Source organism: Bos mutus, chromosome 14 (assembly GCF_027580195.1).
Source record: "Bos mutus isolate GX-2022 chromosome 14, NWIPB_WYAK_1.1, whole genome shotgun sequence".
Taxonomy (NCBI): domain Eukaryota; kingdom Metazoa; phylum Chordata; class Mammalia; order Artiodactyla; family Bovidae; genus Bos; species Bos mutus.
This window is the reverse complement of record NC_091630.1, coordinates 76,624,437-77,105,385: the sequence shown is the minus strand read 5'-3', so window position 1 is coordinate 77,105,385 and position 480,949 is coordinate 76,624,437. Positions and strand designations below refer to the sequence as shown.

Genomic DNA, 480,949 nt, shown 5'->3' with positions numbered 1-480,949 from the left:
GATTGATGGGAGAAGTATCAATAACCTCAGATATGCAGATGACACCATCCTTATGGCAGAAAGTGAAGAAGAACTAAAGAGCCTCTTGATGAAAGTGAAAGAGGAAAGTGAAAAAGTTGGCTTAAGACTCAACATTCAGAAGACTAAGATCATGGCATCTGGTCCCATTACTTCATGGCAAATAGATGTGGAAACAGAGACAGATTTTATATTTTGGGGCTCCAAAATCACTGCAGATGGTGACTGCAGCCCTGAAATTAAAAGACGCTTGCTCCTTGGAAGAAAAGCTATGACCAACCTAGACAGCATATTAAAAAGCAGACACATTACTTTGTCAACAAAGGTCTGTCTAGTCAAAGCTATGGTTTTTCCAGTGGTCATGTATGGATGTGAGAGTTGGACTATAAAAAAAGCTGAGTGCCAAAGAATTGATGCTTTTGAACTGTGGTATTGGAGAAGACTCTTGAGAGTCCCTTGGACTGCAAGGAGATCCAACGAGTCCATACTAAAGGAAATCAGTTTTGAATATTCATTGGAAGGACTGTTGTTGAAGCTGAAACTCCAATACTTTGGCCACCTGATGTGAAAAGCTGACTAATGGGAAAAGACCCTGATGCTGGGAAAGATTGAAGGCAAGAGGAGAAGGGGACACCAGAGGATGAGATGGTTGGATGGCATCACCGACTCAAAGGACTTGAGTTTGAGCAAGCTCCGGGAGTTGGCGAAGGTCAGGGAAACCTGATGTGCTACAGTCCCTGACGTGCTGGGATTGCAAAGAGTCGGACACGACTAAGCGACTGAACTGAACTGAATGGGAGCTTAAAGATTAATATAGCACCCAATTTCCTCGCTCACATGAGCCCCCCGCAGAGGGCACCTGTTCCGAAATTGGTGGACTAAGCCACACGCACACACACTCCTCTCCCCCTCGCCTTGTTTCTGTTGTTTAGTTGCTTGGTCCTGTCCAGCTCTGCAACATCATGGAAAGTAGCCCACCAGGCTCCTCTGTCCACGGGATTCTCCAGGCAAGAATATTGGAGTGGGTTGCCTTTTCCTTCTCCAGGGCATCTTCCCAACCCAGGGACCAAGCCCCGTGTCTCTTGCTTTGGCAGGCGGGTTCTTTCCCACTGAGCCTCCAGGGAAGCTCATCCCCCTTCCTCCGCCTTTCTTTTTTTCTGTTGCTAGTCTTTCAGGCATGGGTGGAATACCTGGAAATGTACTTGTGCTTTGCCTTTTCACAGCTTCTCTTGGATGTATTTTCTTTTCAGGAATGAAGGAAAATTCTTCCATTTTGAGCCATTTTTTATATGTGAATTCTACATAATTGCATATAACTATAAATATTTTTTAAAGATATCCTTTTGTAAATGTTTAATATTCTGCTAATTTGATTTTGAATTTTATATGTCAGGTATTCTGTTTTGGGATTTTTAAATAATTTATTATACTTTGTTAAAAAAGGAAAAATTGTACATTTTTAGAAGGTGTTTCTGAGTAAATTTAATGTACTGAAAAAAAAGAATCCTGGTTAGCAATATTCCTTGTGTAGCTTCACCGTCTCCTTCATTGGCTAGGGCACAGTAACTGTCCCATTCTTTTATCTCATCAGAAAACCTCTGGTTTCCCTGAGAGCTCAGTTGGTAAAGAATCCGCCTGCAATGCAGGAGCCCCCGGTTGGATTCCTGGTTTGGGAAGATCCGCTGGAGATGGGATATGCTACCCATGCCAGTATGCTCAGGCTTCTCTTGTGGCTCAGCTGGTAAAGAATCCACCAGCAATGCGGGAGACCTAGGTTCGATCCTTGAATTGGGAAGATCCCCTGGAAAACGGAAAGGCTACCCACTCCAGTATTCTGGTCTGGAGAGCCATGGACTGTATAGTCCATGAGGTGGCAAAGAGTCGGACACAACTGAGTGACTTTCACTTTCACTTTCAAACCTCTGGTAGCCGCACATGCACAAGTCAGTCAGTATGGAGGTGCACTCCCCTGGGCTCCCCTATTGCCCTAAGCACCCCCCACACCTGGGCTTATTCAGCCAGGGAGGGTTGAACCGCCTTAACCTCCAGGAGACCGTGGACTCTAGGCTCTGGTCAGTGTCCCTTGGGCCCCCTTTACTTCCTGCAGCGGCTGCTGTTGTGAGAAGGTGTGACCCTAGCAAACTAGCCCTCTGAGCTTTGTCCCCCCTGCATGGGCCTCAGAGGTCCCCCACGCTTGGACTTTTAAGGGTTGTGGTCAACCGTAGTCACAATCCCTAGAGGTTGGGGTAATGGGTTCCACATGGAGTTTCCCCACAAGCAGATAGCCCAGGTGTGGGGATGAAGTCATTCATTGCTCCATCCTCTTATTTTTTTCTTTCGCTTCTTACATCATACTTCATTGACTCATGCACTGTTTCACAGCGAAGTCTCCTTAGGCAAGAGGAGCACATGCTGGTGAAGGGGGTTGGGGGGAGCAGAGGCAGAGGACCCTCCCGTGTGCCCCTTAGCAGGCACCCTCCCAGCTCCTGGAGGAAGGTCCAAGAAACAGAGCTGGACAGTCCTCCGCAATCCCCCTCCCCCAGAGGAGCCTGTCCGGCAGTGCTGTTTGTGGGCGCGATACAGTCGGGGGTTTGAGGGGAGGAGGAACTGAGCCACTCGGATTCCCAGTCATCCTCACCCTCCTCTCCTGGGGGTTGTGGGGGAGGCAGAGGCGAGATGGTCTGACATCCTGGCCCCTCCTGGCCCTCTGGTCCAGGTCCTTTCCCTTATGATAAATAACTCTTTGGGGAACCTCAGGGATCCTTTCTTGTTAAAGGTCCCTAATTAATATCAACTTGATCCATCAGAGGATCAGGTCAGATTCACCCACACAGAATGAGTGGTGCTGTGTTTTGTTGTTTTTTTAATTCCTATCCAGGCATGTGCACCTTTGTTTTAGTACATTTATTGCATCTTCATCAGCTTTGCAAACAAAGGGACCTTTGTAGGCTCCAGGAGTCCTGATCACAGCCATTTCTGAGTTTGACATCTGAATGACTTTGAGGATCCCTCAAGTGTCCTGAGAATTAAAAGTAAAACTTTTTGTGTTTGTCCAGACAGGAAAGCATCTGTCTGCTTTTATCCCTAAAGAACATACTGTTCACTAGTCGTGCAAGGGTACTCGAGGGTCTTCAGATGGGGAAGAACTGTCTCCACTTGGATGCTACATGAAAAGTGACTTCTCACTGAAGGGCGGGCATAGATCATAAAGAAGGGAGAATTGATGATCAGCAGCATCCAGGGTGAGTGGGTGGAGGGAAGCTGTCTCCACAGTGAGGAATGAAGGGGTCCAGGCAAGGCCACTGGAGAGAGCTTAGTAATGTTCTGCAGAAACACTTGACATTTACTGGGATAATGGACGTGGAAATTGCATACAGGGACTTGATCCAAAGAGAGAGATGATTCATTGTGTGAGTTGCAGTAGAGGGTTGATGCAAGAGGGCATTCAAACCAAGCATCTTCCAAAGAAAGGTCTGGTCCTTGAAAAGACAACCTTTAACCCTTGAAATATACCACCTGGTGTACTCTCGCCTGGAAAATCCCATGGACGGAGGAGCCTGGTGGGCTGCAGTCCATGGGGTTGCTAAGAGTTGGACATGACTGAGCGACTTTGCTTTCACTTTTCACTTTCATGCATTGGAGAAGGAAATGGCAACCCACTCCAGTGTTCTTGCCTGGAGAATCCCAGGGACGGGGGAGCCTGGTGGGCTGCCGTCTATGGGGTCGCACAGAGTCGGACACTACTGAAGCGACTTAGCAGCAGCAGCAGCAAGAGTATCTTTGTATATTTGTATCATTTCTTTTTACATTCTGCATACAAAGGATGTCATACAACATTTCTCCTCCTCTGTCTGACTTACTTCACTCCATATGAATCTCTAGGTCCATCCATGTTGCTGCAAATAACATTATCTCTTTCTTTTTAATGGCTGAGTAATATTCCAAATGGACTCACAGACTTAGAGAAAAAAATTCATGGTTACCAGGGGAGGGAGATGGGGGGAATGGATACTTAGGGAGTTTGGAATCAACATGTACACACTGCTATATTTAAAATGGATGACCAACAAGGACCCATTGTGTAGCACAGGGAACTCTGCTCTATGTTATGTGGCAGCCTGGATGGAAGGGAAGTTTGGGGGAGAGTGGATACATGTGTATGTATGGCTGAGTCCCTTTGCTGTCCACCTGAAACTATCTCAACGTTGTCGATTGGCTATATCCCAAATACAAAACTAAAAAGATTTTAAAAAGAGTTTTTTTCTACCTGGGACTTTAGATCATGCCAGGTAGTCTAAGCTAACAGGGTGATTTATAGCAGAGGCCTTGGGTCAGACAGTGTTAGCCTGATGCATGGAGGAGCTGGAGCCTGAGTAACATGGGCTCTTCATGTTCCCACATGACAGTTACCCCAGTAAAAACCCTGGACTCCATGGCTGGGATGAGTTTCCTGGTTGACAAGATTCCATGAATGATCCCGTATATCATTGCTGGAAGAGTTTCGTGCGGTCTATGTGACTCCACTTGGAGAGGACAGCTGGAAGCTTGTGTCTGGGCTCTGCCCTCTGTGCCTTTTCCCTTAGCTGACCTTAATCTCTTTTTGCTGGCATCAATGGGAAAGGTGACTATACCAGCTTTTCTGACTTCTGTGAGTCCCATTAGTGCATCATCCAGTCTGAGAGTAGCCTTGGGGATGCACAGAAGATAAATCAAGACAAGACATCCACAAAACAACGCTTTCATCTCCTCCTGAGGGAAGGTTCTCATCACCTCCTACTTAAGGGGCTTGGAGGATTAACTGGATTCATAGTACAGCAAGTCCGATTAGTTGTAGATTAGCTGTTTGGATAAACTGCACAGAGAAATCATATGTGACTCTCTCCAGAGGATGGGTTCATTCTTCCTCATCTGTGCTTGTGTTGTCTTCCTGAAGCCCCAGGTTTAAGTCCCTTTGGGAACTGAGAGCCTCGGTGCCTGGGCTGGTTTGCTCGTGCTAGTCTCACACACTGCACACCATCTCTTCAGTCTCAGTCATCGTGGGAGCTCCTTGAGCACAGCTACTAGGCTTCCATGACTTTCACAAGCTCCTTGAGCGCTGCTACTAGGGCAGGCAAGGAGGCTGGCCTCATTTCCCTGACTATGAGAGCTCTAACACGTGCTCTTCTACCTTCAATACCTTACACAGGAAAAGAGAGATGCTGCTTCCAAAAAGACCCGTGTTCAATTAATTGATGATCTAGAGCTGGAGCCTGGGTGAATTCTGCAAATGCTGCCAGCCTGGGCCAGGGCCCGGGGTGAACAGAGGTTGCCCAGGGTGTTGTGAGATCCTGTTGTTTTTTCAAAACCTCAAACAGACTTGCAGATATTCTCAAGGCATTTTTGTTTTAAGGCTGGAAGAAAAAAAAGAGAGAGAGAGAAGGGAATGCTATAGAGAAATAAACTCTGGCTCAGACTATTCCTAGAGGGCCAGTATGTGGCAGTGCGCTGGACAGGGCATCACTCAGAGTCAATGTCAGAGAATGAAGGAGCTCGTGCAAGGACTGGCAGTCCAGTGATCAAGACTCCACTTTCCAGTCTTCCCTGCTGGCTCAGTGATAAAGAATCTGCCTGGCAAAGCAGGAGACATGGGTTCGATCCCTGGTCCGGGTGGATTTCACGTGTCACGGAGCAACTAAGCCCATGTGCAACAACTATTGAGCCTGTGTTCTTAGAGCCCGGGAACAGCAACCATGGAAGCCCACGTGCCCTAGAGCCTGAGATCCACAAGAGAAGCCACTGCAATGAGAAGCCTGTACACTGCAGCTGGAGAGTAGCCCTGCTCTCTGCAGCTAGGGAAAAGCCTGCACAGCAATGAAGACCCAGCACAGCCAAATATAAATTAATTAATTAGTTAAATAAAAGCCACAAGGGAGGACTGGAGGACTGCATTGTATTTTGTTTGACTGTTGTAATATAATGCACGGCCATATGGCCACTCGGCTTATATTTGAATTACATTTCGCAGGGGTTTTTCAGAGTTCAACTTGGTTCCGTGATTTTTAGGAAGCCAGATTCCCTTGACCAGACAGTTCAGAAAGACGGAACAATAAAATGGCCACACTGTTGCTTTGGGGAACAGACAAACTACATCAGCCATTTTTGTCAGCAGGAGTGAAAATTAAAATGAAGACGTCTGGCCTCTGAGGATGCCTGAGGACAAGGATGGAGGTGCCCTACACCCCGTTTGCAGCAGGTCAGGCTGCGTCTTTTTCTTGAATCATGTGTATACACTTTGCTCTCGTCAGGCATTTGAGTGCTTACATGGCGATTCTCTCCTGTTTCATTTGTCTTTGTCTTTAGAGCTTACAGGGAGACTCAGAGAGGGGAAGAAGCTTGCCCAAGAGCACACAGAAAGACACAATGCTTTGCTGGGCTGACTCCTTTTTTTTTTTTTTTTTTTTTCAAACTGTTAGGAGAAGGGAACTCAGAAATACCCTAGACTTTTTGTCTAGGATTCATGATCGCTAAATGAGTTACACCTCCTCCTACTGATCCTGTGCTAAGGCAGAGTTCTAGACCTTCTTCGTAAAATAGTCTGGCTGTGTACTTACTGTGTGAATGGAACACCCTTTTCACCCTCTGACAGATGTATGTTGCATTCTTCAGAAACCAGGAATAGTAGTCAAGACAATACCTAAAGATCGAAATCACAGTCGAGAATAATTATTACCCTTTGTGGATATTAGAAGAGAACCATCTAAAAAAGAAAGTCATAATGGCTAATTATTCACAACAAAAAATTCTCTCTCTCCATCTTTATAGGCTGTGGGAGGAAAGGTAGAGAATGAGTCTTCACAGGAAAAAGTTCAGACTTTGAGTCAGAAAGACTTAATCTTCTACCATCAGGACTTGCCAGGACATGTGACTTCAGGCTGATTACTTAATTCTTTGAGCCTTAGTTTTTTCATACATAAACAAAAGACAATAATAGAATCTAAACTCTTAGGGTATCTTGTGGAAGACAGGAGACACTGTTTGCAAAGTTCCGCAACGGTGCCAGAATTACCATTAGTGATGGTAATGGTACCATCAGTGATGAATATCATCTATTTTTGTGTGAGGTGGTCAGAGTACAGGGCTGTTAGAGTTAACCATGCAGCCAATACCTAGCAAGACAACATCCTGCTCTTGGCTGGTGACTATAGAAATTGTTTCAAAGGGCTTCAGTGAAAAGGTCACACATATCATTAGGAAGAAGAGTTTTCTGTGCAAGTTGTATCACTGGCTCGATGTCGGACTCTGGGAATCTACTTCCCTGTCAATCCTTCACCTGATATACAAGGAGGCTGGGCTAAACATTCTCTAATTGCTTCGATTTCTATCATTCTGTGATTCTAGTATTTTCTGTACTGTGCTAAGTTGCCTCAGTTGTGTCCAACTCTTTGCATCCCCGTGGACTGTAGCCCACCAGGCTCCTCTGTCCATGGGATTCTCCAGGCAAGAATACTGGAGTGGGTTATCATGCCCTCCTCCAGGGGATCTTCTTGATCCAGGGATTGAACTTGCATCTCTTATGTCTCCTGAACTGGGAAGGGAAGTCTTTACCACTAGTGCCATCTGGGAAGCTGCTGGGGAGCAGCAATTGCTCATGCAGAGCTTGGCAATAAAGATTTCCCAGGTACTATCACCTTCAATTTACCTGGAAAAGGAAAATCCCTGGGAAATTCCATGGACAGAAAATCCCTGGGAAATTCCATGGACAGAAAAGCCAGGACAAAAGAGCCAGACATGACTTAGTGACTAAACAATAGACAAAATGCTCTGATTATTCTCTTCTAATAAATCATACCAGGCTGAAGGCATTGGCTTAAAGCTCAACATTCAGAAAACTAAGATCATGGCATCTGGTCCCATCACTTCATGGCAAATAGATGGGGAAACAGTGGAAACAGTGGCTGACTGTATTTTCTTGGGCTCCAAAATCACTACAGATGGTGATTGCAGCCCTGAAATTAAAAGATGTTTACTCCTTGGGAGAAAAGCTATGACCAATCTAGATAGCATATTAAAAAGCAGAGACATTACTTTGTCAACAAAGGTCCATCTAGTCAAGGCTATGGTTTTTCCAGCGGTCATGTATGGATGTGAGAGTTGGACTATAAAGAAAGCTGAGCGCCGAAGAATTGATGCTTTTGAACTGTGGTGTTGGAGAAGACTCTTGAGAGTCCGTTGGACTGCAAGGAGATCCAACCAGTCCATCCTAAAGGAAATCAGTTCCAAATATTCATTGGAAAGACTGATGTTGAAGCTGAAACTCCAATACTTTGGCCACCTGATGTGAAGGGCTGACTCATTTGAAAAGACCCTGATGCTGGGAAAGGTTGAGGGCAGGAGGAGAAGGGGACAACAGAGGATGAAATGGTTGTATGGCATCACCAACTCGATGGACATGAGTTTGGGTAAACTCCAGGAGTTAGTGATGGACAGGGAGGCCTGGTGTGCTGTGGTTCATGGGGCTGCAAAGAGTCAGCCACGAGTGAGCAACTGAACTGAACTGATCTGAGGGCATTGGGGCTCAGGGCCACTCAAAGTCCTCTGTAATTATTCCAGCAGATGTAACACAATGTAACACAATTCCAGCAGATTTGTAATAGCAGATGCAGCAAGTCAACTTGACAACACTTGACTGCACTGTGGCATGGCCACCCGCCTTGGCTCTGGGGACCCAGAAATGAATGGGGTTCCATTCTGGCTCTCAAGGAGGTGACAATACAGCAGAAGACCTACTGGGGAGTGCATTCCTCAAGGTACCGCTGTCACCTGTGTGTTAGTTATTTAACGCCTGGCTGCCTAGTAGCCTGCAGAGGAGCCGAGCAGAGTTAGAAGCCTGTAAGTACTGGATGCAAAGAATACCTCCCGGCCTCCATCCTGGGCTCTCTCTTCTGGCTCGTGCAGAGGCATTGCTGGAAGAAGCGACACAGCTCCATCAGACAAGGGTTGAGCTTCTGCACTGTCAGCGCAAGGGGAGCAGCGGTCATAGCCCCCTCCTTAGGGAGCGGCTCAGGACACCCTGGAAGATGCAATCCCAGACCAGTCACATCAACAAGCATTTAGCATGCATCTTCCCTGCAATGCAGGAGATCCCGGTTGGATTCCTGAGTTGGGAAGATACCCTGGAGAAGGGATAGGCTACCCACTCCAGTATTCTTGGGCTTCCATTGTGGCTCAGCTGGTAAAGAATCTGCCTGCAATGTGGGAGACCTGGGTTTGATCCCTGGATTGGGAAGATCCCCTGGAGAAGGGAAAGGCTACCCACTCCAGTATTCTGGCCTGGACAATTCCATGGACTACAGTCCACGGGTCGCAAAGAGTTGGACACGACTGAGCGACTTTCACTTCACTTCTCTTCCCTTTGTTAGGGTCTGTGCTGGGTGAATATTGTCTCGCCCCTGGTCTCAGGTAGCTCTGGACCAACAGGTGAACATGGCCTTGCTTCACCGTGACTATCAAAGCTGCTGTGAGAGATCCTAGAGAGGAAGAAAGGTGAGGGACCGATTCCTGGAGGAAATCAGAGATGCTTTCCTGAAAATTCCTCGAGAAACTTTACCTTCCTCATTAGATGGGTGGGATGATGGATAGCTAGAGCTAAATAGAGATAGATAATATGGGTAGAGATGGGCTTTCCAGGTGGCTCAGAGGTAAAGACTCCACCTGCCAATTCAGGAGACGAGGGCTCAATCCCTGGTTTGGAAAGATCTTTTAGAGAAGGAAATGGCAACCCACTCCAGTATCCTTGCCTGAAAATCCCATGGACAGAGGAGCCTGGTGGGCTACAGTCCATGTGGTCACAAAAGAGTCGGATACGACTTAGTGACTAAAGAACAACAACAGATACAGATATAGATCCAGACTGTTATTGTTCAGTCACTAAGACAGGTCCAACTCTTTGTGACCCCATGGGCTGTAGTCTGCCAAGTTCCTCTGTCCGTGGAATTCTCCAGGCAAGGATACTGGGGTGGGGTGCCATTTCCTTCTCCAGGGATAGATCCAGAGAGATACAGCCAACACATTTTCTAAAATTCAGTCCGACCACTGCCCCCATCCGCACCTCTCGTGCATTTCTTTAGAACCTGGAGAAAAAAGGGCTGTAAGTTCCTATGGTAGCATAATCAAATCTTTGTCTGAAAGGCCCATTCACCATTTACTGCAGGTTTAGAGCAGGGCCAAGGCAGATCTTAGGTGATATGAAAAAGGATACATGCACGGTCCAGCAATTTAATAATGCCGTGTTGACATATGACTGGATGGTGCGGGAACATTCAGGAAACTAGTCTTGAAAGGCATCCAGGAGCGGGAGGGACCTGAGAACTCAGCCTTTGAAAGACTTACTTTGTATCCATTTCTATCTTCTGCAAACTGGCTCCACGGAAACAAAGGAGAGAGCTGGACCTTCAAAAGTTGGGAAAATGTAGCACAGACCACAGAAACCCCAAGTTCTGAACCTCTGTCAGGAGTCCTGAAAACCCACATGCAATCCCAGAACAGGGTTTTCTCTTGAATTCCGTAAGAATGAAGTACACACCAACAAGGGCCTACTGTAGAGCACAGAAGACTCTGCTCAGTGTTGCGTGGCAGCCCGGGCGGGAGGGGAGTTTGGGGGACAACGGATACATGCATATGTATGGCTGAGTCCCTTCAGGGTTCACCTGAAACTGTGACAATATTGTTAATCTGCTACACTCCAATACAAAATAAAAAGTTAAAAAAAACAAACAAAAGAAGTGTGCATACAGGGATGGCCTTTCAAACAGAACAGAAGTTAATGACACTCAACAGCTGGGAGTCGAATATTTCTTTTTTTTAGGGCTTGACAGATGTAAGTTTTTATATATAAAATGGATAAAAAATAAGGACCTACTTTATAGCACAGACAACTATATTTGATATCTTATGATAACCATAATGGAAAGGAATATTACAAAATATATATATTGCATATTTGTATGTAACTGAACCACTTTGCCTTAGAGCAGTGATTAATGTGACATTGCAAGCCAACTATACTTCAATTAAAAATTTAAAAAATTTTATTCTATCTGCATGTATTGCCTACATTAAAAAAACATGTTTCAAAAGATATAAAAATAAGATTAAAACATGAAAAATAAAAAATGATAATAGGGCTTGATGACACCAATATAAGTTTTTCTAGTTTGCATGGGCTGTAAAAGAGCTTCTAAGGGTCATTTTATTTAATTTTTTTCAGATGAAAATCCTTGGGTTATTTTATTTGATAATAATGATTGTCAATTTCTTTAAGTAACTGTAACAGTCTTTTAAAACAAATTATTTTTTTATTTGGCTGCACCAGATCTTAGCCTCAGCATGTGGAATCTAGTTCCCTGATCAAGGATCAAACTCAAGCTCCCTGCGTTGGGAGCAAGGAGTCTTAGCCACTGGACCACCAGGGAATTACCACTTTTTTCTTTTTATTGTTAAAGTTATCCCAGTTCTTTCTTTCTTTTTAAGTGAAGTATAATTACATTAAGGGTTACATATTGCATGATCCTAGTAATATAACTTATTTTTTGGGGGGGCAGCACCATGCAGCATGTGGGATCTTAGTTCTCCGACCAGGGATCGAACCCACGCCCTCTGCATCCCTGCTTTGGAAAAGCATAGTCTTAACCAGTGGACTGTCAGGGAAGCCCCAGGGGTTGAATTTTGGAGTCATCCTTTCTTCCTTCCTCTCTTTCTGCTAACATCATGCTCATTGTCAGAATGGCTTCCATTTGCAAAGCGTACAGCACTTTCTCAATGGGCATTCATTCAATAAAAGTTGTTTAAATTAAGTTATATGGTGCTGTCCGGTTCCAAATCACTTCCACACACATTATCTTACTCAATACAAAACCCTGCAGAGGAAAGACATTTTTAGTGTCCACAATAATTATCATTCTCGCTCTACAGCAGAGAAAACTGAATTCTGGAAATTGAGTGCAGGAGGGTACCTCACCAGTAAATAGCAGAGCTAGGATTTAATCCCAGCAGTCTGAATCTAAATTTATCAAACAAACCTCTTTTTTTATAGTACACAGCTTCACCCAAAACAAACAAGAGCTAGAGGAGTGACAGGGCGCTGGTACATACTTGAAAACTGGTGGGTTCCTGGGATCAAGGCTGACTCTTCACCAGGTATAAAGGTCCACACGGCAGGGAGGTCACCTGCATAGGTGACAAGGGCCTCACAAAGGTCAAAATGAAATGGTCTTGGGTTATACATACAACCAGAGAATCATGGCATCTTAAGGAACTCTCAAATCTAGAGAGAAATTGTAGTCAAGAAAGAGGAAGTGATTTGTGAAGATTACAGGGCCATTTAACAGCACAGCAAGACTTCGTTCTCCTGCCTGTTTTCCTTCTAGAACCAGTAAAGTACAATAGCAAGCCTGGTCTGCCTGCAGACACCCCCATCACCATGCCACTGCCCTTAAACTACGCTTCCCACCTGGGGTATAGCATTGCCCTTTGCAAGGCCACATTCTTACCTGCCTGTGGATATTTGGGGGCTGGAGCCTTGGTAGGACTTGGAGTCTGTGTGCCAGGGGTGGATGGACCTGGGATGAGAAGAGAGAGAGGTGAGCTTGGCTGTCTTCTAAGGATGCCTGAGCAGAAGTGGTGCCCTGACACCAGTCCTGCCCTGTTCATCCCCTGCTGCCTGTCAAGCCAGGTGTCTGGTAGGATGCTGAGGATGCAAAAGTCAGTTAGAAATAGCACAGCTGTGAAGAATGCTACAATCCACTGAGCACAGTTGTCTATAACAAGGGCATCTGGCTACAGGGATCAGAAGAAGTCATTTTAAAAACTTACAAACCAGGCTTCGCCGGTGGCTCAGGGGTAAAGAACCTGCCTGCCAATGCAGGAGATGTGAATTCAATCCCTGATTCTGGAAGATCCCACATGCCAAGAGCAACCAAGCCCGTGAGCCAAAACTACTGAGCCCGAGCTCTGGAGCCTGGGAGCTGCAGCTACTGAGGCCCGAGCACACCCGTGCCCTTGCTCCACAAGAGAAGACACTGCAGTGAGCCTACGTACCACATGCAACTGGAGAGAAGCCCGAGCCGCAACAAAGATCCAATACAGCCAAAAACAAATAAACAGAATTTTAGAAAGCACAGAAACCACTTTTGTCTGGTTACAGGAGTAGAAAATGGAAAATTCATGACACTGCAGTGATGAAAAATCAAAATCCTCTCTGCTTCCCAGATACAGTCAAGGTTAACATGTTGTGAATTTCTTTTCAGTCTTATTTTGGTCTATTTTTAATTTTCTGTGTATATTTATTACACACACATGCATACACACATAAATACATAAACAAACACATAATTGGAATCAGACAACAAAGTTTCAGGCCATCCTCATATTGTGATTATATTTTAATGTGCATATCATTATATTTATATGTAATTAATAGAGGTAGGGGGCTTCCCTGGTGGCTCAGTGGTAAATAATCTACCTGCCAATGAAGGAGACACAGGTTTGATCCCTGGGTAGAGAAGATCCCCTGGAGAAAGAAATGGCAACCCACTCCAGTATTCTTGCCTGGGAAATCCTATGGACAGGTGGACAGAGGAATCTGACAGAGACTAGCGGGCTACGGTCTATGGGGTCACAAAAGAGTCGGACATGACTCAGCAACTAAACGACAACAACAGTGGAGGCAGGAGTGAGCAATCTGTCTTACCTGAGGTCGGGCTGGTCTGGATCGGGCTGCCAACTGCGGCTGCTGTCCCGGCAGGAGGCTGGGAAAGGCTCCTTGTGTTCATAGTCTCCTCGGCCTTAGGAGATGTAGGCAAGGAGGCAAGGGTCTCCCAGGGAGGCCCTCCAGGAGTTTTCTCGCTGGTGACCTGAGCCCAGGGCGTGGGTAGAGTGGAAGCCTGTGCCTGTCTGTGGGCCGTGACCCTTGGAGTTCTGGCCACCTTCCTAGTAGCTGCAGGGTAACAGGGCATGTACATGCTTGACTGCCTTGATTCAGATGTAAAATTGACAAGACATTGACATATAATCAAAGGGTATATGCAATGTGCACGCATAATATAGATTATCCAGGGACTTCAGCTCTGTCCTGAACTGGAATAAGGGGACCAAACTAAACTTCGTTTTCCTAAGTACCAATCAAGAAAAAAATTCTCCAAATTCCTAGGTCACTAAACAATCAGCTAGAGTGTGTGTTTGGGGGATGGTGGACTCTGTGAAATGTAAGCAATACATTTCTAATCATATGGCATAGTGGAAAGGTTACAAGGTTTAAGGTGAGGAGACCTGGAGATGTAAATTCTGTCCCCAACTCCTCTGTGCTGTGAACTTTGGGGCAAGTTACCAAACTCTTTTTAGCTTTACCATTAAAGTGGAGGTGATGGTGGTGATGATGGCAGCCTGACAATATCACAGGATGGTTATTAAGATAAGCCTTCTCTTGTTGGTCTTTTAAACAAAACTCGTCAGATGGTTTTCACTTGCTTATTCCCATGGTAGGAATCAAAAAAGTTTTTTTTCAAGTTTTTACAAAACTAAACTCCTGGGAGTATCTTAACTCTATAATTTAAGTTGGAAACAGTTGGCATTTTAAAAATATTCAGATTTCTCATCCAGAACATGATATATCACTTTATTTAAACATGCTTTTATTACTCTTGTTAAAGTTTTAGGTAGTTTTTCTTACATAAAACTAGCACTTTCCCTGTTAGGGTGATAGCTAGGTATTTTATGATTTCCCTTGCCACCTGTAATCACGTCTTTTTTCATGTTATACCAGAAAGTTTTCTTCTTTTGTATAACTGTCTAGGTGCAGATATATTACTACAAACTTTTCTAGTTAGTGAAGCTGATTCCTTTTCCTCATTTTTGTTTCCCTGCCTGCCTGACTTTTATCAATTCTCATCCTTCTCAGGGGAGCCTCTCTCTGGGTTCTCTAGAATAATAGCTCTTTGTAGGCTGAATAACAACTAATCAGTCTGCTTGCCTATGCCTCTCTCCCAGGTCTGAGAGGTCAGGAAAGAAAGAGAACATTGATAGAGCTGTGGGGTTCTTTTTAACAGCTAGCCTGGGGTCTGATATTAAACACATGCATTGACAAGTAAATGAATGAATGAATTCTGGTGACTCTGGTCCAGTATTGGAGCTCATTGAGACATAACTGTCTTTTAATGAAAGAGTTATCTCAGTTGTATCTTATTCCAAATAAGATTAGCGTGCCTTTTACATTTTTAGTGGTAATACCACTGATCAGTGTCCACAGACGTGATGGGAAAGGAAGAACTTCTCAGCAAGTCATTGGCAGCAGCTTTCTACACTGACATCAAGTCATTAACATATTCTTGGCATCATTATCCAGCCTAACCCTGCCTACCATAAAATATTGAGTTCACTTCATTTCATTAGTGTGTGAATTTCAGGAGAGATATTCCCAACCGCTTTGCTGAAATAAAAATACCTGATGTTACAATATAATACAATTATGTAAGATATTACTATTGGAGGATGCTTGCATGAAGTGCACCAGGAAACTTCTGTACTATTTTTGCAACTGTGAATGTTGAACTACTTCAAAATTTTAAAAGTTATAAAAGTAAACATTAGAAAGACATTATGCCAGTGATATTCGTCACCTTTGCTTATAAGAATTAGACCCAGACTGGTCTAATCTCTTATTTAAGGGATGCTAAAGAAAGGGGTTAGTGGAGAAGAGATAAAGGAAGGATTTCACTTATTTATCTGAGCCCAGAGGGAACTGGGGTGGGCGGGCAAACAAGACAGGAGAGGAAAGGGTGAGAAATCTTACTGGAGGCTGGGAGGGTGGGAGAGGGCATGTCCAGGGTGGCTGTGGCTCTGGCCGTGGCCTTGGTTGTGGCTCTGCTGTGACGCTCAGGAAGCACGTTTGTCTTCAAGGTCTGCTCTGCCTCTGAAGGAGGCGTTGTGTCTGTCCCAGAAGAGGTCCTCAGAGCGGACACTCCAGCCCTCTGGGCTCCACGTGGGGGGCTTGTCCTCGGTAGTGTTTGCTGGCTTGTGGGTGTGAGCTGTGAAGTCAGGGCCGACGCCGTAGTAGCTGCACATTTAAGGAGACAGTCAAGAGCAGCTTTACTATGCTGATATTTTGGACACAAAGAATTGTCGAGCCACTGGAAGATCATTGGACGGTAAATACACAGTACAGAGGTTCAAAATCACTCGGAACAGTACCTGACATCACCAAGAAGAGGGTTTCTCCTTCAGTGAGCTGAAACTAAGCTGAAATATCAAGCTCTGAAAACACTGCAGGAAAAAGCCCTGTGCACAAAATGCAAAGTTGTCAGACCCAAAAGCATCAGACACTTGATGTGTTTCCTGAACAGAACCTGACTCCCGTCAGAGTCCTCGCCCACCTGGCAGCCCTTTGCTCCTCCGTGGCTCTGACGCTGGTCCCTGGAAGAGTGCTTAGGTTTGCTCAAGTGCCCTGGGGGTATAACTAGGGGCCAGGGGTGAAATCTGGGAACTAGGGGTTCTCAGGCAGAAACCACTTGAAAGATGGGCTCCCACAAAGACAGCATGTGCGTGCATGCCAGTTCAGTCATGTCCAACTCTTTGTGACCCCATGGACTGTAGTTCCCCAGGCTCCTCTGTCCATGGAATTTTCCAGGCAAGAATACTGGAGTAGATTGTCATGCCCTCCTCCAGGGGATCTTCCCGACCCAGGGATCGAACCTGCATCTCCTGCATTGGCAGGTGGATTCTTTACTCACTGAGCCACTCAAGAAGCCCCCTACAAAGACAGAAGGAAGGCTTCATTCAGAGGAAGAACCCCTCCCCCCAGTGTCCTTGGATGCTCCATGAAGAAAAGGAGGAAGAGACTCAAGTGTTCACCCTCGGTGAAAGGGTGGCTTAGGGAATGGGGGCCCATGTCAGAACAGGACAGGCTCCCAGTAGCCCATAAGGTCTCATCCTCTGGGTAGACAAAGGCTGGCCTGCAGACAGGTGGGGTTTCAGCCCCTAGTTGCCTGTCTGGCAGGCAGCTATGTGTTGGGCACAACCAGTGCAATTGCAGAAGGTGGCCCTGCAACCTTATTTCCTCTCTCTTGCCTTACTTCTGGGCTCAGCATCACTCCACATGCACCAGAAGCCTGGCCCTTGCTCCCAGATGAATGGACATGGGGATGAGTACCTGCCAATCAAACCATCACTCAGACAGGTGACCGCTGTCAAGCACATCAACTTTGGGTCAACACAGTCTCTCTTCCCAAGCAGCTGTTGCTTGGAAAATTTACAGAAAGAGCACAAAAGGGGAGACCTAATTGAGACAGGGAGTGGAAAGTCATGGAAGGACTCTCTGAAGAAGTGAGATTGGCATAACCCTCAGATCTGTTCTCAGAATTGAAAGGAACCTGCCAATGGCCCATTGCATCTCTTTATCAAGCACAAGTTGATAACTTCCATAACTAAGAGATGCCCTTTAATAAGGGGTTCCCAGGTTGCACTAATGGTAAAGAACCCGCCTGCCAATGCAGGAGACATGAGACGTGGGTTTGATCCCTGGGTCGGGAAGAGCCCCTGGAGGAGGGCATGGCAATCCACTCAAGTATTCTTGCCTGGAGAATCCCAGGGACAGAGGAGTCCGGTGGGCTACAGGGCATGGGGTCATAAAAGAGTTGGACATGGCTGCAGTGACTTAGCACAGCCTCACACCCTACCTACAATAAATACCAATCAAGGCAGCCTTGTGAAGTGGAATTGGAGGTTGACTGCAAACTTCATTTCACTGCAAGGACACTGATGAAGAACCTACTGTGCACAAAGAGCACTGTGAGGCATCAAGAGGAAGGCAGACGCGGAGCTGAAGGAGGCTCAGCCTCGCCTTCAAGTGTCAGTCCTTGAGGAGACACACAGATAAAGTCGTCTGTGACTCAACCTGGAGTAACAGAGTCCAAATGAGTGCTGTAGGATTACAGAGGACAGAAGACTAATTTTGGTTAGGTGATTTTGTTGGAAAGAAGAGTCAGTAGCTGAGTTAGCCATTGACAGACAAATTGGATTCTGAAATACGGAAAAGTAGGGAAGTTCCATTCTGGGATAACAGCAAAATTCCAAAGGTGTGGAGATGTATGCCATCTGCAAGAAGAGGCAGGGGTTTCAATAGAGTTTTAGCAAGAGATTTATGTAAAGAGAGTAGATGAGTGTGGGCTTGATGATAGAGAAATGTATACTCCTTGCTAAGGATTTCGGATCCTCTGCTGCTGAATTAGGAGTTCTGAGCAGTAGAAAGATATACCCCAATTATATTATAACTATTTTGGGAATGGATGGATATTTCAGAGAAATAAGAGACTGGGTCAAAGGAGATTGGTTCAGGGGCTGCTATAGTAAAGGTAGATGATGAGAACTTGAACTAAGATCATCAGAGCAGTAGAAAATAGTCTTGGAAGATCAGCCACATTGCAGAAACGTTATTCAGCTAGAAATGACAGCTAAGTGTAGAAGAGAAAGCTTTAAGGTGACCCAAAATGCCACCTGGTGCCAGAGAAAATGCAGGAAGATGGGGAGGTGTGAGTATGGAGGGGCAGAAGATGGTATCTGGGATTGGATGGTATCTGGTATCTGGATGGCATCTGGGTATTATGGAGTGGCAGTGTTTACAATAGGGTCACAAATTCAAATATGTACAAAAGTCAGGTACTTTATATGAGAAAAGAAGTGCAAGCCAACAGGGAGAGGTGAGGGCTATGGAAAAGAGGAGAAAAGTGTCTCTCCTAACAGGGAGGATGGCAGTTCAACTCCATTTGCTGGCTGCCAGGGGTGAGAGGGAGGACCCAGGGCTGCCAGGTCTTTTGAAAAAAAAAAAAAAATCTAGAAATCCAAAAAAATTTCAGTGACAAAATCCTCTGATTTTAACACAACACAGCTAAATAAAATACCTGAGGGCAGCGTTCAATCTTCAGCTTGCTAGCTGGGACGTTGGTCTGGAGACTCTATTGTAGGAGTTTGGGAGGGTTACACTCACCCAGAACACCAGATATGTTGCTGGTAAATGTGTAATTGATAACAGGGGACTTTTCCACCAGCTCCCAGAAGTCAGAAAGATTCCGTCCTGCAGAAACCACAGCAACAGGGTCAAATCCTGGGCTTACCTGTTAGAGAGTTTGCGTGTAATTCTCAGCTTAGAGAGCTGGTCAAAGAATGGCTGCTGGTGGTTCACCTGACTTTCCTGTCATCATGCAGATGAAGATGCAGTCGGATTCATTCGTTTGACTCACTGCAAGACAGACCAGGACACAGCAGGACTTAGCAATGGGCCTGAAGCTGTTAAGTCTTTGGTTGAAATGAAAGTTAAGTTGGAAATTTCTAGCTCCAGTTGTTACAGGAAGACAAGGCTAACTCCTGATTTGGGAGCCCTGCTTTTTCGTATTCCGTGCTGAGTGCCACATCTCAGTATTTGCCGAGCATTTTCAAGACGAGCAGACCTGAGAGGATGGAAGCTGACTTAAACATCTCTGTGAGGTGGCTGCTGGAATTTCCAATGATGTCCACCAGGAGGGCAGTGAAATCTGCAAGACAGATTGAGCAAGGTTGCATTTCTGAAGCTCGGTTTAAGTTTCAGAGATGTGAGAGGAAAAGTACATTGTATGTGGATTTTTCAAAGTAAATTTAACAAGTTTGATTTAGTTCAGTGTATTGAGGAATACTAACAACCATTTTTAATATTACCAGTTTCTTTTTAAGTCTTAATTTTAGTCAGGCAGAAAACTTCTGGATCTACCACTGTAATCTCCTTTCTTCTCCCATTTCCCTCCCTGCCTGCACCGCACCCCCTTTCCTTCCTGCCCCCCACTATCCAAACCCTTCTCTGCCAGTACCAAAGAGCTGTGCAAGACCAGAGTATTGAGTAATGAAAAGATCAGTAATTTTTTGACTTGTTTCCCTTATACCTCACGATTTCATCTCATTGATTTAGAACACCAAATTCACTGGATAGGAAGCAGTTCTGCAGACATGGGATGTAAATTTAAGTAACTTCGGATTTTCAAAACGGTATCAAATCTAGTGGTGGATTATAAATGGCAGACTACCAAAGGAGACAAGAACTCTACACAAAATAGACCAAGGAAGCTCTTCTGCTGCCCTCCGTGTTAAGAAGTCTGATGGGAGGAGACTGAGACAATCTTACCACATTTCAAGCTATAAAATCTCTCTCTGAGTGTATCCTGAGCAAGTCTTAACGTGGCGGGAGCCACTGACCGATGAAAGTTCCCGTTACGCATACAGCTGCCTCCTCCTCTGCTGTCCATTTATCGCTTTCCAGGACCCAGCTAGGTTTTGGCTTCTACAGCAAGGAGTATTTATTCTAGGAGCCCCAAACAGTGAATTTTGAAAGACACTTCTGAGGTCCCGTGGATAGTTTCCCATCATGCCTTGCATAAATGATTGTTTTCAGTAATAGGGCTATGAGCTGGGGTTGGGGGCGAGCTTTGAAAATATAGAACCCAGAGCATTGAAAATATGGAACTCAGAGAGGTATGAAAAGGAAATGTGACAACTGGTGAAATGTATGTATCATGTGAGGCCAGTGGGAGGCGGGTGCTACCCTCCGAGCTAGAGTCTCGGTGCCATGTCATCACCATGCCTCATGGGTTCACGGTTGGTCTCCTGGAGGGTGCTGCCGTGGTGCACCTACATAGTGTGGACACTTGGCCATGAAGAAGGTAGGCCTCCTTCGTGATGTCTGTTTATACCAGTCTGTCCCTAGTCACATTGGTAAACGTAAAAACTGAAGAGGGGAAGTACTTCATTTCTCATGCCATCTATTTTCTATTTCTCAAAAGTCTCCATTGCTATTAATTCATTCGTCTAACATTCACTGAGTGTCTACCATGTGCCACACATCACTGAGGCACTGGAGGACTGTGTAAGACCCCATCTCTGCCCATCAGGAGCTGAGATTAGTAGGGAGAGAGACTCATAAACAGACCAAGAAACTGCAATCCACAATTTCAGTCCACTATTAATAGCACATACATCATATAATGAGAGTTCCTTGGAAAGCAAGGAGCTCAAACCAGTTAATCTTAAAGGAAATTGACCCAAGTACTCTTTGGAAGGACTGATGCTGAAGCTGAAGCTCCAATACTTTGGCCACCTGATGTAAACAGGTGACTCATTGGAAAAGACCCTGATGCTGGCAAAGACTGAAGGCAGAAGAAGAAGAGGGTGATAGAGGATGAGATGGTTGGATGGCATCACCAATGGACATGAACTTGGGCAAATTCCGGGAGATGGTGAGGGACAGGGAAGCCTGGCATGCTGAAGTCCGTCGGGTCACGAAGTCAGACAATACTCGCGACTGAACAACAACAACACTAATATCACATAGAAGCTATGAGCATGGCTTTGGAGCCCAGACACCAAGGATGGAGTTCAAATTCTGTGCAAGCTTCAGAGAGATGAGGAAATTTCCCAAGGTCTTAGAGTATGTGGCAGGGCTTGAATTCGAGCTGAGGCCTGCCTTGTGCTAAAGTGCCAGCTCTTCTGAAAATTTCTACCACTGCTCATACACATCTCTTACTCAATACATTTGTCAACTCTCCTTTTAGAGCTGCTCCCACAGTCGGGTCGTAGGCTTGGAAGAAAATCAGTTATCACTGCCTCGAAGACATTCTTTGTTTCGGTGAAAATTTGAATTATCTGATTGATTAACAACATGTAGATGAATGATATCGACTACTTTCATATATAATAGGAAGTAGGGGGAAATTCCTTTTTGTTTCTCTAATTGGTGATGACTTATGAATGTCTCAGTACTCAGTGTCGACAAGGATGAGGAAAAGCACACACTTTCAAACATTACTGATAAGAGTGTAAACTTATGCAAGATTTCTAGAGGAATGTTTAGTGATGTGAATCATCACAAGACCCCCTTCCTGTCAGACAACAATTCTATTCTGAAGACTTTATCGTATAGGAATAATTGGACAAATACTCCAAGTGATTGTACACAGGTACTCATCACAGCATTGTTGAGAACTGTAAAAAAAGTTTGCATCAGAAGGAGATAGATAAATTATGGTACTTTTTTTCAATGAATATTATGAATTCATATGAAAGAAAATTCATATTTATATTCATTGGAATAGAATGTTTTTTAAGACCTGCTGATTAGTTTAAATAAGATTATAAAACATCATAGAAAACATGGTAAATACATAAATATACTGCCTTTGAAAAAAAAATCAGACAATACCAGGTTCCCTTAATCAACACTCTTCTATTTCAAACCCAGACTCTAATCTTCTTTTTGGAGGTAATCACCCACCCGGTGTTCAGATAGGCATATATTTTTTCATCAGTGCTATTTTACTCAATTTATTTATTTTGCAAGTTCCTTTCTCTAATTGGAAATGTCATGGAAATATTTCCATACACAGACCAAATCTGGTCACATGCACATATTTATGTACTGTCTATGGCTGCTTTCCAAGATTTAATTATACAGCAGACTATTCAACCATTTTCCTGATGATGGGTGTTTAGATCATTCTCAGATTTTGCTCTTAAACAATGATACATTTTGTTCTTGCCCTTCTGCACAGACAGAACTATTTCTTGGTAGGAAACCAAGAAAGGAAATCTCTGGGACAATGAATGTGCATGTATTTAAGCATAATAGATATCATGGCATTTTCTTATTTTAGTCAAAGGAGAAAAAAAAATTCTACTTATAGAAAAGGGAACAAGCAAAATCAGTTGCAAGCCTCATGATGAGTTGTACCAACCTGACAAATCGTTGGTTTGGTTGTTTAAGCAGTAGCAGTACCGCGTGGGGAAGTTGGCTGGATCCACAGTCTTCAGGTTGGAAACTGTGAAGAGAAACGAAGTACACAGCAACCCTGACACATAGCCTGGCCCTGCCTGTCCATCGCTTACCATTCTTAACACCAAGAAGAACTTGGCAAGGGGAGAAGGGAAGGATGGATTGGGACTTTGGGATTGGCAGAAGTAAACTATTAATATGGAATGGATAAACAACAAGGTCTTACTGTAGAGCACAGGGAACTATATTCAATACTGTGTGATAAACCATAATGGAAAAGAATGTGAAAAAGAACGTACATATACATCTATATATCTGAATCATTTTGCTATATAGCAGAAATTAACACTGTAAATCAACTATACTTCAATAAAATAAATTAAAAATAAAAGAAGAGCCGGCAGCACTTACTGTTATAAATGGCCACAGAAAACTTGTGGAAGGCGAATGAACTGTAGGAAGTGACACTCAACAATGAGAAGAAGTTCTTGCTATCTGCCAAAGATACCAAGATAAAGAAAGAGCAAATGCCCACCAACAACACTGAACAGTAATAGAAATTACTAAATCGATTATAGAGGTTTAACAACACAATGAACAAATAAAAATAAAATAATGAACATTGAAAATAATAAAAATCAAAGCAAACCCCAAATGCAAAAATACATGTCCCTTGACTAAATTTCTTGATCTATCTTTAAACTGGCAATTCTCTCACAATATAGCTATGATTAGCGATGACTACACAGGTGCTGTGTTTGGAACTCATCTTGCTCTCAAAATGCTGGCAGGCCTCCTACTTCATTTGGATGTTTTCAATCTCATCATGAGTTAAGTAGGACACACATCCTCCACTCAGAACACAAGGGAGTTGAGATACACAGAAACAGCATGGGTCTTGCCCAGGTCATGGAGAGTCCAGAAGTGAGGCAGGAAGAAAACAAAAATGGACCTGGATTGTGCTTAAAAAGAAAAAAATGGTTACCTTTTAAAGCTCTATTCAGCATCCCATTCACCAGCTCGGTGAGGTTAAGTGCAGACAGATCGACTGACCTTGCAGGCAGTTCTGAAAGAGATTCAAAGATAATGTCACCAGCAGGCCTTTCTTGGCAACAGAAAAAGTTCCTCATTTCCAGCATTCAGGCAGATGCGCCTCCTGTTTGGACATGAACTCACACTCTGTGTTGGGCACAAGGATTTGGAAGCTAAAAGGCAGTTCCTGTGACAGCTAAGGACATACACAGGGACAAGCAAGAGTAGAAAGGAGAAGTAGGGTAAAATACAAGGAACACTTATTTTAGGGAATAGTTTATCTCTGCATGTGGAGAGAGTAGAGATTGGCAGGGGAGGCTCGTGTATATCAGCTCCAGGAAACTGCAGGAGTTCTCAATGTCCTATATAATACAAATAATGACATTGTCTAACAGAGAGGCTTGGATCCTGGCTGACCTTTGGCCTCACCAGAAAGACTTTGTTTTCAATTCTAGAATTCTGATGCTTGGATTTCATCCTCAGAGATTCAGATTTAATAGTTCCCAGACATCAGTGGCTTCTCAGCTCTCGCTACTGGTAAAGAATCTACCTGCCAATGCAGTCAGTCAGTTCAGTCACTCAGTCATGTCTGACTCTTTGTGACCCCATGAATTGCAGCACGCCAGGCCTCCCTGTCCATCACCAACTCTCGGAGTTTACTCAAATTCATGTCCATCGAGTCGGAGATGCCATCCAGCCATCTCATCCTCTGTCATCCCCTTCTCCTCCTGCCCCTAATCCCTCCCAGCATCAGGGTCTTTTCCAATGAGTCAGCCTTTCACATCAGGTGGCCAAAGTATTTGAGTTTTAGCTTTAGCATCAGTCCTTCCAATGAACACCCAGGACTGATCTCCTTTAGAATAGACTGGTTGGATCTCCTTGCAGTCCAAGGGACTCTCATGAGTCTTCTCCAACAGTTCAAAAGCATCAATTCTTCAGCACTCAGTTTTCTTCACAGTCCAACTCTCACATCCATACATGACCACTGGAAAAACCATAGCCTTGACTAGACGGACCTTTGTCGGCAAAGTAATGTCTCTGCTTTTCAATATGCTATCTAGGTTGGTCATAACTTTCCTTCCAAGGAGTAAGCGTCTTTTAATTTCATGGCTACAATCAGCATCTGCAGTGATTTTGGAGCCCAAAAAAATAAAGTCAGCCACTGTTCCCACTGTTTCCTCATCTATTTGCCATGAAGTGATGGGACCAGATGCCAAGACCTTAGTTTTCTGAATGTTGAGCTTTAAGCCAACTTTTTCACTCTCCCCTTTCACTTTCAACAAGAGGCTTTTTAGTTCTTCTTCACTTTCGGCCATAAGGGTGGTGTCATCTGCATATCTGAGGTTACTGATATTTCTCCCTTGGACATGGGGTTGCTCCTCGCCTGCCAGTGCAGGAAACTAAGAAACCCGGGTTCGATCCCTGGGATGGGAAGATCCCCTGGAGAAAGCAAAGGCAACCCACTCCAGTATTCTTGCTTGGAGAGTCCCACTGACAGAGGAGACTGGCGGGCTACTGTCCATAGGGTCGCAAAAAGTTGGACATGACTGAAGCGACTTTGCACTGCACACATAGCATGGACATCAGCCCCTAAATCCATCCATCCATCCATCCACCAATTGCCCACATATTGATAGCGTGCAGCCAAGTGGAGAGATGTGACAAGGTAGAAATAGTGCTCAATGCTGCTTTTTATGTTTTTGCAAACAGTGTCTTTTTCAACTCTTACTTAATGTTCAAATAATTGTGGCTAAAGTGATCTGAGGATTGGAGAGAGACTGCAGCCCTGTTGTGGGGGTTGAGAAGTGAAAGTGAAAGTGTTAGTCGTTCACTAAAAGAGTCGTGTCTGACTCTTTGCAACCCCATGGATTGTAGCCCACCTGGCTCCTCTGTCCACGGAATTCTCCAGGCCAACATACTAAAGCACAATGCCATTTCCTTCTCCAGTGGATCTTCCCAACCCAGGGATCTAACCTGGGTCTCCTGCATTGCAAATGGATTCTTTACCATCTGAGCCACCAGGGAATCCCTGGTATTGGGGGTTGGAAATGGGGAGGCGTCCAATGGTGGGAGAAGTGATCTCAGTGGTCCAGGCCTCTCATGGAGCACTGGGCTGTGTGTGAGGAGGGAGTACTCACCTGTAGTGTCAAGAAAAACGATCCCCTTTTCTCTCCTCTCTTCTTCTCTGAGGCTGGACACTGGGAAGAGAAAAGCCTTCAGGAGAAAAATGGAGCATTCAACCCCAACCCCACACTGCTGGAGAGGCCTCAGAGGTCTGTACTATAACTGCCCTCTGACGTCATGAAGGTCAGCATCGCTGAATGCACTGCAATCCCTCCCCTACCCCTGGGCTTCTAGTCTCCTTGAACTGGACGTGCTCTGCTGAGTCACTTCAGTCGTGTCTGACTCTGTGCTATCCCATAGACCGCAGCCCACCAGGCTCCCCCGTCCCTGGGATTCTCCAGGCAAGAACACTGGAGTGGGTTGCCATTTCCTTCTCCAATGCATGAGAGTGAAAAGTGAAAGTGAAGTTGCTCAGTTGTGTCCGACCCTCAGCGACCCCATGGACTGCAGCCTTCCAGGCTCCTCCATCCATGGGATTTTCCAAGCAAGAGTACTGGAGTGGGGTGCCATTGCCTTCTCCAGGACGTGCTCTAGAAATGCACATTTTAATCAATAGACAAGCTGATTCCCATGCAGGGCATCTAATCCACCCCTTCTCTTCACTGGGATGGGAAACTGAGGCTCAGAGAGCAGAAGAAACTTGCTTAAATTTGCTCAACCAAGCCCTGGTAATAAAGAGTCAGAACCTACTTCCAGAAGAGGGAGTCACTTGCCCACTCAGCAAATTTCATGCTGCCAAAGAAGAGAATGTCAAAGGAAATCTTGAAATACCAAAGGCATTCATTCATTCTTTATTCTTTCAATAAACATTCACCTAGGGCCAAGCAGAATGCTAGGTGTTTGGTATAAATAAGTCAATGGGAAAGGACCCTGTCTCCATGTCTGCAGAGCCTATTGTCTGTGGTTTAGAGGGAGGAGAGACACTCACGTGTCATCCCATGTGAGAAGAGTCAAACAGGGAATATCAAGATGCTAGGAACACCTCTATCAGAGAACCCAACCTGTTCTCTGGGATGGAGGAGACATCCCTGCAAAGCCGAGACCTGAAAGGTCAGCTGTTTTGGACTAGAGGCCACTTAATCATACTGCATCATTTACTACTATTGTTGCAATGATTACTTTTCATGTCACATTCCAATGGACAGGTGCTTTGTGCCCATTTTATAGATGGAAAAACCAAGGCACAGAGAAACTGGAAAATGGGTCATTGTGTTACAGCATGAGTCAGGCTTTAGGACTGGTCTAGTTACCTGTTGCACCAAGCCAAGTCCCATCTTTTTCCTTCTTAACTTGTTTATTTCCAGATGCTGGAATAAAAGTTTTCATGAGTAAAATGGTATTGTGGAAGCACAGCCCCAGAAATTTATAACATCCTTAAAAGTCATCTTATCCATCACTCCCTTTGAAGGATGAGGAATTGAAGTCCAGAAATGTTAAGTGATGTGCCTAAATCCCACCTCTGGCCAGTCATCCTATTCCCATCTCCACTCCTCACCCCAGATTCTGGCAACCACCTTTCTTATCTCTGCTCCTTTAAGTCTGACGATTTTAGATTCCTTGTAGGAGCAGCATCATGCTGTATTTGTCCTAGGAAGGAACACCTGTTCATTTACCTGTTGTAGGTAGGAAAGTCATGACATTTTCCTTCTCAGCTTCTCCTCTAAAGGAAGACACTAAAGTCAAACAAAAAGATTTCATCAGAGAAATTATAACACAGACATAATATCAGAGAAAATTTAATCCAAAATAAGCCTTTTAAAGATGAGAAAATTGCATTGTGGACTTGCTTAAAATCCAACATGTACTTGGCTCATTCATTCACTAATTTAGTCATTAAATATTTATGGATTAACTATAGCAATGCTAATAGTTCATCATGCCATTAAGCATCTAGATTTTAATAGACATTGTGTGTATTAGATACTGGGAGAGTATGATGGAACAGATAGACACAGAGTCCATCCTTACGGAATTTATAGTCTAGTAGGGAGGGCAGACATGAAGGAAAGGAAGACCCAGGGATGTCATTTCAGACAACGCTAGTTATGCTGAAGGGCATTCAGAGAGCATGGAACAGGGAGCCTGATCTAATCTCAGTGATCTGAAAGCCATCCCTGGGAGACGATGCTCCACTGAGATCTGAAAGGTGAGCATATTAGAGCAGAGACAAAGCTGGCTCAAGGGTTAGTCAGTGTATAGATGACAGTCTGAGCCCAGGGTCTGAGATGGGCAAGAGTATTATTTTACAGACTGGAAGAAGGCCAACATGATGGAGCAGAAAGGATGGAGACAAGGGATTGTAGGAACTGGAGCCGGGGAAGTAGTCTGGATCATGTAGAGCATGTAAGGACTGAGGAAGCTACCCAAAGAGAAGAAGTAGAAAGTCATTGAATACTTTTTGGGAGGAGGAGGGAAAAATGAAGGATGAACTGGGGAAGTGGCTTAATGAAATGTCTGAGAGAATGCCTTAGGCTGGTGAGTGGAGAATGGTATATGGAGAGACGAGAGGAAGAGGAAAAGCAGGGAGCTGGTTTTGGAAGCTCCAGCAAAGGGAAGATGATGCTTTGGACAAGAGTGGTCACTGTGGAGGGGAAGAGCATTCTGTTGCATAAATGGGACTCGAATGCAACAGAATAAATGGGACAAGGGACAAAATCAGAAATGGGGGATTCGCTATTGTCATTTTGATTAATGGCAGTAGTAAATTTGATCATTTAAGATTCTGGGCTGAAACACTGGATGCTACAATTCTCTAAAGAACAATGAATATTCAAACAGAGTTTATAGACCAAGACATTTGACCTTTGACTAGACCCACCTGTGTTGAAAAGGGACAGGACACAAGTGAGATCCAGGCACAGCCTCACCAGAGGACCACGTAGCAGGAAGCCTGGCATGTTTGTGATACTCTGGCCCACCTGGAAGCAAGCAACACAAGCACGTGGAGGAAACCAGCTGAATTACTAACCACCTTGGTGCAGAATATCCACCAGGGAAGTAATATTGAGAACACCGCATGGGGCATCACTAGAAATAACAATCTATAAAAGGCACTTATGGTTCTGACTGGTGAGGTTATGCAGAGGTAACAAATTAACTCCACAACCTCACTGGCTGAAATCAACCACAAAAGTTGATTTCTTGTTTACAGTCTGCACTTGCTGCACATCGGTGGGGAAGTTGGTTCTGCAGGGTCACTCAGGTGCCCCGGATAGTGGAGGCTTCACCTTCTGGACATTCTCCATCCCTGTGGCCGCCTTAGTCATTGACTCACGGTGGCAGTGGAAGAGAGAGTTGGAGGATTACACCCCGACTCCTAAATGCTCTGGCAGGAAGTGACATGCTCGCTTTTATTGACAGCTTTCCACCAGAATTGCTCGTGTGGTCCTGCATAACTGCAGGAAGTCTGGGAACACGGAGCAGGGGGTGCATGCATATTTAGGGAGAATCAGTGTCTCTTCCTTGGGTTCTCTGACTGTTTAGATGCAAAATGAGCTTGCCAGGTGGTGCTAGTGGTAAAGAACCTGCCCACCAAAGCAGGAGACATAAGAGATGCGGATCAGGAAGATCCCCTGGATCAGGAAGACCCCCTGGAGGAGGGCATGGCAACCCACTCCAGTATTTTTGCCTGGAGAATCTCCATGGATGGAGGAACCTGGAGGGCTAGAGTTCATAGGGTCTCAAAGAGTCGGACATGACTGAAGTGACTCAGCACGTAGCACATAGATGGGAAATACCCTTCAAATACAGCATCACTGCAGCTTATAAATAGGAAAATTGTATTAATACACATGTCCATATGAGTGTTCACACTCTCTTTCTTTTTCTGTAGCACTGTGTGCCAGCCATTCATCAGGGAATTTGCTATGCAGAATCATATGACAGTTAAACCTGCAAAGCTGAGACTAATAGAAAGGATGGTGAAAATTTATTGAGTGCTTTCTCTGTGCCAGACACCACACAGAATGCTGCTTGACGCATCTTATCACTTCACGACTACACAATCTGCATGTGTAGGTACGAATGTATTACCCTTTCATATGGGCTGTACAGACTTGATTTGAAAAAAGAAGCCATTTGCTAGAGGCGAAGAATAGAATAGAGCTGGTAGGTGAATTGGGGAAGGGGAGAAAAGTCAAGAGAAAGTGCACCAGGTTTGGGGAAATTGCCTCAGGAATTAAGAATCTTCACGGCAAATTCTATTTTAAGAAGTTTAGTTGTCTATTGATGGAAACACCTCCTTTGGAATTTTCTTGAAAGATTCTTGTAAACATTTAAATTGCCTTTTTTTTTTTTTTTTAAGAGAGAACAACACCTGGGGACCTTGTTTTTTATTTAATTAAATTAATTAATTTATATTACATTTTGGCCACACATGTGGGATCTTAGTTCCCTGCAGAGGGATGGAACTCACACCCCCTGAAGTGGAAGTACAGCCTCTTAACCACTGGACCACCAATTTAGAGGGAAGTCCTCTAAATTGCTTTCTAATTATTGGTAGATACTTTAGTGGTATTTCCTTTGGATGTCAGCTTGGACAGAGACAGGCCTTAAAAGGAGCAAGGGACTCCTTAGAGTCCTTTTAGTCTATTAAATCTGTCTATTCTTTGAAGCTCAGTTTTCTTCATCTGCAAAATGGGGATAAGAGAGAAGGTCTTCGTGACAATTTAGCTCAGAAGATCTTTGTGACAATTTAAGATATGAATCTCAAGTATTTAACCCAGTGTCTGGCACATAGAGGCTCTCTATACATATGCCAGTCATCTTGGGCAGGCTGGTGACACAGGAACAGATCAGACATGCCACTTGCCTAAAGCTGTTCAGTAACTTGGAGGAGACGGGCACACGAGTAACTAATTCACGCTAATTCACACTCAAGGTCAACTGTGGTACATTCTGCATAGACAAATTGACAAAGGGGACGAGAGAGACTGGTGAGTCCAGGACATATAATTTTCTCCATTAAAGGAGATAGGGGTGGGTGGACAATATGACAAACTAGATGGAGAGTCTTTTCTCTGGTGCTTCAGCTACTGTAAAGTAGTCCTTCACCTCTCTGAGCCTCGTGTGTAAAACAGAGTCATAGCAACCTTGGAGATACTTTGTGGAGGTTAAATCAGATCATGAAATATGGGATCAAGTGCAACCTCTGACACATAGTGAAAACTTCGGAAGTTTAATTCCTTTCTCGTTCTCTTCTCTTCTCTTTTCCCCTCCTTTCCTGCTTCCTCCTCCTTGTCCATCCCAGGTCCCCACATCATACCAGAAACATACAGAGTGAGTAGACATAAATAAATGGACATTCTATTTCTCATAATAGAAAAATAATTATCCACATCTGTATAATAGACACTTCTCTTTCGCTTTTCGGTTGACTCCTATTTCATTGTGTGAACTGCTCTTTCCCATTTATTAAGAGTAAACATAGTAACATTTATAACTTTAAGATGACAATTTCTATTGATCCTGCTGTGAGAAAAATGCATTTTTTCTTCTGTCTAGTTTTTTATTCTTTGTCATTGACCAAATTATGCATTTGGAGTAGGGTTGTCAGATTTATCAAATAAAAATACAGGACGCTCAGTTAAATTTCAGTTTTAGAGAAACTGTGACTCATTCCTCAGCGTATCTCATGTAAGATTTGGAATTACCCTAGTTTGGAGATGGGGAGATGTTTTTTATAAAAGTTGCTTTTAACATAGACTTGTGGAGCTAGCCCTGGAGTGGCTGCTCAGTGAATTCTCTGCTGAATTAAACAGAATCTGTGGATTCAACACATGAGGTGGGAGTCTCACCATGTAACCTTCAGATGGTTCTTTCTCCTTTTTAAAGTATTTTCACGTTGCTGAGGGTCCCAATAAACTGCTCCTTTTTAAAAAATATATATACTTAATTTTTAAGAAAAATTAAATAGATGAATGAATTATTTTAATTTTTAATGTGTGTTTATTTTCTTGACTGCATGTGGGATATTAGATCCCCCACCAGGGGTCAAACCCACACCCCCTGCACTGGAAACTCTAACCCATGGGCCACCAGGGAAGTCCCTAAGCGGCTCCTTTTTTTTGCTCTCACTCCCATTCAGTCCTGGAGAGGAAAACTGAGAAATTGGAGGGAGACGGGGGCAGCGTGAGTGGTCGGTGGGGGCTGGGGAGGTTCTGCCCACTTTTTAGCTCACACCAGCAGAACTGGCTGGATTTCGCCTCTCAGTCACACTCAGGAGGTCAACCCCCCAGCCTGCCTCCCACCTTGAGAGCCTGTGCCACCAGGGGATACCGGAGCAGAGGGAGGCGCAAGGGTTAAGGTAACGCAGACTTGACTTGCATCTTGAGTTGGCAAATGTCATCTGGGTCAAGATACTTCACCTTCACTCACTCAAAAAACCTCATGGAGCTCATGGCATGGGTGTTGCAAGCACAGACCCTGGAGCCCAGCTGCCTGACTTGGCTTCCTGGCTCTGTCACTCCCACCATGCAAGTTATTAAACCTCTGTCTGCTTCTGTTTCCTCACCCTTCGGCTGCCATGGGGGCTCAAACACGTTGTATTTGTAACATGCAATGAATGATGTATGGTGCAGAGCAAGGGCTAGGTAAATGCTTAACAAATAAATAAAAGTATTGGTTACTTCAACAGATGGTGGGGGACGTCCCTGGTGGTCCAGCGGTTAAGATGCTGCACTTCCAATGTAAGGGCATGGGTTTGATCCTTGGTCGTGGAACTAAGATCCCACATGTCTCGTAGTGATAGGGTCAAAAACAACAACAGCAGCAGCAGCATCAAATAAATAAAGATAAAACTTTTAAAAAGATGGTGGTACTCTAATAGTAAGAAAGACAGTATCCCCCATGTGAATAGAATTACACTCCTCAAAGTTATATTATACAAAGACTGGCTCAGATATCCAGAAATTTACCATAAAACTGGGTCATCATTATTTTGCTGCATTCCCTATTGCTTTTTTCTGAAATTCTTCCCCCCCTTTTTTTTTGAAGTATACTTGATTGCAGTATTGTGTTAATTTCTGATGTAAAGTGATTTAATTATACGTATGTACATTCTTTTTCATCTTCCTTTCCATCGCGTTTTATCAGAGGATATTAAGTACAGTTTCTCGTACTGTGCAGTAGGACTTTGTTGTTTCCCATGGCTAGTTTTGCATAATCAATCAATGTTTCCTCAGTGGCACTGGCCTGAAAGCTAGTCGTGTAATGATATGATGACAATAGTAATGTCCTGAAGAGGGTCAGAATATGTGACCTCAAAATAAGCCACTTGGGCATATGGATTATTTTGAGCTAAAGGCCATGGAGAATCAACAGGTGCAGAAAGAAGCCTTTTTGAGTCTCCCCTCTATGATTAAAGGAAGAAAGTCTGCCATAAATTCCCTCTCCTGGGGGAGTTGGATGGCCATGAAGAGAATGGAAAGTTACCATCAAGACAGGCCTTCACAGGGACTTCCCTAGTCGTGCAGTGGCTAAGATTATATGCTTCCAATACAGGGGGCCTGGGTTCGATCCCTGGTCAGGGAATGAGATCCCGCATGCCACAACTAAAGATCCCGCATGACCCAGTGAACATCAAAGGTCCCACATGCAGCAGCTAAGACCCAGTGCAGCCAAATACATAAATAAATATTTTTTTAAAAGATGGATCTGCAAAAATCTTACTAAAATAACACTTACCTAGTTTCTGTATGTACTTACTTTCCTACAGTTTAGCACCCTAGAAACTCAAAACATTTTTCCTTTTCTTGCCACTTCCCCAGTAACTTAACTTCCTTCTGTTAAAATGATATAGAAGCCTCAGGGTCTGACCACCTCTTGGAGGTTTTCATTGATTTCTATGAGCCCACTCCTGTCCCCCGCCTGCGATGTGTGTATGAAATAGACCTTTCCTCTTGTTAATTTTTTTGTCATTTTAATTTGCAGAGCCCCAGATTAGGAACCTAAGAGGGTAAAGAAGACAGTTTTCCTTTCTTTTCCTTTCCAACAGCAGAATTTATTGAGCCTCCACTTTTGACTCTCATCTCCGCTATTTTGCCTTCTCAAACGTCCCATGAGGGAGACACTGATACTCCAGTTAAACAAGAGAAGGCCCAGGGATCAGAGGGGGAGCTCCCTACTCATGGTCCCACAGCTCAAAGCGAGAGAACTGGGGTCTACGTTTGTGTTGTTTTCCACCACATTCTGCTCTCTTCCCCGCCCTTCAGAATACCAGCCCAGAGTGCCAGAAAAGGGGCTGAGGTTGGAAACAAACAGAACTGCTGATTATGTCAAAGCATTTTGGCGGGCAGAAGCATTGTAAGTCCAGTCACACTCCTGGGAGAAGCACTGAGAAGAGTTTTTGGGATCCATGATCCGTGAATCTGCCCAAAACAGCTGTGAAATGAATTCAAGTTATTTGTTTTATTGGCTCTAGCCCTGTAACTGGAAACAAGAGAGCCAAGAATGAAGCTGCTGGAATCTTAATTAAATACTGCGTAACTTCCGATTAGCAAGGATCACCAATCAACCAAGGTTAGTTCAGCCTGCCAAGGAAACCAACCTTTCTCACTGGACTTGACAGCCAAAAGATGCCCAGTCAGATACAGAATGATGACAATGTCAGTGTCAAGGTGAAAACTCACGTTCCATCTCATTTGGACAGGCCACACAGGGAGCAGCATGTTCTCAGTACATTAGGACAGTCCATTTGATATGGCAAGACAGGAGTACAGCCATTTTGGAAAAGGGCCAAGAACACCCTTGAGGAAACAGGCCTTGGAAGCTAAAGATCCAAGCCTTGAGAGACCAAAACCAGGCTCACAGGAATAAAGTATTAACTTTATCTCCGCTAACACACAAGAAGTTGCCACAACACACGAAGCTCAAATACCAATTTTAACTTCATCTATTCTGGGGCTTTCTTGCAGAAAATTCTCCTACATTCTTTTTCCCTCACCCAAACACTCTCTATTCCTGGCAGCTACCATGGAACCACCTACTGATGATCAAAGAAGTTTGGCAATTTCTGGAAATGACCAGTGACCGTGAGACCTGCCCTCCGTACAGTTATGAAAGCAGCTTGCTCTCTCTTTTAATAAAAAGTTTTGCTTGCTTGGGAGTCTAATGGAAGGGATAATCTTTTCCAAGTACAATTCCTGGGGCTTCCCAGGTGGCACTAGTGGTGAAGAACCCGCCTGCCACTGCAGGACACATAAGAGACCCAGGTTTGATCCCTGGGTCGGGAAGATCTTCTGGAGGAGGAAATGGCAACCCACTGCACTATTCTTGCCTGGGAAATCCTTTCGACACAGGAGCCCTGTGGGCTACAGTCCATGGGATTGCAAAGAGTTAGACACGACTGAGCGACTAACACACATAAGAAAATAGTTTCTGAGCTGCGGCCTCGCTGCCACCAGCCATTTTCCAGTGCATTCTTTTCTTCTCCTTCCAATTCTTTGGATTAAAGATACCTTTTCTTTATCATGGATGTGAGGACAAGCCATCCTCCAAGCTGGTGACTGCATTAAGATGCTAATCACTAGCTTAAGGGAAAAAATAGAAAGAAACTGACTGTGATCAGCTGTGAGCCTTAGCTTAAGTGCAGCATAGGGGCTGGGTCATAGACACTATTCACCTATCATTCAGGCCCCAGGAGCCCGAAGCCAAGGAATTAGAGCAGACGCATTTCTTATCTGGCTTAGTGCTTTGGGGAGCAGAGGGAAGCGAAAGGTTTTCAAATCTCTACAGTAGATGACTTACCTGTCTCCCAAACAGGATAAGTGACTTCAGAGACATTAAGCAGCCTGCAAGATTAACAGCTAAATCGGAGCAGTGGGATTTATATGAATTTTTAGTGAAAGATACAGAGGGTCAGGGTGGGGAAAGGCTTGATAACTTTGCTTTGAATTCTCTAGAGGGAAAGAAAAAAAAAAAAAGAATAAAAATCCTACCAAAAAGTCAGGATGGTGAAACAGGATCGGCTCCATTGGAGAAAAATACCCGTGCTATGGGCTGAATAGACCCCGTGAGGGGAATGACAAAGCACTGATTCAGGGTCGGATAGGAAACCTCTTCTGACAGTAATTACGTGCATTGAAGGAGCAGAACAGAAGACTCCCCCTTCCTGCCATTAAGATCTGCAAGCCAAGCATCATCTGTCCTGTGGGCCAGCGGAAGTCTTCTAAGGAAACAGCTAGATGTTGCTTGTGAATTTTGTAGTGCAAGCCTAGCCCCTCTGCTTATTTTTATAAACACTAAAATGGTTTTGGACATGAGTCTGAACAAACTCTGGGAGATAGTGAAAGACAGGGAAGCTTCAGTTCAGTTCAGTCACTCAGTCGTGTCCAACTCTTTTCGACCCCATGGGCTGCAGCACCCTGGGCCTCCATCAATCTTTCCCAGCATCAGGGTCTTTTCAAATGAGTCAGTTCTTTGCATCGTGGCCAAAGTATTGGATTTTCAGCCTTCAACATCAGTCATTCCAATGAATATTCAAGACTGATTTCCTTTAGGATGGACTGGTTGGATCTCCTTGCAGTCCAAGGGACTCTCAAGAGTCTTCTTCAACACCACAGTTCAAAAGCATCAGTTCTTCAGTGCTTCTTTACACACAGTACTTCTTTACTCTCACATCGATACATGACTACTGGAAAAACCATAGCTTTGACTAAATGGACCTTTGTTGGCAAAGTAATGTCTCTGCTTTTTAATATGCTGTCTAGGTTGATCATAACTTTCCTTCTAAGGAGTAAGCATCTTTTAATTTCATGGTTGCAGTCACCATCTGCAGTGATTTTGGAGCCCCCAAAATAAAGTCTGCCACTGTTTCCATTGTTTCCCCATCTATTTGCCATGAAGTGATGGGACAGGATGCCATGATCTCAGTTTTCTGAATGTTGAATTTTAAGCCAACTTTTTCACTCTCCTCTTTCACTTTCATCAAGAGGCTTTTTAGTTCCTCTTCACTTTCTGCCATAAGGGTGGTGTCATCTGCATATCTGAGGTTATTGATATTTCTCCTGGCAATCTTGATTCCAGCTTGTGCTTCATCCAGCCCAGCGTTTCTCATGATGTACTTTGCATATAATTTAAATAAGCAGGGTGACAATATGCAGCCTTGACGTACTCCTTTTCCTATTTGGAACCAGTCTGTTGTTCCATATCCAGTTCTAACTATTGTTTCCTGACCTGCATACAGGTTTCTCAAGAGGCAGGTCAGGTGGTCTGGTATTCCCATCTCTTTCAGAATTTTCCACAGTTTATTGTGATCCACACAGTCAAAGGCTTTGGCATAGTCAATAAAGCAGAAATAGATGTTTTTCTGGAACTCTCTTGCTTTTTTCAGTGATCCAGTGGATGTTTGCAACTTGATCTCTGGTTTCTCTGCCTTTTTTAAAATAAGCTTGAACATCTAAAACCAGCTTGAATAGGGAAGCTTGGCATGCTGCAGTTCACGGGGTCACAGAGTCGGATGCAACTGAGTGACTTGAACAACAAAAAAAATGATTTTACATTTTTAAAATGGTTGAAAACAAGCAAAATAAGAAGCATACTCATGTGTAAAAATGATATAAATTCGGATTTCAGCTTCCACATGTGAAGAGCTCTTTGATTGTTATAAGCTCTTTTCACCTACCCACACCCCAAACTTTACCTGATCCTTTTAAAAAAGTATTTATTTGGCTGTACCACATATTAGTCACACTCAATCTTCATTGAGGACTGCAGGATCTTTTAGTTGGGGCATGTGGGATCTAGTTCCCTGAGCAGGGATGGAACCCAGGGCCCCTGCATTGGGAACATGGAGTCTTAGCCACTGAACCACCAGGGAAGGCCCTTGCTGTTGCTCAGTCACATCCAACTCTTTGTGATCCCATGGACTGCAGCATGCCAGGCTTCCCTTGTCCTTCACCATCTCCCAGAGTTTGCTCAGACTCATGTCCATTGTGGAGAAGGTAATGGCACCCCACTCCAGTACTCTTGCCTGGAAAATCCCATGGATGGAGGAGCCTGGAAGGCTGCAGTCCATGGGATCGTGAAGAGTCAGACACCACTGAGCGACTTCACTTTAACTTTTCACTTTCACGCATTGGAGAAGGAAATGGCAACCCACTCCAGTGTTCTTGCCTGGAGAATCCCAGGGACGGCGGAGCCTAGTGGGCTGCCATCTATGGGGTCGCACAGAGTCGGACACAACTGAAGTGACTTAGCAGCAGCAGCAGCAGCATGTCCATTGAGTTAATATGCCATCCAACCATTTCATCCTCTGTCACCCTCTTCTCCTCTGCCCTCAATCTTTCCCAGCATCAGGGTCTTTTCCAATAAGTCAGCTCTTTGCATCAGGTGGCCAAAGTATTGGAGCTTCAGCTTTAGCATCAGTCCTTGCCTGTTACTCCAGGTATCTCTTGACTGGGGAAGTCCCTACTTGATCCTTTTAATCTCACTTCAAACACACCCATCACCAGAAAGTCTACTCTGATATCCTCTTTCCCCTAAGGAAAGAGAGTTTTTGTATTAGTCTTTTGTATTTGCAGAGCAGGTACTGTGTACCTAGAGCATCCTGCAACCCAGCACCCACAGTTGTTCAGGCCGGCTGGGGGACGAATGATGTCTACAGAATAGTGCGAGAGTGCCATTTATGTGTCAGGCCTTTTCAGGGTGTTGGCGTGAGCGCTCCAAAAAAGCTGGTTGGGATCTCTGCCCTCCTGGACTGCACATTTCAGTTTAGGGACATCAGTTAACTCAAAGTTAGGTTTCTCATCTACGAAATGAGGATTACAACAGTAGCCACTGCAGACAGCAGTCAGAAGGACTGAATGGTCATTGAGAAGGTGCTCACAGCCTCTGGTTCATGGTAGACCTTTGAGAACTGTTACCCAGTATCTGCCTAGAAAGCTTGCATTTCTGAAGTTTTGGTTGATTCCTGTGAAACACACCTACGTTGCTAACAATAACATTTCTGGCTGAAGCAACAGGAAGAAACACAACCTTGATTCTGCTTCAGTGATTAACTAGCTGTGTGGCCTTGGGCAAACTGCTTGAAGTCTCTGACTCTCATTTTCCCCAGACTTAAAAATGCAGGCACAAATAGACAAAAGCTTTGGCTTCCACTTGTATGAGGTACTAATAGTCAAAATCAGAGAGATAGAGAGTAGACTGGTGGTTGCCAGGGACTGGAGAGACGGAGAAAAGGGAGTTACTCTTGAATGGGTGTAGAGGTTCAGTTTTATAAAATGGAAAGAATTATGGAGATGGGAGGTGGTGATAGTTGCACGCCATCATGAATTTATTTAATACCATGGAAGTGTATGCTTACAGTGGTCACTATGAGCTGACCCTATCACCTCTCCTCTCCTCTCTCTCAAAGCCGTGTCAATCAGACATCACACCAGCACCCCACCCAAACTGCCTTTGTCGAGGTCTCTGTGACTCCTGCACAGCTAAGCCCTCCGCTCACTGCCTCTCAGGGGCACTCGGTGGCAGCAGTAGGTCATTGTCTCCGTGAGATGAGTCTGCCCTTGGCATCCCAACACCACAGTCTCCTGTCTTCTATTTCGTCATCTGCTTCTGCTCAGCCTCTTCTCCTCGTCTCCCTGAGCTCTTGATGTTGTAGGTACAGTCCTTAGGTGTCTGCTTGTCTCTATACTTGTTCACAAGGAGCTAGCACCTTGTTTCATGGTTTCAAATGGTATATGTAAATTGTCAAGTTGATGGATAGGTAGATTGATAACCTTCAACCCTAAATAAACCCCTTAACTACATGCTCAACTATCTACTGAACATATCACTAGATGCCTTGTATGTAGCTCAGATTTAATACACAAAAGGCCATTTGCAAGAACTAGCCTCTTCTCTAATCTACTCCCATCTCAATTAATGATATCTTCATTCTTCCAGGCACTCAGATAAAATCTATATAATCTCCCTGGCTTCTTCTCCTTCTTCTACACCTTACATTCACTCTATCAGCAAATCCTGTCATTTCTACACTTAAAACGCATTCTTCCCACCTCCATCCCTCTGGTCCAAGCCATGCTTGGCTCTCGCCTGGATTATTGCTAAGCTGGGATTGCTCTTGATTAAGCTCCTTGCCTCTGCCCCTGCCTCATTCAGTGTATTCTCAATACAGCGCCTAGAGAAGCCCTACTTAGCATCCGTCAAATCTTGTCATCCCTCTACTCAAAGTCCTGCACTAACTTCCTGTCTTTTACTTTCAGAGTAAAAGCAAGTGTCCTTATAATGGCCCAGGAGGCTGTCCATGATTTGATCTCTATTATTTCTCTATTTCCCTCTGCTAACCCCCTTTCCGTCCGCTGGCCTGGGGCTGACCTGCCCGGAACCAGAAGATAAATTGCTGGGGATGTTTTCATACTTGATGTGGAGGCAGGATACAAGGACAATTGGACTTTTCTCAGGGGAGACCTCTTACACATCTTCAGTGTGGGGAGGCCACTGGGTCCCGGGTCTGCCAGTTGCCTGAGCTCATTGTTGGAAGCCCACATTGTTAGGAACAATAACTGGCTCCGGGGCGGACCTGGGATGCAAGGCTGTGAATGGGCTTTTGCTCCATGTGCAGATGGAAAGGGATTTTCTCAGGGATATAATTTTTAGGCTCTTTCTCTGACTGTCATACAGTCACCTGAGACCGGAGATGGGTATGTTTCACTGCGGGAGGGACACATGTTTGCAGACTGGATGTTCTTCTCAACTGCAAGGTCAGTCTCAGGCCTTCGCGATAACAAATGTGGACCTTGGAACTGAAGGATGACCTTCTAGTAGAACTTATACCTGCTTCCTAGAAGTTACAGGCATTGTTTTAATAATGAATAAGTTCGTGGCCGCCATGACCAGCTTGCCCAGTGTTCGCCAACATTGTCCTCTGACTTAGAGTGGTTTGTGGCAACCTGGCTGGGTTTTTGCTTCCCTGTGTGTATGGAGGGTCTTCAGGCAGACTTAGGTGCCACATGCTGAGGTCGCCCTGCCTATTTTCTGCCCTGTGGTCACAGCACTCAGACAGCTCATCACCTCCGCTGGTTGCGTCTCTGCTCCTTTGCCTTTGAGATTTTGCCCTGGGGAGCTTGCTCAGCTGTAGCCCAGGAAACTGACAGAGGAGGGCATTTAATGCCCCGGGGCAACCCTCCACCAGGGAAGAACAGGGCTCGGTGGATGAATGCCCATACGCCTGTCTTCAGGTGGAACAATTCTTTGGGACACTTCACGTGGGTTCACAGGGAGTTCCTAGAGGAAATGAGCCCAGTTACCCACAGGGGAGTACATTCTTTACTGACCATTCTCCCTCTGTTCCTGTCTCTCCACTTTTCCCAAATAAACTACTTGCACCCAATATCCTGTCTCTATTCTTATGGAAACCCAATTAAGGCAGCCAGGGAGGCAACTATAAGATAGAGTCAAAACCTTTCACTCACGGAAGATTTGCTGAGTGCTTGATCCTTCAGGAGGATAATGACCCCTCAAGGCACACATTTTCCTCCTCACTTTACAGATGATAAACCAAGACAGAAAAAGGGTAAGTAATGCCCCCGAAGTTCCCTGCTCCAACACCCTGTCTCTCAAGAGAAATCATCCCTTCCAGCTGTACTGATGATAGAGGGAGACAATCTGACATGAGCTTCACTCATTTCCCCTCCGTCGACTTACAGTCTCTCTGAGTCGCCTGCATGGTCTTCCTTCCACATGGTCTAGGAGGTGAAACTTCTCCAAAGGAGAACTGTCTTGAGACTTCCCTGGTGGTCCAGTGGCTAAGACTCTCCACTCTCCATGTAAGGTGCCCAGGTTCGATCCCTGGTCAAGGAACTAGATCCTACAAGCTGCAATTAAGAGTTCTCATGCCGCAACTAAATTACCCAAATACTGCAAGGAAGATCGAAGATCCTGTGTGCCGCAACTAAGACCTGGCACAGCCAAATAAATAAATACTAAAAAAAAAAAAAAAACCCAAAACAAAGAACTGTCCTCATTTGTCACTCTGTGTCATTAATGAAGCAAAGAACATTATGCCACACGGTCATTGAAATGTCTATTTATTAATAAGTGGTGCAGTATTTATTTAAGATAGAACATAAAAAATCAGGTAAGAATTGTTTGCATAATATATATGGAAATCAACCTAGTAAAGTTGTTCAAAGATTGGACACAGCCAGAATATAAATTACACATACAGTTTAAAAATTACAGGAAATCATATTATAAAGAGCACTAAAGGCCACTTGTGGAAGAGTTGTGTTCCCGTGTAAGCCAGGATGTGAAGAAAGCCTACTTGTTAGCATGGAGACAAATTCAGGGAGCAAGGCACCAGAATTCTATGCCGTAAAAGGGGGTTAAAGAAAGTACAATCCAAAATCAGATCCAGTGGATTCATGTCGCTGGAAACCTCCATGTGCTCCTCAAAGACTGACATTTTCCATCACTCCTACATTACGAAGAGGAAAAAGTACAAGAAGAGCCATATCGCACTGGAAGCAATGCGGAAAGCATTTGCCTTTAAAACGGGGAAGGATTGACAGGTCTGATGAAGCCGGCGCATCTTTCTAAGGTGATGTTCAAGATGCGTCAGAGCCTACCTCACATTTCTAACAGCAAAGCCTCTGACACCCGACAAGATAGTGGCCCCCAGTCTGGGAACTTGGCCTCCCACCCGGACTCTGAACCCTCAGAGGAACTCTGGAGGGTGAAGCTATCCTCCCGTCCCTTAGAACAGGATTCAGAGGGAAAATAAGAGCTCAATTATCAGATCAGGTTGGCTTCCCCCCGGGAACCTTGATCTTTTCATATGGAGAAAGAAAAACTGTTCTGAGCGTTTGGCATCCCAGAGAGTGTTTCTGAAGACCCAACTGTTTCTGCAGGATTTCAAAGCCCTGGAATAAAGGGGCAGTCTAGAGACAGAAGACCAGAGTCAGGAGGGAGGGACATTTGAACTTGTTTGGTTAAAACAATGAAAGGAGATCCTTGGGGATAAAGAACAAGGGGAACTTGTGGGATTATCTGTAGCCATACCAAACTCCAGGAGCTAGTGGATTCCAACATGAACCAGACAGACAATTTATGTGGCATTATTTTCTCCCGCCAACAGCTGGAATGTAAAACCACTCAAAAGAACAGGGGGGACCACCAAAAAGCAAGGAGAACAGTCAAGGCAAGAATCACTCCTCTCTCTAGAGACCCAACAGGACTGCAATCATTCAACTGGAAAGGTGACAGGGTGGAGGAGGGCAAGGATTTGTGGAAGATCCCAGGGCCTGTCTGAGAGCATTTCCATTGACCTGGGAGACTTGGGATGGGGAGAAACAACGGGCTTTGCAGGTACATGGATTTTGTTGAGGGCTTCTCATTCTCAGCTTCAGCTTGCTCATCTACCATCGTAGATGGTAACACTTCTACCATTGGAAATGGTAACACTTCTCTGGCGGGATTGTGATGAGGATTGCAGGAACTCAAGAGAGAGAACTGTGATGTCCCATGCTACCCCAAGTGAGAGATCAGGGCACGTTCCCCTCTCCCCCTTCCCTGACCACAGTCTTGTGGGCAGAGGAAGAGAATAGAACGTTGAAAGAAAACATGCTCTCATTTTGTCTTACTCTGGGATGTCAAATTGTATAGTCCATTTGACAAGTCTAAGAGGAATTACAGATATATTCCTAATCTGTGGGAAAGGCTTTTGATTGCTCAATTATAAGTCAGGTTATTCTTACAGAGAGCCCATTTTTGATTTATTTCTCTCTGAAACTTATTTCAACCCCAGACAGTCTTTAAAAACACTGGGTCACCTATTGCCATCCAAGAGCTTGACCATCTTTCTTTCTATCTCTTAGGAGCTCCTGGTTCTGCCTGATTCAGGAGAAATGAATATCCTGCTACTGGGTTTAACAAGGGCTGTGGGGCAGCCCTGCTGAATTCTGGAAAATCTATCCCAAGCACAGCTTGAGTGGAAATCACTACAGAAATCCTCCTTTGAGCCGACAGAGCCTTGTTCATTTCCTAAAACAATTTTCTAGTTACAGGAACATAAGACATTTGCAGTTAAATCCTGTTTGCTTCTTTGTAGTCTAGGTGAAGACACCAGAATACTAGGCTGTGATATGAACAAGACAGACATTCTGGGCAAAGCAAGAGCAAACAGGCTGTGCCCAGGAGAGACCCAGAGAGCCCCATGCAAAGGGACAACTTTAGCAGACCTGGTGACTTGGGGTCAAATAGTTGCCCAAAGAAATCACATCCCATTTCTTAAACTCGATAATTTTTTTTTTCCCGAGGAGAAATCCTGGTAAATGGGTTTATAGATAAGGATGCAGTCTGAGACATGACTCTGAAGCTGAATGGGTCTAAGCGATGCACCAAAGAGATGAACCGGTCTATGCGTGGCAGGACACAGAGGGGATAAAGTGGGAGCGGTCGGGGAGGGGAAGGGAGGAGGGCTCTTCTTTCCTTTTCTCAACTGCTCACAGCAGCAGTGGTATTTCTATGCCTTTGACGACAGCAGGGTTTTGGAAGAAGGAATGATGTCATCTTTCAAGGCATGGGATCCTCATATTCGAGACGGGAAAATGTCTCGAACATGTGTCTACTTTTGCAGTTGCTCCAGTGGACCGGGAAGTTTTCTCTCATCTCCTGGGCTCAAGAGCAATGCTCTCTTCTCACTGGGTATTTTACTCTTAGTTTTTGATCTCTGACATCTGGTCTAGGAGGTAGGAGATCTGAGTTCCAGATTCTGTGACACGATCACTCATTTAGTCACTGATCAAGTAAATGTGATTTCCTTGGCTCTGAGCCTCTGCTTCCTGATACAAAAAGAGAAGTGGTTTTTCTGGGTAATTGAGGTCTCTTCTCATTCTGAGCATCTAGAAGTCTATGAAATTCTACTTTCCTGCATCTATGATAATAGAGGAAAATACTAGTCACAGTTTCCCTGCAGGCATGCTGGAGCTGAGACTGTTCAAAGCTGAGAACAAAGCCCCCTGGGGAGGGTTTCAGCAAATTTAAACTCTTTCTTGGATGCTCTCCACTCATTTCTAGCATTTGTCTCACAAATATCATGGCACAATTGACTTTCCTTGTTGAAACCACTCATCTCTTTATATGTAATTATTCCTATTTGACTTTACGGCCTACAAACAGTGTGTTCCAGGGAACTTCCACCACCCGAACACTGGGATCCAACAGTCCTGGTCTCCTCCTTCTGACATTCCTGCTCTTCCTTATTTTGATGGAAAAAGGAAGCATTTTTATTTCTAGAGATGTCCTTATTTAAATGGCAATTGTGAAAGCGCTTGATCCTGTCGTGTACAAATTGGTGTTGTATCTTCACCACTGTTTTTCGGAAAAAGATCTTCTAGCGTAAGTTTAGAGTTCATGAGTCACACCAAAGACTCAGGCAATGGAATCCACATATACTGTAAAAAGATGAACATGAATGGTAGTCACCCGCATATGGCAGTCTCTGTACTAAGGGTTTTATCTATGTGAATTAGCTCTTTTGAAAATAAAAATTTGCCAGAAAAGCCAAACATGTTTGAATATGACTCAAATTTTCATCCAGGGCATCTCTATATCCTCCCAAGCTCTTGGCATTTTCCACTCCTGTTTCCTAAAGCACTAAGTCTATGCAGACAGTATCTGCCTCTGACCTGGGCACTGTGCTACCTGCTACCTGATTTAGGCTCAGGTTTAAATAGTGTAGTATCAGTAACACAAGAACTTTGGGTTGATTTCAATACAAAGAAAGGATTTACAGTCTGTTCAAAAGTTTATCCTGAAACAAACATGCCTTGGAAGACAAGTGAGGGCAGTGGGGCCGATTCCTCGGAGTGCCTGGGGTTCAGAAAGCAAAGAAAGTCCTTGTGGTTCTAGGTTTCTTGTGTGTGGATTCTAGGAAAACCAAGAGCAGTTACTTGGCATCTTCTGGAGGAAGCCTGGGTTGAGAATGGCAGACTGTTCAAAATTCAGTTGACATCTTAGGACACTGGACACAGTTCTTCTCTTGGCCCAGAAGAACCTGGTCTGTAGGTTTCTAGAAGCTTTTCTCTTGAAATAGATGCTGTATATTGGTCCTTACGATAAGCATCTCTCAGTCAACACAACGAAATGGAACTGCCTCAGTTCCTTGCCTGGGGTCCATTATGGCAGCAATCTGGTGAGGAAGGTTTCTCCAAGAACCTTCTCAGATGCTCTAAAAACTCTCCTTCCACAGCTTATCTGGAGCCATAAAGTCCAAAGCATGGAACTTAAAGTCCCCGTAGGACCCATTTGGCCTTTCCTGAGCTGATGGGGTCATTACCACTTCGATGCAGTTTTTACTTTCACATTCTTCCATGTTCAAGCTCTCACTGATTCCAACCTTGGAAGCATTCCTGTCTATATACAATTGTCTGCAGGGATGAAATGAGGTTCTTTCCACTTTTGGTAGACACAGTCTGAAGGGACCTTTAATAATTCAAGGCCACTAGAGTCCTAGATTTTGATGTTTTTCTTATCTCGAATTTCTGGTGCATTGTGCAGTGCCTAGAAGACAGTGGTGCTTAATAAATCTTGGCAATGAACAAACAAATTAGTGTTTTTATCACGCTTATTTGAGTGGCATAGAATTATGACAATGATCTTGGCCAGTTATGAGCAGCTCCTGTTATATTAGCATTAACAATTAATAATGTCTATAAGTAATTATTCTTTCAACTCACAGTGTCTTAGGAACTAACTGCCTTACACAAAATAAGCATTCAATGCATATTGTTGATTAATGGACTCATTGACCTATAGTATACCTTGGGATCGTCTGGCTCTGTTTTCATGACAATTAGAGCTTTATAACATCAATGCTATATCTAATAAATCTGACCTCTCAGCTTCCAGAACAAACACAATTAGTAAATAGAACTTTCTCAATTTGATGTTCCCCCCTCCTTTTCCTCTCACAATTAAAAATAAAAATACATCCAGAATTTGCTTGTGTGCTAGTCTTTGATACTCCAAACTCAAAAGTGATATCTAGTACTTTCTTCTCAGCCAATAGGATCACCTTTAATCTAACATTTGGAAAGTGGATTTATCTAATTGATTTTGATACTACTAAAAGAGGACGTTAAAATTTGCATATATCATGTTGTAACATACAGAGATTGAATGCACATGCTGCACAGTTTCCCTTGAGAAAGTCATACTTAATTCTTACAATGGAATTAATTTGTCATTATTTCATGAAGTTTGGCTGAACCATTGTAGTTTCTTCAGAACCACTGGTATATCCGAGGTAGAATAATCTCAGATAAACCACTGGTATATGTGAAGTAGAATAATCTTGGTAGAATAATCTCAATTTACCAGTAATCTTGGTAATGGTTATTTACCAATTCTGTTGGATTATTCCAGCATTCTGCTTCTTGGTTTGACAAAAAGATGTTTGTGGAAGCACATACTGTTTCTCCCTATAACCTATGTTTAATCCTAGACCCTGAATTTCTACTTCATCAATGACAGCCATGTTGATGATGTCGTCTGTGGGCAGGCAACTTGAATAGGGTTTGGTTTGCATTTCTGGAATTTTTTTTTTTTTTTAAAGAGAATAGCAAAGCGGAATAATCCAGAAAATAATTTTTTCTTTTTTTGTTTTCTTAGATGGGAAAAATAGCTCTTAAGATTCTTATCATTTATTCATTCATGAAGATTAATTTGCCTTTGTCTACCCTGATACTGCATTGGGGCTATATAATCAACACAAATCCAATCTCTGCCATCCTGGCCTTATGACTCAGCAGGAAAGCTAAATGCCTTCTTATGGTTTGGAACAAAATACAAATTCCAGTCCTTTGTCAGTTACTAAAAGAACCTAAGGAAATCATCTAACTTTGGATCCATGATGACTATTTTTAACATGAGGATGAGAAAGTCTCACTTTTCCAGTTGGGAACTCCATTGAGTTCTTGGAAAATGCCTCTACTTGTACGATACTGAGACCAGTATGTTCTGAAGGGGTATTAATAAGTTAGAAAAATAATTGGCATGTTAGATGGCTCAGTCATTTTTGATGAAAGATTTCAGGAATATCAGAATCAAGAACCAAGCCCTAAGGAAGGAACATAAGGCTTATTGGGTCATGCACTCCAGTGGCACTTGCAGCCATATTATAGGGGCCAGAAGAAGGATCGAATGACCCACGCCCTTTGCCCTTCAAATGGCCAGAAAGTCCAATAGCAAACCTTAGGGGAGGGGGCTTCATGTCTGATGTATGTGTTCATTGTTCTGTATTTCCTACCTGGGACTTCAAGGTCAACACCCATCTATTCATGGGACTCTTCACGTACAACTTCCTTTCTACCATTCACAATGCCAAGGACTTCAGGCTTTGGTCGTAAGTCCTAAAGTCAGGGGCTGACCCTTCATTATCACTGTACTCTGAGCTTTTTACGAGATACCTGTTGACATGTGGTTGAAAGAAACCCACCTCTGAGGAAGAAGCTCCTCTCTCCAATATAGTGCAAAATCCTTGCATTAGGTAATGATGAAACTGTCAACCTTGTTGACGTCAACCTGCCACAGCCACTCTGGCTCTTGACAACAATGCGAGGGAGAATACTGGTGGGATGCAGACATTCCACGTCAATCGGTTTGATGGTCACCATGGCAACCATCTACAACGGCCCTTAGACGTGTGAAGAGTGAGACAATAACACTGCGGTGGAGTCATTTAGCTAATTAGCCCAAGCCTAACGGAACTCTTTCCCATCAACGTGTTTCAGAGAGCAGCGACATCTCCTAACAGGATGGCTTCTGCTTCATATTGATACTTATACAGGAGGTCAGTGCACTTCAGCTTGTCTGCTTACACTTTAGCTAGTCTTATGGCTACATGTGGTTTCAAATATCTAGAGGGGTCAAACTGGATGGTTCTGGAAATTTTGCCTCTTTGCATGTCAAAAATGTTGTAGTTTCCTGGTACTGATTTTTTTTCTGGATCCAGAATGCAAAGCATCAAACACGTTTTGCAATAAAAGCAGACATTCCCCTCCCACTTGGATAAACAGTCTCATGAGCACTTTCTACACAACACAGGGTACCAGCATCTTGGTCCCACTGTGTAAACTGCAGGGCAGTGTAGGCAGGAGGGGACCAGGGCCTGGAGAGAGCCAGCTGACTGAGCCAGCTCTCCTGGGGATGATGGGGGCATCCCAGTCATCTCTCTTTACCTGGCCTGCGGTTTCTCATTTTTACAAGGAAAGTCCTGGACGAGATAATTTGTGTGCCCTCTTGACTCCAGTTCCTATGTGACTTGGACATCTTGTATGAGTGTCACAGGGAGGAATGTGAATTGGAACCTCGTGTTGAAGGCCCTGAACTTAACTCCCGCCCCAAGGGGCGCCCCACTGCTGACACATTTTGTTATCTTTGGCTACATAAGTTGGGAACTATTTAATGTGCGTGTGTGTGCCTGCTTTCTCCCTGCCTATTCACAACTCATCCGAAATGTTACACTTGCCACCACCTTTGATAGATGAGGAAACTGGGGCATGAGAGTTGACAACGACAGACCAAGTGAGGTCCCTCTGAGAGCCTTCGGACGGTTTTCCCAGCTTTTCCTTAATAAAATAATTTCGTAATTCTTAGTTTGGCAGATATGATGCTATCTCATTCCTGCCCTCACATTTTAGCTCAAGAGGCAACCTCCTTGGTACATGATGCTTTTTTGTTGAGGGAACTATTGGCTTGCTGAAGAAAACAACTAATCATTGGAGTGTTTTACACAAAGGGGCGGTGATGTGAGAAGCAACGGAAACGACTTTCTCTGCTTACCAAACCAAAACCCAAAGCAGCCAACCACACAGACACACGGCACGGCTCATCCATAATTTCTCCCTGTACTGGTCCAGTCATGATTCAAAGTAAGAACAGCGGATAAATGTGTATCCTAAAGAGGTTAGCGGTACCATTTTATATAGTGTAAAGTCATGCAAACCATGCTTGAAAGGAAGCGGCTTCACTGTGGTGACCGGGGGACATAAAAGGCCACGACAAGCCCCCGCCCAGGTGGGGCCACCACGCACATGCATGCGTGTGATGCAGCCCCTGGTGATCTCACGGGGATGTGGCGGGTGTGAGAGCAAGTGAGCTATACAAAGTCTGTCTACATTACAAGGAGGAGCCAGCCCACGACCCCTTTTTTAAGTGGGCTTGCCGGAAGGGGTCCATATCGAATCAGAAATGCCGTCCCCCGTGGACGACAGAGGCAGGGAGCCACTGGGTGTGAAGGGCTCCGTGTCCGTGTCCGTCTCACCCTCGGCCAGGTACCGCTTCTCCCTCATCCAGCTCGATCCCCCGCTCGGGCCAAACGCATAATCGTCTCTGTCCTGGGAGATGCTGAAGCCACTGGGCGAGCGTTCCAGCTCCTCGTGGTTGACTGACATCAGGGACAGGGGCGTGTCGCTGTCCCGGGTGATGCTGCGCCTTTGCCGGGGGGAGACTCGGTCCGAACAGGGGCCGTGCAGTTCTGCCTGGGAGCGGTAGCTCCCTCGGGAGTCGAGAAGCGTCAAGATAGGCAGGACGGTGGGCCTTTCCGCATAGGGGGTCGCATGACCCTTTCCAGAACTGGGTCCCCCTAGGGGCAGGTTCACGGGGTCGTGGGCAAAAAACCCATAGGGGCCGACTTTGTCGACGGGCACCTGGTGGAAGCTGTAGGGGGCATCGGGGGCTCCCGTTTCGGAATAGTTACAGATGATGGTTTTCAAATCCGCATCCCTGCGGTCCTCCTCCTGCTCGGCCTCGGCGGGCGAGGAGGCCCCCTTGCTCGGGGAGAAGCCGGCGACGTGCACCTGGAGCCGCTCCATATGCTGCAGATGCATGTCCACCAAGAAATCCAGTTTCTTCCCCATGTCGTGAACCTGGAAAACACAAGGAATTGGGTATTACTGCTTTCTCCAGGCCGGCGGGCACTTGTTATTGGTGGTGAGGAAAAAACATAGCATTTACTTTCCAGAAAGGAAGACGGTTCCTGCCATAAATCATAATCATCATAACAGTTAACTGTTTTGTATCTCTCGATTTTGAGCTTTGTGCATGGATGCGTGCACGTGTGCTCAGTCGTTCAGTCATGTCCAACTCTGTGCCAGGCTCTTCTGTCCAAGGGATTCTCCAGGCAAGAACACTGGAGTGGGTTGCCATTTCCTTCTCCAGGGGATCTTCCTGGCCCAGGGACTGAACCCATGTCTTCTGTGTCTCTTGCATCGGCAGGCAGATTCTTCACCACTGTGCCATCTGTGAAGCCTGCACGGATTTCTGCTAATCTAAAAAAACAGGGTAAGGGCTTTCCAGAAACCTGGAAGCAAGAGACATGGTGTGAGGATAAGTTTTACCCAAGGAGAAGGTGGCCTGGCTGCTCCTGTTTGGATCCAGGAGGAGGAGTTCTTGATTTGTAAACATTCCCTTAAAGAAGCATCTATATTGTCTGCGCACATTCCTCCTACCTGGGGATGTAAGCCCCATGGGTACAAGGACAGTGGTTAGCAAGAATTCTGCTTCTCAGAACTAGAGATGCTCCCTAGGGGCCTTGGAGGCCAGTAGAAGGTATGCTGAGATCAGCTGCATCTACCTGCTCCTACCTACAAAATTGAGAACATATTAAAATCATCATGCGTGTACAGACACAAGTGTACATGCACGTGTGCATGGGATGTTCTTCTCTGACAGTTAACAACTCACCAGGAAGGACTGAAGGCAGGTCTACCATACCCTGTTATAGTTGACGACACAAAGCATAGAGCAAGGTCATGGCTGAGTTGGTACCCAAGTCTTAATAATAACTAATCCTTCTCTAGCAGTTACTATGCACTTTAAAGTTATTTAATCTTTCATATTAACTTTCTTATTTAACTTATTTAATTTTCACAACAGCCCTATGAGGTGGACACTATTATTCTGTTTTTCAGGTGAGGAAATAGAGGCACAGAGAGATGAAGTAACTCATCAAACATCAGAGTAGGTAAACGGAAGAGCTGAGATGACAAATTAAAATTTAACAGCAGAAAAGGATATTCTTGACATACTAAAAAAGGGTAATTATTCAAATTTTCTCTTATCTCTTCTGCACATATCCAATTTTGGGTTATGAATAAAATAAAAGGGTTGATAGGAATCCTAAAGGAAATTGACGGTGCTATTTATCTAGTGCAGTTGGGTGTATTGTGTGTTTAGTCGCTAAGTCATGTCCAACTCTTTGTGACCCCATGGACTGTAGCCTGCCTTGCCATGGGATTTCCCAGGCAAGGATACTGGACTGGGTTGCCATTTTCTTCTCCAGGGGACCTTCCTGACCCAGGGATCAAACCTAGGCCTCAGGCATTGCAGGCAGATTTTTTTTACCAGGAAGGTGGGCTTCCCAGGTAAAGTTGGCCAAACAATGCTAAAATACAAGCCACTTCACTGAAGAAAAGAGAGGTGGACTTCCTGGGGTGCTGTGACTGAATGGGTTTCTTTCTGCCCTGAATGAACCCCACCCATAGCCTGCCCTCCTCCGGGCCCCTTCACACAGGCCACACACTGACCCAGGTTTTCACGGAAGGAGGATAACAAATGCAGAAAAATACCGAAAATGTGGAGAAGGGCACTAACGTTCCTAAACACCATGAAGTTCATGATCATAGTAGCTACCATTTGTTGAGCATTTACTGTGTGCCAGCTACTATTCTAGGTAATTTACAGGTATCAATTGATTTAATCTTCAAAGCAACCTCACGAGGTGTTAACATCCCCATTATACAGATGAAGAAACTGAGGCTCAGAACAATTCATTCACTTGCAAGTGATCACCCAGCCAGTAAAGTGCTAAATCAATGATTTCATTTCCAGATTCCTTGATGAATGGTAGATACTCAAGTCTGTTATCTCCCTATGAAAAAAAATGACATTTGAAAATAAATTCCACATACTTGTTCTTGGTGGGAGAAAGGAAGGACCTACCTGCCTTTCGACTTTCACAAACTTCCCCATCATGCTTTGGTCTTCAGTTTCTGATGTGGATGGTCTGGCTACATAGGGTTCATTCCTAGGAAAGAGCCCATAATGCTGTAAGATCATGATACCTATTTTTGCTCTGCAAGGTCACTTCAGCTAGGTGGGCCATGGCCCCTGGGACTATTCTGCTTGTGCTCAGGCTTACAGAGTCTGGAAGAGCCCATGGAACTCTGCAGCCCACGGGCATTGGGAAAGGCCAGCGTTTCCTACCTTCACCAGGGATGTCTCATACTTACCATGTTGACTGTAGGAAAATGTGAAGCTGACTATTACGCTGTTCTTAGGAAGCTCTGTGTCAAGCTTAACTTAATACACCACTTAACTGTGCCCAGAGTGCTTGATTGCTTTAAATTATGTTCCTTGGCCTTTCCGTCACAGACACTGGTTGATGATGGAGCATGGTTGTCTCATCTTGGGAACCAATATTTCATCTGTTCCATTTAGCTAAGACTGGAAAACAGATGCAAAATCTGGAAAATGATGCCAAAGATGATATTCGTAGGGAACAGGATTGAGACGTGCTGCGTTTGCTCCTTGGCCAACCACAGTTCACATCTGCCTAAATTCCAGTTTGTTTCAATATTGTCCTATGTAGACGAGAACTTTCAGGGAGTCTAGCTATTGCTTGAAACCATTCATGCTTGGTACTTTCTAGGCAATTGTTTTTTCTCTAGGCTACTTACTCCTTCTAGGTCCCTGGCCAGGTTTGGGTAAAACAGTGTTTCTTTTTTTTTTTTTTCAATCTTTGGCTGTGTTGCACGGCATGTGGGATCTTAGTTCCCTGACCAGGGATCGAACCTGCACCCTCTGCATTGGAAGTGTGAAGTGTTAACCACTGGACAGCCAGGGAGGTCCTGGAGCAGTCTTGAATTAAATCAGATGTCAAAAACCAGTGGTCTCTGTGCTGAATCCAGCCCACCAGTGCTTTCCTTGGCTTGCACAGGGTTTTAAACATTGGAGCCATTCAAAAGTGGAGGATTGCACATCAGATATGAATATTCAGCTTTTCTTGAGAAACTAGAGTATCTGGAAACAGAGGATCTTCTTTCTTAAAATTAGCAAGAGCAGACCTGAGGTTCTTCAGGGCCCTGTGGTTCACCCCTTGCCTAGCCCCAGAACTGAAGCCAAGATTAGATGCTCTGTTCGCCCGCCTTACACTCTTCCTTCCTTAATGATAAAGAGCCTTATTATTATACATTGCATGGTATTTCTTACGCCTACCTCCCTTCACTCATTTATGTTATTGATACTTGCCTTGAAGATACTGGGGAATAAGGAAGTGTAAATGCAGGCAGCGGGCTTTCTAAAGGATCCTGGCTCATCACCTATAAAAGGACAATTTTCAGACAGTTTTTCAGAGAGAGCAGAGCTGCTCTGGGGCTGGACAGCTGATTTCCTTCTCAGTCTCTGGGGCTGATGAAAGTTAAAAAAAAGCCAAAACAGCTGGCCAGGAGGAATGCCTTGGGCTCTGCTAACATGGAGTATTCTTTCGGTTCCAAAAAAGAAAAAAAAGAAAAACCTCACAAGTCTCTTTTTATTTTCTAACTAGGAAACCGTCAGTTGCATTTTCAGCAGCCATACAAAGGAGTGTGGCTGCAAGGCTTTCATTCAGAAACCTCTCAAACGGCCACAGGCTGGAATAGGCTGCAGGCTCTTTCTCTTCATCTTATTTGGGGGAATGGCAACCTCACCCCCACGGTAAAGGAACCCAGCTGAGACTTGGGCATGGGGATTTGGGCATGGGAATGCGGTGCGGGCTCCGGAACCACACAGCCCATCAGTCAATGCCCCCGGGCCCCACCTGGGAGACTGCTGGGATGGGTAGGTGAAGGCGGCTCCTCTCTGAGACTTCTTATGTTTTGGAGTAGATGGAGGTCCAGGGGTGAAAATCATATCTATTCTGAAAGAGAGCACACAAAGAGGGGGATTAAATGACAGAGAGCTTTGTATGAAAAGAGAGGAAAGCAATATATTCTCTTTCTTCTGTCATCAGCTGCGAGTTTGGAAAATAAAAGAGAAGAGCATAAAGAGAAAGACAGAGGAAAGGAGAAAGACTTTCTAATTTAATGCATCATCATTTTTTTTTCTTTTGGCCCAGTGTACCGAGAGCATCTCTCCATCCCAGAGGAGAGAGGCAACCGAACCACAGAGACAGGGTGACAGCTGCGTCCTGTTCCTTCTTACAGAAAATGTCAGGTATGCTGCAGCAGGTCTGGTCTTCCAGCTCTTTCATTTCACCCAAAACCTCTAGTCAGGGAGGTCTTCCTGCTAAGCCCTAGGCTCTGTTTTCAGCTGTGCCCTCTTTTCCCTGCAGCTTGGCAGGCTCCTCCAGCTACTAGAGGGATGAATTCAATAGTAGCTCCTATAGCCCCCCCATCAATGTCACCCTGAGCACAACAGAAGACAAATGCCATCCCCCCACCCGGCACTAAGCTACGGTGCCCCGTGCTCAATGGAAACAGCCTGGGAGGCTTATCACAAGCCCAGGACCGCGGCACTCAGAAGGAGCCATGCCTCTCTATGTCCTTCTGCAAACCCAACTGCTCCTCCACTGACCCTGCGCATGCGTGTGTGCTAAGTCACTTGAGTTGTGTCCGACTCTTTGCAACCCTATAGACTGTAGCCGGCCTGGGTCCTTTAACTATGGGATTCTCCAGGCAAGAATACTGGAGTGGGTTGCCATGCCCTCCTCCACGATATATGTATCTCAGTTCAGTTCAGTTCAGTTCAGTTGCTCAGTCGTGTCCGACTCTTTGCCACCCCATGAATCGCAGCACGCCAGGCCTCCCTGTCCATCACCAACTCCTGGAGTTCACTCAGACTCATGTCCATCGAGTCGATGATGCCATCCAGCCATCTCATCCTCTGTCATCCCCTTCTCCTCCTGCCCCCAATCCCTCCCAGCATCAGAGTCTTTTCCAATGAGTCAACTCTTCGCATGAGGTGGCCAAAGTATATAAATATGTACAAGTATGTATATATTTCTGAATGTGCTATTAGTAATCATATTATGTATATATATCCACTATAGATCACATAATTTTTATCTTACTATATAGACTGTAAAAATATCATTTGATGGTGGCGTAACTTTTTAATGAGATCAGGTACCATTCTTTTCTTAATCACTATTTATATAATGGAGGTGTGTTACAGAGGACAGGAGTTTTGTACCCAGGTGGATCTGGTTTCACTTCCGGCTTTGCCACCTACTAGCTGGGTAGTTTTGGGCAAGATCATTGTCCTGTAAATCTTGGTCTTCTCATTGATATATGGCAGCTCTAATGCAAAACCTTAGGGGGTTATAAGGGATTGGAGACATATATGTGAAATGCCCAGGTGATCAACAAAAACGGTGATAATTATTAGCTAGGAATCAATGCTGTTTCCATAGGTTCACTGTTACAACTAACTCTTGATGAACTTTTAATTGAGTAAAAATTTATATTTGGAACTAGCCAACTAGACTCATTTTAGATAATCTGAATTTTGTTGGCATATACAAAGGATCAGAGTTAGGGATCTTTTTCTCTCCCTGAGGCCTGATCAGACTGTTAATCTTAGCCATGTCAATTTCACAGAAATTCTTCCCAGCTCATTTGATCTCACGTTGGTTGGCCTTGATGTCTCTATTTGATGAGTGTTTTTGTTCTTAACATTTCTCCCCTGCATTGCGGATTCGTGGATGCCTTTCACCTCAGCTCTGCGGTCTCCCTGGCCGATTCCTCAGCAGCCAGGAGGGCACCACCCTTCCAGGCATGCTGCCTTACCTTGTCTGAAGGTACTTGATTCGGGAAAGCATGTCAAGATGCCCTGCAGAATACTGTTCAATCACGTCCTTCACATCATAAGGCCTCAAAGTCTCCTTGAACTTTTTTTTATAGAGACGGAATTGTAGAATTCTGCCAGGCAAAGTAGAGACATTTGTGCATCAGGAGTGGAGAGTGAAGGAACTTATGATATAAGATGAACAAATTCTGGGGTGGGGTGGGGGGTGGTGGTGGGAATAAAAGAACCAGAAAGACACAACTTGATGAGAAGTCCCTGCTCCTGGTCCTGGTTCCACCTCTTGGAACCACACTGAGTTAGGCTGGCTGGTGTCTCTTCTTCATGACTATCCCTTTCACTCATATGAATAATAAGAAATTCACAGTGACAATAAAAGCTAACATTTATTACACATTGGGCTTCCCTGGTGGCTCAGATGATAAAGAATCTGCCCGCAGTACATGAGACCTGGATTTGATTCTTGGGTCTGGAAGATCCCCCGGAGAAAGGAATGGCAACCCACTCCAATATTTTTGCCTGGAGAATCCCATGGATAGAGAAGCCTGATGGGCTACAGTCCACAGAGTCTCAAAGAGTCTGACATGACTGAGCAACTAACACTTTCACCTTTCACTACATGCCAGACACTGGGCTGGATTCATTTTTGATAATTTGCTAATAAATCGATTCACAGATGATGGAACTGTGGCCGAGGGAACTTCAGCCTCTTCCCAGGGCCATTTTGCTGATAATGTCAGAGTTTCCCTGAAACCCAGGGTTGTATGGGGACAAGGCTCATGGTCCTAACAGCTGCGTCACACTGCTTCCTATTTGAGGAAAGCTGACATATCTCTTCCTCAATAGCCTCCTTAATCCTTTGGCTTATAAACTCCTGGAAGAGAAAAGCTAGCTTTGGTTCCTCAAGTTTTTTCAGGCTGTTAATAAAGTGGGGCACCCAGAACTTGGAATCCTCACCTCCATCTTCCTGGGAATCAATAAAGTCACCTTAGGTGATTAATCTTCTTGAAATCTCCCTCACGAGGTCAACTCTTGCTGAACATAGTGTCAATTTAAAACACCGAATCACAACCCAGGTCCTCCCATCTCATACTTGTATAAGCTTTTTTTAATGGTGCATTCAAGACTCATTTTGTTTGTCATAGTCCATGACTTCAGCCTCTAAACACTATTTTGATCTATCAATTGTACCATTCAAGTCACTAACCTTTCCAATTCTATGTCACTTTCTAAGCCTGCCCATTACACAGCTCTACCTAAGGTGGGTGTCAGGAACTGTGGCTTGCAGCCAAGTCTGGCCCACTGCCTGTGTTTGAAAATAGAGTTGTGTTGGAATACAGCCTCAGTGATTCGTTTATATACTGTCTATGGCTTCCTTTGCACTTCAAGATCAAAGTTAAACACGACAGAGACCTAGGGATCATAAAGGCTGACATATTTACTACATATCTGACTCTTCACAAAAAAATGTCTGCCAACCTCTGAACTAGGGCATCAATGAGAGTACTCCAAAGGATGGAGCAGAAGCCAGACCAGGAAGCATCTCAGCAGAGACCTCCTTTGAGCCCGACAGACTCATTCATTGGTTTTCTTTGAATAAGATCATTCAACCAGTTAAGAATCCAGGAAGTTGTGTTTCTTATCCAGCCATACTTCTGGCACATTGTACAGAGTGATGTCATGAAGAACCATGTCAACAGCTTTGCTGAGGGCCACATATTATAAACTTTTGTCCTTCCTGCTCTATTGGACTGAAAGTCTGAAAATACCATAACTAGTTCTTAGTGACTCTGACTTAGTTTCTAGAATTCACTACCATCATGGTGGAGTGCTTATAAACTCACATTCCAAAGTTTTCTTGAAGTTGTAACATATTTTCTTAATTTTCTTATGGCATTTCAAGCAACATAGAAATAGCCAGGGTGAATTATAAGTCTCGTCTGAAACAGACTAAAAAATCCTATAATTGATTATCATGTTGAAAATGCTAATTAAAAAGAACTAAATGAATGAAGACAGATGGGAGAAAAGCTATTTTGAGTCAGAAGCCTATAAAAGAAGAAAACTTCATGTCAACACACCCTCCCTCACCAACAGCATTTAAAATAAATTAACCCAACACTGTAAAGCAACCACATGTGTGCTAAGTTTTCAGTCATGTCCGACTCTTTGAGACCCCATGGACTGCAGCCCGCTGGACTCCTCTGTCCATGGGATTCTCCAGGCAAGAACACTGGAGTGGGTTGTCATGCCCTCCTCCAGGGGATCTTCCTGACCCAGGGATCGAGCCCCCGTCTCCTGTGGCTCCTGCACTGGCAGGCGGGTTCTTTACCGCTGAGCCACCACAGAAGCCCAAAGTAACCACACTCCCATAGGAATGTTTAAAAATAAAATGAGTAGTGGCAAAGGCAAACAAAAGGATCACCAGTGTCTCCAACCTGCTAATGACCTGCTAATGTCGTCATCACTTTTCTTTCGGCAGCACCCCCCACTTAGAGAACTGACATACTCTCTGAACTTGACCCAGGGGTTGAGAAATTTCCTGCCACCTTCCCAAAGCCCAAGACCACTTTACAAAGCCATTACCTGGAGGAGAGGAGCTGGGGCCTGGGAGGCCTAAAGTGGGAGGAGGTGCTTACCTGACGGCTCGGATGGCGGCCTTCAGGGTGGGGATCATGTCTTCGATGAGGAAGTCATTCCCGTAGCCCCTGTCTTCCGCTGTGGGGTCCCCTGTCCCGGCATCTGAGAGGGAGACACCCATATCAACAACGGCAGGCCACCACTTCAACAGAACCCTTCAAACTCAGCCTCCCAAGCCTCCATTTCCATTTCAGAACCCCCGATGTGCTCTCCAGGGGTGACGTCACTCAGACTTTCTCAGCATCTCCCTCCCATAATCCAGAAGCCTGGTAAGTGCCTGCTGTGTTGGACGGCTGCCTGGGGGAGAAGGCGGGGAGGGTGGTGTGTGTTCCAGGGTTCCCAAGTGGCCCCTTTGGAGGCAGCCAAGGGCATGCACGTAGGTGTTTGTCACACACCTGAGTTCAGACTCTGGCTCTGTCAGACTTCATCCTTGTGACCGTGAGCTGGGAGGTCACTTTCTGAGCCCTGCTCATCCTCCCTTTTGGTAAGTGAAAGGGGCACTCGCTCCAACAGCCCCCACAAGACACTTCTCCCATATCTCTCCCCACCCCCTTGGGATGTGGAGGTCCCCAGGTGTCCAGACTACTCTGCCCTGGCCCCCTCCATCCTTCAACGTGACCTTCTTAGCAATGCGCTCATCACAGGCCACCCTTAGGAACCATGCGGTGTGTCTCAAGGATCCCTGCAGGGGTTGGGCAGGCACACATGGTGACCCCGGCCCGGAGGGACAGCTAAGGTGGGCCCTCTGCACCCAGGGTGAGGGCAGGAACCTATCACAGCCCCGGGGCCAAGAATAAAACAAGCCAGAAGCTGGTTCAGGGCAGCAGGAGCCGGCTATTATGTAGACTGCAGGATTCTTCCGCAGGGTACGGAGGGGGAAGACGTGGAGGACACAGGGTTAGGAAGAGGAAGGGGTTACCTTCAGAGCTCTGCCAGAAAGCGTATGCTTTCATGCGGAAGGCGGTGCGGAAACGCTCTTTATTGTTTGAGCCAACAGGCTTTGGTTCTTTAGAAGGACTTTCTTCTATGGCATCTACATTCAGAGGGGTAAATAGCTTTCCTTTAGTATTGCTACCACGAGGATTAGAAAGGCGAACCCGATCCAAGAGACCCAGCTTTTGGCTACAAAATAAGCAAAAGTGAACAATTTTCCTCCTTGAGTGCAGGCTTTCGTAATCTCCCGTCCCTCTCCATCAAGACGTATACATCCTCCTCCGCGCGGGAATAGGACCTGCGCCTCCGATGCTCAATCTGACTGAGCTGCTTGGAAAGGGACACGGCTTGCTTCAGATGATAGCTCGGCAACTGACTAGCTAGTACATCTCTGGTGTGTTTCTCTGAATTTGTTTCCTCATATGCTTAAGTGCAGCTTAAATGAGATCCAGGATATAAAACGCCAGCTCCTGGTAGCAGGCAGCAAAGCTTTGGTCCTCCTCCACTCCCACCTCCTCTGCATCAGCAACTTCCTCGGTACCACTCCATGGTGCCCAGATGGTGACCCACAGAGGCTAAGCCTTATCAAGTGTTCCTTAAACAGAACTGAATGACGTAAATGACACAAAGCAGGTACCCTAACCTGGTGTCCACAGACACCTCCCCCTCACCATGGACAGAGCTTTTTGGGGGGTGGGGTCCATGAGCTTGGATGGGAAAAGCACTGCATTTTAAATTTACTAATTAGATTTTCATTCACGAATCTCAAACCGAAGTTTAGCATGTCTTTCAATTATGAATGTATGAATGAACCCCAGTAATACCCACAATGCCCCAGCCGTATCCTGTGACTTTCTATAAGAAATTACAGATCATCTTATATCCTATTACCTTCACGTATTGCTATGCTCATCACTGCATCAAAATTACAGAATTATTCTACGTGCCACGATATCACATCATTAGATTCATCACAAAGAAACACACGTATTGACTGCATCTCAAAAGTTTAAATATTTTGATAATTACATTTCAACATAATCAGCTTCTTTTGTAACTGTCTGCATTTTAGTTGTAAATTCAAAGTTATTATTCTGAGAAAGGGTCAGGGAACTTCAGCATACAGCTGAAAGTCTTCTAGGCACAAGAAAAAAGCCAATAAATCCAATAGGAAGTTGTCCTGGTGCAAAAACCATCTCCGTGTCCTTGGGCAAATCTGTGACCTTCTCAAACCTCAATTACCTCATCTTTAAAATAGGGATAAGCATGTCCCACCTGACGTGGTTGCTATGGGATGCTGTTTGTCAAGGATTTGGCATAGAGCCCAGCACACAGGTGCCCTATAAACAGCGATTTCTCCTTCCGTTTCTTAACCTCTGCCTCTCACCCGAGTGGACACAGGAATGATGTCCTTTGGTGCAGCACAGACCAGAAAGAGCCCTAGTGTGTGTCACACATCGATACACTCAGTTCAGCTTCTTTCTCCTCATCACCCGCACGGGACTTGGCACCCAGCAAGTGTGTGTGTACTTGTGGGAGAAGTGAGTGAACGAATGAATATGAATGTGGGTTGTCAAATCAGCTTTTCATCAGCCTGAGATAACTGAGTATTTCTAACGTTGATGTCTGGTTATGACAGTCACGTGCCTCACACCAGAAGCTGCTGCCATCTTTGCAGCTTGGTGTAGTGAGGTGGTCCTGGCCTTGGGACTGCAGAGGTGGGAACATCTCTTGTTGAGCGGGTGCCCTATGCTCTCTGAACACCTGGTTCTCATGGTTAAGTGAGCCTAACCACACCCTGCTTAGGAGAGATCTGGGGACAACTGCACGTGATACTGTCCAAGATGCTTCTTGCCTTCAGCTTGGCACAGAGAAGGCACTAAGAAATATTTGATTCATGAAAGAATGAATGAATATATAGATGAGTCATTGTTACTCCTGACTCTGTCTGACTGTTCTCTGTCCCACAACACTGTTACATTAATAACCCACCCATCAGGATAAATTCAGATGGCTCCATCTTTCCTGAGCTGGTCCAGATTTTTCAGAGTGGCTTTCCTGACCAGCACTAGGTTATGACTAATGGAGACGAAATCAGCATCCGGAGGCTAAAAATACAGAACAAGGCAGGAAATCGCTGAAGACACACAGAAGGCTTTCCCAGCCATGAACTAAGAAGAGGGAGGTTAGGACAGTCACTGCTCAGGCCCCCTGCTTCCTGGCCCCTGCCTACCTGTCTTTGCTATACCAAGCAGATCCATTATTCCATCCGCATCAGACCCCTTGCCCATCCCCAAGTCCCCTCCTGCATGCCTTGGTGGACTCAGCCATGCTCTTTCTTCCCTTCTCAACTGACCTCATTCCCATCAGCCCTTTAAAACTGCCCAAGTGTCCCTTCTTGGAAACTACTCCCCATATGCTTCCGAGACAGGCTGTGTTTGTCTCTGGGTTTAATACAGTGTCAAGGCTCTACATGCCCATGCCCGCATGCCCCACTGGCTTGTGCAGCCCTGGAAAAGCAAGGATTCTGCCTGCTTATCTCTGAACCCACCCACACCCCTGCTCAGTACATCCTGATGTTCGGGGCTTTGGGGCAAAACTGACCTGGGGGGAAACGTCTTGAAAAAACAGGTGACCTAGGACACAGAACTCATGCTGTCTGGGTCCCAGCTTCCTCATGCACAAGAATGGGGATCAGCCCGCGTTACACACGGTTGCGTAAGGGTTAAATGAGGGAGTGCACGTAAAGTGCTTAGCTGACTGTCTGGGAGGCGGACGGTCGAGAGATGCTTTCAATAAATGCTGGCTGTCATCATTATCTCGATAAATAATCCTCTTCCCACAGAAACAGCAGAGGGCTAATGACATGTGTAAAAAGGATGGATAATATTTCCTAAGCCACACACAAAAAATAGTGTTTTTTTTTTAATGAACTGAGGTGAGTTCTCAGGATATATGTATATATATATATATATATATTTTACTGTACTTAATGGTAGTCTGAAACATTCACCACCGTCACTGAGTTTGACCACAGCAGGAGATAAGTATCAATATATGAGGAGCTTAATTCCAGAAAAACTAAGCGAGACAAAAGTAATGGCCATCACTCTGTCCTGATTTGAATCTCAGCGTAGGTGCTGACTATTAGATAATGAAAGAGATTGCTTGGTTCTGTCTCTGTGAGGACTGAGAATTCACTTATCTGGCATTTAAATGCTTCACTTCTATCTCTAACAGTCTGAGTTGCTTTGGCCATGTTCACTTAATACCCCATTGGTCACAGAGGTCAGTTTATGAGACAAATTCCAATAGTATTACGAATCCAGATGCGTTGGCCATAGGTCAGAAATCTCGGCTCTGAGTTACTCACAGCCATAACACCTAAGAGGCTTATGGAATTCTTCCTCCAGCAAAGTGGGTGATCAGCTTACTTCTTAATTGTGTTGCCTGAAACCCAAGACCCTAAAGGATAATCAAATGCAAGGCCAAGTTCATCCCTGAAACTCAAAACCCACCTCGGCCCTTCTCTGTATGGATTTCTAGTGCATATTTCAGGCCTTGTATTTGAAGGCTTGCAGATCTTACAAGAAAAGCTCTCCATGAAGCTGACATCAGATTTCCTTGGAAAGCTAAGGTCTCTGATTTGTTAAGGGCCGACAAACAATTTCCAAACATGAGTTGGGAAAACTGGAAATACAGACTAGAGACGGAGGTTTTTCTTTCCTGGCAAGATTATACAGTCCTTGCCCTGGGCTATTGCTCTGGGAACTCTTTGTTAAGTTGCTAAGTCATGTCTGACAGTTTTCAACCCCATGGACTGCAGCACACCAGGCTTTCTTATCCTTCACCATCTCCCAGAGCTTGCTCAAACTCATGTCCATTGAGTTTGATGATGCCATCCAACCATCTCATTCTCTGTCATCCTCTTCTGCTCCTGCCTTCAATATTTCCCAGCATCAGGGTCTTTCCCAGCACCCAGGCTCTTTGCATCAGTTGGCCAAACTATTGGAGCTTCAGCTTCAGCATCAGTTCTTCCAGTGAGTCTTCAGGGTTGATTTCCTTTAGGATTGACTGGTTTGATCTCCTTTCTGTCCAAGGGACTTTCAAGAGTCTTCTCCAGCAGCACAGTTCAAAAGCACCAATTCTTCAGCGCCCAGCACTCTTTATGGTCCAACTCGCACATCTGCACATGACTACTGGAGAAACCATAGCTTTGACTACACGGAATTTAAGTTGTGTTAAACTCTGTGCATTCCCCTATTCATGCTTCCCAGCCTCAGCACAAGCTGTGACCTGTGCCTGGGAAAACGTTCATCCTATCTTTTATCCAAATAACTGATTTTGCTGGAAACCTGGTCCAAGCAGCAGTCCCCAGGCACGCTTCCACTTTTGGGTCAACGAGATAACCATTCACTGTGCATTGTTTTGAGGCTTCTCTCAACCACGGCACTTGGCCATCAGAATGAAATCTTCACCTTACGAGGGACTCTCTCACTGTAGCAGTGGCTCTCAACTAGCGGTGATTTTGCCCCCAGGGGACTCGTGGTGAAGTCTGGAATCATATTTGATTGACATAACTTGGGGGGGTGGTGCTCCTGGTTTCTAGTGGGTCAAGGCCAGGGATGTTGTTAAACTTCCTATAATGCACTCAGGGCAGCGCCCACAACAAAGGCTTATCCCACCCAAAAGTCAATAGAGCTGCCATTAAGACATGAAAAGGGTAAGCTATTGGTTCAGAAACTGCCCTTTGTCTAGTTATCCAGCACCTAACACAGTGCCTGGCATGTAGCAAGCCCTTACAGCATCATTATGATGTTGAGTGAAGGAAGCAAGAAATAACAACACTCGAGCTTCTGATTAACAAGATGCATCCAACATCAGCTGATAAAGGAGCTGCTGTAGAGTGGAAAGAGCACTGCCTCTGGAGGAAGAGAACTGAGTTCAAATAGCTGCTCTGTGGTTAATATTTCAACCTGGGTAAGGCATTAACTCTGATTCAGGTTTTATCTTCACCTGTAAAACAGAGCTCATGTCACTTATTTACCCAACAAAAATGTGTTCTGCACCTTGAAAATGCTAGACTCTTGGTAATTTGCTGAGGTTACAGTAGTGACCAAAGTAGGTATGATTTTCGGCCTCCAGTTAGCTTACAATAAGGTCAAGAAGTCACGTGACAGGCAAACAGATACATGTATTGCTAGAAACCTGACCAGCATCAATGAAAAAAAAAATGCTACCTGCTCTAGCAGTTAACAAAGGATGCTGCAGCCATCAAACCATTACATTAGAGCCACCCCAGATGGTGAGCCCTGAGGGAACTTAGGATAGAAACAGGATGCCTGCCATCAAGATCAGCCACTGCAGGGGACAGTTCTGGTAGTCCAGTGGTTGGGACTCTGCCCTTCTACTGCAAGGGCTGTGGGTTTGATACCTGGTCAGAGAACTAAGATCTTGCAAGTCACAGGGTGCAGCCAAAGAAAAAAGAAAATAAGATTCTAAAATAGAAAGAGAAAATAGGAATTTCTATCATTCTAAGCCTACCTGGAGACACCAAAAGAGTTTTAAGAAGGAAAGAGTATATCAACTTTACATTAAAAATATACACATACATGTTCATAGCAGCATTATCCACAACAGCCAGAGGGTGAGAACCACCCAAATGTCCATGGATGGATAAACGGGTCAATAAAATGCAGTATAGACATTCACTGGAGCCTTCAAAGGAAGGAAACTCTGATGCCAGCTACAGCATGGATGACCCTTGAGGACATTATGCCACAAGTGAAGTAAACCCATCACAGAAGGACAAACACTATATGATTTCACTCACACGAGGATTCTAAAGAAGTCAAACCCAGAAAGTATAAGAGAATGGTGATTGTCAGGGGCTAGAGGGAGGGAAAAATGAGGAGCAGGTGTTTAATGGGCACAGAGTCTCAGTTTTGTAAGACTGAGAAGTACCGAGACTGGTTGCATGACAACGTGAATATACTGGAGACTTCCTAAACGGACATTTAAAAATGGTTAAGACGGCAAATTTTATGTGTGTGTTACCACAGTAAAACACATTTTCCCCCCAAAGGGAAACACAGTGGCCTCTCCATGGAGAATGGATTGGAGGGGAGTAAGGAAAAACTGAAAGAGCAATGAAGAAGCCTTATGTTTTCCAGGCAAGAGATGCTGGTGGTCTGGACCAGGGAGACTGCACTGAGGAGCAAGAGGAGACCAGAACTCGGACATTTATTTTGGAGAAGAGCCACGCCCGTCTTCCTCCATGGGTTCTGTGTGGCTGCGAGGGAAAGAGAAAGTTTCTGGCTGTATACAGAACGGGTAGGTGGGGACGCCGTTTATTTTTATGGGGACGCCATTTATTTTCAGTTGAGCAAATGGGACAAAACAGGTTTGGAGAAGAAATCTAAGGGACTGTGGCAGTCACTTTCCTTGATACACACACACACACACACACTTCATACAAGACTGTGGCATGAAGTGGATTTTAGTAAATGGTAAGGATCTGCCTCACAGCTCAAATAACTTAAATTGAGTATCATTATTAAAGTACTTTTGGAAGTTGGAATATAAAAATATAAATTTTGGTTTGTGTTTGCTGAAGAAACACTGGAAAGATACCTAAAAATGAAAAAGAAATTATTTATGGGGAGTGGACAGTGGAATAGGGTGGAGAGGGACAGAAGTTGTACTAAGACATTTCATGGTTTGCCTCTATATTATTATTATTTATTAAACTGTGTTTTTCATTTTATCTTGGTCATGCTGCATGGCATGTGGGATATTAGTTCTCCAACTAAGGATGGAACCCAGGTCCCATGCATTGGAAGTCAACGTGAAGGTCGCTCATGTCCAACTCTTTGTGACCCCATGGACTACACAGTCCATGGAATTCTCCAGGCCAGAATACTGGAGTGGGTAGCCTTTCCCTTCTCCAGGGGATCTTCCTAACCCAGGGACCGAACCCAGGTCTCCCACATTGCACGCGGATTCTTCACCAACTGAGCCACAAGGGAAGCCCAAGAATACTGGAGTGGGTATGCTATCCCTTCTGCAGGGGATCTTCCCAACCCAGGAATTGAACTGGGGTTTCCCACATTGAGGGAGGATTCTTTATCAACTGAGCTACATGGGAAGCCATTGGAAGCATGGAGTCTTAATCGCTGGACTGGCAGGGAAGTCCCTACTTCTACAATACTTTGACTTATGAACCATGTACATGTTTTTTAAAGAAAACTTAAATTTAAAAATTAAAAAGTTATTTAGATTCTCTCCATCAGGAAAAATTCTCAGTGGTTATACCATCCAGCCAGGTTCTGAATCCTCTCTCTTCCCATTTCTCCTCCTTATATACTCCTTCCAGCGTTGAGTCCTTTTCTGCTCCAGTCTAGATTTTTCTCATTTTCAATTCAATTAAAATCTCTTTTGTCTCTACTTTCAAGCTTAGCTCTGGGTCCATTTTTTTGCACATTAAAACTCACAAAAGTGTTCATATGAACAAAAGACAAACAGAATCCTAGGAGTGGTACTTTTAAATGCAAATCCTGCCCCTCCCATCAAGGGTACAAAAATAAGATGAGGTCGTGGGGATGTGGTGTCATGGAAGCTGTGATACCACAGAGAACTTGAAGATAGACAACCTAATAGGTGAAGTTAAAGAATACCAAAGGCAAACAGTACTTAGTAAACAGCTTTGCTTGGGACCAACTTGACTACATTCTCTAGCTTCCTCATGCCATCTTTGTTGGGCATGTGTGTCCTGGATAAACTAACAAAGATTAAAAAAACAAAAGAACACAAGTTGAGTTTGGGACATGTCACTTTCAGGAAAACGGAGAGGCACCCTGTCAAGTAAATAATTGGGGACCTTGTCTTTCTTGTTTATAGCCATATTCCCTAAAAGGGTTTCTGGTACACAGGAGGTCTTAATAAATATTCATTGAATAAGCAGATGGATGGGTGAACAGATGGATGGATGATGGATGGTTGATGGATGATAGATGATGGATAGATGCATGATGGATTGTGAGTGATAGATGGGTGGAATGGACAGATGGACAGATGATGAATGGATGGAGATTTCAGATGAGTGATGGATAAACCAAGAGTACAGTTGCATTGCAGGCAAGAGAAAAGTCTTTTGAAGAAGTGGTCAATCTGTTTTGTTCTGTTTGTTGTGAGCTCAATGAACACAGGCTTGTAATCTGCATAGAGCAAGTCAATTCCACCTACAAGGGCTTAAAATCTTTATTTTGTCTCTTATTTTTTCATTATTTCTTCCTTCCATCTTTAGACATGGGAGAAGGGGGCCCTACACAAGGGCAGTGGCCCCCCTTTAGAAGGCGCCTCTGGCACTACGGGCTATCCTGAGAAAGGCAGAGAAGGCAACTGTCAGTTCTATAAATAACTGTCATCATTCATGTGCCAAATCTTTGCGGCTTTGATACCTTGTTTTCTCTCCGAGCGGGGGGGAGAACTGTGAACGAAAGTTTATCTCGCCTGTGCTCTTTTTTCATAAAAACGAGAAGTCTTAATTGGGAATTAGATGACAATGAAAGTGGAGTGGCCTGGAACTTGACGGGCCTTCTACAGATGGCATTATGATTTCAGATTTTCAATCATGGGAGAAGCATGCCCAGCAATGTGGCAAAAAGCATCTATCTGAGCCCCAAATAAACCGAAGTTCCTAGTCTAGGGTGCAACAATATTCCACACGTATGTTCCAGTCTGGCTGAATTCTATTCGTGTCTGCATAGGAAAGGCAGTAATGGTAGATTGAATAATTCACTTGTAGTGAGTAATTCACCTGCATGATCTGAAACCCTGTTGATCACAAGAGGGGAGGGAGCAGGGAGCCCTGTTGAAGAGTCTTAAGGTTGTATAACTCCTGGTTGCTCGTGAGTTTTGGAACTTGGGGTGAGCCTGTCCTCTTGAAAAAGTATCTAGAAGAGGATCGCTGAGCTATCTTCCTGCTCTGCCTCTGAGACACAAAATGGCTGCAAGTTCTCTAGCAAATGCACCCTGACTCTGTCAGCTGTCCAGCCCCCTCCTCTACACCCAAATACCCACTACAGTCCAGACTGGTTCCAGGCAAGAAATACTCCTTCCATTTGAAAACCTGCGTGAAGGAGGCAGAGTCCAAGCCGTGTCTGTGTCTGTGAGCAAGCTGGCGCTGTCTATAATCATTTCTTTCATGTGGGATTATGTGTGTGATGAGGCATCGTGGGCCCCATTGAAGGCCACTTGATCCAGATTCCCAAGGGTCACTGTCCTCAAGTGGCTCCCATACAAGTTGGTCTGAGGTGCTACCACCACTTCTGCCCAAATTCTGTCAGCTCTGGAGATTGAGCTGGTGTCCAGGAGATGGACTGAGAGGCCTTACAAGTAGTTTGCCACAATAACAGTTTCAATACATATTTTAAAAATATACTATGCATATTTACATTTATCATTATTTCTGTTTTATAAATACAGAATAGCTGTATTCCATACAGCTTTCCATAGCTGCAGGTTCTGCATTCACAGATTCAACCAAGTGTGGCTCAAGAACATTTGGGAAAAAATTCCAGAAAGTTTCAAAGTGCAAAAGTTGAATTTGCCACACTTGGGCAACTCTTTACATAGCATTTACATTGTTTTTACTATTGATAGAGTGCTTGCACTAACTAATCTGGAGATGATTTAAGTACACAGGAGGATTCATATAAAGTGTTAGTTGCTCAGCTGTATCCGACTCTTTGCAACCCCATGGACTGTAGCCCGCCAAGCTCCTCTGTCCATGGGATTCTCTAGGCAAGAATACTGGAGTGGGTTGCACGTAAAGATTATATGCAAATATTGTGGCTTCTGATACAAGGCACTTGGGCATCCATGGATTTTGGTATCCACAGAGGGGTCCTGGAATAAATCCCTTGCAGATACCAAGGGATGACATGTATGCAAACAGTTCAACTGTTTCCAAGAGGTGGTCTTTCTTTATAACTTCCAGTAGGAGCCATAGCTCCTCTGATATTGTGACATGTTTTTGAAAAGGAACCAGAAAGAAGACGGCTGAGCTCCCTCTGTCTCTGCCGCAGCCTGTGGTGAGCATGGTTTACTGGGGATTGTGAATTACAGTTGTGATTTACTTTTTGAGGGCTTCCCTGGTGGCTCAGATAGTAAAGAATCTGCATGCAATGAAGGGGACTCAGGTTCGATTCCTGGGTCAGGAAGATCCCCTGGAGAAGGGAATGGCTACCCACTCCATTCCTGGAGAGTTCCAGGACAGAGGAGCCTCGAGGGCTACAATCCATGGGGTCACAAAGAATCAGGCATGACGGAAAGACTAACACTTTCACACTTTTTGAGCCCAAGAAGCAAATGAAGCAAGTTATAGTGGAAATAATGTGGTCTGAATATTCAGACCTGAGTTCGAATTTTGGTCTTACTACTCAGTAGCTGTGTGACTCAGGAGGTGAGTAACTCAACCTCTCTAACACCCAACCTCCTCAACCCATAAATGAAAGCATGAGAGTCGATTTTTCACTGGTGACGTGAGGACCATGTGAGACCACACATGTAGGACTCCAGGCACTGCCCAGAGGAGAAACACCCAAAAGGTGGCTACCGCTATGATCACAATTAAGTTGTTCTTGAGCAAATTTACATGAAATTGGCAGAGGAAAATGGTGTCCAGCAACTGCAGCGAACCCCAGAACTCTATCTCATGACCAGCACAACTGCCCAGGGGCCCCAGGCCGTACACAACTGGACCCTCTGTCCCGACACAGTGATGGGAAGAAGAGGATTCATGATCACAAACGTACCTGGCTGCTGGATCCAGCTGTTCTTTCCTATGAGGAGAAAAAAATAAAGCATAAATTACATGCAACTGCTTCTCCTCTCCCCAAAATCTGTTTGCAAGCTTCCTTTGCTGAAGATGCAGGAGCAAGGCAAAATGGGACATATAGAGGGGGACCCATGAATGAGTTGGGGTTCCCCAGGCAGACCCTAGACCCCTCCTGCAACCTAACGGGCCTGGTTCTGAATTCCAAGATCCCTCTCAGCCATTCATTCATTTATTCCAGAGTTCCTCATCCTCAGGCCCACGGACTGGTACCTCCTGTCAAATGAGTGGTGGCATTAGATTAAAAATAAAGTGCGCGAAAAATATAATGTGCTTAAATCATTCTGAAACCACCCCCACCCCACCACCCAGTCTGGGGAAAAATTGTCTTCCACGTAACTTGTCCCTGGTGCCCAAAAGGATGGGGACTACTGATTTATTCATCCAAAAATGGTTCCTGAGCACCTACTCTGTGCCACACCTTGTGCTGGGTTTAGGTGACCTGTTAGGTGGTGGGGACAGATCAGGGAACCAAGGATTAAATGAGATAGTACATATAAAGGGCTTCCCAGGTGGTGCTAGTGGTAAAGCACCTGCCTCCAATGAAGGAGACCTAAGAGACCAATTCCTGGGTTGGGAAGATCCCCTGGAGGAGGGCATGGCAACACACTCCAGTACCTTGCCTGGAGAATTCCATGGGCAGAGAAGCCTGGCGGGCTACAGTCCATGGGGTCTCAAAGAATTGGACACGACTGAAGCGACTTAGCATGTGCACACGTGCACACAGCACTTATGAAAACGGGTCTAACGTTATTCAGCCCTAGAGAAAGAGTACTGCATATTGTCCTTCTTCTCCATTTCTAAGAACTCCAATAATCTTGACCCTGCTCATAAAAAAACAAGTTCTGTTTATACAGTAAATTAACTGAGTCTTTTTGGTCAGGCAACTGCTGTTTCTTGGGCCTTTGTTTCATCTCCATTTTTGTCTATCTAATGATTCCAGAGCTGCAACGACAGACACTAATCACAGATGGTCATTGAAATTAAAATGAAAGAAGATGAAAAATTCTGTTTCTTGGTTGCACTAGCCATAGATACTAGACAGCCACCTGTGATAAGTAGTTACCATGTAGGGCAGTGCAGCTACAGACAATTCTGTTATTGATATCACTTTTAGGGAACTGATAAGTGTGCATGGATTTTTTCGTTATTGTTGACGGTAAACAACATCCGATTTTTAACATCTGCCCACTTCTCTGCTTGTACATGAGAATGTGTAACTTACTTTCTGCCCCCCTCCTACTCCCCAGATTCTTCCTGTACCTTAGCCTCCCAGCACCCACTTCTACTGGAACTTCCCTGGTGGCTCAGACGGTAAAGCATCTGTCTACAATGCAGGAGACCCGGGTTTCATCCCTGGATGGGGAAGATCCCCTGGAGAAGGAAATGGCAACCCACACCAGTACTTCTGCCTAGAAAATACCATGGACGGAGGAGCTTGGTAGGCTGCAGTCCATGGGGTCGCTACGAGTCAGACACGACTGAGCGACTTCACTTCACTTCATTTCTACTAGGTCTACCATTATCTGGGCTAAGTTGCTTCAGTTGTGTCTGACTCTTTGCAACCCTATGGACTGCAGCCCTCCAGGCTCTTCTGTCCATGGGATACTCCAGGCAAAAATACTGGAGTGGGTTGCCATGCCCTCCTCCAGGGGATCTTCCTGACCCAGAGATTGAACCCAGAGTCTCTTACATCTCCTGCACTGGCAGGCGGGTTCTTTACCCCTAGCACCACCTGGGAAGCCTCCGTCTCCATAGGCCAGCAAATCAGAAGACCTGGGTTTGGTCTCTCCTGTGCCCAGCATCATGTGTGACCTTGAGCAAGTTCCTGAGCTGGAGGCTTCTGTTTCTTCTTATCCAAAATTGGGGTTGGACTTCAAAGTCTCTAAGGTTCTTTGAAATTCAAAAGTAATGAGTATATAATTCTAAGTAATCATAAAAACAAAACAAAAAAGGCATACCATCATTCATCACTGGTAGCCCAAAACATACAAATATATACATACACATATCAATATGTACTTGTGTGTATACATACACACATATTCTTGCAAAGTAACAAAGAACTACACTTGCTGGAAATGGATATGACACTACTTTTAGAAATGGGCTACATAACTGCATCCTTCAAGATCTTTTGGAGGATCACAAAATCACGCAGCCACCGTGGAAAACAGTCTGACGACTTCTCAAAAAGTCAATATAGAGTTAGCTATTCCACTCCTAGGTATACATCCAACAGAACTGAAAACACATATCCACAAACCGGTACTTGAATGTTCATGGGGGTATAACAGCCCAAAAGTAGAAACAGCACAAGTGTGTATCAGCTGATGAATGGATAAATAAAATGGGGTCAATATTGTGAAATATTATTCCATAAAAGCAATAAAGTTCTGATACACAAGACAACATAGACGAAACTTGAAAATATTATGCTAGGTAAAAGAAATCATAACATTTTATTTATTTATTATATTTATTTATTTGGCCATGGCATGTGGGTTCTAGTTCCCTGACCAGGGATCGAACTCAGGCCCACTGTATTAGGAGCACAGAATCTAGCCACTGGACCACCAGAGAAGTCCCAAGATTTTATTTTTTATATGAAATATCCAGAATAGGCAGAATAGAGTGAGAAAATAAATGAGTGGTTACAGGAGCTGCAGTAAAAGAGGGAACCAGGGGTGACTGCTAAAGGGCACTGGGTTTCTTTTGGGGGATAATGAAAATGTCCAGGAATTAGACTGTGGTGACCAATACCCAACTTTGTGAATATGTTTTGAAACCCACCGAGCTGTTACTTTAAATGGGTATCTTTTATGGTATGTGAAATCCTTTTGTAGTATATGAAGTCTATTTCAATAAAGTCTTTTTAAAAATAAATCAAATAAAAAACCTTTAGGAAGCAGGTGAAGACATACCAGTGTACCATCAGCTACTTTTTATTTTGCTGTGAAACCTATGGAATGGGTTGGAATATGGGGAACATTCTTTTCTCAAGGGACTGCCTTGTTTCAGAATGGTTGCCAAGTGAATTCTCTAGTGGCTTTATACTTTTGTCCTTGAAAAAAAGAAAGAAATGTTCCCTCCTAGTCTAAAAGCCATTCCCATATCACAGCAGCTGTCTACAGCACAAAGTATTCCTCCGAGTCTCTGACAGCTAGGACAATGCCTTATTTATAATAAATCAACCCAAAAGAATGGGCCTATTGCCAAGACCACGGGATGCAAAGCAAACAGAAATCATCTTGATTCAGCGTTCAGTGTGGTTCACAAGCTCTGGTTTTGGAGTTCAAGGTCAATCTGTTCTCTTCAGGAGAAGCGACTGGCCCATTCTAAGACTCTTGCTCTCCTAAGGAATTTTGATACTACCCCAAACTCGAAATGATTATAGCTACAATAGGAATCTGCCTGCAATGTTGAGACTCAAATTCGATCCCTGGGTCAGGAAGATCCCCTGGAGAAGGGAATGGCTACCCACCCCAGAATACTACCCAAGAATACTCCAGTATTCTTGCCTGGAGAATTCCCTGGACAGAGGAGCCTGGTGGGCTACAGTCCATGGAGTCGCAAAGAGCTGGACATGACTGACCAATTCATACACACACAGAATAGAATTCTAGAATCAGAAGGAATCATAGAAAGCATCTTCAGGGCGCATACCTGCATGCTAAGTTGTGTCCGACTCTTTGTGGCCCCGTGGACTGTGGCCTGCCAAGCTCCTCTGTCCATGGGATTCTCCTGGCAAGAATACTGGAGCAGGTTGCCATGCCCTTCTTTAAGGGACCTTCCCGGCCCAGGGATCAAATCTGTCTCTTTTCTGTCCCCTGCATTGGCAGGCAGGTCCTGTACCACTAGCGCCACCTGGGAAGCCCATCTTCAGGGTAAGTAAATCTAATTACAAGTAAGAACATAAAGTAAACCCAACTCTACCATTCCACTATGGAATCTTGTTTTCTCTCATCTCCTTAGCTCTACAATTCATCACTCCTTGAATTTCTTTGTCTCTGCTTATTCCCTTTCAGGTCCTCTCTCCATTCTCTCTTCTTATTGCTATTACCTTCCTGTAAGCCCTCATTTCCTCTTCCCTTGAATCCTGCAATCATTTGTTAGCTGATCTCCTGATCCTGGGCCTGTCCAATCCGTCCTCCACATCCCTTCTCGTCTTTTTCCTGAAACACATATCTGATCATGTCATTCTCTGCCTTCAGTGGCTTCTCTTCCCTTTCCGGATCAAGGTGAGAGTCCTTCATGAGTCATGTGTGACCTTCATGGTCTGGCCCAACCTTAGCATATACAAGGAGCTCAAAAATACTGCTAGGCTGAATGCCTGGACTAGAAGGTGCCATGTACCACTAGACCCTCTTGGGACAGCACCATAGCCCCTGAGCTGGGGGAGGGAAGCATGGCCCTGAGGTTCTGGGGCCCTGTGGGTCACGGTCAGGTTTTGGATCCTCTTCTCTTTGTCATGGTTACCCACTGGAAGGTTTTATGCTGGGGAAATGAGTCAATAGACCTCGATGTCCTCAGTGTCCTTAAATCTTCACCGCAATCTGGTGATGGAGGTGGAGGGAATACTGAGGCCGAGTTCAGAGACTGGTCACAAGTCCCATAATGAGAGTAAAGGGAGGTGGGAGGGAGTCACTAGTCCAGCATTGGGTCATGTCATGGTCTGTGAACCCAGACGTATGGCAGAAACATGCTGCAGAGCGGGGGGGTTCCCACTCCAGGTATGAGTCTGAGCGTCCCTCTACTTCTCCTACCAGCTCAAGGGTCCTAGCGGTCCAGCCTTCCATTCACACACTTAAAACTCTGAGCTCAGGATCTAAAACCTGGCAAGGTGCAGTCTGTTTCAGAAACCCAAGTAGTGACCACAGGCTTGGAGGACCTAGATGTGGCTGATATTGGCCAAAATGACCAAAGTTTCTAAGGTCCAATTGGCTCATTTGCAAAAGGAGCCTGGTGACACCAACCACCCAGCCTGTCTCCAAGGGCTCCTGTGTTAAAATCACCAGGGATGCCTGTTTGAGAGGCTTCAACTATTCCAATGCCATTAAAACTTGTTGAGGGCTTCCCTGGTGGCTCAGCGGTAAAAAAATCTGCTTGCAATGTGGGAGACACAGGAGACCTGGGTTCGATCCCTGGGTCGGGGAGACCCCCTGGAGGAGGAAGTGGCAACCCACTCTAGTATTCTTGCCAGGAAAATCCCTTGGACAGAGGAGCCTGGTGGGCTACAGTCCATGGGATCACAAAGAGTCAGACACGACTGATGCGACTAAGCACACAGCACAAAACCGCTGAAGGATGCAGGATCCGCATGTCCACATCCCCCACTGATTATAACCCATCTTAACATCTGAGAACCTCTGACTTATTTCACAGGGTGCCTGTGAGTATTAAATCAACGTCAACTTGTATTCCAGGAGCATACTGGATGTCCATAAATATTCATTTCCCTTCCCTTTTCATAGGCGCTGGCCATTGGAAATGGAATGTAATTTTTTTTCCCTGAAGACTCTCATTTAATTTCTCACTTCTGAGAATACAAAACATCTCTGGGCCCCCAGAGGACTCCCCCAGATGCTTCTTCCCCCGCCCTTTTCTGGTCTGAGGGTGAAAGGCACGACTATCCTGGCCTCCAGGATGGCCAGGGTAGCCCATTGCACCCACTCCTCACTTCCTCAGCCACTGACCCTGCTCCAACATTGACCGGACCTTCTTTCAGCCACTCCACACTGGAAACCCTGGGCAACATCCTGAGGTCATCTGGGGAGCCTCAAAAAATACTGGGCTGCACCCCCGTACCTGCCTCCTCCCCTTGGGATTATGATTTAATCAGCCTGGGGATGGTCTGGGCATTGGGATATTTTAAGCTCTAATGAGTCTAACATGAGGCCCAGACAGAACCACCGCCCTCCAGGATGTCTTCCAGGAACCATGAAGGCCACAAGCACACATACAGACCCACGGAGAGGGTGGTGAGTCATGCCCTGAGCGTTCAGCTGAGTGGCCACTTGCCTGAAGAACGGAAAAGAGACGACTGATTCATAGAACCTCCACGTCGCCACGAGATCAATCCTGTTGGGGTTGGTAGCATAGTACCTCCAGGCGGCCTGGGGAGGAGATACGAGGGGTGGGAATGAGCTGGTGTCACCCAGAAGGTCACTCAGAATCCCACAACTTTGAAACAGTCAGCCCTGGACACCTCAGGGTTCAGTGCACACTGAGGTCATACCCAGGGAAGCCAGATTCTTGGCCTTTTGCAGCTCCTATGGGAAGAAAAACCTCCTTGACCTTATCATCTCAGATGGAGAAAATCGACGTAGTAGCGGGTAGGGTAGAGAAGTGAATTACCGTGGAGAGGGGAATCTGGGTTTAAGAGCCCTGAAAGGAGCAGGGATTCCTGCTGTTGCACGATTCCTTGAGATTTCTCAAGAAGGTGGGAAGACAAACAGTCTTTTGTGCCACTTCTGGGTGCAAAAGACAGTCTGGCAGGTAAGGTTTTGATTCTAACGCACTAGATCTTCTGTATACTGTGATGGTTTGGGGGCGGGGAGGATAACAGGGCAGACTCTTGGAGACCAGAACTGCCTTAGAAACTACAAGCTGCAAGATAACACCGTGCACCATCCTGCATCAGCCCCGCAGGGACACTCACTACAACTGGAGGCAGTGTCATGGGAGGCCATGCGGACGGTCTGTCCCAGGCAGCCAGCCAGAGCCAGAACACTCTCCCTTCCTGTGCTCTCTGCTCCCAGCAGCCTGTAAAACCACGAAGCAAGAACTCTCTCTGAAGGAGAAGAGGGAGCACTCTGCCCCTCCTGTCATCTCTCACTATTGTCCCAGCTCCCAGCCCAGGAGACTGCACCCGCACGCTGGCCGTCTGCTGGGTGGGGGTAAACGGTGAACTGGTCGGCACTGTGCACACGCGGGCATCTCTCCCTCTCTGGACTTATCAGCTCTCTATCACGAGCAGAGGTAAGGGCCCACATCTCCTTGCAGCGGGTTGGCCACGCACCTGTGCTCTAGGCTGACTCTTCCTTGTGGGTTCCCCGTTCAAGACTGGTGAGAATAGAAGGGGAGAAAAGCTAGTGTGGACCCAAGTCCAGGCCAAGTTCTCCACCCGTCAGGGGTGAAGCAGCTGGTGGGCGGGCGCCTGTCTAAGTCCTGTGTCTAGTCTTTGACTGGCTTAGAACTTGGATGGGAGAGTGATGGGATGGTCACTTTCAGGACACACAGAGTGACTAGTCATAGAGATAAACCATAGCAACACCCAGAGTTGTGGCAAGCAGGCTTGGTCCTGGGTCTATCCCAGATCACGGTATGCCCACTCCTTTAGAATCATACGGATGTGCGTGCACGCACACACACACACACAGACACATGCACACACATACACACAGACATAGACAGACACAGACACACACACATACACATAGACACACACACACACAGACATAGTCACACACAGACACATGCCCAGATGCGTGGCCCCGTCCAGTTCAGCCCCAGGCAGACAGACCTGGATGAGCTCAGCAGCGGGCTTCCTCCTTTTCTCAAAGTGCTTCTGGCGGTGCTGTTCCTGCACCTTGAGCGCTAGCCCGGACCCCAGGATGCCCTGAAGGGAGAGGTCAGGCCCTGAGGTCAGCTCCCCCAAGCCTGTCCTGGAGCCCCACCCCGACTCTCAGGCCCCAGTGATGACACCGAGCGAAGGGGAGAAGAAAAGATCCCTTCTTCGTTTTCCAGGTAGTGGGGGCCGGGTTAAGTGGGGCCTGGAAGTCAGTGTTCAATCCCCGACTCTGCCACTCCCAGCAGGGAGGCCCTGGCCAGCCTCTTCTCTGCTGCATCTCAGGTTCTTCCACAGGGAAGTCAGATAGCAGCACCCACCTCACAGTTATGTGAGGAAAAAATGAGATGACGTAAGAGGGACTGCCTAGTAAGGAGTAGGAGGCGCAACAGATTTCCAGTTAATATTAGTGGAATTTAAAAAATATTTCAGTTGCTTGAATTGTCACGTGAGACTTTTACTCAGGCTGGCATTTCTCCGAATTGTGATCTGTTTTGATTTCTAGGTCAAACTCTCACGTGAGGGGGGTGGGGGGGGGGCACACCCCTTTCAAGTTGAGAGACCATGTCCCATGCCCACAGCCCCTTATCTTTTATAGATAAAGAAACTGAGAGTCAGAAAGGTCATCTTCCCAAGGTCAAACAGCTTAGGAAAAAACACTGGATGGCTGCGATGGACGAAGGGAGGGCTGCCATGGACAAAGAGCCTCAGTATCAAAAGGATGGGAGATGAAGGGCAAGGAAGAGGGGTTGTTACACCGGAAAGTTCTTTGCAAGCTTTGTGATTAAGAGCCACGCTTGAAGGAGCAGGCCTGGCTCTACAACCCAATAGCCCTGTGACTATGGAAACCTAACTGACCCAGTGAAGCCTGTCTCCTCATCTGGAAAATGGGGAGAAATGCACACCAAACTCCAAATGTTTTTACAAAGATTAAATGAGACAGTGTAGGGGAAGCACGTGGCGTGAATCTAGTTCACAGCAAGTTCAACAATGCTGTATATTATTACTGTTGTTATGACGCCGATGGGCACTGGGCTTTGGGGAAGTTATTCTACCAGGGATCAAGAGTTTGAGGGAAATGCATTTTTTTACACAAACTAGAAGATGACAGGGCAGAGAAGGGAACTCACAAATATAAAGGGCTCGCTATGTGCACGGAATATGGGGTGAAAGACATAATCAAACCCCCACGGGGCTCACAGTCTCCCGGGGAAGCAGATTTGGAATCTGAAATCCCAGGTGGACTCAGAAATGCTTTTACAGAGCGATACCCAGAGGAGGGAGTGCTGAACTCAGCCTAAAGAAGGCAGCATTGAACTGGGTCTGGGGATAAACAACATGTCCCTGTATAACACAGGGAACTATATCCAATATCCTGCGATAAGCCATAATAGAAAAGAATACTTTAAAAAACAATATGAGCTCAGCTTGGTGCTCTGTGATGACCTAGAAGGGCGGGATGGGAGGGAGGTCCAAGAAGGAGGGGATATATGTAAACATATGGCCAATTCACTTAGCTGTATAGCAGAAAGTAACGCAGCATTATAAAGCAATTATACCCCAACTTTTAAATAAAGAATGCCTATATGTAGATATGTCACTTCGCTATACAGCAGATGTTCACAACACTGTAAATCAACTATAGTTCAATAAATTTTTTTTTTAAAAGGAAACTGAGTCTTGAAAGAGGAGTAGGTGTTTGGGGGGATCACTCCTGGTAAAGAGAGCCACACAGCCTGTGGCAGAGACAGGACAGCTATTGAGTTGATGGGGCTGGAAATCAGGATACGAGAAGGTGGAAGATGAGTCTGGATGGCTGAGCTGGGGCCAGGCAGTGACAGATCCTGCCCATCATCGAGGGAGAACAGTAAGAGCACTCACGGCTGGCAGGGCAAAAAAGGAGACGCCGATTAAGGAAAAGGTGGCTGCGATCAGACGGCCTTCCCACGTTTTGGGCGTCTTGTCTCCGTAGCCAATGGTGGCCAGTGTGATCTGAAAAGAGAAGCATTTAGACACGGGGCTTCCCAGCGGGGAGGAGGTCAGTGATGTATCAGCCGAGCTTTACCCATAAGCCTTTGTACTGACTGCGGCACTGTCCCATTTAGAATAGCACTCCCGTGGGAGAGAAGGTGCTAATGACCAGCAATCTTATATAGGAGCCTTGAGACCACATCTGTTTCTAAGCTAAGGATTTCTTCCCTATAGTCAATCAGTCAACAGGTACTTCAAGAATTGCAAACATGTATATGTGCATATATATTCATGTGTATGTTTGCAAATGCATGACTTTGTATATAGCCATGATTCTGAATGTATGTGCTCTTGTGCATGTATTTATGTGTACTGTGTATATAGGTGTGCGTGTCTAATGTCTGGGCCCGTGTCTGTCCAGGTGTATATTGAATATTCCTCTGTGCATTTACACTTGTAGGTTATCAGCAAACGTCTACTTATGAACAGGGAAGGCAGGCTACGGGAGTAGTTAAGAGTGTGGCCTCTGGAACTCAAATGCTTGAGCTCAAATCCCAGGTTAAGCACTAACTTGGCTCAGAGAGCTTTGAATTAGTGACTCAACCCCTTCAAGCCTCAGGTTCTCCAATTTGAAAAAGTGAAAGTGTTATAGTAGCTCAGCCATGTCCAACTCCTTGCCATCCGATAGACTGTAGCCCGCCAGGCTCCTCTGTCCAAGGAATTCTCCAGGCAAGAATACTGGAGTGAGTAGCCATTCCCTTCTCCAGGGGATCTTCCCAACCCAGGGACTGAACCCCGGTCTCCTGCACTGCAGGTGGATTCTTTACTGTTTGAACCACCAGAGAGCTAATAATAGGAGTTATTTGCACTTAAAATGTGTTTATAAATGTAAAGTGCTTAAACAATGCTTTAATACCACATGCCCGATGAGGGTGGGGCCATGTGTCTCTAGGTGTGCTTGAGGGTCTGGGTATACACGTCTGCATCTGCCACTGAGTCTGCACAGCCCAGCCTGGCTAATGACAGGTAAGGTCCCTGAGTGACCGTGGGATGAGACTGATCAGAGCCCTGACTTCTAGGGAAAAGCCCTCCTTCCAAGGGCCCACCCTGCTGGGTACGTCTCCCGGGGGGGTTCCTAAATGGAGGTGCCCTCCTCTTCCCTGTGCTGAAGAATGCAACTGCCCAACCCCACATGTTCACATCACGCCCTCCACACCCTTCCCACCTTCCAACTGACCCCCACAGGGCAGCCTTCAAGGTGGTAACTCACCAGGCCCCACCACAGGGCATCTGCGTAGGTCTCAAATTCCTCTTTCATCTCTTCTCCTTGGGCATCCACCTCTGGCACATCTTTCTCAACCAGGTAGACGAGAAATGAAGACAGGATGAGCGTCAGGAACCCGATGTACCAGGCGGTGATGAGCTCCTGGGACAGCAAGCAGTGGACAGGGAAGGGGTCACTGCGTGGAGGCTGGGAGGAGGTTGCAGGCAGACACACTGGAGCTGGAGTGCAGGTTTACCAGCTCTGGGACACGGGCCAGTTACTCACCTTCTCTGATCCTCACCTCCCATCACTGGAAAATGGGGGTCATTGTTTTCATCATTAACAAAATGAGGGGATGGCTCTAGAAGGAGAGGGAGAGCTCTATGGTCACTTAATCACAGCTCAAGAGGCTTCATGGGGAGGCAAGAAGGCAGGAGGGATGGGTCGCTCCCTCGGAGACAAGGCTCGGGACTCAGGAGACCCTATTCTATGCAGGATTGGGCAGAACAACGATAAAGCTCTTTCCACTTGGAAAGTGGCAGACAGCGGGGGGGAATTATCCTGGCAGAGGGGACAGAGGTGTGGATGGGGCCCAGCCCGGCCACTAACTGACTGTGTGACTCTGGGCAAATGACCTCTCCTCCCCAGCCTCAGTTTTTTCATTTTTAAAATGAAGGGACTGAACCACAGAGTTTCAAAAAGTGCCACAGATGCTTCAAATACAGATAGGCATTTTTTTATAAGAAGTAACCGAAGAATTGATGCTTTTGAACTGTGGTGTTGGAGAAGACTCTTGAGAGTCCCTTGGACTGCAAGGAGATCCAACCAGTCCATTCTAAAGGAGATCGGCTCTGGGATTTCTTTGGAAGGAATGATGCTAAAGCTGAAACTCCAGTACTTTGGCCACCTCATGCGAAGAGTTGACTCATTGGAAAAGACCCTGATGCTGGGAAAGATTGGGAGCAGGAGGAGAAGGGGACGACAGAGGATGAGATGGCTGGATGGCATCACCGACTCGATGGACCTGAGTTTGAGTGAACTCCGGGAGTTGGTGATGGACAGGGAGGCCTGGCGTGCTGGGATTCATGGGGTTGCAAAGAGTCGGACACGACTGAGCGACTGAACTGAACTGAACTGAATCACATACCGATTTAAACCATGTTAGCATAAATTAAACATAAAACCATTATTTCGTGGGTATGATCGCATGATAGACTGGGGTATCCTCGAAAACAAGACAGAGCTGATGTAAAGAAAAAATGTTAAGAGTGGTAATGGTAAGGGTGGGACAGAGACATGACAAAGATGGGCAAACCACTGAAGTTTCAAACACCCTGACCATGATGATCCCTGAGGTGCTTCCTATCCTTCTCATTCTATTCCACCTCCAAGGGTTACCCTGGTAGGTTGGACAGATGAAAGTCAAGGTCATGGGCAAACACAGTCTGGAGATTAGGCCTGACGTTGCTGCTAAGTCATCACGGAGAATGAAGCCGTTCACATCGACAGAGTTCATCTATCCGACCGTCCGTGGCCAATCAGCGGGCCTCCTGGGTCCATCGTATCTCTCTGAGCCTTTGCTCACATGGGTCCTCTGTCCTCCGGGCCCCTCCCCGGGGGCCCAACCCGAGAGCACTGGGGCACCTAAGACTCGTGTCATCTCCATTACGAGAGCTTTCTGGATGTTTGCTCCCCCAACTAGAGCGAGCTTTCATTTCCAGCTTTTTTTTTTCCCTTCTACGTCTTCACCATTTTCTAAACAGATGTTAGGTCTCTGTTATGCTCATTCGCTTATAGGTCTGACCTTTGCCACAGCATCAGGTGCCTGGTGCCCTCGTGTGAGTTCACAGCAGACAGAGGTTGGTTGAGATGCTGCAGGCAATCCATCAGCCCTTTCCCTCCGTGAGTGTCCACTCCACCGGGGTTTGAGAAGGAAAGGACGAAGTGGATGGTCCTTCCCTAGTCACGAACCTTTCACCCTGTTGAGTGTGATTCCAGCGTGACTACATTCTTTCATACTCTCTGCCTCCAAATGCTGAACCAGAGAAACAGCTGTCCGTGTGCGTATGGAAGTCCCGGCTGTGTGGGATGAAGAGCTGGCGCAGTGGTCAATGGGGAGGGAAATGAGTCCCCACTGTGCCTTGCAGTCCCTCAAAGGCCATTCAAGGTAATTCTGACTTGATGCAATGTTCGCCAGCCGCTCCGTGGCAGTGGCTGCCCCCCGACGTCCACAGGCTCCTGCACACACCTGAGCCCCCCAGCAGTCAAGTGGCAGCCGAGGGTCTGAGGTCCAGTCCATGGAAATGATGGGAACTACTTCCTGTGTTAGGTCCATTCTAGAGGATGCTCGCAGGCCCCCTTCCCTTGCCTCAGTGACTCAAGGCTCATTTCCAAGACAAGCCAGGGCCACTCGACCCACATCAGACACAGTGTGCACGAGAAGACGCCCACATTTTTGTGTTAAGGCATGAAGACTCTTGAGAGTCCTTTGGACTGCAAGGAGATCCAACCAGTCCATTCTAAAGGAGATCAGTCCTGGGTGTTCATTGGAAGGACTGGTGCCAAAGCTGAAACTCCAATACTTTGGCCACCTCATGAGAAGAGTTGACTCATTGGAAAAGACCCTGATGCTGGGAAAGATTGGGAGCAGGAGGAGAAGGGGACGACAGAGGATGAGATGGCTGGATGGCATCACCGACTCGATGGACCTGAGTTTGAGTGAACTCCGGGAGTTGGTGATGGACAGGGAGGCCTGGCGTGCTGTGATTCATGGGGTCACAAAGAGTCGGACACGACTGAGCAACTGAACTGAACTGAACTGAACTGAACAGAGACTCCAGGGCTTATTTGTTCTGGAAGCAGAGTCTGGCCGATCCCAACTTTAGTAAGAGCATTAAAGTCCTACCCTGTGGGGCTCTCACTCTTCATCTCTGAGTTTCCAGGAGTGTCCAGCATGGAACTTGGCCCAGAGAACACTTTTTTTTGAATGAATGAATGAAGAAATGAAGTGGTGTTTGTTCACCAGGTTCAGAGAAGGAACAGGTCTAAGCTCCTGCAGTTAGTAAATGCTGGACTCAAATCCAGGTAAGCGCTTATACTTTCTGAATACACTGCCTGCTCTGGAAGTGAAGGCCAGGCCTGCAGCCACGCTGGAGCTCAGGGACAGTGAAAGGCTGAGGGCTCGTCCAGCCGGGACTGCTGGGGGAAAGATGGGGCACGGAGCTGGCCAAGCAGTTGCTCCGTCTGCCTTTGGTCTCCGGCTGCAGACCTGTGATTCTGTCCTGATTCCACCTGCTAAGCTGCAGGTGTGGGGTCCGGCAGCGTGGACCATCTTTTCTCAGGTATTCATGGCAAACATCCAACTGTCGTATATTCTAATCTGAAGGAACACAGGACGAGGGCCTTACCCAGCCATTTTCAGTCCTGATTTCCACCAGAGCCGTGAATCAGTTCAGCTGCATGGACACCAGCTTAGGTGTTGCTAACATGTCCTCTGATAACAGATAAAATAGGGACTTCCCTGGTGGTCTAGTGATTGAGATTCCATGCTTCCAATGCCGGGGGTGTGTGTTGGATCCCTGGTTGGGGAACTAGGGTCCCATACACCACGCGGCATGGCCAAATAGTAATAATAACAATAAAATAATAAAATAGTTCAGGTGAAGAAAGAAAGAAAGAAAAAAAAAAGAAAAAACAAGAAAGAAAGAAAGAAAGAACTCTCTCTCAAAAAAAAAAAAAAAAAAAGCCCTATCTCCCTGAGCCTGTGGCCAGAAGTGGAGCAGACAGGGAATAAAACATGTATGGGAAGAAACTGCGTTTTCAGATGTGAGACTCTAAGTGTTTTAAATTAGTATTTCATTTTCTTTCTGTTATTTGTTTGTACTGTTTGGAATAATACATGCTACTACTAATGAGCACTAATTATTCACCAGGTACTGACATGTACCTTGGCTCACGTGAGCAGCCGGAAGTATTCACATTTTAACCACTGAGGAAGCTCTCATGAAAAGAGAGCAGCATTCTTAAAGTCTTACGGCTCGAAGGTGGCAGAGCTGCAATTTGCACTGAGCTGCTGTCTGACTCTTAAGCTTCTATTCATTCTACTATGAGATGCTGACATATCTGGGTGTGTACCTGAACGGGAGGAATCCAGGAGCTTTGCAGGAGCATTCTGGGCTTGCCCAGGTTGGGTGGCAGATAATGTTAAGATTTATAAGGAAAACTCTGAGCTCCTCAATGGCAACTCGGCCCGGGCTCCCTGCTTTCGGTGTAGTTCCCCAGAAGCAAAGTTTGAGATGGAGATTTAGGAGCATGTGAGGGCTGCCCTGGTGGCTCAGATGGTAAAGAATCCACCTGCCAGGAGATGCAGGTTCGATCCCTGGGTTAGGAAGATTCCTTGGAGAAGGAAATGGCAACCCACTCCAGTGTTCTTGTCTGGAGAATCCCATGGACAGAGGAGTCTGGCAGGCTAAAGTCAAAGAGGTCACAAAAGAGTCAGACATGAGTGAGTGACTAAACAACAAGCATGATGATTGAGGGAGGGTCTTGGAACAGAGGGAATGAGAGAAGCCGGACAGGGCAGAAGAAAGAGCTCAGTGAGGGTGTGCTCCATGCTGGAGCCTCCCTCAGCCTGATTCCACGGGAAGCTCTGCAGCATGAGCAGCCCCACAGGGCTGGATCCTGGTGTCAGTGAGTCACTGGCTGTGGGCCGCCCTGATGGGGGAGGCGGAAGCTAAGAACAATATAAGCTCCTGGGCCGGGCAGCTCTCCTGTGCTTTTCCAGGGAAGGGACAGCTGGGAACATTGGCAGCCAACTCTCAGAGCAGTTAAAGGGCTGAGCACATCCTCCCAGGAACGGGGGTCTGCTCCAGGTGCCAACCGTGTACACTGTACCCACCAAGATTGGCACAAGAAGATGCTCTCTTCTCAGTGAAGGCAGCTTTCACTTTATCCCCTAAAGCAGGGGTCCCCAAGCTCCAGGATCTAATGCCTGATGATCTGAGGTGGAGCTGATGATTTAATAATAATAGAAATAAAGCACAGGCTAAATGGTAATGCACTTGAATCCTCCCCAAACCACCCCCACTCCCGGTCCATAGAAAAATGGTCTTCCACAAAACTGGTCCCTGGTGCCAAAAAAGCTGGAGACTGCTGCTCTAAGGAACACACATCTCAGGAGCCCTTTGCTCTGATCTCTCCCGAACTGGCTTCTGAGTGTGTTGTGTTTTTTTCCTGCCACTCAAAGGTTTTCCTTCATTTCTCCAGGGTCCAGCCAAGGCAGGGATGTTAAAAGAAAGTGGTACCAAAGGTTTGGGCTAACCATAGGAGAGAAATGCAGAGCATGGCAGCTCCAGATACATTGGCCTCTTGGTCTTAGCTTCTCATCTGCCTTGTAGAGGCAAGAGCTACCACTAGCAAGCCACTGAACACAGGCTCTGAAGCCAGACAGCCTGGGCAGCTCACTTTCTCTTTCCGTATCTGCTTCCTTATCCCTGAACTGAGATAAGAACAGTGCTGATCCTGGGGTGAGCTAATCTGTATCAAATACCAAGTCCAGGCACTGTGCTTATGACTACATAATAACAACAGCAGCTGAGCCACCATATCTATGAACTGAGTGTATTCTAAGTCTTTTCACCCTACGAGGTGAGTGCATATCATTTCTGTTTTATAAACACAGGAGAGAAGACCCAGAGTGGTTACAGTGTGTGTCAGTGGCTCAGTCATGTCCGACTCTCTGCGACCCCATGGACTGCAGCCCGCCAGGCTCCTCTGTCCAGGGGATTCTCCAGGCACGAATACTGGAGTGGGTTGCCATTTTCCTTCTCCAGGGGATCTTCCTGACCCAGGAATTGAACCAGGATCTCCTGAAGTGCAGGCAGATTCTTTACCATCTGAGCTACCAGGGAAGCCTAGAGGGGTTACAGGAAGTCTCCAGAGTCACACCAATAGAGTCTGGATTCCAACCCACCCGGGTGACATCCTTCCACCCCACACTGCTTTGCATTAGGGGCCCCCGCATTATCATCCCTGTGTTTGGAAAGAGGAAAACTGCGGTCAAAGAGGGTTGAGTGACGTGGCCAGTGTTGTTTGAATCTGGTCTACCTGTGTCTGCGTTCCTCCTTCCCACCACCATCAGTGGTGGCAGGACCCCCCCGGGGACACCGTCTGGGAGGGGATGCCGTGGACCGGATGGGGGTAGGAAGGAAGCAAGCGCGGTGGTCCAGCGGCTTCTCGGCGGCACTTACTTTGCTGTGGGCGCAGATGGCCGAGCCCAGGAGCTTCCAGGTGCCGCCCCTCCGGTCCATTCGCAGCATCCGAAGGATCTGCAGGAAGCGCAGGCTCCGCAGGGACGTGGCCAGGACGTTGCCCTGGTTTCCCACGGCAACCACAGGCACGGACGCGATCAGCACAAAGATGTCTGGAAAGAGGGTGGAGGGTGGCAGGGAAGAGGGGGAAGGAGGTCAGGCCAGAGCGTGGGAGCCGTCACTGCGCTGTTGGCCACAGACGGGCAGGTGCCGTGTTAAATCGTGATACCCGTGGGATACGTGTTCTTCTGCGATGAGTGAGGAAACAGGAGCTCTGAGTGTGAACTCCTTTCCAGGGCCCTGCAGCCAGATGTGGCCGAGTTGGGATTGGATGCAGGACGCCAGCGCTCACTCCAATCCCAGGGAAGTGATGCTCCAAGACCCTCCAGCGGTGGTCCTTGGGGGGTCCCTCTCTGGCTGAGAGGGGATTGGGGCTGCCCAGGTGGTGGAGAGGTGGTCTGAAGCTCAGATGCTGTTTAACTGTGGGTTTCCCCTTTCCCTGGTGGCTTAGACGGTAAGGCATCTGCCTGCAATGCGGGAGACTGGGGTTCGATCCCTGGGTCGGGAAGATCCCCTGGAGCAGGGCATGGCAACCCACTCCAATATTCTTGCCTGGAAAAAGCCCATGGACAGAGGACACTGGCGGACTATAGTCCATGGGGTCACAAAGAGTCCGACACAACTGAGAGACTTCACTTTCACTTTCCCCTGCAAGCAAGCTTTGAGAGGGTCCTGGCTGCGGGTGACTGAAAGGGAGGTGAACTCGGGAAGCAGAAGGGAGGGGAGAGGGAGGCAGGGGAAAGGCCAGGGCAGAGGTCTTGTGGGGGCTGCTGCTGCTGCTGGAACCTCAGAGCTGTAGGCAGAACACCTCCCACCATCATCCCTCTGAAAGATGGGAGCTGGGGTCTCTGTCCACAGGCTCCCGCCCCTGCTGGCCGAGGGCGTCATCAACATGCCCACACTTCCGAGCTGCACTGCCCAGTGACCTCTCTCAGTTTCAGAGAAGACCCTGGGGTAGGGTGCAGGAAAGCATGGGACCCGCCCCAGACATGGGGGGCTGCTGTCAGGAGGAGACCCAGAAATGTCCACCAGAGCTGCAAGCAGAGGCCAAGGGGGTGAGGCAGTTCTCAAAGGGCCAAGCTGGCTCCTGAAGGTAAACGGTCAAAGATGGAAGGAAGAGGGCCCTGGTCTCGTTCACATTCCCTTCAATGTTCTTCCCCCCAGCTCCAGGATCTATTATGTCCCCACTGCACTGCAGGGGACTAGCAAGCACAAAGGATCCCGTGATCCAGTAAATTAGAAAAAGAATCAATTAAACAGGTTTTACTACTGCAGGACTCTCAGGGCCTTTAATGTACTATTATGTCCTGGGGCTGTCACTTTTACCAATGAAGTCTAGCCTTTCTCAAAAGATGTCAACCACAGAACTGTTTAGTTGGTTTGTTTTTGCAAGGGCATCAGGGTACAAGGAAGACACTTGGAATGTTTATCCAATGGGCCAAGTCCAAGCTTCTGAAAACCCTCTGTGACCTGGCCCTAGGGAACCTTCTAGAAGCATGTGTGGTTTTCTGGGTTCACTGTGGTCTCTCACATCTCCGTACCTTTGTTTGTGCCGGCTACCCTGCTCGGATTAGGTTCCTAAATCCACACCAAGTATGTCTGCCCAAAAAAGCTGGCATCCTTTCGACCATGTGAAAGTGTCTCCCATATATGCCTAAACTCTGGGGAAAACTAGGGGTCAGACATCTGGATACCAGTATATCTATATCCTTGGTTGGGCTTCTCTGTCTGTGTAAAGATATCCACTTTTCAGGTTTGCAGAAAATAAAAAAAACCTAGACGCAGGGTAAATGTGACATGAGTCTATGACACTCTGACACTAGGGCAGCAAATCTCAGCCCAGAGAGACTCAGCCACAGTGACAGGGCAGGGTCTGAGGCTGTTTCAAATGAGGAGGACATGATGCACGTGCACAGGATAGCCACCCTCTGGTCAAACAGAGCAAAACAACTCTACCTATGAGGGCCACGTTATGGGAGAAGTTAGATGAGCAGAAGAGAAAATGCAGCAACATCAGGAAAGAAGCCAGCCAGGATGGTGGAGGCTGAGGGCCAGTCTCATCTCTCCAGAAGGGACAGGAGGAGAACAAAAGCTGGAGCTCCCTTATGATCCTAGAGTCGTGAGACTATTCTGCTGGAAACCCTCCTGTTCCAGTGGGGCTCCATATACTAGGACTGCTCTAAGTTGGCAGAGACCTCAGAATTTGGGCACCGTCAATCTCAAAGTCACCCCCTCCATGCCCTGCTAAAATACACACACACACACACACAAAGACTTCTGGTCAGCACTGGAGAGGTCACCCCAAAGACGAAAAAGAAGTCAGCTTAACACATTATTGACCAGAGACGTATTAACACATCTTTTGTGATCTGAACATTATTGATTGGAGATGTTATCAATATGCTCTTAAAGAGTGAAACAATTAACATCACTGTGTAAAGTTGTTAGAGCTTAAAATTGATCAAGCTTTCATTATACAACTTATATTGTCATTATCATTCACATTTTGCTCCATTAGGTTTTTGTTCCAACCCTGTGTATATTACAAATGCAAATTTATTACCATAAAGTTTTTAAAAATGATGCACCGTGAAATTTTGGGTGAAGAAGAATTTTTTGGTGAATTTTATGCAGATACTTTCTCTGACTATCAGAGTGACATATATACCAGTGTCTCAGAAGATGATAGTTCTTCAGAATGTAGCTCTGATTCAGGTGACGTGAACAGCAGACCAACAAAAGACAAGAAAAGCTCAGTGATTGATTCTGATACAGAAAGTGAAAATGAAACTCACAGTGCTGGAGAATGCGCCTTTGCTTCCACTCAAGAGTAGACTGAAGACAACATTTCACAAACACTGGAAGACTTCACAGGTGTGTCAAGTGTAACTGTTGAGTATAACGATGCACAGAGTGTTGGTGAAATAACAATTAATTTTGGCTGGCCAGAATAAAAGCGCCATTAGTTTCTCCAAAAATCCCCTGGTCAATAATGAATTAAGATGTGAAGGATAGGGAAGGAAAGAGGAAGGCAAAGGAAAGTTGGGGGTTTTGAAAGACCAAACGTTTGTTTCCTTTCAAATTCATATATTGAGTCCTGTCTCTTGGTGTGATGGTGCTGGCGGGGGGGCGGGGGGGGCGCCTCTGGGAGGTGATTAGGTCATGGAGGTGGAGCCCTCATGAATGGGACAAGTGCCCTTAAGGAAGAAAGAGACTCTGGAGAGCCCCTTCCTCCTCGTGAGGGCACAGCAAGAAGACAGTGTCTATGAACCAGGAAGAGAACTCTCACCAGAAGCTGACCCCGCTGGCACCCCAGCCTCAGACTTTCAGCCTCCAGAACTGTAAGGAATAAATTTCCGTTATTTATAAGCTACTCTGTGTGGTATTCTGTTAAAGCAGCTTGAACAGACTAAGACACAGGTAGACAGAGAAGGAGGACAGAGGAAGAGAGAAAAAAATGTGGAAAAAATTAAGTAACTGAAAAGTTCTCCAAAACTGCACGTGTGTGCATGCATACACACACACACACACACACCCCCTACCTACATTCGAAATTCTGAGCACTAGACAAAAACCTCAGCTTTCCAGCCTCAGCAGCAGATGGGAAGAAGAAAAAGGGCTTCAGCTAATGGTGAGGGTGATACTGTCCTCGGTGTGAGGCAACCTGCAAACCTGGCAACTTAGTCCCAGGTGATACGGAGGGAAACTGGCAGCCAGGACAGAGCAATGGTCAAGCTCTTCCTCCCTGGGCTGGCCATTCATACCAAACAGGGCTGTATTCTGTCCTGGGGGTCAGTTTTCAAAAGGGCAGGGAAGAAGAAGCAGCAGCTCAGAGGGGAGGGTCTGTGATGCTAACAAGATGGGATGTAAGATGGAGTTGAAGCCATGAAGCACATTTTTCCTGAGGACAGAGATTGCTGGAGCAGGGACAGAATGGCTGAGCTCAAACATCTGAAGAGAGTCCGAGGAGTTAAGATGGAATGAATAACCTTGAGAGGTGGTGAGTGCCCTGTGACTGGAGGTATGCAAGTAAAATCTGGGGGAACGACATAAAGGCTGCTATGAAAGGAGCTGGAGCAGCAGACAGGAAGGCATGTTCAGCCAAATGCTCCTGAAGGTTCCTTCCAGCCCTGATATTCTATGATCCTCTAACTTTAACTACTTCTAGGAATTCAAAGCTCCAAGATTCCTAAGCATCACTGCAGGCAGATTTCATCCTGTCTCTCTATGATTTTGGTAGGATCTTCAGATGGGAACGTAGGGGTTTCCCCCTAGGTGGGCTAGGTGTGGAGGTGGGTTCTATCCTGCACCAATAGGAGTGTGTGAGAGCTTCCACCATCTCTGCTATGAAAATGCCTATATCCGGATGGAGGGGTATCCGTGACACATCCCCAGAGCAACTTTTGGGTCAGGACACAGCAATGTGGTGTTGCCCTCCCTTGGGAGGGCAAAGTGGTAGATTCTTGCAGACCTGGGTGTTAGGATGGAATCCGCTGCTTACTCCCTGTGTGACTGGAGAATGCCTCAGAACCGTGAGCCTCAGTTTCCACCTCTGTAAAATGGACATCATGTGATCCTACAGAAGTAACTCCCAACCAGCAATGGACGTGCCACACCTTCTAACTCCACTGCAGCCAACTGGAAGGCAATTGGCAACTGTGGCTTCACAGGGACTGGGGATGTTCAGAGTCCTACAATGGCTGCACCTTTGCATTCCAAACGCCGAGAGTACCCCCAATCCCAACTCCCATGAAGAATCCCTGCCCTGCGGACTCATTCTAAAAAGAAGCCACAGGGGCAGGTACTCAGTACCTGCTGGAGGGTTGAAGGGAGCGTGAGAGGTAAGGCCGGCCCCCACCATGTGTAGGGTTTCCCAGACGAATTGTGTCTGCTTAAAATTGCTTCCGAGAAGCAATGCACCCAAAGAGGGGGCCGAGGAGCCCCTGGGCCCGGGGTCAGGGCTCACCCAACATGCACAAGGGCTTCCTGGCAAACTTCAGTCGTCCCCGCCAGCCTTTGTATCGGCAGCAACAGCCGGCAGCCCAGATCCTCAAAGCAAACTCGGCTCCGAAGATGAAAATAGCAAATGTTTCCTGCGTGGAAGAACATATGGAGAGACGCTGATTAGCTCGGACCCAGTTGTCCGGAACCAGCGATTTCTGTTCTGAAGTTCTGAAGAGTTGGATTTCTGTGGTTGCCGGTTTGGTGGACGGAGGGGTTAGGAGGCTGATCACCCCCATTCAGTGCGGGGCAGCTCCTGTCTTCACTAGCTGGCTGTCCCGAACATTAAGCCTTTTTTTCTATGCTTTTTTTCCCCTAATGGATCATTTCTTACAAATTCCTTTAATATACTAAAAAGCCCCTAAGAAGTTCAGTTGAGTTGAAAGGAGAGGAATTGATGGAATTGTCCACGCGTTGTCTGGCCCCTGGTATTGCTAAGTGTGGCCAGTGGTTATTGAGCGCAGCTCCGGGGTCAGGAATCACAGATTTATTTTATAATATTACCCTCAGCTTATATTTTGAGAAACCAAGGCCAGGGAAGGAGTGGCTGAATAAATGTTTCAAGGCCAAAAGTGGCCAAGAAGGAATTCCAGGCAGATCATCAGGCTCAGAGCTCACGCCCATCAGGGTGTTATTCTGCTACTCTACTCCCCTGGGACACAGAGACCTCCCTCCCTCCCAGGCCTCCCTTGCTGATCAGACAGAGACACTTTGCTCCTTCTGTTTGGTGACTTCCCTGGGGCTCTTGGGGAGTTGCAACAACCCTTGAAACTTAGTTCCTGGAACTGGGTGGCTTCCCAGGAGTCACCTGCTCGGGTCTCAGCTCCAGACCTGCCCTGAAAAGGAACCTGATGTTTCAGATACCACGGGCATCATGCTTAGCTCACCAGATTAGCGTTTATGAAACAGCAAGATCCCCCTAATTGGGGGCGGGGGGGTGGTTGGCATCCTTCCCTTGTGCAGAGGCCAGGGCCTCACCCTAAACAGGTGGGCTGATCCTATCCAAGGCATGGTCATTCAAAGGGCCAGCTGGCCAGTGCTGTCCGGGGTCATAGCAGGAACCAGCTCTTCCTGGAAGCCACCTCCCGGCTGGGCATGGATGCTGCACTCAGCCCATTGGTCTGTGCTCCTTGCCTTACATTTTTACATACCGTGGGTAAGGATGGGAGGAAATTGAGTCAAAGGTGTTAGGTAATCTGCCCAAGACTGCTGCCTATACGCTGTCCACCACATGCGGGATACAGACTGGATGGTGAAAACGGGCAGGGGCCCAGAAGGAAGGCCTTGGAGTTTTCATGTAGAAATGGGATTTGGTACTTGGCCTTGAAGGAAGAGGTCCTCAGGGTTTAAGGAGGAAAAGCAGAGGCAGGGTTTGGAACCGAACACGCCTTTGCGTTACATATCAGAAGGTGTTATCGTTTAGCCATTGGGTCTTGGTTTCTGCTTTGACTTTGTTCGTGCCCCCTGTTCTCTAATCTGGAATAACACATGGCCATTCGCTCCCTGCTCCACCTGTGCACCGGGAAGGCTTCATCAACCGATTTGTCATTGCTTTTTCTTACTTCTGGACTTGGCCAGAGACTCCAGGAAACCAAAGGCAGTTGTGGGGAAACTGCACCCAAGGGCCTCCTTGTCCTCACCGCTGAAGGGCCCACCGGAGCGTCTGCCCCAGAAGCACAGCACCACACTGGGTGCACATCTCACCAGCAGCAGGAGCCAGTCCCCGAAACAGTCTCGTACTCCCTGAAGGTGGTCAGGACAGCCAGAATCAAGCACCCCAGGACAATCAGGAACCTAGAAGGGAAGGAAAAAGAAACTAAGGAAGTGCCTTGTTCTGGACTGTGCCGAGGCTAGGCAGAAGGGTAATAGCCAGGATGAAGCTACAGCATACATCGGACATAGGAGTGGACTTGTTACATTATCCCATTTAACCTCGTGACACAGCTGTGAGGCAGTTAGGAATTGATGCTACAGTTATGGAAACCAGGTTTGAGAGAGCAACATGCATAACTTTATCAGCAAGTTAGTGGAAACAGTGAAAATTTGAGTTACAGCATCTGGTTCCAGCCCTAGAGGACTACAGATTGCCTGACAAACCAAAGTTACCGCAAGCTTTGGTCGATCAACTGGAATGTGACTACGTTAATAATGGGTCCTGCACACACAGGACTATGACCTTCAAACATATGAAAATATTCTTAGAATAAAAACAAATTCATCTGAAGATTGATAAATTCAATGAAAGTCTCTGTTACCATTATCTTCAGATTATTATTATTATTATTATTTTTTACAGTCAGTAGTTACTAAAGGAAATAATCTCTTTCAATTGGGGGATCTTCAGAATCGTTTCTAAAATTATCAAGTGTGTTTCATGCTAGAAAGAATCCAAGCCACCGTGATGCAGAGCTGCTCGCTGAAAAGTCACTGAGAGCTCATCTGGTTCATGCCCCTGCCTCAGGCAGAAGCTAACTGCAAACAATCCTCTGAGATGATTGTATTTATAAACTCCCTGTGTGTGAGAGAGTGAGGGTGGTGGAGAGACAGTGTGTGTGTGTGTGTGTGTGTGTGTGTGTGCGCGCGCGCGCGCGCGCGCTTCATCATTTCAGCAAAGAAAAGAGGTTCTCCGTCCCTCTTGGTGGGGACTCTGGTTCAATGGTCAGCATCAGGTTCTCTGGGTGTCTAAGTGAAAGTGTTAGGTGCTCCATCGTGACCCCGCTTTTTGTAACTCCATGAACTATAGACCGCCAGGTTCCTCTGTCCATGGAATTCTCCAGGCATGAATACTGGAGTGGGTAAGATTCCCTTCTCCAGGGGATCTTTCTAACCTAGGGATTGAACATAGGTCTCCAGCACTGCAGGCAGATTCTTCACCATCTGAACCACGGGGGAAACCCTGGTGTCTAAGAGGGAAACTAATGCCTGCGGGAGTCTTGGTGCCATAGACTCCAAGTTCTCCTGCTCTGTGTAATCCGGCGCTCTGTCCTGCTAGGCCCCCATCCATGCCTTTTCGGTTTGTTTATGTAAGTGGGTACCCAACTCGTGCATTCATTCATCCATCCATCCGTTGAATATGTATATGGTAGGCACTGGGGGAGGCAGAGCTGGAATTCAATGATGAACAAGCTGGATCTGTCCTCCTGAGCTGACGGTCCTGACAAACAGAAAACCAACTCATGGTGTGATGGTGAGGACCATGATACAAGGAGGTTTGGAGATGTCTGCTCCTGGAGCTGGCTTGGCCCGGAGTGCTGGTCCCACCCCTTGATGATCTCGATTGCATTTTCTGATCAACAGTCCTGCTGACCTGCAGATCTGACTGTCTCCAACCCTGTCTAGGAACCCAAATGAGATTTTCAGCTCCCTCCTGTTTGGTCATTTTAAATTCATGACATGTGTGGAACCTGCTTCCTCTTCATTCAAGTCTCTGGCGATGATGATGACGACAATGATGGTAACAATCTCAACACCCAACACCACTCTTTAGTGAGCACTTACCATCTGCCACCTTACACCTATCAGCTCATTTATCCTCGCAACCTTCTCCCAAGGTAGATATGATCATTCCCGTTATACCGATAAAGAAATTCATCAGAAGGAATCATCACTAGCAGGATAACTGTGTCATCAGTAAAAAGACTACAGAGATCTTCCGGACCCAGGGATCGAACCTGCGTCTTCTGCAACTTCTGCACTGCAGGAGCATTTTATACACACATGAATAAAAAACTTAGCCCTCATTTTCAAGGACTTCCTAGCCCAGTGGGGGAAACAGGACAAATGACCCCATGAGAGTCTGGCTGAAGTTATCATCTGAGTGTCCACAGGCTTTGGGAAAACAACGCAGGAAGTACCCCAGAGGCTGTGGTCAGTGGGTTGGAAGGCTCTCTGAGTCTTAGCTAGCGTGGATCATATGTCCCAGTTTATCCAGGACATTCTCCATTTTGTGTGTGTTGACTGGCAGCACGGACCCCTAGGCAATGTGAACAACATGTACATGTGCAGAGAGTTCAAGGATACTAAACCCCACTCAATCTTCTCCTTCAGTAAGGGGTGCGAGCCTTTTATGATCCGACCTTCCCCAGCCCCTCTTGCTTCCCCACCCCCAGAATCACTGTGCTTCCTCAAGCCCTCTTCTCAATGCTCCTCTTCCCTGCCCACTCCCCCAACGTGCCCCTTTACCTCCTGCTAGCACCTTGACTTCCCTGCTAACACCAGGGCTTCCCTGGTGGCTCAGAGGTTAAAGCATCTGCCTCTAATGCGGGAGACCTGGGTTCAATCCCTGGGTCAGGAAGATCCCCTGGAGAAGGAAATGGCAACCCACTCCAGTATTCTTGCCTGGAGAATCCCATGGATGGAGGAGCCTGCTGGGGTCGCAAAGAGTTGACACAACTAAGCAATTTAACTTTCAACACCTTGACAGTACTGGGCACACCTAGAGCCTCCCAGCTACTGCCTGCACAATTCCTCATGTGACCCCTCCCTTGGGATCACAGAACACCCAGAGGCATTTCTATTCCAGCACTGATCACAGCCCGTTATCATATTGTAATCACTGCTTGCCCCGTGTCATAAATACAGTGTACCATCTTAACACCCAGCATGAGAACTCGTCCCAAGGCAGGCACTGCCTGTCTAGTGAAATATCTTACAAATCCAGTTGAGGTGGAAATTGCAACCCTCAAGGCATGAGACTGCTAAACTTCCCAGCAATAGAAAGCAGCCAGAAGTTGGAGATGGGGTAGGTCTCGAGGGCTGAGAATGACAAAGAGGAGAAGATACGGCATGCTGAGGGGTTGTTAAGAACAAGCCTGGCTAAAATGAAGTTTGTGGCCTTGCATCTCCACCAATGAGACAGGGAGGCCAAGCTAGAGGAGACTCAATGCGGGGAGGTGAGAGGGTGGACAACGTGGTTTTCAAAGGCTTCAGGAGTATGTATACAGAAGCCAACAAGCCAGCAAAGATAAATCATGCTGTGGACCTACTGTTTGAGGTCCAAGTGGGAATATCCAGTAAGCTGATCGAAATTCAAGTCTAAAGTTTAGAGGAGAGGTTGGAGCTAGGTACTTAAGTCCCTTTAAGCTCTAATTGTGATTTCAGAGCCAGGTGAGGGGACAACTCGACCTTAACCAGTCACCAATATACGCAGTTTCAGCCTGGTTCCCATTCGCAGGGGGGCGTGGAGAACCAGGCTTTAGCCAGCAGGGGGCAGCAAACACTCGTCGGAAGTTGGTATTTTCTTGCATCTCCAGGGATTGAAAAGTACCGGCAACCTGGGGAATTTACTTGCTGAGATTTGAAAACAATCATTAATTTATAAAGCGGAAAGCATCAAGGAAGCCCTCCTTTACCTGAGAAGGGGACGCACTCTTTGGTCTCCTGCACATTGCACTTTATGCTGAAGATATGAACTGGATTCCAGACTCATGGGTGGAATTATCAGTCTCACGGATGGAAGACAGAGAGGAGTGGCTAGACGGGTTCTTCCCTTCTCTTTCTGTTTTGTCTCTCTCTCTCTCCATGCCTCACCGATTTTTTTTTAAGTATTTCAAAATTAATTTATTCATTCAACAAGTATTCTTAACATATACTCCACACAGGGTACATATCCCTATGTAACTGTAACACAGACAAATCATAACACAGTGTGAAACAGTCAGAACCATCATATAAATACATGTAGAGGTTGTGCGTGCAATTGGGGGAGGGGCTGCAGTTAAGGATCATCTGAAGAAAATATCCTAGGATCATTTTATCTGTTTATTCTAATGCCAGTGGCTCAGCACACCAACCTCCCTTTCAGCCATCTCAGGAGACCAATTATTCTTTTACTTCCTCCATCATGTGAGTTTCTTCTCTGTATTAGAGACATCAGTTTGCTGACAAAGGTCCGCATAGTCAAAGCTATGATTTTTCCAGTAGTCATGTACAGATATGAGAGTTGGACCATAAAGAAGGCTGACTGCTGAAGAACTGATGCTTTCAAACTGTGGTGCTGAAGATACTTTAGAGTCCCTTGGACAGCAATCAAACCAGTCAAATCAATCAATCCTAAAGGAAATCAGTCCTGAATATTCATTAGAAGGACTGATGTTGAAGCTGAAACTCCTATACTTTGGCTACCTGATAGTCTAACAGAAGCCTGTATCCTGCACATCATGGCCTTGCAGTTCAGCCTCTGTCTCTCCATCAGGGACATCATCCAACAGTAGAGTATGGACCATTTGCAAAAAGAAAAGGCAGAGCTTACAAAGGATGCAGGATTTTGTGAAGTTGATGGATATGATGATGAAGAGCTGTTCTAAATACAGCAAAACCATTAACAAGCGACAAGCTTACTAGAACAATTAAAGACAGATCAAATGATATTTCAAAGGGTGAAAAACACCATACAATCCTTCCCCCCAAATGTTGAGAGAATAAAATGTGAAGTCATGTTGTATTATCATCAAGTTTTGGCAAAGAAAATATAACCTCAAATTAACACTCAACTGAGTCTTTGTGCATTGTAAAAATTAGAGCATAGTTGCAATTATAATTTAAATTTTGTGACCTGAGATACAATAAACACATTTTTGTATTTTAATTATATTTTTGTGATCACATACTAATGAGAAATTTTCTTCACTGTTTAGTATGAAGTTTAGTACTCATTTTCAGCAGATACCCTTTAAGTAGATATTCACTGATTACTATTAATTGTGGAATTAGGGACCCTCTAAACCTACCTTATGGGATGGTCATGTAAATAAAAAGAGAACCATATACATAAACTGCTATGAATCCAGGCAAATAGCAGGCATTCAGATGCAAGCTTTTCACCTCTTTCCCTATAGTCTTCTGTTCATAGGGTCAAAAAAGTGGCTTTACTGGAATATAGAAAAAATAATTTTGTGTTTAAAAACCTTCCTTGTCCTTGAAATTAAGCAAGAATATCATAATCACAAAAAATCACAGAAATCGATATCTATATCTTGATCTATCTATATTCTGTCCCTATGAAACTCTGGATAAGTTTCCAACTCATTGGAAAAGACCCTGATGCTGGGAAAGATTGAAGGTGGGAGAAGGGATGACAGAGGATGAGATGGTTGGATGGCATCACCAACTCAATGGACATGAGTTTGAGTAAGCTCCGGGAGTCGGTGATGGACAGGGAGGCCTGGTGTGCTGCAGTCCATAGGGTCGCAAAGAGTCGGACACAACTGAGCAACTAAACTGAACTGATCAACCTCTGGATCCACAGATGTGTGCAAACTGTGTCCCTCAGGCCAAATCTAGGCAGCTGCCATTTTTATAAATAAATTTTTATACCATAGCCACACTCCTTTGTTTATATATGGTCCGTGGCTGTTTTTGTGAGGCAAGAGGAGAGCTGAGTAACTGCAGCTGAGTCTATCTGGCCCAAAGGCCTAAAATATTTACTATTTGACTTTTAAAGAAAAAGTTTCCCAACTTTTGATTTAAAGTAAGAGCCCAGGGCAATGGAACTCAGTTGGTACCACCTGAAGATGTCTGATGTGTCTCATGCAGTGCAGAAAAAAATATTTAAAACTTAAAAGTAAGGGACTCCATCTCATTGTTGTTGAGATAGATATCACAGTATTTAATAAAGGAATAAAATAGGGTCATTTGTGGAAGAAAAGAAGTAAAAGTTTAGGGAAAAGAAGACAAATATGATTAAAAAAATAAGAACCGGAGTTACAGCTTAAATTTCATTAGTTTCATGGTGAATCTGTCTCTGGAAACATCTATTGAAGTTTCTTGGTATGTTACCAGGCATTTCTTCTTGCGTGTCTTGTCTGCCCACTAATGGCTTTTTTAAATATAATTTTTTTTATTTATTTATGTTTGGCTGTGCCGGGTCCTCTTTGCTTTGCAGGCTGTTCTCTGGTTGTGGTGAGCGGAGGCTCCTCTCTGGCTGTGGTGCACGGGCTTCCCACTGCAGTGGCTTCCCTTGCGGCAGAGCACCGGGTCTAGGGTGCACGGGCTTCAGTAGCTGCGGCTCACAGGCTTAGTTGCTCTGTGGGATGTGGGATCTTCCCTGACTAGAGACAACCCATGTCTCCTGCCCTGGCAGGCGGATTCTTTACCACTGAGCCACTGGGAAGCCCTTGGCATGACATTACAGGGTTAAGAAAAACAAAGGCATAATTAAAAATTCATAAACCTCAACTAAAAGTCCAGTCAGCTTTGTGAACAAAATCTTCCTTGTTTCACACCCGGGGTGGTATTTTTAAGGTCTAAATCCATCCTTCCATAGACCCCTGCTTGGGCACTGAAATGATGCTAAACCTTAAGAGGATGCTTAATTTTATCAAACCCCTGCAAAGCACCGACTATGCTGTGAGATTGTGATTTATAATGAGAAATATGTATGTGGTCATATCCCAGTTTCTGGTATGGAGTTCATAAAACCCTTGGAACTTCCTTAGTGGGGAGCACAATCAGGGTGTCTTTTGTGATGTCAGCAAGGTGCCTGTTGGGAAGCGCCTCCGGATGGGAGCTGTTGCCAGGAGAAGAAATCAAGTCATTAGAGGGTGGGAACTACGGGTCCCAATTCCCCGACTTCTGGGGAGGGCAGAGGGCCTGGAGCTTGAGCTCCATCACCAATGGCCACTGATTTAATCACTCATGTCTATGTAGTGAAGATTCCATAAAAACGCAAGAGCACTGGTTTGAAAGAGCTTCAGGGTTGGAACACATGGAGATGTGGAGAGAGTAGTTCCTGGAGGCCCATGGAAGCTCCACAGCCTTACCCTGTACATGTATGTATATATGTTATTCACTCAGTTGAGTCTGCCTCTTTGCGATCCAATGGTCAGTAGCTTACGAGGCTCCTCTGTCCATGGAATTCTCCAGGCAAGAATACTGGAATGGGTTGCCATTCCCTCCCTCAGGAGATCTTCCCTACCCAGGGATCCAACCGGGGTCTCTCACATGGTTCTTTATCATTGGAGCCACCAGGGAAGCCCTTACCCCACACATTGCCCTATGCATCTCTTCCATGGTCTGTGCCTGACTTAAATCCTTTTATAATAAACAGATGATCTTAAAATAAGTCACATGTTTCTCTGAGTTCTGTGAGTCACTCTAGTCAGTGAATCAAACACAAGGAGCAGGTCATGGGAATCTCCAGTTTATAACCTGTCGGCCAGAAGCACAGGTGGCCACCTAACTTGCCACTGGCATCTGAAGTGGGGCTGAGGGATGGGGGGCAGTCTTGTCAGGATGAGCCCTTAACTTGTGAAATCTGATTTCTCTCCAGGTAGGCAGTGTCAGAACTGAGTTAAATTATAGGACATTCGGTTGATGTCAGATAATTATTTGGTGTGGGGAAACTGTCCCCCATCAGAGAACAAGTCGGACTTGGGAGTGCAGAACTCTTACATGACCATTTTGGAAGCACCTACTGTCTACAATGAGTTTCCCAGGTAGTTCAATGGCAAAGAACCCACTGCCAATGCAAGAGACTCAGGTTCGATCCCTGGATCAGGAAGATGCCCTGGAGAAGGAAATGGCAACCTGCCTGGGGAATTCTTGTCTGGGAAATTCCATGGATGGAGGAGCCTGGCGGGCTACAGTCCATGGGGTTGCAAAGAGTTGGAGACGACTTATTGACTAAACGACAACTGTGTACAAAGCCCTGATCTACAGGTTGTGTGCAGCAGGGCAAAGAGCATGCATTTCAGAATCAAACACAGTACTTCATCCCCAGCCGCTCCTCTTCATGTGTTTATGGCCCAGCCTGTGCTGTGCTTAGTCGCTCAGTCTTGTCTGACTCTTTGCGACCCCATGGACTATAGACCGCCAGGCTCCTCTGTCTATGGGAGTCTCCAGGCAAGAACACTGGAGTGGATTGCCATGCCCTCTTCATGGCTCAGGCAGAGCTGTTTATCTTAACTTCTGTTCTTGTGCATCAGTAACACCAAAGTCCACCTTGCGAGGCTATAGCGGAGAGTCCGCGTGGCCCATGGTAATGTTGCCAAGACTGCTGGGATCAGACACAGCATCTGCTTCCAGGAAGGCCAGAGCAGGAGCTATCTAGAATCGCCATGTTCATAGATGTCACGAGGTGGAGGGTGAGCTCTCTCTCATCCAGAGGCATGGAAAGGGCCAGCAAAGGCTCCTCAGCTGTCCCTCCCTATGCCTGTGGGAGGGGCCCCATGGTGCAGGAGGTGGAAGGTGAGAAGGTGAGGGGACAAGTGGCAGACAGGCTCCACAGTTTCCCTCCACCCCTCCCTCCTTCCAGGAGGAGAGGGCATGTCTTCACAGGCTCACAGTGGATGGCAGCATTTTCTGCCAGACCCTCCTCACCCTCTTTCGTCTGGCCTTAAGGAATCCTGGTAAGGACTTGGCTGGGGCTTGAATCCAGAGCCTAGCATCTAAGCCCGTGCTCTGGGGCATTCCTTTCCTTCCCCTCCAAGTCACCCCTGTTCCCGTGGTCTTCCAGCCTCCGCTGCTGCTGTCAACCTTTGTGTCTGCATTTCTCCCTGCAGGTCCAACACATTCCATCCCCTCACGGATTCTTGGTCACTGTGTGTGCCTGCCGTCAGACACCTTCACCTGTGCAGCTCTGGTCTTCCTGGCTTTTAAGACCCATTTCATAGAAGACATTCTAGAGCACACAATGGAAACCAAAATAAAAGAATCACCATATTCAATTCTAAGCCTAATAAATCAGCTGTTTTCATTTTCTCCTGTCCCTTTTGCAGCCCAAGGACATAGGCATACACAATTTTCAATATTCGCTTTGTCTCAACAGTATAGTCTGCATTTTTAGCTTATTAAAGTATAAATATTCTTCCACTTGGCTATAAAATATTCAAACAATCATGTTTAATGGAAGAGGCACTTTCTATGACATCAGTGCACTGAAATATATACAACCATCCTCTTATTGCTGGATATTCAGATTTAGGGTGCTACCAATTCTGTGTTATTTTAAGTTATACGATGGTATATGTTTTTATGCATAAAGCTTTTCCTTCTTTAGGATCAATTCCTCATAATAATCTCTAGACTATCTGGGCTTCAAATATCTGAATTGATTCTTGAAATATTCTGCCAGGCTACTTTTCTGAAGGGTTGCTCACTTTGTCCCCAGGAACACACAGCATCCATTGTTACCCAATTTTGCCAGCATTGGCTATTAATTACAGTTTGTTGGTTGACTTGCTAATTTGATAGGTATAAAGTGGCACCTGAAATTTGCATTTGAAAGGGGGATAAAGGCTTGTACAGGTGGCACCAGTGGTCAAGAATTCAGCTACCAAACCGAGACTTCATGGACTCAGGTTCGATCCCTGGCTCGGGAAGATCCCCTAGAGAAGGAAATGGCAACCCACTCCAGTATTCTTGCCTGGAGAATCCCACGGACCAAGGAGCGGTGGGCTACGGTCCAGTGTCACAGAGTTGGGCATGACTGAAGAGACTTAGCATGCAGCACCTGAGGATTAAGTTACTTCTTGTGAGACCTCCAGCTGGAGGTTCTAGGAGAAAATGGAGCAAGTCTTCCCAGCAGCTGTGAAATCATCCCAAGGAGGCATTCACCTTTCCCACCTACAAGGGCTTTCCTGGTGGCTCAGCTGGTAAAGAATCTGCCTGCGATGCAGGAGACCTGGGTTCAATCCCTGGGTCAGGAAGATCCCTTGGAGAAGAGAATGGCAACCCGCTCAAGTGTTCTTATCTGGGAAATCCCATGGACAGAGGAGCCTGGCGGGCTACAGTCTATGGGGTGCAAAAACGTTGTGTGACTAACGCTTTCACTTTCACCTTCCTCACCTAGATGGTGGCCAAGCCAACCTTTCAACCGCCTTCAGGCTAAAGATAGTGGGAAGAATGCCAGCGTGTCACTGGCATATTACTTACTTTTCTAACCATGCCCTGGAAACCTTTCTTATTTAGAGATAAAAATCAGTCCTCTCAAACCCAAACCAAAAGGTGTAAACAACTTATATTTTCTTATTCCATTAGCACCTTCCTACAAATGGCTCCAGTGTTTGAGACCCAAACACTGAGACACAAAGCAAGACCCGGGCCCCCTGCTGTTTCCCCCAAGCATGCCACAAGCCCTGATTATTCTAGACATTTTTTCCTCTCTCTTTTTGAAAATCTCATTAGAATGGAAACATTTAGTGGCTTCAAGTTTCCAAAAGGGGAGAGATTAAAAAAGAGAGACAGAGAGAGTGCCCATGCAGGCGTTAGCATGGGGAGACACATCTGTTTGCCCAGCTGCACTTGTAGAAACAACAGCCATCACGGCTGATTGTTTGAGCAATTTCCTTCCTTCCCTGGGCTTCATGTTCATCCTTAAACGCTCCTGGATTTTATATTCACTCACTCGGTCCTTCTTCCAATACATGTTTACTGAGCAATTCCTCTGTACTGAGTCTCATGTCAAGGTACAGAGGTGGTCCAAGAATCAGGTCTGCCCCCCAGATGCTTAAAGCATCATCAGGGAACTAATTATTCTAGTGGACCGTGCTGGGCACTGAGGTGGCCAAGTGCATGCACCACTCTGTAGCGACTGAGGGCAGTCAAGGGCACCCTAATAAGTTTTCAGGGGCTTCAGCTTATTAGCTGCAAATTTTACACTCAACAGCATCCTGGGGCTTTGAGACCACCTTCCTCTCACCTATTTCTAAGGTCAGTCATTGAAGGGAAAGATGCAAGACCATTCACTAGCCTTGAGTGTTAGGAGTAACCTCAAGCTTGGGCTCACTGTCTCTAGTGTTCCCAACTTCTAGAGCCAGCATCAAGCTTTGCAAGTTAAGGCATAACATTTATCTGGGGGGGAAGGCTGAGAAAGGGAGACACACATTGCATGTATTTGGATGTGTAAGAGAAGAAAAACTAAGGTAGGAAATCTCATTTTAAGAACTTTTGCACATTTATTATAAAACCATAGATCATATGACAAACCTAGATGGAGAATTAAAAGACAGAGACAACACGTTGCTGACAAAAGTCTGCATAGTCAAAGCTATGGTTTTTCCTGTGGTCATGTATGGATGTGAGAGTTGGACCATAAAGAAGACTGAGCATTGAAGAATTGATACTTTTGTACTGTGGTGCTGAAGAAGACTCTTGAGAGTCCCTTGGACTGCAAGGAGATCCAACCAGTCAATCCTAAAGGAAATCAACCCTGAATATTCATTGGAAGGACTGATGCTGAAGCTGAAGCTCCAATACTTTGGCCACCTGATGTGAAGAACTGACTCACTGGAAATGATCCTGATGCTGGGAAAGATTGAGGGCTGGAGGAGAAGGGGGTGACAGAGGATGAGGTGGTTGGATGGCATTACCGACTCAATGGACATGAGTTTGAGCAAACGTTGGAGATCATGATGGACAGGGAAGCCTGGCGTGCTGCAGTCCGTGGGGTTGCAAAGAACTGGACATGACTAAGCGACTGAACAACAACAGATCATCTATCCGTGCTTGTGTAATTGACCTCAGACATAAGTACAGGCTTTACATTTGTCTTTGTTCAATGTCATCTTCTGAGACTCGGCCTGTATCTCAAGCTGCTGTGATCATCTTGGAAACTGAGTTCCACTGCTGGAGCATTAACTATTCCTTCCAGCTTTGCCATCTGAATGCCTGATAGTCCTACCCGTGGCACATGGACCTCACTGATGGAGGAGCCACTCTTCCTTCCACAACTTCCTCCACCCCCCCTACTCCACCCCTCTCTGGGGGACAGTAAGGAATTCTGGCTTAGGGTTCCCACTCCCCTGTCCCCGGGAGCCCATATCCTGGGGAGAGCATGCCAATTTGGCCTTTTCATCTTTCTGTATCTGAGAACAGCTGCTGCTATCATGCCAACATCAGGACTCAAAGACCCAAACCCACAACTGGTACACTCAGCTCCTGCCAGGCATATGTCATCCCTTCCAACCCTGAGATGCTGGCAAAGCTCATCCCTGGTGTGTCCCTTTCTTATGCACAGGCCACTGACTCAGAGGATGTGGAGAGAGAGATGGTGTCCTTCGTGGGCTGGCCTCCTTGGTAGGCCATTGAGAGTTCTGGTTTCCAAAACCATCCTGGCCACAGTAACGAGGACCCCAGATGCATTTATCAAGGTCCCAGTGACCTCACAGGGCTCTGATGGGGACTGAGCAATCAATGCTGCTGGAGTCCGAGCTATGGGATGACGTGGGAAATGTGTCATGTGTGACACTTCAAATGGGATTCTTTTCTCTCTCTCTCTTTAAAGATGAGGATACCAAGTTTTTTCCTTGAAACGAGGACAAGGAAAAAAAAACGCACAGAGAGAAGGAAAGAGATGCAGAATGATTCAGAACCAAGGTACCTTGCTAATGCATTGGAAGATTGTGGAGTTGTCCTCACTAAAGATAACGCAAGGTATGGAGGGAAGCGGTGGTGAAAAGACCTCACTCTGGAGTCAAGAGCTTGGGTTCCAGTCCTGGCTCTACCCCAACCACTTGGGTGACCTAGGGCAAGTCACATTTCCTGAGTGACAACACGGTCCTAGAAACTAAAGAATTTCTGCGGATCCTTTCCTATTCTAATACTAAGACACAGACCATCATTTAAGCAATAGATGTGCCCCTGAAGGGCTTTCCAAATGGCTCAGTGGTAAAGAATCTGCCAATACAGGAGACATAAGAGACCTGGGCTTGATCCCTGGGTCAGGAAGAGTCCCTGGAGGAAGGCATGGCAACCTACTCCAGTATTCTTGCCTGGAGAATCTCATGGACAGAGGAGCCTGGTGGGTTACAGTCCATAGGTTTGCAAAGAGTTGGACATGACTGAAGCAACTTACCACTCATGTGCTCCTAAAAATATGTGGTAGACTTTTGTGCCCCTCAATTGAAGTAGACTTTAAATAAGCCAGGCCAATATCTCTATTTTTCTCTCTCCTCCTTCACTCCCTCCCTCCTTCTCATCTTTTCTTTCTTTAGGAGTGGAATTCTTTAAAAACAAGTCTTCAAAATTACAATGAGGTATCATTTCACATTGGTCAGAATGGCTGTCCTCAAAATGTCTACGAAGAAGAAATGCTGGACAGGGTGTGGAGAAAACAGAACCTTCCTACACTACTGGTGGGCAGGCAAATTGGTACAGTCACTATGGAGAACAGTGTGGTTGTTCCTTAAAGAATGAAAAATGGAGCTGCCACATGATCCCACTCCTGGACACGTATCCAGAGAAGACGAAAACTCTAATTCGAAAAGACACGTGCAACCCAGTGTTCACAGCAGCACTACTTACAATAGCCAAGACACGGAAGCAACCGAAGTGTCCATGAATAAACGATGGACAAAGAAGGCGTGGTATATGCACAAAATGGAATATGACTCGGCCATAAAAAGAATGAAATAATGCCACTTGCAGCAACGTGAATGTTCCTAGAGATTACCAGACTAAGTGAAATACGCCAAAGAAAGACAAATATCATATGTGGTGTCATTTATAGGTAGAATCTAGAAAATAATACAAATTAATTTATTGACAAAAGAGAAACAGACTCAGACATAGAAGCAAACATGTGGTTACCAAAGGAGAAAGGTGAGGAGGGATAAATTCAGAATTTGGGATTAACAGATACACACTGCTGTATATAAAATAGGTAAGCAACAAGGTTTTACTATAAGCAAGGGAACTATATTCAGTATTTTGTAATAGCCTATAATGGAAAAGAATCTGAAAATATATGTGTGTATATATATTACTTATGTACTATATATATACATAAATATACAGAACTGAATCATCTTGCTACACAAATGAAACTAACACAATATAGTAAATCAACTTTTGTGTGTGTGTGTGTGTGTGTGTGTGTGTTAGTCACTCAGTCATGTCCAACCCGTTGGGACCGCATGGACTGTATGTAGCCCATCAGGCTCTTCTGTCCATGGAATTCTCCAGGCAAGAACTTGCCTGGAGGGTTACCATTCCCTTCTCCAGGGGATCTTCCCAACCTAGGGATCGAACCCAGGTCTCCTGCACTGTGGGCATATTCTTTATCGTCTGAGCTACCTGGGAAACCCTAGGCTATACTTAAGTTAAAAAAAAAAAAAAACCTCATGCAGAAGTCAAATACCTAACTGCAAAAACAAGAGTGGCTTTATGGGGAGGGATGTCTGCCCAGCCTTGGCAGTATCCCCTCCCCTCCCCCTGTACACATGTGATTGGCACCATTTGTGATGCACTAAATTAAACTATCACCTTACTGGAAAGAGTCCTTGTTTTGATGAATGCTATACCTGGGAAAGCAAAAATGACTCAGCCACATGTGGGCTACCAAAGCACTTTCCTGTCATTACCTCATCCCTCTTCCCTACAAATCTGCCAGGATGGGTGATTTACCCCATGCCACAGGAGAGAAGACTGAGCTGAGATGGACGAGAGGTGGAACGTGTCGTTCTTGGTCATCTCCCTGTACCCTGATGCGAAGAGTTGACTTATTTGAAAAGACCCTGATGCTGGGAAAGATTGAGGGCAGGAGGAGAAGGGGACGACAGAGGATGAGATGGTTGGATGGCATCACCGACTCAATGGACATGAGTTTGGGTAAACTCTGGGAGTTGGTGATGGACAGGGAGGCCTGGTGTGTTGCAGTCCATGGGGTCACAAAGAGACAGACACGACTGAGGGAATGGAACTGAACTGTACCCCCAAACACCTGGGGGTGGTGCCTGGGGCACAGCTGGTCTTCTGGGAACAGTTCTCTTTTTTAAATAATTTATTTTATTCATCATTTACTTTTGGCTGTGCTGGGTCTTCGCTGCTTCGCGAGCTTTCTCTAGTTGTGGGAGCAGGGGCTACCCTTCATTTGTGGTGCGTGGGCTTCTCTTGTTCCAGAGTGCTGGCTCTAGGTGTGCAGGCTTCAGCAGCTGTGGCTCCAGGGCTCAGTAGTTGCAGTTCCCGGGCTCTCGTGCACAGGCTCAGTCCTTGTGGCACATGGGCTTAGTTGCTCTGTGGAATGTGGAATCTTCCCCCATCAGTGATTGAATCTCGAACTGGTGTGTCCTGCATTGGTGGGCAAATTTTTTTTTTACCACTGAGCCAGCAAGGAAGCCTGGCAGGTGAATTTTTAATCAGTGGGCCACCAGGGAATTCCCTCTGGGATAAGTTGTTGAATGAATGGGAGTACCACTTGCTGACCTTCATCAATGAATCCCTGCCAAAATCAGGGCTCCAAGCCCTTTTGACCTCTTTTGGTTCACAGGCACTGAGGTCCCTTTCTTGGAAACATATGATCAATTGCAAACATCACCCTGTGAATTAAAATTTTTGGTTGGACATGCTTATCTCCCCCACACTTCCCAAACAACAGCACATAATATCCAAGGATTGTCCATGATTCATAGATGAGGGAAATAAATCTCTAGTCTGCCTTCTTCTCTTTATAGGAAAGAGAAACCAAGACAGGAATCCTAAAGCTTGGGCAGTTCTGTTTTGCCCTAAAAGATTGTAGCAGACATTGTCCATACCCAGATCCTCTAACCATGGGCCTCCTACTCTTTCTCAGTTTTCTGCATCCAACAAGTCTTACCTGCTATTTGTCTTGGAGGAAGTTGTGCATGGGCTGCTGGAAATGCTTTACCTGTGGCCAGGAGCAGAAGGCAGAATGTACTGGCCAGGTGGGTGGAGTGGGGTTTAGCCAATGACTGATGGGTCTTGGGTCAGGACAATGCTGAGCTGTAACTCACATCCCTGGGCTCACTGTGGAATCAGGTGGAGGCTGCCCTCCTTGGGACTTTGCTGAAATCACCTCTTCATTTGTATTCTACAGCTTAGTCAGGTTCTAGAGAACCCAGTGTGAGACAAAGGGGAGGCTTGTAAAAGGGGGTCCATGATTCTCAGTAAACGTGAGTCTGAAGATATGCAAAAAAGTATACATAGCCACATTTCTCCACATAATAAACTCCTTACATGATCCGTGGAGAGAAGTAGCATTTCAAGAAAGAGTTGTCAGATAGAGAAGGGAGAGATGGGAAGCTTTAAGGGGAAGAGGGCCAGAGGGCCGAACCCCATGAAAATGTAAAACAATGACAACAACAACATCGGCAATAATAAAACACAACTCGGATACAGCCCAGAAGCTTGGAGAGGGTCTGCTATGTGTACAACTGCCTCATGTGCATAGTATTCAGAAGGAAATCCAGGGAAAGGGGCTGTGTTCCAGGTCACTGAGACGCTACACGTGTCAATGAAGAAGTACTGAGCCCTTCACGGAATGCTATCTGTGCACATTTTTAGGCTTCCCGGGTGGTGCTAGTGGTAAAAGAACCTGCCTACCAATGCGGGAGATGTGGTTTCTATCTCTGGGTCAGGAGGATCCCCTGGAGGAGGCCATGGCAACCCACTCCAGAATTCTTGCTTGGAGAATCCCATGGACAGAGGCGCCTGGCGGGCTGCAGTCCATAGGGCTATACAGAGTTGGACACGACTGCAGTGACTTAGCGCACATGCACACATGCAGATTTCTAAGCCAGAGGACCACAGGCCAACATACACACAGCTCAGCACTTAATAAGACTGGGTGAAGGGAAGCAGGCTCCCACCTGGGTGTGAGAGTGTTAGAATCAGTTCCACTTGGATCCCAAAGGACAGGGAACTTCAGTTGACGTCCAGGTTTCACACACTGTTGATTGCATAGACCTCAGTGAAAGGGATAAGTACACAAATAGCTCCTAACACAAACAGAAGCAGGTGGAAAACGCCTCCAACGGGGTGCAAGCAGAGTGCTTTTGGAGCTTCAGCAGAGAGAGGGCACACCCATCATCTGGTTATTTGCATCTTATGAACCACTTAGTAGTTCCCGGTTCTCCCAGACAGCACGGAGAGGGAAGAGGAGCTGTCACTCCAGAGCTTGCACATGTGGAACGAGTAAGAAACAGAGGAGCATTTGGCCCACTTCATGAGATTCCTGAGAGCCGATGGTCAAATTCTCAGTAATTTTTCAAGCCATGGTTAACTCCGCTGTTATTAAAAACTATACATGCTTACAGTGAAATAAACCGTACTGCTGCTGCTGCTGCTAAGTCGCTTCAGTCGTGTCCGACTCTGTGTGACCCCATAGACGGCAGCCCATCAGGCTCCCGCGTCCCTGGGATTCTCCAGGCAAGAACACTGGAGTGGGTTGCCATTTCCTTCTCCAATGCACGCGAAAGTGAAAAGTGAAAAGTGAAACTGAAGTCGCTCAGTCCTGTCCAACTCTTAGCGACCCCATGGACTGTGGCCCACCAGGCTCCTCTATCCATGGGATTTTCCAGGCAAGAGTGCTGGAGTGGGGTGCCATTGCCTTCTCCCATAAACTGTACTAAAAAGGTAATAAATGCTCAAAACTCATCACTAGCAAATTATTTTATATTTCACTCACTATCTATGCCCTTGAGGTTATTTACATCTTTTTTTTCTGTCTGGTAGAACTAGTCCATAAGGGTGCCCATCCCTTCTCTGTGTTCAGTGATGTCATGTTGGTAGTCTGAAATGTATCAGAGCAGGATTATTTCCACCACAGAAACCAGCAAACGCTGCAAAATGGGGCCCCTGCTTGGGGTTGCTTGTTAAACATTCAGCAGCATACCACTGGAGAGGAATCCTGAGAGTGTTCAGACAGGGTGAAGAAGAAATAAACCTAATGATTTCGTTCATTCATCTAACGCTGCTTATTGATCACCTACTATGTGCAACATACACGTAATGACAATTTCTTCATGGTTGGCTGTAACGGTGAGCTCAGTCAAAGCTGACTGACTGAGCGATTTGGGGGCAAAGGTCCAAGTAAAAACACTGAAAGTTCCAAGTATTGAGCATCTTCCATTTAAGTGCATTTTGATGATTTCCAGATCATGTGCGGTGGAGGCTCCAACTCACAGCTAACAAGGAGATGCCAAGGAGAGGTCTGGCCAGACCTGCTTCAATAAATAGATAAGGATCATTTAAAAGCAGCCCATTAAATGTTTGCATGCAAATGGACCTGCCAGTCTCCTTGAAAAACAGCTTGTTCTCCTAAGGAGGTTAAATATTTTCAGTCTAGTTTGTGTTATTAATTTGCCTAGCCAAGTGTGTGGTTGTGGGTGCATTTTCAATAGAGGATGCAAAGACCTTGCTAAATGAATCTTATCCCTGAAACCTACATGAGGGAGGTTTTGTGAATGCCATCAAAATGACCACAGACTTTTGCCTACTTCCTGGAGAGAATAAATCTCTGTCCCATTCAGATAGCCCTGGTGTAATCTACAGGATGGGGAAGGAAACAGAAAAATGAATAAGCTCCAGGCACGCGCCTGCCTAGTGCCCAAGATAGTGTCTAGCACAGGTGTAAACCCCAGGTGAGGCATACACTAGAAAGACGAACAGACCTAGTTGTGTTGCATTTGTAGCATCTATAATAGCACCTGGCACATGGCGAACATCCAGTAAATTTTTGTTAAATGAATGCATGCTCCCATGCCACAATTGTAACCACAGTTTTTATAAAATGGGTCCTCTAATAATAGACAGAAGACAATCATGGAAGAAAACGAGGGAGAAAGGGCTATTTATAAAAAGAGTTAGACTCCTTTCACATCCTATCTCATTTACTCCTTGTAAGGTTTTATTCTCCCCATTTTACAGATGAGAAAAACTAAGGTGAATCAGTGCACGCCCTTCCTTCCTCACAGGCAGGAAGCACAGAAGGAGGTCAAAATCCAAATGTTTCCATTCAAAATCCATGCTTGTTCTATGTATTATGAAACGGAGACAATTTTCCTGGAAATAATTTTTTAAAAACATTTCCCTTGTCCTCAGAAAGTATGATGAATTTCCCTCACTGGAGAAGAGAGAAAACAGAAAACTCACACCAGAGACACAACAGTGGCCCAGCACCTCTTTCTCAACTCCTTTCTTCAGTCCTGGACCATGGAGGAATGGGTGTGTGTGTGTGTGTGATTATCGTTTTCCTTTATTTTCTTGACCGTCAACTTTTGCTCCAGTAGTAAGCTGAGGGCTAAACTCTACTTTACAGCGTGTCTGTCCTACAAAACTCTCTGTGAAGGGAATATCATTGCCTCTATGATGTGGATGAGACAATTCAGAAACGGCCGATTTGCCTGAAGTCAACACCAGCAAATGGAACATCCGGGAAGCTAGCGCAGGCTCATCTGTCCCGGAAATGGTTTTCCACTAACGGCTTTCTCAGACTCTTGTGTGCATAGGAATTACTTGCTGCTGCTGCTAAGTCACTTCAGTCGTGTCCGACTCTGTGTGACCCCATAGACGGTAGCCCACCAAGGCTCCCCCGTCCCTGGGATTCTCCAGGCAAGAACACTGGAGTGGGTTGCCATTTCCTTCTCCAATGCATGAAAGTGAAGTCGCTCAGTCGTGTCCAACCCTCAGCGACCCCATGGACTGCAGCCCACCAGGCTCCTCCGTCCATGGGATTTTCCAGGCAAGAGTACTGGAGTGGGGTGCCATTGCGAGGACCTTACTAACTATTTTGATCCCGCAGGTCTAGGGTGGGGCCTGACAAGCTCCCAGGTGATGCCAAAATCTCAGGCCGCATCTGATGAGAAGGTTCAGAGGGCAACTGTTCAATTACCAACTTATCCTGTTGGGTTTTTTTTTTTTTTTACATTTCAAGTTGCTCAGTCAAGTCTGACTCTCTGTGACCCCATGGACTATACAGTCCATGGAATTCTCCAGGCCAGAATACTGGAGAGGGTAATCTTTCCCTTCTCCAGGGGATCTTCCCAGGTTAATCTCCAGGGGATCTTCCCAACCCAGGGACTGAACCCAGGTCTCCTGCATTGCAGGCGGATTCTTTACCAGCTGAGCCACAAGGGAAGCCCTATCCTGTTGTTCTGGGTTGCTTCTCAGTCCTTCCTTTCATCTTGGTGACGTTTTGGTTCATCAGCCACACTGGGGACCTGACAGGGCTGGGGGGTGGGCAGCAGTCTGTTCCCCGGGAGCCTGGGTGGCTTCCTCCGCTTACATCCATTCCATCTCTGGGCAATAGCGCTGTTTACACTGGAGCTACATTACTTCCCATCTCTTCCCTCTTTGCCTAAACACGACAACTACCTCATATAAATGGTCCCTGAGCCTGCAGTCTTGGCGCCCTGAAACTGTTTTCCATAAAATAATCATAGTAAGCTACGTAAATGGAAATCTGATGACATCATTCTGGTTCTTGGATTCCTTTGAGAAAGGGAAAGACACTAACTCCCTGCCCTGGCCTAAATTCTCTTTAACCAGAGCATTTTACTTTTTATCTGCTTATGGATACTGTGGCTCAACACAAAATGTAATTAAAAACAGAATGAAGGATTTTGCTGCTAAAGAAAAGCAAGAATCTCCCTGACTGATCCAATGTATTTCTTGCATTTTACAGATGAAGAGAGCCAGTCCCAGAGAGGTCCAGCCCTTTGCCTGAAGTCGCCCAGGAGGATACCTGGGGTTCTGGCCCAAGAATCAAGACCCTGTTGGTGTTTTCCTTGGTTTTCTGGTTCTTTCCATTGTACCACGCTCCCCCTCACAAATACATTTCTGTTTTTCACCAGATACTGCTTTTCTAAGATCCACTTGATGAGCTCGTTTATTGACTGAGAGCAAAACACTCAGGTCTGCAATGCCTTCTCCAAACCTGCCCCCTGCCATTCAAGGCCTAAGGAAAAGCAGAAAGATGGGCAGACCCTGAATTTATTTTCGTAAGCAGCCCTGTGCAGCCTAGACTGACTGCTTGGTCATGAGATCCAAGGTCTGGGGACAGTTAGGGATAAATAAGCAACAATGACCAGAGCCACCACCTCCTTCCCAAAACTGAAGGAAGGAATCTTCAAGGCATTCATAAAATACCATGGCTAAGGTAAGCTGACTCTCGGGACATGACAAAGTGAACGCAGAAGCAGACTGAAATAAGTACTCTGGGACCTGAGCTGATGGACTTTTCTTTCCTAAAGTATTACTCTTTTAAAAAACATCAAGGATATTTTATGATGAAGGAAATTCCTCCTCTGGTCAAAAAGTCCACCCCAAAAAGCCCTTGATGACCAAATCCATACAAGCAAACAATGCTCCCTAAAATTAGTTAATTTCTACAGGATACCATGTTCATAGCAAGTTAATAAATATCCTCGTGGGAACTTCCCTGGTGGTCCAGTGGCTAAGACTCTGTGCTCCCAAAGCAGGGGGCCTGGGTTCGATTCCTGCTCAGGGAACTAGATCCCACATGCCGCACGCAACTAAAAGGATCACAAAGATCCCACGTGCCACAACTAAGACCCTGCACAGCCAAATAAATAAACAAAAAATAAATATTAAAAAACCCCAAATATTCCTTGGGTGAATAAGCATGTGATGAAGCCTACTGTTTGCAGGGGAAATAAATACTTGGTATATCACTGCTTGTGAGTTGAAAGGTCTTGTTAGACTCAAAGATGGGAGAGGTCAGGGTGGGCTAAGAGCAAGGGAAGGTACTCTGAGTGGGCTTTGGGTTGGAGGGGGAGAGAGCATTCAGGAGCACTCCGAGAGAAGCAAAGTCTGGAGGCGGGGAGATGTGTCTTGTTTCCTGGATATAGTAGAGGAGAAAGCCAAGTGCTGAGGTAGGAGGCAGATTCCACCCCCTGCGCAGCCCCCAACCCACCCCCCACCCCCACCCCCCCCATATACCCCCAACCCTTACTCTACCCCCCCACCAACCTGCCTGCACCCAGGGTAAAACAATCAGGGATTCATTCCTCATGGATTGAAACTCCAACATGAGAATAGCAGAACAATTAAGGGAGGAAGCTGGGTCCTGCCCACACCACATATTTCTTTTCTTGAAGTCAGGAGACCTCCCCGACCACATATGCACAGAAAAGGCTCCTTGGAGTCATGTCAAGGGATGTTCCATACCTATAAGCCTTTTCAGTAAGATCCATCCTGGCTAAGAGATGCGTGCTCACACATGGGAGGATCCTGAGATATACCAAGTATGGACTGTGAAGCAGGCAAATCAGCATGATCGGCCAAAGGAAACCCGGAAGAAATGTCCCAGAAAAGTAATCCAAACTGCCACAAGGGCGAGACTCAGCAACTGTCTCTCCCCCTGGGTCCGCCTGTGTGTCTATCCACACATACACTATTCTTTTTTCCTCTTAAATAGTTCACTTGCTTCACTACTCTTTATCTTTGTGGAAATTCTTTTCTGCAAAGTCGAAGGCCAGGGCCCTTGTCACTGACCACTGGTCTACTGGCTAAGATCTGGTGCTCTCACTGCTGTGACCCAGCCCAGGCTCCGGCTGAGAACCCAAGCCCCGCTCCAAGCCATTCAAGCCAAGGCCACCAGAGATCAGAGTCACATGTAGAATGGCTTAACATCTGAACCAGGAACTCTGGTGCAGTCAGCCACAGGAAGGCTTCTCTACTGTGTGGAATGTACCTGTGGGTGGCATACGAGGGACCTTTCTGCAATGTCGGTTGAGTTATGTACTTAATGTGGATCTGAAAAGAACATAACTGCGCACATCAGGTGCATAACTTCACAGACACTACTGCTTCAGTTCAGTTCAGTTCATTCGCTCAGTCATGTTGGACTCTTTGTGACCCCATGAATCACAGCATGCCAGGCCTCCCTGTCCATCACCAACTCCCAGAGTTCACTCAGACCCACATCCATCAAGTCAGTGATGCCATCCAGCCATCTCATCCTCTGTCGTCCCCTTCTCCTCCTGCCCCCAATCCCTCCCAGCATCAGAGTCTTTTCCAACGAGTCAACTCTTCGCATGACGTGGCCAAAGTACTGGAGTTTCAGCTTCAGCATCATTCCTTCCAAAGAAATCCGAGGTCTGATCTCCTTCAGCATGGACTGGTTGGATCTCCTTGCAGTCCAAGGGACTCTCAAGAGTCTTCTCCAACACCACAGTTCAAAAGCATCAATTCTTCAGTGCTCAGCCTTCTTCACAGTCCAACTCTCACACCCATACATGACCACAGGAAAAACCATAGCCTTGACTAGATGAGCCTTTGTTGGCAAAGTAATGTCTCTGCTTTTGAATATGCTATCTAGGTTGGTCATAACTTTCCTTCCAAGGAGTAAGGGTCTTTTAATTTCAGGCTGAAGTCACCATCTGCAGTGATTTTGGAGCCCAAAAGAATATGGGAGCAAGAACCAATGAGTTTACCTCAAGAGGAAAATATTAAATGAATACCAGCTTGGATGTGATAAAAGTCATGAACGTGAACAGGAGTGATTGGTAATTGACAAACACTTGGTGAAAGCCGCATATTGATATCAGTGATCATTGTTGGCTATCTCATCAAAGGGCATACTGTGTGTGATGGTGCTTTGTCGATCTCGTTTGTTCATTCACAAACATGAAAATCCACACATTCAACAAAACGCATTACATGAGATACTACAGACAATGGTGAGAAACTCACTTCTCAGACAGGAAGGAAGGGAAGGAGATAGTACTTTTAAGGACCTGCTGGCATCACCAACTCAATGGATGTGAGTTTGAGAATGTTAGGTAGTTAGAACAGGGAAAAGGAGTCCAGAATGGCGGTGGCTAAGAGACAAGGGAAAAGCCCTCGAAAATAGAACAAAGGAAGGTCCGAAGACCTGAGTGAGGACCTCAGGTAGAACAAACAGCACTCCTGGCTGGCCCAATTTACATAGGGCAGGCCCAGGGGAGGAGAAAAACATATAAACAGAGGAGCCAAAGGGCCAGGGGTCTCTGTCTCTCTCCCCCGCATGCTCTCTCTCTCTGTCTCTTCGCATCTTTTGGGTCGGCATGCCCTCATGCCTGGAGGATGTATTTTCCTTTATTTTCTAAATAAAATTGATCTGTCCAAGAACTATAACATGACTGTCCGAGAGCTGTGACAATCGAGGAGATCACACTCCCCTGACATCTATGGTGCCCTGGGCTTTTCCCTTGTCTCTTAGCCACCGCCATTCTGGACTCCTTTTTCCTGTTCTAACTACCTAACAAGTACACTCTGGGAGTTGGTGATGGTCAGGGAGGCCTGGCATGCTGCAGTCCGTGGGGTTGCAAAGAGTTGGACATGACTGAGCGACTGAACTGAACTGAAGAACCAAACAATGTGGGAGGCCTGGGGATTCAGATTTCAGAAACAAGACACTATTCATTTTCAAGGAGCCTACTGTCCAGCAGGGAGGCAGGTGACTACGGACATGAACTGTAATCTCACATGAGAAGTACTTTCATGGAGACGTGTACAAAGTAGAAGAGTGTGTAGGAGCCCTTAGAGCAGGGGCAGCAGGAAGAGCTGGTGGGAGAGGAGTTCAGCACCTTGGCCAGATGTGCTATCTCTTCTGTTACTTACAATTAAGGTGTTGGAGGAATTTTAGTGTAGGAATCCCAAGATACTGCAATCATTAAAAAAAAAAAAAGCATAAATGCAAACTATTACCATTGTGTTTACAGTCATGGCTCGGTCTCAGTCATGTTCAACTCTTTGTGACCCCATGGACCATAGCCCGCCAGGTTCCTCTGTCCATGGATTTCCCAGGCAAGAATACTGGAGTGGTAGCCATTCCCTTCTCCAGCGGATCTTCCCGACCCAGGGATCAAACCCTGGTCTCCTGCGTTTCAGGCAGATTCTTTACCTTCTGAACCACCAGCCCCCATTTACTGTAATGAATGACATCAAACTTTAGAATGCATGAGAATGACCTGCAGAATGTATTTTAAAATGCACATTTTGAGACTCCCCAGATAGGCTCTGATATTAGTATGTGTGGAATGTGACTGGGTTAATCTGATATTTTAATAAAGCCTGGGAGATGTGGATGTAGTCGGTATATGCTTTGAGAGGCTAATTACAGAAGGCAGGAAACTTATTTACTTTTGACACCTTAGTATTGAGCACAATGCCTGGCATACAGCAAGCCTTGAATACATGTTTGGTAAACGCACATACAAAATAAATTATTAAAATCTAATAACAATTCTGAGCTCCAGAATAATATTTCATTTTCTAAAAGATTTAACTTATAGACTCAAAATTTACACTTGTACCCTTCCAGAAAGTCATGGAGATGGCCTATAATTAAAATTCAGACACACAAATATAAACAGGATTAACCGCTTTTTAAAATTTAATTTGATGGATTGATTAGCCCAGGCTCAGGCTGGTGGCTGTTGGGCCTCCCTTCGTGTGGTGGAGACTCTGAGAGTCTGGATGCCCTTGAACGTGAGGCGACATCCTTCTGAAGAGCATTCTTCCTTGCTTCTCTCTAATTCTCACCTGCGCCCCGTCCACCAACTAATCGGTCTCAATTAATGGAGTCCGATGCAACAGTTTGTCAATCAGCAGGAACATACCGTACCCTCAAGAACCAAACTCAAGGCAAAACTTCTCATTTTGCCATTTTCTCTAGCTCTGAAAAGTGTTAAAATTAGATTCATTATGGCTAATTGATCCAAAGGGAACAGAACAATCCTTTCTCTAAGTAGCTGAAAAATGAGCCAGTCCCCAGTCCACGTGCCACTCAAATACCTTGACTTGGATTCTTTTTTCTAAAAAACAAAAAACACAAAACTTTTAATTTTGTATTGGGGTATAGCTGATTAACAATGTTGTGATAGTTTCAGGTGGGACTGAAACCATACATATACATGTATTCAGTTCAGTTCAGTTCAGTCACTCAGTCGTGTCTGACTCTTCGTGACCCCATGAATCGCAGCATGCCAGGCCTCCCTGTCCATCACCAACTCCTGGAGTTCACTCAGACCCACGTCCATCGAGTCAGTGATGCCATCCAGCCATCTCATCCTCTGTCGTCCCCTTCTCCTCCTGCCCCCAATCCCTCCCAGCATCAGAGTCTTTTCCAATGAGTCAACTCTTCGCATGAGGTGGCCAAAGTACTGGTGTTTCAGCTTCAGCATCATTCCCTCCAAAGAAATCCCAGGGCTGATCTCCTTCAGCATGGACTGGTTGGATCTCCTTGCAGTCCAAGGGACTCTCAAGAGTCTTCTCCAACACCACAGTTCAAAAGCATCAATTCTTCGGTGCTCAGCCTTCTTCACAGTCCAACTCTCACACCCATACATGACCACAGGAAAAACCATAGCCTTGACTAGACGGACCTTTGTTGGCAAAGTAATGTCTCTGCTTTTGAATATGCTATCTAGGCTGGTCATAACTTTCCTTCCAAGGAGTAAGCGTCTTTTAATTTCATGGCTGCAGTCACCATCTGCAGTGATTTTGGGGCCCAAAAAAATAGTCTGACACTGTTTCCACTGTTTCCCATCTATTTCCCATGAAGTGATGGGACCAGATGCCATGATCTTTGTTTTCTGAATGTTGAACTTTAAGCCAACTTTTTCACTCTCCACTTTCACTTTCATCAAGAGGCTTTTTAGTTCCTCTTCACTTTCTGCCACAAGGGTGGTGTCATCTGCATATCTGAGGTTATTGATATTTCTCTGGGCAATCTTGATTCCAGCTTGTGTTTCTTCCAGTCCAGCATTTCTCATGTATTCAGTCTCCCCCAAATCCCCCTCCCATCCAGGTTGCCACATAACACTGAGTAGAGTTCCATGCGCTATACAAGAGGTCCTTGTTGGTTATCCATTTTAAATATAGCAGTGTGTACATGTCAATAACAAGTGGATGCAGATATTTTTTGAGTTTTCAACAATGCTCTGTCTTAACTTTCCATTCTGCTTATAGTCACCTACTGTGCATAATGGTAATTCCATCAATTGGCTGCTGCTGCTGCTGCTAAGTCGCTTCAGTCATGTCCAGCTCTGTGCGACCCCATAGACAGCAGCCCAACAGGCTTCCCCGTCCCTGGGATTCTCCAGGCAAAAATACTGGAGTGGGTTGCCATTTCCTTCTTCAATGCGTGAAAGTGAAAAGTGAAAGTGAAGTCGCTCAGTCGTGTCCGTCTCTTAGCGACCCCATGGACTGCAGCCTACCAGGCTCCTCCATCCATGGCATTTTCCAGGCAAGAGTACTGGAGTGGGGTGCCATTGCCATCAACTGGCAGAATGAATGAATGAATGAAGGCCTGAAGGAATGGGCAGTTCTCATTATGGACTATCTTCAATATTTCCAGCATTATGCCAGGCACTAATATGATGATAAATAGAGTGGACATGGGTCCTCTCTGGGTTTACAATTGAAAAGAGGAGGCTGCATTAATAAAGTATTCATGCTAAAGTTAAGACAGAATAGATCCCCCAGTTTGTCCCATCTGCAAATCAGGAAGTGATGAGCCACAGCAGGGCTTGTTCTGTGTGAGCACCCAGGAGGAAAAAATAAATACGCTTTGTTGGTAGAAGTCACAGCCAGGAATATTGTGTCCAAATGAAAAGAACTTTTAAAATATCTTCACATCTCTAATAGGGATGGAATGAGATAAAGATAGAAGTAACTAGTGCTGTATCCCTCTGTGAACTGGAGCCAGAATGGAAACATGCCAGAGGAAGTCAGGTGGTCAGTCTAGAAAGATCACTGGACTCATATTCTGGGAGCAAAAGGGAACTGGTGGCTGGGAAGGCAATGCAGAGCCTTAGGTGCTGCTAAAAACTCATCAGGAGCAAGTAGGATTGGATGCAATTTAGGATACAGAGAAGACAGGGAGGTGAATGCATGGGCTTCACATCGGAGACCTGGGATGCTACAGCAGATATTTACTCTGCTTACATGTGATGCCAACTGGGTAGCAGTGGTGTCCTGGGGCCTCTTCACACTGCTTTGCAAGAGCCAATTATGTGCAGTCCTTCCCAACTCCCCTGGTGGCTTAGTGGTAAAGAAATGCAGGAGATTTGCATTTGATCCTTGGATTGGGAAGATCCTCTGGAGAAGAGAATGACTACCCATTCTTGCCTGAAGTATTCTTGCCTGGAGAATCCCATGGACAGAGGAGCCTAGCAGGCTATACTCCATGGGGTCGCAAAGAGTTGGACACGACTGAACAACTTTCACTTCACTTCTCAACTCTGATTTGATACTTTACATTGGTTGCCTGAACCTGGCCACAGTGGGAGTATCAACACCATCGAAAATGGCAAATGCTACAAAAAGTGTTTTTCTTTAAGAGAAGTTTTGAAATATTTACCAGCAGGCCACTGGTTATGAGCCTAAGTCCAGGCCGAAGGGATTTGCATGAAACGAGGAATTTAGAGCTGGAGCTGACCCCTGGGAGCACTGACCGCCTTGGAAGTAAGGTATTCCCCTCCATGGACATCAGCAAGGAGATTCAACTGGCACGTGGGGGCCTAGAACAAGTGATGTTGAGGCTTCTTCCTACCCTGGGGATCTGCTTTCCTATGCTAGAAGTAGTCGGAGAGGTATTCTTAAGAATGCAGTGGTGAGTTGGAATACCATATTATGGGGTGTTTTCATCCATTGCTGGTAGACAAGAACGTGTATGTGTGTGTCTACAAGTGCAGAGGCAGGTTAGGAAATCATGGCTTAGTGGTAATAGAAACTTCCCCGGTGGTCCAGTGGTTCAGAATCCACCTGCCAAAGCAGGGAGCACGGGTTCCATCCCTGGTCTGAGAAGATCGCACATGCCACAGAGCAATAAGCCTGTGTGCAATGACCAGTGAGCCTGCAGAGCCTACAGCCCATGCTCCCCGACAAGAGAAACATCACAATGAGACGCCTGCACACCACAGCTAGAGAGTAGCTTGCGTGCGCAAGGAAGACCCAGTGCAGCCAAGAATAAATAAATCAATATTAAAGTAATAAATTGACAAGTGGTCAAGGCCCAAATTAGAGTAACTTCCAAGAAGCACAGAGCCAGAATGCTCCAATTTTGTGTCCAATTTAAGAACACCACACTAGGCATGGTGTTCTTAAAAATTAACTAGAGTGTTAGCTATTACAGACAGTACCGTTTTGCAGAAGGGTCTACAGAGACAGGCTGAGGCTGATCACCTGAGAAATCCAGAGGGGTATCAAGTATGAATGTTCTCCTGGAGCTGAGTCTATGACCAAACAGAGGAAAACAGATTCCACTGTCGATCCAGACCAGATCAAATCAGTGAAAGTGAACTCCATAAGGAGGATACGATTCTGGGTCCACCTTTTGGAAACACTCTCAGAGTGATCAAAATCACTGACTTTATACAAACCTTTATTTACAAAAGGGTTTTGATATTAGAAGGGAATTCCTCTTTTCCCGACCCCCATCACCCGTGGTTTTGTGGGAGACTTTACATTATGGATAGCAGATTACATGGGCATTCCAGTTCATCCATTTGCCCATAAGAAGACTACAAGCCCATCACCCTCTGTCTAGCAGAGTTTTCCGTGTTGCATAAACTGTAGATATTGCTCAGACTCGGAGAAGGTGAGAAATTAAGAAGCAGGACTGAGTTCACACAGAAGTTAACAAAAACAACAAAAATACTAAATCCAAGAAGACTGTGTTTAGTTCCTCCAACAGTGAGTAAGCTAATTTTGATGAAAACTCCTCTGGTGTAAAATAGTGTTGAAAAAACCAAAGCTATGGCAATTAGTCAGAGGGAGCTTCCGTTAAGTTGTCATACATTTAGTTAAAACCCAGGCAGTTTTGCCTCTGGGGAAACTGATTTGATTTACACAAATCAAGTTCACGTGATTTCTAACCTAGTGGGCTTTTTTTCCTCAAGAGCTCAAACTACTCAGGCCTCAGAGGGACAAACGATGAATTTTATTAAAGAATATGGACAAAGAGACACCATGTAACACAGAATTCACTTATCCACCCATCTGTTCACTCATTTATGAAAGAAAATGTTTACTGAGCACCTATTATGTGCCTGGTGTAGAACCGGTCACAGAGGACACACAATCTCGAAAGCAACAGCCCTTTCTTTCGAGAAGCTCACAACCTAGTATCCGTGTCAGAGAGCTGTTGTGAATTGTAAATTAATTACTTCATGGGAACACTCAAAAAAGCGTATAGACAGTGAACATGCGGAAAGGGTAGCGCTCATTTTTACTGTTATCTGATAAACAGACATATTTTCGGTCCACTGTGGTCAAAGCTGAGGATGAGAGAGCCTTAGGGTACAGCTGAGGAGAGGCACCTTCCCCAGCCTGAGAAGGCCTGGAAGGGTCTTTCCACAGATAGCCCTCAGCAGACTCTTAAAAGGAAAGAAAGAGAGGCAGGCAGAGGAGACAGGAAAGGACTTCTGTGAAAAGGAACCATAGGAATGGAGGTCAAATCCTAGCCAGCTTGATACATCCTGTTAGGGAGCTGAGCATTTATCTTGCAGATAATAGAGAGCCATTGACAATGAAGGTGCCAGAATGTACACGGAGGCATTCAAAATTATTTTAGGCTGAAGACATTTGAGAATCAAAAGATGCAATAAGGGCTTTGTCTGAACTCCCCACCCTCATCTACCTAAAAGCAGAATCTTCCAGAAGAATACAGATGCCCTAAGTTCCCCTTTTCAAAGGAGGTTTCCTATACCAGGGGAAGACTGATTCCTATCACCAGAGACTAGAAATCAGTATTGGGATGAGAAACTGCATAAACAAACATTGTCACAAAACTGTCACAACTCCCATCTATTCTCCTGCTGCTGCTACTGCTGCTGCTGCTAAGTCACTTCAGTCATGTCCGACTCTGTGCAACCCCATAGACGGCAGCCCACCAGGCTCCCCCGTTTCTTTCTCCAAAGTCATACTTTTTAAAGTAAGTATCCTTTCTCCCCTTTGTGTAATGTGTTAGTCACTCAGTCATGTCTGATTCTTTGCAACCCCATGGTCTGTCCATGGAATTCTCCAGGCAAGAATACAGGAGTGGGTAGCCATTACCTTCTCCAGGGGATCTTCCTGACCCAGGGATTGAACCTGGGTCTCCTGCATTGTAGGCGGATTCTTTACCACCTCAGCTAGTAGGGAAACCCATTTTCTTCCCTTATCCTTTTCCTATTAACTTGGTGTATAAGCCCTCCATTTTAATCACTTCTTTGAGCCACATTTTCTGCAAGCGCCTGTGATCTTATGTTAATGAAGTCTGCCTTTTTTCCTGCTAATCTGTCATCTGTCAGTTTAATTTGCAGGTCCTAAGTACAGAAACTGAGAGGATATAGGAAAAGTTTTTCCTCCCTGACAAAGCATTTTACATGCAATTATGATCACATTCCTGTTTCATAAAGATCTTTCTCAATGTGGGGTGAAGAACAGCATGAAAGGTGCTGCTGGTACAGATTTTCCCAGGAGAATACTGATGAAGGACTCAACCAAGCCAGCGGCAATGGCAGGAAGAGGAGGCCAACGCAAAATACATGGAAGACTTAAAGCTAACATGACTTCACAGCTTCAGTAAAAAGTATGGAGCAACAGAGGCCGCAGGGTGTGGAGGAGAGCATGGATAAGATGGCATTGCTTTTTACTGCAGGGTTTTGGTACAGAAGAAACTTTGGAAGAAAGGTAATGAGACTAATTTTGAAGACTGTGTCTGAGGTGCCTGTGGGGCAGCTTTCAGGGGGTGTTGGCTAGTCAGCAAACACACGCTGGAATTTCTAAGGGAATCTGGTTTGGAGCTAGAAATTTGAAAGTCGAGAGCTAGCAGGAGGTCAGTTAAGCCATGGGAATGAACAGGACTGAAAGGAGCATTCAGGAAGAGCAGAGGGTGGTGGTGGGTGGATGGAGGGGGCGGGAAGGGACACGCCTAGATCTTCCAAGAGGCATGTTCTTGTCACTAAATATATTGCATAAGGAAGGAAATACAGCATTGCCCCAGGACGAAACATGGCAGGGTAGACAGAAGCCTTAGGCTGACTGCATTAAGACTAAGGATATGCCACCATCTCCTACAAGGAGACTTGCAGGGAGGGAGCTGGTGAGTATACTAATGCACATAATTGGCATCTTTCACAGAACACTCCAATGCAGAAGAGCTGCAGGCTCTGGGAAGGGCAGGATGGGGTCTGATTACTCACTTTCCATCTGGGAAGCCAGGTTTGTCAATAACAAACTTGTTTGCTTCTCTGCCTCAGGGCCATGATGGATCTGTCTCACCTGTTTACGGGTGACAAGACCAAAGGCCCCTCCCCACTTTCCCCCAAGGCTGCCCCCCTTGGGGGCAGGGGATCCAATCAGTACTCAAATTGGCACCTCCCCAGGGCTGCCAGCAGGAAGGACCTCTGGAGGCTGCTGCAAAGCTCTCATTTGCACACTGGCAGTTGCTTCTTCAATTTCCCAGGCCAGGATAAAAACAGCTCTGTACCTTCCAGGATGAAGGGCCCCCCCTCCCCGCCCCCGAGAAAAGAGAAATCACACCCACGCGCCCAGCCGAAATTCATCTTCCAATTTCTCAGCCTGTCACCGCTGAGAAAGATACAGCTGCTGCCGCCACCACAGACAGAAGAGAAAACACACACACACACACAAAACACAACAACCCTCCAATCTCTCTCCATATTAAGTCACAGGAGATTTTCTTACAGTGTGTCTTCCTGCCACTCACTCAGGGAGGTCCCTGTGACATTATTTTGAAAGCAGAGAGATGACAATTCATCTCAAGCCTCAGGCACCAGGGGCTCCCCAGGTGGCGCAGTGGTAAAGAATCTGCCTGCCAATGTAGGCGATGCAAGAGACACAGGTTCCATCCCTAGGTGGGGAAGATCCCCTGGAGGAGGAAATGGCCACCCACTCCAGTATTCTTGCCTGGGAAATCCCATGGACAGAGGAGCCTGGTGGGCTACAGTCCAGGGGGTCACAAAGAGTCGGATACGACTGAGCACACACATAGGCATACCAGGCACCAGAGCAATGGGAAGACACGATTCCTAAAAATCATGGCCACGCTAGTCTTTGGTTTAAAAAAAAAAGCACTACATTTTACTGGTGGTTTTCAAATCTGGTTTTCTTTTATTATTTATTGATACTCTTATACATTTTTAAGGGGGGTGTGCCATGTGGCATATGGGATCTTAGTTCCCCCACCGGGGATCAATCTCACCCCCTGCACTGGAAGCATGGAGTCTTAACCACCAAATTGTCAGTGAAATCCCCTTCATTTTCTTTTTTAACATTATGCTGTGGTCCTATAGGCAATACTAGGTTGTATAGCCTCAACCACCCCTATCCCCTCTAGAATTGCATCCACTTCTCACCAAGAATCCTTGTTTAGTAGTCTGGGTGGAACTTTGTCCCCCATTAAAAGATGAACGTGAATTTGAGCAAACCCCAGGGACAGTGAAGGACGGGAGCCTGGCGTGCTGCAGTCCACGTGGTTGTGGAGAGTCGGATGTGACTTAGCAACCAAACAACAATAAAAGATATGTTGGGTCCCAATCCCCACTACCCCAATATGTGACCTTATTTGGAAATTGGGTCTTCCTGGAGATAAAGTTAAAATGAAGTCATTAGGGTGGGCCCTAACCCAATAGGACTGGTTTCACTATAAAAAAGGAGAATCTGGACACAAAGACAGACACGCCCAGAGGGAAGAAGAGGTGAAGACATGCAGGGAGCAGATGGCCAGGACACCAGGGTGACGAATCTACAAGCCACAGAAGGAACTCCAGGAATGGCCAGGAAACCCCAGGAGCTAGAATCAGCAAGGCAGGTTCCTCCTTCGAGCCTTCCAAGAAAGCATGGCGAGGCCGACACCTGGACTTTGGACCTTTGGTCTCCAGACCTGTGCGGGAGTGGATATGTGTTGTTCTCCACGCAGTGCATGGTGCTTGGCTACGGCAGCCCTGGGAAACTCGTGCACTTAGACAGCTGGGTCCCTCTGCAGATGTGTTTAAACCTTTCCTTCGATGTGTGATGTCCTCTCCAACTCTCTCCCATATTCCAGGGCACCTTCCATTGTTCCATCACATTCTGCTTTATGGTTTGAAGCCACAGTGGTCCTCAGCTCCTTCCCTCAGTCCTCAGTGGCAATGATCCTGAGGGTCGCATGACAGTTCTAACTTTGAACATTTTTCAAAAGGAAATTTGCATTGACTGGGCTCCCATAACATATAAAACACGGTGCTCAACACTTGGGATGTCCCATCCCTTACAACCTCCTTGTGGGAAATAATAACCATTCCAATAATTTCCAGCAGGTGAGATGGAGTTTCAGACACCAGGAAGTCAGTGAAGGTTTTCCAACCAGGACATGGAAAGGTGTGGGTCTAAAGCATAGACAAACGACTCCTTAGCATATGCTTATTCCTCCCTGCAGGGGTTCCCAAACTGTGGGCCTTGGACCAGTACCTCCTGTCAGATCAGTGGAGGCATTAGATTAGCAATAAAGTGTACAATAAATGTAATGCACTTGAATCATCCAGAAACCCTGTCCCACCTTGGTCCATGGAAAAATTATCTTCCGAGAAACTGGTCCCCAATGCCAAAAAAGTTGGTGACTGCTGCCTCCCTGAACCACAGGAAAACCTACCTGTGCAGCTGTCCGTCTGTATTCCTGTTTCCGCAAATGTGATCAGGCTATCAATACTTGGAGCATTACTGTAATCCCAGAGCATCTCAGTAGTTAATGTGCACAGGAATCCCTTGGGATTTTGTTAAATGGCACACTCTGATTCTGTGGGGCCTGAGAGACTGCATTTCTGACAAGCTCCCAGGGGATGCTGGCTTATGCACCACAGACTCAACAGTCAATAGTTCCATGCTTTCATTGCTAATTGTTCCACAAATAAACTCTGCATCACGTGTCTTCAGGGTCTACTATGCTTCTAGAACTGGGCTAGGTCATATGGACACAATAAGAACTAAGAACTTAATTTTAAACTCTTTAAGAGCATTGACTACTATTTTGACTTGAGCAATCAAAACCATGGGCACAAAGCAAGCACTTGGTCAGAACATGTTTATATCCCCAGCTGCTAAAATACGGTCCTTAAGTAGCAATACTTTGGCCACCAGATGTGAAGAGCCAACTCATTGGAAAAGACTCCAATGCTTGGGAGGATTGAGGGCAGGAGGAGAACGTGGCGACAGGGGATGAGATGATTGGATGGCATCACCTATGTGATGGATGTGAGTTTGAGCAAACTCTGGGAGATGGTGAAGGACAAGGAAGCCTGGCATACTGCAGTCCATGGGGTTACGAAGAGTCAGACACAACTCAGCAACTGAACAAGTAACAATATCATCACTGACATGTACCCTTGTAGCAGATGTTCTGAGTCAACTAACAGCCTTTATTCTCTTCTCTTCATTACTAACGGACACCCTATTCTATTAAGAACAGCCTCAAACATTAACTCCATTAATTCTACAGCATCCCTGTAGATTGGGTGGTCATGTGACATAGTTCTGGCCAATGAGATGAGGCAGGAAGGCTTTTGGCTTTTCCTTATAAAAGGCTTTCTGTATCTTCCTTCTGTCCTGTAACAAGGGTTTAATGCTTGTATGTGCTATGTTTTATGATGATTACATAACCAACAAGAGGTAAAAGCCAAGACAATCATTCAGACACTGGCTCTGCCATTGCTAAGCTGTTGAACAAATGTCAGCAGCTGCTTGCCTCATATATCTCATTATGTGAGAAAAATAAAATCTTCTCCTAAGCCAATTTTACTGGTGACCCGAAGTGTTCCCAATTAATACTACCCATACCCAGGTGGAAACATAGTCACAGCACCAGTTGAGATAACAGGAGTCTGTCCAAAAGTGAGAAGCAGGGACTTCCCAGGTGGCTCAGTGGTAAGGAATCCACCTGCCAATGCAGGAGACCTGGGTTCGATCCTTGTCGGGAAGAACTAACCCCCTGCACCACAAGTTCTGATCCTGTGCTCTAGAGCCCGCCCAGGAGCCATGGCTGCACCCTAAAGCCCATGCTCTGCAATAAGAAAAGCCACGGCAATAAGAAGCCCGCATACTGCAACTAGAGTAGCCTCTGCTCATCGCAATTAGACTAAAGCCCAAGCAGCAAGGCAGACCCAGCACAGCCAAATACAAATAAATAAAATTATTCCAAAAAAAATTTTTTTTAATGAGAAGCAAAACTACATCAGACATAAACAAAAAAACTCATGTTTTCAAAATCAGTTTCTGCCAAATAGCAACCAGAAGCATATTCCATGACTGGATTTGAATGTTCTCAGAAGTAAATCTTCTTCCCTATTTTCATTTTCCTTTGCTATTTAATCTGGATTCCATGAGTCCATTTCATAAAGTTATTTCTACTCAGATGCTGGCTGGAAAACATTAAATCTTAGGTTTACCAGAGAGTCGCCAGGTCAACCTCAATATTCTGCTAGGGCATGTGAGCTAGCCCAGAGCATCTAGGATACATTCTGGGTTATCTCTGAGCATCAGCATCAAAAAAGTGAAAGTGTTAGTGGTTCAGTCTTGTCCCACTCTTTGCGACCCTATGGACTGTAGTCAGGCAGGCTGCTCTGTCCATGGAATTCTCCAGGCAAGAATACTGGAGTGGGTAGCCATTCCCTTCTCCAGGGGATCTTCCCAACTCAACGATCAAAACCAGCTCTCCTGCATTGCAGGCAGATTCATTACCATCTGAGCCACCAGGGAAGCCCTGTAAGTGTCAAACCTGAACTAATAAATCACCTGGACACCCTACTCTAAAAGCATCAGTGGAACTTTGGTTTCCACCCTTAGACTTTTTTAAAAAAGTCAACTGGAGATGTTTTTAAAGTTAATTATTTTCATATTTTGGCCACACCATGAGGGATGTGGGATCTTAGTTTCCTGGCCAGGGATCAAGTCCACACCCAATGCAGTGGAAACACAGTCTTAACCTTCTGGATGGCCAGGGAAGTCCCTCCCCATTTAGACTTCTGGTAGGGGAAAAAAAGCAGAGACCTCCATCATGTGTCCTTCCATTCATCTCACACATGAAGACATCACCCTTACTTATTGCTTAAGAGAGATACCAATTCACCCTGCTCCCCACCCCCTAAACCCATTTTCTTTAGCTTCAGCCTGAGGACACAGAGAAAAGTTTGCTATTATTAATAATGTATAGAAATGTAATACAGATATATAACATAAGTTAGATAGTTATACATAGACAATGGAATCACATCTTATGCTGACTAGATTTTAAAGGCAGAGAAGCAAATATTCTTTTAATAATTAAAAACACCCGGAAGATCTCCAAAATTGCTCTTAAATTGTCAGAACCTGGCACTTTTCAATATTTCAGCTGAAGCAATAAAGGAAAAGGTCTAACTTGACCTGCGGGAAAAGTGATGACGTGGATAAACTGATTGACCAAATAGTTTATTGTCCAAACCAGCCCACTTCTGACCGTGAAAGACAGAGCTATTAATAATTACGCTGGGACAGCGAGAGAAAACTGGAACAGACCTGGACAAACCAGGACATAAGGTCACCTTACAAGTAAGGACTGTCACCTCTAGTTTTTCCCCCAGGCTTACACAGCTGAATGCTGATAGAGACGTCCTTTGTAAATGGGAAAACGGAGTCTCAGAAGAGCTGTGACTTGCCCACCCAAGACCACACAGCCTGGGGGCAAGGGAGTCAGAATGGTGACAATCCTCCCATCTCCATGAAAAATGGTTTTCCCTTGGTGGATGAAACCCCAGAAGTTCTCCCACTCCAGGCTTAGGAAATTAACTCTGTCAGATATGCAGATGACACCACCCTTATGGCAGAAAATGAAGAGGATGATGAAAGTGAAAGAGGAGAGTGGAAAAGTTGGCTTAAAGCTCAACATTCAGAAAACGAAGATCATGGCATCCGGTCCCATCACTTCATGGGAAATAGATGGGGTAACAGTGGAAACAGTGTTAGATTTTATTTTGGGGGGCTCCAAAATCACTGCAGATGGTGACTGCAGCCATGAAATTAAAAGACGCTTACTCCTTGGAAGGAAAGTTATGACCAAACCTAGATAGCATATTCAAAAGCAGAGACATTACTTTGCCAACAAAGGTCCATCTAGTCAAGGCTATGGTTTTTCCTGTGGTCATGTATGGATGTGAGAGTTGGACTGTGAAGAAGGCTGAGCACTGAAGAATTGATGCTTTTGAACTGTGGTGTTGGAGAAGACTCTTGAGAGTCCCTTGGACTGCAAGGAGATCCAACCAGTCCATTCTGAAGGAGATCAGCCCTGGGATTTCTCTGGAAGGAATGATGATAAAGCTGAAACTCCAGTACTTTAGCCACCTCATGCGAAGAGTTGACTCATTGGAAAAGACTCTGATGCTGGGAGGGATTGGGGGCAGGAGGAGAAGGGGACGACAGAGGATGAGATGGCTGGATGGCATCACTGACTCGATGGACGTGAGTCTGAGTGAACTCCGGGAGTTGGTGATGGACAGGGAGGCCTGGCGTGCTGTGATTCACGGGGTCGCAAAGAGTCGGACATGACTGAGCGACTGAACTGAACTGAACTGAATGACAGGGAATGCCTGAACAGGGTTCTTGAGATCTGCCCTTCAAGTGGGGCTGCCTTCTGAGGGTGGGACAGAGTGATCTCAAACAAAAGAAAACCGACACAGAACACACCATTTCCTGGGCGCTGTGCTTGGACGTGTATGTATTTTATCTTCTTTGGTTTTCAGAGTAAACACACGAGGTGGTTATTCATGTTCCCATTTTTCAGATTGGGAAGCTGAGGCTCAGCTCAATTAAGTGATTTGTCCATAGTTAGGGTAAGTAGAAAGCGGCAGATCCAAAGTCAGGTTGTCCAACCTCACAGCTTATGCGTGTGTCCAGTTTGGAAAACTGGAAGCCTCAGAAACATCTGTGCTCCCCCATCACCACTGCTGCCCTGGTCCAGCTACCATTCAGTTTCCCTGAAGGAGCTTCCTCACCTCATTCCATACCATCCACACAACGGCCAGAACTATCATTTAAGAAAGTAAATCAGACCAAGCAGTCACACACTCTTGTGAAAATATTAAAGACCATTTAATTGTACACTTTAAAAAGGTACATGTTGGGGCACATGTGTGCTCAGCCACTTCAGTCGTGTCTGACTCTCTGTGACCCCATGGACTGTAGCCCGCCAGGCTCCTCTGTCCATCGCATTCTCCAGGCAAGGATACTGGAGTGGGTTGCCATGCCCTTCTCTAGGGGATCTTCCTGACCCAGGATCGAACCTGCATCTCTTGTGTCTCCTGCATCAGCAGAGAGTTCTTTACCACTAGTGCCGCCTGGGAAGTACAAAAAAGTTGTGGTATGAAATTGTATCTAAAAAACAAACAAGTAAAAGATGCTGGACAGCCAACAAAACAACACGCTAAAAAAAAAAAAAAGTAAGTCAGACTCCACTCTTCTTAACCCTCCAGCGTCTGCCCATCACACTGCCCTGGAGAAACAGGCAACGCCTGGATGTCCTGTGAAGCCCTAAGTGATGCTGCTCAGCCCAGTCATCCACCACCTTGACCAGCCTGCTCCCCTTCACTCACTCTGTACTAGTCATTCCCTGAACACTGTCTACATCCAGGTTCAAGATGTTTGCATGTACTCAACACCTGCCTGGAATGCTCTGCTGGGCTCTGTGGTGCTGGTTCCTTTGCATCACTCAGATCTCAGCCAAAATGCCTTTCCTTACATTTGCCTCCTTGAGCCCCAACTCAAATAGTTAGCATCTCTCTAAGCCACTTCCAAAGGCACCACCCTGTTAATTTCTTTTTCTTTCTTTTTTTTGTTGTTTAAATTATGAAGGCATGCAAAGAACTAAACAGACATTTCTCCAAAAAAGACAATACAGGTGGCTAACAAGCACATGAAAAGATGCTCAACATCACTCATTATCAGAGAAATGCAAATCAAAACCACAATGAGGTACCATTTCACGCCAGTCAGAATGGCTGCGATCCAAAAGTCTACAAGCAAAAAATGCTGGAGAAGGTGTGGAGAAAAGGGAACCCTCTTACACTGTTGGTGGGAATGCAAACTAGTACAGCCACTATGGAGAACAGTGTGGAGATTCCTTAAAAAACTGGAAATAGAACTCCCATATGACCCAGCAATCCCACTGCTGGGCATACACACTGAGGAAATCAGAATTGAAAGAGACACGTGTACCCCAGTGTTCATCGCAGCACTGTTTATAATAGCCAGGACATGGAAGCAACCTATATGTCCATCAGCAGACGAATGGCTAAGAAAGCTGTGGTACATATACACAATGGAGTATTACTCAGCCATTAAAAAGAATACATTTGAATCAGTTCTAATGAGGTGGATGAAACTGGAGCCTATTATACAGAGTGAAGCAAGCCAGAAAAAGAAACACCAATACAGTATACTAATGCATATATATGGAATTTAGAAAGATGGTAACAATGACCCTATATGTGAGACAGCAAAAGAGACACAGATGTATAGAACAGTCTTTTGGACTCTGTGGGAGAGGGTGAGGGTGGGATGATTTGGGAGAATGGCATTGAAACATGTATATTATCATATGTGAAAAGGATCCCTAGTCCAGGTTCGATGAATGAGACTGGGTGCTCGGGGCTGGTGCACCAGGATGACCCAGAGGGATGGGATGGGGAGGGAGGTAGGAGGGGGTTCAAGATGGGGAACACATGTACACCCGTGGCTGATTCATGTCAATGTATGGCAAAAAACACTACAATAAAGTAATTAGCCTCCAATTAGAATAAATAAATTTATATTAAAAAATAAATTATGAAGGCATGATAACAAATTGACAGGAGACTTGGAAAATACAGAACAAATTTACATGATATATTACAATTATTTTTTAAGTAGATAAATTAAGATCTTTAGTTGGAGTTTCAATGTCAAATTCTGAAAACTTCATAGAATGAATACAGAAAAGTAGAAGGATATAGTAGACCTGAAAAGCACCATGAGCCAATTCAACATAATTAGGATTTATTCAATTTTCACACAACAGTAGGATACAAACTCTATTCAAGTTCCCACCCTGTTCATTTCCTGATGGCATTTACCCTGTCTGAAATCATCTGATATACGGGTCTATGTGCCATCATCAGCCTCTCCTCTTGGCAGCTGCTCTTCAGACTGAGGTCCACTCTGGGCTCCTCACAGCTGTATCCCTGTGGTCCAACACAAGGTCTGGTGGGAAGCAGTGGATGAATGAGATTCTTCTGTGGATGAATCCATCAGAAAAGCCCAATTCTTCTCCATGCACCATGTACCAACACTAACGTGGCCAAACTAGAAAGAAGGTAGATTTATCTCCAGCTTTTCTTTACCTCCATTCCTACTGGGAAGAATTTTCTGAGCCCAGTTTCAGAATCACAATTGCAAAGGGCAAACTATTTTCATCTGGAAAAATATTTGATTCTGCCTGAGGTGAACATTTTGAAAATCTTTCCAATGGGACCACTGTTTCCCAAATGGTTCCAGCTTAGCCACGACCTCCATCAGGTTATTCAATCCAAACATACAAAAGAACCGATAAATCTTTGATGTTTGCAGAGATTCAACTGCCTTTTCTTGTAACTTAAAAGAGTGAGAAAGCTGAGCTGATACTGAGAAAACAGAAGCCTGATTGAGAACAAGATTAACACTGAAAATGAAAACAAGAAAATAAGCACCTGTTCAGTACTAGGTAGCAAGCGAGGAGGTCTATTCACACACCCCTGTATAAGCCTGTGATGGCATGTAGAATCTAAGGTGACCCCCAAGATTCCCTGGGGTCTGCTTAGTCCTAGGAACTAAGAATATGATGGCTTGGCTTATCTTATATGGCACACTCGACTTTAAGAAAGGCAGATTATCTGTGTGGACCTGACTTCGTGATTCCCTTTAAATCTGGAAACAGAGGTCAGAGGAAGTGGGAGATCTGAAGCCTGCGAAGGATTTGGCATAAGTGAGATTCTCCCTTGTTGGCTTTGAAGATGAGGAGGGCTGCATGGCAGGGAATGTGGGTGGTCCCTGAAAGCTGAGAATGGCCCCCGGCCGCCAGCCAGCAAGGCAACAGGGACCTCAGTCCTACAAGCATAGGAACTGAAATGGCCTCAGAAGAGGAGCCCAAGACCCAGGTGAGGATGCACCTGATCAGCACCTGGATTTCAGCCCTGTGATGCTCTAAGCATCTAAGTGAGTTCAGAGTGGACCTCACTCTGAAGAGCAGCTGTCAAGAGGAGAGGCTGACGATGGCACATTGACCCGTATATCAGATGATTTCAGACAGGGGTAAATGTGATGCTCTAAGCAGAGACCTGTGAGCTAATAAATGTGTCTCATTTATGCCACTAAGTTTGTGGTAGTCACCCAACAATGGCAAAGTATATATATAATATAACAGAGTGCATATAATAATACACTGACAGTAACTCTACAAATTACATTCAGTCAGATGATGCAACGGGAGCAGATGCTAGTGATGATGATGATGACGGCATAACTAACATCTACTGAGGACTCACTATGTGCTTAGCGCCAAGCACACATGATCTCAGTGGACCTTCACACCAACCTTTAGAAAACAGGAATTCGTATTTTCAACTCTATTTGCAGCTGAGGAAAGTTAGGAATATTTACTTGAAATATGGCCCAAGATTCTATCCTTAGAGCAGGATTCTGACTCAGGGTCTGCGTGGTCCCAGCCCTGGGCATGCACATAGTACACGCGTCATCTTCTAGAGCCTGGACTGGGCAACAGGCAAGGGCTTCACCGAGTAGTGAGGGGCTTGGTTCAGGGAGCAGGATGGTCCAGCCACCTGGCAGCGTGAACACAGGAGAAGGCTGCCCTGTGACCTGGTCCCTGACCTGGTCCAACCCTCCCTGACACTCCGTTTGATTCCATGGACTGGTAACTCCCGCAAAGACACCCTCTCTTGGCGAGTTGCTAAATCCAGGAAGATATAATCAACGACACTCTAATCCATGAATAAATAAAAGGCTTGTGAGAGACTGAGGCAATTTAACACCTCTGTAAGTACCTCTAAGGTTATTGCTTGGAGTATTAAAGCACATTTCATGAAAACCACTGATTTAGGAAGCTGATGCTGTCAGGGATGATGAAATGGGACTCAAATGTCATTTCAGAAAGGAGGAGGCTGGACAGAGATTGTTAGTTCTCCAGGAAGCCTTGGATATTAGCATGAAACTAACAGATTGGGAAACTAGGAGGATCACGCCCAGGGCTGCGATGTGCCAGAGCCATGGGTAAGCCTTACACTGGCTTCCGGTGAAATGTGACATTTAAGGCAGGCTCAAATGACTGCCTGGACCCTATAGGTGGCTAGTTATACCAGCTAAAGTTGATTATAAAAAACTCTCTGTTAAAGATAACATGGCAGTTCCTGAATTTGAATCTTAGCTCCACACTGTAATCGATGAGCGGTCTGAGCCAAGTCATGTAAACATTCTGAGCTTCACTTTCTAAGTTGAGAAGATAACACCTGAGGTGTCATGAATATTTAAAGGTCCGATATCATAACACAAAGAATCTTTGACATGAAGTAGGTCATCAAATAGATGCCAGCTTTCTCTCCTCCCATTTCCTTTCAAATCATGACCTTCGAGTCTCTCAGACCGGCATTTAAATCCTGACTCTCTTACTTGTTTTATCACCCTGGAAATTACAAGTCTAAAGGAAATTTTGCAGCTTGAGTCTAAGGTACCAAATCCAGGTGGGTTGGGAAACACTGCAGGAACGCTGTCTTAATGTAGACAGACAGACTGAGAGAAGGAAACCAGAGGCCCATCATTTTTAATTCCTATCATCTTCTTCCTTTTCTGGGGGCTTCCCGGGCGGCACCAGTGGTAAGGAATTGGCTTGCCAATGCAGGAAATGCAGGAGACTCGGGTTCGAGCCCTGGGTCAGGAAGATCCCCTGGAGGAGGAAATGGCAACTCACTCCAGTATTCTTGCCTGGAAAATTCCACAGGCAGAGGAGCCTGGCGGGCTACAGTCCATGGGGTCACAAAGAGTTGGACACGACTGAGCAGGCACGCACACGCAGCTCCTTCTTTCACCAGGCTCACATCCTCTGTGTACTGATCCCAGAAAGTAAGGCAGACTTTTCTCCAAAGAGGCATCAAATACCTACCTGTTTGCCAGGGCATCACAGGAGGCCACAGCCCTTGACAAGCAATAGTGCCCTGGTGCCCCCCAGCCCGCCACAAGAGGACAGAGACATCTGTTGGTTTTCTCCTCTGACACACCCCAAGCATTTAGCCTTGAGCCTGGCACACCGCAATGACACACAGAAAGCTCTCCATAAATATTTGTTGATCAAATGAAGGAACAAATGAATCAGTGAACAAGACTCTACTATGTGCCAGGCATTGTATCAGGGATTTTCCATCTATTAACTTCTTTAGCTCTCACAACAATCCTACGAAATTGCTAGAATAATTCTAACCATTTCAGAGATGAGAAAATAGACTTAGTGGTATTAAATAAGTCGCCCAAGGTCACAGCTGGAAAGCTGCCAGAACTCACATCATCTGTTTCTAAGTACAACGTAAAATTCTTATTGCTTTACCAAGAGGCTATCCAATGATATTATCTTAAATTTCATTGTGTTATTTTAGTTATTGTTATCCATCACCTCCCTCTGTCTTTAGAAAAACCCTGAGTGGTAGAAAGAAAAAGGATTATTTCCATGTTTCACAGAAGTGGAAACTGAAGAGGGAATTGAACTAACTTTACTCAGGACTATAGCAAGCATTTGGAGAATGCAATGGCACCCCACTCCAGTACTCTTGCCTGGAAAATCCATGGATGGAGGAGCCTGGTAGGTTGCAGTCCATGGGGTCGCTAAGAGTCAGACATGACTGAGCGACTTCACTTTCACTTTTCACTTTCATGCATTGGAGAAGGAAATGGCAACCCACTCCAGTGTTCTTGCATGGAGAATCCCAGGGCGGGGGAGCCTGGTGGGCTGCCGTCTATGGGGTCGCACAGAGTCGGACACGACTGAAGCGACTTAGCAGCAGCAGGATAGCAAGCATTATACAGTCAAGGGCATCTAAACAGATCAAGGATATTTTAATTTGCTTAGAACTTATTCCTCTTTGCACAACCACTTACAAAAGCACCAAATTTCTTCCGAGACAGGAAGTAAACTCATCTCACTTTTTCCATGCATTAGTGGGAAAGAAATATCTATACTTGAGTCATGAAGAATGGCAAATTCCCCATATGTGAGTACATCCGAGATGCTGACCTGAGTGGTGGTTAACGCACCTGCCTTCCTATATAATAACTTTTAAGTAGTCAATCAACAGGTATTTACCCAACCCTTATTGTGTGTAAGACACTGGAGGGAATTATGGGGGGAGGTGGATAGAAAGCAGTCCCACTCTGTATAGGAATTGAAGGGACACAGACATCCATGGACCATCTAGGATGTGTTGGCGACTTGCATACCCTGTCTCATCTGATCAGAACAGCCTCGTGATACAGGCCCTGTTTCTGCTTAGAGATGTCAAGAGACTTAGCTAAGGCCACACAGTTTGTAAATGGAAGAACTGGAATTTGAAACTAGATTACTCTGATTTCAGAGTAGCAAGTTTAACCTCTGTACTACACCACTTCCAACAGCACAGTGAATGGTTTTATAAGGATCTGTTTCTTTGTTTTCTTGACTAAATAAATGATTGTTGTTTAGTCGCTCAGTTACACTCAACTCGTTTGCAATCCCATGGATTATAGCCCCCAGGCTCCTCTGCCTATGGGAATTCCCAGGCAAGAATACTGGAGTGGGTTACCACAGAAAATTCAAGTAGACAGACACACTAAAAATGTAAATTCTGTACCTTTTTCATTCACTGCCAGATCTCCAGCACGTAGGACAGTGCCATGCAAAGGTACATGTACAGAATGAACATTTAGAATGAAAGAATAATTGAGCAAATTCTTTTGTGTTAGAATCCCCAGGGCTTATCATAACACCTGACATTGTATTTTATGGGGAACAAAAACAATGTTTGCGTTCATTTATAGGCAGTCGGTTTACTCAACTCCTGTGGGGTAGCCTTCACTTTCCTAGTTTTATAGATGAGATCATAAATCTCAGAGAGAAAAGACACTTGCCTTGGGACAAACAACTTAAATCTTTATTTATTTGGCTGCACTATTTACTTATCTGGTCTTAGTTGCAGCATGCAGGATCTAGTTCCCTGACCAGGGATGGAATCTGCACCCCCTGCATTGGGAGTGTGGAGTCTTAGCCACTGGATCACCAGGGAAGTCCCTGGGACAAACAGCTTTTTGAAAGTGAGTCTGAAATATCACCTCCTTTCTATCGTGATGTTTTACATTAGGAAACAGTGGCAGTCTTTGAATATTTTTGAAGAGGAATAAAACAATCGAATTCTTAGAAGGAACCCTGGTAGTAGTGGATAAAAGGTATCAGGATGAGAAGATACCAGGCGGGAGAAAGAGAAGAATCTATCTGATAAATGTCAGTTGCATTCTGAGAATGGGCCATGAGGTTTACCTTTAGATTATGGAGCCCATTCTACGGATTAACAGCCTAAGGCTCAGGAAGGGTGAGTGACTTGCTCAAACTTACAAAGCCAGGATCTGAATCCCCACATCCTGCACAAGAAACAACCTCGTGAGTCTGGTAAGTCTCTAGTCTCACACGGGCAGTCTCGAAAGGGGAAAGAACAATGTGATCTGGAATTGTTCCCAATGGCTTCCTGGAGGAGGTGGCAGTTGACTTTGCTTTGGAAAGTGAAGTAGGGAAGGAATTCCAAGCAAAGGTTTAAGGACCCAAAGCTAACACATATAGGGCTCTGAGGGGTTTCAGAAGGAAGCAGGATAAAAAGTAGTAAATAGAAAGTAAATCCTTTTTTTAATATATAAAAATTGCATCAGAAGCGTCATCAAATAAGACCAATAGCTGCTTCATGGAAAGGGCAATAGCTTTGGAGTCCGAGATTTGGGGTCAGAACCCGATTCCCGGCTTCATAGCTGTGTGTCCCTGGGTAAATTACTTAACCTCCATGAGCCTCAGGATCACAGCAAGATGAAGTTACCAGTGTTTCAATGTACACAGCAAGTACTCAATAACGGTTCATTTCCATTTATTCCTCTCCTTCACTACTGAACCTGTAAGGGTAGAAACATCTAGGATTTCCCCTTGTATCCAGATTCTAAGCTCTTAGGAAAATAAGTGGATTTCACAATTTGTTGTGGTTGTTTAGTCGCTCAGTCGTGTCTGACTCTTTGTGACCTCATGGATCATAGCCCACCAGGCTTCTCTGTCCATGAGACTCTCCAGGCAAGAATACAAGAGTGGGTTACCATTTCCTTCTCCAGGGGATATTCCTGACCCAGAGATTGAACTCAAGTCTCCTGCATTGGCAGGAGCATTCTTTACCGCTGAGCCACCAGGGAAGCCCTTTACAATCGAGGTATCATGCCTGCTGCCCTGGGTCCGTGTGCTCACCCTTCACTGAAAATCTGAGGCAGATGAGTGACGTCAACTCATCAGATGCTGCTCATCAAAAGCATCAGCTGAATCGTCAGATGCCAGCTGCTGGAAAGAAAGCAGTAGCTTAAGGGAGAAGATGATTGTCCTGGATTTCACTGTGCAGATTCAAACATGGATGAGTGACTGATGAAGGACAGAGGTTCTTGGTCTTCCTCTAACACCGAGAGTCTCAGAACGGAACACAAGCAGAGATAGCAGATACTGCAAGGTTCTGAAGCTTCAGTCGTGATTTCTGCATGTTTACTCACCACCTGTACCATCAATCACTTCTTTTTCTTGAGCTTGAATTTTTCACATACAAGATATTTTCATATGTATTTTTAAAAAGAAAGTATATTACTACCTGCAATAATTAGAAGGAATGTATAAAAAGAAGTACAATGAAATAAACAAAAAAGACTGTGACTAAATCAGAACCAGACACTGTTGCCTAGCTAACAAGCTGAGCCCAGGGCTTGCTCTTTTTTTGTTTATTTGTTTAAGAAAAAAAAGAAAGAGGAAGGAAAGAAAAAAAGAAGGCAGGGAGGAAGGGAGAAAGAGAGGAAGAATTGAAGGAAGGAAATAAAGGTAACTAGTTAAAGGATAGAGTGGTGTTGAAAATATACTTTTATCAAAATGAGACTCTCTCCTTTTAACCAGAAAGACAGAAAAAAAATAAAAAGGGAAAAACTTAACTCTGTGATTCGATGTTCTCTAGGGTCCTATTTCTCCATTCACTTTATAAAACATCTTACAGACAAGATCTGTGTTGGGGGAAATGCAGATCCAGCCCCTCACCGTGCACTTGAGAGACTGAGGTCTGGTCTGAGCACCCTCAACTTGAGTCCCTGCACAGACATGAGCCCAGCATCCTCTCTGCTCGCTTCTCCAGCCTGCCCTGAAGCCTGGATATGGCACTTCTCTCATTTCTGCCTGTGTCACCCCATAATCATTTATTGGCAACTCTGGAGCCTGGAGGCAAAAGTCTTTTCATTATTTATAGAAGCATGACTTTTATTGTAAAAGAAACATAACCACAGCACTGAACGTAACCAATGAAAAGAGGAAAAAGTTCCTCACCGCTACCGTATCTCGTTGCTATTTCTTCTGTCAGTATTTCTTATATGCATTTATTTACATAATTGCAATCACAATATGCATACTCCCCCCAACTGGCCTTGAATGTTTTTTTCTCCTGAAGGATGTAAACTGTCACTTCAAGCTATATAATTGGTGTGGTGTCCGTAAAATGCCTTGGGAAAGATGTGTTTCCTCTGTGATTAATTTCAAGTCCTCTATCCCTCAGTTTCTTCACTTGCAAAGTGGGGGTAATTCTAGTATATTTTACTCATACAGCAGTTGTGAGAATTCAATGAGATGACATACGTAAAACATTTAGAACAGGGACTTACTTGTAAAAGGAGCTATACATAAGTTTCTCCCATATTATTCGTACCGAGTTTACATTACCTGGGCCAAAGCTGGAACTGGCCAGGCGTCAGGAGTTCTCTGCAAGGACCTAGGGCTGATGTTTGAAGGTTGAGATGAATTCGGTTCTTCCTCAAGGCACTTCAGCCCTTGATCTTCCTGCAGCACCCCGGTCCTGCAGGGGCCTATTCACGCCCACCTTTCTCACACCATCTCCTGCAGTTTGTTCCTGGCTGTCAGCATGTCATTTCATTCATCATTCTGGAAAGCTCCTATTCATTTGTCAAAGCCCTATTCTGTGCTCGCCTATAGGAAAACTTCCCTGAAATTCTCTCCTAAAAGGAGGGAATTGTGAGAATTATGTCTGTAGCCTATACCTGCATTTAATGCTGTGTTTAGCAAATGGACTCTAAATATATGAACACTGACTGATTAAAAAGGTTGCAGATAACTTCTGGAGTTTTTAACCACCCCTCTCATGCCCACCAAGAAAATAACTGAGTTGCTTCTACTACTGGTCTCCCAAATTAATCATCAAAGTGACATGGGTTTATATGTCTTTCACATGCCCGTATTATACTTGATTTTCCTCCTCAGCGTGTCTCAGATACTTAAGCATATGAGGGCAGATTGCCTGATTCTTTATAACTACTGCCTAGATTCCATGGGATAAGCCTGTTGCAATTTATTTAGCTGTTCCCCAACATACATGGTGTTGCAACCATGAACTACCTTTTCTGGTCAGTTAACACTGCTTGCTTGCTGGCAGCCTGTGAGTTTCTTGTAAGAGAAGCTGGTCACCTGTGAGAGAATAGGGTCTAAATTTTATTCATCTCAGTAGTCACTTAACTTAGCAGAGTGTCTGTTATACACAAAACACTCAGTGAGCAGTTGGTGAATGAAGGAAGGAAGGAAGAAATGAATGAATGAGTGAATGAAGAGAAACTCAGGATCCCTCCAGAATGTAGGCTGAGAAACAAGAAGATCTCTGTATCTTTCCCTATCTGCTGACCTTGAGCATTCAGGCCCTGGGCAGTTTTCCACATGAGACATGGCCAGGGGCCCTTGGTTATTTCAGAGGAGCCCAGCTGCTTACAGTAACAGGCTGCCTGTCCCATTTTCCAATTTTTGCACAAATGCTCAGAGTCCTTTGGGCACAGGCAAACGGGGGTTTAAACAAAGTCAGGAAATAAATAAATCATTGTTTCAAAATAGCCAAATGGGATATTTCCAATAAACCATTCCTTTCCAGGTGAGAAGGAGTGTGGAGGGGAATTATGTCCAAAGTAGCAAATTGATGAAGAAGCTATAAAGTTAAGAGAAATTGGAGGTCTGCAGAAAAGTGTGCAGTTTTCACGTCCCAGTTTCTGGGTACTGCTGGGTGTTGGCTTCTTTTATGAGGCCATCATGAAGCTGGAGATATAAACAACACTTTAAATCATTATTTAGCAAGAGGGGAGCAATTTCTTTGCTGAGGCAAGGCTGATCACAGCCCTGATAATGCCCGTTGTTCATTTGTTCCCTCCCTCCAAGAGGCTGGAGATATGGGAGCGATTGTTCCAGTCTGTGCATTTGCCATGACAGGCATTACATCAGATTATTTAACGGAGTGTTCCGTTTCAGGGTTGAGATAGCAAGTTCTCTTTCCCTTGCCTGCCTTTATTCACACTGCCCCTTTCACCTGGCATGCTTTCCTTCACCTCTGTCTTTCCTAGCCAACTAAGCAGACCCCTCAGGTCTCTGCCCAATATCCCCGCCTCCAAGGGGGTATTCAGCACCTTGGAGAAGGACATGATGGAGGTGATAAGCACCAGCCTATGGATGCGTGCAACTCTGTGCACCTGCTTTAAACTCTGAGTCTCACTTTGGTCATTTATGAAAGAAGGAGAATATTGGCACCTACTTCATAAAGTCCATAAATTATGTGCCAATGGCCATTGCCTAAGAAATCAGAGTCACTGTAATGCTAACTGTCATCAGACTCTGTATCACCTGGTGTAGCTCTTGCTACACTATTGTATAGTTATATATTTACTTGCCTTTTTATCTAGCTGTGATCTCCTGGAGACCTCAAATTCTGCATGAAACCCCAGTAAAAGTCTTGTTTTTGCCCGAGTACACGCATTTTCTCTCCTTTATCCAGTTTCACCTGACAATAAACCTAGACATTAACCGGGGTACATTTTATGTTTTCTTTGGACAGGAGAGAACGTGGGGTTCAAAGGAGGCTGAGGGCTGTCACCAGGTCCCCCAGGTAAGGTAGAGGCCAAGTGCACAGCACACCCTTGTCATTATTTGCTAATTCACACTGCCAGCCTCACTTGCGCTTGTGAATAGGGTAAGAGAAATGGTTACAAAAGGCCGAGAGTGCTCTATGCAACATGATGGTTTGGAACAAGGAGGGGGAGATGAAAATAACAGTAGAAAACACTTACACGCCACTTACTAGGTGCTTCACAAACATTAACTCACTGCATGGCAACCTGCAGGAGTAGGTGTTACTAGTATCCTTACACTACAGTGATGGAGCTGAGACGTTAAACAATTTATGGAAGGCTACACAGCAGAGTTTTCCTACTCTTCTGATGTCAGACCCCAGGTTAGTCGCTCCCAAGACTGATCCACAGACCTCTTCCAGTCTGTACATTTCCACATTAGATACAGACACAGCACAGGATTGACAGTGTAATCTTTTTCCAAGTGAGCACTTAAATAAGAATATGAACATGCTTATATATTGGTGTATATATAAGCCATGTAGATTCTCATATGCTTATTTATGTGCTTACTTGGAGAAAGAGAGACTATCCATCCTATTTGTGTTGGTTCACCAACACCACCACCCCCATTAAAAACAAACTCAGTAGAGAAAAGACTCGTTTGAACTGGCCTCTAGGAAGCCCTCTATACCACCTCTGCCCCTCTCTGAACTCCATCCATCACCAAGGGCAAAGCGAAGAGACAGCTCAGATTCTAACAAGATCTGTGGGGACCTTTCCTCTGACGGTGGTACCCCAGAATTCTTTACTTATCCTTCCATTTCTATACAATCAGTCCCTGTGATTCAGGCGGGATGGACCCTCCTCACCCCCAAAAGATGTGGGCACAGACCCCAGATCCAGGCAATCAACTGATTCCTTCCCCATCTTGTCCCTGTGATGGCAAGTTAGTTCAATTAGAGGCAATGGAGGGATGGATGTTTGCTGAAACCATTGGTATCTTTCTTCACTAGGATGGCTCATTGCTAGGATATCATCGTAGGGAGAGTCCAGCAGAGAATGGAATCTCCAAGGGAGAAAAGCAGAGCTGAGAAATAGGGAAACAAAGGGATTCCTGGCAGCACAATCTGAGCCTGTAGACCCAGTCTGGCTGGATCTTCAGCAATTCTTTAATAAAGAGAAACAGAAAGGATGACCCCATGGAGTATCTCCTATGAATGTGATGTGTTTAGGCTTAAGTTAACTATGTAGCAGTCAGTGGTTATCATTTCATATGGTGGGGACATCATATATATTTAAAATATTTCATAGAGTTAAGTTTCTCAAGTGGGCTTAAATAGGGTTGTGCATGTCTGCTCAGTTGTGTCTGAGTCTCTGCAACCCCATGAACTGTAGCCCACCAGACTCCTCTGTCCACAGGATTTTCCAGGCAAGAATACTGGAGTGGGTGCCATTTCCTCCTCCTGGGGTTCTTCCCGACCCAGGGATCGAACCCAAGTCTCCTGAACCTACTGCACTGGCAGGTGGATTCTTTCCCACTGAGCCAGATGCGAAGCCCTTAAATAGGGTTAGACCTACCCAAAATATGGAGTAGAGGTTTGAGGGCATGAACAGCTGAATCATACATGAATGTGAACAGATTATAAAGACAATCTCTGATCAAGACATCTGGCCCATCCGTGGGCCATTTCACCGTCTTCAAGAGGAGTGGGTAGACTAGGAATTGGGCTCAGGCTCTTTGAGACACCTGTTATTTCACAAAAGGGCACCAAGTCCTCCCCAAGATCAGTGAGCTCTGCCCACAGGTCACTCCTACCTGGAAAAATGCAATAGCTGCCCTTAGGATATTCAGGGAGAGTGATCTCAAACTCATTGCCACTCACTATCTCCCAAAATTTTGGCAGAGAAAAGCTTTATCAGGGGAGATCTTGTGAACTGTTATTCAGCAACTGCCCCAGATATTTCAAAATCAACCTCCGGGCCAGATAAGATCAGCAGAAAGATGTGAATTTGTACCACTCTCCCCAAACCTGCTTTCACTGAATGGTGAGGAGGCAAGAAGCACAGGTCGTTTTTCTCTGATGGGGAGGACCATGGAGGCTCCATGGGATCCCAGTTGGCTTCATCTCTCATCTCTGTCTCGAGGTCCCTGGGAGCATGCCTTAGTGTGCTCTGATATGATAGATCCCAATGGCCCTCTTTTAATCACAGCTTAAGGAGTGACACTGCTCCAGGTATAACACTGCCATCTCCCCTTTGCCTTTGTCCCTGGCTTCTAAGAGGTCTGCCACTCCATTCTGCCATCCTCACCAGTAGAACAAATCATCTCTGGAAAAGTACCTTTCCATTCTTCAAAGAAAGATTTCACAAAGGCTCTTACACTTCCCTTTCTGGGACTGACTTGCTCGTCTGTTTAAGCAGAAACAGCACCTGTGTGCCAGACACTGTGTTGGGTGATAAGGTCTCCCCAGAGGTTTGCATCCTAGCAGAATGTGGGGTTCACTCCCAAGCAGCAAAACAGCAGGACTTGGAAGTTAGACGTGGGCCCCACTCCTGGCTCCAATCCCAGCTGTTGACTTTGGATGGGTCATCATCTCTGGGTTTTGGTGACCAAGTCTATAAACTGCGGTCACAATGCTTCCCTTGGAGAGTTACAAGAATTAAATGGCGTCAAGAGTGGCAAGGACCTAGCAAAGAGCCTAGTGATAAAAACAAGAGCTAACAGGGATTTCCTTGGTGGTCCAGTGGTTAAGATTTCATGCTTCCACTGCAGGAGGTGTGGGTTTGATCCCTGGTTGGGGAACTAAGATCCTGCATGCCATGGAGTATGGCCAAAAAAAAAAAAAAAAAAAAAGAACTAACATAGCTCAGCACCCACAGTGGGACAGGTGGTTGTATGCAGGTACTAATGTCATCTCCATTCTACAAAAGAAGACACTGAAGCACAGAGGAAACAGGCCAGAAATTGGAAGCAAGATGCTCTCCTGAAACACACAGTCTCCAGTGCATGGGTTTGCCCTTTTCCTCTGCCTTCCTTTCTTCTGCTGTGCACTCATGTCTCCTCCTCCTTCTTCTCTCAGAAAAGGTGTATAGGAGACACGGGGCATATTTGGAATCATTCAGATTTCTCCTGGCTTCCGCATCACCCATGCTAACAATGTACATCACTCAGAGAATTCAACCGTGATTGATTTTTACAGTGACCTGGAAATTTCCTCCATCTATTCCTGGCCTTCGGGCACAACTTCACAAGTATTTGCTCTAGACGATGAGTGTTTCCTCCACTCCAAAAGCCCTAAAGGAAACCCCACAGGATTTCACTGCGACTCACACATGAAAGTTCAAGTGCATACATAGGCCAGGTGAAGAAAGCAGATGGGCGCTATATTCTATCAAGGAGATGTAGGGGGTGGGCTCTGGTGGTCAGTGTGGCTAAACATTTAGGACCTTGCTCCTCAAAGTGTGGTCCAGGGACTATCATCACCAGGTAACTTGTAAAAACACAATCTCGGAACTCAGTCCAGATCTAAATTAGAATCTGCATTTGAATCAGACTCAAGTACCCATTGACAACTGAGGATACAGTTTTAGAGAGAGGAGAGAGGGATGCATGGAATAAACCGGAGAAGGGATGGCCTCTCCACTGCCTGGTGATGGAGAGTAGACGCATTCCACTTTAAGCAAATGAGTGATGGGTGAGCAAGTAATAAAGAATTTACAGGGGTCTTTAAGGAACAAATAAACAATTTAAAAAAACCACTTGCACAAACTAGGAATACAGACAATGAGGTGTACCAGCTTGAGGGCAAGACGTGCATATTATTTCTCTTTGCATTCCCAAAAGGCTGATAATAAAGGTTTTAAGCACAAATGAATGGAAAATACTGTTCAGGTAATGGCAAAATGAGGACCACTTCAAGTCCTTTCCTCCATGCAACCAATGAAAACCAAAATGTACTTTTGCTGCTAAATCGCTTCAGTTGTATCCGACTCTGTGCAACCCCATAGACGGCAGCCCACCAGACTCCCCCGTCCCTGGGATTCTCCAGGCAAAAGTACTGGAGTGGGGTGCCATTGCCTTCTCTGAAAATGTACTTTTAGACCTCTGGAAATTAACCACAGGCTTAGAGCAATCAAAGTATTTATTCAAGAAAAACAGCTGAATCTCAGTACGAAGAGCAAGCTTCATTGCATTTTAATGTGCCTTAGTCCCGTTTCTTCCTCTCCAGCCCCATGATAGCCTTGAAAACCAATAAGCCTCAAATCACAGTGAAAACCATCAGTCTGGTAGCCTCTGGAGAGGACAGAATGGGTCTGCAGGGCCTTCAAAGCCTGGTCTTTACATGAGCTGTCTGGCAGTTTCCTGAAAAATCCCATTGCAAGGCTGTGTTTATTGGATCTAACTCAGAACTCGCCCAGCAAGAGCTTTTTTTTTTTTTTCTTTTTCTGAGAGTGCTTTGTTAAAAACAATCAGTGGAAATTGTTCAACACTGCAGCTGACCTAGATGGTAACAGGAGTTGGGGGAAACAAGTTAACCAAAAACCTTGGGGCTTCCCCAGTGGCTCAGTGGTAAAGAACTCACCTGCAATGCAGGAGACACAGAAGATGCAGGTTTGATCCCTGGATTCGGGAAGATCCCATGGAGAAGGAAATGGCAACCCACTCTAGTATTCTTGTGAGGAACATCCCATGGACAGATGAGCCTGGCAGGCTACAGTCCATGGGGTCACAAACAGTTGCACATGACCGAGTGACTGAGCATGCATGCAACCAATAAACCTTAGAGGGGAAATCTGGGTCACAAGGTTTCCTGAATACTTCCGGGAACCCAGCACATGCATAGGGATGCACATGTGCTCCGGGCTAGCTCACACCCCGGAAAGGTCTGAGACAGCTCTAAGTCCTCACTTATGGCTGATTTGGAGACTACACAAGCAGAAAGTGAAACCAAGATGGAGTTATAATCTGCCTGCCTGAATAATGAAGCCACTCCCTAATACACATCAGAGTCCCTCAACAGATGCAGGGAAGCTTACTGGTTCCAAGAACTTGAGAAAATCCTTGCCTAATCATTAGCTGATCACTAAGCTCACTGACCCAGAGACGGCAACCCAACAGGCTCCGCCATCCCTGGGATTCTCCAGGCAAGAACACTGGAGTAGGTTGCCATTTCCTTCTCCAATGCATGAAAGTAAAAAGGGAAAGTGAAGTCGCTCAGTCACATCTGACTCTTAGTGACCCCATGGACTGCAGCCCACCAGGCTCCTCCGTCCATGGGATTTTCCAGGCAAGAGTACTGGAGTGGGGACATGACTGAAGCAACTTAGCTGCAGCAGCAGCAAGCTCACTGAAGACTTAAATGACCACACATGAAAAAGAACATAAATTTTACAGAATTAATTCAGGAAGCTCACTAAACAAATACCAACAAAAATAAACAGGTGCAACAAGAAATTGAGAGGGTATCTGATTTCTAGAGTTGCCAAATTTTATTATTTAAAGTGTCTAGTTTCCAATAAAAAATAAGCCATGCAAAGAAACAAGAAAAGTATTGCTGATGAACAGAAAAACAAGTCAGTAGAAACTGTCCCTGAGGAAGCCTAGGGGCAAGACTTACTAGACAAAGATGTTAAGTCTGCTATGTTAATTACGTACAAAGAACTCATGGAACAACTATACAGGAGGTCAACAACAGCATAAACCAGCCAGACCCAACACACATCTATAGAACATTTTTTCCAATAAAAGCAGAATGCAAATTCTTCATGTGCACATGGACCATTCTCCAGGATCACTATTTGCTAGGCCATAAAATAAGTTTCAAAATTCAAAAGGGTTGAAATCATACAAAATATATTTGACTATAATGGAATAAAAATAAATAATACATTAATAGTCAATAATAGAAGGAAATTAAATTATTTTAATCCATGATATTTTCTTGCTTTTCACCATGGAATGCTCCCCATCCTACTCCCACCATTGGAAAACCAGCAGCTAAAATAAAAATGTTATCTGCTTGAAGCTTCCATAGTTCTTTGCTTACCCATTTCTCCTTTGACCCTTCCAACCATCCATCCATATATCCATCTAATCCCATATTTATCCTCTCATTTATCCTTTCTTTCATTCTTTTAATATTGAAACATAATTCCCATAACACAGGAGTCATGTTTTTAAAGTGTAAAATTTGTTGATCTTAAGCATATTTGCAAAGTTGGGCAACCATCACCACTATCTATTTCCAGAATACTTTGTCATTCCAAAAAGAAATCCCATACAGTCACCATTCCCAACAATCTTAAAATTTAAATCTCTTCTAAGGAGGTCAGCAATTCAGCTCTGCATTCAGAGTGGGGTGTGATGGCCTGAAGCCATGGATCCTTGTTGATGTCTGAGTTTTCTCCCTGAAGGCTGAGCAGTCTCCTTTTAATCTCCAGCTACCTAGTGTAGCCACTTTCACCCATGCTGACTCTGCCTCATCAAGTCTGCTCTCCCTTGCCCAGCAGGGCCTCTCTCTGCTCAATGGCCCTGCGCCAAATGACCTGCTATCCCATTCTCGCTGTGGCTGTGCACCCCCAGCCCTGCAGGCATCCTTTGTTCTCTGACTGGCCAGCCTCCTCATCCCCCCTGCTCTGCAGCAGGCTTCCCAAATGGTGGAGGATGTTTTGAAGCTTGGAAGAGAGGCAGCGTGCAGTCTTCCCTCTGCTTTCTGCAGAAAAGAGGCAAGTGGCAGGATGTGTGGGTGGCAAGCCGAGTGGGGACCCAGCTGGCAGCAGCAGATGTGACTGGGAGCACAGGAAAGACTGCAGTGGGGGTCTTGCCGGGGCGGGGTACGGGGAGTGGGGATCAAAGCTGATTTTGCTGCCCCCCAGGTTCCTGTTTCCAGCCTTCACTTGCACAGCCCTGGACACTGATGTCGACACCCTGCCTGGGGAATTATGCTGGTCTTCCGGTTTTCACTTCAGCCACAGAACAAAACTTCATACGGAGTAACAGGGCTGGGACTGGGTCAGGTGGGGGGCGGTGTGCGGGTAATATGACAGTTACCTGTACACAGAATTAAGGGGGTGCTTGTGAAACAGATGCTCATAGCAGCATTATTCATAACAGCCAAAAAGTGGGCACAACCCAACTGCTGAATGGATGAGTAAAATGGGGTGGATGAATGCAATGAAATCTTATTCAGCAATGAAAAGGAATGAAGTACTGACACATGCTATGCTATGGATGAATACTGAAATTACCATGATAAATGAAAGAAGCTGGACACATTTCTATGCCCAGGATACATGAAATATCCATTTATATGAAATGTCCAAAATGAGCAAATCCATACAAAAAGCAAATAGATTCACAGTTACCAGGGCTTGGAGAGAGGAAAGACTGCTAATGGTTATAAGATTTCCTTTGAGGTGATTAAAATGCCCTAAATTTGATTTTGGTGATGGTTCCATAACTCTATGACCATTTTAAAAATACTTTGAATTACACACTTTATGTGGGTAAACTATACGGTTATGTAAATATCTCAGTAAAGTTGTTATCAATGAAAATGTTAAGGGATGTCAAAGATCTCAGCAATCAAGATATCTAATGCAATATTTTAAAAATCAAAATTAATGCAAAAAAAATCCATGATGAATAAAGAATCTTTATTCTTTTAAATGACAGGATCAACCCTGTTTGACCATCCTGACTCACCTCCTGTTTGTCCCAGCAAATGCATAAGTGTGATAAACCCTATATTTAGAACAGTAGTTACTTCTGCAGAGGGATTAGGGGCGGGGGTACACAAGGGGCTTCTACTTCCACATTCATATTAATTTATTTCTCAAGTTGGACGGTGGATCCATAAGTGTTTATTGAATTACTCTTTGCACTTTCTTTGAATATTAGGGACAACTGTGAATTCATTAAAAATTTAAAAGATTTATACTCAACGATATTTATTTAAAGGAAACAAACTTTGCATGGCCATTTAAAAAAATAAGCATAAATAATCAACAAAACAAAGCAATCGCCAACCCTTTAAATTCTCCTCTGGGGCATCAGGAACACAAGGATAATTCAGTGTCTCCCACAGACATGCTTCTCAAGAGTGCTTATGCTGGAGAAAGGTACAGGGTGGTCAAGACCCACCTCCTTCATTCAAACTTCCACTCATCCATATTGATGGAGCAGCTTCGCTATTCCAGGCCTTGTGCTAGGAACTGCGGACTCAGGAAGGAGTTGGCAAGGCTCCAGGATTCAGGGATCTCATTGTCAGGCTATGCCAGGGGAGGGGTGGACAGGGGACAGATCGATATAGGCTGTTACGATAGGTCTAAGTCCTTAGTGGTATCAACAAAGGCTTCTGTGGGGAGGTCACCTCTGAGCTGAAAGGTCCAGGATGACTAGGTGGGGAAAGGGCCTTGCGGGCAGGGAGGATGATTCCTACAGAGTTAAAGAGGCAGAAACCACCGGGCTGTGATCAGGGGATGAGTCGTCTACCAGCCATCCTGTATCACCATGTGCTGTTGAGGCTGGAGGCACATGCTAAGGAGGGCCGAGACAGAAGGTGTCTCGGGTTCCCTTTAATTCCTTGGAGCTGCCACACCAGCCTTGGAGAGGCTGTACCCAGACTTCATTAAAACGGGGGAAAAAGAAACATCTCACCATTCCACTGCTTAGGTTTTACACATCAGAGCCTAATTCAAACTGAAACACCAACACCATTCATCCAGTTCTTACGACAGAAGACCTAAGTCTTTTGGGGGCACTGCCATATTTAATCTGGCCATCAAATCTTTGAATGGGTGCAATCATTGTCCCCAGGCTTCCCTGGTGGCTCAGTGGTAAGGAACCCACCTGCCAATGCAGGAGACTTGGGTTTGATCCCTGGGTTGGGAAGTTCCCCTGGAGGAGGAAATGGCAACCCACTCCAGTATTCTTGCCTGGAGAATCCCATGGACAGAGGAGCCTGGTGGGCTACGGCCCATGGGTTGTAAAGACTTGGACACGACTTAGACTAAACAACAATAATCATTGTCCGCATTTTAGTCAAGGGTCCTGAGATGCTGAGGAACTTGCCAAAGATCCCATACTTACTACAAAGAGGAGCTGGCATTAATCTCTCTGGCCCCTAGCTGATGCTCCTAGCATTGCTCTGGTCTCCCACCGAGTCAGAACTGAGCTGGCATCAAGCCCTCATCCTGCTGGTCTGCTGTTAACCTCCCTGCTAGTTTAGATGGTAACAGAAAACCACTCACTCTGGCTGTTTCAGCTCTCGAATAGGGCTGGCTTCCTGGGGTTGGAACCCTACCTGTGGACCAAGGCCCTGGATTCCCATAGGGAGACTGACTTGACTGCTTTACCCTGACTCACCACACTGTCCAGTTCTGTGCTCAAGGGGATGGCCCAGCAGGTTGCTGCTAAGGAGGTCTCCTGGGGCTGAGGCTGGTTTGCTGACTGATTACTTCAAGTGGCCAGAGGCAGATGGAGCCCAAGTCCCCCTACGCACACTGTAAATGTTAAAGTCATCATCAAGCCCAAAGAAAATCTTGATGAGACTGGAGGAGACGAGTGACTACAGAGGCCAAGAATAGAGAGAGAAATGAAGTCAGGAAGAGGTCTTAGGACTTTTGTAAGCGGCAGGGTGGGGATCTTCTGTTTATTGGAGGCTGAGGTTGTGATGGCCTCTGTCTCCTTTAATGGCCCGGGTTAGAACAGCTGTCCCAGTGCTCAGCTGGCCTCTAGACACATCCATGACTTCACCATGGGCTCCCACTGCCGACTGCTCCCAGTGCCCGTGCCAAGAGCCAACCTCATCCCTTGGACAGTGTGTGTTCCCTCCAGATGGGAGATCCTGAACATTTGGGGTCACCTTAGAGTATAGCCTGAACTTCAGTTGCTGTTCAGTCGCCTAGTTGTCTCTAATTCTTTGAGACCCTATGGACTGCAGCACACCAGGCTTTCTTATCCTTCACTATCTCCTGGAGTTTGCTCAAACTCATGTCCACTGCGTCGATGATGCCATCCAACCATCTCATCCTCTGTTGCCTCCTTCTCCTCCTGCCCTCAATCTTTCCCAGCACCAGGGTCTTTTCCAATGAGTCGGCTCTTCACACCAGGTGGCCAAAGTATTGGAGCTTCCACTTTAGCATCACTCCTTCCAATGAATATTCAGGGATGATTTCCTTTAGGATTGACTGATTTCATCTCTCTGCTGTCCAAGGGACTCTCAAGAGTCTTCTCCAGCACCACAGTTCAAAAGCATCAATTCTTCAGTAAGAATGCAGTAAGGATGAGTTGTTATAATCCTTTATTAGCTAGAAATTTAAAAAGTTCCTAAGGTTAGAGTTGAGAACCGTGGCAAAAGGGAAAAAAGGGTTCTTTCTTCTTCTTGTGGAAAGAACTCAGGCTTGGGTTTACACAGAGCTGTGAGTTGTGTGACCTTGGTTAAAACACTTAACCTCTCTGAGCCATAATGGTCTCATTTTTAAAGTGGGAATAGCCACCATGCAGGGCTGTAGAAAGGATTGGTAATAATAAAGGCACAGGGGCCTGTCATAGTGCCCAGCACAAAGTAGATGCTCGACAAGTCACACCTATTGATGTTGTTAAGCTATTCTGGAATTAGAGAGCTTAGCTAATTTCTACTGAATTTGGTGGTTTTAAGATATGAGTGGCCATATTCTCTTATTTTTTATCCTCTTTCTCTGGATGAAATAGATGCTCTGCATTTCCAGACAGGAAATTTGTATTTGTTCCTAATAGCAAGGCCACCCTCTGTCAACCAGCATGCTTAGGACCTCAGGAGAGGAGTGTTAATGGCACGACTTTAATTCCTTGGCGATGAGTCCATCCGTTATTTCTGCCTCTCCTGGGAGACTGAATTTCAAAGCAAGAGCAAGAAAGCATAGCATTCCTAACAGATCCCACTGTTCCAACAGGGTTTGCGGTCTCCAATGTCTTCCTAACTCCTAGACAATGTCTGAGACACACAGTCAGTCACCATGGAGACAGGGGCATTTCCCACGGAAGCGTGTGTGTCACACCTGCGCATCAGTACGGCAGATTTCAGCTGTGACACACGCAAATGGTGTGAACTGACGTCAGAGCACACCATGGCCTCTGTGTCTACCGCTCATCTGCTTAGCTCATCTGGCTTTTTAATGGAGTTCTATGAGTCAGTCTGCCTTAAATCTCCGTGTATTTTTTTTCCCCTCCCTAGAACAAGGTGAGGAATGAAACACTGGCACATTTAATGTCAATGTCTTTTTCTGTCTCTGTCTGATGTCATCATCTAGACTGGGAGCTCTTTGGGGTTTGAAGTATCACCTTTTAATTTCCTGTCTCTCCTACAGCCTGAAGGCGGCAAGCAGGTCGAGCAGAAGAAGTCAGGCGGCCCATTTCAGCTGTCACATACCAGCTGGGCACCTTCACCAGCAATTTACGTCTCAGAGCCCTAGGTTTCATCTTTGTCAAAAAGGGAGTTAGATGTCATCCGTCTCAAAGCGGAGTTAGCAATGAATGACACCATTTATCTAAAGTGGCTTCCAGATAATAAGGACTCAGTGCTACCTTCACATCATTGCATACAGGGTCAAAGCCTTTGTTGATCAAGCTGATTGGCAGATAGATCTCTCTGGAAGTGTTCTTTAAAGAACAAACACGTTCCCAAACAGCATAAATGATGGAAAATTAATGTCTCCTGATCCTCTTGGGGACTCAGGGTTGGGATGGGTAGGGGATGAAAATTTCCTGAGCCAGGAATCGAGGAGATTACATTTATTAAAGAATTCTCACAGTCACTCAGTGACACAGCATTGCTGTGTCTGTTTTACTGATGGGAAGACAGGCGGCATGTTGCAAGCTCTTCATCACAACCTGTTTTTTATTCTTCTGGGATGTTCAGACTACAAACCCAGGTCCACTTTGCAGGAAGTGTTCTCCAGTAGGACCAGGAGAGAACATGACTTGTATCCATCAGAACCTGGTGCAAAAACCCACTCCCCACAGCTCCAGGATTCCCAGGTGGTTCAGTGGTAAAGAATGGGCCTGCCGAGGAGACCTGGGTTCGATCCTTGGGTTGGGAAGATCCCCTGGAGGAGGAAATGGCAACCCACTCCAGTATTCTTGCCTGGAGAATCCCATGGACAGAGGAGACTGACGGGTTACAGTCCATAAGGTTTCATAGAGTCGGACAGGACTGAGCGGCTAAACAACAACAATAATAACCCACATCTCCCAGCCTCCCACTTCAGATGAGAAACAGAGGGCTCCTGAGGCCTCGAGCAGGGGTGGTTCTCAAACTTGAGTTGCTTTGGAATCCCTCAGAGTGTGTGAAAGTCCAGATTTCTAGGCCCCACCTAAGACTGTGACTCAGCACGTCTGGCAAGAAGCCTGAGAATCTGCCTTTCTAATAAGCTCCCAGGTGATGCTACTGGTCCAGGAACACATTCTGGGAACCTGTGTTCTGGAGGATGACAGGCAGGGCTACAAGATGCAAACTGCCAGGGTCCCTGGATCATCATTTGGAGGAAAGCATCTTCTGGAGTTAATATTTGAATTGAAGTCTTGTGTTCTGTGGCTGAAATGTGAGGGTTTACTTATTAACACTGTTAGAAGGACACTGGAAAGGAAGGCTAAGGAAAATGTTTTCTCCACGTGGAAATGGATGATTTGAAGAAAACAAAAGCTTGTTATTGTTGTTCAGTAATGAAGTTATGTCCAACTCTTTGGGACTCCATGGACTCCAGCATGCCAGGCTCCTCTGTCCTTCACTATCTCCCAGAGTTTGCTCAGATTCATGTCCACTGATGCTATCTAACCATCTCATCCTCTGTTGCCTCCTTCTCCTTTTGACTTCAATTTTTCCCAGCATCAGAGATGAAATAAAATTAAAAGACACTTGCTTCTTGGAAGGAAAGCTATGACAAACCTAGAGAGCATATTAAAAAAGCAGAGACATCACTTTGCCAACAAAGATCCATATACTCAAAGCAATGGTTTTTCTAGTAGTCATGTACAGATGTGAAGGTTGAACCATAAAGAAGGTTGAGCACTGAAAAACTGATGCTTTCGAATTGTGGTCCTGAAGAAGACTCTGGAGAGTTCCTTGGACTGCAAGGGGATCAAACAAAAGCTACTGGATGGGAAATAAGGAACCCAGGTTTCATACCAGGACTCAGATCCATCAGAAAACTCCAAGGCACTTTCTGCAGACTGGACTGTGGTTCTGATACTAAGGACCCCCTTCAAATTCCACTGAATGTGAAGAAGTGGTTGTAATCCACAATCAGGGATACATGTAAAGAAACAAAACCAGCCACTCACTCAGGGTCTCAGACTATGTTCAGTCTTTGTTACTGGAGTTCGGCCACACTCCTTCCCTTTGCTTCCTACTGGCATCATCTCAGCTCAGGAGTAAACAGCACAAGTTAAATGTGCTGTGCCCTTCCTCCGTGCCAGACACCATGTAAGTTCTTCACATGTGTTATCACACTGAATCCTAGCATGCCTTTCCCGGATGTGTGCAAGGCTTTCTCACTCACAGCTGGCAGGTTAACCTTCTCAAAGCAATGCACTGAACATGTCACTTCCCTGATCAAAACCTTCAGGGCCTCCCTACAGAGCAAAGTCTAAATTCCTCAGCATAACCTTAAATCCTCTCCAAAATCTCAAGCATTGCTGCTTGTCAATCCTAAACCCTTTTAACAGTCCACATCATTAACTTCTAAATGTTAGTGTGTGTCAGAATTCTTGGGAAGATTATTGGCCCTCTTTAATGAAAAGAAAGCTGAGCACCAAAGAATTGATGCTTTTGAACTGTGGTGTTGGAGAAGACTCTTGAGAGTAACTTGGATTGCAAGGAGATCCAACCAGTCCATCCTAAAGGAGATCAATCCTGAGTATTTATTGGAAGGACTGATGCTGAAGCTGAAACTCCAATCCTTTGGCCACCTGATGTGAAGAACTGACTCATCTGAAAAGACCCTGATGCTGGGAAAGAGTGAAGGCAGGAAAAGAAGAGGATGACAGAGGATGAGATGGTTGGATGGCATCATCGACTTGATGGACATGAGTTTGAGTAAACTCCAGGAGTTGTAACGGACAGGGAAGCCTGGCATGCTGCACTTCATATCAGAGAGAAATTACCTCTTAGGCTAAAGCCCTGTTACAGCAGCTAGAATTATCTCAAGTAATGCACAAATTTTGTCTTCCCCATTAGACTCTAAGACTCTTGAGTTTATTGTTGTTTAGTTGCTAAGTCGTGTCTGACTTTCTGCAAACACATGGACTGCAGCCCACCAGTCTCCTCTGTCCATGAGTTTTCGCAGGCAAGAATACTGGAGTGGGGTGCCCTTTGCATATTTCTCTCCTCTTCATGACCCCTGCCCTCTCTCCATCACAGCCCCACCTAATGCAAATCCTGACACAGAGCTGGGACTCAGTAAGTATTTGTCAAAATGGGATCTCTGATTTTGCACATTTGGTCAAGGCAAGGTTGGGTGGGGGTAGGCAAAGCAAAAGAATGGGCTCCCTCTATAACTCACATCTATCCCAAGAATTTACAACTCATCACCTTCTCTGAAGTGGGTAATTTTGTCAAGCTGTCTCCAAGCGACCCATTATCTAAGGAACCACTTTCTCTAAACTTCCCAACTTCTGATTGAACACCTGCAGTTCAATTTTCAGTTCAAGATTTCTGAGCTCTGTGATTTTTCAGGGAAAAAAATTAAGCAGACTTTATTATGCAGCTTTGCCAAAGTTATCAGAGAGAACTTTAACTCGATGTTTCAATTAAAACTCTGGCAATGGATATTGACACTGCCAGATTGAAAACGTATGGTTGGGAAAAGGCCATTTTTCTAAAAATACCAAGTTAAGAATTTTCCAGTTTCCAACTGCTTGAAAGAGAATCTCCATATGCAGGGAGTCCTGGTCGCAGGCATTTCATCACAGAAACGGGGACATTTTGTTTTCCAAACACACCCATCTAGGACCACCCTTCTAAGAGCTGTGGGGAACCAAAGACAAAGTTTGCACCACTTCCCTTTTAACTCTGACCATGGGCGAGACATTGAGCCTCTCTGGGCCTCAGTCTCCTCATCTGTAAAACAAGGAGGTCAGGACTCAGAGGCTGGCAACTGCAGCCTGTGGGTCAAATCCACGTATTGTCTGCTTTTATAAATAAAGTTTTATTGGAACACAGCCACACCCATTCCTTTAAGAATTGCATACAGCTGTTTTCATGATGCGACGGCAGAGTTGAGTAGTTGCCTTCTTGTCTGAAAAACTTATTTATATCTTTATAGAAATATTTCCCAGAGCGTTTTTTCACGGCATATTTTTACTGGATATTTCTCTACAGAAAAAATTTGGTTTGTTGAATGAACCAAAGGCAAAGCTGACTGTCATGGAAGTCCCAAAGAGGTGTAGCTTTAATTGGAGCAGAATGGGGGTCATTGCTGGAGGCGTTTAAGTAGAGTCAGGACGTGTGTCACTTCATTTTATTTTTTAAATTAATTACATTACAAGACTTACTTATTTGCGGTGTGAGGGTTTCTCATCGCGGTGGCTTCTCTTGTTGCAGAGCGTGGGCTCTAGGGCGTGAGGGCTTCAGTAGTTGTGGCTCCTGGGCTCCAGCCCCAGAGCACAGGCTCAGAAGTTGTTGGCACATGGGCTTAGTAGCCCTGCAGCATGCGCAATCTTCCCAGACCAGGAATCAAACCTGTGTCTCCTGCATTGGCAGGCAGACTCTTAACCACTGCACCACCAGGGAAGTCCGAGTCATTTCATTTTAATGAGCCCACTTTGAAATGGCATTGGTTGAGGGCAGGGGCAGGATCCAATTTATCTTTGCCTCCCCAGGGCCTGCACAATTCCTAACACGTAGTAGTCACTGAATAAATATCTGCAGATTGAGTGACGCAGTGAAAAGACAAAAGGGCTTATGGGAAAATGCTTCCTCAACTACAAAGCCTGACAAATGTGAATGGGTGATTGCTACTATTGACGGGTTCTTTACATGCTCTTTCAATTCAAATAAAAGCAGACAATGAATTCACTGCATTATCCCTTGGGTGGGGCGGTGGGGTAAGATGGGGGGGGCGGAGGGGGAAGAGGGGGTGGGGCAGAGGGAGAGGGGCAGGAAGGAAAAGCCAGGAGAGGACACCGAGGAGCTTCAGGCACCTTGGTTTTTGCTGAGCAGCCTTGGGAACCTAGAAGAGACCAGGAAGGTCACTGACTCCACCCTACGGGCCCAGCACTTGCCCCACAGGGTCTGGGGTCGCTGGGAGGATGGATGGGACATTCCCTGTGTGCACCCGCTCTCACTGGTGACAACCGGAACCCCCTTTGGCTCCACCTACGGAACCCAGATAATAAAGCAAAAATCTTACCACCACCACCTGTGACTTAGGGTGCACTGACCAGGTGCAGCCATTCCACGGGCCCCATCTGATCTACACAACAGCCCGAGGGATGGCACCCCACAGAAGGCCTGGCATTTCACGCTGCTCTTCAGATAAACTGTAAGAGAACCCATTTCTTTTTTTCCTAATTTATGCACAAGAGGGAAAATAACGTTCGAAGCTATACTGACTGGGTCTCCCCACAGGTCAGAAATTGTTCTGGGCACCTGCCCTGGTCTAGCTCACGGGACTCTTACGGCCACTGCACCAGGCAGGCGCCCTTTACCCATTTTACAGAAGAGGAAGCAGAGGCCCTGAGCTGGAAGGGGCTCAGCAAAGGTCACTTGGGGAGGGCCGAGCCACGGACAGAAGCTCTGGAGTGCCCAGTCATGGACGCTCCTTACCCGGAAGCCAAGTGGGCATCTGGGTGCCCCTGTCAACCACAAACTGGCGCTGGCCATGGGCACTTGCCATCTACCTCTACAAGGATTAAATTATGGGCTGCTGTAGCTGCTGACCTCCAGCATCCCCTGAGGGGAGTTTAGGGTGGAGAGCAGAAACCTGGGACTGTGCTCTGGAAAACCTGGAGAACAGGTAGCTCTTCATATAGTCAGGTATTCTCAGGAGCTGATTTTACGAGCGCTACATTCCTTCATGGTGGTGTGTGCTCCTCATGACTAGCAGAAACCTTCTGCAAAAATATGTGCTTGATTGCATGTACTTCCCCCTTCACCAAAATCACATTTATACAGACCTTCCCCCCACCTCTTTGGAGCACTTTCTCAGAGCTAACTGAAACGCTGTCTCCTGGGCTATAGCCCTCATTTGGCCCCAAATAAAACTTAACTTTCACGTTGTGCATTTTCAGTTTTTTTTTTTTAAGCCAGCACCTTGCCCAGTCCCCTGCAGGCTGCCCCCTTTAGCACCCCCAGCAAGGCAGTTTGTTCTGGTTAAAGGCACAATGGACATTTAAAACTATTTCCTCATGTTGATTCAAAATGAGTGTCTTATCTCACTTCCACCAGGCATTTTTAGCCTACTCGGTGTTGAGGTCACACCTGCCTTCTTTTGAAACATCACACAGCCCTCCACAAAAAAAAAAAAAACAGAAAAGAAAAATGTTAAAGAAAACCAGACAGAACCAGGATGGATCCCATTCTGCCATGCAGAGCCACACAACTGTGAAATCACTCAACTCTGTCAAGTCTGGACAAGGAAAATACAGCGGATGGTAATGCCTGGCTCAGCAGTGCTATGAGACCAAGATGCTGTAATGTACACAGTGCTTGGAACAGGGCAGGTACCTAATTAATGATCCTTCAGTTTCCTCATCTTCTTAGCACAGAATGAACATGCCATATCAATGAGAGACAACAATTATGACTGAAGGAAAATACAAGAGAACTGGCTTAAAGATGGCAAAAAAGGAATAAACAGTATTTTTTTTAAAGGAAGAGACTTTACTGAAATTTACTACATGCTAGGCAGTATGCTCATCACTTCTGTGTTTTCTAAGTTTATGACCTCTAAGGCAGATGTTACTGACTCTTTCCACAGGTGAAAAAGACTAGGACTCAGAGATGTTGAGCAACTTGCCCACAGTCCCACAGCTTTTGAGGAACAGATTCAAACTCGGGCCTCTTGATCTCAATCCAGCCCTCCTTCCACTTGAACATCTGTCCAAGCCATCGTTATTGTTCGTGTTTGCTCAACCCTGAATAGACACGGGTCATGCTAAGCACTGCAGATACATGGGGAGCCATACTCCCAAGTTTGCAAAGTAAATCCTAAAAAGAATTAAGAGAAGAAACTGCAAGGCTGCCAAATTAATGTGAAGGAGGACTCAATAGAGAAGGAGGGAAGGGGAAGACCGGCTGGGGAGACAGATTTTTGAGCGTCTTTTCACGAAATCTAAAAATTACTAACCTTCTACATGTCAAAAGATTTTTTTGTCAACACATGCGAGAACGCCCCGCTGAGAAGGAGCCCAAACGAGCAGATGGGTTGAGTTCGCAGACTCACAGACGCTGAAGTTGGAAAAGTCCCTGCTGACAGCCTCCAAAGGACAAGCCCAGAAACCCCCGCCAACCCACCCCCGCTGTGAGCCCGGCTGGGTTAAACACCATCCTGGGAGCCCCATGATCCTGTTCTCTGGGAACCAGGGCGGACAAAGATCTTCTGGTTTCTGAAAATGAGACTCCTCCCCCTGCCTTCAGCTCCTACCAGTGCTCCTCTCTCCATTTTCCACTGGATGCTTCATCTCTGACGGTGGGTGAGGGGTGACATCCCTCTGAAACAGGGCGGGGCTTACTCAAGACTGGGATGCAATGAGCGGGGATTCAAATGAATCAAAGGAATTGAATCACACCAAAACCCATCTGTCCTCCAAGACCATAAGATGTCCTTCAATTATAAAAGCAGGCAGACCACAGGAGTATTAATAGTGCCCATGACTTTGGCATTAATAGAAATCCCAGATGTTCTGATATCACACCGTAAGTGTAGCAGAGAGCTCAAAATAACATTCGCTGTTTTCACTACTTTGCAATTATGGTACTTATTAGGCTTCTTGCCGGATCTCGTTAATTAATGTATTACTAAAGATGCACATATCTTACCGTTTCAAAAATGGTTTGTTTTGAATTTTGATAACTGCATTTCAGTCTAATTGGCTTCTTTTGTAATCCTATTAATTTTATGTTATGCATTTAAAACACATTTTGCTGAGGATACCACAGGCTGACTGCCAAAAGGGTCTGTCGCACAGACAGCAAAGAATGCTGAGCCACAGACACTGGCTTCCTAAGATCGCACTTGGGAATCTGTGATTTCCTTGAGTACTTCTTCACTTTCCCAAGCCCTGGGGAGACAGATAAGAGAGGTGCAGAGTCCAAAATAGGACCCAGCACTGCCAATTTCCATTTGGAAGGGAGGCAAGCATTGTTCTCATGCGATCAACATCACAACCATGCCCTCACAGTCCCTCTCAGCATCACATCGGCAGGGATGTGATGTTGCAGATGAGGACAGGGGTCGCCCGGGCTATTCCCGGCCCTTGGTCGTGTCTGGTCAACAGAGCCCCTGGTTGCAGCAGCATAGAGGCTGGTCTTCAGGTTTGTATTTTACTGTAAGAGCCAGCAGGCCTGTCTGCTGATCTTCTTTCTCTATTTCTTTTCGATAACTCAGAGGACAAGAAACACACCCAAGTCTGGGCATAAGAATGATTGTGATCTGATTCCTATTCAACTCTAGACCAGGTAAGGGAGCCTCCTATCCAAGCCTAGTTATCACATCTGCAAAGTGTATATAATATTACCTGATGTGTTGATGATAGGACACATAAATAAACACACACAAACACACACATGTGAGTGTAGATGTATATATGCATGTACATGAGTCAGCATATACCTATATACACATGCATATGATTGCACGTGTACATGTATATATACATGAGTGTGTGAATATATATAATATACACATCTGTACATGTGTACACATATATGATTGTCAATGGAGATCATGGATCAGACAAGCTTTAACAAATTCCATAAAGAAAGTGAAAGTCACTCAGTCATATCTGACTCTTTGTGACCCCATGGACTATATGGTCCATGGAATTCTTCAGGCCAGAATACTGGAGTGGGTAGCCTATCCCTTCCCCAGCGGATCTTCCCAACCCAGGAATCGAACCAGGGACTCCTGCATTGCAGGCAGATTCTTTACCAACTGAGCTATCAGGGAAGCCATAAGCAATTAACAATTAGGATAAAGGAAATGACAGACATGGGCTTCCCTGGTGGCTCAGTGCTAAAGAACTTGCCTGCCAATTCAGGAAAGGCAGGAGATGCAAGGTCAATCCCTGGGTCGAGAAGACCCCCTGGAGAAGGAAGTGGCAATGCACTCCAGTATTCTTGCTTGGAAAATTCCGTGGACAGAAGAGCCTGGTGGGATACAGTCACCAGGGGTGACGGGTCACAAAGAGTTGACATGACTGAGGAACTGAGCACATTTACAGAGCAAGTGAATTAATTTATCTGTGATTTTCCTAAATAGCAGGCACCCCCTGAAGGTTTGTCTTCTGGTCCTTTCCATTGGTCCCCAATCTTTTTGGCACCAGGTACCAGTTTCATGGAAGACACTTTTCCCACTGAGAGGTGGGTGGAGATGATTTCAGGATGATTCAAGTGCATTTCATTTATTGTGCACTTTATTATTATTATTATCACATCAGCTCTACCTCAGATCCTCAGGCATTAGGTCCCGGAGCTCGGGGACCCCTGCTTTATTCCATCCTCAGGCAAGTTAAGCAAGGCCATATCCTGCTTCTGAATTGTAACAGGATGAGAGCCTTCAGTCTGCGCTCAGGAGAGACCAGGCCACCACCCTCCTGTGCCCAGCCCCGTCTGTCCCCTGCATAGTTTTGAGGGTGCGTGCACTCTAGGTCGCTTCAGTCATGTCCAACTTTTTGGGACCCTGTGGACTATAGCCTGCTAGGCTCCTCTGTCCATGGGATTCTCCAGGCAAAGGTACTGGAGTGGGTTGCCATGCCTTCCTTCAGCAGAATCTTCCTGACCCAGGGGTCGAACCTGCGTCTCTTATGTCACTGGCATTGGCAGGCGGGTTTTTTTTTTACCCACTAGTGCCACCTGAGACTGAGTGCAATTTGCCCCTGGCACACTCGCACCATCTCCCGACCCCTCCTCCTCAGTAGTTCAGCTGTAGGGTATTTCTCTCCTTTCCTTTCCCACAGCGCTCAACTCCCTCGCCAACCAGCCTGTAGTGTTTGCATTCCCCCTGTTCCCATCCACGAGAAGAATTCCATTTCTAAGATTCATGCTCTGCCAGGGCTGCTTGGCACTGGGCTGCTTTCCCCCCGAGATGCCTGCCAGGCCACCACAGGCACCAAGGCAGGCGCTACCAGCCCTCCCTCCCCTCAACACAGGATGACGAGGGCTCTGCGGGCCTGACACTTCGAAAATAGAACTGTGCCCGTGACCTCCACTTAGCAGGTTGCCCTACTGATGGGCAGAGCCGGCCTGGTACATGCCATCAGCCTGGCCCGATGACCACAAGGCTGTGCAAAGGCCTCGGGGTCCCAGCAGAGTGTGGGTGGAAGAGACGTTGGCAGGAGGGAGTCGGGCTGGGAGAGAGAGAAGGGGGATGTGCAAAGCAACCCAGGGAGAGAAAGGAGAGAGGAAGGCAACAATTGGGAAGGAGTCCCAGATGGGAAATAAAACAGAAGGAAGAAATCAGGAGAAAGGACACACGAGAGCTCTCTGAAATTGTGTTTTTCTTGGTGGAAGATACTATAGAAATTCCTATTGAACATCTGCTCCATTGCTTTTAATTATTTGCCTGGGGCCTTTCTTTAGCTCAGAGGAGGAAATGGAGGCTTGGAGAGGTAAAAAGACCAATATTTATCTTTGACTTGCCAGGATACAGTCCAGTGTCAGGGTACAAAGCAGGTTCTAGCTAGCAAAATGTTTACTGTATGGAAAAAATGAAGTCATGAATGGATTCAGTATTTCTGACTTCAAATCCTGTCCTTTTACTATGATATTTTCCTACACGTCTCCCAACAAGTAACACACACATGGAGGGAAGAACAGCATAATCAAGCAAATAAAGTGATTTGCTGTTTTCCGTATGTTCTTCAGCATTTTGCTGGCATGGACCCCAGTGCTGGGTGGGAGACCATCCTGGTCTCACTTGAGTTGTCAAGCAGCGTGGTTGGTGGGCTGCTGACCCCCAAGACTCCTCCAGAGGTCCCTGTCACCTCCTTGCCATCTGTGCCCTGTGCCAGGTCAGGATGGGGTAAGTCATCAGGGAGACATCATCCTGGGTTTGAAAGTGCTCTGGAAACAGAGACATACGCACATGTGGGAGGTGACGCACTTCATTCTACAAGACGGGGGCTGGTGCATCCCTGACGTCGTCCTTCACAAAGCGGTTCCTTAAATCATTACGATAAGATGAGTACAGAATCACAAGACGAGCAAGCACAGGGCTGGAACCCCAATCTCTTGATTCTTACTCATTATTCAAATAAGTATCTGCCCGGCATCCTCTTTTGTGCCCAACACTAAGAATGCAGAAGTGGCCCCTACGTTCACAGAGCCCAGAGTCAGAGGAGACTCACATTAGATAAGAGGATGGGGAAGAGTTACAAATTGGACCGTGTGCCATGAAGAAAAGAGGCGAGGGCTTCCCTGGTGTGTCCAGTGGTTGACAGTTCACCTGCCAGAGCAGGGAGTACGGGTTTGATCCCTGGTGTGGGAAGATCCCACATGCCGCGGGGCAACTAAGCCCATGCACCACAACTGCTGAAGCCCACTCGCCCCGGAGCCTGTGCTCTGTAACAGGGGAAGCCACCACAGTGAGAAGCCCGCGCACCACAGCTCGAGGGTAGCCAAAACTAGAGAAAGCCCGCATGCAGCGACAAAGACCCACCACGGCCGAAAGTAAATCTGTTGATTTAACAGATCTTGTGTGCTTAGTGGCTCAGTCACGTCTGACTCTTTGCAGCTCCATGGACTGTGGCCCGCCAGGCTCCTCTGTCCATAGACATTCTCCAGGCAAGAATACTGGATTGGGTTGCCATGCCCTCCTCCAGAGGATCTTCCCAATGCAGGGATCAAACCCAGATCTCTCACACTGCAGGTGGATTCTTTACTGCCTGAGCCACCAATAGATCTTAGAAAATAAATAAAGCAAAGAGGTGAGACACGGTAAGGAATCTGTTCTGCTGATGCTGAGGGCAGGGAGTCTCTCTTGAGGGAAGTGACTCTGGGGGTTAGGAAGGCGTTCCTGGTCCAGTGATGAGGAGGTAACCTTGGATGTGAGTTATACCTCAAAAATAATGTTGGGTTGGCCAAAAAGTCTGTTTGGGTTTTTCCATAATAGCATACAGAAAAACTCAAATGGAATATCTTGGCCAATCCAATAAAATCAAGAAAAGGCCACGTCTGCCATAACTCAATAATAATGACCATTTATTAACGGGTACTTGGTGTACCCGTCCAAGGCGACACAGCTAGGGAGTCGCCAATCTGGTGTTTGAACTTGGGTCTTCTGCTGAGGCTCTATGGATTTCCTTGTGTTCTCTGTTGAGTACTCCATGGAGATGAGCAAGTGTCAGCCTGTGTATGGAGAATTTTCTACAGTGTTTTTAAGAATATCTTCCCATGGCAAAATAGTTCAAGCTGTATTGATTAGGCTTAGAATTAGACACTTTGTTTTGATGAAAAAGTGTTATAGATATGATAACCTGATTTTTCCCTTTCTAACTCTATGACAGAAATATTTCCCCATGGTATTAAAATTTCTGTAGAGTCCTCTCCCATGGCCACTGAAACAGTCCATAGACTGGGCAAGAGTGATCACACACCCATAAGGAATGCCTTTGAGGGACAGGAAGAGCTTAATGTGGACATTAAAGGGGTTGAGTGTAAAACCAAAGTTAATAGTTGGAATGAAGCCAAGTTGAGGCATACAGACCTGACCAAAGACACACAAGTTCAAAAAAAAAAAAAAGGACACTAAGCAATTCTACTTCTAGGTATGTCCCCAAAGAGTCGAAAATAAGTATTCAAATAAAAATTTGCATACAAGTGTTCATAGCAGCAATATTCACAACAGCCAAAAGGTGGAAACAAGTCAAACGTCCATCAATGGATGAATTGACAAACAAAAATGGCATATCTGTATTATTCAGCCATGAAAAGGAAAGAAGCACTGATACAAGCTACAACACAGTGAACCTTGAAGACCGTATGCTAAGTGAAAGACGCCAGGTATAAAAGGTCATAGGTTGTATATTTCCATTTATATGAAACAGCCAGAATAGGTAAATCCATAAAGACAGAAAGCTGAGCAGTAGCTTCCAGGGACTGGGGGGGAGAAGGCAGTGGGAAGGGATTTCTGTTTAGGGTAATAAAAATGTTTTGGAACTAGACAAAGGTGATGGTCAAACAACGTTCTACATGTACTAAATACCACTGAATGATACACTTCAGAATGGTTAATCTTTTAAGAATTTCCCTGGCTGCCACCTTGTAAGTTCTGGAAACAACAATTTATTTTGCTTTCCCTTCTTCTTGGACGATAAGTTATTTGGTGATTTTCACATTATAAATGCTGCTGTAATAAACATCTCTATGCATGGCATGTTTCCATATTTCATCTTAACCCTTTAGAATAGACTCTTGGAGGCAGCATCCTTGGGGTAAGATATGTGGATATTTTTATGGTTTTAACATATTTGTAAAGTTGTTCTCTAATAAAACTGGACTGACTCAGCATCCTGCAAACAGTATGTGAGACATCGCCTCATCCTCGTTGACATTCCCGTGTTACTTACCATTTTTAAAAAACTGCTGTGTGATACAGGATGGGCTTCCCAGGTGGCGCTAGCAGTAAAGAATCCACCTGCCAATGCAGGAGACATAAGATTCAATCCCTGGGTCAGGAAGATCCCCTCGAGGAGGGCATGGCAACCCACTCCAGTATTCTTGCCTGGAGAATCTCATGGACAGAGGAATCTGGCAGGCTATGGTCCATAGGGTCGCAAAACGTCAAACACAACTGAAGCAACTTAGCACACACATGATACAGGGGATGAGGCTTTCTGTTTTGTAAAAGTCACTTCTCCTCCATCAACTTCCTGTAGGTAGTTCTCCCATTAAATATGAACCACTTTCCAGTTTCTGGACCGTCTGTTTTTCCCTCACTCTGTAAGAGACTCTCATCGCCTCTGTCTGTGCTGGTTCTATTGCCTGATACCGACAAATTCCCAGATTGCCCTTGCTCCTCTACAGCTCTCTGTATCAGTTGTTTGCACATCTCTATTTGCAAAGTACTTTGTTTCTACCTATTTCTCAAGGCAGCATATTGTATGAGAGTTCTGGTCTGATGCATCAACTTTGCTCTCTGGATTTTGAGATCCTTCTATTTGGGACTAATACTTACAGATCTCTGAGTTGAACTAGCTAGCCCAGTCCCTGACCCACTCTTCCACACAATTTATCAGTCTGTGGATGGACCCACCTCAACAGCATGGCGACACAGTTGGAATACTTAAGAGCTGTTCACAATGGAATGGTATCCTTCACAACACTAGGTGGGAAGGCCTTGTGCGTGGTACATGATTACAGGACTCACAACACAATGCAAAAGGCAGAGGTTCAACGTGGCAGAACAATATTTGATTTTCAAGCAACAGAAGTGGATTCAATAGGATTCTGAAAAGTGAAGATGTTGACTGAGCTACAGAGACACTGGCTATAAAGAAGTGGGTTGGAAAACAAATCACTCAGCTATGTTCTCATTCAAGGTTATAGGAAGGATATCTGACTAAGTCCTCCTTTAGCAAGAATATGCATCAAGAAGGCTGGAGAAAGAGACAAGAGCTGGGAGCATCATGATGTGGGGGGCGGGGGAGGGGGTGTGGGGGCTAATTAAAAATGCAAAGATTCTAAGGGTGAGCCCTTCTCACACATGATTTATACTACTGGCATTTGGGCATGGAGTTTCCTGCAGCTGCTGTCACGAAGCATCACCAACTTGGCAGCTGAAAACAACAGAAATGAATTCTCTCCGAGTTTTGGAGGCCAGCTGTCCAAAATCAGCATCACTGACCTGAAATGGAGGTGTCAGCCTCCCGCTCCCTCTGGAGGCTCCAGGAGAGAATCCGTCACCTGCATCTTTCAGATTCTGGTGGCTGCCGGCGTGTCTCAGCTCCTGGCCACATCACTCGGCTCCCTGCCTTGTCCCATGGCTTTCTTCTCTCCTGGGTGTCACACCTCACTGCACCTCCTTCTTATTATAACGTCCCTGTGACTGCATTTAGGGCCCATCAGGATAGTCTGAGACAATCTCTGTATCTCAAGACCCTAATTTAGGGACTTCCCTGCTGGTCCAGCAGTTAAGAATCTGCCTCCCAATGCAGGGGACGTGGATTTGATCCCTGGTTGGGGAACTAGGATCCCACATGCTGTGGGGCATTTAAACCCTGATGCAGCCAGAAAACCCCAAAAGACTCTAACTTAATCACATCTGCAAAGTGTTTTTTTTCCTTTAATTCTTTTATACTATTAATATCTCTCTCTTTTGCCTCCTTGTTAAATTGCAGACTTCTCCAAAACAGATATTCGACTTCTCAAGTTTCTTATTCAACTGTGATTACATCCTTGGGAGCAAGCAGAAAAATCCCAACATCCTCCAGTAGAGCTAGGTCCCAGTGACAGGGCTCTGTTCTCGGTCTCTTGTACAGACTCTTCCTTGCTTGTTTACAAGCAGCCTCAGTTTCCACATCTGTGCAAAATGATTTTGTATAAAGTAGACTTTAGTACATTAAAGTAGACTTTAATACACTCAGAAAATGTCAAAGCCTGTCTCAAAGTCATCTATAAAAGTCCAGGCCTTCCCTGGTGGTGCAGTGGATAAGAGTCTGCCTGCAAATGCAGGGGACAAGGGTTTGATCCCTGGTCCCGGAAGATTCCACACGCCTCAGAACAACTAAGTCAGAACGACCAACTGAGCCTGGGTGTTGCGACTACTGAAGGCCCGTGCCTGGAGCCTGTGCTCTGGAACAAGGGAAGCCTCCGCAATGAGAAGCCTGTGCATCATGACAAAGAGTAGCCCCCTACTCACCACAACCAAAGAAAGTCTCCCCAAAGCAATGAAGACCCAGAGCAGCCAGAAATAAATAAATAAACAAATAAATAAATACTGATTAAAAAAAAAAAAAAGTTAGTCCATGCTGTTTCATACCAGAGCTACAGGACTATTTTTCAGTGTTTCTGGAAGTTTTATTTTGTATTGGAGTATAGCTGATTAACAATATTGTGATAGTTTCAGGTGAAGAGCAAAGAGACTCAGCCATACACATACATGTATCCATTATCCCCCAAACTTCCCTTCCATCCAGGCTGTCAAGTAACATTGAGCAGAGTTCTGTGTGATATAGTAGGAACTTGTTGGTTATCCATTCTAAATATAGCAATGTGTACATGTCCATCCCAAAGTCCCTAACTGTCTCTTCTTCCCCCACCATTCTTCCCAACTGGAACCATAAATTCCTTCTCTAAGTCTGTGAGTCTATTTCTATTTTGTAAATAAGTTCATTTGTATCATTTCTTTTTAGATTCTGCATATAAGGGATGTCAAATCCTAGTAAGAGGGAGAAAATCACAATCCATATCCCTGACACAGAAAACCTGCCCACAACTCTGGTTAGTCATTAAGCTAAAAAATTAAAGATGAGTAAAGCAAGTTACTCATCTTGGTATCCTCAGCCAAGGACTGATACCTGGTGGGGAGGGTGATGAGGGATGAGGCACCAGGGGAAGGAGGAGGCCATTCCAGGCAGAAACTCCTTGCAGGTCTTGGTAAGAATGCTGTGCTTTGTCCCAAGAATGATGAAAGGCACTGATGTGTTTCATTTGGAGGTGGGATGGAGGTGGGGTGAGACACAACCCAAGTTGCATTTTAACATGGATCCTTCTGGCTACTGGGTGGAGATTCAAATAGATGGAGCAAGAACGGTTGTCTGGGGGGGCCATTCTGAAATCATCCAGACTCGAGGTTATGGTTTGAACCCAGGGTGTCCTTAGAGATGGAGAAGATAAAGACTTCAAGAGATGTTTGGATTTAGAGGCAAGAGGGCTCAATGGGCAACTGGATACAGAGGATGAGAAAGAGGGACTAGTTAAGGATGTTTTGTAAGTTGCTGGTGGAGAACGGTTGGAATTGCCACCCACTGGGTTAGAAAATACTGGAAAAGAACCAAGTTTTAGAGAAAAGATGAATTTATCTAAATACCAATAGCAAGAAGACAAGTGGACCTTCAGAGTGAGAGCAGACACACAGATACACAATCGTGAGTGATATGTGCATGGAAAAGAGCTGAAGTCCCGATTTCTCAGGGACCAAGTTCTTCCTGGGAAAGACGGGTACCCTCCAAGATAAAACCAATAGTCAGAGAGAGAAGTGGGAGGAAAACCAGGACACCTAATGTCAGGGAGATGAAGGAAGAGAAAATTTCCGCAAGTGCTGAATGCTGCCGAGGTGTCAAGTAGGATGAAGACTGGAAAACGTCCACTGGATTTAGTGTCATGAGACCTTGGCAGGAACTGTTTCGGAGGATGGTGGTAAAAAGAAGCCAGACTAAAGTGGGTGGAAGGGGAGGAAACGCAGACAGCAAATTCAGATGAAAATGTTGAAGATTCATGGAAGCTGGTAATATACACAAGGCCCTCAGTACAGTGGAAGCACCTAGGAAGAGCACAATAAATGTTAATTTCTTGGCCTTCCTCATCTTGAACACAAATAGCCTTTTGGATACTGAGAGAGATGAGCACAGCTTGGGAAAGGACGAACAAAAACCATTCTCCATCACCGAAACTTAGCTTGTGGATGTGAAATATCCACAGAGGACCGTTTATTATTGTTGCTGTTGCTATTTTCCAGTATAATCCCTATGTCAGGTCACCTAAATCTACATCATAAGAAAGGTCATTTGTTAACTAAGCTGAACTCATTTTTACACTTCTGTTACAGTTTTCAGACTTGTTTCTCAATCACATCTAACCAACACTTAGTTCAGATAATATTGTCCCCAATGCATTTATCTATCATTGCATATAAGATTCATGCTATCTATTTTACTTATTAAGACTTCTCTTGTGGCTCAGCTGGTAAAGAATCTGCCTGCAATGCAGGAGACCTGGATTTGATCCCTGAGTTGGGAAGCTCCCCTGGAGAAGGGAAAAGCTACCCATTCCAGTATTCTGGCCTGGAGGATTCCATGGACTGTGTATCTATTTTATTTATTAAAAATCCACATGAGGGGGAAAAGTTAGTTAGGGAATTTGAGATGGACATGTACACACTGCTACATTTAAAATGGGTAACCAATAAAGACCTGGAACTCTGCTCAATGTTATGTGACTGCCTATATGGAGGGGAGTTTGGCGGGAATGGATACATGTATATGAATGGCTGAGTCTCTTTGCTGTTTATCTAGAACTATCATGACATTGTTTGTCAATTGGCTATCCCCCAACACTAAATTTTAAAAAAGCCACGTGAGGGATTTCCCTGGTGGTCCAGTGGTTAAGACCCCACTGCCCCAGTGCAGGAGGCACAGGCTCAATCTCTGGTTGGGGAACTAAGATTCCACATGTTGCGTAGCCCTTCCCCTGCCAAACAAAAGAAATTATGTTAAAAAAAAAAAAAGAAAATTCACATGAGACTTTGAGACTTCACTTGGGGAAAATAAAGGCATTCACTACTTAAACAAAAGATGTGAAAAATGCTATCTCTACATAACTGGATGCAGAGAAACTAATGAGACCCTAAAGAGAGAACCCTGGAACTAGGATCTCCCAATTGTTGGGATGATCCATTCACTTGTGCCACGTGTAACTGAGTAGCAGAGGTCAGACGAGGACCGTAAGGACAAAATTAATTTTAAAAATCCAACAATATTAAGCCTGTCCTGGAAGATAAAATTTAAAAAGATGACTTGGTCTCCATGGGCTGCAGACAACAGAAGGGAGATAACGATGAAAATATCCTGTGCAGACTGTCTGGGCCCGACTGACACAGACAGAGGAGGGGCTGCTCCACAAGGAGACTTTAAGACCTCATGTCCCCAGACAGCCCCATCACACCCAAGTCCTGCCCAAACATCTGAAACTGTTCATTGCTTTCACAGTGAAGAGTTCTAGAGTTTTCACATATTTAAATTCCTAAATGATACACTTGATTGATCTGTTGCTACTTGAAATGATAAAATGTTGAAATCATCTGAGTCTCACTGGGGTGAAGATGAAGAGCTCCTGGTTGAAGGCTGGACCTTGTGTATTTTGCTTTCTTCCGGATCTGCAGTGGGCGAGTAATAACAATAGCTAACTAGATATCAGCTTCCCTGGTGGCTCAGTGGTAATGAATCCACCTGTCAACGCAGGAGATGAGGGTTTAATCCCTGTGTTGGGAAGATCCCCTGGAGAAGCAAATGGCAACCCACTCCAGTATTCTTGCCTGGAGAATCCCCATGGACAGAGGAGCCTGGCGGGCTACAGTCCACGGGGTCGTAAAAGAGTTGGACACAACTTGTTCGGTTGCAACTAAACAACAGTAACAAACTATGTCATAAATATATTCCAAATTATATATCAGTGGATCAGTCACATAGGATAATTTATGCCATTATAACACATAATCTCCACATTTCTGTAGCTCCATGTGATGAAAGTTTCTGTCTTATATTCCAAGTCCTGTGTGGGTCTGGGCAGAAGCTATGGTGAGAAAGGTTACAATGCCTTCTGACCTTTGGCAGCCACCCTGACACCCCAACTCTAAAGCCACCATCCAGGACTGATGATGTGGTACAGATCCCCTCGAAGGGTATGAGTGAGAGAAGCAGTGAAAGTACCCATGACTTCTACAAGCAACTTACTGTCCTGGTATTTGATCTTCTCCTAAAAGTGTATCTTCAGTTATGTAAGCTCTGATTCTGACATCACAAGTGTTTATGCTTTGCTCTCAAGAGATTATATTGGAGCCTGTATTTGGCTCTGTGTTAAGGGAGGATCATTTTAGGGGAGCCTCTGGCTAGTAGGGGATGCATAGGGAGACCAACCATCACAGTTGGTCCAGGATGAAGGAGTTTCCCAAGACATGAGACTCCGAGTGTTAAAAGCAGGACAGCCTTCTGCAAACTATGATGATCCGGCCAACCTAGGGGGAGAGCAATCTGAGGGCAAAGCTGAGTGGGACTGGAGGGTTGTAGCAGGAGTCAACGAGGCCTTGGACCAGCGAGTGGAACTTTTCCTGCAAAGGTCCAGGGATTAAATATCTCAGGCCATGTGGGCTGTAGTCTCTGGCGTGCGTGCATGCCTGCTCAGTTGCTCAGTTGTGTCCAACTCTTTGTGACCCCACAGATTATAGCCTGCCAGGCTCCTCTGTCCATGGGATTTTCCAGGCAAGAATACTGGAGTGGGTTGCTACTTCCTACTCCAGAGGATCTTCCGAACCCAGAGATTGAGCCTGTGCCTCCTGCCTTGACAGGTGGGTTCTTCACCACAGAGCCATCTGAGAAGTTCACAGTCTCTGTTGCCGCTACTCAGATCCCTCATGTAACATTAAAGCTGACACAGACAACATGTAAACAAATGGATGTGGCTGTGTGGCAGTAAAACTTGGGCTTACAGTGACAGGGGATGGCCCTCGGCTATGGTTTGAGGACCTCTGCCTTAGAGTCTTAAAGATAAGGTGTGATTCAGTAATTGGTGATTGCGATTAGCAGATACTCACTTTCTAGTGCTCATCAGTCTGTCACTATCCATTCTTCATCTACTAAGAACTGATCTCACTGAAGGTGCCAGGTCTTAGGGACACTACAGGTAACTGGTGCCAAATAGGGAAAGGAGTACAAGGCTGTATATTGTCACCCTGCTTATTTAACTTATATGCAGAGTACATCATGTGAAATGCCGGGCTGGAAGAAGCACAAGCTGGAATCAAGATTGCTGGGAGAAATACAATAACCTCAGATATGCAGATGACACACCCTTATGGCAGAAAGTGAAGAAGAACTAAAAAGCCTATTGATGAAAGAGGAGAGAGAAACAGTTGGCTTAAAACTCAACATTCAGAAAACTAAGATCATGACATCCAGTCCCATCACTTCATGGTAAATAGATGGGGAAATAATGGAAACAGTGAGAGACTTTTATTTTGGGGGTCTCCAAAAATCACTGCAGATGGTGACTGCAGCCATGAAATGAAAAGACGCTTACTCCTTGGAAGAAAAGCTATGACCAACCTAGAGAGCATATTAAAAACCAGAGACATTACTTTGCCAACAAAGGTCTGTCTAGTCAAAGCTATGGTTTTTTCAGGAGTCATCTATGAATGTGAGAGCTGGACTATAAAGAAGGCTGAGTGCCAAAGAATTGATACTTTTAAACTGTGGTGTTGGAGAAGACTCTTGGACTGCAAGGAGATCCAACCAGTCCATCCTAAAGGAAATCAGTTCTGAATATTCATTGGAAAGACTGATGCTGAAGCTGAAGCTCCAATACTTTGGCCACCTGATGGGAAGAACTGACTCATTGGAAAAGACCCTGAAGCTGGGAAAGATTGAAGGCAGAAGAAGGGGATGACAGAGGATGAGATGTTGGATGGCATCACTGACTTGGTGGACATGAGTTTGAATAAGCTCCGATAGTTGGTGATGGACAGGGAAGCCTGGCGTACTGCAGTCCATGGGGTCACAAAGAGTCGGACACTATTGAGCGACTGAACTGAACTGAACAGGTAACACTTTAGGAGTGGTATCTTTTCACTGGAGTATGAGGTTTGATGGGTGCCCTCTACAGCTCAACAGACACTGTAGCCCTGTATGAGAGGATGATGATGGGGAGAGCATGGGAGGTTTTGGAAACAAAGAGGTGGGGCTGGACCTAACTGAAAAAGGTGGTGATGGTGGGTACCGAAATCTGGATGTGGGCATGGAAGGTTTCTGTACCAGGTGAAGGAATCTGCTCCAGAAAATGCAGAGGCCACAGAGAACCCATCTCATTTATAGAGAATTGCAAATAGTCGAGGGCGGCTAGTGCACTGAAGCTGAGGTCAGGGGGTATCTTAACATACTGGAAGAAAGGTCTGCCAATTATTTCATTCACCTATTTATTTTTAATCTTTAATTTGATTAAAATTATTTTGAAATGGAAATAGGTTCATATGGCACAGAACTGAACAACATATAGAAGAAAGTCTGCCTCCTACCCTGCTGTTTAGACAACTGTTCCCATTTCCACAGGCAACCAAGGCTTCTAGCTTCTTATATATTCTTCCAGACACATTCTGTGCAGACACAAAAAAAATATGCATATTGTTTTCCTCCCCAAATTGTTTCCCACACAAACGTTACCAGACTACACACTTCTCTACATGTTGCTTGCATCACTTAAAAATCTAACCTGGAGGCGGTTCCAGAGTATTTGTATTTGTCAGGAAGCTAGATCATTGAGAGATTCTCATGAACATCCAGGGTTAAGACCCCTGGGGAAATTTGCTATTTTATCTGTGAACCCCCTCTTTCAGTAGCGTTCAAGGCAAATTCTGATTGGATGGATCAAGAGAACAAATGAATAAATAAATGAAGTGGGAGAATGGAAAATGCATTTTTAAATGAGATAAGGATGGAAAAAAGGAAGGAAGGATCCTATTAATATTTAATCCCTTGGAGGCATCTTGCTCCGAGATCTGAGGAACGGCTTGTCCTCGTTTTGGAAAATGGAATATAATTAGGGAGGTGCCCCTGGCTTTCGGCCTGTAGGTCCCATTGCCTCTTCCAGAATCGGGTGCACAACTTTTTAAAAAGTGTCAATCAAGCAGTCCTTTCCTGCCTCTCTGAAAAATGAAGCAATTTAAATTCTGTTTATAAGGTCAAAGAATTGAGCCCAAAGCTAGGCAATGATGGAATCGCTTTGCCTGTTGGCAGAGGGGATACCGGCTTATAAAGATACCACGTACCCTTTCTCTCTGCCCTTTCAGGACTCTCTGGGCATTCTTCCGTCCCAGCACCTATGAGCCCTGCTTGTCAATAACTGTTTATACGTCTGTCTGTCCAATTAACAGGAAGTCATCTGCGGGCAGGAAAACCTGTTTCCTCTAACATGCCAGTGGCATACTAACACACACAAAATCCAGGGTCCTATCGCCACTGGGGATGAACTGAAAAATGCATCTACTAACGGACAGAAAGGAAACAAAAGGGAGAGAAAATAAAAGACAAGAATAGACCACAGATCATCCATCACGGGAAGTGAGCTTTTTGTTTTGCACGTTTTCCTTCCGGACTGGGAAAGTCGTTTGTTGCCATTTCACGTGGCAGAACGTTGGAAGCAACTTCTGTCCATATGACAGGAGTGGCCCGCACCGAGATAAGAATACATGGGTTTGCTTCACCATTTCTGTTTTCGTTCCCGGTAGGAAGGGCTATTTCTGTCTTGTCTTTGCAGGGCTGTGGAAGGCAGGCACACTGCTGCGCTCACAGGCTGTGAGTAAGTGGCAGGTTTGAAAGCCGAATACCTGCTGAGAGGTGCCCCGGAGACCTTTCAGGGACCTGAGATGGCAGAGCCAAGTGCAGACCTGGACCCACCCGCACCTGGCACCGTGACCCCGGGACCCCATGACGGTGACCTCAGAGCCAGGCTGGGTCTCAGGCTCACCACCCAGGCGGTGAAGAGTCGGTTTCCAAGAATACCAGGGGATGACGGCCCGACCCATCACACACTGAAACAGTAGCTTGGGGGAACTCCACTGGAGAAACTAGGTTTTAAACTGAATCTCAGGTAATGGTTCCCCCTGCCTAGCCTCGGGTGTATTAATTCTCCTCCAGGACCCTAGTGGCCTCATCTGGAGGGGCTCAGGAATGGTGCCACTGATGCCCAGGCAGGCATCTGATCTCTGGAGATCAGAGAAGACGGTGAACAAGGACTTTATCATCTGGAAGCATGAGCAAGGGCACACACCAGCCTCAGGATGCTGCTAATTATTTCTATCCATTTGCTGTTATAACAAAGGACTACGCCAGACAAAGAAGAATGAGAATGTTGCTAGCTGAGCCATTTTTTTTTTCCTTTCCACTTTGCTCACAAGAAAGCTTGTTGTCAGCTCGTGCTGAGCAAGTCAGACTAAACAGTGACGGGCTCCCTTGGTCTCTTTCCTTCTACACATGGCATGCCCCTCTGATACCCAAATCCTCCCTCCAAACACTGTCTCTGCCCAGATATACCCTGGAATTCACATGCCTTGTGGCTGCCCCAGCTTCCAATGGACTCCAAACCCACAGCTCATGTGGTGAGCCTTTCCCATCATCATACCTTGCTTGTCTCTCATTTTTTTTCTTTTTCCTTTGGCTTCGCTGGATCTTCATTGTGTCGCAGGGGCTTAGTAGCCCTGTGGCATGTGGGACATTGGTTCCTTGACCAGGGATCAAACCCAGCCCCTGCATTGGGAGTACAGAGTCTTAGCCACTGAACCACCAGGGAAGTCACAGGGATGGCGAATAAATGGAAATATTGAAAGGAGGTCTTTGTTGGTGACTGACAGGACTAGGAAAAGGAGGGAAATGAATCTATTCAGAATCTAAGATGACCCTCTAATTTCTAGCCTGCTAATTGAATCAGGGTGCTGCCCTTTACTGAGATGGAGACATATCAATGGGATGAAGCTCAAGGGAGGCTACAAATCGGTTCCAATCAGGACACCTGGTGTCTTGCCTGTTGTGAAGCACTTAGTGAAAGGGGTCCAGCAGATAGCAGGCTATGTGGAATGTCTAGCCCCAGAGCTCAAGAGGCAACCCACAAATTAGAATATAGAGAAACAAATGTAATAGATAAAGTGGGGATCTTCCCTGGTGGCTCAGTGGTAAAGAAATCGCCTGCCAGTGTAGGAGACATGGGCTCAATCCCTGGTCTGGGAAGATCCCACATGCTGCGGAGCAGCTAAGCCCTAGAGCCCGGGAACGCCAATTACTAAAGCACGCAATCTCTAACGCCGTGCTCAGCATCAAGAGAAGCCACAGCAATAAGAACCCCATGCACCCCAGCTAGAGAGTAGCCTCTGCTCGCCGCAGCTAGAGAAAAGCCTGTGTAGTGATGAAGACCCAGCATGGCCAAAAATAAATCAGTACAATTAGAAAAAAAAAAAAGTAGATAAAGCGGAACCAGGGCTAAGGGAGCCAGAGAAAGAAACCGATGCCTGGGGTGTTGGGAGACTTCTAAACAAGGTGACACTTGAGCTGGTTCTGGAAGGACCAGTTCAGGCTTAATGTCTGAATGGAGGGAAAAGGAATCTGGGGAGGGAAGAACAGCATGTGCAAAGGCACCGAGGCGCGAATGAGGATGGAGTATTGCAGAAGTCACACCTTGGTCAAAGCGGCAAAAGAGTTGAGTATGTGAAGGAATCCAGGGCCATGGAGCAGGTGATGGGGTCATGAAATTACAGCCCTTGAACCAAATCTGACCTAGAGGTAACCTTTACTTGGTCCACAAACTAAGAAACTAGATTTTACACCAAAATCCATGATTCCCCTTTGCTATTAACAGAAAAGGGAAAGCCAGGACTCTTATTCTCTCATATGACAACAGTCAGGTGGAGCAGTGGCTGTTCCCTTTGAACAGCCATGGACTTTCAAATTGGCCAGATTCTCCAAACTGCGACTTTACTCCTGGTATCATCCACCTGGCTCTCACTGGCATCGGACGCTTGACCTTCTGCTGCCCCTGGAAAACAGTGCTAAGGAGTTTGGCCCTATTTCTGGGGGCAAGGCAGACCTGGCCACAGGGGACAAAGTCATGAAGACCCAGGTCATTTCCTTTGAGTCCCCTCTCCTGAGAGAGCTGACCACAAACTAGTTATGAACAGACACCATCAAAATGTTCTCTGGTCTCTGGAGTCAGTTTCCTAGAACTCAGCTTTCCCTTCCCTCCTGCCCTCCCAGTTCTCAAACCCATCTGTAACAATGCTGTCCTGGGAAGCGAGTCTAAATGCCTCTATCCAATTTTACCAAGGGATTCTTCCACCCCAGAACTCCTCAGCTTGGCAGTCCTTTGGCTCTCGGTTTTCCTGGCCATCCAGGGATGTCTGTGTCTGTCCCGAAGGCAGCTGGCCATTTCCACATGCTGCTCGGGAGAACCTACTGAATCATATCACGTCTTCAGGCACCACTGACCCACCACCCTGCTGGGCAGGCATGCCGGGCAGCATGTGATGTCTCGGGAAAGAAAGACTCAAGTCAAGAGGACAGCAGGCTTAAAATACTCCCAGACAGAGCTATCAATCGCCCCCGAGGGAGGCAGGCAGGCCTGAATTTTCTCTCAGCAGATATCCTGTTGATCCATAGCATTTAAACCTATGAAGGAAACCGATGAGATGAGCATCAATAAGCCCAGGCTACAGACTTGCCATTTCAGTGCTTATGAAACTCACGGAGGCAGCACTGACCACAAAGCACTCATGGGCTAAATTTATTCTTTATATCTACTATGCATCACACCTACTATGAGCTCATCCTCAAAGACCTCACCCTCTACTAAGAAATGCAGTGACTTCCCCGGAGGTCCAGTGGTTAAGAATCTGCCTTGCAATGCGGTGGATGAGCGTTCAATCCCTTAGCCAGGGAACTAAGATCCCACACGTGGCGCCCGTGTGCCACAACTAGAGAGTCTGTGCACCACAGCGAAGATGTCCCATACCACAACTAATACCCAATGCAGCCAAATAAATAAATAATGCTAAATGTATAAAAAAGAAATGTAAGCAACTAAACAGATAACTGCTATACAATGCGAAAGGTACACTGGCTGAGATATTGACTAAGTATAATGGTGACATGCCTTCAAGACTTTGCTTGGGGATTATTCAGACTTCGTGGAGGAGGCGAGTTGAACTGGATTTTGAAGGATGACTAGGAGCGGCGGGCTGAGAGGCTGAGAAGAAGGGTATCTGGGCAGAGGAAGCAGTTGTGGTATAGAGCTGAGTGTCTTTGGGGCCAGTGAGAACGGGGTTCCTGACCTGACTCCATCACTTACCAGCCAAATCAAAGGGCTCAGTTTTCTCGTTTCTAAAATGCAGATAATAGAAAGAACTTCTTTTAGGGCTATTTATCTAATAGACTAACCTTAGCCTCTAATTCAAGTGCAAATTAATTAAAATTAACAAAGATTAAAAATCCAACGATTATTCACAATAGTCACAGCTTGATAGTCAAGCTTGATGTGGTAACGGCTACCATCCTGGGCCATGCAGAAGAAAGTTCTGTGGGATGGTGGTGATTTAGAGGCTGAAACTTCTGGGTATAAAGACATAAGTTCCTACTGTGTATCACAGGGAACTCTGCTCAGTATTATGCCTGGATGGGAGGGGAATTTGGAGGAGAATGGATACATGTATATGTATGGCTGAGTCCCTTTGCTGTCCACCTGAAACCATCACACCATTATTAATCAGTTATACTCCACTACAAAATAAAAAGGTTTAAATCAAACAAACAAAAAAACAAAACAGGGGTGGGAAACAACAAAGACTGACTGTATAGCACAGGGAAGTATTCCATATCTTGTAATAACCTATAATGGAAAAGGATCTGAAAAAGATATGTGTGTGTGTGTGTGTGTGTTTGACTCACTTTGCTGTATACCTGAAACTAACTCAACGCTGTAAATCAACTATACTTCAATAAAAAAAAGTTTTCTAAGATATACAAATGCTCAATTACATAATACATAATAATGTATTATTTATATATTATAAACTTTTTGTTTATATAATATATATTATATTTATACAATACATATACAATTATGGGCTTCTCTGGTGGCTTAGATGGTAGAGTCTGCCTGCAGAGAAGGAGACCTAGGTTTGATCCCTGGGTCAGGAAGATCCCCTGGAGAAGGGAATGGTAACCCACTCCAGTATTATTGCCTGGAGAATCCCATGGACAGAGGAGCCTGGTGGGCTACAGTCCATGGGTCACAGAGTCAGACACGACTTAGTGACTAACACTTTCACACTTCATACAATTATAACTTCCAAAGGCCTAGAGCAGTTAATCCCAAAGTGTGAAATGATTTGAGGAAAGAGTGGTAGATTCTGGGGACACAGATGAAGAGGAATTAATGTCAATTGGGAAATGGAGAAACAAGGGAGGGGATGAAGAAAGGAAGGGGGTTAGGCATGCAAGTAAGGATGCTGGTTCCCCACATTTGCCCCCGTCCTGCCCAGTGCCTGGGAGGCTGATCTCTGCAGACTGCCGCGCCAGGGCTCCCTTGCTGCTGCTTTCTGGTACTGTTTGGCTAATGGGAGTGAGAAATAAAACAGAAACCAATTAGCAAAATGAACGATGACCCTAAGAAAGGATAAACTGAACCAGACCTGACATGCAACACAAATTAACCTCAAAGCATTTTAAAATCAACTCATTCAGTCCCATACATTCTAAGATATGACCACAAACTGATACAACACTGAACTCAGTTCTAGAGATAAGACCACACTGACTGTCCCAGGAACCCACCAAGTTCCTAAATTCTGGTCAGTCTCTGTCCAGAGTATGCTGACTGCCATCTGCTCTGACACTCTCCTATGGCTCACTCCACCTCCACAACCAGACAAGGACCTTCCCTAATGCCTCTCCTTTGATGGTCTTGACATTCTGTTTCAGGGCTATTTTTAATCAAGTCCAGCAACACGCTTTCCTCCTCATGTCCCCTCATCCTTGGGGTGGTTACAGTTTCTGCAGTTGCCAACCTCTGGGGCCCTCAGTATTCCTCCTTTGTTCCCTTAACTCTGCCCGTGGTCAACATAATAACCCTTCATTCAGTGGTCTTTATTTGTGGGCTAATGGAGTTTCTTGACATTGGACAGTGCAAATTACTATTTGCTGTTGGTGCTATTGTTGTTCAGTCATTGAATTATGTCCAACTCCAACTCTTTTGTGATCCCCTGGATTGCAGCCCACCAGGCTCCTTCATCCATGGGATTTTCCAGGCAAGAATACTGGAGTGGGTTGCCATTTCCTTCTTCAAGGGATCCTCCCCACCCACGGATTGAACCCCTGCCTCCTGCATTGGCAGGCAGATTCTTTACCACTGAGCCGCCAGGGAAACCCAAATCTCTAATTTATTGCCAAGCAATGTGCTAAGCTGACCTCCCTGGGTTGTCTCTTTACACCTGCAAAATAGGCTCTCATTTTATAGATGAGAAAACTGAGTCATGAGGCTGAGTGACTCAACCAAGGCCACATCAATCAAAGCACAGCGTGGGAACACACACCATTCCCATTCTGACATCTGTGTTCTTTCTGCCATTCTGCACAGAACCCAAGTGTGGGTATTTGAAAAAAATGGTTCTTTCTTCCCCTCAAATGAATGTTCTGTTGGCTTCTGGAGGTTGTTCCCAGCCTGTCTGTGTTTTTGTTTTTTTGTGCTCTCTCCCAGTCCTGGCAATACTTTCCATTAAGCTTTCACAGCTTCCCTTCAGAAACTGACATATTTCTTTTACTTCTTCTAAGAAGCAGCTAGCCAAAGAAATCATTCACTTTCCTGGCAGTTCTGACTGTCCATCTCAAATTGGCTTCAGCGCTGGCAGAGGCCAGGAGCCCAGAGACACAGAGGCCATCTGATGACTTTCAAGGAGGGCAGGGTGCCACCCCAGAGCCTCAGAGAGGTCTTTCTATCCAATACACAAATCTGTTTCCAATTGCATATGCAAAGGTGTGACAGAGGCAAATAATACCAATATATGCACATTCTGAATTCAAACCAGGGAGGAATTACTATAGGCATCAGACCAACTAGGAAGAGTTAGTGTGAAGCAGAAGTTGGGCTTCCCAGGTGGCACTAGTGGTAAAGACCTGCTTGCCAATGCAAGAGACATAAGAAACATGGGTTCACTCCCTGGATAAGGAAGATCCCCTGGAGGAGGGCAGGGGAACCCACTCCAGTATTCTTGCCTGGAGAATTCCAAGGACAGAGAAGCCTGGGAGGCTACAGTCCACAGGGTGACAAAAAATCAGACACGACTGAAGGGATCAAGTACACGCACAGATTAATGTAAAGGGTAACAGAATCTTCCTGGAGAGATGGAACTGGTAACCTCAGAAAGACTGATATTCAGGGGGAGAGTCTCGTAAATGAGATCCCTTAGGTCTTGCTGACATGCACATTGCTCTCAGGGAAGAAGATAAGGGAATATTACCTGACTTAGCAAAGGTAGGCCCTTGACAACAACCCTTTATACCTTGAACTGGGAAGTGATGAAATAATCTGCATGAAGAGTCCCTGGGATTCTAGATGAGAATAATCCAAGACAAGACACAAAGTGGCTCAGAGGCTGGGGGGAGTCTTTGTCAGTGATACTCATTTAATATGTGAACCACAGAATTTGTGGGGGGAGGTTGGTACCGTATTACATGCAGCTTGTTGGAGGCTCAGTGGTAAAGACTCTGCCTGCCAACGCAGGAGACGCAGGTTTGGTCCCTGGCTCAGGAAGATCCTCTGGAGAAGGAAATGGCAACTCATTCCAGTATCCTTGCCTGGGAAATCCCATGGAGAGAGGAGCTTGGTGGGTTACAGTCTATGGGGTTGCAGAGTCAGACACGACTTAGTGATTAAACAACAAAATAACAAAAACTTAATCCAGTCATAGATTTATTCTTCATCAATCAATGAGTGAGAACATAAGCATGGAATTAAAGAGGTGCAACCTTGGAAGCCAAGTTTACAACATCTTGAAAGCAAGCCTAGGATTTGGGCCAGCAATAGCTCCTACCCAGTGTAAACAAGCAGCCACTGGACAGCACAGGACTTGTGTTCAACAGTGACACCACGTGGCAGTGAGGAGTTACAGCAAGTACGGACTGAGAAGCTGTTTCAATTTCTTCCCCCACAGGCAACATTAAGCGCTCCACTGGCTCGTTTTTGAGCTATATAAGCCCTTTGAGATTATGACTAATTCAAGATAGACTTACTGGTCTTCTTGGTAATAAATAATAAACTGGGAAGGTAGAAGTGAAGTAGGTTGTAACAATCACTTTGGGAAACTCAGAGCTTAATTCTAGGGGTGTCACCTGCTGCCTGTAACTTGGACCAAATCACTTCGTTTCTCTGGGCTTAGTCATCTCATGTTCTAAACATCTTTTCCAGATCCAAGACTCATCAGAAGACTGCAAGCTCCGTAACAACAGGGCCAATGTTTTGCTCATCACAGAATTCCCAGAGTCCAATGCACGACACAATGCACTCACTCATAAGTGCTCATTTAACAACAAAGTTAATGATCTGTCCCTCAGTGAGGTTAGCCTTGAGGCAAATGTAAAAGAAAAATCCGCTTTGGACCAAGATATCGGTCACTTACAGATTTATAGTGGTGCTGAATACATGGAAGACACTGATAAATGTCCATCTCTTTATCTGCCCCTTCCGCTTCCTGTCTTCGCAACTGTTAATGTAATTTTTAGTGTCATACATTACATTACTGAGCATGAAGGGAGAGATATAAATGATCTTATTCAGAGGCATTTAAATTTTTTTAAAGGCCAAATAGTCCTATCTTGTAAAAAGGAAAAGCCTAGAGGAAAGTACAATATGTAAAACACTTTTAGTCAAAGCTATTCTAATCGGCTGTGTAAGAAAGCAGAAGCGTCTGTGATTGGCAGGGTCAGAAGGGGTGGGACATCCATGACTGGCAGGCTAAGAAGGGCAAGCGCTTTGGCCATGGGTCCGCTCCCTTCTCTCCATCCCGGGAGCCGAACCTGCTTGGAGAGTGCTTTGAACTCTACTGAACACAGCTGGAAAACTGCTCTTCTAATTCAAGCCTTAAGTTTCACAGCTGAGGAAATAGAAGATCAGAGAAGTTACGTGACTCTTGCAGAATCACACATGTCCCCAAGCTTCCCGTAGGGTTGTCTTTATGCTTCCTGGTGACAAAAATGTCTCCATCAGCTTCTTTTCTCCCCAGGCCAGCTGGTTCCTCCCATGAGTGCCTGTTTCCTCCTTTGGCTCCCTGAGGATATCAACACTTGCCTCCTGTCCCAGAAACAAACTCTAAGGCTTCCTGAGATCTTTCAGTGCCAGGCCTACAAGAAGCCCCAGGCAGGAAGACAAGTGAATAAAGAAAGGCAGGACATTTCCAGGGAACTCAGAGCAGTCCTGGGATTTTGGTTGAAAAAACAGAGAGCTGGACTCTGTGGCTCCACTTGGCTTTGAGTCTGGGTCCCTTGCTTTCTCCATGGTCTCTGGAGTCCCTGGGCTTTCTTTTTTTACCAGTAACTCCAATGATAGTCCTTCCTGGTCCAGTGAGGAGGACAGCAGATGAAAAGATGTCTCAGCATCCATGATGATACTGCGATTGGAGAGAGGCTGCCAGAGCACAGAGATGGGACAATGGACTCACCCTGCTGGGAAAGGATGGGATGGTGGACTCAGCCTGCTGGGAAAGGGCAGGGATGAGGGGCCTGGCAGTTGAGGGAAAACAGACAGGGACAAGCTGGGGAGGCATTTCCAGGAAGAATATATTGATAACTAACAAGGAGAAATGGGAAATCTACTGTTAAGGATTCATATGGGGGCAGGTGTGCAAAATGTAATTCATGTAATTCAAGAACTGCCTGTGTTTATTTTTATAATCATTATTATCATCAATGAAAGCAATAATAACTGCAACAGGTAACATCTACTGAAGCCTTGCAATGGGACAGGTACAGTAATCAACATGGTTTGCTTGTTCATATAAGTTGTATGTCTCACAATAACCCTATGACATAGCAACGGTATCACTCCCATTTTGCAGACAGAGAAATTGAGGCTAAGGGAGGTTAAGTGAATTGCTCAAGATTCCACAGCTAGTTAAGTGGAAGAAACAGGATTCTAGACCAGATCTGTCTGACTCCAGATTCTGAACCACTAACTATTATCATCTCCCACTGTTCATTCATTCATTCCACAAATATTTATTAAGCCCTACTGTATGCCTGGCACTATTTTATACTTTCTTATGTTGATCCCTGGTATTTGATTTAGAGGCAACTTTTCAGGGGCACAGTGACCTTGTGAAGCCATGCACACACTGGAAGAGGCCCGTGAGCTAAGGAACAATTCATCTCCCCTCTGGCATCCCAAAAAGACTGGCCTGCATTGACAGGTGTGCCTCAGAGGATGAAGCCAGCTTCCAGCATCATTGCCAAGCAAACTGCAACCCCCAATAGCAAGGATCACAAGTCAGAGACCTGGCGACCTTACTGCATTCCAGTTAAAGGAATGAACTGGCAGTCGCATAAGGATTTTGCAAACAAAAAAGTGAACTGAAGGAATACAAGCAGACAGGACAAATTCATATCCTTTTGATCACCAAGTCCTGGAGAACAGGTTCTTCCGTGGCATCTGAATCCCAGCTGTATCATAGAGAACTTGGGGCTGTGAAACTGTAAACTTGGAAGGACCTCAGAACCTTCTAGACCTTTCCAGATGCTGGTGGGTCAGACAGCTGATCACCGTCTCTGCTTCACCCAGCAGGTACTACTCACACCATAATTTCTTTATAATTTTAAAGTCAGCTTTCCTTTCCACTTAAATCCAATTACAACATTAGAAAAGGAAACTTTATATCATAACCTCTAATAGGAAAGTCAGATTCCCTCACGTAAATGAGTTACTATTAGAATAAATGTGCTGGCCCCAGGATGTCATTAAGTTCAAAGCAATCAGAAAACAAAGGTAATAAGTCTATATGTCACCCACGTTCAGTGGGAAAGGCAATGAGCAGCAGGGTGGGGAGGTACCCTGCCCAGTCCCCCTGAGTGGCCGCTGCCCAGCTGGGACTGGCCACGCCACTTCTATGTCTTCACCCAGGAATCCTTCCATGGCCATCCTGCTGTTTGATGACTGCCTTTTCTCATTTACTAGCTGCAAGCCTGTCTGAATAGCTGGGCACCCCAGGCTCGTCTCCTCCACCCTAAAATCCCCCAGCAGCCATTTCCACTGCGGGCTTCTTTGCGTCTCAGCATGGATCTTTTGTCCATGTCTCTTTCACTCTGTTCTCCATGGAAGTGAGGGACATCATACTCCACCGGGGTCACCATGGTGAGGGTCCAGGCAAGAGTCATCTATCTATAGGAGGAGCAGGCGTGATGGGGTGCCAGGTGAACCCCACTGCCTGCATTGGCTGTCTGCTTATGTAACTAACAGACACGAAGCTAGGCATGTTCCTCAGCTCCCATCCCCATTAAGTGAGGGGTCAGACTGCACAGGCGCCTCTCGAGGCAGGACTGCGTCATAGACACACAGCTACGCATGCTGATTAGGCTGGGGGCCATTCCCCCATTTTTGTACTATGGGCTTGGGGTGACTCAGGCAGGGGGCTATGGAAATTGAGTTCTGAAAGCCCATCTAAAGGTAAGATCCAGGGATGAGGTTTCTGATCCCAGGTCCTACCGACAGCCTGATGACGGAACACAAGGGCTGAGATTAGCAGGACTCCCGGGTGCCTGAAACGCATCTAAACATGTGTAAGTGACTCATCGCTCCAACCACTGGATGGCTTGCAGTCACAAAAGCGGAATATGAGCTGAATAGTTTCTATTTTTTTTTAAGGGTTAAAAGTGAATTTGGAAAACTTCATCTGAATAAATCTTGGAATTGATTTTTTGAAAAATTCTTCAGGGTTTATTAAAGTAATGGGTTTTTATCGGAGGACAAATGGTGATCACTTTTGATCGTGGGAAGTAGCAAAGATTCACTATGAACAAACTGCATCAGAGTCACTTATGTCTATATTTAATAAGACATCTAATCTAGCAGTTTAAAGTTATCTATTTAGTCAACAATCCTTTATGGAACATCTATAGTCTTCTTCTACGACTGAAAGACTTTCACTTCACTTCACTCCTTATCAAAACACAAATAAGGACCCAGAAAACAGGCAAAATTTCCTACTTCATAACCACACTAAAAACCAAAAAGGGTAAGTTGACTTTGCCAGAGTTAGTAGAGACTCTTCATTAACAATGTTCAGTGAATTCAAACGTGTAAAGTGCTTGGCACATAGAAACACTAATTGTTCACTGTTATTCATTTCAAGTCGAAGGAGCTGGACTGAGAAACCGTACTGGTGACCTTGGCAGACAGTGTCTTAGGAAAGAGAGGCCTGACCAGTCTGAAATGTGCAAAAAGGAGCAACGGGTTCAACAGTGTCCCTCACAATTCATGTGCACCCAGGACTTCAGAATCCAAAGATGTGGCTGGTTAAGATGAGCATGGCACTCCCCTGGTGGTCCAGTGGTTAAGAATCTGCCTTGCAATGCAGGGGATGTGGGTTTGATCCATGGTCAAGGAACTAAGAACCCACATGCCACAGAGTAACTAAACCCAAGAGTCACAACTACTGAGCCCATGTTCTCCAGAGCCTACACAGCACAGCTACAGCATCCACGCACTGCAAGGAAAGATCCTGCGTGCCGCCACTAAGACCCGACTCAGCCAAATAAATAAATAAAAATCTATACAAAGAATGGCTGTCTGAACTACAAAACACAGGATGGATTTTAAAAAAGATAAGTTCACACTGGATTAGGCTGGGCCCTAAATTCAATGACTGGCTTCCCAGGTGGTGCTAGTGGTAAAGAGTCTGGCTGCCAATGCAGGAGACGCAAGAGTTGCAGGTTCGATCCCTGGGTTGGGGAGATGCCCTGGAGTAGGAAATGGCACCCTACTCCAGTATTCTTGCCTGGAAAATTCCATGTACAGAGAAGCCTGGAGGGCTACAGTCCATGGGGTTGCAAACAGTTGGAAATGACTGAGCCCATAGACAAAAAATTCAATGACTGGTGTCCTTATAAAGTGAGGAGAGACAAAACACACAGGCAAGAGGCCATGTGAAGATCGAGGCAGAGACTGGGGGTGATGTATCTACCAGCCAAGGAACACTGAGAAATGCTGGCAGCTACCAGAAGCAGCAAGAGGCAAGGCAGGATTCTTCCCTGCAGCCTTCAGAGGGAGCATGGCCCTGCCCACACCTTGATTTCAGACCTCCAGCCTCCAGAACAGTGAGATAATAAATGCTTGTTGTTTTAAGCCACCCAGGTTGCAGCACTTTCCTACTGTACCCTAGGAAACTGCACAGGAGACACTGAACCCTCCTCTCTGCTGGCAGAGAAGCAGGCTCTGCATCCCAGATAAGTGGGCAGCCCCCAGTCTGCTTGTATGTGCTGCTTTATGACTCGGCCGACGTTGCATTCTGTCACTTTCTTCTCCCAATCTTTTCATCTCCAGGGAAAAGACAAAGCAGAGAGCATCCTGGGGGATGCAGTTACTGCAGGAGAAACACGCCACTGGGGATGGAGACAGGAACAGTTTGGGGGCTTCGTTCCTGGGTCTTGAGACTCTTCATGGGCTGCACCACTGCAGATGGACAGAAAGCTTAGGCTGCCTGGGAACGGAAGCTCCCAGTTCATCAACACTGCACAGTGAATGCCTGTAAGACCAGCCCTGGGGCCAGAGAGGGCTGTGCACACCAGACTCCCGGGTGCCCCCCTGCCATCGCTCACGTGGCAGCGGGCAAGGCCACAGGCAGGCCATGGAGTCTGCCTGTTGCCAAACATCGGCCTGGAGAGACACCCCTTATCTGGACATGAATAAAGAGGAGGAAATAGCAAAAACAAAGCCCACAAAAAGAACAGCATGACCAGAGTGGAAGAGAATGTTATCCGGAAGTCTCTACAAAGAGGACACCTCTGGCAAAAGGGAGACTGAATGGTATTTTAGAAAAGTAGAAAGGGCTTTTGCAAAAGGACGTCAGAGAACCTAGCTTCTATGAACACAGGAACAGGGAATTACAAGATCATTTGCAATGAGAGAAGAGCTGAGTATGTCCAAAGGTAAATATCTCCATGAAGAAGACGGCTGAAAAAATCCTTCAGAAAAATAGTAGCATGTGGACTGCAGAAGAAGATGTCAAAGGAATAACCTACAAGGACTAAACTGGGTTTATATCAGGGTTCAAAATCAGCAAATCATTTCATTATTTGAATCGGTAAATCATTTGATCAAATTTACTGTCCATTCTTGAAATAAAAAAATCTAGTAAACCAAAACAGGAAGAGTATTTTGTTGACCTGAGAAACAGGAAGAGTATTTTGTTGACCTGAGAAGCAGTCTGAGTGGTGAGCTATGACATGGGGATTCAACTAACGGCATGCACAAGGACCCACAGTATCATCAAAGTAATTTAATATTATCCCTTTAAAAGGAGTAGTCAGGGGAATTTGAAACCAGAAATAGTTCGTGCTTTTGCATGTCCCATTACTAACACGACCGTCTACCTCCAGTAATGGCAAGAGGAATATCCAATGGAGCCTCAAAAGGACTCAACGTTGGTGAACACTTTACATAAAGTTGCTAGTTGAATCTTCACAATAACCTAAATGAGGCAGGTGCAATCATTATACTCAATAAACAAATAAGGAAAATGAAAAACCAAGAGGTCGGTTTGCTCCAGATAACGGTAAGTTGAGAGCCAGACACACTGGCTCTGAAATCCATGTCTGGATGAGAACTCCCAAGCAAATCAGCTAAAAACAAACAGCAACCAAACCAATCAAACCAAGCATTACAACGAATAAACAAATAAGAGCCCAGGCTGTAAAATGGCTGAATATAAAAATAAATACATGTGCCCCAAACAGTACATATACAGGAAAGATAAAAATGGAAAAAATAATTTCAGGGAAATTAGCAAAACCAATAATAACTCTGGCAACCAAACAACAGGGGACAGAAAATTTGAACATGAATTATTCAGACCTGTAGGAAGGCAAACAAAGGAAAAACATGTTTCTGGAAGAAAAGACTAACTATGAAGATCTTGGTCTTTTCCTGATTAATTTTAAGTGCATTATAGTTCTTACGAAAACCCAAAGACTGTGGTGGAGAGATCTGATTAAACTGATAGATTCTAAAGTAAACCTGGGAGAATATCCCAGAATGTTTGGAAAAATAGAGTAATGAGACAGGCCTTTCCCTAAAAGAAAATGATAGTGAAAATTGTTAAGAGAGAAAAACTATGAGTTCTTATAAGAAAAACTTTTTTTTCTTTTTTCGTCCTCTCTTTTGTTGGTATCTAAGTAAGATGATGGATGGTCATAAACTTACGGTGGTCATCATTTTATAATATATGTAAATCAAACCATTGTGCTGTACACATAAAGCTTACACAGTGATAAATGTCAACTACATTTCAATAAAACTTGAAAAATAGTTAAGTATCTTAATAGTAAAAATAAGGTATAAGAATTATGACTTGCATTACAAGGGTTGTTGGGTAAAGATAACAGCAAAAGAAATGAATAGAGCCCCCAGTGACATCACACTTCATTTATGGGAAGGTAGCTTCAGGAACAAGTGAGAGAAAGAATAACTCAATAAATGTTTTTCAAAACAATTAGCAAAATTACATATTTCCTCTACTCTAATTCAAACAGCAAAATAATGCTGGGAGTCCTAAGCGGGTGTGATGTGAGAAAAAGTCTTTAAACAAGACCAGTCAGATGAACAAGTAAGGTAATGACCATCATAGCAGGCAAGAAGATAAGTGTTCAATGCAGGTGTGACAGAGCAAAACGTGTCCAGACATTCACAGGAAATTGTTTAGGTTGGAGACAGAGTTCCAGAATAGGGAAGAAGACCATGAAGGTAAATTGGATTTCTTAGGGAGTTTAGGCTATCCTAAAAGTGATGAAGAACCCACTACAGAATCTAATTTTAAGAAGATAAAAGACAGAGTCAGGTTAGGATTTTAGGAAATTCGCTTAGTTGGCTATATGAAGGCGAAACCAGAGACATAGGAAATTGAATATAATTAGGAGGCTGTCACAAGAGCTCAGGTGAAATACGACGAAGGTATGGAATAGGGCAGGGAGGATGCAGAGACAACAGTGGTTTGGTACAGAATCGAGAGATGCTTACGTAGTAGAATCAACTAGACAAACGGTTACCTGGGAGAGGAAGGTGAGGTCGTGGTTTCTGGTTGGTGACTCCAGAACACTGATGGAATTCAGGAGGCAGAAGGGATAAAGGTTAGAGAAGCTTTACGTGACACGTGGCCAAAAGGACTTGGGCTGTGACTCTAGGGGGTTAAAAAGGTAAAAGTTCATACTCCTAGGGTTTGACTTATCCATTATTTACCTTGAAATAAAAGTTGCTTCTCCCTGGCTCCTTCTTCTTTGGGGTCTTCGGGGTTGTAACGCAGCTTCCTTTCTCTTCTGTAAGTACTTTCTTCGAGCTGGAAGATGACATTTCTCCTTAACAGCTCAGTTCCTGTTGTTTTTCCTTTTACAAGGACAAGCCATACCCTTTATTTTTCTTATATCTGAAATATTTCTATTCAATTAGCTAATTTCTCCCTGAAGTCATATCCTTCACTTTAATAAGAGGAAAATGAGGCCACTCTATGTATTATTAAACTTCATTTCAGGCTGAAACTGAATTATAAACTAGCAATAGTTCCTCTCATGTATCTCACGTTATTGGCCTATGATTCATGCTTCTGAATGGTTCCCCATCTTTGGGAGGCAGTAGAGGCACTGTCTTAAAGGAGCCTGAATTGTAGTTCAATGAATACTTTTAGGAAGTCTGTAATTTTGGAAATTGTTATTCAAATATTCTTATTAACAATGACCCTGGAACAGGGAACCTGTTTCAGGCTTTATACATGTGAGTTACTGTTTCTTTGTTTATTTTCTTTTCCTGAATACAGTGGTATTTTAGAAGGCCACATGGATCCCCAGATGAGGTGGGGTGATGAAATAGGCCCATTTTATCCAAACTCTCCAATTTAAGCAGCTCGTTCTGGCCCCATCCTGTTCTGAAAGCCTGTACTTAAATAGTCGGCTCACCTTGTCTGCCTTGAACCTTCTTTGCAATCACTCTGACTGGCACAGACTACTCACCACCTCATAGAGTTGTGTGTTAGCAACGAGATGAGAAATAATGGTTAAGAATAAAGTCTCTAAGGTCAGACAGACTTGGTTAGAATCTTGCTTCTGCCAGTTCCTCAGCTCTGTGACTTGTGGCCAAGCTCCTGATGTCCCAAGACTCTGATTCCTCATTTGCAAAGTGTGGAAAGAGAGGTTCTTCCTAGACAGGCCATTCAGGCCACTGTGAGGTTCAGTGCATGACCCCAAAGGAGTACTAGTACAACAGAGGGAGTATTCATCCCACACACATACTCACCACATGTCACGCAGCCTGGGACCAAGTACCGCTGCCACCTAGCTGTGTGGCCTTGGCCAAGTCACCCACCCTCTCTGAATCTCAGCTGCCACCACAACAAAATGAGGGAAAGGGATGTGACTCACGCAGTCATGGAACCATTCTGCTGAGTGCCTGTTCTATGTGAGACACAGAAGCATCATTTGACCCTGAATCCATGGCCCCTAGAAACCCTGGATCCTGCTCTTTAAGGATCCCATGTCCTTGGGGAAGTGCTTCGGATTGGCAGGAAAAACATTAGGGCATGAGTGCAGGAATCAGCTAAGAGTTGGAGATGCAATAAGAGATGAATGCTAAAGATCAAAGAGGAAGGTTTCAGGGAGACTGAATTTTAACAAGATAGAACTATGTTCCCCAAATGCCCCTGAGAAGTCAAAGGATGGGGTGAACCAAGACAATCAGTACCAGGGAAATTAAGTGAACAGGCAGACTGGGAGGCGAAGACGCGTTTAGGAGATGACGATATTTCAATATGAGTTTGCGCAAACTCCAGGAGAGGGTGAAGGATAGCAAAGCCTAGCGTGTTGCAGTCCATGGGGTTGCAAAGAGTTGGACACCATTTAGTGCGTTACTCAGTCGTGTCCGACTCTTTGCAACCCCATGGACTGTAGCCCGCCAGGCTCCTCTGTCCATGGGGATTCTCCAGGCAAGAATACTGGAGTGGGTTGCCATGGCCTCTTCCAAGGGATCTTCCCAACTCAGTGATCGAACCTGAGTCGCACACATTGCAGGCAGATTCTTTACCGTCTGAGCCACCAGGGAAGTCCACCATCTAGTGACTGAACAACAGTATTTCTCCATTTAACCCAGTGTCAGGAAATGCCACAGAAGCCAAAGTCACTTCTGCTCATAAAATGGAGAGATTACAGATTACTGGGGAAATTCAGGCTCCGAGAGTTTGGGTACCACATTCAAGCCTGAGATCACACAGCTGATGTGATGGTCTGCCATCACTTTCTATTAGAAACCTTCTTCTCAGTCCTGGGCACCTAAAATATGAAACCACAGTTTGGGTCCCCTCACTGGGGTGACTCTCCATCATCCCAGAGCTTGAGCTGAGTGGGGAGCCTCCCCTTTCACATCGCCCTAACTGCAAAGCCACAGCAGGCACAGTGACGACCATCTATCTGTGGGCTCATTTTTCATCCCGCATCCCGCACTCTGCCCTGAGAGCAGGGTCTCACTCATCTCGTCTCCTAGTGCCCAGCAGGCTCAGGACTTATTTGGTGAGTGAGTTGAAAGAATAAATCAACACACAGGTGCCTGGAAAAACATGCCTGAGATGAGAAGAGAGAACAGAGGCAGATTCCACGCTGATCCGAGCCAGGCTGCCCAGGACTCTGCAGGTCTCGGTAGTCGGCGTGACCCTGGTCTGATGGTCCGTGAATTCAGGAGCTGCTGAGCATGAAGCAGCTGCACTGCCCGGGAGTGATGGATGATGGCTACAGTCCCTCTGGACCCCGCATCCTCCTCTCATGCCCATGTATAATCCTTGGATCACTGACGCAGCATGATGTAATGGATTTTCCATTGCTCTAACGGTCTGGCCCATCAGGGTGGATTTATCACAACATACATAGGGACACGGGGGTGTGAAGGCTGCCTAGGACTCTGCAATGGAAGACTTGAATCAAAATGAAGAGTTTACTTAGGCCAACGTCAGTCTTACCCTCTCAGCTCATTGGAAACGATCCCTCCCACCCCCTGCCATCCCCACAGCCCCTCCCTTTTCTTGGTTGCACAGCAATGTGGGATCTTAGTTCCCCGACTAGAGGTCAAACCTGCGCCCCCTGCAATGGAAGTACAGATTCTCAACCACTGGACTGCTAGGGAAGTCCCCCCACAGCCCTGATGGTGGCCAAACTTGGACAAACTTAGCTCCTTTCTTGAACTACATGTTGAATGAATAAACAGAATAAAGTGAATAGATGCCTGCTATGATTCCAATGGACACACAAGATCTTCTTTCCAACAAAAAATAAAGCTGTCAATTTTGAAAGTATAATATTCTTAGAATTTTTAATATATAGTTGAATTTGTACAGTTTCCAGGTTTCCAGCACACTCACACATCACTTTATCTGGTGATGAAGATGGTAGGCTCCAGAGTCTGAATACCAAGGTTATATTCCTGGTTCTATCACTTATCAGCTATGACCTCAGACAAGTCACCGAACTCTCAGACCTCAGTTTATTCATCTGCTTAAATGAAGATGATAACGCTTACTGGCATAGGCCTGACGCAAGGAACAACTGGGTTAAACACAGGTCAAGAGCATCACTGTCTCATGTGAACGCCGGCCTTGTCTTATGAAAATGGCATTACCTGCCTGTTTTACAGATAAAGCAACTGAGGCTCAGGAAGATGACCTGATTTGCCCAAGGTCACAGTGTCATCAAAACCCAGGACATCCAGCTCCCCACTGCCCACCAGCCAGAGTCACTTTCCAGTCTGAAATTTACCCAGATTGTTCACAATCCAGGTAGTTCTGCCTGACCCTTTCACCCCGCCTAATTCTGAGGGCACGAAGCAGCTCACATTCAAAGCAGTAGCTGGGACTTGATCTTCCAGAAGGAAAGCTAATACATCCTGACAGCCCCGCCTGCTCAGAGCCAGAGCCTCTGAAATTACATTCAGCACCAAGCGGAAGATGGAAATCTTAATGAATCTATGAGCTGCTGTTATTTACAGCAAATGAGAAAACCAGTTCATGCTGGTTCCTGAAGAAGCTTCAAACTGCTCACAGCCTCCAGGTACCTCCATCCACACCGGCTGAAGACCCTTTACCCATTCGCAACTGTACGAAGTTCCTCTTCACCCACATTCTCTTTAACAAGTGGTTCTCAACAGAGGCTGCACATAAGAAGCACCTGGGCACCATTTGAAAAATAAATAAATGAGCAGAAGTATGTGAGATCTACCCACAGAGAGGCCAGATTCAAAAGGTCTAAGGTGGGACCTTGTCTTTGCTTTCAAAAAGCTCTAGATGACTTAAATGTGCAGGCAGAGTTGAGAGCCGCTGGGGTAGGTAGTGGTTATTGAATGGCTGGTTGGATGGAGACATAAAGCCGTCCCATTGTGTAGAGCACAGACGTGCTCAGGACTCACAGAAACTCATGTTACCTGATAAACAGTGCATCATCTCCCCAGCTGGACCCCACGCCTCCCAGGTCCTTCCCGGTTCTTACTACCTCACCAAAATCTGGAAGAGGGCTCCTCTTTGCCCTGCTAGAACCTGGCTTTGGCATCACTATCTCACTCTGCTAAAACTGCCTAGGCATCACCTTCTCGCCCTGTTAAAACCCTGGCCATGGACCCCTGCCACCTTGTCCTGCAAAAACCTGGCCCTGGCACCACCATCTTGCCCAGTTAAAACTTGGCCCCTGGCACCACCATCTCACTCCGCTAAGATCTGGGCCAGTACAGCTGTCTTGTAGGAGCCTTGGGTTTGCCATGGATACTGTCTTCTCCCTCTGCTACCCCCTCCTCCCCTTGAGGCCCTGGCCACCCCTTCCCTGGGCTACTGTGGGTCTCCCTGTTTCCATCCGCTCTCCCTCCACAGACAGAGAAGGGGGCATCTAAGCAGACAGTCCGATGTCACTTTCAGGATGGACGCTGACTCCCACAGGATAAAATGCAAGCTTCTCACACGCCCACAACCTCAGCAAGGCCCTCACAATTTCCCCTTCTTTTTTGTGACTTCGCATTATTTCCACCCAAGCCAAACTTACCTATATTCATTTCTAGAACACTCCGTCCACCAGCGTACCTCTGTGCTTACATCCAGGCTGTTCTTTTTGCCAAGAACACCAGCACACCAGTGTACCAGATGCAATCCTACTTGCTCTTTAAGGGCTATTATACATGGACAAAGAATCTAGCATCACAGGCAGCATCCTAGGCAGGTGGTTCCCAGCAGGACCTGCCTCCCCAACATCATTGCTTAAAATCCCCTCTACAGTCCTATGGGAAAAGTGTCACTATCACTTTTTAATATTCAGTTACTTTACTTATTTGCTGCTGTGGGTCTTTAGTTGCAGCATGCAGGATCTTCCAGTTGCAGCATGTAGGATCTAGTTTCCTGACCAGGGATCGAACCCGGGCCACATGCATTGGGAGTGTGGAGTCTTAGCCATTGGACCGCAGGGAAGTCCCAATGTATTATTATTATGTCTACCTTATAGGTGAAAAGACAGGCACAAAAAGGGCTCCTCTAGCACATTTTCTGGATAATGGCTTGGATATAGTTTCAGGGCATGGTTTGGTAGCAGTGAGTGAGCAGAGAAGGGAGTCAGAGCAGAAGGAGGAGACAGAGAAGCAGAAATGGGCCTGGGGAGGGAAGAACTCACATAGATGTCTGGCCAGTGAGCAGTTCTTGGGGATACATTCATCAAACAACATGTATGCTAAGTCGCTCAGTCATGTCCTATTCTTTATGATTCTATGGACTGTAGCCCACCAGGCTTCTCCGTCCATGGAATTTCCCAGGCAAGAATACTGGAGTGGGTTACCATTTCTTTCTCCAGGGGATCTTCCCAACCCAGGGATAGAACTTGCATCTCTTGTGTCTCCTGCATTGGCAAGTGCATTCTTTACCACTGAGCCACCTGGGAAGCCCCGTCAAACAGCAGGGATGTCTAACAACAGTTTAATGGTCCGCTGCTTAGTACATGGTTCACTTCTCGCATCTCTGATAATATCCTTATTCTCCATACATTCAACTCTCCTCATCCATGCTCCCAGGGAGGGATTTGGAAAGAAATCAAGGCAAGAGGCTTAGTGGGACATCTCTGTTGGCTCAGAGCAGAGAGGGGAGCAGGCACTGAGAGAAGGCAGGACTGAGGTGGACAGTCCACTGGAGCAGGTAACTCAGAGCCAGGTGACGGACACAGACGTCTGCCTGTTGCCACCCCCTCCCCTGACAAACAGCAGAGGTGTTGGGAGAACAGAAAAGAACTCACTGGGTTTCCCAGTATAAGTGAAATAAAGATAAGTAGGCACTATCCTATATTTAAATCTCAAAGATACTGGGGTGCATGCTCAGTTGCTCAGTCGTGTCTGACTCTTTGTGATCCCACGGACTATAGCCTTCCAGGCTCCTCCGTCCATGAGATTCTCCAAGCAAGAATACTGGAGTGGGTTGCCATTTCCTCCTTCAGGGGATCTTCCTGACCCAGGGATCACACCCACATCGTGATGTGCCAAAGCACACAGGCCACACAGGCCAGGCCTTCAGATGGCGGAGACTAGACAGAGAGACCAAATGTGTTTCTCTGGTCACTTGCTCAGCTCAGATGCATCTGCATAGGACTCTTGGAGCAGAAGATGTCGTCTTTATCCATAGATGCTGGTTCTGAACTGTGCAGGCCACCTCCATGCAACCAATTAAAAACAGGCCTGCTGTGAAGGCTTTTGGCCACAGTTGGTGATGACCCATCTCTGGGAATGGAAATTCCCCAAATAATTACATTTCTCCATGCAGCCCACAGATAAGTGCAGACGGGGCCACTTGCAAGGTGATTAGATTGGCTCCGAATGGAGCACCCCAGGCCCTTTGTTTCAGAGAGCAGTGAGTGTGTTTGCAGGACTCAGAGCTCCCAGCAGTCGTCTCCTGCATGTACCTTCCCCGCCCATCACAGGCTGGTGAGGCTTCACCTGCCCCCAGGAGGGCAGTTTCCACTTGTATCAGCCCCTATGCTCCAGGGGGCGTCCCTGGTGACTCAGTGGTAAAAGGATCCACCTGAAATGCAGGAGATGCAGGTTTGATCCCTGGATTGGGAAGATCCCCTGGAGAAGGACATGGCAACCCACTTCAGTATTCTTGCCTGGGAAATCCCGTGGACAAAGGAGCCTGGTGGGCAGCAGTCCATGGTAGGCAAAAGTGTTGGACACAATGTAGCAGCTAAACAACAACAAAAAAACTGTGCTCCATACAGAGGCACACACTCATGGTTGACTACTCAGACACTTGCCTTCTTCCTCCCAAACCAAACCCTCCTGAACTTACAGATAGAAGGAAGATAGAGAAGAAATCTCATGGCCTTAGGAAAGAGGAGACATGAAGTTGACTGATCCAAGGCAGGCCTATGGGTCAAACCCAGCAAATCCAGCCTGTATCATGCTTTTGTAAATAAAAACTGCACTGGAGACAGCCATGCCCATTCATTTATGGGTTATCTATAGCTACTTTCACACACAATGGCAGGGTTGAGTAGCTGTGACAGTGATCATGGTCCTCAAAGTCTAAAGCATTTACTTTATTATTTAGCCCTTTATAGAAAAAGACTGAGATGAGCTTTGGCCTGTCCCATTAGCAGTGAAGTTTCTGACTGTATGGTGGGGCTACGACATCAAGGATTGACTTCACCCTCTTCACTATCAACCCCTCTGCTATGACCCCACGTGGCAGATCTGACACAATGCCTTGAACCAGGCCCTCCCCAGGGTGAGCGTATATCCCTCCAAAGCAGAACTCCCACAGGGTCTTGTACTTGAGGAACTGGCCGCCTGCAACTATGGTGCCCAGTATGTACCACCCTGACCCGGGCCCTGTAGCATCTCCCACCCTCCTGGGACATCAACACCCCCAATACCAGAACTGTCTTGCTTTCAATACTTTATAAGCAGTGGGTTTCTGGAATACTCAGTCTCCATAATCTCCATCTGTTCTCCCCTGCCTCCCATATCTTCAACTGCAATCCTGGTACTGATGATTTCCAATCTCTCTTGTTAGCTTTGATCACTGTGCTGAGCTCTAGATTCATTTAACCAACTGTCTACTGGACTCTCTCATTTAAATATCCCACTGTCACCACACCTGATCATGTATATGCCTGAACTCACCAAATCTGACCCACAGTCTTATCTTTCTCCTGGGTTCTCCATCTTGTTGTCATTCAGTCACTAAATCATGTCCGACTCTTTGCAACCCCATGGACCTGCTCTTCACCATCTCCCGGAGTGTGCTCGAATTCATGCCCATTGAGTCAGTGATGCCATCCAACCATCTCGTCCTCTGTCACCCCCTTTTCCTCCTGCCCTCAATCTTTCCCAGCATCAGGGTCTTTTCCAATGAGTCAGCTCTTTGCATCAGGTGGCCAAAGTTTTGGAGCTTCAGCTTCAGCATCAATCCTTCCATTGAATCTTTAGGATTGATTTCCTTTAGGATTGACTGGTTGGATCATCTTGCAGTCCAAGGGACTCTCAAGAGTTTTCCAGCACTACAATTGGAAACCATCAATGATCCTGGGGAAGGTTCTAACTCCTGGTGGTATCTACCTTGAATGTCTCACAAACAGCCGCAAACTTGACATGTCCCAAACTTTACTGTCTTCCCCCGACACCTGCTCCTAGCTTATTTTGGGAAATGGAAACATCATTGAACTTGTCATTGACTCAAAACTTGGACTTATTCCTCAATTAATCCACTTCCACCAAGTCACTGATTTCACCTCCCTTTTTCTAGTATTTCCCCCTTCTGTCATGTCCCTGCACTAGCTGAGTTGAACGCTGTAACCAGATGAACCACCGAGACAACTAACACTCTGAGCCTTGCCCACCTCCACTACCACTCAGCTGCAGGAACAGCCTTTGGAAACATGGCTGTGTCACGTCCCACTTGACGCAATATGCCTGCATCCCTTACACAGGAAAGCACACGTTCCTGGTCTCAGCACCTATGGCTCCCACGATCTGATCCCCGACAACCTCTCCAGCCTGCTGGCCCATGGCTACTTCCACATCCGAGTTTATGCTCCAGCAACCACACTCGGCTTGCGGTCTCTGAAATCTCACACCGCTTCATGCCTCCACATCTTGGCTCTTCACCCTGTTCCCTCAGTCTGTAACACTTTTCTGGATTTTTCCATCGGAAATATCCCACACACCTTTCAATACGGTCAGATGTCGACCCACTCTCTGGAAGCTCTCTCTGATGCTTTATATTTCCAAATGTTCATGACCAACGGACATACTCTCTATCTCTATATTTTGCATACACTTCAGTTTTTATATCTTTATCTCATGATAATGTCTTTCCTTGTGTTCTTCTCGGCAAAACTGAGAAAAAAAATTTTTTTTGAGAGAGGCGACCTTTTTTTAATCTTTGAACCCCTAATCTCTAGACATAACATCTCAAAATCAGTAGATATTTGTTAACTGGGTGAAATGAATAAAAGGAGAAAGAAAGAATGGCTGAGCATAGACAGACTCTGGGCTTCCCAGGTGGCATTAGTGGTAAAGAACCCGCCTGCCAGTGCAGGAGACATAAGAGATGAAGTCTGGATCTCTAGGTTGGAAGATCTCCTGGAGAAGGGCATGGCCACCCACTCTAGTATTCTTGCCTGGACAATCCCATAGACAGAGGAGCCTGGCGGGATACAGTCCATGGGTCGCAGAGTCGCACGTGACTAAAGCAACTTAGCATGCAAGCAGGCAGACAGCCTCTGGCCCTCAGTTATCCCTGTAAGATCACTCTTCTCTCATCTTCTCGTGACCCCGTTAACTGTATCTCTAAGAAAGGACCACCCTTGAGGAAAAGGCAAGTGAACACAGTTTAATGTGAGAACCAAGGATAATTACCCAACAGTATTTCCCCTTTTATTAAGGAACCATTTTTGAACATCTACTAGGTGCCAAATATGGTGCCAAGTTCTCAGCACGTATATTATCTTAAATAATCACGTGAAGGATGATGTATCAGCCCCTCTTTTACAGAATGAGGAAACTGAGGCTACATACCCATCTTCCCAGGGTCTCCCAGCTGGAGAGTGAAGGCACAGGGGATGGGGCCCAGATCTCCAGCTGTTGTCATGGTAACCCCCCCAACCGCCCCACTGAGTTATCCCGTGATTGTGCTCCCCCGTTATTTCACTGATTTGAGAAGCAAAGTTAGAGGCCTCCCAGACAGAATAAATGGAGAATAATAGTGTGTGTCCTAGTTAATTAAAAAAAAAACTAATAAATCAGGGCAGCGTGTTCCCTGGCCTCCATCCACTGTTTCTAGGATCACCGCACGCCACAGCTCAAGAGGAGCACGGAGTGGGCAAAGGCAACACCCACACAGGGACAGGCCTGCTTGCTCCAGCCTTTTCCTGAGGCCCTGGAGGGATGGATGGGGGAAGATGAGGACTCGCCCAGTAAAGAGAGAAATCGGCCAAGGGTGAGCAGCAGATGGGTTTCAGAAAATGTTGTTATTTGCGATGGAGGCGGGGAACAGTGTGCTGAGGGTGAAAAACGGTCCCTTCTAAGGTCCAATACAGAGCTGGAACTTTGGTCAAGACCCTTCCTTACTTTAGGCCTCAGTTTCCACATCCTGCAAAGCAGATGGTGGCTGGTGTTATGAGCTAAACGGTGTCCGCCACAATTTCGTGTCAAGTCTTAACCCATAGTCCTCAGAATGTGACCTTATTAGGAGATAAGGTCTTCACAGAGGAAATTAAATTAAAATCAGGTCATATGGATGGATCCTAATCTTCTGTAATTGTCTTTTCAAATTTATTGAGGACTTTTGGGGTACACATTTAGGGTGTTGGTTAGAGTACAGGGAGTCTCAGCCGCAGTTTAGTCACTCTGTCATGTCCGACTCTTTGCGACCCCGTGGACTCAGCATGCCAGGCTTCCCCGTCCATCACCAACTCCTGGAGCTTACTCAAACTCATGTCCATCAAGTCAGTGATGCCATCCAACCATCTTACCCTCTGTCGTCCCCTTCTCCTCCTGCCTTCAATCTTTCCCAGCAATAGGGTCTTTTCCAATGAGTCAGTTCTTTGCATCAGGTGGCCAAAATATTGGAGTTTCAGTTTCAGCATTAGTCCTTCCAATGAATATTCTGGACTGATTTTCTTTAGGATGGACTAGTTGGGTCTCCTTGCAGTCCAAGGGACTCTAAGACTCTCAAGAGTCTTCAACACCACAGTTCAAAAGCATCAATTCATTGGCGCTCAGGCTTTTTTATAGTTCAACTCTCACATCCATACATGACTACTGGAAAACCATAGCTTTGACTAGACAGACCTTTGTTGGCAAAGTAATGTCTCTGCTTTTTAACATGCTGTCTAGGTTGGTCATAGCTTTTCTTCCAAGGAGCAAGCATCTTTTAATTTCATGGTTGCAGTCACCATCCGCCCAGAACTTGACAATAATATGGAGAAGGAAATGGCAATTCACTCCAGTATTCTTGCCTGGAGAATCCCATGGACAGAGGAGCCTGGAGGGCTATAGTCCATGCGGTCACAGAGAGTCGGACATGACTGAAGTGACTTTGCATGCATGCATGACAAGAATACGAGCTCAGTAAATTATTATTCATTATCACTAAAGGCTATAACAACACTGAAAGTGATGGTGATGTGACAGTGAAAATACGACAGTGACAAAGATGTTGATGATAACTGATGATGCTGATGATGTGAAAACAGAGGTGCTGGTGAAAACAGTGAGGATGATGGCATGGGTAACGGTGGCGAAGGTGATGTTGGTGTGATAATCACAGTGATGTCACAATGCTGGTGACTAATAGTGAGCATGGTGGTGATGCTTATCGCATGGCATGACCTTAGCTGTTCCCACTCTCCCCACCACTGAGGACCCCATAGGGCTACTCTACAAGTCAGTCTGGAACTTGAAGCCATGTGGGGACTCTGCTGTGGTTCCAAAAAGAGCAGACTGGCATTTCCACACTGGTTTTCTCCAGCTCCATTTCTGCTTCTGGCCTCTGCTCATGCAAGCATCACCTCACTCTGAGAAAATGCCAGCCTCTTCGAGGTGAGCTGGAGCCTAGGGAGGCGGGGGTGGGAGCATCTCCAAAGGTCAGGATGACTCAGCCGTCTTCTGAGAAGCCTCCAGCGACAGGGGAGGGCGGTGCTGTCAGGAAAGGCTAGGGCCCTCTCCACCAAGCTCTCCATCACGGTGAAGAAGCCTGACTCACCATTGCTTTCGCCTCTTCTGCAAGTCTAATGAGGGGAACCTAGGACATGTAGGGAGTTGAGATGCCCCTGATGGTACAACTCCAAAACCGAGGAGCAAATTCCTCCATGTTTGCTGGGAAAAATCTCCCAGGGGCCCAGGCTGGAACGCAAACCAGCGCTCAAGAGGGCTGCAAGGCTCCCATAAACCACTCTTGCTCAACCTGCAGGCCAGAACCTAGGAGATAGGAAAAGGAAGCTACTCCTTCCAGCCTGTGCTTTGTAGGGGGATGAGCTGAGGGTCAAGTTGCCTCAAGGACAAAACAGCTGCTTCTTTTTTTTTTCTAAACTTTTTATTTTGTATTGGGGTATCAGTGGCTCAGTGGTAAAGAATCCACCTGCCAATGCAGAAGACATAGGTTTGATCCCTGGAGATGTGATAAGATACCCTGGGGGAGGAAATGGCACCCCACTCCAGGATTCTCACCTGGGAAATCCCATAGACAGAGGAGCCTGGTGGCTTGCAGCCCATGGGGTTGCAAAGAGTGGGACAAGACGTAGTGATTAAACAACAACAAAGCTGATTGACAGACAATGTTGTGATGGTTTCAGGTGGACAGCAAAGGCACTCAGCCATACGTATACATGTATCCATGCTCCCCCAAACTCCTTCCCAACCAGGCTGCCACATGACATTGAACAGATTTCCCTGTGCTGTACAATAGGTCCTTGTTGGCTATCCATTTTAAATACAGCAGTGTGGACATGTCCATCCCGAACTCCCTAACTCCCCATTTCCTCCGTCCTTCCCCTCGGCAATCACAAGTTTGTCCTCTGAGTCAGTGAGTCTCTTTCTGCAAAACAGCTGCTCTTGGGGAAGGGAAGCTGGCAACGCTTATGGAGATGCTGAGGAGGGGGAATTCTGTACAGGATAGGATGGGCCAAAGAGGAGGGCAGCCGCCCAGGTCAAGCGCCCAGTCTGGTTTTCACAGAGATGGATTGAAGCCCCTCTGGGCAGGGATGCTGGAAGTTTTGCCATCACTCTCTATTGCCCTAAGCTGGCTGGTTCACACATGCCAACTGTTTGCCAGGCCTCTGGAGACATCTGCGTTGGTAGGTAGCCACTGGGCTGGGTGATCTTAAGGATCCCTTCTGTCTCTAGAGTCTATGGTTCTCAGAAACAAGCACCCACAAATTAATAGGTATGGATTCTAACCCTGACTTGGTGCCAAGAATGGGGCCTCCCTTCTGGACATCACAGGTCCAGAGCCTGCCTTATCCATCTCCCTGCCTCTCATGAAAGGCCTGGCCATCTGATTAGACCACAAGGCTGGCAGGTCTTATTTCAATATACCTTCATGGCCACCTCAAAGTGACCGTGTCTTGACTTTCCAGGCTACCAAACAGCTTGCAAGGCTTTTAATTTATTTGCTTTTTATATGTGTGGCAGACAATGTCCCCATGCTGGTGGAATTTAGTCCTAGACTTGCTTTCACTGTAACAAACCGTGCGTCCATGAGGCTGAAGGGAGGGGACATGTAGCATCCTCCCCTCCTATCGCTACCCACAAGAAGCTATTTGCGTTCATCCAAGGAACCCGACACTTGCAGAAGCGCCTGACCGGGCTGGCTGTCTCACCTGGACAAGCAGCAGGTTGAACTAGCTGGTTCCATGGAGTTCTCCCATCCTCCCACCTAGGAAGCTGGAAGAGACTCAGCTAGACTCCTTAATCTGTAAGCTGATGCCCTGAGAGGTGACCCTACTCAGGGTCAGCAAGTTGGTGACTTGGGTGGCACGTGAGGTGAGACTGCCTGGTTCTCATTTCACTTTAATGGGAGAGATTGTGAAGACAAGCTGGCATCTAATCAGAGGCATTCCAAACAGGATAACCCATTAAATCAGAGCATGTTCTTTTGGGGCCATGACAGAGGTGGGGCAGGACATGTCCACACGTGCATGGGTATTGCGACCCCCGGCCATGTAATGGTCTAGGTTCACTGTATGAATTAAGTCACTGAATCCTAATAAAAATCCCATGCACTACAAGGGTGGCACTGCTGTTAACTCAGTTTTAAACAAAGTGGCTTGCCTAAAGTCACAGAGCAAGGAAGCACCTGATCTGAGATTCACTCCTAAGCCGAGCTGAAAGGCAGCTGTTCTCACCAGGGGTGGCAGCAATGGAAGTGGGCCAGGGGACGAAGGGATAATTCTCTCCCTGAAAGGGACATTTAGCAATGTCTGGAAGCATTTTTGGTTGGCACAAGCGGGCAGGGGTGCTACCAGCAACAAGTGAGGAGAGTCCAGAGATGCTGCTAAAGATCCTATAATTGCACAGGACAGTCCCCTTCGAGGAATCATCAAGCTCAAAATATCAATAGTGCTGATGTTGAGAAACCCTAGTCATTTAAGAAACACAAAGCAAGACTCACATAGGAAAGTCACTGCCCAGAGCTACTATGATTAAGGCAGGTACTGCCCATGGGCACACGGGCAGCATAGTGTTTAGAGGGAAACATGGACAGAGGAGCCTGGTGGGCTACAGTCCATGGGGTCACAAACAGTGGGATACAATTTAGCAACTGAACAAGAGAAAGGCAGGGATTGGGTTGAAACTTCAGCTTTGGGAGTGATGATCTACCACAAGATGGCGCTAGTGAGTGGTGATGGTTACATCTTTATTTCCTTGATGTCATTTTTTCATTTCAATGCAGATTATGCTATTTTAACCTGTTAGGGCAAAAATACTCAGTGACTCATGTGTCAAGATTTGCATAGCGATTTTGTGAGCTTTCGACAGCTCTATCACAGTTCCTAGAGTTAAGGATGATTTTCTCCTTGGGGAGTTTGGGGATCTGTGCTCACTTCCCACCGTCATGACCCGTTTCACACTTAACATGATGTCCGATAAATGCTAGTCTGAATTCATGGGGGACAGCATGAGAGCTGAGTACAGAAAGCAGCATTCTGTCTGGCAGATCTGGGAGAATGCAGAGGGCGGAAAGAAGGGAATGGAAGGTTTTTCATGCAGAAGAACTGTAAGAAGAAAAAAGTGATGGACAACAAGGAACAGCTACTGGCACTTGGAAAGGGTTAACACTGGGAAGGTGGACACAAAGCTGTTCAAATCTTGGCTTGTTCACTGATGAGGGACCTTGGGCAGACCTGGTCATCTCTTTTAGTCTCATTTCTTCATGTGTAGCTTGATTTCACAATACCTGTCTTGACAAACCTTGGATTTTTATAGCAAGAAGGTGAGATCATAGGCAAGAGATAACACAGTAAGCTCTAAAAGGGCAACAGGTGGAGGTTATCACTGCCTTGTGCCTGTGAGTGTACATGCCCCGTCTGTCTCCTAGCTCCCTGGGGCTGTGACCGTGTTCTCCTTGTCTTGTATTCCCTAAAGCACTGAGCTCAGGGCTTTGAACAGGAGAGGGCCTGAAATGTGTATGTTCTGTGAGATACAAAAGCTTATCTGCTTTTCCTTTTAGTGCCCAACTTGTGCTGAGCACTATGAACTTTCACTGTCCACGTCTGAAGAAAAGCTAGGAAGGATTTCTATAGGAGAGGTAGCTGGCTGCCATGCTACCTCACAGGACAAAATTTAGCATTAGTTACTTGCCATGTTCTAAGCCTCCCCCACCCCTTACACAGACTCACATTAACCAGACTCAAAAAGACTGATGTACAAACCAGCATATCAAATGATTACTGTGCAGGGAAAACAATTGGCAAAGATACCAGACAAATATTCCTTAGGTCAGGACCAGCTGTAAACCAGACATTGCCTTGGTGACACAGGAATCAAAACAGAAGGCGCTAGTTACACTGTTTGAGTGTTTCCTGGCACTGAGCTTCTACCAAGCCTGACATTTCCATCTCTATCACAAGGATACACATTGGCTAAAACCAGATCACATTCTCGGGTCAGCACACTCTCTTCCCTAGACAAGGCTCCCCAGACTCTCCATATTCACACTTCCGTGGTGAGCCAACCCCACTGTGATTAGAAAATTCTGTCTTCAAAGATGTTCCTAGCTTCTATGAGATGGCAGCCTGGTCTTGCTCTGGACCGAGAGCCATCCTGCCTTGCAGACCTTGGATGTTCCCAACTGTAGGCTGAATTTCTAGCTAATTCCTTAACTGTTTCCTTTATCACTGGGCTTGTGGAGTGGGTGGTGCACCCCCAGTAATTTCTGGTAGCCTCTACTCTTTACATTTCTCAGCTGACAGCCTGCTGACGTGGGGATGGGTTCGGTGCCGGGGTTCAGCACCCATACAGCCTGCATGGAGTGTCACCCTGACATCATCTCCACTACCGTCCCTAGGATACAACCCGGCAGGGAAACCAGTGACAGTGCCAGTTCTAAAATGGTCCTCAGGGTGACAAAAAGCTCACGGTGAAGATACACTGCACCCTGTTCTTTACACTACTTAATTAAGAACTGATCTATTTGTGGAAATGTCACAAAGTGCCTCTAGAAACCAGACAGAGGTCAGGATTTAGAATGCTTCCTTTTACCTAAATGCAGAGCTGTGGGCATGGTGAGCATAAATGATGCTATTAAAAGACCTCAAGGCTATTTGCTACTTGTGGTGAGCACGGATCACACATCCAGTAAGAGCTCTCTCTCCTTATTTCTAGTAGGGGCTGGGATGCCAGCTGGACCCTCAATGCCCACCCCCCAGCACCCCACACCATCATAGGTTTGTTTGGAGAACTACCAGCCTGATGGAGCTGGCTATGCCCCTCCAGACATCAGGGAGATGCCCCTGATACTCAAGGAGGGCCAACCATAAAGCCCCACCTCTACCACAATGATATGTCCAAAGACTGGCATGTGACCACAAGCCTGCCAATGAGAACTCTTCCCTGGGAATTTTCAATGAGAGTTGAAGAGGAAGAGACCAAAGCAATTAGAAGGAGAATTTCTGAGCTGGTAGCAAGCATGTTTCCACTCTTGTGGGAAAGCTGTGCTGCAAGAGTGAAGCTGGCATGCAGAAAAAAGTGGGAAAGTGAGAGGGAATATTGATGAATTCTGAGTGCTTTCAACTGTGCCTGCCTGTCACATGGTCTGTTGACATGAGTTAACATAATTCTTTCAGTGGTTATAAGTTGGTGTCAGTGACGATACTGTCTCTTGCAGCCGAGGAGTCTGGGCTCATTGACTTCTGAGGCACATTCACTGCTAGAAATGTTTAAGCCAAGTTCCTTAACCACGCTGGTCCTCAATTTGCCTTCAGGAACCAAAGAGTTCATGAATTCTCCGATGGTCCTCTAGGCTCCTGGTGCGGGGCGGCGGGGGTGGGGAGCTGAGCGGAATGGAACAGCAAAAGGCAGTGATCATCTGGGCCCAGGAAGCCAGGTGAGTAGGGCTTTGAGGGCAGGTTGACTCAGAATGGGAGTGCATCCCTTTATAAGGGTGATAACTCAGGCAATCACACTCCCTCATCTGCAACATGGGGACACCATAGGGTCGCTGGTGTGTTTCATGACCCTCAGCACAGCACCAGGCACTGAGAGGAGGTTCCCCTGATGCTAGTTCCTGGCTGTTCAAAATGCAGCAGAAGAGACACCTGCTTTGAGGCTGCTCACCCTGTCATCAGATTGGCATCATGGAAAAAAATTTAAGTGTCCTTTGAAAGCCACATTTCTACAATAAAAACATACAAGGAGGAATGCTGGGTTGAAGCAGAAGGTCTGCTCCTGAGCTGAGAGTGAGTTCTGTGCTGTGAAATCCAACCTCACTTCCTGTGTATTCATGGAAATTGTGGAATATCTTTGAAGCCCCTTTGGCCCCCAAATGCTGTGGTTCTCAGGGCAAGAGACATAATAACTGCTAACACATACTGAAAGTCTGTAAAGAACTAAGCACTCTTTAATCCTCGCCACAGCCACAGGAGGAAGGGACTTGTTTCTCCCCACTTCACAGACAGGCAAACTGAGGCAAAGACAGGTTAAGTGGCTCCTTTAAGTTTGAGCAGGAAGAAAGCGGATGAGCCAAGATTCATTGCCAGTCTGACCCCAGAACCTGCAGTTTAACCACTGCAATGATAATGCACACACACACACACACACACACTTTCTCCCTCTGTAGGGCCAAGTGGTAAAAAAACTGCCTGCCAATGCAGGAGATGCGAGAGACACGAGTTCGATCCCTGCATGAGGAAGATCCCTTGGAGGAGGAAATGACAACTCACTCCAGTATTCTGGCCTGGGAAATTCTGTGAACAGAGAAGCCTGGCGGGCTACAGTCCATGGGGTCGCAAAGAGTCGGACACGACTGAGCGACGACACGTGCAGGCACCGTATGCTGACGCCCAAGCAGCCCCCCTGCTGCTCACCCGAGGTTGTCCTGAGCAGCGGCACTAGGGTTGCTGGGCAACCTCCCCAGCCCCCTCCGGTGCCCTCCCGCCCCACCTGGGCTGCCAGGTCAAGGCTCCTACCTGAGCCCACCTTCCATCACAGCCCCTCCTGCCTGGTCCTGTCAGCCTGGGGACGGGGGAGCCCTGCCTGCGAGGCAGGCCTGTTCTCTGGCCACGCGGGGGTGGCACCAGATGGTCTAGAGTTGTTTCCTGGATTTTTTTCCTTTGTCTGCTCCCCAAGCAGACGTCTCTGGGGGACTGTCCTCGGAAGGGGGCATGGCGCTCAGGGGAGAGCATGGGCTCTGGAGGCCGGGCACTTAGATTCTGGCTCCTCTGTAGCTTTGGCCTTCACGTCACACTCCAGGGTCTGTTTCCACATGTGTGAAATGAGGGCAGGAGGCTGGGTTCAAGCAGGGTTTCATGAACCTCCTTCAGCATTCCTGACATTCGGGGCCTAGTAATTCCTTACTGTAGGCTTCCCAGGCGGTAAAGCATCTGCCTGCCGATGCTGAAGACTCAGGAGACATGGGTTTGATCCCTGCACTGGGAAGACCCCCTGGACATGGAGATGGCAACCCACTCCAGTGAACAGAGGAGCCTGACAGGGTACAGTCCATGGGATTGCAAAGAGTTGGACAGGACTTAGCGACTGAAACAAGAACGGACTGCCTTGCTGTGGGCGCTGTCCTTGGCACTGGAGAATGCTGAGCAGCCTCTGCTCACGAGACGCCAGTAGCACCCTCTCCCAGTTAAATCACAATTGTCACACACACACACACACACACACATATGGTCAAATGTGCGCTGGGGGCAAAACCGCCTCAGGCTGAGTACCACCAGATGAAATGATGTCCAAGGAACTAACGTTTCGGGCTCAGCAGCACCGTTACGGTCTCCTCTCTCCGACTTCTCACACCATCCTGTGCCTGCCTCCTATCCTTCCAGATGCTGGGCACCGTAAAGGTTCTCGACAAAGCAGGGATGATGCTTTAAACACCACACACAAGAGCATCCCCCCACTTAGGGGATCTGGGTCCTTGTACATGAGAGCAGCCAGGCAGACCCCAATTCTTCACAGACTTGGCCAGATGCATGCTCAGTCTGTAGACATGTTTCTTCCCTTAGGAATGTCCCACAGTCTATATCTGGAAAGAGAAATATTAGGAAGCTCTTTGGCTCAGGACAAGGCTCCATTTCCAAATTAATTTTTATTATCAACCAAGCTGAGCCACAGGGCTTCCCTCGTAGCTCAGTAGGTAAAGAATCTGCCTGCAAAGCAGGAGACCTGGATTTGATTCCTGGGTTGGGACGATCCCGTGGAGGACACGGCAACCCACTCCAGTATTCTTGCCTGGAGAATCCCATGGACAGAGGAGTCTGGTGGGCTACAGCCAATGAGGTCACAAGAGTTGGACACGACTTAGCAATGAAACCAAAGCTAAGCCACACTCCCATCTGATTTCTGTGTAATTTCTCAAATGCTTTACAATCTAGAGGAACCAGGGTGGTGACTAAGGCTCCTTTCAAAACCCCCAGAATCTAGCACTTGGCAGATGCTACAAAAACATTCGTTGACTTGACTTGTAGAGGGATAGCCCAGGAATGGGATGGCCTGTGAGGCAGTGGTTTCCCCATTACAAGAGGGAAAACAGAGGGCAATGGCCACACAAGAGAAATGATCTGGAGGCAAGCTTAAATATGAGTTTCAAATTGGATTAAGTATCTTTAAAAATAAGTGCCAGGTTTGTGGTTCTACAGTACTGTAGCTTGGGAGAAAATGAAGTAAATCCAAAATAACTAAATAATAATAGTAATAAGAGGCCCTGAAATTCTGGGAGTTGAGTCACTTATCCAAGGGAACACCAAGAACATCTTGAAAACCATCCCTTTTTAAATAAGCCAGAGAATACTGTGTTACTCACCCAGCCAGACCATCTGGCTTTAAGAGTCACTCAACTTAAAACAAAAACATCACCCACTTGCTTTTATGTCCTCTCTCAGTTTGGGTTTCCCCAAAAGAAGAGCCTGAGAAAAGGCTGTGAGATGGGTGGTTCATCTGGAGGCAACCCTAGGAAGTAAGAGTGAGGGAGCAAAGAGGGGAGGTAGGAAGCACAACCACCACGAGCATGTGCTGGGAGCATCAGAGGCTCGGGTCTCTGAGACCACCTGAGATGCCTACAGAATTTCCCAGAATTCTCTGCATGATGGGCAGGAAGCGGGAGCCCATACCCACATCTCCTGGGCTGGCACCAGGGTCATTCATTGCTTTGCACTGTGGACCATGCCAGGTCTGTCTGCAACTCTGAGCTCACATTGGGCTGCCCCGGCAGCTGCAACTGAAATGAAATGTGAGGCGAGGGGACAGGCCCTAGGGCACCGGAAGCAGCAGCAGGCCCCAACTCACTGCGCTGTGTCCAGCCTCTCACTAGTCTCCAGTGCTCCAAACCTCAGCCCTGCATACTGGCTGAGTCCAATCATAATTTGTATACATGTCACTGTGGAGCTGGAGAAGACTCTTGAGGTCTCTTGGACTGCAAGGAAATCAAACCAGTCAATCCTAAAGGAAATCAACCCTGAATATTCACTGGAAGGCTTGAGGCTGAAGCTGAAGCTCCAGTGCTTTGGCCACCTGATGCGAAAAGAGCTGACTCAGTGGAAAAGACCTTGATTCTGGGAAAGATTGAGGGCAGAAGGAGAAGCGGGCAACAGAGGAAGAGATGATTGGATGGCATCACTGACTCAATGGTCATGAATTTGAGCAAACTCTGGGAGATGGTGAAGGACAGGGAAGCCTGACGTGCTGCAGTCCAGGGGGTCGCAAAGAGTCTGACACAACTGAGTGACTGAACAACAACAATAACAGTGTCCCCATGAGAAAAGAACCTCGTGAGGTTAGAGACAAGGTCTCATCCCCTGTGGGGGGTCTGGTAAGGAGACAGTGATTCTTGCAGGAAGAAAGGAGGATTCTGGTGAACACCTGTCCTCAGTGCCTCTAAGTTTCTTCCACTACAGAATGAGGAAGGAGCTGAGCTGAATCAGAGTTCCCTGAGAAGCATCACACTGGCAGGATGCTTTTAGAGAGAACGCATTCTGAGGTCGCACCAACTGGAGAAATGCTCCATCCTAAGATCTGTCTTTGGGCATCACTGTGGTTCCACTGAGAATCCCGGTCAGCATGCTTTCAGTCAGCCAAGTCCAGAGTCATTCGGCCACAGAAAGCTTCTGTTATAAAACCCAGCATTGTCGAGAGGAAGTGGGATACCCAAGAAGGCGTGTTGGGTAACATGTGCCAAGAAAAGCCTCTGGTTCCTTTCAGCTCAAGAATTCTATAATCACTGTGAACTTCTGACTGAACTGAGCATGACAGACTTACTTGATTCGGGAAAAAATGCAATCCCAGTGCTTCCAAAGGTGAGGAGGCGAGGAGCCTGCAACCCTGACTGGAGGTGTTCCGAGAGAATGGATGAGCCTAGCCCATTTATGCTTTCTTTTTCGCTTGTGTATGTGCTCAGTTGCGTCTGACTGTTTGTGACCCCATGAACTGTAGCTTCTCTGTCCATGGGATTTTTCAGGCAAGAATACTGGAGTAGATTACTATTTCTCCTTCTCCAGGGGACCTTCCTGACCCAGGGATCGAACCCTGTGTCTCCTGCATTGCAGATGAATTCTTTACCCTCTGAGCCATAGGGGAAAAGCCAACTCATCAACAGTGCAGGTAATACTGACATGGAATTCAAATATGGGAATCGGTCGACATCAGACCATCTTCACTCAGGATCCACGTTTGTGCTTGTGTGGTCAGTGTGAACCCTTGATATTATATACTAATTCGTGTGAATGCATATTTCTCCTTGATAAGGACTCAGCGCTTTCAAGAGACTCATAAAGGGGTCGGTGAGTTCCCAAAGTCTAAGGCCCCCTCCCCCGCCCCAACTCCATGATGGCACAGACAGGCAGTCCTCACCCTCCATGGGACACACGCAGCCAGACGCCACCAGCCCTAGGGTGAGGACAGGAGGTCTGGACCATCCCTGTTCCTTGCTGGAATTCGGCCTCCAGTATACTAGGTAACGGACTCTCTGCACTAATTCCCATCATGTTTGTTGTCTCTCTGATTTTGGCTCCATATGTGACCTCTCTGTGCCCTGGTTTATCCGTCAGTGGGGAACAGCACTGTATCATTGTAAGGGTCAAAGAAGATGATGAAGCATCACAAACAGGCCAGTTTAATAGCAGTGGTGCATTCAATCAAGTTACCCACCCTTTCAAAAGCAGCTGAGACTTCCCTGGTTTTCCAGTGGTTAAGAATCCACCTGCCAATGGGGGGGACACGGATTTGATCAGTGATCCGGGAAGACCTTACCTGCTGAGGAGCTACTAAGCCCGTGAACCAAAACCACTGAGCCTGTACTCTGGAACTAGTAGCCACCACAACACGAAGCCCGCAAACTGGAACTAGAGAGTATTCCTCGCTTGCTGCAACTAGAGAAAGCCCGTGCAGCAACGAAGACCCAGCAAATAAATCAACATTAAAAAAAAAAAAAAAAAAACAGAAAAATCTTTGCTTCTTGGTTGAAAGTTAAGAGGGAGAAATGTTTTATCTCTGATTCAGATCTTGCTAGGCAATTCACACCTAATATTTGACAAGTAAACACTTTGTCTCATGGAGGAGGAAGTGGCCACCCACTCCAGTATTCTTTTCTGGTAAATTCCACAGACAGAGGAGACTGGCGGGCAAAAGTCCATGGGGTCACAAAGAGTTGGATATGACCCAGCACACACACACAACACTTTCTAGTCTTTTTTTAAAAATTAATTAATTTTAATTGGAGAATAATTACTTTACCATATTGTGATGGGTTGGGGTTTTTTGCCATACATTAACCTGAGTAAGTCACTGGTATACATGTGTCCCTGCCATCCTGAATCCCTGTCCCAAATCTCTCTCCACCCTATCCCTCTGGGTTGTCCTGCTTCATGCATCAAACTTGCACTAGTCATCTACTTTACATATGCTACTTTCTAGTCTTCAGAATTGCTTTCAGCTTGATGTATTGCTCGTTGCCCTTTCTTGGATGGACTTGTTACTCTTGCTTTTTCAGGGTGCGTCCTGCTGGGGGCTCTGGGGAAAGGGGTCTGCTGTCCCCTCAGCCCCCTTTGCTTGGGTCAAGCCATCAATGATACCTTCACTGTGGTGGGTTTACGATGGCCCTTGGACACTGGGGTCTTTGGACAGGTTAGTGGGTTGGAGGTCTTGGGGTGGTGGCAAGGATACCAACTGAAACTGATCACACACCTCAGAGTCCTTGAGACAAATCCAGTCATGCCTTGTTTAACAAGGTGAAAGAGTCTACAGTGATTCCTAATCATATCAGGGGTCCTTAGAGAAACAAGTATTGATGTCACTGATGTAACAAATATTGATCATTATTCTAATGTCTTAAGAGTGTCTTACAATATCAACACTGTTTCTCAGACTGTGAAATTTGCCTGTGGAAAATCTCACTAAAACGTATATATGTAAAAAGACCTGAACAGACTACAAAATGTCTAAAATAGTCAATATTAATAGTTATCAAAAAATAGAAATGTTAAACTTTATTTTTCACCTATAAAAGCAGAAAAGTCAAGAAGGCAGTAAAACAATACACTTAGTTATTGATTAAGGAGAAGTGTTATTGCTGTTCAGTCGCTAAGTCATGTCTGACTCCGCCACTCCATGGACTGCAGCACATCAGTTCTCCACTATCCCCTGCTGCTGCTGCTAAGTCGCTTCAGTTGTGTCCAACTCTGTGTGACCCCATAGATGGCAGCCCAACACTATCCCCTGGAGTTTGCTCAAACTCATGTCCAGCGAGTCGGTGATGCCATCCAACCATCTCATCTTTTGTTGTCCCCTTCTCCTCCTGCCTTCAATCTTTCCCAGCATCAGGGTCTTTTCTAATGAATCAGCTCTTTGCATCTGGTGGCCATAATATTGGAGCTTCAGCATCAGTCCTTTCAATGAATACTCAGGGTTGATTTCCTTTAGGATTGACTGGTTTGATCTCCTTGCATTCCAAGGAAGAGTGTCAGGAGCCACGTTAGGCATTACTGACAAAATGAAGGCATGGCCCCAACCCCCTCTCCTCATCCCACAGGCATGGTCCCGGGATGAAGGAGTTAAGTTTTGTGATTCTGACTTGTTCTTTCCTTTTTTCGGTTGAGTTGGCTGGAAAGAATGTTAAGGTGCTTATTGTTCTTGAGAGAAACACGAGAAAGCACAAAGCCTTCTGCAGTTGTGCCCAGAAAATAATCTATAAAGTAACCATTGACATTTGTTCAAGGATTTTTACAAAGAATGTCCCAGGATGAGCACGTAGGCCGCAGCTTGAGGCCATGGGAAGGATTGTTATCTGAGACCTGTTTGTGAGGGAAATGTTTATGGCAAAAGAAGTTTGCTGAGCTTAGGGTTTAGGAATAATTAAGAATAGCTAGAAGCCTTTTCAGGAGATAGTGAGCTTAAGGTACCAGGGGCAAGCAGGATTTAGAAAGATAAGAAATAAACTGAGGAATGTGGTATGCAGCCCAGACATAAGCATGAGTTACACTATAATCACAAGTAAACACGATTCTGAGAGAATCGCTGGAGCAGGAACTCTGTTTGAAGGGCAACAAGGAGATCACAAATCTGGGTGAGGGGGAGCTAAAAATGTAAAATCTCTGACCTAATGCTTTTGAAAAAGTATAAAAGAAGACCTAATGCTTGAAATAAACATGTAGTTCCGTACCTCGAGTCAGAGGCTACATCATTTCCCGCCGATACCACTCATCCCTTCAGGCTGATTCCCTGGCTGCTGGAGCTGGACTCTGGCAGAAGAGTACACTGGTGATAATATTTTATAAATTAATTTAGGCAAATTTATACCTTTAAGTTGTTTATTTATATGTCTAAAACGAAGTCAGAGATATAAGCCCAGTAAAGTCCATCAGCATTATTTATAATAATATAATAGTAGAACACACTAATCTCTACACTAAATACAGTAGAAAGAATATTATGCAGCTGTTAATTACATTAACAAAATTACATTAGCCAATATTAAAATAATAACAGTGTAAAATACTAATGTTATATGTAAATGAAAAGAGCAGGATTTTGAATTATGTGATGAAAGTTTGAACAAGGAAAATATCTTCAAGAGACTCTAAAATATTAAGAGCGCCTTTTCTTTCATGTGTGACTTGGGTGATTTTTCTTTATCAATCTGTTTTCTATTATGTATTTTCCAATATTTCAAAGGAGAGCACTATTAATTTCATACTGAAAAACAACTATAATTTTAAGAACCTTCAAAATGTGTTTGCAAACCATACAATAACATACTTCTACATCCTGGTTCAGGTATACCAAATGATTCATAAAAACAGGATCTGCTGTTTTTTAAGAATGTCACATTTTTACCCAGGGAAACTCTTCTACTACCTATATATATATATATATATATATATATATATATATATATATATATATATGGTCTCAGTTGTGGTATGCAGGCTTAGTTGCCTCTGGCATGTGGGATCTTAGTTTCCAGATCAGGGATGGAAGCTGTGTCCCCTGCATTAGAAGGTGGATTCTTAACCATTGGACCACCAGGGAAGTCCCTAATTCCTGAATGGGAAAGACTAGAGATCTCTTCAAGAAAGTCAGAGATACCAAAGGAACATTTCATGCAAAGATGGGCTCGATAAAGGACAGAAATGGTATGGACCTAACAGAAGCAGAAGATATTAAGAAAAGATGGCAAGAATACACAGAAGAACTGTACAAAAAAGATCTTCATGACCCAGATAATCACGATGATGTGATCACTGACCTAGAGCCAGACATCCTGGAATGTGAAGTCAAGTGGGCCTTAGAAAGCATCACGACGAACAAAGCTAGTGGAGGTGATAGAATTCCAGTTGAGCTATTCCAAATCCTGAAAGATGATGCTGTGAAAGTGTTGCAATCAATATGCCAGCAAATTTGGAAAACTCAGCAGTGGCCACAGGACTGGAAAAGGTCAGTTTTCATTCCAATCCCAAAGAAAGGCAATGCCAAAGAATGTTCAAACTACTGCACAATTGCACTCATCTCACACGCTAGTAAAGTAATGCTCAAAATTCTCCAAGCCAGGCTTCAGCAATATATGAACCATGAACTTCCTGATGTTCAAGCTGGTTTTAGAAAAGGAAGAGGAACCAGAGATCAAATTGCCAACATCCGCTGGATCATGGAAAAAGCAAGACAGTTCCAGAAAAACATCTATTTCTGCTTTATTGACTATGCCAAAGCCTTTGACTGTGTGGATCACAATCAACTGGAAAATTCTGAAAGAGATGGGAATACCAGACCACCTGATCTGCCTCTTGAGAAATTTGTATGCAGGTCAGGAAGCAACAGTTAGAACTGGACATGGAACAACAGACTGGTTCCAAATAGGAAAAGGAGTACATCAAGGCTGTATATTGTCACCCTGTTTATTTAACTTATATGCAGAGTACATCATGAGAAACGCTGGACTGGAAGAAACACAAGCTGGAATCAAGATTGCCCGGAGAAATATCAATAACCTCAGATATGCAGATGACACCACCCTTGTGGCAGAAAGTGAAGAGGAACTAAAAAGCCTCTTGATGAAAGTGAAAGTGGAGAGTGAAAAAGTTGGCTTAAAGCTCAACATTCAGAAAACAAAGATCATGGCATCTGGTCCCATCACTTTAAGGGAAACAGATGGGGAAACAGTGGAAACAGTGTCAGACTATTTTTCTGGGCTCCAAAATCACTGCAGATGGTGACTGCAGCCATGAAATTAAAAGATGCTTACTCCTTGGAAGGAAAGTTATGACCAACCTAGATAGCATATTCAAAAGCAGAGACGTTACTTTGCCAACAAAGGTTCGTCTAGTCAAGGCTATGGTTTTTCCTGTGGTCATGTATGGATGTGAGAGTTGGACTGTGAAGAAGGCTGAGTGCCGAAGAATTGATGCTTTTGAACTGTGGTGTTGGAGAAGACTCTTGAGAGTCCCTTGGACTGCACGGAGATCCAACCAGTCCATTCTGAAGGAGATCAGCCCTGGGATTTCTTTGGAAGGAATGATGCTAAAGCTGAAACTCCAGTACTTTGGCCACCTCATGCGAAGAGTTGACTCATTGGAAAGGACTCTGATGCTGGGAGGGATTCGGGGCAAGAGGAGAAGGGGACGACAGAGGATGAGATGGCTGGATGGCATCACTGACTCGATGGACGTGAGTCTGGGTGAACTCCAGGAGTTGGTGATGGACAAGGAGGCCTGGCGTGCTGTGATTCATGGGGTCGCAAAGAGTCGGACATGACTGAGCGACTGATCTGGTCTGATTCAAATTCAAATCATGCTTGAAGGACCCGCCAAAATTCCTCTTTACCAAGTCATTTGCAAACATTTACTGAGCACCTATTGGCTCCTGTGGAAACAGAAAGAAGTAAACAAAAACTGTACCCTTGAGAAGTCCAGCTCCCCTGGGGGATATCAATGCTTAAACAAACAGGAGAAGAGAACTCGCAGGGGCAAATGCTCTACCTGGGGTCTGTGCTGCTAAGTCGCTTCAGTCGTGTCCGACTCTGTGCGACCCCAGAGACGGCAGCCCACGAGGATCCCCTGTCCCTGGGATTCTCCAGGCAAGAACACTGGAGTGGGTTGCCATTTCCTTCTCCCGTGCATGAAAGGGAAAAGTGGAAGTGAAGTCACTCAGTCGTGTCCGACTCTTAGCGACCCCATGGACTGCAGCCTACCAAGCTCCTCTGTCCATGGGATTTTCCAGGCAAGAGTACTGGAGTGGGGTGCCATTGCATTCTCCACCTGGGGTCTGTACTTGGAGCTTATTTCTGAGAAAGCCCTGGGAACCACTGTCAAATGGAAACAGTCACCAAGGTATCCTGATGCCAGAAAGCAGGATGCCAGGTGAGCCAGGCAAACAGGAGTGTGCCTGACAAAGAAGATACTAAGGAAGTGTAAAGATAAGCAGGTTTGAAGGGCATGTGGTCTTCAGCTCCACAGCTGGCAGGAGGGCAAATGTACTGAGCTGGGCAATGTAAAGTGAAGGCTGGGGGCTTATGATCATGCTAATGAGACTTGAAATGAGTGTGCAAGTGTGGCAGACTCTGTGCAGCTTTGGGTTTTAGAGGCGAGAATGAAGAGGGGGCGAGAGGCAGGGAAGCCCACTAGGCACAGACTGAAGCATGGAGGGGAAGCTGCAAACACAGGAAACATGAACTTCACAAGGGGATACATGACCTCTAGCCAACCCTCACAAAGTACTAGGAATATATCAGGCAAAAGCAGTGCAAAGGGTGAGATGTCACATTCAGAAGCAAGCCTTTCATTCAGCAAAACCTGGCCACTTGCAGGAGAGCTAACAAGATATGCCAAGCATCTCTGATCCAAATCTTTCGAAGGATGCCAAGTAGACCACTAATTCTGGAGGATATTTGTAGGTAAAAGTCCCAAATGCAAAAGAGTTCCGTGTGGCAATCAAGTTTGGGAAACATTAGATGAAATTGGACTTGCTGGACTTCTCAGAGCCATTAATAAGCTAATGAGCACTATGACTCTCCAAATGATGGCTGCTTCCCAAATTATTGTGCCAATGAACCCTTCTTTCCCTAAAGGATTAGTGTCCTTGGGAACACACTTTGGAAGAGGCTACCAGACCATGGTGTACATGTATATATGTGTGAGTGTGTGTGTATCGCACATACGATGCAGTTGTTTTTTTTTTTTAATTCTACCTATCCTTCTTTTCTTTTTTTAATATTTATTTCTTTGGTTGTGCCAGGTCTCAGTTGTGAAATATGGGATCTTTAGTTGTGGCATGTGGGATCTAGTTCCCTGACCAGCCCCTCTGCCTTGTGAGTGCAGAGTCTTAGCCAATGGGCCACCAGGGAAGTCCTTATAGGATACAGTTCTGATACAGATAAATATTCCCATAAAAGGCTCATAAGCATTTGTAATGATGTAACCTTTTCAACTTTCATGCATTGAAGAAGGAAATGGCAACCCATTCCAGTGTTCTTGCCTGGAGAATCCCAGGGACATTGGAGCCTGATGGGCTGCCGTCTATGGGGTCACACAGAGTCGGACATGACTGAAGCAACTTAGCAGCAGCAGCAACCCTCAAGGAGGATTCATCAGTGCTGGAAGCCCCTGTGTTCCTTTGAGCCATCTCTCAAAATGTGCTGCCCCAGGGGGACCTTCTGTTTCAATGGCACTCCACCACCATCTACCTGGATGGCTTCTTTTATCCGGGAGTCTTAGTCCAGGGCTGAACAGCGACCCCACAGAGAATGGCTCCTGTGTGCTTAGATCATTCATTCTTGCTTCTTCCAAACCATGCTCCATGCCTGACCCATCTCAACTGCCACATCCCAGTTGCTTGTGCTTCTTCTGTTTGCCTTCCTTTCTCCCCCCAACCCCATCTGCACTTTCTGAGTGCCAGGGACTGGTGGATTTCATGCTGGACTATTCTACTCTGTCCTCAGTTGACCCTATATTTAAAGCCAGAATCTCACAAAGAATCTAAACTCAGGTGCAATGCTCTCTCTTTTTTTTTTTTAAGTCACATGTATCATTGAAGTTTGTGTACTGCTCTTGGTTGCAACATAATTCACCTCTTCATTTGTGACTCTGATATTTGTGGAAAAATATTGTCCCCAAGTGCCATTAGTTTCAACTCCTCAATCTGTCTTTCCTGACACTTGGTCGATGCTTCTCTGGCTCTAATTCATCACATCGGACATAATGCAAAAATTGAATTAAAACATTTCAGATCAGGAGGAATACAGATTATGACACAGGATGTGGTTAACATTGTGAAAGGTGATACTCGAGATGATATAATTTGAAAACACTTAAAGAGGAAATTACTTTAGGAGGAAAAGAAAAAACAGCCCAATGTAGGTATCTCTAAGTGTTGGCAACACACCTACACAGCAGATAGCTTTTTGTTCTGGGCTGATGACTTCACACTATGTAGCCACAGTGAATTCCCTAAGGCTTCTCCATTGAAGCTGCCTTTTCACTAGGAAAAAGTTCCCTATCATCCCAGGGGGAGACAGTCTTGTTTACTATCCAAGGAGGGCTCAGGGAAGTAAAGTGATGAGAGCCTGGGCTGGAAGGAGTGTCACTGTTGCTTGACTGTCAATTCCAGAAGGGAAGATACAGGTGTACGTGGCTTATCACTGTATGTCTAGGACCTAGCACAGGCCTGGTACATACTAGATACTTAATAAAGTAATTACGTCTACTATATGCAAACAAGTTCCATTCTGACAGTGTATTCATAAATCCAACAAAGTTAGCCGAGGTATCCAACTAACGCAATTGGCTATACAGTACTGTATGGTAATAGGCTTATAATACTTTTCACACAAATAATCCATAAAAAACAAACACAAAAGATAAAGAAAACCTTTTTAAACCTTAAAGAAGAGTACCGTGAAAAGTACAGTAGTATAGTCCAACAGCTGGCACACAAGGGCTGGCATCGAGTGAACAGGCAAGAAGAGTTACTGACTGGAGGGAGGCAGAGGAGGTGGGAGATGGTAGAGCTGAAGGGTTGTCAGGAGCAGAAGGTGGATCCCACATTGCAGGTGGATTCTTTATCAGCTGAGCCTCCAGGGAAGCAGGCATTCCTTTTTATACCCAGCTATAGTTGCTCAGTCGTGTCCAACTCTGCAACTCCATGAACTGCAGCCCACCACAGTTGAGTATAAAGACTGCACACACTAAGTGGATAATAATCCATGTTGAATACATTAATAGGTGAAAGCTAAAACCATTTCCTGTCGGGTTTCCCCCTAGGCAAAAGGAGCAAACATTTATTGGGCAACGACTCTGCACCAGGCAGTATACTCAAGGCATTACGTGTGTGAAATCATTTCATTCCTACAATAATCTGAGGCATCCTTTTTTTTCCTAAAGTTTTATCCACAAAGAAATCTAAGAGTTGGATGCTATTCGTGTCTTTCCTATCACAATATCTACTTCATATTACCTCAAAATGAAGCACCATGGTTGAAGGGAGGAAGGGCTCTGGAGATTAATTCCCTGGGTTTCCAGGCTGCCTCTGCCATTTTGCAACTGTGTGTGACTTGACTGTATTACCCAACTTCTGTGAGCCTTCCAATTTTACTAAGAAAGATTTCAAGACCTAAATGCTGAATTTTGTCAAATGCCTTTTCAGCATCTATCAGGATGGTCATGTGCTTGTTCTCCTTAGGTCAATTTACTAAGATGAAAAATATTACAGATCTCCTAATGCTGTAATTCCAGAACAAATTCCATTTGATCATGGGATATTTTTTTAATACACTGCTGAATTCTGCTAATGTTTTATTTAGGATGTTTGCTTTGATGTTCATAAGTGAAATTGGACTATAGTTTTCTATTTCTGTACAGTCTTCATTGAGTTTTGGCATCACTGTTATGATTGCTTTATAAAAAGAATTTGGAAGTTTTCCTTCTTTTTCTTTCTGAGTTGCATATCTTAAAAGATGTGTAGGAATTACCCATCAGGAGGACATTGTGGGGATAAAAGAAAGACGATAATAGCAAAGGCACAAATATAAGAAGCAAACACTGGTATGTGAGACTTACTGAGTGCCTGCCACCTTCTCCTCCCAGTCAATCCCCAATGTCTTCTCAGAGATCACTGAATGCAATGGTTTTCTCCTTCACATTGATCATGATATTTCCTATACTAGTGTTTTTTTCCTTCTTCAGCCAGATTATGAGACCCTTTGTTCACTGCAGAGAAGCAGAAAAAAAGTTCTTAAATGAAATTCCTGCAACACACTGCTATCTAAAGAACTGGACTAAGGTATATCAGTAATAAAGTCACTCACATACTTATTCAGTCACTCATTTACCCAACATTTACTAAGCCTGTTGGCAAGATCTGGAAAAACAAGATATCACCCTGCTCAAGATCTCAGAGTCTAAAATAAAGGAATAACAGTGGTCTGGTTTCCCAGATGGCTTGGTGGTATAGAATCTGCCTGCCAATGCAGGAGATGCAGGAAATGTGGGTTCGATCCTTGGGTCAGGAAGACCACCTGAAGGAGGAAAAGGCAACACATTCCAGTACTCTTGCCTGGAAAATTCCATGGACAGAGGATCCTGGCAGGCTACAGTCCAGAATCACAAAGAGTCAGACATGACTGAACGACTGAGCACACATGCACACAGTCCTAGCATGCATGACAAACTAAGTTACTGGATAGATTTTCTCCAACTAATAATTTTCCCCACAGATTTTTCTTAAACTTTGAGTGCTGGCCAGCTCAAACTCAAAGATCATATCAAACAAAATGAAGCATTACTGAGATTAGTTGGAGGCAGTAGCGATCTCGGAGTTTGACAACTACTTCTGGCAGACCTATTGCTGTGGGGTCATCTTGTACCTTGTGCTAATGCCTTTCCGCGAGTCACTTGTCAGAATGAAATATACTCACATGTCACTGTGCTCCATTAGAACAGCATACCTGAGGATCAAAATGTGCAGTTCCCAGGGAAACAGAACATACTACCGGGACGGAGGTGCTTGGTGGGGCTTCAGTCTATGGGGTTGCAAAGAGTCGGACACAACTAAGCAACACACACACACGTGCACGCGAGTGTGCACACACACACACTGGGTACACAGTAGGTGCACAGTAAGAGATTATTCACAGGCTCAGAGTTTGACATTCAGCTACATGAACCTTGAGTTTGTACAAGGTATAAACTGCAGGGCCTCCTTCAAAGGGACACCCTGGAGCAACAGCCCCCCTTCATAGGGATGTGGGGAAACGAACAATAATGACAGTAAGAATCAACATGAATTGAGGACTTGCTCCACACACATGCGGTGTTTGGTACATAACATCTTATTTCTTTTTTACAAGAACCTCATTTGGTAGTAATAGTATTGCCTACATTTTACAATAAACCTTTCAGTTTACAATAGTTACAGATTTACGGAGAACGTACAGATATAGAGTGCTCTCATCAGTTCAGTTCAGTCGCTCAGTCGTGTCTGACTCTTTGAGACCCCATGAACCGCAGCACGCCAGGCCTCCCTGCCCATCACCACTCTCGTATATCTACTTAAACTGAGTTTCCTTACTGTTGACACCTATGGCACATTTATCCCCAGGAATGAATTAATATTGATATATCACTATTAACTGAAATCATACTTTATTCAGAGTTCATCATTTGTCCCTTTACTTTGTCCTTTGTTCTCTTACAGGATGCCATTCAGAATACCGTAGCACATTTGTTAATGTTTCTTAGGCTTCTCTAGACTGTGAACGCTTCTCAGACTTCGCTCATGCTTGCCCATCTTTTAACAGTTTTGATGGGAACTAGTCAGGCATTTTGTTGAGTGACTCTCAACTGGGGCTTGAGTGGTGCCGTCATGTATAGACTGGGGTTTGGGGAGATAAAGTGCCATTCTCAACACAGCACATCAAGGGGGCAGCTATCGACATTACAGCAATGTTGGTACTGATCTTGATCAGCTGGCTGGGTTCATGTTCATCAGGTTTGTCCACTGAAAAAAGGCTCCTCTTTTGGGAAAGAAATCATTATGTGGAGCCCACAATTAGAGGATGGGGAATTATGCTCCAGCTCCTTGAGGGGATTCTCTACATAAATCATCTGGAATTTCTGCACTGAAAATTCATCTGGAAGCAATGATACCCCAACAGCGGTGAGCTCACCCACCATCCAGATCTTGATTTCTAATACCACTGTTCAATAAAAGGAACTGGGAATTTCAGAGAAAGGGCTGATTCTAGGGCTGGGGCATGGACTATACAAGATGAGTCTGGAGTATTAAATAGTGCTCAAATACAAACACACATACACACACGTCCACACCACACCAACAGACATATGTCAGAAGGACATAGGAGCCAGTTGAGAGAGTTCTCAATGGCTGAAGCTGAAACAATTTGAGTAACAAAATAATGTAGAATTAAACTATAACCCAAAGTAACAAATAAACATCCACAAGTCCATACTGACACAAAAAGATGCTTATATTACCCGTTTTTAAAGATGAAGGCAAGTTCGTAACTTGTCCATGATCACACAGCAAATGGAGGTGGTGCCAGGACTTAAACCCAGACACTCTGGTTCCAGAAACACATTCTTAAAAGTGTGTGCCAGAAACAGCGTTCAGCACTCCTTGAGATACAGTGTGCACAGGGCTTAGGAAGGCAGGAGGTATGGCTAGGCTCTCAATAAATGTCTGCGTTTGTAATTACCACAGTTACTATTATTTCCCAACTACAGGCCTTCCCCATGCTGCCTGGTCCCTCTGCAAGCATGGCTATTCTCTCCAATTTCTCTTGCTTGAATCCCACTTGTGTTTTAAGGCCAGGCTGAAGCCTCTTCTGACACCCGGCCAGGCTGACTGTGTCATCATGACTCTGTTAGCACCCACCTGGGCGCCCCCTCCACCTACTCATGGTCTCCAGGGCTCAGACCTCACAGTGCACCGAGCTGCAGGAGGGCAGGAACAATGAGCCACACACAATTAAGTACTTTAAAAATATCCGTTGCATGCGTGCTTAGAACAGTGTTCCAGCAACAGCAAGCACTTAATGCATGTCTGCCAAATGAATGGATAGAAGGATATATGGATGGATGGATGGAAGGGGGATGGGTGGGTGGATGCATGCATGAATGAATGAATGAATCTTCTTGCAGAAACTTGACCCCATGGAAGAAACAGGCAACATTAACTGTGTCCTGTGATGCTCTCCTGATGCCTACTTGGAAAGTGAGTCCCCTGGTGGGTCAGTGGCTGGGAGGGGGCATTTATAAGCCACTAGTCTGCTCCGTCTGGCAAGCTCTCTGTGCCATTATAGCGGCCTATTTTGTGGCCTCAAACAGCCCCGATCAATAAGAAAAGGGGAGCAGGTTGCTTGGCCAAATTCAGCTGTGGAGCATCAGGGGATTCGGTTACACAGTTGGTGGCAAGGTTGGGAAGACCCAATCCAAGACATGATGCCAAGGAGCTGAACCCACTGCCAGGAATGGCCTTCTTACTGGTACTGCTGAAAATAAACACTGTGTTATTAACAAGATGACTTCCCCTGATGGCTCAGCTGGTAAAGAACCTGCCCGCCTATGCAGGAGATACAGGAGATACAAGTTTGATCCCTGGGTTGGGAAGATCCCCTGGAGAAGATAATGGCAACTCACTCCAGTATTCTTGCCTGGGAAATTCCATGGACAGAGGAGCCTGGTGGGCTATACAGTCCATGGGGTCACAAAGAGTTGCAAAGGATCGGACTGAGTGGGCATGCACACACACACAGCCTCAGATGATCAAATCTCGGAATTCTCATGCCCTTGAGCTTGCGCTTTTTACTTGCTGATTTTGAGATATGCCTGTACCATTGCATGTGAGATGTGTAGATCTTAATGCGGTAACTAACTTCTATTAACAAGAGGCGGCTTTTCTGAACCATTCTACAACATGTCAGATGCCGTGCAAAGTGCTCTTCAAGCCTGGTCCCACTAACTCCTCGTCATTGCCCAACAAGGAGGTCAGGGTCACCAGACCAGGAAACTGAGACACAGAGAAGTCAAGGAAATTCTCCAAGATTACAAAGCCCATGGCTGGCTAAGCACGGAAATAAGCTCCCGAGTTCAAGCTCTTCAACCACTCCTGTAGGTTTCTCTGCTTTTCCCACTTCGTAGACCCTTGCTGACACCCCTCGTTTCCCAGAGGCTGTCCTGGGAAAGTAGCCAGCAGTGTCCAGCTGCGTGTCACTGACTTTCGCCACAGAAACATTTGTGCCGATGGTAATCTTCTCGTGTGTGTGTGCACATGTGTGTGTGCTAAGTCGTTTCAGTCGTGTCCCATTTTTTGCAACCACATGGACTGCAGTCCACCAGGCTCCTCTGTTCATGGGATTCTCCAGGCAAGAATAGTGGAGTGGGTTGCCATGCCCTCCTCCAAGGGATCTTCCCAACCCAGGGATCAAACCCATGTCTCTTAACGTCTCCTGCATTGGCAGGCAGGTTCTTTACCACTGAGCCACATGGGAAGCTCAATCTTCTCATATCCATGCCTTACTTATTAGCTCCTCCATCTTCAAGCCAACTCTCCTTGAAGGGAGGACCTGAGGTTTCTTTCTCCCTCTGTGTGAGGAGGGCACTCAGTAGGCATCTAATGCCCATTAACAGACTGGCTGCTTCACTGGGCTTTGTCATCCCCAGGCTGCCGTGTTCCTCTGGCATCTTTGGCTGCTGTGTGGAACTGTCATCTGACCTACTGGAAATGATACTCAATCCCAAAGCCCGCACATAATAATTTGGATAAGTGGCTTATTCTCTCGGAAACCTTATCAAGGCTCTCAATGGGACTAACAGCCTATCTGCTAGGGTTGTCCAATTGATACCACAAATATTTCCTGAGCGCTGAGGCCACGGTGTGAGGAGCCTGCAGCCTAGGGTAGGAGGCAGGCATGCAAGCCAGAGGCTTTAGTAAAGTACGGTGATGGCGAGAATCTGGGCACTTAGGGTGCAACAAAATGCAGGAAGGAGACACCAAACTAAAACTAGCCCAGGCAATCAGAGAAGATTTCCTGGAGGAGGAGAGGCCTGAGCCAAGTCATAAGGGATGAGGTGGAAATGGCTGATGTGGATGTAAGTGTCTTTATGGCCACCTTCAGCACACTGGTCCCCACAGAAGAACAGGAGTTGTTAAAGACTAGATGTGGCTCTAACAGCGCACACTGCTTAAAGCAGGAAGAAACATTTCCAGAGGCATGGAAGGTGGCATTCCTCTGGGAAAGTTTGCCAAATCAGAAAAACCAGGCAAAAAGCAACCATGCCCCATGAAAAAGATAAAGCCCTGTTCCTTTAAGGCTCAAGAAGCACAGGCTGGATCCTCCCAAGCAGTGGCTCCAAGGTGCAGAGTCAGGAAGTTCAGAGTAAATTTCAGCAGAAGAGGTCTCCTGGTTCTTCAGTCTCGCCCTGCACATGGCCATCACATCACGCCCTGCGCTGTGGTCAGCACCCACCTTCAGCCCTAGCCTGATATCCAGACTTGACAGCTATTCCAGGGGCACCTGCAACCATTGAAGAGGTCATCGTTCTGCACAGGGTAGACACAAAGCCAAGGCCAAGGCTGGAGGAAAGAGATTCCCAGGCCTGCCCACTGCTAGGGCTCCTGCCCAGCCCGCTGGGTCCCAGCCCTGAGTCTCCTCACTTCACCATGCAGCCTGGGATCAAACAGCAGGTACATCTCTAGCCTTGGAGAGGCTTGGTCTGAGCTGCCGTCATCCCCATCCCATCCGTGTCTTAGAGGTTCCGTCCCAAATGCAGAGTGCCCTTTATTACTTCCCTGTGTGTGAGTGCTAAGTCACTCCAGTCATGTCTGACTCTTTGTGACCCTATGGACTGTAGCCCTCCAGGCTCCTCTGTCCACGGGGTTCTCCAGGCAAGAATACTGGAGTGGGTTGCCATGCCCTCCTCCAGGGGATCTTCCTGACAGAAGGATAGAACCTGTGTCCCTTATGTCCCCTGCATTGACAGTCGGGTTCTTTACTACTAGGGACATCTGGGAAGCCCCTTATTGCTTCCCTTGTAGTAAGGTCTTTTCTGTCCAAGACTGTAGCTTAGCACTGGGGTCCAGAATCAGACTGCTGCCTCTGACGCTGTCTCACAGCTGACACTGACTAGCAAGTGCTCCTGGGCACCCTCCTGAACTTCTCCAAGCCCCGAGTGGCTCATCTGTAAAATGGGCACCCTGACAGTGCCTGCTCCCACAAGGCTGTTCTGAGGTTGGAGTGGGTGAAGACATAAAAGCATTCGGGACAGAGCCTGGCAGGGAGCACTCAGGGAGCATGGATCCCTCTCCCTGGTACAAGTCCTAGGCTCCTTGTGAAGCAAGGAATGCGTGCGTGTGTGTGTGTGTGCAGAGTCGCTCAGTTGTGTCTGACTCTTTGTGGCCCCATGGACTGTAGCCCACAGGCTCCTCTGTCCATGGAATTTTTCAGGCAAGAACACTGGAGTGGGTTGCCATTTCCTCTGCCAGGGGATCGTCCTGACCCAGGGATTGAACCCTGCCTTCTCTCTCTCCTGTGTTGGCAAGTGGATTCTTTACCACTGAGCCACCTGGGAAGCCCCAGGAAGCAAGGGGAAAGGCATGCAAACTGAGAGGTCCTGCTTCTGGTGAAAGTGCTCCATGAAGGTCAGTTTCTTTAATGGACCAGGAAGACAAGAAGAGAGAGAGAAAATGAAAGAAAGCACAGGAAAATGAGCAAAGATGTAGAATCTCCCAATGTTGCCATGGCCACAGCCTCGGGCTGGGGTCCTGAATCTTTCTTCCAGGTGGAGGAAGGACCTGCATGCTTTCCTTTCTCATTCCCAAAGATGAGCTCAGCAAACGCCTACTTTCCCGTCTCCCAGCTCCGGTGCAGGCCTCTCCCATTAAGAAGAGAGGCTCCTCATAATGAAAATAGGAGGCTGAGTTCAAAGGCATGTGGACATCCAGGCCTCCAGCATCAGAAGTGACACTGAAAAGTCAGCCACTGGGAGAGCCTGGTGGGCTGCCGTCTATGGGGTCGCACAGAGTCGGACACGACTAAAGCGACTTAGCATCAGCAGCAGCACTGTATGAATAAATAGGAGAGAGGTGGTCCTGGAGACCTACACCTGGGGCAAGTCAGGCTCTCTGAGCCTCTGTGTATTTATCAAGATCATCAGGACAATTACAAAATACCTAACATGCAGGGTCGCAGTGAGAATGACGTGATAAGACGTGCTATGTGGCTAACACAAGTTAATACGGTGAGTCATCTTAACGTGTTTAGAGCAATACAATAAAATGTCAGGAGTGACATGTGTCAAGTGCTTTCTAGCTGCCAGGCCAGACCTAAGTGCTTTTATATACTGACTCATCTGATTCTCACGCCAACCCTATGAGGCGAGTACTTCAGTACCATCTCCATTTTAGTCCCAGGAAACTGGGAGGTACAGAGAAGTCCAATCACAAGCTCAAGGTAACACAGCCAGCAAGTGGCAGGATGAGCCTTCCTGGCTGAGATCCCCCAGGGACTCCATACAGATCTAACCTTTGCTTGCTGACTCCATGGTAAGAAATTAACAAATATTCCTTCTCCTCTCTCTCCTCTCTGGGTTCCTCCGATGGACCAAGCTTGGCTTCTGACACATAAGCGGTACCCAGTGAGCTCTGCTGAATGATGGAGAGAAGAGAGTCTGCTGTGAGGATGAATCCTCCCCTCCCCTGCTTCCTGGACTGGTTATGCCCAAGGATGACCCCAAGGATGAGCGCATCACTGGCTGTACTATTCCTCCCAGAAGCCCCTCCAGGCTGCAGTGACCTCCCCAGCTGAGCTCTCTTGGCCAGATCCAGTGTCCACAGCGTGCTACCAACCACGGTCAGCCTGTTCTCCAGACGCCATCGGGGACCACCCTGCAGGGCAGCCATGGGCAGTGGGGCCCATAGCTCTGAGAGGCCATCAGGGGCTGGGGCCTCAAACACTTCTCATCAATGAACGTGTCCTGTTATGGATGAGGGCTGCACCTCCCTGGAGAGTCACAAAGTCCTGGGTTTGAATCCTGGCTCTGCCCAGCTTGCTGTGTGTTTTTGGGGAAGCTGCTTTCTGCCTGCCAGCATCTGTCTCACAGTGACAGTGCAAAGATGAGATCAAAGACACAAGTGTCAGATTCCAGGGCAGGGGCTTCAGCAAGTGGCACCAGCTGACATTTGGAACTGACCACGGAGAACCTTTGTTAAAGGAAGATTCCCCTTGGGCTGCAGTTATCTCCATCCTCCATTGCCTCCGGCCCCCATTATCTCCTACTCTGGGGCCAGAGGAGCCTTGACCCAGTACTGCCCCTGCTGGCATTTCCTGGCACAGACCTTCCCAGAAAGCGAACTAACTTATCAATTCAGTTTGCCACTCTTCAGTACTGGAAGGACTGACGCTGAAGCTGAAGCTCCAATACATTGGCCACCTGCTGCGAAGAGCCAACTCATTGGAAAAGACTCTGATGCTGGGAAAGATTAAAGGTGGGAAAAGGGGATGACAGAGGATGAGATGGTTGGATGGCATCACGGACTCAACGGACATGAGTTTGAGCAAGCTCTGGGAGATGGTAGAGGGCAGGGAAGCCTGGCGTGCTGCAGTCCAGTGGGTCATAAAGAGTTAGACGTGACTGAGCAACTGAATAACAATAGCAGTATTATAGAGGAGCCCAAAGAGCTTCTGTTCATGTGGATCAAATATTTCACTCTATTTGAAATTAAAACAGATAGTTTAACACACGTTTAATTCATTTAAAATAATAATAAACCTATTACATGTTAGCATAAATATCTTGTATGAAAAATAGTTGTATTTTACAAGATAGTCACTACACTACACAGAAGAACAGCACTGTTTTGGCCTTTTTGCTAAATTTCTTTTTGATGTTTGACTCAAGAGTAGACTGCTGGACTCTCATCTCTGCTTTTGCATCCACTCCGTCTCGATCAAACCAGCCAGGTAGCCACTGAGAAACTCCACTGTACGCTTGCGGAAGAACAGGACTAAAGAAGGCGATGCGTCCTGAGGATGATCATGAAAATAGTTTGGTCTCCTGGATTCTTTGGAATGGGACCCCGGGGTTCCTAGGCCACACTTTGAGAACCGCTGCTTGAAACCCATTCTTTGCACAGAGGCTGCCAGGAAGATTCAGTTCCCTGCTGATCTGTTCTGTTCTGTCCTGGGTAAGACCTGAGCCTCCCCATAGGGCATCCTGTGCCCTCTCCTGGACTGCTCTCTCCCTCTCCTGGGCCCTCCTGGCCACACCTCTCCACTCTCCCCACAATACCTGTGCAGTCTCTCCTCCTGGCCCACTCCTTCTATCTGGAGACGGACCACAGGTACCACTTCCCTTAGGAATTCTCTGCTGACCCCTCCACCCCCGGGCCAGGTAATTGCTCACCCGGGCTCACCTAACACTCCCTGCTCACCTCATCCTGGTGCTCCCCACACTGGAGAAGGGTGTCCAGGTTAGACATCAGCCTCAGGGACTGACTGTGAGCTCATTGAGGGCAGGGGTGTGATGCAGCATGGAGCCCACGGCCCACCTCGCATGAGACCCACATGGAACACCCATGTCGATCAGTGCGTTTGAATCTAATTGACCTTGCTAAGTGTGCCAAATAAACTTTCTCTCCAATTCATCCGTCCAAATTCCTATTCCAACAGCCAGAGGTCTAATTCCTCCCTTCTGAGAGACACACTCCTTTATCCTCACATTACTGTATTTCCAAAATCAGAATGTCTTACGTTGATGTGTACATTTAATGTTTCTAATTTCTCTTCTTGAAGGTGTGGCTAAATTGGTGGTCTATCTTACAATCAGCAGCTGTTTACTTTACACTGAATATAGTTGTGCTGTGCTGTGCTTAGTCACTCAGTCGTGTCCAACTCTTTGTGACCCCATGGACTGTAGCCCGCCAGGCTCCTCTGTCCATGGGATTCTCCAGGCAAGAATCCTGGAGTGGGTTGCCATTTCCTTCTCCAGGGGATCTTCCCAATCCAGGTCTCCCGCATTGCAGGTGGATTATTTACCGTCTGAGCCACCAGGGAAGCTCTATTCCAAATACAATGCTGGTAATTCAGAGTTGTTCTCCCAATAATCCACCCAGGCCTGGGCACACCGAGTGTGGTCTCATTAACTCGGGGATTTGAGGGACAAGAAGAAAGTGGAAGAATTTCAGACGATGAAGCTTAGATGCTGAGAACTGACAGAGAGAGAAAGGATCATCTCTCTTTAAGTTACTTGATCTAGAAAAACATATTGTTTTTGTAAATGTGATTTTTCAGACACCAAAGAGGTTGGTTCCAACCCCATCAAGTTTTGTGGCTGATATTATTTTGTTTGGGGGTTTTGTGGGGCGTGAGATAAGTTTAATTTTAATCACATTTTACTGTGGTAAGAACACTTACCCTGAGATCTATCTTCTTAACAAAATTTTAGGTTTAGAACACATATAGTGGGACTTCCCAGATGGTGCTTTGATAAAGAATCTGCCTGCCAATGCAGGAGATGCAAGAGATGCAGGTTCGATCCCTGGGTTGGGAAGATTGGCTGCAGTAGGAAATGGCAGCCCACTCCAGTATTCTTGCCTGGGAAATCCCATGGACAGAGGAGCCTGGCAGATACAGTCCATGGAATCGCAGAGTCGGACACACCTGAGAGATTGAGCGTAGCACAATGACATACATTATGGCTGACCCCTGGTGCCACGTTGTAAGCAGCTCTCCAGAGCTTAGTCCTTGCTTCACTGAAACTCTGTGCCCACCGATCAGTAACTCCTCCTTATCCCCTGACAATGGGAACCATAAAGCCATTGAACAGATGACTTAACTAAGCCAGGACTTCGTGTTCTGTGAGAGATTAAATACCCTAGTGTGTAAGTCCCCTTGGCTGAGCTATCTTTTACTTGTAGCCAGAAGCATCCTACCGACACAGGTACTACTTGAGGCCTGGTTTGAGTGTTTGCTTTTCACCTTCTCTGTCATGCGTGGGCAGCTCATCACATCTATGAACAGAATAATAAAAATATCTATTAAAGATTTATTCCTTGTAAGCACTTTAGGAAACCTATTATAAGTATGAGAAGGAGAAAGGGGGCAGCAGATGATGAGATGGTTAGATAGCATCACCTACTCAATGGACATGAATTTGAGAAAACTCTAGAGTTACTGGAGGACAGAGGAGCCTGGTGTGCTGCAGTCCATGGGGTCGAAAAGAGTCAGACATGACTTAGTGGCTGAATAAGAACAATAATTATGAGTACCATCTCATTTGTGACCTCACAACAAGCCTATGTGTTCAAAGAGAGTGGCCTATTTCTTGTTTTTTGGATGAGAAGGAAACCAAAGCTTGGAAGGGAAAAATAACATAGCAATTCAACAGAAGTACAAGAATGTGAGACCAGGTCATTCTGTGGAGAGTCTAAGTTTCTTCTCCACAACCACAGCCCCCGAGATGCAAGCCCTCATGGATGATGGCAGCAAGGCATCCTATTTCCTGTATGTAGCACAAACACCCCCCAGGGATGTCCCATGCCTGAAGAGGTGGGGCGGGGGGCTTCCTGCCTTCTCCCTTCCCCGGGCCCTTTTCCAGCTGGTCCTCAATGTTTGGCATCTTCTAATTACCCTGATTCCTAAATATGTGAAACAATAATATTCCTCGATTGCTTCCTCCTATAATTTCATGTAACAGGTCCCTTCAAATAGAAAGTCCTTAATTTTAATTGCATATTATGTTCCCTTTCTGAGGGCAGACAGCTATTTTTTTCATCCAGCTAATTGTTCCAGAGACAAAGACAAGGAGCATATCACACCAAATTAAGTATTTGCTAGTTGCTATTACTACTGGGGCTCCATTACATTCCCCTGGCTTCCTTTTGAGGAGCTCCTAAAGAAATCTTGGCATTTTTTTTTTAAATGTTCTTTTTGGCTTATCCCACCTATGATTACATAAAGGCCAAACAAATCTTGGAGTTGTATTATTACCAGCACTGATAATAGTAATTAAGACAATGTAAAGATGTATGGCCATATGTTTTGTTTGATAAAAAAGAATACAGACAGTGATTACTGAATACCTCCTATATGCCACGCACTGAGCTGGGCATAAGAAAAAAATTGCCTCCTTTATCCCCTTCATTCAAGAACTACTTATGAAATTCTAGGGTCTCCACTGTTACTGTTGAGAATTGAAGAGCAGAGAAATGAAAAGGATTGTCTGCATCCCACAAAGCCAGGTGTCAGGAGGGGTTTCAAGGCCAGGGCAGCGTGTCCAGCTACCACATAGAAGGGGTCCCTTCTAGACTCGCAACTCACTCCATGAGAATGAGACAAGCATCTCAACTCCACTTTACACATGTGGTCACCTTCTCAGGCAGGAAGTGATCTTCCTGACTTTGGTGGATCCAATTCAGCATCAGAGGCCTCATGAAGAAGGGGCCAGTGCCCACACGAGACATCCTCGGGGACTAAGAGCCTGCCCCTGCCTGGCCCACTTCCCCACGTCAAAGGGACCTCTGCACACACACACACACCCTGGATCTCCCCTCCAACACACACACACACACACACACACACACTCATACACACCATGGCTGCAGGAATTACAGCCACATTCACCAGACTTAAGACTTCCAGCTTTTCTCCCCAGGGACTGCAGTCCTACAGCTGACTGAGACAAATGTTCAGAAAGGAACTATCCCCAAATGCCCATGCTGCCCCCGGGCAGGCCCTGTGCACACAGAGTTGGGGCACACACATCCACCAGCCCTGGATCTCCCAGCGCTCGGAGGGAGTGTCCCAGCTTATCACGACATAGAGCCAAAGCTTGGCTTTATAGGGAAAAACAGGCAGAAAAGTAACACCCCCTTGCTATGGAAAAAGAAGGCAAGCAGAAAGACTTGGCAAAGGGGGAAGGTGCCTGCACACCTGCAATGAGGATTGAGATGCAAAGCAGGGAGAATGGAGCAAAGGAAAGACGGATATTCAGAGCTGTCAAGAAGCATATTCACCAGAAAGCATTAATAATTGTCAAGTGTCTGTGTGCTGAGCAAGTTACCTACTTATTTTTTTTAATATTTTATTTATTTGTATTTATTTAGCTGCACCAGGTCTTAGCTGCAGCCCGAGGGATCTCTGTTGGAGGATCTTTGATGGAAGCATCTTTGTTGCGGCATCTGGGGCCTCTTAGTTGTGGCATGTGGGCTCTAGTTCCCAGACCGGGGATCAAACCCAGACTCCCTGCATTGGGAATGCGGAGTCATAGCTATTAGCCCAGCAGTGAAGTCCCACGAGTCACCTACTTATGTTTAATCCACCCACTACCCTCACAAGCTCGGTCTATGACTGCTAACTTTACAGACGTGGAAACTGGGTCTCAGACAGGCTAGGTCATTTGCTGAAGGTCCCACAGCTGAGGGGCAGCACGCTAGGAGCCTAGACTGATCTGACACTAGAACTCCTCTCCTGTGCCAGACAGCCATCCACACGGGCCTGGACCAGTGGGCATAGAAACTCCCCATCTGAGTCCTCACCAATGAACCGCACCAGACACATCCACACACTCATTGAGCCTCACGATTCTGGATTCATCGGGGGCACAGATTTCCACCAGGAAGTGACAGGCCTTCCCAAAGAGGTGTTGATCACATGTGCAGTCATGTCTTATAGAGGGTGCTAGGGCTCCCAGGCCGCAGGACCCCAAGATGTTCCGAGAGCCAGGGCTGTTATGCTGGCAGAAGAGAGACCTTTTCTATAGATGGAGATGCTTTGTTGGGCTCCCTCCTGCTTATGTCACAGTCAGCCTACAGCTAAAATTCCCTCATCCACCGAGTGTTTATGGAGCATCTACTATGTGCAGGGCATCCAGGTTTGTGGGCTCTATCAGTGGGCAAAGAGGCAGACGCTGGCTTCACGGTGCTGACATCCTAGTGGTGGATGTAGGGGGCGCAGATAAAACCAGCATCTGTGAGCCTCAACCCAGGCCTGAGGCCCAGGAGCCAGACACCATCCCTCACTCACAGTGGAGGACCAGAGAGGTCTAGGTGCGCCCTGACTGTGGTCAGGCTGAGCCAAACGCCAGACCCGGAGCGAGAACATCCAGGCATGTGAATGGACACTACAGAGCTGGGCAGCCAAGTGCTAATGCATCAGCATATCATTCCCCCGCCCCCATAGGGCCTCTGCTGTGGCAGCCAGCAGGGAGGTCATCCCAGTCACATTCCAGAATGACCAACGCCATGTGGAGGGGTAGGGGGTACTGGAATGCATCGTTTCAAAACTTTGCAGGATTTAAAAATTACAGCTTTAGAGCTGAGATCTAATTCACATACCAGAACATCTTACAGGGTTTTGAACCACCTCATTGTGAGCATCAGGTTTTTTGAAACGAGACAGACAGTGGGCCAGGCTTCAGAGGAAAGACATGCTACTACATGAGGCGCTGGGGGCAAGGGTAGGAGGGGGGTGGCAGGGGACAGGCCATCATGCATCCTTGGTACCCTGATCCTGCGGAAGAGCTAGGCCCAGGGGCTCTCGTGGGCTGCACCCAGATCCTGCCTCTGCCACTTCTCAGCTTGGCTCCCTGGGGTAAGTTGCTTACCCTCTCTGAGCCTTGGTGTTCCTGTCTATGAACTGGAGCTGCACCAAGTACCTGCCTTGGAGGGCTGCTGGGAAGATTAAACGACTCAGGGTCTCTAAAGCACCAAGTCTGGTTCCATGCCCAGAGCATCCTCATGAGAAGCACTGAGTTCTTCCTATATCTCCCTCCTTCCAAACAGACAAACATCTAACCCCTTGTCTTCTGAGAGTGCACAGCTAAAAACACCCCATCCCCAAACCATCCTTGACCTCTTTGCCCAGATATCCAGCAACGTTTCTTTGGCGACCAGGTGCTGACCTGGTCTATGAGGATACAAGGCAGGTGGGGGTGGAGGCAGAAGGGAAGTGACGTTATGGGGTAACGACTCCAGCTGCTGCAGAGGCAACATGGCACGCGGGGGCTGGGGAGCCACATACATTTTCTAGCAAAAACAAAATGGCTCGCACAGCGTGTTGTATTTGCAGAGTGAGGGATTGTCAAGGTGACAGGGCCGGGTGGGGAGGGAGATGCAGACATTGACAGCCTGCAGGAAGCTGGAGGGGGACGGAGTGGACAGCAGAGGTCAGAGAGGGCCTGAGGCTCAGGAGGGGCAATGAGGCAAGGAGAAGGAGGGTGGAGGCCACACTCACGTCCACTCACTCAGGACTGAGACAGCACAGCATCCTTGCATTCATGCATTCAATGAACCTACTGAGCTGCTTGTCAAATGACACCCACTAGTGACAAAGACTCCCCTTGACCAGACTTGAGTCTGGCTAGCCCCTGGACTTGACCTCTGTCCGGCCTTCGGCCTGCCCAGCCCGGTCTTAGTAAAGAAACCTACTGAGTCTGTTTAACAAGAGCCCCCCGACTCATGATACCTGATCAAGTTTCTCATCCCCCACTTTTGATGTCTAAGTTTTCTGTCTGCCTTTGGTAAGAATCTTCTTGGGTGGGTTTAGCAAGAATCTCCCTATCTCTGATGCCTTCTTCTTCTAGTAATTTTCCATCCCAGCCCCTCCTCTGGCTATAAAGCCCCACTTCTCTTTTTTTTTTGGCTGCACCGCACAGCTTGTGGAATCTTAGTTCTCTGACCAGGAATCAAACTTGTGTACTTGGCAGTGAAAGTGTGGAGTCCTAACCACTGGTCTGCCAGGAATTCCCTCTACTCCTTATATTCATTCAGAGCTTAGCCCCATCTCTCTTTCCTACTGCAATCCCTTCAAATAAAGTTTTCCTTACTGTTTCAACAGGTGTTGGCAGGAACCACACCTTGTTCATCTCTCTTGCCCACGGCATCTACGCTGGTGCTGACAGACAGCACGTGCAGGGATACAAAGAGAGGCCCTGGGGGGTGGGATTGGGGGGGTGGGCTGGGGAAGGAAGAGCCACTCCTGGAGGAAGAAGAACCCAGAGACGGCTCTTGTCGGTTTTCCAATATGACCCAGATCGGTCTCTGAGCCTCCGCTCCAACTTTCCCTCTCACTCTTACCAGACAGGGAAGCAAACTGTGCTTCAGTCACTTCCGGGCTGTGTGACTTTGGGCCAACCCTGCAACCTCTCTGGGCCCCATTTCTCCTCTGAAAGATAAGGATTAAATGAGTGAGCAGAGGAAAAATATTTACAGTGTTTCTGCATTAGGCATTAACTATGGTCCCTGTGACGGACTTTGTTGAGCTTCCCTGATGAGAGAAAAAGCCTAACTGGGGAGACTTGAAATCAGTACAAGAGCTTGGATGTGTCACCTGACAAACTCCCATGCATCCTTCAAATCCCTAGTCAGAGCTCACCTTCTAAAGGCTTTTCTTCCCCAAGGCCTGCTCCCCAGACTCAGGGACCTATCTCCCCGGCACATGCCCACCACAGGCTACTACTTCCACGTCTGTCTCCTCATCCACGTGGGCTGCCATGGGGGGCTTACCTCTGTGCGTGCATCACCCAGCACTGTGGCCAGTGGAGACTCAACATAGCATGTTTCAAAAGAAGAAGGAACAAAAGAATGAATGAGTGACTCCAATCAGAGAGCAGGCAGAAGGAAAATAAACAGTTGGCAGTCACGTGCTGGCATTTTTGAGATTCCAGGTTGGAGACAACTTAATAAGCACACAAGCACAAAGAGGCCATGTTCGGTGAAAGATTAAAGAACCAAGGCCCCTACTTCTCCACCTGCTCAAGGACACTTCTTTGTTTTTCTTTCCACAGATGCTAATTTCAAGAGCATTCCCTTATAGACATTCTGCAGGCTAATATCCTTCTCAGAATATGCTTCCCAGGGATGCAACCTGCCAAGGGAGAAACCAACACAGAGACCCCCATACACCACCAGCATTTGAGAAGATCCACCAGCCACTGGGAGGCAAGGGGGATACATGGTAGCCATCTACTCAGAATGGACAGCCATTCCATTTAGCACGAATAGATACATACTCTAAGTATGGGTATATCTATCCTGCCCTCAGGGCCTCAGCCTCATTATTAAAGAACTTACAGCATGTCTGATTGACCAGCACCCGATCCCACATAACATCATGTCAGACCAAGGGACCCACCTTAGAGTAAAAGAAGTGCAGAGCTAGGCCAACAACAAACATTGAAATACCAGGGAAACAGCAAGGAAATACAATGTACAGAAAGCAGGAATTAAACAAGATGGGAACGATGACAGCAAGGAAATACAATGTACAGAAAGCAAGAATAAAACAAGATGGGAACGATGACAGACAACCCAATATACAATACTGGTAAATGCAAACAGAGTTAAATATCTTTACAATACTCTGAGGGTAAAAGAAAAATACCAAATCTAACCATTTGCTATCTATCAGAAGTATACCTTTAAAAAAGTGACAAAGTGAAAGGAAAAATACAGAACTCTGGGATGGGGCTGGGGGGTGGGAGGGGAAGCTATTGGCTTGCTTATATTATCTAAAAATATCCATCAGGTGATTTTAATAGATATCTTCTCAGGAAAGCATATTGTCTGATTGAAAATAAAATGATAATGAGCACACCTCATATCAGAATATAAGGGTAGTAGCCAAAGCTGCTCTCAGAGGAAAATGTATAGCCTTAAATGCTGTTAATACTGGAGGAGGCTAGATTAAAATAAATGGAATGAGCTTGCAACTAAAATTTTTTAAACTATATGGAAGAGCTTAATGGAATTAAAAATATAAATGCATAAATTAAGAGTAAAAGTGAAAACCAAAAATTGAAAAGGTGGTTAAACATAGACAAAACTTTTAATAGAAAGCATTTATGAGCACAGAAAACATGTTTAAATCACAGAAATACATTTTATATATAGTTCTGTGCTATTAACATTTTAAAAGTTGATGAAATAGATGGTGATTTTAAGGGAAAAATATGAATTACCAAAATTAGTTCAAGATATTTAAAAACTCATCACAGCAGAGATTACAATAAAAAGTTACAAGTTCTTTTAAACCATTAAGGAATGCCTCGTGATTCATTCCTCAGCTCTCAGGAGTGAATGAAAGTTCTCCCAATCCATTTCAGAAAGCACAGCATCGTGTTGAAAATGAACAAAAATAAAATAAAGAGCATTCTTGCAAATACATACAGAAGCAAAAATCCTAAATAAAATCTTAGTAGGAGACTCAAGCGGCACATTAAAAGAACAAAACTTATTATGTCCTAATTGGACATTATGTTCAGTACACCCCAAAATAGTACAGCCTTTGTGCCAAGAACATGAGAGAGTCTGCCATTAGAAAAGTTATTAATGGGAGTCATCATTAATAAGTCAAAGGGAAAAATCCATATAATCATCTTCACAGATGACCAATGGCAACTGACCAAGCTTTATATCTGTTCCTGTTGTTTTCTTTAATTAGTAGCATTGAAAGAATTTGTCAAGGCAGTAAATGAATTTGAAATTAATAGGAAACATCTTACTTAATATTGCAAACCTAAAGACAGTCCCACTAAGACAGCATAGACAAGGCTTTAGGAGGCAGAAATTTAAAGATCAAGTCACACACACACACATAACACAAAAGCTTGATAAGACAGATTCTGTACTTAACAATGTGAAACTTTACAAGAAGAAAAAACAATAAATGTTAAAGAAAAGTTACCATTTGATAAATATATTCACAATATATCTGATAACCAAAAGATATATGCCTTTAATAATAAAAAAAACTTATATTAGTAAGCTAAAAAAAAGAAACCATAAAGAATTATACAGACAGCCTTTTCAAATTCACTCAAAATAAATTGAAAATTTAAGTAAATATGGGATACGATGTTTTATCCATCAAATTAGCCCATATCGGAAAAAAAAAAAAAAAATGATGGTACAAGTCTATTTGAAGATTCTGGGAAACAGTATTTTTGAAGATTCTGAGAAAGAGTCATTGCCATCATTTGCTTGGAGTAATTTAAATTGATTTTAAAAAGTTAAAGCAAAAAAAAAATGTTAAAGCAATTTGATAATAAGTTTAAAAACACTTATAAATATTCACACTGTGATCTACTCCTAGGGTTGCATTCTGAAGATAATAACTGGAAAGCACATGAGGACTTCAGGATGAAGGAAGTTATTTGTACTAATTAAAAACTGGAAGTAATGCACAAGTTCAACAACAGGACACTGATTTAAAACATTCCACACATAATGAAATACCAGATAGCCATTAAAAATCATTGATTAGAAAACAAATTAATATTAGAAAATAAGCAAGACCTACTGTTCGGTGGATAAATCATGTTGCCCATAGCATGTACAGCATGACCAAAATCTGTACAAATATGCAAAGACCAAAAAAGATGGAGGGAGATTAAAAGAAAGCTTTCACTCATTCATTTACTCTTTATTTCTTTCAAAAAATATTGATGAAGTATCTATTAAGTATCTGGCTTGGTTCCAGGTATTGTCAAATAAAATAGACAGGAGAGCTGTCTTCATGAAATTAATGCATTTGACTTCTTCTGGGATTAGGTAGAGATTTTTATGTTCTTCTTTGAGATGTTATACTTTTTCCCAAATGTCCCACAAGAAACATGATTTTAAGCACAGAGCAGTAGTTCTCATTCTAGGCTATAATTTGGACTCTGCTGGGGAATTCAAATAAATACTAATACATAAGCTGATAAAAACAGATTTTTTGAGATATATTCCTTAAAAAATCTGGTGTCAATTAAAAAGAAAATGAAACTTGATCTCTACTTCACACTATACACAAAAATTAATTCCATGTTGATCATAGGCCTTGGAATGAAAGGTAAACCAATAAAACTTAGAGAAGAAAATAATGGAGCAATCTTCATGGTGTTTTCATGAAGGAAATAATTTATCAATTTCACTGCATTAAAATTAAGAACCTGTGTTCACAAAAGAAAACAATAGCAACAAAACCATTAAGAGAGAGATATTTGCTACACATATAATTAATACAAGGCTTTTATCCAGAATATTTTTTAAAGTAGGCATCTTAATGGGAAAGTGATGTAGAAACCGGAGTGCCCATGCCTCAAAGAAGACGTCCAAGCAGCAATTAGCCAAGTGAAAAGGGAGCAACCCCATATGCCATCAGAGAAATACAAGCTGGAGCCACAGCACCATCAGAACAGCTACAATTAAAAATGGGTGATAATAGAAACTGTTGCCAGGAGTACAAACTGGTACAACTGCATTGGGAAGAAGACATTAGGGGTTATACTTGAAGACAAAGACCCTGGAGCCCATAATTGTACTCCTTGCTACAGACCGTGCAAACACAGGTACATATATGCACCAAAAAGCACATACAAGAAAATTCCTAACTTTTCTTGTACATTCCTTGCTTGTAATAATCCAGTATAGAAACCAACCCAAATGTCTATCAACGATGACTGATGCTGCAGTCACACAAGGGAACACCACACAGTGATGAAAATGAATGAGCTCAAGTGACACCTAATGACATGGATAAACCTCACAAACACCCAGCTGAAGGAAAGAGCCTAGACACAAAATAACACCTTCTCTACGGTTCAGTGACATAAAGTCAAAGCAGGTAAAGAGAAACCATAGTGTTTAGGGAAGAATGCTTAAGTATTAAAAGACTAAAGAAAAACAAACTGATTCCTGCCAGAGTTACGGTAATGGTTACTTTTGGGGGACAGTCTGGGTGCCAGTGGAAAGGGGCAGTGCAGGAGCTTTGAGGTTGGCAATGCCCTTGTCTGGGTGGTGGCACAGTTGCTGCCTTTATATTAATTTCGTAAGCTGTAAATTTGTCTTATGCCTTTTTTTCATGCATGTTGTAATCACAATAGAAAAGCTATTAAAGCTAGAACAACAAAGTTACTGATGCCTGGGCCCTCCCCTCCCCAGACCAATGAAACAGAATCTCTGACAGGAGAGAGTGGCATTTGAGGTTTTAAAACACTCCCCAGGTGTTTTAAAACACTCACGTGAGCTCTGAGAAGTGCTGGTACAATGGGAAAAGGCAGCCCAAGCTCTCAAGTCTACAAGCCAAAATTTAAAGGCCACTTCCATTTCACCTTATCTCTGTGACTCTGAGCACTTCTCTCTACCTCAGTTTCCTCTTCTGTAAAATGGGCACAATAATTGTACTTCTAAATAGACTCTGAGGATTATAAGGGCCAACACCTCCGAAGGGTTTAGAGTGTTGCCTGGCATACTTTAAGTGCTCAATAAACATTATGGGGAAGGAAATGGCAACCCACTCCAGTGTTCTTGCCTGGAAAATCCTATGGACAGAGGAAACTGGTAGGTCCATGAAGTCACAGAGTTGGACACGACTGAGTGACTAACACTAAAAAACATTAGGCTGGTATCTTTACAACAATAAAATATGAATATATATTATTTTTAATGAGATAATATGAGTTAAGGGGTCAACATAATTCCAAACATTTAGTAGGCTCCTAAAATGTCATTACTGTTAAATATTTGGTTTCCACAATCTCAGGACACACTAGCATCATCCTCCAGGGTGGAATACCTTGATCCTTTGGGACTGGGTGGGTGGATACAATTTCAGAAAAGAGCGATGTCATTCAGAATGCAGGGTGATAAAGTCATTAAGCGTGTATTTCCACTTGGGGCACAACCTCTGGTTTTGTAAGTTTATCTTATCTTTTTTAGGTTTTGATAATATTTTTATAGAAATGTAGTTTATTTACAATATTGCTGTTAGCTTCAGGTGTACAGCAAACTGAATCAGCGATATATATGTGTGCGTGTGTGTGTGTGTGTGTGTGTATACACACACATATCTGTCATGGAAAAACCTGAATGAATGTTTTGACGGCCATAATATCTTCTTTTTCAGATTCTTTCCTATTACAGGCTGTAACTCCCCAGAGGCAAAGCCCAGCTCCTCCTTTTCTGGATTTGGCTGACAGTGGACACGGCACACCCTGGGAGTGGCAATGGCCCAGATGCTTGTCTGGACAGAGGTGCATTTGTTCCACGGCTCAGACACCAGCCCTGAAGATGACACTATCGAGAGGCAAGATCTGGAACATTCCCTCCACCTTTCACCAGCTAGGTGACGCTGGGGCAGGCGCATAACCTCCACAAGCCTAAAAGGCGGAGAGGAGGACAAAGGCAGCTCTCTCCTTGTTCTAGACGTTATGGTGAGGCTGTGCTGAGCTAAGGGATACCAAAGCCCCAGACTCGCCCTGTGTGCTCAGCTCAAAAGCACTTCACGCCCCCGCATCCAGCAGGTGCTGGGGAAAGATGCGGATAAAATCGATTCAGTAGGCTGATCCGGATTTCAGGAGCCCATGGTGCTAAAGCACCACCCCGCTGCTTTTTGAGGCTGATGTTGGGTGGGTACACAGTGCAACCACAGGCAAACAGTCAGAAGCATCCTTCCCTGACCGTCTACAGCAACCAGAAGAGAGAAAACATCTTCCCCGCGCCCGCGGCAGGAGACTCAAAAACAGCTACCCATGTCTCTTCTTCCCAAGCCCCTGGGGACTTATTCTCAGCCCAGGGCCAACCAGCCTCCTACAGCAGATTCTACATGGGGAGCAGTGCTCTGGAGTCACCAGTCTTGCAAGGGACGTTCACTGCTTCCGAAACAGATGCTCACGGTGCCTGGAGAGCTGCTGTCTTGGCAACTGCCTCCCATGCTAGGAGAGGTGTGTTTTCTTGAGCCAGAAAAAGAAAAATCCACTTTAAAGCTCCCACCAAACACACAGTCCGACACTGACACGTGAGCAGCAAGATGTGTGTCCGCAGGCCACACGGGTGGGGGTGTGCTTTTGTGTGTGCAGTCTGCCGCCTGTCAGAGACCACTGTGGGCCTGGGTCACCCAGCAGTTCCAAGCCAGGTCGTTTTCATGCCTTCAGCGTCCAGCTTCCCCCCAACCTTCCCCAGAAAAACAGATCTAGTTACAGTATAATTTCTCAGACCTCCATTGAGTCACTTCTCTGCAAGAACAGTGGCTCTTTAGCTCTTGGGTCAATTTTATTGACTTGTCTCCAATAGGAACTCTCTGGAACTCATCTTCTGTTCCTGTGTTGGGTTAAAATTTTCTAGAGAAGGATTCACCATTTTTTCTCTGACCTTTAAAACAGAGGCATGATGCTGCCCCTGCCAAGCCCTGCTCAAGGCCCATTATCTGTCTGATCTCACCTGCTAGCCTTTCACATCTTCCCAGCTCTGACCCAGCCATATCTGCCTCCTCACTGTTCCACAGAGATGCCAGGCACATTTCTACCCCAGGGCTACACCAGCTGTTCCTTTGCCCTAAAGGTTCTTCTTACTGCACATACCTTGCATGCTCACTCCTTCATCTCCCTCAATGGTTTGTTCAGATGTCACCTTCCCAATGACATGTCCACTGATTCCTCCCTTTAAAACTATGACAATGTCCCAGCCCCAGTTTTACCACCCAGATACTCAAGTCTGTGTTATCCCACAGCTCTTTTCATCTTCTAATTTAATCGTCTTTTACAAAATTCTTGGTAGTTCTCTATTGTCTTTGTGTCCCACATACTCTAGAATGCACATTTCATGACATTCTGAATTTTCCAGTCTTGTTCAATTCTAGGTCCACAACACGAAGCACATAGGAGGTACTTAATTGATACTTCTGGAGTTTTTATTGCTATCTCATTTCTCTGCTGAAGTTTTCTATCTGTGAAGAAGTGAAGGGCTTTGTAAGTGTCACCTCAAGAGAGAGGACACTCTACCTAAATAATCTTTCTCTTGGGACCTCCCTGGCAGTCCAGCAGTTAAGACTCCAGCTTCCCCTGCAGGGAGCACAGGTGCCATCCCTGGTGGGAGAACTAAGATCCCACAGACCTCATGGCATGGCCAGAAAGTAAAAAGAAATAAATATATAAACAAACAAATAAATAACTGTCCTCTCTGATTCCCCATCTTCCATCATCACTTTATTCTCTTCCTGAACTTTTCACCCCTGACATTAGCAAATGTAAGAAGCACAGAGTGTCGTCTTTGTCGTCGTCTGTGACTGTATCCCAAACATCCAGAAGAGAGGTCAGCAAATTGGCGGCTCAGCAGTAAAGAATCCACCTGCAATGCAGGAGATGAGGGTGTGATCCCTGGGTCAGGAAGATCCCCTGGAGAAGGGAACAGCAACCCACTCCCAGTATTCTTGTCTGGGAAATCCCAAGGACAGAGGAGCCTGGTGGGCTACAATCCATGGGGTCGCAAAAGAGTTGGACACAACTTAGCGACTAAACCACCACCACCACCAGTGAGGAAATATCTTAGGTTTTACAAGCCGTGATGTCTCTGTTTCAATTACTCAACTCTGCCTTGAAAAGCTGCCACAGACAGTATGTAAGCAAATGAGCATGACTGTGTTCCAGTAAAACTTTATTTACAAAACCAGGGTTTGTGGTGATTGATTTGAGTGTCATTAAGGCTGTCATGGATGAAAGATGAGGTCACTAAATCTGACAGCGTGCTCATGATGTGGGAGCCAAATTGCCACAGAATGTAAAACTGAGAGGACGAGAGAGGCACGGTGTACCCGACCTGTGTGCAGGAACTGGTCACTTTCACACCATGGCATTTGCTGAGAACGAGTATGTTTAAAGAGCCTCGATACTGGATGCTTTAGGATCATGTTTAGTTTGGAAAGAATACGGATAAACTGGAAGAACTTAGCTTTACTGAGACCATCTGACATTAAAGAATCTAGCAATTAAAAACCAAAAACAGAACATGTTGTAGGCCACATCTGGCCTACAGCCCACGGTTTGCTGACCTCTGATCTAAAACAATGTCTGGCACATAGCAGATGTCCGGTAAACACGTGCTGAAAACAGGAATGACCTGAATAATTTACCAAATGCCTACCCTGTGTCAGGCACCACGCTTGGGCTTCCTTTCAAACATTTCATCTTAGCCACAGAAACACCTATTAAACTCAGGACAGTAATCCTTGATTTAGAGGTCAAAGGACAGAAGTTAAAGGAGGCCCTGGGATACTTTCCCGGGCTATCATGCTTCAGTGCCAATGTGGGGACTGCAATCCAGGTCTTCCAGGCTCTTGATCATTCCACCACTGAGGCCTTCATTCTTGTTAGACATTCTATAAAAATGCTGTCATGATGAGGATGCTGGCTGCAACTCTTCCTCACTCATGGTGTATATATTCTTTGACTCATCTGTCCAGCCAGGGTGTGCCAAGTACCCACCGTGCCCCTTGATCTGCCCAGTGTGATACAAGCTCCAGCCAGACTTAAGTCCATGTTCAGGCAAAGGAGCCTCAGCGTTCAGTTGTGTCTTGACTCTGCAACCTCATGGACTGCAGCCCACCAGGCTCCTCTTTCCATGGGATTTCCCAGGCGAGAATACTGGAGTGGCTTGCCATTACTCTCTCTAAGGGAATCTTCCCGACCCAGGGATCGAACCCACGTCTCTGGTGGCTCCTGCATTTGCAGGTGGATTCTTTACCACTGAGCCACCTGGGAAACCCTAAAGGAGCCACAAGCATGCAGCAAATATGGGCCACGTGGCAGGCACCAGGCTGTGGGCGTAAAAACCCTGACCCTGACTCAGGTACTGCTGCCAAAGGGAAGAAAACAAGCGTGCGTGCTCTGAGGGCCTTCCCTGTGCCAGCCACTGCACAGCATCCTTCCCTGCCAGGCCTGGAAGAAGGTGACAGGTACCATGGGAAGATTCAGGCACTGATCAGGGGAGCCCCGAGAAGAGAGCGTGGACTTAGACCCTGGGGCTCAGGAAAGGCTTCAGTGGAAGGTCGCTATTGAGTCATGGGTTTAGGGGAGCCAGATCTGGAACCCATTTCCATTCCTGCCACTTACAGCCACTGGAGTCCTTGGGCACATGACTCAGTTTCTCCCTGTCCCAGAAAACAGTGATAAAAATAGTACAAGTCCCCATCACCAAAGAATCCTTGTTTTACAAAATTAGAAGAGGTAATATATGTAAATTGATGGCCTGATCCAGAGTATGCATTAAATACTTAAAACACGGCCACAGCTGTCCAGCCTCCTCGTCATGATTTGATGGGGTCCTTGAAAGTGTGAAGACCGTGGGGTGGCAGGAGCAACTCAGGGACTGGTGCAGCCTGAGAGGCCCCTGTTAATTAAACAACCCGAAGTCAGAAAGGTCCCCAAATCGGATCATCTGCTTGTTTAACCAGCATCAAGCACCACGGAGGGATTCCATCTGTTGCTAAGATGTGGTGGAGTGCACCTTGGCCCAGGCTCCCTGGATGCTCCGGGAAGACAAACTGTGCTTCTGCCCAGAGACGCAGCACAGAGCACAACCAAGAACCAGCTCCAGTGTCACAGGATGTGGGAACTGATCTCCTGCTGGTGGTACCGGGGCCTGCTTCCCGGCAAGCAATCTGAACTCAGTCAGTCAGCCCAAGCATCGCCCATTCAGAGCGCATGGATGGGCGTGAGGCACTGACTGGGGCCCCGTTAACATCCCCTCCTGGTCCCCACTGACTTTCCTGTAACTCCCCACTCACACCAGGCCTGAGAGATGCCCAGGGCAGGGGGAGGGGGGTCTAACTCAGTAGCAAAGATGTAGCTTCAAATCTGATTTCAAATAATGCAGCTCAAATCAAGGTGGTCCCCTAGTCCATTCAATGTATCTTTTGTATCCGATGATAGATCTTTTTTAACTTGCCCAAGCACCTTAGCTCAGGGTCTTCCTGGTGGTAGCTCAGGTGGTAAAAAATCTGCCTGCAATGCAGGAGACCTGGGTTCAATCCCTGGACCCAGAAGATCACCTGGAGAAGGGAATGGCAATCCACTACAGTATTCTTGTCTGGAGAATTCCATGGAGTGAGGAGCCTGCTGGGCTACAGTCCGTGGGGTTGCAAAAAGTCGGACACAACTGAGCGACTAATACACACACATATACATACACAAACAGACACACAAGCATCTTAGTTCAAGACAATTCAGAAACATAAAAACAAACCCAGGCAAGTGGAGAGGCTTTTCATCACATAGTAATAACCTAGGGTTATCCCTGGTTAGGGAAGATGCCCTGGAAAAGGAAACAGCAAGCCACTCTAGGATTCTTGCCTAGGAAATCCCCTGGACAGAGGAGCCTGGCAGTCTACAGTCCGTGGCATCGCAAAGAGCTGGACAAGACTTAGTGACTAAACAACAATGATGGGTTTATCCAGCATCTCATCCTGAGGAAACTGCCAACTCATCGAGGATTCTGGAACTTCTGTGATGTGTCAGGGGCTCTCACAAGTGTTCTCTCAAGTGCTTCCTCCCAATAACCTTCAGGTCAGCACTGGGTCCATCCCTACAGAGGTTGACACGCAGGGTCCTCAAAGCCAACAAAGGCATCAGTGGCCTCTCCTAGGGGAAGGACACATCTCATCAGAGCCCAGGAATACTCATGGGACATGTGAGACGAGGACTGACATTCAGCGATGCCCTAAGGTAGCAGGCTGGTTTCACAGATGCCAGCCCCAGGCCACGGTCAGAGACCTGCGGTCAGCCCCAAATTTGCCAATATGATCTGTTTGGACTACAGCACATGACCTAATGTGGGCAATTTCACATTCTCTATCTGCTAAATGGAGCTAATTCTAGTATCTATTCCTGGGATTGTAGGGAGGATTAAATGAAATAGCGTGAGAGACCCTTGACACAGGCTGTGGTCGTGACCTCCGTCTCTGACCCAGGTCCTCTGCTCCCTGTGCTACGCATGTTGTCTCATTTCATCTTCACGATTGGCCCCATTTTACAGATGATGATAACAAACCCTTCAGTCTCCAGGTTCTAGCCGCTACCTACACTGAGCAGTGAGACTCTGCAACCCAGAACCGACCTTTACAGAAGTTGAATTTACGGGGAAGAAAAGCACGCCACTTATACCCAAAAGAAAAAAAAAAAACCTGATCTGCTCAGAGCCACAGAGATGGTCAAATGGAAACCTGGCAAGGCAGTAACTCCATGTATCATACTGTCAAGAGGGAGAAATTTCTCCCTGTGGCTTTTCAAGTTTGCTCTCAGATCTGTCCAGCCCTACTTCCTGCAAAAGCCTGGGTACCAAAAACCTTGGGAAAATTCCAAAGAGACGAGGCTCGCTGTAGGAGTCAGAATTCTGGCGGTGCACACGGTTCCTGGCTCCTGGGGGTCACACACGGCAGCACTGGGACCTGGAGGCTTCAGCCGGCTGAGGGAGTGCAAAGCTGTCAGAAGCGATCTTGCCAGAACAGCAACAACAACAAAGACCCAATGTCATTCTGAGAGCTTGGAAAACTTTTTTGCAAACCTCTTCCAGTCCTGGTGTGTCTCTCATGTTAGCATGTTCATCTTTTGCAAGGTGCTTAAAAAGGAGTCTTGGAGTCCAAGTCTACATTTTAGAGAAGAAAGTCTTAAATTTTCCCATAGGGTGGTTGTAGTGATTTTGTAAACTTTGAGACAATGTCTCTAGAATACAGGGCTTCTGTGGTGGCTCAGCAGTAAAGGATCTGCCGGCCAGTGCAGGAGACATGGGTTTGACCCCTGATCCAGGAAGATCCCACATGCCACGGAGCAAGTAAGCTCGTGTGCCACAACTGTTGAGCCTGTGCTCCGGAGCCCAGGAGCCACACTGCTGAGCCCACGAACCCCAGAGCCCGGCTCCACAAGAGAAGCCACTGGAATGAGGAGCCCCACGCACCACAACCAAGGAGTGGCTCCCACTCCTCTCAACTAAAGAAAGCGCACACGCGGCAATGAAGACCCAGGGCAGCCCTAAATAAACAAATCACATAACCAAAGCAATCCCTTCGCTTCCTCCACCTCCCTGGACTTGCAGCCTCACCTCAGCCCAAATTCTCGACCAACGGGTCTACACAGGATCCCTTCCATCTTCACTGCCCATTCATTTTTTTTTTCCCTCTAACTTTTTATCTTGAAAATTTTCAAACTTACAAAAAGGTTGAAAGAAAACATCAAACATGTACGTGCCCTTCCCTAGAACATTTATCCAATGTTAACATTTTGGTCACTTATGCTTTCTGTACAATTTTGAAATTATGATCCATTGGAAAATGTTGCAGACATCATGACTGTGGGGGGCAGAATAACAGCCTCCCCAGGAGGTCCTCATCTACTTCTAAGAGCCTGTGAACATTTTAGGTTACACGGCAAAGGGGAATTAAGATGGCAGATGGAATTAGATTGCTAATCACTTGACCGTAAGATGGAGAGATTAGCCTGGTATCCTTGATAGGATCTAGATTCTAGCTCCATGAGACCCCCTGCAGATTTCTAATTTTCAGAATGATAAGCTAATAAGTTTGTATTACTTTAAGTCATGAAATGTATGGTAATTTGTTAACAGGAGCAATAGGACACTAATATAATAACTGCTCCTCTAAATTCTTCAGCATTTCCTAATAAAAGGAGATTTTCATATATAACCACAATGTCATTATCACATCCAAGAAAATTAACAAAAATTCCATAATATCATCTAACATGAAATCCACATTAATATTTCTCTAATTGTCTCAGAAGTGTTTCAAGTCATTTTTTTTTAAACTCTAGGATCTAATCAAGGTGCATGATTGAATTTGGCTATGTTCCTTTATTCTCTTTTAATCAAGAATAGTTTCTTGGGTTTGGGGAGTGTTTTTCATGTTACTGACATTTTTAAAGAGTCAAGCCAGTTGTCACACAGAACCTTCTCGATTTGACTGGTGGCTTCCTTCCAATCAGAACCAGGTTAAGACTCTTTGGTGAGACTGTCTCGTGGAGGATAGTAATTCCCATTCAGTCTTCAACCAACTACTCAAGTCATAAGTGTCTTCCATGTCTCCTAATCCAAGAGACCCATCTCTTTCTTCACATTAGACTTTCTCAGTAGCATTCGATAGATTGACCACTCTGTCTCCAAAAACATTTTCTTCTTTCCAGTTTTTATGACACTTAGCTATCCTAATTTTCTCTCTACATCTTTCTAAGATCCTAAATCTGTGGGCTTATTTTCCTCTTTGCTGTTGTTGTTTAGCCACTAAGTCATGTCTAACTCTTGTGAGCCCACAGACTGTAGCCTGCTAGGCTCTTCTGTCCAGAGGATTTTCCAAGCAAGAATACTGGAGCAGGTTGCCATTTCCCTCTCCCACGGATCTTTCCAACCCAGGGATCAAACCCTGTTTCTTGTGTCTCCTGCACTGCAAGCAGATTCTACACCACTGAGCCATCTGGGAAGCCCTTATTTTCCTCTACTCAACCTTTAAACGATTGCGTTACTCCCTCAGGTCTGAGGCCTTTCTCTTTCTCTGTGGTTTCACCTGGGTGAGCTCATCCACATCCAGAGCTCCCACTTGCGGATGGCTCCCAAGTTCATGTCTTCAGCTTGCTCCCTCCTCTGAGGGCAGGGCTCACAGCACCTACCTGACATCACCTGGATATTTCAATAGCATCTCTGAGAAGTTCAAATCAAAACTCCCAATTTGCCTTCCGAAGTTTTGATCCCCAGTCTCCCATCCTGGGAAGCAGCAGCAGCTCTGTCATTGCTGCTACAGTTGGAACCAAGGCCATCATACTTCATTCCTCCCTGTATTTGCTGTCACAACTAACTTGGGTTCAAAGTCCTCGGACACTATCACTTACGTACCTTCCCAGGCATTCGCTTCTATCTATCCTCTGTCTAAGCTACTGTGATCTCATGCCCAGCCCAAGCTTTGGGATAAGATACCCAACAAGACAGTAAAATTCCTGTCTCCTCTTTGTAAAATAGATCGGTATAGTAACTAAATTAGATAACACTTAACAAGCCCAGGACATAATGTCTGCCTTATGGTAAATATTCAATCAATGGGTGCTCAGGAGTAGCAGGGGGCAACAGACGGAGTCAGGGGCAAGCACTGAGGATCAAACTCCAGAGTGACACCGATTCCACATCAGTTTTGAAAAATCACTGTTTTGAGAGAAATCGTTCTGTCTTCAAATCGAACACAAGTCCAGAATCCAGTCTTTATTCTCTGCAGACAGTTTCTGCTGAAACAGAACATGAAAGCAAATAGCTTCAGGTCTCTGCCTTTATTTGTCTCTTCAGTTCATTTTTTATTTTCATTTTTTGGGTCCAATATGGCCTCTCTCAATTTTGTAGCTTCTTGATGTTGCCTTTGAATTTTTATGCATTTTTGGAAAATGTATTAGAATTGAATAGAATGGAAGAAATCAAGTTATAGTGGTTTTTATTTTTTTAAATAGCATTCTTTAAAATAATGTGCCCATTATTTCCGTTTCCTCAATGTTCTATATATACTTTCCTCTGCTACAAAAAAAAATCTCAAATGTCAGCATCTTATTCGGGGTGCCCCCAAGAATTCAACATTTTACTAAAGGTTACTTGCATAAGCCTTTTCTCTATTAAAATGCTATTTTAATTTTTCTATTTATACAAACAGTATAAATAGTACAGGTTAAGCGGTTGAATATAGGAAGAGACTGAATGATGCTAAAAATGCAGAGGTGGGAGAGACAGAACAGAGAATGGAGAAAGGGACAAAGAGAGGCTGGGCGGATGAGCCAGGAGTGAAAGAAGGAAGCAAACAAACCACAGAGCGTGTCCGATGGGCTGAATGGGCTTTCTCAGAACCCCAGGTGATGCTGGCATCAGCCCCAAAAGGAAGGAGCTGAACCTCAGACCACATCCCCCAGATGGTGAGTGACGGGCTGCAACAGTGAACTCTGGCTCACACCTCCTCTGACCACAGAGTGAAACCACGTGCACACACCTGCCTGCACACACCTGAAGATGCGTTCAGTGCAGATGTAAACCTTCAAGTTCCCTTTGAGCCAAGCCATCTTAGAAATCAGCAACAGAACAAGAAGGCCTCCAAAGAAAAAGACAGAAGGCTTCTCCAGACCTCTGTCCAAATAATGGCAGGTTCACAAAGGTGCTGGAGCAAGTACCAATCGTGTACCATGCATAGAAGACTTATTCGTTTATTCATAGGCTTTGTCTCTGTATGCACAGTAGAATCAACCTGCTTCACAAGTTTTATTAACAATGCTGCAGTAAAAACTCTTGTAATGAGTTACAGAAATAGCTCTCACCTCTGGGTGCCGCAGAGCATCCTAAGCCTCAGACTTTTTTTTGGTCATTTTTTCCCAGTGCATTTGAACATTTTGCAGCTCTCACAGGAAGCTATTCTATTAGCAGAAAAGCAATAAGCTGCCGGCCCTTTGAAGATGACTCTCCTAATATACCTGGTGTCTACTTTCTCTTACGCCATTCTTGCTGTCCTGGCTTTCAGGATCCATTTTACATCTGAGGCCCACAGAGCTAGCAAAAGGGAGAGAAAGGGGACCAAAACAATCCTAAGATTTCATAACCCCTTAAACTGTCCAAAATAGCAAGCATCCATAAAGATGAAACAACCTCAGGGGCACCTCCTGCAGGGCCATTATGACATCTCTGTCTGTGTGCACAAGAGATGCTAAGACATGACAAGACAGGGTGACCCTATCCATCTCTAGGTCCCCAGGGCCTCTCCCTTCACCAACTACTGGACTTTAGATAAACTGTCTCTCTGAGTCTCAGTTTTCTCTTCTGTAAAATGGAAACATTCCTTTGGACAGTCTCCTTTCAGCCTAGGAGCCAGAGATGCTACTAAAACCTAAAGTCAGCTCGTATCACTCCTCAGAACCCTCCAGTAGCATCGTGAATTCCTAAGAGAGAAGGTCCAGACCTCCAAGGTCCTGGCGACTTCAGCATCCTCTTATCTCTCTGACCGCATGTCCTGCTTCATGCTATCACCACCTGGACCATGCTGGTCTCCTGGCCACTCCGGGAACATGAGAGGCCCTTTCCTCCATCAGCACGATGGGCTCCGTGTCCTTCTCCTTGCTGCCCCTCCTTCTTTCCACAAGCTCTGCTTTCAAGGCCCTTCAGATAAGGCCTCATTGTCACCCAGAGCTCAAGAGCAACGTCCCATCCCTGCACTTGGCCCCGGCTTGTTTTCCTCCCTAGTGACAGGACCACCCAGCCTGTCTGTTTCCTTTACTTACTATTTGCTTTTCTCCCCCGACCCTAACTGAAACCCGAGCTCTGTGAGGCTGGGGGTTTTAATCAGCTTTGCTGATGGCCGTATCCCCGGTCCCTAGGACAGTACCTGGCACATACCAGGTACGTAATCACTGTGTGAAGGCAAGTTTATTTCCAATGACAGTCAGCAAGCCCTACATGGAGTGTGAGCGCAGTCCATCAACGTGTCAGCAGAGAGCAGGGGACAAGCCCTGACTTCTCAGGAGGCCCTTTCTGCTTCCTTCTTGATTTTGCAGGTGCTCAGCATGGCTGATGAAAGGGGTGTTCCAGACTCCCTCTCTCCCACACGACCATCAGTCTGTCTCCTAGTGGAGATAATCACTGATGCTGGAACTGTCTCTACACTTGGTAACCTTGTAATGAGGAGGATATGAACACCTAGTCCTGGTCATCTGAGAAAGCCTCCCAGAGCAGCGGGAATGCAGGACGGGCTTTAGAGGCTGTGCGGGTTGGCAATGAACAGAGAGGTCAAGGGAAGGGTATTCTGGCTCAGAGCAATAGGTACGAAGGTGATGACATAGGAGAGCAGAGTGTCTTGGTTGACCTGTTCAAGCTCCTGCATTGACCACCTGTCCTGTGCTCGAGCTGGATGGACTCTGGAAACAGACTCTGGTTAAGAGCATCACATGATGGGCATTCCCTGGTGGTCCGGCGGTTAAGACTCTGTGCTTCCAATTCAGGGGGAATTTCCTACTCAAGGAACTGGGATCCCACATGCCTTGTGGCAAGGTCAAAAAATAAAATCGATAAGCAACAAGGATTTGCTTATGTAACAAAAAAGAGCGTCACATGGTTTGTGGCTGCAAAGAGGAAGGAAGAGTAAGAAATACCATTTTAGGACCCCGCTGGCATGGTACTCACGTTGGGTGATGGAGTAGCTGATGGAAGCACTAAGGAAAGGCACGACACAGGCCTTAGGCAGAAGGGAGACAGGGCACCATCAGTGTCTGGACAGTGGGATGAGCAAGTGTGAGGGGCTGCAGAGGCAGCAGATGGGGCAGGAGACAAGTTCAAAGGCCCAGGGAGAGGGAACAAGGGTCTGAGCTGAGATGACAAAACAAAAAATCCAGAGAGGAATCCTGGTCTTCCTTTAGACTTCCCTGTCTCCCAGATGCTGAAGGAGATGCTCCCACCCCTCCCCGCATCCAGCCCAGCAGTAAGCTTCATCATACCCACTTCCAAACACATCCCATCCGGATCCCATATGGGCGGCGAGAAAGAGCACAGGCTTGGCAACTCAGCTTCCGAGAAGAGCGTCCTGGCTCCTGCATTTTCCAGCTCCGTGTCCTTGAGCAAGTGATTTCTCTAAGCCTACTGTTCCCAAGGTCTCAACATGACTTGGGAACAGTAATGGAACCAATGGAATAAAGTTCCTGGCAGCTTGACACGAGTCACTAAAGAATATCTGCTCAATAAATATCAGATATCATGACCACGAACGCGACGCCCCGTCCAAGCCCATCACGTCTCATCTGGAACTGTGAAATGGTACCCCAGCTTCAATCTTTGTCCCTCTGCAACCCATTCTTCACCTGTCTTCCCACAGTCCTTAGTGTTGAGAAATCCAAAGGAAGTGAAAAACGGGCCAACTCCCCCCACGTCTTCCTGATCCACTCAGAATAAAATCCAAGGCTCTTCCTGCATAGTCCGCAGGTTGTCCAACCTCATCCCCTGGCACCCTTCCCCTTAGCCATCTGGTTGTAGAACCAGTGCCTTTAAAAAAATTTTTGTATTTATTTGACTGCATCAGGTCTTAGTTGTGGCACGCAGGACCTCTGCTGTCTCAAGCAGCATCTTTCCTATGTGGTGCTCAGGCTCTCTAGTTGTGGCATGACTTCAGTAGTTCTGCCACACAGGCTTAGTTGCTCTGCAGCATGTGAGATCTTAGTTCACTGACCAAGGATCGAACTCGGGTCCCCTGCATTGCAGGGGGCCACCAGGGAAATCCCTAGACCCAGTGCCTTTTAACAAGTTTCTCTAATAGGCCAAGTCCTTCCTGCCTCAGGACCTTTGCATTTATTGTTCTTTCTACACACAAAGATAACTAACTCCCTGGTATAAGATCTCAAGATCAACTTCTCAGAAAACCCTTCCTGACTGTCGTATCTACAAAGCTGCCCAGCTCAGGGACTAGGGCTTAAATACTCTACTTGTTTCCTTTCAATACTTATTATATTAACTCAACCAGCAATTGCCCCACCCTGGATTCCAGCTCCATTAGGGCAGAACACTCTCTCTTGCCTGGTGTTGAATTTCCAGCCTAGTATCTGATATGAACTCCATAAATATTCACTAAAGAACAAATGAATAAATATCCCAATTTCAGCACCAACGTCAAGGAAGAGAGCAGAAGGCAGCACGCCTTCTCTGGACTTTACGGTATAATTTAGCACTTGATCCCATTCTTTGTATTGTTCCTACTACTTCTCCTCAGTAAGTCATCCTGGATCCACAACCAAATCACGTCTTCCATCTCTCTTGGGTTCATTGAAAAAAATTATACTAGCCTCAAGAGGTTCTGTTGTTCAGGCCCAACATCAAGTTGAAATTTGGCTTCAATTACGCAATCATCATGTGATGGCTGGACGGCATCACCGATGCAATGAATGTGAACTTGGGCAAACTCCAGGAGACGGTGAGGGACAGGGAGGCCTGGTGTGCTGCAGTCCACGGGGTCACAAAGAATCGGACACACCCAGGCGACTGAACAACAGCAGCCAATCATTCATTTGTCCATTCATTTATTCATTCCCTTGGCAAGCAGTCTATTGTCTACACTACGAGTCAGGCACTGCTGGAGACAGAACAAGACATGGCCCTGCCTTCCAGGCACTCATATCTAGCAGAGGAGACAACCGTGCAAACAGGCTAAGAAAACATGGGAAGATACATGCTAAGGAAGAGCAGGAGAACCGGACCTGGCAGTCAGGGAGGGCTTCCCAGAAGCAGCTGCACTTAGAGCTAAACAGCGAGTTGGAATCGGTCAGGTGAAGGGGATTTGTGTGCAGGGCAAGAGGCAAACATATTAATGCTACTCAACCATGCATTTATTAATACGGCAGCCCTTTATTAGCACTTGGCAGCCAACTGTGCGCCTCTTCTGTGGAATCTGCCTCCTTCTCGGTGAAATGAGGGGGTTGAACTTAAGAATCAGCTCCACTCCCTTCCACCTCCAATGTTACCCGTTTGCTTCACGGCTCAGGGCCAGGTTCATGGCTCGTGTGTAATCCGGGTCTGATTTCCAGGTACAGAGTCTGGCTTTTCACACGGCCTTGTGTTCAAGGACACAGCCTGTGTCATAACCCAGATAAAAGAGACACCTGATCAACTAGGAACAACAGGCTCTCCCAGGATGGCTGCACGTGGCAGAGGCTGCACAGGCGAGGAGCCACCCCCTCCCCACACCGTCCTGGTGACGCCACAGAGGGTCCCCGTGCAGCGGCGCCACGCCAGTCCTGACTCTGGCTGCCGAGGAAGCCCGAGGACTCAGGGAGGCAGCAGATGTGCTCTCCTGCCAGGATCTGCCCTCCTGCAGCATGATCGTCAGGAAATCAATCACAGTCACGCACGTGGGGAGAGACAGTCCACGAGCAGCAGGGCTTGGAGAAACGGGCCAGCAAAGCTCTCCAGGGCTCTGGCTGCTGTGTTCACATCCAGGGCTGCACTGTGCCTGGACGTGATGGCAGTAAATTCTAGCCCCTTTCCCTCCCTCTTCCCTACACAGTCTCCTGTGCTCTTTCAGCACGACCTGGAGAGGCAGGTCATGATGTGTTAGTTTCACATCAGCAGGGCTGAGGCTCCGAGTGGGGCATGCCCAGACCTCTGACACCAATGCAGAGGACAGGGGAACTGGACACCCTAAACTCAGCTTCATAAAATTAGCACAGGAAGGTCGGGGCCGGGGTCGGGACAGAGGAGGGCAGCAGGACTGGGGACCATCCCTCTCAGCATCCGATCTGGGGGCAAACAACAGCTCTGCTTGGTGAGCACTTAGACAGCATCCTCTTATTAGTAATTCTTCCTTAAACAAGATTAACCACAGCTGAACACCAATGACCAGAACATTTTAATTCACAAAAACAACAAAGGCTGTTATTATGGGGTCTGGTCTTTTACAGGTCTCCAGGCAGAGCCCAGAATGACCTGAGAGGTTGTTAACGAATGGTGTCCTGGGCTCAGGGAAAAGCCTGGCATCCTCTTTCATGCAAGCGCCATCTGACTTCTGGCAGGTGGGGACAGGGGACTGGGGCAGATGGGGACAGTGAACCAACTGTGTATGACACTGTCACAATGGATACAGGACATCACAGTGCATTTGGCAAAATCCACAGGGCTATACAACACCACGAGTGAACCATGACATAAACCACAGGCTTTAGTGCTTCCCTCATATCTCAGTTGGTAAAGAATCTGCCTGCAACGCAAGAGACCCTGGTTCAATTCCTGGGTCACAAGATCCGCTGGAGAAGGGATAGGCTACCCACTCCAGTATTCTTGGGCTTCCCTTGTGGCTCAGTTGGTAAAGAATCCACCTGCAATGTGGAAGACCCGGGTTCAATCCCTGAGTTGGGAAGATCCCCTGGAGAAAGGAAAGGCTACCCACTCCAGTATTCTGGCCTAGAGAGTTCCATGGACTGTATAGTCCATGGGGTCACCAAGAGGCAGATATGACTGAGCGACTTTCACTTTCACTCTTTAGTGAATGACAATGTATCACTACTAGTTCATCAATTGTAATAAATGTATCAACTAATGCAAGATGTTAAAAATAGGAGAAAATGTGTGTGGCCTGGGACCTATGGGAACTCCCTGCATTCTCTGCTCAATTTTTCAGTAAACCTAAACCTGCATTAAATGGTGCTAAAGCTGAAACTCCAGTACTTTGGCCACCTCATGCGAAGAGTTGACTCATTGGAAAAGACTCTGATGCTGGGAAGGATTGGGGGCAGGAGGAAAAGGGGACGACAGAGGATGAGATGGCTGGATGGCATCACTGACTCGATGGACGTGAGTCTGGGTGAACTCTGGGAGTTGGTGATGGACAGGGAGGCCTGGCGTGCTGCGATTCATGGGGTCGCAAAGAGTCAGACACGACTGAGCAACTGAACTGAACTGAACTGAAACCTGCATTAGAAACAAAGACTGTTAACGAAAAAAAAAATTTAAATAAAATAAGTAGTCCAATATACGATGGAATATTACTCGGCTATAAAAAGAGAATGAAATAACGCCATTTGTAGTAACATGGATGGATCTAGAGAATATTATACTCAGTGAAGTGAATCTGACAGAGAAAGACAAATACCATATGTCATCACTTACACGGGCAACCTAAAAAAGTGATACAAATGAACTTATTTACAAAACAGAAACTGACTCAAGCTCAGAAAAGAAACATGGTTACCAAAGGGGAAAGGTTGGGGGTGGGGCGGGGGGAATAAGACTGATAAATTAGGAGATTGAGATTGACATGTACACACTACTATACATAAAACAGATAAACAAGGGCCTACTGTGCAGCCCAGGAAGCTCCACTGTATTCTCTGAAATAAACCTACATGGGAAAAGAATCTGAAAAAGAGTAGGTACTAATACACGTATGTGTGCGTGCTAAGTCACTTCAGTTGTGTGCGACCCTATGGACTGTAGCCCACCGGGCTCTTCTGTCCATGGGATCCTCCAGCCAGGAATACTAGAGTGGGTTGCCATGCCCTCCTGCAAGGGATCTTCTTGACCCAGAGATCAAACCCACATCTCTTGAGTCTCCTGCATTGGCAGATGGGTTCCTTACCACTAGCGCCAGCTGGGAAGCCCAGATGCATGTATCTGTATAACTACATCACACCTGAACTAACATGACATTTAAAGTCCAATACAAACCAATGTAAAAAAAAAAAGAAAAAAATAAAGCAATAAAATGTCCAGACGATTTATCTCAGAGAGAGCCATGACCTGGGGCTCTCATGTGGGTCCTGGGAGCTCCTGGGTCCTGACCAGGGTGCTGGCTGCTCTGAGCGCTCCAGGCCCGTAGTGGAACCAAGGCCCGCTCCAGCCGGAGCCTTCTCCATTCAGACCCGCAGTCCATCCCTGCTCTCTGGGGAGCAGCTTGCTCCAAATGCCATGTCTGACACATTCAAGCAGCCAGGGCTTTGGGTTCATTAATTAGCAGTTGGGTGTTTAAACAGCATGCAGGCAGGGGCTGCAAGCGTGAATCCTGCCTGCCTCCCAAGCTTCAGAAACACTACCTTATGCAGAACCCCAATAATGCACCCCAAACTGTGCATATGTCATCCTTTAAGAGCCTCAAGGGGAAAAAATGATCATAATTGCTTTTCTACTGGCCAATACCTATAAATCCTTCAGGACTCAGTTTGGGCTGTCTTTTCTCCTGGAAGCTTCTAGACCCAAACCTTGGGGGTCATAATCTTCTCCTGCTTTGCTCCCAAAGCACCCCATCTTTACCACTCTAGGGTAGCCATTCCCGTGTCTGTCTCCTCCCGCAGAGAACAGAGCCTCGTTTTTACCTTTGGACACCTCGGGGAACATCCTTCAGCTGGATGTCAGTAGCTTAGTTTTCAGCTACAGCCGTGAGGGGTTGGGGCAGGAGGGTGAGCAGGACACTGTCCTCTCCTCCTGGCCTGGTTCCTGAATCACTTCTCCCCAAAACCTGCGAAATCACCTCCCTTCCAGAACCTGCAGCCAAATACCACCAGGAACCCCTCAGTCCATCTGCAAGTTGGCCAGCAAGGCTCAGACTCACCCCACTTCCCCTTCTCTTCCACAAAATTCACAGCAAATAGAAAGACTTGGACAGGAGAGTTTAGTTTAGGGAGGAGGAAAGCAGGACAAAGGGGTGCCCTGCAGACCAGTGGCCGTGGATGGGTAGAAAGGTCATGTATCAGAAGCTCAAAACATGAAAGCTCTGTCATTTGAGAAAGTTCCCCCATGCCCTGACTCTCCTGCCCCTAGGCTAGGAACTGGGGTGGTTTTGTGAATGTCAGCTTGCCCAGGTATAGTCTCCAGTTATTCAATCAAACACAAAGTGCTTCCTTGATGGTATTTTATAGATGTGATTAACATCCCTAATCAGTTGATTATAAATAGAGGAGCTTATTCTAGATAATTCGGAATAGAAAATGGAAACCCACTCCAGTATTCTTGCCTGGAACATCCCAGGACAGAGCTTCGCAGGTTATAGTCCATGGGGCCATAAAGAGTCGGAAATAGCTGAGCACAAATGCACGCGTTCTATAGGTGACCTGGGGGTCTGATCCTGCCAGCTAGAATGCCTTACAGGCAGAGGCAAGACGTCCCTAATAAAGAGGAAATCCCACCAGTGCAGCGAGCTCCAGCCTGCCCATCCTGACAACTCCTCTGGGATTCCAGAGTTGCCCTGCCAGCCCCCACACTCACTTAAACTCCCTGCAATAAATCTCTCAATAGATATCTCCTACTGGTTCTGCTTCTCTGGTTCGACCCTCCTGAGATGAGAACTGAAACTCTTGTGTAGTCACTGTATGGTAGATGAGGCAAGGAAGAGACTTCATATTCACCAGTTTATATAAAGGCCAAGTACTTTGTACGTGACAATTATTTATCTTAGTTTTCACCATAAGCCCACTGTCCTGATTCTCCAGATGAGGAAAAGAGACGGCTCCTACGTGACTCAGTTACAGACAGACAAGGGTTTGGATGCACATCTCTCTGACGGCACAGCCTGTATTCACCTGCTACATCAAGGGCAGGGTGGGGTCAGGGGTGACTGCGCAGTGAGCAGGGAGCATGGAAAGGGCTCTTCCACACTCTGTAAGATGACACGTGTCCTTGGTTAATTTCCTGTTCTTCAAAAGTCTGCCATGGAGCTGTCACTGGGAAAAAAGTTCAGGAGGGGGCCAGAGACAAGACATTCGCTATTTCTGAACACACAGAGGACCCACCCACAGCCATCAGTTCACCAAGTGCAGGGTAAACTTGTCCAGGTGCCTGAAACCACCATTCCCACAAAACACAGCCCTGAGATTCCCCAAGTCCTGCAGCCCCGACTCAACCTTCCTTCTACCACCCAGCCTCTATGTGTGCATGCTCAGGCATGTCTGACTCTTTGGTGATTCCATGGATTATAGCACGCCAGGCTCCTCTATACATGGGATTTCCCAGGCCAGAATACTGGAGTGGGTTGCCATTTTCTCCTTCAGGGGATCTTCCTGACCTAGGGATCAAATCCACCTCTCCTGCATTGGAAGGCAGGTTCTGTACCTCCGAGCCACCAGGGAAGCCCTGTCTAGCCTCCCCACCCTGCCCAAAAAGTACAGGTTGCTTCTGAAAGAGCCCTACTTACATTTAGCTTCAGGAAACTATTAAGAGACCTACTAAGTCTCCTTTTCCTACTATCTGGAAGATGAACTTTAAGACGTGGTTGACTGGAGATTAACTTCCCATCAGAGGAGTCTGACTAAGCACCAACTCACTGCAGGGCCAGGGGACAACAGGTGGGGTGTGACGATGAGCAGACAGAGGTCTTGCCTTGCAGGGTCATTTAGGGTGGAGACTAAGTTCAAAAACAACCCTGGTTGTTTCAAGGCAAGATCAAGGCTGCAACCGGGTTCAATCATTTCTTCAACCAACACTTGTTTATGCAGCAAACATATGGATTGAGGTTTGGAAAGACTCCATCACGTGGCAGGAATAGGACATGGCAACAAGGTCGGCGGAGGGGACTCCGGAAAGGCACCATCGGGGGAGGGGGTCCTCAGGGGACAGCCCCTTCCGGAAATAAGGCCACTTCCTCTGAAAACTTCACTCCCAAACAGGCTCCAGGTCAGGAGAAGCAACACCGGAGGCACCACTCACCCTCTGAGAACAAGACACCAGGCAGAGCTGTCCCGGATGGCTGGCCAGGCATGCGTGATTTCAATTCTCTGTGCAACAGTTCCATCTCTTGTGAATTGGGAGTAATAACGCCAAATTTTCCAATTTCACACAGTTATGGTAGGGATTAAAACCTTCTAATTGAAGAAAGGGTGCTGTTGCCGAATATTTAACCCTGGGTCTTGTCTGGATACTGACTAATTGGAACAGATGGCAGCCGTGGTGGGGAGCATCTCGGGGGCCAGTAGTTAACACTTTGCTTTCTGGACTGATGTGGAGTTTGGGACAGAGGAGTAGGGGTGAGAGGGGGGGTTAGGGACTCGAGAGCCTGGGGTGGCAGCTACTCCCCAAACCCGCACAGAAGAACTTCAGTATTTGGGGTCACCCACTCCTGGTGGTCTAGTGGCTAGGATTCAGTGCTTTCACTGCCACAGCCTGGGTTTGTTTCCCGGTCAGGGAAGGCTGGTTACTTTCTTTGTTTTTCCTGGTGGCTCAGAGGATAAAGCATCTGCCTGCCATGCGGGAGACTCGGGTTCGACCCCTGGGTTGAGAAGATCCCCTGGAGAAGGAAATGGCAACCCACTCCAGAATTCTTGCCCGGAGAATCCCACGGACAGAGGAGCCTGGCGGGCTACAGTCCATGGGGTCGCAAAGAGTCGGACACGACTGAGCGAGTTTATTCACTCATTACCAGCTCTGTTCCAAAGGCTTCCCCTTGCTGTAAGGAAAAAGAAAACAAACGTTAATTTTAAAATCTGGCCCTGCCTACTTTGCAGGCATCATCTCCCTCACAACTCTGTTCCTGAGCCCCATTTGCTCAGTGCACAACACAAACACGCACCAAGAGAGAGAGAGAGACACACACACACACACACACAGAAACTCATGCACGCACACACACACACACCCCAATACTAAACTAGTATATTTCTTCTGTTCAGGACTCCAGAAGAATAAGAAACACCGTGCATTAAACAATGGGTCAGAACTCGGGAGGGTGGGGCAAGAGATAATAACCGTTAAATACACAAACTGATCTCACGAGTCAACTTGGATTCAGGAATTAGGGCAACACTTCTCCACTTCCGTGGGCTTCAAGTGAAAAAACTGTGTGTGTGTGATGAGAGAAAGGGGAAGAGACAATCTCATGCGTGGGAAGAGAATTTAATAACTTATGAAGGAGGAAGAAAATGAGGGGTTCTTTTTCCTCCCTTTTCTATAAACCAAGCCAGGCTGGGCCCCTCTGCTCCGCAGCCCAGGTGTAGGCCAGGCGTCAACGCCTCCACCCGGGCTGTATCCTCACCCTTTTTCTCAGAGGAGGCGCCGACTGTGGGAGGACGGGGTGGGTGAGGTCAGGGCTGGTTCCAGGCGAGGCAGGGACTCCTCAGATCCAAGGCAACAAGCCCTGCTAGTGAGCAAACGGCCCGGCCCCCAGCTCTGCAGACTTGCCCTCTCAAAGTGGTCCCCATTCTCTTGGCCTCTCAGAGGCAGAGGGAGTCCCTTCCTGAACACGAGGGGCCCTGTACTCTCCCAGATGGAGAAAGAGAACGACTCTCCAAACGAAATCAGGGATTGATTTTCCTCTCCACCTTGGAAAGCAGAGGTTTACAGCTAGATTAATCCAGAGTCAGGCAGGTTAAAATGAATTCAGAACAAATCAATGTGTGCAGCACTTCTACTAAAGAGCTGAGAGGTGTGGGACCCGCCCGGGGTCCAGTGGTTACGACTCCACGCTGCCCAGTGGAGATGCAGACGTAGAGAGCAGACTTGGGCACATGGGGTGGGGCGGGGTGGAGGGAAGGGTGAGACAAATGGAGAGAGCAGCATGGAAACATACATACACGACCATACGTAAAACAGACGGTAGCCAGTGGGAACCTGCTGTATGACTCAGGGTACTGAAACAGGGCTCCGTGACAACCTAGGTGGGTGCGATGGGGGGAGGTGGGAAGGAGGTTCAAGAGGGAGGGGACATATGTATACTCATGGCTGATGCATGTGACCTATGGCAGAAACTAACCTAATACTGTAAAACAATTATCTTTCAATTAAAAAAGGAAACAAAAGACTCCACATTGCCAATGCAGGGGGGGCTGGGTTCCATCCCTGGTCAGGGAATTAAGGTCCCATATGCCATGCAACGCAGATCAAAAACATATATATATATATATATATATGATGAATAAAAACTGGAAACAAGAAAAGGGAAAAAAAAAAAAAGAACTGGGTGGTGCCTTGGACCAGCTTCACTTCAATCCGAGAACCCAGGCAACACAGTACTTCGTTCCTGGCTATTTTCATTTTCTCTCTCTCTCTGCCGGCCCCTTCTGATGCTAATCCTTCTCCTTGGAATAATGTCCCGGATCCTGCCCCACCGCCTTCCTCCATCACAGCAACTGACACACAGCAGGGAAGTGTCTGCTTGCCGCTCTGTCTCCCCAGCACCACAGGGCTGGTGAGTCTCAAACTTCCACTGCCCTTAACTATCCAAGAAGCTTGCAAAAATTGCATATTCCTAGGGTCACCTCCAGGAGGTCTAGTTCAGTGAGGCTGCAGCAGAGTGAAGAAACTGTACTTTTCACATGCTCCCTAGGCAACTCAAGTTCAAGCACTCCTCCGCCAAGCACACCCAATGGAACTGTGAGCTCAAGTACAGCCAGGGACTGTCTGGCTTCTTAGCACCAGTACCCATTGCAGCAGGGGGAGTGGGCTTTCAAAAGAGATGTTGGTTGCTGGCTGTGGGAAGTTGCTTTGTGCGCAGGGGAAGAAATGAGTGAGTAAATAAGCTAAATTGGAGATAATGAACTTATTCACGTACTTGCTCACCCACCCGTCCACTTACGGAAGCTCTAGACTAAATGGCTAGAAAAAAATATTATACAGATTAAACCAGTTCTGTATAGCCAAAGCTATGGTTTTCCCAGTAATCGTGTAAGGATGTGAGAGTTGGACTATAAAGAATGCTGAGTGCCATAGAACTGAGGTTTTTGAACTATGGTGCTGGAGAAGACCCTTAAGAGTCTTGGGACAGCAAGAGGGTCAACCCAGTCAATCCTAAAGGAATCAACCCTGAATATTCATTGGAAGGACTGATGGAGGAGCTGAAACTTCAATACTTTGGCCACCTGATAACAAGAGCTGACTCACTGGAAAAGACCCTGATGCTGGGAAAGACTGAGGGCAGGAGGAGAAGGAGGAGACAGAGGGTGAGATGGTTGGATGGCATCATTGACTCAATTGACATGAGTTTGAAGGACAGGGAAGGCTGGCGTGCTGCAGTCCACGGAGCTGCAAAGAGTCAGACACCACTAGCGACTGAAGAACACCAACAAATGGCAGGTTAGAATCTTTTTTTACTTTTTAAATCATTATGGACTAAATTCAGCAACCAGCTTCTCAAATGCTAAATGTGGACTGGTTTTCATAAAATTCTCCCTAGAAAAGTGTCAGCGTAATACTCTATGGAGATATCTGCAAGAATCCAACAGTGTCTCAAGGCTACTTGTCAGATCCTGGTGCAGGAAGTCTGAGTTTTCTGCTTCTGCAGGCTGGGGTATGTTTCTGGGTGCATGGAATGCTCTCTCTGTGCTGCTCTGGTCCTCCAGGCAGCTCCCTTACCTTCAATAAAGCAGGTATCTGGCCCTGGACCCATGCCCAGCACTGGGGATTCAGGGATGAAATTAAGCATGGGCCCTGCAGTAGGAAGACTTCCAAGATGGTTCCAGGTATACCTCCTTTAGAATCCCCTTCTCTGGAGTGTCAGCAGCCTGTGAATAGGAGGGAATGGCACTCCTATGGTTAGTTCACCTTTCACAGCAGAAGGTCCCAGTTGACTTTAAGTTACTCAAAAGGGAGATTATCCTGGGTGGGCCTGACCTGACCTGTTGAGCCTGTAAAAGAGATGAGAGAGGAGCCAGGTATGATGTGATGGAGCAGGCTCAGGGGAGGGAAGCAGATGGCATCTAGGAGATGACAAATGACCCTGGTTGACCACCAGGAAGAGAGCAGAATCTCAGTCCTATAACCTCAAGGAACTGAATTCTGCCAACAGTGAGTGAGCTTGGAAGAGAACAGAATCTCAGATGAGAATGAACCACTGGGTGACACCTCGACTTTGCCTTGAGATACTGAGCAGAGAACACAACCACAGATGCCAGGACTCGGACGTATAGTATCTGAAAGGTCATAAATGTTTTAAGCTACTAAATTTGTAATATTGTTGTTTAGTCACTAAGTCATGTTCAATTCTGAGACCCCATGGACTGTAGCCTGCCAGCCTCCTCTGTCCATGGGATTTCCCAGGCAAGAATACTGGAGTGGGTTGTCACTTCCTTCTCCAACATTTGTGATAATATTTCACAAAAAACTTCAGAGAAGCCCTTCCCCCAAGAAGCTCACAGATACCAAGGAATGAAGGACATGAGCAGTAATTCCTGTTGTTTCCAAGCAACTCTGCCACCGGTAGAGAGGAAAAAACAGAAACATCAGGGCCACAGAGAAGAGGCCTTCTGCTCCCCACCTCCCTTCCTCTCCATGTTCACACTCACAGTGGCAGCCCCGGGACCAGGCACACTGCTTCCTGAAGTGACATCATTCCTGAGATTTTAAGAGACTGCAGGGCTTTTGGGCCTCTAAATGTACAGACGGGCTCCCCTGGTGGCTCAGTGGTAAAGAACCCACCAGCTGATGCAGGAGACACAGGAGATATGGGTTTGATCCCTGGGTTGGGAAGATGCCCTGGAGAACAAAATGGCAACCCACTCCGGTACCCTTGACTGGGAAATCCCGTGGGCAAAGGAGCCTGGTGGGCTATAGTCCACGGGGTCTCTAGAGCGCCAGACACAACTTAGTGACTAAACAACAACAACAAAGTGTACACATAAGCCACGGGCCTGCCGAGGTTCCGTGAGGGACGGAGGCCCAGCTCCCAGGAGTGGGCTGCAATGGACAAGTGGAAGGTGAATGGCGCTCTTGCTTATGCCCCAAGCTTCCGTCCTGTTCAGTCAACCACATCACCACCTGCTTTTCAGGAGTGATTCCGTGACTGCTTCAGATGAAGTCATCTACTGGCCTCAGGCCACTGGGATCTGAAGCCCAGCTTCACTGCATACTATAGAGGACCCCGTCCACTACCCTCAGGGGAAGGACTAAGAAGGAAATCAGCCCACTGCATGAGAGGGAGCACCATGCCTGGCGCATGGCAGGCACTCAGGAATAGTCCTTCCCTGATTCCAAAAAAACACTTTGTGCTTTAAAATGGTGCTTCTCAGACCAGAATGAGCTTCAGAATCACCAGAGGTGGTGCTTAAAAATGCAAGCTCCCTTGCTCCCCAACCCCAGGAAATTCTAATTCAGTTTAGTCTGCCTGGGTCTCAGCAACCTGCCTTTTATCCCTCATCCCTGGCGATCCTGATTCAGATGATCCACAAAGCACACCTTTTTGTGGCAAAGATGCTGGGCAGTGGGGAGTGGACTGGACATTTGTGCCTCACTGGACTACTGAGGCATCTCCAGCAGGGTTCCACTGGGTTCTGGAAATGTTTTAGGCATGGAATAGAAACTGTTCTTGCAAGTGTCACTGACCACTCAAGCTCTCCAAAGGTAAAAGAGGTGTGTGCATGCGTGCATTTATGCATCTTGACAGTGGCACCATGAAAGAAACCTGCCAAATGCACAGAACAAGCACTAGATGCCCCAAGGGGGTTCTGGGAGCAAACAGAGGACACGTGGCCACCTCCCCAGCCTCAGGACACCACCGAGAGGACCAGCTGTCGCTGTCCAGCAGCACCCGGGGTTGCACAGAGCATCTACGGAGGGACTCCAAGTGCGCAACAAAGCCCTGCTGCAGTTCTGACTGGACCAAGAGCTCAGTCCTGTTGACTCCGTGTATTTAAAGCAAAGTGATACTGATCTGACCCGATGGGTGGTGCTGGCGTCCCCACCCCTCGCCTCTCAGCATGTCAGCTGGGCTCCTCTCCCACTGACACCTCTCAGTGTCACACACACTGTGCACTTGAGAAATATTCGCTGTACAAAAAAAAAGGATGAGTGGATGAACCATGAGTGAATGAATGAATGCACCAACTGATCTTTCCTCAGTCCATTCTGCCCCATGAAGTCAGAGTACTCTTGCCACAATACAAATAAAACCAAGTTCCCCTCCTACCCAACAACCCATTATTGGCTCCTACTGGATGGATGATGTGCAGACCTAGAGAGGCATGCCAGGACCTCTACTGAGTTCATGCCTATCCTTCAAACATTTGTGTGTTTAGTTTTCTGAAAAAAAACATGCTATCTCATGTGTGCCTCAAAATCCTCCTACATTTAGAAACTCCAGGTTATCCTCCAAGTTCAGTTGAATCATCACCTCCTCCAGGAAGCCTTCCCTGACTGCCACAGGCAGGGTTAAAGTACCTTACAGTCAGCTGTCATTTATTCAGTAGACTATGTCAGCAACCCCCTTCTTTGGGTTTCTGTAACATTCTGTGTGGATCTCCATTTACCTGTGCTCCCATGCCTAACACAGGGCCTGGAACCCAGGGTGAATAAGGTGAATAATTATATAAATTGATCTTATAATTCCCAGGAGACAAGTGTATCCCAATGGTTAACAAACACTGTCAGACTTCATCAAGGATGCAGCAGGATGGAAAATACCCACTTTCTTCCAGAACAGAACAAAGCTTTTCCCACATTCGGCACGGGCAGCGGATTCGCCGCATCCATTTTCAGAAGCTGGAGAAGTTCCTCCTCCAAGAAGCAGGGCTTCCTCAGCACGACGGGGTGTCACGCCGTCTGCAGGGCCACGTGACTGGGGAATCCCATCTGTTCTCCAGCGCACGCCCACCCGTGACAAATGAATCCGTCTGCAGCGTGTGCCAGGAGCTGCTGCTTTGGGAGCAAAGGAGACTGGTGATGAATTATTCATCCCGAGGAGATGCCTGTCCCAGCCTCTTGGGTACAGCTTGCAAAGGCACCCCCTGCAACTACCAGGCTCAGGTCCCAAGACACAAAATAATAATTATTAGTAACAACAGCAGCATCTACCTTGGATCAAGTTCCTACAACACGCCCTGTTGAGAGCTTAACCCCCATTATTTAATTTTCACCATGGCCTCGGGGGGCATGAGCTAGCATCACCCCCATTTACAAATGGGGAATCTGCACTGCAGGGGGTAAGGTATCCAGCCCAGATCCACCAGTCTCCCAGGATGCTGCAGTCCACCAGTTCCCCAGAAGGCAAGCTTTCCACTGCAAGAGGGAGGAGCATCAGGGAGAAAGCAGGGAAGCCCCGGAAAGCCCAGGGAGGGGAGGGAACCCTCGGGCTGAGCTGGGAAATGCCAGGCCTCCCTTCCCCCACAGATTTAACATTCAGAGCAGCACAGGCAGGCGGGCGGGATGACAGCCCTCACCAGCCCCAGCGTGTCAAATGCAGCTATTTCCAGCAGCTTCTCTACCAGAGAAGCCCTGTCGCATTTGATATGGCTGAATCGATGATGCCGGAGGATGTAGTCAGGTGCAGCAGAGCTGAGGAAGGAGAGAAAGGGACTCCTTAGGAGCTCAGCCCCGCACCGACGCAGTTTTTCATGTCCTACCCCGTGGACCACTCCTGGGAAAGAAGGAGGGGCAACGGGCAGCATCCTTTCAGGAGGCAAATAAAAACCAAAGCGGGTGTGAAGCAAAAGAATACATGGAGGGAATAGACAGACATTTTGCTTGTCGGGAATTTATGATCCTCCTTGTTTCACAAAGGATTTGGAATAACTTGCAAGATCCTGTTCATAATGGTTAAGCCAGAATAGGCAAATGAGAAATGAGAGGTATGAAGAATCCGGAAGGAAGAACAGGAAGTCTGGGGGAGGCAGGGATGCACCACCATGCTGTGGACAATGCTGCGGCTTCAGGCCCCAAACCACCACCTGAGAGAGGCTGCAGCCACTTCTGTAGGAGGAGTCACTAGGCAGAACCCCAGGGTCTGCGGGGTGCTCCGGATGGATCACATCACCTCATCAGGGCAGATGAACTTCACTCAAGGCCCCCAAAGCTAGAGCAGCTGCAGGTCATGGGTGGGGGCCTCTTGGATGGACTCTCAGCCTCCTCCAGAGCCCCATGCTGCCTGGACCTCAACCCCGGGTGGCTGCCCCTGGACCTTCATTTCCATCTTCGAACCTGGGGCTCCCTCCAGCCCCACTCCCCAGCCTGATCTCTTTGCTGGCCTGAGTCTGGTGGGATTTCTCAGCCTCCACTGCAGCCTGGCCCAGCGCAGTGAGATGAGGTCTGCCGCTGGTCCCTCGGCCTCCCCCATGAATGTGAGATCTCCCTTCCTGCAGGGCCTGAGTCTTAGCCTCCCGCATTTGTGGGACCTGGTTCCTAGCTGCTAAGTCAACAGCAGCAGCCTCAGAGCCTCCTGTCCCAGTAGAGACAGGGCACAGGGACCCTGGGTGCTCTCTGCGGACCAATAAGGGACTATTTACAACAGGGGCAGGGCTTAGGGAGATCTACATGGGAGGGTAAAGCTCCCTGGAATTGACCTGGAATTAACAGAGAGCTGTTATCACCCTGGGCCTCAAAGGCAAAGGAAAGCAACGAGGGAAGCTGTAACTGGGAGAGGGCTCCCACCAGGAGCTGTGGCCCACAACAACCCTGCGGGAGGGAACCAAGTCTTCTCGCCCCAGCTCTCACCCTCTGATCTCCCACTGTGGCCTCCACTGTCTGCACACAAGCAGAAGTCCAGGTAAGGGAGCCTCTGATGAAATTCACAAGGTCAGTCTCCTGTGGGTTCCAAGCAGGTGCAGAATAGATTTGGAGAGACAAACAAAATACTCAGCACATAGACAGCATCTGCACTTTCTGGACCAGGCTACATATGCCCCTGTTCTGATGACAAACACACAGCTCCATGTGGTTGGGCAGGGGGTGAATTCATCCCTTAGCAGTGGTCACGTGACTCAAGCCTGGGCAAAGTCCATTCATTCAACCATTTATTCATCCATCCATTCCAGGCACCCACTCATTCATTCATTCATTCAGTGCTGAGTAAGAAGGATATGTCTGAACAAAACCACCTTGCTTCCTAGTGGGATCCAAGCAATAGGAATCCTCCTAGCATGTAGGCTGGGCTTTCCAGGTAGCACCAGTGGTAAAGAACCAACCTGCAAATGCAGGTAGATGTTAGAGACACAGGTTCAACTCCTGGGTAGGAAAGATCCCCTGGAGGAGGACATGGCAACCGACTCTAGTATTCTTGCGTGGAGAATCCCATGGACAGAGGAGCCTGGTGGACTATGGCCCATAGCATCACAAAGAGTCAGACACAACTGAAGCAACTTAGCACAAAGCACGCAGAGCATGCAGGCCAAGCCAGGCCATTCGGAAACTCAGTTCTGGAAACTCTGGACCACAGTGAGAAAGAGACATTCCCTTTCTGTACCCTTGGACTTGAGATGGAAGGAGGTCTGGAGAGCCATCAGCCACCTGGGAGGGAAGCAGAGTGAGGACTGGAGGCCCAGGGAAGGACCCTGACCCACCCAAGGTCCGTGATGTCAAAACACTGCTAGGTCATGGGCTAAGGGACTATTTCCCCACTAAGCCATCCTGCTTTGTCTCCCAGGGAAGACAACCCACAATCACCCGGGATGCGGGACAGGAATCCTGATCTTAAGGACTGCCCTGGACACAGAGACATTGAGCATCTCTGGCAGCTGGTGGTGTGGAATCACAAAGTTGATGTGGGGTTTTCTCTGAGTAACAGCATGATTCACACACACTGAATGTCCCACAGGAAGAGGAGGAGGAAACAATTTCTTTGATGCCCGAGGACAAGACACATAAAAGCTCAGATCACAGGCTCGCTGGAGGGGACCAGTATTCCCTGGCAACCAGAGAGAAGGGATCTGTGATAAAGCTGAGGAGACGTCTCAGGCTCCTGTGTGGGTTTAATGAGGTGCACTCGGGGGAGGCACCATCGGGAGCAGGAAAAAAAAAGCAGGTGCAGGAGTCAGGAGTTCTGGTCCTAACCTGGTTCTGTGTCTTAACTGGCTGTGAACTTAAAAGAAGTAATTTACTCCCTACCCTGAGCTTTAGCCTCCTCATTTCTAAATATAAAAGAAAAGAGCTGTAAGCAGGGAAGGCTAGGGAAGCAGCAGCACCACGGCTAAGGGCAGCGTCTGGAGTCAGACTCAGCTCAAGTCCAAATTCGACCTTTAAAAGCCAGGGGGCATAAAGCAAGTCAGACCAGAAGGTATGGTTTTCTCATGTATAAAATTCACGTGGCAGCCCCTGGCCTTACAGCATCTATGTGAGGGTTAAGAAAGGTGAATCAAGCCCAGCACCATAGCACCAACATGAGAAGGGGAGTCAGGATAACTGAGAAGGGACTAGTCTAGAAAGGTCTGGAAAAGATGCCGCCTGGACCCCAAGCCAAATGCTTTGGGAGCTATGGCATGGGGGCACTCTTTGCGTAAGGATGACGTTTCTTTCCCCCCTCCTACCAAACTCCCTGCCAAGTAACTCAGCTCTCTCATCCAAGCCTTCACAATGCATTTTTCAAACCTCCATTTTCAGGTCTTAAGACACCCTAGAACTTTTATTAGAATTTTTGTCTTGATTTCTGAATTGGCTGGTCACAGATGTAGAGGAAGCTAGAGCTACCTTGCTGCTGCTGCTGCTAAGTCGCTTCAGTCGTGTCCGACTCTGTGCAACCCCACAGACGGCAGCCCACCAGGCTCCCCCGTCCCTGGGATTCTCCAGGCAAGAACACTGGAGTGGGTTGCCATCTCCTTCTCCAATGCATGAAAGTGAAAAGTGAAAGCGAAGTTGCTCAGTCGTGTCCGACTCTAGCGACCCCATGGACTGCAGCCTACCAGGCTCCTCCGTCCATGGGATTTTCCAAGCAAAAGTACTGGAGTGGGGTGCCATTGCCTTCTCCGAAAGCTACCTTAGTAAAATTTAAAAAGCATCTTGAGATTCTGACTTTTGAGACCAGACAGAAGATCCTTCTTAAAGTAGTTGCCAAGAAAACCATCAAGGAGACTGGAAGAAGGGCAGTCACAACCACAGCCACCTCCACTAGTGAGGCCAGCTATGTGACCCCCGCTGGTAAGAAGGAGGGGACCTGTCTTCCAAGTGGCCAATACACACAGGGGATTCCTCCAGGTGTTGTAACAGCATTAGATGGGCTTCCTTGGTGGCTCAGACAGTAAAGAATCCACCTGCAATGCAGGAGACGTGGGTTTGATCTCTGAGTCTGGAAGATCCCTTGGAGAAAGAAATGGCAACCCATTATGGTATTCTTGCCTGGAGAATTTCATGGACAGAGAAGCCTGGTGGGTGACAGTCCATACGGCTGCAAAGACTCAAACACAATTGAGTAACACACACACACACCAGCTTTATTTCTAATCCTCCAAACAAGCCTATGATACGATGGTCAGTATTATTAGACCATTACACAGAGGACACAAACTGAGGCTCAAAAAGCCCCTTAACTGGTCTGCCCAAGGCAACGCAGCACTAGTAACAACAACTGACAAGGCTGCGTTTGATCCTTGGACTATCTGACTACAGAGTTTGTATTCTTCCAAACATTCAATTCTCTCTTCAAAGAAAAAATGCAAACAGAGCTGCCTGCTGAAGTACATGGGCACCCACCCAAGGGGACGAATGCTTGGCTGGGTAAATTCTGAAGTGTCTCAGAAAGCATCCTTCTTGTCACCGCAGTGTCATGGGCACCGATGATGGTGGCCCGTCTGGGCCGTCACAGTAGGAGACCGACGTGGTCTCATCTGCAGCTTGTCCCTTTCCTGCAAGCCAGAAGCAAGCATCCAGCACCAGGATGGATGTCTCCCAGGCTGACATCCGGAAGAGCGTGGGCTGTGTTTTTCACTCAAAAGAAGACAGAGATTAAGCAGAACCCAGACAGCACATCAAAGAGGTCATCATGGTCAGAACAGACTCAGGGAGGGAAAGACTCTCTGGGCAAGCACACTTGTGTTTATTTAACTGCTTTCTGCCTTGATGAATAACTAATTTGTACCAAACCACAGTGTACTCGAGGCGTGTTGATAAATGAGGCTGCAGAAGCCTCATGTTTCTGGGCTGTCTGTGTATTTGCATTCCTCGAGGCTACAAAGAGAACTCCTGCTTCCCCGATGGAGGTTCAGACACTTGCAAACACAGCAAGAAGGCCCCTCATTTCTCAAGAAGAGGCCTCATTTCCCCCTGGAACTCTAGCCCCCAACTCAGCACATAGTAGGTCCTCAAAAAAAATGTTTCCTGGGTTAACATGGAATTGTTGTTGTTTAATTGCTAAGCCGTGTCCAACTCTCGCGACCCCATGGACTGTAGCTCGCCAGGCTCCTTTGTTCATGGGATTTTCCAGACAAGAATACTGGAGTGGGTTGCCATTTCCTTCTTTGGGGGATCAAATCTGTGTCTCCTGCATTGGCAGGCCGATTTTTTACCACTGAGCCATCAGGGAAGCCCTAACATGAAATACATTTGCATTTTAATTCCAACGATAAATATGATGTTAAGTTAGAATGCAGGACTGCTCAAATGGGACACATGAGAGAAAGTGATAAAGGGGAGTGTTTCAAAGGTTTATGCAGTCAATGTGCATATTGAGAAGCGCTTTGCTATATTTTCAAAGTTTCCTGCTGAGATATGTGTATATGCATGGATAGAATATACAGTATCTGTGGATATGAACAGTCACATATTTTAAGATATTTGATGACTAAATCTATCCAGGCATGCAGCTGGCACACAGACGGTCTCAGTAAAATGGGAACTCACCCTGGCCCAAGAAAAGCTCTAAGAAAATGAAATTCTAACAATTTCATCACAAATTGTTGGATCAGAAGTCCCAAGAGACCAGTGTTGGGAACTGGGAAAGGCTCTCCCATAAGCCCCAGTTACAAAAGGGCAGAGGAGTAGAAGGAGCAGGAGCTAAGAGACGCAGGAGACATTTTGAAAAGTGTTCCAAATCTGGGCTTCCCTGGTGACTCAACAGTAAACCATCCGCCTGCCAAAGCCTGAGACACGGGTTTGATTCCTGGTGCGGGAAGATCCCACGTGCCTTGGGGCAACAAAGCCTGCACGCCACAGCTACTGAACCTGTGCCCTGGAGCCCACGAGCCACAGCTACTGAAGCCTTCCTGGCCTAAAGTCCACGCTCCACGAGAAGAGACGCCACTGCAAGGAGAAGCCCTCACACGGCAACTAGAGAAAAGCTCACGCGGCCACGGAGACCCAGCACAGCCAAAAGTAAATAAAAGTATTATTTTTAAAGTGTTTCAAATCTGTAGAAGAGCATGAGGAAGATGCAAACCCAGAAGGAGCAGAAGAAAAACACCAGGAATGACCAAACTTGTGCTGCACAATCTCGTGGAGGAGGAAGGAAAACAAGATGGGGATGGTTTGGGACAGATGGTGGGTGAACAACAGATGAAAGGCAGGGTGGGCTTTTCCATCTCGATGGGTGATTCTGTCTTCAGCAAAAAAAAATAAAATAAAATGTTTTCCAAAACCGGAAAATGACGAATAAGCCTAAATAAAGCAGGAACAAATGGAAACATGGGAAAGATAATACTGTGATATGAGTCACGGGCCCTAGATCTGACAGCAGAATCACAGGTGAAATGTGCTTTTTCAAACAGGGAATGAGGGAGACACCTGGATCCTGAAGACGGGAAAATGTGACCCTGGTTCCTTAAGGGGAGCCGGAGTGCCCCAGGTTCAAACCACCAGACTAGTGCCCCTGGCCATCTCTGCCTCCCCCGTCTGTCTGCCAACAGCATCATGAGCCCCGGAGCCCTGGGGCTGCACCACCAACACTAGGAAGAGAGAAAGGTTGGGAACCTCCACTCAGGGCTTCTGCCCTCCACCCAACTGCCTCTTCAGGCCTCCGCCAGCTGTCACCCACCATGAACACCTTAAGAGTCCCAAACACACCGCCGGATTTCGCCTCCAAACTGGGCTCTTCTCAGGAAACGGCACCACCATCTGACCCAGCTGCTCCAACCAGAGACCCACCAGGTACCTCAGGCCCTTCCCTTTCCCTTCATCTTCACATCCTCTTCCAGAACAGATGCACCAGCCAGAGGGCTCACCCCGCAGCACACATTGTGTGTTTGCATTAAATCTAACTCCCAATCCTGCAGGTGGATCTCTGCAAACTCATTGCGTCCTGCTCTCCCCATCCTGCAGGGCACTTCTGTTCCACTGGCCTTTAGTTCTCAGAACACAGACGCTTTCCCACCTCGGAACACGGTTCTCTTCCACCAGCCACTCTGCCCACACAGCATCCCCTGGGCATAACCGGCCCCTCACCCGACAGCTGCACCTTAGAGATGCCTCCTCCCACAGCCCTCCGTTTCACCAACGTCTTTGTTTCCAAGTCACAACGCACAATTTTGTGTCCATTTACTCATCTGTCTGTCTGTCTCTGCAACCAGAATCTCAGCTGCCTGGGAGAAGGGGTAGATCTTTAAGCCAAGGTGTGAGGAATCAAAGGAACCTTTAGGGGTAGATGGTGGAGAACGAGAGGGAAAATCATTTCCGCTAGAAGCAACAGCATGAGCGAAAGCACAGAGTCATGAAACAACCCACAGTGAGAGGAACAGGCCCTGGAGGAGGGTGGGAGGGAGGTGAGACCGGATACGTAGGCAGGGGGCCAGGAGACCTCGCCTGGTCAAGCTGGGAGCCCCTTTCCAGGGCCCTAACATCCCAGTCACCCCACGGTGAAGACGCCAGGTCCTTCTCCAAGGGCAGGGAGAGGCCACACTCTTTGTTCAATGTCATCTGACAAAATGGAGGTATTACCACATGCCCCTACCTCTTCTGCTGTGTGGAAGGGGTGGACATAGTGGACACGACCTCCGGACAACTCGGGGCCTGCCAGGCTAGACCACCACTGCCGGCAGGGACCGAAAGGAAGCATTCCCAGGAATGGATGGCAAGCTGACCACTTGGCACACATCAGCATTCCGGGACTTTGTCCACATTCCACTGAATCGGGGCCACTTTCCAGAAACCTGGGTCCCAGACCATGCAAGATTTAGCTTCTTCCACCAAAGGCAACAGTCACTACTGAACACCCCTCAGGAAAGGCAGGAAGAAGCAGATAGAGAGTGTGGACTCTGGCCAGGGTCCTGGCTTGGAAATTCTCATGCCCATGAGATGTGACCATAAGGCAGTCATCCAACCTCTCTGCAGTCCCAGGGACCTGAGACCTCATCCATAACATGAGGTCACTAGTGGCTTTGGCCTCGCAGAGCTGTTGTGATGATGAAACAAGGGAATCCTTTCAGGAGGGTAAAGTCACCCCATTCTGCAGGTGAGTAAACTGGGGTTCAGAGAGGTGGGTAACACCTAAAGTCACACAGCCACAAGTGGCAGAGCTGCAGATTCACTCCAGAGTCCATATCCCTGACCCCTGAGCCGCACTGATCTCTCAGGTTTCAGGGGGTCTGGTACCCCTGACACCCCCTGCCCACCCTGACCCCACCCTGCTCCTATCTGACTGACACAGAGCCCCAAACAGACACACAGCCCTGAAGGTGACTCAGGGACGTTGAAAGTGCGCATTATACTTCAGCTCTGTTAACTATAACCACATCCTGAGCACGACCAAAACTAGGTCAAAAGAATTATTTCTGGGATTTCAAAAAAAAAAAAAAACCCACAGCAGGAATATCCTAAATGTGTCTCCCATTATTTGCAGCCAAATGATCTCAAACAGAGGGCTTGTTATTCGTCTTTTTCTTTTCTGTCATATCACAATCCTGTTTCAGCCTGGAATCAACCAGTTTCCACCAGAAGCCCCCATCCTTACCTCAGCGTCAGGCCCAGCTAAGAGGGAGAGGAAAGGATTCATGGCTGACACAGGTGGGTGCAGACTCCCTGGCCCACGTGACATGTCCTGGACCCTGCCTCCTTCCTCACGTGTCCCCTTGCACCTCAGCCTCCATTCCCTTCCAAAGGTTGACCACTCAGTCCCAGCATCCCCCAGGATTGCAGCCTCACTCCTCATTTTGGAGACAAGAAGACTGAGGTCCAGAAAGAAAAACAGATTGCTCCAAGGCCACAGCCAACTGGTGGCAGGCCAGGGCAAAGCCCAGGGCCCTGGCACTTGCCCTTGTCATCTTTATGCCCCACTGGTAGAAAGGCTATAGAGACACCACAAGTGTTTTAGCTTCCTCAGTTCAGTTCAGTTCAGTCACTCAGTTGTATCCGACTCTGTGACCCCATGAATCGCAGCATGCCGGGCCTCCCTGTCCATCACCAACTCCCGGAGTTTACCCAAACTCATGTCCATTGAGTTGGCGATGCCATCCAACCATCTCATCCTCTGTCGTCCCCTTCTCCCCCGACCTTTAATCTTTCCCAGCATCAGGGTCTATTCAAATGAGTCAGCTCTTCACATCAGTTGGCCAAAGTATTGGAATTTCAGCTTCAACATCAGTCCTTCCAACAGTTAGCTTCCTAGGGCTGCCATAACGATGGATCATGAACATGGAGGGTTAACACAAAAGAAACATATTCTCTCTCAGTTCTGGAGGCCGTAAGTCCAAAATCAAGGTGTGGGTAGGACAGCCTCTCTTGAAGGCGCCAGGGGAGAATCTATGTTTCTTCTACCTTCTGGTGACTCCAGGTGTTTCTCAGCTTGTGGCCACATTACTCCAGTCTCTGCTTTGACTCTCACAAGGCTTTCTCCTCTACGCTCCATGTGTCTCTCCTCTGAGTATGTCTTATAAGGACACTTGTCATTGGATTTAGAGCCGACCCTGTGCTTCCCAAGTGGCTCAGTGGTAAAGAATCCACCTGCCAATGCGGGAGACATAGGTTTGATTCCTGGGTTGGAAAGATCCCCTGGAGGAGGAAATGGCAACGCCCTCCAGTATTCTTGCCTGGAGAATCCCAGGACAGAATCCCATGGTCAGAGGAGCCTAGCAGGTTATAGTTCATGGGGCTGCAGAGTCGGATGCGACTGAGCATACATGCATGATGCAGGTAATACAGGATGATCTTGTCTCAAGATCCTACTACTTTAGGGATTCCAGACACCTTTGGAGATTAGAAATTGTGAGCACAGCTGTGGGTGAAGAAAGATCCTCCGATCCATGTTACATCTGCCCACAAAGCAGAGCAGCACGTGGGTCTGCAGCAGAGACCTGCCCTTCACTAGATATCAGCCACATGCCATGCACTCATAGACAGACATGTAATATACCATCCTAGGATAAATAGATCAGCTTATTGAACAGAAGGCTTACTGCACACCAGGCTCCATTCCAAATCATCATACACATTTTCTTTTCTCCTGTAACCACCCAATAGGAGAAGTAAGATGTAAACTCCATCACTTGCTAGCTGGGTGACTTGAAACAATCAAATGCACTGGGCCTTAACTTCCTCACCTTAAAATGATAATGGGACTTCCCTGGTGCTCCGGTGGTTAAGAATCTGCCTGCCAATGCAGGGATCAAACATGGGTTTGATCCCTGATCCAGAAAGATCCCACAAGCTACAGAGCAGCTAAACCCATGCACCACAATGACCGATGCCCATGCACTGCAACAAGAAGCAGCCCCTGCTCGCTGCAACTAGAGAAAGCCCAGGCACAGCAATGAAGAGCCAGTACGATCAAAACTGAATAAATAAATGAAAAAAAGATTTAATGATAATAATAGCTGCTTTGAGAGGTCTTTAGGAAGGTAAAGGAGAAACTGTAAGGGAAATGCACAGCACAGAGGCACACCTACTGGCAGATGTTACTATGGTATCTGTTCATTACCCATCTCTTTCTTCAATATCTGCATATACTTTTTTTATAATCAGTGTTACATGTCCCTTCCTACAGCCATGACCCCAAAACCTCCCATGTGTAGACAGTGGTTGTGTACCTTGGGAGTTATTTTAATGCACCAAGAAGTGTGTTCTCTAGAGGAAGCTCTGGGGGACTCCTCTGTCATGGCTGAACACCCGCCATGGCATGACTATGAACCTGCGAAGGTGTCTGTCCCGCACATTTGCACGTGTGGTCACGTTCCTGTGATTGAAGGGGGCCACAACTCCTGCCAGCTCGATGAAGCTGTGTTTTCCATCCTCGGCCGTATTCACCTCACTTCCTGCTTCCCTTGTTCTCTGATTCTCAGACAATCCCTGAATTCATTTAGACGGCTTTGGTTCTCTCAACCACCACAATGGGACACACACAAAGAGAAATTGAGAAGGAAATGAGTTCTCTCATTAAACAATGCCCAGGTGTGACGGAACACAAACACCGAAGCAGCACCAAGAGTGACTGACAAGATGAGCACGTGAGAAGAAGAGCCGTTTATGCAAAATTAGATTCTGCAGCAAGCTTTAGGCAGGAGCTCACATCCCGGGCTGGAAAAGATCACAGGCTTTGGAGTCATTGGCTCTGGTTGAATTCTAGCTCTGCCTGTCCTAAGGTCTCTTGCCCTCAAGGAAAGAAATAGAAAAGCAAAGACATCAATAACCACTGAGACAGGGCTCTAATCCGTTCCTGCTTCCTCACACTCACACACAAACAGCACTTGGACTCCAAGAATGGATGGATTAGATTCCCTGTAACAACATTAGATGTGTTATTATTAGTCAATGGATAGTGGACCACAGATTATTACTATAAAGCTATCCACATAAGAAAGACAAACACAGGTCAGCAGGGGAACACTCTATGGTATAAGGAGGGGAAAGAGGACTCGTCCTGCATGCAGAATCTAAATGATGATTGGTGTCCCCCCAAACACTGCTTGAGAAGGCTCTGGCAGGAGCAGATCAGGATTGATTAGTGACACCTGAGACTGACTAGCAATGCCTGAGATTGACTAGTGATGCCTGCCACAGGAAAGGCGGTGGGTCATTCAGCAGGTTCATGGCTTAAGTGCCTTCCCTCCCTTGGACAGCAAGGAGATCAAACCAGTCAATCTGAAAGGAAATCGACCCTGAAAAATCATTGAAAGGACTGATGCTGAAGCTCCAATACTTTGGCCATCTGAGGCGAAGAGCCCACTCACTGGAAAAGATCCTGATGCTGCGAAAGACTGAAGGCAAAAAGAGAAGGGGGTGGCAGAGGATGAGATGGTTGGATGGCATTGCTGACTCAGTGGACATGAATCTGAACAAACTCCAGGAAACAGTGGAGGACAGAAGAGCCTGGGGTGCTACAGTCCATGGTGTTGCAAAGAGACATGACTTATCGACTGAACAACAAGTCCTTCTTCCCTCAACTGGAAAAAGAACACCAGCCTCACACACAGAACCTTGGGCTTCCAGTCTGTCCCCCTCCAGTGCCTTGGTTTCTTCATCTACAAAATGAAAGGACTGAACTAGTGGCCTTGGAAGCCCCACCTCGTCTTCCTTGCTCTGTCTCCTTTAATCTAACCAACGACATCATGGTGAGGAGCCAGGTGAGGGTCGCTGACTCCAGGACAAGACAGCAAGACACCATTCTGACCACCTTCTTGGATAACTGTACGATCTCCTGATTAACCCTTAAACTCCAACCAGATCTGATTCTCAAAGAAGTCCCAGGAGCAAACAAATGGCCTCAAGCTGCCTCTGTTCTCAGCAACAGCAATTTAAAGCATAAAAATAACTCCCTGGTGCGAGCAAGACTTGGGGTCTGAGCAGCAAAGCCAAAGAAACCAAAGGCTGTTGCTGGGCTCTGTGCACACTCTCTCCCAAATTACATGGGGAGGGGAACACTCCCCGGCCCAGTCACAGGCAGAAGCAAAGGAGAGAAGGAATCCACAACACTCCCCGACCTCATCCTCTCTCTCTCTCTCTCTCTCACACACACACACACACAAACACACACACACGATCAACCGAAATAGCAGTTCAGCACAAGGGAGAAAGTGGCCCAAGCTGGTCTCTCTATACCAAACAGGCCAAGATCTCTTTTCAATAAAATGGCTTTTAATCACTTTAAAGATTTTATTAAAAATCCCCCATGGACTAATTATAGGCAAGGCTTCCTGGCCACAATCTAGCTAGCAATCATGCCTCAGCCTGAGGATGCTCCCTGGGTTCTCTCTCTGTGTCTCTCTTTCCTTCTCTCTCTCCCCAGTTTCTCCCAGGGTGTCTGCCTCTGTGCCCCTGATCCCAACATGTGTGTGTCCCCCTCTGTCTGTCCCTCTGCTGCGTGGTCTCCCCTTCCATCTGTCTGTGCATCTCGGCTCTCAAGGCCCCCCTCCACCCCAGCGCTTCCCACCTCCCTCGCTCCATCTGCCTCGCTCTGTGTCTCTCTCCTTGTAGCATTTCCCCTTCCACCTCCCACTCCTTTCTCTGATCCTTTCTGTAAAGCAGAGTCCTTCTGCTAGCTGTGCTCACTCTTCATTCTTTCCTGCCTCCAGAGAAGTCTCTTCCAACTGGGAATGGCTGCCACAGCTAGTCCAAAATTCCTTGGAAGCACACCTAAGCCACTTTTGCAGAAGGCAACTTATTTACAAAACATTATTACCATAATTAACGCAAACACTTTGAAATAGCAACCACAGCCTCTGGTCCCTGGAAACCAGCACACAGAAATTAGTCAGCATTCCCTTCTCATCCACCATCCTAGAGAAACACACACACACACACAAGCTTTCTAAAGCTCACTAAAAAATGATTAACCCTTAAAAAGCTACGAAGTTCGTGATTTCCTTTATCATATCTTGAAAGTGGAAGACACAGCAAGGTACAACCTGCTTGAATTGTATGTGTAAATTACCTTTTATAAAACTACATGCCTCACCAGGAATACTACCTAAATGTATTTTAGAACACCACCGGCACAAAACTAGTATATTCAAATGATGGAAGGAACAGACATCCAAACAGAACGTCAGTCTATGATATGATAAAAGCAGTGAGAGAAGGGACCTCCGAGGGAGGTCAGGAAGACCTCCATGGGATTTTCAAGCTTAGTTCTTGAAGGATGGGTTAGCCATTCCATGCCATTCAACAGGGGGTGACCCTGGCATTTGGATCAGTGCTTTGTATTTTTTAAAACACTATTTGAAAGCACTTGCCCCAGATCCATCAGTTTTGATCCCGCAAGCACAGTGCCAAGTACACCATGGGCACTCAACGTGTGCTTGTCAGTGAGGAATGAAGGAGTGGATGGTGTGAAGGGCTCTGGGCAAGCAGGCATCTTGCCTCACTCTCTTTGCAGCCTCAGCACCTAGCCCACAGGTGGCTCCCAGCAGACGCCACATCCATGTGTACTGAATGAATAGCTGAATGAGGCAGGAAATAGAGGCACCATATCCTTATTTGATACATGATGAAAACACAGAAAACGTGATCCCATGGCCAGTCATCCAGCTAACTAGAACTACTGAAAACAGAAGAGTAATCTTGACTTTAAGATTCCAACCACTCAATACATGCCCTATCCTCTTAAACACTGATTTTTTTCTTATTCCAAAGAATATGTCTAGACCCACTCTCAAACTTCATCCCAGTGTTGTGTCATCAAATCGAAGGAGAAAGTATCGAAAGAATGGGAGTTTTCCAATCACTCTACTCACTCACTGCCTTAGATCGCTTCCAGAATCAAGTGCTCCTGTTCATTCATTCTTTCCCTCATTCAATAAGCAGTTCTGAATACTCAAACACCTACTCCCTGCCATGCCCTGAGCCAAGAACTGGGCATAAAATGTAAGGGACTTACCTTGGCCTGAGTAGTTGACTGTCATTCAGAGGCTACTTCAACCAGAGAGACTTCCTGTTTCTTTCATGAACTATTTCTACTTAGAGGTCATCTTCGGTGTGTGCTTTGGTTAGATCCCCACCCAGACCTTCCCTTAAAAGCATCATTTGGAACTAGTCTGAGTCAAGGGTTCTCAGCCCTGGCTATACATCAGAATCACCCCCAAAAGATTCAAAAACAAACATAATCTCAGTATCTATTCCAGACTAAATAAATCAAAGGTCACTGAATTGAGCCAAAAGGCCTCAAGCGCGAGTCTTGGGTCTTCAACTGTGTGACTTCAGGCAAGTCACTTCCCTTCCCTGGGTTTGACTGGTTTTCTCCTGTCTGCAATCAAGGAGCTGAATGAACAAGGGGATCTGCCCAAGCCTTTCCAGTTGTCATGGTCGGTGTCTACAGAAGTCCTGAGCCACTGAGAACCACCCCATTCCAGCAGACAGACACCTACAGAAGCCAGGCAATTGGTAGAGAAATCAACCATTGCCACAAGCTCCTCCCCGTGCGTTCAGAACAACTGGCTTTGACAAGAGGAAGTATTCGCTCATTGCAGTCGGCCTCTCCCCACATGGCATCAGTGGGAAGATTTTCCCCTTTACACTCTCAAAAGCTGATAAAAGAATACATCTGAAAATAGCTCAATTATCCTCCTCTCTGCAGCCCCTTTCCATCCCAAAGTGCCCAATGCCACTCTCCTCCAAGCATCAATATGGCGGCTCAGTGGGGGCAGCCTGGACCGTCTACTCCTCACAAGTCATATACTCTCCTGGCTGCATACTTTGGGGCTTCCTCGCCCTGCCCACTCTCCCCTCACTGCATGAACACAGTGCATACTCCTGGCCAAGGCCCTGCCTGTGTGCCTGCCGATAACTCCTCATGCTCCACCTGATGGGATTAGGCCCTAGAATCTTCCTTCCTCACACTATCCCCAGGTAGCACCAGATCCAGTTCAGCCCAGCCTCCCTTCAGGGGCCACTCGTATTCCCTGAAACCCCTCACCCTGGGGTTCTTCCCTCCTATGTCCCCTAAAAGAGCGTGTCCTCATCACGTTCATGGACCACTTACAGGCATCACTAAACCAGGAGAGGCTCCAGCACCTGCTGGTACTCACACCAGAATCATATTCTCCCAGAGCCCAGTGAGACTGGAGATGGGAGGAGTCCGGCATCTACTTGCAGGCTTGTGCTCTTGCCACCGCGTTCCGGCCGAGCACCCCTCCAGGTCCCGCCTTCTCCATCAGGGGGCACAATGCCCTGGCTGTCCAGATGTGATCTCCAGGGCGTCCTCAGTCATTCCTGCGTCTCCTGGCCCCACTGCCCCCAGAGCTCACTGTAGGCGTGTCCAACAAAGCCAGAAGTTCTCCCCAGGATCTGACCCCTTCCATCATACAGGCTCCCGGGTATCCTCATGTAATTGGACATATGGATTGAGGCATGCTGGTTGTCCTCCTTAGCAGGTGGACCCATGGTCCCCAGACTGGAAGGAAAGAAGAGTAAGTGTCGTTCTGAGAGCACATCTGGGGATGCCTCATTTCTATGGCTCTACTGAAGACATCCTTCTTGCCGGGGCCCAGACAGGCAACAGCTGGGGCAGCCCCCCACCTCACAGAGAGCTCCAACCAGGCACATGGTGAGCCCTTTCACTATGGTCTTTAAGCAGGTCCAGGGACCCTGGAGTCACATCGCATTTATTTTCCCCACAGTAGTGCTGGAGAAGAACTTATGAGAGTCCCTTGGACTGCAAGGAGATCAAACTAGTCAATCCTGAAGGAAATCAACTCTGAAAAGTCATCGGAAGGACTGATGCTGAAGCTCCAACACTTTGGCCACCCCATGCGGAGAGCTGACTCATTGGGAAAGACCCTGATGTTGGAAAAGACTGAAGGCAAAAGAAGAAGGAGGTGGCAGAGGATGAGATGGTTAGATAGAATCACCGACTCAATGGACACGAATGTGAGCTAACTCCGGGAGACAGTGGAAGATGGGAGAGCCTGGCATGCTGCAGTCCATGGGGTCACAGCGAGTTCAGACATGACTTAGCGACCGAACAACAACAAACTTTACAATCTTGAACCAGTAACTTTACTTCTCTAGGCATCAGTCTCACTTTCTCTAAAGTGATTTTAATAAAATCTACTTCATGGAGTTGCTCACTGAGAACCATAGGTAAAAGCTCTTACTGATTTCATTTAACTTAACTCGATTCACACCCCAAATTTACCCGCTGATTCTCTATTGACTCAACACGGAAATTCATGTTCCCAAGGGACCACATTCTGTTTATTGCAGCACCTGGCATGGGATGGGGCACATGGCAGGACCTCAGCGCATGTTCGGAGAGTGAATCAGAACTGAATTAATCAGGGTTAGGGTAAGAATCCATGGCAACCCAGCTTCCTGGTGGTAGAGATGTGACCAGCTGAGACATCAAGGGCCTAAGGCAGAAAATGAATGAACACAGCAAAAACCCAAGACCAAACCAAACTGCAATCTGTCAAAATATTGGAGGTTGTTTTCAAGTCCAGGGTTTAAATCAATCAAGAATTTATTTAAATACATTAAAGTTGAACACTTCAACTAGGTTTAATGGCATGTTGAATTCTTACACTGTAATGTTATTCCAACAACGTCCTCACCAACCTCCTGGTTGGTCTCCTTCCTTCAGAGACTTGCCCCTCTGTTCCACAAAGAACAGTGTAGCCAGGGTGACTCTCTCTCATTTAAACATCTGTTTTCTCCGCTAGACTGAAACCTCCATGTGGGTAAGAATTTTTGTCTCTTTTGCTTGCATCTCCAGTGGCTGTCATGGTGCCAGGTACAGATAAGGTGCTTACAGAGTATTTGTTGAACTAATGGTCCAGTTGATGCTGCAAATAAACTGTCAGCACTTGAACAGAAAGAACACACCAGCAGGTATAGCAATACCGGACCCCAGATTCTAGGTGAAACAGAACAGCAGCAGCATCTCTCCATGGTGGATCAAGAATCCCCATGTGGGTACTAGAATTACTGGCTGTTTCAATGCCCAGAGGCCAAGGGGTCAAAGAGTCTTATGCTGTAGGAGGAGAATTTAAGCAGGCATCCCGAACTCTCTAGGTGTTCATCTCACCCTTTCACTTAAGAGTCGGGACCAGGATGTTGTAAAAGTCAGGGCTGCCATTTCTCTGGATCCTTAGCCCCTACCCATCTCCAATTCCATGAAGAGCTCCCACAAGCCATCTGCTTGTGGAAAACCACCCCCATTGATGTGTGAGCTAGTTCTGACTCAAGAGAGAAGGGATGTGTACAGTCAATGGCTTTGACATTGCCTTTTGGGTCAGCTTTCTTTTCAAGTCAACAAGGATGGTTTCATTTCTGCTCCCCAACACAGCATTCTGCTGCTGCTGCTGCTGCTGCTAAGTCGCTTCAGTCGTGTCTGACTCTGTGCGACCCCAGAGATGGCAGCCCACGAGGCTCCCCCGTCCCTGGGATTCTCCAGGCAAGAACACTGGAGTGGGTTGCCATTTCCTTCTCCCGTGCATGAAAGGGAAAAGTGGAAGTGAAGTCGCTCAGTCGTGTCTGACTCTTAGCGACCCCATGGACTGCAGCCTACCAGGCTCCTCTGTCCATGGGATTTTCCAGGCAAGAGTACTGGAGTGGGGTACCATTGCCTTCTCCACACAGCATTCTAATTTTCCAAAAATCACCTGAGGAACTCAACCAATGCATGTGAAAAGGCTGGGCACTACTTTCTGAAAGTTGAAAGAAGGTGGTGATGAGACTATGTTGAAATGATTGTCTTATTTTTTAACATATATACTTGACAGTGAAAGTGAAAGTTGCTCGGTCATATCCAACTCTTTGCCACCCCATGAACTATACGATCCATGGAATTCTCCAGGCAAGAATACTGGAATGGGTTGCCATTTCCTTTTCCAGGGCATCTTCCCAACCCAGGGATCGAACCCCAGTCTCCCGCATTACAGGCAGATTGTTTAACCAGCTGAGCCACAAGGGAAGAAAAATATACTATTTTCCATGGTATTTTAAAGCTGCCAAATCTTTCCATCACCCTTATCCTGTTCTATTTTCCTCTACAGTTATCACTGTGTAACAGACCACAAAATTTTCACATTTGGTATGTTAGCCTCCCCAAATCATTAGCCTCCCCAACTAGAATGCTCATTCCACAAAGGCAAAGGTTTGGACTGATGGTTCAGTGGTGAACTTCCACTGCAGGGCACACGAGTTCGATCCTTGGACAGGGAACTTAATTCCCACAGGCCGTTCAGTCAAGAAGACAATTCTGTAGGATAAAACAGTGAATGAACAAATGAGTGCATGGACAGGTGTGGGGGTATTCAGTCGAGGGAACAAAAGAAGCTCAGTGTTCCCACGTCAGTTGACTGTGATCCTCACAAAAAAGGCAGAGGCAGCGATGACTCTCCTTACAGGTGGGGAACTAGAGCTCAGAGAACACAGGTAACCGTAAGCAAGTACAGAAACCAGGATGTCAGCCCACGTCAACCTGAACTAAGCCAGGGCAGGCTACCTCCATTTCATCTCCCAGCATCTTGGAAGCATATCTTTGTCATCCCTGCTTTACACATAAAGAAACAGAGCAATCTGCCCAAAATCAACCTGGATCCAAACCCAGATTGAGTAACAAACAGAAGCCCAAGGCAAATAAGCATAGATCATTTTTTCAAGAACCCAGATGCAGAAAGATGGCTCCTTAAAACTGGTCTACCCTTCAAGCTTTTCCTCATCACTCTGCATGAGTCAAGTCTCTACCATCTCCACCAGCTTCCACACCCCTGCCCCAGCTCTGCAAGAGTTGGCCCCTGAAAGAAGAGCAGAGTCAATTTATTAAATGACTTTTTAAAAAACAATTCATAACAATTATGTATTTATGCCATAGAATTTCTTTGCCTTCATTCCAGCAAATGCATTATATTCTATAATTTAGATTTTCAAATAATATGCACTCTATTGACAAAATGCCAAGTAAGACAAACTTTCTTGAGTCCATGTAGTTCTTAGATAGCTTTTAATTAACTTTAATTTGGAGAAGCTTCACCCTGCTGAGGCAATAACAAGTGGAATTATCAACAAAATTCTTAAGATAATACTTAGATGTGGAAATGAGTCCTGACTTTCACATCACCACATTCAAACACTATAAGGGCGTGTGTATGTGGGTGTGTGTGCTAAATTGCTTTGGTCATGCCTGACTTTGGGAGTCTATGGACTGTAGCCCACCAGGCTCCTCTGTCCATGGGATTCTCCAGGCGAGAAAACTGAGTGGGTTGCCGTGTCCTCCCCCAGGAGATCTTCCCGACCCAGGGATATAACTCATGTCTCTTACATCTCCTGCATTGGCAGGTGTGTTCTTTACCACGATCGTCACCTGGGAAGCCCATAAGGAGGTGAAAAAGTGAAAAGTGTTAGTTGCTCAGTCATGTCTGACTCTTTGCGACCCCATGGATGAGGCTCCTCTGTCCGTGGGATTCTCCCATGGGAATGGGTTGCCATTCCCTTCTCCAGGGGATCTTCCTGACCCAGAGATTAAACCTGGGTCTCCCACACTGCAGGTGGATTTCTTTATCATCTGAGCCACAGGGAACATATGATTGATTGTAACTGCAGGTGGTACTTCGTGTCTTCTCCCCGGGTGCCAGCACAGAGCCTGGCATGCAGTAGGAGCTAAAACTATTTGTAGAACAAATAAAAGGCTGGAGGACCAGGCTCTAATGTCCAACACTAAACTTCTCAAATGCTGGCTTCAACCACAATGGGTCAGGTCCTCTCTCCATTCCCACAAGCTACCTGGGAAACCTGCTCTATCTCTCAGTCTGGAGAGCCCCACGTGCTAGTCTTCAACTGACCCTGTGAAGGCAAAGCTTTCTCATTTTCCTTCCCCAAATAAATATCCAGGGCAGAAGATCCCTCCCCTGGTGCGGAGAGCATTTTGCTCCTTTCAACATCCTGCTTTGAATTTTATTCATAACCAGGCAACCTGAAGTTCTAGCAGCGTATGTTTCTCTCTTCTCCGGATTTAGAAGAAAAATATATTTGAGGTATTTTTAACCAAGAACACCCAGTCCCCACCCCCACCCCCAACACCCTCTGCCTCATCTGCTCAGACATCACATCTCTGCCCCGGAGACAGGTCTTTGGAGGCAGGAGAGGCTCAAGCCATAAATCCTCATCTGTGGCTGATAATCCACATGGAGAGGAATGACAAATGCTCTATTTAGCCCTATTTCCAAGGAAATTAGAATTACAAATCGCAAAGCTATCGCTGAGCCCTGCTTGGGCATAACCTTTGGAAATAAAGGTGGGAAGGAGGTGGGGGGAGACCTGGCATTTGACTAGTCTGTTTCACTGTCAGCTTTTGTAGAAATCCACCCCACGACAGAAACCACACACCCTCCCCGCAGCACTACCAATTAGAGCAGGTGGCCCAGGAGTATTCATTCTGCTTTGTTCACTGCTAAAGGCACCACCAAACCAGGTAAGCCATCGCTTCCAGGGAAAGTACAGAAAATTGCTTCTTTAATTGGGTAGATTCCGGAGCTAAGAATAATTTAATTGAAAAACAGCATTAGTGAGAATCAAAGGGACCTGAAAAGGGGCCGGGACTCAGATGCCCACTGGTCAGAGATGACTGAGAGCCTGGGTTCTCGGAAGGCATGGAGGAAAGGGGCTTGGTCTAAAATCTACCACCATCTCTCCTCACTGCCTCCACTTCCCCACCGAGCACCCCAAACCCCTCACCCCAGACACAGACATACATCCCTCACTGGGATGCTCATCTCAAAGGAGAGAACCAAAAGGAAGGAAAACCAAGAGGAAGATGGTTATCTTATATTGTTTTGTTTCCTCAATTTTCCAGCAATCCCCTTGCAATGCTCTGTAAGGGAAGCAGTATGGACTTCGCTGGGAAGGCCCAAGGAATCCTGGGGTCAGGTTCTCCTCCTGTACCTGTTAGGACCCTATTGAGGTCACCCTGCGCCTAAGACTCTTCTCCCCACCTATGTGTTCTTGTTTACTTAACCATGACATTCATAGCTTAGTGCCAGACAATATTCTCAGTTGGATATTTGTAAATACCAAGTCATTTAATGCTCATAGCAAGTCTGGGAGACAAGCTCCGTTTGTGACCCCTTTCTTCAGATCAGAAAACTGACAGGCACAGAGAAGCTTAGTAACTTGTCCAAAGTGACATAGCCGGTAACAGTTTCAGAGCTGGGCTTTGCACCCAGGCAGTCTGGGCTTTGCACCCAGGCAGTTTGGCTCCAGAGCTCACGCTCTGATGATAACATGGAGATGATTCAGTGTTTCTTCTCTTCGTTTAACCCAAGCTCTTTCTAGAATTTTCTCATCTGTCCCCTGTGTTCTCCCTCCCACTCTTATCCAGCCACCACGACTCATTCCTACATTAAGCTCTGTTTTCAGACTCTGTACACAAACTCTGGGACTTCCAATACATGATTTCACGCTACAATCTAGGTCACATGCCCTATCCCTGGTGGAGAGCCTCCATGCCAGATATAACAGCATCATTAATGTTACTGAAAACAGTTAGGCATAGATTCATCATAAAAAGACAGCACTGCATGCAGGCCAACAGCTTGGGTTTGAACTTGGGCAAGTCATGTCCAAATAGTAAAAATAAAGAAATCAGAGAATAAAACCCACTTTGTGGGGTTGTGCAAACTGAGAGCTAAAAGAAACAAGGTTCCATAGAATGCCAAGGCCACCATGGTGAGCATCAGACAAATGCCAGGTATTGTGACTGCAATTACTGTTGGGGAAACACAGGCTTTAGGACGGCAGATGGTGAAGAGCATGGCAACTGGTACACCCAACTCACATCCAATCAGACACAGCACCTCGTTCACATCAATCAGCATCTCCAAGCTCGTTTCTTTTATGTAAATGGAGAAAATAACAATTCCTGCCCCTTTCATCCGTCCATGAGGATTCAGTGGAACACTGCAAGTGACAGTAGTTTGGAGATGACCAAGTAACCTTTTCTTTAGGTTTAGTGAGTTTAGGTTTAGTGAGTTTTACTCTCAGAACAACTTAATTGCTGAGAAGGGGCCTTGGGCTAAAACCTTGGGAAGGTCTCAGATAACAGGCTCAGTGTTCAGTTAACAGCCTCTTGGAACTCTCATGACTCCAGGCCCATTGTACAGACTAACAAACCAAGGCTCGGAAAGGTGAAAGGATGGACTGGTATCACAGGAAGTAGACCCCAGGCCCAAAGGTTGTGAACCAGGGCGTTACAGCATCACATTCATGTCACTGTCACTTTATAGAGAACTGAAGAACTGGCTTTTCAGAAAGGAAGAGTCAGGTCGTAGTCGAGAGCATGAGAGAAAGGATCGAGCATGGAACCAAGACCCGGAGGAGGGGACACCATGAGAACTGGCAGGGGTGACCCCTGGCCTGGAGGTACCCTCCTCTCTGCGCCCCACTGCCTTCCCTACCTGGCTCCCCCATGGCACTGAGTCCATTGTGGGCAGACATATTACCTTCCAGGCCCACCCCACACACTAAGCACAGTGCCCACGATAAATATTCTTGAGTGAAAATAACTGAATGAGTTAGCTGGAGCATGGTGACCATGATCAAAAGAAATAAGAAAAATTCCCCAGTAAGCAGTAAAACCGTGAATACATCTTCCCTAGTCCTCTGAACCAAATGAATTAATGACCACATGTCTGGCATTTCACAGACAGAGTCCTATTTAAACCTTGCAATGACCCCATTTCACAGATGAGAAAACAGAGATTCAGAGGAATTATCTATCTGGTCAAGAGTCATTCAGAAAGCTTGGTTTAATCCCAGGGTTCTGTTTAACAGGCCAGAACTTGGCTGTTTTTCTCCATGCCCTCTCCATTTGCCTGGAAAACATTCCACAATTTTCCAGGGAAGAAGTCTGTTGTCCAGGTACTCTGCAGGATGTTGTGGGCACAATGATGCACTTCATAGGCATTTACAGAGTTGAACTGGACCTAATCAGCCATCTGTGCCAATGCTGAGCTCCTTACAGGCTGAGGGCATGGAAGGGACAAGCAGGTTACTGGTTTACGCTCAAAGCAAGAAAAGAAAGCACCAGGTGACCTTCTGGTACATGTTTATTCCTAAAGGCTCTGGAGCAGTTTCCCCAGTCCCAGTCTCGGCATCCATCTACCAATCTTAAGTGCTGGTCAAGGCAATGCTTTAATGGTGGCCAATGAGACAAGGAGATAAGAAAGCCTTCCTCAGCGATCAGTGCAAAGAAATAGAGGAAAACAATAGAATGGGAAAGTCTAGAGATCTCTTCAAGAAAATTACAGATACCAAGGGAACATTTCATCCAAAGATGGGCACAATAAAGGATGGAAATGGTATGGACCTAACAGAAGCAGAAGATATTAAGACAAAGTGGCAAGAATACACAGAAGAACTATACAAAAAAGATCTTCACGACCCAGATAATCATGATGGTGTGATCACTCACCTAGAGCCAGACATCCTGGAACGCAAAGTCAAGTGAGTCTTAGGAAGCATCACTATGAACAAAGCTAGTGGAGGTGATAGAATTCCAGTTGAGCTATTTCAAATCCTAAAAGATGATGCTGTGAAAGTGCGGCACTCAATATGCCAGCAAATTTGGAAAATCCAGCAGTGGCCACAGGACTAGAAAAGGTCAGTCTTCATTCCAATCCCAAAGAAAGGCAATGCCAAAGAATGCTCAAACTACCACACAGTTGCACTCATCTCACACGCTAGTAAAGTAATGCTCAAAATTCTCCAAGCCAGACTTCAGCAATACGTGAACCGTGAACTTCCAGATGTTCAAGCTGGATTTAGAAAAGGCAGAGGAACCAGAGATCAAATTGTCAACATCCTCTGGGTCATCAAAAAAGCAAGAGAGTTCCAGAAAAACATCTACTTCTGCTTTATTGACTATACCAAAGCCTTTGTGTGGATCACAACAAATTCTGGAAAATTCTTAAAGAGATGTGAATAACAGATCACCTGACCTGCCTCTTGACAAATCTGTATGCAGGTCAGGAAGCAACAGTTAGAACAGGACATGGAACAACAGACTGGTTCCAAATTGAGAAAGGAGAATGTCAAGGCTGTATATTGTCATCCTGCTTATTTAACTTACACACAGAGTATATCATGAGAAATGCTGGGCTGGATGAAGCACAATGGAATCAAGATTGCTGGGAGAAATATCAATAACGGCAGATATGCAGATGACACCACCCTTATGGCAGAAAGGGAAGAACTAAAGGGCCTTTTGATGAAAGTGAAACAGGAGAGTGAAAAAGTTGGCTTAAAACTCAACATTCATTAAGATCATGGCATCTGGTTCCATCACTTCATGGCAAATAGATGGGGAAACAGTGACAGACTTTATTTTTTTAGACTCCAAAATCACTGCAGATGGTGACTGCAGCAATGAAATTAAAAGTCACTTGCTCCTTGGAAGGAAAATTATGACCAACCTAGACAGCATATTAAAAAGCAGAGACATTACTTTGCCAACAAAGGTCTGTCTATTCAAAGCTATGGTTTTTCCAGTAGTCATGTATGAATGTGAGAGTTGGACTATAAAGGAGGCTGAGTGTCAAAGAATTGATGTTTTTGAACTATGAGAAGACTCTTGAAAGTCCCTTGGACTTCAAGGAGAACCAACCAGTCCATCCTAAAGGACATCAGTCCTGAATATTCATTGGAAGGACTGATGCTGAAGCTGAAATCCAATACTTTGGCCACCTGATGCAAAGAACCGACTCATTTGAAAAGACCTTGATGCTGGGAAAAACTGAAGGCGGGAGAAAGGGACGACAGAGGATGAGATGGTTGGATGGCATCACCAACTCAATGGACATGAGTTTGAATAAACTCTGGGAGTTGGTGATGGACAGGGAGGCCTGGCGTGCTGCAGTCCATGGGGTCGCAAAGAGTCAGACGTGACTGAGCGACTGAACTGAACTGAATGAGACTAGTGTCCAATCAATAACTAAATCAGGAATGGTGCTACAAAACAGCTTGGCAACTGTATCAGCACATATATTACCTTGACCTAAGGGACCTGCCTGGAAACAGGCAGAGCAAAGGGGCTGAAAAGACAGCTCGAGAGACCCAGGGTCCTTTGCCACTAGTCAGCTGTGTGTCCTTAGGCACACCCTCTCCCCTCTCTGGGCTGATTCTTCATCCCAAAGGTCTCTTCCAGCGCCAAAATTCTATACATCTGTGTGTGTTAGTTTCATAGTTGTGTCCGACTCTGCAACTCCATGGACGGTAGCTGGCCAGGCTGCTCTGTCAGCAGCCTGGAATTCTCCAGGCAAGAATACTGGAATGGGCTGTCATTCCCTTCTCCAGGGGATTTTCCCGACCCAGAGATTGAACCTGGGTCTCCTGCATTACAGGCGGATTCTTTACCATCTGAGCTGCCAGAGCTATGGGACACCATTAAAACCATGTGTTCACGTGTCAGCAGAGACGCCCAGGGAACGTGAAATCACTGACACTTAACCAGCCCATAGGTAACTCCAGGTAATTTCCAGAGGAGTCACTGCTACCCTGAAAGCTATTTTCCAAAGAAGCTATTTTGGGCTTCACAGGTGGCAACAGTGGTAAAGAACCCACCTGCCAATGCAGGAGACACAAGAGACGTGGGTTCGATCTCTGGGTCGGGAAGATTCCAGGGAGGAGGAAATGGCAACCCACTGCAGTATTCTTGCTGGGAAATCCCATGGAGAGGAGCCTGGGAGCTTGCAGTCTGCGGGGTCGGACACGGCTGAGCGTGCACGCACACACATATATCCAATATTGACAGTACAAGAGGCAGGTTCTCTATCTCCAAGCCCATGAATCACGCAGGGCGTCAGGAGGACAAAAACCTCCAAGGGCTCGTTACAAGTGGGCTGCCTCCCAAACAGAATTTGGGATTTATAGAAAGCTATAAAAAACACATAGGAGATGAATTTAAAGCCAGAGCATGAGACTGGTACACGTGGGATGATGTGTGTATGTATGTGGCCTCAAGGAATCAGAGCAGAAAAGTTGGAGAGGAATATCCATGTATCTGATCACCAGGGATGTGACTTTTTGTCCAATCCCATTCAGCACACATTTTCTGACCCCTTCCTAGGATCAGGCGCCCCGCTGGAGGGAAATGGGAGGCAGTCTGATGGGACCCGGTCCTGAACAAACTTCCGCATGTGGCTCTCACGTTCCTTTGCGACAGTGAGTCCATCCTGGACACCAGGGACCCTCAGTGCGCTCCTTCACAAAACGAAAAGCAAAAACTACGCTTTGGGGCGGCCTGAAGGCTCTGGAAGGTAATGTATGGAAGAAAAAGATTTACTTCTTTTTATAGGTAAGAAGCTACAGCAGGGCTTCTCTGGGGACACAGTGGGTAAGAATCCACCTGCCAATCAATGCAGGGGACACGGGTTCCATCCCTGGAAGTCTGGGAAGATTCCACGTGACACAGAGCAACTAAGCCCGTGCACCACAAAGAGTCCACAACCACTCAAGCCTGTGCGCCTAGAGACTGTGCCCTGCAACAAGAAAGCCACCACAAGGAGAAGCCTCTGCACTGCAGGGAAGAGTAGCCCCCACTCGCTGAAACTAGAGACAGCTCTCGAGGAGCAGTGAAGACCCAGCACAGCCCAAAAACAAATAAATAAAAGGAGCTAAAATTAAAAAAAAAAAAAAGAAGAGGCTATAGCACAGTGGAGGTTAAAGCCAAGGGCTTTTATTATTTATTTATTATTATATTTTTTTGGCTGTGCTGGGTCTTTGTTGCTGTGTGGGCTTTTCTCTAGTTGCAGCGAGCAGGGTCTATTCTCTGGGTGCAGTGCACGAGCTTCTCACTGCGGTGGCTTCTTGTTGTAGAGCACAGGCTCTAGGGCATATGGGTTTCAGCAGTTGCATCTCGCAGGCTCTAGAGCACTGGTTCAATAACTGTAGCACACAGGCTTAGCTGCCCCGTGGCATGTGGAATCTTCCCAGACCAGGGATCAAACCTGTGTCCCCTGCAGTGGCAGGTGGATTCTTTACCACTGAGCCACCAGGGAAGCCCAAGAGAACACTTTTTAAAATCAGTGATAATGTGACTATAATTAATAACTCTAATACAGAGCAGGATGAGAAGGAAAGGATAATAATAAAGCTACTTTCTAAGAAAGATTTCTGGGAGAGAGAGACGGAGAAGACATTCTCGGAAAACAGGAAAAGAAGAGAGGAGGAAGAAGGTGGGGGGGGAGGACCACATGACTGGAGAGCAGGAGAGAATGCAACAGAGGAGGAGAGAGAGGTAGCGGACCAGAGGAACAGAGGACATGGATGGGGGAGAAAAGAGAAGAAAAGAAAGCGTAAACCAGGGGATCTGAGATAGAACAGGAAATCAATAAAAATGCCTAAAGCTGATTCATCAAAAGACAGCAGCACAAGCTCACGACTGAGAGATGTGGCGAGAACCCCCAGGAGGTCTGAGAAGAGGCAGAGGAGAGGGCTTTGCCTCCGGAAGTGGGGCAGGAATGGCACAGGGCAAGACTGGACTGTGGCTCTGCGTTTTAAACCTATGAGTGCCATTCGGGGCTGGGGTCACGTGCATGCACTCCTCTGATCAAAATAAAAATAACTGAAGACCTTTCTAAAGGAAGGGAAAGGAAGTGCGTGCTGGACACTGTCCTCGGCAACTGAAAAATGCTATCTCGTTTGGCATCCCAGGAACCCTGCAGGACAATCAAACCCTCCTCTTATTTTCCATGTAACTGCAATGGCACCCCACTCCAGTACTCTTGCCTGGAAAATCTCATGGGCAGAGGAGCCTGGTAGGCTGCAGTCCATGGGGTCGCTGAGGGTTGGACATGACTGAGTGACTTCACTTTCACTTTTCACTTTCATGCATTGGAGAAGGAAGTGGCAACCCACTCCAGTGTTCTTGCCTGGAGAATCCTAGGGACGGGGGAGCCTGGTGGGCTGCCGTCTATGGGGTCCCAACAGAGTCGGACACAACTGAAGCGACTTAGCAGCAGCACCCACATCATGGGGTGGTTGTGAGGATTAAAAGAGATTAACATAGGTAAAGCATCTGGAAAAGTGCCTGGTGAGCCGTAAATGACATCTGGTGAAATCTATCGTCAGACTTTTGACAAGCCCGCCTCCCTTTTCTTGGGAACGTCTCTGTTCCCTGTTTTGCAGGAGCTGTCATTGCTCTCCTGTGATCCAACCCCCAAGGACACAGGTTGAGAAGGGGGATCCAGCAGTGGGTGCCTGCGTCCCTAACTTGAGAACTAAAGAAGCAAGGGCAGTCCCTCTCTAGGGATTGAGACATAAAGCTCAGATGCTAGGGGTGACCACAGTCCCAGCACGTGGGGAGTCTGCACAGAGACTGCACAGAGACAGCTGGTGCCAGGGCAGTCCCCCAGCCCCCGATCCAGGTGTTCTTGGGCCCCAGGTAAAGCCCATCTCCTGTTGGTCTTGCTCCTGAACTCCTTTGGGATCCATGAGCCAACAAGCTCCCTGGGATGCCTCAGCTGACTCAAAAGGGGCTGCTTTCACTAGCCTCCAAAAATGTGAAGACGATTCAAAAGCCAACAACATGTAGGTCTCTCCAGAGGCCTCCAAGAACAGGTGGCTGAGCCCCAGGACTCCTGATGTGAAAGGAGAAAGAGGCAATAAAAAGAGGAAGACAGTACATTTAGGGGAAAAGAATAAATAAATAGAAATACTGTGTATTCAGGGGATTCTGCATTTGGGATGCTGCTATTTTATAGCTAACAAGAAAGTCAGCAGCAAACTCTGGTCACAGCTAGAGGCAAACTATACTTCGCATTTCCATCCTTCCAACCCACAATCTGTGCCATTTGGATTTCATGGTCTAAAAATATCTCCCCAACTTCCAAGTACGGTTGGCATGAGCTGATGGACTCCAATTTTTAATCCGTTTGCAAATGTTTTTACACAGCTCCTTTTTTTCCCCCTCAAATTCTATTTCTTGCTGAATCATTTCCATCATCCAGTCTGACATTTATTGTTAGCAGGAAGGAAATCATGTTGAACACAAATGTCAGCCTTGGTCTTGAAGGATGCTGAAGGTTTCAGAGACAGGGTGAGAGAAAGAAAGACCCAGCAGTGAGAGACTGACAGTGGGCAGAGTGTTGGCTTTGCAGCTGGCACCTGGCTGTGTGACACTGGGCAAGACACTGGACTTATCTGAAAGTGTCTTTTTAAACTACAGAAGGGGGACAATGCGACTCAGTCTAGCAGAGATGCTGCAGAGATCCAATGGGTCAGAATGCCATGTGCACCTACCTCCAAGGCCAAGGTCAGTGGCCCCATTCTGAATTGTAGCTGCCATATTGGGACAGCTAAGAGCCACATGCATCCCTAAACGCTGACCCTTCTGCAGCCAGCAACAAAGTCATCCTTACAAAACACACATCTGATCATCCCACACCCTGCTGGGAAACCCAGCGGCCTTGAGGACAATCTCAACTGTTTCCTGTGGGCTCTATAGCCACCTCCAATTCCCCACCCCCACCACACCAGCCTTTCCAACCAGCTGTCTTTCAGCCTGCAAGCAGGGATTCCCACTCCATCTCACATGGCTTAGCCTTCAATCTTGGGCTTTGCAAAGTGGTGACTTCCTTCCCCTCCCCAACTTCTCCAGACCCCTTACTCATGTTAGCAAAATGACTGCAGATGCTCCAAAGTTCACACCTTCATGCCACAGGAGAAGACACCTCTTCTGGGAATTTCCCCAAGTCCTCAGATCCACCTTCTCCTCCCACTGGCTCTGACGGGGTGGCAAGCATTTTCCTGTATCCACAGGGGTCAGAGAAAGCAGATTGACTGGATGATTCTGGAGTGGGGCATGAGGTTACTCTTGACCAAACAACATGGCTAAGAACAGGGTGGAATAAAGTTCCCAAAGTGAAATCAGGGACTGGTGGGAGAAACAGTGCTACACATGAGAGGCAAATGATAAGACCAATTCCCAATTAAAGTGAGAGACAGAGCTAGCATCATGGAAGGCCAGAGCCTGTAAAGGCCCTAAAGTTTTACAGATAGAAAAATGAAGGTCCCACATGGGCCCAAGACTCGTCCAAGTTCACACCAGGGCTATTGCCAAGTGTCCAGATCCCACCCCAATGCTCTGCCCACTGAATTATAACAGTGCTCCCCTGACCCCCTGGAAAATGGGGGGCACTATTCAATCCACTTGACGCTCAGCAGTGCCAGCCACAGACTTCATAACAAGATGCAAGGAATGGTTTGTGAATATAAAGTCTGAGGACCCTAGGCTCAGAGGTGTGCACTTCACTCCATATCCCCGGGCAAAGGCCCACAAGGCAGGTGCAGAATGGGTGACAGGCTGGAAGCTGAAGACGCAGAAGAACCTTGCATGGTCTTTCTTCTCCAAGATAAAGGACTTGTCTCACAACCTGACTTTCGCTCCATACCTAATCATCTTCCTCTTGTTTCTGCCCCTCCATGGGCAACGAGAACAGGGAAGGGGGTGGAAGCTGAAAAGCAGAGTTTCAGGAGGTACAGAGGATGGAGATCCTCTCCAAAAGGGATGGAATTCAACCCCTCCTCAAGACTGGACCATAACAGGTCAATTCTTATTGATCTGTTTATTGCCATCTCTGAGCAGAGACAACCACTGACTTAAAACCTGGACTAGCATCCACACACAACAGATTCTGGCTAAATTCTGCTAATAGGCTGCGAGGGTTGTAAATAAATGGCAGTCGAGTTGACCTGGCCCAACTAGAGCACTCCAATACTTTGGCCACCTGATGCGAAGAGCTGACTCATTTGAAAAGACCCTGATGCTGGGAAAGATTGAAGGCAGGAGGAGAAAGGGGATAACAGAGGATGAGATGGTTGGATGGCATCACTGACTCAATGGAGATGAGTCTGAGCAGAGTCTGGGAGTTGGTGATGGACAGGGAGGCCTGGCATGCTGTGGTGCATGGGGTCGTGAAGAGTCGGGACACGACAGAGCGACTGAACTGAACTGAACTAAAGCACAGAATCTCATGCATGCATTGCTTCAGTTGTGTCCAACTCTTTGCAACCCCATGGACTGTAGCCCCCAGGCTCCTCTGTCTATGGGATTCTCCAGGTATGCATACTGGAGCTGGTTGCCATGCCCTCCTCCAGGGGATCTTTCCCACCCAGGGATTGAACCCAGGTCTCCTGCATCTCCTGAACTGCAGGTAGATTCTTTACCCACTGAGCCACTTGGGAAGCCCACAGAACCCTCACCACAGGCATGTGTGTGGATTCCCCACAGAAGTCAGCAGTGCTCAGCTTTCCAACAGCCACATTCCATGCCCGTGTTTAGATCTGGGTTTTGTTTGGAACTCAGCTTGGACGCTGCAAGGCCAAGGGGATTAGTCAGCAGTGTTTGTTAAACACGAACCTCGCGGCCAGCAGCAAACCTGGCACTGCCTATTCACAGAGACCATATCACGCCTGGCTCCTGCCTGCAATGCAGCCCAGTTTGGTTGGGGTACTCATGGCAAACCCTTTCAAGGCAGAGCTTAAGGCAGGATGAGCGGATGCCAGGTCCCCTACAGCTCAAGAAGAAAGGTCAAGGAAAAACTGGTAAGGAAAATATGGTTTGTACTCAGGCCCATCCCAGTTCCCATGCAGCTTTAGGGTCTACTAGCTGTGTGCCACTGGGCAAGTGACCTAACCTCTCTGAGCCTCTGCTTCCTAACATCCAAACCAGGTCATGCATGCATGCTTAGTCACTCAGTCATGTCCATGTCACTCAGGCCCCATGGGACTGTAGGCCACCAGGCTCCTCAGTTCATGGGATTCTCTATGCAAGAATACTGGAGTGGGTTGCCAAGTCCTCCTCCAAAGGATCTTCCTGACCCAGGAATTGAACCAGAGTCTCCTGTGTCTGGCAACCCACTCCAGTACTCTTGCCTGGAAAATCTCATGCGCAGAGGAGCCTGGTGGCTGCAGTCCATGGGGTCGCTAAGAGTCGGACACGACTGAGCGACTTCACTTTCACTTTTCACTTTCATGCATTGGAGAAGGAAATGGCAACCCACTCCAGTGTTTTTGCCTGGAGAATCCCAGGGATGGCGGAGCCTGGTGGGCTGCTGTCTATGGGGTCGCACAGAGTCAGACACGACTGAAGCGACTTAGCAGCAGCAGCAGCTCCTGCGTCTCCTTCATTGCAAATGGGTTCTTTACCCACTGAGCCCTAAGGGTTTCCCTGGTGGCTCAGATGGTTAAGACTCTGTTCTGCAATGCAGGAGACCCAGGTTTGAGCCCTAGGTTGGAAAGATCCCCTGGAGAAGAGAATGGCTACCCACTCCAGTATTCTTGCCTGGAGAATCCCATGGACAGAGGAGCCTGGCGGGCTATAGTCCATGGGGCCACAAAGCGTCGGGCACGACTGAGTGACTAACACCACGTCACACTAAAATTAAAATCGTGAGATGTGGCTGGAATGTTATATAAATAACAGGAATTTCCATTTTATGAAGCTTACTAAATGTCAGTGCTGTTCCAAGTGCTTTATAGATGTTAACTCATTTAGTCTCTCAACACTATAAGGAAGGAAATGTGAGTATCCCCATTTTGCAGATGAAGAAATGGAGGCCCAAAGGGATGAGGCAATTGCCCAATGCGATTCAGCTAGCCAGTGGTCATCTTAGTACCCAGTATTCACATGGTCCTTCCTCTCCACTCCAAGAAGCAATGGATGAAATTGGCCCGAGGTGCCAGAGACACTCAGACCTAGCTGGGTAATGGTTAAGAGCGTTAATGTGGCTTTGGACACGCATGTTCACAGCAGCATCATTCACAAGAGCTAGGAGACAGAAACAACCCAAGGGCCCATTGATAGCTGAACAAACAGGATGTGGAATATACATGCAATGGAATATCAGTCAGCCTTTAAAAAGGAAGTTCTTCCCTTTTGTGGTCCAGTGTCTAAGACTCTGCGCTCTCAAAGCAGGGGGCATGGGTTCGATCCCTGATCAGAGAATGCCCCAACTAAGAGTTTACATGCTGCAACTAAAGATTCTGTGTGCACACCAAAGACTCAGCAAAGCCAAATAAATAGAAATAAAGAGGACTTCCCAGGTGGTCCCAGTGGTTAAGGGTCCACCTGCCAGTGCAGGGCACATGGGTGTGGCTCCTGGTCTGGGAAGATTCCACTCGCTGCAAGGCAACTAAGCCCGTGCACCAGCACCACAACCACTGAGCCTGCAGTCCGCAGAGAAGAGCAGCCCCCGCTCGCCACAACGAAAGCCCGCGCGTCGCAATCAAGACCCAGGGCAGCTCAAAACAAATACATAAATAAAATGTAAAAATAAATATAGATATTAAAAACATGCACAGTGTGTGTTTACATTTTAAAAATAAAAATAGAAAGGAAATTTTCACATATGCTACAACATGGATGAACCTTGAGGACATCATACTAAGTAAAATAAGCCAAAGAGCAAATAGTACATGATTCCACTTATATGAGGTACTAGAGTAATTAAATTCATAGAGACAGAAAGTAAAATGGTAACTGCTGGGGACTGGGTCAGGGGGAGGGACGGATGGGGGGTTAGTGTTTAATGGGGCTACAGATTGAATGTGCTCCCTCCAAATTCCTATGCTGAAATTCTAACCCTAACATGAGGCAGGGCCTTTGGGAGTGGTTAGGTCATAAGGGTGCAGCCCTCATGAAAGGAATTAGTGCCCTTATAAAGGAAGCTGCAGAGAGCTCCTTTGCCTGTTGCTGAAGACACAGCAACAAGCCAGCTGTCATGAACCATGACCAGACACTTGGACTTCCCAGCCTCCACCACTGTGAGAAGTAGATTCTTTCTGTTTAAACCATCCAATTTATGGTGTTTCTGCTGCAGCAGCCATAATGCATGCACGCATGCTAAGTTGCTTCAGTTGTGTGCGACTCTCTGTGACCCTATAGACAGCAGCCCACCAGGCTCCTCTGTCCACGGGATTCTCTAGGTGAGAATACTAGAGGGGGTTGCCATTTCCTTCTCCCACAGCCATAATGGATTTGGACAAATGGGTGTAAAGTTTCAGTTGTGTAAGACAAAAAGTTCTGTGGATGGATGATGGTGATGGTTGCACATTAAACCATCAATCTATAGCCTTATGGCCAAAATGGTACATTTTAAGTTTTATATTTTAACTACATTTTTAGAAAAATAATATGTAACAAAGAGGCTGCACTTTTCCCACTTAAGTGGCCCATTCTGACTCCCTGTACTCTTACCTCAATTGATTCATTTGTTCTGTTTGAGTCTTTGAGCACCTACTGAGTTTACAATAAGAATTCTAGAGGCCTTGACAGATCATCATCATCACACCAGACACATGCCACTCGTGTTTCGTGCCTGGTACTTTTCATGTTTTACCTTTATTAACTCATGAAATCCTCCCAACCATGCTCTGAGGTAGGTACTATTAATATGCCCACTTTACAGATGAGAAAACTGAGATCCAAAGAAGTGTAATCTGCCTGAGGTCACACAGCTGGGGTTCACACCCCGTGGCCTGGCTGAGACACCCTGCTCCAAAACACCTTCCGCATCTGAAACACAAGGCACGCTGTCATCCACAGCCTACCTCCCCATTCAGCCAGAGCGCCCAGGCTCCTGGAAGGGCAAGCTCCCTGCCTGGAGAGGGTCTGTGTCTGGTGAGATCCCTGTAACAAGCACACTGCTCTGCCATTTCTGAAGTCAGCATTTCTTAGCACTATTTTTTCCCAGATGGAATCCACAAGGTCCCCAGCTTAATTTATTCCATGCAGTGACACTAATTAATGTTCCAAACTCTGGGACATGGGGACTGAGGGGTGTGAGCATGTGTGTGTGTACTTTATGTAACTTTCATTTTCCCCAACTTTTGAAATGATGTACGTGGGTATTTTACCTGAGCCAAACTGTTTCAGCCCCAAAAGCCATTTAGGCTTTCTTGAAGTCATAAAAAACCCTGTACTAACCGCACATGTGTAGGATGGTGGAGTAAAAGGACGTGTGCTCACCTTCTGCAAGAACACCAAAAGCACAACTAGCTGCTGAACAACCATCGACAGGAGGAAGTTAGAATTCACCAAAAAAAGATACCCCACATCCAAGGACGAAGGAGAAGCCGAAACAAGAGGTGCACTCACATTTAAAATCAAACCTCATGCCCACCAGAGATTCTTGGAGGGCACAGACAAAACCTTGTGGGCACCAGGACCCCGGGAAAGGTGCAGTGACCCCCACAAGAGACTGAGCCAGACCTGCCTGTGAGTGTTTGAGGGTCTTCTGTGGAGGCATGGGTGAGCAGCGGCCTGCTGAGAGGACAGGGGTGCTGGCAGCAGCAGTCCCACCTCCTACGTCCGTGTTTCTGCTTTGACTCATCACTGATGGTGTAAAAGGCAGGGGGTCTGAGACCAAAGCATTAGCCAGAGGCATGGCCTTTGGAGGCTACTGGTGCTTAACCGAGGGTGCAGCACCTCCACCGGCACGTCTGGAAAAGCCTGGGAGTGTCTGGGTTAGTCCACCTCTGGGAGCTCTACTAGTGTCTGTGGGCAGGCTCCAGAATGCTGAAAATTCTGCAAAATTATTACTTCGCTGCCCAAAGAGACACAGTGTCACCCATAAGGTTAACAGCTTCTCCATCAAAAAATCCTAAAATGTATCCAACTACCTAATTTTGCAGGGAAGAAGAAAAGCATTGACATGGGAGTTTTTTATCCCAGGCTGCACAGCAATTTCACAGACTAGACATAATCTGACCCCTCCTATTACATTTCCTACTTCATCCTCTCACCACTGAGCTATGCAACCCTTCCCCCACAAAAGCGCCCCCAGGTACAGCCACTAGGAAACACTCACACCTTACTCAGCAGCATTTTTCATTTCTAGGACTTTGCCTAAGTTGTTCCTTCTATCTTCAGCCCTAACCTTGACCCTGATACCACTGCATCCTCCTATGCCTGGATCAAAGGCTGCCTCCTCCAGGAAGCCTGCTAGAGTCCTATCTCAGAACCAATCCACAGCAATCTGTATTCTGACTTTTAGCCTGTGTGCCCACAAGTCTTCACACAAGAATTATTGCTGCCCTGATAGCTCAGCTGGTAAAGAATCTGCCTGCAATGCAGGAGACCCCACATCCATTTCTGGGTCAGGAAGACCCACTGCAGAAGGGATAGGTTACCCACTCTAGTATTCTTGGACTTCCCTGGTGGCTCAGCTGGTAAAGAATCCGCCTGCAATGCAGGAGACCTGGGTTTGAGCCCTGGGTTGGGAAGATCCCCTGGAGAAGGGAAAGGCTACTTACTGCAGTATTCAGGCCTGAAGAATTCCAAGGACTGTATAGTCCATGGGGTTGCAAAGAGTCAGACACGACTGAGTGACTTTCACTTTCACACTTTTATTACCATCAACAGGCTGGAACCAGCTGTTTCACAACCATTATGCCACCCTATGGGTGACAGCGGTCTGGCAGGGCAGGTCCAGTTATCCCATTTTTACCGATGAAGAATTTGAAGCTCAGGAAGATTAAGCAACTTGCTGGAAGTCACACAGTTGGCAAAGAGGATCTGCTGGCATACCACAGAGCCCATGTTGTGGCTACAAGGTCACCCAGCCTTCCTGTGTGGTCATGAGCAAGTCCGCATCCTGTCTGGACCATAACGTCTTTGAAGGTGGGAGCCGTATCAATCCATCCACTCTTACCTTATGGTCCAGCCTCCAAAATGATGTCAAAGAGCCCAGGACAAGAGCCCCACATCCCATCTCCTGGTCCTGGACCCTCTCATTCCCTCAGGCCTCCTCTGACCTGACAAAACCTCACTCCAGGTACATGGTGAGTCAGGAGCAAGATCGCAGAGTGAGAAGGCTCCTGGGATTTCCTGCCTTCCACCCTGCCCCCAACAACCAACTACAGTAACCACAGTAGCTTCGATCAGACACAATAAAAAACTTCCAGTCCTTTTTTCTGGCTCAGTAGGCTACCTGAGATACTGCAATGGGCAGGGTGTCCAGAGTCTCTAGAACCGCCTTTCACACCTCAACAACTCAGGGTGGGAAAGGAAATGACTGGACAACCCAGAAGCCCCCTCTGTAGAAGGCCAGGCCGGCAGATAGTCCAGCAGGACTTGGGGGCTGACATGATGGGAGAGAAGACCATGATGATGATGTCAGCCATCAGTCCAGCCTCTGCTACAGGCTCCTGGTGACCACAGTATGGCAGGCGGGTTGGGTGTCTACCCAGAAGCCAATCCTTCACCTTTCTCCTCCTAACAGAATCTCATTCCGTCTGGCAGCAAAGGTACCAGATTCCAGTAAGTGGATCAGGATGGGTCTAAGTCACTCACGGTAGTCCCCTGGACTTCACTTCATTGGTCCAAAGGAGAGGGAGCAGGTGACCCTACCTTGGTCCATGATACTTAGGTAAAAATGCACTGCCCCTTGAACTGTGACCCAGGAAGTGGTCAGAAGAGGCTTGGCTCAGTTGTCCCATGCAGATGATGGCACTGAACATCTGATGTAATCTGAACATCATTTGTTGAGGAAATCATAATTTCATGGGCATCACTTAATACAATAAAGGCAGATGAAAGAGTAACAGAGAAGCCAGGCTAAACTCGAAACTGAGTCTAAGTCTCAGCTCTTAACTGTGGACACGGTGGACATGACTTCATCTGCCTGAGGCTGAGTTTCCATGTTTATAAAACAGGTTGGAGGACTTCTGTAAAGGCAGTGCCTCAGTTCACAGAGTCCCAGCAACCAATATTTTAAAAATAGACTTTACTTTTTAGAACAGTTTTAATTTACAGAAAAATTGAGAGAACAGTACAGGTAATTTCCATATAATCTGCACTCAGTGTCACCTAACACCTTCGAGTCGGTGATGCCATCCAACTATCTCATCCTCTGTCGTCCCCTTCTCCTCCCGCCTTCAATTTTTCCCAGCGTCAGAGTCTTTTCCAGTCAGTCAGTTCTCCGCATCAGGTGGCCAAAGTATAAGTTTCAGCTTCAGTATCAGTCCTTTCAGAGTATTCAGGACTAATTTCCTCTTGGAAATTATGATGCATTTATTATAATTAATGAATTGATACTGATACACTAATATTAACTAAAACCCATAATGTATTTACGGACTGGACCATAAATTGAGAGTTGGACCATAAAGAAAGCTGAGCACTGAAGAATTGATGCTTTTGAACTGTGGTGTTGGAGAAGGCTCTTGAGAGTCCCTTGGACTGCAAGGAGATCAAACCAGTCAATCCAAGAGGATTGATGTGAAGAACTGACTCGCTAGAAAAGACCCTGATGCTGGGAAAAATTGAAGGCAGGAGGAGAAGGGGACGACAGAGGATGAGATAGTTGGATGGCATCACCGACTCAATGGACATGAATTTGAGTAAGTTCCGGGAGTTGGTGATGGACAGGGAAGCCTGGCATTCTGCAGTTCATGGGGTTGCAAAGAGTCGGACACAACTGAGCAACTGACCTGAACTGATAATGTTCGGATGGTAAAGAATCTGCCTGCAATGCAGGAGACGCAGGTTTGATCTCTGGGTAGGGAAGATCCCCTGGAGAAGGGCATGGCAACTCACTCCAGTATTCTTGCCTGGAGAATCCCCATGGACAGAGGAGCCTGATGAGCTACAGTCCATGGAGTCACAAAGAGTCGGACATGACTGAGTGACTAACACTAACACATATAATGTATTTAGATTTCCTTAGTTTTTACCTGACTGCCCTTTTTCTGTTCCAGGATACCATCCAGGACATCTTATCTCATTCAGTTGTCACATTTCCAGAAGCTCCTCTTGGCTGTGATAGTTTCTCAAGCTTTCCTTGTTTTAGATGACCTTGACAGGTTTGGAGGCGTACTGGTCAGGCGTTTTGTAGCTAGGCAGGTGTTTTTTCAACATCTCTGCTTCCTTAGCAAACTTGAGTCAGGCAGAGTTACTCTTGTCTTCATACACTTCTTTTTCTCTTTTCATGTAAACTCCTTCTTTCACCATGATCGTAGGCAGAACTCACAAATGGTAACAGAACTTCATCATGTCCAGAGCCTAACTTTAAGGTAGAAATTATGATATTAACTTCGACATCACTTTCATTGGCTGACATCATTTTAATCTTAACAGGAGTTTGAAAGAATGAAGAGGGAACAGCCATTTATCTGATGCCAACCATAAGCCCAAACCAAGGCTCTGGACTCTATTACAGATGTTTTATTGAATCTTTAAAACAAACATGTGAATAAGCAAGTTCTATTATTACAGGTGAGGAAACAGGTTTAGATTGGTTAAGTGGTTCACTTAAGGTCACTCGGCTAAAACACATCATGGCTGGGATTCAAAGTCAGGTCTTCCTTGTACCCACTTCCGCTTCTTACTTCACCTGTACACTTATTTCACCTGTATACCTCTCAGGATTAGCACTGTGTGCATTTACCCAAATCTGAGTATCTGGTGGGCCAGGCATTGTGTGAGGCCCTGGGCTGCAAAGAATGACTATCTGTACATAGGAAAAGTACAGCTAGAAAACAAGTCTTCAGCCTCTTTAAATGGCTCAACTCCAGGTTCGTTCAGTGCTAGGCCCTACCATCCCACTCTCTCTTGATCAATTTCAACACCTTTCCTTTAGCACATGCTGCAGCGTGTGCTGTCGCTCAGTCGTGTCCGATTCTTGCAACCCCATGGACTGTAGCTCAGCAGGCTCCCCTGTCCGTGGGATTTCCCACATAACAATACTGGAGTGGGCTGCCATTTCCTCCTCCAGGGGATCTTTCCAACCTAGGAATCAAACCCACTGCACTGGCAGGCAGATTCTTTACCACTGAGCCACCCAGAAGGCTATCTTTCTTTTAGTGTGAGAATAAATCAGACCTCTGATTTCTAAACATGTAACACAGTTATGATCAGGGTTGCACATCAGAAAAGGAAAACACCATCTTCAACCCTATATGTATGATGAAATCTACTTCTTGTTGATGGAAATTTGCCCTGACTCATTTAAACAAGGCTGACAATTTTACTTGAGCTTCACATAGACTCGGCATATGCATATATTAAAGTGTTACACCACTCTGCAGTTATTTACTTACCTACTTGACCATGGACAGAAAGGACCGAAACTAATTTATTCAACCCTGTATCCCCTATTCTTAGTCCAAGGTCTGGCATCTCCCAGGTCTGAAGTCAACGTCAGCTGAATGACGAGTCAGAATACCTTGAGTTAGGGACTTCCCTGGTGGTCCAGTGGCTAAGACTCTGCACTCTCAATGCAGGGGCCTGGGTTTGATACCTGGTCAGGGAACTGGATCCTATATGCTGCAAGTAAGAGTTCACAGGCCACCACTGAAGATCCTGCCTGCTGCAACCAAGACCTGGTGAAGCCAAATACACATTAAATAAAAAGAATACCTTGAATTTGCTGAGCAGATGGATATTTGGAGGCAAATATGTTCAACAAAGGGCTTCCCTGGTGGCTCATGCTAAAAAATCCACCTGCAATGCAGGAGACTCAGGGTCAATCCCTGGGTCAGGAAGATCTCCTGGAGAAGGAAATGGCAACCCACTCCAATATGCTTGCCTGGGAAATCCCATGGACAGAGGAGCCTGGTGGGCTGCAGTCCACGGGGTCACAAAAGAGTCAGACAAAACTGAGGAACAATATGTTAAACAAAAAGGATGAAGATTTTCCAATGAGATTTCTTCCCAACCAAATAAGGTATTGAAACCATGGCACATAACTCCTACAGGAATTCAAGACGAAATCTCAACATTCCTATTAACATTCTGGAATCCTGAAGGTAGATGCTAGTTACTTTCCCAGGAAACCAGAACTGAAGCAAACGGTGGAAGTCACAGCACCGCCCTTTACAACCAAGACCCTGCCATCTTCTCAACAAAAGATGTGTATGCAAGAGCAACCAGAATACCTATTTTAATCTTGTTTTGAAAGTGCTAATGTTACTCACGTTATATATTAGTAAGACTCTTCATTCTTTGAAAGTATTAAAAAGTCACTCCAAATGATAGTGTCAACAGGACTAAAGTTCTCTGTGCTTATTTAAAAAAACTCTCCATTTTATTTGGGGAGAATTGCTAAAATGTGAACACACTAGAATTTCAACAAGGATGCAGTCCCATCCCCCAAAGGATAAGGGCCTAGTTTCATGGTGTGTGTTCAGTCACTTAGTCGTGTCTGACTCTTTGCAACCCCATTAGCCTGCCAGGCTCCTCTGTCCATGGAATTCTCCAGGCAAGAATACTGGAGTGGGTTGCCATTTCATTCTCCAGGGGATCTTCCCAACCCAAGGGTAGAACCTGTGTCTGCTGCATGGGCAGGCGGATTCTTCACCACTGCGCTACCTGGGAAATCGGGTTTCATGGTGAGAACTCTACAATCCTACACACAGCAGGAGGTCAAAAAGCTTAGGTATCATCGGATACCAAGCACTGAATCAATGTGGGTTTCCCAGGTGATTCGGTGATAAAGAATCTGCTTTATGCAGGAGACACAGGTTCTATCCCTGGATTGGGATGATCCCCTGGAGAAGGAAATGGTAAGCCACTCCAGTATTCTTGCCTAGAAACGTCCATGGACAGAGGAGCCTGGCAGGCTACAGTCCCTGGGGTTGCAAAGAGTCAGACATGACTGAGCACACACGAATCAACACGTTTACAAATACTTCTATTCCCATTCTTTTTTCCTGGCTTTCTTAAATGAAAAATTAATGAGGGGGAAAAACACTACAGAATTACCATGACCCTTAGGCCACAAGACTTCTTTTACTTAAGAACCAATGCAAAAGACACAGAAACATTTGTGAGCCTCAAGTTCCGATATTTTCTTCACTTAAGAACTAGACAGTGTACAGTAATTACTGTCGATGCCCCCCACCCCCTCCTCAGCACAGGTCCCCAGCATCTGCCAAAGGTGACCTTCTGCAAACAAATACCTTTGGTGAACACTCCCATTTTTGTCTCAGGGCTTTTTCTGAGAGGTAATACCCCTGGGATAAGCCCTGAGCCAATGATGGATGGAGTCTGCTGATAATTCTCCACTGTTCTATGCTGCATTCCAAGGTTCCCTGGGAGGACCAGCTTTAATTAACCCCATGGTAACCTGCTTGATGATAAATGCATCTTTACAGTCTCCTTTCTCTTTCCTGTCTTATTTCCCCCACGTGCTCCAATTTTACTTACTGGGTTGCCCAAAAAGTTCATTCTAAGTTTATTCTGTAACATCTTACAGAAAAATCCAAACAAACTTCTTGGCCAGCCCAATATTTTTCCGACTTTTCTTGGAATATCTCCTAAATCATGCATTCTCAATAGAGGTGGTAGTGCCTCTAAGGGGGAGAAATTGATTCCTAGAAAGTGGGGTTGGGGAAAAAAATCATACTCTTTTTATATATGGAGCCCAGAAATTCATGAAGTACATAAAGAGATACACAGTGTATCTGTAATTAAAACATCATGGGTGGAACAATTGGGGGAAATGTCCAAGAAGACTCTTCAAAGGGGAGATAATAAAACAAGATGGCACAACCTTGCGTTAAATAAACCACTTGTACTGAGCACCTTGCCTCAGGGAGTTTCTGGAAGGACACAGAGTAAGATGCAGTGTTAGCCTTTGCTGAGTACATCCATGAACTCATTCATTTAACCCTTTCAATCATGTGTAGGGCTGGGAATTTGAGGGCCATCCATCAGATGAATCGCTGAGGCTATTAGAAATACAAGGACTTGTTGGAGACCACAGAGCAAATTAACCCAGGGCTCAGGGTGAGAGCTTTGATCTCCTGGGGACTGGGCTCTCAGGCACACCTCAGAAAAGCCATCAAGAGCGCTTTAACCCAACACGGCACAGGGAAATAAGCCTATAAATGTCAGTGACTGTTATTAATGACAATAGATCAGGTTTCCATGAATGGACCATGGTGCTGCCCCACAGGTGACAGTATAACAACCCAGGTGGATAAAAACATTAGTTACGATTGATATGATGGGTTTTGAATGCCCCAGTTCAATGCTGGGCTCAAGGGAGATCAGAGAGTATTTTCTATGACTCTTGGGAAAGGGTTGGATTTGGGGGGGTGGGTGGGGGTGGAGTAAAGGGGAGGGAGGCATTGGGAATTTCAACTGGAAGAGAAGCCTTCCTTGGCAAGAGGCCTGTGAATGAATGCCTGATTAGTCTGCACTTGGCTTTATTCTTTCTCCTGCTTACAGTAAGACCCCCTACATATAAACCTTCAAGCTGCGATCTTTCAATGCAAACATGTCCCTGTATGCCAGCTGTTGTGTTGTCCTACTGTACTTTTCAAGATACTGCACTGTAAGATTAAAAATGTTTATTTTTTAATGTATTACTTGTGTGAAAAGTATTATACACCTATTACAATATAGTACTATACACCCAATTGTGGTAGTTGGCCATATAGGCTAATTAGGTAATTAGATAACTATATAGGTAGCTAGACTAACTTAGTTGGACTTATATAAACAAACTGGACTTACAAACACACTCTCAGAATGGAACTGGTATGTAGGGGACTTACTGTATTTGATCCAGATCACAAGACAGTGCAACCGAAAGAAATCACACTGTGGTAACACCTCTCTGTCACTACACAGCCACTGGAGGACCACGAAGGAAGCTGATGTGGCTGAGTGGAAGCCAGCCTTGAAAGAAGATCTGAGTTCAAGTTCTCCCTTTGCCATCAAAGTGGCCTTAGGCACGTTTCTCGCTGCCCTGCACCTCAGTTTCCTCTCTACAATTCTGATCGCCTCTGATTTATGTCACCTGCCCAGTGCCTGTCTCCAGGTCCAAACATCTCACAAACTTCCCTTAAGTAACTACCTACTGATTAATTTGATTAGACTTGCTGACTTCTAAGGTTTCATTTCCTGGACTAACCTCACTATAGGTGGGGAAGCATCTGAAATTGATACGCATGGGGTGAGATAAAGTGGAAGCTGGGGTTTTAGGAACGGGAAGGAGTGGGGAGATATATAGAGTGATAGTGCTGAGTGATTTTCCATTAGTACAGAAGGCCTGGAATGGCTCAATATTTTCAAGTCATGTTAGATAATATTTCACCCCATCCCCCACAAAAGACATCCATAAAGACAGAACTGGACTTGAACTGCTATGGCAGGTTTACAAAGAATCTAATGGCAAAGAAACTCCAGGGGGCCTTCCATGGTGTTCCAGGGATTAAGACTTCACCTTCCACTGCAGAGGATGTGGGTTCGAGTTCTAGTTGGGAAGCTAATCCCACATGACTCACCGCCGAAAAGCCAAAACAGAAACAATATTGTAACAAATTAAAAAAAAAACTTTAAAAATGGTCCACATAAAAAATTAAAAAAAAAAAAAGAAAAAGAAACTCCAGATACAACACTGGCTTAGGCAAAGACTAACAGAGTTTTGCCAAGAAAATGCACTGGTCATAACAAACACCCTCTTCCAACAACACAAGAGAAGACTCTATACATGGACCTCACAGATGGTCAACATCAAAATCAGACTGATTATATTCTTTGCAGTCAAAGATGGAGAAGCTCTATACAGTCAGCAAAAACAAGACCAGGAGCTGACTGTGGCTCAGACCATGAATTCCTTATTGCCAAATTCAGACTTAAATTGAAGAAAGTAGGGAAAACCACTAGACCATTCAGGTATGACCTAAATCAAATTCCTTATGATTATACAGTGGAAGTGAGAAATAGATTTAAGGGCCTAGATCTGATAGATAGAGTGCCTGATGAACTATGGAATGAAGTTCATGACATTGTACAGGAGACAGGGATCAAGACCATCCCCATGGAAAAGAAATGCAAAAAAGCAAAATGGCTGTCTGGGGAGGCCTTACAAATAGCTGTGAAAAGAAGAGAAGTGAAAAGCAAAGGAGAAAAGGAAAGATATAAACATCTGAATGCAGAGTTCCAAAGAATAGCAAGAAGAGATAAGAAAGCCTTCTTCAGCGATCAATGCAAAGAAATAGAGGAAAACAATAGAATGGGAAAGATTAGAGATCTCTTCAAGAAAATCAGAGATACCAAAGGAACATTTCATGCAAAGATGGGCTCGATAAAGGACAGACATGGTACGGACCTAACAGAAGCAGAAGATATTAAGAAGAAATGGCAAGAATACACAGAAGAACTGTACAAAAAGATCTTCATGACCCAGATAATCATGATGGTGTGATCACTCATCTAGAGCCAGACATCCTGGAATGTGAAGTCAAGTGGGCCTTAGAAAGCATCACGATGAACAAAGCTAGTGGAGGTGATGGAATTCCAGTTGAGCTATCCCAAATCCTGAAAGATGATGCTGTGAAAGTGCTGCATTCAATATGCCAGCAAATTTGGAAAACTCAGCAGTGGCCACAGGACTGGAAAAGGTCAGATTTCATTCCAATCCCAAAGAAAGGTAATGCCAAAGAATGCTCAAACAACTGCACAATTGCACTCATCTCACACGCTAGTAAAGTAATGCTCAAAATTCTCCAAGCCAGGCTTCAGCAATATGTGAACCGTGAACTTTCTGATGTTCAAGCTGGTTTTAGAAAAGGCAGAGGGACCAGAGATCAAATTGCCAACATCCACTGGATCATGGAAAAAGCAAGAGAGTTCCAGAAAAACATCTACTTCTGCTTTATTGACTATGCCAAAGCCTTTGACTGTGTGGATCACAATAAACTGTGGAAACTTCTGAAAGAGATGGGAATACCAGACCACCCGATCTGCCTCTTGAGAAATTTGTATGCAGGTCAGGAACCAACAGTTAGAACTGGACATGGAACAACAGACTGGTTCCAAATAGGAAAAGGAGTACATCAAGGCTGTATTTTGTCACCCTGTTTATTTAACTTATATGCAGAGTACATCATGAGAAACGCTGGAGTGGAAGAAACACAAGCTGGAATCAAGACTGCCGGGAAAAATATCAATAACGGCAGATATGCAGATGACACCACCCTTATGGTAGAAAGTGAAGAGGAACTAAAAAGCCTCTTGATGAAAGCGAAAGTGGAGAGTGAAAAAGTTGCCTTAAAGCTCAACGTTCAGAAAACGAAGATCATGGTATCCGGTCCCATCACTTCATGGGAAATAGATGGGGAAAGAGCAGAAACAGTGTCAGACTTTATTTTTCTGGGCTCTAAAAATCACTGCAGATGGTGACTGCAGCCATGAAATTAAAAGACGCTTACTCCTTGGAAGGAAAGTTATGACCAACCTAGACAGCATATTCAAAAGCAGAGACATTACTTTGCCAACAAAGGTCCGTCTAGTCAAGGCTATGGTTTTCCCTGTGGTCATGTATGGATGTGAGAGTTGGACTGTGAAGAAGGCTGGGCGCCAAAGAATTGATGCTTTTGAACTGTGGTGTTGGAGAAGACTCTTGAGAGTCCCTTGGACTGCAAGGAGATCCAACCAGTCCATTCTAAAGGAGATCAGTCCTGGGTGTTCTTTGGAAAGAATGATGCTAAAACTGAAACTCCAGTACTTTGGCCACGTCATGCGAACAGTTGACTCATTGGAAGAGACTCTGATGCTGGGAGGGATTGGGGGCAGGAGGAGAAGGGGACGACAGAGGATGAGATGGCTGGATGGCATCACCGACTCGATGGACGTGAGTTTGAGTGAACTCCGGGAGTTGGTGATGGACAGGGAGGCCTGGCGTGCTGCGATTTATGGGGTCACAAAGAGTCGGACATGACTGAATGACTGATCTGATCTGATCAGATCTGATAGGAAAAGCAGATTTGGCAAATTTGTAAGAAGGGCCCTGCTAACAGCCACTTCTAAAGCAAGTGTCCTGGTAGGATTGTCCAAGAGGGAATACAATAAACTACATGATGTAGATGCTTATTATCAATATATTACTTTAATATGCCCCAAGGAAATCAACCCCAAGTGTTCATTGTAAGGAATATTGCTGAAGCTCCAGTATTTCAGCCAACTGTTGCAAAGAGCTCAGTGGAAAAGACTCTGATGCTGGGAAAGAATGAAGGCAAAAGAAGAGGGCAGCAGAGAATGAGATGGTTAGACAGCATCACCAATTCAATGGACATGAACCTGAGCAAACTCTGGGAGATAGTGAAGGACAGGGAAGCCTGGCGTGCTGCGGTCCATGGGATCGTGAGGAGTTAGACATGACTTAGTGTGGCGCAGCTGGTAAAGAATCTGCCTGCAATGTGGGAGAACTGGGTTCAATCCCTGGGTTGGGAAGATCCCCTGGAGAAGGGAAAGGCTACACACTCCAGTATTCTGGCCTGGAGAATTCCGAGAAGTGTATAGTCCATGGGGTTTCAAAGAGTTGGACACGAATGAGTGACTTTCACACACACACAGAGTTGCTGAACAACAATAACAAACTGGACTGTTATACTCTTACAGGGTCCAGATGATGTTATGTCTTTTAAAGGAGAGGAGGATGGAGAGGAGGAAGAAGAGATTCCCATCTGAGGACATCAGCCTGGACAGAAGCCCATATCAGGAGGAGCCAAGCAGGGCTTATGTACAGGAAGTCCCATGAGCCAACTCCATCAGTACTGACTCTCATTTTTCATGAATTGTATGCAAGAAGCAACCTTGTTCCCAAGTTACAACCCATTTTATTCTCTCGAGAAAACATTTCAGACAAATGTCTCTATGGTTTGAATGAAAAGTCCCACCCAACAGGGTACAATTGGATTGGGTCTGTTTTATGTCCTAAGACACCTGCCAAATTGGTACTGACTGCTGTCTTGTCATTTTCGACTTCAGTCTTGTCATCTCCAAACTGCATCCTCTTCATTCTCCTAAAAGGTGGTCATCCTAGGGAAGCCAACATCCCTACAGTACACATGCTAAGTCAAACCATCGATGGGTTCCTGATTAACATACGCAGCAATGTTCAGGTGATGCAACACAGACAGAAATGTGGGAAATCTGTCCCAGGGCAAATGCTCCAAACCCAACTGCAGGACCTGTCTGCTCCTTATGCAGCTTTAGGAAGATGCTACCTCAGAATGCCACACCCCCTGTACTTTCCAAAGTGCTTCCTCATACACTGCCTCATGGGAGTCTGCATCAATCCTATACAGAAAGTATCTTCAGATTATGAGATAAGGGAGGCATCTGAATCACACAGTTAATGCAGCTTTTCAAACAACTTGTCCAACACAGTTCTAACAAACTCAGTCATCTCTGGCCACCCCACACCAAAACCGCATGTCACTGTGTCTAAAATAGGTTTTTATTCAATCCACCTTTGAAGATATTTTCCTTGCTTTTCTTCACACTGCTCTGTGGTTCAAGATGTGACAAATTTTGCTTTCATTCTGTCAAAACTTCAAAACCCAAGCTAAAAAGAGAAAGAGAGCAGGACTTTGGTTCTCGGCAAAATACCATAGAGTCACACTTGATTTATGAACATTTTAGACATCAATGGAATATTTTTAATGACTACAGATGAAAGAGGGAGCCTCCAAATAGTGCAAGAATAGTAATTCAGTATTCAATTTAATTGAAGGTAGCCTTCTGTCCTCCAAGCAGAAGGGGGAGATTAGTCAACAGGACTATGAGTAGGTTCTTTCATCTTCTCCCTGCTGTTTATACCTCCTTTGGAGAAGTCTCCCTTAACAGAAGAGACCACAGTCCCTTCCCCATTCTGCACGCCTGGATTCCTCATCTGCATTCCATTACTGCATTTGCTGGACTATTTACACGGAGTTGTTTCCAGTCTCTATCTCTGGTGGGAAAGAATTATACATGGCTCATCTCCCTCAGTGTTCTGGCTTTTACAAAGCTTGGCACTTCAGTAGGTATGTGTGGCCTTGAAATGAATGGCCATAGCATGCTAATCTGCTCCTTTCTACTGGATGCTTCCCATCACCTAGCCAAAGACATGGAACTATACTCAATATTTTGTAACAACCTATAAGGGAGAAGAATCTGAGTATGTATATATAAGGGCTTCCTTGGTAGCTCAGTTGGTAAAGAATCCGCCTGCAATGCAGGAGATTCCAGTTCAATTCCTGGGTCAGGAAAATCCACTGGAGAAGGGATAGGCTACCCACTCCAATATTCCTGGGCTTCCCTGGTGGCTCAGAGGGTAAAGAATCTACCTGCAATGCAGAAGACCTAGGTTCTATCCCTGTGTAGGGAAGATCCCCTGGAGGAGGGTATGGCAACCCACTCCAGTATTCTTGCCTGGAGAATCCCCATGGACAGAGGCACTTGGCGGGGTTGCAAAGAGTTGGACATGACTGAGTGACTAAGCACAGCACAGCACATATATAATCAAACCACTTTGCTGCACATCTGAAGCTAACACAATACTATAAATCAACTATATTCAATAAACATTTCTTAATTTAAAAAAATAGTATTTTTTTTAAAAAGCCCAAAGTGGAGAGGAAATTTGAGGAACTGTCTATACAGAATCTATGAATCTGGGAAAGCCTGTTCAGCTCAGTTAAAGGTTTTCAGGTCTGACTCCATAATAGAATCACTTTACAATGATGCCTGACGCCTTCAGAACAATGGTATCGCTTTCTGGGGTGGAACCTTCATCTGGATTCATGTACATGCTTTGTGCAGTCTGTGGGAATTTGGTCTTTTGTTTTAAAAATAAAAGTATTTTTCACTTTTTATCAAAAATTTTTAATTAGGAAGGAAATATAACCCACACATATACATATATTTCCTAGATTTTCCAATGTTAATTTCTTCATCCTGTTGGCCTCCTCTCTCTTCCCTTGTGTGCACATGGACTGTGCACTCACACACACATTTACCTAGTGTGCATGTGTGCTGAACCACCTGAAAGCAAGTTGCAGGTACCACGACCCTTCACCACTAAATATTACAGCAGGCACCTCTTTAAAAAAATTTCATCTGCATAACCATAAAGAAATTATCACACTCACGAAATTAAATTCAGATATATAATGTCCAAATTTGATGTCCTGGAATGTTATGTCCATGAAGCAAGGTGAACTGGAAGTGGCCAAACTGGAGATGGCAAGAGTGAACATCAACATTTTAGGAATCAGTGAACTAAAATAGACTAGAATCAGCAAATTTAATTCAGATGACCATTATATCTACTACTGTGGGCAAGAATCCCTTAGAAGAAATGGAGAAGACTTCCTAGTCAACAAAAAAGTCTGAAAGGCAGTACTTGGGTGCAATCTCAAAAATGACAGAATGATCTCTGTTCATTTCCAAGGCAAACCATTCAATATCATCGTAATCCAAGTCTATGCCCTGTCCAGTAATGCTGAAGAAGCTGAACAGTTCTATGAAGACCTACAAGACCTTCTAGAACTAACACCCCCAAAAGATGTCCTTTTCATTATAGGGGACTGGAATGCAAAAGTAGGATGTCAAGAGATACCTGGAGTAACAGGCAAATTTGACCTTGGCATACAAAATGAAGCAGGGCAAAGGCTAACAGAGTTTTGCCAAGAGAACACACTGGTCATAGCATACACCCTCTTCCAACAACACAAGAGAAGACTCCACACATGGACATCACCAGATGATCAATACCAAAATCAGATTGATTATATTCTCTGCAGCCAAAGATGGAGCAGCTGTACACATTCAGCAAAAACAAGACTGGGGCTGACTGTGACTCAGATTATGAACTCCTGATTGCCAAATCCAGACTAAAATTAAAGAAGGTAGGGAAAACCACTAGATCATTCAGGTATGACCTAAATCAAATCCCTTACAATTATACAGTGGAAGTGAGAAATGGATTCAAGGGATTAGATCTGATAGAGTACCTGAAGAACTATGGGCAGAGGTTAATGACATTGTACAGGAGGCAGGGATCAAGACCATCCCCAAGAAAAAGAACTGCAGAAAGGCAAAACAGTTGTCTGAGGATACCTTACAAATAGCTGAGAAAAGAAGAGATGCTAAAGGCACAGGAGAAAAGGAAAGATATACATATTTGAAGGCAGAGTACCAAAGAATAGCAAGGAGGGACAAGAAAGCCTTCCTCAGTGATCAGTGCAAAGAAACAGAGGAAAACAATAGAATGGGAAAGACTAGAGATCACGTCAAGAAAATTAGAGATACCACGGGAACATTTCGTGCAAAGATGGGCACAATAAAGGACGGAAATGGTATGGACCTAATAGAAGCAGAAGATATTAAGAACGAGTGCCAAGAATACACAGAAGAACTAGATGAAAAAGATCATCATAACCCAGATAACCATGATGGTGTGATCACTCACCTAGAGCCAGACATCCTGAAATTCAAAATCAAGTGGGCCTTAGGAAGCATCACTATGAACAAAGCCAGTGGAGGTGATGGAATTCCACTTGAGCTATTTCAAATCCTAAAATATGATGCTGTGAATGTTCTGCACTCAATATGCCAGAAAATTTGGAAAAATCAGCAGTGGTCACAAGACTGGAAAAGGTCAGTTTTCATTCCAATCCCAAAGAAAGGCAATGCCAAAGAATGTTCAAACCACCACACAATTGCAGTCATCTCACATGCTAGCAAAGTAATGCTCAAAATTCTCCAACAGTCTCCAACAGTCTTCTCAAATGTCTCCAATTGAGACTTCAACAATACACGAACCCAAACTGGATTTAGAAAAGGCAAAGGAACCAGAGATCAAATTGCAAACATCTGTTGGATCATCAAAAAAGCAAGAGAGCTCCAGAAAAACATCTATTTCTGCTTTATTGACTACGTCAAAGCCTTTGACTATGTGGATCACAACAAACTGGAAAATTCTTAAAGAGATGGGAATACCAGACCATCTGACCTGCCTCCTGAGAAATCTGTATGTAGGTCAAGAAACAACAGTTAGAAACAGACATGGAACAATGGACTGGTTCCAAATTGGGAAAAGAGTACATCAAGGCTGTATTTTGTCACCCTGCTTATTTAACTTGTATGGAGAGTACATCATGTGAAATGCCAACCTGGATGAAGCACAAGCTGGAATCAAGATTGCAGAGAGAAATATCAATAACCTCAGATACACAGATGACACCACCCTTATGGAAGAAAGTGAAGAAGAACTAAAGAGTCTCTTGACGAAAGTGAAAAAGGAGAGTGAAAAAGTTGGCTTAAAACTCAATATTCAGAAAACTAAGATCATGGCATCCGGTCCATCACTTCATGGCAAACAGATGGGGAAACAATAGAAACAGTGAGAGACTTTATTTTGGGGGGCTCCAAAATCACTACACATGATGACAGCAGCCATGAAATTAGAAGATGCTTGCTCCTTGGAAGGAAAGCTAAGACCAACCTAGACAGCATATTAAAAAGCAGAGATATTACTTTACCAACAAAGGTCTGTCTAGTTAAAGCTATGGTTTTTCCCGTAGTCATGTATGGATGTGAGAGTTGGGCTATAAAGAAAACTGAGCACCGAAGAATTGATGCTTTTGAACTGTGGTGTTGGAGAAGACTCTTGAGAGTCCCTTGGACTGCAAGGAGATCCAACCAGTCAATCCTAAAGGAAATCAACTCTGATTCTTCATTGGAAGGACTGATGCTGAAGCTGAAGCTCCAATACTTTGGCCACCTGATGGGAAGAACTGACTCACTGGAAAAGACCCTGATGCTGGGAAAGACTGAAGGCAGGGAGAGAAGGGGATGACAGAGGATGAGATGGTTGGATGGTATCACCAACTCAATAGACATGAGTTTGAGCAAGCTCCAGGAGTTGGTGATGGAGAAGGAAGCCTGGCGTGATGCAGTCCATGGGGTCGCAAAGAGTCAGACATGACTGAGCGACTGAACTGAACTGATAAAATATCATCGAATATGGACTCCATGTTCAAATTTGCTTAATTGTCCCTATAATATTTTATTGTTATTCATTTTTTTAATTCACAGTCCAATCAAGAGTCATGAATTGCATTGGCTTATGTTTTTTCCAGCTTTATTCACATACAATGGACATGTAACATTGTGTACATTTAAGGTACACAATATGATGATTAAATACACATGTATCTTATGAAATGATAACTACAACAAACACATAAACACAACCAACAACTTACACAGTTTATTTACTCATTATTTTGGTGAGAAGTGTTAGGATCTGTTCTCTTTAGCAACTTTCAACTATACAACAGAGTTATTTTTAAATACTGTCACCACACTGTTCATTAGAACCCAGAACCTATCATCTTATAAGTAAAAGTCTTTACCCCTTAACCATCTTAATCCATTTCCTGTACCACCACCAATTGGTTGCCCCCGACAACCACCAATCTGATCTCCAGTGCTCAGTTCAATTTTTTTAGATTGCATTTATAAGTGAGACAATACAGTACTTGTCTCTGACGTATGTCTCTTAGCATAATGCCCTAATGATTCATCCATGTTGCTGCAAATAGCAAGATTTCCTTCTTTTTACGGCTGGAAAATATTCTATCTCATGTATATATCACATTTTCTTTATCCATTCATCCATCAATGGGCACTCAAGCTGTTTCCGTATCTTGCCTATTGTAAATAATACTGCAGTGAACACGGGACTGCAAATAGCTCTTCAAGATACTGATTTCATCTCCTTTGGATATATATATCCAGAAGTGGGATTGCTGGAGCATATGGTAGCTCTATTTTTAAGTTTTTGAGGAATCTCCATGCTGTTCTCCATAGTGGCTGCACCAGTTTACATTCTCACCAACAGTGCATAAGGGATCCCTTTTCTCCACATCCTCACCAACACTTTCTATTTCTTGTCTTTTTGATGATAACCATTCTGACAGGTGCGAGGTGGTATCTCACTGCATTTTAAATTTGCATTCCCCTGATGCTCAATGATGCTGAGCACCTTTTCACGTGCCATCTGTATATCTTCTTGGAAAAATATTTATTCAGATTCTCTGCCCATTTTTAAAATCAGAGTATTTGCTTTCTTGCTACAGAGTTGTACGAATTATTTATATATTTTGGATTTTATCCTCTTATCAAATACATGGTTGCAAATATTTTCTCCCTTATCATAGTTGCCTTTTCATTTGGTTGATCCCTTCTTTTGCGGTGCTGAAATCTGATGTAGTCCACTTGTTGATTTTCAAGCATTGCACCTGGCTGTCATGTGCGTTCAGCCTCCTTAAACAGAAAGTTTTCCTCATTTTTGTTTGTTCTCATCACACAGACCCTTTGGAAGAGACCATGCCAGATATCTTGCAGGGTGTCCCACCATTTGACTTTGTCTGTTATTTCTTCATGATTAGTTTCAGGTCAGTTTAGGCATGATTGCACGTATGTTGTAAATTTCCACTGAATTATTCAGGAGAAGGGTAGGGTCAGTTGCCCTCATTACATACAAGTTGAATGGTTTTGGTTCAGGTGCAATCTGCCAGATTTCTCTTAAGGTCCCCTGTAGAAGGAAATGGCAACCCACTCCAGTATTCTTGCCTGGGAAATTCCACGGACAGAGGAGCCTGGTGGGCTACAGTCCGTGGGGTCGCAAGAATCAGACATGACTTCACGACTAAACCACCACCACCTACCTTCATGCCTAGTTGATACACACTTATATCAAAGTCTGAGAAGCCTTGTTATTCAAAGTGTGGGCTACAGACCAGCTGCACTGGTTTCCCGTGGGAACTTTCCAGAAATGCAGCTCTAAATTGCCTCACTCTGAAAGCGAGAGTGTCGATACCTTTCCATTACTCTTCTGGTGCACCGCCTTCCTTCCACAGAGGAGAATGGTAACGTGGCGAAGAGAGCGCCACCTAGTGGGTGGAGGACTCCTGTGTGATCCCAACTCCACCACCTTAGTTTCAAGATCCTGGGTCAGTCACATAACTTCTGAGCATCTGTCATGCATTTATGAAAGGGAGATACTGGGCACCTTCTCTTCAAGCATGAACGGCCACTTGATGTTAGCCTGTTTCCTAGAAAGTGAACCTGGTGTACCTGTGGTCCTTGTTGTTCCCAGCATACAGTCTCATGGCTTCCCAGAGACCTGATGCTGTGGGTTGCTGTGTCCACCCCTCGGCTTCTTCATTCTGCTTGAACAGTTTGACAGTGTCATAAAAAAGAGAAAGGAAGAGATCAAGGAGTTCATAAAATGAAAAATCAAATGAGATTATTAGAAAGGGAAGGGGGCTGTGGATTTTGGTGGGGGGGGGGTGTGGTGGGCAAGAAGAAGGCAGATTAAATACAGTTGAGAGGAAAAGCAAGAAAGAAACAACATTTACTGAAGTCTACCATGGTGAGTTGACTCATTAGAAAAGACTCTGATGCTGGGAGGGATTGGGGGCAGGAGGAGAAGGGGACAACAGAGGATGAGATGGCTGGATGGCATCACTGACTCGATGGATGTGAGTCTGGGTGAACTCTGGGAGTTGGTGATGGACACGGAGGCCTGGCGTGCTGTGATTCATGGGGTTGCAAAGAGTCGGAGACAACTGAGCGACTGAACTGAACTGAACTGAACCACGGTGCTGGTGGGGGTCATGGAGAGGATGTGACCCGTGAGCTGGCTCCTTATCCCTCTAGTGCTGGGACTCTATCCTCTGCCCACTGTTGCCACAGTGGGAGCCATGTTGAAGGGTGCAGTCTTGAGTGAGCATGTGTTGTTGAAACCATCTGGATGGTATATGTTACTGTATCCCACAAAGGCTTCTATATAAACCTTTAAGATGCTGGAAGGCAGTGTAAATATCTACCTCTCTTGCTGCCCATGACAAGCCCCATATACAAGTTCTCTGATTCTCAAGCCCAACACCTACTCATCCAGAGTGGCTTGCTTCTTTCTTGGGTTTCTCCTTGCCATCCATGTACTCCACCAATTTCAGATTTCACCTGAGGTTGCAAATCAACACAATGCAATGTTTACGGGTTTAACATCATCACCTTGATTAAATTTCACAGCAACCCTGAGGGGCAGGCATTATTATCTACATATCAGAAAGAAACTGAAATCCAAGAAAGTTGAGCAAATTGCTCTAGGTCACAAAGCAAGGAAATAGCAAACCCATGTCTGACTCCAAAGACCATGCTCTTACCAATGAGAAAGAATGATACAATATAGAACACCTCAAACCTGTCAGGATGACTATTATCACAAAAAACAAAACACAGCAAGTATTAGTGAAGATGTGGAGAAATAGCAAGCCTTACATATTGTTGGAAAGTGAAAGTGTTAGTCATTCAGTTGGGTCTGACTCTGTGACGGGCTCCTCTGTCCATGGAATTCTCCAGGAAAGAATACTGGAATGGGTAGCCATTCCCTTCTCTGAGGATTTCCTGACCCAGGGATCAAACCTGGGTCTCCTGCATTGCAGGCAGATTCTTTACCATCTGAGCCACCTGGGAAGCATGAGTTTGAGCAAACTCAGGGTCGTAAGTTTGAGCAAACCCCTGGAGACAGTGAAGCACAGGCAAGCCTTGATTACTGCAGTCCATGGGTCCATGGGCTCACAAAGAGTCAAATATGACTTAGTGACGGAACGACAACAAACAGTGCTGGTGGAAAAGCAAATGGTGCAGCTGGAAAGCAGCATGGAGGTGTCCCAAAAATTAAAAAATAGGACTACCATGTGATTCAGCAGCCCCACTTCTGAGAATTTACTCAAAATATTATTATCAGGATCTCAAAGAGATATTAGCACTTCTATGCTTATTGAAATACTATTCACATTAGCCAAGATGTGGAAACATCCTAAATGTCCATCCACAGATGAATGGATAAAGAAAATGGAATACCACTCAGTCTTAAGGGAATTCTGCAGTATGTGACAACACAGATGGACCCTGAGGGCATTATGCTAAGTGAAATAAGACATTCACAGAATGACAAACGCTGCATGAGTCTACTTATATGAGGATCTAAAACAAATTCCTGGAGTTAAAGGGTGATATGGTGGTTGCTAGGAGCTGGAGGGAGGGAGGAAGAGAGGGTGACCAGCCAACAGGCAACCCACTCCAGTGTTCTTGCCTGGAGAATCCCAGGGACAGGGGAGCTTGGCGGGCTGCCGTCTATGGGGTCACACAGAGTCGGACACGACTGAAGTGACTTAGCAGCAGCAGCAGCAGCAGCCAACAGGCATTAAGTGTCGGTTAAGCAAGGGGAGCGATCAGCCGTACAACCCTGTACCTACAGTCAACAACAGCATGCTGTACACTTAAATATTTGTTAAGAGGGTAGATTTCGTGTTAAGTGTTCTTATTACAGTAACATAAAAATTTTAAGAAAGAATGAGAACTCAAAATCCTTGGTTCTCAATAATGAGAAGGAAACTGACAAAACTGAAGAAGAAAATGCAAAGAGGAAATTAATAGGGTAAGGAAAAAAGTGAGGATGAACTGAGGTGGTTAAGAAGACCAATACCTTGTGGGAAATGAGAAAGAATGAGCTACATGGAGGCAGAAAAAGAGGAGAATGGGATGAACAGAGCCAGAGAAACACAATAGTTGAGAGAACTGAATCCAGCATTGTCTAGAAAAGAAAAACAATGTCCCATCAGTAATCAGTTAGTAAGTGGTAGCATTGGGAGAAGGCGATGGCACCCCACTCCAGTACTCTTGCCTGGAAAATCCCATGGATGGAGGAGCCTGGTGGGCTGCAGTCCATGGGGTCGTTGGGAGTCGGACATGACTGAGCGACTTCCCTTTCACTTTTCACTTTCATGCATTGGAGAAGGAAATGGCAACCCACTCCAGTGTTCTTGCCTGGAGAATCCCAGGAATGGAGGAGCCTGGTGGGCTGCCGTCTATGGGGCCGCACAGAGTCGGACACGACCGGCGACTCAGCAGCAGCAGCAGCAGCATTTGGGGGAATTGCTGTTGAAGGGACTCCTTCTGCCTGGGATGGAAGGTTGACCAGATGGCCAAGCTCTGAGATGGCTGCTAATACTAACATTATTGTTAAATTATATTAAAATATTACTAACATATTATTAGACTGTATGTTCTATAGGGGCAGAGATTAGACTGTTTTGTTTTGCTGGATTTTGTTTACTGCTATAATCCCAATGTCTAGAAGAATGCCAGGCACAGAGAAGGCATTTATATTGACTGAGTAACATTAATAACACAAATGACTATCTATTATTGAGCATTTCTTCTATGTAAGGTGCTCTTAGCTCAATAAAGTCTACATTAATCACATTTTTTAGATGAAGAAATTGAAACTTGGAGATCCAGCAACTTTCCCAAGACCATACCAGCTGTAAGAGGCAAAGCAAGTTTGGGAAATTAAGTTTCTCTTACTTCAAAGATTTGCGAAGACTCTGCCTTACTAATGAGGGGTCTTGGTGAGAGGCCAGCATCTCTCCTCCACCTTGAGGACTGCAGACCCTTTAGTCAATACACTAAGTCCACCAGCCAGGCCCTTCTTTACCTTCCAGAGCAGCTGCTGGGTCTGAGAGCCCCACCTCTCAGCCTTGGGGCCAATCCACCTCAGAATGCGATCAGTGTGCCTCTCTTATGAGCACTTCCCCTTGGTCTATCAACAGGTGGGCGACTGATCACCCCTACTGGTCCGGGAGAGGCAGTCAGGACAGGATGACAGTATGGTGCCAATCCAGCAATATGCCAAGATGAAGCCAGCAACTTCCCACTAACAGGCCCGGAAGTGGGAGTCCCCAGACAGCCACAGTGGCAGAAGGGTATGACTTATAAGGAGATTCTAGTTCAGAATCAACTAATAAATGCTTCATGCCTACTAGTAGGCTCATTTCATTCATACACCCTACTTTCTTTAGCCTAAAAACCAACCTGGTGATGGGGCAGTGTGATCACCCCCAATTTATGGGTCTTGCACAACCTGGCTCATGCAGGCGCATGCTCATGCGGGTCTCTTCCCTCAGAGACCGAAGGCAGAGTCCAGAGGTGAACTTCAAGTCCAGCCCATTTTCAACAATATTGGAATCCTTTTCAGCCATGCAGCTTAAGATACAGAAAAGAGATCAGCCTTGCTGAGCTCAGAGTGTGGTCTCCGACCTTTTCCTTTACCCCTTGTCCACCTTAGAACTTCTGAGCGCAGTTCTCATCATTGACCTTCCACGATGCTGACCACTTATTATTGTTGTGAAGACTGTAACACACACCATGCAGAACAAAGTCTCGGTGAACCTGAGAGGATTCTCTCACTCGTCCATTCAGCAAATGCTTACTGGGTATCCACCAGGAGCCCAGCAAGCCTGCAGGGGACTGAGGTTGCTAAGGAACAACACAGTTCCTCCTCAAAGGAGCTCTCAGTCCGTGTGGGGGAGATGAGCAAGCAGATCAGTCCGGTGCAGAATCTTACAGTTAGGATGCTGCCAAGGACAGGCCATTCTAACCAGCTGGCGGGTCAGGGAGAAACTTCCCCGGAGGAGGTGACCCAAGAACTCAGCCAGGGTGAAAGCGAGTAGCCAGGAAAAAGCAAGGGATGGGCGTTTAAGACAAGGGGAGCAGGGGCGGTGGGATGGGGGTGGAAGGTCTTTGATGTTCACATTTGCTGTATTCTCTGCCTTTAGGATAGAAGCAAGAAATAACATCTCATGGGTCTGGTTCATTTTTGAGTTTGTTTGCTTTTTTTAAGCATGCACTAGTCTATGAGACCACGATCAGCCCAATATCCTGGCTCTCTTGTGCCATTAACCACAGCCCAGCATAAGATAATGGTTGCTTTAAAGCACAAATTTCAGGGCCTTGCAAAATCCTGAATCATCAATGAAAGGTTTGGTTTTGTTCACTTGACTAGGCTTGCTCCTCAGCGGGAGGGAAGGTGTACAGTGCCTCCACTAATGAGTTGAAATTCAAGTGTCAGGAGCCCAAACCCGACCCGACAGGGTTTTCCTGTGGAATGCCCGATTAATCAGAATTCCAACCCTGGCACCACACAGGCCACGTTCTGTCTCCCCAACACTGCAATTCCCTGGGCTTTGAGCAGCCCCTCCTTCGATTCCAGATCCATTTCCAGCCATTTGCCAACCATGAGCTAGGAAGGGGAGGCAGAGACATGACAGAGTCGTCTGTTACCAAGGGGGCAAGGGGCACCCAGGGATGCCTCGTGAAATACCCAGAGTCCTGAAATTGTTGGCAGAGGGTCATAACTGGGATCCCAGCTTAGAAACAAGAGATGACCCCCAGCATTCAAATGTGAGCTCCAGAAACTCAACCATGTGACCCTGGACAAATGGTTCTATCTGTTTTGGTTTCCATATTCTCATCCATCAAATACAGGTAACAATTCCCACGTCATGAAACTGCGACAAGAACTAAATGAAATAAATAATTTGCATGTGCAAAAGTACCTCGCTAGGTATGCAATTCTTCTTTCTTCCACAATGTAAAATTTTCCTGGATCCTCTCTGGGAAACTGAGGTTACATACTGGTATTCCCAAACCTGCTTCCAAGTGATGGAATAATTCTAGAGAAGGATAAAATCGGGCCTAAGCTATCCCCTCCCCAGAATGTCCAAGAAGGGGCAAGAGTGCTGGCTGGGAAGGGTGAAGGAAGAGAGAGCCCACAAACTCCAGTGGGACCCCAGGTTCAGAAGGCAGCCAGTATGTACAGAACGCCATTTATGTCAAAAGGACGTGTAAGGCCGTGCATGCTTGTGTGCACTCAAGTAATTTGTATGCCTTATTATCGCATATTCCAGTATTATCATCAGTTCAATTTGACTAAATACAGCACTAGAGACAGAGATGAATATATTTTAATCCCTTTTTATCAACTGATGAAAGCAAACAGAAGAGCAATTGCTAACCCTTCTCTCCAGCCACTAACACCTGCAAATACACGCAGACCTGGATGCCAAAGGCTACATTCCCCCCTGCCCCGACCCTCAAAAAAACAACAACCCATATTCCTGGTTGGATGCCTTTCGTGCCTCAGTTTCAGGCAGGCTTCAGGAACCTCTCGGATGAAACCTGTTGCCAAGCCTGAGGTCCTGTGCGGAGGCCCCACCTGGTGGTCAAATCTGGAACTGCCTTTCCAACCAAGGAAGATTGGCAGGTAGTGTTTAACTCCAAGGCTCCCTGAACTCCTTTCCACCCATTAGTCGTCGGTCAATTGGAGAAGGACAGAGAGGAATATTCACTGCTAAAAGTACAAGCTGAAGGGTCAAGGTCTTGGTCACTTCCCCGTCAAAAGCCTGGTAATGGTACAGCTTCCTAAGGAGCAGCCATCAGAATGACTAAGCCACAAAGAGGAAGCAAGGGGTACCTGGAAGTGCCCTGCCAGCCCGGCGCGGGTGGGGCGGGGGTGGGGGGTGGAGTCGGGCGGGGGGTGCATGTTAACAACCCCGACTTCTCCTCCTGGGAAAGTAGCCTCCACTGTCATCCTACCTTCCCCAAACACAGCAGGATATTTTATCCAGAGCATTGGGCGCAAAAGAAGTTCCATCTTCCTGCCCATCACGCACTTACATTCTGGCTTGAAACAGACTCTTTCCAGGGGAAGGATGCTTGGGGGCAAAGCTTCAGCCCAGGCCCCTTCACACGCCCTCTGCCCTGGCCCGGCCACAGCAAGAGACGGGAAGGAGTTGAGGTGGAGGGGATGATAAGACCAAATTATGGAGATGTTTCAGCCAAAATTATCCCTGGCCCTCATCGACTGGCAAGGTGAAGCCCCCACCCCTCATTCCAGGCTTAGAGCCGGAGAATCATAGTTCCCCCTTCATCCCTCTCTCTCATTAACTTCCCTAAAAAGAACCCCAAAAGATGCATGTTGGCCAGCCCCAGTCCCCAAATGGAGCAAACCACGTTCCTTTCCACACCAGAATGGAGCCCGAAAAAGGGCAGCACAAGCAAGCAATCGATAGCCGCGCTCACACTCACACACACACACCCCACTGTGGGCAGTGTACCACTCCCATCCCCAACTGCAGGATGTATCATCTAAACTCAGCAGCGATCCCAAGTAGAAGGGACCCACCCCAAGCAGAAACACAGAGCGCATGGGAGGATCCGCTTTATCCCGTTCAACCTCCTCGTTAATTAAGAAAAACCACAGAATTCTTTTAAGCTTGGCTACCAACATCCGGAGATGGTGCCACAAACGCGCACCCGCGCGCGCGCACAGAGGTACCAATTCGATCCCCAAATCAGCTGAGGAGCCACGCGTGGATTTTTTTTTAAGCCTTGGGGTTCAACTCCCAGGTGTCCAACACCCTGAGAGTGGTCCACAGACACACAGGCATACACAGCAGAGGGCAGGCTGCTCTCCAATTCGGTGGACGGGCGCCCCTGGACTTGGAAGCCCCAGAGCCGTCCTCGGCTCCAACCCGCACCCCGAACCCCTCCACCTCACGCACCGCCTCCGAGGGGCGCCCGGAGAGGCCCGGTACTCACACGAGCGCGTGGTAGAGCAGCGCCCAGCCCCGCGGTCTCTCGAGGGCGTCGTAGATCAAAGTTTGGATGCGTCTGTACTTGGCGTTGTTCCTCTTGACTGGGCGGCTCAGGGGCGTCTTGGCCAGGAGCCCGATGCCCTGCGGGGTCCTCCGCTGCCCCTCGTCGCGGCCGCCGCCCTCCAGCAGCAGGGTCCCGTCTTTGTCAGCTCCGGCTCCCAGCGCCAAGGTGACTTGCTCCACGTCGCCCGGCGCTAGCCCCACTTTCCGCTCCTCGTCGCCGGCCGCTGCCGCGTCCCCTCCGGCCGGGTTAGCGGCCCCGCCGCCTCCGCCGCCCCCGTCGCCGCCGCCGCCAGCCGCCCCCGCCGGCCTGCGCGCCTTGAGCCCCATCTGCCTCGCCCCCGCCGGCCGCTTCGCCTTCTCCGCTGCTGCTCGGGGAAGAAGGGGCGCTCGGGCTGCGTGGAAGAGGCGGCGGCGGCGGCTGCAAGCCCGGGAACTCCAATGCCATGATCCGCGCGCCCCTCCCCACCAGCCCCCCCTCCCAAAAGCAGGCTAAGGCGGGGCCCCGGGGGGCAGGGGGAAAGGGTCACATCCCGCGCGGTTCCGCCGCGGGACCCCGAGGGGCGCGGGCCGGGGGCTGCGGGAAGCGGGCGAGGGCGCGCGAGGCTGGCGCGGAGGCGCTAGGGCGCGCGGCGGCTGGGGCCCGGCACCGGCGCTCCCGGGCGGCGGCGGCGGCGGCGGCACCCGGGCCGGCGAGCCCGAGACAGCATCGCAGTTTATTTACAAGCCCGGGGCCAGCCGCCCTCCCTCCCTCCCGCCCGCCACACGCGCCGCCGCCGCCGCCGCCTCCTCCCGCCTCCGCGCTCCCCCCGGCGCCCCTCCCCGCCCGCTCCAGCCTCAGCCTCGCTCCGGCGGCCGCAGCAGCGGCGAGCGAGCGCGCCGCGGGCCGAGCGCACGCCGCCTCCCTCCCGCCCTCGCCGGGGTGGGGCCCCATTGTCCCGCCCCGTCGCGGCCGGAGGCCCACGGCGGCGCCCCGCCCCTCCCCGCGCCCCTACCCCGCGCGCCCCGCGGCCCGGGATCGCCGGTGCGCGCGGCTGCGGCCGCGGTGCGAGACTCCCCGCGCTCCCGTGGGCGTTGGGGCTTTCCCCGAGCCGGGCGTAGAGGGAAAAGACAAAAAGAGCAGGAGGGACGGAGTGGGTGGGAGGGGGGGTCATGGTCTCTTTTTCCCGTTCTTGCATCTTCAGATTTTTCTAGTCACCTCCCAACCCTGCTTCTTGGCTTGGGAAGTAAAATCCAAGTTGCTGGGGTGGCCAAGGCGGAGCGCACCGGGGACCCACCCGCTCGGGGGCAGCGATGCTCGTGGCTCTGCATTCGTGGTTCGTTCCGCCCTCACGCCCCTGACCCTTGAATGGCACCTCCGCCAGCTAGCGAGAGCAGAGGGCGAAGAAATAGGACACGGGGAATCGGTTTCGCTCCTAACTTGTGCTCTTGGCAGGTCCTTCCCTCTCTGAGTTTCTGCTCATTCATTCAGTGACTAAACCCACGTGAGGTCCTTGTGCTCAGAGAGCTTGCCTTCTCGAAAGGTAGAAAACAATAACGGCGAAACACACGGGGAACGGCATAATTTCCTCCGTGGGTAATTCAAGGAGGAAAGAAAATAGGCGTGCAGGGCTAGAAGCGGGGAATTTCTTTAAATTGTCTGTCCCTGGGAGGCCTCACCGTGGAGGTGATATTTTGGAGGCGAGATGAAATGGCAAGCTGGAGCAACTACGTTAAATGTCCAGAAGCGCCTTCCAGGCAGCAGAACAGCAAGTGCAAAGGTGAAGGACGGCTTGAGCTTCTTGAGCTCCAGGGAGAGAAGAGGAAGGTGAGGCCTCAGTTGAGGAGGAGGAGGGGGAGGGAGGGTGGGGGTGGACTATATCTTGTTAATTCACTAGGGTCTTGCCCTTTGAACCTGACTCCCTCCCTCCCTCCCACCGTGCCCACCACCATTAGAGGAAACCCTTCATTCCAGCTGCCCTGGTACCTTGTGCTGCGTGCTAAGTGAGTTCAGTCGTGTCCGACTCTTTGTGACCCGATGGACTGTAGCCCATCAGGCTCCTCTGTCCATGGGATTCTCCAGGCAAGAATCCTTGAGTGGGTTTGCCATGCCCTCTTCCAGGGGACCTTCCTGACCCATGGATCCAACCTGTGTATGTTGAGTCTCCTGCATTGGCAGGCGAATTCCTTACCACTAGCGCCCCCTGGGAAGTACCTGGCGCCTCCTTTGATTTTCCCTCTTTCCCTCTTGTAAGCTGGCTTGGGTGGGGGGAGGGGCTGTGAGCAAGGCCAAGCCTAGGATCTACCCCTAGAGTACAGAATGGAGTGATCTGAAGGCCTGCATGTGAACTGGGGCTCTGGATTCGCTTGGAGGAAAGGAGAGTGAAAGGGAGAGGAGGGCAGGGGCCTGGAGGAGAGACAGCACGGGGAAAAGGAGAAAGGATGAGGGAAGGGAGAAGGGATGGGGGAGGGGAGATGGATGGGGGAGGGGCAGCAAGAAAACGGAGTGGATGTATGGGGTGAGGAAGGAGGGGGGGACCTATATGAATGACTATCATAGGGAAGAGCCTCAGAATTCTCAGAACCAAGAAGGCTGAAGTTTCAAGAAGGGAGTTTAGAAAAATGGGAGTTAAACTGTACTGCAAGGCTGAAGCCCTTAAAATGGTGTTGTACAGGCACAAAAATATACTGCTTGGTGCAACAGAATAGTTTGTCCAGAAAGTGTCTCTAATATGAGAACTTTATATAAAAGAAGTCATCAAAACCCAGTGAACAAAAATTGTTCCTTGGTCAGTGGGCTGTGGGGTGAGTTTTGTGAAGACTACATAAACTGGTAGATGGAAACGGGACTCTATGAATGGCAAAACCCCCATAAAAGTTCATGAATAGATGAATGCTCAACAATGAGTTGGAACATGTAAGTAACCAGTCAGTGCAAACCCTGGGAAGGAGGAACAGTATGGAGAAAGGGAATCCCCTCCGGTGAGAAAAGTCCCAAACAGAAGGGGGGACACCTGAAGTGGGCTCCCTGACATCTTTTACCCTCCACCCCCCAAATACCAACACATGCCTGTACTTTCTGCCCCAGCCCAATCCCAACTACCTAGAAAAATTCTGCCCTCTGTATTTGAACACCTTGTATAAAGTTACCCTTCTCCCCCAATCCCTTTCTGTTTTATTTACTCATTACATTTATCACTGTCTGAAATGGTCATATTTGCATTTTGTTTACTATTCTGTCTCTAAACAAATGCAAGGGCTCAGCATCCTAGAAGAACGCCTGTTATTTATAATAGTAACCTCTCAATACTTATTGCCAGCATGAGATAACAATGAATAAATGAATGCAGAATGCAAAGACCCCAGAACAATGGTTGGCACCTAATGAAGCATTCACTGTATGTCTGGGTCTGAGATTTTTGTTTTTGTCTTTTACCATTATGGGAGTCTTTAATCTTAGGAAATGTTAGTTCTCTTGCGACTTTAGTAACATAGTGACAAAAAAATTTTGTCAACACTTAAAAAGCCTCCCTAGATAAGCATAAAAGGGTAGTCAAGAACCACATAGGAAAAAGATGTCAGAATTCATTACTGTGCAATTAATCAAAAGTTCAGATTTCCAAAATGACAGTTCAAACCTCAGGCACTTGAAAAGACTCCTATTTTGATAAGAGCTGCAGACTGTCAAATATTAATGTTTTAAGATCAAGTGCAAGGACTACCTTCATGCTGCCCCAAAAGGGTGAAGTAAAGTCAATACTAAATGCATAATTTTGATCCAATTAAGTCTAACTATAGGGAAACTGCAAGGGAGTTTGGAAACTGATTTTCTTCAATGGTTTTCTAATTCAGTGAAGATAGGGAGTTTGGAAATACCACAAAAAATCTGGGTGCGCTCTGAGTGCTATTTGGGAAACTGTGTAATCTCAACCCTCAATAGCACAGATTCCAGATAATGGAAAGCAAGCATCCTACATCCCACTGGACGGAATTGTTTTTGAACCCTGAAGTCCCAAGAGCCTCAGGTATCAGCTGGATGCTGGTAGTTCGGTGATAGAGCCTCCATCCTCAAGGGTTGGACGGGCCGTGGTGCAGACGACAGGGCGCCCCCTCCTGGTTTTGCGTGATTTGTCACCTTGAAAACCCAGTCACTTCCTAGTTCTTACATTTTCCTCTCTGTATCCCCACTCCATTCCTTTGCTTTTGTTTTCACCTCTCCTGGTCTTCCTGTCACTGTTCTGTACAGCCAGTGAACTCTTTCCCCTTTGCAGACAGGCAGGCTTGCTGAGAATAAATAAGGAGAAAGAGGGAGAGAGATTAAGAGACCTTCCCTGAACCTCAGTTTATGCCTCTGTAAATCCTCCTTCCCAGGGTTAAGCATGTGGTAACAAAATGAACAGAAATGTGCTTGTAGGAGATGACAACACTTCCAGTGATGGTTACCATCGTGGTGGTGGTGGTTTATCACTTTTTGTGTCTAACTCTTGCAACTGCATGGACTGTAACCTGCCAGGCTCCTCTGTACATGGGATTTCCCAGGCAAGGGTACTAGAGTGGGTTGCCAGTTCCTTCTCCAGGGAATCTTGCTGATCAGGGATCAAACCCTGATCTCCTGCATTATAGGCAATCTTCTGCATTGCAGGCAGATTTTTTTACCGACTGAGCCACCAAGGAAGCCCATGACTGTGATCCAATGAGCAGGGCAGGATCTCAGGTTCACAGGAACGGGTAAATGGGAGCCTCTGCCTCCCTTCTCACGCAGCTCCCAGAACACCTTATGTTTTAGACCATGTTAAAATTTACTTTATTTTTTATTACTTTTATTTATATTTTTATTTATATTATTACTTTTCCTTATTGCACAAGAAGTACATATAGTTGTAGATAAATTATTAAATAAAGATCAACAAAAAGGCAATGATAATAATTTGTTGTCTTGTACCCAGAAGTACCCTTTGTTAATATTCTGGCGGTGACTAGCACTACTGCATCGAAGACCAAAGCTCAGCCCCCAACAGCCCCCAATAGGGCACCTTCCCCCTCCCCTTTCCCCTCTCCCCTTTCCCTCCTCCCCTTTCCCCCCTCCCCTATCCAGCCACCTGATGGCAGGTCGATTGCACTGGACCTTCTAATTGTGGGTGGGACAATATAACCTCAATGGATATGGAATTGCCTCCCATGCCCATTATGTTTCTGTTGACATCACCTTCCATGGACTGAGCACACATTCTTCATTCTCACAGAATCCCTCATAAAGCTGCTTCTGATCAGATCCTGCATGCCCCTCCCTACCCCCCCCCCCCCCCCCGCCCCTTGCTTGTTACAACTCTACCTCTGGGAGGAGCCAGTGAGACAGGTCTTGGCAGCTAAGGAGACGCTGCTTTTTTTGGAAGAGACAGGACAAGCTCCAATTTTAGGTCTTTTAACAACCTCAGGCCAAGAGGAAATGTGTTTGAAAAGGAAAGATCCCACGCCTTCCCTATATGTATTTTTGTTCTTGAAAACCCAGCTACAGCAAATCCTCAAATGTGCTGCCCTCTTCCCTTCTTCCATGTGTTTGTTTTCCTTCCCCTAAACTTCAGACCACTCTGCATGAGGGCTTCCTTGCAAGTGAGAAGACTTCCTGGGAATGAGTAAGATGGGAGTGGCGAAAGGACACCCAGAGGCCGAGGGCAGCTTAAAGTACAGATCTTAGACCTGGACTCAGATTCCAGTCCCAACTCTGACTCTGAGCTTAGTGACCTTGGGCTGGTTGCTGAACTCATCAGGTCTCAGTTTCCTCATCTGCAAAATGGTCTGAACACCATTCAGGGACCCATGATAAGGCAGAACTTTGTAGCCTATGATGTACTGCTCACGTTGAAAGTGTAAGTCACTCAGTTGTGTCCAACTCTTTGCAATCCCATGGACTGTGGTCCATGGTATTCTTCAGGCCAGAATATTGGAATAGGTAGCCTTTCCTTTCTCCAGGGGATCTTCCCATCCCAGGGATTGAACCCAGGTCTTCCGCATTGCAGGTGGAATCTTTACCAGCTGAGCAATAAGGGAAGCCCAAGAATATGGAGTGGGTAGTCTATCTCTTCTCCAGTGGATCATCCTGAGTCAGGAATCAAACCAGGGTCTCCTGCATTGCATGTGGATTCTTTACCAACTGAGCTATCAGGGAAGCCAGTTTGAGTAACTGTTCACATTACTCAAAGGTATTTGGACACATGTCTGTAGAAGGCAACTCAAATCAGGAGGGATGAGGAATGAATGAGCTTTGAGCCAAAAGGTACTCAGCTTCAACCCAGATGGCAAGAACCAAAGGGTTTAGTTTTGGTTGTTCTCAGGGAGAATGCATATTTGTTTTTCCTGCCTGGCCTTTGCCATTCTTACATTAACCTTTAAACTTACTTTGCATGTTTCTTCATGTCATTTTGACTTTTTCTTTTAAATAATTGTATATAATTTTCCTTTAGTCATGTATGGATGTGAGAGTTGGACTATAAAGAAAGCTGAGTGCCAAAGAATTGATGCTTTTGAACTGTGGTGTTGGAGAAGACTCTTGAGAGCCCTTGGACTGTAAGGAAATCCAACCAGACCATCCTAGAGGAGATCAGTCCTGAATATTCACTGAAAGGACTGATGCTGAAGCTGAAACTCCCATATTTTGGCCACCTGACGCGAAGAACTGACTCATTGGAAAAGATCCTGATGCTGGGAAAGATTGAAGGCAGAAGGAGAAGGGGATGACAAAGGATGAGATGGTTGGATGGCATCACTGACTCAATGGACGCAAGTTTGAGTAAGCTCTGGAAGTTGGTGATGGACAGGGAAGCCTGGCGTGCTGCAGTCCATGGGGTCGCAAAAAGCTGGACACGACTGAGCGACTGAACTGAATTATATTGGGTAAAATAGTCAATTCATCCATCTAATGAATTCATTCATTCATCTTTCCAGTGAGCATTTATTGATTGCCTGTTTCATGTATTGCTCTCTACCTGTGGGAAACAGGAGGAAAAAAGAAACGAAAGTTGAGTAATGAATTCCATGTTTAGATGAAAAGATGAGACAAGCTATGCAAAACAATCCACTCATCTCTGTATTGTCATGGCATTTCAATAACCTGGTTCACGATAGACAATCGTTGCCATCATCATCATTATTTACATTTATTGACTGCTTGCTGTATGCCTGGAATTGGGTTTATCTTATTTAATCCCAGCAACAAATTTATGCGAGATAACCACGATGAAATGACAGAGAAGTTAAGTACTCTGTTCAAAGTTACACAGCAAAAAATGTCAGTCCCAAAATTCAAGTTCAGGTTATCTAGCGTTTATACTTTCAACCCCTAAGTTGTATTACTTGCTGAGAATTCTGTGCCAAGTGAAAGGCCCAGCATATGTAAAGGCTCCATCAAGACATGGTGGGGAGTTTCTAGGGCAAGAGGTTCAGAGGGCTGGAAGTGAGCATAAATGGAGCAGGTTCTCTCGCCTGTGCACCAGGCTTATAAACCTGCGGACCAAGAGGTGCTTTAAGCATAGGCTCACGTGACGCCAGGTGATTGTACAAATGGCTTTGTGACGACTCTGTAGAAGAAAGGTTGGGACTGGGAGGAATTAATTCTCCAGGAGCAGTAAGAAGACTGTTGGTGGAGCCCATCAGATAGATGCTGAGGTCCAGAAGAAAAGAGGTGGCAGGCCCTGGAGAGGAGCGGAGGGGGTGGCGGCAAGAGGTATTTAGCAAAAAGAGTTCTCAAGAATTGGTGTAAAGAGTTCTCAAGAATTGGCATCTGGAAAAAGGCAGGGCTGCGTCACCGGGTCACTTGGCATTTTAGAGGCAGAAGCACATCCACCCAATGTCCCAGCCGCCCTCCCTCCTGACTGTGGGTCCCCTGCTAAGCTGAGCATCCATCCTCTGGCTCCAGTAATTGGCTCCCTGGGCAGTCTGTTCCTTCCTCTCCATCAAATTAAGCTCTTTCTCTTCAGGTCTTGATTGTTAAAGCACCCTGTTTGCCCATGCCATTTACATATTCCAATTACCCGCTGCCATTTCCCTGCTAATGAGCCCATGTACCTGCGTTCAAGAGTGTCTGGCCTGGAGCCTGTTTGCGCAGGAGGGCAGAGCGCTATTCACAGGGTCTTCAGACAAGGAGTTCTGGGGCCATTTTCTCACCTCCTTCTACTCCTGATGGAATAGATCGTTGTGCTTCATTATCCGCCCCCACAGACATCACGATACTCCATTTACTAGTTGACAGTGAGAAAAGCTCCATGCCAACTGGAGGAGCGCTCCCAGTCCTTACTGCCGTCATAAAAGGTCCATTGTATCCTCAGTCAGTCACGTGCGCGGAGCCTGTTAAGTCCAAGGTCTTCTGAATTTCCATCCCTGAACGCTTTGCAGAGGGGAAGCTGATGCTCGGGTGCTAAGTAACTGGACAGAGGATTATGGGTAGCTGCCCAGTGATGCTGCCTACGGTGAATGCAGGCTTTTGAAACAGGCTTCTCTGGGCAGGAATCCTTTCTCTGAAAAATGCTAAGTGTTTGACCCTGGACCGGTTAAATAATCAATGTCTCAACTTCATCTGTAAAATAGGAATAATGATTACCTTAAAGGGATGTTTCAGGAGTAAGGGAGTTAACATTTGCAAACCTTTGGTACTTAGAGGCAATTAATCCATATTAACTGATACACTATGAATATTAACATATTAATTATGATAATAGCAATTGTTATGATATCTGAGTTAGAAGAGAACTTCTGGGTGTTAAGTTCAGTGTTACTCAATCTCTGGTGATAGTGACCCACGTTTACATTACAACCCAGTCCATGTAATATACTACTTCCCTGGTGGCTCAGACAGTAAAGAATCTGCCTGCAATGCAGGAGATCCAAGTTTGATCCCTGGGTCAGGAAGATCCCCTGGAGAAAGGAAATGGCAACCCACACCAGCATTCTTGCTTGGAGAATCCCATGGTCAGAGGAGAGCCTGGCAGGCTACAGTCTACAGGGTTGCAAAGAGTCGGACACAACCTGCTGCTGCTGCTGCTAAGTCACTTCAGTCATGTCCGACTCTATGTGACCCCATAGACGGCAGCTCACCAGGCCCCACCGTCCCTGGGATTCTCCAGGAAAGAACACTGGAGTGGGTTGCCATTTCCTTCTCCAATGCATGAAAGTGAAAAGTGAAAGTGAAGTCGCTCAGTCGTGTCCGACTCTTAGCAACCCCTGGACTGCAGCCTACCAGGCTCCTCCGTCCATGGGATTTTCCAGGCAAGAGTACTGGAGTGGGGTGCCATTGCCTTCTTCCCGGACACGACCTAGTGACTAATATTACATTACAACTAGGTAATGTAATATACATGTAATCCACTGAAATGGACAGTTCTTGAAACAGTGCTAGTCTGACTGAATATACCTTCTGATATCTGCTATTCTATAGCTTATAAACATGCTGATTGCAAGCTGTACTTGTCTGCCAGCAGTGCCAAGACAAAATGCCACAGATTGGCTGGCTTAAAGGACAGAAATTTGTTTTTTCATGGTCCTGGAGCAGAAGTCCAAGACCAACTTGTTGGCAGGGTTGATTTCTTCTGGTGCCACTCTCTGGCTTCACATGTTCTCTTGCCTGTGTGTGCCGACTCCTGGTGTCTCTTTATGTGTCCAAATTTCCTCTTTTTATGAGGACACCGGTCATATCGGATTAGGACCCATCCTAAGAGCTTCATTTAACTTAATCACCTCTTTAAAGGCCCTGTCTCCCGATACTGTCACATCCGAGGTCCTGCAGGTTAGGGTGCCAACATTCGAATTCTTGTTGGGGGGCGTACAATTCAGCTCGTAACATAAGCCCACTACAGATATTCTACCTTCCACTGAAAGGTCATGAACCTGGCTAATAAGTTGTGAATCCAGTTCAATCTATAGCCAAGTCCTTTGGTCTCTACTTGAATATCTCCAGCACGTAGCCTTCTAAGGAATCTCAATGCTGAATAATCACTTCGTGCATGTTCTTTGGGAAGCCCTCTGCTATTAGGCACCTTTCCTTCTTTACCTCATTTAATCGTCACCACTGCCCACTGAGGTCAGTTTTACACAGATACATATGGGTTGCCCAAAGACAGAGAACAATGGCTGAGCCAAGATTCAGATTTTTCTCCAAATCTCAGAAGATGGAGTTTCCATAACCAGAAATTTCTTCTTCATGATGAGAGAAGGTATTCCCCGGGTAATGTGACTATAACATTGGTGCTAAAATTCAGGTGTTTCCCAGGAGGGCAGTGATAGCACCAGTTTCAGTGTTTGAAGACGTAGGCTTCAGTCCCAGCCTTGGCGCTCTCTGGCTAAGTGGACTTGGGGAGGCTATGAACGCTCCCTCGTGTTCACTTTCCTCTTCAGGAGAGTGGAGTTGTTAATAACGTCTATCTCGTGTGGTTGTGATGAAGTCCAAGGTTAACTACAGGGACCCAAAGAAATACTTGTTCCCTCGAAGATGATTGTTGGGCCACATTCTTATTGCTATTTGACTCATTATTAATTTCTTTGAGCCTAATTTTATTATCATTCCCATATTTTATATGAAATATTATATCTGTACTAAAAGCTCCCTAAGAAGACTACTGAAAGACTAGATAATCTAGCACAAGTAAGACATTGCATTATTTATTAAGAGAACTCAGTGGTGTCTTGATTTTTCTTTAGAAAAGTCAATTTGGGAAAAAATATGAAAAGAATATCTTTGTTCCTCAATGGAAAAACAGCCACTGTTTTAAAAATCTTGACTTCAGACTCCCTTTTAAATGGGTGCTAATTTGTACAATTTCTGAGACCACACCAAACAGGCTTTGTCAGTGGAAGTCCTGGCCTAGTTTCCATAAATTCCCTGTGTGGGGGACCAGGCGGGTCACAGAAAGCTGTGGAACTTATGCGAAGTGTAGTGCGCGGCACCTATCACAAGAGGGCGCAGTTCATAATGGTAGCGGCAAGTCGGATTGTGATAATGGTGATGGATAAAAGGAGAGGAAGGACAAAAAGCACTAAGAGAATGGGGAAGAGACTCTCGGGCTCCCACTTCTGGGGGATCAGTGCTGTCCAATCTGTTTCCCATCTCCTAGACCTCATACAGGCCACGCTTGGACACAGCCTACTCTAGTGGGAGGATCTCTGTTCTCCGGGTCTGTACTTCCCTCCCTGGTCTCAAGCTTTCTCTGTGAATGTCACCCGGAGTGGTTGTCAGACTGGAAACTCTCCTTCTTAAAAAATACATGGAAACAATCCATCAAATGTCATATACCTTTCGTTGTTGGCATGTTGTATACTTACGTGATAGCTGTTATCTTCTTTTAATTCAAAATAGTTCTCCAAACGTATGGTTGCGAGTGGAGGGGTGGGAAGTGGGAGAAAGGGACAGTCAGGGAGTTTGGAATGGACAGGTACCCGTTGCTATATTTAAAATGGATAACCAACAAAGACCTACTGTAAAGCACAGGGAACTCTGCTCAATGTTATGTGGCAGCTAGGATGGGAGGGGAGTTTAGGGGAGAATGGATACATGTATAGATATGACTGAGTCCCTTCTCTGTTCACCTGAAAGTATGCTGCTGCTGCTAAGTTACATCAGCTATACCCTAATACAAAATAAAACGTTAAAAAAAATTCAGGCAGGGACCTCCCTGGGAGTCCAGGGGTGAGGACTCCCCACTTTCGATGCAGGAGGCATGAGTTCGAGCTGTAGTCAAGGAACTAAGATCCTGCATGCTGCAAGCTCAAACAGAAGAAAAAATAAACTTAAAATATAGAAGAAAAATGTTAAAAAAAAAAAAAAAAGGCATGCAGGCAGAGTGAAGGTCAAAGAGGGGACCAAAAAAGATCTTTGTATGGAATTTTAAACAAAGCCTGGGAGACGGGGTGGGGGTGAGGAGGGGAGAAAAAATAAATAAATAAACAAAGCCTGTCTTAAAAGCAGGATTGACATCAACAGGGGTTCCTGCCAAGCCCTATAGATTTGGGGAGCCCAATTATTGACTGAAAGGAGCAGAATTACATGAGAAAAGAGCTCCTGCTTAATCAAGAAATTACAGGGACCCTAATTTCAAAAAAATGTTAATAGGAAGTATTATGTATTTATATGCTGTCCTGAAAGATTTATGCCAGTCTTAATAGCTGGAGATGTCCTTCAAATTTTCCATCTGCCTTGAAATAGGTCTAATGTGATAATAAACAGGAAATCGACTGGGCTTTGGGACACACAGTTCTGTTTGGAACCATAAAATCTACAAGGCTGCTGACGTTGCATATTAAGTAGCTGATTCTTTCCTTTCCAAATTAAGAGCTCAGTTTTGTATTACACTCACGGATATAAAACTTGGCTCTGTGGTTTGGGATGCATGAGATCTCATTCACTAAATATTTCTGGAGCAACAAAGAGTTTCTAGGATCTTCCAGGCTTGGCAAGGAATGAGGTAAGACATAAACTAAAATCATGGAAAAATCTCTCACTCTCTAGGAAGATGACGGAGAAGGGTAAGACAAGAGTAAAAATGATTGCAGTCAATTGTTTCAGAAAGATCCAGGCTTTCCTAAAGCATCCGTATGGTTTTATCGTGCCATCATTGGGGATCTTACAAGCTTCATGCTTCCCTCCTAGCTTTGGCCAGAAGCTAAGAGCTGTGTTTTTTCCCTGCTCCTCTATTTCTATGTTTAAAACTTCATTCATTTCATAAACAGCCATTGAGCAGCTACTATATGCCATGTCCTCTCCTAGGTGCCAGAAATACAGCTTTGAATGAAGGAAGCAAAACTTCCTGCACTCAGAAAGCTTACATTCAGGAAAGGCAGATAAACTGTCAACACAGCACTTAAGTCAACATGAGCATAACATTTTCCTTCATGTTCCAGGTGTTTCTGGCTATGGAACCAACATGGCATGGTTGGCCTGTTACTATGCCATGTTTGAGCCTTGGCTGGGAAGACTCAATGAATGGGTTTGGGTCATCTGGGGTGAGAGGATCCACCTCCAGGACAGCCTCTTCACTGGGGACCCCAGTAGGACTGTTGGCCAGACTGCCTTCACGTGGTCCCCTTGGGACAACAGGCAGCAAGGGTTCCAGAGTGAGGTGGAAGCTTTATGAACCTTTTGTGACCCAGCCTCAGGGTCACACAGCGTCACAACATACTCCATTGGCTGGAGGAGTTAAAAGCCCCTCAGATTTGGACAATAACTCAATGGAAAGAGTGTCAAAGAATTTGTGACTGTTTTTCAAATCAACACACTCCAGTGGGGCCAATACTATAATTTGTGGTTCAGGACTTCAGACTTAGGGCCGATCAGAACAGGGTCTGAACTTGGGGTCAGGCATGTATGCATTCATTTAGCACGTGTTATTGGATTCTGAGGAGTGTGAGCCACCGTGCTAGGTGCTTCCAGCTCTGGGCTAAATGAGAAAGATTGAACTTTCCCCTCAGGGGTCTCACAGGCTTGCAGGAAAGTCAGGTGACTAAATGAGCCATCGTTAAGACCGTTTGACCAAGGGACCATAAGACCATTCGACCATTTGACCAAGTGCCGTGACGAGAGCTACAGAGCGCCAGGGAGATACACAGAAGGAAAGACTAGCTGGGTCCGTGTGGTCATGTTATTTAAAATCCTTCTGCTCTTAGTTTCTTCCTTTGTACAATGAGGCTGCCAGGACCTAACTCATCAGGGTGATAGAAGCATTAGATGCAGTAAGGAGCCCAAAGTAGTCCTCAGACAGTCTTTCCATATGATCCTATTTTAAGTCTGTAAAACCATGGCTCATTCTCTGAACTTTCCCCAGTTTTCTTGTGTGTTTTCTTACTTACTGTCTGGAATGTAAGATGCACTTTTTTATTATGGCTACTGTATGGGAAATGGATACTCTCTGCTTAGAAAGTTCTCCCCCTCGTATCTGGGTGGCTAACTCCACCTGTTAGAAGAGCTGCTGAAATGTTGTATCCTACTTAAACTTGTGTTCTACAATCTTCCTGAAACCCCTGTCTTTCCCCTCTTATTCTGTCCTGCCTTTCTTTCCCCCATAGCACTTACCACCTCTCACACTGTCTGTAACATCTCCATGTATTGTTTTTTGCCTTTCTTGTAAGGATAACTTTCACGTAATGGAATAAATGAATGTTTTGGGAGAGGGCATAGAAGGAGATGGGATCAGCAGTGTGGGCAGGGGACTTTATGAGCTGTAGTTAAGAGTTTGTATTTTTTCCCTTAAATCTCTATGCAAACCATTGTAGAATTTTGTGTGGATGTATGACATGAACTGCTTTACATTTTTATATTAGTCTGGCTGCCATATGGAAGATGGAATATAAGAAGTCTGGGTTAGATGGAAGGAGATGGGTTAGGGGCTATGTCAGATGTCATGAGTGATGCTGGGGTCTTGGACCAAGGTGATGACGGGGAGATGATGTGAGATAGATTTAGGATGTAGATGGCAGGCAGAACTGACAGGATGTGGCGATGGGCTGAACAAGAGGCTAAATGGAGGAAAGATACTGAAGATAACTAGCTGGTTTTTGGTTTAAGTAATTGGGTGCAATGTGGTGCCATTTACTGATGAGTAAGATTATGGAAGAAGCAGGAGTGTGTGTGTGTACACGCGCGTGTGTGTATGTGGCATCAGAGCAAGGGCAGTAAGTCAAGATTACAGCTTGACCTTGTTAATTGTGAAACATAGATCAGACATCCAGGTAGAGAATTTCCATCTAGAATCTCTTCTAAGGAAATGACCAGAGATGCCTACCTAGATTCAATGAAGTTTTTCACTGCGTTATTTGTAAGTCAAAAACTGGAGAGCACCAGAGTATCTAGTGTTATCCTTGAAAGTGCTCCTTGTGAAGATTATAATGAGACCAGAAAATTCTCATTAAATAAACACATGAATAACTGGGTGAGCATTTACTGCATGGTGTGATAAGCACTCGTAGAAGAATATCTGCAAAATGCTCTTATGGTAAACTCCATAAATCACGGAAATTTAGGAGGGGAAGAAGCCTTGCAGGTGGTGGTGGCGTCATTTCAGCTGGCGCCAGGGAGGCCCTTGTCTAGGCTGTGCGTTTTGATCCTTACTCGTGGGTAAGACTTGAGAAGAACCCACACCCTGGCCCCTGGTTCTGTCACTGCCAATTAACTGGGTGACTTTGGACATATCACCGAACCTCTCTGAGCCCGGTTTCTTCACAGTTAAATGAGATGGGGGATAATCCCTTGGATTCCTTACTTCTCAGGGTTTCCATGATTGGAATGCTACAGACTCTCCTAGAGCATAGAAGGGGCCTTGGGGATCATCCCTTCCAGCCCCCTCCTAGTTCAGCTAATGTGTGGAAGGCAGGAGACCTCCCCAAGGGTATACAACTCCTCTCTGAATATCTTCATCGTCTTTACAATCTTCAGCAAGGAGGTGAAGACACAAACAAAGGAAGTGAAAATTTGAGCCCTGGAAATAAAACTGATGACAGAAAAAAAAAATATATATATATCAATTAGACTTGGTCTTAAAATAGCCAATTGCAACCTTAATTGATTTCAAATAATATATTTCTAGCTTTATGTACGAAGTATTATGAGGTATATTAGACTAAGTTGGATTTGCATCAGGCTTTAAGGCTTAGCAAGAAAAACAAAGCTTCTGCAATAATTTTCCTCCCTTCTACCAGTCTTATCCTCACTGTTTGTCCGTCCCCCACAAAGTGTACCCAAAGCAATTTTCCAAAAATGTAAATATAATTGTGCACACACACACACACACACACACACACACACACAACCCTGATACCTTAAACATCTGTGCATAAAACTCCAACGGGTCACTTTTCCCTATGGAATAAAGACTAGAGTTCCCAGAGCTGGCCTCTACCTGCCTCCTCCAGCCTCTTCTCTTGCCATTTCCCTCACATCCTTCATGCTCATCTCTGAACACACCAGGATGTTTCTAAATCCTTTTGTCTTTGCTGAGGTTCTACTTTTGTGTCCTTGAACAGCTCTCCTCACCTGGCTCCCCAGACAAACATCGACTCATCTTTCCAGACTCAGCTGAGCATCACCTTCTCTGTGAAGTCTCTTCTGACCTCTCTTGTCCCAGATGAATGTGTCTTTCTCCTTTGTGACTCTTTAAACCAGGCCCCATGTAGGTAGCAATCCCCCTCAATACAACAATTCAATGTCTTTTATTTCTTTACTTGTCTGGCCCCCTCTATAGACTAAGAGCTCCTTCAAAACAGAAGTATATTATTTCATCTTGATAGTCCCAGAATCTTTTCATTAACTTACAATACCAGTGGATTAAGCCCCTTCTAAGTTCCCTGCGTTTAGGATGTAGGAGAGTAGCAGAGACTGTATCTGTTTGCCAGCTTCCCCTTTTTCCATGCTGGTAGGTTTTGTGTCTGTACATGGACACCCAACTCAAGAGTACATTTGTTAGCCTGCCTTGCAGTTATGTGGTCATGGGAACAAGTTCCAACTACGGGATGTGAATGTAAGCGATGCATTCACCTTCTGCCTCGTGATCTTTAAGGGAAAAGGAGCCCTCCCTTTTCTCTCCCCTTTTCTTGCTGGTTTGAGTGTAGACACAACAGTGGCTGCTGGAGCATCGATTCTGGATCCTGAGATAGAAGCTACCTATTGAGGATAGCAGAATGAGTTAGAGGCAGGCTCATCTCCCTTCACCATCAGGCCCTCACACTCTCCCTGAAATGACTCTAAACTTTTTTGAGGAAGATAAATTAACTGTGGCTTGTTCAAACCAATGTATTTGGGGGCCTGTGGGTTGGGAAGATCCCCTGAAGAAGGGAAAGGCTACCCACTCCAGTACTGGCCTGGAGAATTCCATGGACTGCATAGTCCACGGGGTCGCAGAGTCGGACATGACTGAGCGACTTTCACTTTCACTTAGTTCGCTAGGGCTGCAGTAAAAGCATACCATCGACTGGGTGACTTATAAACAGCAGACATATATTTCTAACGGTTCTGGAGACTGGGGAATTCAAGACAAGGCACCAGCAGATTCGATGTGTGGTGGGAGCCATCTCCCTGGTTCATAGACAGCCATCTCCTGGCTGTGTCTTCACATGGAGGAACGGGCAGGGGAATTCCCTGAGGTGTCTTTTACTCTAATAATCTTGGCCTCCAGAATCACTGCAGATGGTGACTGCAGCCATGAAATTAAAAGACACTTGCTCCTTGGAAGAAAAGCTATGACAAACCTAGATGGTGTTTTAAAACGCAGAGATATCACTTTGCCAACAAAGGTCCATATAGTCAAAGCTATGGTTTCTATAGTAGTCATGTATGGATATGAGAGTTGCACCATAAAGAAGGCTGAGTGCTGAAGAATTGATGCTCTCCAACTGTGGTGCTGGAGGAGACTACTGAGAGTCCCTTGGACTGCAAGGAGATCAAACCAGTCAACCCTAAAGAAAATCAACCCTGAATATTCACTGGAAGGACTGATGCTGAAGCTGAAGCTCCAACACTTTGGCCACCTGATGCGAAGAGCTGACTCATTGGAAGAGACCCTGATGCTGGAAAAGACTGAAGACAGGAGGAGAAGAGAGTGACAGAGGCTGAGGTGGTTGGATGGCATCACTGACATGAGTTTGAGCAAACTTTGGGAGACAGTGAAGGACAGCAAAGCCTGGCATGCTGCCATGGGGTGCAAAGAGTTGGACATGACTGAACGACTGAACAGCAAATCTCATTCATGAGGGCTCCACCCTCATGACCTAAATCACATCATGGCCCCACCCCTAATGCCATCGCATTGGGGGAATAGACTTCAACATATGACTTTGGGGGGAATATCAGGACTTCTTTGTTACAGGAGCCTACCCTGTACCTTGCTCATAGAAATGGTTGTCTAAAGCACATTTGATCTCTTTACTGTTTGGACTTGCTTAACAGAAATCCTGAGCACATGACTTAACCAACGAACAAGTGAACAAGTGAATGAATAGTTTCAGGTCTAACCAGAAGCAGCTAGAAAAAAAAAAAAAAAAAGAAGTCATTTTATCATTTGTCACAGTAGGCAGATCCCATCGTATGCTCTGAGGCTTAGGACCCTGTGCTTCAGATAGTGGGCTTAGGTGTTCCAGCTTCACTGCTCTGCTGGCCTCACCATCTACACGCAAAGCCACTGTGATCCTTTAATTCCCCCTCCACGCACTGTCCTCATGTTTCCCTCCTAGCCTTTCCCAAAGCCGTAGATCTAATTTGGATCCTCATTACCTCTTACCTAAACCATGGCACTAGTTACTGAGCTGGCCTCTCCACCCGCTCGTCTTTCCCCAGAGCTGTTGCCATGACAATCTTCTTCTGGCCCGGAGCTGATCAAAACCCTCTGGGGCTCCCCATTGCCTTCAGGTAAAAGGCCAACCTCCTTAAATTAGCTCTGTGATTCCCCAGCACCACTCCCCATCCTACCTAGTCTCCCACCCAGCTGTCTCACCTGTCCCGCTTCACTATCCCAGGACATCCTTGCCAATGCAGTTCTAAATGCCTTTGCCAAGCTCACCTCTTTCTATGGAATGCCTTGTTCATCTCTGCTTGTTAAAATCCTACCCTTCTTTCAAAGTCCCGCAAATTCTTTTTCCTTTATAAATCTTTTTCATGTTTTAGAGTCAAAAGAATTCTACCGTCATCATGGACATACTCAGCCTAGTATAGCATTTATCATACTTGGATTAGGACTGGATGCAGGCTGGGCAGAATGGAAAGTTAATACTAGTACTAATATTAATGATGGGCTTCCCAGGTGGCACTAGTGGTAAAGAGCCTGCCTGCCAATGCAGGAGACAAAAGAGACATCGGTTTGATCCCTGGGTCAGGAAGATCGCCCTGGAAGAGGACATGGCAACCCACTCCAGTATTCTTGCCTGGAGAATCCCATGGACAGAGGAGCCTGGCTGACTACTGTCCATACAGTCGCAAAGGGTCAGACACGACTGAAGCGACTCAGCAGGCACAATATTAACCATAATGTTAATAACAACAGTAACATCTAACTCTTTGCCTGCAGTTTGCTACCAGCCAAACCTTCTACCCAGCATCTTAAGTACATTAGAGCATCCAGCATCTGCAGCAATCCTGTGGGGTAGGTACCATCTTGTTCACTTTAGAGATGAGGAAGTTATAGGCACAGAGAAGTTAAGTAACCTGCCCAGAGTAACTATGGAATTTTGAACCTTGACTGCTTGCTAGACACACGAACTTCAGCAAGTCATTTTCTCTCTTTGAGCCTCAATACCCTCACTTGTCAACAGCTGCATTGAGACAACTGTAGGACATGACGTCCTGGGCCAGACCAGTTCCAGGTACTAAGGTACTCGATTAACACTGTCCTCTTTGTCTGCAGGGTTACAGCTGTTAAGTCTTGTATTCAGGGCTTGACGTGTTTTCTTGTACATAGTAGGTGCCTGAAAAATGTTTATGCTGCAGCTTATGTTTTGTCTCAGATGTGAAAGTCCTGGTCATATTCTGCCCAGGACCTCTGAATATGAGAGGAGCAGAGTGGCCATGGGCTAATGCTGCCTCCTTTACCGTTAGATGAATAATAGCAACAGTCAATTTCAACTTAAGACAGACATTCACATAGCCCTCTCGGTGCTCAATAAGACCTGGTAAGCCAGTACAGAACAGTGATGTGAGAGCAGAGGAGATGGAGGCAAGGTGCCTCTCCCCACTGCTCCTTTCCTGTCATCTGGGAGGAAGAGTGATGGTGAGTTTTCAGGGACCACACTCATGGGGCCACATCTCTAGAGAGGGCTGAGATGAGGTCAAAGGGGCCTGGTCCCTGACAGCTTCCATTAAGACTGACACATAAGAAAAATTCACTTCTGGCTGGTTTAGGCCACTGCATGTGAACCTCTGTGACAGCCACCAAGCCTACACCCCACCTGGTATTGCCGTGTGAAGCCAGGTGAGCACGACCACGTTGTTTGTAACTGAGTGACCTTGGAGAAGGTCCATAGCCCCCAGTGCCTCAGTTCCCTCATGTGGAAGCCAGGCACACACCAGGGCACACACCTACACCGTGGGGTTGTCATGGGGATAAATGAGACCATGTGTGCACACTGATTATCCCAGTGCTTGACACACACTCACTAAGAGATCAATGCATCTGAGTGAGCAGCGTTATTACAAGTCAGCTGCAACTGCGGCCTTCCATGTACCTGCCCTGTGTCTGGCTGGAGTGCTGCTTCTGCTCCTGAAATAGATGCTACGATGATCTCATCCTCCTGTGTTTATAGAATTTGCTGCACGCACTCATGTGTTTCTCTCCAGGCCCTCCTACTGATGTCATCCTGGCCCCCCTCCCTTTGCCTGTGCAGAGCCTGGGATGGCTCATCCCGCTCCCAGCGGGAGAGCAGAGAGGAAGGTCACACCACTGTCACCAGAACAGCTTTGAAAGGGCTGGTGGGTCTGCAGGGTGTTCACTTGACCCAGTGGGTAGGCAGGGTGGTCCAGGGGAGGAGACGTTTTGGACTGAGCATCTCCCATGGTCAAGAATACTCGCGGGCGCCGTGCACCTCCCCTGATCCTCGTTCTTCCAGCTGGGATCGGCGCTCTTGATACAATGGCACAGATGTTAAAACCAAGGATGAGAGAGATGACATGATGGGCCTAAGGTTACACAGCTGGACAGTGAAAGGCCATGAGCCTGGTGAAGGATGCTAAAAATGTTCTCTAACTTTACTCAGCTTGCCATCTGAGGAGGAGAGAACACCAGCATGCAAATCGGTTTATTTGGGCTTTGGAGGCAACACCCTGCTAGATATTTTTGCACTTTGCCACTTGCTTTTTCTGCCCTCGGTTCACTATCACCATGACTCCCAGTTCCTACCTCCTGGGTCATCTACTTGCCCGCCCTCACCCCACCCCAAGTTACATTTTACTCTCAGGTTATACTTACTTTTAAAGAAAAGAGAATCCTGATTTCAGGGGTGGATATTTTCTTAAATAAATAAAAATGGAATCTTGCATAAATGACGTGTCTGTGCTCAGGGACTCTTAGGGACAGGGCTGGGGGCCTGTGGTTCACAAGCCATTCTCCTGGGACCTGGGGGAGGTTGAAGGCCAACAGCAGGTAGAAATAAAAAACCAGGGTTCAGAGACGTCACACAGGCAGGGTGCTGTGCTCCTAGCCCTCGCTTCTACCCTTGGAGCTTGACTATGCTCTGTTTCAAACCTTGGGATTTTGCTTAAGACTTTATCTTGACTCGTACTGTATCACTTATATGTGGAATATAGAAAAATGATATGAATGAACACATTTGCAAAACAGAAATAGACTCACAGACATAGAAAACAAACTTATGGCTATCAAAGGGGAAAGAGCAGGGAGGGAGGGATAAATGAAGAATTTGAGATGAACAGACATGCACTACTATATGTAAGCTAGATAAACAACAAGGACCTGCTGTATAACACAGGGAACTATATTCAACATCTTATAATAGCTTATAATGGAAAAGACTCTGAAAAAGAATATGTGTATGTGTATAACTAAATCACTTTTCTGTACACCTGAAACACTATACTATAATCAACTACAATTTTTTAATGCAATAGGTAAATAAAAATTTTAACTAAATTTTTAAAACTTAAAAATTTTAAAAAGAGACTTTATCTTGTAGAAAAAGATCCTCTGCTAGCAAAAATAAACAAAAAGGTGCCAAAATCATTAGTATTAGAAAATTTACTGATCAGGGATAGGGCAATCCTTGGATTTAATCCTTGATTCTCTATGTTGAATTCTTGGGCAAATTTCCTTACCTCTCTCTTACCGATCCGCAAACCTCAGTGTTCCCATTGGCAAGATGGAAAAACTGAGCTTCATTTTGGAGGATTGTGTTGAAAAGTGAGGTAAATGGTAGTGGCTATCATTATTTCATGGTCAAAAATCCGTGAACTAACTGTGTTCTCAGCCTCTCTCCCAGCAGGATGAACTCTGAAAAATGCTAAACAGTAGCAGCGACTCATAAATTACACAGGAAAGCTTCACTACAGTCAGTATTTCTCATAATACAGCCATAGTAATAAAGTATTTGTTCATAATGCACATTTCTGAGCTCCACCCAGAACTACTAGATCGAAACTTGTGGACAGGGTCTGGGACCTCTGCATCTACATTTTAAATGAACAGCCCAGGTAATTCTTTAAAAAAAAAAAAAAAAGTTTTACTTTGTACTGGGGTATAGCCAACTAACAATGATGTGATAATTTCAGGTGAACAGTGAAGGGACTTAGCCATGCGTATACATGGATCCATTCTCCCCTCAACCACAAAATTCTCATACACATGGAAGTAGAAAAAGTCCTGACTTAAGTGATAAAAACTGATGGTGTCTGTACAACCCATGAATGGCTCAGATGAAGAATACTGACATCACCAAAGGCCGTCAAGGAAGCAGAGCAACAGGAACTGTCAGACACATCTGGGAGGCAGGCGAGAGTTTAAAACAGTACAATTATTTCAGAAAACTGGGAGTATCTGAAAAAGATAAATGTGCAATTTTTCTATGAACCAGCAATTCCTCCCCTAGGTGTACTCAAGAGAAGTGATGCATATGGCCACAAAAAAAGAACATTCAAAAAATGCTCATGGTGGCTTTATTCATAACAACGCCAAACTGTGAATAACTCAAATGCTCATCAATGAGCAAATGGATAAATAAATTAAAGTCTGTTCTTACTGTCAGGAAATATTTTCCTAGACTTGGAAAACAGCCAAAGAGAACCCTGGATAACCTTCTAGCTCAGTGCTGCGTGTAGTCCAGAGGCTTTCTGAGTGTATAGGGAATATATTAATAACTTTTTTCTATTAACTCTGTGACTTTACAACTCTGAAAGGGTAGTGATTATGGAAAACAGATGACGATACAAATGCTTCCTGTTCATAGGAATTAAAATGATTCCTGTTCACAGCAATACCAACAAATTCTATCTGGTATTGAATATAAATGTCAAAAAATCAAATGCTCATTGGAACCTGTTTTTAATGTTGTACTGATTCACTCATTAATTCATGAGTTGAATGAATAAATGGCAAATTTACATTTGTGTAAGAGTTAAGATTTTAATCTTGGAAATTGATCATCCAGATGTAGAGTTGGCCATTACACAGTGATGTAAAAAAGCAAACATCAGATATGCATTAAACACAGGAGAATCCCACATGTTTGGGTGCATTAGAAGAATCAAATGCAAAAGACCATACACGGTACAAATCCACTGATACAGGGAACACTGATGGGCAAAATTAATGGATGGTTTCAGAGGTCAGAATAGTGTTTACCTCTGGTGGGTGGGCTTCCCTGGGCCAAGAATCCACCTGCCAATGCAGGAGATGTGGGTTCAATCCCTGGGTCGGGAAGATCCCCTGGAGAAGCAAATGTCAACTGACTCCAGTATTCTTGCCTGGGAAAATCCCATGGACAGAGGAGCCTGGCAGGCTACAGTCCATGGGGTCACAAAGAGTAGAACACAACTTAGCAACTAAATAACAACAACTGGTGGGTGGATGTAAGGTCTGGGGAAGAGGATGAGGGGACCTCCAAGGTGATGAAAATGTCTACATCTTGACCTTAGCAGTGGTCACACAGGGGTATCTGTCTATAAAAATCAAGATGGACATTAATGGTGTGCTCACATTTCTGTATGAAAGTGACACCTAATTTTTTTAAATACCAAACTTTGAAAAGAAATTAAGGGTGCTTCTTTATCTTCTCAGCCATGGTGTTGGCCTGAAACACTATGATAACTGAACTGCCTCCAACCCCTACCCAGGAGATGCTTCCCGTGGGAGGTGAGGGAGCCAGACGCCCCCATTGCCTGCTGAGGAGCAGCTCCCTGACCCAAGCCTCCTCCTCCAGAGCCACGGCCAGTAAGTGACACACTTTGTCCCCGCAACAGTCATTTCATAAAAGTGTCTGAGGCAGAAACAACCCCAGGTCCAGACAGCTGGGAGCAGATAGATGCTACTCATTTTCAATCTCAGCAAAATGTATTTTAAGGAAGCCCTCAAGAGCTTTTCAAGGAAAGTCTGTCAAAAATTATCACAAGCATCCATCTCTGAAGTGGCCATATCAGCAACATCTTTTACACGAAATCAAATCAAACAAAATTTCTGCCTAGAAAGAAAATTTAAAGAAAGTCTTAAAAGACCCTCTCATTTGCAGGCATCCGTTGTCCTTGACTCGCCCTGGGTCACCCCACTAAGGGGTGGTCCAGACTTTGTTAATGATTAGAGACCTCCTAACTTCTCAGTATTTAAAACCAGAACTTGCTGGGACTCATTCGGCTTCAATCCACTGACTCCTTGCAACAGCCCAGTGAAGTGGACACTAGTGGAATCTGTGCTGTGCTCAGTGGGGTCTGACCCTTTGCCACATGGACTGTAGCCCACCGCTTCTCTGTCCATGCAATTTTCCAGGCAAGAACATGCCATTCCCTCCTCCAAGGGATCTGCCTGACCCAGGGATTGAACCCTCGTCTCATGAGTCTCCTGCATTGGCAGGCAGATTCTTTACCACTGCACCACCTGGGGAGCCCCCTGGAAAGATACTATTGTTACCACCAACTTGCAGAAGCAGATTTAGAGATTAACCAACTTGCCCCAAACCACGCAGTGGTTGAGGGTCAGAGCCAAGGTTCACATCCAGCTTGATCCATGGAGGGCCAGACATGACCGCTCCACTGGACTCCCCTTCCAAGGCAAGCTCATTCCACTTTAGGACCATCTGAATATTTAGAAAAAGTGGTCTTTATAATGGGCTTCCCTGGTGACTCAGATGGTAAAGAATCTGCAATCTGCCGTTTACTGTTCTCACCTCTACCAAGTTATTCTGTCTCCACTCTTTGGAGCCACACAGAACTATTTATTCTTCTCTTCCATGTGAGAATCCTTCAGATATTTGAAAGTAGGTCCCTTTTCCACAGTGAGCATGGATAGCATACCACCTGATGGGAACGAACCACCTGGATTTGTCAGGGAGAGAGGGGATCCTGGGAGGCAGGAATCTTGATGCTAAAACAAGGCAAAGCAGGTACACTGGTGTGAACACCCTACTTCCCAGCGTTGCTAATAGTGCTCTCTCTCTCTTTTTTTTTTTTAAATTTCTTTCTTTATTTGACTGCATCATGTCTTAGTTGCGGCATGCAGGGTCTTCATTGCATCACATACAGAATCTTTCCTTGCGATGTGCAGGCTCTCTAGATGGGGTGTGCACGATCCAAAGTGCACGAGCTCAGTCATTGTAGGATCTTTGTTCCCCAACCAGGGATTGAACCTGCATCCCCTGCATTGCAGGGTGGGTTCTCAACCACTGGACCACCAGCAAAGTCCCTAACACTGCTCTCTGATGCATAGATTGTTTTTGTTCTTTTATTTTTTTCTCTACAAGGCTTGTTCTACACAACAACTGTATCAATCAAAACTCTTGTGGCAAGTACAGAAACTGTACCTCAACTGTCTTAAGCAGAGAATGCTTTATGGATTAAGGCTGCCAAGTTCAGGAGTCCTGGGTTCATAATGCTGCCAAGTTCAGGGGTCCTGGGTTCATAAGGCTGCCAAGTTCAGGGGTCCCGGTCCAGCTGCGCCCAGGGCTCACAAGGAGTTAACAAGCACTGGCTCCTCCTTCCTCTCACCTCAGCTTTTTTCCGAGATGACTTTCACTTGAGCTTGGCCAGGCTTCTATTCCCCCCAGCCTGGCGACCCCCGCAGAGGTCATCTCGCACCCCCTCAACACACTGAGTCCCAATAAAGCTGGAAGAATGAATTCTGTTGGCCTGACTTAGCTCGCATCCCTATGACCAGGGTAAAGACGACTATATTGGCTGAACAGGCCTGGACCTTGTGACTCCCAGTGAGCCACGGGATAGGTAGGGGGCGATGGCTCCTAACCCACTTGAATGGAACGAGAGGTGTTTCCTAAAAGGGAATCCTGGTGCTATTTCTGGAGAGAAGAGGGTGCCTGCTGGTCAGGAGGTGACAGTGGCTGACCGCAGTGCCTCGGCTCCTCTGGCCCCTTCCATCTATTAGAGACTTTAACGAAAGTGCAGCCTACAAGCCCTTCATGGGCATCTCAGGCCCATCTCTGCTATCCTATCTCCCCTCCTCTATTCCTGCCAAACTCTAGACCTGCTGCTGCCCAGACACGGCCCACCTTCTCTCCCCTTCTTTATTATTCCCTCTACCACTCCAGGCTTCCTGGAGAAAATCTCCATGTTTACAAGGCCACTCCCCTCAAAACATGTGTGTCCACCAAACCCCAGGCTCAGCAGACAAAGGCCCTCTTTGTCGAGCCCTGTCTTCTTAGACATGCTTTAAAAAAAAAAAAAAAAATCTTAAATCAGTTTGGGTTTAATAGGATGTACTTACACGTGATTGAGTTCAGTTCAGTTCAGTCACTCAGCTGTGTCTGACTCTTTGCGACCCCACGGACTGCAGCATGCCAGGCTTCCTTGTCCATCACCAACTCCCGGAGCTTGCTCAAACTCATGTCCATTGAGTCGGCGGTGCCATCCAACCATCTCATCCTCTGTTGTCCCCTTCTCCTGCCTTCAATCTTTCCCAGCATCAGGGTCTTTTCCAGTGAGTCAGTTCTTCACATCATGTGGCCAAAGTATTGGAGTTTCAGAATCAGTCCTTCCAATGAATATTCAGGATTGATTTCTTTCAGCATTGACTAGTTTGATCTCCTTGCAGTCCAAGGGACTCTCAAGAATCTTCTCCAACACCCAAGTTCAAAAGCATCAAAATCCCTGGAAAAGGGAATGGCAAACCACTTCAGTATTCTTGCTTTGAGAACGCCATGAACAGTATGAAAAGGCAAAAAGATACAACATGATTGACTAGAACAGCTATAAAAACATTTGAAAAATACCCCCTAAATTGTATCTTATCCTGATTTAAAAAAGGATTCAACATTTGGTTTCAAGACAACTTGATATATATCCAGTTATCAATCATTCATTTTCTTTATGCTTCAGTTCAGTTCAGTTCAGTTCAGTCACTCAGTTGTGTCCGACTCTTTGCAACCCCATGAATTGCAGCACGCCAGGCCACCCTGTCCATCACCAACTCCTGGAGTTACTCAAACTCATGTCCATGGAGTCGGTGATGCCATCCAGCCATCTCATCCTCTGTCGTCCCCTTTTCCTCCTGCCCCCAATCCTTCCCAGCATCAGAGTCTTTTCCAATGAGTCAACTCTTCGCATGAGGTGGCCAAAGTACTAGAGTTTCCGCTTCAGCATCATTCCTTCCAAAGAACACCCAGGGCTGATCTGCTTCAGAATGGACTGGTTGGATCTCCTTGCAGGCCAAGGGACTCTCAAGAGTCTTCTCCAACACCACAGTTCAAAAGCATCAATTCTTTGGTGCTCAGCCTTCTTCACAGTCCAACTCTCACATCCATACATGACCACTGGAAAAACCATAGCCTTGACTAGATGGACCTTTGTTGGCAAAGTAATGTCTCTGCTTTTCAATATGCTATCTAGGTTGGTCATAACTTTCCTTCCAAAGAGTAAGCGTCTTTTAATTTCATGGCTGCAATCACCATCTGCAGTGATTTTGGAGCTTACTAACCTCAAAATAATTTTCTTCCTAAACTTTTATTTTATATTGAGCATAGTTGATTTACAATGTTGTGTTAGTTTCAGGTGTACAGTAAAGTGATTCAGTCTTTTTATATATATATATAAAAACACACACATATATACATCTACGTATATCTATATATAGATATACATACATCTATCTATATCTATATATACATATATCTATTCTTTTTCAAATTCTTTCCCCCTTTAGGTTATTACAGAATATTGAGCAGAGTTCCCTGTGCTCTACAGCAGGTCTTTGTTGGTTATCTGCTATAAATATGATAGTGTATGTACATCAATTCTTAGACACACTTTAATGAGGGCAGCAGAGACCCTAAGAAACCCATCGATTACATATTTGTCTCCATATCAGACTGTAAATCTTTGAATATTGGCATCTACGTCACTTTCGCCTTTCTTTTCTTCTCCTCCCTCTCATCCTTCACAATGTGCTCAGCACTTGCAGAGTGAAGAAAGGTTGTCTATTTGTGGCAGAGATTATTGTGTTTACCCAGTTCACATCCTCCTCTTCACGCTCAGCTGTAAAACCTCAATTTCATTCAATGCAGCCAGCACCTCTTCTTTCATGCTCCTGATGACACCGGCTCTTCCCCTGCCCTTGCGGGCCTGGGGCTGGGCACAGCTCCCTACTGTCACCAGCACTTGAGTGACATCCCTCTCCCTGTAATTGGACCCTAGATTAAATTATCTTCAAAATCCCATTAGTGTGCTTCTGTTTCCTACTGGGACCCTATGTCTAAATTTTCTTTGTTCATCTCCTGCTGTTGTTTTATTATTTTTTGTTTGAACTTTTACATTTTAAATTCATATTCTTATCAGGTCATTCTATAGCATGAAACCCTGATGACACATTCCCTTCCCTTTTCTGCGTTATGTTTTCTCATAGGCCGAGATCTTTGATTCTGCGTGTTGTGTTCATTTCGTGAGTGTATTTTTTTCTTCTATATTGTTTTTGCTTAGTCATTGTGACAGAGAAGGCAATGGCACCCCACTCCAGTACTCTTGCCTGGAAAATCCCGTGGATGGAGGAGCCTGGTAGGCTGCAGTCCATGGGGTCTCTAGGAGTCGGACACAACTGAGCGATTGGAGAAGGAAATGGCAACCCACTCCAGTATTCTTGCCTGGAGAATCCCAGGGACGGCGGAGCCTGGTGGGCTGCCGTCTATGGGGTCGCACAGAGTCGGACACACCTGAAGCGACTTAGCAGCAGCAGCAGTCATTGTGAGGCAGGCGGTAGATGGGGCCCATCAGGGTAAAATGATTGGAGATTCATTCGCTGTGAACCAAAACTCCAAGATGAGACTAGCAGGACGATTAAGGAAGGGGGCTGGGCCCTGCCCAGACCACAGACTTCTCATTCCTGAAGTCAGGAGACTTCCCCGACCCCACATGCACAGAAAAGCTCCCTGGAGGTCAAAGGGGAGTGACGCTAACTGATGCCAGGCTACCCACAGGCCTTTGCGGTAGAATCCATCTTGGCTAAGAGATGCATGCGTGCACACACATCGGTGGATCCTGAGATATACCAAACATGGACTGTGAACCAGGCAATTCGAAAGGATTGACCAAAGGGAACAGGGAAGAAATGTCCCATAAAAGTAATTCAAACTGCCATGAGGGCGAGACTCAGTGACTGTCTCTCCCCAAGTCCCCCCGTGTGTATTTCCACTGTACTCTTTTTCCTCTTAATAAATACTCTACTTGCTTTATTACTCTCTGTCTTTCTGGAAATTCTTTTCTGCAAAGCCAAAGGGCCAGGGCCCTTGTCACTGACCGCTGGTCTAGTGGCTAAGACCTGGTGCTCTCACAGCCTCGACTCAGCCCCAGTCTGTGGCTGGGAACCGAAGCCCCGCTCCAAGCTGTTGCAGGCCAAGTCCACACGAGATCAGCTGTGTCATTTATTTGCATCGGGTCCCTGCCTAGGTAGCTCCAGGCAGTTCTATTGGCTCCAATCCTATGGGGCTGATTCATTGTGTCTCTTCTCACTGTATCTGAATCCAGTTAATTTGTCTTGTAAGGTGCAGTGTGAATAAGGAAGGGATGTTTGTATTCTCTCTCTGTTTTCAAATGTGGAATGAAAATATCTCCTGCCACACCAATAAACAAGAAATCACAACCATCTGCAATTTCTGGCCTCCAAATGTGAAGACTCCCCAAACTGAGATCCAGTGGATGTTACCACCCACCAACCCCATGGTGATTACTGAGGCGCAGGAAGAATGCAGGAAGCAGCCACCTGCCACTCCTTAAGGTGGACAAGGAAAGAGGATTGGCCCCAGAGAGCTGAGGTGCATGTGAAAGGGATGAATGCAGTGAGCCCCAGGCTTGCAGCTTCCCATACACAGAATGCTAAATTCCTTAACCTGTTACCTGCTCTTTGATGTTCAGACTGCCTGCTCCTTTTGTTGCAAACTTGTATACAGCCTGACTTCCCTCCCTGTCTCCTTGGAGCAATTTTCTCAGAGCTACTGAGATGCTGTCTCCCGGCTCGAAGTCCTAAATATTCCCACCAAATAAAATAACTCTCTACTTTAAGGTTGTGACTATATTTTTTAGTCAACACAAACATGCTTCCATGTTTTTTAGGCTGCCAGCGTTCCTTGGCCATATGGCTCCAATCTGTTCCAACCTCTGCCTTCCAATGTCACCTTCTCCTTCTCTGACTTCTTCTGATAAGCATTCTTGTCCTTACACTGAAGGCCCACCCCAGTTATTCAGGGTTATCTCCCTATATCGAGATGCTTAACTTAATCTCACCCACAGAGCCCCTCTTGCTATAGAAGGTGACATCCACATATTCCAAGGATCAGGTCATGGTCATCTTTGCAAGTGGATTTCCCCTGGTGGCTCAGCAGTTAAAAAAAAAAAAATCTGCCTGCAATGCAGGAGACCAGGGTTCTATCCCTGGGTCAGGAAGATACCCTGGAGGAGGGCATGGCATCCCACTCCAGTATTCTTGCCTGGTGAATCCCATGGATAGAGGAGCCTGGTGGGTTACAGCCCATAGAGTTCCAAAGAGTCGGACACGACTGAGCAAGCATGTACACACATCTTTGCAAGCAGTAGTCCGTCTATCGCAGTCACTTTACTGGATGGTGGTGGTGGGGGAATCTAAACAGGAAAAGGACAGGGGAAGCCCATGGAATCTTCAGGGTTCTTGATGGACACTTGCCAGTGTGGCCTGACTTCCTAGGGGTCCCCATCAAAGTCAGGAGCGTGTCCCATTCTGCTCTGGTGATACACTGAGCTACAGAGGACCAGCCTAGACTGTCAGTTTTGGGCTTTGACAAATGAATTAATAAATAAATCCAAGAATGAGTGAGTGAGTAAAAGAATACCTGAATAAGTGAACAATGGGGAAAGTACAGGACAATAAAAGATGACTTGCCACCAACTTTAGCATATTCCATGCTGGTCCTCTATCCCCTACAAGGACAAGTTTTCCCATCCTGGAGGCTTGAAGGATCAGTGAAACCACAACTGTCCTCGATCCCGCTATCTCACTGACCTCCACAACTCCCAAGGGAGGTTTGACCATCTTCATTTACAAGTGAATGGATGCCCAGTACCCAGAGCCACTGAGACAGACTTGGGATTCAAAGCCTGCTCTCGGTTGAGAGTCAGGGAGGCTTACCTTGCAGAGGGGAAGGCAGAGCTCTGAGAAGGGAAGCACTCCCGGCTGCACAGCGCCAGTTGTGTGTGGTCACTGTGGTCAACATTTCTCATTCGTGGTCTTGGCTTTCTAACAGCCCTGGTCAAGCAGTGTTGTTGGTTCCACTTCAGGAGCAGCAAACAGGAGCCCAGAGATATTAGATACACCAGACGATCAAGGGCAGACCGGATCTGAGCCCAACCTGGTTCCAACGTTGTGATTTTCGCCATTTGGTGAGGATGCTGATTTGAGAATGAGGGTCCTGCCCTGAGAAAGGAGAGGCGATCTCTCTAATAGCAGAGGGACCTTTCTTTAGGAAAGCTAGGGAGACTCCATTGGATCAAATCAAAACCCAGCTTCCTGGACCAATGCAACAGAGACCCTTTGCCCCGGGTGTCCACAGGTTGCTCTTGTCCCACAGCTCAGGGCCACAAAGGGACGGCTCACCACTCCGAGGTATATGCTGGGTCAGACACGATGGATTCTACCTGCACCAAAGCTTGTTTGGCATTTGGGAACTAAATTCTTATTGCAGAAGGATTTGAAGACCCCAAACACCCTGCAGGAGGATGGTGGGGAAGGCAGATCAGAGGCAGTGAGGGGGCAAGTCAGCCTACCCTGACCTGAGATACCCTCTTCCCATCTCTGGATTTCAGCACCCTGCCCTGGACTGACCAATCTCTGAGTTATTTCCATGCCGACAGCCTGGGACTGCCAGAAATAAAACCAGTGTCTGGTGGTGGCAAATGAGTCAGTGTAAAGGGAGGAAAGGGAGGTTTTGTGTATGGTTCTAAGAGCATTTGGTTATTCATCAATATTGATGAGGAATTCACCATGTTCTTGGAGGTGGGGAGAGCTCCCCTCTGGCTGATGCAATAGGGTCTTGACTTTGAGCAGCTGTTAGATTTTTGCAGAAATTCTAATCTGGGGATTTCAGAAACAAACTCCCCTTGCAGACCAATTCTGGTTGGCTGGCAGTATGTGTGTATATATATATATATATATATATACACACATATATATATATATATATATTTTTTTTTTTCCCCCAATGTATTTGTCTGCACTGGATCTTAATCGTGGCATGTGAAATCTAGTTTCCTCACCAGGGATCAAACCCAGGCCCCCTTCACTGGGAGCGCAGAGTCTTAACAACTGGACCACCAGGGAAGTCCCTAGTAGCGTATTTTTAAAAGGAACTCCATGGCTTTAGATAGGGCATGCCCTCTCTGCCACTCACAGATCCCCGTCCTCCTTTGTCCTGGCTGTGGATGGCATTTAAATTTGTGCTTACCAATTAGACACCAGATTTGCATTCCAGAATGCTGGTCAGAGCCTTCAACTCTTTCCATCCCTCCCTGCCCCCAGGCAGCCCGAGGGGCGACCTGTAATTTGCAGGCAGCCTGTTCTCTGAAGCAGGAGCAAAACAAATGTCTTGATCCCCCCTGCCCGGTGGTGCCCTGCCCAGCAACCAGTCCCCTGGAGACCCTGGAGGCCAGCGCAAGCGGGATTCTCTCTCATGCATTATTCACACCAGTGCTTCCCTTTCTATTTTTAATGTTCAGTGTGTAGAGCGGTTCCCTCTGCCAGCTATTTTTAGCAACATTGCTGCCAGCTGACGCCAGAGACAAAGGCACCGAGGCACCTTGAGAATGACAAATGGCGATTCCAAAGATGAAAATAGAAGGGCTATTTTTCTTCCTGGAAAGAAAGGGAAGAAAACGTCTGCAGTTGCAAAGTTGCTGGGGCTTGACTTGAATTTGTAATGTGGAGACATAACCTACCCCGACACGGAGGGTTTCTTTCCTATCTCGTTTTCTCTTTCTGTCAGTCCTTTGTCCCGGATGACATGCACCCTCCTTTGTGTAGCTTTCTCTACTGCTCCCCTCTGCTTCCTATGAGTTCCCCATCTAGATGCAACACCTTCGTTATTGCAATAATAATAAATGCATTATCCTTGTAGGGTGGAGTCAGTCACCAGAAAGAGAGACGGAGGGATCGGAGGGCAAGAACCCTGACTGTAAGTTCCTCGGGAAAGTACAGGTGAGGCAGGGGGAGAGTGGTTAGGACTGGCTCATTTGAATAATTTCAGTGGGTTCTTGGGCATCGGGGCTGTCCCTGATTGTTGGACCAGACCCTGGGGCGATTAGGGTGGATATTGTGATGGAGAGTGTGGGATGCCTGTAAGAAAGATGGTTGGGGGTATGGACTTAAACCATTCATTGCTCAGGACGCAGAATTAACCAGCCTCTAGCTGAGGCTTCAAAACTAAGTCAAGATCGCATGTATAGGACTATATACTCAGGTCTTGAACAAATCATTTCCTCTTTCTGGGATTCAGTTTCCTCACCTTTCATACAGAGGATCAGTGAATAGCTCTCTAAATTCCCTTCAATTGCAAAGTTATTCACTTTGATGAAAGCACTTTCTGAGACTATTCGCAACATCTCAAAGAAATGCAGGGCTTTCCAGCTCAAACATGCTGGAGTTCAAATTTAACATTAAGAATTTTCCAGATATTGCCAGCATTGTCGAGGAAGTAAAACACACCCGGGAACAAATATAAAATGCAGATGTCATATTTAGTACAGTATTTGAAGCCCTGGCAGACTAACGACCCACCTCAGCATCATTCCCACATGAAGTACAGATTGATCTTCTAAAACCTGTGTCCTCGATCTGCCTGGGCTGTCTAACTTTCTCTCCAAGGATACGCTTTTTTCTATGCAACGTATTGTAATCTTCTGGAGGATAATGAATGCTATTGTTTATTCATTCATTCATTCAATCAATCATCCAACCATTCAACAGACATTTATTGACTCAAAATGTCTATTTACCAGGCACTTTCTAAGCACCAAGGATGCAAAGATAAATAGGGCGCCCCAACCCCACCACGTGATTTCCACATGTAGGCCAGGGAACTATTCCTTTCAACAAACATGGGAGGGAAAGGGAGAGGGAGAGAGTGGAACTAAAAAAAAATGTTGTAATTGTCAACTTGTCCTAAAAGAATGACCACACAAATGGTCTCATATGCACAGAAAGTGGAAAAAATGTCTTGACCTTCTATTTAAAAAATTATGAAAAAGTGATGTGTGGCTTCTTCCTGGCCCTCCTCCTTCTTTTCAGCATCTTTTACAAAACCTCACAGTCTAATTGTATTTCAGTGTCCCTTTCTGAGGGGTGATCTATCTTCTGAAATCCCTTTTACTTCCTCCAGCCACCTGATCCTTTGCCAATCCCATATTTCATCAGCAAAGTCATTTGGGGTGAAAACCAGCTTGATTAAATTAAATTTTCAGACTTGAATCCTGGTTATAACCCTCATTTTTGTTGTTTTTTTTCCCCTAAAAGTCCTGTATATATTTTTTCATTGCAAAGCATCGTATGTATGTGAGCATGACAGCAAGTGCACCAGTGGATGGGAAGATGAGCCAGCGACATTTTCTGGGCTTGTATCATGTGGATATGTTAGTCAACTCAAAAAACGGATTCCACGGATCCTCATAATGACCCTATAACATAGCCCCCTCATTTTGGAGATGTGAGAAATGAGGTTCATAGAGGTGAAATGGCAATAAGGAAAATGTATGTACCAAAATTGATGGTTTTGAACTGTGATGTTGGAAAAGACTCTTGAGAGTCCCTTGGGCTGCAAGGAGATCAACCCTGAATATTCATTGGAAGAACTGATGCTGAAACCGAAGCTTAAATACTTTGGCCATCTGTTGCGAAGAGCTGACTCATTGGAAAAGACCCTGATGCTGGGAAAGTCTGAGGAGCAGGAGAAGAAGGGGACAAGAGGATGAGATGGTTAGATGGCATCACAGACTCAATGGACATGAGTCTGAGCAAACTCTGGGAGATCGTGAAGGACAGGGAAGCCTGGCGTGCTGCAGCCCATGGGGTCACAAAGAGTCCACCACGATGTATAGACTGAACAACAACAACACCAGGCAGATACAAACAATGAAAATAATGTTAAGGTTAAAGAGACCATCAGATGAACTAGGGAAAGATACTTTGAATTAATGAGTGGAGCAGAGGGGATCAGAAATTACTGGGAAGGACATTTAGTTCATGGGATTCAGAGTTCTATTTTGGTTAGGACTAGTTTTTGTCTTATGTTGCTGTTCTTGTGTTTCCTTTCCCTTGGATTTTTATATTTACTGCTTTAACAGTTCCATAGCCCAGATACATATACTTAGCACCCTGAGCTTCACACACTGCCTCTGCCTGGAACTTCCCTGCTCTGTGTCCGTGACAAGGATTTCCACCTGGATGTCCCACAAGCGTGACAGACTCACACCTGAGCTAACCTTCCTCTCCATCTCCTGCTACTTGCTTCCCAAAGCTCACCATCCATCCAGTCTCTCAAGCCCTGGCTGTGCAGCGATCCTTGGATCCTACCTGCCCTTTCCCCTCTGCCTTCGCCTGCAGTCCTCTAATTCTGCGGATTGTACAATGTGTTCCTTTCTGCGCCCATCCCCTCCCCTCTATTTCTCTGGCAGTCTTCTTGCTCAGGTCCACATGGCTACCACTCAGCCCTTGGCAGCAGCATCCCTGGCCTCGTCGCATCCAGGGAGAGGCTATATAATGACCAACCCTTTTGTTTTGTTAAATGCATCTTCCATCTGATGAAATCAACTTAGATTGGTTTCACCAGAAGCAGACACTGACAGGAGGATTCCCATGCAGATAACTTGCAAGAACATGTTCCCAGGAGAAACTGGTAAAGGAAGCAGGGAAACAAGAGCAAGAGGAAAGAAGCCAAGAGGGTGCAAGTCAGGCCAAGTCTTCAACTTGACCTTGCAGGAAACTGGAGTATAAGGGATGCTCCAGAGCTTGTCCCAACTCAACTAAAAGAGCTGGCTTCGATGTCTTACATCAGTCAGTCTTGGGCTAAAACCCACCGAAGGGAGATGCAATTCTCAGGTCTATAACCTGCAGGCAGTGAGCTCCAGCAGCCCCAGGGCTGCGAGCTGTGGGTGCAGGCCAGCAGAAGCAAAAGCACAGTGCATGCAGGAATCAAGGGGAGGTGCTCCTAGTAACTGGCTGGGGCTTCCCAGGGTATCTGAGGGCAGCACCAAAAATACCACTAGAGAAAGTTTTCCAGTTTTAAAGAAAAAGGATAACTAATATTTTTTGAGTACTTCCCATATTCACAACCACTCTGCAAGTGAGCACCATTTTTCTTCTATTATTGTCACAGGACAAAAGTTGTGTTAGTTGATTTACTGGCTCCAGAATTTCTCAAATGGAAGGAATATTACTTACTTAACAAGGTGAAATAGTAAGGGCTTGGATGTCCAAGAACAAACAGAAAGAGTAGCTCATCAGGTCTTGGGAAGACCATGCCACATGGATACAAGATACGCCACCTAAGCCCATATCCACGTGGATTCTGTGTGAACTATTGGGTGAATGCTGTTTGAGAATCAGGGATAATTTTAAAATCTCACACATTAATAGGCCTGAGTACTTAGTCTCACCTCTGAAATTGGCTGTGAAGTGTGAAAGTAGCACGTTTGCTGGTTTGGCAGCATGAGGTCTGATATGTTACCTTATTATGTCAATCACTAGATAATTTTAGGAGACACATTAATAGCATTTAAACAGAAATTTGGGGTAATTAATGAATAAATGAGAACTAGAGGTGGAAAAAAGGTTTTCCTTTTCTGGGCTTCCTTTTCCAACCTTTCTCAGGCTACCACCATAAAAAGTCCATTTCTTAAGAAATCCATTTGCAGAGCTTGTTCTTGATATTCAATATGCAGAATGTCCTTTTAACTCCCTACATACATTCATGTTGATTTAAAACTACATTCAATACAGTATATTTAGTAAAAACAAAGGCCTATCAGGGACTTTCCTGGTGGTCTGTGGTTAAGACTTCACCTTCTACGGCAGGGAGTATGGGTTCGATCCCAGGTCAGACAATTAATATCCCACATGCCTCGACAGCCAGAAAACCAAAAACATAAAACCAAAGAAACATTGTGACAAACTCAATAAAGATTTTAAAAATGGTCCACATAAAGAAAAATACTTAAAACAAAAGCCTATCAGATAAAGAAATATCATTGACCTTTCATTCATTCATTTACTCTATTTCATTCATTCATTAAACAGATGCTATTGAACACAGGGACAAGACTCTGCACTGGGCCCTTAGGGTAAATAAAAGATTGTATTTTCACGAAGCTTACAGTTTAGGAAAGGAGAGAAATTAAAACCTGCAGGCAAACATCCACCAAATCTAATATTGAAAGTGATCCAGAGAGATAGAAAAATGATGGTGTTCACATGGTGTTCAGAGAAAGGGAGAGATTGCTTCCATGTCGTCACCCAATCATCCTAATCGTCTTTGACCAGCATTAACCCCACCTGTGCTCAGTTCCAATGGCGCAAGAAGGAGAAAAACACAGGTTTACCAATAGGAAGGCCTCAAGCTGCCCCGATTGTCCTGCTTGTTCCATCAGCTCTTGTTCAGGCTACCACCAACCTCCTCCTTGCCCCGCCCCAGAGCCTTTCCTGATTCTCATCTTTGTGGTCACCATCACATGATTGCCCCCCACGCCCCCCCGCCCCCTCTGCCCCCCCGCCCCCGCCGCCCCACCCTGCACACAATGTGAGTGGAGTTGAAATACTACACTTGCCTTGACAGGTAGTAAAAGGAGGGATAGAAAGGTTCAGGGAAGTGGGCAGGCTGCAACTGATTTACCATTTCTACACAGGAGCAGAGCCGTCAAATGATTCTCAGGAAGGCTCAGAGGGCAAACCATTTACTGCAGACATAAGGGATGCTCTGTTGAGTCAGCACCAGCATCATGTAAAGTGTTGGATCTCCCCTGTGGGCCAGGGTTCATGCAGAAGATGCAACGAAAGAGGTTGGCTTGCAGGTATAGCAATGGGGGTGGTAGGACCCTACACCAACAGAAGCTGGGGGAAGAACTTAACTGCCAGAAACCAGGGGGTTGCAAGTACTGTGACTGTCAGGCTGACACACAAGAACTATGGAGATGCTTAATTCAACACAGCATCCTTACAGGCAAAGCAGATGAGTAGGGGATGAGGGTAATACTCAGCTGGTACCAGCAGAAGAAATCAAGGATGAGTGACCACCATCATGCTGCCCAAGGATGAGTAGTTTGTCCTACTGACTTCCTCCTTCTGGTTGCCCCTAAGGATGAGAAGCCCATCAGGATCCTGGAGGATCGATTTCCCCAAACACATATGGAGAAGTGGATCTGAACAGGGCAAGGAGGGGGCTGTAGTAGACATGCAGACGCAGTGTCCAGGTGCTTTTCCCAATAAGAACTTGCTGTCAGTTACAGGGAGTGTGGTTAGCATACAACCCCAGTATTTGGCTCCTGTAGTATTCCCAGGTGGCACTAGGGGTAAAGAACCCACCTGCCAATGCAGGAGACATAAGAGACCTGGGTCAGGAAGATTCCCCTGGAGGAGGGCATGGCAGCCCACTCCAGTATTCTTGCCTGGGAAATCCCATGGACAGAGGAGCCTGGCGGGCTACAGTCCATAGGGTAGCAAAGAGTTGGACACGACTGAAGTGATTTAGCACACAATATTTGACTGAGATCTCACCTGAGCCTTTCCTGGGGCGGGTAGTGGCCAAGTTTGAAGGAAACAATCCCATTATTACCAGTCCTTGTGATTCCTCTAAAGCTTCCCCCACGCCTTCATAGTCCCCTTAAGAAAACCTCATTGTACTATCTTGAGACTTGACTCTACTTGTCCAATGATCAGCAACACGGGAACACCCATGGCATGCGTGCATGCTCAGTTGTGTCTGACTCTTCGCAAACCCATGGACTGTAGCCCACCAGGCTCCTCTGTCCATGGGATCTCCCAGGCAAAAATACTGGAGCAGGTTGCCATTCTTACCCCAGAGGATCTTCCCAACATAGGGATAAAACCTGAGTCTCTTGTATCTCTTGCATTGGCAGACAGATTCTTTACCAGTGTACCACCTGGGAAGCCCATACCCCTGGAGACACCCCTAAATAAACGATTTTGGGGCAGCAGGCACATTTGAAGATTCTGCCCTATTTAACAAGTCAGTGTAAAGCCAGTAATACTCAGATTACAAACACAGACACATAATATGGATCCTGCTTGGAGTTTTCTGGGAGGTTTTTGCATGTCTTCGTCAGCCCATAGATGGGGCGTTTCATTCTCACTCCAAGCTGCTGACTGCCTGTCTTAGATGTTATCCACTGAACGTGGCACTGACCGGCCCCCATCAGTCAGCCTGGAGTCACCCTCTTTTCAACACTGCAGATTCTGCCAGCCTCCAGAAAGCATTTGTTCTCCGGGGGCTTCTAAAAATATTGACAGTTTTTGGAAGAGATTCAACACTAATTTGGGGACTTTCTCTTTTTCTTTTCCATGGTGACAGCTTTCCTGACAGCATGAGGCCAAGCATGACTGCTGTTGAAATGGTGATTTAAAAAAAAAAGATGATGATCTCATCGTGGTGGTTCTGTCTGGGTATGAGTGGCAGAGATGTTGCCCATGCCAGGATGTGTAATGAGCTCTCAAGAGGACGATGAGCTCATCAGATTGCTAGCATGACTGGGGTCTTGGGCTTGAGCTGCCTTCTGTGTCTCCATGGCATCTGGGTTCTTGCATATGGACACCTTTGCTTCTGAAAATGGCACAGCTGGCATTTTATTTTCCAGCTGGCCATTGGAAGCTCCTCCCCGTGGTAAGCTATTTGAGTACATGCCTTCGTCTTAAGCTCCACTAGATCTGTCATCCCTCAAATGTGCCCTTCACTCCACTGTCTCTTAGACTTTTAACTCTTCCCTTCACCTGGAATGCCCGTTTCTACATATGCAAATTCTGTGTGCGCTCAGTCGTGTCCAACTCTTTGCAGCCCCACGGACTGTAGCCCACCAGGTTCCTCTGTCCCTGGGATTTTCCAATCAAGAATACTCGAGTCGGTTGCTATTTCCTTCTCCAGGGGATCTTCCCAACATAGAGATCGAAACCGGGTCTCTCGAGTCTCCTGCATTGTCAGGTGGATTCTTTACCGCTGTGCCGCCTGGGAAGCCTGAGGTCTAGCTCTGATTAGATTGTTGTTATCCCCATGAAGTCTTCCACCCATCTCCCATGTCCTGGTTAAGCAGTTCCTTTAAATGACATCCATAACATTAGGCATCTATAGTAACTAAGAAATAATATTTGTGTAGCATTTCACAGCTTTCTAAGCACTTTATACACACATTATTTAATACTTACAACTTATGACATTATTTTATTAGTTGTTGCAAGACTTACTCACAGTGGCAGTCATGAGCATTATCCATTCAAAACTCCCACTTCTTCTCTTGGCCATAATATCGCTGGACTTCCCTGCCCTTGTGGTGTTCAGTGCAACCATGTGACTTGCTTTGGCCAAGAAAGCAAAACTGGGACGTGATTTCTGAGCTAAAGCTTGAAAAACCAGGATTCAGCTTGCCACACTCTCTTTTCCTCTTTACCGTAACAAATGGTGATATTTGAGGTTGTAGCTATTCTAACAGCCTAGGACTTATTTATTTGGCCACACTGAGTGGCATGCAGGATGTAATGAACTCTTACCCACTGCAGAGCACCGAGTCTTAGCCACTGGGCCACCAGGGAAGTCCCATAAAGCCTGGATTTCCTGCTAGGTGTTGATGCTTCAAGACTCGTAAGAGTTGGTTCAGCCTTCCTGATACTAATGTGAGTTAAGTCGCTTCAGCGTGGACTGTAGCCCACCAGGCTCCTCTGTCCATGGTATTCTCCAGACAAGAAAACTGGAGTGGGTTGCCATGCTCTCCTCCAGGGGAATCTTCCCGACCCAGGGATCAAATCCGCATCTCTTGTCTCCTGAATTGGCAGGTGGGCTCTTTATCGCTAATGCCAGCTGGGAAGCCCTCTGAAAATACTGCAATACTAATGACCTAGTGCAAAGTGACTAGTGCCGGTGTTAGCACGTTAGTAGGGCTAGGATATAGATCACTATGACAAACATGAAATCATCTCCATCATGAAAATATTTTAAAACTAATGTAAGTAGGTGGGACTAAGACCCTACATTTGTCTGAAAAGTTCATGGGGAAAGTTATATTTAAACTGACACTGGAAGGATAAATATAATCCAGGCTAAAAAGTAGGAGTAGACTGTTTGGAGGAGTGTGCAAAAGGTTAGGAAGCAGGATAAAAGCTTAAAATGAAAAAGAGATGGAGTAAACAAATGGCCTCCCCAAGAGATGAGAGTGAAAGATAGCACTGTGGTGTCTTATTGTAAGTACTTATTTTTATTATTGATGGCACAAAGCAAGCGCACACAAATGATTGTTCCCATGTCTCTCTTCACATGTGCAACTCTATGTTATTTTTCGAGGTCAACGATGAGGAATATTTTTATATTCTTTATATGCGTGTTGTGTAAGGCGACCTGGCTCTCTTTTCCCCAATGTCCACCTCTTACTTTGGAAAAGATGTGGCTTCTGTAGTCAGTATCCTGATTTTCAACTGTCAATGGCCCCCACTGTCTTCAGGAGGAAGTTCAAACTCTGAAGAGGAATTCAAGGTGATTTCTGATCTGTTCTTGAGCTACTTTCCCAGGACTGAATGCACTGCTGCTGCTGCTGCTAAGTCACTTCAGTCGTGTCCAACTCTGTGCGACCCCATAGACAGCAGCCCACAAAACAGTACATCCTAAACTTTCAAGTGCCTGAGCCTTGTTGATCATTCCCACTACCTTGAAGACACTGTCCCTAAAATCATACCATTTTTCAGGGTTCCACTTAAGTATCATCACCTAGGTGAAATCAAATTCTTCCCTGAGTTGTTGCCCTTCTTAGAGTAACTCCCCTTCCTATCTGTTGTTTCTTCTACTTTTTTTTTTTTAAAGATTTTTTTATACGGATCATTTTTAAATCTTTATCAAATTTTTTAAAATATTGCTTCTGTTTTTATGTTTTGATTTTTTGGCCACCAGGTACGTAGGATCTTACACGCCTATGCTGGAAGGCGAAGTCTTAACAGCTGGGCAGCCACAGAATCCCTCCTCTAGTTGCTTTTAGGAGGGTTGTTTTTTTCTCTTTGGTTTTTGGTAGTTTACTGTGATGTGCTTAGGTGTAACTTTCCTTTTGTTTATCCTGCTTGAGGTTTGTAAGGTTCTTAAATTTCCAGCTTAATGGCTTTCATCAGGCTTCGCAGGTGGCGCTAGGGGTGAAGAATCCACCTGCCAATATAGGAGACACAAGAGATGCCGGTTCAAGCCCTGGGTTGGAAGGATCTTCTGGAGCAGGAAATCACAATCCTCTCCAGTATTCTTTCTTGGAAAATCCAATAGTCAGAGGAGCCTGCTGAACTACAGTTCACAGAGCCATCAAGAGCCTGACACGACTGAGCACTTGAGCACTATGGGATTTACTTCCCCAACCAGGGATCAAACTTGGACCCCCCTGCATTGGGAGCATGGAATCATAGCCACTGGACCACCAGGGAAGACCCCATCCATTGTTTTTTAAAAATCACTTCAATATAGATGAAGACTGGACAGTGTTGCATCCTGCCTTTAAACCCTAACATTTAAAAAGAACCATTTTCCATGACTTTTCAAATTCTTTCTAAAACTAAATTTGACATCTATCATTTATTATCATTTCTCTGTTGGATATGAGATGCCTTTAAAAAAATGCCAGTGTTATAAATAGGGCTGTGATGGACATCTTTATGTGTTGTCTGAGACATCTTTATGTGCTTCTGATTATTTCCTAGGGTGATTAAATGGTCAGAATTAGAACCTTGAGGTCATAGGGCAGAAACACATTTATATTCTTGCCACATCTTGAAAATGTCCCCTCCAAACATGTTTACACAGCTGCTGGCGGCAGGGAAGCGGCATGGTGATGGGTTTTGAAGGGGAAATCAAAGGCGTGCCGGGCTTTCCCTGTCCTGGGAGAATGACATCATTCCTCCGGGCCTCTGCCAAAAACAAGCCACTGTTGGATGGACTGTGAATCGTGACTGCTTTCCAAGCCAACAAAAAGCTCTCCGAAAGTGGGATTTTACATTTTTTTCAAGTGAGTGGGAGGCCAGCTGGCTCTGGATCTGAGCTTAGATGGAGGAAAGCTTGCGCTGAGCTACAAAGGTTTTTTTTTTTTCTTTTTGAAAAATTAAAAAAAAAAACACGAGAGAGACACATGAGGGTTTTCTCTTTACATCTAAAATCTTCAATCAAACCAGGAATGCATTTATTAATAGCACTAAGGGTGGTTTCTGAACTGGATTCATATCCTGACTCGTTAGCTGGATGATCCAGAATGTTATTTCAGTTCTGTGATTGTTTCCTTCCTTGTGTGTGTGTGTGTGTGTGTGTGTGTGTGTGTGTTAGTCACTCGGTCATGTCTGACTCTTTGCAATCCCATGGACTGTAGCCCACCAGGCTCCTCTGTCTATAGGGTTTTCCAGGCAAGAATACTGGAGGGGGTTGCCATGCTCTCCTCTGGGGATCTTCCCAACCCAGGGATCGAACCCGAATGTCTTGTGTCTCCTGCATTAGCAGGCAAATTTTTACCATTGGGCCACCTGGGAAGCCCCTTCCTTTCTTGTACAGTGAGGTAAATATCACCCACCTCTAGGTGTTGCCAAAGCTTTAGTAACAATATCTTCCACCCAATTCTTCCCCCCCGCCGAGTTCCAGACCCCATCTGCCTACGCAACACCCCCACCTTGGGTAACCAATAGGCTTTTGCAGCTTAGCATGTTCAAGGCTGACTCCCCAGTCCTCCACCGCCCCCAGATGAGGACGACTTCCTCCCAGTCTGCCAGACCTCTGTACAAGTCCACTCGTCCTTGTTTCTCAAACACTTCAGAACCACCCTTGACTCCTCTCTCTTTCAAAAAGCACACACTCCTTCTGCAAGCCCTGATATGTCCCTCCTCAACATATATGCTGAACCCCGTTTACTTCTCCCCACTTTCAGCACCAGCCCCTAATCCCAGCCAGCACCGTCTCTCTCTGCCTTGTCACCACCACTTCTAGCAGGTCCCTGGCTTTACCTGTCGCCCCCACAAGCAGCCAGAGTGGGGGCTCTGGAAAATCTGACACAGAGCACCCACCGTTCCGTGTTCTTGCCCATCCACCCCGGTCTCACTGGGGATGAAAACAGAGTGGACAGAGCCCTGGTACTGCTGTGTCACCCGGTTTCACTGACCCCTGCCTGCACATCCATCACTCTCTCCAGACACGTGACCTCCAGGTCACCCTTCCAAGGAGCTCAGCTCTTTCCCACCACGGAGCCTTCACGTTTTTTGCTAAACTGACTTGGTACCCTCTTCCACTAAGAAGTCCATTCTGAGTCTGACAACTCAGTGAGCTATTTGCTTAAATGACCTCACCATTTAACATCACAGTCTGTGGGCTACTCTGTCCTTCTCTCTTGTTAGTTTTTCTCCATGCCTCTTACACCATATTTTTAGCGTCCTCATTTATTTGTCTGTTAATTTTTTTCTATCTCCCTTCAGTAGAATGTAAACTCTATAAGGATGGAGATTTCTGTCCCTTTTGTTTATTACTGTATCCTCAACCCAGAACGTAGCACGTGCTCGACCGATATTTGCTACAATAAAATGAAAGCCGTACAAGATGCTTCACTAAGGTTATTTATTATTATTTTCATCTTTACAGTGTCAGGTTAGCCTCACTTAACCAAATATGTCTTGAAAAGGATATGCTGGTGAACTTAATTTTCTGGTTTATTGTGAATTAAGTAATTTTTGATGAAACAGTACATCTTACATTGCATTTTTAAGAACAATATTTTCCTAAAAGTAAGGATTGATGAAAATGGTTCTTACTTGCTTACTTAACACTCAAAGCTTTACTCAGCCATAGAAAAGAATGAAATAATGCCATCTGCAGCAACATGGATGGCCCTAGAGATTAGGTCCGCCGAATTTGTCTGACTAAACAAAGTTAGAAAAAGACAAATATATGGTATCACTTATACGTGGAATCTAAAAAGAGTGATACAGATGAAATTATTTACAAAAGAGAAACAGACTCACAGACATAGACAACACATTTATCATTACCAAAGGGGAAAAATTGGGGGGGGGGGTGGTGGAGGGAAGGGATAAATTAGCAGGCTGGGGATTAACATATACATACTACTACATATAAAATAGGTAACCAACCAAAACCTATTGTACAGCACAGGGAACTCTACTCCATATTCTGTAATGACCTACATGCAAAAAGAATTTGAAAAAGAATAAATACATGGACACGTATAATCGAATCACTGCCATATGCCTGAAACTACCACAACATTGTTAATCAACCATATTATAATACAAAATAAAAATATTATGGATACATGTATATGTAAGGTTGAGTCCCTTTGCTGTTCACCTGAAACTATCACAACACTTGTTTGTTAATCAGCTATACCCCAATACAAAATATAAAAGTTTTTTAAAAATTAAAAAAAGAAAAACCACTCATAGCTGATGGATGGCCTTCATCAGTTCTGATGAGCAAACAGTGGCAACCCTTGTCTGCAAGCATAACTCTGTCTCTCTCCTCTCTGGAGTTCCAGCAAAATCTTATGGAGGGACAGAATAATGAGGAAGACAATGAGAGAGCACTGCTCACTGGCCTTCTGAAAAGTCTTCGTTTCTCCCTTTCGATACAGGCAGGAGTTGGCGGTGTTCCTGTTTGTGCTGTGATGGTCGGCCTCCTCTCCAACTGTGTTCATGGCGGAGCCCGTGTACTGGGGAGGTATTCAGGCCCCAGTCTGAATCCTGGCTCTTCTGCCCATTAGCTGTGGGATCCCAGTTATGTAACGTGACTCTCTGCCCAGTCTGTGTATCTGTAGAATAAGGACCTCGTAGAATCGATCCACAGGTTAAAGGCGAGGTTTGAATACTCCTTGCCAATGCTTAGTGGGTAGCTGGCCCTCGGGAGACTGTTAGCCACAATCTTTTGGGGGGCTTCCCAAGTGGCTCAGTGGTAAAGAATTCACCTGTGAAGCAGGAGATGTGGGTTCCACCCCTGATCTGGGAAGATTCCCTGGAGAAGGAAATAGCAACCCACTCCTGTATTCTGGCCTGGGAAATTCCATGGACAGAGGAGCCTGGTGGGCTACAGTCCATGGGGTCACAAAGAGTCGGACATGACTTAGGGAGTAAACAACAACTCAAACAGGCTTTTGGACCAGCAGAGTCCCTCATTTATCCCCTGTGCTACGAGGGGTGGATGGCGCCATATAGGAGATAAGAATCGGCTCCATCTCTCTCTGCAAATTTCTCGTCTCTCAAAGCAGGACCATCTCGAAAAGGACTGTGCTGGGAATCTAGACTCTGAGACCAGGATGTTGGTGGTGTCTGGAGGGATGTGAATGGTCCTGAAGGACAGATTAAGAAACTCTTCACCCGCCTGGAGGCAAGGACCAGATCACAGGCCTGCACAGACCTGACCACAGATGGGACAAGCAGAAAGGTTTTCCTGTCCAGACTCACCCCAAACTTTGCTCAGGCCAGTTCCCTGCTGTGACAACAGAAAAGCAGGTTTCTGCTGGATGATTGAGGGAAATGAAAGAGGAAGAACTAGCTCATTCACTATTAAAATGTGCTCAGTGAATGGCCTGCTCAGCCTGACTGATTAATCAGTCAGGAAGTTCCAAGCAAGGTGACATGGTTTTAGAAGACTTTTTATATTACTTCTCACATTTCAATATAAAAATAACCTTAGGTGTTGAGTTTTGTGTGAAGTGGGAATCAGTTTCACTTTTTTCCATACAGATGTGTGCTTGATCCAGCGCCGTTTATTGAAGAAGCCATCCTTTTCCTATTGCTCTCTTGTCTCTTCTTTTGTTGGAGATCAAGTGTCCATATGCGGTGGCCCTGTCCCTGGACTCTATTCAGTTCCAATACTGCACTGTTTTAATTATTAAATATTTCACATACATTGCTCTTCTCTATCATCAAAATAATCACCACCTCCATTATCCCACCACCAACATCACCATCATCATTAACATCATCAACACAATTACCATCGCCATCATCATCATTTTCATCATCTTGATGACTGTTACTGGAGTGCTTACTACGTGCCGTAGCTTCACATGCATTTAATCCTCACACCAGCTCTATGTGATCTGCATGATTATAAACCTTATTTTACAGACGAAGAAATGGAGGTTTGAAGTGGGTGGGTACCATTCCCAACATTTCACGTCTAGTAAGTGGCCGAGCAGGAATTGGTCCCATCTTCATGGGAACTCTGGTCTACCAGGGCTCTCTATTTCCCCAGAGTGCTTCCCTCAGCTATCAATACAATTTTCCTATCAATTATAAGCCTCCTCTGTATCCTAGAGATGGCTGTTTCAGGTCATGGGACAGATGGAACTGACCTGAGTTTGCTCCAGTTGATTAACAGCTGAATAAGTCAATTTCATCTCAAATGGGATTTTAAACTCTTATAGAATTTTTGTTGTTCAGTCACTAAGTCATGTCCGACTCTTAGCAACCCCATGGACTGCAGAATGCCAGACTCCTCTGTCCTTCATTATCTCCTGGAGCTGGTTCAAATTCATGTCCATTGAGTTGGTGACACTATCCAACCATCTCATCCTCTGTTGTCCCCTTCTCCTTTTGCCTTCCATTTCCCCCAGCATCAGGGTTTTTTCCAATGAGTCGGCTCTTTGCATTAGATGGCTGAAGTATTGGAGCTTCAGCATCAGGTCTTCCAATGAATATTGAGGATTTATTTCCTTTAGGATGGACTGGTTGGATCTCCTTGCAGTCCTAGGAACTCTCAAGAGTCTTCTCCAACACCACAATTCAAAAGCATCTGTTTTTCCGTGCTCAGCCTTCTTTATGGTCCAGCTCTCACGTCTGTACATGACTACTGGAAAAACTATACCTTTGACTTTTCGGACCTTTGTCGGCCAAGTGATGTCTTTGATTTTTAATACACTGTCTAGGTTTGTCATAGCTTTCCAAAGACAGATTGCCCTGGGGAGGAGTTCACAATCCAGGTGAGGATAACCAATGATTGAGCTGCTTGAAGACCTATATGCTAGGCTATGCTAAGTCGTGTCAGTCGTGTCCAACTCTGTGCGACCCCATAGACGGAAGCCCACCAGGCTCCCCCGTCCCTGGGATTCTCCAGGCAAGAACACTGGAGTGGGTTGCCATTTCCTTCTCCAATGCCTGAAAGTGAAGAATGAAAGTGAAGTCGCTCAGTCGTGTCTGACTCTTAGCGATGACCCCATGGACTACAGCCTACCAGGCTCCTCCATCCATGGGATTTTCCAGGCAAGAGTACTGGAGTGGGGTGCCATTGCCTTCTCCAGAAGACCTATATAGAAGCTCTATATAGAGGTTCTCACTGAGCTTCCCCGTTTTCTGCCCCACCCCCAGTTCCTCTCCCATCCAGCATGGTGGGTGGGGTGGGTTCCCGGCAGGTTAGACCCAGCATTTTACACAGGGCAGTGTTTCCATGGTGCCAGGGAGTTTCCTTGATCCTATCCCATTAGCAGAACTCACAGTTGATCTATTCAGTTCCTGGAGATGCCACATGCTCTGTGCAAGGGGTGACCTGGAGACAGAGCAATGCCAGTTAGGAACAACTGGCTCCAGAAGCCTGGAGCTATGAGAGTTGAGAGGCAGTAGGGCCTGAAGGATAGTACAGCTGAGGGGAGCAGAGTGATGGAAGGGCACTGGGGACCAGGAGGACTTCACCTTCCCTGACCCCAGGATTCTGCTGATGCCTAATGCAGCCCTGCTGATATTTCTGCTGAGTTCCCATTCTTGTCTGAAGTCAGGAGCCGAGGGGGTGCTAACTGCATTCAGGTAACACTTCCAAAGTTAATTTCACGCCTGGCCTGGGCACTGATGAGGCACTATTAGTCTGGGGACACTTTCACACCACTTCATTGTGCCAGCTTAGCAACCTGGCTAATTAACAGGGGGAAAAAGCATAAGGGGCTGATTTAAAGAGACATGGTAATGAAACAGTGCTCACTGCAAATGTTTGGATACAAGGAGAGGGTTTGGGATTGTTTTTATGTCATTGGAGGTAAAGCTATGAGCTTGTCACTACACACATACAGAGTTTGGTCTGTTTTCATCATAAATCAGTGCGGCATAGCACAAAAGGAATGTGTACAGTGGCAGGTGCATGGATTTGCACCGTTAGATCTGAGTTTCAAACCGGACTCAGAGGCAGTGGCCATTTTCAAAACAAAGGTGGAGACACAAGTTTGGACAAATGATCTGACTGGAAGAGAGAGTGTTTGAAACCTCATGGAATCTGAAAGAATGAAAACCTATGAGCACATTCAATCCTTTGAGGAATGAGGAGGGGGACAGAATGCAGTGATTCAAACCTGAGCTATGCTGCTTACTGTCACATTCTTGAGTGCATTCCTTAACCAACCCAGACTCAATTTCCTTCTCTGTAAAATGGGGCCATGAAGTACGTAGAAGTGTGTAGGAACTCCTACAAACCTACAAGGCTTCTTAAAGACAGCTAACCTGGCAGAGGAAAATTCCACATGTGACTTGCCCCCTGGACCTGGGCAGACCATGTCTGTACAGCAAAATCGGGCAGCCTGCCCAAGAATGTGGCTGAACAAAGATGACCCTTTGCCGCTATTAACTCATTTTACCCTCAGGACTTCTGAATGAAAAAGATGGAGTTATCTTCATTTTTTAAAGAAGGAAACCAGGGTTCAGAGTCCCTAATAACTGACTGAGTTCAAGCTGTTGGACTACAGCCGTGGAGAAAGTTAGCCAGCTGTGGTTCAGCTTGGTCCCCTAGGGATTGGTGCCATCTGCCAGATTTGGTGGAGACTTCTAGTCTTTATTTTATAGAAGAACTCTGATTTTAGCTGGAAGATTGTCACGCAGAACAAAGACTCCATTTCTGGTTTGCCTTGGATCTCAGAGTCACCATTAACTAAGTCTTGGCCAGTGAGAAGTAGATGCAGGTAGAAACTCCAGGAAAGTTTCTTAAAGACAGCTAATTGTGAAAATGTATTTTTTTCCTTTGTCCAGCTAGACCATGGATGTGATGGTTGGACCTCCAGAATCCTTATCAGGCACTGTGCATGTGCGCTTATTTGCTCAGTCTTGTCTGACTTTGCAACGCCATGGATTGTAGCCCACCAGGATCCACTGTCCATGGGAATTTTCAGGCAAGAATCCTGGAGTGGGTTGTTATTTCCTTCTCCAGGCGACCTTCCTGACCCAGAGATTGAGCCCACGTCTCCTGTGTCTCTGGCACTGTAGGAAGATTCTTTACTCACTGAGCCACTGGGGAAGCCCCGTCTGGGCTTGGAGTCAAGCCTAAATCCAGTGGCTGACCAAGCTCACATTAGCTGTGTGGCTTTGTGCAAGCGTCCCACCCTCTCTGAGCCTCAGTTCATTCATCTGTGGAACGGAGATTGTATGTTATTTCTACCTTATTAAATGCTGTTATGAGAAATAAGCAGATGCTCAGTATAAAAAGACCTAGTTTAGTTTCACAGGGGCTCAGTCAACATTAGTTGAATTCACCATTGCTGAATTTGAGAGAATTTTATTGTATATATGTAATTTTATTATATTTATATAAAATTAAACAGTATAAAGGCATATGAAGTATAATACAATATAAATATGTAAATGGAGACTTAGATCATGGGAAAGCACATTATAAAGCAGATCTTAGTGTGTATTTAGGTTTGTATTAGGAGGAGGTAATGGTAACCCACTCCAGTACTCTTTCCTGGAAAATCCCATGGAAGGAGGAACCTGGTAGGCTGCAGTCCATGGGGTCAATAGGAGTTGGACTCGACTGAGCGACTTCACTTTCACTTTTCACTTTCCTGCATTGAAGAAGGAAATGGCAACCCACTCCAGTGTTCTGGGTATCCCAACATATCTGGGCATGTTTAGGAAAGTGGTTAGTGGTTAAAAAAGGTCTTATCATGGGGTGGGGAAGAAAATAGGATGGAGCAGTGTGGTGGCCATCCCTGTAAGCCACCAAGTTTGGCAACTTGCTTGTGGCTCAGACAATAAAGAAACTGTCTGCAATGCAGGGGACCCGGGTTTGATCCCTGAGTTGGGGAAGATCCCCTGGAGAAGGGCCTGGCAACCGTCTTCAGTATTCTTGCCTGGAGAATCACATGGACAGAGGAGCCTGGGAGCTACAGTTCGTGGGGTTGCAAAGAGTTGGACACGACTGGGCGACTAACACACTTTGGAAGTCTCACAAGGCTTGGCATATGGTCACAGTCATGGCTGTGATTTATTACAGCCAAAGGATACAAAACAAAGTCAGGAAAGGGAAGAGGCACATGGGGCAGAGCCTGGAGCTCAGCTGCAGCTTCCAGAACCTCTCTCAGTGGAACCACACAGGACACACTTAATTCTTCCAGCAGCAAGTTGTGACAGGTTGTGCAATGTTGTCCACCAGGGATGCTCATTAGAAACTTAAGACTCAAGATTTTCTCGTCTGCCTCTGCCTGGCATGTACCAAAATTCCAGACTCCCTGAAGGAAAGCAGTGTTCGGTACCCACCACTCTGTCTGCATGAACCATTTAACATCTGGGAGCTCTCTTATCAGTTAGGGGATGGTGGGACCCTCTCAAAATCCAAGGACCCAGATGCCAGGCAACAACCAAGCTTATAATCTAAGGATAGCAGTCTCAGGTCTTCTGTGTTAACTCTTTTCTCACAAGGAGCCTCTTGGGAGGGAATTTGTCCTGATAGTAGGAGGGGTTTGCTTGATGGGCTGTCCCAGAAATAGACTAACCTTTCGAGGAGGGAGGGTGGGTTCAGAGTATAACATGGTGACTGTTGCCAATTCTGTCTTTAGCAGAGCCTGGGGAAACCAGATTAGTTTTAAGGAGAGAAAGGGCTTTGCACAATGCAGCCTACTTAAATAAAAAGCCTAGGAATTCAGGGGAGAAGGAAATGACAACCCACTCCAGTATTCTTGCTTGGAGAATCCCAGGGACAGAGGAGCCTGGTGGGCTGCCGTCTATGGGGTCACACAGAGTTGGACACGACTGAAGCGACTTAGCAGCAGCAGCGGAATTCAGGAGAAGAGGTTTGGGCAGAGCGTTGCCTGATGAAGGAGGGCAGCTCTGTTGGTTACCAGAGGCGAGATTATGTGAACAGTCTTGTGAATGAAAAATGTTGCTGCCATACCCGTAAACAAGGATGCTACAGCTATCAAGTCACTACAGCCACCACTGAGACTGCTAAAACCCTCAGTCACTGCAGCCATGCCAACAGTGCACCCTGAGGGGACTCAGGATGGAAAAGAACAGGGCACTGGCCCCAGATAGCTAAGACACACATCAAAGGAATGATTTCAATGAGCCCAGGCTCTTACATATTCCCATTAACTTGAGATTGCTTCTTTAATGGTAATCTTTTGATGTTTCGACTACCTGGTTTTTGTTGCAAAACACCTTATCTATAAGCAGTCCCTCAGAGCTAAGTGAGAAGTTGTCTTCCAGGCTTGAAGTCCTCAGAAAGTCAGCTAAATAAGACAAAACATGATTCTCAACCTTTAGGTTGTGCATTTTCTTTTCAGTCAACAATCTTCAAACAAAAGAAGACCAGGGTTGTTTACAAGAAATGAGGCCAGAGTTATGTTACCAGAAAGAGTATGATCATCGCAAGGAGTCCAAATGAGGGTTTGGGGGAATACTTCTCATGGTGGATTTCATTTTGCATGTCTGAGTGGAAGACTGGAAGTGGAAGACCACCCCCTGCCTTGGCCTAAGAGGCGGAGCTTCCTCTTAGGGAGCCAATCAAGCCTCACAGAAGCATTTTACAGTGATATGGAGCTTACCCTTTCCTCCAAGGCTCCCTGGTCAGTGGAGGTGACACAATTAAGATAGAAGAGGTTTGGAATTTGATCATTTCAATAGAGAGGTCTGGTACTTCCAAGGAAATGGGCAGTTGAGGCCACGCTGGATAAAATGGTTCTGGCCAACAATGACAACGTGTGGAGAGGTTTGTCCCCACATGACCAAACAGTTCTCCGGCACCAGCTGGCCTTCATATCAACCCGATTCTGATACTGTCTACCTGGAGAGAGCGTCATATTCCATAAGTTAAGCCAGTGAGGAAACAGTGGAGCCACCCCAGGAAACAGGACTGAGTTGATGTGTGGCCAGCTAACGGGGAGCTCGGTGGGGCAGGTGGGCCACAACTGGGTTCAGAGAGGTCCAAGCACCGTGCACCCTTGGGAGCCCAAGGTGGACATGCTAAGATGGGAGACAGGCTGGTCCACTTGGCTTCTCCCACCTAAGGCTTTGGAACCACTGGCAGCCATCTGGGAAAGGCCAAGACATGATTACTTTAGGGTTGCAAAAAATGATGCTTCCCATCTGGACATCGATGTACAAACCATGTCTAGTCCTCAAAGGATGACTTCCCATTCACAGCCCGCCCCTCCACCAAGCCAGTCTTGCAACAATGCCTACCTTCTCAACTCCGCCAATCCACTTCCAACTGGCTATAAACTGGAATTTCCAGTGGTCCCCTCCTTCTGCTGCTGCTGCTAAGTCGCTTCAGTCGTGTCCAACTCTGTGCGATCCCATAGATGGAAGCCCACCAGGCTCCGCCGTCCCTGGGATTCTCCAGGCAAGAACACTGGAGTGGGTTGCCATTTCCTTCTCCAATGCGTGAAAGTGAAAAGTGAAAGTGAAGTCACTCAGTCGTGTCCAACTCTTCACGACCCCATGGACTGCAGCCCACCAGGCTCTTCCATCCATGGGATTTTCCAGGCAAAAGTACTGGAGTGGGGTGCCACTGCCTTCTCCCTAGGTTTGATTAATTTGCTAGAGCAGCTCACAGAACTCAGAGAAACATTTGACTTACCGTGCCGGGCTAAGTCGCTTCAGTTGTGTCTGACTCTTTGTGACCCTACAGACTAGAGCCTGCCAGGCTCCTCTGTACATGGTGTAAGGCGAGTGCAGAGAAAAAGAGCAAGCCAGGCAGTCAGGCAAGAAAAAGGAAATTTATTAGATGGAAAAGAGAGGGTGACTGGCTCTTAAGGAGAACCAGCATCCTCCCTTTCTGACAGAGTCCTTCTTATACCCCACCAATGAAAAATTCTCTGAAGGGATGGTCATGTAGCTGGAGGTCTGGAATCTGGTGGTCTCGCAGCTTTGAGAAGATAGGCGCCAGTGAGATAACAGGATGCCATTTGGGCAATTTGGTCAGTCTCACAGATCACTGTGATTTATTCTTTGCTTGTGAGGTTGACATACCGAGCCATCTTATCAATGAGACCCCATGTGGGCCCTATTACATGGGATTTCCCAGGCAAGGATACTGGAGTGGGTTGTTGTGCCCTCCTCCAGGGGATCTTCCTGACCCTGGGATCGAAACTGAGTCTCTTGTGTCTCCTGCATTGGCAGGTGGGTTCTTTACCACTAGCGTCGCCTGGAAAGCACTTTGTCTGAGCAGCGAGTCTCAACATAAAACATTCATTGAACCATGGTGTAAACATGTGCTGCCATCCAGCTGTGTTGTTCCATTTATAGAGCACAAGCAGAGTAGATTCAGCATAACTCTGAAGGACCCTAGAATTTCAGAGTGGTAAGTGAGCATTTGCTGCAACTTAAAGTCACCAGCTGCATTAGCCCATAACAAGAAAGCCAGCTTGTCCTTTAAAACTTTGAAGTCAGGCATTGACTTCTCCTCTCTAGCTATGGAAGTCCTAGACGTCAGTTTCTTCCAATAGAAGTCCCTTTTGTCTACACTGAAAACTCTGTTGTTTGGCATAACCACCTCCATTCATTATTTACCTTATACCAGATTTCCTGGATAATTTTCTGCAGCTTCTGTGAAAGCACTGGCTGCTTCACCTTGCACTTTTATCTTACGGAAATGGCTTCTTTCTTCAACCTCAGGAACGAGTCTCTTCTGATTTCAAACATTTCTTCAGCCACTTCCTCACCTCTCTCAGAGAACTGAAGAGAGTGAAGGGCTTAAACTTTGGCTTAAGGGAATGTTGTGGCTGCTTTGGTGTTTTATCTAGACACTCAAATCTTCTTATCAGCAATACAGTCTTCCAAGGTGGCACTAGTGGTCAAGAACCTGCCCACCAATTAAGGAGATTTAAGAGACTTCGGTCCGATCCCTGGGTGGGGAAGATCCCCTGGAAAAAGGCATGGCAACCCACTTCAGTATTCTTGCCTGGAGAATCCCCATGGACAGAGGAGCCTGGCGGGCTACAGTCCATAGGGTTGCCCAGAGTTGGACATGACTGAAGTGACTTAGCACACACAGCCCAGCAATAAGGTGGTTTTGCTTTCTGGTCATTCCTGTATTCACTGGAGCAGCTCTTTGAATGACCTTCATGAACTGTACTTTTGCATTCACACTTGGTTGACTGGCTCAAGACACCTGGTCTTCAACCCGCCCTGACTTTCAACATGCCTTCCTCACTAAACTTAATTACTTTTAGCTTTTGATTTAAAGAAAGAGATGTAAGATGCTCCCTTTCACTTAAATACTTAGAGGCCGTTGTAGGGTTATTAACTGGCCTAATTTCAATATTGTTGTGTCTTAGGGAATGGGGAGGCCTGAAGAGAGGGAAAGGGTGCAGTTAGAACATGCACTATTTACCAATTAAGTTTGTTTATATGGGCACAGTGGTGCCCCACAACAATTACAATAGCAACATCAAAGATCACTGATCACAGATCACCGTAACAAAGAGTAATGAGAATACTTGAAATAGTGCAAGAATCATTAAAATGTGACTGAGGGACACTAAATGAACAAATACGGTTGGAAAAAATGCTGCTGATAAACATTGTTGATGCAGAGTTGTCATCAACCTGAATTTGTAAAAAAAAAACATTAAAAAAAGAAAGAAAGGCAGTATCTGCAAAGTATAATAAAATAAAGTACAATAAGACAGAAAGTGCCTAGAGTTTATTATCTAAAGTCTTGGAGTTCAGCCAAAGGCGGTGCTCTGTGACAACCTAGAGGGGTGGGATGGAGGGGGAGATGGGAGGGAGTTTTAAGAAGGAGGGGACCTATGTATACTTACGGTTGATTCATATTGATGTATGGCAGAAACTAACACAACATTAAAATAATTATCCTCCAGTGAAAAATAAAAGACTGTACAGTCCTGGAGTGCAGTAGGAACAGCTCTGGGTCCCCTTCTAGTAAAGGATCATGGGCAGCTATTGGGGGTGCTGGAGTCAGGGCCCTGGGGCATGGGCGGTGACCCCAGGAAAGCAGCAGAGATGGGAGCTCGGCAGAGAGGAGGTCCCCAGAAGGTTCTGTCTCACTGGGAAAAGGAGCCCTGGCACCGTGAATGATCCCCAGAAATGCCTGGAACAAAAGCTGCAGCTCCGTCCTCAGTTGGTGGAGTGAGAGCCAGTGGTTTCAGCCTGTGAACCCACCTACTGAGACCCAAGGATAGAATGCAGAGATAATACCAGAAAAAACATTAACTCGTAGATAGGCAAATACAATGTCAGTGCTGGTCTCAAAGAAATATGGCCAAAGGAAATTTAAAAAAAAATTCTCTTCTATTTTTATCTGCATAACCTAAGGAACATTAAGTGGAATTCAATTCATAACTCTGAACAGGCCTCTTAGATCACCTCCAACGATCTTTATTTGGCCTTGTATCGATTTGTAAATATTTTTATTTATAGAAACCTCCAAGAAAAGGCGAGGAGGCAAGGCAGGCAGTGGTATATGTTATAAAAATGATCCTGCGGTAAAATTAAGGATGCCTCCCCACCCCCTGCCACCGTTGCCCACATCTTTTATTCATACAACAAATGGGGAAGAACCACCTCCTCTTTCTTTCAGGGGCAGGAAATGTTGCTTAAAAGAACTTGAGTTTCACCGAGGAGGAAGGGCAGGTGGTAGACCATATTTTCCCAAGGTCCTAACAATATCTGTCATCTCACACACTCTTGTAGAAGCCACTCCTCCAGTGAGATGGGGAGACCAAATCCTCTCTTCCTGGACCTGGACAGGCCTCTGGGGTGGCCCTGATCAGTAGCATGTGGCAGAAGAGAGCTGAGTCACTTCTGAAACTAGGCCATGGAAATACCAGGCACTTGGTCACCCTTCTCCCTGGAAGCTCAGTCTTGGACCCTCATAGCCACTGCTGAGGAAGCCCAGACCTCATAGACACATGCGGGTGTCCTGGCTTTCAGCCATCTCAGGTCCTGGCCAAGAGCCAGCCTCAGCTGCCAAAGGTGTGAGTGAAGTCATCCCCGGGGTCATCCAGCCTCCGGATCTCAAGCTATCCATGGCTTTGGGTCTTAAGTTGAGGCTCCAGACACAAAGGAGAAAAGACGTGTTGTCCCCAGTGTGTTGGTGTGTGTTTCTGGCCTGCAGAAACTGTGAGCGTGCTAAAGTGGCTGTCTCATGGCTCTAAGCATGGTTGGTTATGTTGTGTAATAACTAGGGCAGGCGTTCTTTTCTCCTTTGATGGCGGAAGTCAGAAGACTCAGTAACAGTGTTCCACCACCCAGAGTGCTGAGGCGGAGCCTCTGGCACCACGGTCAGTGGTCCCTGCAGGACCATGGACGGATCCACTTTCCCAGTGCAGACAATGCAGAATGACGGCCCTTCATGTTGGATTTAATTTCCCTCTGAAGAGTCTCTGTGTGCTTATAATGATCCCAACAATTGATGGTCTTAGCCAGGAATAGGGGCCTTGTGCACTTGGTCCTGCTTTCCCCTTCACCAGAAGGGCCTCCGCTCTGTCTCTGGGCCTTGGTAACACCACCCTGCTTCCATCCAACACTGAGAGGGCTCACCTGGACCCTGGGACCCAGCACATCACCCACCTCAGGTCAGTGATGACACAGACAGAGGGTCAGTGTGCACATAAGCCTCATGTGACTCTCAGGAGGCTTCCCAGGTGGCGCTAGTGGTAGAGAACCTGCCTGCCAATGCAGGAGACCCTGGAGACATAGGTTCAATCCCTGGGTTGGAAAGATTCCCTGGATGAGGTCATGGCAACCCACTCCAGTATTCTTGCCTGGAAAATCCCATGGACAGAAGAGCCTGGTGGGCTACAGTTCTGGGGTTGCAAAGAGTTAGACATGACTGAAGGGATTTAGCATGCATGTAACTCTCAGGAATGGTGACCACTTCAGTGTGGAGGGCAGATTGGATGCCTGGGGGGACATGGTGTGAGATGTGGCCTCATAGCAGGTAGGGGCCTGCATCTGATGGGCTCAGACTTGTTCTCTAGGCAACAGTCACGGGCTGTGGGGGGATGGTCACACCAACACAGCAGATGATGAGAGATGGCATACAGACGCTAACAGTGGTTTTGGAGAAGACTAGAGGAGCTCTTTTTGCAGGAGAATTGATGGGATTGAGTTACCAACTGAAGGCTGAACATCAGTTCACTTTAGTCACTCAGTTGCGTCAGACTCTCTGTGACCCCATGGACTGCAGCACGCCAGGCTTCCCTGTCCATCATCAACTCCCAGAGCTTGCTCAAACTCATGTCCATCGAGTCGGTGATGTCATCCAACCATCTCATCCTCTGTCGTCCCCTTCTCCTCCTGCCTTCAATCTTTGCCAGCATCAGGGTCTTTTCCAATGAATCAGTTCTTCACATCAGGTGGCCAAAGAATTGGAGTTTCAGCTTCAGCTTCAGCATCAGTCCTTCCAATGAAGAATCAGGACTGATTTCCTTGAGGATGGAGTGGTTTGATTTCTTTTCAGTCCAAGGGACTCTCAAGAAGGTTGAACATAGGAAGCAGTGATGGTGTTTTCTCAACTGGATGATTGGAAAGTAAATCCATGAAACAAAAGCCAGAACACAAGAAGCAGAATAAATAAAGTGGCAGGAAAGACGAGTGAAGACAATGCCAGAGAAGATTCCGGATAGCCCAGACGAGTCGGTTGAATTCGAGGAGTGTACCTGAGATGGGGATTCCAGGGGCAGAGCACTGGCAGCACAAGCCACAGGGGTGTGCCCACGTGTCCCAGAAAGGCAGGGTGTGCTCATGGAGAGGACGTGCCAAAGGGGTCATGTGGGTACAGGCCCGACGTGATGAAGGAGGAGGAACCATAGGTTACTAGCAGGAGGGGAGCGAGAACCGGGAGAGAATATTCTCAGGGGAGAACCTTCTCTAGCACCTGATATGTTCCTTGCACTTAGTAGGTACTCAGGAAACGTGCGTACGTTGAAGAGACCCATGAGCATATCCAACTGAGGCTCAAAGAAGACACCAGACCCAAGGGAAGGAGCAACAACAGGAAATAGGCATGTCGCTGAGCTGAGGTCTGCTGTGAGAGTGCAGATGCATCAGTCTGACATGTATCAGCTGGAGACGGGGTGACACTTTCCCTCTGATGTGTCAGGCAAGCTGCAACAGACCGTGAAAAGTGGCTGGTGTGCGCTGTGCGTGGAGCCCCAGCTGCCAGGCAGAGGGCAGCCTTCTGGGAAGGGGCGAGCACCAGGGCACCACACCCGGGTCTCTCATGGCTCACACACCTCCCATCAGAGTCACGGTTGCTGGCCTCCTCTTGACATTGGCAGGCTATTCACATGCAAGGGGCTCCTGCCGCAGCGCTTGTCACTGTAGCTGGGCGCGGATGCAGAGACATGACCGCTGTGCTGGTGCGGTGGGACGGCCAGTGATACAGAAGGACCGGTTTGTGCTGCTCAAGGAAAAAAAAAAGTGGGAGGAAAAAAAAATGCAGGGACTGGCGTGTTTGGGTCCTGGGGACAGAGGATGACATCACACGCCATGCAGTGTCCTTTCTCCTGGGGACTGAGGAGGAAAAACGCCCTCCGCTGTCCCCGGGGGGGGGGGAGCTGATGTAAGGCTGAAGTAGTGAGCCTTCTCGAAGAGAGAGATGAGCACAGGCAGAGGGAGAGGAGGGCGATGAAAAGAGAATTTGGAAAAACAGCCAGGGCAGCGATTCTGGCATCATGGGTTACTGTTAGTATACAATTTTTTTTTTTTTTTTTTTAATGTCCTGAGTCTTGGTTGTGGCACTCGGGTTTAGCTACCCTGGGACATGTGGGATCTTAGTTCCCCTGCATTGGAAGGCAGATTCTTGACCACTGGACCACCCGGAAGTCCCCGATTAGTGTACACTTAACACTGAGTGCTCACCTTGCAGCTGTGATCAACACATGCTCTAGGTTGCCCTTTCTTCAATGTGGGTGGTCTTTTCCTGCCCCTGGATGAAAATTTAAGCAGATCCAGTGATACTTCCTTGTATTTCTAGGTGACCCTTCAGCCATTTGAATGCTATCCTCAGTCTCCACTCAGTAATGAGATTGTCCCCATCAAGGTCCAAACCCTCGTATGACATCAACTCCTCTCCCTCCCCTGCCGCCTTCTCAGGCTGATCAGGATGGAAACCAGCAACTGGCGGAAGGCTGTTCTCTCATCCTGCTCCCCTGCTCCCGCCACCCCCCTCCCAGACACCAGGATCTCTAGCCCCATCCTGGACGGGTTGGGGGGATAGGGTGAGGGAAGCCAGGCGGAGGGGAGTGCGGCCCCACCACCACGCTGAGTGTCCTGGAGCTTGACCCTGGGGTCCCCACCAGCAGGCTCCCCAGGCCCTGGCCTTCACTTGAGCTTGGCCATTGGGGAGTTGTAGCCAGGGAGTAAGGAAGGTCCAGATGTTTATTCCCTGCTCCCTCCCTGGGAAGAAGGTGGGGCTCCTGTCACTTGTCTGCTACCCTCTCTGGTCCTCTTCCCACTCGAGCCCCAAACTCTGAGTGGCCAGGACCTTGACGGCTGTAGATAAGTCCTTACAGCTCGGTCAGGCTTGCTGCTCTGTCGGCCGGGCGGAGGGTTGAAACTGACTTTTCTTCCCCTGGAGGCCTTTTCATCAACTCCAGAGAGGTTCCCAGTTCGTCCATCCCCTGCATGCCCCAGCCCTGGCTTCGGGGTCCTCCTCCTCAACCCTCTGCACACAACAGCACACCCTGAGCCTCTGCCGTGGGGCTTCTCAACCCCCTAGGGAGCCCCGATGGACAGCCATGCGAGCTGCCATCATCTCCCACTTCCCGTCCTTAGGAAAGGCGTGTACAGTGCCTCCCCCAGCCTCGGGTTTCTCAGGCACGAGTATGGTACCAGCTGTGTGCCCCCAGCTTCGGGAAACCCTTCTCGAAGCTCTCCAGTGAGGTTCCCTGGAGAACTTCTCACTAAGCCTGGACTACAAGGAAGGACCCTAAAGCGGACATAAAAGGCGACGGTGCTCTCCAAAGACATGTGTTCATCTACCCTCACCTTCAAAGTCCCTTGAAAGCCCCTCATCCAGTAGGATGAAGTGAGAATACAACACCACCCCAAGAATCTTCCAGCTTTATCCCCAAAGATATAACCCTCCACAAAGCCCCTCTACTCTGAGATCCCCTTTTCACATTCCCAAAGGGAGGGAGCAGTTTTAAGACCAGAGAAAGTAGGTTTGTGACTATTTCCTTGGAAAATATTGTCATGTGAATTGTTTCATTCACTTTGGTAGAAAAAAAAACAAAACTCATATTGGAAATTTTATCAAAAATGATTTTAAAAGAATCCTATTTTAACAACTTGCTACACTATTTTAGGGCCAGTCCCTTGACCTTTGGGAGTCTCAGTTGTTAATACTGTAAAATGGGGACTTCCTGGTGGCGCAGTGGATGAGAGTCTGCCTGCCAATGCAGAGGACACAGGTTCGACCCCTGGTCTGGGGAGATTCCGCATGCTGGGAAGCAGCTAAGCTCGTACACCGTAACTACCACGTCCAAGCTCTGTGAGCCATGGCTACTGCAGTCCCCGCGCCCAAGAGCCTGGGCTCTGCAACAAGAGAAGCCACCCGTGAGAAGCCACCCCTGGAAGCCCACGCACCGCAGCTAGCAGTGGCTCCCACTCTGCAACTAGAGGAAGCCTGCACACAGCAACAAAGATCCAGTGCAACCAAAATAAATAAATTTTAAAAAAACCTGTAAAACATGAGAGTGAGTGCCAAGGTGTTCATTCAGTCTCCTAGTACACAGATGTCCCTCACTTTTATGCCAGTTTGCTTTTATAAAAGACCTATCATAGTATGTTTTCTCTAAATGAAAGAAATCAGGATGATTTTGGCTTTCACGAGAAAAGGCGAAGAGCAACCACTGTGTTCAGCGTCTCTTTTCCAGTGATCTGCCATGTAGAGTGGCAGTGAGAGAAGCCCTGCCGCCAAGCTTCTTCCCCAGGAACCACACTCAGCATCTCTGCATCCAGCCGCCAGGGCTGTGAACCGTGTCTGTGAGCATCTGTGCTTTATCTCGACGTCAGGCCATTGCTTCTTCACCTTACACCACTTTGGTTTATACGAGGTTTCGTTATGTTTGAACGAAGCCCGTTTAGTTCCTTCGTATTTCCTCTAAATTCTTCTTGAAAATGGACTTCGTGTGCCTTTAGATTTTGCAGCTAAAAGGCACGAGCTGATGGATACTTTTGGCATTCTACTTGGAAATCTCTTTCACTAACCCCAATAAGTCATCAGGGACATTTTTCCATGTTACCCCCAGGCAACAGTTTTGCTAAACTTTCTCTACAGAAGGAAGGTCTCCTTTGTTCAAGCACTAAAAAGCATTTTCCTCTTTCCACTGACAGCCACCTGGAGGTGAGTTTCTGTCTTCGGCCATGGAGGGGTGCTGCTCAGCTTCTCCTAGAGAGAATCAGCCACGTGGAGAGCAAAGAGCCCGCAGCCTCCAGCTGCAGCACCTCCAAGACCTGCTCCAGCTCTCCAGCTCTGGCCATCTCCCTCTCCCTGGCTTCCCTGCAACCACGAAACGTGGCAGGGGCTGCCAGGCACAGCCATTTCTGTCCAGCATGCCTGTCTTCCTTCTATGGGCCGTCTTGCCCTGGAGCTGCCAGCTGGGTTGGCTGAGACGTTCTCAGCGCTGCATTGCAGTATGAGGCTCCGTTTAGCCAATCCTCCTCCATCCTCACCCTTCCTCGTTTTACGGATGTCAAGCCTGTATCTAAAACCTGAAGTCTGAAGCCTTTCCTACTCCAGCTCCCTCTTTTCAGCATTCTAAGCCATTCCCCTCAATAAATCTCTCACACTTCTAACTCTCTCTTGGTGTCTGCTTCCTGGAGGGAGCCAACTGTCACAAACCTCCTCAAGGTCCTTCTAGCTTCTGACCGCCTCAAGCAATGACTGTAAGTCTTTGGTTTTAGTTATGGTAATTCGCTACTTCCAGGTGCCAAATCCGGTTCTGGTAGCTATTGCTGCAGGACAAACTCTCCCTATGTCTATAGGGTGACAACAACCATTTTATTTTGCTCACAGTGTTGCGGGTCAGAGTTTAGAAAGGCACATCTGGGCCATTCATACTTTGGCTTGTCTCACGCAGTTGCAGCCACATGGTGGCCAGGACTGGACGTCAAAGATGGCCCACTCACAGGTCTGGTAGATGACGCCATCAGCTGAGAGTGCTTCTGGGGCTGTGGGCAGGAACACCTACTGTGGCATCTCCAGCATGGCAGCTCCAGGGAAGTTGGACTTTTTACATGGCATCTGGATTCCCCAGAGGGAATGTACCAAGAGAATCAAATGGCAGTGATATCGCCTTTTCTGATTTAGCCCTGATAACCATGTTGTTCTTGTTTAGCCGCTAAGTCACGTCCAACTCTTTGTGACCCCATGGACTGTAGCCCGCCAGAATCCTCTGTCCACGGGATTTCCCAAGCAACCACATTGGAGTGGGTTGCCGTCTCCTTCTCCAGGGCATCTTCCCAACCCAGGGATCAAATCCATGTCTCCTGCATTGCAGGTGGATTCTTTACCGCTGAGCCATCTGGGAAACCCTTGACAACCATGTAACATCATTTTATCATTATGCTACAGGTCACAAGCAAGTCACCAAGGTTGGCCCATATTCAAGATGAGAGATCAGAGAATCCACCTCTTGATGGGAGGAGTGTCATACAATTTGCAGACATCCACAGTGACCGATTCGACAGTAGCAGAAACCAACAGTGAACTCCGTATATGGCACTGTACCCCAGGGGACAGTCCATCAGCTGCTTTTGCCTGGCAGGTTGATTACACTGGAACATTTCCATCCATCGTGGAAGAAGGGGTACCTTGCTCTCACTGGAATATACATTTACTCCGAATATGAATCTGCCTTCCTTCCCTATAGCACTTCTGCCAAAACCACCATCTGTGGGTTTACGTAATGGCAGCCATATTCACTGCCGCAGTACTTCACGGAGCACCGCCTCTGACCAGGGGACTCGTTACAACAAATGAAGCATGCCCACGGAGCTGTATCTATGGAATGACTGGACTCACCACGTTCATCATCACTCTGGAGCAGCTGGCCTGCTAGAACACTGACATGGCCTTTTGCGGACTCACCTACGGTGCCAACTGGGTGATAATACTTTGTGTGGGTGAGATAATGTTCCCAAGGATGAAGTATAGATTCTGAATTCCTATTCAACATGTGGTGGTCTTTCTCCCAGGGCCAAGGAGCATGGATCTGGGATCAGGGATCGAAATGCGAGAGGTTTCTCTCACTAACACCCCTAATGATTAACAGGCCACTTTTACTCCTGTTTCTGCAATTCTGGGCTCTGCTGGTTTAGAAGCATTGGTTCTGGCGGCAAGAGCACTTCCACTTCCTTCTGACTGCGGGCTTTGTCACCACCTGAGGTGGTACATCTGTGCATATTTCACTGCCTTCTTACCACCGACTCTGTGAGAACAGAGCAGGTCCCAGGACTCAGTAGCTACTTATGTATTTGTTGATTTGTGTGTGTGTACTGTGGGGAAGGGGGAGAGGGGTTGGGGGAGGAGTCTGGTTTAAATGCTATTAAGTCATGATCAGAGTAATGACAGTTTTCCTGTATTGTATCTGGAATACTGAGTTAATAATATTCTAGATAAAGCTGCTGCTAAGTCACTTCAGTTGTGTCCGACTCTGTGCGACCCCATAGACAGCAGCCCACCAGGCTCCCCCGTCCCTGGGATTCTCCAGGCAAGAACACTGGAGTGGGTTGCCATTTCCTTCTCCAATGCATGAAAGTGAAAAGTGAAAGTGAAGTCGCTCAGTCGTATCCGACTCTTAGCGGCCCCATGGACTGCAGCCCACCAGGCTCCTCTGCCCATGGGATTTTCCAGGCAAGAGTACTGGAGTGGGGTGCCATTGCCTTCTCCTAGATAAAGCAGAGGTACCGGTTTAATGATCAGTGCTTTCTTTAACCCTTGACTTCATCTATCTGCCCAGGTCCATGGTTCTGGGATTTACAATCAGCATGTTTCTGTAATCGTTCTACGATTTACTAAACATTTTAACTAACCAATGCTTTATTACAAAAAAATTATACAGCATTTTGAAGGTACACGTTTTAATTGGAAACTGGTTTTAGAATATTAATGTACTAAGTAGAAGCTAACGCATTGGAGTACTAATACTGAAAATAACTGTGTCTACCCCGTAAATAATACATACACACTCTCTGTATGGAGCAAATCTGGGTCTGGCAGGTCACAGGCAGTGTGGCCTGAGATTTCAAATCAAAGGAGGCACTTCGGGATTATCTTCAAAGTCGGGATCTTCCTCACTTGGTATAATTTTGGGTTCAGTGCGAACTCTTCTGGGCATGTGTTTTTTCTCCTGAACTATGTTGGCCACATCAGGGATGGAATGCTTGCTGGGGTCTACTTCTAGTCTCTCCATTTGCTGGCTTCTAGAACAACAAAAAGGGCAAAGGAAACAGAGATATCATTTTGAAATAAATTTCAAGTAGATTCCACTCATTCATTCATTCGTTTGGCAAACATCGGCAAGTACTCTCCCTGGAGTATAGGTGACTGCTCCTGGATTCAAGTGGCTTAAAGCCTTGTAGAAGCAGGACTCAACCCTTGAAGAAATAAAGGGTTAAAGGGTGCTGCAGGGCTAACACACAGGCAGGTTGAGGACAGGACAGTTGGCAGACTCTGCTTACCTAAGACTTTTTTGAGAACTGATATGATACGGTAGGCCAAGTCCCACAGCCAGGAGCAATAATAGAATCACATCTGGCAGGTTTCACTCCTGAATGGAGCTAATCAGGCTCCTAAGACCCTGCTGCTTCAGCCAATCCAGCCTGCTGCAGTTGGCATGCTCAGTCACTCAGTTGTGTTTGACTCTTTGCAATCCTTTGGATGGTAGCCCACCAGGCTCCTCAGTCCATGGGATTTTCCAGGCAAGAATACTGGAGTAGATTGCCATTTCCTCCTCCAGGGGACCTTCCTGACCCAGGGATTGAACCCGTGTCTCCCTCATCTCCTGTATTTCAGGTGGTTCTTTTTTTTAATTTATTTTAATTGAAGGCTAATTACAATATTGTAGTGGTTTTTGTTATACATTGACACGAATCAGCCATGAGTGTACATGTGTCCCCCATCCTGAACCCCGCTCCCTCCTCCCTCCCTATCACATCCCTCAGGGTTGTCCCAGTGTACCGGCTTTGAGTGCCAGGCGGGTCTTTACTGCTGAGCCATCGGGGAAGCCCGTGGTTTGGCAGGGACATTCATACTACAAGTTCAGGTGCATGCCAAACTTAGCCCACAGTTCTTTCCCTCCCATGGGGACCTGCACCCAGTGCTCATGGTGACAGCTGGAGTGAAAGGGAACCCAGAAGCCCCTCTGCTGGCCAAGGAATCCCGCGATCATTGTCATGTAGAAAACTCCAAATGACACAATCCCAGGGCTGTTTTTCTGGCCATTTCCATTCCATAGGCTTGGAGTTGGACCCAGTAAGCTGTAGCTATGTCAAGTTTCCCCCACAATGTGGATGATTCTGAAATAATTTTGGAATCACGGTACTAATCATTCAGTTATTTGACAGATATACATTAAAAGCCTACAGCACTCAAGTAGCTGTGCTAGACATTAGCAATACCATGGTCTGTGCAGACAGACAAGTTTCCTGGGAATATCTAGGGGCGTAGAGTAGCGCTCAATAGGAAAGTTATCTCGTCATCATGTAACTGTCTCGCTGTCCACCTGTTCCCCCTGTCAGACTGGCATCTTTGAAGCAAAGATTTTGTCTCTTTCACCTTATATCTTTGGCATACAGCTTCACTGAATAAATAGCTGTTGCATAAGTAGAAAAAATTCACTACTGTGGAATACTGCAATTAAATAGGTAATTAGCTCTGACCTATGTGGTTCAGACCGTAAAGAATCTGCCTGCAGTGTAGGAGACCCAGGTTTGATCCCTGGGTCAGGAAGGTCCCTGACCAGAGGAGGTCGGGGAGGAGGGAATAGCTACCCACTCCAGTATTCTTGCCTGGAAAATTCCATGGACAGAGAAGCCTGGGCGCTACAAGTCCATGAGGTTGCGAAGAGTCAGATGTGACTGAGCAACTAACCCTTTCAGTTAAAGAAAATCACAGTCTACTCCAGGAGTTCCAAACCCACGTCCTCCGGCCAAATTCCTGCAGCAGACACAACCTGGTGGGGAAGGGAGGTTCGATTTTCTCTGGAAAGTGTAAATTCTTTTTCTCTGGCAACCCTTCCCCGTCACGTCTGTAGTCTGCTCAGCCCTTGAAAGGATCTGACTTTTTGATTCCTTTGTACTTTGGCTGGGCTTCCCCGGTAGCTCCGACAGGTAAAGAATCTGCCTGCAATGCGGGAGACCCGGGTTCAGTCCCTAGGTTGGAAGTATTTTGATTAATATACCTGAATCTGCTGAAGAAAAACACAAATTGGATTTTAAAATGGCATTTTCTGAAGTCCCAGATTATACACTATAAACTATGCAGGGAGTTTCAGCTTTCAAAGACTTACATTACAGTCATTATTAACTATAGCTCTACTTCTTAATTATTCTGTTCTTACTTAACAGGCTGTGATATCTATGGCTTAATTAAGTAAATATCTAAATTCATCTATGATAATTATGTTGTCCTTGACTTTGAAGAAAAGCAACCCATCTCTATTCTGGGCATATCTCTTGGGCTATAGTTTCTGGACAACAGTAATAAACAGTGAACTTAGTATTCGGTTATCTGCAGCACCCCAACTTCAGATGTTCTGAGGAATGGTTTGTGTGAAGGGTTTTAATTACTCATGAATCCCTGGGGGTAAAAAGCAGTGAACAGCAAGGCCTGGGGCACTCAAGGACCACACTCATCCCCAAAATAAAGAGGAGAGGGAATTTTTCCCCCTGCTGCTTCCTGCCTCACATCGAGGCCTGAAGAGACAGATGCCCGCTGCAGGTTTTACCCGTCACCTGGCTGTCAGACAAGAACCTCTGGCACCTAGTAAGAACAGGTGGAAGACGGCATGAATAAATGTATCATTATGGAAGAATGCAAGAAAAAAAGAAAATGTCTAAAACCAGTAGGCGTAAACCACATCAAAGATTGAGTCCTCTGTTAAAGAACACAAGGATTTTCAGGGCAGTGAAACCACTCTGCGTGACCCTACAGAAGTGGACCATGTCATTCTTTACTCGTTGCTTAGTTGCTCAGTTGTGTCTGACTCTTTGTGCCTCTAGACTGTAGCCCGCCAGGCTCCTCTGTCCATGGGATTTCCCAGGTAGGAATAGTGGGGTGGGTTGCTACTTCCTTCTCCAGGGGATCTCCTCAACCCACGGGTTGAACCCACGTCTCCTGCGTCTCTTGCATTAGCAGGTGGATTCTTTACTGCTGAGCCACCTGGGAAGCTGTTACATATTTGTCGAAATCCAAAGAACACACAGCACCAAGACTGAGCTCTTATGCAAATTTTGGATGTGGGTGATAATGATGCAGGAAGGCAGCTTCATCAGTTGTAACAAACCTTCTCCTCTGGTAGAGGGTGTGGATAATGAAGGAGGCTATGCACCTGTAGCGAAAGTGGATATTTAAAACCCTGTGCCTTTTACTCAATTTTGCTGTGACCCTAAGACTGGGCTAAAAGTCCATTAAAAAAAAAAAAAGACACTATGAGGAGAGTAAGAAGGCAAGCCCAAGAATGGGCCACATTTTATAATCCTGGATCCACCACTCACTTACCAATTTTGCGACCTTGGGCAAATGACCCCATCTCTGTGAACCTCGCTATGTTAGGAATAGGAGGAGGATTTATTTGTAGTTATTTTGAAGATTAAAGATAATGCACAGCATCACACAGCACAGTGCAGGCGCTTAGTACTCAATAAAGCCATTTTTGAGGAAGTCGTCACAGGACCACAAGAGTTCACTGGGTCCGTGACCTTCTCCCCAGACATGATCCCATCTGGTCCGATGAACAAAACCCTCCTCCCCTTGATCTACTCGCTCCACTAACTGTCTCCACCACATAAGGAAAGGACCACGCAGGCTGAGAGGGGGTTGAGGGGCCTGTTCTGACCCCTGGCCCCGTGTCCTGCCCCTTGGAGGCCTTTCCCCCAAACCAACAAGCTGTCTGACCTCATGCCCACGTGCAGCCTTTTTAGGTGGCAGTTTGGGTCATGCGTTGCCCAATCAGAGGCTGATATAATGGGAATAATAAATTCTGTCAATGATTCAAGAGCACCACAAACAACCTTCCCATAGATGTATCCTGAGCAGACATGAGGTGATCCTTTCTCAGTAACAAAAATGAAAAAGAAAGGCTTTATGAAAACACTGCAGGAGTTCCTTCTATAAACAATTGTGCTAAGATGTTTCTAATCATCAAGTATAATCATGGAGATGACAGTTAGCCTGGAGTCTTGAAAACCAGCTCCAAACCGTTGACAATGACTTGGTTTCCAATCCCTGTGATTCCTCACAAATTAGATTCAGATGTTTTACAAGTATGGATGCTGCTGGGGCTTAATTATGACCATGAAGATTCACAGGAGTCCTAATACCCTTGAATCTCTTTAAATGATGAGATGATTAGAGAGCATCACTGATTCAAAATGAATTTGAGCAAATTCCGGGAGATGGTGGAGGACAGTGGAACCTGGAGTGCTGCAGTCCATGGGGTCACAAAGAGTCAGACACGACTTAGCAACTGAACAACAATGATCTGAAATGGAAATTAATAAGCTGGGAAGCATGAGAGTGGCTTCCTAAGGTTAAAAACAGCAACCTGCTTTTCAGAAGGAATTCAGCTCCATACCTGTTGTTTAAACAAATCGCATGTTTGAAAACCTCTACAAAACTTTGACAGTTGTCTTTGAATAAAAGAATGCCTGACTGCTTGTATTATGCAAGACATAAATACAGCTCCTGCTCAGGTATTTTTATAGTGATAATTCTGGCATATACATTTGTATCACAAAGATAGTTTGCCTAGGTCCAAAATAGACTTTGCCATCTGGATGGTACGAGTCTGGAAATCTTGAAAAGGAGAAGGAAAGTTGAAAGAGCTGAGATGTTCATTCCAAGGATGAATTGAGAAGGAATGAGAGCTTTGTTTGAAATGCTCTAAGGATTGTCACCACTTGTGGGGGGCAGGCATTGTTCCGAGGGTTTCTAGGGGCAGAGCTAGAACCTTCAGTTGGGAATCTTTAGGCTTTCTGACATTGGGGAATATTGTTGTTGTTCAGTCACTCAGTTGTGTCCGACTCTTTACGATTCCATGGACTGCAGCATGCCAGACTTCCCTGTTCTTCACCATCTCTTGGAGCTTGCTCAAACTCATGTCCATTGAGTTGATAATACCATCCAACCATCTCATCCTCTGTCGCCCCCTTCTCCTCCTGCCTTTAATCTTTTCCAGCATCAGAGTCTTTTCCAACGAGTTGCCTCTTCTCATCAGGTGGCCCAAGTCTTGGAGTTTCAGCTTCAGCATCAGTCCTTCCAATGAATATTCAGGGTTGATTTCCTTTAGGATTGCCTGGATTGATCTCCTGGCTCTCCAAGGGACTCTCAAGAGTCTTCTCCAACATCACAGTTTGAAAGCACAGTTCTTGGGCACTCAGCCTTCTTTATGGTCCAACTCTCACAAGACTACTAGAAATTCTCCTGAGAGGGTGAGGGTCATGTAGGGAAAGAAGCTTAAGCCAAGGCAGGAAGATGACCTATGATTGACAGGAGGGCACAAATGGGGTCTCTCAGTCTTTGCAGCCCTGAGAGTTCTGGATGCTATGACAGGCCAGGGGAGTCATAAAAGAGAGGCAATGTGAGCAGAGCGCTCAGCAGCACTCAGCAGAGTCCTCGCAACGAATCACAGCTGCATGGCCTCCGGACAATCCAAATGCCTCCCTCCCTCATATTCCTTGTCTGCAAACTGAGGATAAAACTTGTGAGGATCAAATGTGTTGCTATGGGTAAAGCACATAGACTGGCCTCATAGGAAGCAAGTGCCTGGTCAATGTAGCTGTCAGTGGTGCAGATGTTGCCACTTCTATTAGTATCATGGGAAATGGGGACCTAGACATGCAGAGATCTGTGTCTGAGCCCTACAAATCAAGAGTTGAAGTTTGGGGAATAAACGTTCAGGGTATGAATCCTTTCTAAACATGCAGTCCCTGTACCTGGTGGGCAGGTGCATTCTAGCCACCAAAAGACAATGGAGAGAACTCTAAACAAAGCTAAAGATGGGCGGTGGGGGTGGGCGGGGATGGCACCTCTTGCTTGTCTGCTCTTTGCTGCTGTCCGGCGTGCTTTTCACAGGCTTTGATGTTCGTTGACAGCCTATGATTACTTCGCCCACCTGAAAATAAAAGCACAGCATAGTCCGTGATACATTCTCTCTGATACACCTTCAGAAGTATACACTATATGTTTCCCAAATGCAAAAACACTTAAACTTTCACTACATATTCCATGAAAGACTCTGACTTTAAGCCCCTACATGCAGACGAGAAAGGTACAATAGTCCCCCCTATCCCTGGGGATACGTTATAAGACTCCCAGGGCGTGCCCGAGACCACAGATAGTAAGATCCCCTGCTGGAGGAAACGGCAACACACTCTAGCACACTCTAGTATTCTTGCCTGGAGAATTCCACGGACGGAGGAGCCTGGTGGGCTACGGTCCACAGAGTCAGACCCAACTGAGCATGCACACACACACACAGACACACCAAACCCTACATAGGGTATGTTTGTTTTTTCCTTTATGGATATACCTGTGATGCAGTTTAATTTATAAATTAGGCACAGTGAGATACTAAAAATAACTAGTAATAAAATTGAACAATTCTAACAATATATTGTATGTTACACAGTTGTAGAAATTTAATACCTTTTCCATCTAAGCACCTCTCACGCAAGGTGGCCAGAATTTTTGCAGTTTGAGGTACAACAGCAAAACCAGCACAGAGTTCTTCTTCCTTCTTCACAATTTCATGGATAGAAGATTCCTTCTTACCCTAGATCTTAGCAATCTCAGCATATGGGTTTTTTTTTTCCTTTCCTTATTAAGTCGGGAACTTTTACCTTTTCACTTAAAGGAGGCACCTGAAAGCTTCTTTTTGGCATATCTGAGCTGCCAGCATCACTAGTCTTGCACTCTGAGACCGTTATTACATAAAATAGGGGTGGCCTGAACCCAAGCACAGCTGACCTGATAACCAAGGCAGATACTGACTCAGGAATGAGTGGGATTATTTTTGACATCCTGGGTGGGACGGAGCGAGATGGTGCGAGATTTCATCATGCTGCTCAGAATGGCCCACAATTTTAAACTTATGAATTATTTCTGGAATTTTCCATTTAATATTTTAGAAACAGTTGACCGTGCATAACTGAAACCAAGGACAGGGAAACCTTGGATAAGGGGGGGAACTACTTAGACCACAAATTGTAACTATTCATGTTAGTCTTGCAAAGCTACAGGCTACACTTCATTTGCCCAAGGCCAAGCAGGGGGACAGAGTGAATTCATTCATTTGACAAATATTTTCTGAGAGCCAACCCCATGCATGCCAGACACTTCTGGGGGTGTTGAGGACATGGGGGTGACAGAGACACTGCCTTTGAGGAGCTCCCAGTGAATGTGCTGTGGACAAAAATGGTCTGAGCTGGAAGCTCACTGGACCCCGCCTCCTTCCACTGTAGAGTGAGGGAATTAGATAAAATCAGTCGCAAGGGACTCTTCTCCATCTGAAAAATTCTGTAGCTCCATTATCTTTTAAACTGAATAAGCTCAGGGCTAAGCATGTTAAGGTCTCAAAAAGATGACTGAGTGACTTAACTCAACAAACTTTCAGCAGAGAGCGTTCAGACCCGGCACCTTCCCTTAGGAAGCTCAGAGACAGAAGAGTGTTGTCCAGGGAGGGTGGGAAGAGGAGGAGGCCACCTGCTGGGCACATGCCCACCTGAGCTGGCTGTGTATGTGTTTTATTTAGCCCCCACCTGCCAATCTTCCTATGAGACAGGGATTACCGGTAGGCAGAGAGGGAAAAAAGAAACAAGTCAGAACTCCTCTCCTTGGTCCCCTGACCACGGTAGGGGACTTCCACCCTTCCTTTTCAAGGAAGAGGGAGATCTGGAGTGGGTGTACATTCCTCTCTCCTCCACCCTCACCAGCTCCTTCTCTCAGATGACGGGATGCTTCATTTACTTGCCACATCTCACGGGAGGGCAGGGTCACTCCTCTGAAAGGTGAGCGCCACCGGCCACCCTTTCTCCATCCTGCCTGAGACTTCCTGCCACACAGCAGTGATCAGATCTGTGCAACTGATGATGAAGGAAAAACACTAGGCTTGGACTCTGAGGGTCCAGCTCCGCTCCCATCCATTGGCCAGGCAGGCATACTGGACTAATTATCTGTATTTGGGGAGGGAGTTAGGGACCCCAGGTTAGCCTCAACCCTCAACCAGATTCTCCAATCCAATCCTTACTAGACCTTTGCACTGGTGTGCTGAACACCGAATCAAACTGATAGATAGGGTCGTGTGTTTCCCATCTGACTAGTGATTCTTGACTGCATGAGCCACACTGGTTAGAACACCAGAAAGCCCAGTCCATTGTTCATCATATGTATGCTTCAATACAAGGATGATGAATGAACAAATGAAGCAATGCATCCTAGTCTGGGGGCTGTAGCATCAAACTCAGGGAGGTGAGTGTTCTTATTGTCCTTGATGGTAATCCATCTCCTTGTGGTTGTATAATGGTTCAGTTCAGTTCAATCTCTCAGTTGTGTCCAACTCCTGTGACCGCATGGACTGCAGCATGTCAGGCTTCCCTGTCCATCACTAACTCCCAGAGCTTGCTCAAACTCCTGTCCATTGAGCCAGTGATGCCATCCAACCATCTCATCCTCTGCCGTCCCCTTCTCCTCCTGCCCGGCACCAGGGTCTTTTCCAATGAGTTGGCTCTTCACATCAGGTGGCCACAGTACTGGAGCTTCAGCTTCAGTGTCAGTCCTTCCAATGAATATTCAGGACTTATTTCCTTTAGGATTGACTAGTTTGATCTCCTTGCAGTCCAAGGGACTCTCAAGAGTATTCTTCAACACCATAGTTCAAAAGCATCAATTCTTCGGTGCTTAGCCTTCTTTATAGTCCAACTCTCACATCCATACATGACTACTGGAAAAACCATAGCTTTGACTAGATGGACCTTTGTTAGCAAAATAATGTTTCTGCTTTTTAATATGCTGTCTAGGTTGGTCATAGTTTTTCTTACAAAGAGCAAGTGTCTTTTAATTTCATGGTGGTATATAGACCAGTTTTTTTTTTTTTGGTAGTGTGGTTGTATATTTTTCTATCATATTTTATAAAAATTCAATTTGTGTATGTATGATTTACTTCAGTCCCGTTCCCATAGACCTCATGGGAGGGCCTATGTGCAATGCAGAAATAAAAGATCTGCTTAAATTCCACCCTTTCATCATATGTATTGAACATCCCACTAGGGAAAATATACCTTCAAGCATCACTGATGGTTTGTGTGATGGGCAGACTTTTGCTGAGACTTCAAAAGAGAGGAAAATAACAACAACAACGAGAGCTGCATGTTCCAAACACAGGAAATTACAAGGCTGGAAGAGTTGTTCTGAAACATTTTTAAAAAAGGTGTATTCTGCATAGCAAAAACTTGTAGAAGAAAACCACGGAAGAACCAACAACAAAAGCTGCCAATGCAGTGTTCACTAAATAATTAGATGAGGTGACTCACGCAAAGGTTTGCCCAATGCAGCAGGTTTTTATTATCATCAAATGAGATTTGTTTTGGAGAAAGCTAATCTTAAAATGGTGTATTTGTTATGTTTTAAAGTCTATTTCTTGCCAATTGCATTGTTTTCCATTCATTTCTTGCTGGCCCATGATATATTTTCAAATGTTCATGTGGCAGAGTAGACATGTTTACACTATTTTAATGTGAAAACTTTTTTTTTTTTCTTTTCTCTAATTGAATTAGTGTAATGGATACAAACATTTCCCCTGTGTTCCTGGCCGATCCTTAAAGAAATGGAAATACTTTTCAGTTTCTATTGATGCCAGTTCTGGATTCATTAAGGGGCTTCCCAGGTGGCCCAGTGGTAAGGAATCCGCCTGCCAATGCAAGAGACTTGCAGTTCAACCCCTGGGTCAGGAAGATCCCCCGGAAAAGGAAATGGCAACCCACTCCAGTATTCTCGCCTGGGAAAATCCCATGGATAGAGGAGCCTGACAGGCTGCAGTCCATGGGGTCGTAGAGAGTCAGACACGACTGAAGCAACTGAGCATACACACACTGGTTTACTAAACCACAATAATGTCAAATAAGAGGGCAAAGAAAGAGTTGAGGAGACTAAACAGAGATGCTTCCCAGTGAGGGGAACAGAAGAGGTTGTAGGTGTTGGGGTAATGAGAACTGGCACCTTCTTCCTGGGATGGGGGGCAGCAGACCCTCTCTCTGAGAGGCAGGGTGGCATCGTGTGGAGGGCAGTGCTACCCGGGGAATGCCCTCTAATGATGGGGATGTTCCAGGCTGACCCTGGAGCACTTGAGGACTTGAGATACGATTAGTGTAACTGAGACATCAAAGTGTTCACTTTATTTCATCTTTAGAGTAATGTTAATTTCTACTGACCAAGCCAGAGTGAGCCCCAAACCCAACTGTGAGCTGTTCAACTCTTCTGTAGGAGTGAAGGTCATCTACCCATACCAATTACCCCTAATTTATCTGTGGGCCTTGACCACATGGCCTTTTCAGTTCTGGAACTCTCTGCTCCTTCCTTGACATGCCTGGGGCCTGGCACTGAGTGTGAGAACCCAGAGCCTGTGTTTCAGTCTCTCTGGTCAACGTAGGGTATAAGATTGCTCCCTTAGCCTGACTCAGGACGACTCCAAAGAACCACGTGAGCCTCAGACCTCACTGTGGCATCAGCTGGGGCCTCTGGCAGGCCAGCATCACCCGTCAGCTTCTCCCTCTTCCCAATCCTGGATCCTCCCCTCCCACAGGAGTGGATCCCTAGGCTGCTCCCTAATAAACATTTTACATGAGAATCTCTGTCTTGGAGTCTGCTTCCTGCAGAGCAGTGGCATCTGAGCACTTAAAAAACTTTTTTCAATTACATCAAATGAAACCAGTGTTAGTTAAAATTCATGAAAATGTCAACCTTAAGAATAAAAGCTTTGGAGCCAAAAGCACAGGTTTTGTATTGCTTTGTGCTATAAATGCACTAATCAGAATGGGAGCATATGCATAATTAGAGTCTTAAAGTACCCCCATTTCTAACACTGTTATTTGTCCCATAATAATAAGCTCAGACAGAGATTCTCTGTGTTTATGGAAATGCAAATAGCATCACAAATTTGGAACTTTTCTTCATGGGAGTTTGCTGTGTACAGGAATCTCAATGTGTTGCTTATTTTAAAGATATTTTCAGCTCATTTAGTTTCACAGGTTCTTTTAAGTTTAAAAGTTAGAGGGAATTAAGAAATCAGCAGTGAGAAAAATATCAACACCAACACTCATATTAATACCAACATTCATCTTAACATCAATATTCATATGAATAGCAAGAAAAACTCTTCTGATAAGAGATCTAGTTTTTCCGGGCAGAGGACCGTGGGTTCAGAGGTCCAAGGTACCGAAATAGTGCAGTGTGGTTTCTCTCTTTGCAGCCCTAGTGCTACTTCCTCTCTAGAAAACGATGCTCATTAACTTCAAGCTTCTTACTCATTTGTACAAAGTGTGTTTAGGGATGACTAATGGAAAAGCTGTAAGAACCAAAATATGTCTAATAAATTACATAATGTGGCCCAACTGGCTTCCTGAATCCACAGAGGGAAATGTAATCAACAGCTTGAAAATTCAATTCTGGGACATGCACACAGGTACAGATTAACATTTTAATAGTGTTACATTTTTTTTTTAAAAGCGATTTTTGATATGGATCATTTTTTAAAGTCTTTATGAATTTGTTACAGTACTTCTTCTGTTTTATGTCTTGGTTTTTTGGCTGCCAGGCATGTGGGATCGTAGCTTCCCGACCAAGGATCAAACTTTCACCCCGCATTGGAAGGCAAAGTCTTAACCACTGCACCAACAGGAAAGTCCCAACGTGTTCTACTATTTTAACTCATGTGTGCGTGCTAAGTCACTTCAGTCATGTCTGACTCTTTGTGACCCCATGGACTGTAGCCCGCCAGGGTCCTCTGTCCATGGGATTTCCCAGGCAAGAATACTGGAGTGGGTTGCCATGACCTTCTCCAGGGGAATCTTCCCCACCCAGGGGTCAAAACTGCATCTCCTGCAGGTGAATTCTTTACCACTGAGCCACCAGGGAGAACTTGTATTTTATATAATGTACAGTCTAATAAATATAGTTAAATCTTTATTTTATACTATTTTTGTTACTACAGAATAAGCTTTGTCCCATTAAATGCTTTTGTGCTTTAAATTTTATCATATCCAATATTAGTTTTGTCATAACCACTCTAATTTTGCTAGAATTCAGCTAATACAGCTTTATTCATTCCTTTCTTTATATATTTCCTGTCTTTTAGAGTTTTATAAACGAGATAGAGGAGCCAATTTTACAACCATTAACTTCCCTACAGATTTTCTGCATTTAAAGTTTCCTTCCTCATGCTTTCTGATTCCATGTAACTCTACTGACTTTTGTTTGCACTTAACTTCTGTAATGCTTTGTAATTTACATATTTTTATTTAATTCTATTCAACTTCCCTAAAAACATTTTATATTAAATATCAATGTGAATAAACTAATATATATATTTGGGGGTTGTGAAATAGAAAGTATATATTAGTAGGCTCTCCCCATTCATACTTTTCCTCTTTTCAAGTTTTAATCTAATCTTTATAAATCAAATAATTGTCCTTTTTGTACCACCTACACCACTTCTTTCAAGGCAATAATGACTTTTTGAATCCTTCTGAAACATTACTCAAAATAATTAAAGCTATTTCTATAAGATTATGGACTTTGAGAATAATACTTTAGAGAGATGACTGTGTCTCAGGACTGACCCGTGGGTGAGGGAAGGTAATGGGTACAGGGGAACGGGTCCCACTGTGCCCTCATTACGTCCTCAGCTCAACGTGACACAGCAGGAAGATACCATAGCCTCGGTCCTCACTCTGCCAGATATCCCTGAGGTATCTAACTTAGTACTCGTCTCCCTTCTTCTTTGCATTTCTAAGACTCTACCCTAGGTAGAGGGTAGAGCACTGCCTAGAGCACAGTGCGTGCATGCTCAGTCGCTCAGTTGCGTCCGACTCTTTGAGACTCCATGGGCTGTAGCCCGTCAGGCTCCTCAGTCCATGGGATTCTCCAGGCAAGAATACTGGAGTGGGTTGCCATTTCCTCCTCCAGGGGATCCTCCTGACCCAGGGATCAAACCTACGTCCCCTGCATTGGCAGGCGGATTCTTTACCACTGAGCCACCTGTAGGTACTCATTAACATGTACAGAATATTTGAATAAGTGACGAATGGTTAGACTAAGAGCAAAGACCCCTGGAGCTGCTTCTTCCTGCCTATTCTGTCTACAAATGAGGGAGAGGCAGGGGTGTTGTGGGCGGCAGCTTCTTGCATGCTGGCTCTTGTTGCGCTGGGTCCAAAAGTGAAGGAGAGACTTAGGGAACCATAGAAGACCCCCATAGTTATGACTATGACAGTTGTCTCTGAGTTAGGAACATCATTTCAAGGTAAGCAGGAGAATGAAAAGCTAAGTCACTTAACAAGTGTCTGAGCTTGTTTGCAACTGGGACTTAGAAACTGAGGCAGAGGGCCGGTCTGGGTCAGTGGCTTCAAGAAGGAGGAGACTGGAGGAAGGACCTCTCATTTATTTTTCACTCCACAGCAATTTGCACTGTACTTTATTCATTTTGCTGTTGTTTAGTCACTAAGTCGTGTCCAGCTCTGTGTGTGACTCCATGGACTTCGAACCCTGGGTCGGGAATATCCCTTGGAGAAGGAAATGGCAACCCACTCCAGTATCCTTGCCTGGGAAATCCTATGGACAGAGGAGCCTGGTGGCCTGGCTTTATATTTATACTAAGTGCTTAATAAATTTTTGATAAATTGAATAAATATTTTAATTGAGTCATTAAACATTCATTGTCTAAAGTTTTTCAGAATTTTGCAGAACGTTTTCCATTTCTGAGTTCTAGCACCTTACTTCCACATTGTGGCAAGCCAAACCTGCTAAATAATTCCCTCATCTGATATTAATAACTTCCATATAATTTATTTATGGGTGCAGTATGTTTTTCCTCCGCTATTATTTTGCTTCAGTACACACATTTAACATCTTCACCCATGCCTCCTAAGTAGTTTCTAAAAATGTCTCTACTTTTTTTTCTTTATAAAACTTCCAAACTGTCTAAGCCCATTAGACACCAACCTGCCTTGACATAAGCCAGTTGTTTGATTTGGGGGGTTGAGCCAGTTACTGGGTGAGGTCCCTCACAACTGAAACAGGTTATTATCTAGCAAAGCATATCTCAACTTTAGAAGAAATGGACACTTGTATATTGTTCACTTTCTTATATATTTCTGGCATTCATGTTAATCAATTATCTATAATATTGGCGTTGACCATTTAAATATTCAAAGTTCAAATTCCTAGCAAGGAATATTCTTAATATAAAACTTCAGGATCAATAAGACTTTTTTATTTTCCTCTGGCATTAGAGGAAGTTAATATACGTACCCAGATTTATTGTTGACATTTTAACAACTTCATGATTTGTTAACTGTGTTCTGATTGACTTCACTAAGAAAGGCACATAATTCACTGAGCCCGTTAAAAAAAGATTCCTTTAAAGAATACAAGCTACTTCTTTTTCTCTTTAAAAAGGTCATTAGTCCTAATTAGAAAATATATAAATTACCATTGGTACATTATTTAAAATTCTTTGAACAGATAAAAATACCTGTATAAGTCAACTATTTTGACGTACCTTCTATCTCAAATAAAGACAACTGGCAGCAAAGAAAATTTAGATTTTTGAAAAACTTATCAGAAAAATAGGAAGGATAAGAGTATTGACTTTGATTCCAAAGATACCCAAGCTATCTGAGGAAAAATTTTAAGGGTGTAATTACTGATATTTATATGTACAATCAATACTGACAGTTGCACACAGTTTCATGGCTTTGAAATAAAAGGAGAACAAATCCAAATATCAAACAGTTCCTTCAAAATTCTTTTATACTTGAAAAGCTCAATCTTATCTGACAGTTTCCCGTGGAGGATCATCCACACACACAACCTAAGCTTGAAAATGATATTTTATTAGGTTAGGACAAACATCAAGAATGATAAGGATGTTTTAAAAGAAAAGAAAATATCCTTTTGTGATGTTACTAGACGTCATCTCAGTGGGAAATATCCTACATTTACTTGGACAAGTTCACGATTATTCTTGTTTTTTCTGGGCCAGTGATAGTTCAGAAGTGCTGGCTAGTTTACATCACCCCACTCTCCACCTCCCACAACAGGGGACAGCCATCAACCACATATTCTCAGGGGTTGGTTACTACTGTCCCAGTTCCATCACCCCTTAGGTAGAGTTATTCTGAAGTATATGTTTTTCGGTTTTCCTAGGGGGGCTCAGTGGTGAAAGAATCCACCTGCCAAGATAGGAGATTCGGGTTTGATCCCTGGGTGGGGAAGATCCCCTGGAGAAGGAAATGGCAACTCACTCCAGCTTTCTTGCCTGGGAAATCCCATGGACAGAGAAGCCTGGTGGGTTACAGTCCATGGAGTCACATAGAGTCAGACATGACTGAGCAACTAACTCTTACACTTTCACAGAGCAGATGGGCTTCCTTGGTGGCTCAGTGGTAAAGAATGCCCCTGCCAATGCAGGAGATGCAGAAGACAAGGGTTCGATCTCTGGGTTGGGAAGATCTGGAAAAGGAAATGGCAACCCAGTCCAGAATTCTTGCCTGGGAAATCCCATGGACAGAGGAGCCTGGTGGGCTACAGTCCACAGGGCTGCAAAGAGTTGGACATGGCTCAAGAGACTCAACAAGAACGACGTGTTCTGCACAGTCTCCCAGAGCTTCCCCCTGGGGTTGCTGGCACTTCTCTTGGTTGCCTGCCTCCCCTAATTCCTGTTCAGCACCCTCTTACTTCTCAAATAAACCACTGTACTAATATCTTTCAGGTAGCTTCCACTTTCATGGAGGCCACAAATTTTAAAAAGTGTTTTACAGGTCAAATGTGAGTCTGTGTCTCACAGTTTAATAGACAGCAAGGAGATCAAACCAGTCAATCCTAAAGGAAATCAACCATGAATATTCACTGGAAGAACTGATGCTGAAGCTGAAGCTCCAACACTTTGGCTACCTGATGCGAACAGCTGTCTCATTAGAAAAGACCCTGATGCTGGGGAAGATTGAAGGCAGGAAGAGAAGGGGATGACAGATGAGATGGTAGGAGAGTATCACCGACTCAATGGACAAGAGTTTGAACAAATTCCGGGAGATGGTGAAGGACAGGGAAGCCTGGGATGCTGCACTCCATAGGGTTGCAAAGAGTCCGACATAACTTAGCGACTGAACAGCAACAACAACAATAACTTTGGGATGCTCAGGTTTCCCTTAAGGAGGAAGAGTAGGAAACTGGTGCAGTCAGATTCCAAAACACCGAGTAACTTACTACTGGGATCCCACTCAAGTCTCTGTGAACACCTCATTTAATTTTCAGTGTGGGCTGAATATGTACTTAAAAAAAAAACTATCTACCTACTACCTATCTACCTATAATTTGAGTCCACAGATGATGCTAATGCCTAGATGCCTGGGTTTTGCCAGGCATGTGTGGATGGTACTCACTGCTGTCACTCAAATTCACGGCCCAGTTTGGGGCCATTTTGATAGCTGTTTAGACAGGCTGAAACTTTTCCAGGCCTGGCTGGCTTCTCACTCACCTTCCTCTGGGTACGGTCCTTTGGAGTCACATCTCAAAGTGGGCATGGCTTCCTAGAGCCCACCTCGCACAGCTTCCCTGCTAGGCTCTGGACTTTGGCTTTTTTCTTCTCACCCTTGTGTGGTCACTGAAAGCATGGTTTATTCTCTTAGTCTTTCCTTCGATCAGTGGGCAGTAACTGTTCATTATCTCATCACTGTCAAGGTGTTTTTAAAATATGTAGTCTATATTCCTAAATTTTCTTTAGTGTGACTGACACTCCTAATGACCTACTTGGCAACTAGCAGATGGTGGAGCTCTAGAGATGTTACTGACAGTCATGAGACTATGTAGAAAGTGAGTGTAGAGAAGAGAAATGAGGTTCCAGGATTGAATGATGGATATGCCAACTTTCAGAGGCCTGGGCAGGAGAAAGCACCAGCAAAGAAGCATACATTGGCAGAGACCATCCAGTGAGCAGGACCTAAGAAGAGAACCGAATCAAAGAGGTGTGTCTAAAGCCGACGGAACATCTGTTTAAAAATGGAGGGGCTGATTAATGGTGTAAAAACCTCTTGAAAGGTCAGAGAAGAAGAGGAAGGGGGCTGCCTGCTGGATCTACTCACGTAGAGAGGGCTGGAGACCTCAAAAAGAGATGTTTCATGGATGGGGGTGGGGACGCTGGAGAAGAGATGATACCTCATTAGGGTTAGTTTTAGAAACTGTGAGAAAAGAATTGGAACAGAAAATATAGATGTCTTCTTTTAGAGTTTTGCTGTGAATCAGGTCAGAGCAGTTAAGTGGAGGGGAATGTTTTTATTTTGTATTGTTTTATTTTGGAGAAGGGAGACGTTTTAGCATGTTTTCTAATATAAGTTGTGTGTGGAGAAAATTCAGTGAAGATGCAGAAGAGAGCATTGTCAATTGCCTTTCATAGGCAAGTGGAAATAGGAGCTAACACATATCTGGAGAGTTCAGATAGAGCACACAGTTCATTCATAGGATAAGGATGGCCAAGGAGGCCAAGCGGGGAAAGGTATGATGTTTGGGGTATGTGGAAATTATCCTCTAATGCTTCTAGTTTTTCAGCACTGCAAGTTTTTAGGAATGAGCTGAGGAAGAGAGAGAATGTTCTACAAGAGTAGAAGTATGAATGGAACAGAAAAACCCAGCAAGATGACCAGGTGGCCCTCACTCTAGACCATTTTGCAATTAACATTCAGAGAGTAAAACTGAGTTTATGTTGGGCATATCATAAGCATATTTGAGTAGAGATAAAGTACTGAGAAATGTGTTCAAATAATAAGGGAAAGGGCATCTGAGACTGTTTTCTAGAATCATGGTCTGTAATATTGACCTTTAATATGTGACCTTCGTCTCTTGTGCGCAATAAAGCAGAATCAAGCAGGATGTTCACCAAGTGAAGCTGTAAATATATTTTGCTGTTCAGTTCAGATGGCGCCTTCTTTAATCTCAGTTAATTATTCTGAAAGAACACCCTAAGGAAATCAAGAAGCATATTCTTGGAGTGCTCCTGGAACTTGTCAGATGAGAATCTAGATGGGAGTTTAATTGAATGACTATGCAAGTTTCCCTGTGAATGCGAAGTCTCAGTTAAATCTTGTTAAGTTGGACTGTGATGAGATCATGTGCCAGGTACTCCCAGGCTGATGATGATAAGACTATTCATGGACACACCAGTGAGTCTAACCACACTTTTAAGAAAATATATTGAAGGACAAGCATAAACTCTCAGAAAATCTGACAGGGAATAATTCTACTCAGAATAGGAACTAAAATCATACATACAGTGAAAGTCAAAGTCGCTCAGTCATGTCCAACTTTTTGCCACCCCATGGACTATACAGTCCATGGGATTCTCCAGGCTGGAATACTGGAGTGGGTAGCCATTCTCTTCTCCAGGAGATCTTCCCAACCCAAGGATTGAACCCAGGTCTCCCGCACTGCAGGGAGATTCTTTACCAGGTGAGCCACCAGGGAAGCCCAAGAATACTGGAGTGGGTAACCTATCCCTTCTCCAGCAGATCTTCCTGACCCATGAATCAAATGAGATCTCCTGCATTGCAGGCAGATTCTTTATCAGCTGAGCTATCAGGGTAATGGATAATATTAATTAACGGTAACATGAGCTCAGGGTGTATTATGCCCCAAGTGGTCACGTAGGTGCTTTACATATTCATTTATATAATCCTCAATACAACCTTTAGAGGTGTGACTGATCATTAACATCATTGTATGGACAAGGAGTCTAAGGCACAGAGGGATAAATAATTTGCTCAAGGTCATGCAGCTGTTGAGTAGAAGTGTCAAGATTTAACCCAGGTTCTCTGGCTCCAGAGACCATCTCTTTTCACTGTCTCTAAGTGGTAACAGCAATAAAAATTCAAATGGCATTCCTGGAGGCAGAATTGAATGAAATTATTTGAAAGTTAACCTGGAATAACATGCATGGAAAAATAATGAGAAAATGATTGAGGAGGGAGAAGAGTAATTAGGGGAGATTCTTGTTATAAATATTAAAATGTATTTTAAAGTTGCTTTAACGTATTTACTTGCTCAACAAAAATTTATTGACCACCTACTCTTTGCCTGGCTCAGTTCTAGGTACCAGTGACGCAGTAGCAATAAGAGCAGACAAAAGTCTCTATCCTCATGAAGCTTAAATTTTTGTTGATGGAGACAGACAAAGAAACATTTAAATACATGACTGTCCACTGGTGACACATTCTTATGAAGAAAAATACAGCAGAAACCAGGGATAGAGAACAGCGAGGTAGGAAAGGGAAAGCTTGCTAAATACTGGGATCAGGAAAGAACTCAGGGTGAAATAACACTTGAAAAAAAAAAAACCCAAGAGAAGGGAGAGAGCAGACCATGAGGACACCTGGGAGACTGGCATTCTAGCAGAGAGAACAGCAAGTATTGAGGACCGGGGTAGGAGGATAGGTGGCTGGAATGATGAGAGGGCGAAGCAGCAGAAGATAACGTCAGAGGGATCGTGGCAGGAGATTCTTGGGAGGATCTTGCTTTTAACTCTGACTAGAAAACATGACTTGGTCTGATTTACACACACTGTAAAATGATCATTTGGCTGCTGTGTTGAGAAAAGGATTAACAACTCTTCCCCAAAGAAGAATAGTGAATTTCTGGTAGACGGATGACACCGTGAGTCCACGTTTCTTGAATGCATATACCTAATGGAATAAATGGCGAGGGGCACTGGAGACGGAACTCTCTACACGGATCCCAAAAGCTAAGACTAAGGAATAAAACAGTTCTGGAAACGAGCGGGAAATGCCACTGACCCGTGGAGCGGGACTGAGAAAAACCTCATGAGACGCAGAATGCTTCCTCCTCCTCTGTTACCCGGGCAGTTGACCTCCTATTCCCTAATGTCACTTTCTTTCTTTCTTTTTAACTTTTATTTATCTTTGGCTGTGCTGGGTCTTCACTGCTGCTCGGGCTTTCTCTAGTTGCGGCGAGCAGGGGCTACTCTTCACTGCGGTGTGTGGGCTTCTCACCACGGTGGCCTCTCCTGTTTTGGAGCACGGCCTCTAGGTACTCAGGCTTCAGCAGTTGTAGCTCTCGGGCTCGAGAGTACGGGCTCAGCTGTGGCCCATGGGTTTAGCTGCTCCATAGCATGTGGAATCTTCCCAGACAGGATCGGACCCATGCCCCCTGTACTGGCAGGCAGATTCCTAACCACTGGACCACCAGGGAAGTCCCCTAATGCCACTCTCTGAGAAAGCCAGAGTACTTTTCCATCCACAACCCCAGCCAACTCTTCCAGCTAAGGTATCAACCCTTGAAATCATGGTGGAGGGGATGGCCTTCAGGGAGATGTGGGACCCACAAGTTAAGTTATAATGATGGCCAATGGAGATGGGAATTCTACAGGGAATGGTAGGGATTGTGATGTCTGGGTATTATACCAACCCACAGATACAGACTCCGTACCAGATGTTGGGAAGCATCTGGTATCATGGAGCTAGCACGAGATAAGAGCCTTTGGGTGTGGTGCTGAGTTGGGAGAACCCACCAGTAGGTCAGCAGGGGAATATTCAGCCACGACCCCTGTGACAAAGAACAGACGTGAAACTTGCCTGCTTATCAGCACGCAGTCTGTACAGACCCAGCCTCATTCAGGGGCAGGAAAGGGAAAAAGATTCATTTGACATCTCTGACAAAATGCTGAGTGAAGTGGCTAATAAGAAATAGTTGAGCAGTTTGTGGGTTCCATTACAAATGTTGCATCCTTGAAAAAACGTATACAAAGTTCATTGCTGAATTTCCACAAACATAGTTGCAGTCATCCCATCACAGAAATCATCAAATAGACTGGCTCTTCACAAATAATCTTTACAAATACTATCACAAAGAAGGAACAACTAAACAGCAAATTTGATCTCTTTTCATTAATTTACAGTATCCAAGTATTATAAACTACCAAGGTCAATTTTAGATATTTCCTGAAGTACTGAGTTATCACTTAATATATTGACAACACTGCTTCCTATGAATGAATCAAAAGTATACCTAAGTGTCTACTTGATTTTTATGCTTTAAAACTCTAAGAATATGCCTCAGTCATTATAATGCGGGTCAGACTGACAATTCCTAGACACACAAGATGGTTCAGTGGGTCAAACTTCAGTACTTCAACTGTTTAAATCAATAGGAACTATGAAGATGCTAATTTTTAGTAATACTTATTTTCAATAGTAACCATAAGTGAAGCTAGAATTTTTATTTTTTGATGATTTTTTAAGAAAAAAGCTTTTATTCTTTGAGTTTTATAGTCCTTGCAAATACCTAACTCATAAATGAAAAACAACTAATTCTGGACAAGTAGGTATTCTCCAAAGGTTGATTTTATCGACTAGCTATGTTTTAGGAGGAATAATGACAGAGGTATATAAAAGAAATTATAAAAGGTAATAATTATTAGTTAATAATTTAATAACAATTTCAAAGGACTAATGAAAGGGATAGCTTGACATCAATGTTACTTTAACACAGTAGTCTAAAATCTTTAAGTCTTTATTGAATTTGTTACAACATTGCTTCTGGTTTTTGTTTCTTTTTTCTTTTTTTGTTTTGGATTTTTGGCCAAGAGGCATGTGAGATCTCAGCTCCCCAACCAGGGATCATACCCACACTCCCTGCACTGGAAGGCCAAGTCTCAACAACTAGACCACTGGGGAAGTCCCTAAAATCTTAAAAAGTACATATCTCAAAGGAAAAAATGCTACTCAGTTTATTACTGAGAAAAAAAGAAATCTTCTGATTCTGTGTAAATTATCCATCTTCAACTAAGCATTTCTAGAATGCTTTTTCTCTAATAAGCCATTTTTTATGCTTTGCATATATACTTAACATGAAAAATTTAAACTGATATAAAAACAGAAAGGGTAATGGAAATAGAATGCTGCATTTATTTAAAAGATTCATGGGAAAAGAGGGCAGAGGTCTTCTGATCAATGGCCTGGCACCCTGTAAAAGGTACACAAATTGCACATCTTGGTTTTCTTTTAGGAAACCAGCGATTACCTTTTAATCTGTGGCTTCTCACAATGGAAATTTCAAAAAAAAAAAAACAAGAAAGAAAGAACAGTGCTGATCACAGTGTCATTCAAATGTCTCTGTCGAAACACCAAAGTAATTGAGTTATCTCTTAGATTTCCCTATAGGATATTCTAATCAGCACAGAAGCGTTTCCTTCATTTGTTGTTGTCAACAAGGACAATGAGATTCTTATAGTCGTGTTTGTTGTCTTATTGCTTGACAACAAATTGTATTTGCTGTCTTATGGCCTCAGAGTAAAAATACATAATTGATTACTCAGAATCAATCTGTTACAAAACTGGCTTTGGGATAATGAAGGATTAGTAAATCATTATAGAAACCTTATTGGTTAATCAAGTTTATAATCTCTGTGCCCCCCGGGTCCCTTTTCTTCCTCAAAAGAACCTCCTCTTCCCGCTTTGAAACCTGAGTGACTGCGGCAAAGCTGACCCCACCCTCAGCTCAAGGCATAAGACTGTCTTTGTTGTCTGGCACCTAAGTAGTGTCCAACTCTTTTGTGACCCCATGGACTATAGCCTGCCAGGCTCCTCTGTCCATGGGGTTTCCCAAGCAAGAATACTGGAGTGGGTTGCCATTTTCTTCTCCAGGGGATCTTCCCGACCCAGGGATCGAATCCGTGTCTCCTACATTGCCAGGCGGATTCTTTACCACTGAGCCACCAGGGAAGCCCATGGCATGAGATAATAGTAACCAAACATATAATAATAGGAATGAAGAAAGGATGACCATCTCTTTGACCAGAGATGTTCCACTGTCCATAGTCAAGCTCATCAAGATTTGTTGGACTCTTCAGCTAAATTGACCAAATCAGTGAAGAGGAGTTTTTATTCCATGGTGATAGGAGAGGGCCTTTCTCTGTGTCTTTCTCTGATTCTCTATATTCATGCAAGGTAAGAACAAGAAATCAAGTCACCTTAGTTACTGCTAGTGCTCAGGTCAGGAAGGAAGCTGGCTTAAGGACAAAGCTACATCAGAAAGGGTCTTAACCTTCCCTTGCCTGAACCCTCTCTACCTTCCAGATGTAGGAATGCTTCTTTATGGTGAAAGTTTTGTTTGCGGTTTCCTGCAGCTTGCAGCATGAAACATCCTAACTCATTCACAGAGTCTGTATTGAGGAATCCAAACTTTCTGTACAGACAAATGATTTTTTTAAGTTTAATTTCCTTAAGTTCTTTCAGGGTTGTCACCTGTCCCTGTTAAGTCTTTTCTGGCTTCTAAAGAGCTTCTGTCTCAGACATTCAGCTCTGAGATCAAGGTTAAGGAGTCTGAAAGCCAGGTGAGGGGAAGCTGTCAGTCTTCAGAAGTCAGCCATATCTAAAGGACACGTACTTCTGTTCTCTATGTCTGTGAGTCTGTTCCTGTTTTGTATATAGATTCCTTTACATTTTTTTCAAGACTCTGTATGTTGAATCTATATATGAGTCTAACATAACTCAATATATGTTATGTTAGAGAAAAACATAAGTGATATATATGTTTTTCTCTATAAGACATTTAGCAGAAGAGGGAGGAGGAAGAACAAATTAGGAGGATATCATTAACAGATACAAACTGCTATCCATAAAATAGACAAGCAACAGGGATTTACTATAAAACACAGTTATATTCAGCATTTTGTAAAACCTATAATGGAAAGTAATTTGCAAAAAACAAACAAACCTGAATCAATGCTGTATACCTGAAACTAGTGCAATATTATAAATCAAGTATACTTCAAATTAAAAAACTGGAAAAAATACATATACAACACTTCTCTCAAATAAAAGACAAAAAAGAGTTTTAGTTAAAATACTATCTAGTCTGTTTCATAAAAATAATACAAAAAATAATAATGACATCAGTACTCACTGAGTGCTCACAGTGTTATGAATTTTATGTGTATTATCTTTCTCTGTGTTGTTATTCAGTCACTAAGTCATGTCTGACTCTTTGTGATACTATGGACTGCAGCACGCCAGGCTCCTCTGTCTTCCATTGTCTCTGAGAGTTTGCTCAAATTCATGTCCACTGAGTTGGTGATGCTATCTAACCATCTCATCCTCTGCTGCCCCCTTCTCCTTTTGCCTTCAATCCTTCCTAGCGTCATTATCTTTCTTAAGAGCAATGTTAGGAAACAGAGGCCCAGCGTTAGATTAATAAGTGGCCCAAAGTCACAAAACCAGTAAGCTCAATATTTGGAATTCAATCACATTTTTTTTTTAATTTTTAGGGACCCAAGGCCTATGTTAGGTAGGCCAATACATATCCTCCCAAAGTTATCTGTAAGGAAAGCACTGATTGCCATGCGACAGACATGCTCAGTGGTCCCTGTGATCCACACCCCCAACTCTATCCTCATTCTAGTCTGAGAGGCAGAAGAAGGCTGCGGAGACAAGAACTGCTGGCAGGAGGAGTCAGCTGACCTTTGTTCTCCTACCTGACCTGGAGTGAGAAGATTTTCTGGCTCTCTCAGCAAAAGGACCTTGAACAGAAGTCATCAGGAGCCCTAGTAGGTCAGGTTCCTTCAGGAACAAATTTATCCAGACTTGAGATGGATGTAAATGGTGCTGCCTACCTTGGGCATGCAGATGACCAGGTGCCCTGTGGTCTGAGATCTTTTAGCAAAACTGCTGTCAGGTTTGACTTCTGCAGGGAGGATGAGCTGAAATGGCTGAGAGTAGACAGGAAGCATATTACACGAGGGAGTTCCTTTAAGAGGCATTTTTGTTACATATTTAAAATTTACCAATTGTTAACAAAAATCTAATTGGACTTATTCAGAAAAAAATAATATATGGGGCTATACTCCATAGGCACAAACTATTTTACCAATTTTAATGAGTGACTAAAGAACAATTATCAGTCATAAATCATAATTGGTCCAATTATGATAACATGGCTGATAAAGCACTTATAGATAAAACGTCCTATCATAAAATACCAACATATTTCCATTTTTAAAGTCTTTAGGCTATCTCACATGAATACTTAGAATCGGCAAAACATGCTATTTCAAAAATGATAAAATTACAGTAGGAAAGGCTACCCACTTCAGTATTCTGGCCTGGAGAATTCCATGGACTGTATAGTCCGTGAGGTCACAAAGAGTTGGACACAACTGAGTGACTTTCACTTTCATGAATGAAATCATTAACCATTTTAAATGTGTATAATATTGAAATACAATTTCAAGCACAGGCTACCCATATAGACCATCTTATCACGTCTGGGAAAACTCTAACTAAATAGATACAGGTTAAAAATACTAATTTTATCAAGGTACGCCATGGTCAGCAACCGTTTCTGCTAAATACCCCTTCTGTTGTAAAATCGTGTGTCTAAAGCAAATAGCACTGAGTTTCTCTTTTTCTATTTTAAAATGGCTCTAAAATTTTTTTTGAGGCAAGTTAGTTTGGTTTTAGGCTGAGTTCTGCAGTAGTAACAGCCTACAGGGTCACACTTACCTTTCCCTTGACCATCACTCGCACGTAAGTTGGCTGTACATCAACATCGATTAAAGAGGTGTCCATATACCTTCAAAATTCAACAATCAAGTCTTGTAATTTTTCAAAGACATTAAGTTTAAAGAAGAGCAAATACGAAGTTGCACTTATGGGGCCATTTTAACTGAAGAAAGTTCACAGTTTCCATGATACACAGGTCTTAGAATATCCATCTTAAATTAATCCCCAGATCTCGCAGGAAATCCAACATATCAGCAATTTCATTTTTAGACCCACAAGTACACTTGGCATTGATTGCCCCTCGCCCCAAAATATCTGCAGCCTGAAATACCAGAGGTTCACAGAAAATGGCTTGCCATGCTCTTTCATGAATATTTTATTTTAAGCCCCTAAGACCGATGTGAATAGCCAGGGATGCTGAATCCACTAAGCTCCTGCTTCCTTGGGGCTGAGTTCTGTTCTATTTCCACACCAGTTGTGCAGCTGTCCTTACACGACCATCCTGGAAGGCTGGTTCAGCTTCTCCCCACTAGGTGTGTCCTGCCCAGAAAGCCCAGCACCCCACCTCCCCCCCAACCGTGACGGTGACCCCAGGATCGAGGGGCCATCGTTTTCAACTCCACAAGAGGGGAAAGGTTTAGATTCCACACTGCTCATTCAAATGAGAAGTTTGGCCAAATGATTATTTTTATACATGTCAAAATACTGATTGTGAATGTGTGAAAACATGGCAATGACTCAACACTCACAAACATTCAGTGAGGCAGGAAGGACAAATACAGGGTGATGGGCGCAGACTGACCACGCAGACTCGGGAGGACTGACTCCCCTTCCCTCCCGCTCCATTATCTTGGAGCACACGCCTTAACCTTTCTAAGCCTCTGTAGTCTCACTTGTAAAATGAGGATACAGATAGCACCTGTTTCCTAAGATTGCTACGTGTATTTTACCACAGTTAAAAACACAGTGTTGGGCCTGGGCCTAAGGGGTCACATTCTGACTTCTGCAATTACTGTGTCTACTTTGACAAGACTCACTCCCCAACCCACCTTGGGTAATTCCAGGATAACAATCCCTCCCAGGTCACTGGATTACTGAGAGGTTAAATAAGACAGAGCATGTAGCAAAATCGCTCAAAAAGAGAAATGCCTTTATTACAGTGTAAACATCCACCAGCTGCATCATCAGTAATCATTCATTCATTCAGTCCTGTTATTGAGCTCCTGACAGGTGTCAGGCGCTCCTTTAGGTGCTGGAGATATGAACAGGGAGGAACACACACAGGCTTCTGCCTCAACGTCACAGTTTTCAAACTACAAGGAAATTTAGAGTTCGTCAGGTGGAAATCAAGAAGCAGGGCGAGGTGGAATGAAGTGCTGGAGCAGGCAGGTACTGGTCTAGACTGGATGGTCGGGGTGCGCAGAGAGGCCTCTTTGATAAAGTGACATCTGAATGGAGGCCAGAAGGTCATGAGGACACCTAAGGTGACAGGGACACAAGCAGTGGGAGAGAGGCGCCTGCACAGAGGCCCTGGGGCATCAGACCTGGGGTGAGAGCAACACAGGCAGAGGGAGGCGCCTGGACGGCGGCCCTGGGGTATCAATGGGTCTGAAAGGGCTAGAGAAGCAGAAACACCATGTATGTGGATCCCGAATTAAGCAGTTGGATAGAGGGAGTGAGGCAGAACCTGGCATCTTCGAGGATTGAGGCAGATGGCTGAGTGTCTTTAAGTGACTTTAGCAAGGAAGGGTGGAAGGTGACACGGGCTGGTGGAGCGAGTGTCACAGCCAAGGACAGCTGTGGTGGGGTTGGGGTGGGGAGAGCAGCAGTCAGGATGCAGGGACAAGGGGCAGGAAGGGAGTGTGGTGGGTGAAACCAGCCAGGACTCAGGATGCGAAAAAGAGGCTGGTGTTCGCATTTCAGAACTCAAGAGACTGTGACTGAGAAGGAAAACAGAAAGAAATGCCACCCTTTAAACACATGATAAAATGTTTTTACCTATACACGGCCAAGTCCAAGACAATCTGGTTACGCTTTTCATCATCTTTCAAAGTGAAGTCAAGTCTAAGGAACAATCCATTTAGGGGGGAAAAAAAAGGATGTCTTTAGCAATACTCGATAGATAACCCCATCCCAATATTAAAAGGAAATTTATTAGGAACTATATCCTCATCTTCAACAGCACACTTATTTTTGTGGCTGGTCAATAAAATGTCTGAGAGTTTAACAATTTCAACAGAAGCCTACAACATATTTATAAAGTATTTCTGTTTACATGGTTTCCATATGAGAATCTTAAACTAGATACAAAAAAATCAGCATCGGTGCAGAGACAGAGACATCTGGTGGTTAAAGTTTTCTTTTCCCCTCTTCATTCGTGTTCGCTAGAAGCAAACTGAAACGCGGAATTATTGCCTGAGGACCACATGTTGCATTTGCTTGCCATTATCCAGCACACGATTCCTTTTTTTAAAGTCTTGTCTTCTTTTTTCTTCTTTCATCGGTGACCTTTCCACTTCCCCAGAAATGCTGCCTGTGACCCATCACCTCCATTTCATAGAAGAAGAAACAGAGGCTCAAAGAGGGCTGACATAGCCGGGAAAGAGGTCACATGAATCTGGGAGGCAGGATCTCAAAGCCCCAAGTCTTTTAGCTGGACCGTGAGGTTGAGTCCTAGGTGTAACTTCCATACTGCTGATGCACTGTTCAGAATTACCTGGTCAATTTCATTCTAAGTATTTCAGTTATCGCCGTATTCTGTAAAGTACATAACCCAACGATGTTAAAGAATGCAGGCTAAATTGTTTGGGAAGATGTACCACTAGCCCTAGATTTGCTGCCAGCAGGGGTCTGCTCACTCTCACTACTTCCAGCAGCCCTGATGGGGGGTACTCCTTCGGGTGCACAGATCACCCATGTGTTTTTGATCTCATCTCTGGGACTTTTATTATAGGTGTTTTCCCATCTGCCTTGATTGCTTATTGCCCCATTTTCCAGCCACCAACTTAAACTCTCCCTTCACGTATCTCTTGGAAAGTAATTTCAGAGAGGTTTTCTGTGTAGCCCATGGGGTCGCAAAGAGTAGGACACGACTGAGTGACTTTCACTTTTTCTGCAGCAGACACTGATACTCACTCCCCACTGTCTGCTCCTGCTTTACCCATGGCAACAGGACCCCTGATTTGAGTGATAAATACGGCTCTGCAGGGTGAAGACTACGTTTGCCAGCTTTCCTGGCTGCTGAATGAGATCATATGCTTCAGTTCTGAAGGAAAATGTTCATCTTTCTAGGAGCTTTCCTTAAGAGGGGGACTGAGTGCCCTATCCCTCTTTTCCCCCTCTCTCTTCCGCTGAGTAGAAAAGGTGGTAGGTGGCCTAGAAATGACCATGGAGAGCACTCAATGACCTACTGCAACTGTCCAGGAAGAGGAGGCTGATGTCCTCTATGCAGGTGGTAAGGGGGTGAATGAGAAGGGGTGGGATTCTGGTAATTCTGGAGGAAGAGCTCGTGGGCTCACTGATAACATGAGGGAGAGAAGGATGGAGGATGAATCTGAGGTATTGCTCTTGACACCCAGTGGATGCTCACTCCCAAGCCAGAGGACACCGACGGGCACGCAGGCTCTGATGGGAAGTGGTCGTGGGCGTGGAAGTGAGGACGTCTGCTTTAGTCAGGATGAGCCTACCACACCTCACTTATGTCCACACAGGATCTCAAACAGCTAACTGAATACACAAGTCCCGAGCTCAGGGAAGAGATCAGGTCTGCTTGTGAGGAATGAAAACGTCTTTCAAGCCATGGGATTTGGTGAGATCTTAAGAGAGCGGATAAGGAAAGAGAAGACAGCTGAGGAGCTGGCCCCAGAGCGTTTAGGAGACGAGACAGACAGAGGCCAGCAAAGCAGAGGATGATGAGAAGGTCAGAGGGTCAAAGAATCGGGAGCAAGGGGAAGACAGTGCTTCGAGAAGGAAAGGAATGATCAGTTTGGTCAAATGTGTTACATCGAGCACATGGCTGAGACTTGAAAAGATGTGACCGAATATAGAAATGTCGTGAATGCAGAATATAAAAATGATGGGACCGAAGAAGCTTCTGGGGTCTTACTAGGAGCATACAGAGTCCAGAGGGTTTCCTTCAAGCCCTGCTGTAGGTTGAAGAGGGACTGTTTCCCCACTAGATTTTTAAGTTCCTTGAAGGCAGAAATCTGTCATATTCACTTCTGCATCCCCAGGGCTTAACATCATGTATTCATGCCTGCTATATAAAGAAGTGTGTGTGTGTGTGTGTGTGTGTGTGTGTGTGTGTGTGTGTGTGTGTGGTGGGGTTGGGGTGAGATTACAAACTTGATCATGGACACCACTAGAATTAGGCAAGCACAGGCAAGTCAGACACACCACCAATTGGCTATGTGACCTTGTGTGAGTCATTCACCTCTCAGTTCAGGTTTTGGACCTGTGAAGAAGAAATATCGCCTATCACATATAACTGCTGTGAAGATGAGTTAACGACACCCAAGAGTGATCAGGACTGTACCACCTCTATCATGGTAATGGCACAACAAATGGTTCCATTTGAAATGGTCAAACAGACATTTTGAGTAATGAAATGAAGCCAACAAGATTGAGTTCACAGGCTTGTTGACCTGCATTTTGACTACAAAAGACCTTCTCTGCCTGCTTTCTAGTTTTAATTTTTAAATAGCTAGATACTACTACGGGCTTCTCCAATGTTTTGGCCACCTGACGTGAAGAGCCCACTCATTAGGAAAGACCCTAATGCTGAGAAAGATTGAAGGCAAAATTGAAGGGGGCGGCAGAGGATGAGATGGTTAGACAGCATCACCAATTCAATGGACATGAATTTCAGCAAACTCTGGGAGACAGTGGAGGACAGAGGAGCCTGGCAGGCTACAGCCTACAGGGTCACAAAGAATTGGACATGACTTAGCGACTGAACAACAAAAGATACTATTATACACGAGGATTTCTAGTTGGAATATTTTTCCCTCTCATCAACTCCATTGAGGAATTTTTATCAATTTCTTGTCTTCGCTCTCGAAAGTTCTGCAGATGAGTTCCAGAGTATAAAGTAGGTGTACAGGTGATCAGGATTCTCAGCTAGCTTGTTCATGGCGGAGTTTTAAAAATTAAAAAACACAACAATGGGACACTTGAAATTTTGGGGAAAAAGTTGTACACGGTCCAAAGTTTCAGGGGATACAGAAATAACTAAGATTTCCTTCTGTCTAGATCACTTTTTGTATGCTGAGAGAATGAAACGTAGTATTATGTACTTGAAAACATAATGACACTCTGTTTTTAAATATGTACAAAATGACATTCTCATTAGGCTCTTCTGGTTTATTAAGAGTGGTCAGATATCTGAGCAAACATGTCCACGAAGCCATGGTATGACCAATACCACATGTTTTGCATCTTCAAGTCTCCACTTAATCCCACTTACTTGGGTTCATTCACGTTCAGGGCTCTCCCGTCCTCGGTGACCAACATCCGAGGTGGCTTCACTTTCTTCTTCTTTTCACTTAGTATTGGGGGTGGTGGGAACAAGGGGCAGGGGAGAGAAAAAAAATACACAAAGATAATATAAAAGCAATTAATGTGTGAGACAGTTTCAGAAAAATTAATGGCGTATTTGTGAATACATCAATTCACTGTGATGAGGTCCATGGCTGGGAGCTGACAATCGAGCCAGATTTCTGTGTGATTATACCCATATCTGTAAAGCAAAAATGTGACCAAGACAATTTGCCAGATCATTTGAATGCGGGAGAAAACTCCTTTTTATGAAATAGCCATGAATGTTTAAATGAGTCTATTTTATGCATGATTTACTCAGCTAACTGTCAATTTTCCATTTGTGTATACAGCTTCTACTTTAGCTAAAATTATAGTTTTTAAAATGCCAAACAGAGCCTATTTTATAGAAATAAAAATACCAGTACATAAGGATCTATGTGAAAGGATGCCTATCACAGCATCATCTGCAAAGGCAAGACGCTGGAACCATTGTGAATGTCCGTCAATGGAGGAATAATTAGACTGACTGTGGTACGTTCACACTATGAGATATTGTGCATCTATTAAAAAACGTGTTCACTCTTTACTAAAGTGTCATCTAAAAAGTTGTAGAAAACTGTTGATGACGATTTAGTGAGAACAAACATATAAAATATAAGTCCATTTTTATTCTTAAAAAAGATCCCCAATCCCACATTTGCAGAAATCATTCATATGATTGTAGAGGTGGGCTGGACCCAAGCCTGCTAACTAATTCTCATTACCATGAAGGGTAGAGACAGGAGGGAGGTGAATGGAGTAAAGAGGAAAAATTCATGGAATAACATGAAAGAAAATGTAGGATGCAAATTATATTTATTTAAAACACTTGCTAAAAATACATAAAAACTTTAAAAAGGCATATACGGACAAGTTTTAGATCAGATGGACAGATGTGTTAAAATGACAGAACTACAGGCGATTCTTTGCCTTAGACTTCTATTGTTCTTTTAATAGAGATTTTGTGTCAGTTAACTTTATGTTGTAATAGACATTTATTCACATCTTTCTGCATTGTAACTGGGTTGCCAGGTCCAATTAAGTTCATGTTTCCATGAGCTACATTGTTCTCCACAGTGAAGCGAAAGTCGCTCAGTCATGTCTGACTCCTTGTGACCCCATGGACTGTATGCAGTCATTGAATTCTCCAGGCCAGAACACTGGAGTGGGTAGCCTTTCCCTTCTCCAGGAGATCTTCCCAACCCAGGGATCGAACCCAGGTCTCCTGCATTGCAGGCGGATTCTTTACCAACTGAGCTATCAGGGAAGCCCTTGTTCTCCATGATCCCGGACAATTAAGGGCAAACATCTCAGAAACTCATTAGATGGGGTAGACACAGCACCTGAACAGAATGACCTGGAGGACTGGTATCTCTAAACCAGGCCATAATATTTGACACGTTTAAAGTTGTTAAAAAGCTAGGGACATACAAACAAAACTCTACCTAAAATGCCATTATTCACAACAACCTAAAGAAGGTAATCTGATATTAATAAATGTTAGTAGATACATGTCAACAAAAAGCTAAAATTAGGAAAAGCAAAGTCTGTGTGTGATAGCTAGCACAGATTTAACACAGATGATGGATAAAACAATTGCAATCATGAAAATATATTCTATCACTCTTGATGATAGGAACAAATGGAATACCTTAATCTTTCTTGGTCTCTCCGTTGTTTTTCCATATGTCTCAGAGTTTCCAATCTAGATTCAGGAGTGTACAAAGAGGGCTTATTCCAGAATTCCAGGTCGTCTTCTCTGTCATCTAATTCCTTTCCCTTGCATTGCCCTTCTTCTATTTCTGGTGCCTGGATGTAGTCTTTACTCTCTTCAAAAGATGGGCTAGGGACAAACACAGGACCCATCAAGACCAGTAATGGATACCTGAGTTTCATCCTGAACACTGCCCCTGAAACACCTTATATGTTTGTTTGTTTGTTTTAATACATTATCTTCTTAGCTTTGAATAACAAAATGTGTCTGAAAGAAAGCCTATCTGAGCCAAGTTGGAGAAATGAGTGCCACAGCACTGGGACAGGCCCACCTTACCCACCACCAGGAATGCTGCAGCAATCAGATTCAATGGTTCATAGACTGGGCTGATATGAGTCATCTGGGGAGCTTCATACACAGTATGGATCTCCAGGCTCCCACCAGAGTCTATCCAGTGAGTTTGGAGGGGTGCCTAGGACTCTTGCTTTACAATATGTCATGGGAGGTTCTGATGATGAAACAAACTCAGGGACCACTGGGCCTTGGTAATCAATCTTTCAGTCTTGCACCCTTCAATTTCATCCTTCACACTGCTCCCAGAGGAATCTTTCTAAAAAATTTGATCATGTCTTCCAGGTTCTTTAGGGGCTTCCCTGGTGCCTCAGACAGTAAAGAATCTGCCTTCAGTGTGGGTCCCTGGGTTGGGAAGATCCCTTGAAGGAAGGCACGGCAACCCACTCCAGTATTCTTGCCTGGAGAATCCCATGGACAGAGGAACCTGGCTCAAAGAGTCAGACACGACTGAGCAACTAAGCACATTCCAGGTTCTTTAATGATTCTCTATGTCTAAAATTCTTCAGTGGGCTATGTGACATTGCCCATGGTACGGCCTCTATCCACCCCATTTTTCATGGATGACTTTGGGTTTTGTAGCTTTATACGGTAAAGGGCTTCCTTGGTGTCTCAGTGGTAGAGAATCCGCCTTCTAATGCAGGAGACACAGGTTTGATCCCTGGGTCAGGAAGACCCCCTGGAGAAAGAAATGGCAACCCACCCCAGGATTCTTGCCTGGGAAATCCCATGGACAGAGGAGCCTGGTGGGCTGCAGCCCATGGGGTCGCATAGAGTCAGATGCAACTGAGTGACTAAACAACAACGGTATGGGAATGCTCTTTTCCATTCATGTTTTGTGGACTGTCAGAGAAGTAAACGATGTCTCCATAGGGCATCAAAGAATTATTCCATGACAGTCAACATTATTCAGCAAGGATTCAGCTAGTATTTATTGAATGTCTTTCTGTGTGTCAGGCGCCAGAGAGACAGAAGACTGTTCTAGCAGAGAGAAAAGGATATCATTCGAGCAGTACACAACAGGTATAGGCTCTCCCCCCTCACCTCTCCCTAGAATTTGCACTGTTACAAAATGATATGAAATGAAAACAAGTACAAGAAGCCTTTAGTACCAGGACGGCAAATGGTAAGGACTCATTAAATGTTAGATTTTGTTATTATTCTTGTTACTGAAATAACACAAAATGCTCATTTAGTTGACCTTCAAATAAAATGCTTTTTAAAAGGACAGACCAAAATATGAAATTTAAAGAGTACAAACAGAATATACAGTAAAATTCTGCTTAAACACCTTATGTATTATAAAATGCAACTAGACAGTTTAATAAACAAAATTGTGCAAATTACTGAAAATAAGTGCTTTGTCATATAGCCATGGTTCTTTATGGTATGGGAGAAAAAAAAAAGGGAATCTATAATATTCTACAAGATTTTATAACCATCACTGAAATCACTAGTTTCATTCTCATTACAAATTTTTGTTTGGCAAACAGACTCACAGACACAGAAAACAAACTTATGGTAACCAGAGGGGAAAGGTGGGGTGGGGGATGAATTAGGAGTTCATGATTAACAGATGCATACTATTATATATAAAATAGATAGACAAGGACCTACTGTGTAGCATAGGGAACTATATTCAATATCTTGTAATAACCTATAATGGAAAATAATCTGAAAAAGAATACACACACACACACACACATATATTATTGAATCACTCTGCTGTATACCTAAAACTACATAACACTGTCAATCAGCTATATTTCAATAACAAACTGAAAATAAAATATGGACAAGGTGAGTTTATTCTAGAACTTCAAGGACGGTTTAATTTTGAAAAATCTATCAATGTTAATTCAACACATCAACAGAAAAATATGCTTATCTCAACAGATACAGAAAAAGCATTTAGCAAAAACCTAGTATCCATGATGATAAAAGCTTTTCATCAACTTGGGATAAAAGGAAACTAACTCAACTCTTCAAAAGCCTCCCAGGAATCTCTATACTTAATGATGATGAATTGGGAACATTCTTTTGAAAGCTGGGAACAAGATACAGATACCCATTCTTACTGTTGCTATTCCACCCATTACTGGAGGCTTAGCATTAAAAAAATAAAAAGCAGAGGTAGAAGGATTGGAAAATTTTTTCAAGTTACTATTTATTTTTTTAAAATGTGTTTTTCTACATAGAAAATACAGGATGATCTACAGACTAACTACTGCATCTTTTTAAAAAGTTCAGCAAGACTGCATGAGTGCTAAGTTGCTTCAGTTGTGTCCAACTCTGTGCGACCCTGAGGACTGTAGCCCCTCAGGCTCCTCTGTCCACGGGATTCTCCAGGCAGGAATACTCGAGTGGGTAGCCGTTCCCTTCTCCAGGGGATCCTCTGACCCAGGGATCGAACTTGTCCCTCTTAAGCCTCCTGCATTGGTAGGCAGATTCTTTACCACTAGCGCCAACAAGATTTCTTGATGCTATTTGCCTCTATACACATCAGACAGACCCAATAACAAATCAATCTTTAAAATCCCACTCTACAAGATACTTAGAAATAAATCTAATAAGAAATAATGTAAAGTTTTTATAGAGAAAATTATAAAAACTTACTGAAGGACTACGAAGGTCTAAATAAACAGAGCTATCCCAAAGTTCAGCAAGGAAAGAATCAATGTCCTGAAGGTGTCAACTTTCCGCTTATGAATGTATCAACTCAATGCAATTTCAATCAAAATTACACTAGGGATTTGGGGGAGTTTGAAAGCCTGACTCTAAAATTCTCACAAAAGAGTAAAAAAGAGATGGGAAGTATCAAGATGATTTTGAAACAGAAGAATATCTCCTAGCAAAAATCAAGATTTATAGAAATTAAAACCATGTGGGAGTACTCCCATGGAAGAATCTAGAGAGTCCAGAAATTGGCCCATAACTCATAAGAGCAGGGAATATAATCCAGGAAAAGAATGGCACTGCAATACATGGGCTGAATTCTATGCCCATGACAATCCTGTGCGGGAAATGACTAGCACCCTACCCCACACTGTTGTCAAAAGTTAACCCCGGATAGATAGATATGACATTGGGGTATTGAAAAATTTCATAAATAAGATCAAAATGTATAAAATAGGTTTAGCTACATTAATATGTCTAAATTCTAGAAAACAAAAGCACTTATCAAAATTAAAGACAAGTCACAGACAGATTGCAAGAAGGTATTTGCAAACCTCATAACCACTAAAGAATTTGCATCTAGAATATAAAAGAGCTATAAATTAGTAAGAAAAAACCTTACAACTTATTTAAGATAGGTGAGAGTCCTGAACAGAAGAAATCTAAATAGCTAATAACCATATAAGAAGACATTTAAGATACTGAAACTCACTCTTACTTCTAGAAATGCAAATTAAAATATGAGATGCTATTTAACAACCAATGTGATTGGCCAATGTTTTAAAAATGACATTATCTACTATTGACAAAAGATTAGGAACTCTCCAATACTGCTGATATATGAGTTTAAATTAGTACACTTTAAAAAACAATTGGGCAATGCATATAAAGTTGAAACTGCTGCTGCTGCTAAGTCGCTTCAGTCGTGTCCAACTCTGTGCGACCCCATAGACAGCAGCCCACCAGGCTCTGCCATCCCTGGGATTCTCCAGGCAAGAACACTGGAGCAGGTTGCCATTTCCTTCTCCAATGCATGAAAGTGAAAAGTGAAAGTGAAGTCGCTCAGTTGTGTCCAACTCTTAGCAACCCCATGGACTGCAGCCCATCAGGCTCCTCCATCCATGGGATTTTCCAGGCAAGAGTACTGGAGTGGGGTGCCATTGCCTTCTCCGATAAAGCTGAAAAGATGTTTACAATTAATATGCAGCGATGTCACTGCTGAATATACACTACAGAAACTTCCGTACTTGCACAAGGAGACGTGTGCACCATTGTGTGAAAAAAATGAGAAATGGAAAACCACTTACACAGCCACCCAAGGAGGAATGGCTGCATCAGGGCTGATCTTCAGCTGACCCTCCTCCTGCCTCACTCCCTTCCTCCTTCTCTTCCTCCTTCCTTCCCATGTTCTCAAACTAGGGCCACACAGATTGCTGGAGCTGGTGCTTATTCTGATCTGTCAGGGCCAAAGAATTATTCACTGTCAAATATTTTGAATGCCCGCTCTGGGATAAACTGTGATTTATTCAGTCGATGGAATTTTATTCCACAGCTAGAATGAATGTCTTATGTGTCTTCATATGTGTAAAGAGCAAAAACATAATACTGAATGAAAAGCAAAGCTGTAGAAAGATATCATTCATGCTAAAAAAAAAAACAAAACAAAACATAAAACTACTCCTGGTTAAGCAGTATTAAGTTCTACATAATTATGTGGGTAAATATATGACAATACAGTGGGATTGACATTATACCAAACACTACTAAAGTACTGACTTTAGAATGGTGGACGCCACAGGATGAAAGGAGGAGAGGGATGGGGGAGAAACACTGAAGGAGCTTCTCTATTGATATTCTATTTATTAAAAAAAAAAAAGGCAAACATGCCAACTATTAACATTTAATAAGTGTGGATGTGGTGCACACAATAGCTGTAGCTGCCTGTTTATCTGTTTAACGTTTATGTATATCTGAAATACATTATAATTATTATTTTCCCAAGTTTAAGAGGTTCTGTTATCAAAATATTGAAAGATTTCATTGTATGGAATCAAATCAACTGAGTACAGTTGCAATTCCCTTAAAATAAGCAAGCATGAAAAATTAATGTTTGTAAAAACGACCAATTAGGGGCATATTAATCACATTAAAAATGCATTCATTATATAATTCACAAAACAGAACATCTTTTGCGATCAAAATTGCTCAATTTATAATAACATGATTTGCATTTAACTTTTCTAAAATATTCCTACTTTATAAATCAAAGTACACCTGCTAATTCAGCTTTCCTGTGCATCTTTCAGAGAGATTTGTCTGAGGATAATTTTAGATGAGAATTAAAGCTGCTAGTTTATAAAGGCTCCCCCTCCACCCCGCCTCAAGGGAAGAAAACCTCACCGAATGGTCATAATCAATAAGATGATCATACATGGTCTTCCCCAGAATTCACATCATAATTTATTCTTCAAATCAATCACTGGACTCTAAGTGGTACTGTAAACACCTTGAGAAGAGAACTTTTTAACCTAAGTTTTGCTTTTAACGTGAGTTAACCAGAAGGTACACTCCATTTACCCACAGGGTAGCACTGAGGTCCGCGTGCCAGTGTCCGCCAGAGCCTGTGTGACTTCTGCCCATCTCGCCTTTGTTTTCCTCCTCCTTCAGTTTCCTCTGAGCCTCTTCCTTGTCCTTGGCTCGCTTAAGACAGTAAGCTTTCTCCTGCTCTCTGATTCGTTGTTCAACTACTGGGAGGTTCTGTAATGCCTGAATCCTTTCTGACCGCTCAATTTCTTTACCATCCAACCACTGGAACAACAACAACAACAACAACAACAAAAACCAGCCAACACAGTGCATTTATCCCAAGGTTGCAATTTGAATCAGCCCCAAGAGGACTTTACTTGCAAGACTAGAAATAATAAATAATACACCTTAGTGATACGGAATTGAAAGCAAAGTAATTAGTGGGAAATATAATCAGTGTTTTACTTCACACAATTAATACAGTTTACAAAGCATCTTTACTGGTAATAACAATAAGTAGGTCTTCTGTGGAAACTGATTATTAATGACAAGCTCTCAAAATATATTAATTTTATAACTGCTCATTGTGTTAAGAATTTCAATATCTCAGGTGAAGTCCCAAATGCTCTCTATGAGAAGGGGCCTTGTATATTACACAAAACTGAGCTCTAATGCAAATGGGCAAGGAACCAACCCACATCTTGATCTACAACTGTAGCCTTCAGAACAATGAGATAAATTCCTGATGTTCAAGCTACCCTGTTTGTAGAACTTTGTCATCATAGCCCTAGGAAATACGACATCTGTTAGGACAACTCTTGTCAAAGTAGGTAACAAGCTTTCAACGAAATGGTATGTACTGATGAATCTATTTGCAGTGAAGGAATGGAGACACAGATGTACAGAATGTACTTGTGGACACGCTGGGGGAAGGCAAGGGTGGGATGGACTGAGAGGGTAGCATTGAAATATATACACCATGGTGTATACAGACAGCCAGTGGGGAGCTGCAGACAGCACAGGGCACTCAGCTCAGTGCTCCGTGATGACCTAGAGGGGTGGGAAGGGATGGGGCGGGGAGGCCCACGGGGGTGGGGATATGCCTGATTATGACTGATTCACAGTGTTGTAGGGCAGAAAGGAACACAACATTGTTGTGTTTTTAATTGGGGGAAAAGCAATTTTCCCTCAGTTAAAAAAAAAAAGATTCTGAAGTTTATCAGCCTATTTTTAAATACTAGTAAACACATTTATGAGTACCATTTTCAAAAGAGAGGCTGTTGCCTGTTGCAGCAGCTGAATCACACAGTCTTTCTGGGAGGAAAGACTTGACCTGAGACCTGTACATTAACCCAGAGAGAAGCAGGGAGTGTGGCTATTGTAGAATGGTGGGCGCTTAGGCTCAAATCCCACTGAGGCCACTTGTCAGGTGTGTCCCCTTAAACAAGGAGCCCCAGCTTTCCAAGGCCAGGCTTCCTCATCTCAGGATGCTTCTAATCACCTCCCTGCAAGGGTCCAGGAGCATCAGAGATGCTGTGTGCCAAGCCCCTGGAACAGCCCTGACCCATAATTCAGGCGCCTGTCTGGTGGCTCACACACTCCTAGCCTGACACTGCGGGGCTGACCAGGCCCAGCTGGAATGGCCCCACACCCTTCCTGGGAGAGGGCGCATAGCATCCCTGTCTCTAAAATTCTGCTTCTCATCAGTTCATTTTTTCAGGAAGTGCTTGTACAATGATAACTGGCCTGGACGATGTCTGAGCTACTCTATCACTCATTCTAAATATATGTTCTAGATTCAATTATCTGAGTTGCTTATTCTTTTAATCAAAGACATTTTACATTAGGGGAAAAAAATGTGTTCTATTAATCCAGCAATTTTGCCTACACAGAAAGATAGCAGTCTAAACACAAATGTCCTCTGAGGATGGACGACAAGGCCTGGGAGAAAGCCAGGGTCTCCACAAGTTCTCTGCAGAGGCAAAATGCTGCTCCCACTGCTGGGGGTGTGGGTCACCGAGAAGATGCGACTGCTGGCCTGCGAGATGGACCTGGACGATCACAGGCTCCTCACCCTCCCCTGTCCTGCAAGGTATGCTCTGCCCATCGTTCCCACACTAGGAGCTGTTCCAGGGGCGCAGCCTTGAGAGCGGAAGGTTCTGTTGAGACCCTCTGGACTGAACCCAGTGAAGGCCTCTCTACAAACCTGTGAGAGTCTAGCTGGCAGGTGCAGAGCCCTACTCATCTTGTTGCCCAGAACAAGCTTGGTAAGGAAGCTTCCTTGCTTATTAGACCCACCACCTGCCAGTCTGTCTCCGGAGAGGCTGCCCCTTTCTCCAGCCTCTCCTTGCCCTCTGCATACAGAGGCCAGTTCCACACTTCACCGGAGAAGTCGAGAGGTTTCAGACCAACACATGCAGGTCAGGAGCTCTTGGAGTTATAACACATAAACATTAATACTATTACTTAAATGTTCTCGGGTGTAGGATTTCTGTAGAAACTGTGTTGTTTCCTGGTTTGCAAAATTATCAGATATGGGGAGATGCGGCAGAAGAAATTCACACACCGAGTAGCAGTTCTTGAATGAGGTCCCTGGACCGGTGGCATCAGAGTCACCTGAGAGCCTGTTCTGAATGCAAACTCTTGGGTGCCCATCAGACCCACCAAATGGGGTACTTGGGCAGGGGGACGGCGGGGACAGGGGAGCAGTGAACACAAAACCTGTCTAAGTATTCCAAAGTATATGAGAGCTTGAGAATTAACATAGGGAGTGAGTTAATAAAAAACTCACTTTGTGAAAAAAAAAAAAAAAAAAAGGCACAGGAATTTAAGAGTATGAACTCACTCAGATGTGTCCAGTTCTATGCGACCACATGGACTGTAGCCCACCCAGGCCCCTCTGTCCATGGGATTCTCCAGGCAAGAATACTGGAGTGGGTTGCCATTTCCTCCTCCAGGGGATCTTCCTGACCCAGGGATGGAGCCCATGTAGCCACCTCAAAAGCCCTGAGCTTTTGGTGAGCTCTTAGTGATAATGGACGCCCTCTATAACAATGACTTGAACTCATCAAGAAAGTTCAATTCAACTCTGTGCATTCTGAATGAGAAAGGAGAAAAATATGCCCGTTTATTTTTCCAAACTTTATTAGAGTTATTAAAAAAACTTTTAAAGTTCAGTGAGCCAAAGAATTCATTTTGATTTTTCTGGAATATTCCATTCTCTAAAACAACACATTCTCTGAAAATGCTGGGAATAAATCAGGAATCACTGTGTAGCTTCTTGTTTTCATTTTTTATGAGAATTTCATATCATGGAGATAAAGCATACCTTTAGCTGCTGAAGAGTTGCCACCACGAACTGTCTGTAGCCGTCAAAGTCAGCACAGGGGTTTCCCATGAGGAAGAGCTCCTTCAGGTGGATGTTGCCTTGAAGGGTTTTAACACTGCTCAGCTCTCCAATGAAATTCACCGTCAAGTCAAGCTTTGTCAGCCCTTCACAGCCTGGTGGGAGAAAGGAAAAGAAAACAAAGCCCGAAAAATCACCCAGATACTAAAACGTGTACAGTAGCACATCACAGAAGTAACAGCTGCAGGTATTTGAAGTCTGTTCACTAACTGCACTGCTGACCAAGGATGGGGTGGGGAGGGAGGTGGGAGGGAATTCAAGAGGGAGGGGACATATGCATGACTGTGGCTGATTCATGCTGATGTACGGCAAAAACTATCACAATGTTGTAAAGTAATTATCCTCCAATTAAAATAAATAAAATTGTTTCATGTTAAAGAAAAAAAAGGCTTAGTCTTGATTCACTTTTCTGTGTCTCCCTTTACTTTCAATCCCTGAGTCCCTCAGGTCGAAGGAAATCCTCTTCCCGCCCACATCGGCAAACTCTGGGCTGTTGACATTTGGATTCAGTTACTAACTGGGGTGAAGAAGGTCAGGTATAAGCTGCTGCTGGGGTGGGTGCTGCATCAGAACAAACGTCCCTTTAAAGAAGGCACTGGAATCTGCCTGCCTGAGAATTTCACCAGGTACAGTGGTTAGGACTCATCTCAACACAAAGGGTGATGGCGAGAATTCCCCCAAACAGAAGGCATTTCATAAAATCAAGCCTCAGAATTCATCTTTATAAAGTCACCAAAGAGACGCAATGGCTCCAAGATCACCGAGCACTGAACCGAAGGTGTGAACAAATGTAACAAGTGTGGTCCTCAGAGGGATGACAGGAAAAAGGATGAGTCACTGAGCAGACTCTGTAGTAAATGGGACCCACAGATAGCCAGATGATATAGAAATTTGAATCAATTTCAAGTTTGAATTGACTCCTCTCATCTGAATTCCATGAGCACTTGGTAGTTAGGAGTGGAGACCTTGGAATTCAACAGACCTGAGTTCAAGTGCTAACTCTGACACATCCTTGCTGTGTGATTTTGCAAAAGTCACAAGCCTCAGTCTTCTCATCTGCAATTACAATAGTATTGGTACCCGATTCAGAGATGCTTGTGAAGACAATAAAAGATGATTCGTGTGAAGTACTTAGCACAGTGCCTGCCACTTAGGAAGCTTTGATAACCATGAGCTAGGATGACAACTGGAGAAGGCGATGGCACCCCACTCCAGTACTCTTGCCTGGACAATCCCATGGATGGAGGAGCCTGGTGGGCTGCAGTCCATGGGGTTGTGAAGAGTCAGGCATGACTGAGCGACTTCACTTTCATGCACTGGAGAAGGAAATGGCAACCCACTCTAGTGTTCTTGCCTGGAGAATCTCAGGGACAGGGGAGCCTGGTGGGCTGCCGGTCTATGGGGTTGCAAAGAGTTGGACTGAAGCGACTTAGCAGCAGCAGCAGCAGGATGAGAACCAGCCCAGTTATCACCTGCCTGGTTCTCATGTGGCTTCTTAGCACACGTGCCTACAGTTTCCGCGGGCAGTGAGTTTACCATTCCTCACTACCAGCCAAAGAAGAGCTGACCTCGTTTCTACGGCGGCCCTGTGGGAGAGGTTCACATAAGGCTGTCTCCCCATGCGACCAGCTCACAGGTGCTGGATTAATATGGCAGATTTGGTAGGCATCAATATCTAGAGAACCATCGCCAGCTGACAACCCAGTTCTATCTTGCTCTGTGCTCATTTCTTCAAACTTCTACATACTCCACTTTTCCTACAGGCTTCCTGATTATACACTGCTTTTCTGTCATCATTTTGTGGCTATAAAACTTAGGGTAAACTTCAGTTCTTGATATCTTATATTAACTTCACCAATATGAACCAGCTTGGTTCTGAATTCAATCAGAATTCAGATTGGTTCAGAGCTCTGCAATCGTGTCGCTGATGGCAAGGTGCTTCTCATTTCTAAAGGCTGTATGATGGAGCCAATCCCACTGAATGACAGTGTTCTCACCCTCTTATTGATCTTAGCACCTGTCTCCACCTTGTCTAGAATCCCACGTGTCCCTCCTCTCTGCTGCTGCTGCTGCTAAGTCGCTTCAGTCGTGTCCAACTCTGTGCGACCCCATAGATGGCAGCCCACCAGGCTCCCCCGTCCCTGGGATTCTCCAGGCAAGAACACTGGAGTGGGTTGCCATTTCCTTCTCCAATGCATGAAAGTGAAAAGTGAAAGTGAAGTCACTCAGTTGTGTCCGACCCTTCTCAACCCCATGGACTGCAGCCTACCAGGCTCCTCTGTCCATGGGATTTTCCAGGCAAGAGTACTGGAGTGGGGTGCCATCACCTTCTCCGTCCCTCCTCTCTAGTCATACCCAAAACCAGTCTCTTCCAAATAAGTTAGTTCTAACTTAGCGCTTCCAGATATAGATTCTTACCCTCTATTCATCCATCCATCTATTCAGAAGTTACTGGGTACCTATGTATAAGTTGCTGACCCAGGTCTTCAGGATAAAGTGATAAAAATACCCATGGTATTTCACTTTAAACTTATGTACAGTGTGGAAAAAAGAAGAAAATTGCAGAAAAAAAATTTTAATGTGCAAAGGCACCAAGAAGTGAATCTAGAGAGGAAGGCAGAACTCAGAGGTAGGCAATGCCTGCTGAGACATCGCAAGCCACCTTGACTCTACGTTCACTGGTTCTTCTATCTCAATCCCCGTGGGCTCTGCCCACAGTAGCTGGCTTCCACCTCCAACATTCTACTATTCTAGTAGACTTGCTCCTCTAAAGGTGACCAAAGACCGTCCCACTGACAGATCTAATAGACCCTCTTCAACACACTATGTCACTCGAAGAGTCTGCTGCATATCATGGGACTGATCATGGACTGTCCCTTATAAATCCTCCAACTGTCTTGAAACAGGGATACTACTTTCTCCTTGTTCTCCTTTATAATGTCGTTTATTCCTCTTGATCTTTTACAGGCTTTTCCACCCCATCAGTGGGGATTTCCATCAATGACCCAATACTCCCCTCTCCTTATGGTCCTGATGACAGTAGTCATGTTCACTGGTTTTACTAACCCCAGATTCTGATGACTCCCAAACAAGAAACCCATATCTGACCATCCAACTGAACATCACACTCCTGTTTCTACATGTCTGCAAGATACTCCACATTCAACATGTCCAGACTGAATTCTCCACATTTTCTCTCACTTTCTACTCCTCAAAACAGCTTTTCTGCCTTCTTTACATCTAGAATTTATTGATGTCATCACCATTTTGTATTAGACATGATTTGTTTCATTTTGTATCAGACTGTATCACTTTGATACACTGTGATACACTTTGACATCACTGTGTTGTATTACTAAGGTAAAATATGAATTATTAAAAAGATGAATATCTAAAATACACAAGAACAACTCAACACTCTTATATATTTGAGATTCAGCTACATAGGTGAAGGAAACTCAGTAACTTCCTATCTTCAAAACTGAATTTTAAATATATTGACAAGGTTATCATATACAAATATATATATTTTTTCAGCATTCAACCTATCAATACATAAAATAGGCTCTTAGGTGTTTTTGTTTTTTTTTTCTCTTGATCCAGAATTTCATTGGGGAGGAAAAGGTCCTGGTCAAATACATCAACTGGGAACAGGTAATTTGTACAAAACTGTTCAGAACAGTTCTATTCACAAGAGCAAACATAATTAAAAACACCTCAAGTGCCAAAAAATAAAGTTATTTAAAACACATCAATATACTTGATAATTCAGTCATTAAATCATAATAATGTGAACTCAGCCACTATATGAAGAATGAATATGAAACTAGACAAATAAATATAATTAAGTTTATATCTCTGTGCCTGTAGGTTTGTTTATATTAGCAAAAAGAAAATGTTAGATGGATTTTGTGAAGTGTAAAGGATATATCTGGGGTAGTCTGACTTAAGATACAGGTTGCCTGGTATTTCTTAAGTTTACTTTAGGACACTTGAGAGATATTTTCACTACATTTTCTTCCATATAAGAAAAGACTGACATTTGGAAGACTCCAACAAACTAAAAAATTCAGATAATTTTTGGATTTTGCTGTAATTTTGTAGATGCAGAACCCTCCAAATGTTCATTATGTTTTTCAAAGTGATGAATCTTAATTTTTCTTCTGCTAGGCTTACACATAAGCAATTAAGCCACATCTGCCATTTGAAAGAACAATTCCTGCTGAACTAGCCAGCCAGAGAAAACCTCCTCTTTGGAGTGAGGGTACCCCTGCCTTCAGCTGAGTCCCACCCTTTATCCTCTGTGCTGAGAAGATCCAGCTCAGTGGACCACAGGGGTCTGAACGTCGCTGAAACCAACACGGTGATTTCCCAAGGGCGAGAGCTGACCCTCACAGAAGCCCCTCCTGTCTCCCCAGGCTAGGGTGGGTGAGGAGGAGCGATGGGAAAAAATAGGCACTTGATTCTATCCTGGTGAATCCACAATAAGAAAAAAAAGAAAGAGGGATACAGTTATGGTTTGCCATCCAGCAAAACGAACAAACAAAAACCCAGCTTACGTTTAAGATCACACTGAGATTGACTCAAGTAGGTGAGCTGCGTATATACACCCTCCTCTCTACCTCAAACATTTAAATTAAACAAAAAGTACACATTTGCCAGAAGATAAGGCACACATCCCTGCCTACTGCCCAGCTCCGCAGGCAACCCTGAGCCCAGTGCATCTGTATTAGAGCTGGAAGGCAGAGCACCAAACGAGGAAGTGTCCACTGCGGACCAAGCTCCCAAAGCTCCAGGACGATAGTGACAATGCTGCCCTCTAGTGGTCTGTGGCCAACACACACCGCAAAACCCAGAACTCTCCACCTCCTTTCGGATTCTTTGCTAAGTAAAAGAACAAGCCCTGGACAAGTCAACTGAGAGTGAGAGCTTAAATTTTCTCTGACATCATAGACTGACACTTCACTACTACAGAACATAGATATAAGGCAGATTTTGTTATTTCATGTGTTCACATGTGACTATGGTAAGCAGGCTGGAGAGTGGTATCTGAGAGGGAGCAAAGGCCCCATTCCTAAGGCAGAAAGATGCCAGTGATGGAAACAACCATCTCAGCTCCAGCACTGATGATGGTCTGGGGACTTTCTTAGTGATGACGCTGTAGGTTTTGAGGATGAACATTAAAAATGTATGACGAATATTTATGTCTTTATTGATATACAACCTCGAAGGCCACTGAAATACCAATGTCGACACTGTGAGACAAATAGGCTAAAATCCAACATAACCTAAGCAATGTCCTCCTAATTTTAGCTCTTGGCAGATGGGAGGAGAGTGGGGAGAGCAGCTTGCCTGCTCCACGCCCCTGCCCACTCGTACCGAGTCCACGTGGTGCTGCCAGCTAGGCAAGAGGCTGGATGTGTAAACACAACCTCACAACTGCAGAGTAAGCCCACACAGGTACCTAATCAACCAAACCCTTTGCGGTTTCAGCAGACACAGAGTGTTACTAGACACTGAGGGGAAAAAAATAACAGCACAAAATAGAAGCCTCCAAAGTAACACAGGAAACCTCCCAGAACATAGAACAACAAGACAACAGGGTTTAAATAAGGAATACAGGTGAAGCGACATGGAAGATCAATCTAGTAAGAGGTTCTACTAGATTAAAGGAGGTTCTAGGGGAGATCAGAGAAAATAGGTGATGGACATGCCTGTTACCTTGATCGTGGTGATGGTTTCACGTGTGTGTGCACAGGTCCAAACTCAACAAACTGTATACATTAAACGTCTGCAGGTTTCTGTACATCAATTAAACCTCAATAAAGTTATTTACACATTGACATAATGACTTCCCTAGTGGCTCAGACGGTAAAGCGTCTGCCTACAATGCAGGAGACCCGGGTTCGATCCCTGGGTGGGGAAGATCCTCTGAAGAAGGAAATGGCAACCCACTCCAGTACTCTTGCCTGGAAAATCCCATGGATGGGGAGCCTGGTAGGCTACAGTCCATGGGGTCGCAAAGAGTCGGACACGACTGAGCGACTTCACACGCAGTTATTTAAGAAGAAAGAACCACTCGGTTCCAAAGAACACCAATGAGAAAGTTGACAAGAAAACCCACAAAATGGGAGAATATATCAACGAATCATTTATCTGATTGGACTCTAGCATTCAAAACATAAAAATAAGTCTTACAATTCAACAGTCGAACAACAAATAACTTGGTTAGAAAATGGGCAAAGATTTTGAATAAAGATTTCTCCAAGGAAGACACACAAATGGCCAATAAGCACATTTTTTAAAATGCCCAAACTCATTAGTCATTAGGTGAATGCAAATCAGAACCACAATGAGATACCACCCCACACCCACTAGAATGGCTACTACAAAAACAAATAAATAAAAACCGAAAATGACAAGTGTTCATCAGGATGCAGAGAAACGGGAGCCCTCATAAATTGCTAGTGGGAATGGCAAATGGTGTGATTGCTTTGGAAAACATTTGGCAGCTCCTGAAAACAGAATTAAGCACAGAGTTACCATATGACCCAGCAATTCCATTTCCTGGTATACTAAACTAACAGAAAACATATGTTTATGCAGAAACTCATACATTAATGTTCACAGAGGCTATACTCATAATAACCAAACAGTGGACACAACTCAAATATGCATCAGTTAATGAACAGGGTAAACAAAATGAGGTGTATCCATATTGGAATATTATTGAATATCATTATCATTATTTGGAATATTATTATCATTATTAGAATATTATTCAGCCCTTAAAAGGATTAAGTACTGATGCATCCTACAACATGGATGGACCCTGGATACATTAGGCTAAGAAGTCAGCAGACCAAATACTGTCCATATATTGTTTGGTTCCACTCACATGACATGATCAGGATGGGAAAATCTATGGAGACAGAAAGCAGATGAGGGGTTGTTAGGGGCTGGGATAGGAAGTGAATGGGTAGTGAATGCTAATGAATATGGGAATTTCTTTGGGGGTGATGAAAATGTTCCAGAATTAGACAGTGATGATGGGTCCACACGGAGAAGGCAATGGCACCCCACTCCAGTACTCTTGCCTGGAAAATCCCATGGATAGAGGAGCCTGGTAGGCTGCAGTCCATGGGGTCGCTGAGAGTCGGACACGACTAAGTGACTTCACTTTCACTTTTCACTTTCATGCATTGGAGAAGGAAATGGCAACCCACTCCAGTGTTCCTGCCTGGAGAATCCCAGGGACGGGGGAGCCTGGTGGGCTGCCAGACGTCTATGGGGTCGCACAGAGTCGGACACGACTGAAGCGACTTAGCAGCAGCAGATGGGTCCACAACCTTGCAAATATACTAAAAATCACTGAATCGTGTATTTTCAGACAGTGAATTTTATGTTGTTATTCAGCCACTAAGTCATGTCAGACTCTGTGACCCCATAGACTGTTACATAAATTATGTCTCAATTTCAAAGTACTAAGTGGTCCAAATATTTCCATTTAGAAACATTTACATGATAAATCTGAAGTACATTAGAGAGATTAAATGTAAAGAATAAAATTATTATACTTAGAACTTTTATGGAATATATTTGTATTCAGAAATCATAAAGAGGAAAGAAAAAGACTGATAAATTGAAGTATACCCATTTCAAAAATAAGACTTCTGAACAATACCAGCATCTTGATTGAAATAAAAGTAGCAGACTCAAGAGAAAAGATTTATAACATATATAACAAGGTATTAATATCTGGAATGTATAAGAGCATGTGAAGAAAAATCAGTATAAAAAATGGCCAAAAGCTATGAAACAGTTATTCATAGAAGAAAAAATATAAATATTCAATAAATATCTGAAAGGTTATATGGAAGATCAATAATAATAAGTGAGGTACAAATTTTAAAATTTGCTAGAGAACAATGTCTTCTGATCATTAAGAAAAGATTGCTTATAAAAAGCATTAGTGAAGCTGGGGGGAAATGGGTATTCACATTGACCACCAGTACAAGTGGAAATCAATGCAACCTTTTTGGAGAACAATATTTTCCAAAACTATGCATGTTAAAACCAAGGAATTCTATTTCTAAGAATCTACCCTAGAAAAAAATTTACACATGTACACAGAGTGCAATGTAGAAAGATGCTCACTGCAGCCAAGCTGTTAGAGCAAAATGCTGGAACCACCCAAGTGTCCATCTGCAGATCAATGGTTGCATAACTCCGTCTACAATCATTCCATTTACCCAGACCTCCCCACCTTTCCCGGATATCAGAAAAACAAGGCAATTTCATGAAAGAAATTCATTTTGAAAACAATATTCATAGTATGATCCCATTGATAGAAAGCAAAATGTAGTAAAATAACCTTCTATACACCAGAGGGTTAATACCACTGACTTGGGGAAGGAAGCTGGGTTAGGAAGGGGCCAAAGCGACTTCCACTTTTGAATTTATGTATCTTATTATCATCTGACTTTTTCCAACAAGAATAACAAATATAAAACTGAGGTAAAAATGTTAATTTTAAAAGTCTATCTACTGTTTAAGCAATACTGTTTAAGTCTAATTTTAAGTATCAATTTTAATTACTAATACATTATTAGAAGAAAGTTCTTACCTTCCAGATTTTCAATTTTTTCAATGTTGTTTAAAGCTAAATTCAAATATTCAAGTTTCTTGAGTTTGCTAACATTTTCTGAAACATACAAATAATGGAATTAGTTAACCTTCGATATAAAAGACATTTTTACATAATCTGTTATAAAAATGACAAGAATCTAAGAATCATTGCTATGCTATGCTAAGTCACTTCAGTCGTGTCCAACTCTGTGCGACCCCATAGACGGCAGCCCACCAGGCTCCCCCGTCCCTGGGATTCTCCAGGCAAGAACACTGAAGTGGGTTGCCATTTCCTTCTCCAATGCATGAAAGTGAAAAGTGAAAGTGAAGTCGCTCAGTCGTGTCCGACTCTTAGTGACCCCATGGATTGCAGCCTAACAGGCTCCTCCGTCCATGGGATTTTCCAGGCAAGAGTACTGGAGTGGGGTGCCATTGCCTTCTCCATTATGGTTATCCAAAATCATGTTGCTTTTCCAAACCTGTATCTGTACATCAGACATGGTTGGTTGCCTACTCAGCATCCATTTCTCCCTCTGTTCTTCCTGAGGGAACCCAGTTCTACTCATGTTTCTGCTGCTGCTGCTAAGTCACTTCAGTTGTGTCCGACTCTGCGCGACCCCATAGACTGCAGCCCACCAGGCCCCCCCGTCCCTGGGATTCTCCAGGCAAGAACACTGGAGTGGGTTGCCATTTTCTTCTCCAATACATGAAAGGAAAAGTGAAAGTGAAGTCGCTCAGTCATGTCCGACCCTCAGCGACCCCATGGACTGCGGCCTTCCAGGCTCCTCCATCCATTGGATTCTCCAGGCAAGAGTACTGGAGTGGGGTGCCACTCATGTCTCTACCCAGCCCTAACTCTGGGGTTAGGCTTAACCAAGCAGGCCCAGTGCATGGCAATCCCATGTTCCTTGGTAGTGACAGCTCGGGAGGCCAGGCTTAAGTCAACCTGCCCAGGACAGTCTCCTGGCAACTGCGGTACAGAAGAGGGCGTGCACACCCTGTACTCCTGATCAGAAGGAATGGCCTGTATTTCATGCTTGTGAATTGCCTTTCTCTTTTTCCTGTTTGTGTGCTCAGTCACTCAGTCTTGTCTGACTCTTTGCAACCTTTTGAACTGTAGCCTGCCAGGTTCCTCTGTCCATGGGATTTTTCAGGCAAGAATGGAACACTATCTTTATTGACTCACAGTCATCTTGCAAAGCTGAAGGAATCAGCTGTCGGATGAAGCCCACAGTGGCTGGTGCAGCAGAGAGAATGAACCGGCCAACCAACCCTGGAGACTGGACAGTCTCTAGAGTTAATAGTTGGGTTAGAGGATAGATTTCCTCACTGCTAAGTCACTTTGAGTTGTGTTTACCTTTGCTTGAAGTCAAAATCATTCTGATACAGGATTATGGTTTTAAATAAATATGTAAGCCCATATAGGCAAAGCAAAAGCATAAATAAGTCAAGGAATCTCTTGAGGGGGGGGGCCCTTAAAAACAGCTTAAATAATACCATAGCTTGCACTGCTGAGTGCTTATTACAAGCCATACAATTTTCTAAGCATTCTGCATATTATCTCATTTAATCTTCCTAATAACCCTATGAAGTAAAAACTACTGTTGTCTCCCTTATACAAATGAGAACATCAAGGTGCAGAAAATTAATCCAGTTATTCAAGGTTAAGTGGCAGAGCCAGGAAATCTGACTGCAGAGCCTGGCACTAAATCATTACATTGCACTTTTAAAGGATAGTCCTTTCTAAGATGACATGAATACAGAAAATCCTGCTAAGAAACATGCATCAGGGCAGGCTCACTTAACACTTCCTCTGCACCATTTTCCAGGGATATTATGACAGTCAAATATGATGATTTATAACCATCACCTTTATCATCATCAATATTCATCTAAAATTTATAAATATCACATATTTGTTCCCATAGACCTGAGAATAAAAATTCACCTCTCCGAGCCTCAGTTTACTCATTTTTTTCAATGAGGATTTTTGAACAAAAACCTTCTCTCAGCAGTTATACCATCCTAAGCGATACTGATGCTGACAAGAGTTTCAAACCAATATCCGAGTATTTGATCATCAGAGATTTGTAGAGCTCTAGAGCAAGAGAGTTCCAGAAAAACATCTATTTCTGCTTTATTGACTACGCCAAAGCCTTTGACTGTGTGGATCACAATAAACTATGGAAAATTCTGAAAGAGATGGGAATACCAGACCACCTGACCTGTCTCTTGAGAAACATATATGCAGGTCAGGAAGCAACAGTTAGAGCTGGACATGGAACAACAGACTGGTTCCAAATAGGAAAAGGAGTACATCAAGGCTGTATATTGTCACCCTGCTTATTTAACTTCTATGCAGAGTACATCATGAGAAATGCTGGGCTGGAAGAAGCACAAGCTGGAATCAAGATTGCCGGGAGAAATATCAAGAACCTCAGATATGCAGATGACACCACCCTTATGGCAGAAAGTGAAGAGAAACTAAAAAGCCTCTTGATGAAAGTGAAAGAGGAGAGTGAAAAAGTTGGCTTAAAGCTCAACATTCAGAAAACGAAGATCATGGCATCCAGTCCCATCACTTCATGGGAAATAGATGGGGAAACAGTGGAAACAGTGGCTGATTTTATTCTGGGGGGGCTCCAAAATCACTGCAGATGGTGATTGCAGCCATGAAATTAAAAGATGCTTACTCCCTGGAAGGAAAGTTATGACCAACCTAGATAGCATATTGAAAGGCAGAGATATTACCTTACCGACAAAGGTCCATCTAGTCAAGGCTATGGTTTTTCCAGTGGTCATGTATAGATGTGAGAGTTGGACTGTGAAGAAAGCTGAGCACCAAAGAATTGATGCTTTTGAACTGCGGTGTTGGAGAAGACTCTTGATAGCCCCTTGGACTGCAAGGAGATCCAACAAGTCCATTCCAAAGGAGATCAGTCCTGGGTGTTTATTGGAAGGACTGATGCTGAAACTGAAACTCCAATACTTGGGCCACCTCATGCAAAGCGTTGACTCATTAAAAAGACCCTGATGTTGGGAGGGATTGGGGGCAGGAGGAGAAGGGGACGACAGAGGATGAGATGGCTGGATGGCATCACTGACTCAATGGAAATGAGTTTGAGTGAACTCCGGGAGTTGGTGATGGACAGGGAAGCCTGGCGTGCTGCGATTCATGGGGTCGCAAAGAGTTGGACATGACTGAGTGACTGAACTGAACTGAACTGAACTGAGATGCCAAAGATTATAACAGAGGTGCCAAAGATTGTAATAGAGTCCATACCCCAAACAGAAATACATAAAGTTATCATTGTTAAAACTGCACAATAAAATACCTTTCCTTCTCCATTTTTGTTATATGTATAACCCACTAAATGCTAAACTATATAACCTCTAAATGCTAACTGGTAGAAGAAAAGTTAAGATTTGTTTTGTAAGGGTTTCCTAGATTAAATTAAATCAAGGACAATGGGCCAAACTGATTAGAAAACAAAAAAACCCAAAAATCTCTATAAGGAAAAATATACAGAGCTTCCTAGGTGCCTGGAACAGGGGGTTACTGTTCTAGGCCAAATCATCCTGGGATCAGTTCCCACCCAAAGGCTTTATACAACCAGACCTACAAATCCATCCCCAGGAGCTGATCGTGGCTCAGATCATGAACTCCTTATTGCCAAATTCAGACTAAATGGAAGAAAGTAGGGACAACCACCACTAGACCATTCACGTATGATCTAAATCAAATCCCTATGACTATACAGTGGAAGTGACAAATAGATTCAAGTACCTGAGGAACTATGAACAGAAGTTCATAAGATTGTACAGGAGGTAGTGACTAAAACCATCCCCAAGAAGAAGAAATGCAAAAAGGCAAAATGGTTGCCTGAGGAGGTCTTACAAATAGCTGAGAAAGGAAGAGAAGAGAAAGGCAAAGGAGAAAAGGAAAGATATACCGATCTGAATGCAGAGTTCCAAAGAATAGCGAGGAGAGACAAGAAAGCCTTCCTCAGTGGTCAATGCAAAGAAATAGAGGAAAACAATAGACTGGGAAAGACTAGAGATCTCTTCAAGAAAATTAGAGATAGCAAGGGAACATTTCATGCAAAGATAGGCTCAATAAAGGACAGAAATGGAATGGACTTAAGAGAAGCAGAAGATATTAAGAAGAGGTGGCAAGGATACATAAAAGAACTATACAAAAAAGATCTCAATGACCCAGATAATCATGATGGTGTGATCACTCACCCACAGCCAGACATCCTGGAGTCCAAAGTCAAGTGGGTCTTAAGAAGCATCACTACAAACAAAGCTAGTGGAGTGATGGAATTCCAGCTGAGCCATTTCAAGTCCTAAAAAATGATGCTGTGAAAGTGCTACACTCAACATGTGAGCAGATTTGGAAAACACAGCAGTGGCCACAGGACTACAAAAGGTCACTTCTCAATCAGTCCCAAAAAAAGGCAATGCCAAAGAATGTTCAAACCACCACACAATTGCACTCATCGCACATGCTAGCAAAGTAATGCTCAAAATTCTCTAAGTGAGGCTTCAACAGTATGTGAACCGAGAACTTCCAGATGTTCAAGCTGCATTTAGAAAAGTCAGAGGAACCAGAGATCAAATTGCCAACATCTGCTGGATCATAGAAAAAGCAAGAGAATTCCAGAAAACGATCTACTTCTGTTTCATTGACTATGCTAAAGCCTTTGAGTGTGTGGATGGCAACAAACTGTGGAAAATTCTTCAGGAGATGGGAATACCAGACTACCTGACCTGCCTCCTGAGAAATCTGTATGCAGGTCAAGAAGCAACAGTTAGAACTGCACATGGAACAACAGACTGGTTCCAAATTGAGAAAGGAGTACGTCAAAGCTGTCACCTTGCTTATTTAACTTACATGTGGAGTTCAGCTCAGTTCAATTCAGTTGCTCAGTCGTGTCTGACTCTTTGTGACCCCATGGACTGCAGCACACTAGGCCTCCCTGTCCATCACCAACTCCTGGAGTTTATCCAAACTCATGTCCATTGAGTCGGTGATACCATCCAACCATCTCATCTTTTGTTGTCCCCTTCTCCTCCTGCCGTCAGTCCTTCCCAGCATCAGCGTCTTTTCCAGTGAGTCAGCTCTTCGCATCAGGTGGCCAAAGAATTGGAGTTTCAGCTTCAGCATCAGTCCTTCAAATGAACACTCAGGATTGATCTCCTTTAGGATGGACTTGTTGGATCTCCTTGCAGTCCAAGGGACTCTCAAGAGTCTTCTCCAACACCACTGTTCAAAAGCATCAGTTCTTTGGTGCTCAGCTTTCTTTATAGTCCAACCCTCACATCCATACACAACTACTAGAAAAACCATAGCCTTGACTAGACGGAACTTTGTTGGCAAAGTAATGCTTATTTAACTTATATGCAGAGTACATCATGAGAAATGCCAGGCTGGATGAAGCAAAAGCTGGAATCAAGAATGCAGGGAGAAATATCAATAAGCTTGGATAAGCAGATGACGCCACCCTTATGGCAGAAAGCAAGGAGGAACTAAAGAGCCTCTTGATGAAAGTGAAAGAGGAGAGTGAAAAAGTTGACTTAAAGCTCAACATTCAAAAAACTAAGATCATGGCATCTGGTCCCATCACTTCATGGCAAATATATGGGGAAACAGTAGAAACAGCGGCAGACTTTATTTTCCTGGACTCCAAAATCACTGCAGATGGTGACTGCAGCCATGAAATTAAAAGAAGCTTGCTCCTTGGAAGTAAAGTTATGACCAACCTAGATAGCATATTGAAAAGCAGAGACATACTTTACCGACAAAGATCCATATAGTCAAAACTATGGTTTTTCCAGTAGTCATGTGTGGATGTGAGAGTTGGACCATAAGAAAGCTGAGCACTGAGGAACTGATGCTTTTGAACTGTGGTGTTGGAGAAAACTCTCGAGAGTCCCTTGGACTTCCAGATTAAACCAGTCAATTCTAAAAGAAATCAGTCCTGAATATTCATTGGAAGGACTGATTGTGAAGCTGAAACTTCAATACTTTGGCCACGGATGTGAAGAACTGACTCACCGGAAAAGACCCTGACTTTTGGGAAAGTCTGAAGGCAGGAGGAAAAGGGAATGACAGAGGATGAAATGGCTGGATGGCATCACCCACTGGATGGACATAAATCTGAGCAAATTCTGGGAGTTGGTGATGGACAGGGAAGCCTGATGTGCTGCAGTCCATGGGGTCACAAAGAATCAGACATGACTGAGTGACTGAACTGAACAAATCCATCCCCCAGTTCAGGCCGCCCTGAGCCGTTCAACTTCTGGCCAGGCCTGAGGCTCATGGAGAGACTGTGACCAATGGAGATTCTGCGAGCGGATCCTCTAAGGCTCTGAGTCAGTAAGTCTGGGGTGAGGCCCTGGCCCCATTTTAACAGACCCCGGACAGGCCTCAGGTGACCCCTGGAGCCACACCAAGCAGAACCTACCCCCCACCCCACCGCCAGCCCGTCTGGAGCTCCCTGGGAAGAACAGAGCTTCAGCAAAGGCAAGTGTTTTGCAAACTGCTCCCTCTAGGGCCCAAGAGCACGTCTGAATCCTCCAGAAACAGTTGTATTTGCTAAATAAGCACCTAAACGCCTATGGGTGGAGTTGTGCTGAAAAATCCCATTATTAGGATTTAAAAGCATGTTTAATTTAAGAATACTTTGGAAGCAAAAATTCAAGCTTTCTCACAGCTCTGAAAAGGACTGAAACACTATGCTGCTAATTAGTGATTGTGACGGACCAGCTGTGGAGATGAAGATTTCGGGAACTCTTAGAGAGGCACAATTAGGACAACTCTCTAATGCCCTCGTGATAAAAGCGGGTGGTTTTCTGTAACAGCCTTTTTGATAGGACAATGTGCCAGAGTTTCTAATTTCAGGTAAAGTACAAGATGCCGAAAATAAGTATCTGAAGGAATATAATGAATTTTAATAAATCTTCTAAAAGTATGCAAATTCTAGACTTTTTGTTTCCCTAGAGCCCATTTTTGGTTATCCAGTAAGCTTCAGGTGACTAACTGCATCACCAGAGCTTCTAACCACAGCGATGCTACCACTGGGGGCCAGGTACTTCTTTCTGGTGGGTGGTGAGGCGGGCACAGGCCTAGGCACATGGTTCTGTTCAGCTCTGATACCACACACGTCTGTGTGTCAGATGCTGTTGGCTCCTTTTCCAGATTCAAGACTAAGACACAGATCAACAGTTAACTGACTTGCCCAATGGCACAGTTTTTTTAGTGGCAGAGGCAGGGTTCGAACCTGGATCTACGTGCTCATACCACTAAGCTTCTCTGTGGCTTTTCTCAGGGTTGGGGGGGCGCTCCTCCTGTTTCCATGTGGCAGGACCCCCCATTAGTGGGACTCCACAGGCTTCTCTTCTCTCTGCTCCCTTAACTCATTCTTCCCAGGGGTGGGGGTGGCAATTGGATGGGGAGGGCCGACTCACCTCATGGGAGAAGGAACTGGGCGTACCCGTCCACTCTCTCCTGGTCTGGGGTCTCCACCCCCTCCTGCCACAAATCACATAGGGAAGCCTGTGGTGATCGAGTTCTGCATGCAGCTGGGTGGTGTGTATGTTTAATTCTGGGGACACTGCAAGAGTAAAACCTAGTTTTTACTCAAGTTTTTACTAGTTATATTGCTGATTTTGGGTTCTCCATCTACCTGTTTATTTTTACCTCTCATTTCATTCCAAACTGGAGCAGCAAACAGGGCTGTCATTGTGAACCCCTCTCAATACCCAATCCTGAGCACGATTCCTGGCACACGGACTTTCTTGATACATGATAGCAGTAGACCTAGCTATCCCAGGCTGGGATCTGACAAGGATTTCCTCAGTTCTCACATAATCCTTTCAGGTTCATGACAAATGCCTGCATTCCTCTCTTTGACACTTTTTAAAAATCAGGTTTTAAAGGAATAGGTCAACTAATGTGTTCTCAGCCATCAACGGGTCCTCCTGACTCTTTGATGGAGATCCCCGGGGCAAAAGAGACAGACCGGGCACAGAAAGGCTCGGGGAACCAGTTTCATCAACAACCACTGAGAGATGGTTGCGTCTATTCCTCCATGCAATTCTCTTTCTTCCTCTAAGAAATAACACTGCATTTGCCAATATTCTGCCATTCAAAATGTTAAAGAAACTATGAGAACAAAGTCCTGAAGACTTACCAATTTTTCCGATGAGGTTATTTTGAAGATAGAGGATTTTTAAATCCCGGCACCACTTGTCAATATGCTCTAGTCTTTCTATTTCTTGCTGATGCAAGGAGAGTTCCTCCAGGGAAAAAATTACACAGTCATTGTGCTCGGCATTCTGTCTAATGAGATCTTCTGTGACTGAAAGAAAATGTGTTATGTATTACATCTCCATCCCCATTAATATTAAGCTATTAATGCACTGGGTTTTCCTCGCAGTGAGATGTGAATTCTCCAGGCCCAAGTCATTTTTCTGAAGGAAAGAGATCAGAGAAGTGCTGCCTCCTGTTGGGAGTTTTTATGACACTAGTGTAACTTGGAAGAAAGAGGCGATGATCCATTTTGTCTTATGCTGGAATCTACGTACATTTCGCTGGATGGATGGAGACCAAGTTGATTGGTAATGACCATGAGGATTGGGATCCTGAGGTGGTATCACATCAAACTGGGTGAGACCCACTAAGTAATCCAAGACGGAGGCATGGCACGGCTGACAGAGGGCAGAAACAGGACAGCATCTCCATTCAATAGCCACAACCATCCCGTAAGGAAAGGTTCACTCACTCATTCATTCATTCACCTGGTATCTATTTAACTAGAGTGGAAGAGACAGAAGAGAAATAACCCCAGATTTTACAGGGCAATCTTATAAAGCAACCACCACTGGATCTGTTTCCAGGAGGAATGAAAGAAGCTGATCACAGAGGGAGGGGTTGCAAGAGCCCCACTCCCCCCTGACAAGAGTGATGCATAGCACTGGGCTGGCCTGATGCCACAGGCCAGGAACATATGATGATGGTGGTGCCAAGGGACTGGGGACACCACTTGTGTCCACGGTTGCAGCCAAGAACAGGATACGAATCCTCTTCACAGTTGGGTTGTAAAAACTTTGGGTTGGCCAAAAAGTTTGTTCAGCTTTTTCTGTAACATGGAAAACCCAAATGAACTTCCTGGCCAACCCAATATATAATAAAAACAAGGAGGCAATCACAATGGAGAATACTTGTACTTTCCAGTGCTATTAAAAAAACTATGAATCCATTTGAACCCTCACATTTTAGGTGGAATGTGGAAATAATCACATCCATCCCACAGGATAATAAAGCTTCTCCTCTTGCCATTTACAGGGTGCCAGGAGTTGTCCTAAATGCTTCGCGTGTATGAACATGTGAGTAGGGACCATTGTTATTTACATTTGTTAGATGACGACTTGAGGCTCAGAGAGTTTAAGTAACTTGCCAGGGTCCAGCTATTATAGTAAGTGCTGGAGCCAAGTGACGGTGTGCTCTGAACCACCATGCTCCACTGCCCCAAGTGTGAGCAAAAAAGAGCCTCTCAAAAAGCCTCAAGCTTCCTGAACATACAAGCTCCTCTAGTGGAGACAGAGCTCTCCAGGTGCCCCTCTTCTGCATCACATCCTTACAGGTGAAGTCTGCCTTTTTTAAACAATGTGAAAACATGTACGAACTCCATCATTTGCGTGCAGTTAGCTGAACCCCCTGCTACATCCAGTGGTGAAAGGCGGGGTGCGTGTAATGACCATTCTTTGGAAGAAAGACCAGGGCAATGCAGAGGCTGAGAGATTCGTTTCCCAGGTGGCACAGTGGTAAAGAACTTGTCTGCCAAACAGGAGACATAGGTCCGATCCTTGGGTTGGGAAGATCCCCTGGAGAAGGAAATGGCAACCCACTCCAGTATTCTTGCCTAGGAAATCCCATGGATAGAGCAGCCTGGTGGGGTATAGTCCACGGGTTGCAAAGAGTTGGACATGACTGAGCGATTGAGCATGCAACAGCAGAGCTGGCTGCAAGCTAGGTCCTGGGAGGGGGCAGGCCAGAGAGGCGAGTAGGAGGCTAAAGGGGCAGCCTCCGCAGCCCTGCTCTCTGGGATCCCTACCGCGGGCTGCACTCTGCCATCTCTGGACACCACTGCTGTCATTAAACTGGCTTAAAAAGACTGCTCTAGTCAAGGAAAAGAAAGACAATACATGTTCTGAAAACCAAATTTTTAAGAGAAGGGAATTAAAACTACTCTTCCCACCTCCCACTACCAAAGTTGGTTCTAACAGCTGGAATCAGCTGGGGACAGCCAAGTTGAGGACACATCAAAGCTGCTGTGTAAAGTCAACCGTATTACCTGCCTCTGCAGTTGATGTCCAAGAATGCTCTTTACAAGGATGCAACGTGGGTTAAGGGGTTGAGATGACACTACCAATGTTACATCAGCTAACTTGATGAAATGTGGGAGTGATGCGCTGTGATGATGCAGACAGACCCTAGATGACTAACGGTGTGTATGTGACTCAAATGACACAAATCCATGGGGCAGGAAATGGACTTTGAGGCCTTGCGTCCATTAGACCTGGAGTCAATGGGCCAGAAGGATGAGCCCTTCCAGAGCCTGTGCCCTCCCCTGCAGACCATTGCCCCCAGGCAGAGCAAGGAAATCCTCTGCCTCCAAGTCCCACACTGGCTGCTTCTGCAGGCCACACCGTCGGGCACGCACTCCTTCACCCAGAGGTGTCCGAGGAGTGGCTGCTTTCTGGGGACATGGATGGCTTGGAAGTGTTGGCTGGAGTGTCTGCCCTCATATGTCGGCAGGAAGGACCAGGCTAGAGCCAGGGATGGCAAGAGGAGGGAGGTGTGGGCAAGGGAGCTGGCACAGAATCCAATGAGCTTGGGAAACATATACTGAATGTGGCATTCTGGGTTGTTATGAAGGTATACTCGTCAAGGAAAGAAGATGCGTTTTATTTAGCAGTTTGATGTATAACTTGATACATGTGCCTCCACTTATATTCCTGCCCCAGTTCCCCAGTTGCCCTGGATGAAGGCTTGGTTGGGTACCCAGCTTGAAGACAGCCTAACTCGAACCCTGCAAGAGCTGTCATCCAAGGATATGGTTAAGGTGAATGTGTGCAGGGCATTCTGATTGCATCTGGAGAAGCCTCACCTGGTCTCTGGCCTGAGGCAGCTACACCAGCATCTGCACAGGCCACGTGCTGCCTCTTGGGGATATGAAAGGTGTCACAGGTTTCTCCTGCTCTACAGTTGTGCAGGCTTTTCTGATCTGTCCAACCCTGGAGACTTGCTGGTCCCTCCAACTGCTGACTGAGTTCCCACTGATGTCGAATGTTGAAAGCGGTGTGGAGGGGTGGAGGAGTTGGCATAAATAACAAATTGATACCCACACACACACACACCCCCCCACATGGGAGAGGGGGGGCTAAGGTTCATTCAGCATACTGGGTAGTTTTGCCCAACGGCAACAATTATACACAACTAGGATAGATTAAAAGAAAATGGAAAATCACAAAGGAAGGTGGAACTGTGAAGGTCTGGAGTTTCCCAGAGGCCCTTTTCTGAACTCCTCTACATTAAGCAAACCACTGTGCAGCATACTGTTTCAGAGTGCTCAGGAAATTGTTCCACAATACTGCCTCACCTGTAATGGCAAACATCAGTACAAAAACCAGGGTCCCCGAGAAGCAATGTGTCAGAGTATCTACCTGGTGCATGGAGATTATAGTGCTTCAGACTTTTAAAGGAGAAAACATTTTGCAGTTTTATGTACAGTTTAGACCAAACATTCTTTAACTCCAAGCAGTATTGTGTACCTTTAGAAAGCCCTACTCCAAATAACACAGCCCTGCATTTATGAATAAATCACTTGAGGCACTTAAAAAGGCTTTGGAAGCATTAATGCATCCCCATAAGACTATCTCAAGACAGATGGTAATACAATGCCTATTTCTGGGAGACAGTGAAGGACAGGGAAGCCTGGTGTGCTGCAGTCCATGGGGTCACAAAGAGTCGGATACGACTTAGTGCCTGAACAACAATAATCATATGGTAGAGGAGAACATGCCAAGGCACTTACTATATAAAACATATTGCTTTCATTTCCTTCTTGGGGAAAATTCAAACAGTAAAATACAAGACTCAGATAGACACCGGAGAAGGCAATGGCACCCCATTCCAGTACTTTTGCCTAGAAAATCCCATGGATGGAGGAGCCTGGTAGGCTGCAGTCCATGGGGTCGCTAGAGTCAGACACTACTGAGCGACTTCACTTTCACTTTTCACTTTCATGCATTGGAGAAGGAAATGGCAACCCACTCCAGTGTTCTTGCCTGGAGAATCCCAGGGATGGTGGAGCCTGGTGGGCTGCCGTCTATGGGGTCGCACAGAGTCGGACACGACTAAAGCGACTTAGCAGCAGCAGCAGATAGACACGGAGAAGTATCTCACCTATAGAAGGCTGTAACCAATATCTGAATGAGCGGTTGATGAAGGATACTGACAGTTATAACCACAGATTCATACTCATCTCACTAAAAGAAAAAGGTTTAATGGAAACTCGTGCAGAGGCTTCTTTTCAATTCCTTAATATGACTGGGTTCTCGATACCTTGAGAGAGCATCCATGGAAAGACCCTACAGGGTGGGCAGGGCAGAGGGCAGGAGGAGAGGTTTTCAGGAATATCAGAGGTTGTCACGCTGTGTTTGCTATGACAGAGCTTTTCTAGAACAAGGTTCTAGAAGCTCACAAAGCCAACAATGCAGTGTTTGTCCTTCAGGCTTTGTATCATGTTTTGTAAACAACTCACCCTTTCTTGCCAGGGTACAGAAAAATCAGTAATGTATGCTTAAAGCAGATTCTGCAGAATTTTTAAACATCTTGAAAAACCAGCGGATACATACATGAAACAGAGATTTAACATAAATACATAGAAAGGGGTTGTTGCTGTTGTTTAATCCCTCAGTCATGTCTCTTTGCAAATCCATGGACGTAGTGCAACAGGCTCCTCTGTCCATGGGATTTCCCAGGTAAGCATACTGGAGTGGGTTGCCATTTCCTTCTCCAGGGGATCTTCCTGACCCAGAGACTGAACCCACCTCCTGCATTAGCAGGTGGATTCTTAATCACTCAGCCACCAGGGAAACCCAAATGACGGGGTCACAAATAGGTAAAGATTTCATCTTGTAGCATCTAAACTTTTTTCCTTTTCTTGTTTTCCATGGAAATTTTTAGAAACAGGATTTCTCAGTCACTTGCCCTGCCTCTTCTCACTGACTCAGGGTTATCTGATTGTTGGTGGTCACAGGGATCCCATCACACAGTTAGGGCACTGACAGTTACAAATACGGACAGGCTATACAAGGCAAGGACAGAAGGATCCAGAAAGTACTGTGAGTTCAGAGGAGGGAGTGACCCATGCTACAGAGCGACAGAAGAAGGTCAAACAGGGCATTATGGAGGAGAAGCCTGGGCTGAATCCTGAAACGCAAGTAGACATTTGGCAGATGTACCAGTAAGGAAAGCACACCACAGGCCGTGACAGATGCCATGAGGCCCAGCTCCCCGCTTCTGGCCTGAAGATGACTTCCTGCTGCTGGGAGGGCAGCCCTCAGCTGCCCACCTTCTTTGAAGTCACCCCAGCTGCAGAGACATCTCAACCAAAATCATGCCCCTCCTCCCAGGAAAGCCTGAGTGATATGGGGCTATAAAGGCCCAGCCCTCTCAACCCAACTTGGGAAAAACCAGAGGTCCAAGTTCAGAGCTCCTTTCACAAGCTCCAGGCTGGTTAGCTAAGGCCTTTGTTAAGATGCATCCCAACCCGATTTCCCTCTCTGCTGGACCTGGCTTTCTTGTCCAATGACACCTCCTCATACACTTCCTGCACACTTGCCTCCACTGAGAAGTCTGACTCCTGGGGAACCCAGCCTGGAAGAGTGGACACCGCAGGTGGTCACAAGAGCAGCCGCTGCCTTGCACAGAGCACTCTGCGCCTGGTCCCCACTGACAGCAACCTCACATGGCGGAAGGTGGGAGCCAGTCCCTGGGTCCTCTTTCCTAAGGACCATCAGCCCAATACGAGGATTCTGTGTTCATGACCTAATCACCTCCCAAAGGCCTCACCTCCTAATAACATCACCTTGAGGGTCAAGGTTTCAACTTATGAATTTTGGTGGGAAACAAACATGGATACTAGTGGAAGGGAACACACGGATAAGAGTGATGCAATCAGGCATTAGAGAAATACAGGGGAAATTGTAACTTAAAGGAAGATTGTGTTGGGGTGGCTACCACTGAAAACACAATTTACAAGGTAAGGCTGAGAGTCACAACCGAACATTAAAAGCTGATTGTAAACACCAGACTCCTATATTGGTAGCAAATAAAGAGGTTTTCTCCCTGAAAGTGAAGGACAGAGAGAGCTGAGAACCAGGCCAGGGACTAAATCACTAGAGAAGCAGAGCCTTCAGGTTCCAGACATGCTGGGGTCACAGGCACAGGATTTAGCCTCCAGCCTATGATAACTAAAAACCAAGACAAAATACAGGAAAATAATGTTGTTTTTTTAAACTTGTCATTGAGAAGTCGAAAGGAAAAAAAGTATTTTGAACAGAATATAATATGAAGAAAATAATCAGTATATCAAAATCTGTGGGGTACAGCTAAAACATAACTTCGAAGAGATTTATAGCACTAAATGCCTATAGCAAGAAAGAAAAGAGGTCCCAAATATCCGCTTCCTCTTTGAGAAACAGATCCCAAGATGACAGAGATGCTGGAATGAGCACACGAGAACCTTCAAGCAGCTGTGTTGGTTTCCTACAGTGGCGGTAACACATTACCACAAACTTAGCTGTTGACAGTTCCGCAGGCCAGAAGTCAGATATGGGTCTCGCCTACCTGATATTGGGGTGTCAGGGGGATTACATTCCTTTCTGGAGGTTCCAGGGGAGGACCCGTTTTCTTGCTTATTTGAGTTGCTGGCAGAATTTGGTTCCTTACAGTAATAGGACTGAGTTCCTCATTTTATTGCTGATTCTCAGCTGAAAGCCCCCCAGATTATAGCAACTTCAGCAGCTCAGAAGTTTCTGCCTCCCCAGCTCAAGAAGTTTGCTTGAATTCTATCTCCCTTTACCGCAGCAGGAAAGTTCCTCTAGACAGAAAACTGGGGTAACAGTGGGGCACAACTTTTGCATTTCCCTTCTCGCAAGGGGCACAGTTATGTCCTGAAAACAGCTACCTTATTCATGTTGCCCAATTTCACAGTTCTTTACAGAGGAAGGTTAACTCCAATACCACTTACTCTATCAGCGCTGCAGAAAGAAGCCCTAAAATGCCTCCTATTTATGACTAAGCACTTTAACCAAGCTTTTCCAATGGCCTGTCTCAAGAGGGCTTCTGTGGTACTTATTTCAGACTCTTACAGGGAGGATTAAGCATCCTATGCAGGTAAAGCATTCAGCAGGCTTATGGAACACTCTCCAAGGAAGACTGGATAAAGACAAATTATGCACAAGTTTAAATCGTCAATGTTCAAGTGCGCTGTCTGAGCAATTTCACTGTGACCACTCATATAAACTTAAATGAATATAATAGTCAAACTATTTTAATTTTCTTAAGGCAGAGAACATGTGCCAAACCATTCCTCTTTCAGTTACATTAATGAATAATTACAGAAAGGAAATAACTGTTCTAGCCGTAAAGCATTATATTGTCAAATAAATTAAGTTAAAAACAAAGTTAAGCAAATCAGCACAGTCTTTAGTACACAGTTCAGTCTGAAAATTAAATTAGGTCTTCCATAAAAAATAAGGGCTTCTCTGATAGCTCAATTGGTAAAGAACCCACCTGCAATACAGGAGACCCCAGTTTGATTCCTGGGTCGGGAAGATCTGCAGGAGAAAGGATAGGCTACCCACTCCAGTATTCTTGGGCTTCCCTTATGGCTTAGCTGGTAAAGAATCTGCCTGCAATGTGGGAGACCTGGGTTTGATCCCTGGGTTGGTAAGATCTCCTGGAGAAGGGAAAGGCTACCCATTCTAGAATTCTGGCCTGGAGAATTCCATGGACTGTATAGTCCATGGGGTCACAAAGAGTTGGACATGACTAAGGGATTTTCACTCACTCCATAAAAAATAAAACAAACTAAAAATCCTCTATTTATCCATAATTGTTTTTTCTTATTTCTGAAACTTTGTTTTATGTGCTTAGTATGTAAAGCCAAAGAATTGATGCTTTTGAACTGTGGTGTTGGAGAAGACTTGAGAGTCCCTTGGACTGCAAGGAGATCTGACCAGTCCATCCTACAGAAAATCAGTCCTGAATATTCATTGGAAGGACTGATGTTGAAGCTGAAACTCCAATACTTTGGCCACCTGATGCAAAGAACTGACTCATTTGAAAAGATCCTGATGCTGGGAAGGATTGAAGGTGAGAGGAGAAGGGGATGACAGAGGATGAGATGGTTGGATGACATCACCAACTCAGTGGACATGAGTTTAAGTAAATTCTGGGAGTTGGTGACGGATAAGGGAGGCCTGGCATGCTGCAGTCCATGGAGTCGAAAAGAGTCAGACACAACTGAGCAACTGAACTGAATTGACTGATGTAAATCTATGCAATTTCTTTAAAGGATGCTTTTCTTGGAAGCATCCTTTCATCAAAAAGCTTTTTCTGGTGTAGCTAAAATGTTTATAAAAAGCATTTCTCAATTATTCATAGGTGTGTGATGAACTAGCCATACGATATCAACAACGTATCTCAGCTTGAAATTGGGACTTCCCTGGTAGTCCAGTGCTTAAGACTCTGAACTTCCAATGCAGGCGGCTTGGGTTCAATCCCTGGTTGGGAAACTAAGATTCTACATGCTGCTGCTGCTGCTAAGTTGCTTCAGTCGTGTCCAACTCTGTGCGACCCCATAGACAGCAGCCCACAAGGCTCCCCCGTCCCTGGGATTCTACAGGCAAGAACACTAGAATGGGTTGCCATTTCCTTCTCCAATGCATGAAAGGGAAAAGTGAAAGTGAAGTCGCTCAGTCGTGTCCGACTCTTTGTGACCCCATGGACTGCAGCCCACCAGGCTCCTCCATCCATGGGATTTTCCAGGCAAGAGTACTGGAGTGGGGTGCCACTGCCTTCTCTGCCTACATGCTTCTGCTGCTGCTGCTGCTGCCAAGTCGCTTCAGTCGTGTCCAACTCTGTGTGACCCCATAGATGGCAGCCCACCAGGCTCCCCCGTCCCTGGGATTCTCCAGGCAAGAACACTGGAGTGGGTTGCCATTTCCTTCTCCAATGCATGAAAGTGAAAAGTGAAAGTGAAGTCACTTAGTCGTGTCCGACTCTCAGCGACCCCATGGACTGCAGCCCACCAGGCTCCTCTGTCCATAGGATTTTCCAGGCAAGAGTACTGGACATGCTGCTAGGTGTGGTCAAAAAAAAAAAAATAGAGAGAGCTTGAAATTAATGGTAAACAACACTGTCCACCAAATGAATTAAGACTTAAAAGTAGGAAACGCGATTTAAAGGATTTGTTACAAGCAGCTGATGAAGTCTACAATATAACAGGCAATGCATTAGGAGGATGATTCTAACTGGAGTCTCCTATTTAAGGTGAACTGAGAGGAAATAATATAAAACTGATTTTTCCTCTACGTGCCTTTAAGAAAATGTGGACACTATGAAAAGCCACTGAGCTGGACCTCAAATTGAATGCTAACTTATCACATAACAAGTATAAAGTTTGAGACCAGATGCTTAAACCTTCTGCATAACAGAGTCCATCTATATAGTTTTAAAGATGGTGTGAACTAGAGACCACTGAGCATCCTTCCAGTAATAACATCCTACGGCTTTGAGGGTACTTAACTTCCCCTGGCAAATGCATACACAGATCACATCTCAAGAGACTAGCCACCCTAATTTGATAGTCACAGTAGTATCAATACAAAATGAATTCAATATTAATTTTAAGAAAGGAGTTCTTTTTTCTCTAAATCATAATCTGCAGTGAGAGGTCAGTGCAGAGAGGCACTAATTATTTCATTTTCCCCCACTCACTGCTCCCAGGCTTGATCTTGCTCTCTCTGGGCAGACATCAACACTAAAAGTAGTTTCTTTGACTTTCAACATGAGAGCTCACACCACGGCCTCTCTTTTCCTCACCAGACCTTCCCTTATTCTCAGGAGACAGTGTAGACACAGATTAAAGAAAGCCAGCTCTGTTCAGGTTCACATCCCAGATACATTGCTGACTGTGTGACAATCGGCAGGTTGCTTAACCTCTCTGTTCTTCAGATTCCTCAACTGCAAAATGGAGGTAGCGTCTGTCTCACAAGATTTTTGTGAGAACTCAAGGAGTTGACACAGAGATGCCACTCAGAACATTGCCCTAGAAGGCAGCAAGAACATGACGATCATAAGCCCTTATTACCATCTTCTCTCGGAAGCTCAAGTTTTTTCTTCTGATGTAGAGAGTTCAGAACTGTGGAAAGAGCAGTAAAAGCCAAGGAGCTTGTATCTTAGTTTTTTATTCCATCGTGACTGATATTTTAAAATAAGCGTTGGCTTTCTTCCTCAAAGGGAGAAGCTCCAAAAGGGCTGGCCCTCCTCTTTTGCTCACCACTGCACCTGCAGCATCTGACACGAGGTGTATCAGTGTTAGTTGCTCAGTCACGTCCGACTCTTTGTGACCCTGTGAACTGCAGCCCGCCAGGCTCCTGTGTCCATGGAATTCTCCTGGCAAGGATACAGGAGTGGGTTGCCATTTCCTTACTCCAGGGAATCTTCCTGATCCAGGGATCAAACCCAGGTCTCCCACATTGCAGGCAGGTTTTTTTTTTACCGTCTGAGCCACAGGGTAGGAACTCCAGTATGAGTCTGATATGTTAATGATTTAACAAATGAAAGTGGACAGGATTCAAAGGCAGAGGGCAAAGGATAATCCACGGAAAAGTAAAAAATATTGATAAGCAAAAAAGAAAACAATGGGATGAGGATAAGGGAAGGGAGAAGAAATAACACTCTCAAGATTTGGGACAGTGTAAACATTTAAAATCACCATCCCCTTTCCACCACCAGACTGTCAGCTCTTCCAGGGAAAATACCCCACCATCTACCACAGTCTCTTGATTTAGAAGTATTCACTATGACACTTCTACAACAAGTGATAAATTCAGGGTAACTGTATAAAAGTGCAATTTGGAAAGGTCAAAGATAGTGTCGGTGTTGGAATAGTTCAGCCTGAAATAATTGGTACAATCTAAAATATATAAGTAACTGCTAATTCTGCCACTTCACAGTGTCTTGGTATATTCATAATCATATTTACAACACTGACTGTAAACAGATGCTATTAGTGCCTTCATTTTGGAGGTGAGGAAGTCTCACAGCTGGTGGCAGGAAGGTGCACGAGGTAAGGCCATGGGGTCGGGTCCCTCAACCACGAGGCTACACTGCTCCCAGTGGGGCTCAGAGACAGCGACTAGCCCACGCTGCAGGCAAGGGAACGCGCGGGCTCGAACCGGGCGTGTCTGACGCCAAGACGCTTAGACTTTCCACGAGCCCTTCCATCAAGTGCCATGCCTTTCTCCCCCAGCCCCACGCCTGCCCCACTTTACAGATCGGGAACCTGGGTCTCGCCGGGGCCAAGCAGCCCAGCCAGTCGGCGCAGGGCCTGCCCCAGCCGGGTCTGCAGAGGGCCAAGGGCCGGAGGGGTTAGGATCCGCCGGCAGAAGGGGCGTCGAGAGTCCCGAGAGGCCCGGGACGATGCCTAGAATGGGGACGATCGAGAGCGGAAGATTGGAGGGGGCGCTTACTCCGTCCCATGTCGCCCCTCGAGGGTCTCGGGCCCGGGAAGCTCCACCAGGACCCGCCAGGACTCCCCGGCCGCCTCGCAGTCTCTCCTCCGCGCGTCCGCACCTGGGAACCATGGCAACGGGGACTCTACGGAGGCCGCGCGGGGCCAGGCGGGGCCGCGTTTCCCGACTCTGGAGGGGCTGGGAGGAGAGTCTGCCCCAGAGAAGATCCGGGTGTCCCATAACCCAGACCTAGTCCTCCTCCACGGCCCCATCCTCCATCTCGGCAAACTGCTTCCCTGACCACAGATCAGCTGGCCAAACTAAACACAGAACCACAGGACACTCTGTTTCCTGAGGGGAGCTGCCTCCTGAGTCCCCTTAGCCTGTCCTTTGCTCTTTTCTCTTTGTGTTTGATTTAAGGCCTTCCACACTGGAATCTGGAATCAAGATTGCCGGGAGAAATATCAGTAACCTCAGATATGCAGATGACACTACCTTATGGCAGAAAGTGAAGAGGAACTAAAAAGCCTCTTGAAGGTGAAAGAGAGTGAAAAAGTTGGCTTAAAACTCAACATTCAGAAAACTAAGATCATGGCATCTGGTCCCATCACTTCATGGGAAATAGATGGGGAAACAGTGGAAACAGTGTCAGACTTTATTTTGGGGGGGCTCCAAAATCACTGCAGATGGTGATTGCAGCCATGAAATTAAAAGACGCTTGCTCCTTGGAAGGAAAGTTATGACCAACCTAGATAGCATATTCAAAAGCAGAGACATTACTTTGCCAACAAAGGTCCGTCTAGTCAAGGCTATGGTTTTTCCTGTGGTCATGTATGGATGTGAGAGTTGGACTGTGAAGAAAGCTGAGTGCCGAAGAATTGATACTTTTGAACTGTGGTGTTGGAAAAGACTCTTGAGAGTCCCTTGGACTGCAAGGAGATCCAACCAGTCCATTCTGAAGGAGATCAGCCCTGGCATTTCTTTGGAAGGAATGATGCTAAAGCTGCTTTGGCCACCTCATGCGAAGAGTAGACTCATTGGAAAAGACTCTGATGCTGGGAGGGATTGGGGGCAGGAGGAGAAGGGGACGACAGAGGATGAGATGGCTGGATGGCATCACTGACTGGATGGACGTGAGTCTGAATGAAGTCCGGGAGTTGGTGATGGACAGGGAGGCCTGGCGTGCTGCGATTCATGGAGTTGCAGAGTCGGATACGACTGAGCGACTGAACTGAACTGAACTGACACTGGAATCAGCCCACACTCCCGTTTCCCAGAGGTGTGACCTTAAACTTTCTTAACCTTAATTTCCACCTGTTAGATGAGTACTGATAATAACCTCCAAGGATCATTGTGAAGCTTTAATGAAATAATTCAAGTGAATGAAAGACACTTAAAAAAAAAAACAACAGCTGACTCAGTATTTAGGGGATCAAGCAGGCTACCCAGGAAAGGTGCCCCATTCTCTGAAATAACTTCTTCATCTTGAGACATTTTTACAGAAATCTAGGGTAAGAAATCCTTCTTATAAGAGGAAGGTCTTAGACTGACATTCTGGTGGAATAGAGAAGAGATGTGGGTGATAAAATGGGGAAACCAGGAATATTTACTTCATAATTTGTTATGGGCCAGGCTGGGGTGGTTATTCTGTGTCCTTTCTCCACCCAGCATCACAAGACACTGTGTTTCTTAGAATTAGAGGACCCATGGGTCATGCAGGACAGGTGTACAGTGTGCTCTGATTGTTACAGTCCACTGATAGGAAGGGAAATTGGGAAATAAATCACAGTGTGACAGCTCCAAGTGAAGTCAAGTTCATTTCATTCCAACTGAACGTGGTAGTTTAAAAAGCCTTGGTGTGTGTCTGCTTATGCAAACCATTATTCAAAATAGACTTGTTTCTTTGGCTCTTGGAAATGTAGCAAGATGAGCGGGACTTCCTGAGAAAACTGCTGCAACATATTCTATATTTAAGTGGAAATAAATTTTAAAGAGGGTTTTAAAAAATTCCCGTAACAGCAAAACAGGCCTCCTACTTCTTTTGTGCTGGCTAAATTCCAAGGACACTGACCTAGAAAGTTACTGGGTTCTTATTATATAATTCAGTATTTTTATGATGTGTAACAAATACTTTGGTTACAGCTCCATTGCATTAATTAACTTTGCATTAATTTTCCTTCTGAAGAATTTCCTCATTGCAGCTTTATAACAAGTAAACCAATCATCCATGCTTACCAGCACTTAAAGTTTCATGTTCTTCCTTTCTTTCTTCTTTAATCTAGAATTTCCCAGTGGTGGATGGAAAGGTTTAAACATGCATGGATAGAAATTGGGTTTTCCCAATGGCTCAGCAGGTAAAGAATCTGCCTGCAATGCAGAAGACAAAGGAGACACAGGTTCTTTCTCTGAGTCAGGAAGATCCCCTGGAGGAGGAAATGGCAACCCACTCCAGTATTCTCACCTAAAAATTCCCCTGGACAGAGGAGCCTGGAGATCTACAGTCCATGGGGTCACAAAGAGTTGGACATGACTCAGCAATAAAGCATACACGGATGGGTAGAAATTAGTCTACATTCCTCCCATTGAAAGGCAGTGTCACTGTCCCTCACCTTGAATCTGGACATGCTTCTGCCCACTTGAACCAGTCGGGTACAGAGAAAGAGGTGCTGTGTGATTTGCAGAATTAGTTCATAAAAGTCCATGAAGCTTCCACTTTGCCAAACACTGACTTATGGAGTCCTTAGCTTTCCCATAAGAAGTCTGACTACCCCAAGGCCGCCATGCTTGAGAAGCCAAGAATAGGTACCTCTGCCCGCCAAGCCCCAGCCTTCCAGCTCTCCCTGTTCACATGGCAGATATTGAGTGATGCTGTCTCGGACCTTATCCATCTCTAACTGTAACTAAGTGGCTGATCTCTATCAATGCCACATGGTACAGGAGAATCATCCAGCTGATCCCTACATCAATTCTTCACCCACAAAATCATGAGATAACTTTGAGAGTAATTTTCATACAGCAGGAGACAACTGAAACGGTGGTCACGACTGCTGTGGGACATGGACAAGTCTCTTCCCTTGTACTCTATTGGTCAAAGTGGGGGGAAACACACCTAGATTCAAAGGGTGGACAGGTCCTTTCCACTGCATGTTTTTGGAATGGTTTAATGGTGTCCAAATAAATGAAGTTCGTTATTTGCAATTACTTGATTGGAATATGTTTGATTGATCTGTGCAGAATTCTGTAGAAGGAGATGCCTCATTTAGGCAGGAATCTGGACTCAGTGGTTTCTCAACATCCTTTTGAGCAGCTTCAGTCCTCTGAGGCTTTTTTCTCATTAAAGCAGGTGTCAGTGTCCTTGAGCACTAATCTCATACAAACTGAGACCATTCAATAGGTTGTCTGTGTTGCTCATATGCTCAGTCATGTCTGACTCTTCACAACGCTATGGACTGTAGCCGCCCAGGCTCCTCTGTCCATGGGATTTCCCAAGCAAGAATACTGAAGTGGGTTGCCATTTCCTTTTCCAGGAGATTTTCCTGACCCAGGGACTGAACCTGTGTCTCTTCATCTCCTGCATTGCAGGCGAATTCTTTACCACTGAGCCATCGGGGAAGCCTGGGCAAAAAAAACAGCATTTGATTCTGTTTGCTCTTAGAGGCCCAGCCCATGGGAAACTCCCAGAAGTAGGGTTCGAAACACCACAGAGCTCAAGTCTCCCCCTGACTCCAAGACTATGTGCCATCCATTCTTTTTGTGCCCAGATCAGCCCACCTTCCTTGGCCCCATTAGGTGGTCTCCAGAGTCTAAAACTCCACACCTGTGAGTTATCTTTCTGCTTAACTAGACCAATAATTAATTCTCACCTGAAAAGGAAAGCAGTATAAAACATTGATGTGTGCTTTAAAGCCCGTTAATTAAACTGAAATCCTTCACTGTCAGAGCAGATGAGTATACAGCTGTTTGGGTAATCCTTCTATTACATCCTACAGCACCCATGGGAAAGGGTTCAGACTCAGCTAGTCATTGCCATGAAGAGCACAGTCTTACTAGTGGCAGGTCACAAGTGAGCTCAGAGTCTGAAAGATAGAATAAAATATTTTCTTCATTTCCCATGAGGCCAGCCCCTCTTGGATGGTCATCGGCATGTCCTCTCCCTTTCTGGTCTCCTCAAATGTTTCCTTACTTGCCCCCAGCC

At 45.7% G+C, this 480,949-nt stretch overlaps 3 protein-coding genes and 2 non-coding genes across 8 annotated transcripts; 2 read left to right on the top strand and 3 right to left on the bottom strand.

Annotated features, from left to right (window-relative positions):
- Positions 1-5,364: 5,364 nt before the first annotated feature.
- On the bottom strand, positions 5,365-28,887 carry HHLA1 (HHLA1 neighbor of OC90). Its single transcript, XM_005900746.2, has 17 exons — positions 28,809-28,887; positions 27,604-27,663; positions 26,005-26,064; positions 23,820-23,900; positions 23,246-23,329; positions 22,797-22,880; positions 19,491-19,574; positions 19,226-19,282; positions 19,031-19,117; positions 16,372-16,504; positions 15,936-16,105; positions 13,745-13,990; positions 12,546-12,614; positions 12,148-12,222; positions 8,911-9,067; positions 6,609-6,691; positions 5,365-5,408 (listed from the first exon to the last, which is right to left on the bottom strand). The coding sequence occupies exons 1-17, from the start codon at positions 28,885-28,887 to the stop codon at positions 5,365-5,367; spliced, it is 1,653 nt and encodes a 550-aa protein (XP_005900808.1).
- Positions 28,888-42,015: 13,128 nt separating this feature from the next.
- KCNQ3 (potassium voltage-gated channel subfamily Q member 3) lies at positions 42,016-341,208 on the bottom strand. The gene is given in 16 exon segments (XM_005900734.2): positions 42,016-50,856; positions 52,931-53,015; positions 54,786-54,884; positions 56,755-56,886; positions 59,410-59,512; positions 60,330-60,532; positions 71,161-71,187; positions 77,262-77,356; positions 78,766-78,861; positions 80,692-80,802; positions 82,052-82,207; positions 88,294-88,466; positions 93,380-93,506; positions 95,119-95,141; positions 95,144-95,208; positions 340,444-341,208. Coding segments are annotated over 16 exon segments (2,598 nt in total). The 5' UTR covers positions 340,830-341,208; the 3' UTR covers positions 42,016-50,139.
- Positions 318,386-318,457, top strand: TRNAE-CUC (transfer RNA glutamic acid (anticodon CUC)). The gene has a single exon. It is a non-coding gene; the product is annotated as a tRNA-Glu (tRNA).
- A 64,768-nt stretch (positions 341,209-405,976) lies between the features above and the next one.
- DNAAF11 (dynein axonemal assembly factor 11) lies at positions 405,977-476,914 on the bottom strand. Of its 4 annotated transcripts, none has more exons than XM_005900735.2 (12): positions 476,773-476,914; positions 465,135-465,302; positions 456,935-457,012; positions 448,231-448,403; positions 444,958-445,184; positions 439,287-439,478; positions 437,523-437,600; positions 434,057-434,122; positions 432,059-432,128; positions 431,170-431,265; positions 412,313-412,398; positions 405,977-406,483 (listed from the first exon to the last, which is right to left on the bottom strand). In XM_005900735.2, exons 1-12 carry the CDS (start codon positions 476,780-476,782, stop codon positions 406,309-406,311), a joined length of 1,419 nt encoding a protein of 472 aa, XP_005900797.2. In that variant the 5' UTR covers positions 476,783-476,914; the 3' UTR covers positions 405,977-406,308. The 4 variants fall into 4 exon arrangements, with proteins under 4 accessions (XP_005900797.2, XP_070238870.1, XP_070238871.1 ...); XM_070382769.1 differs by having other exon boundaries at positions 405,980-406,486; XM_070382770.1 differs by lacking the exon at positions 476,773-476,914 and adding an exon at positions 464,410-464,555 and having other exon boundaries at positions 405,981-406,486; positions 465,135-465,263.
- On the top strand, positions 454,162-454,233 carry TRNAC-ACA (transfer RNA cysteine (anticodon ACA)). The gene has a single exon. It is a non-coding gene; the product is annotated as a tRNA-Cys (tRNA).
- Positions 476,915-480,949: the final 4,035 nt, after the last annotated feature.

Coding starts and splice junctions, on each gene's coding strand:
- HHLA1 (XM_005900746.2), bottom strand. CDS start 28,887: ATGCCAGGCTTCCTGCTACGTGGTCCTCTGGTGAGGCTGTGCCTGGAT. Junction 22,881..23,245: donor TTCTGTGGCCATTTATAACA/GTAAGTGCTGCC, acceptor TTCTCTTCACAG/TTTCCAACCTGAAGACTGTG. Junction 16,505..19,030: donor CAACATATCTGGTGTTCTGG/GTGAGTGTAACC, acceptor CCTGGCCCCTAG/TTATACCCCCAGGGCACTTG.
- DNAAF11 (XM_070382769.1), bottom strand. Junction 457,013..465,134: donor TAACCTCATCGGAAAAATTG/GTAAGTCTTCAG, acceptor TGTATGTTTCAG/AAAATGTTAGCAAACTCAAG. Junction 448,404..456,934: donor AAAAATTGAAAATCTGGAAG/GTAAGAACTTTC, acceptor TTCTCCCACCAG/GCTGTGAAGGGCTGACAAAG.